The sequence below is a fragment of the Antedon bifida genome, chromosome 4 (genome assembly GCF_963402885.1).
Source record: "Antedon bifida chromosome 4, ecAntBifi1.1, whole genome shotgun sequence".
Classification (NCBI taxonomy): domain Eukaryota; kingdom Metazoa; phylum Echinodermata; class Crinoidea; order Comatulida; family Antedonidae; genus Antedon; species Antedon bifida.
In genome coordinates, this window is record NC_136229.1 from 13,921,616 (window position 1) to 14,498,331 (window position 576,716).

Consider the following 576,716-nt stretch of genomic DNA (forward strand, 5'->3'; position numbering starts at 1 on the left):
TGGTTCTCTACTGTATGTTCAGTTCTACATTTTCCCCCTGTATCAGATCAATGCATTTGGTTACATAAAGCCCTGTATTAGAAATATATCGGGGAAAACTGTGGGTTCCAAGATTAATCCATGGGAAAAGCCTGTCTGTGCACCATCGATCCTTAAGGAACCCACATGGATTTGCCAGAATGAACCATGGGTAACTTCTGGATTCTTTATGAGCCATACATGCCCTTTATTGGATGAAACTGTTTGTCATAATATATGGATTCGCCCATTTGGAAAAAAGCTATTCACCCACAATTCTTAAGGAACTTTCATATCGAAACCAAATGAAGCTTTTGGGTACTCTATGGCCTATAAATAAATAATAAATTGGCTTGCATCGGATATATATCGATCGAACTGCATTGGTCTATGTGGGAAAAGTGCTCAATAAATCTTTATAAATAAATTATCTCAATACGTCCAGTATTTCCAGAGATATAGCATGTTTGTATGAAAATAGCGGCCCTTTTATTTATATCTCGATATCTTTATTTCACTTTAGAAAAAAACATCAAAAACAATTCAAAGGCAAATAAAAATCCGTAGCAGCCAAAAAGCTGAATTGAGGATTTTTTTTACAAAAGGCCTTAAATTAAAAACATCAAACAATTTCATACAAATAATCTACAAAAAAAAATTAGCAACAAAATTGAAAACGTTGGCAACGAGCGTCGGAGGTGAAAATCCAAGAGAATCAACAGATGGGAGGCAAAACAATTAAGAATTTAGCAGACTAATAAGATATGGAAGTGGGCTATTTTTATATCTTGATGATGTGACACAAAAATGTCCATATTTTTTTGCAGTCCTAAGACTCATACTGTGGGTGCAGTTAGGCAATGCTAATTATGCAAATTGATGCTCAATGCTGACAGCCGTCCAGTAAAAAAATTCTCCATTCTGATGGTATCGAGAATCAAAATCTGTTTAAAAAAATTAGAAAACATTGTAAGGTTATGGAAAAAATAGGCATTTGGCTGTTGGATTAGAAGGTTTAATTCTCAGTTGATTAATTTTCAGTACAACCTCCTGTAAATTTATATATATATATAAAGTGGGCAACTTTTTCTCATTCTCACAGATTTCCTCATCTTATCATTTCAAATTAAATAATAAATTTTCAGTATATCACGGCAGTTTAGAATTTGTTTTATACCTGTATATATAAAGTGGATATACTATATTACGTATACTGAAAAATGAGTGCAATTTTAAATACTGTATTTTATTTGAAAATATTCTTTTGCATATTTATTGAAATTTAAAGTAGTGTAAACATGTTTTTAGTATAAAAAAAAATTTCGCTTTAAATCAAAACAATTTTTAAAATTTAAAAATTCTTCAACGTAGAGCTTATTGGTTAATTTTGTTTTTTTTTATTTATTCTTTCTTTTGACTGGATTGCATTTTCAGTAACGCAGTACTGCTTTCCAAAATGGTCCGGTTACAAGTTTAAAAGTAAAGAAAAATTATAACATAAAAATATAGAAAGATAAAAGCATAGTAGGCCTAATTTAAAAGATATATACAGAACAGTTAAAAACAAATTTTCTACATAAAAAAAAAAAAATAAATAAATAAAATGTAGGATCACTTAGAACATTAGAGTTGCTATATTTTTGAGTTTATAAATATTTTTCCCAGTTACTTTTGTTCTAGTTTCAGTTGGTAAAAGGTTCCATTCTTTTGTTGCTCTGTATTTGAAGGTTCTTTTACCTTGAGCATTTTTCCAATTTGGTGTTATTAATGTTTTACAACTTTGGCTACGGGTGCATTTGATTTATTAACCATGAATAGACAATTAGAATACTGTACTTGATAAACTCAGTATATGAAAATGTAAATAAAATCTTATGAAACTGATATGTGGCTGTTTTCTACATTATCAATTTGGAGATGAACACAAATATCCGGAGCAACCATTAAAACATTATTTTTCTTTGTCTGCATTCATACCTTGTATATCTACTGGTATATATAAATGATGGTTAATTCTGACATAGGCGAGCACAATGGAAAAACTTCGGTACAAATCTCTGCCTTGGATACCTACCTGATCTATCTCAGATGTACCGTGAAATGTAAATTTGATAACATTAGTTTTCACTATTACGATATTGTTCCATATTTCTGTCTTAGGAAGATATTATAAAGAGTTTTAATTTTTAACAAAATTTATGATTTCAACAGTAGATTTTCAACTCAATTTCAATTCTTCACGGTCAAAGTATTTCCGGGTTCACGATGAGTTCACCTTGCAACAACCTGGTTTCAACTATTTTCTCTCTTTTATACACAAGGGAGCAGTTAAATAATAGATTTGACCCTAAAGGTGACTGGAAACAGGCACTTTCCATCAATCAATACAGTGTCCCTTTGGAAGACGGAAGAAAAAAACCGATAGTAGGACTGGAGCTTAAGTTGACCATTAGTGGCTATAGCCATTTCAGTTTTTTTTCTATTTTAGGAACGGACCGCGTGTGTGAAGGTACAGTATTTAAAAAATAAAAATTATACTGCAAATTAATAAAGATCAAATTAAATATACGCCATAAAGAATCGGAATATATTGTGGGGAATAGTATTATAAAATTACATACTTAGGGAGATTTGATTTAAAGACATTTTGTTTAAAATCGAGTGAAATCCCGATAGCCGAGTTTTATTGAGTAAGCTGGCAGGAATAACTGTAGGCTATCTGTGTCCCGTTAGGACCGAGATATCTGCCCATGTTGCAAGCCGCAATGTCTTCTTTATTGGGCCGAAACGGCCCACTCTGTCACGGAAGTTAGTTTCAAAAGATGTTTAAATTAAATAATGTATTAATTATTAGGATGGTATTTATTTGAATAAACGCCTCTCCAATAAAACATTACTTTGAATAATAATCTCCCCATCCCCCGCCCAACCCAACTATAAATAAACGTCCATCCACATTTATAATAACACAATTATACTATTTGTAGTAGAATTCATCGCACTGTTATCTACAATTTACCAAGCATTTGTTATTCTTTTTTACCACTTTTCATATCTATTAGAGGATTTCATTTGATTATAAATGTTACCATATTATTAAAACTAAAAAATTTAACATATCCCTCGAATAAGCACCTCCCTCAAATGAACTCCGCCTCCCCACCTCCAAACAATAAACACTATACTTTAAAATGGTATTAATCATCTAAGACACTGTGAAACAGGGTAGTTTAGTTTTACGAATGTCAAGCATTTTCAATAATGGTAACCGACAGAAAACGTACAAGGAGAACATTATCATTCCGAGAACCATCGTCTACACTTCCTAGAGGGGGAGCGAGCGAAGCGAGCTCACCCTCTAGTACATTAAATAAACAATATAGTTGGGGAGCCAGAAAGGGGTTACCTGCACCCTCTAGCAAACTATGCCAACAATGTTTTTTTGCTTCCTTATATCAATAAAAATCAATTTTTTGCTGTTGGCCGAAAAAAATTGGGATGCTTGGTCAGTACAGGGGCCAAAAGGTCAATATGGTCAAAGTTAAGTCTTTGCGTATTACCTTGGTAACTACTGGGTGTATTGGAATATTTTTTGTGCCAAACTACTCAAAAGACCCATATTTCTATTCACTCTAATAGGAAACTTTTGCCAAAAGTGGACGGAAACCCCTTTTCGAACCACTTGTCAAGAAATTGGCCATATGAATATCTCAGCAACCACTAGTCAGAAAGTTATAATTTTAGTCTCAAATTACTCACAATATATATAATTATATTTTCTCTAATACAACAGAAATACACAAAATGTTTAAAAACACCTTATTTTGACATTTAACGTATAGCTGGTACAAACATGTTTGCGTGGAGCACACTTACATTTTTAATAACTAGCGAATATTGTCTTGCTTAATATCAAAATATCAGTGACTGCTGTGTGAGTATGGTATATACTGTGAATACTTTGTATCGGAACTCTAAGTAGGTACATAATTCTATTAATTTTAATGAATAACATCACAGTTAAATCTTTCATCACTAAGATCATTATTAATATTTAGTATTATAATTACAATCTAAACTATATCACCGATTTTAAAGAACTCCGGTAAATGAATGACAAATGCTATACAGTATACTGTTACATAGTTTTAAACCATAGTTGAACAATAAAAACAAATCAAAGTAACCGTAGTATGACTATATATTATGTTATAAAGGAAATCGTTTATTTACTCGTCCTTTTTGTTGAAATCACTAACATATAATAATTTATAACTAATACTAATTAAGAAGCTTACCATGTTGGTTATTTGCACAGTAAACCTTAAACATCATACTACTCAGTAGCCTATATGTGATTTTAATTAAAACTAAAAATTAATAATTTAATTCTAAAGAACTTAGGTTTGTTTTGTTCAGATGTTCCAGTGTTTCCCTTCATTACAATAAGCTGTTTGATGCAACATACTTAGTTATATTGAATCTTTTTAATACAAATAAGCAAAAATATGTAAATTAGTTGCATAGTAATCTTTATTCACAAACCTATATTTAGGATACTAGTTTTAATTAAAATCACATGCTCACTGATGTAGTATGATGACTTACTATGCAATGTTCATTCATTTATTTTCTTCTTAAATTATTAGTAAATCCAACAAAAAGGAGGATGAGTAAATAACAATGTCCTCAAAATTAATAATTTAATTCTAAAGAACTTAGGTTTGTTATGTTCAGATGTTCCAATGTTTCCCTCCATTACAATAAGCTGTTTGATGCAACATACTTAGTTATATTGAATCTTTTTGATGCAACATACTTAGTTATATTGAATCTTTTTATTACAAATAAACAAAAATATGTAAATTAGTTGCATATAGTAATCTTTATTCATACACCTATATTTAGGGTACTAGTTTTAATTAAAATCACATGCTCACTGATGTAGTATGATGGTTTACTATGCAATGTTCATTCATTTATTTTCTTCTTAAATTATTAGTAAATCCAACAAAAAGGAGGATGAGTAAATAACAATAATGTCCTTTAGGATTATTATAATATAGTCATACTAGTAACGGTTTACTTTGATTTGTCTTTAGATTTTCATAAGAAAGAAACTGGGTATAGTTTTAAAGTGAAATATTGCAAGAGTTTAAATGTGGTATTATAGCATAATGATTTGGGCAGTCTATATGTGTGGAGACGGCGTGACTTTCCCTATCCATAAATTAAAAGTATACAGTACAAACAACAACATTAGTGTTAAAGAATTGAGAAGTTTGATACGATTGTACTAACTAAAAGGTCCATGTTTACCTCAGCCCCAACCATGATGGGACTGAGGTGGTGCAGAAGACACCCTTCACTTAACCCCCCCCCCCCCCCCCCTACCATTGAATTGTATTGTATATTTCAGATTCAAATATCTTTTTAAGGTTTTATACAATTGACTCCAAGCTGGAACTTTGATATGATACTATAGGTCCATATTTTCAAAATATCCTTGCTCAATCCCAACACGATGGGGGCTGAGGTTGAGAATTCCCTCCTAATCGCTAAATCTTCCACTGAAAACCATCATCCACAGAGCCGGTGTATTTGAAATTTAATACACATACAAATTAATCGTAGTCTATCAAAGGCTTCCAAATTCGAACCCCTCTATAAAAACTAGTTTACGGGCCTGGAGTAGCCTACCGTATGGTGTATCGTGGGCAATGCGTTTCAATTCATCATGTGATACCTGAAAAGAAAGGCTCCACTTTTTCATAACTTGTTATTTCGTTTTTAAACATATTCATTCCTAGTATTTTAAGACCAAAATGATCACTTTGTGACCTGGTTGCTAAATATTTCTGTGGTCATTTTCTTGATGATCAGTGGTCATGATATGTCTTTTGGCACAGAGGTCAATCAATATGAGTGTATTTTGATATTTAGCAACGACAATATTCCCTAGTTATTAACATGTAAGTGTGCTCCACGCAAACATGTTTGTACCAGCTATAGGTTAAAGGTCAAAATAAGGTGTTTTTTAAACATTTTGTGTATTTCTGTCGTATTAGAGCAAATATAAATATATATTTTGCGAGTAATTTGAGACTAAAATTATAACTTTCTGACTAGTGGTTGCTGAGATATTGACTTGGCTATTTACTTAACCAATGGTCAAAAATAAAGTTTCACTGTCATTTTTGGCAAACAGCAAAAAATTGATTTGTATTGATATAAGGAAGCAAAAAAACATTGTTAAAATAGTTTACTAGAGGGTGCAGGTGAACCCTTTCTAATATGATTTTTTCCACCATTAAAGATGTTTTGTCCACTATAAGCATAAAAAATGAATTGGCCATTTAATCACTTCCATAGAAGAAAAAACGAGGAAAAAATTGTTTTCATAATATATAAAAGCAAAATAAGCAGTTTAGTTATTACTTCAACCAAAGACATCAGTCAATTGTTTGCGTTAATAATGAGTTTTTGATGAATTTTTTTTTTCCCAATCCAATTTGTCAAAGTGAAAGTGATATTAAAATGACAATATATATTAAGCTATCTACAACGATCGGAAAAAGAAATGAATATCTATATCCATTGCCTTAAAATTAATGTATATGGTACTTTTTTTTGTTTGGTTACCTAGAATTTAGTATAAAGGTAGAGTTAATGCCAACAACAACAAATTGCAGTGGATGTGTTCACTGGGCTGATGCACAACGTAATAGGGCTTTCCAAATTCAACTAACTAAAAAGATCAGGCAAATGAAGCTGATTCATGTACATTTCATTTCACCTTTGATTATGAATCCATACAAGAATGTGATAGAATGCAAACAAAACTTCAAAAACTGTTTTTATAACACATGTTATTGAAATAATTCACAGTAGATGTTTGAAACAAATAAAGATAGTTAGATTGACTGTTCGAGACGGACATCAATGTTCTATCACATAATTATTTGCATTTAATTGCTTCATATCAGCATCACATAACATCAAATATAACGTTTCTAGTTTCTCAATGTTTAGTGGCGATGGTCCAAAGATACATGTAGTGTAGTGAAATATGTATTATGTATTAAAGCTATGGCAGATAGGCCTATGATAGTGATAGTAAAAGCCCTAATCTTTAGAATTGCATGTTATGAATGTTAAACCTGCACACTGACTAAACTAAAGCTTAAAAAAGATCAGTGCTTTTGAGTTATGATAATTGACGTATGCTACATCGATGAAAATAACTTCCACTAACACTACGATACCGTATTAAATAGTATTATGATGGTATTATGGTATTAAATGGTATTATGGTTTTTTTACCTCCGTTAGAAGTTTCGAGGGCGATAAGAAAATGGTCTATGAAATGGAGTGTTTTTTATCTTACATATTTGTGATCAAAATACCATTTTAAACTGTAAAATAAATGTATGATATAAACTCGATCATAAATAACCTTCGTTCCTTTGACTATATTTGCAAGGTCAGTGACTATAATATTTTCTATAAGAGCCGCACAAATACCAGAGGAGGAGGTGTAGCAACCTACGTCCACAACAGCATTCCTTCTGATCACGTTGATTTTATTACTGTTTCAGACGAACTAGAATGTGTTTGGGTCAAATTATAGCCTTATAAGCTTCCCCGTGAAGTTTCTGAAATATATGTGTGTACCATTTATTGTAGCCCTAGCCAAAACAAAGACCATCAACATGACCTCTTAAACCATCTTAGAAATTCGATTGACACTATTCATTCAAGGAGAAATTTAGCAAAAGTCATTATTGCTGGGGATTTCAACAGTGTTGATATCTCCCCTCTAATTAAACATGTCGTTGATTTGCACCAAGTTGTTAAAGATAAAACCAGAGGAGACAAAATTCTTGATCTCATAATATCGGACCTTAAAGATTTTTATATGACTCCTATAATTCAAGCCCCACTTGGAAAAAGTGATCACAATGTCATTATTTGGAAACCGCTGAACTCCATCAAGTGTAATGGTAAAATGGTTACAAGGATTTTTAAGCCTTGTACTGATTCGTCGATGAGAAGTTTCGGAAACTGGATTACCAAATTTGACTGGTCGCAGGTCTATGGTATAAAAGATGTAGAAGATAAAGTGAATATAATGAACGATACCCTCACCACCGCGTACAACAAGTTTTTTCCTACCAAACATTTGCAAGTTTATTCTACCGATAGACTTTGGATTACTCCATACATTAAGAAACTGATCAGGTATAGACAAACTCAGCTGCTTTTAGAAAGAAAAAACATGAACGTTACAAAACACTTAGAAATAAGATAATTTGGGAAATAAAGAAAGCCAAGGAGAAGTACTATCGTTATAAAGTAAAAACGCTTGAGGTGAGCAATCCCCGTAAATGGTACAACAAAGTGAAGCAGATTTGTGGTAAACGAAAAGACAAACCAAGAATTGCATTTGATAATCCTTTACCGATCCCAGATTCCGTTCCGATTCCTCTAAACAAATTAATGAACACCTCGCAAAAATTTGTCGTGAACTGGATCCTCTCAAACTTGATGAATTGCCTACATACCTCCCAGCTGAGAGTCCACCGCCACAGATTTTATGCTTTGAAGTCAAACAACAATTATTAAAAGTGCAGATTAATAAATCAGTTCCACCTGGAGAAATTCCACCAGTTATCATCAAGGAATTTGCACCCGAAATAGCAGAGCCCCTAACGCATATATTTAATTCTTCTTTGAAAGAGGGTATTGTACCGAAAGCTTGGAAACAAGCTACCGTTATACCGATACCAAAGGGTTAGGGTTAGGTACAGTCAGTATGAACAGATTAGACCGATCTCGCTTACGCCACTGTTTATCCGAATCTTTGAACATTTTCTAACTAAATGGTTAAATGAAGACCTATCTACCATTATAGATAAACAGCAGTTTGGTAATGTCAAAGGTATCAGCACGAGTCATTACCTTATTGGGCTCTTACACTATAAATAAAATGGCCCTTAACCCTAATAAGTGTAAATCAGTGGAGATTAACTTTTGCAAAACTCCTGGTTACTATGATTTACTGACTAATAATGGAGTCAAAGTTGAGACTTTTAAGCAATTGAAGCTTTTAGGTGTAACTATCCAAGATAACCTTAAGTGGGATACACACATTGGTGAGATCGTTAGCAAGGCCAATAAAGCCATGCATATTGTGTCGGTCCTTAAAAGATTTGGTGCACCAGAAGATCAGTTAATCAAGATTTATAAATCTTTCATACGCCCCATAATTGAATATGCTTGTCCTACCTGGCACTCTTCTCTGACTTCTTAAGCTGTGACCTCGAGTCCAGAAGAGGTTTTTAAGAATTGTACTAGGGAGGAGGTACTATTCGTACACTGCAGCCCTAGAGAAATTTTCTCTTGATATGCACTGTGACCGTTGTCTCCAGCTTGTCCTGAAGTTTGGGAGGAGTGAAAAATTTAGTGATATTATCCCCAATACCCGTGCTGAAGCGACAGGTAGATCTCTCAGAAACGTGAACAAAATATCCCAAATTAAATGTAGAACAGAGAGATTTAAGAAGTCCACACTCCCATTCCTGATTAACAATGACCTTATACAGTAGTGCAATAATATATGTGAAATTCGTAATTTTGATAGATAGGCCTACGGATGATAAATAATTTTGCTTGCAGTTTGTAAATTTGTAATTGTATATTCTTTATTTTTTTAATGCATTTATGTATATATATATATTTTTATATTGGATGTTTGTGTAAATTTTGCTTGTTTTTAACCATCTTAGCTCTTAGCCGTGTGGCTCTTAACACCATTTTTGAGTGGTCACTTGGGGCTACTGTCTCGGGCAACTTACAAGATAAAGTTGCTGTCATTGTATACACATATACATATACCATTTTTTACCCTCTCATTTTGTGTCCCCGGGTAAATTTACAAGATAGGAACCAGCAGCAATATTGATTTTTTAATCTTGGCCATATATCTACATAATCAGTCCATCAAACCATTTTGTGGTTTTTACATGAATAAATTCTCTGGGTGCCCGGTCTATTAGTTTTTCTTTATTCGATACTTTTAAAATTGTGTAATTAGATAAATATAGTTTATCTTTCAAGTTTTTATAACACAAATATTTTTCGATAGTTAGAAGATACACTGTATGAATGAGTAACATCAATGTTCCATATTCTCTTCTTCCTCACCACTTGATTCATCATCACTTGATACATCATCATCATTTTTCTTTGCTCTTTCAAGTGATTTTTGTAGCCAATCTTCAGCATCCCCATCTCCAGGTCCAACATTCTTTAATAGTTCATTAATATGTGAAGTCATGGATACATAGCTATCATCATCAACATTTTGACTGAGCTGAAATGCAGAAAAATGTATGTAAAGAATAGTTTAGAATAAGCTCTCATAGATTCCGATAAATTAATTCATTATTCTTCACATTTCACAAGCATTTACAGTAAATGTAAAGTACCTTCTTGGCTTTTTGTAAAAAATATCTAGCATATGATTTATTTTCTTCAGTGTCTTGTAAACAATGGAGCCAGCCAAGGAGGTACCACACTTGAATCACTTCATCATCCTCTTCTAACAACATTTGTAAAATTTCTTCAGCAACCTAAACAAGGTAAAACCAAATGATAAAATGTAAAAACATAATGAATGTTTATGAATTGGATGGTGAGAATATTTCACGAGTTAATGCTAGGCCGGGAAGCTAGGCCCTTCAAAAAGGCAGTGGTCCAACTAATTGATTTTCAAATGCAGTCTACAATATCGTATGGCACAAATTCTGAAAACATTTAGAAAAAGTTGAATGTGCAATTATCAACATTAGATGAAACGTAATGCAATCAGATTAATAAGAAAAAGATTATTATGAAAAAGGTTAATATGAAAAAGATTGATAAAAAAAAGATTAATAAGAAAAAGATTAATAATCTTTGATATTGAATTTTTTTCTGGTAACTTACATCAAATTCTTCAACTTCTATAAGAATCTTAACAGCACTAATTCGACTGAGGTAACTCAGTGGACAAACCTCAACAGGGTCAAACTCGCCACCAACTGGTTTACTGCTCTCAATTTCTTTCAGTTTTGGCAACCACAATGCTATACTCTTTTTGATCATTTCTTTAGCATGCTGAAAAAAACAACAAGGTTTTTAAAATTGCAAACCTACAGTACCTAAGTCTCGTACCAACGGCTCTAAAATCCTGCCTCTACCTCTCATTATGCTCAACGTTATATTTGTTCTTAGTGAACATTAAACTTAAATTTTATGAACATTTTATAAATCATCAATTTTACAAATTGTCGATTTTATGAATAAAATAAAAAAAGAGAAATGCAATGTTTCTTTACAGTGTATGGAAGATATACAAAAATATAAATGCAAAATGTACCTGATTGGACTGTGTGCTAAGGAAGTAGCTTGCCATCAATTGATATGCTTCGGGGTTGTTTGGGTTGTACTGCAAGGCTGACTCTAGGTTTTCATGACACTGGGTTTCTGCTTTATCTTCGAAACTTAATAAAGAAACATAGAAATAAACAATTTTTATATATATAAAAAAGAATATATAATATGTATATTCATGCTTTCATATTCTAAATCTCTTTTTGCGACAAACTCATAGTTCCTTGCAGTGGAAATGGTAGGATGATTTTTCTTTTATATTCATTTTAATTTTTATTCTGTGTCAATATTTTTCTCTATGGATTTAAAATCGGCTGTTTGTCTCACAAAAATTCTTACCTGCCACTTTATTACATTGATAACTATGGCAAGTGCCCATGTTATTAATAACACAAACAGCTGTTGATTATTATTTACCATTTATTTTTCTAGAGAAGGCAGGTAAAAGTTCAAAATAGTTAATATGATGCTGCTTCTCCTCAATAGTCCAATGAGATATTGCCCATACAATTGGTTTAAGTATAAACTTAAACAGAGTCCTGTAGGACTGCTTCCCTGAAATCCCTCGGTTTGTTAAAGCTTTTTAATCCACTCCATATGTTCATTTACCCGGGAAACATAATTTCATTAGATTACCAGGTACCTGACAATACTTGTCAACAATAGCTTTTCTCTTTTCTTGTTTAAGTAAAGTTTCAAATTTTGCATTCACTATTTTGGTAATCTTATCTAAATTGTTAGGCCCACATTATTTTCATTGCATAAAGATGCCCTTGAAGGATGGAGTCTATATCATCCCCCTCATCAATGTCTCACCCAGAAATACTATGATTTGAGGTGCCTAATGCTGTAGTTAGGCCTAGGCCTGGATGGTTACTGTGAAGCAGGTGTGTTTGCCTCCTGTGAGGCTGATGTGTATGCTTCAATTGAAGCTGGCGTGTATGCTTCATGTTAGGATGTGTATTAATAATTGCTTTATTTAAAAGCGCTTCGTTAGGCATACTATTATTCCTAAACTCACTCAACATTTGTTTCTGCCATACTACACTGTTCATCAAATTGGTACTTCCACCAGTGGTAACAATTATTACAATAGTTTAAATTAATCCTATAAAAACATACCATGAATCTGTCAGATACATTTCAGCTATTGAACAGTATGCACTTGCAATTGCATTATTCAAAACACTAATATCAGAAGTTTTGTTTGCCTATGGAAGAAACATGGATTTTCAATAACAAATATAAAGAACATATCATCTTAATAAAATATACCCTTTAAAGGCAATGCATAATTGTTTTCCTGTTCAAAAAATAGCATCCTAAGAAAAGAATAACTCTGCCCCAGGTATAGCATATATGGTATGCTGTGAGACCACTAATGGACGATTTTCATTTATTAAAGGTTAGGTTAAATTATAGGTAGAAAATTAATGGGAACACCAACCTTTTGTTTATTCATGCTTTGTTTTTTCTCACTCAACATAATATCAATTCCTTTGCGAAAACAGTCAATAGCCTGCTGACCTTCAAACACCTGTCCTAAATACATGTACTTAGTATAGCCAGAGTCTGGACAAATATTCACCGCTCTACCAAAGCAGTTAAAATAGTTAAGGAAGAGAACGATTTAATATTATAAGGCAGTCACAGGGATTTTAACCAGAATGTTACAGTACATTTTTTTTAATGTGGGTTTACATTGCAAAATGGTGTACTAAAATCAACCATTCATCATTTATTAAGGCTTTGTTCATAAGGTTATGCAACAAAACAAATATAACTAAAGGATATTTTTTTAGCTCCTTCGACATCTCCAATTTCCACCAACAGATTTCCAGTTGTCTCCAGTACTCGCACATTGTCTGGTTCTATCTCTAGTGCTGCTTGACAATGTTTTTGAGCCATCTCAAAGTCAAAAGTGTCCATACACGCTTCAGCCTAACGTGAACAAATTAAGTTTAAATTTAAATCTAAAAGAAATTTATTATTTTTAGATGCGTTTCCATAACAGAGTCGATTGGCTGAGTATTTAAGTTGTGGTGGTACAGTAGAACAAGTCCTCATGCAAAGGACTGTACACATCTGGCATAATATTCAAATTTATCAATGGGTACAGTAACATTTGTAGGGGTTTTGAAAGATTTGTGAGAAAGAATCATTTAAATTAATTAAAATCACCAACTTTTATCCTTCTTTAGTTAGAATTTTTATTTTAAATAGTAATGTTGTAGTTGTTTTTAAAATTATCAACAAACCTTGTCTAGAATTTGGTTAACAGAATCTTTTTTAGAATCTTCTGAAAGTGCATCCTTTTTAAGCTTCTTTGTCATTTCTTTAACACCTACAAGAAAATATGTCAAACAGCAAATTTTTTATTTATTTTTGTAATATTGTATTGTACTACACTAATAATATTCATGTCAACAATTAATACATTAATACAATTATGAATGCATTTTTAAAGAATTTAACAAAAACTATATTCGAACAGAACACAGACCAACATTTTGAAAAAATTGAGCAACTAAAACATACATAAAGATTTGAAATATTTAATATCAACTTTTAAACACACACAAATTTTAGTATTGTCTATAAAATATAGAAAGATAATTTACTGATATTAAAATATTAAATTGATTAAATGTTACTGGGTTTTGACTGCAAAACAGTAATGTTATTCAAAAATAATAGGTGGTTCAATTTATACAAAAATACTTATTATGGAAGAGGAAATAATAAATAAAATTATACTGAAAGTTTGTATTAATTTCATCAATTATTAATAATATATAATTATCATTAACAGCAGTCGTTTTATCTACTAAATTTCACAAATTATCAAAATAACATAAGCACAACATTGAATTAACAATAAAGGCAAAGTAAACTTCTCTACTGGACTCCTTGAAAACCAGAACACAAATAAGAATTGTTTCAAACTTTGATCTAGATTAAGAAAACTGGACACCCTTGAGCGGAGCAGAATACATTAAATTCATACTTTGAGTAGGCACGCATATGTGATCTTGTCTTCCTCTTGTTAACTTGCCATTTTTGTCTATGACCGTTGCCTTGCACATAATGTACTTGTTACGCACACAGCAACGCCAACTAATCTTAGCACGTCTCTTATCTGCTTTCTGAGTGTAACGGTATCCTGCAGTGTCAATCAACATTTCCTGTGATATCAAAAATATATATTTTTTTAAACATCTGCTTTCTTTAAGGCAAAAGACTAGATTAAAATATGTAATTACCTATCTGGCTAGTGGAAACAATTAACACTTTGACTGCCAAACACGAGAATCTTTGTTTGTAAACACAACGCTTGACTGCCAAACACGAAGATCTTCGTGTTTCACATTTTTTTACGAAATCCAGTAGATAGGTTAATTATTGGTATATACTATAAATATGGACACTATATTCGGTCTGGACCGTCAATATTTTACTATTTGAAAGTAACTAATCTGGTTACGAACGACTGTCAAAATCGTACCTGTCGAAATAACAAACACCGCGCATCACAGTAGCGCGTAGAGCGATGGCCGGCTTGGCGCATTGTGTATCGGTCGCGCGCTAGCTATGCCGCCAAAGCATTTACAAAGGTTTTTGTGGATTGACATGTTTGTATGTTATCTGAATAAAAAATAATGGAGTCATTTTCAATATGAAGTCTTTAATTTTATTATTGTATGTATACCCTAATTGTTTTGGTGTTTCACTGAAAGTGACCGAGTTTCACGCAACAAACTTGTTTAGAAATGGTATGGATATTATCATCAGTTTACTAGCTAGGCTAGTAGTACTAGGCTAGCCTAGGCCTAGTCGTAAAACGGTTCCGGACCAAATATAGGCCTGGTTAACTAGGCCTGGTGTCTTTACTATGTGGATTTTGGCGAAACATTGATGTTAAGATTTATGATTTATAAAATGTAATACATTTTTCGATAGTGATAACTTGTTTTTATAGGCCTATCGGTGCCGTGGAACTTTTTCGTTGTTTGTTGATCTCACCGGGCAACATTTTCATATTGTGATGTCTTGCACAAAATCGCGAATATCTCGACTTTCTTGCGCGAAACTACGAAAAACTCAAAAAGTAGGTTACTTTCATTTTACTATTATGATTTACATATTGCGATTTGAAAATCTTTCTTGGTACCATTGTAAAGCTAAAATCTTTATGATTATTTTAGTCTAAATTACATATAAATCAGATCACATACATAGTTTCAATATAACAAAAACATCGAATTGGGCTAAAAACGCTGGCGATGGCAGTTTCTAACTGGAAAAACCTCTGGCAGTCAAAGTGTTAACAACTAAAATTATTACATGCATTAAAATTAACATAACTATTTAAACAAAATACCTAATCAGTCTTATTTTTTGTAAATATATTTTCCAAATTCGGTGCTGAGAGGGTTAAACTACAATCAATACCTTTCCATGACTAGTTGCTACTGGAAGATGCATGTACTCTATTTCTTCTGAAATCTCTTCAGCTTCCTGAAAAAATAGAAACACAAGCAAACTTAAAAGGGGAAAATATAATATGTAATTTAGTATTAAACATTATAATTACACAAAAACAATTTCAATTACCAATTTATCCAAAGTAGCAAGTGGAACGCATATATTCTCTTCTTCACATTGCAAATCTGACTGTTGCGAAAACCATTCCTCTAAGGATGAACCTTGAATAAAAGAAATTTAAATTAATTTCAATGAATTTACTTTTCTTTTTAATACACAACACAATTACAGACAGACACTAGAATTAACTATTTTAAGATATTATATTTTAAAATAATATTTGAATGGACGATTGTGGGTTACATGGCGTGCAATACTATTAATTTTTATGAGTTGGTGGTGAGAATATTCCATGAGTTGAAATATTGACTGTTCTGTTTTTAACAAGCCAGCCAAGTTTTATTATTCGCGGTACTAGACATATCATTTATTTTGTATCAACATAATATATATATATATACAGTATTTCTTTTACAAGAATATTTCTATAAGTTTAATCTAAAATTAACATTCATTATTAGAGTAGAGGCTCATAAGCCATAGGAATTTAGTTCTTTTTGTACCCTGCCAACTTACGTTGTGGTGTTTGAATAAAGACTATAGACTATAGATATTAGGTCTGTAATTGTTTTTCAAATTTAATGATAATATACAATTTAAATTATAATTAGGCCTAGTGTTGAAAATATAGAATTTCAATTGACATTTAAAAGTTTAATATCTGGAACATTCTCTTAAGACACTTGGCAGATTGTAACATATGTCAATAAGGATACAGTATGTGGACAAAATATTAATAGTATTCATAATTAATTATAAATGCATTAAACTACTAATAAACTACAGTACCTAATACAATCAATATTAAAGTTTATGCTTGATACATTTTTTTCTTTGTTATTCAATATAATAAAAATACCTGTTTCACAAATGTGGTCTTGTCTCCCTTTAATAAACTTGTTACCCCGCTCAAGTACACTAGCCATACACGTAACATTCTTATTCCTTACACAACAACGCCAATTCACATTAGAACGCCTCTTATCAACCTTTTGGGTGTATCGATATCCATTGCTGTCAACCAACATTTCCTGAGGAAAATTTTTACAGTAAATCGAAAACATTTGATAAAGAACTTAAATCGCATTCTACTGTAAGTATCTGAACATTCAATGTTTTATAATTAAAGTGTAGTGACCATACCTTTCCACGTCTTGATTTTGCTGGAAAACGTACATATTGAACTTCTCTTGCCTGCTGTTGACAGTATGCTTCTTGTAACCCTTGCTGAATAGCACCTAATAATAATTTGTGTATCCACTTTAAAAATGTCATACTGTAAACTGCATACAACATGAATATATGGTGTTTGAAGTGCATAATCAATCAATCAATAATCAAACATTGATATAGATATTATCAAAGGTGCATTGTATGCATCCTGACATTTGCTAAATAAATGAGGTTTTGAATAATCTTAAAGACCTACGTTTTTTTACCTAATTTAAGGTCACGCACTATATTTTCTGTAAAAATAAATATTATATGGACCTATAGCAATGTTTTTTTCGTCTGTAAATGGTTAAAAATGTGAAAAATAAGTCGATTCTAATAATTTTAGCGGCCCGCTATAAATCCAAACATGCATCGCGTGCAGATTGATATTTTCATATTGTGATGTGATGCACCCACTTTGACCAATCACATGAAAGGGTAAACAAATAAAAGAACCATAACTTTTCAGCGAAAATACCAGGTCTTCCCCAATTTATATTGACGGATTCTGCCAAAAAAGGGAAGACAATTAATTTAGCAACAAGACAAGGTCAGGTTAGGCTTATAACTAGTGTACGATGTTCATCATTACCGCTCTTTACCAGCTAGGCCTACAAAGCCTAACTAGCTAAGCTAAATGTGAGAACGTCCACAAATGTGAAAACAACTACAAATGTAAAAACGCATCACCCACAAAATGTGAAAACAACCAAAAATGTAAAAACGCATCATCCACAAATGTGAAAACAACCACAAATGAGAAAACACATCACCCACAAATGTAAAACAGCACCCACAAATGTGAAAAAAAAGAAGAAATTTCCGGCCATAAATAACAAAAAAATTCATGTCAAACTAGACCCAAACAATTGTGATACATAAGCTTAGTATTTTACGAGTTAATGTTAGAGTTGCTTCAATACTTACAATTACTATTAAGTCGATATTTGCTATTTGCTGGACGCGTGCACGTTACCTTAATGTCATATATCATGTACTTGTTGTCTTACTATTATGTAGTATCGTTTCAAGTCTATGTTCAGTGTTTGTTGCGTGTGTGCACGATTCTACAAACAAGGTCATGGTGGAAAATTACTTATACACTTTCGTTGGATGAAAATTTTGCACCATTCTTGATGGCAGGCACACAATGGGGCCCCAAAACCAGGGCATCTCCCCTCCACCTATTTGAGGACGATGATGACACTGTCCCCAGAGCATGTCAACGTACTGCTCAACAAAAGGTACAAATGCATTTATTCATAAAATCCCAAATAAAATAATAGTAATCAGAACAACAAATATTTTTGCCTGAATATGTACTTTTTTTTGTTTGTTTTTTTGAATTTACAAACATTATTATGTATTTTTATAACATAATTATTCGATTATTGCTTTGAATGTTTTATAATAAATGTATATTAATATAATTTTTCCCTAGAAATAAACAAATTCTGTTGGCTGTGCAAAATTGTTCATAACAAAATTACAACAAATCGGTCTATCTTAGTTACGTCATTTTTTAGGCTTATGATTTAGTTGAACGAGCTGAGATTCTCGAACAAATGTAAACATCAAATGTTACTACATTATGGTAGTGGTGTTCTTATTCAACATAAATTCATAAAAATACCGAATGACAATCTTCTATGGAGACATAACCTACTTTGATTTGAGAAAATTGAATATTTTTGATAGAAATAGAATATATGTTTATTGACTATTCTTTGATATTATCTCTATTTTACTGTGATGTATTTTGACTTAATATGTCTACAGTACAAAGTATGTTAAATTAGTTAGGTAATAGGGAGGTTTCGCAACCTTACGAATACGATAACGAAAACGGATACGTCACACATTTGTGAAACTTTTGAGCTGATCCCCACTTCATATTCGTAAAGCGTATTCCTGTTGACGAAAATCACCAGTCATATTCGTAACTACAAAACGAGTATAGTTTTTGATCTATTTTGCACATTTTGCATTTGAATCAGGAATGATTCATGATTATAATATAATTATAGGTTTATTGAAAGTAATTTACTAAAATGCCAGGTCAATTTTTATAAATAGCAGTTTTTAAAGTCCTCACTCGCTTTGATGTTACGCTAGGCAGCCAAGCACCAAGCAACACATACTTTTGCTTCGCTCAAATTTACCGCAGTCATATTTTGGACGACGCCCTCAATATTTCGTTGCCGTGCGAAACAGATTTTTACTGGCTTACGAAAACGAATACGTGTGCGTGACGTATCCGTTTTCGTTATCGTATTCATAAGATTGCGAAACCTCTCTATTGTTACCAAGTAGCACATAAACATAAAATTAAAATATAGCATTTCAATAAATATATCAGAAAATATCCACACATGTGATAATTATCAGAGGATCTTATTTACTTTGAAAGAAAATGGTTTACACTAGATCTTTTTTGGTAGGTAGGCCTACTATTTTTGTTCATATGAGTGAGTTTTGAAAAAGTTTTTTTTTCCACAGATTTTTTAACGTGTGGGGTGTTATCAAATGTAATAATAAATGATATAATTGGGAGAGGTAGGGATAAATTCCCAATATTCTACAAAACACTTAATTTTAGTATATCTTATCTTAATTGGTTATCAGCACTTGGCGGATAACCCCTTGTTATTGTCAGGATCTTTTTTTTTTCTATCTTATTCTTCTTTCTTTCCACAAATTTTGTCTGTAATTCTGGCCAACATAAGATTGTATAACTTTATCATAAGATTGACCTGTAGATGTGCAAGAAACTTCGTTATGACGTTAGAGTCGCGCAGCATAAGTTACGCGCAGTTTTATGAATTTCTGGTATTTAACCATACAATTTAAATTGAAACTTAGAAAAGTGTAAATTTATGTCATGCGCTATCTATGGAAAATGTACGCGTTTAAAATTTTAAAAATGCGAAAAATCAAGTTCAAATCAACTTTCTATGCATTTTTGAGCATGTCAAGCTTTTAGTCGAGTTGCACTTGTCTGGGTAACAAAGGCTATACATTGGCCAATGACAAGAGAGTGTTTGAGGAGCAGACGAAATTTTGCGCATTGATATCACTTTCGATTTTTTACAAAACTTTTTACGCATCAGGACTATATACATGAAAAATAATTGTAATCGTTAATTATTAGAACAAGATCAGTAATAATTTACTTTTGATTAACAACAAACAAAATCTTCAAAATATATTTAGGAACCATGGCGGTATGGTAACTTTCATATTTTCTAGGCCTCCAACAAAGATCGCGACGAACCCTGCACTTCATAGCGTGACAAGAAAGCGCTAGGCCCCCTAAACATTCCATCGCGTGGTGAGTGTCCGCATCTCCCATTGTCGCTATGGCGTGACGTAGTTCAAGTCGGACTTGCTCGAAAAAAATAATGTAATTTGTATACGGTTGTAAATAAAGATGATTTTCATTATTATAACATATACCAATGTATATTTAATTATGCTAATATAAAAATAGATATTTCATTCTCTAATATCTGGCCAATATAACAACTCAATGACTGTTACATTTTTTATAAACCTCGTTTAAATACCATTTAGTCGACCATTTAGCCTGTCCCCTCGAGGACTAAACAAAATCGATCAAAAGCTGTCTCTATTTAATCGAGGTTGGCCTGATTTAGTCGGCGATTTAGTTGAAGTTCGGTTTATGAATTAAAATGACGTCATTTTTTTTTTTTTTTAGCTCGAACTATGACTAAAGTCCGGTGTTCATGTAGATTCATGCAGATTAAAAAAATTATTGTGGTCTTCCAATACAATGCCATATTGGAGAATTGCCCAAATTCTAAACCCTGCCATTTTTATATTAACTGGCCTAGGCCTATTTAGTAATTTTTAGGCCTAGGCCTAGCACTTCTTTTTGCGTAGGTAATCCATACTGTATTTTAGACTTAGGCCTAGGCTAGAGACCGAGTTGACAGATTTAGTAGTTTTTGGCCGACCTGACTTTGGGCCCGACATTTGCATTGGGGCCGACTTGACTTTGGCCGAGACGGTTTAGGGCCGACTTGACGGGCACCCCTACCTAGCCTAGCTAGACTACGACGGCTATCTAGGCCTAGGCTAGCCTAGACCTTTTTAGTATAAAATAGCAGCTAATAATAATAAGGCTATCATCCTACCTTTATTTTCACTTTTTGCATGGCCTCTTCTATTGTGCTTTTTCTTTTTATTCCTCTTATTTTCTTCCATATCAACAAGAATAAATGCTAGATTTAACAAAAGATTGAATTTCTCTTATTACATTTAGCCTAGGCTATATCTCTCTCCCCACAGCAATACCGATCATTTCGGTCGTGACGTAATGCATTTCGGTCGCCACCACACGACACCCACACGTGCACACCGGGGAACCGCAGAAGGATCCGATTTCGATCCAAGTCGGCCCTAAACCGTCTCGGCCAAAGTCAAGTCGGCCCCAGGTCAACTCGGCCCCAAGTCAACTCGGCCCCACGTCAACTCGGCCCCAAGTCAACTCGGCCTCACGTCAACTCGGCCAAAAAATAATCGGTCAACTCGGCCCCATTAAAATATGGAACGCAAAAAGTGCAAAGGAAGGGGATTGATATTTCTTCACATTTTTTTTACCTATGAATAATTCTGACTTTTAATGAATATTAATATTTAGACAATGATACATTTAGCAACAAAAATAAGAATGATAAGCAATCATTACTACTTATTACAATGAACATTTGGATAATAAATAGGAACACATTGTAGGCCCAATAATGATGATGTAGTTGATATGGGTTTAAAAAGGCATAGCCTAAACTTTCCCATTATAACTAAACTAAACTATGTTCGTTCGTGCGTCAAAATTCAATCATGTCCGATATGCGAGGACATGAACTATTATAGGTGTAGTAATTAGATTGTTTGGTTGAATCATTGAGGTATAAAATATTAATGTTAACTATATGGTTGAATCACGCGTAGATTTTTTCAGTGTATGCGTATCCATTTGATTAGGCGACAACATCTGAAACCAATTCGTAGCTGCGCCTCCCTGCGCCTTTGTTTGGTAGCTATTTCGATATCTACAACTGCTACGTGTTTTCGCTGACCGGGGGATTCCCTTTTTTTAAAAACGCAAATCATGGACAAAAACGAGGCACGCCAAAACGATGTACGATAGTAGTATATGGAGTAAACCAGGCCTAAATATAATTTCATACCCCCAGGGCAGAAGTATTCCAGGCCCATATGGAATGTCATATCCCCAGGGCATATTTCATATTTTCTATTGTTTAATTTCCTGCTATTGTATTATTAATTAGTGAAAGGTCATTCTTTGTTGGGGTAGGGGTTTGTTATTGTTATTTTGGCGGGGTTTTCGTTTTGGCCTGGGTTATATTTGTAGTTAGTGATGAATTTGTATTTTAAAAAATAATGAAGGTAATTCTTTGTTTGAGGATTGCTATTGTTTTTTTTAGGCGGTTTGACCATTGCATAGGTCACTTTTGTTTAGTATATCCTAATTTCTTTTGTTCATTATTCTTTTTGTTTGGTACAAGATTGTAGTTTTGTTTTTGATATTTTAGCGACGTTTCTTTTTAGACATTGTATGAAAAGGGGTTGTTTTTGTGATCTTTCCAGTTGCTTCGTCTATTTTAGCGTAGAGTAACAGTATTTCGCTATGTCTGGAAGTATAGATTTTTCGCAAGGTAGCTGTGTAGATACAGTTATAATTATTAGCGATGATGAGGAGACTGTTGTTACAGGTAGCGATATCGGTGATCGGTACATGCGGACTAATGAGGGTGTACCCACCGGTGTTGATGAAGGAGATGAGAGGGGTAGCCGGGCTACAAGTTGTATATTTGGTAACGGGACGATTCGGCCCTGAGACGATTCGGCCCTGGGACGATTCGGCCCGGGACTATTCGGCCCGGGACGATTCGGCCCTGAGACGATTCGGCACACTTAAATTTATCGGCTTTGATATGCATTTTATAAGCATAAAATAAGCTTTTTCCCCAAACTTTATTTCCAGAGAGACTATGGGGTAGTACTACTAGGGATAAAGATGCAATAAAGCAAACATTTTGAAAACAATTAACAAATGGTCAAACCGCCTAAAAAAAACAATAGCAATCCTCAAACAAAGAATTACCTTCATTAATTTTTTAAAATACAAATTCATCACTAACTACAAATATAACCCAGGCCAAAACGAAAACCCCGCCAAAATAACAATAACAAACCCCTACCCCAACAAAGAATGACCTTTCACTAATTAATAATACAATAGCAGGAAATTAAACAATAGAAAATATGAAATATGCCCTGGGGATATGACATTCCATATGGGCCTGGAATACTTCTGCCCTGGGGGTATGAAATTATATTTAGGCCTGGTTTACTCCATATACTACTTACGATCATGTTTTCTATGGCCAAATGGTGGAACGTAGGCCTACGTCTTCGATTTACTAAAATGCTGTACCTGCACGTGTTTTTGTAACACGCGGGTACTTCTATTCATATCGGCAATGAGATCATTTTTTATATGAGTATTTTTCTTATTTCTTCATTTTTTTTAAAGCGTGGATAGTAATAATCATAATAATATTAAGCACTTTTTGCGTTCCATACTTTATTGTGGCCGAGTTGACCGATTAGTTTTTGGCCGAGTTGACGTGAGGCCGAGTTGACTTGAGGCCGAGTTGACTTGAGGCCGAGTTGACTTGGGGCCGACTTGACGTGGGGCCGATTTGACTTTGGCCGAGACGGTTTGGGGCCGACTTGACCTGCACCCAAGGAAGGATCTCTAAATAGAATAATAGCTGTGTTTCATTTTAGGCAAAATCCATATGGGTTCCTTAAAGCTTGGTTCCCACTAGAACGTAACGCAAGGACGTAAACGCAACGCAAGCGTTTTAACCAATGACAAGCGAAGTTATAGACAGTTAGCAATCACAAACAAATAAGCCATCGCTTGTGATTGGTCAATTCACTTGCGTTGCGTTACGTCCTTGCGTTGCGTCGCTAGTGGGAACCACGCTTAAGGATCGAGAGTGCACAGCAGCTTTATTTCATGGGCCTGTATATATGAACCCACTTTGTCACCCCTTTTATTTCCATTATGGGCTTAATGTCCATGGAGGACCGGCCATTGGCATTGGGTAAACTTGGGCAAATCCAAAAATGTTCGTTAAGGATCGAGAGCACAGGCAGCTTTATTCCATGGGCCTTGATATAAACCCACAGTGTCACCCCTTAAATTTCCATTATGGGGCTTAATGTTATCCATAGAGGACCGGCCCTTGGGTTAATTTGGGCAAATCCATAAATGTTCCTCAAGGATCGAGGGTGCACAGGGAGATTTATTCCATGGACATATCTCTATGAACCCACATTTTCACCACACATACAGTATTTCTAATATGGTCTCTTGTAGCCCCACATATAGAAGGATCGGCGCTTGGGTTCATTTGGGCAAATCCATAAATGTTCTTTAAAGATCAAGGGTGCCCATTTAGTTTTATTCCATAGTTCATGAACTATTTACCCCATATTAATTTATAATACAAGGCCGTAGCACAAAAGGGTCCTTAGAGGGTTATTCGGGAAAATCCATTTAGAAAAAATCCATTTTAGAATCCTGTGTGTACAGGCAACTTTTTCCTGTATGGGCCAGCTTATTGGGACCAAATGTTTTTCCATTTCCATTACAAAGCTAGTAGGCCTATGGCCCATAGAGAACAAAAAAATCCCGGATTTTTTTGTTCTCTATGGGCCATCCCATAAGGATCCCATATATACGAAACGCTGGTGGACAACATAAACAAGACAAATTTACAACAGACAGAAGTCTATTATAAAACTGTGTGTACTTAATATAACAGAAAAGTGAACACTAGATATTAAATACAAATATATATATGGGCAGATGACTATAGTCAAACATTTAGAAATAGGGTTAGGGTTAGGGTTATGATGCCATGAGTTATATGGACGAAATCGCTAATAAAAGATTCTGACTAAACCTCCGAGAAGAGAAAAATGAAATCTCATTAATGGAATGGCATCGAAATGGCTCTATTTTCAAAATGGTTACTTACTCTTACTGGGTGTTTAAGTTTCACATTTACAATTTTCGCAGTATTGTCTATTTTGAACGTTATCCATGTCAGGTATTTTCATAGTGTTCACACTACAATTCCAATCATTTTTAATAACATTATGCCCAGACGCCCGTATCTCGCTTGATTTACCAACCTTCAACCCCCACCCCCACTATCAAGCACACTCCGCACTCGGGTGATTTAAATAACAGTTTAATCCTTCCCAATACAAATTCAGTTATGTTGATATCCCATTATTCGTAACCCAAACTCTTCAGTGAGAGCCATTGGAAAAAATTCGGAATTTTTACTCCATTTTGGCCGCTAATAGTGATTCCCAGTACAATTGCGATCATTTTGATAAACCATGTGTAGGCCTATATAAATGCGTGCAGTAGGACAAAATTACAATTTGATTCGAAGAATATACGTTTATTCAAATAAATAGATTTATGACAATGAATGAAATATTAAGTCTGCTACAATTCCCTCAGAAAATTTCGAAACAAATCAGTGATAAACCAGGCCTACTGTATGCAAAATTACAACATTTTTCAGGCTTTTGCTGCTGTACCAAGTTTGTCTATATCTATATGTTTGTTATTATTATTCTGTTATTTGTTTATTATTGTTGGTATTGTTATTAATTTATTGTTATTAATACAATAATATTGCTAATTTGTAAGATGTTTACCCTACTACGTAAATGTACTTTATCCTATAAAGTAATTATTTTGAGAAGCGCTCATGCATAAGCTGTCATGGGCAACTTCATAATATCAACGTTATGTTAGTACGTTACCAGTGGCAACGTTATTGACATTAGAAGACGTAATACTTGAGAAATACACAACAGGCGGAACACTAATGAACTGGACTCCAAAACCGAAACCAATACGATTGTCTTAGGCCTATATACCGGTAGTATTTCGTGGTCACCATACCGATCAGGGATTCAACGCAAAATGAGTGATGACTATTTTGTGAGTTTGTTATATTATTTGTGTGGTTACTTATTATGCTTATTGTCTTTTTCCTCAACTTTGAGATGCAGTAGGTCTACTATTATGTATTTATGTTATTATTATTATTATTTAGATTATTATTATTATTATTATCATTGAGTCATTATCATTATCATTATTATTATTATTATTATTAATATTATAAACTTATCTGTATCTACTACAGTACTGGTTAAAATGTAATTAGTTGATTTAGTACAATTTAATTATGGCAACGTATACAGTAACTAACATAGATGAAATGGCAAATATTCATTTTCAATATTTCCATAGTAACGATGGTGCTTGTTATTGATTTACATTGATTAAAATTGACTGAGCGTGATCCGAATTATATCATTCGATTTTCATCGTTAATAAAAGGACTGAGATATCTTATAAATATATGCATTACTCATGCATGCATATACTGTATATTTGTCTCGTATAAGACTTTATATATAGAATGATCCAACAATTATCAATGTAAATTGATAATTGAATAATTTTTTATGACGGTTACCACAAAGCATGTGTAATAGATAAGTAGGCCCATGTTTCACCCACGAATATTTAATAATTAACTAATTAATTAATTTTATCTTATATAGACCCATCCTGATCATATGAGAGGCGCAACTCGACAAAAACAAAATGTAATGATGCACAAGCAATTAGCACACTTTGAGAAATGTATCAATGATGTTAAAAGTACTTATTTTAGTCCAACACACAACAACATGTTGCGAGATCTGGTTCCCAGTAACGTAATTGTCACGTCTCTCGGTGCCCTACGAGAACTTGTGAAACGTGAAGCCAATCGTCAACATAAAAAGGGAATTGACATCTGTGATAGTGAACTAGTCAAGCATTTTGATGACTTTTTTCAGACTATTGCAACCTTGCGCCGCCTTAAGGGGGACTTTACCGAAAAGATTTACTCTGTTCTGTTTGAATTCTTTTATCCAGTTGCTCTAAATGACGTCCCAGAGATGATTGGTAAGGGTGGAAAACGTATGTCAAAGGTAAAAAGTGACAACCTATCAAATATCAAAAGTAATTCAGACATAACAGATGATGAAGATGACATTGACTATGACATGCCAGACAAATTGAACAGTGAATGTAATGAAATGCGTGATACCATCGAGAATATACATCATGTAAATTATCGATGGGAAAAGCTGATGGCAAGTGATGAAATAGATACAAACTTTTTTGACCCTGATACCCTTCGAGAATTACGCCTGTACGATAGCAGTAAAAACTTTGAGTATATGCTAAGATTAGTGCCTGATATCATAAATAAAAGTATTCGAGCCGTTGAACTTGCTCGAAAATGGTGGTTTAATTCAGATAAACTATGTAAGAAGCTAGAGCAGTTTAAAAGAGAAATGTCATTAATGCCAAAACGCCGTAGATCTCTTGTACTGATTAAAGAATTGGAGAAAAACAACTCAGATGATGAACAGATAGAAAATAAAACGTCGGGAATTAGAATTCAAGAAATTGATTCTATTGAAAACGATACCAATAGAAAATTGCAAGATGAAAAATATAGACAACATTCACGCAGCACAAAACACAAAATGCATGCAGCTGCAGCAAAGCCTGATGGAAGACAGAGAGAGCCGTCTACCACTATGTACTTGGAACAAAACATCGAAACAGAAGCCCTAACGATTCGAGAAGAAAGACAACACGAAGAGAAACCTGCAATTTACAAAAGTAAAGCCAGCGAAGAGAAAGTTGCAATGTATTGGAATTCAAAGCACAGACAGCAAGACATTGCAATGAATAGTGAACAAAAAGAAGACGAAGACCATGATGACACAGCTATTAGATTTCGTGATGAACACAAGAAAAAAAGAAACAGAAAATTAATAGATGCAAATCATATGAGAGAAGGAAACGTGGAGATGGGTTATATATATGCTGATAGAAGCCACAAGAAAACAGAAAATAAAGGCATTCGCGATTTGAAAACAAAACATATTGTTGAAGAAGACAGGTATCAAATAGTTGATAGCAACAATATTGGTAGTAGTGACGATGAAGACAATGATAGCTTGGAGTTTAATAATGAGAACAGTGATCAAGAGAAGAGTATCGTGGACTCGGATCAAGATTCCGAACAATCCGCTAAGATAGTTTCATCTGAACACTGTGACGTGGATGAATCGTACAGTTCTGTTGTTCACTTACTCGAAGAAATCAAACAAGTAATTGCTACCATAGGTACGCTTGAAAAGGAACTAATCAGACAACAAAAAGAGTTAAGTGACTTATTAAAACGCCAGAATCGCCTTGATGGTCTTTCATCTGATGTAGAAAAGGCTAAAGACATCAAAGACAACGTGTATGTTAAATTAACGGAATTAAATGAAACCAAATCTGAGCTTCTCAACAAAATTTCTCGATCAAAAAATGGTTCATTATTGTACGTAGAGCTAAAGAAGACGTTATCATCTACCGAGGAAGATATAATGGAATTGAAAAATGCTGCAAAATTACATGAGTTCCATTATGAGCTACTCACTAGCGATTTAGATGTTGAAATGGAGATGAGACCAACATTAACAAGGTGCGTTATTTTAAAGATTTGTACCATATATAGTATAGTATAGTACCATCTAGGTCATGCCCACAGATGATTCTCGAATACATATACAATTACTATACACTATCTGAAATAACAAAATTATCCCCTTAATAAGAGTTTTCGCGGAAAAACACACAAAAAAACACGAATATCTGCATACCAAAATAAACAATAATTGATTTGAATTCACTAAAATAATTGAGAAGAATTGAAAATTTAGCGACGGGGATTAAAAGGGGCGGGGCGTTTTTCTAACCAACTAAGTCACAGATCCAACAAACTGGATCGAATTTCTGTCATGAGTCCTGGTTCGTTGGTCGCTAATTTATTACGTCTGAGGGAATTTGGCACTCCAGAGATTGGAATGTTCAGATACAGATTCCTTTATATCCAATATAATGGAAATTACAGTGCTCATATCTTGGCTTGCCTTCAATAAATATAAATGGAAAAAAGAACTATCTAACAAGTGTTTTGTTATAATGTCGTATCCCAGCTGGGTAGAACGAATACTGGTAACGGTTCGTCTGCGCGTTCACCGTCCTACCACTTATAACGGATTGCAGGTGTCTTCTAATATAGCATGGAACACATCGGCAAGCCGTTCGCTGTGGAAAGAGTGTTTGCACAGCGAACCAATTACTTTCCCCGCTCTCTACCCAGCACCTTCTCAATTCGGTCTTTATCACTCCCCCCCCCCCCTTACTGATATTCCCAGCCATCTTTTAAAATGTAATTATCTAACTAAAATTAATTAGTTTACTGGTTTTCATTAGGTGTTAAAATCCATACCGAAAGTATGTACAAACTGTCTATACCATTGAGTAAAAAATATAAATGTTAAGCGCGATTTACCGAAATTTGCCCTTACGTAAATTCAGATACTGTATGTTATGACTCCCTCATTTTTATCATTGTTTTCAAAATGAATTAATATTCAGTATATCGCCGAGCGGTTTAAATGTATTCTTTGCCTATATATCGTAGGCTATATAGGCCTACTGAAAATTAATTTAAAACGATTAAATGAGGACATCTGTAAGAATGAGAAAAAGCCGCCGATATTCGAACCCGGAACCGTCTACATGATATTCAGATGTCTGTACTTTCATGGTATTTTTCAAATTTGATTGTATTCTAATTGTGAATTTAATTTCTATTTGATTGTTTTAGTAACTTAAATTCCTACAATGATAGCCGTTGTAGTTGGCGAAATAAGATCAGCGGTCTGTTTGATTTGGAATTTTTTGCAATTATACCTTACGTCTTGTTAAAAAAACCAGTGAGACGTTATTACAATTCATAATAATAAACTATAAAAGATAAGAAAAGATATACTGAGAACTCAAAACTCGAATTCGTAATCTTTTAAGCGCCGTAACCTAACATCTTATAGACCTACCACCTAAGTGCTATATTATTTAAGTCAAATTTTGGACCCTCGCCATCATTAAACATTTTATCTTTGTATTTCTTGTAGCTATTCCCAGCGACTACAGTCCAAAATATTGGAAGTAGAACGTAATCTTTCAGAACAAGTGGAAAGACAGCATGTCCTCGAAAAACGCCTTATGGTTGCTAAAGCCAACCTGAAGCACAACATCAAACAAGAATCTATAGTCGAACAAACATTAAACACAAAGTTGTCGTCTGAACAAATGTATGTCTACCAATCAGGTCCTAGAAATCCAGCATTTTTCAAACCACCCAGGATACCGGGAACTGTCTTAAATCACTCTCCAGATGCTCGATCTCCAGTTGTTGATAAGAAACCCAGAAGGTTAAAGAAGAGGGCGCAAGTTGTCCCAAGTGTGTCCCCGTCACTACCTGACATAATTTCTAACGAAATTGTTTTGTCAAAAATAAAGACGTACAAATCACATAAGCAAGATACCAATTCGGATAATGCTGAACTCCCAAACGAGCATGACGTTGTAATAGCACAGTACAGTGATGCTACAAGTAATGCAGATGTACTGGTAAGTCAGGTGAAAAAAAAGTCTTTGAAAGGAAAAGGAAAATCAAAGAAAAAGAATACCAATCTTTTGTTTACACCACAAAATGGTGGACGGTATCGTAAGACTTATTATAATCAGGAAAACGGTATTGACCAACAATTCAGTACGTCAGATGACGATGAGTATAACATTAGACAAGAACAATCCGATTACTCTACAAACGGAAATACAAACACGTTCAATACCACCTACGGGTCTGAAAGGAATCGTTTAGTTTCAAAACGTAGTACGTCCCGAAGAGTAAATAAAATGGATAAACAAAACTCACACGGTAGTCAGGCCAACGAATCAAATGAAAATCATATGAAAACTCAAAACGAGAAGCAACATGGTATGCCTATATATTCCGCCAGGCAAAATACACAATTTGTACAAGATGACGATGTATTAAGCATACCAGATGACCCGGATGCTGGTTCCTCTGAGAGCAACGACTCGGATTTTTCTGAAGAACTCAAAGCAAAACAACAACATCTCCGAAGGTTACGTCAACTACAAGACATCAAGCAGAAATCTATTTCGTACGCTCGACCTCAACGAAAGTCTAATAAAAAGTTATACGATTCAAAATGTAAACAGCACAGTTATACGCATTTTCAAGCTACTCCACCACCACCAGGTTACAGAGAAACAAAACAAAACTAGATTTTAATCGTCAATTTGACGAATTAAGGTAATACTTGTGATAAAAGATAATTTTCCCGACATTTAATTTTTTTAAATACGCGCAAACGCATCATACGCGTACAATAAAATATGATTGCAAAATGTTGATGATGCCAACCTATGACCTGATGCATACGCTTTATGTGCCTAATATGTTTTATAGAATATACAGATACTGTAAACATAGTGTTTAGATCTTAAACATCTATTTTTACCCACTTTTTCCACACATTTAGCCTTAAACATGTTTAGATATGAACATATTTAGGTTCTGGATACATTCTAAACATGTAGACTGTATCCAACTCAACAAATCAGTAACATGTTGATTGTTAAACATGTGGAGCAAAATAAAGAAACGTTTACGTTTTAAACGTGTTTAATTTGCCATGTGTGGCGCTCATGTGTGGAGCTTTTTTCCGCCACAGTAAAATCATATGCACTCAACGCTAAACATGTACCTAAACATGTTGACTGAACATAATAGTGACATGTTGACTGCTAAACGAGTGGAGGAAAACAACATAGCTATAAACACGTTTAGGTTTTAAACACGCTAAACATGTAACTACGTGTTTAAAATCTAAATGTGTGGAAAAAGGGGGTACAAAACACAGTGAGACATCAATCCTATCTTGGCAAGGCGAGCTCAGTGTCCTTGATTAAACCAATAGTACAGTATACTTTATATACAATGTAGTCACAATACAATCAAACACGAAGGTGTCAATTTCGGAAGACAATTGTCTGAGCAAAATCATATTAATATGCGGAAGACAATTGGACTTGTAGAAGCGTGGTGCGTGCTCCTTTAACTTTGTATATCTCTGACGAAAAAGATGAAAAGACTACTTTTTAAATTCAAATTCAGGCACCATTTTTACATAAATTCATATCAAACAGCTTTTGTAATATGATGGTCAGATATAAGATATTCAAATATACGGTGTAGATGAAATTACGCGATAGACATGATCAACATGAAAATGGTCGTAACCCATGAGAAAGATAATTGTTTGAGCAAGATCAAATTAAAATTTGAGAGAAAATTTAGTACAGATAAGTGAGATGCGCTCTGTCTACGACAAAAGGGGAAAATTAATTAAATTGCCCATTGGGGAGTGCACGTGTGTTGTTAATTTACATTTGGAGTTCATGGAAATGAAAGCGTACCGTGGTCGGTATGAAGAACAAAAATCAACTGCAAACGGACTTTTTGCATTACTTACGTGCTGTGCACAAAAAATGTAAACATTTTGAAACGCTCAAAATGTCATGAACCATAATTATGCTCTAATTTGTTTCTTATGACCAAGTTTAATGATGGGACCCTTCCTCCTTCTTAGTTTTCCGGAGTAAAATCATCAATATTGTCAAATGCATGAACGGCAACCAATCTAATAAATGTTTGGGATGCCAGATTTTGTTTCGTTTTACCATACAGGCTGTCTATTTCTTTAAACAATTTGTGTGCATATCAAAATGAGAAATTCCAGACTATGCTCTGCGCCGTCATTTTTTATTTGCATTGGGGGACCAGTACTTTTAGAGCTTATTTTTAAGCTCTAAAAATAAAGACATACCCGTAATATTTTTATATATAACAATTTTAAACCGCCCGGTAATATACTGAAAATGAAATAATTAAAGTGAAACGACGGTAAAGATGAGGAAATCACCAATCACAATACAACTTATATGTAATAAGTTGACTATATTTGTATGACAATGGTCTTGTTCTGTCCAATCAACATGATTTTGTAAAAGGGCGTTCATGTATTGACGCAGTTTTCATACATTATTGCTCTGAAAACTCAAAGGTTTCGGTATCTGTGGGACCATTTTGCTTCTTTTCTTCATCTTCTGCTAGGTCATTCTCAGAAGGTTATTTTTACCTTTCACCTTCTTCTCCTGTGCTTTCTGGTCCCCCGTGGTTCGGTACTAGGACCCATACTTTATAATGTTATTGACCTAAATGCTTTCTTATCTTCTTCATTTAAATGTACACTGATGACACCCTCTTATATCGTGTAATTAGATCGCCTAACGATATATGTACTCTTCAAAAAGAAAACAATATAATATAACAATAAATTAGGATGAAATTAAATATGAAGTGTAAAATTAGGAGTTTACTAGGAGTAAAATTAAACTTTTAAACGTTACGTTACCGTCGATGAAGCCTTGAATTCAAATATCTTGGAGTCACCCTGTCATCTAAACTTGATTGGGGGTCTCACGTAGGCCTATCTCGAATTAATAATAAAGAATCGAAGACGATTGTTTTTATAATCAAAACAGTTGGATGTGTTCCCAATGTAATCCCAAACTTATTGTTAAACAATATAATAATATAGCTCGTCCATTTCTGAATATATTTAAACCCTCTAGGCCTATGCAATACGTTAAGAATATTGAAAAAATCACCTACGCTGTTAAGCCCATGGTACAAAATAATTATTCAACTGTTCCTTATGAAATTCGTCTTCAGCGTCTTTGTTTGATGCAGTCTTCAAACAGATTTTTTGCTTTTAGGAATTACTTTTATCGCTAAGAATTGTATAAGAAAATGTATATTTCAATAGAGAGGTTGTACGTAGTGTATCCAGAACAAATACTGGTCATTATAATATCTTTAATTCATTTCCACGTTTGTTCAATGGCCTACTTCCGATTGTTAAAGATTGTCTAGTTTTTTCTCTTTCACAGTTTTCATTCACTAATCCCGTCTTTTGTTGTAGGCCTATTTATATCATAAGTGTATCTATAGTAACTAACCATTTTATCATAATGTTATTGTATATTATAATATATGTTGTTATATTGTGGAAATAAATAGAAATTGAAATTAATGGACCATTTGGGTATAATTGGTATATGACTCAATTAAGTAGTTAGAAATCATCTCAAAAGAGCAGACTATTAGGCCTATATTAACATTTTTAAATGTGTATCTTAAAATTACTGAAACGATTTACATATTGTTATTTTGCGGAGGTTCCTATTTTGTGAGAAGTTAGAATAATAGTTTAATACAGGTTTGTTATTTTATTGGATTAAACTGTACATAATATCACCGTCGTGGATGTATGGTACATTGAGTATGTGTGTATTTTTTTATCTCAAAGAAAATCTAAATAGATATATAGTAACATTGTAGTCTAGAGTTAGGACATACAGTTTGAATAGGTCATTCTATCAAACTTCAAGAAATAAACCAATATGGTAGGCCTACTGAGCTTATACCTAAAGCTACATTCACATTGCCGTTATTTAACACGGCGCCGTCTTCCATTCCATGAAATAAGAAGAAGTGTGAATGTAGCTTTATGTAGTACAGTATGTCGTTGTTTTAAATTAGTCGTGAAAACATTGCTTAATTAACGAAATAAAGTTACAACAATTATATTTCTTGTATGTAAATCTATTTGGAAGCGAATTTCCATCTGTTTAAATATTTATTAAAATTTACTAAACTGAAAATTAAAATAATTTTGGATGGTGCACAATTATTACATTCGTATCAAACAACCGATCATGGCTTATTATCGCAATCACGTCTTGTTAGAAACAATATAAATTAAATCATCTATTACTAAAATGTATATCTTATATCAGTAGGCCTATACTGGCCTACGATCTACAATTAAGAATGTTGCAGTTCAAAGCCTGGATTTCCGAAGAGGACAAACTAAAATTTATAAATCTAAAGAGTTTGCACGAGCTACGGCTGACATAAAGACAATAATAACAATAATAAAGTTCAATTAATATAGCGCAAATTGCAGGGCACCACATCATCACGGATATATGTTACATTGTGTATTATTGTGGTTTTTTTTTATTAACTTAAATGAAATCTAAATAGATATACAGTAACATTGCAGTCTAGAGTTAGGACATACAGCTTGAGTACGTGATTCTATCAAACTTCAAGAACTCGTCCATTTTTCTGATCTCCCTTTCCAAAACTTCCTCCTGAACTACTCGTATCAGTCAAATCTGAAGACGTCGACATTGCGCACGATATGTCGCTATTCAAAACCTGTTCATCCTCCCAAGTAACGTGACTGGTATTCATTGAACTGCTATCACAGTCCCGAGGTAAATGAATAGTGCTTAGGGTCTTTGTAAGTTTATTTTCTGATACGCAGTTTGGATCAGCCTGAAAAGCCAGGGCGTTCATGATTTGTTGATCTGATACAGCACCACACTGCTTTACTTCTGTCATTAGTACAGAAGCAGGTATAAAGTGCCATGCAATAGAACCTATAAACGGTGACATGGCTTCTTTCAATTTTGTTCCTGGTCTTCGTTTACACAGTTGCCTGCTCCAGCCTACGGCAGCGTAGAATTTTGTCACTTCTTCAGCACGCAATTCTTCGCGTGATAAAATCAGCCGAACGACGTGTTCAGGTAAAGAAGAAAAGCCAGGTAAACTTAAAACTTCTTCACCATTTTCATCGATAAATTCTAATGCCTGTAATAAAAACATTTATAAAGACGCTATTACCAAATATAGATTTTTAGATAGATAATTATCTTTACATGTATTTTTTCTTTGCAAATTGACGTTATATACAATGTGTTTGAATGATCAAACACTTCAGTTATTTTGTACATTATGCACAAATATATGTAGCTCATATCCCACTTTCTGATTAGGAAAATGTGTGTGTTCATTCCTATATTAATATTATCAACATTCACTGAAATATGTTTAAAATTCAGAGCATTCATGGATCCACAGTTTAAGTTTAATATAGCTGACAGTGAACAAACAATCTAAATAAAGTAATGACTAAAGTACCCTTTGAACAAGAGATTTTGTAGACTTATACTGAATATATTTTTCGGCTGAGCATAGAATCGTGCATACAGTATCTTCGTTTATACAACAATGCATAAATCCGATGCAAGCCCTGCGGAGTTCGTCTAGACCATAGTGATCAGCTGCATTCATTAATCCTACAAAATATTAGAATAATATATTGATAGACATTTTACAGTGCTTCAAATAATGATAATGACAGTGATAGCATACCATACCGTACCGTATTTGTTTATAAAAAATATTTACCCTTAATAATTTCATAAGAAGATTAGAAAATATGTATTTAAAATCTCTAAAAGTCTTTAGTCTAAGTCTAAATATTAATTCAAAATAATTTGACTATAAAGACAGCAATGATATTCAAAATATGTTGAACAAGTGAGACTAAAGCTCTGTCTACACTATCAAACTAATTTGACACAAAAGGTGTGGCCAAATATGGTAGTGATATGCTCAAGTATGGTAGAGATATGTCATCATCATGTCTATAGGGATGGGCATATCACATTCTTTTGTCACATAAATTTGATAGTGTAGAGGTGGTTGCCCAAGAGGGTCCAGGTGGATAGTGTCTAATGGGTAGTCGTCTGATGGATAGCTGTCCTAGAGTGGTGATTGTCCGGGGATAATTGTCCAATGGATAGTAGACCAGAATCTATAGTTTCACTATTTTGTGTGAATCGACATTTCATAACATAATTATACCTACCAATGACCGTTTCTGCTTGCAAAGTTACACATCCTGTGTGGACATACTCGACTAATTGATGAAACACGTTTGGATCAAATTCTTTTATTACAACGGTACGAGGATGGCTACTTTCGGCAAATTCTTCAGTACTACCACTTTTTCGCAATTTTCTCATCATGTTAGTTCTCTTTTTTGGGCTATCCGAACGGCAATGTGTGTATAACATTTTGTGGAAAACTCTGTATTTAAAAGTAAAATGTGAAAATCGTACTGGTATTTATAATAATTAAACTATAATTAAGGTGTATACAGAACCAAACATGTGTAATCCTTTCATATAGAGGTAAACCTCGGCAATCAAAGTCGTATCAAATTAGATCCAACGATAACAAAAATAATTAGCAGTTTGTTCACATTAACTTTTCTATACATTTTAAACCTTAAAATTTATTTTATTAAACAAAATAATACCAGAAATTTGAAAATGGTCCTAACTTTTTCTCGTAATTTATATTATAAATTGTTTTATGAAGGCATGGCTTCCTCCAGTCGAATCGCTGATCAATTAAAACAGTAACCATAGGTCACCGGGAATCCTAACTAAACATTTTTTCTTAATTTTAAGGGTTTTTAAAAACTAACATTACATCATTTATTCCAAATATGTACCAGTTATGACACTTTTAGTTTGCTTACTAATACTTTATGAAGCATATATATCATTTAAAGTGGAAAATCAATTTATTGTACTATTATTGTACAAAAAAATTGGGTTGATTAGTATAAATTAGTAAAATTAATAAAATGTTTTCTTTTTCAAACCTGTAAAAAATTAAATTTCCACATCACAGCCCTGTGTGACGGGAATATGCTATTACAATGCACGGTATGGTTTTCTGTCAGAACGGGTCATGCAGGCACAATGCCGGCATCAGCTGCTGCTAGACCTGCTCAAGACCTATGAATATTCAACGCAATGTAATTATGCTACTCTACTATTCACTTTTATTTACTCACCTGCTTCGAGCAGCCAGTATCGCGCGAATTCCACAAATTTGTTCCTTTTCATCTCCAACTATAAATATTACGTCACATATTTCTGGCATTTCTTGAAAGTACGACAAGTCGTCAGACACTCCAGACTTATTTTCAAATCTTGAGCTTCGTACTCCACGGTTTGGGCAAACGTAGTTTGATTTCTTAAAAGTTCCATCATCGTCTGCAAGATGGTTTAGGCCTAATAAAAACGTTTTTATAAATTATATTATTATTGCAATTATAATAGTACAATACAAATAATAATTGAATAATAATCTATCTCTTTGTGTGTTGTATTCCCCATGAAAGCTATTTATTATCATATTAATACACGAAGCAAGAAACTATTATACTATACCTATTTTACCTGATCGTACAAAAAAAATCAATAAAAATTGAATCCTCTAAAATCAAATCAGTTTGCAAGAACAAAATAAAACTGGAAATTTATTTTATTTTAAAATATACAATCTAGAAATAATTGACACCATCATTTTATCAAAAGTAAAATCAACTCGAACATGTTCCTACACAAATAAATAGTTTTGATTATATATGTATTACTTACAAATTATAACTAGTATTTATGATACTCAATAAACGTCATTTCAACAAAACAAATTTATTTTTAAAAATTTAGGCTAATAACACAGGAAATCTTATGCTGAGATCCGATATCATTTCTGTATACTACATCATTTCCTTTTTCATTTTGATTGAAAATTGATTGTGTCCCAAAGGTGTCATGTGGTCTATAGGGCAGGTGTAGATGAAAGCAAAAGATGCAAGAGAAAACAGATAGAAACTGCTAAATCATTTTTTTCGACAGTTTTGCGCTCAATGTCGTTCATCGCTCTACTTCATACGTTAATCCTGCACATTACTGTATTTAATGTAAGACGCCAACAGATATCAACACATGACTGTGTTTAGTGATATTTGCTTAGTAAATTTAAACACGAGAGCAGTTATTATTTTCAATAAAGCCAGTTTATGTTTAATTACTGTACCCAGATAAGAGTGAAATTTCACTCTTCCCTGCTGTAACTAAATCTATCATTTTTAACTGACACATTAAATTCTGAGCTAAGTAAAGTAGAACACATATTGCTTTACATTGTACCTGTACCCTATTAACTTTAGTTTACAAAACACGATACACCTTAGTTCGCTGCTTGTCAAATTATATTATTATGTATGTATTTGAGATGGTATGTATAGGTCAATAGTATGTCTATCTTTTTCTCCTCTAAAAGAAACACCCGCCCCAGAGCGGGACCTCTCCCCCAGTAGCCTACCAGATAACTGTAATTTAAAATTGTATTGTCCCCCTGAAAAATAATTGTTAATATTTGTTTGTTGAATATGTCATTTTAATGTCACATATTCAATTCAATTCAATTCAATTTCATTTTATTTCGGAAATATCATCCATATAAATAAACTTATAAACCATAAAACTAAACTTAAGTATATAGAATGCTTCTCCATCTACAATACATATTATCCACTTTGATAAAAAATTGGATCTAAACAAAAATATTTACCTGAAAAAACTGTAACTTAAAGCAAAGTATTGTCTAATTGGCTGCCAGCCAATGGATTTTGGTTGAATTTAACCATTTATTAGGTTATTTTGTCAAAATAACATATTCAAAGTCTGATTTAAATAATCTTCATTTTTCATGTTTTGGGAGACATACATCTTTAAAACCTTCCCAGTACAAATTTCGGTCATGTTGATACCACCTCTTTACTCCCAACCCACAACCCCTCCATGGCGGTTAGTATCGACAATTGTCGAATCTGAAAGAGCATTATTGCAATGCAGTACTTGTACTACTATTATGTTATGTTAAGTTACACTACCGACGTACTACATTATTCGCTTCGCTCGCGTACCATCTAGGTCGTGCCCACAGATGATTCTCGAATACACAGTAATTTCAGCGTAAAAAAACTGTTCTTTTAAATGTACGTACCGCATGACTATAATGCATTATCGTTACAGAAACGAATAAATAGACACGGTGATTTATGTAGTCAACTAAAATCAGTACAATGAAAGAGAAACTTGTCACAAATGAGTTCAAACTTTTGACATTTGCGATTAAATTGGCGACCAAAAATGGTTACGTATTTACAGTATTGTCAACGTATTTCAATACTATCTAAAGGTTTTAAGTTTATCCTCAAGGACTCATAAATGTACCTATTTGTATTAAACCAAATAATACTGTGACTGAGAGATTGGAATGTTCCATTCATCGCAAATCAATACATTTGTATAAACGTTATTGTAATACTAGTTCATACTAGTCTCAACTCCAATAATTAATTGTATTCGTTCAATGAAATATGAACAGGTTACAAACAGTCGGTACTGATCTACGTACGATATCAGCTGGTGTGGTTTAGAATCAAGTGACAATTGTTTTCAAATATTTTGTAATAAACACAATATCATACATTATACCTCTATAATTACACATTACCGTATAATATAATAAAATATAATGTTGTCATTTTTTTTCTTCTATTTTTATCAGACAGCGCTCGTTCAAATGATTTATTTTACTAATGAACAACCAAAAGAGAAAAAAAATCAATAACTTGGTAAGATTTTCCTTTTTCACATATAAAAGAAGACATAATTATCTTGCTGTTACTACTTAAATTTAAATGTATGTATTAATTATCTATTATTGTACAATTGGGCCAGTGGCCTACATAATGTTAATACATTAAATGAACCACAAAACAAAACAGAAAAACAATGCAAATCCACATCCAAAAGGCCATCACGCATTCAGTGCTCTAATGGCAGATGAGTATAAAAACTTGTTCGGAATCTATTTGTATTGAGAGGCGAATATGAACCGGAAGCGTCTGCTATAGTTCATGAGTTTTGCAAAATTGAATGTTTTTACTTGGTTAGTCTCTTCGTCTTTACTCACCATTTGCCTTGAGGAATGATTTTTGTGTAAAGTACGCGTCCGAAATGAACGGACCTTCATTTATTTACAGACTATGACAACAGTGATTTAAAAAAAAAAAGGATGTAATGATAGAAGGATTGAATATGAGAATGAATGCAGATGCCCGGAAAGATAATAAACAACATCTTGTGTTGGGCAAACCTTTACAAAAGAAATGAAAATGAATTGCAAAAAAAAAAATAAAAAAAATAGATAACTAAATAAATAAAATGAATAGGCCTACACAATAAATAAATAAATAAATATAAAGAAAATAGAGCTCAAGACATGTGTGTGATGGAGAGACAGATTGCAGGTAATGAATAGCAGAGATGATTAGGCAGGAATTGTTTAATGGAAGAGAAAACAAGAGACATTTTTTGGATAAGATTAATCTTGATAAATTTGATAAAGTGAAGAATCAAGAACAGATTTGATTAGCGGGACAGTGTTTGAGCTCCAGATATAATTCTCTGATAGCCTTCTTTTGGTAGGGGATGTGTTACACCAGACTATGTTAGTAACTCAGATAGAAAAGAAGAAAAATATATTTCGGGTAAATACAATGGCTTTAATTTAAATTTAAAAACTTTTATTGCCGAATATTTCATTTAAAAAATCATAAATTGGAAATTTGTTTTATGATAAACTACAAAAAACACACAAATAAGAAATGTTGTTTTAAAAACCTCATTTATTTGTGTTTTCCATGTGACATAAAGAAGGGTCAATGTTCTGCGGAGTCCCAAACAGGACAGGTTACATTTTTTTATGAATAATATAGAGTTTTTTGGTGGTATTAAGATAACATGGTTTTAATGTGCCTTGGTAGTGTTAAATAATGTTTGTAGATAAACAAAAATTAAGTAAAGGAAAGAAATGTAGATATCGTTAATATATTAAATGAATAGGAGTGGGGACCAAGTAAAGAGACAAGGGGGATGCCACAAGTAATATAATTGGAATTAGAGATAGAATTGCAAAACTTGTTACATTGGACACGATTGGAAAGGTAACTTTTGTAAAGATGTAATACAGGTCCATGGATTCAATTTGAATAAAAGAATGTTGTGATAATCAATAGCGTCAAAAGCATTGGAGATTGGTAATAATTCCTAATGAAAAATTATGATTTTCAAAATCATAAAAAATGTTAATTAAATACGAATTCTCATCTTCAACCAACTAGCAACACTACTGATAACAAATATTGATTGAAATACGCAGTGAAAATCCATATCGAAGTGTTCTGGTGTCAACAAACACGCTGAATTTCTGTGTTAATATAAACAACACAATGGCTATAATGAGTTTCTGAACTCATGCAGAATGAATGGAACAAATAAGGATATCAAATAATCAGAGTCGACAATACCAGGTCGATTGTGGAGCCATACGGTTTACTCTTTGGTTTATACCCGACTGTGAATCTCCGTGTTGTCGGAAGTCTATAACAGACAAATGAATTTAGTAGGCCTAACAATGAAACACAAATGTTCATACAAAAAGAATTTCTCAGAGACTTTTAATAGGAAGGAGGTTTTTTTATGCAGTATTAAAACTACAGTATGTTTAAATTTAAGGCTGTAAATTGCTAAACATATGTAACGTTTAAAAAGAAACGAAACATTGGGATAGTTTTGTATATACGTAAAATATAAAGCATAACATAAAGGACCTCACTATTATGTTTAGCTAATTTTTAAACGGTATAAAATATAACTATTTATATGTATTCATTCTATCCGCAAAATACAGTTAGAATTTCTATCGGGATCGCTGTAACGTAGGCTACAGTAAGTATATTACCCTTACGTATCATCTCAGTTTACATAAATAATCGTAATTAAAATATTAAAAAATATAGATTACATAAACTATTTACAGCTGCAGTATAAACAAGAAAAAAACAGAAAAAGCAAGATTAAGAGTTTAAAATGTGGAATTTCAGATTGTTTAGGGTGACGAATGTAGTCTTCGAGAGAAGTATGAAAGGGTACTATAGCTAAAGTCGAAGGAATCCTTGGATGGCAGAAAGAGAAGACAGTTGGATCTTAATTTATTGGGTGTCTAGATGACAATGTTTTCACGAACAGTCAGTTTGGCCAAACAAAGATGAGACAAAAGAAGACATTTTCTACAATCAGAGAAACGATGTCATTTTATGAATTCAAGTATCATAGTTTAAATTAGGTAATAAACATGGCCTACAACTGGCAATACTTGAATTAAACCCAAGCACTCTGTTTGCACAAGTTACAAAATTCTGAACATGGTTGTTCCAAGTCAGAATATGGTTAAAAATTAATGCCAATATGAGAGTGTGAAAACCAATTTAAATAGAGGAGAGGAATTTTGGATGAGTACCTTGATGAGACAATGTCAAGTGAGACATCAATGGAGTGTAGGCTGTGTCATCTTCAAATAAAGCACAAGATTTAAAAGGTGTAGAAATGTTATATATCCATTAACCAATTTAATAACAAGAGCCTAAAACACTGACTTGTGGAACACCAGATGAGACTGGAAGATAAATCTTTGTGAATGGTTGTGAATTTAAAAAAAAGAACAGAATGGGTTCTTGGTGGTATTAAATTGATTTGTTAGTTTAGAAAGAAGAATGCGATGCGGTAAATTATCAAAAGCTTTTGTATTATCCAAAAAAAAGAACATTCGTAATTTTTCTGACACAGAAACGAGAAAGAAAAAAAGTGTTCTCTTCAAAGAAGGAGTTGTACTGTAAGTCTAATAATAATAATTATGAAGCTTTCTGGTATATCACACTGTGTACTATCTATGTAAAATAAAAAATAGATAGACGAAATTTAATACACATTACAAAATTAATATTATATTCAAGAATCACAAATAGTAACATTATTCAATTGAACCATTTTAACATTATTAAAGATAAATTGTTCCAGAGTGCAACAACACACAGCCCTGATGTGGTTAAAGGCAGATTACTGTATATAACCTGCACTGCAAAATTGAGGTTAGATTTCAAGAATACTGCCACAAATGTTCATCATCAAGAAGAAGTAGAGTACTAGTAGTAGTAACAGGATAAGTTTCGCCAAATTGTGCAGTGACCTAACTGAAATGGTTTTACCTTTGTATTTATTATAATTTCATTGTCACAGGTCACAGTTTCCATACAACCTTGTCAAACAATGAGAACCATCAGATTCAGAGTCAAGTCGCAAATTATTATTAAAACAGCGAATTATTATTAAATCCTAATTAAGACTTGAACCACGAAATCAAGCATTGGTTCTGTAGGTAAATGCATACCCATTACACGCATTAAGACACAAAAATTTCAACAGGAGGGGCGTGATTTTATGTAGGAATGATGGTCTCGGAGTGGCCTATAGTTTATTATTTATTATATGTATGCCAGTTTTTAAAAACACTTGTATAATATTGCGTTATTTCTATATGGTCAAATAAAGAGTACACTGTGCCAGGTTATAACTATAATGCTAGTTACATGTAGGTAGGCCTATAGAGACAATTTCGACCATTGACGTTGACTCATAATAAGATATGCATTTCTCTGGTTTTTTCTTACCTGGAGAATTCGTCAAATCAGTAAAAGCATTCCGTCTCCAAGATTCAAGTCTTTGAATATTTCGATACATGTTCCCCGTGTTCTACTTACATCAAACTTCCGACTAACCCAAGGTGGATGATGAACAATCTCTGTGCTTTGTATTTTTTAAATCACATTGACTTTGACTTCATATTGTTTGACGGTGGGAATTCTAATGAAAGTGTATTAAAAATCTAGTGTAGTGTAGTGTAGTTACATCTAATTCTCAACCGTTGATACGGTAAGTATAATACTCTGAAAAAAGACTCCAACAAAACGGAGTTATTCTATACCCTGAAGCATATTTGCATTGTACCTTTTTGGCAATTTAATTACAACAATACCATTTTTCCACAATAAGATTTATTTTTTCCACAGTTAAATTACTTCAAACAATTTCAATTTTTGTTTTATATTTACGCATTATTTGCTTCATTAAATTTCAATTATTATAAGCATTCTTGTTAGTTTCTATTGATGGAAATTTCAACATCATTTGCCATTTTCAATGTAAAATTTAAGGAATTGTGTCCTCGTTCATTTGCGTGTTGGGATCATTTTGGTTTCTCTTTTCTCACCAATGAACTATACCCATTACAATTCTCATGAAGACTCATAGGGCCTACGTATTAGAGAACAATTGAGTGTGCTTACTGCATACAGAAATTATTTTGTTAATCCATGCTTACTGTAAATAACTTTAAGTTCAGTAACACAATACGAGCGCTGAAATTTTTTAACGTAATACTGAATAGGTCATCAGAAAATTATTCACTTTCGACAATCCGATTATCTACAAATACAAATACACATACGAACAATTTGGTTTTCCCCCCTTATTTTTAATGTGTATTTTATAAGGCATTCATTTATCTATTTTTTGTGTAAACAATTAAACAAGGCCATATAGATGGCTGCAGTCGCGTGCTCAAGTTAGTGTTTACCGACCGACCGACCAACCGACCGACCGACACAGTGAGCTGTAGAATCGCGTTACACGCGACTAATAATCGTTTAAACGATACAAAAGATCTTGAACGTCATGCAGCAAAATTTCCTTCAAATTTTTCTTAAAAAGAAAATCTGTTTTTCCGCCCACATTCATTATCTTTTAAATATACCTTATTTTAAAATGTATACCGGAATAGCCTATTCAAAAATCATGACATCTTTATTCAGTAATGTATATTGATTGTTGTCGATTTCATCAGAAAATTATTCACTTTCGACAATCCGATTATCTACAAATACAATTCAGTATTTCAACACCATTGATTTTATAATTGAAAGCAGATTTGGCCAACCATGGTCCGGTATAACCTCCATGTTACAGTGGCGTTATTCACTATAAATTAAAAAAATGATATTTGTTTGAATACATATTTTCACCATAATAAACATTCAAAACAAAACAGAGGCAGATTTAGATAGTGATCCTCCTCCAGATCCCTTTCCCACCCCCTCCCCCCCCCCCCCCCCCCCCCATCACCAGGAATACTGTATTCGAATTTCGATAAACATGATTCATTTAATTCATGTTAAATGTTGTTCATAACATGTTAATTGTTATTAGTGTATGGACCATGTGTGGAGAGTAGATTGTACTTCTATGGACAGAATAATTCATTGATTTTGACAATAATTGAGACACACTTTAATTAGTAGGCCTAAAGGAAAGACAGATATAAATATTCTTACTACCAAGTAGTTTAATATCCAACTTGAAAAATAAAAATTTAATTATTTGTTTCAGTAAAGATTTAAAGCTGCGCAATAGTTGTCAGTCGCATACTACATTTTAGCATCCGTCGGATAGTGGGATTAATTGTTTTTTTAAATCGGTAAAATGAGGTAATATTTTTAATATTAATAATTTTGATTACCTAAACTAGTTATATATTTTTAAACCATCTGAAAATAAATAAGAATAGATATTATATACGGTATGTTATGGGTCATGGTTTCTAATGTATTTTCTGTTGTTTGAATGTACAGTATAGCCATATTACTGATACTTGTCTTATTATGTATTTCAAACCTAAATTGAGACAAATAATTAAAAAGTATGGTAACTTACCAAGATGCTGGCTTAAAGAATCACTATTACTTTTTTTCATGTTTCTTGATATTTGTTATTATGCGTATGCATGTTTTCCAATATAAACAAATGTGTATTAATATCAATATTAATATCAAATATTTCAGTCCATCTTTGAAAAAGTAACAGATATTTCAAAATCGCTCCTCTCGAATGAGAAAAGTACGAAATGTACTCAAATACTAACAGATAAACTCATATCTGACAGCTGTATTCATTCATAAACGAAATTGCTTTATGCCCAATTTGTTATTCATCCATTCATTGCCAAGAGTTGTGTTTATTTGGTACTGTGCTCATTGGTGCTGATCAGCCATTGCGTAAATGGCGATTATAATACAGAGCGTACCATTGTCCAAAACGGGTATTATTAGTCTAGGACCTGAGTAAGATTTGTATGCATTTAATTTAGGAGAGAACATCTTAACTGTTATAGGATAATTTGACCCCAAGGAACAACATGGGATGTGTGCCAGAATTGCTATCCGGGGACGAACATGCCCAAAATCGGGGTCAAAGGTTAAAATGTGTGGTTCTTATACCTCGACAACTACTTGACATAGAGATTTGCTTTTGATTACAAATTGTTAAGAATACACATATTTATATTTGCTTTAACACAACTACAGTATACCAAAAAATGAAATGCTTATAGGCCTACTGACCTTTGATCCAAAAAAAATTTCAAAACATAAATTTTTGGGTTATATTGTTCTTTAAGATGTCAATAGATGTATGGTATCAAATGAAAGCCCATAGAATATGCTATCCACTGATACCAAACTTGTATTGAAAATTTTACATTTTTAAGCTAATATTGTTGGAAAATGTGCATAATTGATTATTTTTATATACAAAATGAATATTTGTAGTGTAATTTTTGTGTTTATATATTTATATAAATAAATGTTTCGAAGAATAAATTTGGTGTAAAATGAAAGCCCATATACGATATCCATTGTTACCCAACTTGTATTGCAAATCTTTAATTTTGACGTTAATTTATAAAATGTGCATATTTTATTAATTTTTGACAAAAATGGGTATATACAGTTAATCCGAGCAGCATTATTTTTTTTCCTATTAGGTTCAACAAGTAGGCTTATCTTTTTTTTTTAATTTGGTGTTCTTTTAGTACTTCTATTAAATTTCAACAAACGTGCGATGCATTATTAATTAATTGTTTGACCAAATATCCAAGGAAGAGGGTTCGATCAATCGCGCGGAGATTCTTTTTTTCCCCGTCCGCGGAGTGAAACAGACAGATGACTTTGATAGTCGTATTGAGTCTTTAGTGACTCTGCATGGTCATTACACGTTTTCACCGGAATGAAGATGAAAGAGTTTTAATTCTCAACATGACCATTGTATACAAATTATCTTACGCAGCACACAAATGTCAAAAAGGAACTAATTAATTATTCATGAAAGAAATATTAGAATATGCATATAAAAATTAATATAAGGCTTCACTTCTTTAACAGAACATAAGTTTAGGTCACTACAGTTGTGACTCCCCTCTAGTGAGATTCGGCAGAAAAGAACGAAAACAAAGTTTTATAAATAAGTTATAGCAGAATATGCATATAAAAGTTAATACTGTATTAATACTTTAAAGGAACATATGTTTAGGTCACTACAAGTCAAAAACATCAAAACAAAAATCAATCAAATTAAAAATTTATTTTTTTCAGATCAAATTAAAAACATTTCTTTTAAGTTTCGAATTATGTGTGCAATTAAAACAGATTGAAATGAGAGAAATGTCTACAAACGGTAATTCAACGATTAACAATTTAAGCGGTATATCCAATAATGTTGACACATTCCTCTATTGAGCTGCACGTGTCACGCGCTGCCGCTAACAATTCCGGGTTCCTCTTTTTTATGTAAATGGTGACGTTTTTTCTATATAAAATCTAAGCTATACTTTTGAAGTAAAACTGCGTAATGTAGGCCTAAGATATCTTAGTTTTCTAAGATTTCTTTTTTAATGGTGGGTTGTACCATTATATCAAGGGTAATGTATGCTTAGTAACTATTTAATGGTTAAAATTAGATAATATACATACAGTATTTATAAATTATAACTAGGCCTATTTCATCCAGTTGATTTTACCACCATTAGTATTATTTAGTATTAAATATTTTTAGTGATTTATTTGATAATTTGCTTGCTTCTTGTACTTATCTAGCAATAGAATATTACATTATGTAATAAACAAATACATTTTTAATTATTTTGCTAAATACAATAAATATTTATGCGAAAAGGGGTATTACTATCCTCCATTTTCTCACAAATCAAGGTGAATTTACTATTACTTTTTTATTTATTCTTTTTCTCAGTAATTGGGCAGATTAATTTCAAATTACCTAATTTATTTGTGATAGTGACGATAATTACATTTGTAAATTTGAAAAAAAAATGATTTACATTTTAAATACAGGCCTATGTGTAGCTTTTACTTACTAAACCAGGTACCAAATAATAATAATTATATGAGTGTGTGTTGTGAATGTAGACAGGAGTACAAACAACTCATTAAACAGAAATAGCATTCATTTGTAAAGTAACCATATTTCATCATTTGTGAGAATGGCCCTACTACCACAAGGACACCACCATCAAGTGTACTAATGTCAAGTCTCTGCTCTCTGTATTTACGTGTGATGTTTGTTATAAATTGTACAATCATTTTAATAATAGTTTATTAATAATTATTATTAATGTTATGTTATGTTAATACATGATACTTTTGAATAAGCAATATTAAATTCAAGAATACCAGAAAAATGAAAAAAATTATTATATTGTATTTAAGCAAAATACTTATTTGTTATTATAATTTATGTGTTTATTACATAATGTAATATGCAAGATAAGTACAAGAAGCAAGCAAAGTATTGAATAAATCACTGAAAATATTCAATACTAAATAATACTAATGGTGGTGAAATCAACTGGATGAAATAGTTATAATAGCTTCCATTTCTTTATATACTGTAATTGTGTGTATTCTCGTCTACACATATTATAATATGTGTAGACGAGAATGGCATGTAGCACCAGAAAATCTAAAATTGTTTACTGAAAATCACATCATACAAATAAACCCCCTTTAGTGGTAATAGAACAACCTAATTCTAACCATTAAAAAGTTACTAAACATACATTACCCTTGATATAATGTTACAACCCACCATTAAAAAAAATCTTAGTTTTCTAGATCCAGAAAACTAAGATATTTTAGTTCTTAGTTTTCTTGATCCGATGATGGGTGTCTAGACAATAAGATCTAGAAAACTAAGACCTAAGATATCTTAGTTTTCTACATCTAGAAAACTAAGATATCTAGACAGGGGAACAGGATTTAGATTTTATGGGCTCTGAAAATGAAATAAAATTCAATGCTATGAAACTATAGTACAATGGTGTTTGTTTGGTGTTGTCATGCAGGTGAAGTAAAATCAACATGGTGACAGACGAATCACAAAAATTTGAAGCTTTTAGATTTATTTGGCCATAAAGAGCATTACAGTTTAATCTTTAAAACCTCTTTTAGCTGGTCTTTCATAGATTATCTTTATATATAAAGACAAAAGCATAGCTACTGATGATAATCAACATGCGCATACAGTTACTGGCATTTAAAAGATGTTGATGCTCCACTTTTTTACAGACAAAAAAAAAGGAAAAAAAGATATCCTCACTACTATTGTGTTCTACAAAACTGAGACATTCATGTTTCATTCTTTCAATCCAATGTGCCACCAAAAGTTTACACTCAACAACAATCTTGACCAACTTAAACACATTCTTTGCATTTTAGTGACACATGTATGTTTTACGGCTTCCGAATCCTATCTTACAGAATAGAATCTGTACTACAGTAGTAAATGAATACTTCTATAAAGTAAATGTACAGTGTTTCCTGTAAGGCTAGATTTTGAAAAAAAAGAGGCAAAAGTGATTAATGACCTAACACCAATATTATTATGTTGTGTATTAATGAGAAAATACAATACATTAGTCAACATTTTTAACTGTAAAGCCTATAGAAGAAAATTGGGCACCTGGCATTCTATAACTGTTTGTATGCAAATTATGACTGTATGATTATAATGGAACATCATTTAACTTTCAGAAATGCTATCTTAACTGTAGATGAAATATTTTTCAATTAACAGCATTCTTGTTTCTTCCCAGTAATTAACACAAGTTTAACAAATGAAACAAATTATTTTAGTTAATATACATGAAATTCTGTGTTACCCAATACCAAAACCCACAATTTACATAAAAAACTAAATTCTTTTCTTAATAAAATTTACATTGTGTAATTTTCTTACAAGACATGATCTTAAATAATATAATAATAATAATTAAAACACCTTAATTAGATAGTAAATCAAATTCTGCATTAAGAACTTAATATTAATGTGCAATTTTTTAAACAGTTGCAAAATGATTACCCAAACCCGAGTAATCAACAACACAGAAAACAACCCAAATTACTATTTCCTATCTGCATAATTAATAAATAACAAATATTGCATTTTGCTTCAACTAACCTATTAACACATATTTTTCATTCACCCACTTGCCATCAACCTTGTTAAATTAAGTATATTTAAATGAAGTTATAAAGTTATCATTACAACTAAATATTTTATTATTTATTGTCACCCTAAATACACAGAAAACTGATTGACTCATGATTATGTAGCAATGTGAAAATGAATCGTCCAGGACACATCTACGGTGATTTATTAATATATATACATGTACAAACAGTACAGACGAGGCTTTACTGTATGAGATGGATTGCTATCAAAGGTACAGAAATAGCACACACAATGTATGATATACTAACATTAGTAGGACGTTCACACCTAAACACTTATCAATTCTTAACTAATGAGCATACAGTATGTTATTTAATGTCAGTACCTACACAACTTATACTGATATTATATATAGTTTTAAGGAATATAATTGCACAAGAGCATAACATATATTAAATATATACATATATGTGTGTGGGTGCGTTGGTGTGTGTGTTTGTGTAAACAATAACAAAAAATAATTATATAAGCATGAATTTGCTGGAGGGATATATTAGGACAGCTGGATGTTATACTTTTCTACACCAAAAAGTATATGAAATATAGAGAGTAGATAGACAGTAATCTTGGAACGACACATTTACATGCTTCTCTAAGACATACTGCCATTCTCAATCTCTAATCATGGAGGAATTTTCCTCTTTTTTAATTCAATTAAGAAAATGGGTAAACTGCTGAAAAGATTCACTCTAAAATCATTATGGAATCTTAACCTTATTTTTTAAATGAATTTACAGTAGCACAGTGAATTGCAAACATGAATATTTCCATACAAATTATGAAATAAATTTATGTTGACTTTTTGCTTAATGACTACACTATTTAAGTACAAATACTTAGCTATATAACGATAACATGCTTATTTTCTATTTTACAAAATCAAGGTTGAATGTGAATAAATTTAAAAACAAAAAAAAATGTGCATTAAAGTTCATTTTTGGGATATTTGAAATGATATTGATAGAAAGTAGATTGTACACTGTGTGATCAAACAGGTTATGAGCTTGACTTGCCAAGATAGGCTTCGACATATTCATGCAAAACCATCAAATTCTAGCCTATGTACACCACACCTTGTATTGTGTTTGATTCTTTTACGAACATGAAGTTTTAGTTTAGGCATGACAATGTTGACATTAAAATGCATAAAACCAGATGTTTTATTGTTATTTTTCCCCAAAAAAGTGCCTCTCATACATGCTCCTTAATTCTTGCTTTGATTATAATTTACATTAATAGTAGGAGTGGTTTTGAATATCAATAAGTGTACAGATAATGAATGGTACTGTTTTGGTACTACTAGTCACATTCACACATAGATCCAAATAACATTTCGTGGAATAGCAAATCAATCAAACATGTGGAGGTGGGCATACCACATTCAAACATTAACGTTTGATAAAGCGGCTCTCAGTATCCTGTTGTTGCTTTGATTATAATTTACATTAATAGTAGGAGTGGTTTTGAATATCAATAAGTGTACAGATAATGAATGGTACTGTTTTGGTACTACTAGTCACATTCACACATAGATCCAAATAACATTTCGTGGAATAGCAAATCAATCAAACATGTGGAGGTGGGCATACCACATTCAAACATTAACGTTTGATAAAGCGGCTCTCAGTATCCTGTTGTTTGATAGTCTTGCTGGTATCAAGCCCATAGCCAGGATATTTACATCTTACTTTTTCTGACCTTGTATTTAAAAAACATTGGAAGTGGGATGCAAAAATATCAATTATCACCTATTTTAATAGAAAAGATTGTTTTGTAGTATGTGAAATTTTCCTGCTGCCTTAGGACGTACAAAAAATTGTATGAGCTAAAACCTGGTCCTTGCTAGTTTCTTGTTTGAAAAGGGGTTTATTAGAAAACTCCTGGCATACAGGCTTGGGGACAGCATTCGATTCAAGCAAAGTAATGCATAAAGCAGCATATGTATCCTTTATGTACGATGTTTGTACACCACAATTTAAATTGGTAAATTGTACCATTACCAATAAAATGTTATATTCACTGTGTCAAAACAATTTCATCATCTGGTAGTATACTTTTGTAAAATTCATAATTTATAAACCAGTGGAAAACTTTACGTGTCACTGCTGATTTACCAGAATGTACTGAACATTGCCAATCATTCCCTTATTTAATTTTGACTAGATTAAAAGTATAAAACATATTTTTGATTCACATATCCTTAAAGTTTGCAATGCTTAGTTTGTGAGAGGCTGCTATTTGTTTTTTTTCTGCTCATAAAGTGTGATTTTTCAGTTCAAAGTCAAATTTAGTTTCTACAATCAAAAGTTCCTGAAGTTTGCTTTCATGATTCTTCAGTCATCCATGAAATCAAAGTTACATATAAATTATTTTGAAATAGACTTTGGAAAAGGTTCCAGCGGTTTTGTTTTATTTAAGTCATCCAAAACTACTTTAATGAAAAATGGTTCAGGATCTAAACAAAGAAACGATTATGAATTGAGGGTTCCCAAATTCTTGTACACTATCAATATTTACTTTGCTTATTTTTATCATAGTGCATATCCATGTATGTATGTATACTCTATATGGATTAGAATAATTGCAATTCAGCTAATGTCAAGCAAATCAAAATAATGTATAAATGCATGTGCATGAACATTAAATATTATTTCACATTTACATAATTTTGACACCTTCTTAAAACCAACTACAAGATATTACAAATGTACACCTGTGGTGACGGACAGCTTCTTAATTACAAACTAATATTTGGTGGTTTCACTTAAACTATATTACCATATTTATTCGCTTTGAATTTCTATTTGTACTAGTAGAATTCATTGATTGACAATTTACCAAGCATTTTGATACAATTTTTACTGTATTTTATCACTTCTCTATATTAATTGTGTTGTATGTTTTCAAATCAATGGGGTATTTATTTGATTACACATGTTACCATATTACACCCTAAAAAATAAACGCATCCCCGAATAAACCCCTCCTTCGAAAAAACGCCCCACCCCTAAAACACCTTTAAAACAATAAATGCCCCAGGGCTTTTATTCGAATAAATATGGTATGTGTTGAAAAAGCTTATAATGTGTTAATTTATAATTTAATTTTACCGTTAACACCCAGCAAAAATCGATTTACAAATTGAATAAACTTTGTCTTGTGACTGTTTGTGAATGCAGTGCTATAACCTACTGTATATCTTCAATGTGAACAATTCAATTTCATTGTATTATAAATTGGATTTCAACAGTTATCCATTTCGGCTGTTTCAAATCTAATATGGTTCATTGGCTGTAAAGAAATGAAAAAAAAAAAGAAAATGTCAGTATATGAGAAAAACAATACAAGCAAAATAACTGATACACTGTGAAACTACAGAAAAAATATGATGCAATTATCAATGCTTTCGCCTTTGTGCAATATGAAACTTTATACCTGTAATATAAAACTTGCAAAATGCATCGTTTTTTTGCAATTTACATGGAAATGGCATCAGAAACAAATTATGGGCTGGGATCGAAGTACTGGGCCCAAATGGGTTGTTTTTTTAATTACGTTAATTTGCAAAAATGAATTTGTCAACCTCTAAAAAAACACATCGGAAACGAAAAATTAGACATACGAAGATTCTGAAAACATATTAGTATAATATTTTTGTTTTTTAAAGATTTTTTTAAAAGGCATTGTTTTTTGGCAATTTACATGGAAATGAATAGGGAAAAGGGGTTTGTAATTAGAGCTTGTATTTTAGAGATTGGGGTTATACTTGGATTGCTTAAACAAGGTTCTGATATCCAAAATAAATTAGAGACTGGGGTTATACTTGGATTTCTTTAACAATGTTCTGGTATCCAAAATAAATTAGAGACTGGGGTTATACTTGGATTGCTTTAACAAGGTTCTGGTATCCAAAATAAATTAGAGACTGGGGTTATACTTGGATTGCTTTAACAATGTTCTGGTATCCAAAATAAATTAGAGACTGGGGTTATACTTGGATTGCATTAACAATGTTCTGGTATCCAAAATAAATTAGAGACTGGGGTTATACTTGGATTTCTTTAACAAGGTTCTGGTATCCAAAATAAATTAGAGACTGCCTGGGGTTATACTTGGATTGCATTAACAATGTTCTGGTATACAAAATAAATAAGAGATTGGGGTTATACTTGGATTAAATTAACAATGTTCTGGTATCCAAAATAAATTAGAGACTGGGGTTATACTTGGATTGCATTAACAATGTTCTGGTATCAGAAATACAGCTTAAAAGGGGATGGGGTTTAGCACTAGGATTGCTTCAATAATTTTCTAGTAGCAGAAATATAGCTTAATAATGGGGATGGGGTTTAACACTGTACTTGAATTGCATCAACAATGTTCTGGTGTTAGTCAGGTTAAAAGATGTCATAAAATAGGGTCCCGTGTGCAATTTGTGGTGAAAGTTGCCAACTTTCACCACAAATTGCACACGGAATACCTCTTTTAACTTGACTATGTTATACAAAATACAGCTTAAAAGGGGGCTGAGATTAGTTGCATTAGTTATCCAAAATACAGTTTAAAGTTTACTGGGATTATAGTAATCTGATTATATAATATATTGTAGTTTAAATTTGGGGGCCAATAATATTCGAGCAGGTGATTATACCAATCAAATATGGTACTTATAGTCAGGTGGCTTAGCGACTAAAACGTTACACGGTGGACAAAAGCACCAAATTTGGCATGAGGCTTCTTTTAGACGTACTAATTGATTTTTGCCTAGGAGCCACCCGATCAGCTTCCGATTTTCCAAGATGGCGGCCAAAATCCAAAATGGCTGCCAGTAAATTGGTATATCATATATATCTGGCTGTAAAAGTTACAAATTGACAAATAATTTACTGAATCAAGAATTTCTGAGGTCAGTAAAACCGATTGAGGAAATATTATATAAAGTGAGTTCCAAGATGGCGCCCAAAAATAAAAATTGGTAGCCATTGAAATTGAAATACATATAATCGTATACAAGGTCACAAATACTCCATTCCTAATGTATTTTAGTCTGCAAATCAGAAGGAAAGTGCAAGCATTGCATTTTATAAATTGATAAACCATGCTAGTTATAAAAACCCATGTTATCAAATTTCTAAAGTTTTTCTTTGACCTTTGACCTCAATTTGAAGATTTTAATCCAATTGAAAACAAAATAACCATATCTCCGCAACGCTTACATTAAATTAAATAATTTTAGTGTCAAATTATTAGGAAGATGCATATTAATATTCATCCTAATGGAAACATTTGTCACAAAATGGCCGGAAGTATGATTTTTGGTATTTTTGACCTTTGACCTACATGTCATATAACTTGGTAACTAACAGTTGGAAAAACTTTAAATAGGTCTAAAATTAATCAGAAGATGGATGTTTCTATTCAGTCTAATACAAACTTTTCCAAGAAACTGACCCAGATTCTTGTTATTGACCTTTGACCTGTACTGGTAGTACACATTTCTATATCTCGAAAACTAGTGGTCATAAAAGTTTTTTTATGAGAAATTGTTAGAAAAATATATATTTATATGTTTTATAATAAAACACTTTCTATGAAAATGTAAAAGAATCCTATTTATGATAACTAAATTTGTAATTTTTTAACATCCAAAAGTATTTGTTATGTATTAAAATGTGTTATATTTGCTGATTTTAGGCAATTAACGTAAATTTATCTGAACTATGGATATTTAATGTAAAATTTGTTTTCTTTAATATAGAGAAAATGTAATTATCTATCAAATAAGACCATTTAAAAAATATTCTGACAAAAACTTAATTAGTTACAGGTAAAAAAGTGTACTTTTTACTTTTGAACAGCGCCCTCAATCTTAATTTTCCCAAAAATACCACATTTTATGTGGTTTCAGAAACTGAACTGGTTATAACTATGTACCATGTCTAAAATATGTTTCAATGACCATGATTACTCCATGTTTTCCTACTTTTAATACCTATATGCGATTTCTGCAACCAGAATGATATTCCAGTTTAGGCTACTGGCAGCCATGTTGGATTTTGGCTACCATCTTAACAACGAATGACCCATGTCATGCAACATGTCTAAAATATGTTTCAATGAACATGAATACTTATGTTTTGATAGTTCATTTGCCTATATGTGACTTCTGCAACAAATGAAAATGTGATTTTCCAATTTATTGGCGGCCATTTTGGATTTTGGCCGCCATCTTGAAAAATAAATGACGACCAGAGTGGCTCCTAGGCAAAAATCAATTGGTAGGTCCCAACGAAGCTCCATGCCAAATTTGGCGCTTTTGTCCACCGTGTCACGATTTCCTCAAAATTTGTTGTTAAGCCACCTGACTATTAGTGAAAAAGTCTAAATATATTCACTTGATATTGGTTTTCTGCTTGTATCTGAATTTGCTCCTTTTTTATTCCTAGCCTTCATTGCTTTTATATCAGCATCAGTTAGTTTACCTGTAATGAGATATGAAAATAATACAATTCAGAAATACAGACACATGTACTTTAAGACATATTTTGCTTTAGTCATATGCGTACTGTACATAACCTACAAACACATAAATAAGAGTATTGGTAGGCAGGCTTTAGAGTGGTGGGACTCAAACCCACAACCTCCAACCAAGCTTATGCTGATGGCTAGGGTTAGACTGACTAGTATCGCAGAATGACACACTGTAGCAATTTATGGAACCAGGCTAGTAAAAATGTTAAACAATAATACTCTAGTCTCATCATATGTATTAATCACAATCAATCTCTTAAAAAATATGTTTGTTAAGCCCTTTTCTCACAGATGTGCCAGCTGATGCCTGTATGGATACCTGTATCGTTACCGGCATATATCTATTCACATAGGACTATCATGTCAGGAATATAACCAGTATATACAGGTACAGACTTCCATTAAGGTATATCCAACCAATAAAAGTGTTAATTAAAATACTATTTATTTTACTATTTATACTACTAACTAAAATGCCTATCATAGAAAATATACGCGAACGTAAAACATATCCATGGGTAGAGCATGGGCTGATCTGTAAGAACATTTTTAAAAATAGAGCTGCTAGGTCCCCAGAAATTGCAAATGTACATTGATGTATGAAACGAAATTACAAGTCTATGGAGAACCAGCCCATCAAGGTTGGGATGGAGCTAAGAACATTTATAAAAATAGAGTTTCTAAGGTCCCTGGAAATTGGATTATACCTCGAAATATGAAACAAAATATATAAGTCTCCAGGACCAGCCATATCATTAGGGCTGAGCTGCTAAGAAAATTGTGAAAAATAGAGCGACTAGGTCCCTGCAAAATGCAGTTTACATTAAAATATGAAACAAAATTATAGGTCTACAGGACCAGCCCGCCATGATTGGGGTGGAGCTAAGAACATTTTGAAAAATAGAGTAATCATCTACTGTTCTCAATACATAATAATTAGCTTTACAGTAATAACAATTTTTATTCTTAAACCTCTTGCAAAATTATTATTACTTAAATTATTTACAGTAAAATCATCTATAAAAGCAATAAATGTATTCACATAAATATACAGTAAATTAATACAAAAATGTCATTAAAGAAATCACATGCAAAGCAATCGTTTGTGAATAATAGGCATGTTATTGTGATATTTTTGTAATGAACAAGCAACACTAGCAAGTCCTCACCCACTACAGAAGGGTTGGAGGATGCTCCTCCCCTTTTATTTCTTGCTCTCATTGCCTGTATATCGGCTTCTGTCAATATTCCTGGAAGAAAGTTCAACACGAAAACATTCCACATATAATGCACTTGATACAATACAACAAAATATAAGTTTACACTACATCAACTTCCACTGTTGGCATTTAGCTTAAAATTCATGAATTCAGAACCATGCCCGCCTCTAATGTAAATTTGTGAAAGACTCGACAATAAGCAATAATTCAATTTTTAATCCAACTATTATATAGTTGTGGTGGTGTGTGGAAGAATATAACTCACATACATTCAATGACAGATATGTGAATCAAATTTATTGTGTATAGAAGTACATCAGGCACATTTCTATAGAATTTTATTGTTTCTTTCGTATTTAATCATTTTAATAAATATCTATTAACTCATTTATTTTTGTGATTAGAATAATTAATGCCACAGTGGTAAACACACAACAGATTAGTTGTAAAGTAAATAACACTGGACAAAATATAATATGATAACCATATACACACATTGAAAAAGACAAAAATACACAAGAATATACAGTACTCTGACGTCAAAGTACCATGTGACATGCTTTTGTTGCTATGCAACTCATATTGCAACTCAGATTGTGGCCTTCCCAATATTGTAATAATTTGGTACTGCCTGTCCTGTGAAATATCAAAATATACACTTTTCCAATGTATATTTAATCTTCAGTCCAGATTTACAGTATAAGCAAAAATCAATTAAAAAGGGATTTAATTTAAGTTTTGAAGTTACATTACTACCGAAAACAATACAAATCTGGCTATGTATTGACGCATAGGAACAAAAGCATGTTACGTGGTACCGTGGCATCAGGTGTATTGTACTCTATAATCTTGAATTTGCATCCGATGGCTGTTAACATTGTTATAAAATAATGAATGAAAGGAAAAAAGGTAGTCAACAATTGGCTTTTGTCTGGTACATATATGTATAGATAGGCTATTTAAAAATAATGAAAATGATCATAGACAAACCTCCACTAGGTATGTTTGGCAATCGTTTTCTCCTATCAGAATTATCTGTATTCTGATGACTATTGTTGACATGGTTAGACCTGCAAAAAATAAAAAATCAATAAATAAATAAAGAGTATCTTTCTATATCTTTTTTCAATTTGTGGATGTCAAAGTTTTAGAATATAAGCTAAAAAATTAAATTCAACTATTATATTAATACATCTGTAATACAATTGAATTAGTTCATATTATAACATGGTTTCCAGGATGTAGCCAATCAGATGTGCTGAAATGAGTAACGCTTTTTATTTTTTCACTATCATGCACTGGAGTGCAAAAAGTGCGCAGCAAAAAAGCATAACAGCACAGCGTGGCATATGGAAGATTACCGATCGTGCTAGGCGTTGCACAATTTACGAGTATGAACCAGTTGTAATCAATTGTAATTGTAACCAATAATAAAAAACAAACACCATTGTCATTTCTGGTACACAACTGTTTTGCTAACCCTAGGCAGTGATTTGGTCACCAAGAAGAGTGGTGTTTGTCGCGGTAGCCTAGACCGCACCTCCTAGGTTAGGCAGTGATTTGGTCACCAAGAAGAGTGGTGTCTATGTCTATGTTCGTGAGTTATTGTAGATGCTGCGCACTCTGGGGTATTCACAATCTACCTACCCATATGCTACAATGTATATAGATATACAGCAGTATACTGTATATGTTCTATATGACATATGATAGGCAACACTCAGCAGTATAAGTGTATGCATTAGGTCATGGATGGCATACATCAACATTTTGCAATCGTATTTTAATGTACGTTTTTTCACCTATAATTTGTCAAATTGACTAATTAAATTCAAGTTAACAATTGTGATTGTTTTCTATTGTTTAATAGTGTGAGAAGCAATTTTTATTACGCATTTGAAACTTTTATTACCAAAATATAACATTATATGTATATAATTAGAATGTACTGCATTGAAATGTAATTACAGATAGTAATAATACTAAAATTTAATTTGTCATTTATTTGCATGTATAGTACTGTTATTTTAATAATAAACATGAATGGAATCATAAACTGAAGACCTGAAAAAAAAGAAGAAAAATACCAGTCAGTTTATCATTTCCTAAATTGAATATTGTAAAGATTGAAACATATTAATATATCTTCAACACTCTTGTCTATCTCTTTTTTTTGCCTTGTTGGTTAGCTATTATTATTTATCAACTGGCTGCTACCATAAAGAAATAATTCCTCTATGATCTGGCCTACCTAGGCTAGTGTAAATCCCAATTTAATTAAAAAAACGTTGGGCTCTTTGACCTACCATTGTTGTTACTTTAAGGCGAAACAAAGACTACATTATGAAGGTAAATTGTTTTTAATTGTAAATATATGCTTTATTTGTTTAAAATTACGACCAAATTTGATAAAAAAAAATGTATTCAACTTGTCTCATAGATAGGCGCATGCCTAAGGAATACAGTAGTACTAGTGGCCTACTGTAGGTCTAGAAGATTGACGCACGCTATAACGGATTTGCTAAATAGTTGCGTGTACAAAACATTCACGTGCACTGTGCTTGACTGGGTAGAAGCGCTACTAATTGGGTAGTAACAACCTGTCAATTAACGATCGCACATGTACGTGCTATGCTATTCCCGCTGGTGGCGGTACACATTATCCAAGTGTAAATGCTGTGCATGCATGTGTGCTAAAACGTGAGCACTGAAAATGATTATTCCATCCTGTGACCTGAAGTAAATATGTTTGATGTGTCATACAGCATAGTACAGTGTCTACAGAATACACTGTAAATATGTTATATACAGTGTAGCATGCATAATGTAGTATGCATAAAACACCTATATTTTATTCCAGTTTTTGACATCAAAATGAAACATTAAGATAGAGATTGTCTGAGCCAAATCATATTAAACTCGAAAGATAATCATGCAGATAGAAATGAAATGCGCGCTCTTTTAAACGTGATGAACTTTTTCAATTTTGACTTTTTTAATTTAACTGGCCATATGATGACGTTTTTACATTTAATTTTTATATGAATTCATACTACAATTCAACAGCTTTCATAAATAATTTATAATCATGAGGGTAACTTTTCGCTCCGAGGAGCTATGACAGATTGAAAAACAGGGGTGTAGGCTAGGGGGTGCAGGGGATATAGACGCACCTCCCAAAAGGCCCACTTTTTCAAAGTGTAATTGCAATTTATGAAGACTTGCAGCACTAATTTTCCAAATGTTCTTATGTCAGCCCCAACCATAGAGCTGGTCCTGGATACTTTCGTTTCATATATATAAGTATAACTAGAATTTAATTCGTCACTTTGACGAATTATAGGTGATCATTTTTATCATTTTACTGAAATTCATTTTTTTTTAAACATGCACGTACGTTAACATACGATCAGAAAATGTTGATGTATACCATCCTATTATACGCTTATAGTGCTGAGTTGTGCCTATTATATGCCATATACAATATGTACAGTATATACTGTATATCTATATACAGTGTAGCATAGGTGAAATTACGGGACACACATCATGTTCTAATTTTTTGGTATGATGGAATTATCAAAATAAACTCGAAGATGACAATTTCGAAAGATAATGAATTGAGCAAATAAATATAAGAATTGGAAGAGAATTTGGCACGTAGAAGTGCTGTGCGCACTCTTTGACATTTGTATAACTTTGACGAAAAAGATGAAAAAACTACTTTTTAACTTCAACTGGCCATATGTTAACGTCACAACATCCGATAGGCTTAATTTTTATATGAATTCATATCTACATTGCATCAGCTTTCATAATAAATTATAATTATAAAGGTAACCTTTAATTCTGAAGAGCTGTAAGATATTCAAATTTACGGCGAAGGTGAAATTACATGACCTACGTTATTCAAGTTTTTACGCGTGATGACGTCATCAAAATAAAAATAGTGGCAGGTCATGAGAAAGTCAATTAATTGAGCAATCACATACTAAAAGTTGAGCGAAAATCAGGCACAAATTATTTGGGAGGCGTTCTATTGAATGTGATAAAATATGACAAAAGAGAATAAAAACTTAATTTTAAATTCAAGTGGCCATTTGATGACGTCACAACATTTTGTACGTCAAATGTGTACATGAATTCATATCTACAACTCAATGGCTTCCCGAATAAGTTAAAAAAATTGGGGGTCATCTTGCAGTCTGAAGAGTTATTTTCATTTTAAAAATGCCTTATTTTTCACCATTTTCAGCACTTTGATGCAATTAATTTGCGCATGTTGTCATTTTTAATGTGCTCGTATAGCGTTATCTTAAGTCGGAATGGACTCAAAATCGGTGAATGTACTAAGAATTGTGAGTAGATTGTGATTTATACATCAAATTTTATTTTTTACGCTTTCTAAGAATCGCGTGCGCAAAAACGCATTTTTGCGCAGTAATTTTTTGAAACCCGCAAATGGCCTAATTCATGCTCTAAATTGATCAAAACTTAATTTTGAGCGTTCTAAATTTTTAACGCGCGATTTCACGTGCATGACCTTGAAACGCGCAACTTTTTATTTGCTAATATTTTTACCCTTGACCTGAAGTTTACGTGTAGTGAATTTCATTAATATGTGATAATGAATTATGGAGATATGATTGATAATGTGATTTCACAAAATGGCGTATAAATGACGTCACAGATGAGTGATCACGCTGGAAAGCTTATTAGGATTAAGTTATATTATTTGAAAGATATTCTGAAATTTTGGTAATCATTGACATTAAACTTTTTGAGATAATTGTTACACAAAATAGTGTACAGAAACAATAAAAAGAAAAATAAAGATTTGATACAATAACAATAGGTGATCATTTTATTCTAAATGATCACCTAATAACTCCAATTTCTAGGAGACCTAGCAACTCTATTTTTCAAACTTTTCTTAGCTTCGCCCAACTATGTCATGTGACGTCATTATAGCTTAGTAATTTGGATTACCTGTTTTCTATCAAATCAATGATAAAAAACTATTCTTATAGAATATGGTTTTGCCACTGGATATGGATAAAGATAAGTATAACCAATAACTAGATTTGAACTTGTCACTTTGACATGCACATGCACATATGTTAAAATATATGAACATCGACAATTATTATACCATCCTATGACATGAATTAAATATGTTTAAAGTGCTGAATAGTACCTATTTTGTAGCATACAGCATATTACAGTATTTACAGAATACACTGTATATGTTATATACAGTGTAGGCATAGATGAAATTTCGAGACCCATCTTTTAATCCAATTTTTAACACGATGACATTATCAAAGTGACAAAGATAACAATTTTAAAAGACAATTATCTAAATACATACATTAATACAAATTTGAAGAATTTTGGGCACATAAAAATGAGATGCGCTCTCTTTAAACGCGACAAACATTTACGAAAGAGATGAAAATCTGATATTTTGAATTCAACTGGCCATATGAAGACGTCATGACATCAGATAGACAACATTTTTATATGAATTCATATCTACAATTCAACAGCTTCCATAATAAGTTTTAAACATGTGGGTCATTTTTTATTCCGAGAAGCTATGACAGATTGAAATATACTGTATAGATGAAATTAAGCAAGTCACGTTATTCTAATTTTTTATATGTCGACGTAATAAAAATTCAAATTTTTGTAACACATGTGGAAGAGAATTGATTGAGAAAGAACAAATCCAAATCTAGGGCGAATAAGCTCTATTAAATGGGATTAACAAGTACTAAAGCGAAAAAAAAATTTGAGTGGCCATATGGTGACGTCAGAACATCCAGTAGATATGAATTGATATCCACAACTCAACGGCTTCCATAATAAAATTTAGGGGTCACCAGCCATCATGAGAAGCTATAATTGATAAAAAAATACGTATATTTTTGCACAAATTTGCATTATATTACCCATTTTTTAGCACACGATTATTAAAGTTTAACGTTGTTATTTTGCAATCAAAATGAATGTAATCTACTACTTTAGGTATGAAAAACAAAAATCAATTGCAAAAACCATTTTAAAAAAGTTTTGTACGAGCTGTATGCACAAGTGCGTACGCAAAACGCAAACAATTTAATTTTGAAATGCTCAAAATGGCCTGAAATGTACGCGAAATTGATTATCTGACTTTGACTAGTACAACTTGCCTGCATACCTTCCAGCCGCCTCCCGAAATCTACACTGAGCAGGTCCAAAGATTGCTACAGATATTTCAACCCAAAAAGGCAGAACATCTAAATGACCTTCCTGCTAAACTTTGAAGTGATTTTGCATTTGAACTAGTGCCCCCTAAACTAATTTGTTTAACTGTGGCCTTAAAGCAAGTACTTTCCCCGATGGGTGGAAATATGCGACAGTTGTACTGTAATTTGTAAAATTAAAGGCGCTACTTAGTGCACAATATTGAAGCTGTTCAAAGAAGAGTTACGAATCATCTTGGACTTAATCTTGGATCCAGTGGTAAAACCCTTGAAGTGCCTAAATGTAAAACCGACTGATATAAACAGTCTGCCGTTATCCTGTCTTATATCCTTCTAAACGCCCAATAATGATGCACCGTTTTTATCTTTCCATTAACTTGTAAATGCAAGTAAATATTAGATAGTCAAACAAATGAGACACTTTTATAATACTGATGAATTGAAATTTTAAAATATTATAATATAATTAAATAATTAAGATGAATATGTGAACAATTTGTTTAAATTGTTTTTATATGTCTTGTTTGTATGTTTAAATTTCATGTGCACCGTTTTATTTATCCATTAACTTGTAATGTAATGTAAGTAAATTTAAGATTTTTAAACAAATGAGACATTTTCAATATAACACTGATGAATTGAAATTTAAAAATCTATAAAACATAATTAAATAAGATGAATGTGTGGACAATTTATAAAAGCAATCTAATAACCTTGCAATACTGTTATGTCTATTTATGGTCCGTAATTTTTAATGTTTCAATCTTTGTACTACAATATTTTTAGACTTAAGTCTGATTTTTGTAAATTTCTTATTAATAAATAAATAAAATTTACAAACTGGAATAATTTGGAGATCATGTCCAAGTATATTGAAATTAAACTAAAAAAGCAAATAATAAAGAAAACCACAGCAAGCAAACAAACAAATAAAAAGAAATTAAAGAGCAACAAAAACTAACGTTGATAGTGACTCAGATGAAGCTGATCGGGAGGAAGACCTGGAAGAATGAGAATGGCGATTATGATGATCTCGACGAGGACTTTCTCCACGACTATGTCCCGCTAAATGCTCCAACGAACTACTAAATATAAGAGAAAGTATTTCATAAAAAAAAAAAAATTCAACAGAATGTACAGTATAAAAATAAAAAATATTTAATCATAATAAAACAATATAGCAAACAAACTGTAAACTTCACATACGAAACATATTACTACAACAATTTTCACACAATAAGAATAATAAAGCATTATATGTGAAAAGATTTGGCTTTGATATTAGCTTAACATTACAAAAACATACAGTAGGTGAACTAATGAAAGTGTGAAACCACATTTACGGTAATATATTATGAAAAACTTTCCTGGTCATGTCCACAAACATAGAAATAACATTTTTCATAAAGTAAACATTTTTACACACATTTTAATTTTTAAATTTGAATGCAATTTGTATAATGGATATTCATGTATCAGCGACATAGATTCCCAGAAAAAGTCCCTACAAAAATTGCATTAAAAGAATTTAACTGAAAAGCAAAAAGACCATGAGGAAGAGCAAAATCATCATGGAACACAAACAGAGGAAATTGAAAATTATATGGACACATCACAAAACCAATATGAATAATTGAACTTACTGGCTAGTGTTTCTATATGAAGTGTTATTCTGATTAGGAGATACATGTCCACTTCCACCTCCACCGCCTCGAATCCCGCCACCGCCTCTAATTCCTTGTGGTGAGCCAGCATGATGTTGTTGACCTGGACGTACAACTGGCTTCACTGAATTTGGAACATGCAAATATAGATTAGAATTATATAAATTCATATCACCGTATAATCCGGTGTACAAGTCGCATTTTTGACGCACAAATTATCTAATTACAAAAATGTTCTAATATACACTGGTCACTTAAACCTCATGTACCAAACAAGCCAGGTTACAGTTAGTCTAGCCTAGCCTACTACAGAAGAGGCCTGGCTGGCTAGTTTTATTGCGATGTCTTCTAAAGGGTTATCACCAGAAAGTTCAATTTGGTAAAAGTTGAAATTTTCACTCTACATATTAATATTTACAGTACATGAGATATTCTATCTCGGGTGACTAGGCCTAGGTATATGTTGAAATTTTTTTTCCCCATCAAATTTGTCATTTAATATTACAACATGAACAGTTAAACATTTTGGCCATTTTAAATTTAATTTAAAATATATCAAAAATATCAGGAAATATTTAAGTTAGTAAATGATTAAAAATTGGGAGGAATGTTATGAAGATGCAAGCACAAGCTAATGTACCTATTTGTGCACTGTGAGTTCTTTTTGAGTTGCGTTGTCTCACAGCTTCTTTTATGCGATCCACTTCTTGTTGATATCTGAAAAACAGTTCCAATGCAAACAATGTTTAATTATATATATATAAATATACAGTATTCTTAAAATATGATTAACCCAACTATACCAACTTAAAACCCAATAGATCCCCATAACCAATATACAGTGCATGTAAAATGCAGAACACATGCCTTCATTAATATTGTGTATAAATTTTATTGCAAGAGACTTTGTAATACATTATGAGTAAACCATTGTACACATAATAACATGCACGTATTTGCAAGTGTTAAAAGTTAATTTTATTATCTTTATATCAATTGCTTAAACAGTGTGACAATATTATTACTACATTTTATGTATTTTTACACCAAATTAAAGTGTACCAAACCCCCATGTCACAAACTATGCTAAGCTACATTGTAAATAAGAAATGACAAATAAAACAGCTTTTGATGAAAGAAAAACTAAACAGGTTAGTAAAACAAAAGTGTGTTGAACCCTTGCTACGTTACCCAGTAAGGTTCTGTTTGCTGAAGAAATTGCTGTCAAGCCTAGACAGAAAAATATGGCAGAGAACAGCAATGTCTTAGTGTTTATTTGAAATATATACTGGTTTAATAGGAAACAAATTTTCTTTGAAATTATAATTGACAATTTTTGTTAGTACGGGAATTTGACAAATGATAGATATACAGCAAATTGTGTTTGCAATTATTAACAAACATGACATGCAATGAGTATAATAAATATTATATTATGGCTCAAACATTTACTGTCTAGCAATTGGTTGAAAGAGCATTACATGATTAATTGAAGATTGAGATTTTAGAACATCAATCATCAGTCAATAATGACGTCTTATGTGACCTGGATTAAGTAGAGGGATAGATGTGTGTTGAGCCATAATATAAAGCATAGCACACATATTTTGCCTATTAAACATTTCTGGTTGTCCAAAATTAATAGCCAAAATAGCTCCAGCTATTATTTCATAGGAATCTCTGTCCTTAATGTTAACTAGAAACTCTCAAGGCAAAAACAATGTATACTATACTGTAACTGCAATCCAACAGAATAATTCACAGTAGGATTGCAGATCTCACAAAAAATTAGATTTTTTCATAAAAACAAATATGCCAAGGCCTAAACCATTCGAGAAGGTAGCAATCCAAATTTGGACGCAGAGTAGAACAATTTTAGACGGCGTAACACTATAGGTTGATTTTTTAACGTGATCAATAACAGCATAGCCTTGTGTCCAACATAAAAATATACATAATAGTACCACCACCTTCAGCCAATCTCAATTATCCCAAAAGACATGTGTCATGCACTGATAGCAGTAGAGTACAGCTATTAATTACTGCTTTGTTCCCACTTGTAGCCTACGCATGGGCATGGTTTTTTTTACCACGATCCTATGAAGTATTGCTTTTTTTTTTATTGCGATCCCAAGAAAGGCATCGTTTTTTTAATGCGATACTATCAAAGGAACAATTTTCTTATTGTAAATGCTAGTAATACCTTGGATCGACAAATTTTACCCTTTTAAATACCCAGAGTATAGGCCCAGAGTCTAGGCCTAGCGAATGATATTAACAATCTTATTGTTTCTATTTCGTCATCTTACACGTTTCTAGTAAACTTCATTTAAATCATTGTTATAATAATATGATGATATTGTGTAAAGAAATTTTAGTATAGCCCTATGCCAATAAAAATACACCCATTGAATATAAATCCAATAGCCCACATACATCGACTGGATTCATTCAAACTAGTGTAGAAAGGCTGCCCGCTATCAAAACAACATTTGATGACGTTTAAACGATTCCTGATGACGTGAGCTATTTTTCCATCCTCGTTCAACAAATATCCGATCGTGGGGTTAAAAATTTATGACGTTTTGAAAATTTCCAATGGTATTTTCTTTGATATTTAGACGAAATAAATGTTTTGAACATATAATGTAATTTAAATCACAATAAAAGATTGTTTCAATACAGAGTTCTGCAAAAGTTTATCTGAGGACCTTTTTTGTGTTCAATTTGTTGCCATGACACCCGGATGCGACGCTCATCAGGATTTATCATTTTTAGTGTATATAGCCATAATTTAGCCTTTTCTGTACCATTTTCGTATAGGAAATCACCCTATTCTGGCCGTCTTTAATTAGTCATAACTCTGCAATGAGTTGACCAATCCTGACCATATAACCACCAAAGTGTTTTCTTTTGATATAAATTTTGAAAAAATTGCACTATAGCCCTAATAGTACTGCAAGGTTTTGGATACTACATGAGTTGCGTTATGAATTCAAAGGCATTGTCAGAAACCAGTGCGTCATGGTACTTTGTTGATTTTTTTTACTGATCGCTAGACTCTGGGCATAGGCCTATTAAATATACTGCTCTATTTACAATAATTTGTCAATCCAAGGCAGTATAGGTTTATAATTATGTACAAAACAACAAAGTTTCAGTATTGTTTACAATTTCGACCATGGTTCCCCTTGACAGCTGGTTACAATGGTGTTTATAACACATTGTGATAAGATGCGTGGCAAAACAATCATAGGATCACGATAACAAAAAGCCACAAAGCTAAAACGTGAGAATTTTGCAGTAATTTCTAGCTGTAATGTAGTTGAAAATTGTCAAATCTCACCTCTTGCGATCTTTCATTGCACCTTCTTTGGCATCCTTTAGGGCAGTTTCCAAAGCCTTCACACGTTCAGCTGTAGCTCGCAGGCGTTTCTCCAATTTAGGAAGTTCACAACGAAGGTCAGCATTGTCACGAACAAGCTAGTAAATGTAAAATACATTAAGATCAAATAGTGAATCATCATTTTAGATCTTAATTCCCAAATTTGACAAACGAAAATGAAAGTCATGATATTTTATCGTAAACGAAATAGTATTTTTTATAATCACAGCCAAAGATTTGCAAACTAGGTAGCAATCTAACGTACACATATATAAAACCATTTCAATTGGCTTGAACCCCTTAGGTTGTTGAAAATGATTGTACAATGGAATTTCTCAAAACCGACCGACCGACCCAGAAAAATGAATTTCATGCTAAATCAAACATTTTTGTTAAATTACAAAATCACTCTTATTGTTCCTTTATTAAAACATTATCACAAAAATTTAATTTGCTCATCTGATCAAAATCGGAGTTTCATTTTCTTACGTATTATGAACTACTAATTCAGATTACGATTTTACGTTACAGAGGCTCTCTCTCTGACTGGGTGAAATTTGTTAATCTAAATAATGGAAATGCACACCAGCAATATGGTATCAAAATTACTGGATGCACCGTCTAAACTCCACGGAACTGACAATAAGATGAGCCTGAATCCCAAAAAGTGTGCATGAAATTGTATGGAAGTGTACTTTTCCTAACAAAAACCGGAATCCCAAATGTGATATTAAAGTGTGTCATTATCCAACAATGTACGACAGTGAATATGCTTGGTGTGTTTATTCAAGCAGATTTGAAATGGCACAATGTTAAGAGATGATCAAACTATCTAATTGTCGTCTCTTTAATGCTTCGCAAACTAAAATTCATCGAAATGCAAATTGTCGAGTATGCTGCTCCGTTCCGTACGGGGAGCATCAATAAGGAACTAACTACATCAATGCACTTCAGATATGCAGTTTAATTTCACCACATGTGCACTCTAGCCCAGACTAGGGTATCGGTTGCCGAGCATACTATGTCAGAGAACCTGTTAAAAAAGCTGAAGTATCAATGTACGTTTCCACATTTAAAGAGACGATACAACCGACGATAAGTTCCAGATAAAAAAAATGAGAATTGGTTAAAAATAAAATTGGTTAAAAACATATATCATAAAAACATTAATATCGCAGCTTTCCCAATCATTTTTAAAGATATTGCTTCATACTATTGTTCTTTTCCATATTGAAGTTTTATAACAATCCCTTCATAGATTGGTTGTTCTCTCCAGGTCAGATTATAGCAAAAGACACATTTGAATAATACAAACCTGCTTGTGAACTTTGGTTAGCTGCTCCAAATTATTTTCCAAAAAGTTTATCTTTTGCTTTTGTGCATGACTTCCACCAGAGTCTTCATCACGATCACCACCCTCTACGGCTTTCTTGACACGTGACTGCAAATCTTGAACAAAGAGCTTTCGAAGATTATGTAGGGTCTGTAGTTCACGTGCAACAGTTTCTTCCAGTCCTTTCAAGTCCTGCTTTGCCTGCTCACGACGATCAAATTGTTGGCTGTAAAAAAGTAATAATAATAATAGTAAATGTCAATAATCAAAACTATTTTACATTTGAACTCCGTACTCCAATAAATGATCAGGTTAAGTATTTAATGTTTACAAATATTTCGTAGTCATATTTTATGTACCGTAATTTACGGCTGTTTTTAGGACTAGAACTTTGGCCTGTCTACGCTGCTTACAGTGTATAATAGCTGAAATCTATGTAACCTTAATTTTACAAATATTTTGAATTACGAACAGCAAAAAGCCCATGCCGTACATAAATGACGGTTTTTAACAATAATACAGCAGGACAGTTTTCATAACTGTGCATCTTTTTCAAATTTTGAGCTAGTGTTATGAAATATTTACTAACATTGAGTCTTTTATGTAAAATTCCAGAAGTTAGAATCTTGTCTCGCTCAAAATGTTTGGTCAAAAAAAGGTTTGTTACTAATTTTGAAATAAAAAAAGCTCTTGTCTGAACCCCTAGTATCCCACAATTTTCACTATATTACATTGATGTACACTTACCTTAACTCAGATAGCTTCTTTGCCTTCTCTGCTTCTTCTGACTTTAGCTTCTCATAGTCAAGTTTTAACTTCTCATGGGCTAAGGTCAGACACTGGTTAGCACTACACAATTAGTAAAAATATTTTGTTAAATAGAACTTACAACTGAGAAGAATGTTAGCTTCTCTGGTGAATAATACATTTTTTAAAATAATAATAATAAAATCAACTAGTTAATTTGAAAATACAAGTCTGAAAACTTACTCTTGAAGATCCTCGATCTGTCTTTCTTTATCGGCAATCTCAGCCCTAAGAGCGGATAATTGTTGCTGATGAGCTACACGGTGAGTTTCCAATTGTTCTTCCATTGCTGCTTTCATTTCATTAGCAGTCTGTATTTTTTCATCATGTTCCTTCTCCTTGGAATCCAATAACTCATCACGCACATCCTCTGTAATATGTCAAAAGGCACTATTCGTGAGATTCTTTATCCACATTGTTCCTCCCAACCCAGGTGATAGAAATGGGTACCGGTATGTAAAAAGTACTGGGAAAGTAAATCAGACTCGTTTGTGCGGGGGGAGTGGCGTACCCCCACAAACATACACACTTAGTGGAGTCTGGCCCAAACGCTAAAGAGATGGAGATGGGCACCAAGGCCATTAGCATTAGCTTAGGTTTCGACTTTACCTTTACCTAGACCGACAAAACTAAGGCTAGCTAGGCCAATTCTAAAGACCGTCCACGAGAGTACAATTTAAGAAAATGTTCACTGTAAATATCAACGTTTTTTGCCCATTTTCGGTCTGTAACCAACTTTAAAGCCATGCCAGACACAGTTGAAAAGAGTAAATGGTCTAATATTTCATCGAGGCAATGCTTCAACAATGCATATATACAATATAAAGCTTTTCTGATTGTTCTTACTTACCATTAAGAGGATCTAAAAATTAAAAATTAATTAGATCGGTACAATAAACTGGGGTTTTCCATAACAATTAAATAGAAAAGTATATGAGATACACTTATTTTGAGGCCAGATTTGCATTATATGGTGGGAATTGACCATACCAATTTACAGCTTTGTATCTTAATTTTAAAGTGTCATAAATCACATTACAAAACGCAAAATATTACTCAAGTACTCAAATTATGTGAATTCTGACGTCAATAGGCCATATTTTCAAAACGACTTAGAGTTAAACGCGAAAACTTTGCATGTGTTTATTATACCCTAAAAAAACTTTCAGCCAAATCCATGATGTGACCCATACCACTATTGGTTGATTTGACACGGAATGACCCATTAATAAATTCATCAACATAGGCCTTGCTACTGTAGTATTCAATTTGTATTTGTATTTAAAATCGAATGATATTGGTGGAATAAAATGAATTACTCGCTAGTGACAATGCCAAACCGTGCCCAATCAAGCTGAACGAAACGTAAAACAACCTACATTGAAGTTGTCATGTGGGCCGGCCTAGCAAGAAGGGGTATACTGTACGTAAATCCTACCTTAATTAAACAAATTTAAAAATTACAGCGACGACTACGCCCTAGCCATCATAAAATAAATGCAAAATCAATATATTCCTAAAATTTATGAACACCAAATTTGGTTTAGTTATGATAGCTGGATGTGAAGATTACAAACATAATTTCATTAAATCACACGTAGACTTCGTAATCTTTAATTGTGCACCGTGAAAAGCTTATTAGAGCGATTCCTGACCATAAAGAATATACAGTACTGGACTCTGAAAATGTATGTAGCTAGATGAAATGTATCTCAAGATAATTGACGGACAAAATAGTGCTAAGGAAAGAATAAATAAAGGTTGTGACAAAATCACTAAAGGTTATATGTATGATAATGCATATAATCTAAAAATAAAACACACAAAAAGTGTCTCTAAATTTCTTTCTAAAATGGAATTTCTAAATATGAATTAGTAATATGGTGTTCAAGTCTAGTTGACATCTACAGTAGCTTGGCCAGCTGATAGGATGAGTTTGCTGTGTTGAACTAGTATGATGCTAAAATATATATTTGGATGAATAGGAAAATTTGGAGGAATAGCACCAAAATATAAATTTGTTACATTTGCAAACACCAATATAGTTCCTCTCATGGAGAAGAAAAAAAGCTTAAATTTAGCACCACAAAAGTCAAGTCCAAACTTGTTTTTGTTGATGATTACGCCTCTCTTTCAGTTAGCTATTTCTTTCATTACACGGGTTGTAAATTTTAAATAAATAGAATGAGTTTTGAGTAAAACCAGGGAGCCAAATGGGCAATTAAATACAACATATTTTTCAGTCTAATTAAAGACAAATATTGATTGTCAACTTACGTGATGCTTGTAATTCAGCATATCTATCTCTGAGAATATCTACTTCTTCATCTAGCTGTCTCTTTTTCTGTTCCAATTCCCTCATGTTGGTAGTCATTGACTTCATTTTGGCCTCATGCTGAAAAGGAGACAAAATCAATTACAAATGATAATACAGTAAAAACTGATTAAATGTACAGTCGGTATACGTTTATTAGTAGAATACCCTATTCCCAAATGGAATGGTCCAACAATATCATGCCATGTGATCACACAAGACGTTAGGCCGCATAGCTTCATCGCTCTATGCAACAAGCACAAGACGCGAAATAGAAACAGGGAATAGATGATCGGGGCCACATAAGATGAGGCCTAGCTCATTTACGGCCGAATTTTGATGAGTAGAAGAAGAGAATTTTTAGTGCGTTAGGCTGAGTTTATTTAGGTAGATAGGTGTTGAGCTGATTATTTAGGCGTTAGGCTTAAATTATATTGGTTATTTATTGGCCTCCGATTGCATGATAGAATCATACCTCCATGATCGAATCGCGTTGTTCATTCGCTCTGTTGGGGAAGTACCGTACAGTGCTGACGTATGCATTTTTATACTTATACCAGCCTACAATATTTCAGCTATTTATATTGTGGCATCATACTTTTATTTTATACTATTATTTTCGTTTCATTATCGCTATCCTTCAAAATGTTTATTTAGTCGACATTTTAGGCCTAAAACTTTGACCAGTCTAAAATGCTTATGGGATGTGGTGTATAGCTTAAAATCTATGTAACCTCAATTTTATGAATATTTAGGGGTTTAATTGTAGTTTAGTATAAAACATTTAATAAATCCATATTATATATGGTCAAAACCTGAGAAGTACTGTACATACATTTCAATGGTAAACCATTTCAATTAACTATTCCTTGTATAAGGTTTTCTTATTTTATTTATGCTTCTGGAAATCAATTACATTCTAGACTCTTCATCTCTTTTTTCCCTTTGTAAAGAATTCAAAAAGTACTTTTTATCATTGTATATGAATTTGATTTTTCTAAGTTATAAAATGGAAAGATTATATAAATAAATATTAATTCAGCTAATCACTCGATTACAGAGTTATTGCAATAGACCACAATGTCAAATGGAGCGACAAAAGTTGCAAAGTTTTTATTTCTTTTATTCCAGTCCACTCAGGCTTTTTGCTTATTTTATTTTGTATCTCTATTGAGATCCAGCCACTGATACCCACAGCATTGTTATTTTTTCAGTAATTTGCCTTTGAATTTATATATAACTATTTATTTTTTCATATAGAAGAGTGTTTTTTATTTAATTTAAATTGTTTTCTTGTTTGTTTTGTCCATGGGTTTAACAGGACAAGAATTTTCTTCTTGTAAAATCCAATATTAATATAATATGTTGTAAAGACATTTTGTAGCATACCTGTACAATGGTTAGTTTGCACTCTGCAAGTTCTGATTCAGATTCTTCCACTCTCTTTGAAAATGAGGCTGTTGATGTTTCTAAAGTCTTACAACGACTCGCTAAAGATTTTACTTCCGATTTCATTCTGCTGACATACAAACGTGCCATTGTGAATTCCTCATCAACCTTTTCTGCATTTTCATTAATCTAAAATAGAAATGAGATAATGTCTAGCAACTGTGATAAATACCATTGCTTTGGTTTTTGACAAATTTACCTTTAAGTTCTAAAAGCTAAAATCTATATGGTGAATCAGCAGTATATGTCATCCATATCTTTTAGGTTCAAACTGCTCAAATCGTCTACTTGAATCCTGTTAATTTTCTCTAAAAAAAAACTCATCAAGGTCATTAAGATACAAACATAGAGACAGATTACAGCCTTGTGAATTACATTATTATGATTACATTTTAAATTTTTCTGGAAATCTGGAAAGTGGCTTAGGTTTTCAATCCACGGCCTCCGACATCTACATATATTATTCTACATGTATAGCCCTTTAGTGTCAAATCATTATTTTGTATACTAATTAGTTATCCGCTTGGTATACCAAGCGGATAACTCCTTGTAATTGTATGAGATCAATATTTTTTTTCTGTATTATTCTTCTTTCCTTCCTTCCTTTTTGTGAGTCGCGTTCCTCTAAAATGTGTAAACATAACATTTCATAACTTTGACAACATATGGGCATTTACGTGAAGTTGTGCACCTCCTATTTTTGAATGACGTCATAGTTGCGCAACGTGACTTATGCGCAATTTTATGAATTTCAATGATTGATCATAGATTAAAAACCAAAAGTCATTTAGTATTGACACTTTGACAAAATTTAAGTCATATCAGGGGCAAACTTTCTACGGATTAAAAATGGCATGTTTGACAAGAAGTTACGCGCGCACGCGCATTTAAAATTTCAAAATGCGCAAAATTAATTTCTAATCAACTTTTTACGCGTTTCTTGTCATTTTGAGCATGTCAAAAATTCCCACGTGCGCGCAATTTTTTATGCGCGCGGTGCGCACATAGCGTTAAAAACATATTTTTTTCTCTTGAATTATATTTTTCAAGCCTTTCCCAGTGATTTTGAAAACAATTTAGACCTTTTCCAGTTTAAATAACGCCATACGAACACGTTGAATTAGACAATTCGTGCGCGTTTTTTATGAAAAAGCTTAAAAAATCGTCAAAATTATGTCTTTTTTTAAACAGTCATAGTTTCTAAAGTAAACCGTTAACCGTTTATTTTTATTACAAAATCTAGAAGTTGATGAGTTGTAGATATCGGATCATGCATCAATAAGGCTAAAAAAACATTGTGACGTCATCGTATGGCCACACGAATGTAAAATATAGGATTTTTGTCTCTTTCGTTATTGCTCATCACATTCAATGGAGCGCATCGCGCTTATCTGTATTCCTTTTTCTCCTACATTTATATATTGTGTAGGTCAATCAACTTTCTTTAGCATGAGATAAAAATATTTAAATTTTTATGACGTCATCATGCCTAAAAATTTTAATTACGTGGGTCATTAATTTCATCTTTACAGTAAATTTTAATCTGTAATAGCTCGTAAGAATAAAATGTGATAATCACGATTAAAACGTTTTCTGGAAGCTATTGGATTGTAGATACGAATTCATGTAAACATTTTGCCAATCGGATGTTGTGACGTCATCATATGGCCAGTTGAATAAAAAAAGTCGTATTTTCATATTTTGCGTAATAGTTCATCACATTTAAAAGGGTGCGCATCTATATTTTACGTATTCAAATTTCTTCTACACGTTAATATGTTGTTCCTGAGATAATTTCCTTCTGAAATTGCTATCTAAGTGTTTCATTTTGATACCGTCGCCATGTTAAAAATTGGAATAAATGGCGGGTCCCGTAATTTCACCTATTCTACACTGTATGTAATATGTATACAGCTTATACTGTTTGCATGTATATACTATATGACACAAAATTCAGCACTAACAGCATATCATATTCTTCAGTTCTTGTCATAATGCCATAATCTTTATCTGTGTGCAATATTCCAACGTATGACGTGCACGTGGCGTTTGTCGTGGTGCGGATAACTAACTCGTCAAAGTGACGAGTTTCATGTCTAGTACTAATTTGCGTTTGTGGGCTTTAATTATGTTATTTTCAAATGATGATGATCGTCACCATTTAAAGTGAAAATGTCTTACTATGAGTGTGGGTACACTGTTATATAAATAAAACACAACATACAAATACATTTTATTACTGAAAATTGTTTCCAAATGGTTTGTATTAATTAATAATTAAACAAAATAAAAACGTCCTAGCGGTGTACGCATAAAATGCCACTTTACTATTTACTGTGAAACAAATACATTTGTTTACTTACTATGAATAAATAAGATATTTCAAATGAAATGTTTCCTCATGTTAAAATGTCATAACATTGTAATTAGTATATGCCGTACTTCTATCTACTACATTCATAAATATTTGTTGATTTATTCCAATTTTATTCTGTGATTTAACAGGTGTAACTATAATTAGAAGGGTTTTACTTTTTACTGGGCATTTTTTAATTACCCAGTTGTCTCAACCACGGCATGGTCCAAAAAAGTTACCTCTCAAAATTTAAATAATCTATACAACGATGTGACTGATCGTAGACCAATCAATGATTTATTAAACGCACTGGGTTTAATGTGCTTTGAAGAAGCTTCCTATTTTTACAATGCACATGGTTAACTGTGCTGTCACATGGATTTATGTGCTTTTAATTTTTTTCCAAAAGTGCTTGTTCAAAATTTTCACAAAATTGAAGAGTGCAACAAATTAGAAAAATAAAGAACATTTCAAAACTTTATAGATTAACAACAACAGAAGATAGTACCTTTTAAAAACATCCCAAATCATAGCACTAAAACAAATATTCATCTAAGAAAACTACTACTATGTAATATCTGGAAGTTAATAAAGGAATATGTAAAAAAAAATAAACAAACCTTGGCATCGAGTGAAGTGCCACCAACTGCGACACCAATCTCTCCAAGATCCTTTAGAAGGCTTGACATCATCTCTGCTACCCTCTTACGTTGATGCTGTTCCATGTCTTGTAATTTCTGGTACTTATCTGAAGTACTACTCAACTCTGTCTGTTGACAAAATTAATATTTGGCTTGTAAAAATGTAATGATTCTTAATATTTTTTATTTATCAAAATAAAAATGTGTGAAATAGTTCCTGTCCATACCGATTTTTCATTTAGTTCATCATTCAACTGTTCATTTGTCTTTCGTTTATCTTCAACTTCCTTGGATTTCTCATCGTAGTTGACGGCTAGCTCTTCCAATGCCTGTAACACTTCTTTCACTTCTTCTTTGGCTGCTTCATTCTCTGATTGAATACGTTGCATTTCCATCTGAAGACTTTCATTGTCTTGACGACATCCCTGTACCATCTCATCCTGTTCTAGCATTTGTTGTTTAAGCCTTTCAATCATTTGGCTAGATGAATCTATTTCACTATCCTAAAAGGTATAAAAAATTAACATAAATAATTTCATATCAAAGCCAATATATCTGCACAAAAAAAAGACTTTTGGAAAAAAAACCTGAAACAAGAGCATCAATGATTCAATATCCCACTCATGTTTGAATTTGGTAAACTATTTTATAATTGATCATGCTTCTAAAGTCTCATTTGAGGCTTAGGCAGTGGAGTTGAAAAAGAAAGAAAGAACCCTGACACTAGGTGTCCCCAGACCTTCCAGGAATTGGAAGGAAAGCATTTCAAGGAGGGCCCAGTCCTAAATTTTCCTAATTGTAATGCAAAAGATAGGACACTAATTTCATTTGGACACCTAAAATTCGCCATTTTTAGGCAATGGGCCCCTTTATGTCAAAATCCTGGATCCACCAGTGCACTTCAACCACCAAGACAGCTCCACTAAGTAAAACAATTTTCAACAACAAAGTGTATCAAGTCCCATTATTTAATAAGACAATGAACACATAGAATTACAGAAAAGTAAGCTACTTTCATTAGAAGCCTTTTTCATGTGATTGATGTGTTGATTGTTTATCATCACTCATGTCTCGTGTTGTCTATTTTTTTTATGGGTTTTTTTTTATGGCAAAAGGAATAAAATACTATTCAAAAGCTGTAAAGTATTCCCCATCACAGATTATTTATGGGATCCTAATTAGTACTACAAAGTGATCCCAACTTTCAAAGCTGGAGCACCCTCTACCTAACTGCGGGAGTAATTTTCAGGGTGCTAATTTTAGCTGACATAAATCATCGTGTCTATTTATTCGTTTCTGTAAACAACAATGTATTATAGTCCAGCCGTACATACATTTGAAATCGCCAGATTTTTTAATGCTGAAATCACTGTGCATTCGAGAACCACCTAGATGGTCTGCGAGAGAAGCGATCATGCCATCTAGTTATGCAAATTAACAGTAAATAAATCAAATTGTAAATTTTTCAAATGAAAGCCTCAGAAAAGAAAAAGGAAGTCAAGAGTGGTTGCTTTTACTTTATTTTCTAAAAAATATTGACTAACCTTACTGTCTAACATTTTATAAAAGTCAGACCGTTCAGTTTCCCATTTCTCTCGGTCCTCATTAGATATGGTTTCTACTTGAGTTTTTGGCTTGGCAATATTTAACGTCTCATCAGGAGTGTTGTCAATTCTCTCTTCTTCAGGAACATTATCGCCTAAAATGTCAAGATGGTACCAATGTACTAAATAAGGTGGCTTTTAAAAATATTGGAAAACAAATTTGCAAAATAAACAAAAGGTAAATCAAATTTATGCACAACTTTAGGCAATATGAGATACAGCATACACAAACCAAGATTTGATTGGTCTGAAAAATTGAGATTTCAAAAAATTTATTGCAAGCATTTTTTACTCTGACACCTTAATATAAAAGTTAATAACATGTTTTAATAAAAAGAAATAGTGTTTGTGAGGTTGGACTATGTTTAAAGATGTATTGTACCCCAAAAACATGAAAAATAAGGATTAATTTTAATCAAGACTTTGAATAGGCAATTTTGTAATTTTAATACATTTAAAATGTTTTCACCTATAAAATAACAAAATAAATGGTTAAATTCAACCAAAAACCCATTGGCTGGCAGTTTTTGCTTTAAATTACATTTTTACAGGTAAATAATTTTTTTTGGATCCAATTTTTGGTCAAAGTGGGTAACTGTTATGTGACATCATAATGGCATATTCAACCAAACATTTTTAAGAATTATTTTTTCAGGGGGACAATACATCTTAATGGATTAGGAGTTTGATCGTTAGCAACCGACTTATTCTTTCGAAAATTGACTGATACTGTCTGTTTTACTGTTTATTTTATTTAGTAAAATCAGGTCTTTTGTAGGAAAGTTTCTTGGGACAAGAACTGTAATCAATAAACACTAACAATAAATAACAACAATGTGCAAATAAACATGCTTGATTACAATGTTTCTATAAAGTATATGAACTAACAAATGAAGGATGGCTTTAATTATATTAACAATTACCTGCTCTCCATCGTTTAAGTTCTAATTCTTGCTTATTTAGGCGTGCTTTCAATGTTGCGTTCCTCTCTTTCTCTTTCTCATAACGTGCACGCCACTCTTCAGCAGTCAGTTCCAAGTTAACAGTTACTGTATTCTTAATTGTCTTTGCCCTATTAAATAAACAGGAAAAGGTTCATGGACTATTGATAGTAATAACAATAGTTTCTCACCAGGATTTCAGAACCCCACATTTTTAACCACTATCAAAGTGTTAGAAGTCTTCATAGTTAAAAGAAACATCATATAAATTTTAGATTAAACACATATTTTGTTTTGGATAACTAAATGCGAATGTTTTAATACTTTGAGACATATGATAAAATAGATAATCAAATCATCATTTTGGCAAAGTAAAAAGTCCAACTAAAAGGTCCACTTGTCGAACTCCAAGCATTTATTTTGTTCGCTATCATTTAGTTTAATTCAAGCTCCATTTTTCGCCAACTTGTCTCGTTGTACAATATTGAAATATAAAAAAAAAATATTTACTCTTAACAATCACAGAATAACTTTAACAAGATCTTTAGTTACATGACCATGACATAGCATTAAAGCAAATACTCAATAAGATATTAAGTCGTTTACTAGCATATTTAAGATGTTCACCATCCAAACCAAGTCCGGATGATTTCCCTACAGAGAGTTTATTAATGCAATTAAATACAAGATCAGGAGTGACATTTATACCAATCTCAGGTGGACAGTATTCTAGAGTCTCCTCTACAAATGTTTTATGAGTCATGTTATCCACACAGTTAAACAAACTCTCACAGTGTTTGGCCCAATGATTACATATGTTGTTTTCAATATATAATCCACTGAAAAAGGTAGATTTTCTGGATGGTACTGCAGGATTAGGCAGTGTAATGATAACAAATGTAATTCAAAGTTTTGTCTGAAAATAATCTATTGTCAAAAGCATATCTAGGAAGTGAGTAACTGTTATTCAATACCCTATATTTTTTTTAAATAATATTTAATTAGTTTATTAACTATTTAAATAATGGTGTTAGTTGTATGTTGTACAGTAGGTAGATTGTTCATGCCAATTGGAAATTCCACCTGCCAACAACCAGCATGGTGAAAACCATCATAGAGTGATATGATTTACAAATGTAAATGGAAGACAACATAAAAAATATCATTGTTTAGTATTACAAAAAGTATACAAAAATATTATTTTGTTTTCGAAGCAGGTTTATTCTGGTGCCTTAAATTTCAAGATAATTGATGACGGAAAGGATAAACAGACAGATATCAACATTCATCTACAGTACAGATAATAAATACTGCAACATGTGTACTACATTTTGGACGCGTGGCAACTTCGTAGGTTTCGCATGGGGTAATCTATGCAAGCTAACATGCTACGTGTAGTCTACGAAGTGATATATAGTTAGGAGGGGGAAATCCCAATGTTCAGTTTATTGTGTATTGTGCTGCTTGCACCACACACGGAATTACGGCCGTTCCAAGGCAAAACAACGTAACTACAAAATGTTGCTTTTCGAGAAAAATTGAATTGAAGTTTGAGTGTTTGCATTTCAGCAACAAATTATCGTAATGATGTGAAATTTTGCATGAGTATATATAAATAATATTTATTATTAAATACAAAATGTTAAATAATTTAAACAATTTGATCAAAAGTTATTACCACTTTTATCAGATACGTTGTTTTGCCTTGGAAATGTCGTGCACAGAATGAAAGTCATTTCTGAGGCAAAACAACGTAACTGCGATATTCTGTGGCAAAACAACGTAACTGTGGTCATTCCATGGCAAAACAATGTAACTGTGATTTTAAAAACAATGGATTGAAACTCTTTCTGTACAGGGAGGGCTGGGATCACTAATTTAATGCTGCCTTCGAACTAGGTTGGCTTAACAAAGAGTGCATTTGAAGCTAGGCTTAGCCATTTGGATCTACTATTTAGGAATATTTGCATTATTATGTTATAGCCTAGGCCTACGTACAAACAATGTAAAAACGGCCATCCTACTAGTAAGCTAGGCCTAGCCTAGTTCCAATGACAGTACTGCTGGGGTACTAGGCTAGATTAGGTAGGCCTAGGTCTGTCAAAAATAATAGCCTAGCCTAGTTTCAAGCTTGCCTGAACCTTTTCGTAAATATAGTAAATTCTTAGAATAAATTCTTAGAATAAATTTTAATACATTAAATTATTTGTCTAGCCTAATAGGGCTAGTATTGTTTAATATCTTTTACTTTTAGTTACGATCGTTGCTATGCATATTGTCATGCATCAGCAGTTTCTGTCTCAGAATTACGTAACTGTAGCTGGTTGTGAGAATTTGAAACGAAAATCGTATGCATTTCCGTGGCAGAACAACGTATCTCGTAGATATGTTGTTTTGCCTTGGAAAATACCAGAATTATTTGTTTTTTGCTTAAAGATACGTGGTACTATCTCTAAAAATAATAATCTCTGAAACCTGAAATGTTTACAGGTTGTTCATAAATTTGTAATAATTCCCCAAATGTAAAAATCTCAAAATTGACAAAAATGCGAGTTACGTGGTTTTGCCTTGGAACGGCCGATTAGTTAACAAATTTGAATACTAGTTTTCATCAAATTTAAAATGTGAGTTAATTACTGTGAAGTAATAATAAATGTATTAATATTAGTATTAATTACTGTGTGTTGTGTTAAAATGGGACATTTATTTTTATGAAAGAACAAGTGTACATCTATCGGCCAACGTACGTTAAGGACGGCGGTCGTTGTCTGTTAAATGGCCCCAAACTAGGCCTAACTAGCTAGCTAAAAAGGTAGGTTTACCGAAAGTTTAATTTTAATTAAGTGGTACGCCTAGCTAGTACTTATAGGCCTAGTTAGTAGTAGTACTGTATGATAATCCATACTGTGTACAAGCGTTAAATACGATGTACATGGCGTGAAAATGTGAAATAATGTCACTTTGTGAATAGTATTTCTCAAATGGTATAGGTGACATCAGGATATTTCCGCGATACGACAGTTCAGTTTTCGCTGTGTAGCTGCTGTTTATCCACGTGTGTGTATCGCCCAGTACTACTCTACTATCTGAACTATGTTTGTTTACTAGGCTATATAATGAACGATGTTTCGTTTTAAAATTGCGTCATGCCTGTTTAAATGAAATATTATGCTTATTTAGTACTGTGGGATAATATGGACTGTTTAAATACTGTAAAGGTCAAAATAATAGAATACAAGTACGATATTATTTTTGTTCCAATGGAAATCGAGACGGACCACTCCATTCGTAATTCATTCGCCCAGTGTGTTTATATCCACGTGTGTATGATCCGCGGATGGATACTCTCTCTGAACTGTACTTTTTATGTTTTGTTTTAACTTTTAATTTAGTGAAGGTGAACTTTTAAATAAAGTCTTGCATAAATAACTAAAACAACATTTATTTAAATACTATCTAATTTATTATCGCGCATGACTAAAAAAACAAAACAACAAGATCAGGCAAGCACATGTTTTATGTCCTCTGATCCTCCTCTTTGCTGGTGACGATGTTCTAAACAACCTGAGACAACTTGACCCTCCACCGATCCTCTGCTGCAGGTTGTTACAATAGCTAATATTGGAGTTTGATGTACAGTTTCAAGCCTGGATATTTTTTGTTTAAATCAAATATGGACGTATTAATTAATTTGTAATTTTAGGCCTACTAATAATGGAAGGTAGTCATAACGGTTCGTCATCAATTCACTTTGTTCCCATTGAGCAACACTTTACACTACTGGCCGGCGATGGTGAATGTACAGTCAGTAGGCCTAGTTAAGACTTTTCGCGTCTAGCCTAGACTTTGAGCAGTTTTTAATTGCTATTTTCTTCTTTTTCTTAACGAATGCTGCGCGTAGCCTACGCATTTTGTAAATCACGGCACGCAACCGCCACACGTAGACTACGTTACCTACGTGCAGTAGTTTTTATCTGTACTGTACAGCATACAATAGGATGAATAAAATCCACTGACCTTTGTCCAAACATAAGCGTGGATTTAGTTTCAGTTTCATTGTAGGAAGATGGAGAACAGCAGATAATGATGGTGGTCCTGGCATTACCTCCCAATGATTCCTGAAGAATTCGAGTCATCTTACTATCACGGTATGGTATATGAGATTTCTGCAAAAGAAAATAAATGCCAAGTGTCTTTTAAAAAAGAGCATACATTAACAAGGAAAGCTAACAAGTCAAAGTAGCTTCTGATCATTAGTGTAGTTCAGGTACACTGTAATAAATTCTCAAGTAAGGCTACTGTAGGTCTAAATCAGTTCCAAAACCTCCCACTAATCTAAACATTCATATAATCTGTCTGAGAGTAACAGTCGTCTACTGCCGCAAAAAGTAATAAAGCGAACAAATAAAACTGACCTTGCCATCTGCTAGTGATGATATAACATTACCAAGGGCTGACAATGATTTGTTAATATTTTTGGCTTCTTCTAAAACTGCTCCTTCGGCACCAGTCTTGCTCACCTAAAATAAAATCATGATGTTTAATTTTAATTCTTCAATTACCAAGTCTCCATAAATGTTGCTTATTTTGTAATTTCAAGTAGATAATTAATAATATAAATATCATATCACATATCATTTTGACATTATATTAATATTTACCTTTTCACTACCAGCCAAATCTACAAGGTAAAGTTTGCCACTAAGTTTTTGCTGTGTTTCCAGGTTTTCTTGTTTGACATTGATGAGAAAGATACTGTGACTACGAGAACTATGTTCGTTCATATCTGTAATCAATCAAATTATGAAATTTTTGTAAATGCTCCAAATGGACTTAAATAAAATCAAAACTCATTTGAGGCTAATCTGTACAAGTTGTACAAGTTCTTTTTTGGAGCCTCAACAAAGCCTATTTTAAAAATTATTGGTCGGAAAGCATTTGCGCACATTTTGGCTGGATGTCCTGAAAATGATTAAAAAAACTGCAGTTTTTCAATGATTTAACTTTTGAACTACTTGTACTAATTCATTTAATGTTTGTATTTGTTAGAATGTAGTGTCCTTTTCAATTCATTGATATATTTCAATTTTGAGATGTGAAATAAAAAAAGAAAAATGTTTTTTTATCGGTGAAATATAAAATTGTCCACAAAAAAAATTGAAAATGTATGTTAAAAACTGTGTGTACGGTTTCCATTTTTTCCACACTTTTTGGTAAATATGAATTTTTTCAATTTGAACATACTTTATATTCATAATTTCAATCATAAATATTGTAATTGTAGTTTTGCTTCAGGGAGTTGAGTAATTAGATGTTTTGCCCTACTCTGACGTAATTTGTACTTTATACTAAGTACATTTGAGAATGCTTGCGAAAAAATTCGCAAGTAGGACCTCCAGATCACTAGCCTGGCGTTCATACCTCTAGACCACCGAGCTTGCGCTGATGGCTAGTGGTTAGATTCGAGTCCAAGTAAGCAGCGGGTACTGCACCAACAGGATTGTAATTGTAGTCCCACCTGAGAACTTCTTGCGAAGCATTTTCAAATGTACTTAGTATAAAGTACAAATTACGTCAGAGTAGGGCAAAACATCTAATTAATCATAAATATTATTATAATTTTTGAAGATTTTAGGCTTGTATGATTATGAAAACAAATCTAAGCCAGGTAAGTAAAAAAAAATTGATCCAGACAGGCTGTACAATATGCCAAGTAAGCAGCGGGTACTGCACCAACAGGATTGTAATTGTAGTCCCACCTGAGAACTTCTTGCGAAGCATTTTCAAATGTACTTAGTATAAAGTACAAATTACGTCAGAGTAGGGCAAAACATCTAATTAATCATAAATATTATTATAATTTTTGAAGATTTTAGGCTTGTATGATTATGAAAACAAATCTAAGCCAGGTAAGTAAAAAAAAATTGATCCAGACAGGCTGTACAATATGCCAAGTGAGAGGCCTGACGTGGCTCAGCCGTGCTGACTGGTATCTGTCAGGCCGGTGAGTCTGCAGGCCTAACAATAAACATTCTTGTATGCTGTCATGTTTTATTTTAATCACAAATTTTGAATGAATATAAAAACAACACAAGACAACAACCTACACATTTGATGTATGTCACATAGAAGGTGTTATGCAAATTAACAATGCTGGTGCATATATAAATGTGGACTTGGCGTGTGTATGAAAAAAAGATAAAGGCAGTCGATATAAAACAAGGCCAACAGCCATTAAGTCGCGTGCTACAATGCATAGTGATACCGGACCGACAGACAGACCGACCGACCGACATAGTGAACTATACTGACCGAAATTACTGAACATGTTTAAAAATGTTGAAATGTTTAAAAACATTTATATTTTTTTAATTTACACGTGCATAGCCTGTCACTTTTGACGTGCTCGTATAACGTAATTTCGAGTTAAGTAAGTCAAGAAAACAGAAATCGGGCAAAAAGAGTGCGCAACAACATTTAACGCGCAGTGCGCGCGCAAAAATCTGCGCAGTCATGGCAAATTTGTAAACGCTTAAAATTGCCTGAAACGTACTCTTATTTCATCGAAAATAAATTTTGAAAATTTTAAGCGCGCGCACGCATGCGTTACATGCGCTACGCACGTAATTGTATTGCCATATGATGATTTATGCCCTGAAATTTATGAGTACCAAATTTTATTTAATTGTGATTCATGGTTGTGAAGATATGATTACAAACGTGATTTCGTTAAATCGTGCGTAGACCGCGTAATTTTTTATTGCGCATCGTGAAAACATAACCACATCGATTCCTGTGAAAAATTGACTTAGCTAGATTAAACTGATATCAAGATAAGTTCAGAAAGCGATAAAACGCATAGTGATACCGGACCGACAGACAGACAGACCGACAGACAGACCGACCAACCGACCGACATAGTGAACTATACAGTCGCGTCCACGCGACTAAAAAACTGTGAGGGAAAAGCTGGGGTACCACAACTTGTTGTTGGCATCGTTTCTGGATCGACTAGTTCGCTATATTATTTTTAGAAGTAGGCCTACATGATAGTTCATTGAGGTTGATGTTGCCATCATGCCTCTACCGTGGCAAATTTCTATTTATATTCGCTGTCGAATAGATATAAAACATGAACCAAGAAAACGATTACGATTAAAAAATAATAATATATGCTTCCGAGTAATTTACAACTTAGTCCTCTGTCAGTCAAAATGTAGTCATTAATTTTGCACACCTTGTAACCTCACAAAGAACATTGTAAGGTTGTTTATGAACTGCATGTTTTTCCCGATTTTATTATGTAATGGGTGGGCTGGTGGAGTAGCCAACTACCCCCTCTCATGACATGCTGGTGAAAACCCTTCTGCAGAAACACGACCTAAATCATACAAATTGATAATTGTTGTTTTTAAATAATTTGTTTACAGTATTTGTGGTGTTGTGTGTTTATTTTTATTCATTTACATTTTTTTTTTTATTTCAATGGGTTTTTTTTTATATTTTCCAATTTTGTTATGGGAGCTTTTGTAATTAATTACATTGTGGTCTAGTTTTTATTTGTTGCGTTAAGCGGTGATACTTATAATTTTTACATTTATCGGATTCGAACTCGACTGTATAAGCATTGATATAAATGTACACAGCATTTTACTCACTGAGCTAACCGTGATTTACGAAATACATTATGTTCCAAGGATACATGCAATTAAAAAACTACAGTGAAACATGGCCGCTGAGACGTCAAATTAGTGTTATTTTTTCACTTTTTTTTAGTGTTAATCCTTAAAATTCAGGAAAGTGATACATACGATCGTGTGCGGCCCATCAAGAAACATCAGTGTGCCATTCAGCAGTTTCGGAGGAGATACATAAAATTACGCGACCATTTTAGTAGCATTAATATATAGATTAGCAAATGAACGTTACTTGTTACTGCTATGTGTCTGTTGGATTTTCCTTCATCAATCACTTCCATAACCTCATCTGGGCTGGATACAAAGCGCTCAGTGACTCCTTTCACATAAGGTACACGGTTTTTGTCCTCATGAACGGATAGGTTGGTCTTTGAAACTACAATAAAAATGCACAACAATAACAAAACTGACTTTCTGCATAACATTAACAATCACCAAATTATGTTCCATCATTTAAAAATGATTTTTATTATATTATCATTATTTAAGCTTGTCTATAAATTAATTATTTATTTTCAATATTTATATGTATAAATCTCATTATAGTGTATGTATAATCTTTTTTAACTCTAAATAGACAAAACATGTAAGAACAAAAGAATTTTAAACAGGTGAAAAATTTGATGTGATAATAGAAATCAAATGTGTGAATAATTATTAACTATAACACAAATCCCTTTATTGCCTCTAAGATATATGACTCATCTTGAAATATAAGAGGTTAAGTTTATGAAATGGATATAATTAACAATACTAAACATAATACTAGAATTTAATTCGTCACTTTGACGAATTATAGGTGATCATTTTTATCATTTTACTGAAATTAATTTTTTTTTAAACATGCACGTACGTTAACATACGATCGGAAAATGTTGATGTATGCCATCCTATTATATGCTTATAGTGCTGAGTTGTGCCTATATGCCATATACAATATGTACAGTATATACTGTATATCTATATACAGTGTAGCATAGGTGAAATTGCGGGACACATGTTCTAATTTTTTGGCATGATGACGTTATCAAACTAAACTTTAAGATGACAATTTCGAAAGATAATTAATTGAGCAAAAAAATATAAGATTTGGAAAACAATTTGGCACGTAGAAGCGCTGTGCGCGCTCTTTGAATTGTGTATAACTTTGACGAAAAATATGAAAAAACTACTTTTTCACTTCAACTGGCCATATGTTAACGTCACAACATCCGATAGGCTTAATTTTTATATGAATAAATATCTACATTTCATCAGCTTTCATAATAAATTATAATCATCAAGGTAACCTTCAATTCTGAAGAGCTGTAAGATATTCAAATTTACTGCGAAGGTGAAATTACACGGCCTACGTTATTCAAGTTTTTACGCATGATGACGTCATTAAAATGAAGATAGTGTCAACTCATGATAAAGATAATTAATTAAGCAAGCACATACTGAAAGTTGTGCGAAATTCGAGCACACATAACCAAGATGCGCTCTGTTGAATGTGATAATCTACACAAAAAGATAACAAATCCTAATTTTTAAATTCAAGTGGCCATTTGATGACGTCAAAACATTTTGTACGTAAAATGTGTACATGAATTCATATCTACAACTCAATGGCTTCCAGAATAAGTTAAAAAAATCGGGGGTCATCTTGCATTCTGAAGAATTATTTTCATTTTAAAAAAGACCTATTTTTCACCATTTTCAGAACTTTTGTAAAATAAATGTGCGCATTTTGTCATTTTTAACGTGCTCGTATAGCGTTATTTTAAGTCGGAACTGACTCAAATTTGGTGAATGTACTAAGGATGGTGAGTAGAATGAGATTTGTAAAAAAAATTCATATTTTTTACGCTTTTTAAGTATCGCGCGCGCAAAAACGCATTTTTGCGCAGTAATTTTTTGAAACACGCAAATGGCCTAATTCATGCTCTAAATTGATCAAAACTTAATTTTGAGCTTTTTAAATTTTTAACGCGCGATATCACGCGCATGAACCTACGTGCGCGTGCGTTTTTATTTGCTAATATTTTTACCCTTGATCTGAAGTTTACGTGTAGTGAATTTCATTAATATGTGATAATGAATTATGGAGATATGATTGATAATGTGATTTCGCAAAATGAGGTATAAATGTCGTCACGGATGAGTGATCACGCTGGAAAGCTTATTAGGATTAAGTTGTATTATTTGAAAGATATTCTGAAATTTTTGTAATCATTGACATTAAACTTTTTGAGATAATTGTTACACAAAATAGTGTACAGAAACAATAAAAAGAAAAAAAATAATAAAAAAAAAAATAATAATAAAGATTTTATACAATAACAATAGGTGATCATTTTATTCTAAATGATCACCTAATAAAGAGTTTACATCCACAATCATTGAATGTAATGTTTAATAGTATCCATTGAAGTAACTTTGTTAAGAAATGTTTTGGTTATTTGTAATTTATACAATTAATAAGTACATTAATATATAATAAAATATAACAAATAGTACTAACTTACCATCTAATAAATCTTTAATTCTATCTAGATAAATTTCAAAATATGAGACCTGTAAAAGAAATAAACCAGAATTTTGTAATCTTAATTATTATATTAAACAAAAGCATCAATGTTTTTGTTACATACAGGCCTTGAATTTTACCCCGGCCACCGACTATTTAAATACCTCGAAGCCCACCTAAGAGTACTAAAAAAAAAGAAGCACATTGATTTCTTTACAAGGTTTTACGGTATAAATGCTGTATGTGCTGTTCAAAATCATGTGTATACAGTATTATGTTTAAGTTTGTCAAACTGGGTACATCATAATATGTATCAATAATCCCAATGTGAATTTTGGTCTAATTACGAACAACTGACACGCCTTTTTATTTTGAAACCGATAAAATACTGTACAAAATTACAATAGACCAAATTTATCCTTCCATAGATCAGAAGAAATTAGTTTCCATTGCCTTTAGCTCTGGATGTCATATTTAAACAAAACCACGGGAAATCGAATATTTACACTTCATCACTATTACAGTGAACTTATTGGAGAAAATGTACTTTTTTTAACAAAATTATCGTAGGGTTAGGTGGCTAGGCTATACCACGCTGGAAAGGTGTCTGACATTACCCATTGTTTATTACTGAACATAGGCAGGTGGTAGGTAGGCCTAGTAAATTTGGTTACCCAGATGATGTACGCTTGAGATTTTCTGTATAACTGAATATTAGCTCATATAGCGTCCTCTATATAATTTTAAATCCTTATAGCACATCCTATATTGTTTACCCAAAATTTTGTTTTTTAAAACTTGGGACCTTGGTTAAGCACACATACACAAACCTTGTGAAATCTCAGGAGAAAGCATAGTTGCTTCTGTTAATCAAAACATATAAAGGTTTTACACACAAGACCTTGATTGTTTTATTAATTCATCAAATTAGAGAGTGTGTTAGATGCCTTCGGTAAATTATTAATTACAAAAACGCGTTCAGATTTTTGCCGCAGTTCAAATGTGTTTGACAATAAACTAATAATGCTCCTAAGCTAGAGCACCATTTCACAACACGCCTTCCAAACAAAGCCAGATGGAAGGTCAGTCAAAAGAATTTACAGTTGAAGTTACCACCCTTGGGACTAAAAAAAGAAAAAAATTGTCTGCCAAACATGTTTTAGTGACATCATAATGCAATAGAAAACATGTCTGAACATGTTCTTGTCATTTAAAATAATTAATTTAAGTCGCCTTTGAAAAGTATGAAAATAAAATATAAAAAATAATGTCTATATTTTCATACCTTTATATGAAATTCCAAGTTCTCATCCAATGCATAAATGTGGTTGAAAATGTCTTGCACTATTCTTGGAATTATGCCCATTAAATTTGGTTCACTTATTACACCCTATACATTTGAAAGATGACAGATTTCTATTTTATAATTACCTACAACCATCATTGAATATTTCTATATTCATTCATTCATTGCTAAAATATAATTTATAAACCGGTTTAAAGTTAAGCTTAATATTACATAACTTATGGAAAGCAGTATTATTGTTAACTTTTGGCATGTGCATGGGTTTATAATTTAAAATGTGATATTTCACTGAAAAAACCCTAGAAGTCTGAAAGTTGATAGAAGCTGTTTTAATACAAAAGATTGCTATGGCTAGTATAATGTTAATTCTTAAATAATTATGTTATTATTGTTATGAATCTGGCACATTTTCACCAAATAGATATAAATATAACTATATATAACTCATCCAGCCGGCCACCAAAAGTCTATCTATATTACCTCCATTGTGTGCGTTTTACCACTTGATGTTTGACCATATGCAAATATAGTACCATTGTAACCCTCTAGTACATCTGAAAATAAAGATTGACAATTAAATCATAGGAAGAAAATTACTAAGAAATTTAAGAACATGGTGAATAGTTCAAATTACCAATTAAATTTGTTTTACACAAATGTTGTAAATAGAGAAGCATTACAAAAACGAGAGCATCAACATGATGTAATATCTCACTTGTTTTTTATTAGTAAAGTACCGTATAAAAAAAAATGCATAGAATTACAGAACAAATTAAACTACTACAAAAGCATTAAATATTCTGGGCCACTTATGTTTAATAATTTATCACTTTTTTTCTCTTTACTAAATCGATATATTTTTCTCGGTCTAGGCTCCATGTTCCTTGCTATTATAATCTTTATTTATTTATTGTTCTTTTTTTCTATCTTGTCTTTAAGACAAGTCTTATAAACTCCCTGCTGTTGGTGTTTCTGATCCAGTTAATGTCTGTATATAAACAGAAGTTGAAGAACCACAAGACATACATATAAAACTGTGGCATTCTAAGCACATTGAACAGATTGGGATTCATTCTGCAGACAGAATCTGTTTCTTCTTGTATTCATTTCTGTGTGTGAAGACTTGATCATCCCATGTAAATATGTGAAAGTTTATCCAAATGATAACTGTGGGTTGATAATAGGGTGTCAAGGTTGTTCTCAGAAATAAAAGGTTGCCCTTTAACAATAATGATCAGACTAACTTGAAACAAGCAAAACGTCAGTTAAAAATATCAAATTAAAATGGAGTAAAAATAAATTCAAAATAATTTTTTTTTAACACGATAAAAACATTTTCAGGACACATGGAATTGTGGAATGACTAATAATAATAATATTTGATAATACTGATTAACAGCAGGCTCCACAAAGAAGGAACCACTATATGATGTCCCTGATCGTCTTAACTATATGATGTCCCCGATCGTCCTTGGCCCCGATCGTCTGTTCACCGCTATAATTTCATTTCATTTATTTTGTCTCCATAAAAATACAATATAAATTTTAAATTTTGAGATGCTCTTTGGGTTGATGAAGTAAGCAGAAGCCCATAATAAATCATATACTAGGTTTGATGAGTCAAATTTGAGAATAGGTCTCTGAGATTTTTAAGAATCTAGTTTCTGAGAGTAGCCCTTTGATATCCATAGATGAAGTAAGAAACCTTTTTCGTAGGACAAAATCGAATAATGCTGCTGGCAGACGTTAGGACTATATTTGCCAGTACCTTTTCCACATGCTTAGTTTATCGGTTGTTCCATCCATTTGGAATCACTCGCTGATCATGTCAGTTCCAAAGATGTCACCTGTTAATCCGACTTTAAAGATCTCATCATACACAAACTAACCGCTATATTAAACCTTTGATCCAAAAGTCCATATCCGCGGTAACAGATAGTTTCTTTTTTTCTGTATAATTTAATTAATGCAATACAGCAGTGTATTGAAAAGATTTCCGTTTTTTTTGGACAAAATAATTGCATTATTATCTCGGAAATGGTTGATCTCGAAGGGTTTCAAGCCTTCTCTGCTCCACCTTCCTTCCACGATTCCGCAAAATATCTGTTTAATGTCATCTGGGCCCAACATTGTTCTGATTGATGCTGATAAAATATAATATTTTCGGTGAACTCACGGTTCTGCATAATGTTAAAGAGAGCCTTTCAATATGGTAGGAGGTAGCAGAGGTAAACTGTACAGCGGGGACTATGCTTTGTAGTCAAACATTGAATTTTTGGATCTGACAAGCAATGAAGCTTAACGGGAGGACAAATTGCTATGCAGAATAATTTTCACACCTTAATTCACAAAGAATATCGTAGAGTTGTTTATTGAGGCTACAAACTTTCATAGCTAGCTAGCTCTCGAAAAAAATGCCAACATTATGGATGTTACACCAAAGTTTATTGAACTTATCTTAAAATGTAAACACAGAATATCAGTATCATAATGTAAATTGTAACCAACAGTTATTGACCTTTGGATGTGCAAATTGAGACTATATTTTGTTTTGTGTATATTAAATTACATTGGAATAGTACAAGTATAAATTGCACTATTACAAATTCAATAAAGCTTTGAGAGTCCATTTTACATTTCAGGGAATATGTTCGCCAGTATCGCATCACCAATGGCTACACAATAAACACAAGTTGCGATGCAAATGCAGAACCATATCGCAAAATTAGGAGATTCAATTTGAAGGCCCGCTCTTTTTTAGACTAATTCTAGGCTAGTTCCTGGCTTATAATTAGGTACATTACCATACCTCTCAACCATTCCGATTTAATTATGATTGTCCCCATTTAATTGTGATTGTCCCGATTTCTAATGGAAAAAATATTTATAAAATGCGAAACTGCATATCGGTAAAAGTAGACGATGTTTGGCGAAGAAAACATTTTCCTATCACCAATGTTTCGCACTGCGATTGGTTGACAAAACTCAACACTCGACTTCTCCTCGAGTTCCCAGAACTGTACAGAAATGAACTGTACAGAAATGAACTCCATGCAAGAATTAACCACATGTTTCTCGCAGTCTTTGTTTGCGGTGGTCGGCTTATGGTTTGAACACAATCCTGTTTTGGTTATTTCTGAATTTGATACAATAATATAAATTACATTCGATTAGTTGCTATAATGCGCGCACACCTCTGGTAACACATCCAAAACATCCAAATGCCAACTTCAAGTCAATGGCTACCAGATGTCTCTGTGAGACGGTTATTTGAACCAGTACCAGTACCCGATGGAGGATCAAATAGTCTTTTTGTTTTTGTAATAAAATCAGGAATAAACTGCGGTCTATAGCCTAGTTAGTATAATAATAATAATTCCTTGAACTAGATAGAATTTTTTCACACTGCTTTCACAGAAGCTGTTTAATTGTGGGCCCCATTGTGTCTGAAATTATCGTAATTAAACAGTCCCAAATCTCTCTTTTGAAACGTCAGAAAATGAAATTGAACTAGACTGTGCAAAGACTACTTTCAGAAACCTAAAACCCTTCTCATAGACTACAACATCTTTTGCCAAAAGCGCCTAAATTTAGTACAATTAAAGAATTTTTCGTTCCAAAAGTAAAAACGGAAGGATCAACAAATTTTGTTGTAAACTTTGGTCTTTTTGTGGTGATATCTATTCGAAGTTTCCTGGCGCATCAGCTTTCGAAACATGTTGATGAAGTTCATCCCTTTTATTCCAAATAAAATATATACCATAGATTTCGGCAAACCAAACTGAAGAGTCACAGCTCCCTCTAGACTCAATCACTTTTAGTCGATGCCAAGGCTTGCACGTTTTCTTTTTATTTTCGGAGGCATTTTAAAAAATAATAATTATTGTGATTTCCAGTAGTATAGAAAGTGTACTAGGGACCTACAGTATGTTAAGTAAGAATGCAGTTACACCATCGATCGCTCTCCTAGACACGCATATTGTAACAATCAAACTTTAATCGCGCTGATGTATCCATGGCTACTATCAAATCTCTAGAGAGCGATGAAGCAGGCAGTAGGAATGATAGGAATTATACTTTATTTTTGTCAAGAATAGTGAGCTTTATTACTTTTTAAAATCAACATTTTTACGTTTTTAGTGACATCATCAATGTCATAACCCATTCGTAAAAAATCGACAATTCGTAAACTGAATGTTCGTAAAATATATGTTTTACTGTAAATGATTTTACGTTCCCTGGATTTTACGTACACATAGAATGACCGATGACATGATCATTTTTATTAATTTATTAGTGTGTTATATTCTTACATTGAGGATGCAATATAACAACAAACTACAAAGCCATGACTATGAGACAAGCCACACATATGCATTCCCCTACAGAAGCGACTGTTTTTATTATTGATAGAAAATACAATTAAAAAATACACAGTTAGACGTCACAGCTAGGCCTCACATCTAGCTAGGCCTAACCTGGCCTAGAACTCTATGTTTTATGTACGCCTTTCGTACGTAAAATGAAGGTTCTACTGTATATATCTCTAGTGCTCTCCATACAAATTATTAGAGCGTCAATTTCCAGCCAACTAGATACCATTTAAACATAAATTAACTTCGCCACATCAATTACAGCTTAATACGCTGTCTATCGGTCCACAACTCTGTTTGTGGTACAATCCACAGTTTATTATTGATCCCAATGCAAGTTAATTGAAAATTTCAACTGTCAATTTTTAAAGAATTGTATACCCACCTTTAACAATGGCACTGGCTGCCTTTTCATAAACTTCTTGTTGGGTGACGTTTGGTTTAAAAACATGATCGTATATATAGTTTTTTCCCTGTGTAAGAATAAGTACATTAAACAGATAATCAATATGATTAATACAAAAATAATACTCCCTTGGTAAACAATTCCTTTAATTTCTCCCAGATTTGTCTACAGATCATCTTAATTTATTTTTCTTGGTCAGGAATTGATCAATTCATGATAATATAAATATCACACCAACATTGATAAAATGATGCCTCACACTTTTGTGAAACTTTTTTTAAATGGTAAATGATGCCTTGAATAAATCTTTTACTTGCCTCGCATGAGAATAGTATTGGCATGATATTAGGAGTGTGTAGTGACTCTTTTACATAGCCTTTAATTTAAAATCTATGGAAGCCTGTTCAGGCCACTACTGTAGGTAACTATATTTAAGAGCTGTTAGGCCAAATAATAAAAATATACGTTTCTCGTCCGGAATTTTTCAAAAAAGGGAGGCACTTGTTATTTTTATTTATTTTTTATTTTTTTATTTTATGCTATACATCACTATTAACAAGGTATACATCCTAGGTGATATAATGATAGTAGACCTGTTTAAACAAAATAAATATTAATTGCAAGGCTATATCGACCAAGATATGATAAAGATAAATACAATTTTTAGTATGCTATTTTAATGTAAAATAGGCCTATAGTTATTTAAATGAGATCGACAAAACTTATTTACCTGAACAAACTGCGACAAATAGTAAAATTGACTGCTAGCCGATGGGATTTTGGTTGAATTAAACAGTTTATTTTGTCTTTTTTTAGGGTTTTTTCTCACAAATGATTAACTTTATTAAAACTGCCAATGGCCTATTCAAGTCGGGGGACAATACATCTGTAAAAAAATTGTAATCATAGAACACAAAAGTATGATTTGGTATGAATTCAGATTCAGTCATCTTGCTGACCAGCAAATGATCTTGTGACTTTTTTCTTTGCAACTTTCCCCTGTTTTCTACACAGATTACAAATGGGAAAATGATTTTGCTCATTTCCACAATAAAGACACAGCACATCTGTAAATGTGTTGTAGTACTGTAGTGGGGAACCTCAATGGGCATGTGAGCTTGTCATTAACAAAAACTGTGTTGAATGTGTCATTTTCTTCATCTTCAATGTCTTGGAAACATGAAGCGCATGAATATGAAATCAACTCTAATGCTCTTTCAAGCTCCGGTCTCTTTTCACCCTTAAAGACGTTTGCAATGTAACATATGCGCCACTTGAGACATTCACCACACTAAAAAAAAAAAATATATATATATAAATGTGCTGTTTTCAAGCCAAGGGAACAAATGTCTCTCATTATTCTCTCAATTCAAATATATACCAAGAGGAGAAAATTATTTCACACCTACTTGTACTACCATATTAACATTGCAGGCTTTCTTTCCTGATGGAGCGAATGGCATACTATGACGCTTGTTTTTGCTTTTCACTATCCTGCTTTCCATACATACTGTTTCCTGGGTTAACAGAATTAGAAAAAAATAAAGAATTGCAGGAAAGGAATTAAAATGAACCATACATTGAATTGATTGCTATGAGTACTGTACACCTTTTATAATCAACATTTCATTCAATATCAAATTTACTCTTACCTCAAAGGGTTTGTAGTGGTCATTTTGAGGCACTGGAAATGGAAAAGATCATTAAAGATGTCGGGTGGAGTTCTTGGGACACCACATTCTTCAGTCCCACACTTCTTTATGCTGAATTGGTAGTGAATACAACAGTGAGTGTCCATAAATGCCTTCATTTTCCTGGATTGTTTACATGGCTTAGATGTGTCCATTAATGTTATAGCTTCAAACTCATCGTCGATCTTCGAGTTGTCAGCCAAAGTGGTTAGTTGGTCATTACTTGATGACTGAAATATTTTAAACTTCTTTTCCTTCAGTGCCAACCTTAAGAATAATGTGCTGGTTGTACAGCATCTTCAACTTCTTGTTTCAGGATTGGAAATTTATTTGATAACTCACGAATGCTCTTCAAGTTGTTGGATTTTTTAAGCTCATTTTCCATTGTTGAAGTTTCACCCCTCATCACACAGACTCTTTAAAGACCAAGGTTTAAGTCATCACTCTTTCTGCCGGGTTTTTCCAACTATGGTGACCAAGTTGTGTTCTCAAAAATTGAAAATTGTGGTCTGGTATAGTCATGATAATGACACTCAATAGGCCGATTTGATGTTAGAGCACAATGTAGTTCAGAAGCATGACGAAATGATGATGATGCTTCAAAGGCATTTTTCTTCAAACCTACATGAACCTGCTCGTGGTAAAATGTGCCTTTAATAGTCTCTGGAATATCAACATCCAGGCTAACAGATGGTGAGAAAGAAAACATTGTGATCCCTTACTGTCAATTTCTGTTGTAATCCAACCATTTTCGTCCCTTTCAACTGTAACAACTGGAAAACCTGGTTCGCTGACCTTAATGGTCATCTTCGCATATTAGTGAGGTACACTGTTGAAATTTCACACAGAATTTCTTTTGGTACCTAAATACCGCAGATGCATAATGGACATCAATGTGTGTTTTCCTAATTTGTCTTGCTGCAACCATCACCTTCAACCTGCTAGTATGTTTATGAGCAGCTGCAGAACAATGTGTGGGCCAAAACTGCATACGTAGCCACTGCACTGAAAGGATTGCAATTTCTTCAAGGCATTCTGCCTTAACTTGTTCGTGAAGATCTCTGGAATCGATGGCCATCGCCAGATGTACCATACTTTCTCCATCATCATCAACTTGATCGTGACGCCCATCATCAACGGCTGTTTCTACTCTGCCTTGGATAAATGCTTGAAAAAAATTGGTGTATTCTTCTGGTCTTCCAGAGTTTCTAAGCATCAAATCCCAAATAATTTCAGGACCTGACTCATCTAGTAACCTTTTTACTCTTGCATCCACTTCTGATTCTGATAGTATGTTAGCTGCCGATTTATCAGCAGTCAGGCGTCTAGCTAAAAGGTTGAGAAACTCCTTTCTCATTGATCGGCTGTGAAAAAAAAGGTATTTGGCTTTTTATCTGCTCTTTGGTGTTATTTCAGGGCTTAAATTAACCTTTAAACCATGGCCAGCATTAATTTTGTAAAGTAAAGTTATATGGTGTCCATCCATGGTTCCTAAGACATTTGAAAGCACATTGACAAACTGACAACCCATGGTTTTACTTGCATCTGATGTCCATCCCAGGTTTTTATCTGATAACCACTGATATCATTTTTCAGTTGAATCTTTCCGTTTGCTTATACTTCTAGACAAGGTTCTGGAAGAGTCTTTCTCGTTTTCAAAGCAAATGCATTTGGTCCTTATTCACAACTAACGTTTCTTCTGGTATTAAATCCGAAGCACTCGTCTACAAAAAAGTCAATGTAATTGCCGAGATATGACACATCTCCTACTTTTTCATTTGGCCTTGCTAACATCGAGCCTGCTCTTCTCCTTTGCTACAAATATCTTCACCTAAAAAAAAATACAGCTCAAGTATGTATGAATCCCATAGACACACGAGTAAAAATTGTCACTATGATGCTAAGCGCACATTTTGGACCTACTGTAGCTAGAATAAAAAACCATGTGCACAATAGTTAGTAGAGCTAGGCTAGTCCTACACATGTCGTAGCAAAATGACTAGCACATTGGCCTATCTACTGTAGGGCCAGTACTAGTACTAGAGGCCCACATTCTACTAAAACTGTAGCCATAATAGTAGGCCTATAAATTTTGACGACAGTATGGGACAAAAAATAAATGAAAGGGGATATTAAAATCAGTAATTTTAACAATTGTCCTGACCATATTATAGCCTAGCTTAAACTAGACCTATATCAACCCTAGTCTAGCATACTGAATTACCAGCATACTTACAAGTGTTGTTTGTACATGGATTCCTCCATCATCAAATTTTCCATTGGAATATGCCTGGAAGATATCCAGTAGAGATGTTCTAGAGCCGTCAAAATCATTTTCCTCCACAGACCTAGCATACCATGGCTTTATTTTTTTGTTTTTTTAGCGTATTCTGATGCAAATAAAAACTGACATAATGTAGGCCTATTGATCTTTAAAGCCGAAAACAGACAGAAAAATACAGAAATATTTCAAAAATGTCTAAACGTGTGTACAGAACACTGATAGTACACAAGAACGTAAATCAAGTCGCATATTACAGTCATGTTTTGCCCTCTAGCAATTATTACACCCGTCGCCATTTTTCGCTCAGTCTGTTGTTGATTGATGCTCACTCAAAACATTCTACAAAATAATTACGGATTACGAAGTAATATTGCACTGCTCTATAAAACAAAGTGTCTGTACACACCACTGTGAAATGATAGAAGGAAGCGAGAGATTGGAACGAATGGCGTGCTGGTACGGCCGATCTATCAGCTAAAATAAGAAGATAGGAAGATATAATTTACACTATCTTATTCTTACTTGTTTCCCGTACACTTTCGTCTACGGGATTGAGGTGAAGCACTCAGTGCTTAAAAGCCCCTCTTAGCAATAAAATCATACTCTATAGGGTGAAAACTTCAGCGGGTGGTTAGACCATGCGACGTTAAGTTTTGCTTTGAACAAGTTCACCGTAGCACATGAAACTTGGTTATGCTTGGATTTGACCTGGGCTAAGGGTTGGTGTTTATGAGAACTTGTTGTAGTGGCTGGCGGTGAGATAATTGGCGCAATACAGACAGATAATTAAGTGGCAGCCACCAGATAATTTAGTGGCGTCCGCCAGAGAATTAAGTGGCATCCGCCAGATAATTACGTGCCGTCCGAGAGACAATAAACTGACGTCCACCAGATAATTATCTAGCTGACAGCAGTTTATAAATAACAAATATAAAACAGCTCTTAATATTTAACAAGGCCTAGCCTAGTAGTAGTAGCACGAACAGGCTTCCGTAAACCTATCTGTTTGTGTAGCCTAGTTTCAGTAGGCAGTAGGTACTTACCCCTAAAATTAGCTCACCATCTTTGGGAAATTTAGCAATAAATTTTGAACCAGACTTTAATTCTGAATCATTCATTGGTCGTACTCGACACACAACCTTTATGCTACATTCTGCCGGATCTGCCATTTTGTAAGCGTTCCAAACCAACTGTATATTCGGATTCTGCTACTTATTAGTACTCTTTTTTACTCAACAGAAATGTTTAAACAATCATTATATACTAGAGCTTATATAGCCTAGGGCCTAGGCCTACTTCATTCAAATGACCTCCGTCGATGTATATTTTGTGTTGAATGCACTGCAGCAGTCCGGTTTTTGTCACAGAAAAAATAGGTGTGTTTTGGATGTTACCGATGTCAATAAAATAGCTTGAAAATCGCTATATAATATATTTCGACAAATTTTACGGCATAGATACAATCCTTATATCTTTATGTTTTCTATAGGAAAACTTCTGAACAAACAATTCACAAATTTCGGATAATCCATACGAAATTCACGCCCATTCTATAACATAAATCTGTTCTTTTACCCAAATCATTCGCCGCATTAATTACAAGAATTGTGGGAAAGTATGACATCATTAATGGAGGTATATTCAGAGCGTCATTTCGACGATCGAGCATTCTCTACTTCTACGGAGCGCCATTTATGCCTTTATTTACTTACGAAATAGAAATAGTACTACGGTAGCTGCTCCAGTGGACCAAATTTAGCACTAGTGGAGCGCAGTGATATAAAATAGAAATAAGTCACTAATTTTAATATCTTTTCGTATGTTAACACACTGTGCTCAAGTGGACACAATTTGGAGCCAGGGGAGCACAGTGATATAAAATAGAAATAAGTCACTGAATTTTAATATCTTTTCGTATGTTAATACACTGTGCTCAAGTGGACCCAATTTGGAGCCAGTGGAGCACAGTGATAAAAAATAGAAATAAGTCACTGAATTTTAATATCTTTTCGTATGTTAATACACTGTGCTCAACTGGACCCAATTTGGAGCTAGAGGAGCACAGTGATATAAAATAGAAATAATTCACTGAATTTTAATATCTTTTCGTATGTTAATACACTGTGCTCAAGAAGTGGACCCAATATGGAGCCAGTGGAGCACAGTGATATAAAATAGAAATAAGTCACTGAATTTTAATATCTTTTCGTATGTTAATACACTGTGCTCAAGTGGACCTAATTTGGCGCCAGTGGAGCACAGTGATATAAAATAGAAATAAGTCACTGAATTTTAATATATTTTCGTATGTTAATACACTGTGTAATTGTAGTTTTGCGTCAGGGAGTTGAGTATACTTGCGAAAAAAATGTACTTAGTATAAAGTACAAATTACGTCAGAGTAGGGCAAAAACATCTAATTACTCAACTCCCTGACGCAAAACTACAATTACAATCATGTTGGTGCAGTACCCGCTGCTTACTTGGACTCGAATCTAACCACTAGCCATTAGCGCAAGCTCGGTGGTCTAGAGGTATGAACGCCAGGCTAGTGATCTGGAGGTCTGGGTTCTACGATTTTTTTCGCAAGTATTCTCAAATGTACTTAGTATAAAGTACAAATTACGTCAGAGTAGGGCAAAAACATCTAATTAATACACTGTGCTCACGTGGACCCAATTTGGCGCGCGCGCCAGTGAGCACAGTGATATAAAATAGAAAAAAGTCACTAAATTATAATATCTTTTCGTATTTTAATACACTGTGCTCAAGTGGACCCAATTTGGCACCAATGGGAGCACAGGGAAACTAATTTTTCTTTTCCATTACGGATGGAGTAACCGATATTGAACTTATATACCAAGTTTTAAATATGTTTAAAATCCAGAAGTATTTTTTCTCGATGTTTTTGTATGTGACTATTTCCCTGTGCTCCCATTGGTGCCAAATTGGGTCCACATGAGCACAGTGTATTAACATACGAAAAGATATTAAAATTCAGTGACTTATTTCTATTTTATATCACTGTGCTCCCCTTGCGCCAAATTGGATCCACTGGAGCACAGTGTATTAACATACGAACATTTCTTTTGTAAAATAAAAACACTCCTTGATTTCAATATATATTTCTTGGTATATTTTTATAATTTAAGTTGCTCAATTTACAGGGAAAAAATCGAATTCCTAACCGTTTTTTTTGTTAAAAATCATTATTAGAGTTTAAGTATTATCTTAAGCATACGCAAGTTATTAAAATCACTGACGTGGCTTGAAACTATTTTTTCTTTTGGTTTACGGATGGAGTAACCGATATTGAACAAATATACCAAGTTTGAAATATTTTTTAATTCCAGAAGTATTTTTTCTCGATGTTTTTGTATGTGACTATTTCCCTGTGCTCCCATTGGTGCCAAATTGGGTCCACATGAGCACAGTGTATTAACATATGAAAAGATATTAAAATTCAGTGACTTATTTCTATTTTATATCACTGTGCTCCCCTTGCTCCAAATTGGGTCCACTTGAGCACAGTGTATTAACATACGAAAAGATATTAAAATTCAGTGACTTATTTCTATTTTATATCATTGTGCTCCCCTGGCTCCAAATTGGGTCCACTTGAGCACAGTGTTATTAACATACGAAAAGATATTAAAATTCAATGACTTATTTCTATTTTATATCACTGTGCTCCTCACTGGCGCCAAATTGTGTCCACTTGAGCACAGTGTATTAACATACGAAAAGATACTAAAATTAGTGACTTATTTCTATTTTATATCACTGTGCTCCACCGGTGCTAAATTTGGTCCACTGGAGCAGTTACCGTAGTACTATTTCTAATTCGGAAGTAAATAAAGGCATAAATGGCGCTCCGTAGAAGTAGAGAATGCTCGATCGTCGAAATGACGCTCTGAATGTACCTCATTAATGTATGAAGAGGAAAACGTATGCTTAATTGTAAAAAAATGTAAAAACATTAATAAAATTTAGATAATTAAATACCATGATATATATTTAATTTGTTAATTGCTTTAAAAATGATTGATAAGCTATAAAGAAACAGACAACATTTGTATAAAAAACAATTATAATTGTATATCCTTTCGTCGAGGTATATTCAGAACGCCATTCTGACGACTGGTGGAACGCTCTTTATTTCTCTACGGAGCGCTATTTATGCCTTTATTAACTTCTGAAATAGAAATAGTACTACGGTAACTGTTCAAGTGAACCCAATTTGGTACCAGTGGAGCCAGTGATTTGTAATAGCCGAAGTTCTTATTACATCTCTCTCTGAGTGTGGAGCACAGTGATATAAATAATAGAATAAATAAGTCACTGAATTGTACACAGTGAGGTAAAGCCGAAGGCTAGAGGGCGTACTCCAGACTGAAAAGTGATTCCAACAGGAGGGGAACCAACAGGATGGCTGCCGGCCGTAAATGTGTTCAAAAACATTATTTAATATAAAAAATAATAATCTAATATAATACATTAAGACCACATAAATTACAACACATATTCTTGTCACGTCAAAGCACAGGGAGTGAAGTTTTTATAAATTAAAATTAATCGCAATAAAATGAATAATTTCTTGGTAATCTAGCATTTTTTGTACAGTATTATATGAGGATCATAATAGAACGCATACGCTTAACGCGCTGCGTTGCGTATCGTTCTCACGCACAGATAGGCTCAACACAGGCGTAGTAGTCCGTACTGCGTAGGGCATATCTGATTGGTCGATTGCAGCCGCCATCTTGTTGGTTCCTTCTCCATGGAGAATCATTTTTTGAACTGCTATAACCTTGTTTATTGCGATCTAGCCTTCAGCTATATAAAATCTTTGGTTTACACCCAGTTTACACCCAGAGCCATATATAGAGAGAGTTACGACTTTGCGTTCACGGATTTTAGAAAGTCACGTGGTGTGCACACCGGCCATGTTTGTGTCCAACTATGCCTATGTAGCGTATGGAGTCGAGTCATTTGCTTAATAAATGTATAACATTCACAAGGCTTTAAATATCGAATTTAATATCAAAACAATCAATTTGTTTAAAGGTTTTTGTTAAGATAATAACGAAATCATAAAGTTACTGCGAACATGATTTTTAAACAACAAAATGTAAAAACAATGCATTACTATAGAGAATCGCTGTACAAACTAAACGCGCACGCGTAGAGCGTGCATGGAGCGCACAACCAGAGCCGTTCCGAAATTGCTATTTTTGTTGTTTTTAATCATGTTTGCAGTAACTTTATAATTTTTTTATTATTTTAACAAAAACCTTTAATCAAATTGATTGTTTTGATATTAAATTCGATAATTAAAGCCTTTTGAACGTTATACATTTTCAAAACAAAAGACTCAACTCCATACGCTACATAGGAATAGTTGGACACAAACATGGCTTCTAATCCATTCGAAGTCGTAACTCTCTCAATATATGGCTCTGTTTACACCCAGAGCCATATATAGAGAGAGTTACGGCATTGCGTTCACGGATTTTAGAAAGTCACGTGGTGTGCACACCGGCCATGTTTGTGTCCAACTATGCCTATGTAGCGTATGGAGTCGAGTCATTTGCTTAAAAAATGTATAACATTCACAAGGCTTTAAATATCGAATTTAATATCAAAACAATCAATTTGTTTAAATGTTTTTGTTAAGATAATAACGAAATCATAAAGTTACTGCGAACATGATTTTTAAACAACAAAATGTAAAAACAATGAATTACTATAGAGAATCGCTGTACAAACTAAACGCGCACGCGTAGAGCGTGCATGGAGCGCACAACCAGAGCCGTTCCGAAATTGCTATTTTTGTTGTTTTTAATCATGTTCGCAGTAACTTTATAATTTTTTTATTATTTTAACAAAAACCTTTAATCAAATTGATTGTTTTGATATTAAATTCGATAATTAAAGCCTTTTGAACGTTATACATTTTCAAAACAAAAGACTCAACTCCATACGCTACATAGGAATAGTTGGACACAAACATGGCTTCTAATCCATTCGAAGTCGTAACTCTCTCTATATATGGCTCTGTTTACACCCACAGTAGTACGCCCTCTAGCCTTCGGCCTTTTTTCCAGATATTATATCTCTTCCCATCATACCTTTTAACTTCCTTTTTTTCAGGCTGCTGTTGGTTGGAGCTGTTAGGTAGGAAAATACGACAAGAAAATCCTGTATTATCCACATGATCCGCAATTGTAGAGAATTAAATAACAATAATAGTTAACGTAACAATAATTTAGTTAATTGAACGTAATAATTTTAATTGTATATATTTAATAAAACTGCAAATAAGTAGTACATCGGAGCTCTAGCCTAGGCCTAGGCCTAGCTAGAGTACAGGTATCGGGCCAGATACCTAGCCTAGCCTTAATTTACGGTATATATCTTTTCCATTTTTAAGCTTCGTCCAATAGGTCCAGGTCTATTATTTTTAAATAATTCTTATAGGATTGAGTTATAAATGCATATATGTTTCTATTAAACATCATGAATATAAAGTAGGCTAGTAGTATCCCTTCTGCTGCATCATTTGCCATTATTTTCGTGTGATATACGGTTTACCCAACCCATTAGCTAGGCCTAGACCCGTGCCCACCTTGTAGCAACTATCCAGCCAACTGATTTAAGCTGTTTTTTGGTCCTATGTATATTAAACCTGAATACCATAATCTTTCATTTCAACAAAAACTGTGCAGGTAATGCATGAATGATGATGCTCATTACATGATAGATAGGAAAAAAACTAATGCTATTAGGAAAGAAGCAAAACCTAGGCTAGTTTAGTGGTATGTTTGACTGACATTGTACCTATTAATGCTTTCTTAGATTTTAACTTTGTTTACTCACTTGGTATATGTTCTTTTTCAGCCATGGGCAAATTTATGAAACCTGGGCGAGTGGTTCTTGTACTTGGCGGTCGATTTGCAGGTCGCAAAGCTGTAATTGTCAAGAATCATGATGATGGCTCATCAGACAGAATGTATGGCCATGCCCTAGTGGCAGGAATTGATCGTTATCCTCGAAAAGTGACGAAAAGAATGAGTAAAAAAAAAACTAAACAACGATCCAAAATTAAAACATTTGTCAAGGTTTATAACTATAACCATCTCATGCCGACCAGGTAAATTTTCATTTAAATAATATTAGACTAAATAAATAAATGTTGTAAAAACTGCTAATAAATATATATACTCATGAATAGAGATTCTGAAAACAAACTGTCTATGAAAATCATTTTGGGCCAAAAGTTTTTGATTTATTTTTTTTGCACACTTGAACCCCTTTCTCATATATTTTAAAGGTATTTTGTTGATTTTTATGTCTTGTGTTGATTTTACGACTTGCGGCTCTACAGTTCCCAATTTATTGTTTCACATCCGTTAGCACACACTGGTGCGCACACCATAGAGTTCTGCATGGTTGCTAGCCAACCAAAAAATGCGTTCAACTTGCCCGAGTGACTCTCAGGTCACCAATGGTTTGGAATAGGCTTATTGAAGTAAAACTAAAATTTCAAAAGATCACTAAATATTTGTTTTTAATGATCTATTTATTCTTCAACTACAGTTTAAGCTAAAAATCAAGCTAAAAATCAAGCTAAGATACATAATTTGATAGAAATACAGATCTATACAGTTTATCAACATACTAGCATTGAACGGATTTTTTGTTGGCTAGCAACCATGCTGCGTCCTCTATCGTTGTGACGTCACATCGCAGAACTCTATACAAAGTGCAAATGTTGATGCCTGGTGTCTGACCTCGGGAATGTTGCTAGGCAATGTGAACATTTTGGGTACTCTCTTCTTGAAACGTCGCAAACTAAACATAAATATTATATAATAAGTTGAGATGATAAATGTTACATTCCAACTTCTTGGAGCCTATAACTGCAGTTAAATATGTGTCGAATATAATTCCTAAACCAATATTACTTTGATTTAGATACTCAGTAGATGTTTCTGTTAACAAGAATGTTGTGAACAAAGATGCTTTTAAAGATCCAAGTCTAAAAAAGAAGGCCAGGAGAGAAGTCAAATCCAAATTTGTTGAAAGGTTAGATTTTGGATTTATTATAATTAAATGATCTCATGCATGAAGGATCTCATGCATGAAGGAACCTCTCTACAGCACACTGCTAGGTCTGGGCTGATGGTAATTTTTGTCGTGGAATAATTGCTACCAAACTTGATTAAATTTGGCAAAAAATATATATTTTTATTGTTCCCTTTGCCCAAAGCATGTTGTCAAATCAGTGTTCGCTAATTAAAATGAAAAAAATCGAAAATCCATTTCAGGTCCATTTTAACCTACAAAAAAACAGAACTGCCATTTAAATTGAATCGCTCAATTTTGCGATGTTGGCGAAAATATTCCCCCGATGGTTATTCCACATTCAGGATTAATGGAATTTCATGGATAAAAATTTGGGTACAATACCTAAAACTACTTCCTAGTATTTTGAAAATAACTTTCTAACAATTAGTGTTTTTGTCTCTTGCAGGTACAAGACTGGCAAGAACAAATGGTTTTTCCAGAAGCTGCGATTCTAAGTGCCCTCTGTAAAATAATGTTCTTGTGTCATTAAAAAAAAAAACAATATGAAAATGATAACATAGTTTGCTTTATTTGTGAATTTCAGAATCAGTACACAGTACAAAAAGCTGAATACCAGTTTTGAGAAATAAGATAAACCAATTTAATTTGAAAACACTTTCCCTACAATGTTTTGACATTTTAAAAAAATAATAAACATTACATCGGGTCATTCCTTTTCTCAAATTTACATTTTATGGTCAATTATGATAAAAAGACAAAACAATCCACTACCACACCATATAGTATTTATTTATGTATGGGTTTTTGTGTCAATAATTATTAATTAATTATAATAATTATTGTAATGGCCACGCCTGACCGACCCTAAACTGACGAAAATGACGGTCTGCATATTTTTTTGTGCGAGTCAAACAGTAATTGTGTAACAAAGTAGTGAAAAAATCTAATTATTAATGTTATTCACCAAATTGGCGAATATATTTCACCTCCGTTGAACGTCAAGAGAGAACCATGCAACCAACCACGAACCATGTGATAACCAGAATACAAGTTTTAACTAAACTTGTGAAATGCCACCTTCTGGATACATTTGTGTAGTGGGGAAAGCTACTCCCAGATATATTATGTATGTATATTCGAATGGATTGGTGGTGAAAAAGAAATGTCGAAACAAGAACGAACCTTTTGTTATAGTTTATTGTACAAATATGAAAACACATACAGTATATGTAGGCCTAGTAAAATACTGTATTCGAATATGGCGTATAGGCCTACATAATCTTGGCTGCCGCTAACAATACAAACAATCCTTTCCCCGCTAATATAGTTTCATACCCAATAAAATTATACTTCATCCACAGGCCTTGTCTTTTAAGGCAAGCGAGTGCGATCACTCACCTAACCACCTAAACTGCCCTTGAGGAGTGCGATTTACAACACGTACACACAATGTACCCCAGAATGTCTGAACCTCTGTCAAAATATTTCGGCGGAGCAGATTCAGATTTGATTTATTAAGTCATTCATACGTCTAAGACCGTATTTCATTGCACTGATGTTTTGTTGTTCGGCGTAACAACAAAACCTGTTGCAAAAATGTTTTTTATCAAATTCAAGGGTTGGTTATAGGGTTAATGATCGGGAGTTGTTACATTTTGCAGATGTGAAAAGGGCATTTGTTATTTTGCGACAGCAACGAGCACATGTTACCCTTTAAAAAAAAATTTATATGTATTGTTCGAGGCCCTCCTCATGAGAGGTTTTATATAACACAAAAATAGATTGCCGTCATTTGATTGGATGATTGTGGGTCACATGATAAAAAATAAGTTCCTATCAAAACGCTCCACTTAAGCCCGGACAGCATAATAACAATGGTTTGCGCATGCGAGAGCATAGTGAATTACTATTTGTCAGTGGTAGACCAGAAGAATGCACAACCTCCCAAAATGATGGCGATCTCTGGTTGAAAGTTTGCGTGTTAATATTGGTATCATCTGTGTCCGATTCATAACATTAAACAATAAATAATATTCTAGCTCAATGATTTAAGCATGCTAATATCTTTATTCCATTTATACATCTATCAACAGTTTTGAAAGGATAGCCATATTACTATTGCATACATAACATAAACTAAACCGAAAATCACAAACAAAAAGTCAAATTAGAGCTACCTTCATTAACATCAACAGAGAGGAAGGTACAGTACATACTACAAATTATTGAATGTCTATAAAACCTACAGTATAGCAACCAGCAACACCAAACAACGAAGATCTGATGGTATCAGATCGAATAGTAACAATACTATTTTGGCTTAGTTTAATTACAATTAATTTTCTCTATCTACACAGAATCTAGATGAGATTATTTGAATATCACATTATTGTTTGAAATATTGTGTATGTAGACAATCAGGCGACAGGTAATTGGCCTTAACTAGGCTTTTTTTTCAAATAAAGTCCTGTTGGTTATAAAAAACCCTGAAGTTGAGATTGTAAATAAATTTAAGTTTCTGTGATCGCAAATCACAACCATATTACTAAGAGATCGAAACGTCCGAGTAAGTACTCCGTTAATTGGTAGCTTTTACAAAAACGAAATTTGTCATCTATACAAAATCGAAGCTAAATGAAATTTTTCCAAAACATATTACTAAGGGTATACTCAACAACAACACATGTGTTTAATGTAAGGATACGTTGGAAAATATTGTTATGCAGAGCTCTATTCAATCCCTTTTTGATACATATTATAGACCCAACCCATCGCATGCACATGTTTTTTTAAGTTCTTGGGATCCATCACTTCTTGTACTAATAGATTATACTAGTTTTTAGCCATGCACACAGGATTTTGAGTCTGTACACAATGATTTTCCAGATTGTATAGTTGCTTGGCGCATTAAAAGCCATTACACGCTGTTGGTGGAAAACCTTGTGTAAGAGGGAATGGGTTGTTGTTGTCTATTGTGTTTTACTGGGACTTTTCCATAATTTTAGGCCAAATCGTAGCTTTTGTGTGTCCCTATTAATTATTTGCATTTCTGTACGTCCTGTAAGATCAACAAGTTGTCCTTGACCAATCAAATATTGCAGCTAACCAGGCCGACCAATTTTTTTAGTTGACTTGGTTTGTTGAAAGTTCTTAAAAAATTGTACACAGAATGGTAATTCATTGATAACAGATTATACTATATGTGTCGTCCACACCTGTATGCAATTCAGCACAGTAGGGTGCAAGTCACAGATTAACACATTTATTTATAGAAAATCAATCTGCACATGGTCAGCAACATGTAAATTGACTGTTTAAAGTGATGCTTAAAAATTAAATACAGCACATATATAACGGTGTTGTAGTATATTATGCTAAAATCAACCCCAGTAATATATTTAATACAATATAATAAATACATAAATTTTTGTAAATTAGAGTATGAACAACCACCATCTTATTTGGATTGTACTTATTTCTTGAACTTCTTAATACGTTCATCAATACTCTTACAATTGCTTTGTATGGCAGCCATATTTGATGTAAATGAGTTTTGAAGCTGAAATGACAATAAAAATAGTAATACAGTAGCTAATTCTAAGATTTCATTGGACTAAAAAAATTGACACTTTTCAATAACATGCTTTAAAGGATCCATGTCGGAGACAATATTATATATCACCTAAATAAATTCCTGTCATTTGATTTGACGATTGTGGGTCACATGGCATGCAATAGTACTTTTTTCAGAGAGTCCAATATACAGCCAACACTTAATAATAATTATATTATTATACCATTCAGATGGTTATTTTATTAATTATAAAATGTATTTTCATTAATTATGATACTTCCTTCAACTTTGTCAAATACCAATATATTGATTGATCATGGGATTGACATTCATTGTCCCCTTGACTATGTACTGTAATTGCATTTCATAAAGCAAATTGATGCAGAATGTGACCAATCCGTGGCAGATTTTTTTTAATAACGAGTCTATTAAAGAATGTATTATTCTTAATACAATAAACATTGTTTATTGTTCAATTATTGTTCACTTTGACATATTTTTCATGAAAAATCTCCTTATTAATGGGATAATTTTTTCAGGTTAGTGTCTACAGAATAGGGACAACTCTATTAAGAGAAAATATATATACCATAATAGGTGTTCTATTGTATTTAGAAAATAAAATCTTACTTCTTTGAGTAATGTTTCTTGACTGTGTAGACTTGTTGAAATTCGCTGCTGGGTTACATCTAGATGAGTCATTGCTTGACTAAATTGCAATGCTAATAAAATACAAACACAAAATAAAGATACAACACTTATAATTCTAAAGAAATAACTGAAACAGTGAAAGATTTTGGATGTTTTATTAGTGTACCAAATTTTTCAGGCCAGAGAACTTTATTTTTTAAAACAAAATGTATGCAAATAATTACTCAGTCTGACTGGGTTTTATTGTGCATTCATACAATTAAATTATACTATTAGTAGTATTTTATTTAACCTACTTTTGTACATGGGAATGGGAAACAAACTCATCTAATGCACAAATCATGTGTGCAAACGCACCAGGAATGTATGAAACACTGCCATTGACTAGTTCACAAACTTATTTCCACATATAGAAGTTCCCCATGGTTTCTGAATGATACAGGCATACGATGCTGACCATGTGATCTAGCATACTTAATGATAGAACTTTTTCGTGGTAATACCATTGAATGAATGAGGTGTTAATGGCAAGTTTTGTATGATGCTCAGGCAGCCATTTTAGAATGTTACAAAAGCCTGAATTTGAACTATAATATTGAGGATTGGTAAACAAGTTCTCTATTGAGTTTTTGAAATACCTTGTTCATGAAGAACTTTTAATGCTTGTAATCTTTCAACCACCTTTGGTAAAGTATCTGCTACACCATTCCATTTTTCTACCATGTCATACAATTCAGAAATCTACAATATTAGTAACAATAAACCATCAATATTTAAACAATACCTAATAATCAACAACTTCCATAGTACTTCCAAATCTGCAAACAGATACAGAAAAGGATTTATCTTTAGGCCAATTAAAAAAGTTAGTTTCACATCCGGGATTAACAGGTTTTTTTTTAAAGTGGGACTAAACTATTAGTTTCAGATTTACCACAATCATTGACAGATTTTCCATTTTTTTAAACTGATCAATCATGAAAAATCAATGATCATGCAGCTCCAAGTTTGATGAGGAAGGGAACAACAACATTTTTAAAAGTGTGTTCAGCAATGGGAAAGACATCTATCGCCTTATCAGATATAGAGAAATATCTTTTTAAAACAGCAATGGATTAAGATTTTGTAATAATAGAATTCACTTATACCCCTTTCATACCAAAACTCTGGAGTGATCTCCGGAGACACTCCAGGGTTTATGACCATTAAAAACATCAAGAAACTCTGGAGTATCTCAATATAATATATCTTAATATCTAAACAGTATTTTAAAAACTTCTAAAATTATTAAAACTAATGTACTAAAAATGTCAGAGACTTACAATTAAGACAAGAATTATGAAATTAATACCGGTAATTAAAGAACTTTTTCTAAATTAAAACCCATCACAAATCATAAAAAGAATATGAAAGCATAACTCCATAGATCTGAACATACCCTTACATGACTGGGAAATATTGTTGACAATAAGTATTATTTGTTATGCAAGTGTACCTCAACCATGTTGAATTATTAAAAGTAAAGAGAGAAAATCAGAAAACCAACCAAAAGCTACAATACATATTTCCACACTATGCTGTACTAATGAACAATCAGCATTACAATTTAACACTGTGTTTGTTAAAGCCTCTCCAATCAGGGAAAACATGGCAAAAGGTTTCCTACTTTTTAGGATTTTTATAAGATAATCTATTTTGTTTTGACAACTCTTGTAACATGGCCACAGCGCTGATTTTGCCATTTTCCCTCTAACTCTCTCTCAAAAGCAGTATGATTTCTGGTACAGTACATACAGAAAAGTGGCTAGCTAGAATGTTCAGATTAAACAAAATTATACAAAATATACGAAAATGTTTACACATATTACTTTAAAGAATTCACAAAGTGTATAAAATAAAAATACAGTAGAACCTCTTAGTTACAAATCTCAGTTTTGTAAATTAAACATTTAAGAAAATTAAACTGTCTTGACAGTCAATTAAGTTATTTTACTGGTTTACAATTAATGAACTATATATCAATACTAATCAAAACCAGAGGAGAATGTTTTCAGTATTAGGTGACTTATTATTTTGTATTAGATGGCAGTTATTGTGTTTTGTACATTTATTTTAGGCTTTAAACCTTTATAGGTCTGATCTTTCTTACAGGTACAACCACATCATGAGGAATTTACCTAAGGGGTTCTACTATAAATGTTAAGAAAATAAATAAAAAGCAAATATTTTATGCAAGTTATTTCAATTATTACCTTCCTAGAGGTTTCTGTATCAATCTCTCTCTTTTCAATGTCAAACAAAAAAATAAATTATATTTATGGATATTAAGATATACAGTTTACAATGTCATCTAGTCTAGTCACATACATATTTTTGAATTGAACAATAATTACAAATTGATTAAAAAGATACAGGTCAGTTCGCTAAACATTCAAACAAATTATTATTTGTATGGCTTCAACACTTAGGAAATTGGTCACCTTATTTTTGTAATTATTTGTATGGCTTGGATGTCTTTAAAAATGTAGGTATACTACAAATTGCACTTCTTCAACACATTCAGGGGTGCTTTACAGGTAGGTGTGCTGTTTTTATCTTTGTCTGTAGAAGTTTACCAAGTGTGCTTAAATTTAATCACACTCAAGGGCAGTTTAGGAATATGTTAGGTAAGCGCTCCCACACCCCTCAAAAGACAAGGCTTGAACCTGTTGGTCATTTCATTCTTTTTTTCCTTTTTTTGGTAATGTTGTAACTAAATTTATAATGCCAAAAACAGCCTTTTGTGAAAAAAAGTAACATTTTTAAACTGTGTACTTCTTTTTATGTACACCATAACTTTCTTATAAATTAACTTTTAATTTTGTTATAAAACAAGAATTTAGTTTATTATTATTATTATTAAATTATTATTATTATTGTACAATGTTTCAATTGTGGTGGCACCATCAAACTCAAACTTCAAAGCAAAACATTGGGCCATTATGGTCAATCTACTTTAAAACAGTTAAAAATAATGAACATACTTACTTCATTGAATTATACCAACATTACTTTGAAAAAAAATGCTTTTACTAAATGACAGATGTAAAATCAAAATTAGTTTTATGTATCTGAATGGAATAGAGATAAATTTGTTTTGATTTATTTGTGACCAAGAAGTTGAAAACAATAAAGAAAATAATCTAGGAATACCTGCAACAGGAAAGAAAAGAAAATATATTTTACCTTTTTATCTTTGTCCGCATCTTCTAATGCTCTCTTTTTATCTTTAGCTTGGTTTAGACGCATTAACAAGCTTTGTAACCTAGCATCTACATGATCTACTTGGATTGGTTCAAGAATGTTAAGTTTCTCCTGTAGAAAACTCACAGTTTCCTAAATAAAATTTAGTGTTAAATTAAATAGAAACCTTTTTAGACTTCAGTCAGATAAAAAAGCATCCACATCCATTTTTACATAACATTACAAATGTATGGCATGGTTTGGCATGCTATAGCCATCAATAACAACCTTCTCCAAGTAATAATGTCCATGCAATCATGCAGCACACCATGGATTTTCTCCTCCATGACCGATTTTGTTCATTTGAAAACTATTTTAATTAACTAAATCATTATTGGGAATGTACACTGACTGAACATCCGCAACAAAGATGATGATGATCTCATACAATCACAAGGAGTAATCTGCTAAGGTGCAGATAACTAATTAACAATAACAGTACTTACAGTTAGTGTCTTGGAGGCAGTTTCTGCAGTCAGTGCAGACTAAAAAAAAGAAAGAATATATAATCTTTAAATTGTAAACACAGTGTAAAAGGCAATCTACTTGGGTATAAGAGAACCCATTCAATGTTTACATTGTGAGCTGTGACCTTTTTTGTGATAGCCAATCATCAGATATTACAACCATCACTCTTCAGTCAAATACATGTGTAGATAATAAATGCTCATACTATACATCAAAAAATAAAAGGTATACAGTAATTAACTGAATTGAGAGACGTTCATTATATAACTTTAAAATAATATTTAATGACAAAAAAACCATCATGGAACCATTCTCAAGAACAAATGAGTAAAATTAACAAAATACAAAGCACCAAAGGATGATAGGAAATACTTAAAACAATTAGTAACAAAGACTGAAAAGATAGGCTCCTCCTGTCGCTAATTGTTGAACAATTTTACTTTGATCACAGAGATTATGTTCACTATAATATCTCTATGCTTTGATTGAGTCATTATGTTTGTTAAGTGACGGTTTCAACTCTTTTATCCACAACATTTTATTAACTAAGCAATCAAATTTAGATTTTCACTTAGACAATAGTTTAAAATAATTGACTTGGTCTTGGTTACACATTTTGAAAATGTGTCAAAAGGTGAAAGGTTATAAGACCAAACAACAATCTCGACAACCACTGATCACAGAAAGGTAATTTTTGTCTCAAATTGATCAGAAGGTATACATTCCTATTCAGTTTAATGGGATATTTTGTGACCATTTCTGACCTTTGACCCATAACCCAGACCATGTATGTATCTCTGTAGCTACTGGTCCTAGACACTTAAATTTGGTCTTAAATTGTTCGAAATATAATTTTGTTATTTACCGTATATTTCGGTGTATAAGTCGCACCTGTGTATAAGACGCACCCCCTAACTGAGAGTAAAATATCGGTATTTTTTATATCGTCGATGTATAAGACGCACTTTATATTTCATCAAAACAATGTTTTTTTAAATTGTAATCAATATTATTGTAATAATATATTTTGTTATCTACAACGGCGTCCTTTATTTAGGTTTTTTCTTACCTAGGCTCGGCCGCGCCCAGCCTCAACAAGTTCTTTTTAACTTGTTATTCATGAGTTTCGCACCCGCAACATCGAGTGCATGGATATGATGACCGTGTGTGTAACACGCATGTGTGTGGGCTAGCTTCGCTCGATCATTTCGAGAGGGCGCACGTTTTCACGGACAATCGTATTCGATTAGTATCTATGTATCCCAGAAGTGTGTACGCTAGGTCCATGCTATAATCAACTGGAGAATATACTAGTCGAATACCGTACACCATGTGGCCGCCAAGAAAGGCTTGCGCTGGGGGTACGGCGGTCGGCGATCGTGCATATAACTATAAATAAATACTATTCCAATCGTAATAAAACGTTGACAAATGAAATTTTATCGGAGCGCCTAAAACAGCTCCATATTAAATGAACAAATCTTGTCATCATATTTAGTATAACATCACGCTAAAATGCCTTGAAAACTAGGCAGAAGCAGGTTGCCGTTACGTTAGTATACTGTAGCTAGGAGGCCTAGCCTACTCAGGCCTAGCCAACGAGGTGACGATATGTACAATCTGTGTGGTGAGGCATTTATGTTCGGTGTATAAGACGCACCCTTAATTTAGAGGTCAAATTTGCGTGTCAAAAGTGCGACTTATACACCGAAATATACGGTATTACACATTTTGAAAAATGTTACAAAAGGTCATGGTCAAGGGTTATATGAACAAACACAAATTGGTACTTGTATCTCGGAAACCACTGGTCATAGTAAGTCAATTTTGGTCTTGAAAGAAAGGATAATTTTTTAGATCTTTTAAACATTAATTTTCATTAACAATTATTCACACTTGAAGTTTATGTTTTAAGGGCCTTTTGTTTTAAATTTCCTGCTTTATAAGCAGCTATTGTTGCATTGTACCCCATAGCTTTTGGAGGCGTACTTTTTTAACTATGCCTTATAATAATAATAATTTATTGGAAACTTCACTTTTACAACAGTGGCACACTTTGATGATAAAGGTGCGTGTTAAAACCGATAATGTAGAAAACGCCAGCTAATGTCGAAACAACCGCTAATGTAGAACAATCCACCGCTTATGTAGTAAAACCTCCAGCTAATGTAGAAACACCAACAGCTTATGTAGTAAATACAAATCAACACCAGCTAATTTAGAACGGTCAACAGCTAATGTAGTAACGAACATTGCCTCCCAGCTAAATAAAAACAATTTAATTTCTTGGACCGAAATAACAAACTTAACATTAACCTTCTTCTTTAAGACAACAAAATTCATTTTGCAAAGATTTGCAGGCCTGCAATATTCATTTTGAGGCAATAAACTATTTTAGGGTCCTGTTTCTGTTGCATAAAAATAACCGGTTCCCAATTTCTTGGGAGCAGAAACGAACAATTTGTTGGTAACCGGTTAAAAGACAAAACAAAACAACGGTTATTTGATTGACAACTGCTGTAACGTTTGAATTAACCACCAGGACCAATTGCAACGATTTAAACAGCTATTTTGGAGCAAAAAATTGGGCAGAAATGCAGTCAATAAAAAATTACATTTTTGAAATAATCGTTTTATTTGGCACTTGGTTGTCTTATAAAGTTTACAGATTAGTATAGTATAGAATTTTTAATAATTTTCCTAAAATATTTCTAAAATTTGCATAATCCATACTCTGCCAAAATAAGTTGTAACACAAATTTGATAACATATTTGAAAATAAAATGTCCTTGTTAGGCACTCTGTTCTTTGTAGGGCACCATATAAAAACTTTTATAGAATAGAATAGAACTAGTACATCCACAGGATAAGTACATACCAACCCAGTGAATTGATAAATCTGGAACCCAATCATGATTTTCTGGACTATCCAAACACTTGGCTGTGCACCAAAAGGGCATATTCTTGCATTGCTATCATTAAAATGATTCTTAAAAAGATGATTAGCTGTGACTTTAATTGTAGAGCATTCACAACTTCCAGACACTATTCAGGATTTTCAAGATTTTAGTCATTGTCTAGTTCGGCCAAAAAGTTCCTATCCTGCTTACCTTACATATTTGTAATCTACAGAAAATTCTGGTCTAGAAAAGTTGGAAGGCAATTTTACCCCTTTTGGGTGATGATTCTCCCTCCTGCCTCCGAACTATGTAGTGTATAAAAATCAATACCAGCTAATGTAGAACAGCCATCAGCTAATGTAGTAAAGGAAATTGCCTCTCAGCTAATGCAGTACTATCCCCAGCAAATGTGGAAAATGTTATATATTTTACAAAGCTATCAAATCATGTGCAAATGCATCTCTTTACTTAGCTATCAGTCTATCAATCTTTTGTAAGTGATCCGACTTTTAAAACTTTTAAAAAGCAACCATCTCGTTAGCGACAACCTCTTTTAATGGACTGTTCATAATCAACCACCTCTCATAAGTAACCACCTCTCGTAACAACCACCTCTCATAAACAACCACCATAAGACCTCTAATAAGGGACCGCTTGGTGGTGTTTGTAAGAGATGGTTACGAGAGGTGGTCTATTAGTTTAGAGTTTGGTCTAGAGTTTGACCCTTACAAGATGGGGTTCCTCACTACAGGTAGTAGACCTTTAAAAGAGGTAGTCGTTTACGAGAAGTGGACGATTATTAGAAGCGGTACCTTATGAGAAGAGGTGGTCCTTTAAGAGATGTGGTACTTACCAGAGGTGGTCGTTACAAAATATGGTCGACTTTGTCTGGCTCTTACGAGAAGCGGTGGTCACTTATGAGAGGTGATCGATAATGAAAATTGGTCTCTTATGAGAGGATGAGGTCAGTTACAAGAGATGGTCAATTATGAGAAGCGGTCCCTAAAGAAAGGTGGTCGCTAACAAGAGTGTATATTTGCATTTTGAAAGTTGGTCGTTTCCTGTGTGTATTTACTATGCAGTAACCACTTTGGTGCAGATACATTATTACATACCGCAATGAATCATAATGATGATATCTTTAAACATTTAAAAAAATGATGCACTGTCAAAGTATGTACTTTTAACTTTTAACTTTAATATATAACATTTTAAATAACCATTTATTTAATTTAAGGTCAGCATAACATTTTAACAGTCTGATTTGATTAATCACAGTATATTGATCAAAATTATACGAAATAACATAACTTCACCGATTAAATAGTTTGATTACTGTACTTTGTAAAAACCATCATAGTTTGGACAACTTTGAAATTATTTGAAAAGTACCTAATATGCACATTAACATTTTGACTTTTGACCTTATGTCAACTGATGAATGTGCTCTATTATTTATTAACAGGATGAGAAAACATCAAATTTTATGTTAAATGTTCGTTTTTATTTGGTTTTATAGGTAAGTTCTATGATTGGTCAATATTGATATATGCGAAGGATTTTTTTTTCATAAGGTGATTGGAAATAATCATAAAAATGTAATAGAAGACCACATGGGGCTTTAATAAATTGGTCATAGTAATATATATATATATATGATAACGTTATCTATAAACAAATTGAATTAATTGACCTCATGTTGTAAGGATTAGTGTTGCAACGTTTGAAAAAATTACTCATTGTTAATTTTATATACTGTTTAACCAATGTGAAATAAATATATATCAAATATAATGTTTTTAGTATTTCGAATCACAAAAAAACAACCAAGTAAAAGCCGAGATATTATTTAAATTATAATCATCATGTAACTAGGCCTACCGATCGAGTAATCATATCTGGCGGTGTTGTCTATCAGTAAGAATCGTTCGCACATGGCAATCCAGTCGGCTGGCGTATTGATATTTATAAACATTATTTTCTTTGTTTCACATGATTTTAATCAATGGTATAATATAATACATGATGCGGTAAAGGTTTAAATAATTATATAGTAAGTATTATAGTAATATGTATACAAGCAACAATAATTGTTGTTAATTAGCATCCTGTTGTTTAATGGATTGTAATGAGATTAAATAAGTGATGTTTCAGTTTTATTGGAAGGTTCCCCTAATGAGATTTTTAAATATTTTAGCCAATTATCAATGAAATGTCAGATTGGTTCACATATGATTACTTACCAGTTTCTGTGGTTCTGTTCCTATACTTGCCTCCAATCTTGCAATTCTTTGCTCTATGTCTGTTACCTTTGGGTTATTAAACAGAAATACTTTTATTACGTACTGTATATCCTCGGGTCTAATCCCACCCCCTACTTTATGTCTGATTTTACAAACAGGCATATCCCTGGGTATATAGCCCAGTATTGACTTTTGGTCTGGATGTAGGCCTCTCTCTAGCCAGTTCAGTTTACATGAATTCTATAGACTGGCGGGTCAGATTACATAATTATGATGGTAGGCCTAAACAATAGAAACAAAACAACTGATACCCATGTGGGTTGTAGCGGGCGTGAAATCGGGAGTTCCATATTTTATCAGTAAAAAGCTGAAGAGTGACATCATGGTACACGGCAAATACAGGCACGCTGTAATTAAACATATTTTACACGCACGACAAACACGAGTTATGGTACATGATTTGTAGTCAGTACTGTACTTAAACTGAGTCTGAGTGGAACTCCACTTTAAATTAAACTTAAAAGTGAAATTTTTGAAACTTATGATTTAATTTGTTTAATGATTTTTATTGGATTATTAAAAATGGATGTGTTAAAAGCAATAAATTGTGCGTTGCGTTTGAATGCGAGGCCCTAGAAAGGCTATGCTGTTCCACCACGGTCTAAGAGATTCAGAAGCATCATATCATAACGTAATAATGTCTTTCATATATTCCAAGTTAAATTATTGTTATGACATTTTGAAGCAATAAGAAATTACCTTTGATGCTTGGCTATACTTGGCTTGCTCCGCCTTATAGTACAGTTCATATGTCACATAACCATCAATGGTTGGTTGACCTTTTGGTGGAATTTTTGTTCCAGCACTAATATCCAATTTCTTGTATGTCTCCAGTTGAGATAAAAGTTTTCTATGAAAAAATTCCCAAAGAAACTCAAATTATTCAATTAAATATATCTGTTACCTCAGTAAAAACTACAGGACACAATACCACTTGAGACAATCTTAATTTTTGTAGCTTTTCTGAACCCTCATATCATTAGACTGTATCATATCATACAATTTGTCTTTTACCAATAATGAGGATAATAATTAAATAGGATGACATTTTTCTTGACACACCAGGGCATCAACTCCGGGGTTGAACATTTGAATGTTCCCCAGGTGAACTGTGGAGGGAGACATGCTGGGAGGGTCAATGTGAAAGGTACCAGCTTTAAACATGATCAATCATTGCTTTAGTTTATTCCTATTACTTTATATATTTGTACAAAATATATAGCAGGTCTAAAAAATAATAAATAGTATAAATAAAATATTATGACTTCTGTACAAAGGGTGGGAGAGGGTGCAACAAAGAAACCTCCCTACTATAAGTTTTGTATCCCTGTCTATCAATCATTTTAGTAAGTAATTTTTAAAAAAGTTTTTGGAATGTATATATGTTTGGCAATCAAAGAAGAAGCATACTTGGGAAGATTTCCTTGAGGATCACCGATATCCATGACAGTCTCCTTCCCCAAGATGTTTTCCAAATGTAAACCACTCAGTTGAGCCTGCATTGCTTTAACCTGTTGCTGCAATGTGACTGGTGAAAGACCTGCAAGATCTTTTTCCTGTTTAGCAGTCTTCTGAAGCTGAGTAACCTCATCTTCAAGTTCATGCATCTCATGTTGAAGTCGTTGATATTTTTGTAAAGGGGTTTCTTTATTAAGGCCCTCTTCTGCCTATATTTTTTTTTAAAAGATGGCGCTGGTGAATTTTTTATCGAAATAAATAATAGTTTAAAATTCAATATTATAATTACTGAAGCAGAATGTAAACATTTTCTTAGTATTCAAATGTAACAAAAACATTCCGAGGTCCTTTTGCTTGTTTAAATATACTTACAAGTTCATATTCTGTTTTTGGTGTTATATATCCAGTTCTTCTTGAATAAGTAATCCTATCTGAAAAATCTTTTTAAAAACCATTTTCAATTAGATTTGAACTAGTCACTTTTGCTATAATATCGTATCAAACAGAACTAGCAGCAGGTGTCACATGTAAATATCACTCTGGCATGTGACAAGGATTGAAAAATACTCATGAGGCAATGTTGATCCCATGTCATAGGTAAAAAAATATATGGTATTTTTTATTGGCAGCAGAAAAGGATACAGAAAATACGGTATACATTAGTAAATACCGTATTTTATCCATAAATTTGGTGGGGGAAATACAGTATAAAAAATATGGTATTTACTTGGCAGCAGAAACAGGGCCTAGGTGTTTTATGTGGTTAAGTAATCAGATAGTCTATATTGTTTTATCACAGCATGACCACAGTGCTGATTTTGCCATTTTCCCCCTAACTCTATAATTTGTCAAAATGACGATTTTAAAATCTAGTTAAATACTTAAAGGCTATTACCTAGATTTCCAGCCATCAATGTTTTCTCTTTGAATCTACTAAACGAATCATTTATGTTGATCTTGAGTGCCTCAACACTTTCACTATGTAGTTCTTCCTACAAACAAACAATTATGAAATCACACATTATAAAATAAAACCAGTTTACATTTATAGTGGTTGTGGGCTATACAAAAAGGATCTGGATGGCTATTTTATGATTATATTATTCTAATGGTTATAGTTTGCTAAAAAATGAATTGAAATGAAAATATGAGGAAATATTGTCTGATGTTTACAACATTTCTATTATATATTTGACATTATGACCTTCTATGGCAATGTACAATTGGTATAATCATACGTCATGACCTTCTATGGCAATGTACAATTGGTATAATCATACGTCATGACCTTCTATGGCAATGTACAATTGGTATAATCATTTCTATTATATATTTGACATTATGACCTTCTATGGCAATGTACAATTGGTATAATCATATCTATTATATATTTGACATTATGACATTCTATGGCAATGTACAATTGGTATAATCATATATTATTATTAAGATTTTTATTCAGATTTATTTTTTCTTTTATTATAAGTTGTTCTATTAAACAAACATTCTATGAAATGTTTTGAAAGTAAATTAAAAAAGATAATTATTTGGAGAGCAGTATTCCACAAACTTCTTATTCCATAGCCTAAAATACAGTTCCCAGGACCAATTTAACAATATTATGATATTACTACAGAAACTACTGCTCCAAGCAAGGTTGATTGAAATTTGATTATAGGGACTTTTAGATTTTTATGTCGACTGATACTCTATGACATCATTTTTATAATATGCGCATGCACAAGGCGACTGGAACGTCGACTGCCAAATTTGAAAACTTGTTCAGTGGCATTTTGCCGTTCGCTCTCTCTGACATGAGTACGAGTGGATGTATGAAATCATAACACTGAAAAAGTTTACAAAAATAATGATGGAGAATGATCTCCGATTTTCTGAGAATGTATTAAAATGCATACATTTCAGTTAAGTTATATAATTGTGAATGATTCATTTCAGTGGTTATGTTAAAATGAAAAAAAAAAAATGATGGGTTGCGAAATTGTTTTCGATGCTGAAACTTTTTATCAATTATACACTGATCGGCGTTCTAGATGTGAAATGTTGAGGCGAGTAGCGTACCTTCACAATTGGGAATAGATGACTGGGGAAATGGACGCTTTTGACACATATTCGTTGTTAATATGCAAGTGGGGAATCCCCTTTAATTGATTTACAAATGTATAACCAAGTCAAAAATGATTGTTTGACCACCCTAAACCAATTTCTGAAGTCTAATTCTCTGGACCTCAAAGTGCATACAAAAGTTGATCTAGCTACTAGAGTAATGTCAGTTGTTCAAGTAATTTTGTTGTATACATTGCCAATGATGAAAACAACAAAACAATGATGAAATTCTTCCTCACAGCGATCGACACCCGTGGCGCCGTGGGAGGATTGATCGCTAAAATAATGTTTGAATTGGAATAAAAAACCTTACAATGCTATTGATGCTATTCAATTGTTGTTGTTGTTGAAATACAATTGCCAATTTGGTTCAACAAATTACACAAGAAACTCAAATCGTGAAAATAAAAGGTTGCTAAATAGTTAAAAATGTAAAATCGCGAAAATTTTGAGCCGCAAACATTTTGGGCTTTACAGTACCAAGTTTGGCAGCATGCATTACTTCAGAAACATTAGTCACGCATTATTATCATAGCATGTGTAGTTTAATAATATACAGGTAGTCCTTTTTAGACTGCGCATGTTTCCACTCAATTCAATCTGATACTACATATAACCTACGATGGCTGGTGGTGAACCGGTTTAAATTTGCATACGAATGCAACTTTGATTTAGTAAGTTCAGCGGCCAATTAAAATTGAATAATAATGACAATAATTTGAAAGTGATAAACATTGATTTAAGCTGTACTTCTTCGCTGGAAACCATACTCCAAGGAGTCCATGTTAATTATGCATTTACTTCAGCCAACGGATATGAAGTATGTAAAACAAATATTGACTGGGTAAAAGTTCCTTACCACAACTATACTGAGGGATAAACAATTTTTTCTTCCCAAGAATTAACCAGCTGTCATTGACACTTCTGATTTTTCATGTCAACATTCGATTTATTTATTTCCCAGAACACACAGAAAATGGAGTACATACATTTGGGAAAAAACAGAAACCATACACTATTCTGACTGATTGTCAAAAAGCAAAAATACCACTATAAACAGATCTCCTTAAAAGTATACAACATAAAAAGTATACAATATAAATACTAGGCTGAGTGAGAACATACATGTTTGTGCTGTTGCTGATCATCTTCTGGTAAATCCGTTGTCTCATAAACATCTGGCTGGTTATCCTGAAATGAATACAGAACCAATTGATTAGTGAATTAATTATTTATAGTAAGAATTTTATGAAAAATTAAGCAAAACAATAATGCTTTAGTTCTGTCAAAAAATGAAAGGTCTGCTAAAATAAAATCCATGAATGAGGTATTCAACTTGTACTCTCTATTGGAGAATGAATGAGGAAATTACTAAATTAACCATACAATAAGTGCAAAATTAATACTAATTTAATCAAGCAGTGTGCTTGAATTGATTCTTGTAACTTTCGGGTTCGGGCTATTCACCAACTCCGTCATAGAATGGCGTTCAAAGTCATATTCACATAATATGTGGAAGACAGTCAATGATGAGCCGAACGGATCATCCAGGGTTTCTGAAACAGCACGCTAATAATAGGTATCCAAATGAAGCGGATTTTCGTTACGGCGATTCCAACACGTTCGTGAAATTTCAAAAAGTGATGCGTCTTTGAAGTTAAAAATATACTATTTCTTATGTACCCATGTGAAAAGATCTTGTTTAAGGGTTTATATATATTTTTAATCTATGTTTATTAAATATTTTAATAGAAAACGCGAGTTTTTTTTAAATTTTTATACATTTTTATATTTATTCATTATTCAATTTTAACTATTGTAATATATTTTTTCTCCATAACTACTCTAGGTAGAAACTTCCTTTTTGGTCTCTATACTTTCACATGATGAGATGGAATTCCAAAACTCACACCTTGGAAACATACCTGTAGCAAACTAGAAGGGCACTTGGAGAGTGGCAACCTCCCGAGTTAAAATAGAAAAAGGATCAAGAATCGTGATAAAGATCTGTTTTGTAGTTTTGACGTATGGCTTAAAATTATAAAAAAAGTGGCTGGTCCAGAATTGGGATTCTGGTCCAGATTGCCTCTAAAATTGGATTGAGTCTTTCGTGACCTATATAGTGGTTTAAATGTGGTGTTGGCGTACAGCATAAGTACAATAATAAAAATAGAAAGTGGTCCTGAATTATGATCCTTTTCCAGATTGTTCCTCACCACATATCTATCTGTGGTTTTAATTTGGTAAAGATCATCTGGCAAAAACTTTTGATTAATCCTGCTAACAAACATATAAACAGACACGTGATCGACGACATAACTTAATTAGCTGAAATATGCAAATCAACTGAAATATGCAAATTAAGGGTAAAAATATAGGGCAATCTGTTTTTTTTTCTCATGTTGTATTTATTCATTGCCTCATGCCAAACTCTGTCAGTGTGATAGGTTAACAAGTTAACTCAGTTGGAAGTATGCAATCAATGTTTCACTAGGCTCTGCGAGCCTATTCGCAAAGAACCGCCAAAGCTAGTTGCTATGAAGGCTCAACTTGATCTCGAACAAGAAGAAATGATAGCTGCAGCTGAGACTAGAGCACGAGACCTCGAACAAGAGGTAAAACATCAGAGTGAATCATCACAGCTAGACCTGCCAAACGGAGCTAAGTCTCCGATAACCTGTCACAAGCCGCATCACGGTGATCATCTCATATTCGTACACCCTTTTGCTCGGACAAATTATTTAAAATACTCAATTTTCCACATTTCCCTGTGCATTGGAGGGACTACCAGAAGAAATAAGAGATTTATTAATTTTAAATACAGGTATTAAGACTTTTATAAATAAGCTTAAAATTTATAGTAATGTAAGTAAGATTTTGCTATGTATTGATGATTTTTAATGATATTGCAATATATTTTAATTAGGTGATCATTTAGAATTCTAAATGATCACCTATTGTTATTGTATGAAATCTTTATTAGGTGATCATTTAGAATAAAATGATCACCTATTGTTATTGTATAAAATCTTTATTATTTTTTTTCTTTTTATTGTTTCTGTACACTATTTTGTGTAACAATTATCTCAAAAAGTTTAATGTCAATGATTAAAAAAATTTCAGAATATCTTTCAAATAATATAACTTAATCCTAATAAGCTTTCCAGCGTGATCACTCATCCGTGACGACATTTATACGCCATTTTGCGAAATCACATTATCAATCATATCTCCATAATTCATTATCACATATTAATGAAATTCACTACACGTAAACTTCAGATCAAGGGTAAAATATTAGCAAATAAAAACGCACGCGCATGTAGGTTCATGCGCGTGATATCGCGCGTTAAAAATTTAAAACGCTCAAAATTAAGTTTTGATCAATTTAGAGCATGAATTAGGCCATTTGCATGTTTCAAAAAATTACTGCGCAAAAATGCGTTTTTGCGCGCGCGATACTTAAAAAGCGTAAAAAATATGAATTTTTTTTACAAATCTCATTCTACTCACCATCCTTAGTACATTCACCAAATTTGAGTCAGTTCCGACTTAAAATAACGCTATACGAGCACGTTAAAAATGACAAAATGCGCACATTAAATTTACAAAAGTTCTGAAAATGGTGAAAAATAGGTCTTTTTTAAAATGAAAATAATTCTTCAGAATGCAAGATGACCCCCGATTTTTTTAACTTATTCTGGAAGCCATTGAGTTGTAGATATGAATTCATGTACACATTTTACGTACAAAATGTTTTGACGTCATCAAATGGCCACTTGAATTTAAAAATTAGGATTTGTTATCTTTTGTGTAGATTATCACATTCAACAGAGCGCATCTTGGTTATGTGTGCTCGAATTTCGCACAACTTTCAGTATGTGCTTGCTTAATTAATTATCTTTATCATGAGTTGACACTATCTTCATTTTAATGACGTCATCACGCGTAAAAACTTGAATAACGTAGGCCGTGTAATTTCACCTTCGCAGTAAATTTGAATATCTTACAGCTCTTCAGAATTGAAGGTTACCTTGATGATTATAATTTATTATGAAAGCTGATGAAATGTAGATATTAATTCATATAAAAATTAAGCCTATCGGATGTTGTGACGTTAACATATGGCCAGTTGAAGTGAAAAAGTAGTTTTTTTCATGTTTTACGTGCCAAATTTTTTTCCAAATCTTATATTTTTTTGCTCAATTAATTATCTTTCGAAATTGTCATCTTAAAGTTTAGTTTGATAACGTCATCATGCCAAAAAATTAGAACATGTGTGTCCCGTAATTTCACCTATGCTACACTGTATATAGATATACAGTATATACTGTACATATTGTATATGGCATATAGGCACAACTTAGCACTATAAGCATATAATAGGATGGCATACATCAACATTTTCCGATCGTATGTTAACGTACGTGCATGTTTAAAAAAAATTAATTTCAGTAAAATGATGAAAATGATCACCTATAATTCGTCAAAGTGACGAATTAAATTCTAGATTAGGTGATCATTTAGAATAAAATGATCACCTATTGTTATTGTGTTAAATCTTTATTATTAGTTATCCGCTTAGTAGCGGATAACTCCTTGTAATCGTCCTGTTTCAATTTTATATTATTCTTCTGTCTTTCTCCCTCACTTTTTGTGCAGAGCGTATCTCTAAAATGGGTAAACATAACATTTCATAACTTTGTCAACATATGGGCATTTACGTGAAGTTGTGCACCTCCTATTTTTGAATGACGTCAGAGTTGCGCAACGTGACTTACGCGCGATTTTATGATTTTTTATGATTGCTCATAGACTAAAAACCAAGCATAATTTTGTTTTGACACTTTGTGAAAATTTAAGTCATATCAAGGGCAAACTTTTAGTTAACTAAAAATGGCGTGTTTTACAAGAAGTTACGCGCGCACGCACATTAAAAATTTTAAAATGCGCAAAATTAATTTCTAATCAACTTTTTACGCCATTCATGACATTTTGCGCATGTCAAAATTTCCCGCGCGCGCGAACAATTTTACGCGTGCAGTGCGCACGCAGCATGAAAATCATGTTTTTTTCTATTAAATTGTGATTTTCCAGCCTTTCCTAGTCATTTTTAAAAAGATTGACATCATTTCAAATTAAAATGACGTCATACGTACACGTTGATTTAGACCATTTGCATGCGTTTTAGTTGCAAAAGTTACAAAATATTGTCAAAATTATGCCTATTTTGAATCTATTATAGCTCCTCAGGATCAACCGTTACCCCCGAGTTTTTTAACTTAATATGTAAGCAGATATGTTGTAGATATGAATTCATGCAGAATTTTTTCCTTACGGATGTTGTGACGTCATCGTATGGCCACACAAATGTAAAAAATAGGATTTTTGTCTCTTTCGTTATTGCTCATCACATTCAATGGAGCGCATCACGCTTATCCGTCTTCCATTTTCTCCGAGATTTTAATATTATCTAGGTCAATCAACTATCTTTCGCATGAGTTAAAAAGATTTTAATTTTTATAACGTCATCATGCCTAAAAATTTAAATTACGTGGGTCATTAATTTTATCTTTACAGTAAATTTTAATCTGTTATAGCTCGTAAGAATAAAATGTGATAATCACGATTAAAACGTTTTCTGGAAGCTATTAAATTGTAGATACGAATTCATGTGAACATTTTGTCAATCAGATGTAGTGACGTCATCATATGGCCAGTTGAATAAAAAAAGTCGTATTTTCATATTTTGCGTCATAGTTCATCACATTTAAAAGAGCGCGCATCTATATTTTACGTATCCAAATTTCTTCTACACGCTAATATGTTGTTGCTGAGATAATATCCTTCCGAAATTGGTATTTTAGTGTTTCATTTTGATACCGTCGCCATGTTAAAAAATGGAATAAATGGCGGGTCCCGTAATTTCACCTATTCTACACTGTATGTAATATGTATACAGATTATACTGTTTATACTGTATATACTATATGACACAAAATTGACAGAATTCAGCACTAACAACATATGATATTCTTCAGATCAGGTCATAATGCCATAATCTTTTTCTGGGTGCAAAATTCTAACGTATGACGTGCACGTGGCGTTTGTCGTGCGGATAACTAACTCGTCAAAGTGACGAGTTTCATGTCTAGTTCTTCTTCTTTCTGTACACTTTTTGTGTAACAATTATCTCAAAAAGTTGAATAACAATGATTACAAAAATTTCAATTTCAAATACTTTAACTTAGCCATAATAAGCTTTTCAGCGTGATCACTCATCCGTGACGTCACGTATACGCCATTTTGTGAAATCACATTATCAATCATATGTCCATAATTCATTATCACATATTTATGAAATTCACTACACGTAAACTTCAGGTCAAGGTAAAAAATATTAGCAAATAAAACTTTCCGTGTTTCAAGGGCATGTGCGTGAAATCGCGCGTTAAAATTTTAAAAAGCTTAAAATTAAATTTTGATCAATTTAGAGCATGAATTAGGCCATTTGCGGGTTTCAAAAAATTACTGCGCAAAAACACGTTTTTGCGCACGCGATTCTTAAAAAGCGTAAAAAATAAAATTTGATGTATACATCACATTCTACTCACAATCTTTAGTACATTCTCCGATTTTGAGTCCATTCCGACTTAAAATAACGGTATACGAGCACGTTAAAAATGACAAAATGCGCACATTAATTGTACAAAAGTGCCAAAAATGGTAAAAATTAGGGCCTTTTTAAGATGAATATAACTCTTCAGAATGGAAGATGACCCCCAATTTTTTTAACTTAAGATGGAAGCCAATAAGTTGTAGATATAAATGTATATACACATTAGACGTACAAAATGGTATGACATCATCAAATGGCCACTTCAATTTAAAAATTAGTAATTTTATCTTTTTGTGTGGGTTATCACATTCAGTAGAGCGCATCTCCGTTATTTGAGCCCGATTTTCGCAGAAATTTTAGTATGTGCTTGCTCAATTAATTATCTTTCTCATGAATTGTCAACATTTTCATTTTGATGACGTCATCATGCGTAAAAACTTGAATAACCTAGGTCGTGTAATTTCAGCTACACCATACATTTGAATGTCTTATAGCTCTTCAGAATTAAAGGTGACCTTGAAGAATAAAACTTATTATGAAAGCTGATGAAACGTAGATATTAATTCATATAAAAATTAAGCCTATCGGATGTTGTGATGTTATCATATGGCCAGTTGAAGTTAAAAAGTAGTTTTTAAATTTCGTTAGTCTTAGTTAATCAAATTTCAAAGAGCGCGCATTGCGCTTCTACGTGTCAAATTTTCTTCCAATCCTTATTTGCTCAATTCATTATCTTTCGAAATTGTCATCTTCGAGTTTATTTTGATAATTCCATCATACTAAAAAATTAGAACACGATGTGGGTCCCATAATTTCACCTATGCTACACTGTATATAGATATACAGTATATACTGTACATATTGTATATGACACATAATAGGTACAACTCAGCACTATAAGTGTATATGCATCATGTCATAGGATGGCGTACATCAACTTTTTACGATGGTATGTTAACGTACGTGCATGTTTAAAAATGTTAATTTCATTAAAATGATAAAAATGATCACCTATAATTCGTCAAAGTGACGAATTAAATTCTAGTTTTTTTTTGGTTTTCCGCAACGAAGTTGCAGGAAAACCTCTTGTGATTGTACGAAATCATCATCATCATCTTTTTTTTCATCTTCTTTCTTTCTGTATGATTTTTGTGTAACGCTTTTCTCTGAAACTTGCAAACATAACATTTTGTGAACTATGTTAACATTTTGACATTTATGTAACGTCGTCAAGCGAAGCTTTTCATGATGTTTACAATTGCGCAACGTGACGTACGCGCGATTTAACGATTTTCTCGTATTTAACATAGGTCAAAAACCAAATAACATTTTAAATTGAAACTTTGCACAAGTTTAATTTATATCATGCGCTAACTTTCTGTTGAACAAAAATTGCGTGTTTTACACAAAGTTACGCGCGCACGCGCATTTAAAATTTCAAAATGCGCAAAATTAATTTATAATCAATTTTCTACGCGTTTCATGTCGTTTTAAGCATGTCAAAAATTCCCACGCGTGCGCACAATTTTACGTGTGCGGTGCGCACGTAGCATTGAAAACGTATTTTTTTCGCGTGATTTATGTTTTTCCAGCCTTTTCTAGTAATTTTACCAAATTTTAAACAATTTCGACATAAAGATACGTCATACGAGCACGTCGAATTGGACAATTTGCGCGCGTTTTTTATGAAAAGGTTAAAAAATTCGTTTAAAATATGCATTTTTTTAAACAATCGTAATTTCTAAACTAGACGGTCAACTTTTTGTGGATGACATTTTCTGGAAGTTAATGAGTTGTAGATATCGGATCATGTATTAATATGGCTAACCGGACATTGTGACGTCATCGTATGGCCACGCTAATATAAAATTTAGGATTTTTGTATCTTTCGTCATAGCTCATCACATTTAACAGAGCGCATCTCCACTTATCCGTTTTCCATTTTCACCCAAATTTTGATATTGTCTATGTCAATCAACTGTCTTTCGCATGAATTAGAAATATTTTAATTTTTTTGACGTCATCATTCCTAAAAATTTAAATTACGTGTGGCATTAATTTCATCTTTACAGTAAATTTTAATCTGTTATAGCTCGTAAGAATAAAATTTGATAATCACGATTAAAACGTTTTATGGAAGCTATTGGATTGTAGATACGAAATCATGTGAAAATTTTGCCAATCGGATGTTGTGACGTCATCATATGGCCAGTTAAATGAAAAAAGTCGTATTTTCATCTTTTGCGTCATAATTCATTACATTTAAAAGAGCGCGCATCAATATTTCACGTATTCAAATTTCTTCTAGACGTTAATATGTTGTTGCTGAGATAATTTCCTTCCGAAATTGCTACCTTCGCATTTCATTTTAAAACCGTCAACATGTTAAAATTTGCAATAAATAGCGGGTCCCGTAATTTCACCTATTCTACACTGTGTGATATGGATACAGATTATACTGTGTATACTATATATGAATCGAAATAATAGAATTTAGCAATAACAACATATCATATTCTTCAGTTCAGGTCATAATGCCAACGTGAACACTTCCTTTTGTCCTCAACCTATCCCTTAATGTTAAAAGGTACGTCGTTACACGTTCATGTTTCACCCCTTGCGCGGCGGAAAACCAAACTCGTCAAAGTGACGAGTTACATGTCTAGTCTTTTTTAGGTGATCATTTAGAATGCTAAATGATCACCTATTGTTATTGTATGAAATCTTTATTTTTTTTCTTTTTATTGTTTCTGTACACTATTTTGTGTAACAATTATCTCAAAAATTTTAATGTCAATGATTACCAAAATTTCAGAATATCTTTCAAATAATATAACTTAATCCTAATAAGCTTTCCAGCGTGATCACTCATCCGTGACGACATTTATACGCCATTTTGCGAAATCACATTATCAATCATATCTCCATAATTCATTATCACATATTAATGAAATTCACTACACGTAAACTTCAGGTCAAGGGTAAAAATATTAGCAAATAAAAAGTTGCGCGTTTCAAGGTCATGTACGTGAAATCGCGCGTTAAAAATTTAGAACGCTCAAAATTAAGTTTTGATCAATTTAGAGCATGAATTAGGCCATTTGCGCGTTTCAAAAAATTACTGCACAAAAACGCGTTTTTGCGCACGCGATTCTTAGAAAGCGTAAAAAATAAAATTTGATGTATAAATCACAATCTACTCACAATTCTTAGTACATTCACCGATTTTGAGTCCATTCCGACTTAAGATAACGCTATACGAGCACATTAAAAATGACAAAATGCGCAAATTAATTGCATCAAAGTGCTGAAAATGGTGAAAAATAAGGCATTTTTAAAATGAAAATAACTCTTCAGGATGCAAGATGACCCCCAATTTTTTTAACTTATTCGGGAAGCCATTGAGTTGTAGATATGAATTCATGTGCACATTTGACGTACAAAATGTTGTGACGTCATCAAATGGCCACTTGAATTTAAAATTAAGTTTTTTTTCTCTTTTGTCATATTTTATCACATTCAATAGAACGCATCTCTAATAATTTGTGCCTGATTTTCGCTCAAATTTTAGTATGTGATTGCTCAATTAATTGACTTTCTCATGACCTGCCACTATTTTTATTTTGATGACGTCATCACGCGTAAAACTTGAATAACGTAGGTTGTGTAATTTCACCTTCGCCGTAAATTTGAATATCTTACAGCTCTTCAGAATTAAAGGTTACCTTGATAATTATAATTTATTATGAAAGCTGATGAAATGTAGATATGAATTCATATAAAAAATAAGCCTATAGGATGTTGTGACGTTAACATATGGCCAGTTGAAGTTTAAAAGTAGTTTTTTCATCTTTTTCGTCAAAGTTATACAAATTTCAAAGAGCGCGCACAGCGCTTCTACATGCCAAATTCTCTTCCAATTCTTATATTTATTTGCTCAATTCATTATCTTTCGAAATTGTCATCTTCGAGTTTATTTTGATAATTCCATCATACCAAAAAATTAAAACATGATGTGTGTCCCGTAATTTCACCTATGCTACACTGTATATAGATATACATTATATACTGTACATAATGTATATGGCATATAATAGGCTCAACTCAACGCTATAAGCGTATAATAGGATGGCATACATCAACATTTTCTGATCATATGTTAACGTACGTGCATGTAAAAAAAAAAATTAATTTCATTAAAATGATAAAAATGATCACCTATAATTCGTCAAAGTGACGAATTAAATTCTAGTTTTTTTTATTTTTTTTATTTTTTTTCTTTTTTTTAGGTGATCATTTAGAATAAAATGATCACCTATTGTTATTGTATAAAATCTTTATTATTATTTTTTTTTTTCTTTTTATTGTTTCTGTACACTATTTTGTGTAACAATTATCTCAAAAAGTTTAATGTCAATGATTACAAAAATTTCAGAATATCTTTCAAATAATATAACTTAATCCTAATAAGCTTTCCAGCGTGATCACTCATCCGTGACGACATTTATACGCCATTTTGCGAAATCACATTATCAATCATATCTCCATAATTCATTATCACATATTAATGAAATTCACTACACGTAAACTTCAGATCAAGGGTAAAAATATTAGCAAATAAAAACGCACGCGCACGTAGGTTCATGCGCGTGATATCGCGCGTTAAAAATTTAAAACGCTCAAAATTAAGTTTTGATCAATTTAGAGCATGAATTAGGCCATTTGCGTGTTTCAAAAAATTACTGCGCAAAAATGCGTTTTTGCGCGCGCGATACTTAAAAAGCGTAAAAACATGAATTTTTTTTACAAATCTCATTCTACTCACCATCCTTAGTACATTCACCAAATTTGAGTCAGTTCCGACTTAAAATAACGCTATACGAGCACGTTAAAAATGACAAAGTGCGCACATTAATTTTACAAAAGTTCTGAAAATGGTGAAAAATAGGTCTTTTTAAAATGAAAATAATTCTTCAGAATGCAAGATGACCCCCGATTTTTTTAACTTATTCTGGAAGCCATTGAGTTGTAGATATGAATTCATGTACACATTTTACGTACAAAATGTTTTGACGTCATCAAATGGCCACTTGAATTTAAAAATTAGGATTTGTTATCTTTTTGTGTAGATTATCACATTCAAAAGAGCGCATCTTGGTTATGTGTGCTCGAATTTCGCACAACTTTCAGTATGTGCTTGCTTAATTAATTATCTTTATCATGAGTTGACACTATCTTCATTTTAATGACGTCATCACGCGTAAAAACTTGAATAACGTAGGCCGTGTAATTTCACCTTCGCAGTAAATTTGAATATCTTACAGCTCTTCAGAATTGAAGGTTACCTTGATGATTATAATTTATTATGAAAGCTGATGAAATGTAGATATTAATTCATATAAAAATTAAGCCTATCGGATGTTGTGACGTTAACATATGGCCAGTTGAAGTGAAAAAGTAGTTTTTTCATATTTTTCGTCAAAGTTATACACAATTCAAAGAGCGCGCACAGCGCTTCTACGTGCCAAATTTTTTTCCAAATCTTATATTTTTTTGCTCAATTAATTATCTTTCGAAATTGTCATCTTAAAGTTTAGTTTGATAACGTCATCATGCCAAAAAATTAGAACATGTGTGTCCCGTAATTTCACCTATGCTACACTGTATATAGATATACAGTATATACTGTACGTATTGTATATGGCATATAGGCACAACTCAGCACTATAAGCATATAATAGGATGGCATACATCAACATTTTCCGATCGTATGTTAACGTACGTGCATGTTTAAAAAAAATTTATTTCAGTAAAATGATAAAAATGATCACCTATAATTCGTCAAAGTGACGAATTAAATTCTAGTATTGTTTCTGTACACTATTTTGTGTAACAATTATCTCAAAAAGTTTAATGTCAATGATTACCAAAATTTCAGAATATCTTTCAAATAATATAACTTAATCCTAATAAGCTTTCCAGCGTGATCACTCATCCGTGACGACATTTATACGCCATTTTGCGAAATCACATTATCAATCATATCTCCATAATTCATTATCACATATTAATGAAATTCACTACACGTAAACTTCAGGTCAAGGGTAAAAATATTAGCAAATAAAAAGTTGCGCGTTTCAAGGTCATGCACGTGAAATCGCGCGTTAAAAATTTAGAACGCTCAAAATTAAGTTTTGATCAATTTAGAGCATGAATTAGGCCATTTGCGCGTTTCAAAAAATTACTGCACAAAAACGCGTTTTTGCGCACGCGATTCTTAGAAAGCGTAAAAAATAAAATTTGATCTATAAATCACAATCTACTCACAATTCTTAGTACATTCACCGATTTTGAGTCCATTCCGACTTAAGATAACGCTATACGAGCACATTAAAAATGACAAAATGCGCAAATTAATTGCATCAAAGTGCTGAAAATGGTGAAAAATAAGGCATTTTTAAAATGAAAATAACTCTTCAGAATGCAAGATGACCCCCAATTTTTTTAACTTATTCGGGAAGCCATTGAGTTGTAGATATGAATTCATGTACACATTTGACGTACAAAATGTTGTGACGTCATCAAATGGCCACTTGAATTTAAAATTAAGTTTTTTTTCTCTTTTGTCATATTTTATCACATTCAATAGAACGCATCTCTAATAATTTGTGCCTGATTTTCGCTCAAATTTTAGTATGTGATTGCTCAATTAATTGACTTTCTCATGACCTGCCACTATTTTTATTTTGATGACGTCATCACGCGTAAAAACTTGAATAACGTAGGTTGTGTAATTTCACCTTCGCCGTAAATTTGAATATCTTACAGCTCTTCAGAATTAAAGGTTACCTTGATAATTATAATTTATTATGAAAGCTGATGAAATGTAGATATGAATTCATATAAAAAATAAGCCTATCGGATGTTGTGACGTTAACATATGGCCAGTTGAAGTTTAAAAGTAGTTTTTTCATCTTTTTCGTCAAAGTTATACAAATTTCAAGGAGCGCGCACAGCGCTTCTACGTGCCAAATTCTCTTCCAATTCTTATATTTATTTTCTCAATTCATTATCTTTCGAAATTGTCATCTTCGAGTTTATTTTGATAATTCCATCATACCAAAAAATTAAAACATGATGTGTGTCCCGTAATTTCACCTATGCTACACTGTATATAGATATACATTATATACTGTACATAATGTATATGGCATATAATAGGCTCAACTCAATGCTATAAGCGTATAATAGGATGGCATACATCAACATTTTCTGATCGTATGTTAACGTACATGCATGTAAAAAAAAAATTAATTTCATTAAAATGATAAAAATGATCACCTATAATTCGTTAAAGTGACGAATTAAATTCTAGTTTATTTTGATATAGTATTTATATGCATTTTTAATGTTATTCTAAATGTTTTTTATCAATCAGTGCAATAGGAGACCTACTAGATAGTGATTAAGTTCTCTGCCTATAGTTTTGTGTGTTCTTGTTTTCTTGTTCTTTGTCCACGTTTTTTATTATATTGTATTTTTATGGAGACAAAATAAATGAAATGAAATCTTTAGTATTACCAGCAAATAGCTATGAAATTCAAAATGTTTTCAAAGTCTCACCAAGCAGATCTAACACATAAAAACACAATACTACACCATCATCGACAAAACCAATTCCACCATACCTAGACCTCAGTCCAGAGGGATCAACCTTTGAAATAATTCCACCTCCCATGGAGCTCTCGAGCCACCAGCTTTTAGGTCACACCAAAGAATTCACACCATCCGCTCTCAAGGATGAGCCCACCAACATACTCAGCCCAACGGGTTAAGCCTGCGACCAAAATTGAACCGATGTCGGAACAACACGCAATTAATGATGACTCTCTTCAAGGTTGGCTTCAACATTTCCCGTGGAGAGACTTGATAATTGACAAGTATCATTAAATTTGATAACAAGCCAGAACATTTTCGTTCCTGGAAACTATCCTCAACACGATAAAGGGAATCGTCACCATCCGAACAACTTGATCTGCTTCAAAAGTATATAGGGGAAAAATCAAGTGAATTAGTAGGGCGCATACGTGCTGTACACATTTCAAACCCTACTCAAGGCCTATCCACAGTCTGGAAACGACTGGAGAAGTAAGGAACTGCGGAATTGGTTACCACAACCCTGATAAATAAACTGACAGACTTTTCGAACATTGGCACTAATGAATTCAAGAAACTCAGAGATTTCAGTGATGCTGTACAAATGGTCGAACAAGCTCAAGAGGACAGAGGGTTGCCAGGATTAAATTACCTAGGGCCTAGACACCTATGGGGGTGAATCTGCTGGTAAATAAGTTGAGTTGCCTAAAAATCTACAAGACAAATGGCATTCTTGTGCCTTTATACAAAAAGGACAGAGAAGGCTGCTTTCCTCCCTTCACTTTCTTCTCGACGTATGTTCGAGAACTGGCAGAGGAACGGTTTAATTTAATACAGACCTCAGCAGGTCACCAACAAAACAAGCTAATCGGAAAAGAGCATACCGAACGGACGTCGGTAGCCACAAGACAGACGTCCTGGGCTCGCACTGGCCGATCGCCAGGCTAGGCCTAGAGCATAGGGCCTAGGCCTAGGACATTTTCAGATTTATTTACATTCATTAAACAATAATAATAGTAATAAGTAATAATAATAATAATAAGTGTAATTAAGTAAAATAAGTTAAATGTAAGTGTGATATTAATAAACAACGTACAATTCCAGGTAATTTCTCGTACTTCGGATCCGCCATCTTGTGTTTTTGTGATTTAGGTGTGTGTGTGCTGTGCAAAGATTTTATATAGCCGAAGGCTAGATCGCAAATAACAGTGTTAACGAAGTTCAAAAAGTGATTCTCCATGTAGAGGTAACCAACAAGATGGCGGCTGCAATCGACCAATCAGATATGATCCTCATATACAAAAAATGCTAGATTACCAAGAAATTATTAATACCATTGCGATTAACAATATATTTCATTTTATAAAAACTTCACTGTGCTTTGGCAAGAATATGTGTTGTAATTTATGTGGTCTTAATGTATTATATTAGATTATTAATTTTTATATTAAATAATGTTTTTGAACACATTTACGGCCACCATCTTGTTGGTTCCCCCTCCTGTTGGAATCTCTTTTCAGTCTGGAGTACGCCCTCTAGCCTCCGGCTTTACCTCACTGGAGACTTTTGGTCTCACTTTAGACCAAATTATATTTTTTTTGGTATTTATCAAGTTTTTAATGGTGTTTAACAATCCGTATTTTATTGATATTGACAATGTTGATTATAAAATGAATTACTAAAAAAACGTAATTTTATATTCAATAATTTATTACTTCGAAAACTTTGTTTTTTCGTGCATTCGCCAAGCGAGAGGACGTAACTTGTTTACATTGTTTATATATATGGCTCTGACATTGTTAGCGTTACTAAAAAATGATAATTTTCGATAATATTTTCAAATTGTTTGCTTTATTGTATCTTTATCCCTAGTACAGGCCCGTAGTCAGTGGGGTTATGGTTCGGGCGACCACCCTTACATTTAAGATTGCAAATGAATTGCCAATTTTGCATGCTGCATGAGAGTGTCTTTTCCGACCAATTAGATCTGCAGTGACCCAGATACTTAGTGTCCTACTTCTAATGATATTAATCTATAATTTACTATTATATATTTTACTGTTTTGTACCCTGCTTGTAACCAACTTTTGAAATATATTCTTTTTTCATTACATTTAATGAAATTATTTCCCCACAATTTCTTTTGCATTATTAATATTATTGAAGTACACTGTTAATTTTAACATTTCTTAATAAAATTCGGGCATACACTTTAGTATTCTGTGAGCTTCAAAATTAACCTAGGTAATATTTACCGTGTATTCATAAGGATTATAATATACACATTTACATTTACCCGGGCCAGGACTTCAGTCTCTTAACCCAACTAAGCGTTGAGGAATTAACCATTGTGCTAAAATGTGTCATGTTGAGCCCTCCTTCTGTAATATGTTTTATAAGGATTTTTTTTTTCCCCCATAAAAAACTATATAAAATCTTTTCTACCTTTGAAAATACATACTTCTTAAAATATATATATACTTCTAAAAATACATACTAAGGTACACTTAAAATGCTAGCATTATATACAAGCTTTGAAATTGCAAAGGCTCTTATGATTATTATTCTACCAAAAAAAGAAAGGTTTCTTTTTTTCCATAATAATGCAAAACTCCTTGTAAATTTTTTGTTCCAATTTTTTTCGCAACACATTTTTAGTCGCGTGGACGCGACTCTATAGTTCACTATGTCGGTCGGTTGGTCGGTCTGTCTGTCGGTCTGTCTGTCTGTCGGTCCGGTATCACTATGCGTTTTATCGCTTTCTGAACTTATCTTGATATCAGTTTAATCTAGCTAGCTATGTCAATTTTTCACAGAATATTCCTTATGGCCAGGAATCGATGTGTTTATGTTTTCACGGTGCGCAATAAATAATTACGCGGTCTACGCACGATTTAACGAAATCACGTTTGTAATCATATCTTCACAACCATGAATCACAATTAAATAAAATTTAGTACTCATAAATTTCAGGGCATAAATCATCATATGGCAATACAATTACGTGAGTAGCGCATGTAACGCATGCGTACGCGCGCTTAAAATTTTCAATATTTATTTTCGATGAAATAAGAGTACGTTTCAGGCAATTTTAAGCGTTTACAAAATTGCCATGATCGACTGCGCAGATTTTTGCGCGCGCACTGCGCGTTAAATGTTATTGCGCACTCTTTTTGCCCGATTTCTGTTTTCTTGACTTACTTAACTCGAAATTACGTTATACGAGCACGTCAAAAGTGACAGGCTACGCACGTGTAAATTAAAAAAATTTAAATGTTTTTAAACATTTCAACATTTTTAAACATGTTCAGTAATTTCGGTCAGTATAGTTCACTATGTCGGTCGGTCTGTCTGTCGGTCTGTCTGTCTGTCGGTCCGGTATCACTATGCATTGTAGCACGCGACTTAATGGCTGTTGGCCTTGTTTATTATAGCCGACATGTATACCTAAAAATTTGACAGGATTTTTTGTCCATGCTATACTAAACGGTGTTGTCTCGTTATTTTTACTGGAACCAATCCACATTCTTTAGTTTTTTCTTTATTTAATTTTAAACCAGACATATTGCAAAAAACCTCTACTTCTTTTAAGAAAAAATTTAAACTAATCTCATCTAGTGCAAATTTCTCTATGCAGGATCCTTGCCATCATTTTATGCTATAAACTATATTATAAAGGATGAGCAAAATAAATGTGAATTGAAGTGAAAAAAAAAATATGACGGTATCATCTGCCAACTGACGTATTTTTGCTGTAGATTCATAAACATCATTGGTGTTATTTGTCAACATGATGCCTTTACATTGTAGATTTTTTCTTACATTAATGACCATTATTTCTATAGATAATATAAATAGGATAGCAGACAGTGGACATCCTTACCTCACTCCAGTTTCCATTTGAAAACTTTCAGATAGCCTAGCCATCCATTATTTTCTACACATTCTTTGTCTTTGTATCAATTCTATCCATTTGGTGAACGAGATACCAAATCCAAACTTTTTAAGACATTTTAACATAAAGCATCTATCTAAAGAGTCGAACGCTTTTGCAAAATCTAAGAAAATGATTGCTCCAGGCGCGTTACTTATATCGGTCTGGAAAAGAACATCTTCTACTAAGCGTATGTTCTCGCCTCCAAACCGTCCATTGATGTAACATTTTTGGTCGGAATCAATGATTGATACAATTACTTTTTGTATTCTACCTGACAGGGCATGGGTCATTATTTTGTAGTCAGCATTTAATAAGGTAATTGGTCTACAATTTGTTAGTACAGTAATTCTCTTTTTCCGTTTTTGAATAATAACTTTATTATTCCCTTTTTTGAGTTTTAGATACATTATTTTGATTGTAACTATAATTTAAGGATGTACATAACACTTTTTTAGCATAATCCCAAAAAAAACCTATACAATTCCATAGTTAGTCCATCAGATTCTTTTGTTTAAGTGCATTTTATAAACGACATTTGTTAGTTCATTTATGGTTAGTAGACCTTCACATTGTTCGCTGTCTTCCGACGACAGTTCTTTTGCTTTTGCTTGGTCAAGATAACTTTTTATGTTATCAACCGGAATATTTATATTTTTTTAAAATAATATTATTAATTACGAAACTCGTTCTATGCAATAAAGGAAGATGATGCATGATGATTTTTGCATTCCGCCACTCTGACGTGAGCATGGTTTTTAGGATAATAATAAAATATATCGACAATATTCCCTTATAAATCAATATATCGGTTCAATGATGTACGATGATAGATGTGAGAATAATAATGGATGGATAAAGGTGGACTCGATATTCTCAAAGAGGTAATCTGCAATATTTAAACATTTAGATTTATGATCGGCGTAGGCCTATGTACGTGAGACACTGAGTTGTACTTGCTTAATTATTTGCATTAAATGATTATTATAAATGAAGATATTCAAATTAAAAACTATACGGTAAGTTATATTTGAAAGCCATTTGAAAGACACAGATCCTCCTCTGAGAAAAATTAATAAATATTTATCAACCAAATAAAAAATATCCACATAAATAATCTAGTTCCTAAAAATTATCAATTAAATCTATATAAACGAAGAAAATGTATATCCCGCTCGCATGATATGCATCCCGCTCCACACAGACCGATTTCAAGCGCGACCGACCGATCATCAAAAATTTTATAGCTCTAGCGGCGCGCCATATAAAATACCGGGGAATTATCCTGACTGATTTCAAACGCGACCGATTTCATCGTAAACCATGTGTTGTATGGGCGGCGCTATACAATCTTTGGTAGCTGGGCAGGCCGGGTAGCTGTGCTTTTTTCGCATCTGTTTTTACATATAATATTATGCTTTTAGGTCAGTAGTTTTGCCTTTATAATATCGGTTATTATGATTGACATCTAAAAACGTAATAAAACTGGTATAAATGTAATACAAGTATATTTTACATATCATTAAACTTGGGTACGAGCCAGCCCAATAATATTACGAGCCAGCAAGTAAACTTGGGTTTAGCCAGCCCAATAATATTACGAGCCAGCAAGTAAACTTGGGTTTAGCCAGCCCAATAATATTACGAGCCAGCAAGTAAACTTGGGTTTAGCCAGCCCAATAATATTACGAGCCAGCAAGTAAACTTGGGTTTACTGGGTTCGGGGTGTAGAGGCTGAAATCGGTGCTTGTTTTCCCCTCATTACTTCTTGCGTGCATCTGATAGTCGTACCTCATTGGTTGGTTTGTCCAGTATTTTTCCAATACTGATTTAAATTGGTTTATTGTGTTGGCTTCCACAGCATCCCTGGGCAAAGAATTTATTATGGCTCTGATAATGAAAATGTATTTACTATTTTGCCTGTTCATAGTTCTGCAGCGCGTTGCTTTTTTATTTTGAAAATATAACCCAGGCTCGTAGCCAGGGGGATTTTTTATGGTTTTTTATATGGAGACCCCCCTTCCCTTTTACAGCGAACCCCCTTAACCGACTGCAACCCCCATCCCGACATACCCAATACCCTCACCTCTCTGAAAATCCTCCAAATATGTGCCCCACAGTACAAAAGGTTATTCGTAAATTGAAAAAATCGTAAACTCGTTCATGAATAACTCTAACTTCTTACCTGTATGAGCGTATGTCGAGTGATACGTGTCTGTAAATTTCAAATAGGAGCAAATGAATTGCCAATTTTCACCTGAAAAATAAATACGCATTTTTGGTCCCTGGATATAACATGATATTGACGCAAATACCGCACTACAGCGAGCTAGACCATGAATGATTCGTACAAATTACACCGCCAGACAGCCACGCACCTATTGTTTAGATCACTGGCAGTCACCATGCGTAAAGTATATAGCCTTCTTCCGACGTACATCAAAAAATGGAACGTTGCGGTTACCTACAGTATTTATGTTTGGCTATGATCAGAGAGCATTATAGTGCCAATTATAGGTGGTGCCATTTATCATAAATTTTGTGTGCGAGAGTACCATTTCCAGCCATCTAGTGGTGTCGTTTATCAAAATTAGTTTTTGGAGGTTTTTAGATGCCCAACAGTTTCTTTCATGTCTCATTGATGGCCAATTTCATACTTTCCCAGAGTGCCTTTGTCACTGAGCAGTAGTGATGCAAATTTTCCACTTATGATTTTCTACTAATGTTTTATATGTGTATTTTTTTTTTTTAGAACAATGCTACTGAACATAATGAATTCATTGAAAGTGATGCACATTTTAGCAAAATGTACAAAAAGCGTAAGATTAAGAGCTAAAATGTGCTGTCATTGTTTCCATTATGTTAATTCATGGCCCACTCCAACACAATACAGTAGACAATGGAACTCTGAAATCTGTCTAGCACCTATTAGATTAAATACTATATTGCAAATTCGATCTTTACATGTCTGCAGATTTGATTATGCTGGGCATAATAAGTGGTCAAAAGTGCGACACATCAAAGGTCCAAAAGATAAAGAACGAGCAGACCTAATTTCCAAATTTGTTAAACAAATACGCATTGCAATTAGAGGTAAGAAGCTATTTGTGATCTCATTCTTTTAATGTTAATAAATAATATATAAATTTCCAATTAAGAGATATTTACTTTATAACTTTAAAATAAAATTTAATGACAAGAAAAAGATCAGACATTTCGGAAACATTACAGAACCATTCTCAAGAACAAAGGAGTAAAATTAACAACTAAACAAAATACAAAGTACCAAAGGGTGACAACAGGAAATATAAATAATAACAAAGACTGAAAAGCCTAAAAAGATAAGCTCCTCCTCTTGATGATAACTTTTTCAACTGTTTTATCCAAAGAATTTCATTAATTAAGGCATCAAATTTAGATCTGCACTTAGACAATACATTAAAATAATTAACTGTATCAGTAGAAAAGATATGATTTATTAGATGTTCTCATATGATACCTTTGTTGTGTTCATTAATGCGTTGATAAAGGAGCCGACAAGTGTAGCTGACATAGCTTGCATCACACAAATACTGTAACTAAACAACTCAGACAACTTGTAAGTTAAATTATGAAATAATGCCAGTGGATAGTTAAAATCAATAGAAAGGAAACCCAAGCTTGTTAACCACGAATGCATTGTGTACAATTCTAGGCTATACTCCGCACCTTATCAATGCATTAATGAACACAACAAAGGTATCATAGGAGAACATCTAATAAATCATATCTGTCTTACTGATACAGTCAAGTATTGCCTAAGTGTAAATCTAAATTTGATTGCTTAATTAATGAAATGCTTTGGATTGTGAGTTGAAAAAACTCTTAAAGGAAAGGAACACCCTAATATCTTACCTAACTATTATAAAAGTAACCCTACCAACTTAATATTCAGAACAATTTATGTTTTAATCGGATTTGTAGTTTTCTAGTAAACAGGATTTTAAAGCTGTTTTCAATACATTTGAAAATCGCCATCTTGTGCTCATGACAGCCTGTTTGTGACGTCAGATACGGCCGATGAAAATTTTAAGATTCGCGGTTGCATTCGGCGCTTCTATTGGCTAAGCAAATCCGCTAATATGATTGGCTAATAACGCGACATGCGGTCATGCAGGACGGCGATGACATGGTATGAGCATGCGCTGACTTGGTAAACAAACCTTCGATCGATCTTTTCTTCTGCAAGCCAATTCGTAAATCTTTCAGCTATTGTTAATCTATTGTTACTTTTATTGCCTAGCTGTTTCAAACGGGATTTGGTAGGGGAATTAACTGGCAAACCTTCCAAACGGAGGCTGTTGGTTGACGATGCAGTGTCTACTTTATTTTCGTTTAACACGAGTTCTAGGCCTAGTAAGGCATACAGTACAGATACACTGGCCGCAAGTACACCATTCTTCGACGGCTTGTTATGCTTGAGAATGTTCTTCTTCTCTTCTTTTTTCCTCATCAGCACGACGCAAAACTAACTCTCTTTCTGTATATTCTGGTTCCAAATTTTCCGAATTATAAAAAACATATTCTGAAAATATTAGGTATGTTAGGCTATTTAATTGATTTTATTTATGGTTATATCCCGCACTTCCATATTGAAATACTGTACTAAGACGATGGACGCTTGGATTTGCTTGAATGCGTCCACCTAATCTGACGTCACATAATTGCTCTTAACCTGTCAAAATGGCGCTGTTCAATTTCCGATATGTTGTCGTTTAAAAGTCTATTTTTTAACTAAATTGCTTACTATTGTACCTTGAACCATTGTAATCATGTTTTTATTATATTTATCTATAAGCACAGTGGCACATTTAGCCCAGGGTGTTCCTTTCCTTTAAACAAAATGACTCAATCAAAGAGACAACTGGTTTTATTACGGTGTTGATTGTGTGATCGGCATACTTCCTTATTAGGCCATCAGCTGTAGCTCAAAAAGTGCCTAGAAATTGTTTGATAATTACCGAGAGGAGGAGCCTATCCTTTTAGGCTTTTCAGTCTTTCCTACTATTTTTTGAAGTATTTCCTGTCACACTTTGGTGCTTTATATTTTGTATAGTTAATTTTACTCTTGAGAATAGTTCCGTAATGTTTTACGAAATGTCAATCTTTTTTGTCATAACATTTTATTTTAAAGATATATACATTTGTTGTATATATTTCTTTACTAAAAATTGTATGTGTCACTCTGGTTTTTCTTTAATAATTGAAGAAAATATATAATTGCAGATGGTGGCACAAACCCAGATGTAAATACAGCTCTTATGCAAGCCATCAAATTGGCCAAGGATAAAGGAGTACCAAAAGCAACCATTGAAAATGCTTTAACCAATACAGTAAGTTTTAATACGGTAGATGAAATACAATATAAGATTTAAGAGTGGGCATGGGATTGGGGCGTGGTCATAATTGGGAAATCTCAAGTCATCCACCTCAAACTTGACATGAATGGCATTTCCATAGCATCTATTGCTATAGATGCATAAGGAAAATCAAATAATACATTTGCAGAGATGCCAACCATTACAGTTTTTGCGTAACCATATTCCTATAAATAATTATGATTTCAAACATGTAAAGACATGCCTCAGTGACTTCCCGCCTTGACTATTGCAACTCTCTTTTCTTTGCCCTACCGAAATCTTTGATGAATCGACTCCAACGTCTCTAGAACACTGCTGCATGCATTCTAACACCAGAAGATCTACACACATACCTCCATTGGCTACCTATTGACTCCCGTATAAAATATAAGATCATTTTACTAACATTTAAAGCGCTACCCTTACAACCTACTTATCTTCTTGATCTTCTTCCCTCCTACACCCCTGTTGCTTTTCTTCGTTCGGCTAAATCCATATAAATATAACATTTAATATATTATTATTAAAAACCAAATGTTACTGAATCAAATGTAGGTCTTGGCTAGGCCTACCTTTTATTTGATTCAAATGACAGGAATCTATTTAGATGTTATATAAAACAAATAATTAATGTTTTATATTCGTGTAATGGTACAAAAAAAAGAAACAGGACAATTACAAGGAGTTATCTGCTATTATGCAAATAATGAATGTTTATGAGTGTAATTCGCCTCGTTGAAATATAACCTTTTATCATTCACCTCATGCCATTATTTATACCATTACACTCATAAACATTCATTATTTGTATAATAGCGGATAACTTCTTGTAATTGTCCTGTTTCTTTTTTTTCCTTCTTTTTTTCTTCTTTATATTATTAGTTATCCATACTCGACGGATAACTCCTTAAATGGGTGAATAGCCTGTGTGACTAATGGGGTTTGGTCCCACCATGTTACATTCCCCCGCTCATCAATTCGAAGCTGTGTCTTTGAAACCAATGAGTCACTGAGCCAAAAAATGTATTGAGAAAACAAACTTAACTATGAACGAAACAAAAAGGAAAAGTAACACAAATCAATAGATCAGCAAACATGATGAAATATACAAAAGTCAAAGTAAAATTCCCAAATTAAAAGTCATAATCATATAAATTGTTCATATACAGCTCAGCAATGCTTACCGTAGGTGAAAATAAAAAATTTCTGATGAGGCGAGTGCCTCGTTTTCCTCATGCTGGCTACGGCTCTGAATAAATAGATGGTTAATTGGCATTGAGTTTTTGTTCAATTTATAGCCTACTTAAAGATGTATTGTCCCCCAAAAACATGAAAAAACTGGAGGGTACTCCGAGAGTACAAACCTCCTCCTACTGTAAAATTCCCCTACATAAAATGTCCCCGGAAAATATATATTATTATATATTAGTTCTAAGTGTAAATAGGCTAACTGCACACTAAAAAGTTGTGGATGAGAGTTTGGTGTAATGGTTATGTATCCAGCCTCTCACAGTTGAGATCGCTAGTTCAAGTCCCACTGATGTTTTTTTTTTATTATTATTTTTTTTTTATTTTTTTTTTTGTGGACCTTGATCTTTGACCCTGACCCTTCAAAATTTAACCACAATTATATGATGAGTCATTGATCATTGTGGCTAAGTTTGGTGAGAATCGGATAAAAACTGTGGTCTCTAGGCAGTAAAATAGTTTTTTGTTAGTTGTGACCTTGACCTATGACCTTTTCGGGCATAGATCATTGTGGCCAAATTTGGTGAGAATCAGATAAAAACTGTGGCCTCCAGGCTGTTCACAGACACACAAACACACACACACACACACACACAAACATACAGGGGTGAAAACATAACCTCCTTGGCGGAGGTAATAAAGATTAATAAAATCAGATTTTGAATAGGCAATTTCACAGTTTTAATAAAGTTATTCACTTTAGTACAGGAAAGATATGCTCAGAATCAGTAAAAGGTTGAAAAAATTGCAACAGAATTTTTTTAACCACAATGCATTTCTATAAGGTCCCTATATGAACATATTAAAAGTCTAGAAAAATCCAGGTAGGGGAAATATGTTTTTTTAAACAAAATGGCCGCCAATGGTGAAAAATGTCTAAAAATGAACAAAAAACATATATTGTATATCTAATTACCACTTGATAGCAGTTGTTATAATGCTTTTTATATTTCTTTAGTGTCAAACATTTAAACTGCAATATACATATTAATTTAAGTGCTATTTAGCAGCAAAACACACATTTAAGTATCAAGATATCACCATGTTGGTTATAATAATAGACAACGTAGTCCTATGCATTATAATGCAGGACTACGGTGTCTAACAAAACAGTTCATTTACATTAGAATTATACAATCTTACAATCTATTAATCCATTCATTTTCATTGTCCAGTTATCATCCTCTGTCTATAGGTAGGAATTAAGCATGTGCTGATGCCGTGGTATTCGTCACAAACAGTGGTAACTGGTGGTAAATTTGTCATCAATGGACACATCACGCCATTTGTAACTTTCCATCCCCCAGTCTGTGGGTTGAAGAGTATTTTCTATCCACTGCTGTACCATGGTAATATACATGCAGGGAATAACACTTTGCAGCATTTGTTGTTGGGGGGAATAGACTTTATTTCAAGTGCTGTTTTGCTTTTTGCTACTTTCTCCCAGAACGTATTCCTCCATAGCGCTACCAATGCCAATTCCTCTGATGCGATGGTTTCTTTTTTTTGGAGACGTTTGGTTTTACAGAGTTTGTAAGCATACTACTGCCCAGGTGTTATGACTTTTTAAGACTAACACCTTTTTTTTAACCAAATAGATGGGATGTAGCATCACATCCCTGAATTCCATGTATAAAAAGCAAATTAATTTTTACAGAGCTTCACACCAAGGAAAGACTTTACATGCATTCACAGTGCTCCCCCATCGAGAACATACGGTATTAAATCAATGAATGAAGCAACCGTGACAGAATATTAATTTAAGAGGAAAGAACATATTATTACACATGGGTCAAAATCAACCATATTCATCAATAGAGAAGCAGTGCACATTCCCTCACATATACTATTTCATCATTGATGGCTATGTGAGACAGTCATACACAATGCATCATTTGTTGAAAAAGAACCTTGTACTTTTCTGCAGCCCTCTGTTACTCCATTGACTCCATACACACTGCTAGACTACTCAGAAACCTTCATCCTCACTGCCCACTGTAGTTATCAATGGGGGAGCACTGCTACATCAAACCTCTTGGCCCGAAACAGCAACATTTCAAGACATTTATTATGTACCATGTATGTTTGTTACATTATGTGAAGGCAAAGTAAACTCTTGTATTTAATGGCTATAATTATGGGCCGTAAGTAAATTTGGTTTAGGAAAAGGTGTTGGTCTTAAAAATAATCACATCAAAGTTGGAGTTGTATGTCAAATTCTGTAAACCAAACAGTTTCCAAAAAAAAAGAAAACATTGCATCAGGAATTTGGCATTGGTAGCTATATATGGAGGGAAGTCAATGGAGACTTTAGACAGCCTACTTTTCTTTGAGAAAGTTGCAAAAAGCAAATCTATTCCCTTGCTGCAAAATTTCATTTCGTGAGTCTTTATTACCAGGTATAGCAGTGGATAGGAAATACTCTTCAACCCACAGACTAGGGATGGAAAGTATTGATGACAAATTTACTACCAGCACCAGAGAAACTATTAAAGTTGATTAGATGTACCTGTAAATAAGGTTGTAGTAAAATGAATTGCAGTTGCAAAAAATATGGTTTGGACTGCTGCTCCACTATTTTTTAAGAATGCCACGGCATCAGCATATGCTCAATTCCCCACCAATAGATGGAGGATGAGATACTGACAAGATGAAAGTAAAATTACCGCATTTATTTGAATAAATGCCCTTGGTGGTTGATTTTTAAGGAGGGTAGTGGGGGCGTGTAATCGTCGTGAGGAGTTTATTCGGAGAGGCGTTTATTTTTGTGGGTGTAATGTGGTAACATATATAATCGTGAGTCTTTATTACCAGGTATAGCAGTGGATAGGAAATACTCTTCAACCCACAGACTAGGGATGGAAAGTATTGATGACAAATTTACTACCAGCACCAGAGAAACTATTAAAGTTGATTAGATGTACCTGTAAATAAGGTTGTAGTAAAATGAATTGCAGTTGCAAAAAATATGGTTTGGACTGCTGCTGCTGCTCCACTATTTTTTAAGAATGCCACGGCATCAGCACATGCTCAATTCCCCACCAATAGATGGAGGATGAGATACTGACAAGATGAAAGTGAAATTACCGCATTTATTTGAATAAATGCCCTTGGTGGTTGATTAAGGAGGGTAGTGGGGGCGTGTAATCGTCGTGAGGAGTTTATTCGGAGAGGCGTTTATTGTTGTGGGTGTAATGTGGTAACATGTATATTCAAATAAATACACCCTTTAGATATGAACAAATACAACACCATCATGTCATTCAGTGAATTCTATTACAAATAGAGATGTGTTAAAACACAATATTATGTATAATATGCATGTGGCAGGGCGTACATTCAACGAAATAAATTCAAAATGATGTCCGATGGGGGAAGGGGTGCGGTGGTGTAGGTTATTCAAAATGATGTCTTATTGGCTGGGCCATCAATGGTAGCGCACCAAGAAGTTCCGACAATATTATACCAGTAAAGGGTAGTTTTAGTCACTTTTAAAAATGAAAATCCTTGAAACAGCACTCAATGGGGTATTGTTTTATATTAGGAAATATCATCATATTGTCTACATATACTCCCGAATATAGCCAATTGCGGAGAGGGGAGGGGGGGGGGCGGACAGACTCCCTCACCCTTCCCATATGATCTCCCATCCCTATACCCCTCCCCACTGGCACCACCAATGTTGTAATATATTGTTATAACAGTACAAATGTAAATGAACTGACTTATTATTAAACACCGTAATACTATGCATTAAGCATAGGAAGGACTGCGTTTTATATATAACAATAGGGATATATCTAGATACTTAAACATTTGTTTTGCGGCCATTTTCTAATTAACAACACTTAAAATAATGTGTATATTGTAGTTCAGATCTTCGAAACTGTAAAGAAATATAAAAATCATTGTAAAAACCGCTATAAAGTGGTAATTAGATCTACTATTTATGTTTTTTTTGTCCTTTTTTAGGCATTTTCGACATTGGCGGCCATTTTGTTTAAAAAAACCTATTTCCCCTACCTGGATTTTTCTAGACTTTTAATATGTTCATATAGGGACCTTATAGAAATGCATTGTGGTGAAATAAATTCTGTTGCAATTTTTTCAACCATAATTCATAGTTTTCCTGTACTACTTCTGTAGAAAAAAAATCATCAAAAATAATTATTTCACTTATAAAAAGACAAAAGAAATGTTGAAATCTGGTTTGGATATCGACAAACAGAGGTACAAGTTGGAATGCAAAGCATATAAAGATATGCTAGATCTAGCAAAATGCAATTATCATCGCAATGAAATCGCTAATGCGGATGACAAGAACCTTTTCCGCATCATAAGTAAACTGTACTCGGCCGATTCTTCTCCTGTTCTGCCAAAACACACATCTTCAATGGATCTCGCAAACCAGTTTGGCTGTTTCTTTAATGAAAAGATTCTGAAGATTTGCAAGAAACTTAACTCCATAAACACTCCACTAATAACTGTCAACGTCGACGATTCATGTAATAGTAGTTTCGCTGAATTCGAGCAAACATCAGAAGATACGGTACGCAAAGTCATCGCTGAAAGCGCATCTAAGTCCAGTAGACTTGACCCAATTCCAACATGGTTACTAAAAAACTGCATTGACGCTCTACTACCGCATATCACTAAAATCGTCAACATGTCGCTGTCATCAGGTACTGTACCATCTGCATTTAAATTGTCCCTCGTTATGCCACTGTTGAAAAAGCAAAATCTCGACTCCAACGTCCTACAAAATTATAGACCAATAGCAAATCTTCCCTTCCTTTTCAAAGTCTTGGAAAGAATTGCAACTGCTCAGATAAAAGCATATATGGATGAACATTTCCTGTTTTCAAAAGTCCAATCAGCCTACCGCCGCTTCCACTCAACTGAAACCGCTTTATTACGTGTTACAAACGATCTATTACTTGCTTTAGACAAAGGTAATGAAGCGGTACTTATTCTACTCGACTACTCCGCCGCATTTGACACTATCAATCATGATTTATTATTCAACGTCTTCAGAAAAGATACGGCATAAGCGGAACCGCATTGAAATGGTTTATTTCATATTTTGAGAATCGTAGACAAGCAATCATTGTGGGTGATTCGATGTCTGATGAGTTCGCTCTACCCTGGGGTGTACCGCAGGGATCCGTAAAAGGTCCACTCGATTTCATCTTATACACTGGACCACTCGGCAACATCATTAATTCCCACCCGGAAGTTCGTCATATGATCTATGCAGATGACACTCAACTATATTTAATCATGAAACCTACACATCATTCTGAATCTGTTAACAGCCTTGAATCATGCATCGCAGATGTTCGCTCATGGGCCATTCAAAATAAACTCATGTTCAACGACTCCAAGACTGAAATGATCCACTTTCATTCAAAGTTCCGTGAGGCATCATCATTTCCTTTGGTCCATATCGGAGATACTTGTGTCTCTACCTCCAGCTCAGCCAGAAATCTTGGTGTCCAACTAGACAACAGCCTCGGTTTAAAAGAACACATTCGTAATGTTTGTCAGATCGGCCAGATTCGTAAGTACCTTGACAAAACATCAACTGAACGTCTTGTTCATGCTTTTGTTTCATCTCGTCTGGACTGTCATAACTCGCTTCTGTACGGCCTACCAACTTCTTATCTGTCTCCTCTTCAACGAATCCAAAATTCCGCCGCAAGACTTATCACTGGCTCTAAACGACATGAACATATTTCTCCCGTTTTTCGTGACTTACACTGGTTGCCTGTAGTTCAGCGCATTCGTTTTAAAATCCTGTTGCTGACATATAAGGCCATCAACGGATGTGCTCCAGCCTACATATGTGACATCATTACTCCGTCAACCAACTCTTCGCTTCGTTCATCCTGCAGACTTCTTCTAAAACCTGGACCCCGTTCCAGAACTCGGTTTTACGGTGATCGTGCTTTCGCTGTCGCAGCCCCAAAACTCTGGAACACTCTACCCCTCGAAATACGCTCATCAAAATCTGTAATCACATTTAAAACTAAACTCAAAACTCATCTCTTCAGAGAAGCATAATCACACGCTACTACTTGCACAGATCTTGGAAAACACAGCGCTTTGAAACCTTTGTCTCTTGCGCTTTATAAATGTTATTTATTATTATTATTATTAATTTCAACCAAAAACCATTGTCTTCCAGACAATTTAGGTATATTTTGCTTTAAATTACATTTTTTTGGTGGAAAATGGTTTTTTTTTTGATCAAGTTTTTGGTCATAGTGAATAACTATTATGTGATATTAATATGGCATATTCAACAAAAAAAATTTAAAAAATTATTTTTTAGGGGGACAATATATCTTTAAATATAACAAAAGAGGTGATAACGAATCGACCTGAAAGATTCCCTGTTTTAATATGGACTTTACGAAACAGGACGGTTAGGAAGGACGACGGAGATTCTGAGTGTAAAATCACGGCATAGCCATTTTATTACTTGCACACCCTCGCACAAAGACGATGATGACCGGCAAGAGAGACAACCGTCTAGTACCTTTATATGGGGGCTAGCTTAGGGAGCATACCTAGATACTAAATGGCAGTAGTTAGGCTACTTACTAGATATGGGTGTACTGTATGTGCTATACATAACTATATTACACCAAACTCGCATTCACAATGCTATAGTGTAATTCGCCTAATCACACGCACCAACAATTTGTTTTCAATATTTTCTGGGGGAAATTTTATGTATGGTAATCATACTGTAGGTGGAATTACAGTATGCACTCTTAGAGCATGGAGGTAAAAAATAAATTTATTTTTTACCTCCATGCTCTAAGAGTGCCCTCTAGTTATTATTGTTGTAATAAATCTATTCTGCTCTATTATTAGTGTTTTAAAACATTGCAGTACAGTAATTATGATTTTTCTTAGGTAAAATCAAAGAGCAATAGGTACATATTGGAGGCTAAAGGTCCAATCGGGAGTCTCTTTGTTATTGACATGTCTGCAGAACAGCTGTCAAAATCAAAATCAGAGTTGTCCAAGATTCTAAACAAACATGGGTGAGTCGCAGTGTTTTAAGTTGAGAAAAGACCACTTTCACTTTTAATGATGTCATTTTGTTAATTAAGAAATATCTGTTTCAATTTAGTGGTAGTATGTTAGATTCTGGAAGTGCTCTTCAGATATTTTTAAGGAAAGGAATTCTAAGAGTGCCTACACAATTATTATCTGAGGAGGATGCAATGGATGTAGCCATAGAAGTTGGATCAGAAAATATAGAAATCATTCGAGATGATAAGATTTCAGTAATGGTAAATTAAATTAAAACATTATATTAAATTCTGTGTTTTGTAATCTTACTTTCTCCCTTGAAACCACTAGTTGGATTGTTACGTTATTATCATTGAGAAATGATAATAATAGAGGATTTTATGATCAACAAATATATGACAGGCTATATTTTAAAGCTTTCTTTTTTTATGTATATTTGAAGAGAGAAAAAAAACTTAATCATTACCATTGATTTGTATTTTTTGTTTTGTTGTCATATCGACTGTATACAATAATACCTTTTTTTACTTTCAGTTTTACTGTGATCCAAAAGATATGCGTGAGGTTGGCAATAATCTAATTTCATTGAAATATCCACCAGAATCAACAACTATTGATTATATAGCAGAAAGTCCACTAATCGTAGATGATAATAACTTTAAGAAAATATCACGATTAATAGAAGCTTTGGAAGATCATGAAAGTGTCTTGAAAGTGTATCATAATGTTACTACAAAGGAAACAAAAAATAAGATCTAGAATTATTGTGACATCCAGTGAATAAAGAGTTAATTCAATGTAAATATTTAGTAGTATCAATCAATCAATCAATCGTTCCATTTATATAGCGCCATTCCAACATTCATTGCTCATGGCGCTGTAGAAAAAATCAGAAAAGGTGAGTTTTGAGTAGTGACTTAAAGTGACTCAATGATGATGTGTGTTTAATGTTCAAGGGTAGGTGGTTCCAGAGCCTAGGTCCAGCAACACTGAAAGTCCGATCTCCCCAACTATGTTTGCTCCTCGGAATGTCCAGTAGCACCTGATGACTAGATCTTAGTTCTCGCTTTCCCTTCTTGACTGTCAACAATTCTGAGAGATATTTTGGAGCGCAACTATTTAGGCATCGGAACACCAGTAGTAATTAGTAAATTATTATGAATATGTTTGTATAGCTACAATTTTATGCTAATTAAATAAAATTTTACAATGTAAAATACTCTGTACAATGTATAGGTTTAATTGGGAAATAGGCATTTTTAGCTGCCAGACACTATACCACTTTTATTACCACATGATATTATTAGTTCAATCCAAACTAATTAGCTATCCCTTACACTGTAAAAAATGGCGGTAAAAATTCAGGGCTTTTCGGTAAAAAAAACCCCTTTTTTTCTGTAAACTAGGGATATTACTGATAATTTCTATAAAACTATATATAAATCTGTAATTTAGTTTTTCATTTGCATTTACATAAGAATCTACAAATATCAACTAACAGTACAGGTATCTGTACTTTTACAAAAATAGAATTGATTTCTTTGTTAATTACATAAGAGTTAAGACTCTGTAAATTGCTGGAAATCGCAGAATTGCTTGTAATAATAAGAAACTATTTATCATTTATTTTATCTGTTATTTTACAGAAAACAGGAAGAGATATACTATATTTAACAGTGCCATAGCCAGGATCTGTCTAGGTAGGGTTCAGACACAAAGTATTTGAGCCACAGGCACCCCATGGTGGAGCCTGTAGAGGAAATTAATTTTATTAAAGGACACCCTTAGATGGCCGGAAATGGTACTTGCACAAATAAAATTCATGATAAATGGCACCTTGACCTAATTGGCCGGAAAAGACGATCATACTTTTTACTGCCATTGTTGTTTTAACTGTATTGTTATTAACGTTTGCCGCTGATCCAAAAGAATTGTTCGAATAAAGTTTGAGACTAACCAAAAGATTGGCAGCCCAGACATTTGGTTAGATGAACTAGGTACCAATATTTAACTATATGATGGTGTAAAGGGTTACCTAAAGTCAATAAAAATGGGTGTCTGCTGGGTACCCCGCTCCAAAGTTTGACTAGAGATCCCCCTTCCCACCAACTAGGCTACCTTCTTAACAGATAGGTGGGTGGAAATATAAAGATTGTTTTATTGTTGAAATATGTTCAAAATATTATTAGAAAATGCTATATATAGAATCTACCCTGATCTGCCCAGTATAAGTGACCTAATTTGCATAAAATCTTCCATCCCAATTATCTCTTAAACCATGAAGAATTTTGTATAAGAATGTATTAAACATGAACATAAACCCTTTGGGGTCAAGGTTCAAAGGTCATTCCAGTATGCCATCTAATATATGCTAATATCTCTTAATCCAATAGGCATTTTGAATAAGAATGTACAAATATAAACATGACTCATAAGATTCAGAATAGCACATTGATTTTTCATCTTACCCTTGGGTCAAAGGTCACAATATAAAAACATTCAAATTATCCATTTTTAGTCAATTGTTCGATCTAGGTCGTGTCCACAGATGGTTCTCGAATACACAGTAATTTCAGCGTCAAAAAACTGGCGATTTCAAATGTACGTACCGCAGGACTATAAATACATTGTCGTTTTCAGAAACGAATAAATAGACACGATATTAATGTAGTCAACTAAAATTAGCACACTGGGAATTAGGCCTACTTCCGAAGGAGAAACTTGTCTTAAAATGAGTCCCAAAAACTAAAACTGTCCCTGTTGTAGTCGATTGAAATAGTAAAGTACATGTAACGATACACCACTACGACGTTTACCAAAAATGGTTATTACGTACAGTATTTACAATATTGTCAAAGTATTGCAATGCTATATCTCAGTTTTAAGTTTATTCTCAAAGGGCCCATAAATTTACCTACTTGTGTTAAACCATGTAGGGCTCATAAATTTACCTACAAACGGGAGTCTGAGAGATTGGAATGTTCCATTCATCGCAAATCAGTACATTTGTATAAACGTATATTAAATCTATCAAAATAGTATTTTTTAAAGAAAATCGGCCTGTCTTCAACATTCTGATACTGTACTCGAGCTGTTCAACCGGTTTTCATATATTAAAAACAATTATCGTAGGAGGAGATAGGAACTGCGAAGCATCCTCGTATTATTGTGTGTGGGTATTTTTCAAGATTGACATCCATTAGACAGTGTATACCACGATCGGAAAACACCCCTATTTGGGGCAAATCGTTGAACCTAAATTTGTTTTAATTGTCAATAACTAATTATCTAACTCAATTTAATAAATAAACAGGGTTACATCAGGTGGTTTAAATCATTACCGAGATTCCAAACAACTTTATATACCATCGAATAAACATTCTAGAAATAACGCGCGTTTTTTATTGAATTTTGCCCTTACGTAAATTTATATATAGATGAATCTCATGACAAAGATTGAAGAAATAATTCTGGAATAAATACAGATATATTGATAACTAATGATAAGTGACCTTATAATTAAATGTAATTTATAACAATTAACATCCAAGATATAATAATTATGCTTGACTCGGACGAGCCCCCATTTATGTCACATGGGTAAAACATATCACAAAGCATAATTGCCATTCATGGTTTTTAATTCAACATAATTGTCAAAGCTTATAAAGATTCACAATTACAAAACGTTCTCCCATATGTTTATAATTACATTTATTGTCCACCACAATTTCCACTCAATTACAGACTGGTCTATTTCCACAATCGCAATCGCAATGGTTCTTGGCCGTTTACCACAATCGCAATGGGTTCTTGGCCGTTTACCACAATCGCAATGGGTTCTTGGCCGTTTTACCACAATCGCAATGGGTTCTTGGCCGTTTACCACAATCGCAATGGGTTCTTGGCCGTTTACCACAATCGCAATGGGTTCTTGGCCGTTTACCACAATCGCAATGGGTTCTTGGCCGTTTACCACAATCGCAATGGGTTCTTGGCCGTTTACCACAATCGCAATGGGTTCTTGGCCGTTTACCACAATCGCAATGGGTTCTTGGCCGTTTACCACAATCGCAATGGGTTCTTGGCCGTTTACCACAATCGCAATGGGTTCTTGGCCGTTTACCACAATCGCAATGGGTTCTTGGCCGTTTACCACAATCGCAGTGGGTTCTTGGCCGTTTACCACAATCGCAGTGGGTTCTTGGCCGTTTACCACAATCGCAGTGGGTTCTTGGCCGTTTACCACAATCGCAGTGGGTTCTTGGCCGTTTACCACAATCGCAGTGGGTTCTTGGCCGTTTACCACAATCGCAGTGGGTTCTTGGCCGTTTACCACAATCGCAGTGGGTTCTTGGCCGTTTACCACAATCGCAGTGGGTTCTTGGCCGTTTACCACAATCGCAGTGAGTTCATGGCCGTTTACCACAATCGCAGTGGGTTCTTGGCCGTTTACCACAATCGCAGTGGGTTCTTAGCCGTTTAAATCATTACCGAGATTCCAAACAACTTTATATACCATCGACTAAACATTCTAGAAATAACGCGCGTTTTTTATTGAATTTTGCCCTTACGTAAATTTATATATAGATGAATCTCATGACAAAGATTGAAGAAATAATTCTGGAATAAATACAGATATATTGATAACTTGGCCGTTTACCACAATCGCAGTGGGTTCTTGGCCGTTTACCACAATCGCAGTGAGTTCTTGGCCGTTTACCACAATCGCAGTGGGTTCTTGGCCGTTTACCACAATCGCAGTGGGTTCTTGGCCGTTTTCCACAATCGCAGTGGGTTCTTGGCCGTTTACCACAATCGCAGTGGGTTTTTGGACGTTTACCACAAACTCATCTCAGTTCTCCGACTGGGTTTATCACAGTTTTCCATCCAAAAATTGAGATGACATACTGCAGTAAAGTCAGCATCTCCATTCTGCTTTCAAAGTTGCTATTTCATTTCCAGAAATTGCATCTGTTTGGTTTACATTTGTTTATGAGCCAACAACTTTTTATGACATATGTTTATCTTTTGTCATTCAATAATGTGCCAACAAGGATGAAGAACCATCAGTTAAAGATACTGCTTAACACATCAACGGAATTCAAAAGGGGTTGTTAAGGTAATAAAGTAATTTTCAAACTTGCCACTACTAATTACAGTATTCAATTTTTCGACAACAAGTAGTATTCAACTTCCTTAACAGAAAATGTCAGAAAAATGGAATAGAACCATTTAATGCAGATGGGGATCTATTAAATCTATAACGTTGCCATCATTAAACAAGAAATATTTCTTACAAAAAACGCCGCTCGACATTTTAACATTATTCATTGTTCTTTTGATTAATTTATGATTAATTATTAAAAAGATGTCCTTTAATCGCAAAAATACATACAAATCACAGATAGTTCTTTAATTATGAATCACATGCCCATTTTTTCACTAGTTAATTGTATACACAGCATTTGAAAGAAGACGTGTACCTTTCCAACAATGTATTATTTGCCAACAAATATTAATCTACTAATTCAAAAATGGCATTGAAAACATTTTGAACTACAATGTGCTGTAGTCTGTTTGTGTGTGACCTCAACCTGTACTGTAGGCATGCAACTGAATACCCTCTAGAGAAAACGTGACTTCACGGTGGTACAAGAGAAAATTCTTTGTTGATTCGCATCAACCAATCAAAGGGCGAGAATCCAAGATCATTCAACCGTGAGCCCTCATAGACTCTCTTTTTCCAGACGTTTTTTGGGTCCAGCAGCTGGGACCTATAAATTATAGTCGAGTTTACAAATTCACAAAACTGTCAGCCTTAGATACTAAAGCTACTGCTATAAAACAGCTTATTAATGAATATGTCCTTCTGGGACATAGCTGGCTAGAGCCGCGGCGCGAAAAGTGATTGCATTTAAGACAGAAGAAGCAAACAGTGTAGTGGAATAATCGGTAGTTAAAGAAAACATCTTAAGGAGCAAATTTGCAACATCTTTGTAACTCTCAGCACTGCAAAGAAACAAGAGTGATGAATTATATTCGAAGCAAGAACTTTTCAGTCCAAAATTAACAACACATCAGAAAAGCCAGTAAAGTACTTTGGATGGGAAACTGTGATCCAACTCCGACTCATTACAGACTCTCTTTTCTTTAAATATATATGAGATTGCATTTATAAAAAGATGCAGTTGCAGAAAATTAACTGGAATATCCTATTGCATGCTGTGAAGAGTGGCCGAATAACTTCTGATTTTAACCTGGATGTTATAATATATTCTACTATTTTTATGAGATTTAAAACATCTTTTCCTACGGTTTCTGTATTTTCCCCTTAGAATAATGCCAATTGAAAATTATTGTGACATATGATGTCATAACTATCTTATGACATCATAGTTACATCATATGGTAATTTAAATATGCTAATTGGAAAGTTTAATATCACATTTATATCTACTCGAAAGGAACAAAACAAGAGCAAATAATACAGATCAGAGCAGGCTGAAAAGAAACCAGGTTACCTAAAGGACAACGTATAACTCAAACATTATAAACAATAAATCAACACTTCCTCTAGCAACACAATATCAGTCCATCAATACTGTTATAATCACACAATGTTAACAACTACTCGTAATATTTATAACTATGGTATCGTGTTAAGTATGTATATTAAGAAGTGTAGAAAGTAAGCATATAAAGCACATGATTAAGTAATCACTCTGATAATTTTAAGTATATAACTAAGTTGTTTATTATTAAAAACGTTTGGACCCTCAGAAATATTCACTTCACTATATACTAATTTAAAAACCCTGGTACTTTACTGTATATTATACAGATCATGATGTTCTATCTTGAAAGAAATTGTACGAGCCTAACTCATGACGTCATGCTCAGTGTAACACACACACACAAACGACAATAAAGTGAGTCAGAAATTATTACCGAGTCTCATATTTATTACATTACCACTGTATTAATAAAGAAAATACAACACAGGCATAGCTAGGCTTAGGCATGGGCTAGACCTGCAATTTTTGACGTTTTGTAAAAAGAATGCATAGGCTTATAAACTTTAAAGCTCAGGTACAGGCATGAATTTTAAACATAATATCTAGTTAATTGTATGTAAATCAAATAATTGTAATAGAAATCAAGATGAAAAAACATTCCCTTAAAATGGTCAAATACAAAATTTAGCAAAATTCTGCTATAAAAACCAGGAAGACTTTTTTCAGTAGTTTAACCTAATGTAACCTAATGTCTGGTGACTCCATAGAAGGGGAAAAGAGATGGTGGATATACGGTTGATAATTTTTGCTATAGCATGAAAATAAAAATACTAGAAACGTAACATTTATATTACTTATATTAAGTCGTCTGATAACATTTTTTATCACACTGTTTATTTTTGATAGCTTTTTAAAATGCCTCTTTATTTACATTTGTATACAAAAGAATAGAGATTTTACTGTGTAATTGGAAAAGACTAACTGATAAGAAAGTGCTTATTTTCAACAAATAACACAAATAAAATTCCAAAAATTATGAAACATAGTGAAAACTATAGATCGATAATTATTGGAATGTATGATCAATAGAAAATATTTCTTTATACGTTATGTAGTGCACTCTTAACCTTGGAGTAATTAATTAGTTCAAAACATGGTTGCTCGGATGCCAGATAGGAATTTTCAGAGATTTTTCTGCAATTGTAAAGATTGATAAGTTTGCTAATTATGACTCTGGACTATGTGCAGGAACCACCAACATAGCACAATTTTTAAAATTACATTTATTTTATTTTTTAAACTTTAAATTAATGATATACACAAAGTTTAAACTACTCAATTTGTATTGTAATCTGTGCAGATTATCAATTATCCACCTATTACTATTACTTGGCTCTCCATTTACAATTCTTCGTCATAAAATATAAAAATGTACTTTTTTCTTGAAACAGATTAATCTAAAACTATGTTCCTAAATAATTAAATTACTAGTTCAAGAATAAAAAAGTTGAAGTAAAGATTTACAATGTCAAATGTTTGTATGTTACTGTCTGCCATCCAAATAAGTGGGGGGTATCATTATTACTTAATACCTTAATACATATTTTAAACCCAGTTTAAGTTTCATTATCTGCACAGAATAAATTATATTCTTAATAATTAAATTATTCAAGAATAAAGTATTACTAAATGCTAAATCAGCATTATCCTGTTTCAAAATGTACAAATTGGCACCCTTCTATCGTGGTAACTAAATAACCAAATACCAATACTGGTGTTACCCATCAAAGCTTTTAATTATTTATCAATTACATACCTATAACAGACATTTTTAAATACTATTCAACAATACCCACAACATGCTTCTTGCGTTCTGAAACAATTGGTACTGTACCTTCTTTGCTATGTTTCCTTTTATTATCTAGTCTGAAAAAAGATTATAAACAAAATTATTTGAATGCATAAAATCCCAGATATTTTCAGTACTATATAATTTTACGAACTCAAAATATAGACTTCAAATTAAAGATAATATTCAAATTACTCTCTTCATAATTTGCTTGACAGTATACGACCAGGGTTCTCAACAGTTTTCTACCGAGGGTAGAACTTGTACTTTACCAACATAATGTCGCAGGCCAGATTTAAAGTTTCACATCTGGGCCTACCCTACTTATGTAAGGCCTGGTTTCCAGTCGACATAAGAAATTCAAATTTATTTACGATTTCGTTGTTTTTACATTTAAAATTGAAAGGAAACCGATTGAAAAAAGCTAAATGTCACAACCACGCAAGTAGAAATCATCGTAGTATTTCTGGCTGAACATGTCTTACGATGTGATTTAACAACCTTACAACTTGAAGTCAACTTTTGTAAGCGTATGCCCAATGATTGTAAGAACTAGCCAATCAGTGATGGGGATTATGTGACGTTGGCAAGCATCCAAAGCATCAAAGTAAAACACAGTACAAAGAGGCAATCAGGAAGTAATAACTATATATGGGAATGTTGACAATAATACGTAAATTAGATAAAACACAATGTTACGAAATAGCTCTAAAATAGTAAAATTATAGATTGTTCCAACTTTGTCTTAAATAATATTATAATAGATAAATATTACATAGTGACAACATTATTGCAATTTGTGGTATGTCACTTTCTGGTGTACACTTAAAAGTAGCATTAATCTATGTCAACTTTCTGTCAATGGCTACCAGATGTACACCATCTCACTTTTATAAGTCTATTAAGTACACTTACTTTCGTTTCAAAGACTGCCGTTGTATTCGTATTGTTTGTGCCTCTTTGTAGATTAGCTTTGGAACATGCCGATGTCGTGCAATACGTTTGATTTGTGGATGATGTCGATATTTCTCCTTTAATTTTTCGTTGTACCTAAAAGCTGATTCTTCACGTTTCTTCAACTATTAAAAAAATTGAAGTATGATAACGGAATGTGCAATATGGGATGATTTTTACTGCTTTGGACAATTTTAGAGGCTAAATTTTCAAAACCTCCTTGTTACAAAATGCTAATTTGTTTTTGGAGAATCTATGGAATTAAAAAAAGAATGCATGTACTATTGCAAAAACGTATTTGGAATTTTTTTCAATAAAAATATTATGGTATAAACAGTTTTTCATTGAGGAAATGTTGAGTTAAAATCTCTGAAGCAATAGTTTTTCTTCTGGCAATACCGACATTATCTTTGATACGGAGCCATAAATAAATTTACCTACAGGTACTTGTTGTTAAACCAAAGTTATATTGGAATGTTACATTCATCGCAAACCAATACATTTGTATAAACGTATATTAAATCTATCAAAATAGTATTTTTAAAAGAAAATCGGCCTGTCTTAAACATGATGCTGTACTCGAGCTGCTTAATCGGTTTTCCGCTATTAAAAATAATTATCGTAGAAGGAAATAGGTAAATGCAAAGCATCCTCATATTATTGTGTGCGGGTATTTTTCAAGATGATCGATTAGACAGTGTAAACCACGATCGGAAAACACACCTATTTGGGGCAAATCGTTGAACCTAAATTCGTTTTAATTGTTAATAACTAATTATCTAACTCAATTTAATTAGTAAACAGGGTTACATCAGGTGGTTAAAATCAGTATCGAAAGTACAAACCAACTTTATATACCGAGTATTTTGAAATAATTATTGAATACATTGTTATAATTACTAAATTTTGAACTTCGACCCCTTAAATCTCGAAAATGCTTCATATCCGGATCGATTAACTTCCAGATTCGTAATCTACGGAAAATTCTGGTTTAGAAAAGTTGGATGCCAATTTGTCCCCTTTCTGGTGGTGATTGTCCCACCTGCCACCGGACTAATAGTACAAGGAAATACAAAACAGTATGCAAATTTATGATTTGGCCTTACCTCCCGGCAAAATGCAATAATTATGGACAAATCAACCAATATGACGGAGTTTTCCCGAACAAAGTGTACGTTGGCCTACTTTCATACCTCTCATGATGCACCACAAGCAACTGGTCAGTCAGAAATTCAACAAAAAACATTATGCTGACCACTGATACATTGTGAGTGGTATTGGTGACTGCTGGTTACATTTTATGGTGCAGTCTGCCAATTTACAAATTTACATTTTTTCTTGGGCATAAATTATATAGTACTCCTTTCTTTAATAAAATATCCTGTACCTTGCCTATCTTTTCAGAAGCTTTTGCTTTCCAAATTCTGAGATTCATCTCATCAGATCCTGACAAAATATACCGGTTATCAAGTGACCATTTAATACAGGTCACATGCTGCATACGTTTTGTATGATATACCTCTCTGAAAAAAAGTTTAAAAATGACTGTAAAAGTAAAATATACTCTAAATCCAAATTATTTAAATATTTTTGTATAATATATTTTAAAAAATGTTTAGCATTGTAATCATAACTAGAATTTAATTCGTCACGATCATTTTCATAATTTTACTGACATTTAATTAAAAAAATTATGCATGCATGTTAAAATACGATTGAAAAATGTTGATTTATATATATTTATATGTTTATATATAGTCTGGATTCCAGACAGTGCGCGCTCTTTGAAATTTGTATAACTAAAGAGAAAAAAAAAACTACTTGTTAACTTCAATTGGCCATATGATAACGTCACAACATCCAATAGGCACAATTTTTATATGAATTCATATCTACATTTCAGCAGCTTATATATATCCCAATGTTAAATTCTAAACGCTCTTCCTGCTAACGTGATATTGAATATCATGATACGAAAGCATGATAAAATCTTATGTGAACGTGCCTATTAACTCTTTTATAAATGTAAAAGTAATGTAGAGTTTTTTGAATAGTACAAGTCGCCGTATGCACAGCCATTCACCCGAAAACATGACTACGGAAAATCAGTTGAATTCATGCACAATTTCCTCATGAATATTCGATGCCTGCTCAATAATAATCTATTTGTAAACGAAATTAACGAACAACAACATGTTCCTGCATAAAAGAAATCGCGGAAACACCAATTATTGTCTACTTCATTACAAAACATTATAAATGCGGTACACTAAGAAGAATAATTTTGACACACTTCCTTACATTAACAATTTCTAACAATGTAGGAAATCGTTTGTATATAATTCCATATTTGTATCCAGCTCTTCTTTCCAAAAATAGTTTTGTATTTTATTAATTTTTATGTACTAAGTACTGTATTTGCAATGTGAATTTCTGTGGTTTTGGAAGTTTTTATGTATGTGGAATTTTTAACCTTTTCGTGTAAGTAATGTTATCAATGTACATGTTTTTACATGTGAGTTTATGACAATAACTATTTATCTTAAGGAGCCCACCATATGAAAACAAACCCATTTCCAGTCGACAACGCTATTCCATTTTTCTGCTGGTAGAAATGCTGATTGAATTTAATACCGTTCAGAAATTAAAGCCGGCCTAACGCACATTGTGTTTATAGAGCCAGGCAGGACGTAACATTCAGACATGACTTTTAAATATTCGCGAAAGGCGAACTCAATTAGTTGGTCGTCCGTTGATATTGCTGTTAAAAAATCACAAAATCGGCGCAGTGTCGGAAATAATGATTTTTTTAGGTTTTCATATATCACAATCTATATTTAATAAGCTTTAGGCATAGTGAAAAAAAATCAGCACCGATTGGGTTAGTCATAGTTTTACAGAAAAAAGAATATTAAGTGATTGTATGAACTTCAGTGCAATAATCTTCTAATCTAATTTTCCTATTTATTGAAGAGGAATAGTCTAAAACCTAAGCTTACAATCATGACTTCGCGTCGACTATGAAAATGGGGTTTCTATTGATCACTGCAGCGACACACATAGAATTAGGGTTGTTTCTTTATGGTGGGCTCTCTTATCTGTATTTTGACAAATTTAATGAAAGAAATTAATCACCTGCTATGACCTTTATTTATTTCAAAAATGCGGATGGTCTTATCAAAACTACCACTTGCAAATTCACGGCCAGTTGGAGAATAATCAAGATCCACAACTGCAGACACATGGTCCATGTGTACATTAACTGGTTGATCTAAGCGACGAACATCAAATGTGTACAAACTGAAAAGAAAATATTAGAATTATTATTATTATTATTATTATTAACTATTAAAATAAATTAATTTACATGCCTAGGCCTCAACCTAAATAAATACGTCGCCATATACATCATTTTAAATGTTGATAAGCTAAAACCAACAATATACATTATGTACCATTCATGTCCTCGCCTAAAATATATTTTGTGGTAGACCCACTGCTGCTTAATCTTTGCATTCTGCAGCAGCATCGCCACCTTTCTGAAGTTAAATTGGGCTAGGCCTACTCGTTCCTGAATACCCTCCCTCCTTCCTCTACTAAGCCTAGCTACCCAGTAGGCAAATTCACAGCAACAACACAAATCTTCTGATTAATATCACTATCCATTATATTATACAGATGTAAAAAAAATAGGATGTAGGACTTTATTATGTTGCTGAAGCTATAGCGATTGAAAAATTAAATGGTGTCTACAAAAAAAGAAAAAGTGTATCTAGAGCATGCGCACTATCAGTTCGTGTACATAGTTTGTATAGGCTTTTGGCTGAATGTTTCGGTAAAAATGAGCATGAAAAACGAATTAAAAAATTCATTTAAAAAAAAAGTTGTAGGAAATATTCCATAACTATTAAATTTTCACCAAGTGTCAATACAAAATTACTTCTAATCTATGATCAATCATAACAAATCATAAAATTGCGCATAAGTCATGTTGCGCAACTCTGCCGTTTTTCAAAATTAGAAGGTGCACAACTTCACGTAAATGTCGATATGTTGACAAATTTACGATATGTTCTGTTTACACGTTTTATTTAAAAAATGACAAAAAAAGCAGGGCTGAGCGAACCCACTTGCCCGACGCCCGGGACAAGTGTTTTTTACGGTCGGACAACCACATTTGACGTATCCTCTTGTCCGAGGACAAGCACTTTTGAAATTCAGGAAATTAAAACTAAGAGCACAGAAAACCATGTGCCAACACTTAGCCATGTGCATTAACAAAAATAGCAAGCTTCTTCAAAACACATTAAACCCAGTGCATTTAATACATCACTGATTGGTCAATGACCTGAGTCACATCATTATAGATTACACGATTTTCTATTTGGGGAGGTAATTAAAACATTTTTGGACCATGCAGTGGTTGAGACATAGGTTAACTGGGTAATTAAAAAATGCCCAGTTAAAAAGAACCCCCGTAATTAATGGACTCTACCAGGTATTGTTGATGAAAAATACCATGCATCAACATGGAGGCTGTACACACGCGAGGAGGTGGTAGGCCCAGTATTTTCATTTTTCTCTGTACATCGTGCATGGAACGGACAATTGATAAAGTGGTTTCATAGGGAAAAGAGTGTTTTTTATCAATTTACCTGTGAAATGCAACAAGCTATTTTATTTAGTGAATTGGATAATAACAAAAACATCCTCTCTCCGTACAGAAGTTGTAGAGTAGGAGGCCTAACTTCTAGAGTATGGATGGCCTCCTAAGGGGAGGTATTTTTCTCTCTCTCCATGGTGACGGTCTAGGCCTAAGCTTTAATTAGTATTGGGCCTAGCCAGCCCTACATTAATTAGGTATTATTTTGTTAATTAATTATGCCTGGACAAAATAGAAATTATTTTAAAAAAAAAAATACCTAGCTAGCCGGCATAGCTGCAGTACTAAAGATCAGTTCACATGTATGACTAGGCTATGATACGTTTGTATTTATTAATAGACACCACAGTTTTTTTGGTAATTCAATTCTTTTATTTTTTATTTAACTACTATTTATTAATTAGGCCTACAGTACTCACACTGTTTTGTTAATAAAATAAAACCTAAAAATGACCGTTATTTTTATCAAAATATTGGGCGGGCTAAAAAAGTCTAGGCTAGGCCTATAAACTGCTGAATTTTAAATAGACAATAAACACTTGCGTGACATTTGTTGACACTTGTGTAATTTTACGCCTATTGCGCAATTTTACGCCTATTGCGCAATAAAGAGGGACAAGTAAATTTTTTTCTCAGACAAGTGAATTCTGTGCAGGTACTTGTCCTGGGACAAGTGAAAGAAATTGAAATTCCCTCACCCCTGAAAAGTATGATGAAATAAGACAATTACAAGGAGTTATCCTCTCCATTATTAGGCCTAGCTTAGAAAATCTACAAAAATTGTATTTTACAATGATTGGGTGGTGGTCGTTTGACAAAACAACGTACGTAGTAACCCCCCTTCTAATAGTAACCCACCTTATAAGTCAATCTATAATAATAACTACTCTAATAGTAACCCATGGGGTTAATATTAGAGTCACAAAAACTAATACAAAATGACATTATGAAGACTGGTCGTTTATGATGCAGCCGTATTTTGAAATAATGCATGTTGATCTCAGAAATGGGGGAGGATTGAGTGTTTTTGAGTTTTATTATTTTGCTATGATTTGCTGACTGGAAAAGTTGGGGTGATTTACTATTTTCAAGTAGATTAGTAATAGTAACCCACTACTCCAATAGTAAACCCTCCCCCACCCCCTTCTAATAGTAACCACCCTAAAAAACAATCAAAGAATAATAACCCAGGGTTACAATACAAGATTTACGGTAAAGAAGCATGAAATTTTGTATGTTTTTAATACATTACACTTTTTCAGTAACTTAGGGGTTATTAGTTTACAATACGTTGCAAAACCTGTTACACTTAGCGACTGACGCGTTTTAGTCGCCAATGAAATGTCTCCCCTTTGGTAAAATAATGTGTCGAAAAATGGCGAATTTTATACACAAAATTAATGTGATTTGTTTAGGCCCAAGTAATATTTCAGATAAAAACGTCAGTATAATTTACATGTAACATCATGAATTGCACTGTACAACAACAGTATTACCATAATAATCTTAATCAAATTGATTATTAATTTTAAGCTAGGCCTAGCTAGGCCATCTACTCAGCCTAGCTAGCTAGGCTTAAATGTATGTTCATTTCACCCCATTTATCGTTCCTGGGTTTTCTCGCACATTAAGAATTGTGAAACACAAAATCCTCTACAAAACAAGAATGGTATTGCTCAGAATAGTAAAGTTGTGTGGAAGCTTAGGCCTGACTGAAGAGCAACTATTCAGGCACCCTATCATGGCACATGGGTAGTCCGAGGTTGGGTGCTAACTGCCAAAACAAACTTTACTGCTGTAAGGCTATCAGCCTAGCTAGAGGCCAAGCAGCATTGGTACATACCTACACTCTAGTAGGCCTAGCTTTATTGAATATATAGCCAGTTTTTCTAAAATCATTTTAGTAATAATCTCATTATCACATTATTACACTGTGAATAATTTAAGAATGTTTTAATATAATAATAATAAAAATATACCACATTTATAGCGCCCTTTTCATGAAAAAACATGCTCAAAGGCCGTCAAAAATAACATCGCGACAATGACAGATCACCAGCTGCAGCAGCAGTGTGATCGTGAAAATTGTCACGTGATCATACTCCCTAGCATAATAAAAAAAACCAATTGCGCCCTAATGGGGGAAAGTGTATATTCTACGTACAAAACGCCATGTACTGTTGTGATGAAGTAGAATTGGACAAATTATATTTGAATGACCAATTGATATATATATTTACAACAAATAATGTCATACTTGTAATCCTCGTTGGCAGCTGTAAATATAAATGATTCCATTGGATTCCATGCAATTGTATTTGTTTTCATGGACATGACAACTTTCTTCAGTGGTGTATTAGCACGGATATCATACAGGATAATATTACGCTCCGCTGTACAACTACCAAAAACAGATACCTAAAAAGAAAATTATTCATTTTAATTGTATTTTTTAATAGTCATCAGTTATCTAATGATTTGCCATTTTACAGTGAAGAAACTGACATTCTGTTTATACTAAATAAGAATTGTTAAAAAATGGAGTTACCTCTAATGGGTTAAATTTCACACTATGAATACTATCTGTACACCATTCAAATGACTTCAAAGGCTCAGCCCGATTGATATCCCATAAATCTACTTGTTGCCCGCTTGTAACAAACAATGGTTTCTTCCAATGATGATCAATAGACATAAAAATACTCTGCAAAAGTTAATAAAAATAGTAAGTAGATTTGGACTAGTCACTTGGGACAAATTTGGTTATCCACGCACAAATAAAATGTAAGCGTGCACATTAAAGTTCTTTTATTTATTAAAATATACGCGAAGTGTAATCTTTTAAAAATGTTTCCCCATGATACGGTTTGATTCCGGTACCTCTGATGGCAAAGCCGGTTGCACTACACATTGAGCCATGTGACCTCTGAAGAAAATCAGAAGAAAGCTTTCTTTATGCATTTGTTATGTCGTTATGACGTCTTCATAAATTTAAGAAAGTGAGACATTGTAATAGGCACAGTTTCAGCTTTTATTTGAAGAAAAAAGGTAAATGTTATATTTATTGTTCTGCTCTGAAAATGTTATAGTTGTTTGCCAATGGTAAATACTGTAGCTTGCTACTAAATTGGTCGCGTAATTTTACGTATCTCCTCCGAAACCGCTGAATGGTACTTGCTCACATTTGGCACACTGATGTTTCTTGACGGGCTGCACACGACAGGCTACATCACTTACCTAAATTTTAAAAAATGCATAAAAATAACAGCAATTTGTCGTCTCAGCTGCATGTTTCGCGAGTTGTTATGTCACATATCAACTACACAACATCCCCTGTTGTGTACAGCAATGGCCGGATCTACAAATACCATGCTGGGCCGCCAAATGTTTAATATTGGCAGCCGGCCAACCGTATCATTGGAGTTTTAATTATATTATATTCCTGGAACATGTTCTGGGGCCGTGTCAAAATTATAATTTATTATTTTTTATTTCGTTGATGCATAATCTTGTGGATGTCATTAATTGTGTTAGCAAATTGATTATTCATAATTAAGCAAATAAATATTCATGAGTAGTACAGCAGAAAACGGATACACGGTTCGTTGATTTTTGGAGTTAATACAAGCATGTAAACAATAAATATCCTGCCTAATTTTATTACTAATACTGTTACTATTATTTATACCATTGTTTAGATGTTCGAAAACAAGCTGCACGCTCTCACCCAGACCATGACCACACAGTGGGCAAACCCTGTTGTCAACGTCTAAATATAGTGCAATTTTGTTGGCAGTATACACGCACGACGTTGTTGACTATGCTAGCAGGATGAACAAGAAAAAATATTCGTGTACTGTTTTTTTCTTTTCATTAAAAATCATTAAATAAATAAATTACATAGCGATTGATTGTCAACACAAGTTTTATTTTCTATTTCTTCTATCCAGAGAATTTTGACTAGAGCGTGAAAACACATGTGTTAAATAATAGCTGCGTTGTTCCTGACAAATTGCCACTGAGCTAGCGCGAAACTATAACCTACTGACACTGCTTATGAAAAAATCGTATTCGGACAACTACCCCCTATGACAACTACCCCAATTTGATTTACAATATAAAAAGAAGCAGCTTGTTAATTTGGTTACCAATCGTAGTTGCAGGGATGAGAGCGAGTAAAAAAAAAAAAAAAGAATGGGCCCGATCTTCTTAATCGTTGATCGTATGTGGGACCCACTTTGTTTTTTGACAGTTTCATCCGCACAACAAACATGTGCATGTACATGTTAGAAAATACGCACAGAAAAGGATTATTCATTTTAATGTTGATAAACTAATAAAATATTTAATTCTTTTACATAGTTACATTTGTATGGATTACAACGGTTAGGGGAGGACGACGAATATCCTGTGTTTGCTAGAGCGTTAAATCATATACAGTCAACATAGCCGTTTTATTAGTTATGCAACCTCTTGCACGAAAACGCCGCTTTTAACACAGCCATTTTAACCCAATAAAAATGTTATTTCATTAAACAATTAAAATAGAAATTCAAATATTATGTAGAGTTTTGAATATTCCATGTTTAATGGTTCATTCGGCTGCGACACTCGCATAATGAACACATGTGGTAATTTCTTACCAGAGGGGTGCATGTACATCAAAGGAAATTTCCACAACAGCCGTTCGGCTCGCTCGAAATTGTTTTTCCAATGATAGATAGTGCGGATCACGAACACACATGGTAGAGGGTGCATGTACACTACATCAAATGGACTTGTTTTTCTACAAAGATGATTAGCATTAAATACACACTATTCAATACCTTTTAGGACCGTTCTGTACTGGGACCGTGGGAAAATGTGCAAGACCGTGGGAAAATTGTGATTGTTTAGTGTAAATATTTAGATAAATAAAAGTAAAACTGTATTTTAATTTTTAAAAAAACAACAAAACAAAACCATTACTACACTTTATTATACTAAGAATAACATTGCAGCACGGCGGTGATGGCCACACAACTTGGAATTCCCCTGTTCACTGAACAAATGTTACTATCAGTGTACTCTACTATACTACTGTGTTGTCGCTGAAAAAAAACAACTTCGTTTAGGCTAAAAAATGGGAATTCCCCTGAATTGAAAACAGCGGAAACACACATAACGTACAATGTATTATAAAATTTACAAACCGTTTACCGCATGTGCCGTTCTGTTTTACCCATGTCAAACATAGCTTAAGTGTGATAATTAAATATGGACACCCCTGCAATGGACACATGAGAGGCAAATGTTGGTTTCTCTTAGAATTTTCAATTCAATTTAACAACTTATTAAATGGTATAATAAATGAAACATTTATAAAGTGCTCAACTATTCAATCTAAATGTGTTATGTAGAAATATACTAAAGAATTTTAAATATTTTACATTTGCTTACGTTGCTCTAATTACGGTGCACTCTCCAAGCTAGCTAGCGAGAATTGAGTCTGACAGACTAGGCCTAAGTAAAGTACTTGTACCAACAACAACCTAGGCCTAACATTAAACGATTTGATTATATTAAACATCCAAAGAGCCCACAAAATGACATGGCATGCCTTTGAAATAAATAATAGAATCGATTACAATTACACTGCTGAATTTATCGTTTATGTACAATGGAAATCACCAAGAATTCTCTTGTATTCACAAGCATGTGCGACATTTGAATTAATGCATCACTCGAAGATATTGACAGTCGTAAATAGCTTGTAATTCCCGAATTCGCTCATTACTTGATGAAAACATGCAACTTATGTCGAAGGTCCTCTGACCAGTACTGTATTCCAGATTCAAGAAATGTTATTGATCCATTTAACAAATTTAACAAATAACAAATTTCCATTTTAAAATGGAAATTAGTTATAGGCTAGATCTAGGCCTATCTATTATCTAATCCTACTTTATAAATTCATTATTAAATTAAATATGCCAAATCAATTTTTTTGTTTTTTTAATAAGCCTAGGAACTAAATGGATGATGTGGTGTTTCAGTCAGAGTTGGGAAGGTGGCTGTTGATCTGATTGGACCTCCTTTTCTTTAAAACAATAGGCCTAGCACAATATACCCTTATCATAATTTTAAAGTAATTAATTTTGGGGAAAAATAACAAATCTCAGTTTTATTGTACCTTATACCCATATACCTTAATTGATCCTCTTAAATGCAGTGGGACCACGAAAATAATGGCAGGATATAATGAAAAACGTAGTGGGATGGCAGTGAAATCCCAGTGGGATACCAACTGGATACAAACAAATCCCGGTAAGATCCCGGTATTGCAGGATGTATAAAACAAAAAAGCGGGATCCTGACATAATTTCTGGTGGGATTCCGGGTGATTCCGGATTTCTGAAAAAATGAAGTAGGATATGGACCATAATTTCCAGTGAGATATCATGTGTATCCCACCAGGAATCCCGATCGTTTTTTTACCCTAGTGTTTAGTTAGAATAGGGTATAAGATGGAAATTCAAATGTATACCTTTCCTATTATAGTGTTGATAGGTGCATCTTCAACTTCAGTTTCTGTACAAGGCAAACTCCATTGTTTTATTGTTTGATCATCACCAACCTTCATAAAAAAAAAATATTCATGTAGCTCAACAGTTATCAGTTTTAAAAATAAAACATAATTATTTTAATTTACTGAAATTAAAATAAGGATCATTCTGTAAATTAAGGGTTCAATAGGGTTACATTAGGTCAAATTTTACAAATCGAAGTTTAACCTTTGACCATGTTTAAATAAACAAGATTTTATTCATTTTGTTAGCCGTTTGAACTTTATAAATAATTTGAAAAGTCCAAACATTTTTTAAATTAATAATTACAATAAAATATAAATAAAGTATAAAAATTCAACAACCAAGGAAAATTAAACTACTGCTCAAAACAAAGCATTTCAATAAAGCCATAACGACGTAATACTGTACTAACTAGGATCTGTTAGGTCGGCGTTTAACGGACGAAAACAACGGACGTTGTTCTTCCGTTGTACCCGTTAGATAGTAAATCAATTTCATTGTATTAACCATGATACGCTCTGCTGAGCACAGACCGCCCAACTTATTAACGTTTTGCATATTATTAACGCAGTTGAACAGTCTATTAACGGAGTAAAAACATTTGGGCACGCTCCCTTATTTTTCACATTTTTAACCGTATAAAGACAAAAAAGTTATCTCAATAGGACCATATAATATTTATTTTTACATTAAATGTAGTTTGTGACCTTAAATTAGATTTAAAAAACGTAGGGAATGGGACTTTAAATTAGATCTAACAAACGTAAGGAATGGGACTTTAATATTTAAGGGAAATATCTCACTAGTGTGTAAGTGTAATTGGTGAATATGGCCACAGGTATTTAAATAATGGAGAAGATGGAGCCATAAAAACAGAGAAAGTTATACATCTAAGACACATTTAAAGTAAAGTAAAATAGGATATAGATGCGACTTATAGGTACTACCCCAGACTTCTAAACCATAAGTAATATTTGGTTGACGAAATGATTTATAATGCGTAAGTCAAATATTACGGGTACAATTTAGCATAAATTAAACAGAATTTTTATGGCTATTCCATGTGTTATGGTTATAGGTTAACACCTACAAACTGAATTTCATAGAATTGAACCCATGGATTTGAGTTGTAGGTACATATGAATTAATACACCAAACAAAAAGATTTGTGTTACCTCTCTTTATAAGAAAATGGTTTTTGGTTAAAATTACCTGTTTCTTTTGACTTTTTATAAGTGAATTATAATTTTCGTTTTCTATGAAACTGAATAACTTCATTAAAACTGCAAAATAGGTTATTAAAAGTCTGATTTTATAAATCTTTATTTTTCATGATTTTGGGGAAACAATACATCTATCTATCTATCTTTAATATATATTTGCTATTTCCATTGTACTGGACATGCCACACCTGAAAATTGTCAACTTTTCTACTTCACTACTAATTACGTAGGTACGGCGCAGCTAGAGAGGAGTAGGATTATATACACTGATCATTGTACTTGGATTTTTAGTTGTACGACATATATGTAGGGTTTTGGAAAAACACAAATAAAAAAAACCAGAAGAAATTTTGTTGTTTTAAATACAGTGGAGTTATCTAGGCTGAAATCGTCTAGATTTTCGGGGGAAATAACCAATTCTGGGATCTGCATTAAAAATTGGTGAAAATTGGAAAACAGTAAAATACTTACAGAGAGGAAGTAGGATGCTTTAGAGTCTACACATATACCTCTGACAAAACCTGTATGTGCTGTCAATGTTTTTGAGCACTTGCGATTTGCCAAGTTCCATATCTTCAGCTGCAAAAACCAATCATTTATTATTATATATATATATATATATATATACAATTTGATCTCTGGTGCGCGTGCGTACACTTGAGAGACTAGTGCTGTTAAAGTAGGTATCCCAATGAAGCGGATTTTTGGAGATTCCAACACGTTCGTGAAATTTCAAAAAGTGACGTGTCATTGAAGTTAAAATATACTATTTCTTATGAATGCCATGTGAATAAAAATTATAATATGTCTGGAAAGATCTTGTTTAAGGATTTATTTCACAGACTGTATCAAACTTATGACTATTACTTTTATAAACAAAATCTTAACTTTTTGATCCAAAGTTTTAGTTTAGTTTGTGAGAGGTTTTACCTGAGAGTGCTATGGGGTTAATTGCTCAGGATAAACAATACATACCTCACCATTACAACTGCCAGAAAGTAAAGTTGAAAGACTCATAGGATGCTTAGCCATACATTGTACGCTATCAGTGTGACCATCTAGTGACCCAAGGAATGGTTTTGCAAATACACGTTCCAACTTTGTAGCATTTAGTGCACGTACATACTCTCTTGGAGCTTCAAATGGATGTAATGATGGATCATAATTTCTGTGAACTAACATGGTGAAAGTTGTATTTTTATTAATAATATAAAAAAGATTTGTCTAACTAATGCATTTTACTAGGTCATTATTAATAAGTATATTATTACCTTTTTGAATATCCTTCTTGGTGTCTCTAACATAATCATCAGGATTTCTACAAAGTACTTTCACCTTCATGTTGATAATAAATCTGAAACAAGTATAATACTAGCATCAGTACCAGGTGGGGATAGACCTACTAATAAGTACAGCATTCGCAATAATACTGGTCCGCTGGCCAATAACCAGTTAAATGTGTGGCGGACCAGTTAAATAGTCAAATGACAAGTCCTCGTGGCCAATAAAATCTCACGAAATATCAGTAATTTATACCGAAAACCCTGAAATTTCTGCTGTAGAAGAAAAATTAATTGCTGTAGTAAAGCCATGGCCCACTCACAGCAACTATTTGCTGATGGAGCATTTTGAGAAAATTCTACCCCTCTAGGCCTACTGAACATTACTGGCCAAAGCAAGGTGTTTATAATCGACATGTTTATAATAGCCACACCATTATGAACTTATTATGAGAGGGGTAGAAATTTAAAAACCAAAAGCCAAAAATGGGTGTCTGCCGGGTACACGTATAGACGTGGGGGACCCCGAAAGGTGCTAAAAAATCGTTACCAGTTAGATGAGAGAGATACCAACTAATTTCACCACCATGGGATGCCCATTGACATCATCGTACCAAATTCACAAACGACAGACATTTTATCCGCTGTCATAGGCCCGGCAGACCCCTATACGGAGGGCTTTAAAAATGGGGATAGCATAGTGAGATATCACCTAATTTCACAACCATGAGATGCCCATTGACATCCTCATACCAAATTCACAAACAACAGACATTTTATCCGCTGCAATAGGCCCTGCAGACCCCACTGGGGGACAGCATAGATACCACTCATAATTAATTCCAAATGAACAAGTTGAGTTCATACAATACTAAATGGGTAACGACAGATAAATTGTACCAGACGCCCTACAGTACAGAAAGAAAATACTGCAACTTTTCCTAAGTAGCTTCATAGATAGAACGTAGGCTACGTTGTTGGCTTCGTAACCTCAATAAACAACTTTGAATGAGCTACGTTCTGAACTTCGTAACCTTAATAAACAACCCTATGATGTTCTTAGTGAAGTAACAAGGTGTGAAATTTAATGTGTTAATTTTGACTAGCGAAAGACCAAATTGTAACTTTATTTTATATTTTTTTAATCGTAATCATTTCCTTTGTGCGTGTTTAGCTACCAGGGATGAGAGTGAGGAAAATAAAAAAAAGAGGAATATACCAACCACATCACCGTTGGTGCTATTGCAGTTTCGCACCTAAAAGAGAGACAGAGACAGAGCAATTTCGGTTGTTTTAATCAGCTTACAGATACATTTTTTACCTACTAAAATCTGAATTATGCAGAGAAATTATATAGTACACTTTTTTTAGTACACTTACATGATTTAAACATAGTCAATAGAAGTAAAATGACCAAAAAATCTGCTATAATTGATAATTAATTGCACGATTTTGGAAGTGGGGCCTTTGTTTTCAAGGGGGGGTTCCGCTGGTAAAAGGGTGGTTCGGCAAAAGGGGGGGTTCGCCCGAACCCCCAAAAAAACCCCTGGCTACGGAACTGAAACAGTCGTAGTTGATATGCTTTTATTTATTCTTATGTTCTTTTTTGCTACCAACAATACACAGGTCTTTGTTTTTTGACAGTTTTATCTGCACAACAAACACCACATGCATGTACGTTGGAAAATATGCACAGAAAAGGAATAATCGTTTTAATGTTGATAAAACTATTCAAATATTTATAATTCTTTTACATGGTTTATTACATTTGTATCACAAACTCGTGTAAAGAACACATTTAATTTATTTTATGGTAGACAATTATAAATCCAATTTATTTTCGTGGACCGATCGGCTTCCCTTTATTTTTAGGATGGACTCGATCGTCTACATAGTTGGGCCCGAACGTTCATACAGTTGGGCCGATAGTCAATGGTCCTGATCATCGTCAATCGCCGACAGAGGTAGCTGAAAACGGCACCTGATCCATAGTTCATTTTATAATAAATTACAAACGAAACATTTAACTCTATAAATTTTTTTAATTATTAATGAATGTTTGCAGTAACATCGAGAGAGATGAATAAGAAGCGCGAAGGCATTCGTGAAGATATTAAACCCTGCGGCCCGTTTCATTACACACAATTTTGAACAGTTCGTGGTTACTGAAATATCTACGAAAAACAAACGACCGCCGTGTTAATATACAGTAAATAGCACCACCAACAAAGGCAATAGTTTGCTAGAAAAAAAATCTCATTTATATTTAAAAATCCAGATAGCGAAAATCGATCGTTTGACTGTGTCTGTTTCTCATCCCTGCCTACTCAATGGCAAATATACGATCGACGCGCGTAGGTAATTATTATAACAATACTTCGTAGGCTACGTTCAGAGAACAATGACCTACGATCTACCTACGCGTAGGCTACGAAAGGTTACGCGTAGATATGAAGCAGTAATTTCTTTCTGTAATGCAATGCCAAATGAACAGGTTGAGTTCATACAAGAAAGTAGTGGAGAGTCACCACGTTCAAACGCGAGTATAGTGTCCGAATTTGAATGCTTCATACAAAGCTCTTTAAAAACACTAATAGACGGGCAATCTTCTTTACGTGAAAGTGTAGACTGTTTAAAAGAACGACAGGATAAATTAGAAGCTAGAGTTTCCAAATATGAACATAATTTTGATGCATCCAATTCATTTCAAACCGCCCGCACATCAGACATAGAAAAAGTCTTATTGAGTTTACAAGAACAAAACTCTAAACTATTAAATCAAGTTGATTCGAATAGTAATGAAATGAGTTATTTACGAGAATCTAAGAACAATCTTGAAGGACATTCACGCTGACATAATTTGTTGTTATGTAATTACAGTCCTGAAAAAATGATATTCTGTTCGAGAAACTAGTTTCAAAGTTGAAGTTGCGCATCGTACTGGTAAACAAAAACATGACAAGAAACGACATAGACAAAATAATTAAAGCTAAGAGAAAGTTAGAAGATGAGGCATATTATGTAAAGTCAGATGAAATTGAATCTGATAGACGCGAACATATTAGACTGAAACCTGTTGCGTATAAGGCTGGTAAGAAGACATTATTCCGTCGTGGCAAGCTATACATTGATGGCAAGTTGTTCACAAGTGACAGTACTGCGGAGGACTTCAATTCCCAAAACATCCTCATTTCCCAGTCGGGAGTAGGACAACGCTGGCTGCCATCAATTATTGTGTATAGGATGTTGGAATATTGGGGGTTGGGTAGAAAATAACTATACTGTACTTTGAAAGAAACTATTATTAAAGTGTGATTTTGATGTTATTTGTATTGTTGAATCTCATTTAAGAGATGATAATGTTATATTTCAAATTACATTTGGTTCGGTCAAAACATGTCATCACTTCGTGCTAGAGCAAAAAAGGGTTTCATTGGTATTTTAGTACATAGACATATTCTTAAATAGGAATAATGTTAAAGATAAAATATTAAGATTTTATTAGTTTGTAATAAATAACAATAATAGTAGTAATTGATAACATGTCAGTATAATCTGTATGATGTATTTTTTATATTTTTTTAATTTGCAATATTTTATATCGTAAATACAAATTGTAAGTAGTAATTTTATTAAGATGACATCAGATATGAAGCGTCTCACATACACACATAGCCAAATTACTATCTTGGACTTGCACTGTGCATGGACTCCAACCTGACGGTTTTCATTAAATATATCATTCCATGAATCATTCTAAATATCTAATTTTCAAACTTCTTTTTTTATGTTTTCTTGGTGAAAAGAAAGGATACTTGATATTCCTCCCGCGAGTTTATAGCCTCTCTACCCAAACACAAATAATATAGACACATTTTAACAAAAACGATATTAATCATGTATTTTATTGCCATATTTTATTTTAAAATACTAATTAACAATAACATTGTATCTAAGATTTTAAATGAGAAAAAAAATATGGTTAATACTGAATTCAAGCATCTTATTATGTAAATATACCTGTACCTTAACTACTTTAAAAACTTACTTTATTTGTCATAAATGTACATATGTATATATACTGTATACAATGTATTCATAACAAATTTGGGGATTTTAGGGGTAGGGCCAATTAGCCTCCAGTTTTTTGTTAATTTGATGGGCACCAAGACCATTATTTTTTTTTTAATTTGCCGAAAAAATACCTAGTAGTACTAGTAGTGTAGAATTACGGAAAGGTAAAATGCAATTTATCACTACAAATGTGATTTCTTGTAACTTGGAGATTCCCGTCTTCAATCTTGAGTGGGAAACGAGTGGTATCTATATTTTGTAAACAACATGTGAAAACGGCTGACAAGTCGAGATAATGTGGTTTGTCTTTTCCCTCATCACATAGTAAATTTTGGGGATTCCCTACTTCCGTCCAGGCAGCACAGCCTGTAAACAACAACATATTTTATAATAACGCACTATTTTTTGATAACGTACCAAAAACGTAATAATACGATGCCAAGCCAAAAATTGGGGAGCGCGAAAAATACATGAGTTTATTGAAAATAGTGCTGCTGTGGACACGTTCGATACTGTACTGTGTAGTTGAGTGGTCGATTGGTCCATACATACAGTACTACATCTTCAAGCTCGAGCGGGAGTCGAGCGATATTTTTCTATTTGTAAGCAACGCTGTGTGAAAACGGCCGAGAGCAAAAAAATGTGGTTTCTTTTTGCCATTTTCATATACAGCAACATGTCTTGCAGCTCGAGCACAGTGACGAATCAAATCTAGTTTGTCTGTGCTTGCCTTTTGTGTATCTGCCTTTTGTGTACTTTTTAAAATGTTTTATGAATCTTTAACATAACCAAATGAATTTCTCCATGGTTTGGGATAATAAAGGGCCTGAACATTCACAAAGGTGGGTCCACATGCGTAATCGTACCCAATCGTCTTAAAATGGGCCCCAATCGTCTTAAAATGGGTCCGACAATCACCCCCACTAGGACTATGCCTAAGGGTCCTAATAATAAACACCAAACAGAAACAAACAAAACTCAGTATGTTTCAAATACCTAGGCTACCAAATTGATAATTAATTATGAAAACCTAAATGCGAAACTACGAAAAACTAAAAAAGTGGGTTACTTTTATTTTACTATTACGACATATTGTGATTTGAAAATTGTTTTTGGTACCATTGTAAATTACAATACATATCAATATAGTTTCAAGCTAACTGGAAAAACCTCTGGCAGTCTAAGCCTTAAAATTAGACCTCCTAGCCTCTAGAGTCTAGGCTTTTTACTTTACCCACTAGGGCCTAGGTAGGCTACAAGAGAAGCCTAATTAATACACAGAACTCACTTTTTCGTACTTTACGTAGTAAGATGATGATTAGGTCTAGTAGCCAGTTACTGTATTTGAGAGAATCAGTGCCATGTGCTTCGGTGTGCATGTGTAACCAGTCGAGACGCAGTGTTGTTGTGTGTAACGCCAAATGCACTGCAGCAGCACCGTCACGGAAGTACGTCATTCCACGTGACATCATGTAAGCGCCCTCACACGGCCGTGTATAGAGGCAACACAGTAGCCTGTATGAGGGAATACTAATTCGAATTAACTCAGTAATTTCGAATGAATAAATCGAAATTTCGAATTTATTAGTAATTTGAAATATCGAATTAGGAATTTGAAATGTTGACTTTTTATTTCATTATTTCGAAAAATCATTATACTATGTATGAATGACTTAATAAATCGAATCTGAATCTGAATCTGAAATTAATTAATTTATTTATTTATTCATTTAGCATCCATTCAACAAGACATAAAGAAATTTAAATCTAAAAATGTATAAAACAGGGTGGGATTTAGCCCCCCCCCCCCACCCACCCTTATATTTGTTTAAAAAACGAAAACGAAAGGAAAAAATAAATAAATTTTTTAAAAAGGAGTAAAAACCATCATAGACTACAGTATATTATTAATATTAACCTAAAATATGTGCGTGCAGACTAACAAGGAGTCTGCGCGCACCACCCAGTCGCATTATTTTTTTCCCTATTAGGTTAAGACAGAAACTATAGAGGGCCTGAATCATGACATGAATATTCATGATGTGACGGAAAATCCTGGAAATAGTTTTCACGCGGTATAGTGGGGAACCTAATGTAATTCCGTGAGATTTTAATCCTCAAGTTGAGTTCTTGGCAGTTTTGGAATCCTTAGGACTAGTAGAATTCATTGCAACTGGGGGCCAATTTTTCCCGACCCTATTTTGGCCGCCATCTTGGATTTCAAAATGGCCCCCATTTTTTACTCAAAACTGATAGTAGCTCCTATTTTAAACCACGTACGAACGTAATTTGTGTGATAAATCTTACAATACTATGATAAATCAGTCCAATGGTACAATTTATAATAATAGCATATGGCAGCCATATTGAATTTCAAGATGGCCGCCATTAAAAACGTATATAATGTATGCATTTTATAGTCAGGGTCCTCGTGTATTTCCGTAGGATTTTAATGCCCAAAGTGAGATTTCACTTCTTTAATATGGTGCTAGGATACCAAAAATGCTAGGCAAATTTTCACGATCCTGTAACCATGGTAACCGGAAATGCCATTTCTGACCTTTGACCCACAACTCAGTGCATGTATGTATCTCCGTAACTACTGGTCGTAGTAGACACTTGAATTTGGTCTTAAATTGTTTGAAATGTACATATATATATACATAAATAGGTACTTGTATCTCGGCAACCACTGGTCGCAGAAAGTCAATTTTGGTCTCAAAATGTTCAGAAGGCATGCATTCATATTCGATCGATGGGACATTTTAGTCAAAAATCAGAAAAGTGTTGTTTCGTTCTCTTTTATAACTGTATGAATGTACTTTTCTGTTATTGATTGTGGTCAATACAGTAATGTATTTTTTTTCAAACACATTGTTTTTACAGTAGTTTATGGTTACACTAGTTCAGGTTCTTTAACACCTTTTATTATTTTTATGTTCAGTTCATTATTATGATTGTCTAAACTGATTTTGATATTTACGTCGTGTGTACCTGAATGCTGCTGTCTTCGGCTAACATCCTGACATGAATACAGCATAGAGAGGGTGTGTATCACACCCACTGACGTAACAATCAATCACTAATGTAACATTAACCACTATCGTAACAAAATTTAACCACTAATAACAGTAGAAAATGTTGATGTTTGGAAAAATTCCTATAAGTTGGAAATCTTTTTTTTTAAGTTCAGTTTTAATCCTGTGTGCTTTTTAAAAACCTATGTATAAATTTGTGCAAATGCATCTCTTTATTTATAGCTATGAGTCTCCATCTTTCGTAAAGCGACCGACTTTCAAAAACAGCCATAAGCAACCACCTTCATTAGCTCTCTTAAGGGACCGCTTCTCATAAGCACACCTCTCGTAACGACCACCTCTCGTAAGAGACCACCTCTCTTAAACGACCACCACTTCTCGTAAGGGACCGCGTCTTATAAACGACCACCTCTCGTAAGTGACCACCTCATCTTGTAAGGAATCGCTTCTCATAATGAGGAACCATCTCTTTTAAAGTACCACAACGTCTGGTAAGGTACCGCGTCTCATACTTGACCAACTCTGGTAAGTGGCCATCCACTATGGTCCCTTACGAGAGGTGGTGGTCCTTTAGAAGAGGTGGTCGCTTACGAGAGGTGGTCGATTATGATAAGCTTTCCCTTATGAGTTTCCCTTATGAGAGGATATGGTCGCAAAGGTGGCAACATCTGTTTCTATGGTAAAAAAAAAACACTCCATCGATCCCAGTATTGGACATCATTTGACACAGGTCAATCCAGTTCCACCTAGGCGCAGTATTGGACTAAGCACCTAAAAGCATAAATAAGCAGAATATAGCATTTATATCTTTAGCTAATTTGCACATATAAATGAGCTTAATAAATAAATAAATAACGCAGTTATTATGCGCTTTTTTAGAACTACTTAAGCTATGTTTTGCTTTGCTATTGCTATTTTTAGTCGCGTGTAACGCGACTGTACAGCTCACTATATCGGTCGGTTGGTCGGTAGGTAAACACTAACTTGAGCACGCGACTACAGCCATGTATATGGCCTTGTTAGCATTGCAATAGCTCTTTTTTTGCACTGTTAATGCTATTATATTGACATGCTCTTAACTGTCCTTAAGCATAAATAAGCAGAATAGAGCACTGCTTAAAGATGTATTGTCCCCCTAAAAAATATTTTTTTATAATTTTTGTTTTGTTGTTGAATATGCCATTTTAATGTCACATGATAGTTATTGACTTCGACCAAAAGTTGGACCGAAAAAAACTTTATTTACCTGAAAAAACTGGAATTTAAAGCAAAAAATGGTCAAATTGGCTGCCAGTCAATGGATTTTTGGTTGAATTTAACCATTATCATGTTATTTTATAAGTGAAAACATTATTTTTTTTCGTTTTTTTTTTACGGAAGTGATTGACTTTATTAAAACTACAAAATAACCTATTCAAAGTCTGATTTAATTAATCTTCATTTTTCATGTTTTTGGGGGACAATACATCTTTAAGCTATGTTTTGCTTTACTATTGCTAATTTCGCTTTTTAATTGTAATTGCTATTGCTATTTTTGGCATTGCTATAGCTCTTTTTAGTCGCGTGCAACGCGACTCTACAGCTCACTATGTCGGTCGGTCGGTCGGTCGGTAAACACTAACTTGTATATGGCCCTGTTTCATCTAGCTAAGTCAATTTTTTACAGTATATTCCTTATGGACAGGAATCGATGTGGTTATGTTTTCACGGTGCGCAATCAAAAATTACGCGGTCTACGCACGATTTAACGAAATCACGTTTGTAATCATATCTTCAAAAGCATGAATCACAATTAAATAAAATTTAGTACTCATAATTTTCATGTCATATTTCATCATATGGCAATACAATTACGTGCGTAGCGCATATAACGCATGCGTACGCGCGCTTAAATTTGTCAAAATTTATTTTCGATGAAATAAGAGTACGTTTCATGCAATTTTAAGCGTTTAAATAATTTTTGCACGCGCACTGCGCGTTAAACCTTGATATGCACTCTTTTTGCCCGATTTCTATTTTACAACCTTTAATGATATCATCAAGAATCTCCATGTAGGTCTTTCTCTTTCCAGCCCTTGGGTTCCTCCTCTTGCCACCTCTTCTGATAATCTATAAGAGTTCCTTTTTCATCTATACACCTTCTCCTTTTTAAAGCAAATTGCAGCATTCACTGTAGTATTTTTACTCTACTCTACAGCTCACTATGGACAATGTATGCACACCTACACCTTGTAACAATTACAATTTTCACTGCTTATGTTTTTGGATTACCATCCTTGGGATTCACGGTAACAAGTCATTTATTTAAAAAAAACATATACATACTATGATTAACTCTACCTTGTTGAACCCACAAATGTGAAAACAACCACAAATGTGAAAACGCATCACCCACAAATGTGAAACAACCACAAATGTAATAAAGAGCGCCCACAAATGTGAAAATGATCATCGCCCACAAATGTAAGAAAAAAAAGAAATTTTCGCCCACAAATGTAAACAAAATCCAACAAATTAATTTCAAATTTAGGGCTAAACCCAAACAATTGTGATACATAAGCTTAGTATTTTACGAGTCAATGTTAATGTAGGCCTATTTCTATACATTATATTGAGTTGATTCAATACTTCTGGATGCGTGATGCGCGTTGGATTACTATTAAGTCGATGTTTTTGCAATTAGATGCGCGGAATCTCAGTCGTCAGGGCACCTATTTAGTTTACGCATGCGCACTTAATTCACGGGATAGATGGACCGTATTTTACCATTTGCACAATTCATCCATCAGTAGTAGCAAAGAATATATCACAAGAATGAGTAATCCGCAATTTTTGGCATGAGAAATTTGTAACAGAGAGTGATGCCCGCCCTAATAAGGGCGGATGTATACAGACTAAATAAGACTTGATTTAATAGATATTATACATGTCACATTAAATAGAATTATGATAATATATTTTGCAATTGTAAAACATTTTATATAACATAGGCCTATTTAATAACAAACTAGTGTACATTCACTTCTACAGAAAATTATTTACTACCATGCTAAATTACTTCACAAAGGAAGGCCGAATAGCAACACCAACAATCAACTAAGAATATTACTCAGCACGGCCTATTCTTTGCCATTGCCGCGTAAGCCTACTAATCTACGCCCGGTAAATTAAGTATTGTTTTTATTATATAAATTAGTATAAAATACATGTTATTAATAGGATACATCATTTATTTGTTTTACCAGAAACAAGTTAAATATAGAAATGTGATTAAACTATCCTTCGTGAAAACGCGTAGTGACAACAACACGCCCGGTAGCGCCCGGTTGATGAAGCGAACTGTTTATTCGGCAGTTTTTACTAAATAAATTGCATGAAACGAACAATTAAATATCCAAACAGCATTTAACATGATGTTGGCATGTAGTTGGAATCATATGACTTTTATCTTATGCACAATGTTAATCTTTTAATATTTATTATTTGGTTATCTTTAGTACTTTTATTGCGTCACGGCACCTAGTTCACACTGAGTTAGCATACGTCGTTATCATTATTATATAACTCAGGGTTATAAATAATTCAATATGAAGTTGGGCCGGGAGTGCCCTGACGGATGATAATTATTAAGTATCATCCGCCAGGGCACCTATTAACATTATACGTTGTAAATTCACTGTAAAATCTGGTAGATCTACCAGATTCACAGTGAATTAACAACGTAATGACATGTTAGCTATAGGTGCCCTGACGGATGATATATAATAAATATCATCCATCAGGGCACTACCAGATTCACAGTGAATTAACAACGTAATGTTAACTATAGGTGCCCTGATGGATGATACATAATAAATATCATCCATCAGGGCACTACCAGATTCACAGTGAATTCACAATGGACTAGCAAAATTCAAAATGTACTCAACAATATTGTGGTATGCCCCAAATGTGGAATGATTTCGATAATTTTAATAAAAAATGGTTAGCAAAGAGTATTAATCTCCGATTGAGTGACATCTCAAAACAGGAATGGCGTCATGATGTTTTTTCTAATTCAATGTGTGATAATTATAGATATTTTAAGGATGTTTTAGTATTCGAACAGTCATTAATTTTACTAAAAGATAATGAAAGGATTGATCTCTGCAGGTTCAGATGTGGGAATCATCGACTTCCAATCTCTAAAAGATACAGTAATGAACACGAAACCAAATGTACTTTATGTAACCTAAACGAGACTGGAGACGAATACCACTATTTATTTATTTGCCCCTTACTTGTTCCCATGCGCCAAATTTACATTCAAAAGTATTATATCACCCGCCCAAATAGAACCAAAATGCACCAATTACTTAATACCAGATCCAAAAAAAAACTATCAAACTTAGCTAAATTTATTCATAAAATTTTGTATTTGTTTTAGTTAGATGTTGTTTTTCGATATATCAATTATGTATTAGGACCAAATATTTATGTCTGGAAGTGTTTAGTTTGTTTCTGTATAAGATTGAAAGAATGTTCTGAAAAAGGGTCGATAAAGAAATAAAGAATCATTGTCATTGTCATTGTCATTGTAACAACGTAATGTTAACTATAGGTGCTCTGACGGATGATACATAATAATTATCATCCGTCAGGGTACTACCAGATTCACAGTGAATTAACAACGTAATGTTAACTATATGTGCTCTGACGGATGATACATAATAAATATCATCCGTCAGGGCACTACCAGATTCACAGTGAATTAACAACGTAATGTTAACTATGTGTCCTGACGGATGATGTTAACATAGTATAGTTGCTGTTGAACCATCACATGTGAAAACGCCCACAAATGTGAAAACAACCACAAATGTGAAAACGCATCACCCACTAATATGAAAACAATCACAAATGTGAAAACACATCACAAATGTAATTAAGAACGCCCACCTTTGTTGGTGATGCGTTTTCACATTTGTGGGTTCAACCACCCAAACTAACTCTTAATACTGGATCCCATTAGTTAGAGACGCAACGCAATGTGTTTGTATGGTTTATTTCTATTCCTTTAAAGATGTATTGTCCCCCAAAAACATGAAAAATGAAGATTAATTAAATCAGACTTTGAATATGTTATTTTGTAGTTTTAATCAAGTTAATCACTTCCATAGAAAAAAAACGAAAAAAAAAAATGTTTTCACTTATAAAATGACAAAATAAATGGTTAAATTCAACCAAAAATCCATTGGCTGGCAGCCAATTTGACCATTTTTTGCTTTAAATTAAATTTTTCTCAGGTAAATACATTTTTTTTCGATCAAATTTTTGGTCAAAGTGGGTAACTATTATGTTACATTAAAATGGAATATTCAACAAAAATTTTTTAAAGAATTATTTTTTCAGGGGGACAATACATCTTTAACATTCATAGCATTCTATCTCGAAAAGAAGCCCACACTAACTATTTCGAGGGGCTTCTTTTCGAGATTGAAATAGAATTTGATATAAAAATAATATATTTAGGTACACTTTTGCACAAATATACTGTGACATATATTACCATTACAAAATGTGACGAACTGCTCTAAAATAATTAAACTAATCAATTGAACTTTAAAAGTAAAGTTTTTCATACGCTTTTTTGCACATCGGTAATTTACTAATATTATCACCGTCAAGCAATTAATTTGAAAAAATATAAGTATATAAGTACAGTATTATGTTGTCCTATACTTTAGGCCTACATGTAGGCTATTATAGAGACAATCATGTTGACCTAAATTGATCCCTATATGACATCGTTAGTGCTTTTTCTTGTCTTCTTCTTTCATATTTTATTGCAATATAAATTGTTATCTTTGACTACCAATTGAATATCGGTGTTCATGTCATCTTTTGTAAAACCGGACAAGCGCCATCTGCTATTGAATTTTGTCATTATTGTTCTTTGTCATTTGGCGCATGTCTTTATTCACCTTCTGTCATTATCGAACAATCCCACGCCGTACTCTTTGATTGGCCAATTGCCTAATGAATTATTTATTCACCGTTCTAAACAGGAGGAAAATGTTAATCGAAGATGGTGTAACCAGCAAGCTTATAATGTTTGTTAGTACGTAATGTATTTTCGCTGTAATTAATAATGCTGATGATCGGATTTAAATACAATTGAGTTTTTCCGTATAACTTATCCAAAATGATGGGTTTCGGAAAGGTCTCTATTATGATTTACTAGGACCTGATAATGATATATAACCTTGGCATAACCAGTAAGTCAGTTTTTTTTTACAAAAAGGCATCAATCATTTGGTTTTTGCAGAGATCGACTGTTTGTTGCAAGGGTGTTTTTTCCGATAAATGTATGGACCCTTGAAGCTTGGTTGGACGACATACCGAGTCTATCTAGCAAGACAGTATACAGTAGAAAACAAACCCGAAAGAGAAAGAAAATATGGATTTACCAGATATAGATTTAAGTCATTTGACTGAAGAGGAGAGAAACCAGATTGAGGCTGTAATGAAAAGACAAAAAGATGAAGAAGACAAAGAGGCTAAGATCAAGCGGTAAGTAGGTTATGTAATAGCCTCTTAGTAGAGCTCTCCTAAATAATCAAAAACATAACCAAGCCCACCAAAGCCCACCAGTATAAAGTGTAAATTATATAAAATGTTGATCTACTTAGAGTGTTAAAATTGCATTTCATCATATAATTTTGTCGTAAAAAATGTTGAAAATCTCAAATCTCTTTTTAAATAATGTTTGTATTTGCCATCATCTTATGTCAACACAAACATATTAGGTGACGCAATACATGCATTATTGACGCATTGTACATTCTCAAGACTGATTATCGTCATTATTATTATTGCTTAATACTAATCATGACTTAATTTTGTCAGACTTGGTCGAATATTATTTTCATTAAAGGCTGCAGCATATATTATTATCCTATAGTTGGAGAATGAAATCTAGTTGATTTATTTTGGTTTGAATGTAAAATGCATGTTATCTAATTGTCATTGATCGTGACAGTAGTAGTAGTGACAGTACATTGGCTATGTAGGTGCTATTGTACTTTCGTACCTAACCGAATTTAAAAGCATTCACCCGATTGAGCATGGTAAGTGACTATGGAGTCTTATGCCATCTTTAATGGTCACGTTGGGTGTGAAAGTACACAGTTTTATACAGTAGGTTCTTTTTTAATTATACACCACCAGAATAGGAAACAACCTTGTCTATCATACTTGCTTCAAATTAATTCATTGCCCAATTAAGCAACAGCTGGCGAGATCACCCTAGCATGAAATTTTCCTTCACAAAAATGGCGAAAAATTGAAAATACATTTACCCAATTGATAATTTTTAAGCCAAATTTAAACAGGACATGTTTTGCGGTTTGAGCATGCCCAGTCCAAGTATACAACTTCCCATTTTTTTCAGCCTTAGTCAGCTATACAGTAGCTTCTGCGTGATACACTTTCCTAATGCTTTCGTCCTCTTGAATATAACTGCCTAAAGGTGTGGCGCTAAAATGATAACATTTTCAAAATAAACTAAATACTCTATGCCAAGGAAAATTATTGTTTGGCCACGCCCATCTGACCCTAAACTGACAAAAATGAAGGTCAGCATTTTTTTTTGGGTGAGTCAAACAGCGCTTGTGAAGCCAAATGCTGTATTACAGCACCACACCCTTGCTGGGTGGGTCCGAAAAAAAAAACCAAGCACAATGACTAAAAACAAAAACAAAAAGAAATCAAACAAATACAGGTTTGAATAGAAGGCGCGGCGCAAAACAAAGCCCAACGAGTTTATTGAATTTCACGTTTCACGTCAATCAAATAAGGAAGGAATAACCTGCATAATAAATTTAGCTTGTAAAAAGTCAGTACTACTACACAAAATAATAATATATATTCTTTATTATTCAACTTTACTTTCATTTCCACAATACACCTATATAATTCGCAGTAACGTTAAATGAACAAAAAAACAACTTTCAACATATCATAAATTAATAAGAAGTAGAGTATCTGTAAACTGTTTTATAAAATCAATGTGCGATTTTTGTAATACAGTACAGTATTAAGTCGTCGAGAGGACTGGTTTTAGAATATTATTTGAACAATAAAATATTTGGTATCATTGGAAAGCTTATTTGTATGTCTTTATTTTGATGTATAGGCTATACATGTCTATTTGATAAAAACAACTCCACTGTGAGCTTGAAAAACGAATTTAGCAAAACCAAAATTTCCTATTATGGTAAAAGCATTTCCTAATAAGTATAGTTTGATAACCAATCTCCTCCTCTTCAAAGAAACCAAGGCGAAACAATACATTCGGAAACAGAAGGTAAAGGTAAAGGTATTCATATTTGTCCTCAAGCTTAACTGGAAACTGAGGAAATTCGGATTAGGCCCTCCACGGCAGCCAGCAGTGCAGCGCCTGACCAGATCAGCACACTGGGAGACGATCCCCTACTCTTTTCGAATAGTGTACCAAGTTCTTTAACGTGCACTGTTAAGTACACGGGACCAACGGCTTTACATCCCATCCGAAGGGCGAGGCAATGAGAGTAAAGCATCTTGCCTAAGGATGCAATTAATTGGTACAGATAGGCTTGAACCCATGCCTATCACATGCTAGTCCGATATTACCATTACACCATCACTCTCCAGTATATACAGAACCCGCCGCGATTTCTAGACGGTCTCCCATCCAGAACGCAACCGGGCCCAACGTTGCTTAACTTCGGTGATCTGACGAGAACCGGTGTTTCAATGTAGTATGGCCGTATAAGTCGGGAATCGGGAAATGTGGTACGATGTGAATACCGTTTTGTTGTCAATTTTCTTAATAGTCGGAGGTGCATCCCACAGCATTAAACAAATTATAATCAATTCTTTTATCAAGAATAATATTATTAGTTTAATCGAGTATGAGATATTTCTATCCTGTTTCGAAATTTGTTGGTATACTCCCAGGCCTCGGGGAGCTTAGCTACTTTTCATCGGGGAATATAATATCATATATCTATCATAATATACAGTAAAAGGGGTTCACTTCGTAGCTTCAGCGCCTAGAAAACTGCGACGTTCCATTAACCGTGAGTAAGTCAGAGGGCTATTATACATTCATTATGCCAGCGATCTAACTACCAACAATAGGTACGCACTTGTCTAGTGGTATCTCTTTGTACGAATCGTTCAACGATCGGTCCAGACGCGTGATATCATGTTCCATCCAGGGACCAAAATGTGTACTGTAGTAACTTTCCAGGGGAAGTTTATGATGTGTACTGTGTATCGTGTAACGTACAGCAAAAACAATTTATGTTAATTGTTCGTATGTTCACCAATTTTTTAATTTACGAGTAACTCTCTGTACCGTAGGGCACCTAAAATAGACATTTCATTGTAGGCCTACTGTAGGCCTACATTACTAAATAAAAAACATGCCATTTTCACTTAGCCAACATCTTATAGCTAAGTTATTAAATTAAATAAGATCCTGGCACCACCGCTGCATTAATTATTATTAATTATACTGTATTTTATATTATATCTAGTAGATATGTGCGCTATATAAATTTTTTATTATACAGATATTGACTGCTTAGAGGTTAAATATAAGATTTGACATCCCTGAGGGAATGATATTTTGTTTGAGGGAATATATTCCCTTGAACAATATATCATTCCCAAGGGGTTGTCAAATCTTATATTTTACCGATATAAAAGGTGTATCTGTTATATTACATAGCCAACAACAAGTTGAATGTAACTGCTGGGTCGGGTGTAGCTAGGCCTACTTTGTAATAAGCCTGCCTAGTTAGGCGTTGCATTTACCTTACCTTGCGAAGAATAATATACAGATAATTACTAATTAATGATTCCTTGTCAATAAAATATTCACTTAGGCCTAGGTCGTTTAAATTAAAAGAAGAATTTCCTTCAATAAGCCTACATTAATAATAATATTATTATCAGGTAGGCCGAATAAATCATAATTCTTCTTCTTAATTCGAGGAGACCCGAATCACCGGATGTTCAACGCGTCGCGCGTACCGAGTTGCTACTGTGAGTATTAAACAATCACAAATGGTCTTTCATCACATTTAGGGAGGACAAATGAGGGCGCTATGTATGCATAGTTTAAATAGTTTAGTTGATTAATTTCTTCAAGTAAGTTGCGTGGCGCATCGGATGAAGCGTTGTCTTGTGATGGAGTGACAATTCATCGCGAGTTCAAGTCCCAGTAGATGACTTTTGTTTATTTATCGCCAATGCGAGTGTTGCCACACGAAAATTACACAGTCAATATCATTGTACTCGAGAATTTGCTGGATTTTATATGTTTAATGACAGGTACACGATAATTATGCGAAAATTACTCAGTCAATATCATCGTACTCAAGGATATGTACGATTTACGATCCTCGCAGCGGTAGTCATGTGATGCAGTTTCAACCAATCACGTTCACGTATTTACATAGGCTATGTAATATATTATTATATTATACCGCCTATGGGCCCTTCTACTACGATAGATAGATATGTTAATTCATGTCATTGTTTTACAAAACCAGTCGTGTTATATATTATGTGTGTAAGTTATAAATCATTTTATTTTTGTTTGATGAGCTTCAAAATGTCTAAAACACCGTTCCACGTCAGATCAAGGATTGTCCGTTATTTTCATCTCGGATTCAGCGTATCGAAAATTATAGAAATACTTCACTCTGAAGGTTATCAAATTCAAGACCACAATCTTAAGAATTGTTAGTCGGTTTGAAGAATTTAAATCTATTGGTAATCGACCTCGATCTGGACGTTTGGGGAAAGTGACTGACGAACACTTTAATATAATTGACCAAGTGATGATCGACAACGATGAAAAAACGGCAAGGCAGCTTCGAGATATTATCATTGATAAGACTGGGGTTCACTTATCCATTCAAACGATTAAGATGACAAGAAGAAAACTACAATGGCGCTTTGAGTGAACGAGATACTGTCTAGTTAATTCGCAGACCCAATAAAGTAGATCGTCTACATTATGCGGTGACCTGTATCCGTAACAGAGAATCATTCAGAAACATAATTTTTACAGACGAATGTACTGTTGAACTTGACCACCACGCCAGAATAACATAACCGAAACCAAAACACAACCTAAAGTTCATGTCTGGTCTGGAATCTCTAGAAAAGGTGCAATGCCCATCGTTATATTCGACGGGATTATGCGAACAGACTTTTATGTTAATTCGATTTTAAAGAACACAGTCAAACCGCTCGTCTCAACACACTATTCAGACACTGGCTACAGATTTATGCAAGACAACGATCCAAAACATACCGCGAATGCCACTAAAGAATTTATGTTGCAAAACGATATATACTGGTAGAAAATTCCTGCCGAAAGTCCCGATCTAAACCCGATTGAATTGGTGTGGCACCAAATAAAAGATTACTTAAGAAAAGTTCACAAACCGCATACAAAGGATCAACTGGTCGATGGAATCAAGACGTTCTGGACTGAACAAATGAATCCAGACTTATGCCAAAAATATGTCCGGCTATTTATGTATACCAGTATTGTCAAACCAAACAGCCCTTTTCAGGGCTACCACAATCACAAAAGAGATTTTTTATTGCTAAAATAAAGTTTGTGTCTTTCTTTTACTGAACATCATCATTCCCCCGTATTAAAAGACCCAATGAATATCTATAAACTTAAAAGCTTATTATATATAAATTCAAAAACACAACTTTAGCAAACATAACACTTTATTTAATATATTTCAATACAAAAACATTATCCCATTTATATTTTCTATTGCAATTAATATGTACAAAATTAAAAGCTTATTATATATAAATTAACAAACACAAGTTTAGCAAATATTTAATAAATATATTTTAATACAAAAACATCAAAAAATATTTACAACAGTACAAAATTAATTACAAAATATATTTACAGTACATGTTTTCTAGTTCTAATCTAAGTTCTCGTTGCTTATTGCGCCGTGCGGCATCTATGGCAATGACACAGGTGCACTTCTTATCTAGCGCATGTGCAACGGGTGAATAACGAAAAGTTAATGATCTCACTTTAGCTAATCGCTCTGTGTCGAACTTCTCGGCGTATCTCGTACCACTAACGTTAACAACAAAGTCGGTCTTCTTCAGTGAAGTAAAAAGCCAGGAGCAGCTTTACGACTTTCTTGGTGTCTTCTTGCTCCCACAGCAGTTTTATCATTAGTTCACGTGGGAGATCGTTCGGTTGGGACAGATGTCGTCTTGGTACTGGAACTGAGCTTGATGGTGTTTGTGGTGGTGGTCCATGTTGTTGTACTGGTGTTTGTTGTTGTGGTGTAGGCCTACGTGTCTATACTGTGTGTGGTTGTGGTGTCTGTCTGGATTCGATGGCAATAAGCTTGTTGTGTAAGTTGTTGTTGTTGGGTGTCAATGGTATGTTGCATTTGTGAAATGTGTTTGTTCAGCCAATACTTGACAATCGCATTGCTGTCCACCACCATCACCGGTCGCTTTCCATTGATCAGCCGATCGTTGTACTTTTTTTCCGCTTTCTTCAATCTGCGCTGTCATCTGGTCTATCTCAAGATCTATCCCATCCAAATCGGTCCATTCGTAGTCATAGTCATCAGACTGATCGCCGTTTACAGTTTGGTTTCCTGCTACATCAATCACTCCTGCAGCCTATAATAAAAAATAAATTATAAAAAATACATTATAACATATTTTCATACATTAATGATGAAATTCCAGTTCAGTCGAATATTAATTAATAATAATAATAATGGGCCATAGTACCCATGATGACGCTATGCAATTTAAAATGTATCATGATGTTACATAAAACTCAAAATAAATAGATTGTTTAAACTGAATTAATTAACGAATCCGTGTTAAAATAGTAACAGTAAAAATCATCATTCGTACAAATTTAAAATAAATAGTTAAACATGGTAATGCACTGTCAACAGAAACGAGTTTAATTAATTAATGCATGTTAAATTCTACTAACCAGTTTCTCTACGTTTACTGTCTTCCTTTTCTTTCTTGAAGCACTTTCCACTGTGTCTGTAGGCATATCATCCACAATTGGCTCATCACCACCATCATCATCGTCGTTCACATCTTCAGCGATATACTGTTTTTTTTGTAACTCCGATTGACGTCTTAATCTAAGTAGAAAAAAAACATTAAAAATACATGAATAAAATAAACTTAAATAAACGTGTTAATAACAATAGAACAATTTTATCTCCTCTATATTTAAACTAAATTTGAGATGTTACAATTTACAACATCAGGGTTACCGGTATTTAATGAGTGTTATAAAGATGTTACAAATCCACATTTTACCAAAAGAATGAATACAAAAGGGCAAAATTTGGTAAATCGCTCGTAACTATTACATTTTTTACTAAATGGTATAGTAAATTGGTTGATACTTTCGGTACTGATTGTTAACACCTAATGTAACCCTGTACTATTTAAGTTTAGTTAGATAATTCGTTATTGACGTCTAGTAGAAAGTAATTTAAAGAAATAACAAAACTAAACGTACCTCACACTCAAACGGGTCATTTGTTTCTACTGTCAACGCTGTGGTGCATATTCCTCCGCCAGGCAAAGTTTTCCTGAAGGTATCGCCTCGCTGAAGTGTCCTTAAAAAACTGTGAGTCGAAGAAATGATTCGCTTTCGGATGATTTCTCTAATAAATTTACTCGCAACCCATGTCAAGTTTCAATATCCAGCCCACTGGATTAATGCCTCGTTCTTTCTAATTTCCTTCACTTTTCCAGTCAGCCACACACCACATTCGACATCGATTGCTTGAACAGTACTTGATAATTTAAATATTGCGGAGATAATAAGGTGAAGACTACTAAGACGAAATGATGATGTACCTCTCCGATACCAGTGCTTTTATATTATTATTGAGAAATTGAAAAGTTAGGAAAACAATATAAATCAAAACAGTGCATACTTCAAAACAGCGCATACTTCAATACAACACATAAAGTACACAATACAACACCTAATACAAAGAAGCCATCTATCATCCACTCGCCGCACGCTTTCCACAAAACATCAAGGTGTCATTGTGTTATCTTCATAAGAAAATTAATTTCAAAAGAAAATTGCATGCTAAATTAACAAAGGTTTTTCGACTACATTTATTATTGAACATAAAGATGCGTCAAATTATATTCTAATCTACGTTAAACACAAATATACTGCAGGTCTAATTACTGTACTGTATTGTAATATTATTATAAATCATTTTTAAATTAATAAAATCTATATACACTATATATTTATAACTGGAAATACTGTAGCCTGGATCGTCTGAAGGATTGTTTATTGAGGTAATACAATACAACATCGTAGACTACGAAGTGAATGACGTAACCTACGAAGGATTGTTTATTGAGCCTACAAAGTGAACAACGTAGCCTACGTTCTACCTACGAAGCTACTTCGTAGGAAAAGTTGCAGTATTTTCTTTCTGTACTGTAGGAACAAACATTAGTATGAATTGGCTCTAAGAAACAATTGAAAGGCCTACTAATTAAGTTGAGTTAGACCTAGGTACACGAGCAAAGCGAGTGTACCATTTAGTACTGTATAACTATACTATATGACACAAAATAGACATATTCTTAAGGTCATAATGGCATAATCTTTTGCTGTGTGCATTTTCTAATGTATGACGTGCACGTCGTGTTTGATGTAACTACCTGGCCATACCACAGTGTGTGTTGGAAAAAAAACAAAAAACGGCCGTTTAGGGCTAGGCCTGTGTAAACGGTAGGTCGATATCCTTGTGGGTATAGAATGTGTTGCGTAAGATTTTTGCCACCACGCCCAACTTAGTATTAATAGACAATACTCACACAGATAATACTGAACTGAATACTGAATAAAACTGAATAACCGATACTTGAGGTATAACAATGAAGTAAACTTAATTAACAAAACAAACGTATTCGTGAAAAACAACAACAATGAGAGGTCGATAGTTGGTCATCATCATCACGAACATGAGTTGGTTGAGATTAGGAATCACTGTCACTATAGCCATCATCAACATCATTGTCATCATCTTCATTGTTGACGTTGTCTCCAAAATAGCCTTCAATGTATTACTGGGTTACATCAGCATCATCAACGTTAATCATTGGCACCATTTAATGCATCTACAATTTCTTTTAGAGGGTTCTTCATTGCAGAAATATAATCAAAATAATCAGTACAGTGTATTCAGTATAAAGTTAGCGTTTTTCGCTATAGATTCTTGTTGTTTTCGTCAGAACAATAGAAAAAAAATGTTTCAGATACATGCCACCATTAAAACGTTTTTGGCAATGAACCGTTCTCATTATGCTTTTTCACACAGGTCTTTCTAAACATAGCTAGCACATTAACACGCGTTTGTATCACCCAGATGTATTTTGACTGTCAAAACAAAACATTGACGTTCAAACACGCAAACCATTTTGGGACCCTGGTCCTTGGCCACATATCTATCTGTATTTTCATTTTGGTAAAGATCTTGCAATAACTTTTTGAGTAATTCAAACAAACACACGCAATCGACTCCTTGGCGGAGGTAAATAATGTCAAGTACAGAGTTTATGGGTCCTATGCGTTGTCTTATGTCAATGTATTCCATGAAAATTTAATCACTGTAGTCATCTGATATACTAAACTGTTAGGATGGGGATAACTCAAGGCATTGAGCAAAACAAGTTTATATACTTACAAATAAGAATTCCTCAGTCAACTCCTTGTCACCATGACGATTTTGGGTTATCCACGAATATTTCTAATAAGCTTAAAGACACTAGACTTACGTTTTTTCGATCTAATTTAAAGTCACACACAACATTTTACAATTTGTGTTAACAGATTTTGCCAATTAATTTAGCAACGAAACAACGTCAGGCTAGGCTTACAGCTAGCGTATGATGTTCGTACGTTACCACTAATTACCAGCTAGGCCTACAAACTGAGTCTAGCTAAACTAGGCCTAAGACTGTCCACGAGAGGGCATTCAACACGAGCCACTTAGCTAATGCATTGTTTCTCTTTTTTTAAAATCATAATTTACCATAAAACGTACATTTAAGACAAGAAATTACCTAGTTTAATGTTTTTAAACGAGTATATATTATATTTACAAAACGTCAAAAATTGTAGGTCTAGTGTCTTTAATTAATGTTTATAGTAGGGTGCTGAATTCTGTTTATTTTGTGTCATAATATATGCAGTAAGTGCATAGGTGAAATCATGGGACCTACTGTAATAATCTAATTTTTTTTAATGATGATGTCATAACAATAAAACATGATGACCTTGGTAGGTAATAACCTGACCAACAATATATTACAATTTGGAAGATAATTGAGCATGTTGAAATAGATACACGCTCACTATGACAAAACAGATGGAAATACTACTTTTTAAATTCTACTGACCATATGTTGACGTCACAACATCCGATAGGCAAAATTTTTCATATCTACAATTCAGCAGCTTTTATAATCTTGAAGTTATAAACATGATGGTTACCTTTCATTCGGAGGAGCTATAACAGATATTGTTGAAACATGCAATTGATTAATTAATGACCAAGGCCGTAGAGAGAGGTTAAAAACATAAAAGGCAAAGATGCTTTATAATATATTAAATATAATTATTGATATACAATATGACGATCTGTGCTGGGGAATTGGAGTGAGTGGTGAAAATAAAAAGTTTCAGACGAGGCGAGCACCTCGTCTGCCTCATTTGGGCGAAAATAAGGCATGGATAAATGAGACACACTATTGAATATGATCTATGAAAAAAGAGAACCAAATGTTTTCAATTCCGATAGCCATATTCTGAGAGTCATTTAGTTTCATTGGCATCAATTGTTTTAGTAAACTACACTTGTACAATGTTGAGCCTACCACTAATGGCTATATGAATGTATTATAATACTAATATTTTTGCTTGTGGTGGATCATCAATATATTCCATTGGGACTACAATTACTGCAATGTAATATACAGCTGTCACTATTAACATTGACTTATGTAGACAACTTGTTTATTGCTAGCAAATACATACTCCACAGTGGTGAATCTATTGGAGGCGTAGGGGGTGTACACCCCCCACTCGATCCGCAGTTTATCACATTGATAAAGCATGTGGTCAGCTTGATCGAATTCCACCAATCAGATACGTCGACACAAACATCATGTTCCACAAACACGATGTTGTAATTTGTTTGGTCAGTTTTAGCGATCATCATAGACGTTGAACTCTGTTCAACTTCAACGATATTGCAATCAAAACTCAACGCAATTCAACACAACTACTTACTATTACCATACTACTTAGCCAGGATTTTTATTAGAGGGGTTTTGAATTTAGCAAAAGTGGAACCTTTTATTAACTAACCACAATAAATTGTATTAAAAAATCTGAAGATAAGATAGCTGAGAGTTAAAAAATTTGAAAAAAATTGTATCCAAGTTCCAGCTTGGAATAAATTATTTAAAACATCAAAAAGATTTAATCCGAAATTTACACTGGGTAGAGTCAATTTTATTGATAGATGTGGTAAGTTAGAGATTCTGTAAGAAAATTTTGAAAATATGGACCTTTAATAGTTGGCCAGAAATTAGATAAAGTCATATTAAAGATCCAGCTTGGAATAAATTGTATAAAAATTAAAAAGATAAATGAGTCTAAAATGTACCCTGGGTAGAGCCAATTTTAGTGGTAGAGGTGGTGAGAGGTTCTGGACCACCTCAGCCCCACCATGGTTGGGGCTCAGTAAGACAATATTGAAAATAGGGTTAGCGGAAATTAGGTAAAATTGTATCAAAGTTCAGATTTCAGATTCAGATTTAATTTTATTTGCCAATTTAAATTGGAAATAGTATGAGTACATTTTCAACATTAAATTCTAAAATGTATATTAATAAAATATATATATATATAAAAAATATTTAAACATACTTGAGATATATTAATTTAAAACAATCAATATTTAAAAACAGACATGAAATACCACATGGGATACAATATTTTAAAAGCAACATATAAGAACATCAAAAATACTATAAACATTACTTTATACTGGTTCCAATAATTAGTTAAAATATGCAAAAAAAAATGGCTAAAAAAAATAAAAATAAAACAGCTGACTTTATTATGCTTAATTTATTTCAATTAAGATTATTATTATTATACAACCTGATTGAGTAAGGAACAAGGATCTTTTAAATTTGCATATTTCCAGATCTGGAATTAATGGGTTGAGCTGGCTATGGGCCTTCTACTACTCGTCTCTCAAAATGCTAGATCCGCCCCTTCTCCAAACTTTTGGAATAACATACAAATAATGAATGTTTATGAGTGGAATGGTACAAATAATTTTCACTGAATTATTTGTACCATTCTACAAATATAAAAACATTCAGTATTTATTTTATATAACATCATTCAGATTGAATGAAAAAGGTAGGCCTACATTTGATTCTGAAGATTGAAGGATAGGCTAGGATACCTATTTTTTTTCGTTGTTAAGGGAGGTTGTTGTTTAGATCCTCCACCGAGGTACCGGATATAAATACACTTACGAGCATAAAAATAGAGCACTTATTTATGCATCTATTGTGATCCACAATTGTCCAATCAGATGAAAGGAATCTATTTAGGTGTAGAGTGACCTCTTTTTTTGTGAAAGTTGGATTCAAAATAGGTATATTTGGTTATCTGCACTTATAACCCCTTGTTATTGTCACCATTTTTTTAAACATTTTTTTTCCCCCTATATTCTTCTTTCTTTCCACAAATTTTGTTCGCAGCGTATCTCTAATTCTGGCCACTTTAATTCAAGTACTCTCACTTACCCGAAAGCTCTGCTAATTTTTCTGCCTTTTTTACTTTATCATTTTGGTTTATAGCTTTTTTCTTATTTTATTTTGTATCTCCATTGAGATCCAGCCACTCATACCCACGGCATTGTCATCATTTCCATTAATTTGCCTTTAGATTTATATAAGATATATGAAAGATGTATACAAATTACACTGTGAAGGAACAATATATGGAAATAAGAGTGGGATGAACCCACATAAGACAAAAAAGAATACACTAAATGTTAAAATGCATTTTTTAGACAATTTTAAATTAAATAGGTTAACATTTCAAAATTCATATATATGTGAATAACACTTTAAAAAAAATGAGGGTTACTCTGCATTCTGAGCTATATAAATTTTGAAATTATGATTGCAACTGACCAACTTTGACCTCAATTTAAAAAATGAATGTATCTTTAATTGCCAGACAAAATATGATAAGGAAAGAATATATAAAGGAAGAAGATGCTTTAGAGCAGGTTTTGTATATATATATACCATTACAGGCCTGGTCTTTTAAGGCGAGCGAGTGCGATCACTCACCTAAAACACCCTTAAACTGACATTGAGGAGTGCGATTTACAACACGCTTAAATTTGGTAAACTTCTACACACCAAAATACAAACAGCCCACCTACAGCACCCCTGAATGTATTGAGGAGTGCAATTTGTAGCACACCTATAATTTTCAAAAGACAAGGCCTGCCATTAGGGTCTATTTCTGCTGAAAAAATAAAAATAATCGATTATTCCTAAGTACCACAGAATTGTCCGCGTTGCAACTGAAAATGTTCTCAGATGTTATCCTGGTAATTGCTTCTTTAAAAAATCACTACTACTACTCTACTAGCTAGGCTAGGCTACATATCTCTACCGAAAACGACAGGCCTAAAAAAGGACATGCAAAACATTGTTAGCCTGGACTGGTGGGATGTAGTGGTGTACCAATTAACGCAGAATCCTTTTTATTCTCTCGCTATAATTCTCCCTCACAAATAATAACAATCGCATGTTATCTCATCGGTCCACATCGTCGTTTTGCTGATCGCGCAAATACACAGCATGCTTTGTGAGTGAGTGTTGCCCATACTCACGAGTTGACTAGAGGTCAATATTTGTGTTGTAGCTAAAAATGAATTGAGTGTTTTTAATCGGTTATTTTTTGATCGGTTATGTTATTTTTCGCTGTTTCTGCTGGCCAAAAATAATCGGTTAATAACTGAGCAGCAGCTCAGCAGCAACAGGCCCTTAGTCATCCTGAGATATGCTTCATGCCAAATTATTTAAATTTGTATAATTGTTTGTTCCTTGTAGGGTGTTAGAAGATGATCTTGAAAACTACACGCAGGCAGTACATCAAGTGAGCAAAGAGGCAAAAGAACGAGGGTTAAATGTCAGTGGTGCCTACTGCCAAATATGTCACAAAGTCAAGTTCGCTGATGGTGTGGGTCATTCATGTAATTATTGCCAAACAAAGTCATGTGCTCGATGTGGGGGCAAAGTTACACTTCGCTCAAATAAGGTGAGAATAGGCATTACATTTTTTTTAATCAACTTGCACAGAAATGATTATTCATTTGACGTTCAAGTCTTCAAACATCTTTTTTTTTAAATGTATGGTTTAGTGTTGAACTGCCTGTAATCAGACACATTTGGGTCTGGAAAAAGTATTTGCTTTTCAGGAGTACAGCCGAGTGGGAATTTTAGCATGGCTACCGTAAATCTTCTAATTGGGTTATTATTCTTTGATTGTTTTTTAGGGTGGGTTACTATTAGAAGGAGGGTTACTGTTAGAGTAGTGGGTTACTATTACTAATCTTAAATTAGGCACCTGAAAAGGTAACCCTTCCCCAAATATTCCGGTCAGCAACTCATAGCAAAATAATAAAACAGTACGAATAACAAAATTTGGTTGAACCCTAACATTATTTTATAAACTCAAAAACATTAATCATTCCCCACTCCCGAGATCAACATGCATTATCTATTTATTTTAAAAATACGGCTGCATCATTAAGTTTTTGTGACTCTAATAGATACCCCCATGGGTTACTATTAGAGTAGTGGGTTATTATTATAGATTGACTTATAAGGTAGGTTACTATTAGAAGGGGGGCTATTTATTAGAAGATTTATAGTATATAGTTCTTCACTTTTGTGTTTAATTTTGATAAGCATTGTAATTTATTAATACTATGACCTCCAGGTATTTTATTTGAACCATATTTAATGAGGGTGATCCATCCTCAGAACAGATACAATACACAAAATACAACAATAACAGAAAAGACAAAAGCCTATAAATAAAATAAATTACATGAGAATTAAAAATCTGAATAAGAAAATTTGGAATATAGTAAATAACTGATTAAATTAAAGGTGTATTGTCCCTTTGACTAATTCCAAACAAATATTAAAAAAAAGATTTCGAAAAAAGTGGGTCATTTTGAAGTATCATAATAACTTTCACCAAAAATTAGTCGAAAAAAAAATCATTTAACTGAAATACAGATGTTTTTTTGTTCAAAAAATAACTTTGACTTCCAGTCAAAGTTTTCGATCAAAACATACCTCATAATGCAACATGCTTGTTTGGCTACTCTGTATGCATAATCATAAAACTTTCTCGCGATCTGTGTGAAAATACCTTCTCAACCATGACGAGTTGTAAACAATCCCAATTAGCATCATGCATAATGCATACTCGTGGTTTGAAATCTTTGTTTACTTTCGAAATGTAATCAAATTAATTTACCTGTTAATTACGTAAACTTGTTGTTTTTGGCTCGAATTTTCGACTTAAAGTGAAAAACTTTAATATTACTTTGATATGGCCAATTTAAATATAGAATATTTTGACCTTCATTTTTTGTGTTTCAAGGGACAATACATCTTTAAGCAAAAATAACAAATATATATACTTAGATCTAATATTTTATAATTTAAAGTCTGGAAAATGATTACCTAGTTTGGGAAAAGTCACGAGTCTAGTTTTAAATGAGAAAAAGGATAAACAATCATTGATACAGACTTTTTAATTATTAAATATTGACAAATATGTAAATATTTTAATCAAATGTTAATGACACAGACCTTCGGACCACCGAAAGAGGATCAGATGATGATGATATGGCAGAAATTTAAAAATACATTAATATTAATATGCAGAAATACTGTAGTTATTCGTACCTTGCTACTGTAGTTTGAATGCATGTTAATAATTTCAGTCGCAATAGGATTGACCAAGAAAGTATAACATATATGTTGAATATTAAAAATATAAAAAAATTTCCATTTATTAATTAGTATAGTTTAGCAATCAATCCACCACAACAATCAGTTCAGTATGCTTGTTGATCAATATGATGTGGAGTTTGACAGGTCTGGGCTCCAGATGATTAGAGCCTACAATTTCACCTGGTGGCAATTTAATGTTTTAATTGCGTCCGGACAAAAAATATTAAACTTTATCTGAATATTTTCTTTAAACCTGAGTAGAAACAATTTGAATACTATTTCAGGCCCCGTTATTTATGGAGAACTGTAACCCACGACATGTTCAATACCGATTTCTGATATAAATCGATGTATGCTGTACAGCATTGCTTTTAATTTCAATAATTAACGTCAATCGATGGCAAACAACGCTATGCAGGGAAGCATAACCAATAGAAATAACATTGCGTGGCAATGGTGTTTTTGGAAGACAAGTTACTTAAAAATTCCTAATTTCTTAAGGACATAATTTTTACTGTAAAATGTTTTTAGAAGATTAGCCTATATCACTTTATGATTTAAAAAAAAAAGGAAAAAAGATGGTAGCAAAGCACAATGTTTTGATCATCACAGTACCTCTTGCTTATCAGGGAAAAATGAAACTAGACTCTTCCCTGCTGATACACTGTGTTTTGTTTATCATCATTTGATTTTAGGCGATCAAAACAATTTTTCATTTTTTAAAAATCATACAAAAACCATGTCGAAAAAGAGTTTAAAGCCCCCTTCCCTACGTTTTTTAGATCTAATTTAAGATCACAAACTATATTTAATGTAAAAATAATACTATATGGTCCTATTGCGATAACTTTTTTCGTCTTTAAACGGTTAAAAATGTGAAAAATAAGTCGATTCTAATAATTATAGCGGCCCGCTATAAATCCCAAAATGCATTGCGCGCGGATTGATATTTTTGTTTTTCACCTGTAATTCGCCCACTTTTCGATCGATCATGAGGCCAAAACAAATGGAAGACTCCTAACTTTTCAGCGAAAATACCGGGTTTTCCCCAATTTGTATCAACGGAGTCTGGCAAAAATAGAAAGACAATTAATGCAGCAACTATACAACGTCAGGCTAGGTATATAGCTAGCGTACGGTGTTCGTACGTTACCGATGTTTACCAGCTAGGCCTACAAAACTAAGCCTAGCTAGGCTAGGCCTAAGACCGTCCACGAGAGGTCGATCGCCGCGAGCTACTTAGGTAGTGCATTGTTTCTCACTTTTTATCATAATTTACCATAAAACTTACATTTAAGACAAGGAATGACATAGTTTAATGTTTTTAAAGTGATATATATGTATTATTTTCCAAAAAACGTCCAAAATTGCAGGCAAGGGGTCTTTAACAATACAGGTATATTATTAAATTAATATCACAGGCCTCCAATTTTTAAGGGATTTTAGGGCCAAGCCAGTTGGCCCCCCCGGTTTTTCTTTAATTTGAGAGGCAGCAAGGCCAACTTGAAAGGCACCAAGGCCATTATTAAAAAAACCAATTACCGAAAAAAAGTAGGCCAAGTCTAGGCCTAGTAGTAGCCTACTTATAGTAGTGTAGAATTACGGAAAAGTAAAATGCACACAACACGCACTCAAAACAAAAACATTTCAAAAAGTTTCTATATGATGTTTAAGGCTCTAATAGAAAACTATTTGTAAATCGTGCCTTATTGGCCTTAATAGAACGAAATCTGTGATTTCGGAGAACTGGAACATACTAGAGGCCGGATGAAATTGATCATCGTTGATAGCCACTGCCTTTTTCAGAAAACGATCCGAAATATGTTCTCCAAAGGCAATTGTGTAGATCCAATTATACGTGATGCGGTCTTGACTATTCTAATTAGGTCACGCTTTTCATTTTCGGTAGCGCTACCGAACCATACCGTTAAAGAATACGTTATGACACTCTCTATAACTGACCTATAGAAGGACGACATTATTGCAGAGTTTATACCAAATGAACTAAGTCTACATATTATTAGAATTTATACCGTACCGAAAGTATCTTCTGACGTTCACATGCATTGAACACAAAAAATGTTACACTTGCTACATTTATTCTAAAGACAAATTTGCTTAAATTACGAAAGGTCGCCATTTCTTTTGCCAAATTGTAAATTCTTTAGCAAATTTGTAAAAACCATGAAAATGTAGGTTCTTGTCTTGTCAATTACGTAGACCTCCGAACAGGAATATTGTTTTGATTTACGAGTGATGCGAAAAAATGTCATTGATAGGCAAGTAACACAATATCTCTACATTGTGATTGCTTGGGATGCTGACGGCGGCGATGTTGTTGTGGTTCACAGAGAACTTTATTTGGAGGCAGGCCTCAGAACCTATAGATGGACAAATGTTTGAGTTTTTAAGGAAAAAATTTGATTTCAATTTTTTTTTTCGCCAACTCCAATCGCCATTTGTGAAAACGTGAATGGCTAGCGTGAGCGTAGACTTGTTAGTTATGTGTGTAGGCTACGATCGTTTTCCTGTTTGCTAGAGCACTATTGGAGTGTAATTTCCAGCAAACTATAGGTGCCATTTATCATTAATTTTACATGTGAGAGTACTATTTCTGGGCATCTAGGGGTCTCATTTAACAAAATTCTCTCCGTGTCCAAACCCCATCTTGTCTGATCCTGGCTACAGCCCTGCATTTAATAACAATTGATTTAACTGTACTGTTTGTAAATCGAAGATGTATAATATATGTGACCCAATCTGTCAAAACCCTACTTTTGTCGGAAATTTTCATTTGTTTTTTTTTATATATTAGGATGATTTAAATCATAATATATAAGCTTTGCAACGGTGTTTATTTTGTTAAAATTGAGTAAACATTTAAAAAAACTATTACATTTTATAAACTATAAACTATTATAAACCGCATTTAAAGTTTGCAATGAAATTATTTTTGATACTCTCTGAAAACTCACCTTGTAGCAACGCAGTATTTTGGTCTAAAGGCATTGTGACGTCATACCAAGAAGAGTGTGCGATATTTAGCATTGTGGACATGATGGTCAGTTTAACTGATTTCAAATGCCGTTTTAACCTATTTACTCAATTGAATTAACTATTTTGCAATAATGTCAAGCTTATTTTAACTGGTTTCGGAAGTTTTTACAATACCAAGCAGGCCTAGCCTAGGCCTATCCTGATTATTTTTGCCATCATCGCCTGAGGCTGTCTGTTTGTGAATTATATTCATACAGGCCGTGTATGTCAGCGGTGCATCGACATGCGGGCTAGCTTTAGTAGTAAACTAGCCTAGACAAGTTAAAAGCCTTGTAGAGCCACAGCTAATTGCTAGCCATTGTGTATTGCCGATTGCATTTGTTTTTTTAAACGTGGAAGATTCAGCGTGATGTAATAACGTGTTGGGCTTGAATTCAATTGAAATAAAATGTAATATGAATTGACTGGACATTAAATTAAATCAATAATTAAGAGCTGATTTGGATAAATATAATAATTAAAATTTAACCACTAATGACAATAGGCCTATAGGCCTACATCATCTGATTAGCCCAAATATACAATAATAAAATAAAAGAATTCTATTATGATGAACAAATTGTCTTTCCACACGTAGAGCATATAACATCTAAAGTGCTGGCCAATAACGTTCGTTATTGTGATGATGCACCATAGCAACACACGCAGTTCGCTGCTCCAGAAACTTCGAAGAACAGAATTTTATGAAATTATGTCATAGTAAATCAAAGTTTTATTAAAATTTTGCAGCGAATTGGTGATCAAAATGTTGTCAAACTTTTAACTGAATTTACGCAAAATGTTAGCGTTAGTAGATCGTGAACAAATTGTTAGGCTTGAGGAAAATATTTTCATAATTTTAATTAAATTTCGGGAGTAGCAGGTAGGCTACTTTCCATGCCTTTATCTCTCACTAACCACTAATGTAACGCTAACCACTAATGCAACAAAATACTGCAATAGTAGAAAACTATGGTAGTAGAAAATATGATAATTCAATTCAACATTTATTTTGACCAAAATCAACATTTGTATTCAAACAAAAAAACAAAGTATCTTTTTGTCGAGGAACGACATAGAGACTCAAATAAGTCTGTCACTGTTGCCCTTCCTCATGACACATAATAATCATACACGATGTATACATAAAAGCGCACTCTTCCCTGATAAAAGTACTCAAATTATTTTTAAAAAAACTAATTTACAGCCAATATTTCTTCACTCTGAAATAAAAGCTCAAAAATAAAAGAAATACTGGATATGGAACTTTATTGTGTTAAGACTTACGAAAATAAAAGATGCTAAAGAAAAATTGTGCTGTGTAAATAATCTAGGGTGCGCATCAGAAAGTGACAACGTGGATAATTATGTAGATGAGAGGGACATGCATGTTGAACTAAAAATTAGTCGTTTCAATGATAAAATATGAATTGGTAATTTATAAAAATACGATGTGAAGTATTGGATCACAAAAAATTACACATGGTGTGGTGGTAGTTGAAATTAGATATTACGCTCAAAAGTATAAAATGCCAAACTATATAGTTTGAGCATTTTTTGTGGTGTATTATTTGATAGTTGTTGTTTTTTGTGAGAGCTTTGTTTTAATTATTCTCAGATATAGTGATATATATGCTATAGACAAAATAAAAAAGTGAACTTGAATCGAATGAAAAATACATTGCTGCGGAAAAACGGCCCGGCATGGTACTTATGGATTTTACCACTGCGATACATAACATAGGAGATTGTTAATTAATACGTTTACGTAAGAACTTGCGAAACATGGCCGATGAGACTCTCAATGTTTTTCAGGTTAGGTACGGTTTTTTCTGTGGTTGATATGGAGTCCATCAGATCATGTGATCACGGGCAGTGAAAGATATTTGCAGCTGGACAGGTGACGTTTATAAATCGCGGGCAGTATATGGATCGAGTCCATCAGATCATGTGATTACGGCCCGGCAGTGCAAAATATTTGCGGCCAGACAGGTGATGTTTAAAAATCGAGGGCAGTATATGGAGTCCATCAGATCATGTATAGCGGCAACATCATCGTCTTATTTACTCATGTCCATATTATGTTTCTATGCATGAAAGATCGACTGGCTGTGGTGTGGAAAGCAAATCGAAATGAATGGTTTGATGATTATTTGACGGACTTGAAATATTTTTTTATTTCCTGATAAAGCTTCCTCTCATGTTGGATTAGAAAAGAGCAACGTCAAACTCACGTTCCTACCAGAAAATACGATGTCTGTTTTACAGCTACTCAACCAAGGGATAATTAAAGCGTTTGAAAGTCGCTACAGAGCCAGGCTGTTACGGAGTGTTTTAGCGAAAGTTGATGATGCACAATCAGCAAGCAAGAAAACAAATTTACGTTCTGGATGCAGTAAATTGGAGAGTACATCATGGAGTGAGACATCAGAGACTACAATAATCAAAAGCTTCAACCATTGTGGATTTAGGTGTTTAAAGATGTATTGTCCCCCTAAAAAAATAATTCTTAAAATAATTTTTGTTGAATATTCCATTTTAATGTAACATAATTGTTATCCACTTTGACCAAAAATTGGATCGAAAAAAAAATGTATTTACCTGAAAAAATGTAATTTAAAGCAAAAAATGGTCAAATTGGCTGCCAGCCAATGGATTTTTGGTTGAATTTAACCATTTAGTTTGTCATGTTACAAGTGAAAACATTATTTTTTTTTCGTTTTTTTTCTATGGAAGTGATTAACTTTATTAAAACTACAAAATAACATATTCAAAGTCTGATTTAATTAATCTTCATTTTTCATGGTTTTGGGGGACAATACATCTTTAAACAATGATTTTGACATGGTCAAAAGAGAGATTTGAGAATTGGTAAGAGAAATAGACATTAATGTAGACGTAGAAACATACATTTTGATTCCGGTAGAAGAAATTGGCGATGAATGGGAACATGAACTAATCAGAATCTATAATGGTGGCAAGGAAGCAGACATGATTGTTGATGATGAACCAGAAGGCGCAGAGGAAGATAACACTAATGATGATAGCCGAATTCTTTCGTAAAACATAGTCGTGAAAAAGGATGCACTAAAATTGACAACATGATCGAATGTGTTATACATTTTTGTGCCTGTCCTTTGTTGTACTTTCTGCGAGTGTACGTTTCTGCAAGTACATTGTATGTTTGTAATCATATTTTTGGCGATGATTGCATGCCATAAAAACATCTGGTCGAACAGGAAAGATTCAGACCTGTTAAGAGAAAACCTTTAAATTAAACAATAGGCCTAAATGGTCGAGATATATGGTCATTAGGACCTTAGAGAGTTAAAATGCACAGTCATTGTAAATAATATATCGCTTTTATAATTTTTTTTTTTAAACAAGAATCCCCAGCGTCAAACGTACATAATTTAGGTAAAGTTTTAATTAGCGAAAATACATGTGTGTGTGCGCATTGTCCATGCTTCTAAAAAAGGTGATGGCAATTGGTTTTTAGTAACGCTGCGAACCACCCTACGATCGACGTGTAATTATCATAACATCGTAGTATAATATGCCGCCGGCTACGATACGAACAATACATCGTAGGGCGGATACGTTCAGAATAATGACATTAGGCTTAGTCGCGATTCCTGTAAATCCTGTGTGAACACCAATAATAAATGAATACTTACACCCCTACTATTGTTATTCTAGGCCTATTATTGTCCTTTTTTAATAAAAGATGTAAAAATCAGTATATTTATTAAATTAAACAGAAGCTATATCTTCCGCACCCTGATTTCTCCCCCTAACACCTCAAAAACCCCCTCTCCCTTTTTTGGGTGCCCACCCTAAAAAAAAATCCCTGGTCTCTCTGTATTCAAACTGACATTTTAACTGTGAACCATTTACAACTGAATATTTTAACTTTTATATTATTTATCCTATTGATTTGATTTGACATGGAATATTTTCTAACTCCAGTCAACCTTATTGAATAAATAAATAAGACTATTCACTTGCTTTTGAAATAAAAGATACAATACATTTGGTACCCATTTATTTTAATATAATTCTAATGCATAACAGAATAGAAGCGTTGACTCTAAAAATTTGATAGTTTCCACAATATCATGACGAAACTGTCTTCTTCAATACAGTTCTCATATTGATTAGTTAGCAAGGGATCATCTGGAAAAACCTTTACTGGTAATTTTTACATTTTACAAAATGTAAACGGGTCTTGGTCACAATTGTCTGTTTCTTGCATACATTTTGTTTTATTTTCATTTTATAAAAAATGCACATAAAATATCATGCTGCACAATTTTTTTTTATCACAAACAATATGAACAAAGAAAAGAATTAAATACATCTATGTACATAATGCATGTTTAATTAATAATATAGGAAAAATATGAATATAAGTTATACATTTTTAAAATGTAATGTTTTCTAAAAATAATATAACCCATACTTTATTATGTTGATGTAATTACACATAACTTAAGATTTTGATCAATATTGCAAATAGGCTATCGCATGACTTGTTATTCCTCATCAACTTCCATTTTTATATGATAATTTAGTAAGTCATGCCTTTCGTAATGCATTATCAAGAATATGTTTCATATTTTTCAACCACTTTTTAACATCAGCAACCTAAATATAGACTGTAAGTGTGAATGACAAAACTATTACTGTCATTAGCAACATGCACACCATGATGTTCCCATAATGATATTACAGCAATGCCAGCTTATCATCTTGTAAACCATGTAAATCTAAGCTAACATAACATAAAATTGTGACAAATACGATATTGAAATTCATGTAATATTCAGTATTTAACTTTCCAAGCATAACATCATATGAAATTGCATATTCTAATTATTAAGTGGCTCTATTTTTGCTTTCTAATTCAACACTACATTAAGATCCTGATGATTTTATTGCTATAAAATATTGACATTTTAGAGTTAATTATTACATTGGTTACAATGGTTGGTTTGAATAAATAATAAAATAATACACATTAAAAAAAATAAAAGAAGATGGGTAAACTTGTATTATGATGACTAAGATGTGAAGATGTTACTCATTCGATCTGTACATATATATAATGTGTGTAAAAAATGTGTGAATGATCAACATAACTTAAAGCATGATCTACAAACAATTTAAGATGCCTAACATAGGTTTGATTTTGATTTTTTACTGAAAAATATTTTCACACAAATCAAACTGAACCAGAGATTTATATAAATGATGATGAACCATCCAAGCCAAGATGCTATTGGATACCAGCTCAAACATTTTACAAATAAAAATCCTATATTTCTAAACCATTCAAGATGTTTTAAGAGGAGACTAATTGAGACCATGCCTAATCTTGGTCTTTAAATTAAAACCTTTTGAAGAAAATCAGTCCACTTGATCCATCAAAAGTACAGGTATCAATCGGCATACCAAATGCACATCACAGCTATTATGTGGTGATGAGATGGGGACTTCTGGACATACTTTTGAAACATTTGACTAAATTTTCAAAACAAAAGTTGCGTATAATCCAAAAAAGATCCTGACAATCACAAAAGTTATCCGTAACACAAATGTTACAGATGACCAATACAAATTTCGTTCAATAAAAATAAGCATTACAATGTTCCATTCATTATCTATAAATAAATTTACGTAAGGGCTAAATTCGGTAAATCGCGCGTTACTTCTAGAATGTTTACTCGATGGTATATAAAGTTGGTTCATACTTTGAGTACTGGCTTTACCCACCTGATGTAACCCTGTTTATTAATTAAATTGTGTTAGATAATTAGTTATTGATGATTAAAGCGAATTTATGTTCAACGACTTGCACCAAATAGGGGTGTTTTCCGATCGTGGTATACACTGTCTATTAATGGATGTCCATCTTGAAAAATACCTGCACACAATAATATGAGGATGCTTTGAATTTACCTATCTCCTTCTACGATAGTTGTTTTTATTACCTGAAAACCAGTTGAACAGCTCGAGTACAGCATCATGATATTGAAGACAGGCCAATTTTCTTTAAAAAAATACTATTTTGATAGATTTAATATACGTATACAAATTTATTGATTTCCGATGAATGGAACATTCCAATCTCTCAGTCCTCCCAGTTCTGTATACTTATTTGGTTTAACACAAGTAGGTAAATATAGTATTGCAATACTGTAAATACGTATTAACCATTTTTGAATTGCAAATTTCTTACTGTGAGTGTGGGTACTGTTAGATATAACACATATACAAATGAACTGTATGATTACTGTGTGGGTAGACCCTACTGTTAGATTTATAAACATATAATATACAAATAAACTATTACTATTAAATCGCAAATGTTCTACTGTATTTAGTGGTATATTATATATAGGCCTACAAAACAAAACAAAAATATTTTGTTACTGAGTGGATAAAGAATATATTTAAAAATTGTTCATCTTATTACCCGTCCACTTCCCCATCCCTCAACCCTAATGTTACATACAAAACACAAATTGGGTTTGTTTAAAATAAAAAATTTGGACTCATTGTTGTGACAAGTTTCTCTTTCGGAAATAATTCCCAGGGTGCTAATTTTAGCTGACTACATGAATCATCTATTTATTCATTTCTGTAAACGACAATGTATTATAGTCCTCCTGTACGTACATTTGAAATTTTTACATTGAAATTAATGTGTATCCCATCTGTGGGCATGACCTAGATGGTACGCGAGTGAAGCGAGCGTACCATCTAGTTGTTTAAATTGTACTTGTTGATATTCCTCCATCTTAAAATCACACATTGCTCAACCAATAACCAATAGTTTGCCACTGATAATATCACACTTTAAATTTATCATTTAATAACAAATTAACAATTTAGATATATATTAAAATTACCTTTCATTGGTGCTCTATATCATTATTATAATGAAAATTTATTATGCCTGCTACAGTGCTAGACTGTCAATAATCCCAGAGAACTAATCAATAAGCAACTGGCAAGCGATGGCATTTATATCTAATCATGTTCACTCTGTTTCTCCATGCATGGTTCCTTCAAATACATAGTGACATTCTTTAATATTTTAACAGTCATAAGTAGTGTTATTTTAATGAGGAATTTATAAACATAAAAACTGACATGTTATTGGCAAAAATTTACTAAATTTAACTAATTACTAAATCATACTTTTAATACATATTTCAAATGTATTTGTTCATTCTGTTATATTTATACTATGTTGATAATTAGGTTATATGCATTATCATTTATTTTATTATATATTTTCCTTATTGATTCTCCCAGAATCTTTATTTATTCTTTCGATAGCAATATTTTGTCCATCAGTTATCTTGAGATATAATTTCATCTAGCTACGTCAATTTTCAGAGTATATTCCTTATGGCCAGGAATCGATGTGGTTATCTTTTCATGGTGCACAATAAAAAATTGCGCTGTATGCCCGATTTATGCCCGATTTAACAAAATCCCGTTTTTAATCATATGTTCACAAGCATGTATTATAATTAAACCAAATTTGGTACTCATAAATTTCAGGTCATATTTTATCATATGCAGACAATATAAATACGTGCTTTTAGCGCATATAGCGCATGCGTACGCGCGCTTACAATTTTCAAAATTTATTTTCAATGAAATTAGAGTATGTTTCAGACAAAAATTAAAATTAATATAGATCGTCAGAATGCTTGGCAAACCCTATTTTTCATTTTATTTTCTTAAAGTGTATGTACGTTAATTCGGAAGTTCCTGCCTACATAATCAACATATACGAACCATATACAACAGCATATTTGATAATTTTTAAACAAGTTCCTGAATATACCATCTGTACTTGATGCGTATACGATCCGAACTGCATCATACCAAAGATCGTGATATACGAGAATGAACGCGAAAAGGGACTGTCCCACGTTTTGCAAACAGCATATAATGATAGCGTATGTTGGTAGCTGGTTGGTTACTTAATGTTACTGTTTTATAAATAATATTCAATTTAATATACTTTATTGTTAATTTTGTATCGTATCGTACCTGCACTGCAAATCTGTACCGAATAGTTTACGTAATAAATGAATAGCAAAACAGGGATTGTGAAACTGTCGATACGGCAATGAAATTCGACTAGAGAGCGAAACACACGTGGTAAAACCCGGGCGTAAGTCAAGCATTTTAAAATTTTTGTCAACAAAATTGCCGCTGAGCTAGCTACTAGCTACTATACTGTTGATGATGAAAAATGTTAATTAATCCGATTTGCCAAACATTATGTCGCGATTTTTTGAAATTCTATTTTTCTTACACCAGAAAGGTGCGTGTACGTCCAATGGCATTGTTTTTCGCATGAACACGCGTTTTAATTTTTTACCAGAGGGGTGCTTGTATGTAAATGGCATTGTTTTTTCAATTCGCGCCGTGGCGACTCGCATCGTAATTTCTTACAAGAAGGGTGTGTGTACATCAAATGGAATGTCCAAAACAATTGTTTGGCTCGCAGGAACACACATGATAATTTTCTTACTAGTGGTGCGGTATACGTCAAATAGAATTGTTTTTTTCCAACATTTCAGCTTGCATGAACAATCTACTGTAGCCTACATGAAACAGACAGTACAATAAATATACTGTATTCCAATATATTATTTTGATAAATTATTGTATATGCTGTAATTCATGAAATGTAAAACAAATACAGTTTTTATGTGTTTTCCTGTGTATTGGATGTTCCAATTTTTTCAAATTGTTCTTTTTTTTTGCATTGTTTATTAATCTAAATCAATTTCTTGTCTACATACTAATTGATATGCTAATTAAATGTTCATGGGGAATGATAGTGGGTTGAATTTGTTCAATTGTGGGCGATTATTTGTAACCTGAATTTTGCATTTAATTTGTGTATAATTCAGTTTACTTTATATTGAATATAGGCCTATTTTTAGTTAAAATGTTTAATTTATTTTTTGTAGTAATTGCATGGGAATTGTCTGAATAATACTATACAATAGATTACATGTAAATGCATGCACAGTAAATCCCATAAATAGACGTCAAGACCGGGTTTAGGAAACTAAAACCCCCCTTTATTAACAATCAATCCTCGGACCTGTCATTTGTTTGGTAGACGTATTGTTGCTCAACGATGTAAACAGACTTTCATCGGGAAAGAGATTCTACTGATACAGCGCTTGTGCAAAACAATTAATTTTTTAGACAATGACTATTTGCTTTAATACTTTTTAACTTTAAAACAATGTGGATACTATTTTCTGATATTGAAATCATTGTATTTTAAATGTAAGCGATTGTGTGAAAAATCCTGAAAATACAAGTTAAATAAAAAAGGTGGAAAATGAATGCTGAAATTAATAATGAAATAAAAATATAATTGCAAACAGTATAAAAGTATATCGAGCGGTATAAATTTGTCACTACAACATTTGTGACTGCAACTAGAAACGATAGACGATATTTTTTATATCCGTATTGTTTGTTAAATTTTATTTCTTAGTGTATAAATTATACGCCTGATTTATAATGAAATCTAGAGAAACTTATGTCTTTATTATTATGTAACAAGGGTGGTTTATGACATATACGCGGAGGGATCTTTGATCGGATTGTTTTTATTCAAGTGACTCGATGTGCAGTGACACCGACTATTGTATTTGCGCTACCTAGGTCAATCAATGCATATAACCAGTAATTCGTCATAGTGACGAATTAAATCTAGTTTATTTATTTTTTCCTTAGTATTATTTTAATCTGCAGATTTCATTTTATTAAGCCATCTATATTATAATAGCACTAAGGCAAAATTTGTTCCTCTATTTCCTCCTAAACCGCAAGTCCGATAAAAGCGCCATTCAAGCTGGGGCACGTACATTTTAATTCCCTTTATTCATTTAGTCTATATTAGAACTGCAAATTTGTATGAAAAAGGTGATTTTAAGACCAATTTCTTTGCAACTGCCGAATGCTGCGTTTGGCAATCCTCGGCAATCCTTTAATGCATTCTGTACTTAATTGTTTTGAACATAAATCCCGAACCGGATGGACGGCAAGTATTCCATGTTTGTACCCCAATGCACGCCACCCATATGCATCCATCCCTGCCTAAGCTATGATTCCTAGCACAGCACCATCTCCCAAATGCAATTGCAAGCCTGCCTACATACCCTAATTGGGTATAAATCAACAATTTTTTAATGGCCTTGAGTAAAGTTAAATTTGTCAAGTCCAGTGCGAACAAGGCTTAGATATAACAGATAAGTAACAATGAGTGACAAGATACACACAAGCTTAAAATTTGATCAAAATACATTTTATTATTTATAAAAAATACATAAGAAAATATAATACATACAATCAAAGTACAATATTGTGATACAAGTGTGACCAAGAAAACAAACTTTCTGTCTTCCCTAACTTAGGGTATGTTCAGACTAAAGGCCCATTTACACTAGGGCGATAACGATCGACGATAAATAGATAAATATGCATTTTTCATACCTGAAACAAAAGAAATTTTATAAGTTTTCATCCTAGAACTATACGATAACCATCTATGCTGTCTTGAAAATGATATTTTCACACGTCCAATCAAATGATGTCATGATTAGTAAGAGTAATCATAACGATTTTATTGCTTTTATTGATCATTATCATTTATTGATTGGATTTTTAATAAAAAACTTTTTATCAAAAGACAGCATAAATGATTATCCTATAGTTCTAGAACAAAAACATTTCTAATTTCTTTTGTTTTATGCAAGAAAAATGCATTTTTATCTATTTATCGTCGCTCGTTATCGTTCTAGTATAAATGGGCCCTAACAGTGTTAGGTAATCCGGGTGTTAAAAGTCAAGGTGTTCAGACACAACTATCAACATTCTAATGTCTTGCGTTTAAAACACTCTGATCGTGCTTACATTCATGACAAATGCATTACAGTTTACATTGTAAAGTTGTTTTTTGTTATTTTTATAATAATATAATGTTACCTTCAAAATATACTGATTTGTTCTTACTACTTACTACTTGCACAATTGCATTTTAATTCAAAATAATTTCAAACATAATTATTACACGGACAATTATCTGATTAATGTATTTAATTTATGAAAATATAATATCGCTGATGCCAACTGTACAGTTCCTTAAAATGAAAACCTGATAGTTTGACGTTTAGTTATCTCGCTGTACAGGTATGCTGGTCGTGTTTTCATTGGTTAAGGTTAAAATCACTGTTGCATCACTGGATTAGCGTTATTAAATCTACCCTTTCTAATTTAGACCGAACCCTGGTTACTTATAAGAGCGTATCCCCACTTGGTTTGGGTTCAGTTTTTTCCCCTAATTTTCTACTGTATGTTCAGTGTTTAGAGAGGTTTCACAACATAAAGCGTTTTATAAATCCAGGATATTATAATATATACATATTTGTTGTTAGACTTTTACAATGACGTGCCATATACACATATTCATTTCTAGAACATGTATGCACTTAATTTATGATGATGCCCATCCGAAACAATATTTATAGGCTTTCAAAGTCTTTTGATTTAGCATTTAAAATGTTGTTTTTTTCATTGCTACTTAAAAAAATTAAATAAATGATAAAAAATGTTTTGTATTTTTTTCCACTTTCTTTTCTGTAGCAGTCTTCTGAGCAAGAAATAATTCAGGTATAGATATTATGATATTAATATATACATGTAGCTATATAATAGTTTTTTGTGTCAGAAAAATACAAGTCAAAATCAAAGTTCGTTAAAATATTTAACCTTATAAAAGCATTGATTTTCACTTTTAGCAAAGTTTCTATAGAATATCTGAATTCTACAAGATTAGTTAACGAAAAATGTACTCATTTTTCTATAAATGACATATTCAGAGGATGTATTGAAAGAAACATCAATTGAAAAATTGGAAAATCAGCATTAATTTATTGTTTTATCGAACTTTGATTGTTTTTTGTTCAGTATAGTAAAATGCATGTGGAATATCAGTGACAATTATTGTGACACTAATACATAACTATTCTAATCTAAAAATTGTTTTCGAAAACATATACAGTACTTGAAATTATTTTATTATAATTGTAATTAATAATGAATGACTAAAAACAGCATAAGCACGTCACTGTACAATGCTAAACATTGTGGTTAGTATTATGTGTATTAGTATAATATTCAAACCACCCTGAACCTTGTTTGGCTTCCACACTTTCCTGGAAATATTCTGTGTATACCTACTCAACTGTCCCATGATATATATTGTGCCAGTGTTCATAATTATTTTGAAACTTGAGCTTCACTAATGAGATCAAATTAGGTCTAAGCAATACTGTCTTGAATTAATATACTTAAAGATGTGGGAGTTTCGAATTGATCTCTTTTGAGTGTGTATGCAATTGAGAACTAGTGTTGTTTGGCACGCCAAGAGTGTTGATCCACCGTACCACACCATATCATATCCAATCAAATTTGAACAATACCAAATGATACAGATGAGGAAATCTGTGAGAATGAGAAAAAGCAGTCCGAACCAAGATTCCAACTCTGAACCTTCTGTGATATGCAAATGTTCTAAACCATTAGACCACTTTAATGATATTGTTAGAATTTGAATGGATGGCCCTTGGCATGGGCACGGTGCAAAAGCACTAGTTCTCAATTGTATGCACACACAACAAAGATCACATTGATATGCTCTCAATATATTAACTCAAGAAGAGGGGTCCCCAAAGAGATACTTTTACATTTTTTTATGTAATATTTATATAATAATTATATATATAATATACAATATATGATATATTTTATATAATATATTTTATATAAATATTAAACTAATCATATGGACATTGTATTTTTACTTTGAATAAAATATAATTATTTCTTTTTTTCCTTGATGTTTTTCTTATCTGTATGTACTATTGTTAAAAATTGCAATTTGTTTTTAAACATGTAATGTATTTTATGTTGATTCAAATTTATATATAGTTTTTATGATAGAAATATTAATACTGTAGTTGACTGTTAAGCATTTCAAATGTTGAAAATCATACTTAAACACTGATGCTACTCAGTATGGTTTTTGGATGCAAATTGTTTTTGTACCTACTATCACACTGTTAATTTAATTTATAATGTCTGCCACAAATATATTCGTAATCTATATCTAAATTATGCTTAATTCTGACATAGGCAAGCACAATGGGAAAACTATTGTAAAGATTTCCACCTTAGATATACCTACCTTATCTAGCCTTAAAATTAACTTTAGCAGGAGGCTTTTAGGATAGCGAATGGTAGCTGATTTTATAAGTTGTTGCTGGCAGATTTGAAGGTTTGTTCTGCAGGTGTACCACCATTGATACCTGTTTAAAACCCTTAGGCCGAAACAGCACTGATGTCACAATTAAATCAATAAATTAAATTGCCATCGAGTGAATTAACCAACTTAGTTGAGGGTTTTCCACTTGATCTTTATTTTTAGCCATAAACATCCAACTTCTGACAGCATTTGTCAATGTTTTTGGGTTCTAATTTATAATCTGGTGCTCGATCTCCATCTTGAATTCTTGGACACCCATTCTCTGTTAAAAGTGATACAAATTTCCACTGCAAAAATCAAGAATTGCTCATTCTTCTGATATATATTCTTTGTATATCAAAATTGTATTTAGTATAAAAAATCGTATTTAAACAACTATCTTTAAAATAAAAAAATACAACACTAACATCTATTGAACTATTTTATTGTTCTTTGTCCATAAAGAAATCAGTCTATGGCGATTGCATCATTATCCCTAGTAGTACTACCCTCACAGTCTCTCTGAAAATGAATGCTATTCGACAATATATTTAAAAAATGGGCCGAATGGTCACACTACCAGAAAGACATGTTTGCTTTTCTCCACCCTGTTGTACGCTGCTACGCTCACACTAGCCATTCAAGAATTTACAATTTGCAAGGCAAAGCAAAACTAGTAAAACAAATATATCCGCCTCTGCTTGGCTATGGATAAAGCCCAGAGATTGCAGTTTTACATATATTGCGTGACTTGCCTATTACATATGTTTTTTCACATCAATAGATTAAATTAATACAAGGTTCCCATTACTGTAGCATGGAGGGCTAATATACTGTGAGCCTATAGATAGGGTTCTTTTGGTCAAAATCAATTTCTAATTGTGACCCGATATCAGTACTACTATGTTTTCGAGATACCAATGAAAATAGGTCGAATAGGCTTGAAAATCGTATCCCATACATTTTGTTTTTTTGGCCTAGTAATTAAATATTAACATTATACCTTACTATGCATGAAATTCGAACTATAAATCCATAAAAGTGAGGTTTGAAAAAAGGTATCGAAAGAATCTCGATTTGAGGGGATGGAAATTCTCATTTTCGGCGAATCTACCAGGATTTTCAGCCAAGGCTTTAGAATCGCCATATTGCAAACATTTTCGATTCAATTGCTCTGTCCAGGCAATATTGAAGAACATGTCACATGTTTTGACACCAAGAATTTATGGTGCATATGATTATCCGATTGACTAGTTTCAACCGCTTGCGATTGACTACACACCTGAACACTGTTTTAATATTCATATTTCAGAATTTTTAACAACTTAAGTTGGTCACACATGGGTACATGTGTGTTACACTCCAACTCGTTTCTGAAGGCTAAAAAAGTCTGGTCACTCCAAGTTTTCCAATTGGTCTGATGTGAATCACTGTTGAGAATGTTACCAGTTAGGACAAATTCAGTACTAAAACAAACAAACAAACAAAAGAACTTATAGTTTTAATAGATACTGTGAAATAGAGTGATAGAGCAGCTACAGTAGGCCTCAGTTATCCTACGATTTCTTTGGCAGCCAGTAAGGGAGACTGGCACAGCAGGAAGCTGTTTTGGGCTGTTGGTCATTTGGCGAGCAATGTTTTGATTGGTTGGTATGGGAATTACACTGGTGTGGTACGAATGCTCATCAATAATTTGATTTTAATTGTGTTTGTACCAATAATTATTACAAATTATGATATTAATTAAATTGACATATTTTTAATAGTTTTAAGTCATGATGGGACTATGCACTAACTGACATATCCCCTTCCCCTGTGTCACGCCAAATTAGGTTCCACTGCCAAATTAGGTACCGAACTTAATTTGGTGTCTAAGGCGGCAAACAGGTACTATTGCAAAATTAAGTTCTATTGCCATTTTTAAAAATACAGTTTATAAAGCAAACATATTAAAGCTACTATTAAAGGGGGATTCTGGGTTTAAAATTGCTTATAAATATCGTTTATTTATTATATAAAAAATAGATATATAGACATGTCAGAATGAAGAAGTAATAACGAGAAATTAAAAAAATTAAATTTAGGGTAAATTCATGGAAAGTCTGTTTTTCAGCAGCTTAGGGAAGCTCATTAATATTCACAAAATCACGTCATCAGTGGATTCCAAACTTGTGACGTCATGTACGTATTTGTCAACTAATTTACATCGCTCTCCCCTGTCAAACGACGACCACCCGATCATTGTGAAATACATTTTTTTGTAGATTTTCTAAGCTAGGTCTAAAGTGTAATAATAACAACAGTAGTAGTATATATTTATTTGACATTTAATGAAATAAAAAATTTAGTACAGATCATGGAGTCATAAATTATACTATTTTTATACCTCTATAGTATAGTACAGATCGTATTATCGGCTTCACGTACTAGGCCTAGCCTAAATCATTTTTTTTGTTATGGGTGAGAGCCATTCTGACTAGGAGAAATTCCATGCTACGATGGCTACGACGTACGTTAAAACATTGGGGCCCATGCATGGGCCTAGTTAGCCTACTAGACGATTGGCCCATAAATAACAAAACTCAGTGGATTCTAAACCCATCCTATCAACCAAACTCCTAAACAATCTAAACCTAAAACGTTCTACAAAATCGGCTGTAAATATTGAGGCAAAACAAGGTCCGATGGTATCCCGATCGTCTAAGTAGGCCTAAAATAGTTTACTCTCCAAAAAGCTGATACTGCACCAAGTAAGTAGACCTAGTAGTAGGAAGGAGACCCTAGGCCTAGTTAGTAGGCCTAGCCGATCCGGCCCAGTTAAAAATTGAGCTAGCTAGTGTAGTAGACCCTATGCGAATTGATACTACAAGGCCTTTTACTATAGGCTACACTTGTTAAAATTAGCAATACCATGGCGTCCATGCAATACTTATGTTTACAAATATTCAAACTCTCTCATTCGAGCTATATTATCTATACCATTCCGGTAGGTCGAGTCGACCTTCTATCAAATAATGTACATCGTTCATGTTGTGATTATAGACGGGGTATACTCGACCAGTTTGGTATTGTATACTGTATCTGCATATCACGTGACGATGCCAGGCATGGGCAGAGAGCACGTGTATCGTCGTCTCGCTCCTCAGCACGATTTTGAAGGCTTTTCCCTAAGTCAGTGCGAAAATCGTAAACTGAATCTCTAAATGATTTTACACAATTGTGATGAATTTTCATAGAAAATTGACTTTATAAATGGGAAGACCGACTAAAATTACATCAGATAAGTATAATTTTACAAAAGTAATTGCTATGGTTAATGATAACGAGTCGTCGGAAGATTGACCATTTCACAAATTTCCTATTCTGTAACCACAGTGTGATTTTGCCGTAGCTGCACTTGTAATCTGGCCTCATTTCACAGCCTTCGTTCTGCTTCACTGTGCGCTTATATAAATTGAAACTTTTACCGTTCAAGAGACAAACAAATATATTTTTTATTTTTTACTATTCATTTTAAACCCGGAAGCCCACTTTAAACTACAATATGTATTATTGTTACATTAAATTAGAAATATAAAGCAGAGAATAGTCCCTACATGTTTTTAGTCGAATAACCTTGTGTAGAGTAGAAACCTAATAGATTGTGCTACGTGCAGATTGTCTTTCATGTGGGCTGTCCACCAGGGGTAAAGCATTTTGACGGTGGCAATTATTACATTTTTTTTAAATGAAAATCATTATGAAAACCAAAACGTTGTAATTTTAATAAGAGTAAATTATGAGGAACAAGATCAAACGCCTTAGAAAAGTCTGTGTAAATAATATCACATTGCTTCTTGTCATCAATGGCTTCATAAACTGTGGTCAACAGGGTGGCAAGGTTTGTTTCACATGACCTACCAGTTACAAAGCCATGCTGACAGGAAGCAATGGCAGGAGATACATGAGTCGAAATATGGTTAAAAACAATTTTTTCAAACAATTTAGAAATAGTAGGCAACAGAGAGATAGGTCTATAATTAGAAATCAATTTCTTGGTCCCCCCCTTATGAATAGGAACAATATTGGAACGTTTCCAAACGGAAGGAAATTTTCCGGTTTGAAGAGATTTATTAAAGAGGAAAGAAATAGGAATAGAAAGAGGACGAGAACAAACTTTAAGAACATGGTTACTGAGATTATCACATCCAGATGCCTTATGAGTCTGAATGGATGACAGTAACGAGTTAACAATTTCAGATTGAATAATTGGAGCATTGAGAATGCCGACAGAAGCCTCAGGCAGACGTTGGTGTTCATCAGTCACAGAAGGTCCAGATCTAAAAACTGAATGAAAATAACTGTTAAATAAAGCAGCCTTATCATTTGTTGTCTCCGCGACCTTGTGCCCATGCGACATAACCGACGGATAAGAAGACGATTTAGTTTTGGTCTTTATCCACGACCAGAAGCGTTTGGGATTTGCCTTAAGATTCCCAGAGAGTGATTGCATATAACTTTTATATTTAAGTTTCATAAGGACTTTAAATTCTTTTCTGGCAACGGAAAAAGCATGTTTTGATTCATGAGTATTAAGTCGTTTAGAGATACGAAAACATTTCTCTTTGTTTTTAAGAGCGACTCTAACTTCATGATCAAACCATGGCGGCATTTTTCTTTTAGGTCTAACAATAGGCACAAGATCACGGAAAGCAGCATCAACTAAATCATAAAAAAGAGAAACACTATCGTTAATATCATTGCACATATGGATTACCGTATATTTCGGTGTATAAGTCGCACCTGTGTATAAGACGCACCCCCTAACTGAGAGTAAAATATCGGTATTTTTTATATCGTCGATGTATAAGACGCACTTTATATTTCATCAAAACAATGTTTTTTTAAATTGTAATCAATATTATTGTAATAATATATTTTGTTATATCTACAACGGCGTCCTTTATTTCGGTTTTTTCTTACCTAGGCTCGGCCGCGCCCAGCCTCAACAAGTTCTTTCTAACTTGTTATTCATGAGTTTTGCACCCGCAACATCGAGTGCATGGATATGATGACCGTGTGTGTAACACGCACGTGTGTGGGCTAGCTTCGCTCGATCATTTCGAGAGGGCGCACGTTTTCATGGACAATCGTATTCGATTAGTATCTATGTATCCGAGAAGTGTGTACGCTAGGTCCATGCTATAATCAACTGGAGAATATACTAGTCGAATACCGTACACCATGTGGCCGTCAAGAAGGGCTTGCGCTGAGGATACGGCGGTCGGCGATCGTGCATATAACTATAAATAAATACTATTCCAATCGTAATAAAACGTTGACAAATGAAATTTTATCGAAGCGCCTAAAACAGCTCCATATTAAATGAACAAATCTTGTCATCATATTTAGTATAACATCACGCTAAAATGCCTTGAAAACTAGGCAGAAGCAGGTTGCCGTTACGTTAGTACACTGTAGCTAGGCCTAGCCTACTCAGGCCTAGCCAACGAGGTGACGATATGTACAATCTGTGTGGTGAGGCATTTATGTTCGGTGTATAAGACGCACCTTAATTTAGAGGTCAAATTTGCGTGTCAAAAGTGCGACTTATACACCGAAATATACGGTAAATCAAAAGGTATAACATTAAAAGCATTTAAAAGATCATCATTATTTACAGCCTTGAAACAATATAGTTGTCTTGAATCCCTAGAAAAGTGTTTTTGAATTGAAATTTTAAGAATAAATGAAATTGAAGAATGATCAGATTCAAAAATATTCTGACCAGCAGAAATATCCGAGATTAAATCAATTGAATTATTACACAAAATTAAATCTAAAACATTATTATTGCACGTTGGATTGACATTGCATTGAAACAAATTATGTCCATTAATAAAACAGTCAATAAAAAGTTCACCCAATGAGTTAGCAGGTGCAGTTCCAGATCCATCATTGGTCCACGTAATTTCAGAAAGATTCAGATCTCCAATAAGAACAATATGATGCCTTGAATACATGGCTGATGCATCTTCAACTGATTGCGCTAGTTGCAACATGACATCTCTTCCGCTGTTGGGTGGCCTGTAAATAACAGCAACCAGCACTCGTTTTGTCTTGCTTAGCTTAATTTCAACCCAGAGGATTTCAATATTTGGTTTCTCAAGGTGCTCCAGACGTCGAGACTTATACTGATTAGAAGCTAGGAAAAGAACACCACCACCTCTTCTGCCATCGTTCCTGTCCCTTCTATGAATTGTAAAACCATCACAGTAAAGTTCGGAGTCAAGAACCGTTGAATTTAGCCAGGTCTCGGTAAATGCAACAAAGTCGAACGTATTATTAATGAGGTGCACATTCAGTTCAGAATGATATGTGTCCATCTTATTTTTAAGGCTTCTTATATTTTGGTAATAAAATGTTGGATTATTACTGTTGTTACTTGTGTTTGTGTTATCACTAGCCCTGTCCTTGTTTTCCTCAGCGGGGCCTGGATTTTGTTCAATATCACCGCATAAGGAAAGTTCCGGCTGAAAACTTGATGAACAATAATAACTTGAATAGTAAGGAACCCTAGCTCCACTGTATTTAATAGCATGTTTTCGTTTACTAAAATAGACCACCTAGGCCTAGTAAACAAGGTACTGAACTGAGCCCATTGCCTTAGTCGATCCAGGGCTACAGTGCACCCCACACCATGCGAGCACTCGCAACATAATGCAGAAGTTGAGCCTAGCAGATGGTCCAAATTTGCGTCTAAAGTATAACATATTTGTACAGAGGTATTGCACTGAAAACGAAACTGTGGGTTCCAGGTCCTACTTAAATTCGATAGACAAGGTTTAATAACACCAATAGTTGATGCAAAACACAAAAAGAGACAAATAGCAGTAAAGATACGTTGAACAGCCATACTGTTCATACTGTTCATACTACACGATTTTCATTCATTTTCACGATTGAACAACGATCGCGAAAAATAAAGGGCGCGCGAAAATTGTGAAATTCCCAACGATGTTGTTTACAGTTGGTCAGGCTTAGCCTAGGCTTAGTTGGTTAGCCAGGCCTAGCCTAGCTAGGCTTAAAATATGGAAAAAATGAATATAAAATAGTTACGATAAACTTCTAATTGTGTATTCTTTGAAACATTTACAAACCCTGATTATTATTTATATTGTTTGTTTAGGTGTAATTAAAACATTAAAATAAAATTGCAACCAATAAAAAATGCTAGCTAGGCCTAGGCCGTACTCAGCCTGCGCTGCCTCGCTCAAAACAATGATGAAATTTCTCCTCACAGCGATCGACAAGCGTGGCGCCGCCATGAGAAGATTGATCGCAAAAATAATGTTTGAATTGGAATAAAAACGCTTATGACATTTCTTAGGTAATCATCTTCATTGCAAAATGATGACCCCAAAGTGATGTAACTTGATTCAATTTCCCCATAAAAATAAGTCCACCACCATTAAGGCTAACCGTATCCATGAATCCCCATCATGATGTACGAGTAGTATCAATGACGTAATAGGTAAAATACAAGTGATTATGTAACTGAAGAACTGATGAAACTAAAAGGTTAGAAACAGACCAAATATATAATATAATCAATAGAATAACAGGATCCATTATATTAATTTGAAAACAAAATAGAAAGACATAAAAATGAACAAATAATAACGGGAAGTGTACTGACGGGGGCCATTCAAGAGAAGAGAACGTCAAATCAAATTATTACTAGTAAATAATGTAGGGTCTAAAACATCGCAGAAAATGATCGTTTTTATCCACGAAAGAAGTAAAACAATTTGCAGCCTCACAGTCGACAATTGTATTAACTACGCCATTTTTGGTTAAAATAATTGCATAGAATTAAGTTTTTTAGTAATTTATTTTATATATCACCATTGAAAATATCAATAAAATATGTTATTTTGTTAATGTTTATAAAATATATAAAGTTGTTTACTTAACGGAATTCGGACAAATTCATTGCTCTAAATTTGTGTAGTAACGATCAGAGAGACCATGTGACTTTACGGTACACGCACGAGATAAAAAATTCCGCTGCGGGTGATTCGCATCCAGCAATCAAATCAAATCAGCCAGAATCCAATATAATTCAACCGTGAGCAATGCCGATCACGGGAAAGCTCAGCTTTGATTGGCTTACTATGACACCATATCACAAAATGGTAGTTTTGTAGTTGAGCCTCACGGAATATTCACAATTTTGTTTAAAGCCCCCTTCCCTACGTTTTTTAGATCTAATTTAAGATCACAAACTATATTTAATGTAAAAATAATACTATATGGTCCTATTGCGATAACTTTTTTCGTCTTTAAACGGTTAAAAATGTGAAAAATAAGTCGATTCTAATAATTATAGCGGCCCGCTATAAATCCCAAAATGCATTGCGCGTGGATTGATATTTTTGTTTTTCACCTGTAATTCGCCCACTTTTCGATCGATTGTGAGGCCAAAACAAATGGAAGACTCCTAACTTTTCAGCGAAAATACCGGGTTTTCCCCAATTTGTATCAACGGAGTCTGGCAAAAATAGAAAGACAATTAATGCAGCAACTATACAACGTCAGGCTAGGTATATAGCTAGCGTACGATGTTCGTATGTTACCGATGTTTACCAGCTAGGCCTACAAAACTAAGCCTAGCTAGGCTAGGCCTAAGACCGTCCACGAGAGGTCGATCGCCGCGAGCTACTTAGGTAGTGCATTGTTTCTCACTATTTATCATAATTTACCATAAAACGTACATTTAAGACAAGGAATGACATGGTTTAATGTTTTTAAAGTGATATATATGTATTATTTTCCAAAAAACGTCCAAAATTGCAGGGAAGGGATCTTTAAAAAATGAAATACTGAGAGGCTCAACTACAAAGGTTGAATAGGGTAGGCCACCGGCGGACCGTTCGAAGACTTTGAGTAAACAATCTAGCGCGTACGGCCGTACGTGCTAGATGATAAGATATTTTAACCACATTTTTTTACGTGTTTGATTAGATGTAATGAAAATAAACAAGAAATATTTCTTACAAAAAACGCTGCTCGCTTATTGACGTAACAGTTTTAAAGATATATTGTCCCTCTGAAAAATATTTTTTATTTCAAATTTGTTTTTGAATGTGTCATTTTATTGTCACATAATAGTTACTTTACCTGAAAAAATGTAATTTAAAGCAAAAAATACTTAAATTGTCTGTCAGACAGTTATAATTAAACGTTTCTTTTCTCTTAGTTATTTATATCCATTACAGATGATCGTGCATTTGAAACAAGTGACTGTGTTACAGTTGATTTCCTTTTTCTTCTATTAACTACAACAAAGTCTGAAAGCGGTATTTCCTTATTTTGTTCAACTTCAATTGGCTGATGACCTTGATCTTGTACAGGTGAACTTTATGCATGCAACTGACACCCTCTAGAGACAACGTGACTACTTCAAGTTGGCACAAGTGGAAATTCTTCCACAATCTGTTGATTGGCGTCAACCAATCAAAGGGCAAGAATCCAAAACCGTGAGCACTCATAGACTCTTTTCCCAGACGTTTTTTTTTAGGTGCAACAGCTGGACCTATAAATTATAGTGGAGTATGCATTTTCGCATTTATGTCACTCTCTCAGTACTAAAACTGCTGCTAGCTTTATATCTGATTGCGTCATCTCTTGTGACGTAGCAGGCTAGAGCAGCAGCGTGAAAATAGTATATCTGAATGGAATGATATGTAAATAAACAAACACTCAAAAGAATTATGTTTACAGTTCAATTATTGTCAGAATAATAGTTTATTCTTATTTGCCTACCTTTATTTTTTTTCTTGGCACCTTTGTTTGCCGACGGACCGCGATGATGTGCCGACGGGGTCCTAGGCCCCCGGCCCCCCCCCCCCCACTGGATACGCCACTGCACATCATGCATGTTGAGTTTTCTGTATTTTTCGATGACAGTTGTGGTTACTGAAACCATGTGCTATAGGAGGCTGAATTCTATACCTACTAAATAGTACAGGGCTTTTCCATCTCTCAGGTCTGATCTACCGAATCGATGCGCGGAGGTGTGACAAAATATTATACTTTCACTCTGCTATGTTCGAGGGACATGTTAAATTAATTGTAAATTGAACACCCTCAAAATGGCAATCATTCCAGTCATTAGATTTGTGTCGCTATAGCAATTATTGTTTATCGGAAGACTGTCGGTCGGATAAAAAAAAAGGCGCATACAGATGAAAACTAACCACAGACAACTTGTGAACAGTTTGGGCACTGTTGTAAAAGTAAACTTAAATAACTTGACAGAATATGAATTGAATGAAATAAAACAAAACAATCGTTGAGTGTGTACACGTATCTATTTAGATAATTATAGCCTATTATAAAGACGCTGCCTGGCACTTTGTCAACACTGGCTAAAAACTCTGTGGAATTCATATATTGAACGCATTTTTGGTTCAAGTTCAATTTCAATATATTTCGTCTCTGTCAATAAAAATAAAATGTTACTGTTGATACTGTACACGGTTTCGTTAGGAATGCGTCAGTGGGATGCCCTTAGGACTAGATCTGGGCTAGGTAGTGATGCTGATTTATTCTTTGAATACAGAACAGTAACAGCTTTTTTATTGACAAATTAACCAAATATATTGAAATTAAATGTGTATTTCACCAATAAATGCATTAAAAGTTGACGCATTCCACTCTATTATTGTTGCTCTAGTCACGCCATAGAAACAAAAATATTGAACATTGAATATGCGTAATTCGCGAACAGTGTGGAGAAACACGTCTAGGCCTATTATAGTAAAATGAAAATATTTCGTACTACCTAGCCTACTAAAACAGGACTAGTTTATACACCAATTATTATTATATCAAAATTTATTAAATTATTTTCTACATAGGCCTCTAGGTTAAGACTAAGCATATTAGCTAAAGTTTGATTTTAGGCCTAGTATGTCGCATGTTAGACGATATTGGGTCGTCTATATGGTTGGTATCACAACATATTCGGAAATGGCTCCAAAATTCTCTCGCAATTTTTATATCCAATCATGTAACATACTGTAAAGCCCAAAATGTTCGCGGCCCTAAATTTTCTATTGATTTATATAATATCATAGCATAGCATAGTAGCATGTTAAAATATGCCTCACACTTTTTTGAAATTGTAAACTATATGATACCTTGCGCAAATATCCTGCATGCCTCGCTGCCTCGCACTTTTTCAACACTCTAGGCTAACCATAGGGAGAAAAAGTCTGACGTCACGTTTCCTGCCTACCGACTGCGCTGGGTACAAACAAAGTTCGGTTGGCCATCTTGTCCTATTCTAACGCATTGATTTAACACCGCTTTTTCGTACCACACCGGTGCAAGAAAAAATTATTACGGAATCAATTATTGTAACTGAAAAATTGCAGTTTTTGGTTTTTAGTGTAAATTTAAAAACACTAGATGGTACGCTCGCTTCGCTCACGTACCATCTAGGTCGTGCCCACAGATGGTTCTCGAATACATAATAATTTCAGCGTTAAAAAACTGGCGATTTCAAATGTACGTACAATAATACATGTCGTTTACAGGAACGAATAAATAGACACTGATTTATGTACTCAACTAAAATTAGCACCCTGGGAATTACTTCCGAAAGAGAAACTTGTCACAAAATGAGACCAATTGTTTAAGTCAAATTTAAACAAACTTAATTTGTGTTTTGTATGTAACATTAGGGTTGAGGGATGGGGAAGAGGATGGGTGCAAAGAGGAACAATTTTTAAATATATTCTTTATCAATTTAGTAACGAAATATTAATTGTTTTCATGTTTTACAAATAATATACCACTAAACACAGTAAAACATTGTGATGTAATACTTTGTTGAAACTATCACCGTCCTAGTTGATTGAAATAGTACAGTACATGTAACGATACATCACTACGACGTGTATGTTTATATAATGTAAAACAATTTGTGAAAACCACCTCTATTCGGGGAAAATCATAAATTCGATTTAATCGTCAATAAATATTAAATTATCTAACTCAACTTAATTAGTAGGCCTAATGGTTTTCAATTGTTTCTTAGAGCCAATTCATATTTTAAGTTGGTTCCTACCCTACCCACCAAAGTTGTTCTGCGTTTAGGGCATGTGATGCACCATAGGCCTATCCTCTACTGGCTTTACAACGCTACTCATGCCAGTGAGGGAAGGGTGATGATGTGGGTGGTTTAACTGCAATAATAAAGAGTTGTACATAATATATGGCAACTGAAAACGCTAGCTCATTATCCGTTTAAAACAAATTTATATCCAACCTCTGCAGCACAGATTGGAAAAAAAATGGATCGAATTTCTGTTATGAGTATACAGTACTTGCCTTTACGACGTCTGAGGAAATAGACACTTGTGGAACAGAGATTGGAATGTTCCATTCATCGCAAATCAATACATTTGTATAAACGTATATTAAATCTATCAAAATAGAATTTTTTAAAGAAAATCGGCCTGTCTTCAACATTATGATGCTGTACTCGAGCTGTTCAACCGGTTTTCAGCCATTAAAAACAACTATCGTAGGAGGAGATAGGAAAATGCGAAGCATCCTTGTATTAATTTTTTTTCAATAGACAGTGTATACCACCATCTAAAAACACCCCTATTTGGGGCAAATCGTTGAACCTAAATTCGTTTTAATTGTCAATAACTAATTATCAAACTCAATTTAATTAGTAAACAGGGTTACATCAGGTGGTTAAAATCAGTACCGAAAGTATGAACCAACTTTATACCATCAAGTAAACATTCTAGAAATAACGCGATTTACCGAATTTTGCCCTTACGTAAATTTATATATAGATAACAAATGAATCCCTTTAGAATAGTAGCTAACCTGGTTGTAATTGTTACTGTCATTATAAACATTGGCCAAAATGTATTTAAATCACCATGGATGATATTTTTGTCTCAGATACTGAGGATCACCACACACACAATAGTGCAATAACATTTAACTATCTGGTAATGAATAATATGATGTATTTTTTTATTTTCCAAAAAAAAGACTGTTGTCAAATATACAAAGTATCTTAATTATTACAAATTGTATTAAATATAATCAACCAGTAATGAATTATAAATATTATAGCAAATATAGTATATACAACTATAGTAATAACTGTTACTTATGTCCAGTACTACAAACATAATATAACATTTCGAATATTGAATCAGCTTTAAAAACTATCTACCAAACAATATATAATATAGCCCTAATACCTGATGTGAAAAGTTAGTTTTTCCAAAAGTTTTGAACTTGGCTGATTATTTTTCGTTTTTATTTAGAGTTTTGCTTATTTATTATATCATCTCCAATGAGAGAGAGAAAACCAGCCAGTCGCTGATATACCCACAGCATTGTCCGATCCGTTTTTCAGTAATTTTTATATTGGATTTATGCAGTACAGTACTGTAAATGTAGAAACCTTCGATTCTTTATGTCACCATCAAAGAAACAACACTATAGTATTTTACTGTACTAATAAGCTGGATAGAATCATTTTGTAGCCAGGCCTGGGACCATTTCTGTAACAAATAATGTTTCATTATTATCTAAGTTGAATGAATATTTGGTTTATATAAAACATTTTGAAAGTTTTAGGTTTTGAAAAATTAATTAGCAGCGAAACATTACCATATCCAATATGTGATGCTTTTACTGTGCCAATGATTTTGGTCAAACCATGGATACATAGATCAGATATTCTCCATAGTCAAAAGCATCCATTCAAGACTTACCTCGTGCCTATTAGTTAGTAAGAATATTTATATTTTTTGTCCCTAAGTCTGTTTTTTCTAAAGGAGTAATGGTAGATTTGTGTTGCATTTGTGTCTCCTCAACCTACACAGCTATACACAGTACAAAGAAGTAAAAATAATAACAAGAAAGCCAGAGAGTGCATACCTCCGCCTACTGTGAAATTCTCCTACATAAGATTTCTCCGGGGCGGGAATATATATATTTGTGTGTGTCTTAATGCTGTATGTGATTTAGGCTAATTTCACTACAAGCATGTGTATGCGAGTTTGGTGTAATGGTTATGTAACAAGCCTTTCAATTAACAATAGCTTCAGCAGCAACGCGAAAATCAAACGAGTGAATTTTTGAACTACTCGCATCAAAAAACGTGCACATTAAATCAAATTATGTTTTGAAATTACAAATCACTCTTGCCTCTTGTAAAAAAATGTTTTTTGGACAAGTAGTTTTCGAGAAAATGCAATTTCAGTTTACTTGTTACTTTAAGACTGCTCGCCGGCTTTTGAAAAATTCTGTCCTATTTTTTAACACTAGCAAGTCTGAAAAGTATACTAAAAAGTGGCCAGAAATGGGACCATGGTCCTAAAATTTAATGGAATGGTCCTTGACCACATATCTATCTGTACATTCATTTTGGTAAAGTTCTTGTAATTACTTTTTGAGTAATCCTGCTAACAAACAAACAAACAAACACACGCGATCGATTACATATACCTCCTTGGCGGAGGTAAATAAAGTACCAATCAGTAAAATCATATAAAGTGGGAAAACCTTACCTTACCTTAATGTCATCCCACGACGACTTAATTAATTAATTCTTAGTGGGAAAACAACTGTAATAAATTATCCTTTAATTACATAATTAAGTATTAATTTCTAAGAAGAAAAAAGGCTGAAGTGTGTTATATTTCGTATGTTATGTTCATCTACTTTTTAATACAAAATACTAAAAGCTAAGCTTTGTTGTGAAATAATAAAAGCTTATTGAAATTGAAAAATAGTGTGGTACGCATATCAATGGCAGATCTAGGGGAGTGAATAGGGTGGCTAGCCACCCCCTTAATTCTCAAAAAAAAAAGAAAAAAAAAAGATGCAACACACCCGCGGCCGTCGCTAGACGTGGACTCGACGCACCTGACTCTTTTTTTTAATTAAGAAGAGTAGGCCTAGAGCTAGGGTTGGCATTAGTTGTGTAAATAGGCCTACATAGTGAAAGAGAAAGAGTTTAATTACTATTTATGAATTCAAGAGTTTAAAAAATACACGAGTTTACTTCTTCTTTGTTTGTTTCTCTGCCTCAGCTTCTGCCTTTGCTTTAGCACGTTTAGCCCTGATTCCGTGCAGCTTTGCGTTGGATCTTGCCATTCTTAGTGATTGGTACACGCTGTGTTTCTTCTCATCCTCGGTGACAGCACGTCGCTTCTCTCGTGTGAAAGTTTCTTTTATGGGCATAACTGGGCCATCAAGTTGTGTGGCAATCTTCAGATCAGCCTCCTCACTGTCTCCCTTCTTGGTAACTCCAGCCTTCCTTGGGAAAACGATCAATTTAGATCTATATTCCTTAAGGCATTGGCTTGCAGACTTTCTACAGACTTGTTTCGACTTCTGTGATCTACAGAAATTCCAAAAAGAAATTTAAAAAGAAAACGCGATTAAAAATCTTTGGAATATACCCACAACTGAGTTATTTTCAAAACTCATGCACTCCTACAGTACTACCACCAGCAGCGTCACGTTGTCTAGCTCGCGCCTCGTGTGAATGCTGACGTCATCACGCTCCAAAAATACACCATTTACCATTTCAGTTTTAATTACTGCCTTGGCCCTCCGTGTGTACGTGTGTGTGCAAGCGTTAGCGTGGTATATTTACACCCCTGAGTGGAGTGTAATATCGTGAACTTTTTTCTCGCGTATGAAGGTTTTTTATATAATAATGGTATGCAGTATAAACGATAAAAATAAACAAGAAACATGGTGTTCTTTAATTATTTATAGGCATAAAATAAACATGAAATGTCTTGTATGTAGGCCTACACACGGCCGAAAAAAAGTGTGTGGCGTATATATTGATTTGTGTTATATAGGCACGGCGATTACTGCAATCATTGTATACTAAATTACATTGAGTTAATCACCCGGCTGTAGGGTATATATCTGAGGTTAACAGACCACCAAAACACAACACAACAAGCACTATCGAGGCATTTTCGGAGGACGGCATTACCAAATGTTCATTTCCTTTAAAGTGTTTTTCGATCAAAGTTTATTATTAGTTTGTTGAAAAAGATCCGTACAGTATTTAGGAAGGATTTATTTAAATTTACGCCAATTTACATTACGTAAAATTTGTTATTAAATGTGATGGAAACAGTTGCTCTAGCCTATTAAACAGGTGTGTAAGCATTTATTTTTTCAACAATTTTCTGGGGCTCGGGAGGGGGACTTTCATAGACTCATTTCCAACCGTTGATTTTCTTCCATTTGACCCCATGTAAAAGGTTAGAATTTAATTGCGCCGTATAAAAAAGGGCCAAATCAAAAAGATCCGAACGTAATGCAGAAAGAGCCAAATAAAAAAGGGCCGAATTAAAAAGAGCCGAACGTAATGGTAAATGGGCCGAATAAAAAAGAGCCGAATGCTGAAAGAGCCGAACGTAATGGTAAATGGGGCAAATAGAAATGCGCCGAATGCTGAAAGAGCCGAACGTAATGGTAAATGAGTTGAATAGAAATGCGCCGAATGCTAAAAGAGCCGAACGTAATGGTAAAAGAGCCGAATAGAATTAAAGTTTGCTGCCGGAGGCAGCGATGGCGTTCCATACGGACTACTGTACTTTAATTGTGCGAGAGGTACTTTCGAATTTGTTGCAGACTTCTTTAATTGTGCGAGGAGCTTCCGGTTGCGGACTTCTTTAATTGTGCGAGGAGCTTTCGAATTTGTTACGGACTTCTTTAATTGTGCTTAGCTCTTTAATTGCGCGTTTCTTCTTTATTTGTGCATTTCGTTTTATATTTTCATGCTTTCTTTTGTTTATATGCGATTTCTTCTTTAATTGTGCGATTTCTTCTTTAATTGTGTAATTCCTTCTTTAATTGTGTGATTCTGTGTTATAGTGTGCGTGACAGTTGTGGACCACCGTACTTACGTGACAAGATTTTATCTTCTAGTAATGATCCTATTATGGTTTCTTTATATCAAATCTATTATACTATTTGTTAGGTTATACTGAGCCATTGATGAAATAAATGTTGTTGAATTGAATTGGTTTTGTTTATCCTAACTAGGCCAACAAGCTGCATTGTCCACTAAATAGTAATAATACTACTACTAGCCTAGACCTAGAAATACCATTAACTCTTTTTTCTCAACAGGGGCCTAAGCACTACTATTAACGAAGAGTTATATGTAGGCCTAGCCTATTGCTGTTCTCACCTGTTTTGTATGGTTTTCTAGCAAATATCTGTTTATAATTGTCGGTTTGACTGCCATTATTAGACACCCAGCCTTATTAGCCTAGAGTAGTATGCTGCTACCCCTCTCAGTCCGAGGGTTTCTTTTGTGCGAGTTGCGAGTTGCAAGTAGAAAAATGCGAGTTGCGAGTCGGAAAATGCGAGTTGCGGGTCGGAAAATGCGAGTTGCGAGTCGGAAAGTGCGAGTTGCGAGTCGGAAAGTGCGAGTTGCGAGTCGGAAAGTGCGAGTTGCGAGTCGGAAAATGCGAGTAGCGGGTCGGAAAATGCGAGTTGCGGGTCGGAAAATGCGAGTTGCGGGTCGGAATATGCGAGTTGCGAGTCGGAAAATGCGAGTTGCGAGTCGGAAAGTGCGAGTTGCGGGTCGGAAAATGCGAGTTGCGGGTCGGAAAATGCGAGTTGCGGGTTGGAAAATGCAAAAACTTGTTCACTAAAATTCATTTTTCAAGGAGGTTGTATCATTAAAAAACAATTATATACTGTACAGATACAGGAACCAAACAATCAGTAAATAAATTACAATTTAAATTTAGTTTTTAATGATTTATTAAGGGTATTATTAGAGTGTTTTTTTCATATATGACCGGTTTAAGCACCTGTTTAACAATTACAGACTAGTGATTGTTTTATTTAACATGGATGTTTAAGAATTGTTGAAATGAACTTATTTTGTATTTCAACACAAAAAAATAATGTTACTTTATATTTTGAAATAATATAATTGTAAATATAGTAGATTAAAGTTATTATTTAAACTTTTGCCTTCTTAAATGAGAAAATAATAATAGATTGGTAAGAAAAACTCACATTAATTGTACAGTTAGTATTGTTTACAGTATTTAGTCAAGAAGGCAAGATGGTTAATGATGATTATAAACAGGCATGATTTAAAAAGCAGATCCCATAAATAGGGCAAGGAAACACATACCATACCTACAGATAATGGTCAAATTTTCAAAGCTATATAATTTTGTTACAATAATAGTCAATTCTTTATGTTTATAATCATTTTTTTTAAACTTTTATTTCAGACAAATTGTCCATAGACACATATAATTACAAAAGAGAAGATATACACAGTATTATGTGTAACACCCATCAGCAAATCATAGAGAGAAGACTAATTGATTAATCTGTTGAATTATAGTGCCTCTCTCCAATTAAAATACATTCTGGAATACATACAATGTAACATTTTGTTTGCTTTTCAAGTTTTCATAATTTTGGAAAGAAAACTGTAAATTTTCAACCTCAAAAATTCATAAGAAGATGGAATATTGTTTTCCACAAATAATTTTCTCTCACTTAGATATCTGAGTTGACAACAACAACATGCGGAATAAACACAAATACATGCTTTGGTATGTTCAAGTACACACACAGTGCAGTAGGCATCTGTCAGATGTATTATATGTTACTATTTAAAGTAACTTTAGCAGGGTACAGATTTAAATACAGTACATTCAAATCACTGGTTAAATATAACTTATAACTAAAATAATTCAAATTTACAATTAAATTGTTGAATTTAGGTAAAAATAATCATTAATCTGGGCCCACAATTACATAGGAGAAGGAATTATTATTACTTATACAGTATTGTTTGATGAAATGTGTGATACAGTAGGTGAAGTTGTATTTTAGTTGTTGTTCAACTCGATGATAAAATATAACAAACTAAGAATGTAAAATTAAACTGTACAATTTGTATTGCAAGTGAAAAGATGCAGTAGTCTAGAGTCGCATATAAAAAAACACTTGATCCTCAAATAAATGAATACACAGAATACATTAGAAACTACTGGAATCAACACAGTGTTGCTTGCTTATGAATTGATTAAACTGACTGATTAAATGAGGACAATGCACCCTTATTTATATTATCTTACGGGTATATGGGGGTGCCAATTATAACCTCATCGCATAACTTTGAGATGAGCATAGTTAGTAAGTTTTTAGATGAAACTTAAATGACATCACCATCTTAAGAAGAAATTATAGATGACATCATACCAACTTTAAGTCAGAGTCCCTTATTTGATATAGCACACAACAAGTGTCCATGACAGGTGAAAATAATTGTACAAACAATAAAGTTAAAAGTAAAGTATAAAATTAAAATGCATTAAAAATCATGTGGTGGGCTAAACTGTCAGACTTCTTATATTTATTAGTAGGTATCAGACACAAATCTACAATGTGGACCTTTATCAAAAGTCATTAATTGTTTTAGTAAAAGATACCTGTCCCAGGGTGGAAGTTAATTGCTTCATGGAGACCATGGTTGCAGTGATTGAAATCACAGGCTTAATCCTTCACAGAAAAATTAATTTTGATATCCATTATCTCTTAAAACTACCACCAATTCCCCATCTCAGCTCCTCCTCCCAACCAAGATCCACCCATACATCCCCTGAGATGGTTTAAATGTAGTAAACTTTAAATCAGATTATTTGATACAACATTACCTCTAAATGCCAGTATTTCCTTATACATGAACATTCAAACTAACAAAATATGAGAGTTAAAAAAATATCTGCGAGTTCAAAAAAATATGCGAGTTAAACAAAAATCTGCGAGTTTAAAAAAAAATCTGCGAGGTAAAAAAAGTCTGCGAGTTAAAAAAATCTGCGAGTTAGAAAAAAATCTGCGAGTTGGAAAAAAATCTGCGAGTTAAAAAAAAAATCTGCGAGTTAAAAAAAAATCTGCGAGTTAAAAAAAATCTGCGAGTTAAAAAAAAATCTGCGAGTTAGAAAAAAATCTGCGAGTTAGAAAAAAATCTGCGAGTTAGAAAAAAATCTGCGAGTTAAAAAAAAATCTGCGAGTTAGAAAAAAATCTGCGAGTTAAAAAAAAAATCTGCAAGTTAAAAAAAATCTGCGAGTTAAAAAAAAATCTGCGAGCTAGAAAAAAATCTGCGAGTTACAAAAAATAAATCTGGCAGTTACAAAACAAATACTATTTATCAATTATAATTGGATAACCCTTCTCATTTACCATTTTGGTGAGCCACTTGAGTGATTCATTTCGCTTTTTAATCTTTTGGATTTTGAACTCTTACTTTTGTTTTGTTTTTTTCTGAAGTAATAAATGAAAAAATATATATATATATACTCTGTATATATTGTTTTTAATTCTGTACATTCTATTTTTATGAAAGGTTTTAGAATTTAATATTGTCTAGAAAACAATTCTTTTTTAAGGGATTTACAGTACAATTATGTCAGGGATACAAATTTAAACTTTCATGATCTTAAAATATTACTTAAGAGGGTAAATCTATCACTAACCGGAATGCGGAGGGTGGAAGATGGTCCTTGTATCAGGGAATACATTTTTTTTTCTTTCAGCATGCTTTAATATCTAGTATTTTATGAAATTATCTTTAAATTAGTGCATTAACTGTGTACAGCACTGTACTATCAGCATTATCTTGTAGTAGGGCCGAGGTGGTAAAAATTACTGTAACTACTGTAATGCCTACAATCCCATACAGGGATAAGGAATAAGAAAGTTTGTTTAGTTCATGCTAGCTTTTCTTTTCTTGTGTTCTACAATGCAGTGCAGTGACAATGTTCAAATATTTGAATGTGGTCAACTATTTAGTCATGATCGTTATGTTAAAAGTTAGGTTTTACCTAACCCTTTGAAGACATTGAGTGACTGTGACTTTCTTTTTGGTAGTGATACATACTACAGTATACTACAGTACTATGTGTTTACCAATTTGGTATGGATGACGTGGGTTGAAATTAACATGAAGGGGTCACTTTTAGGTAGTCTGACATGACATTTCAGACCTAATATTTTGTCAGTTTTTTTTTCTTATTTACTCACATACCGTACCACTATGTTTTGACAACATTTAGTTCCTGGATAAAGGGGGCTGACATGACCTTTCCAACCTGATATTTTGTCAGTTTTTGTTTTTTTTTGTTATGTCCTCGCACACTTCTACTAGCTGTGGTATTCACAATAAGTTACTTAACAAGTTTGGAGTCAAAAGGAAGTCGAAATAAAAACAGGTGCAGAACGGAACTGGGTCGTATGGGGTAAAATCATATGTTACGGGCTCTTGGCCTATACTCATCTGGTGGAGTTTTTACCTGAGAAACAGTGGCTCTTCACCGAATGAGTCTAATCAAGTGTACCTCTAGTGCTTAGCCTAGAACTGTAGACTAAAATAAAACAAGTTGAGCATTCAGAAACAAACAATGCTAAAGTGAATAATAAAACAATATTGTAAGTTAAGACAATAATTTAATGTCATATATGCCACAAAAGGTTAATTTTGGTGATCATCCTATGTACAGAGTCTACATTACCTGGGTGGGTTGCATCATGTCAGACTGGTCGCACATATGTGAGCAAAAATGCAGATCAAATTTAATTATTAATTATGTCATCATATCACATGCTCGAGGAATTTCCAAAAACAATTTGGTTCTAACATCCATAATACAACCCACTTTATTTTGTTAAGGTAGGACTGGCCTCATTTTCCGACCCGCAACTCGCATTTTCCGACCCGCAACTCGCATTTTTCGACCCGCAACTCGCATTTTCCGACCCGCAACTCGCATTTTTCGACTCGTAACTCGCATTTTTCGACTCGCAACTCGCATTTTTCGACTCACAACTCGCATTTTTCGACTCGCAACTCGCATTTTTCGACTCGTAACTCGCATTTTCTGACTCGTAACTCGCATTTTCTGACTCGCAACTCGCATTTTTCGACTCGCAACTCGCATTTTCCGACTCGCAACTCGCATTTTCCGACTCGCAACTCGCATTTTCCGACTCGCAACTCGCATTTTCCGACTCGCAACTCGCATTTTCTGACTCGCAACTCGCAACTTGCATTGAAGTAACACTCTACTACTACACTAGCTAGCTAGGGCCAGGCTAGGACGTCGTGTGGATAGGCTAGGCTAGCTATCTTTTGGCCTCTTATTTTCTCTAAACTGTGTTTCTAACAAACCATAATCATACACCATGCACAGAAAATACACTAAAATAACACTGATCAAGGATCTATAACAATTACGATCCTAGCAGCGGTAGTCATGTGATATAATGTCAACCAATTACGTTATTTAAATATGTAATATATATTGTATTGAAATTTGATACCCGGCTACTGTATGTAAGACTTCTACACCCTTTCTTATTTATGGAACAATCCTCTTATGAGACTGGTGGGTAGAGATGGGTACTGAATTGGCTCAAACTTGGAAATACCTCATCTCAATTGAATCTTAGGTAGGCAATACATTGTCTTTGTGTACTCTATTGAAGTTGAAAGGATAATTAAAGAGAAACGAACCATTAGCAGATCGTAGTGTGTTCCTTTGAATCATCTGTATTGATTATCGTCATCAGAATTACATCGACGCCGAACCCACAAGACAGATAACATGTTACAATATATATTATATATACAAATATTGCCTGCTTTGAGGTGAAATATAAGATTTGACATCCCCAAGGGAATGATATTTTGCTCAATGGAATATATTTTTCCCAAAGCGCAAGCTGAGGGAAATATATTCCCGAGAACAAAATACGATTCTCAAATACAAAAACCAGTATAATATATGGCTAGCTAGGCCTCCTTATGTAAATAAGCCTGCCTAGTTGCGTTCAAATTTACAGTAACAGTAATAATATTACTTTACACAGTAATGCAGTAATATTATTAGGTAATTACAAATATTTCATCTACTTCGTGTATTGTGTAGACCTCTTCTAGCCAAAGTAAAATGTGAATCATATTGCATGTATGTATGTTATGACTGTGTAGCATCTGTAAATATCATTGTATCATGTACATTCTGATAATTGTAATATTTCCTCTCTACACACTTCTTTTTATTTTTAGGTTTACGGTAGTGTGTTTTATTTTGCAGGTGCTATGGGTTTGTAACATTTGTCGTAAGAAGCAGACGTTGCTAACTAAAACTGGTCAATGGTTTCAAACTCCGCCAACCAAAACGCCAGCATTAGAAAAATCTATTGGTGTGACTTCAAAACCTCTTCAAGAGGGTCTTCCTTCTCAAGAGAAAAAACAAAGACTTCAAGATAATGGGGCCACCTCTTCTGATAAAGAAAACATTCCGTTTAACCAGGAAAACCACCCAGTTGTAACACGAACAGGATCTGTGCTAACTCATATTCACCGTCAATATTCTATGTCAAATGATGATGATATACAACATAGTTCTCGGCATGAAAATCGAAGCTTACAAGGTAAACCTGGTGATCGTCGCTATGATTCAGCAGGAGATGTTTCACATTTAGATTGTGAAGATTATCCAGATAAAGAACTTTATTTGGATCATGAGCTTTATCTTGCGAATAAGGAACAATTTCAAGATAAAGAAAAGCATGGAAACAAGCATAGTGGTGACAATTTTGAATGTCACACTGACAGAATGACATATCCGGAACCTCGTAGGCATTCAGATCAAGATGAATATTTTCGAGAAAACTTTCGCGAAAGATTTCAAGAGGATCAGTTTCCTGAACAGTTGCACTATCAAAACCAACGACCACGAGGGCATAGAGAGCATAGGCATCGGGAATATTCTGATGGTTCTGGAAATATAATGCAAATTAATGACAGAGGCGAAGAAAGGGGACGTCCTGGGTCTCATCGTGGAGAACGTCATTGCCCTGCTCTTCACTCAGAAAAAGGACACCCACCTCATGAACGAACACCCAGTGGCATTTTAAGATCACCTGCTCCTGATCGCAAAAAGTATGGAGAGCGTCACCAACCTATGGTTCCCTTAGAAGGTGATGGTGGAAGTTATAGAGTAAATCCAAATAGATTACTATCATCTCCCGATCCTGTTATAGATATTACAAATACGGAAACACAAGAACGCAGTAACGATAATATACCCAAGCAGCATTTAGATCCAAGTTCAGCATTTAAACGTTCCAGCAATAAACAAAAAGAATCTATGATACGCAATGACTCACTAAGTTCTGACCAAAGTGAACATGTTAGACCACCACCCCCGAAGCCACATAAGAAAACTAAAGGTACTCGTAAACGACAGAATTCATCCCCAAGTAGTTCAGAGGAGGAAATACGTTCAACTCCAGAATGTACCAGCTGTGATGACGTTGAAAGTGAGAGTGTTAGTGAAAAAGGTATGATTAATCATTATTAACATTTATATCAAATAAAAGAAATATGTACAGATTTAGAAAATATTTTTCTGGTGTATATAAAAAACAAACATTACAAGTCTGGAATTATTGTAGAAAAAACAATGGCAAAAATATGAAATATAGATTTTATACAAATGGCATGAAATATAGGTAGTTAAATAGGTAAGAACCCAGGTTGTAGATATTATGCTATATTTTAAAAACAGTAGTAGTATAAATCAGATCATGTCTACTGTTCATACAAAGGGTTATTTATCTTTTCTTAATTAATTACTTTTTGCTTAATTGTACTCGAGCAGCAATACCACCATTGTGATAATACAATTCACAGTCTAAATGCTAACATTATTAAAATGACAATGTTCCAAGATCAAGAAACCTTTAAAACCCAATAATTGAGTTAACATATAGCTGTGTCATAAAGATTATTAGGTGATCATTTAGAATAAAATGACCACCTATTGTTATTGTATAAATCTTTATTTTTCTTTTGTATTTCTTACTGTAGAGATTTTGTGTAACGATTATCTGAAAAACTTAAATCTCAATGGTTTTTAAATTTTCATAATATCTTTGTCATAATGAAACTTAGCCATAATCAGCTTTTCAGCGTGATCACTAATCACGATAAAAAATTGTTTTTGCGAGCGATACTTAAAAGGCGTAAAAAAATATACATATTTTTGTACAAATCGCATTCTATTCACTATCCTTATTACATTCACCAAGTTTGAGTCCATTCCGACTTAAAGTAACGCTATACGAGCATGTTAAAAATGACAAAATGCGCACATTAATTGCTGAAAATGGTAAAAAATAAAAATAACTCTTCAGAATGTTGTGACATCATCAAATGGCCACTTGAATTTTAAAATTAGGGTTTTTTACCTTTTTTTGTATGTTTATCACATTCAACAGAGTGCATCTCCGTTATTTGAGCTTTGAGATTTTCACTCAAATTTCAGTATGCACTTGCTCAATTAATTATCTTTCTCATGAGTTGCCAGAATTTTCATTTTGATGACGTCATCACGGTAAAAAACTTTATTTAATGTATGATTTTGCATTCTACGACAAGTAGTTTATGAGATTGCAATTTTTACCCAAAAATGAATGATATGATATGTTTATGACAAAAACTTCCATTATAATTTGAATAACGTAGGTCGTAAAATTTCACCATCAGCGTATATTTGAATATCGCACAGCTCTTCAGAATTAAAGCTGACCTTGATGATTATAATTTATTATGAAAGCTGATGAAATGTAGATATCAATTCATATAAAAAGTGTATTTCATAATATGGAGTTGTAGTTGTTAGATGTGTCCACATTGGACCTGTAGGTACAACTTTTCATTCACGATGTCCTAGTCTTTTCATGACTACGGCAGGTATCCATCTGGGGTCTCTGTCTCTCCTTGGTCCACAGTACAATGCATAACAAGGGTCTTCCACTTTATATTCTAGGGCCACTGACTTCACATTTTGTTTATCTTGTGCAATATGAGCAGGAGAAGGTAACAAAGTGTCCATTCTGGTACGTATTTGTCTTGCATTCAGTAGTTCGCTTGGTGAAAATCCTGTTGATAAAGGGGTACATCGATATTGTATGAGAAATTCCTTCAGTGCAACGTCTGGAGGATGATTAGATTTTCTCAAAGCTTGTTTGAAGGTTTGTACCAGTCTCTCCGCGGCTCTGTTAGTTGCTCCTGTCAGGTACCTCTTCCTATGCACCAGCGTTGAAATTCATCCGACATGAACGTAGTTGTGTTGTCAGATACCAGTGTATGTGGGTATCCGAAATGCATGTGCACAATCTTCTTCCAATAACTTTTTGTAGCACTAGTTGAGGTCGATCTAGTTGCATGAATACATGGATACTTCGAATAATCATCCACTGTCACTAACCAGTTGGATCCCATGAATTTGATCGCATGTATCAATATGTATTCGACTCCATGGTTTCTCTGGCAGTATCCAAGGGTGTATTGGTGCTTTGTTAGGTTGGTTCTGGTGTTCTGCACATGAGGTACACTTGTGACAAGTATCCTCTATGTCGGCATCAATCTTTGGCCAGTAAACAGCAGTACATGCTAACTGTTTCATTCTCTGCATACCAAAGTGTCCAATATGTAAAAGTTCCAAGACATGTGAACGTAGCTTGAAAGGTATCACTACTCGGTTGGCGTACAGAAGGCATCTATTTGTAACGGTCAGTGAATCTTTCAGTTTCTTGAAGTCCTGAACTTTGTACCCTTCACTCGAATTTGCAATGGTTAACTCAAGTGGAGGGCATCCTTCTCTGGAGTACCTCATCACTGTTGTCAGTACCAGTTCCTTATTGGTCTCCTCCTGCAACAGTTTAGCATTGGTATTCAATTGGAGGTTGTCTTGATTATACAGACTATATCAGCTTCTGCATCATTCTCTTGATGACTGTCAAACTCTTTATCTGGAGTCATTGGTGGCTTAATGCATGTGCATTCCCATGATCCATCGTATAGTCGTACTGGTTCAGTAGTAAAGCCCACCTGGCTAGATGATTTTCTGCCAATGCTGGTGTTTGTGTAGTAGGTCTAAAAAGTGATATCAGGTTTGTGATCCGTAACTAGAATGAACTGGTGGAACTTGTTCAAGGCAAATATAATAGAAAGTGCTTTCTTTTGAATCTGTGCATACCTGCGTTGGCTGTCATTTAGTATTTTCTTTCAGTACCATCTGTACGATGAAACAACACTACTCCCATGCCAGCTTCAGAAGCATCACAAGCAATTCTAATGGAAAGTGATAATTTCCATGGTGTGTCCTTTCTTGTTGGTCTGTTCAAGGGATTTGCAACTGTAGATAAATTTTCCATTAGAACTGTACTTTCCCCATGAATGCTCTCAATTTTGCGATGTCTGTCGGTGGCGACATTTGAAGTACTGCTTCCACTTTGCAACCTTTAGCAACACCTTGGTTTGATAATGTATGTCCTAAGTATTCAATTTTTTCCTGTGCGAATTCACATTTTTCCCTTCTGCATCTTAGACCATTCTCCAGCAAGCGTTGCAGAAGTTGTCTTAGATTATGTAAATGTTCCTCAGTGTTATGTCCGCCGACTAGGATATCATCAAGATAAACAGCAACACCTGGAAGGTCACCTATCAGTTGTTCCATGATGCTCTAAAAATATCGTGGTGCACTCTTGATACCAAAGAGTAGTCGAGTCTGAAGAAGAACTCCTTGGTGCGTATTCAGTGCTAGTCACCTTTGACTTTCTGGTGCTAATAGAATCTGGTTGTATGCATAAGCAAGGTCAATCTTTGTATAACCATGACCGCCAGATAATTTCCGCATGAGGTCTTCTGGTAAAGGTATGGGATGTTGGTGGTCTTCCAATTGTGCATTTACGGTGGCAGCATAATCTCCACAAACTCGTAATGTAGTACCTTTACGTATTGGTACCACTGGTGTGCCATATTCATTGAATTTAACTGGTTTCCACACTCCTTTCTTAATTCCATCTTTGTAGGCTTGAATAAGGTCCTCTTGGATTGCAAATGGAACTGGACGAGCCTTACAGAACACTGGCTTCGAATTCTCTTTGAATTTTACATACCACATCTTTCAAGCAACCCAATTCTGCTTCTAAAAAGATCAGGAAACTCCTCACATAAGTGTTTTGAAGTGCAACATTAATAGTAAGATATCACCATGCACTGCTTGTACTGAACGATTATTAGTGTTTGCGTCCATCTCAAATAACGCACCAACAGATATTGCTAGTTTGTAGATAGTCTCTCTACAAAGAAGATTTAGTCTAGGGATATCAGCAACCACGAATCTAATCGTTTATGATTTGTTAGTTGAATTTACTAACGTAGAAAACATACCGATGACTGGAAGGCTGTGACCTGAAGCTGATAGGTATTTAGCATCCAGTTTAGACAATTCTGGTTTTCCTAGTTCTGACCAAACTTCTTTAGACATGAAATTGTCACCTGCAACTGTGTCAATTTCAAATTTGTACAATTTACTGTCAATGTACACATTGCTATAAATTTGCTAAATGGTAACCTGCTTTATAGGATGACTAATTATTATTTTGGTCATTTGCTTCTTCTTTAGTTGACATACAGCTTCCAAATGACCAGTTTTGTGACAGAAGTTACAAGCTGTATTTTGATGTTTACATACATTAGCCATGTGCTGTTTGGAACCGCATCTGTAGGATGATTTTTCTTCACCTCAGGTTTGGTTTTGGTAGTAGGTTGAACTTTATTCACTGTTGTATTTGGTAAAGATCCGTAAATGGTTTCCTTTGCATATTTTGCTGCATCTTCGACTTCTGCTGCTACTTGGATGGCTTTTGTAAATGATAATTCATCATCCTTTATTTTGAACAAGGCTTTCAAGACTGCCTCATTGTTCACACTACACATGAAATTTGTGCGCAGTGCTTCATCTAGTGGATCTGTGATATTCATAAAATCACATGTTGCGGCCTTTTGCCGTATCCTAGCTGCCAATTCATTCACATGTTCACCGGGTTTACGCTTCATATTCGACTAGAACTTGAACCCCTCTCGAACGATGAACTTCTTTGGATCGAAATGAATCTTCATTTCTCAATTTTGTCCAATGTAAGAGCACTTGTTTCTATTGCCGGATTTTCTTATACAGCAAGGTTAGAGATAATTTTCTATATCTCCTTACTCTGGTTGGTAAGAAATACTTGAGCTTCTTTGTTGTTAGGAACAGAATGTGCCTGTATGAATAGACAGTAGTCTCAATCCATAACAGTAACTGACCTGACTGACAGTTTCAGTGCTCATTTCACGAGCACTTTCTTCAGAGTGACAACTATATTGTTAAGCAAATCGCTCACCGTTAGGTGGCGTTCACCTAACAATAGAGTCATATATGTGACTCAGGAAATGGGCGCCCTCGTCTTGGTTCATGGTTTTCTCCCCTCTTCGTCTGATCCATATTGCCTCCTGGTGCATCTGGTGTTTACATCCTCTGCCCTGTCTATGATCTTGGATTGGTCCCACTCTATAACATGGTTGTCTTGGATCACATGATCTGCAATGGCTGATTTGCTCATTTCTAACTGTGAATCTTTGCGAGTAAGTTCTCTTTGATGTTGAACTTTTTTTGTTTCTTTTTGATGTTCTTTCAATCTTGTACCCAGCAAGTTCCCCGACGTTGTATAGTTACTGCATTAGTTGTCTTTCTATTTTTGCCAGACTCTGTTGATACAAATTGGGGCAAACCCGGTATTTTAGCTGAAAAGTTAGGAGTCTTCCATTTGTTTTGGCTTGACGATCGATCGAAAAGTGGGTGAATTACAGAAGAAAAACAAAAATATCAATCCGCGCGCAATGCATTTTGGGATTTATAGCGGGCCGCTATAATTATTAGAATCAAGTTATTTTTCACATTTTTAACCGTTTAAAGACGAAAAAAGTTATCGCAATAGGACCATATAGTATTATTTTTACATTAAACATAGTTTGTGATCTTAAATTAATAATCGAATGTGGCTTTCTAATAATAATTGTCCCCCTAGACGTAGACGAGGGTGCTTATGCATACCTGTTCATGTTGGTAGAGCAATTGCTTGTCATAGAAGTGATCGAAATCTAAAAATAACTTTTAGGCCAAGGGTACTTACTCTAATACCACGCCTACTAAAAACTAGTTGTATTCCACCCACAATTTTTGGATAATGCACGATCATTGTGTATGAATGAATGAATTTGAGGTCAATAAAAAAAGATTGATTTAGCAGGCACAAAGTGCGAGGCAAGAGAGGTATGTGAAAAAAAGTACTATTCAGGGTTCGTATGTGTTCTTAAATTCCTGAAAGTCCTTGAAATTGACATTTGTCCGTGAATGAAAATTGTTATAATACAGAAACGTAATATGAATTCTTTGTAATAATGTTTTAAAAACACTGAACAATAATAAAAGTGTTACTTAATTTAGTTAAATGACACCCCTAGATGGGCTGGTACTGTATCTCACTAGAAAACAGAAAAACGCTGGAAAACACAAGCGACTATCAATCCCCGATGATAAATGCTAATAATTATAATCACTGCAAATATTAATATTATTTTTCCCTCATGGATTTTGACGTAACAGTTTTAATCATTGTTCTTTAATGATTTATAATATTATATCAATTATTTTTGTGTAAATATAGTCTGGCCTACTGTAAAAAACAAAAATATATTTAACTAGAGGGTACTCCGAGAGTACAAACCTCCGCCTACTGTAAAATTCCCCTACATAAAATACCCCCTGAATATTTTTTTTTTACATTTTTTTTTATTAGTTCTAAGTGTAAATATGTTAACTGCACACTACAAAGTTGTGGATGACAGTGTGGTGTAATGGTTATGTATCCGGCCTCTCACAGTTGAGATCGCTGGTTCAAGTCCCACTGAGGTTTTTTTTTTTTTTATTATTTTTTTATTTCTTTTTTTTTAGTTTTTTGTGGACCTTGATCTTTGACCCTGACCCTTCAAAATTTAACCAGAATTATATGATGTGTCATTGGTCATTGTGGCTAAGTTTGGTGAGAATCGGATAAAAACTGTGGTCTCTAGGCAGTAAAATAGTTTTTTGTTAGTTGTGACCTTGACCTATGACCTTTTCCCCTCAAATTCGAACTCGTCCGAGCTTTTGGGGCATAGATCATTGTGGCCAAATTTGGTGAGAATCGAATGAAAACTGTGGCCTCCAGGCTGTTCACAGACACACACACACACACACAAACACACACACATACAGGGGTGAAAACATAACCTCCTTGGTGGAGGTAACTAAACTAAACTGCAGTATTATGTACATATTCCAGGGTAGGAGCATTACTTCCTAGTGACCAGGCCCACATACTTACGGTACGTACGGTATAGTTTATATAAAATAACGATGCAACATTAAAAGTTCATATTTTTCAAAGAAATGCAATTTTCGGCCATATTAGACCTATAATTCAATATGCTTGCCCTGTGTGGCATTTTGCATTAAATTCTGATGCACAAACCAAAGAATTAGAATGTATACAGAAACGCGCTTGTAAGGTTATACTGGGTCAAGATTTTGACTCATATGAACATGCACTTTAAAACACTTACCACAACTTAATGTGAAATGAGATATGTCAGTAAGGTTGTGCATGCCATGTGGGTTGTACGGCCTAGCTTTCGAAATAGTCCTGGCTAGTTTCTGTTCTCCAGATTTTGATAAGATATTTTTTTCTTCAATCATCTAACTAACTTGATGTATGATGTCTGAAACGATATAGTGGGTTAAACCTAAGCAATTTACCTATCAAAACAAAAACAACTTGTTGAAGCTGGCGGTCAGCGAAATCAAAACAACAATGGTGACTTCTTCCAGTGGGTGGCCGATGACGCAGTAAATAACCAAGCGCTGATTTGTTGAATTTCGTCTCTGCATATAATGGTGTCTAATATATCATAACTTTGTAAGATCATGATTATTAACATGCTCTCCGAGAGCACTTTAACCAGAATTAATATGATAAACCTGGATCATGTTGACGACTTTCTGCAGTTCATATAGAACATCATGATAGTAACTCAAGTTATTAAGATCCTTTGAGGTTTTGTATTATAATGCTTTTAGGTATATAATAATATTGTTAAATTTTATACATCAATGTTTTTCTCCTTGACATCATATTAATATATTTGCAATCAACTCGCAATTCAAATTTTTTTTTGCCAAAGAGTATGAAAATAAAAGCCATAATAAAAATAACTACGTCCCCATGAAAAATAAAACGTTATCTAGACGGGATAGCCGAATCCCGTCGGGATTTGGTGATCCCCATGGGATTTATTATCGGGATCGAGATCGTAATTTTTGGATAATCGATTGAACGGGACTGTTTGGATGATCCCACAGATAGCGGGATTAATTGTTTGGAACTTTTCTGCCACAATCCTAATATTTAGCGTATTGGTGGATTTTCAACATCTTAATCTCGAATTCGTCAGTAATAATGTAATGGGATAATTTCGGTATAATTCGTAACAGATGGTAAATTATTATTTCATTAATATTGATAAATGTGTTGAATTGTTTAGTTGTCTTTGTACTCATGATCTAACTAGCCGCTGCATTTAAAAATGGGTTACTTATGTGCCACACCCTTTGATCATTAGTAAATCACACCTCATCTTCAGTAATACGCCATACTAACAGCGAGTTAATTTCTTATCTTTATATTATTACCACACTTCACCATTCTTTTCAATTAACATGTTTCTGATCAAGTTGAGTTGTTTTAATTTTGTTGAGGGTATTATGCTATGGTTTCCTAGCTGATGAGTGCAATATGCACTCCTGCATAGACAATGCATGTTTCGTTTTATGCAGGAGATCTGATCAATAGTCACCTCCTATAACATTAAGGATCGAAACATCCATTGTTGCATCATCGATAATAACCTAATTATTTTTAATATAATTCACATTTATGAGGTCTTTTCTGAATTGTTTCCAGAAAAGATTAATTAAAATGAAGATGATGGCTGTCCTGAGATAAACCCAGTTACTTGTTTTTTTACTAATTTAATTTGTTATAAAAAGAAATATTGTGGTAATCTATATTAAATAATGTTTTTTAAAAACCTGCAATTGTTAGAGAGCTACCGGTGAGGGTCAACGAGAATAAAATTCATTCTGCCCGTTCAGTTTATTGACACAGTCACATGGTCTTTTTGGCATCTCTTTGTGTACCCCAGGGCAGCGGTACCTTTACCAAGTTCAGTTTTATATTTAGAAACCGACTGGACTCATTTATAGGCTTGGGAAATTTTTAGCAGCGACAATGATTGTCTTGACGACAGCTTTAAGCATTATTTGTTTTATGGAAAGGAATTTGTATTAGTTTTGAAGTAGGCCTAGGCCTAAACTGTCATGTCCCAAGTAATTTGGATGTTTTTATTACATGCAAATCTCCCAGTGTACCCGCAATGCCATCTTGTCATGGCGCTTTCTATACTCTCTCTGGGCGAGCATCTTGCATCCACTGATTATATGTCTGACAGTTTCAGTAGAGTCTCCACACAATGTACATAACAGTGTTTCTGTAGTATTATCTATACTGTATTTTATCTCTTTCGTTCTTAAAGCTTGGTCTTGAGCAGCTAGTATCAGACCTTCTATCTCCTTCAAAAAACCATTCCTAAGCCATCTCAAAGAATCTTCTCCTGATACACCTGCTGTTTGTCGCACAAACTCTCCATGTAAGGCTTTCATTTTCATCCAGCCCTTGGTTTTCTCCTCTTGCCACCTCTTCTGATAATCTATAACATTCTCTTTTTCATCTTACACCTTCTCCTTTAAGCAAATTGCAGCATCCACTCTGTAGTATTTTTTAGGTAGCCATGCAGTGACTTCATCCTTACACAGTCCTCAATGCTGATCAGCCCTCTTCCTCCATCATTCCTCGGTAAATATAATCTCATGCCATTACTTCTGGTATGCATACTTCCGTTCATTGTCATGTCGATTTTGCCCAGCTCTTCCACAGACAATCAATTATCCACACTAACAGCCTATGCGTTGATGCCACTTATCATATTTCCCCCTTTTAGTTTAGATTTAACATAGTTTGTTAACTCTCTTTATATACTCAGCTGTGATCTTGTCTTTCATCTTAGCATTGAGTATCTTATCCAGCTGCAATATACTAAGGTATTTGTAGCCATCTTCTCTAACCTCTCTTATATGTTGATCCAATCCACAGCCAACCTGTCTACCTCTTTTCAAATGACATTCTAATATCTTGCCCTTTACTCCGAAATGTATATGAAATTTTATTTATTTTTTTCTCATTATTACTTTATCATTTTGACATGTCCATATTATAATAGTTTTTATGTAGTAAATAAACGATATTTAAAAGGAAATTTTAAACCCAGAATCCCTGTTTAAATAAGGTAACACACCAATATTAACTCTATCCATATTTTTATATTATTATAATTATTATTATTATTATTATTATTATAAAACTTTGGCTTTGACTGCTGCACACAAACTTTGGAAAATAATTGTCACTGGCAACAAATCCAACAAATTAATTTGATTATTAGGTGACCTGCGGCATCTTTATACATATATGGAACTGATCTTACCATATATGGTTATTTTTCGCCTACTAATGTTATTAAACAGCTATAAAATACCTATACTTTATGCTTATGTTTTTGCGCGAAACATTTATGCTTCTGTGCCGAGAGAGGGCCCTTCTAAAATTAATGACATAATGCGAAGTCGAAAAATGTTGTGATAATGGTCAAAATTCCCAACGCAATTATAGAGTGAAGACTAAAGAAACTTTTGAGAGACATAATGTAAAAGTAGCAGTAACCATTGATTCTGGTGATAAGTGTATTGATTCCGGATGCAAAAGAGGAAGAGTAGAGACGAGGCATGAATTGCCTAGATCATGAAATGTTCTCACCAAACATGGTAATACAGTTTGCAAAAAACAGAGTAATGTTGAGAAAGCAAAAACGAGAGAATTGAAAACAAACCAGATGCTAGTCGAGACGATATTGACAGATCCGCTACACAGAAAAAGCGAAATTCGACCAGCCTGTGTCTGAGGACAAATCTCCAAGCGCAAGACCACCCAAACGTTCTGAAGATTATGTTTAAATTTGAACATTTTTGTATTTTATTAAATTCTTAAACTCTCAATATGGACCCTAATAAACATACAACAATAACATTTTTTTGTGGTATATATATATTTCAACACGCTGTTTCTATTGTTATATTTCTTTTATTCCTGTCCACCCAGGCAGCACCTGCCAACTCATATGCTATGACTTTATCCAAATTCCCTCACTTGCACTGATGAAGGGCTAGTGTTGCCCGAAAGCTCTGCTAACTTTTCTGGCTGTTTACTTTATCGTTTTGATTTAGCTTTTCGCTTTTTTTTTTGTATCTCCATTGAGATCCAGCCACTGATACCCACAGCATTGTCATTTTTTTCAGTAATTTGCCTTTAGATTTATATATATATATATATGTACATATTTTCATTAAACCAAAGTTTGTTGTACAACTACATATATACGTGCATCTGCTGGCCAAGTTACAAAATAACTGCTTTCGCAGTTTTAGAGATCTGCCACCAACAAAAAATGATAACAAAAAAATATATTTTTTGACAATAACAATAATTAATAGAAATTGCAACTATAATTTATCACTGTATCACTTATCATAAACCTCTATGTTGTATCTTAGCTATTAAATTGTGTATGGTGCCCCAATAGGCTCGATCTATCTGCCAAGTCACATACTCGAATAAAGTTGTTCCTAGTTTTAGACATGTTTAATCATCCTTTTGTTGTATCTCTTTACTTGACAATAAGAATACAACACAAGTTCATCTAGGTGTGATTTTAAGAAATTAATTGAATATAAGTTTGAAACCAATTTTCCAATGAAACCTACTGTACTGAAATATACTTCATATCAGGGCTTATCTTCCTGTATAGTATCATAAAAATGGTATGTAACACATTAATTTATGTGTATTACATACATTTGCTTCAAATTGTTAAAAATCAATCAACACCTTACTAAAAAGTATTATTGAGTTGATAGGTTTCATTTGAGTATATACGAAATTAAAAGCTTTTTTATACTTAGGTGAAGTGGACTCTCTAGAAGACAACTGGCACACTTCTGAACAAAAAACTATTGTTACGGTGAGAATAAAATATTCTTGGTCTTTTTTGCTAATCTTTTCAATTGTTATTTTGTGTCTTGTCCTTAGGTGATCTAGAGAGTTACCGCAACAAATCTCAGGTCGCACCTGGCCACTTCTCTGAGACTGAAATTGATTCAAACAAAATGCGGCCACTACATTTTAGTCCGGGAAAAGGCCAGTCCTTCGAGGATGATGGGGAATGGTCTGAACCACAGATCAAAGATTCAGGGGTGGACACAAGCAGCAGTACAACTTTATATGACGACCACTATCCACTGAAGGTTAGAAATCACATTGAAAACCCCAACTACCTTCTCATCAATCATATAGTTTTTTGGTGTTATATATGTTTTGTCGAGCTGTAACTCTCTAGAAGCACTTTTTTAAAGCACGTATTTTACATCCATATCTCATTTTGCATGATCTATGTAATCCTAAATGCTGTCTCACTTGTTATTCTTCAGCTTCTGTTTATTTTGTTGAAGCTTAATTGTAACTACTTCTCTTTAAAAAAACAATTTTTTTACACTTTTGAAAATTAAATGAGCCTTACCTGTAAGGTGAAGTTTGATTCAGCAGTGGCACTTCTGGGTTAACATGAGAGGCACGACCAGTATCAGTTTTCAAATCCTTGTGTGCACGAGCGAACGCGGTCTAAATTAACAGCGGATACTTAGGTAGGGCATGTTAACCCAGACATGCCACTGCTGATATGGTAGAATTGTTCAAACTTAAACAGGTAAGGCTCATTTAATTTTCAATTCTACCATGTCAATAGTAAGGCAACTTCCGGCTTCCAATGAGACTTTAAAGCAGAGTGAACACAAGGAAATACATCATATGCATTTTCGTTAGTATCAATCGGCTTATTAATACCGGTTAAACGTAGAAGCAGAGGCCCAACTTATATGTTTTAAAATATCATCAACCTACTGGCCTTAGATACACTAGCTGCCCTATTAGATTATATTTTTGTAATACTTGATTAAAATTCGTTTATTATATGAAGAGTTATGAAAACATACAAGTCACCGTCTAACTCAGGAAGTCTTCAATTTGAGAAAATCAACAATGTCAATGCAAAAAGACTCTCTGACAAAACTTGTCATTTTCTCCTGAAACGTCAAACTGGTTGAAAAGATATTACTAGGTGGTACATAATATATTTTCTGTTATTTTTTTTTAATATATGGAGAAAAATAACGATTTTATTGCCAAATATTTACAAAATGATTAAACATTCATTCTACGGTGGAAGCCATGCTGTTTCATTGTAAACAAATTGTTGGCCAATCACAGTCAATGATTCACAAACTCTTGGTAGAAATTTAGCAAACTAAGACCAATTGTCATTGGTTGATAAAAATTATGGTAGCAAAAACCTTAAAAGCTTCTAAGAACAATTGAGGCATGGCATCACAAAATCGGCGTAGTGTCGGAAATAATCATTTTTTAGATTTTTATATATTCGTAATCTACATTTAATAAGCTTTAAAATGAGGCGTTGTTTATTAAAATTGGTTTATTATATGAAGAGTTATTAATGAAAACATACAAGATACTTTCTAACTCAGGAAATCTTCATTTTGAGAAAATCAACAATGAAGTAGCGACGCCGATTAGCTTGGCCTAGCCTAGCCCGCCGATCAACGCGACCAGACTCTCTGTCAAAACTCGCTATTTTCCTCTCAAAAACGGCAAACTAGTCGAAAATATATCATTGTGTGGTACATAATATTATATTTTTTGTTATTTTTAAAAAATATATGGATAAAAATAACGATTAACTTCCTAAATATTCATTAAATGTTGAAACGTTCATTCGAGAAACTACGATGGAAGACATGCTGTTTCATCGTAAACAAAAGCGTCAGCCAATCAGAGAGCGTAATTAATCTCTATAGCCAATCACAGTCAAGGATTCACAAATTCTTGTTAGAAATTTCAGCAACCTAACACCTTAATAAAACCAATTTCCATTGGCTAGATTAAAAAAAATCCCTTAGGTTATTAAATTATGGTAGCTGATATATTTTCGAACAGATAGGTACCAAACATGACGTCATTCGGGTAAGCGGTTTGTTTACAAAAGCGCCGTAAAGAAAGTTGATTTTTGAGTGAACAAAAATACAATTTCCTAATGATTTTTAATGGAAACAACTTAAATAATTGCAAAATACACATACTTGTGATATTTTTTTATGAACAAGAGTTTGATATGTTAAAGATAAGTGTTTATAGTATCGTTTTTTATTGAAATTTTAAAATGGATAGGTTAGGCCGATTTTCACATTCTGAACTTCAAGGCTAAATATCTCAAAAGTTCGGGTTGCGACTCTGCGCCGCTTTTGTGATGCCAGGCCTGAATTAAGTTGTTCAAATGCAAATTTTGCTTTTGACAAATTGCATATTTTTGTATGAATAAGCTTTTGTTGTACTGAGATACAGCTGATTTTTGTCCATTATTATTATTATCTTTGTACTATTAAAACACTATTCTAAAAACTTCTAAAATTATTAAAATGATGTATTTTTCCTTCACAAAAGCAAAACGAAAAAAGTTCTATATTTTTTCTAGTTTTGTGTAATGTTATAATGTGACAACATTTTTAATTTCTTTTAAAGTTTGAATATAAACCATACTAAATTAAAAGAGGATATGAAATTTGAAATTTGTTTTTTTTGCATTAGAACTATAAAAAAAACAACAAAACACAAACAAATGTACTAAAAATGTCATGGAATTAATAATTAAAGAAAATTTTCTAAAACCCATCACACACAAATCATAAAAAGTACATCTAAAAAACATACCTTTTAGGATTTTTTATTTAAAAACAATATATGGCTAATGTTTTTATATATTTATTTGTAATGTCCGTGACATAATGTAATGTCTGTGAATTTGTTTTGGTTTTAAAGTTTTGGTATATAGCGTATATTAAATTAAAAGATAAACAGCCAGAAAAAGTAGTAAAGCTTTTAGGCAACACTAGCGATTCATCAGTGGGGCTAGTGTTGCCCGAAAGATCTGCTACTTTTTCTGGCTGTTTTACTTTATCGTTTCGATTTAGCTTTTTGCTTATTTTATTTTGTATCTCCATTGCCGCTGTGGACATGGCTTCTGATACTGTACTGTGTAGTCGAGAGCGGAATAAACAATATATATACAATATTACATACAGTAGTACGTCTTCAAGCTCGAGCGGGAGTTGAGCGATATTTTTCGTTGTGTTAAAAATGCCGATACTGAAGTCGAGCGTAAAAACATGTTATTCCATTTTGCCCTTTTCATACACAGCTCATGCGGTGTTACTTTTGTAAACAAGAATGATATTACGATCAACTGAACATCTAGTTTTTACTTTATTTAATAGAAGTGTATAGCTAGTTTGCCGGTGGAACATCGTCGCCTCTAGTCTAATTCATTGTTGAAAATTTATATTTTTGCCATTCGGAACCGGCCTGATAGTATGTATTCAAATACTTTCCGATCATTTTTAAACTAAAAATAGTTTCATATTGAGTTTTACTGTGAATTCATACTTGTCACGTCAGTAATAAACAATGGGTAATGTCAGACAACTTTCAAGAGTGGTATAGCCTAGCCATCTAGGCCTACTATAATTTTGTTATTGTTTGTTGTTTTCCTCCACTAAACAAGTGTTTCACTGACATTTGCATGTAAAAAATCTTTTTTAAGTAAAGTCCTTTTTCCACCTAGTGGGTGGTCACCGCCCTACTATATTGACACATATTGTTGCATGTGACATCAATACAACAATATAATGTCACATGTGTGATTGGCTTGGCAGTTGATAGATGGCTGTTAATTCGTGACCTAAGAAATGTTGCCAGGAGTGTTAATTGTGAAATAACATGTTTGTTTGGGAAAATGTTTAATTTCAGTTATTTTCTAGCTAGCCTAGACCTAAAAATAACCAATTTTTAGGGAGGCAGGGATAATCGAAAAAACCCCCTGATTTGCATATCACCACAACTGACAGTAAAACGTGAAAAGTAGTAGTAGAAGAAGCAAGATCGAGTGAACTCGAAACATTCAGTCTGTTGATGAAAGGATGCCAACCACAAGGTCATATTCAATACTGTGTACAACGTTCAGTCGATCGCAGAAGGGCTGCAGACAGAAGATTGTATTACAAAGTTTACCTAGATTTTTTGGGTCACATGTTGTGAAATACCACCTTCCCACATCAGCATCTCGCATGTTTTTTTTCCACTCACATTGGATAGTATGGGTGGCCCGGTCAGTCTCAGCAGCGATGGATATGGGCTGACCGTAGATCATATTAGACCAAAGTACATACAATCAATAAATATTTTTTTCATTTTTATTAATTTTTCTGTCAAACTATGACTGAACCCAATCGGTACTGATGTATTTTTTTTCACTATGCCTGAACAGCGGACGACCAACTAACAATTGAGTTCATGAGTTCAGAACCTTTCGCGAATATTTCGTTGGTCGAGGAGGAGAGCAAGGAAGATGCTCTTGGTAGATCCAGCCATTAAACATAAATTTGTAGAGTCCATTAATTATGGAAAAGTTCACTATTTAGGATCCTAATAAACACGTGTCTCGATCACTGACTGTGTAGTAGAAGCGAATTGACAATCGCGTGTCTGGTAATCACATTACTGGTGTCAGTTCCCAGTCTGTGGTTCAGTGAAGGCAAATTACATTCATCAATTTGGCAAAGGGAACAACATTTTCACCAAATTTGTTCCCCAATCGCCATTACTAAATTGGTGAATGGTTACCGCGATTGGTAGACACGTATGTTACATGGGGTGCATTAACGTGGATAACCAAATCTAGTTAGTTTTTATATTTCATGTCATATGAAATCTATGTGGTTTGGTGGTAAATTGTTGGTAATTTTAGTGATGTAGTAAAGTTTATGTTGTATGTTTTTTTATATTAATTTAGTATTTGGTTATCAATAATTGTTATTATTTCAGCACCCAGTTACGTGGCAGCGTGATATTGATAATCACCGACTTATTGGTCGAATGATCTTGAAGAAAGGCCAGTCAGATGGAAGCTTAAAAGAAGATTCTAGTGCAATTTTGGGATTAAAAGTTGGTAGAGATCGTGGAAAGTTAGGTCCTTTTATTTCAAAGATTAGACAAGGCAGCATTGCAGATACAGTTGGTCAGTTGAAAGAAGGTAATTTGTTATTATTGCGCCGTAAAAATGTATTATTGACTATTATAACAGAAATAAATTAATAGATGGTATTATAACATAAAGGGCATGTGGCGTAGTGTGTTGGACGTTCGACTACTGAGATGTGAGATTGAGGTTCGAACCCAATTCTTGCCGCATTGCTTGTATCTTTAGGAAAGATACTTTACTTACGTTTGCCTCTCTCCACCCAGGTGTATAAATGGGAACCCGGTTAGATCAAGACACAACTTTGCGCTGATTACTAGCTGCATTATGGGAGTATGTTTCCATATGTGTTTGATCCAAAAAATTGATTGGGTTAATAACATTCAGCGCTTAGAGGTTTTACAACATTAGGCGCTATATAAATCCAGGATATTATTATTATTATTTATCTGATTGTATTCTTGCAATTTGATTAATTAATTACATGTCGTTTGGAATTAGCCATTTAAAATAGCTTCAGATCATTTGTATGATTTTGATTACTTTATGGGAACAATTTTACAAGTGGAATCATTGGGTTTTGTATCGCTTTTGCTTTTACACTAGCAGGCCTATGTTTCGGTTGTTGACATAGGTTATAGGTGTATTATAAAACAAATAATGAATGTTTTGTATTCATGCAATGGTACAAATAATTTCATTCGCCTCGTGAAAATAGAATTTCATCTTTCATAATAAAAATAATTCATTAATTCAATCTTTTATTTCGGAATCTCGATAGAAAGTCAAATTACATATAAATGAATTAAAAATAAACAAGACTAATTAGTCATCTCAGGATGGCATTCCACCTGTAGAGCATCTTTGACTAATATAAGACGTTGCCTAATAATCGTTGAGACTAAAACATTTTCACTTGAATTGAGTCTACACATCAGGCCACTTTCTTAACAGTTCATAAAAAGAAGGAATTCTACATTCCGTAAACATGAGGCTGGCACTACAATGTCGAGGCCTTTGCAACAACATTCTTAAACCATTATTGTAGCATACCTGGAGAGATCGCAAGGTACCCTGATTATAGTTGCACCATAATGTAGCACAATACAATATGTTTTAAATAAAACACATTTCACATCGACAGAACACATGCTAAATTTTCTGATCAATGAATTGGAAAACAACTTAAATGGTGGTTTATTGAAACTTAAATTTAGGTAGTCAATGGCTCGCTCGTTAATAATATAACAAAACATGTTGTAGTTGTCGTCCATCTTTAATCATCTCTCCTGTTTTCCTCTAGAGGGCTCACTTCCGTGTGACGAATCCATCACACATCCCCACTTAAAGAAAGTTTGATATGATTAAACTTATAACTGTTTACTTTAACGTCTTAAATCTTTTCCTAATGACTTTAAATCCGTATATGCCATTAATGCATCACTCTATCACAATTAACATATTACATTTAAATAAACACATAAAAACAAAACTTTTAAAATCATTTAATGTTATATATGAATTTCCAGATTCATTTCTTGAACTGCTAAACTCTATCTCAACAAGCGTTGGTTTTTGTCTAATGGGTTGTGGTCAGTCCAAACTACAATTGGAAACGGAGTAGATCCAAGATACACTTCAAAATAATTTAACGCTGACATCAAAGCTAATGTCTCTGTAGAAGAACGCTTCATTGTTATTGACACCTAAATGACCTGAACGATCATCATGTGCAGTAATAATAATAACGGTATCCACTAAGAATAACTTTTTGGTGAATGTCATGAATATCTGGTGGCCTCCACTTACGCATAAGTATGCCATCTTTTTTATAATAACAAACAGGAACAATAGACATTATAGAAATCAAGATCTTTAATCTGCTCTTCCACTATTCCTAGACCGATTAAGAACTTTCTGACTGAAATCACACACTTTTGGGTGCTGTTGTTCAGCCTGGACAGTGTGTGACTCGGAACCTGAGCAGACAGCCACTTGGGAAACGCAATCTGTAATTTCTCCGTAAAAACTATCACTTAAGTCAATACTTTCATCTTCATCTATGGTTTTATTTGCCATAGATCGCGTCACCGCACGTGATGGAAACACATAATAATAATTTCTCTAAACACCTCATGCTTTCGTCTTTAACAGAACTCTTGCACACTACCGGTTCTACTGTCACTCCTGCCAAATCATTCCCCAAAAGAAGTGTGACACCCCATACTGGAAGACTCAGAACGACACTGACAACAAAATCTCCGCTAAACAATATCTGTTTCAATCCGGACTTCTTAACCCCCTACAACACCTTGAATGAGCACACTTGCTCCAGCAGAAGACTTGTCCGAAAATGACAATGCCGATTCTAATATCAGGGATTGTGACGCCCCTGTGTCTGTTAAGACACGAACTTCACTTAAATAGCTTTCGCACTTTTTCCGGATCTGAAGATTGGATCAACTTCTCACTTTCATCAATGTCATGACTCTCTGTCTCTTTCAAAGGGACTGTATTAACCAACTTGTTTGGAAGTGATTTTGGTTACTTATTATCCCCTTTAGCTTTTTTTTTAAACAGCCAGCAATCTGCCTTTATATGACCCTTTTTCTACGCCTCTGGAACTAACTCATAAGCTGACAAAACAGCAGTTTTAACAGCATCATAGCTTTCACAGTGATCATCAGCCAATGCAGAAAATACCTTTGTAACAACACAGTCAAGTGTTTAATAGCCCACTTTAATCAATTAGCAATTTTCTCAAGCTAAAAAATAATTATGTCTCTACCTCGTCCTCATTAAACTTGGAAACCCATTTAATATTTTCTGAATCATTTGGTGTAGAAACTCATGTGGTGTGACCCATTTGGTTAGCTAATTCTAATTTAGAATGCTCCTCTGATAGCTGAGCTACCACCACAATGGACATGCTATCCAAAAATTCCTCGTCAAAATCACTTTCTGACATAGTTTCTATTAAACAAACACACAGGTTAAAATAACCAATATGATGATAGGCACTAGTAATAAAATACATGCCAAGCCCACACAGTATCAAACCTACCGTGCGGCGTGGTCTCAATAACTAGACCCCTAAAATCAAAGCCAAACAGACTTTGAGTATCACAGGCAAGCCTATACAAGCCTAAAACAACAACACAGTGTACCGGATTGTTGGTGACCGCCAAACCCTGTTCGCTATTTGTTTAGCATTGCGAGTACAAAAGGTCAAAGTATCTGGTTATAAATGTTCATACGTTTACTTTTATTATATTTAGTCTAAACTTATTTTCAGAAGTTTGGATAAAAAATTATTGGTCCCAAAGTTGTTCCTTGTGAAACAGCACAATTGCCATTGCCATTTAGAAATGCTTGCTATTAGTTGATTGCGCTTATTATTTGCAATTTGTCAAGTATTTGGGTTTACTCCATGATACAACTATTTTTTTTCTAAATCCATGTGAAAATATGCGTGACTGAGATTGGTCTTATTTACTTCAGTATATTAATATTAGTAGGTACAAACAAAAAAATTCATATAAAAATAAGCAGTTTCTGAGAAATCAGAAAAATAAAAAACGCTGTTTATTATTTTTTCAGCAGTTAGGTGGTTCTCCTCACTCTGTGATCGACAAAAAATGACCTTAGTTGTAAAGTTGTAAGGTCATGTTATCATGTTATGTCACATCTCCCCTCGCAGCAGCAGTAGCAGCTACCTGCATTATCAACGATTAATTACGCAAAAAATAAATGGTCAACCCCTAAAAAATACATCAGAAATTTAGCTTCCAAAGACTCTGAAAACATATTCGTATAATATTTTTGGAACTTAAATCTATTTTTTTATGATTTAAAAAAAACGCAATGTTTTTTTAGTCACGTCCAACGCGACTCTACAGTTCACTATGTCGGTCGGTTGGTTGGTCGGTCAAATTTGAGCATGTGACTTGTTGCAATTTACATGAAAATGAAAAATGTTTGTAATTATATTTATATCTGGGCCCAAGATGGACTTTTTTATGTTTTTATAATATCCATGTAGCATATAACAACAGGATTGATCCTATTCGCTATGATACCACAGCAATCCACTCTACCACTACTGTACAGTGTGTATCCATCAAATTTTAGTTTACATTAATTTCTTTTACTAGATGGTAGGCTGTGCCCACAGATGGTTCTCGAATACAGTAGAACCCATATTAAAATTGTTCTCTTAATAGGGGTGTCCCCTGAATAGGGGTAACCCAGTCAGAAACCAAGGTGAAATGGTGAAAGGCCAAAGGTTTTCTTTCGCCAAATCCTAATTTGGTCAATTTAAAATTCAAATGTTTGCTAGTTGTAATTTGTGGAAAAATAGGTACTTTTTATCTTAGGCACGCTAGCCACCGATCGCTATGTCGACAACAGCTATTCGGTGAACAAAATTTTTGCATTTACACGCCGCCGCTGTACGTCAAGAAAACATGAACAGCACCGTTGATAATGATATGCATTATAAACAGCAAGCATTTTCCCAACACATTAAATCACATGTGTTTAGTACGTCACTGATTATTACATCATGTTATTACAGAATATGCGATTATCAATTTAGGGATTTAACTAAATAAATATTTTGACTACACAGTGGTCGAAGCATGTGTTTAAATAAATAGTGAACACCCCCAATTTTGTTAATTTAGCAACAACGATCAGCCGACCAATATTTATCGAGAACAGCATCATACATGCTTCTCGCGGTGGGGAATTTTCTACGTCATGTAATTCTATCAGAGGGGAATACAGCTGCCAACCTGAACAAGGCTAGCAAGCTGAACCTAATAATAAGTTTTCACTTACAATAATGAAATGGATAGAGCCAAGAGCTAAATTATTATAAGAAGTATGTTATCAAATATTCGTACCAGAAAAAAAAAATGCAAAAACAATTTGTGGTTAAAATTGGAAGCGAGGGGACATTGTGAGTAGAATTTGAATTCACAGGACTGGTAGCAATAGAATGTTCGGCTCATTTTTAGCAGAAATTGATTGCTTTACCCTTCAGTTTTATAAAACAATTACCACTAAATAAAGTGTAAAATGATATATTATAATTTATTATATGTTTTTTAATCAATTAAAAAGGGGATGAAGTATTAGAATGGAATGGACAACCTCTGCAGGGTAAAGATTTTAGTGAAGTTCATGACATCATTAACAGATCTAAGCGAGAACCTCAAGTCCAACTTGTAGTAGCCAGAGCAATGGGGTAAGTTTAACTAAAATTATTCAATAGTCGTAATATAATAGTTATATATTGTTTGAAGGTTTGCATGGCGAAATCAAATGTTGATATAAATTTTGCGATATACCACTTATATTAGTTCTGAAAAGAACTGTTGAGTTTCTTGACATTTCGATCAATATGCTTTGATGAGGACGATCAAGGCATATTGATCGAAACGAAACTTTTTTTCCCCTTCTTTTTAGTTAACCGCACTCACCGGATAACTCCTTGTAATTGTCCTGATTTATATTCTTCTTCTTTCCTTCTTCCCTATTTTTTTGTCTTGTGTATCTTTGAAATGTGTAAACATAAAATTTCATAACTTTGTCAACATATTGACATTTACATGAAGTTGTGCATGTCAGAGTTGCGCAACATGACTTACGCACGATTTTATGAATTTCAATGATTGATCGTAGATTAAAAACCAAGCGTTATTTTTTATTGAAACCTTGTGAAAATTTAGGGAAAAACTTTCTGTGGATTAAAAATGGCATGTTTAACAAAACGTTACGCGCACACGCGCATTTAAAATTCACATTCACTTTTTTATGCGTACGGTGCGCATGGAGTATGAAAAACATGTTTTTTTCTCTTGAATTATATTTTTCCAGCTTTTCCTAGTATTTAAAAAAAAAATTATACCATTTTCACTTCAAATCACACCATACGAAGACGTTGAATTAGACAATTTGCGCGCGTTTTAGTTGAAAAAGTTGTCAACATATTAAAATCTTTTATAGCTCTTCAGGATCAAAGGTGACCCCCAATTTTTTTAGCTTATTATGCAAGCAGATAAGTTGTAAATATGAATTAATGCAAAATTGTTACCTCTCTGATGTTGTGAAGTCATCATATGGCCACCCGAATATAAAATATACGATTTTGATAGAGCGCATCTCGCTTATCCGTATTCTATTTCGACCCAGATTTCAATATTGTCTAGGTCAATCAATTATCTTTCGCATGAGTTACAAACCTTTTATTTTTTATGACGTCATCATGTCAAAATATTTGAACAAAATGGGTTACTTATTTTCATCTTTACAGTAAATTTCAATCTATTATAGCTCTTTATAATAAAAAGTGATACTCATGTTCTGGAAGATAAAATTGTAGATACGAATTCATGTAAAAATGTTGCCAATCGGATGTTGTGACGTCATCATATGGCCAGTTGAATAAAAAAAATGCAGATTTGCATCATAGTTCATCACATTTAAAAGAGAGTGCATCTATATTCTACGTTTCGAATCTTTTCAACATGTTAATATGTTGTTGTTCAGATTATTTGCTATCATTTTGATGACGTCATCATGTTAAAAATTGGCATAAAAGGTGGGTCTCATAATTTCACCTATGCTACACAGTATGTATACAGTATATACTGTGTATGCTGTATATACTATATGACACAAAATAGACAGAATTCTGCACTTACAACATATCATATTCTTCATGTCATAATGCCATAATGCCATAATCTTTTCTGTGCACAATATTTCAACGTATGACGTGCATGTAGCATTTGTCATGCGGATTACTAACTCGTCAAAATGACGAGTTCAAATCTTGTTCATTTTCTTTCCACTCTTTTCTTTGCGTCGCTTTTCTATAAAACGTGTAAACATAACATTTCATAACTTTGTCAACATATCAACATTTACGTGAAGTTGTGCTTCTATTTTTTTTTTTTCGTTTTGATTTAGCTTTTCGCTTTTTTTTTTTGTATCTCCATTGAGATCCAACCATTGATACCCACAGCATTGTCATTTTTACGATTTTTGCCTTTGGATTTATATATATATATATATCGTTTTAAATTAATTAATTAAATTTTAGTATATCACCGGGCAGAATTAATGTTCTTTGCCTGTTGTGTTTATATATATAAAAGTATCTCTTCGGAGATCCTGCTTTTTGATAAAATACTGAAAGATGAGGGCGTATCAATTTGATCTCTGGTGCGCGTGCGTACAATTGAGGGACTAGTGCTGTTCAGCTGTACCACGCCAAGAATGTTAAAGAGTCGCTATCCAATCGAGTTTAAACAATACCCTGGAAGCCCCAGTGGTCTAATGGTTAGGACAGCTGCATATCAAGCAGAAGGTCCGGGTTCGAGTCTCGGTTCGGCGACTTTTTCTCATTCTTATAGATTTTCTCATCTTATCGTTTCAAATTAATTAATTAAATTTCAGTATATCACCGGGCGGTTTAGAATTAATGTTCTTTGCCTGTTGTGTTTATATATATATTTAAAAGTTATAGAATATTCCAAATGCAGAAAATTTATTCCAAAATTGTTGATATTTCTGAACATTTTAGGAGTGATGGAAGATCTGCATCCGAGAAGAATCACCAAACTATGAATAAACGTTCAAGTCAAAGTGAGTTATTTTTTACTTATTTTCTTTTTTGAATTATGAAAGTGATTAATAAAAAAAATAAGTTGGCCTAGCTAGATGTGAGTACTAACTACAAAAGTATATGCAGGCTGTGCGATGTTTAAATAAAGTATTATATTACATAGCCTATGTAAATACGTGAACGTGATTGGTTGAAACTGCATCACATGACTACCTCTGCGAGGATCGTAAATCGTATATATCCTCGAGTACGATGATATTGACTGAGTAATTTTCGCGTAATTATCGTGTCCCTGTCATTAAACATATAAAATCCAGCAAATTCTCGAGTACAATGATATTGACTGTGTAATTTTCGTGTGGCAACACTCCCGTTTGGCGATAAATAAACAAAAGTCATCTACTGGGTCTTGAACTCACGATGAAATTGTCACTCCATCACAAGAAAACGCTTCATGCGCTGCGCCACGGAACTTGATTGAAGAAATTAATCAACTAAACTATTTAAACTATGTATACATAGCACTCTCATTTGTTATTAGTCCTCTCTAGATGTGATGAAAGACTGTTTGTGATTGGTTATTACTCACGGTAGTAACCTGTTACGCGCGATGCGGCAAACATCCGGTGATTCAGCTCGAAGAAGACGAATTATTATTTTTTTGGCCTACCTGATAATAATATTATTATTGTTAATGTAGGCTTATTGATGGAAATTCTTCTGTTAATTTAAACGACCTAGACCTAAGTGAATATTTTATTGCCAAGGAATCATTAATTAGTAATTATCTGTATATTATTCTTCGCAAGGTAAGGTGAATGCAACGCCTAACTAGGCAGGCTTATTACAATACAAAGGAGGCCTAGGCCTAGCAGTACACCCGACCCAGCAGTAGATATTCAACTTGTTGTTGGCAATGTAATAGATATCAGATATCGCCTTTTATATCGGTAAAATATAAGATTTTACATCCCCTTGGGAATGATATTTTCGATGGAATATATTTCCCGAAGCGCGAATTGAAATATATTCCATCGAACAAAATATCATTCCATCGGGGATGTCAAATCTTATATTTAACCTCTAAGCAGGCAATATCTGTATAATAAATAAAAAATCAGTGTTATATTTTCTTATCAATATAAAAACAGTCTCTTCTGCACGTGTGTGGCTTGTCTCACCATGAGCCTTGGCTTTGTGGTTTGTTATTGTTGTTAAGTTGCGCCCTCAATCTAAGAAAATAACACTATTTATGTAATAAATTACTAAAAATGAAGACATTCGGTCTTTTTATGCGTACGTAAAATCCAGGAAACGTAAAATCAGAGTTTGTAAAACAAAGGTTCTACTGTACTGTTAATCCGTGGATCAACTAACCCCTCTAAGCTCAGCTTACACCAAATAGTACTTTCAATTACAAACAGTATTTATACCAAACTGGTGAACTACATTACACAACCCATTATTAGCCTAGTATACCTACTAAAGCTACTAATTAAGTAAGAAAAACCATTTCACCAAGAATTGAGATATCTGTTCAAGGCAATTTAACTTTTTTATGCTAAAAATATTTTTTTTTTCACATCATGCCTAGTTTGGTTTTTTCAAGGCTGTCTCGTACATCAAAAATACAGTACTTTTTAATTGAATGCATAGATGACAGTACCTTTAAATCTCGCTAACTTCAGAAAAAAATGTTAGATGAGGTCACAATGTAAAATATATGCGGTACATTTTACAGTAGGTACTATCTCTCTAACCAATTCTACAATAAAAAGGTAAAGACGGAAATTTCCGTTTTTGGCGGTAAAATTGTCAATATGTATTCTGGTTTTTTTATTAACCAAAATACATTTAAAAAAATATACAGAATTGGCTTTAGCAGTAAGAACAAAATTGCGAAAAATTAATAATCAATGCGATCCCTAATGTTGATGTACACATAATAGACAGGTTCCATTTCCCCTGAAATATGATACAAGCAGCATTTCTGGGATCCACTTGATTTAGAATATTTCAAACTCACTGATTATGAATATGGTGGATCCCAAACGAAATTCGGCAATTTAAGCACTTAATTTGCATAATTAAAAATGGCGGCCATTTAAAAAAATAACTACCCCATATCTTGGAAACCGCTAGTCACAGATAATTAATTATGGTTGATTTATGTTAACCGTATTAATTTTATATTCACTACAATGCTTGAATAGATAGCTTGTAGACTCACATCCAAGATCAGATGCACCCTTGACAATTCCACTTTCAATCCATGCCTCATAGTACAACCCACACCCTTTCAGGATCGGAACATTCCATTTTAACTCAATAACTTAACTTAATAAAGTGCTTGGTCAACGATAATGAAAATGTAGCTTTGTCCCAAAATTATCTGATATTGACTGCATTCAGTGTATCAATTTATGAGCAGGAGCTTGGTGCAATGTATGTCAATCCTATATGCTTTTTGGAGTCCACTCCTTTCCTTTCTTATTCCATAATTATCAAAGCATGTGCATTGCTCATAACCATACATTGTATTCATTAAAATTGTCTTGGCCTCCATTTAATAATCGCCAGAAACATAAAGGTATGCTATCACTTGGCATCTTTCTAATTAATTACGGCCAATCCTTTGTGACCAAGTTTTGAAAGTATATCTCCACCAATCTTTAATGCAACATGTACAAGAGATAGAAACACAACTTCTTGCTCTGGTCGGTTTGTTGGAATCTTGATATCCTGATTGAGAAATCATTTTACTTGATACTGAATTGGAATGAGTACTGTTTGTCGGTCTGATGGATTAACATTTTAGAGGTTGAAAAAACTGAAAATCAGTATTTAATTGACAAACAAACTTGCATTTCTGAAATAGGACAGTGGGATATCCATGCACAAAGTACTGTATTAGCTAATTACTGATTCCATACATCAACCAACTTAAACACTAATCCTATTCTTTACAAGTTCATTGCAAAGTAAAAAAAATCAAGATCTCTTTTCTCAAAATCCTTTTTAATTTTCTCTGTGTTGTGCTCATATATGGACATGATGATGTCATATCACTACCATATTTAGGCACATCACGCTTTTTTATCAAACTAGTAGACAAAGCTTTAGGAATATTTTTATTTTAATTAGTATGCATTTTCGCCAGTCAACCAACATATTAGAATGTTGTGAGAGTCTATCTGTTGTATTGAGAAAACTTGAAGTGGGTTTGGATGATTTGTCTAGCTCGTGTTGTCTTCTCTTATTGTCTAATCATTTCATTCTTTCTTGATCAGTGAAATGGCAATAACACTGTTTATGCCATGATATCTTACGAGTAACTTCAGTGGTGAAACTTATTGAAACTCGGTCCATAATGTCATCATCATCATCGCCGAGCTGACAACACTTTCCAGCTGCATCCTTTACAATTCTTAAACCTTGCTCGCCTGCTTCTCTCAACTTATTATTAGCTTTACCTTTATGACATGTCTCATCTGTACAAAATCTTCACTAAAATAATCCATAACAGAATAAAAAATGTATTAGTCAACAACCAACCTAGAGAGCAAGCAGGTTTCAGAGCAGGGTACTCGACAATAGATCATCTACAAGCAATAAACCAGCTAATTGAAAAGGCAAGTGAATACCAACTCAATCTCTGTCTTGGCTTTGTGGATTACCAAAAGGCATTTGATTCTATTGAACATTTGGATATGTTTGAGGCGCTCCGAAAAATAAATGTTGACGAACGTTATGTCAGAATCATAGAAGATATCTACACTGATGCAATAGCCAGAATCCATATTGATAATGATATATCAAGAGAGGTTCATATACAGAGGGGGGTACGACAAGGTGATACTCTGTCCCCAATAATATTCACAGCAACCATCAAAGAAGTATTCAAAAAGGCTCAGCTTAATGGAGGAATAACTATTGATGGAGAAATGCTTACAGACCTCCGTTTTGCTGATGACGTGGCCTTGATTTCAACATCAGTTGCAGATATGAAAAACCAGCTCTCAAGTCTGAATAAGGAAAGTAAATCAATCGGACTAACTATGCACAAAGACAAAACAAAATACATGACTAACTTTGACACACAGGAAGACATTGAAATAGAGGGCCGGAAACTAAAAAAAGTGAAAGAATATAAATATCTAGGACAAACACTGAAAATGGAAGACACCACGAAAGAGGAAGTTCTGTTAAGAATAAAAGCAGGATGGATGAATTTTGGCAGACACAAACACATGCTGACTGACAAAAATATACCATTGTCACTGAGAAAGAAATTATTTAACCAATGTGTGCTATCAACTATGACATATGGTTCAGAGACATGGGCAATAACAAGGGAACTTGAACAGAAACTTACAACTACTCAAAGAGCAATGGAAAGAAAGATGATGAACTTGTCGCTTCGAGACAGGGTAAATCATACAATCATCAGAAAAAAGACAGGTGTTATAGATATAATGGAGAAAGTAAGACAGTCAAAATGGAGATGGGCTAGACACGTGGCAAGATTTCAAGATAATAGATGGACATACAGATTAACAGAATGGCAACCAAGGGTAGGAAAGAGGAAAAGAGGAAGACAGAAAAAAAGGTGGAGAGATGATCTAACAACGTACATTGGAACGGCTGCATGGACTAGGACAGCAATAATTAGACAGCAATGGAAATGTTATGAGGAGGGCTTCATTCAACATATGGATGAACTGCCTAGATAGATAGATAGATATGACAAAATAGACAAAGCCTATTATAATTCACTGGTCTTTACAAATGTGAAATTAAAATTCTTCTCAGAAATTGAACTTTTTACTTCTTCAACAAATCTTGAGGACAAACATGCCCATTAATTTGAATATGCAAATTAAGCTTTTTTTTCATTCCAAGGTTTCATCTGGAATCAACTAGATGTGTAATCAAAAAGTTTGAAATATCTCAGACCAACACTCAAGATGCTATTTAATTAATAGCATTTAACTCAGTTTTAACAGAAAAGAAATCGCTATTTTAGTAATTCGAATATGCAAATTAGATATTTTAAAAACATATTTGCAATTTAACAATTAGCATATTGCTATTTGACTGCAAATGAAGGGTTTAATAACCATACTTTTGGCCATTCTTGGACAAAATGTGCCATTGTTCTAAACAATTTGAAACAAAAAATAATTTCATAAGACCAATATTTTCAGGGTTACAGAATTTTATTAATAGTTCAAGGGTCAATAGTTTTAGAATCGGCCATTTTGTGTAAAAGCATGTCATTAGAATAAATATGAATGTATAGTTTCTGAACAATATGAGCCCTATTTTGTGTCTCTGCCATTATTTGTTGCCGAGATATATAAATCAAGCTCAAAGGTCAAAATGTCAGAAATAGGACTTGCATCCATTTTTTTTTACAAATTTTGCCATTAGAGTGGATATAAAAACATATTTAAAACATTTTGACACCATAATTAATTATTTATGACTAGCGGTTTTCAACATATAGGGTAGTTATGAAATAATGGCCGCCATTTTTAATTATGCAAATTAGGGGCTTAGATGGCCGAATTCGTAACCAGCGAGGTCGAAATAACCCAAAATCAGGTGGATCCCAGCTTCTCAAAAATGCCCCTTGAATCGTTTTCTAGGCAGTTTTTTTGAGAAATCATGGAACCTGTCTACAATGTGTAATCTCTCTCTGCTATGGTTGTGCTAATATTTAAATTCTTAATGCAAAGATTACAACGCAAAATTGATGGTAATCTAGTACATAATATGTGAACAGAATACAGTATTTTAAGTGTAATCTAACTCTATTGTTGTGCTAATATTTAAATCATTAATGGAAAGAATAAATAAAAATGATAGCAGGAAATGATTAACATAAATTATTCATACATTGATGAATATGATTGGAACTCATCAATTGTAATCATCAAAGTGTAAAATAAGAAGTTCAAGGGATCATCTTAGAAAGTCATTTACAATACTAAAACTAAGAATATTAACTCATTTAGACATACTAGCTTCTCTGAGCAAATACAATGGTAGACTAGATTTGAACTCGTCACTTTGACGAGTTAGTTATCCACACGACAAACTCTACGTGCACGTCATACGTTAGAATATTGCGCACAAAAAAAAGATTATGCAATTATGACCTGAAGAAAATAAAATTTTGTTGTGTGCTCTCTATTTTATGTCTTAAAGGAATCCAGTATTATTTCTTTTAAAATGTGTAGTATTGTAGATATAATTCATATAAAAAGAAAATTTGTTTGAAATTTATTGTTGTTTAGATTTTTCAAATAAACCGCGGATTTTCTATGAGCCACCATGTTTAACACGAAAACAAGGTTGTGACGTCATTGGTTTGACAAAAAATTCATCCAACTGTGAGACTGCCCGGCCGGCCATTGCGTGGATATGCAAACACATGTGTCTTACCAAAATTGAATCACAGATTACAACATTATCAATTAGAACCCAGAAGAAGAAGAGAGAGAAGAAGAGATGTGGAAGAAATAGAAGGTTTAGATAATATCGTCGCACATGAAGAAGAAGATACAGAATGGAGGAAAGTAAACAAGGAATGGTGCCAATGCGGAAGATGTGAATTGATGGACACTGCAGCGGAATGCCTTTGTTGTCGCAAAATTTAAAATGTACAAGCGAAGATGAACATGGGATTAGAAAACGAAATGGCATGCATTTCAGACCATTTTTAATTCGAATTTGTGTGTTTACATCCTGCAGTAGTTAGAACTGCACTTGTTGCTCGGACAGACATTAGGCGAGACAACATTGAGGAACTGATCCCGAACAAAACATTTCGCCTTCAGACGTACAGGCAGTTTACCTACATGACCGCCTCGGTAAAGCCGCACGACAAGTCATCCCAGCCTGCATTGTAAACAAAATCAGAAAGGACTTCCTTTAAGCACTGATAGAAATTACATTGGATATAAAGAAGCCGAATAAATCATAAATGGTATTAAGATGTTAATTAATTAATAACATTTAATTATCGAATGCATCAAATATAATAACATTTTTTGGCTAAGCCATTTCCTTGATTATCAATTTTGTAATCGACATTATTACTGTAACATGTATCATTTATTTTATTTCACCAAACAAGTAACAAGTGTTTTCTGTTTATTATTTGTATGCAAGAATTGTATCAAAAGCTGTTCCAAAACAGGGACGAATCAAATCCAATATGTAGTTATTCATCATCTGGCCGGCCAAATGTGTGAAATATAATTTCGTATAGACATATTTTGCAGAAAATTACTGAGGGTCATCTTACAGCGATTGCACAACATCACAATTTTATAATAAACATTTTTGCATTGTTCAAATTAGTTTATTCACTATTTTCAGAGAATTTCCTTGCAATTTTTGTTATTAATTCAACCAAAAACAATACACTAATAATTGCATCAGGAAAATATTTAAGAAATTGTATTTATAATATAATATTTATAAAAGGTTTCATCTTCAGCAGTTTAAAAAGAATTTTTTTACAAAATAAGCATAAATTAGCTTTGTTGTTTTTAATGTAAACATACTATGAAAGCTGAAACCTAGTTCTAAAATCTTCAATTGCATCTTCTTTCTTACATCCCATGAAACACCTGTAAGAAGGTTAAGCATTAATTTTAATATAAAAATTGTTATATTATATTGTTTATTAGTGTAAGTATGTTAAAGAATGTAGTATAACAGGGCTTGTTTTTGGGTAGTAAAGGTAGTAAATTGCCCCTGTGAAACCGACTCGCTCCATATTTGTTTAAGCTTGACCTGGCGCTTCCGAGACTTGGACAACCTCAAAATGATGAGCTCACTATTCTCCTCCATCAGAGAATACCCCAAATACTTAGCACTATGGCCAGGCGTGTCACTGCGGCCAACCCCACCAACAAAAATATCTTGATAGCGAAATGCATCTATCCATATACCATGGTTTTCATTGTACAGATCATTTATTACAGGGAAAAGGTAAGACCTCTGAATGTTGTAAAAATGTTTTTCTGAAAGTATGTGCAGTTTCATGGTGGTTGCAATGTCGAACATTTTTTTTATATGTGCCACCTGAAAATAAAATTGATGCCGCCAACTCAAGGTTTCCCTTTGCCATGTTTCGCACAAGTGGTTGCGATTTCCACCTTCCTCTGTGATTGTTATGGCATGTACATACAAATACATTCATTGTATTAGGTTCAGTGTCACTATCAGAGCTGCTCGGTGAATTTTGGGCAGAATATGTTATAGGGAAGACCTGGTATTTTCTCTGAAAAGTTATTGTTCTTTTTTAAAAAAACCAAGCGCCGATCCTTCTATATGTGGGGCTACAAGAGACCATATTAGAAATACTGTATGTTGGGTGAAAATGTGGGTTCATAGAGATATGTCCATGGAATAAATCTCCCTGTGCACCCTTCGACTTATGTCTGATTTCCCTTGCATATGTTACATTTTTTTAAACATAAAATGCAGTTTTTGAACTGAAGTGTATTTGAATTTGAATCAATGATTGGGAAAATTAAGGAAGTGCAAAAATCCCAAAATTCCCTATGCGTGCCTCATGCTTATACAAGATTAGTGAATGTTAATATGTATTTCCTGTACTTTTACTTGGGTATGGATTTTCAACATGCCTAATTAGGCACACGTAAGGCGGTTGCAGTTAGTAGGCCAGGCCTCGACTGTAGACAACACAATATTTAAAATAGGGATATTCACATAATGCACTCCCTAATACCACAAATATTCAGTTCACTAATATTTGTATATTAAGTCAAGTATCTGGAGACTGTACTATATCCCAAGAAATAAGGCAAGGGATATAGTAGACCACCAGTGTTATATTTTTAACTATGCATCGATAAAACGCCAGTCAATATTTGTTTTTATATACAGTACCATACCAAACAATTCGGTTGAAGGCTAGGCCGAAACAAATGCAACATAGACTTGGTTGGATTATGCCTTGTTTTGATAGAGGCACCTCGTTTTTTGCTGTAAAGTAAACCATCATAAGGCTTGTATTTGAAAATTTGTCGTTTATTTCCAAAGAATACTTTATTTGTTCCTTTATTTTTTAACTGGCCACTAAACTTACTAAAATCCTCTACATCTGCCAGTTAAATTGGCTAAATATAAACACGCTGTTGTAAGCCTCGTCCACAACTATAAAAATATTTTAATTTTGATGATCATGTCAATAAAGTCGAATTAATTTCATCTACTCAGTAGAAGAGTGTCTCCATGACCATGAATGAAACTATGGAAACCAGGCCCGTAGCCAGGGGGGGTTTTTATGGTTCGGCGAACCCCCCCTTTACAGCGAACCCCCCTTAACCGACTGCGAACCCCCATCCCCGACATGCCCAATACCTCACCCTCATCTCTGATAATCCACCAAATAAGTGCCCCACACAGTATAAAAGGTTATTCGTAAATTGAAAAATTCGTAAACTCGTTCGTGAGAGTTGCAAATGAATTTTCACCTGAAATCCCTGGATGTAACATGATATTGACGCGTGTATCGTACTCATTACAGTGAACTGGTACGTGCACGAACGATTCGTACAAAGGACACCGCCAGACAACCGCGTACCTACATTGTTTAGATCACGGCAGTCAGCATGCAAAAAGTATACCGTAAATCTTGTAACCCTGGGTATTATTCTTTTTTACTGTTTTTAAGTAGTGGGTTACTATTACTAATCCTAAATTAGGCACTTGAAAATAGTAACTCACTTTAACTATTCCGTTCAACAAATCATAGCAGAATAATAAAACAGTACGAATAAACAAATTTGTTTGAACTCTAACTTTATTTTATAAACTCAAAAACACTCAATCCTCCCCGACTCCCGAGATCAACATGCATTATCTCCATATTTTCAAAATACGGCTGCATCATAAATGACCAGTCTTCAATTCATAATGTAATTTTGTCAATAGTTTTTGTGACTTTAATATTAACCCATGGGTTACTATTAGAGTAGTGAATTATTATTATTATAGATTGACTTATAAGGTTGGTTACTATTAGAAGGAGAGATTGTGGGTTACTATTAGAAGATTTACGGTATAGCCTTCCGACGTACATAAAAAATGGAACGCTGCAGTTACCTACATTATTTATATGTGGCTATGAAGTATAGTGTATCATCATCATAGAGGATTATAGTGAATATTAATATAATACCCTATAATATCTATGGTAGTTTACATTATAGCATCCGATTATTTTTTTCTAGGGCTACCAGCCGATACGTACTGAACTGTATCAATACCACCTATTTACGTTGATTAATAATTAATTTCCTCGAATTGCTGTAAATAATTACAAGTAGAGCTATAATAAGCATTGAATTTGCCTTCTTTCACTCAAAGTGTGCCTTTTTCGGGGATTCCCCTAGGCGTAGGCCTACGTTCACATTGAACTTGAACGCAGAACAAAATACCGAGTGAATGATCAAACAATCGGCGGTTAAATAGTCCACGTGTGTGAGGAGGAGGAAAAAAGTGCGAATACGATCGTTTTGCTCATTGGTAGCATGCTGCATGAGAGTGTCTTTTCCGACCAATTAGAGGTGCCATTTATCATGAATGTTATGTGCGAGAGTACCATTTCCGGCCATCTAGGGGTGTCATTTAACAAAATTCTCCCCCTCAAGGCGGGTGGGGGCAATGTCCTAAATACTTGTCCGAACCCCCCCTTGACAGATCCTGGCTACGGCCCTGGAAACTATGCATTACTGTAAGGCGAATAGTGTTGTTGCCAATGTTGTCACTCTCTTGCCATTAAACTGTCCGTCCCAATCACTGTTTCTTGTAGGATATGTTTTTATCTATTCTTGCAACATGACCAAACCATTCAAGCGTACTGTGATTAATTCTGTGGGTTTCTTTAAATAATGCCAAAACTTCTTCTCTCATTTCAAAGAAAGATTTCTATGTGCCAGCTCTATACATTATCAAATATATATCCATAATAAAATTCACTATACGGAAACTTCAGGTAAAGGGTAAGAATATTAGCCAATAAAACACATGCGTACATGGGGTCTCTTTCGTCAAATTTCAAAGAGTGCGCACCATGCTTCTATGTGTCAAATTTTCTTCCTAATCTTATATTTATTTGCTCAATTCATTGTCAGTGATGGAGACAGGATTTGCCCGACAGTGGGGCCGAATTCCCCGATGGGGCCAACATGGGGGTTATCTAGTTTTTATAATTTTACTGAAATTAAAATTTAAAAAACATGCACGTACGTTTTATATGATCGGAAAATGTTGATGTATGCCATCCTATAACCTGATGCACTAATGCATTATATATTATATAACGAGAGGTGTTAGATTATGAGAAGCGGTCCCTTAAGAGAGGTGGTTGCTTATGGTGTATGGTCATTTAGGGAGGTGATCGCTTACAAGATGGCCGCTTTTTTAAAGTTGGTCGCTTGCGAGAGGTGGACTGACAGCTAGGTATAGAGGTGCAGTTGTACAAATTTAAACATAAGTTTTTAAAAAATATATAATATTTTCTACAATTGCTGATCATAGTAACTACATTATCTGTGAGGCAATTTCAGTTGACCATTCTACATTAGCTGGTGTTGATATTTATTTACTACACAAGCTGGCGTTTTCTATATTAGCGGTTTGTTTGCGCCTTTATAAACTGGTGCAAAATGTACAAATAAGTATCTGTATATAAATTATGGTTAATTCTGACATGGGCGAGCACAATGCAAAAACTTCGGTACAAATCTCCGCCTTGGATACCTACCTTATCTTAAATGTACCGCGAAACGTAGATTTTATAACATTAGTGTTCAGTTCGACGCTATTGTTCCATATTTCTATCTTAGGAAGATATTATAAAGAGTTTTTTAACAAAATTTATTATTTCAACAGTAGATTTTCAACTCCATTTCAATTCTTCGCGGTCAAAGTAATTTTCGGGTTCACCTTGCAACAACCTGGTTTCAACTATTTTCTCTCTTTTATACACAAGGGAGCAGTTAAAATAATAGATTTGACCCTAAAGGTGACTGGAAACAAAAAAACAGATAGTAGGACTGGAGCTTAAGTTGGCCATTAGTCATAGCCATTTCAGTTTTTTGTTTATTTTAAAACATACCGCGCATGTGTGAAGGTACAGTAGTTAAAAAATAAAAATTATACTGCAAATTAATAAAGATCAAATTAAATATATGCCATAAAAATCGGAATATATTATGGGAAATAGTATTATAAAATTACATAGGGAGATTTGATGATAAGACATTTTGTTTAAAATCGAGTGAAATCCCGATAGCTGAGTTTTATTGAGTAAGCTGGCAGGAATAACTGTAGGCTATCTGTGTACCGTTAGGTCCGAGATTTGTGCCCATTTTGCAAGCCGTAATGTCTTCTTTCTTGGGCCCACTCTGTCACGGCAGTTAGTTTCAAAAGATGTTTAAATTAAATAATGTATTAATAATTATTAAGATGGTATTTATTTGAATAAACGCCTCTCCAATAAAACATCCATTTGAATAATAATTCCCCCCAACCCAACTATCTAATAAACGTCCATCCACATTTATAATAACACAATTATACTATTTGTAGTAGAATATTCATCGCACTGTTATCTACAATTTACCAAGCATTTGTTATTCTTTTTTACCATTTTTCATATCTATTAGATAGAGGATTTAATTTGATTATAAATGTTACCATATTATTAAAACTAAAAAAATTAACATATATCCCTCGAATAAGCACCTCCCTCAAATGAACTCCGCCTCCCCAAAGGGCCCTACCAAACAATAAACACTATACTTTAAAATGTTATTAATCATCTAAAACACTGTGAAACAGAGTATAGTTTAGTTTTACGAATGTCAAGCATTTTCAATAATGGTAACCGACAGAAAACGTACAAGGAGAACATTTTTATCATTCCGAGAACCATCGTCTACACTTCCTAGAGGGGGAGCGAGCGAAGCGAGCTCACCCTCTAATATAAACAATTCTCTTACAGGCAGTGGATATGAATCCGCTTCTAGAAGTAGCAAAGATGAAATAAGTCAACCTATAAAGCGGCCATCAGTAACAGTAACATCTCCTGGCAGTCCCAGCAGTACACAGCTTACAGGTGCATCACCACATGGTGACTTGCAGGTAAGAATTATATTTGTTTAAAAAATATACACTAAAAAATAAGACGGCCAACGTGAATTTAAAAAAAGGTTTTGGCCATTTGCCTTATAAATAGAATTGAACTGGACCAATACCACCCTCACAGGCAGCATACAGTAAAGGAAGTGTCACTGAACATGGGTTTGCTCCCCTCATATTTGTTTAAAAAAACGAAAGGAAATAAAAAGGAACATACAGCGAACGATTGGTACAAAAGACACTGCCAGACAACCGCGTAGGCCTACCTATTGTGTATATACGTCAAAAATGGAACGCCATGGTTACCTACAGTATGTGTGGCTATATAGTATACTGTAGTGTATCATCATCATAGAGGATATGTTAATAATAATAGTACACTATGGTAACTGTGTACTGTAGTTTACATGATAGCAACCAATTTTTTTTTCTAGGCCACCCACTGAAATGTACTCAACTGTATCAATACCTATTTATATTGATATATTTAATTTCCTTAACAAATTGATGTAATTAAATATTGAGCTATAATAAGCATTGAATTTTGCGGTGCTTCCCCTAGACGTACGCTCGCATTGAAAAAAAAAACGCAATCAAAACAAAATACTGAGTGAATGAAATTGGCAACAAAATTTTATCGCCCTTTAATTAGTTACATGTGTTTATTGGAGGGAATAAGTATAATCGTTTTGCTCATTGGTTCTTTATGATACCCTTTTGCTTGCCTGGCTTATATAATACCTTATAGTCAAAAATCACTCTCACCATAAGAACGTACCCTAATAACATTTCATCTGTAGGTCCTATGTATAAAGGTAATAACATTTCTTGATGTTGCATCTTGCAAAACTTAGGATTTTACGAGAAAATTAGACTTTTACTTTTATCGGACTTGTTATATAAGTCAATAATATACGAAACCGAACTATGCGTCAAAAGCGTCCCTTGCCCCGTCGTTGATTCCCAAATAGGGACTTTGCAAAAAACAAAGGAAGCCACAGGACGGTGCTCATGAATAATTTATGCATGCACTTTAACAAAGTGGGCGGAGCTTAGCATAAAATTCCATTGTCTTAACTTTTTTAGTAAAGTTGCCATTTTCCTGTTTACGGAGAACGACTAGAAATAATGTATATATAACATTAAATATACAATTCAAATTACACTTAAACGTGGTATTTTCAAAACTCTAAATAATATTTGAACTTTTAATTTAATTGTTTAATGAAATAACATTTTTATTGGGTTAAAATGGCTGTGTTAAAACCTAGGCCTATGCTGTATCACCAGAGCCAAGCGATTCAGAAGGGTCCCGCACCACAAGACAGATGTAAAATGTAATCGGTGTTGTAGATTTTACAAAACTGAGAACATTTCACATATAGATCAGTGTATAATTGATAAAAAGTTTCAGTATTGGAAACAATTTCGCGACCCATCAATTTTTTTGGGTCGCGACCCATAGGTTACGGAACGGCGCTCTAGGCCCAATGCCCACTGAAGCTAGATAGCGATCAGAAAATTAAATGGCATCTACAAAAAAAAAGTGTATCTAGCGCATGCACATTATCGGTTAATGTACATAGCTTGTATAGACTTGTGGCTGAATATTTCGGTAAAAATCATAATAATAATATTTATAATAATAATAATAATATTTATTCGGCAAAAGTTAAAAAAATACGATTTACATTTCATCTTGCCAGGAGCAAGTAATAAGCATGAGCCCAAACAGAAAACTGCTCTTACTCCATCATTATTATACAGTACAAAAAACAAAAAAACAAAAGTATAAGTAGTACAAATTAATTAAAAACAAAACAATGTTATAATGAGAAAAATGAGGATTTTTTCCATTTCATAGGGATGTTTTCTATGCTTTATCGTCATTTCCGAAATTTACAATTACAGTCAGTAGTATGTAACAGTATATACTACGTGTTGAAAACAGAAAATTTTGAAACCCTTTTCATATCCATTCTGAATTTAAAAATGTGTATTGCGTTTGGAATGAAAGATAGTCTAAAACATGAATTGGTTTGATTTAAGTGGTCTAATTCTGCCAGAGTTGTTTTAATTTTAATAACTTTCTTTAGATTTTGTTTTTCGTACACATCACTCGCATCTTTAACCACTGATCTAGTCTTATTCTTCTCTGTAATATATCCAAACCAAGCAGTAAATGTTACGACTAAAATCTATTGGATGACCATTTCATAGAACAACTTATAAAGTCTTGAGTTTCCTTAACCAGTACAACCTTCCCATTCCCCTTTTTAATAATCTCCAGTATTATTATCAATTTTTATCAAAATCATAAAAATGATCTAAAACTAATTTAAATGCTTTTTTTGGTCTAAATTATATATCTCTCCAAAAATGTACTTCTATCACGATAAAAATGAATTATTTTGCAGCTCAAACTAGTTTATGATTCTCAAAGTCTAGAAGTAATTGTAACAATAATGTCTGCTCAAAATTTACCAGCAAGAGACAACAAAGAAGCTCGATATCCATATGTTAAGATGTATTTACTGCCAAATAAAAGGTGAGAATTTTTAAAGTTATTTTTATTACAAGCATTCCAACAGTGTAAATTCCAATTAAAGAATATAATACTCAGATCTGTAAATTAGGACTATAATTTTAATCACTACTAAACTTCACAGTGCTAGCAGGTCCACTACCTCCACTACCAGGCATGGGTTGGGTAGATGTTTTTTGTTCAGGCGAACCCCCATTAAAAAGTGAATCTCCTCTTTATTATTGACCGTAGCCCTATATCTATAGCAGTATGTGTTGTCAATTTATGGTATTTTGTTTCTTGTGAATTGTGACCTTGATCTTTGATCCTTCCCCTTCAAAACTGAACTACTCTGTTCCGAACATGCTTTTGGAATACAGTGCTAGCTGTGACGTCACATATAGCGCCTCATTGCTTAGTTGTACCTTTGTATGATAGAGTGATTGAATTAAAAGTTTACTGTTTAAAGAACTGTTTTAGTATTTGGTGTTTCCAAATATTACATAATTGGCATTGAGGATTTTTACCCAATATGCAGAGAACGTTTTATTACTTACTTGGACTACAAGTATGGTGAAATAGCATGATTTTAGGCCATCAGCAAGTAGGCCTATGCTACAGTAGAATCATCATCATCGATCAGCGAAGTGATTGCATTGTCCGGTACCAGCGAGGATGCGCATCACATTCACACTAGCAACTAACATAGGCTAGCATCCGCCTACTGTACATGATTTTTCAGCACTATTATACATCTATATTATTGTACAGTAATGGACACTTCTATTTCACCGTTCATATCTGAGACCACAGAAACGGCACCAACTAGGTGGGAATGCTGGCTTAAGCATTTTGATAATTTTCTCATCGCTAAGGCAATTACCGATGACAGAAGAACACGAGCAATGTTACTCCACCTAGGAGGAGAGGATGTGTTTGAAGTAAGTGAAACTCACACGACGGGAAACGAAGGTTATCTAGAAACAAAAGAAAAATTGACAACATACTTTGTGCGTAAACGTAATGTTGAATATGAAGTTAAACGCTGTCAACTTGCAAAGGTTCACAATAAGGGCTTAAGTGAAGCAAACATGACACTAAAAGCATTACTTACATTTGGTCGAACTCTAGAAGCCATCCAGGTACAAGCCAAAGCAATGGCGGGACAGACAGACAAAACTATGCATGTGGTAGAACAGAAACAGAAGTACTACCAACTTTGAAAACAGAAACATGGAGGGAAGCAATTGGGTAAAGCAAAGCCAGAAAAAAAATAACCATCATTGAACAGGATGTGGAGGTTGTCATGGTACAGAGAAGCTTGATAAAGTTTGCACAGCCTGGGGAAAACATAAATGTCATAAATGTAAAGATCAAACCACTTTGCTTCAGTTTGCAAGTCAACCACACCGGCAAATAATATGCAAATACAAACATAAACGGAGATTCCGGTGCAATTGGCGACTGTTGCAGCCATTGATGTAGATGAGTATGGATTTCCTTTATTTAAATTGTACACTCAATGAACTTGCTGAATGATACTCCAGTGACAGCACCGCAAATAGCGAAATGGACAGCAAGAGATCCGTTGTTGTCTGCAGTTCTTAAATATACACTCCCAAGGTTGGCCTTCCGGAGTGGGAGAAAGAATTCAAAACATACCATCGCAAAAAGAGCGAACTTTCCACACAGAAAGGATGTTTACTTTGGGATTCAAGAGTTATAATCCCAGCTCAAGGCCGAGAGAGCCTACTGTCAGAATTAAATGAAAGCCATCCTGGCATTGTGCCTATGAAATCATTGGCAAGGAGTTATATTTGGTGGCCTAATCTTGACATGGACAAAGAAAATACTGTTCAAGGATGCTCTACTTGTCAGCAGTATGGGAAAGCACCATCAAAAGCAAATCGTCATCCATGGGAGTGGCCAGGGAAACCATGGTATTGCATACATATTGATAATGCAGGCCCGTTTGAAGGGAAAATGATACTAGTTATAGTTGATGCTCATAACAAGTATATTGATGCACATAATGGCATCAAGCACAACAGCAGCTACCTTATTCAAGTTACGTCAAACCTTTGCAACTCATGGTGTGCCATGGAGTTTAGTATCAGACAATGATACCCCCATTTACCAGCCACGAGTTCCAGACCTTTTGCAAACAGAATGGTATTAAACATATTTGTAGTTCATCATACCATCCAGCCAGCAATGGGTTAGCGGAACGAGCTGTGCAAACTATGAAAGAGGGGTTATAGAAAACTGTAGGTGAGGACTTGGAGTCAAGATTATATAGATTCCTGGCAAAATAAAGACTGACACCACAGTCAACAACTGGTCAGTCACCAGCAGAATTACAATGAAAAGACGTCTTGGGTCTCGGCTTGACCTAGTTTGCCCTAATATGGAGAACTATGTACTAGACGCAATGTCCCCCGGAACCACCGGTAGGTGGCGTTGTACACGACTATAGCTTTAACAGGACACTCTAATTACTTTCGTAGCGGAAAATCAGGGAATGACCTAAAATGCCTCAGATATGTATGTTGTAGCCAACATTTTGACATTGTATCGCCTTACAATGGTTTCAAGAGGGTTGGAAACTCTGAAAAACATACGAAACAGTACATATCTGAGCCAAAAAGTGAATTTTATGATTTTTTTTAAAAGAGCTGTGACTTCACAAAGAACGTCATCTTTGACATGTCTTCGGAAGCATTAGGATGCTCGGAAATGTCAAACAAAGTTCAAGAAAAGACGTCAACCCTGTTCTGATTGGTCGGTTAAAATGCTTACATATAATGTATGTTTTATTCATTCATATACAAAGTAGGCTTGTATTGAGGCTATATCGATTCTCTACTTGACATTTTTTTAAAAATATTTTTTGAGAGAAATTAGTTAGAGGGTTAGGTATTAAATATTTAGGACAAGTTTTATTATTTATGTTTTTCATCAAGACAAGTTCATAGTTGATAAAACAGCCGTCAGACAGATAGATGCACTATTAAACAACACCAATGCCACATCATGACCAATGTGAGTACAGATACTATCCCAACATTCACTTCCAACATCAAAATCAGTAGGTGAGAGGATGCATTCCTCGTATGGGTAATGCATCCTCTCACCACCAGAATCCTACCTGTACATCTATAAATGTACAGGTAGCCCCTTTCATCTTGCCAGACGCAACACATGGCATCTAGTTCCGAAAATCTCTGGATAAACAAGCTACAATGATAGCAGGACGAGAAATGCATGAGAGATCATTTTATGATGGAGACTCAGTATAGGTAGTGAACTTTGCTGGTAAACCAAAATGGTTACCTCAGTTAGATCCAGTTTCCTTTAATGTACATATTGAGAATGGTCGTGAACATCACATACTTCATCAAGTTTGGTGAGATTCGGACTGTAAATATTAAGAAATACAGAAATGAAAACATAACTTTGTAGGCGGAGATAATAAAATAAATTCAATATGGAACGGTTTTCCTTAAAAAGAGTTAATACCAGTTATACATCAGAATGCTTGGTAGATCATGTTAATCAATGAATTCTTCTACAAATGTGAATGTGTGGTGGGACGGTTATTTGAGGAAAACGTTTATTCGAAGAAATACGGTATGGGACAGAGAAATGCTTGTTTGTGAATGTGATGACACCCACAAGTCGAGGGTGGGATATACCCGAGGTGGGACTATACGAAAATATTTTGATGCAAAGCGCTTGAAGTGCGCGGGTTTCGTGAGCTTTGCTCTGGACCTAAATTAAGCAAACCCCAGGCTCAAGACTCCTTGCCAGATCTTACCTAGGGCCCTTACCTCATCTCTTCTTTTCCGCTTTAGAGTCTATCAGTCAATATTGTCAATGTAGTGCAAACCACTTGTTGCTGTAGATACAACTGGCAAATACAATATATACACCACTATTCAGCAGAAGTATTGTAATACCTCACAAGCAATTACATAATCTGATTTATTCACATTACATTCAGTTTTGTGAGGGAAAAAGTGCCTTCTATCAGTTGCTATCCTCACTATATCCTGCTCATCGAAGCAGTAAGTAAACTGTAAATGTCTATTTCCGAAATCTTTAAATAACAAATGAGAAGGTTTCAGATTGTTTTTATAAATAATTGTTCTGACCAAATCACTTAAATTATGCACATTTCTACTACATTTTTCATTACATGCTTGTTATGTTTGTATTAAGCATATTTTCACAGATAAATGTCAATCCCTTAAACTATGTCATTCATACATGAAATTTAATGTTTGTACATGGTGAACAAGGCGCCTTCGGTGAATTATTTCAAACGACAAGAACGCAGGTATATTTATTTTATGTGATTGGTCATCAAGTTTCAAAACCTTTGATCTCTTTTGAAGAGTAAAGCTTTGTTTACCATGAATTCACCGCAAAGTTCCACAAACAAAATTAACTTCAACTACAGGACATAATTGTATATTTAAGTCAATATTCAGTTGACGTGTAATACCAGAACTCGAAGAATTCGAACAATGATCCACCATATACGAGTGAATCATCAATGGACTATGACGAAGACCAATGAGTAACAGAGATGTCAAATGAGCAGCAGAGATGTCAAATGAGCAGTTCAGACAGAGAAAACAATTGTTACACAAAAATGTTGACTAGTAAAAAGCACTAATGGTCTATTGAGCCACTTTGTTAGTAAATGGTTACAGTTCGCCATAATAACAATACAATTAACAAAAAGATAGTAAAACATATGAATGGATGCTACAAAGACAGAAGCCTAAATAGTATTGAACCACATTTTAAACAAATTATTTGTGATCTCACTATAAATGTGCAATTTCTCCATATTGTTCTAGAAACTAAAAACAAAAAAATCTCAGCTCAGCTCATTTTCTATCTTAATTCTTCATTTCTCCAACATCTTAATGATAAAGGTGGGTTTTGTCAATAAATCTTTTAATATTTATTTTACAGAGAGAATAGTAAAAGAAAAACTCAAATTGTTCATAAAATGTGTGACCCTAAATGGAACCAACAATTTGTTTACAGTCCAATAAGACGCTCTGATATGAAGATGCGAACATTAGAACTGACAGTTTGGGATTCAAACCAGACAGCAAAAGAATTAATTGGACAGGTAAGACAAAATAAGTTTTAATTGACTGAACAAAAATACATCATAAAGTAAAAACTATATTTGAGAAATTGTTAGGGGTCAGATTTGGGCTTCCCTTTAATCTACTAAATGATCTGTATATTAGCAGAACGTGATCTGGTGTATTTAAGGTTTGGACCTCAATTGGTTGAATTGAAAGCTTTTAAAGCTTTCCCAGATCAAAGAAACCCACACTAGTTTCCTACATTAGATACTGTACACTCATATTAAAAAAAGAAATCTTATCAATGGTTATCCTGCACCTACCAAGGTTTAATCTGGTATAACACCCTCCATTTTAATAATTTTCAATGATTCTCTCCAAACAATGCCTACTTAGGTAAATAAGCTTTCACAGATATATACAGAATATATTTTTTTTTTCAAATTCAACACAGTACTGATTAAAATCCTAATATCATTGCCTGCTTGAGTGGAAGTGATTCTCTGAATTGAACTAAATTTTAATTTGTAAATCGTATTTTATTTAGATAATTGTGTTCTTTTTTCCTTAATAGGTTTTGATTAATTTACATAATGCTATTTTTGACAATGAGCCTCATTGGTATCCATTGTCTATGCCTGATATTTCCCATGGACCACTTCCTCAACCTTCTTCGATCCCACAACAGGACAAAGTATCTCACCCACGACGGAGTTCAAGAGACACAGATCCAAGGACCAATTCATATACAATATACCATGTTAATAATAGCGAAGGTAAGAAACCAATATATTTCATTTTTGTTAATTTATTGCTTTGCAATGAATCACAGAAAACAAACCAGATTCCTACATTGGATTACTTTCATTTCAATAATTAATTCAAAAATGGAAAGAAGTTTTCAAACTTAACATAAAATTTGTCCTAAAAAAATTAGGTAATAGGTAAACAGAATATGATGGCAATATTTAAAAAAAAATAATGCTAAAAGTTTCAGAGATCATCTTAACATGTCATTTTTATTTTATTGTGTAACAGAAAACAAATTAGCCGTGTGGTTAAATCTTGTAGTGGCTTGAGAATATGTGGGCTACATTCTTGAGAAACTTACAGAATATAGTTGCTGTCAATGGTATTTTCGTATATATCCCAATAGAAATAAGTTACAATGCTGTGTGGCATTATTAAATTATTAGTTATTAAATCTTTTTGTAAATCCGAAAGGGTAATAATTACAATGTAAAAGGAATATGCTGTGTGGATCTTCACATGATTAAATCTTGGTGAGGGCATTTTCGGGCTTCTGTCTGGGCAATTTACAGGATAAAATTGCTGTCAATGGTGTTTTTGTGCATCCCAGTGCACATTAAAAAGCAAAAGGAATTAGCTGTGTGGCTCTTCGTATGATTAACATCATTTTTTAGTGGGCACTTGTGACAACTTACAGGATAAAGTTGATGTCATTGCTATTTTATTGTATACATATATGGGGACGATTTCCAACAACCTTTATGTCATGTGTCGTGTCCACAGATGGTTCTCGAATACACAGTAATTTCAGCAAAAAAAAACTGCCGATTTCAAATGTACATACCGCAGGACTATAGTACATTGTCGCTTACAGAAAACGAATAAATAGACACGATGATTTATGTAGTCAACTAAAATTAGCACCCTGGGAATTAGACCTACTTCCGAAGGAGAAACTTGTCTTATGGGAGGAGAACAATTTTTAAATATATTCTTTATCCCCTCAGTAACGAAATATTGTTTTAAACGTTTTATAGGCAATTATAATCAATAATATACCACTAAACGCAGTAAAACATTTACGTTTTAATACTTTTTTAAAACTGTCCCTGTTATAGTCGTTTGAAATAGTAAAGTACATGTAACGATACACCACTACGACGTTTATATTTTTTATCATTATTAATTAATACAAACTTTGAGAAGCAACTGTCAGTAATACAGTTTTTATTTGTATATTATGTGTTTATATATCCAGCAGTATAGCCTACCCACAGTCACAGTAATAAATGTTCTTTGTATATGTGTTTATATATCAATGGTAACCACATTCACAGTAAGAAAATTTCGATTCAAATGGCGACCAAAAATGGTTAATACGTATTTACAATATTGTCAAAGTATTGCAATATCTCAGTTTTAAGTTTATTCTCCAATGGCCCATAAATTTACCTACTTGTGTTAAACCAAGGGCTCATAAATTTACCTACAAACTGGGAGTCTGAGAGATTGGAATGTTCCATTCATCGCAAATCAATACATTTGTATAAACGTATATTAAATCTATCAAAATAGTATTTTTTAAAGAAAATCTTCAACATTATGATGCTGTACTCGAGCTGTTCAACCGGTTTTCAGCCATTAAAAACAATTATCGTAAAAGGAGATAGGAAAATGCGCATCATCCTCGTATTATTGTATGTGGGTATTTTTCAAGATGCACATGCATTAGACAGTGTATACCACTATCGGAAAACACCCCTATTTGGGGCAAATCGTTGAACCTAAATTCGTTTTAATTGTCAATAACTAATTATCGAACTCAATTTAATTCGTAAACAGGGTTACATCATGTGGTTAAAATCAGTACCGAAAGTACGAAACAACTTTATATACAATCGAGTAAACATTCTATAAGTAATGCGGGATTTACCAAATTTTGCCCTTACGTAAATTTATATATAGATACACTGGATATTTATTGGTCAAATAGATAAGAAATTCATATAAATAGACCTAATCTGCTATATAAATTCATAAAAATAAATCTAATTTGTTTCTCAGTGTCTTAGATGATGAATATAAAATTTTAAAATACCATGTTATTTTGTGTTATAATTTGGTAACATGTGCAATCAAATAATTTCCCCTAGATATGACAAAAATGCAACATAATTGATATATTAAGAAGTGATGAAATAGAATATGTTATTTTTTAGGTGGTGGATCTGTTAGAAGAACCAAATCTGGAGGAACAAGCTATGCAAATACCTACCCAAATATTGGCTCTCATGGTGGTTCATTGGTGCACTATTCTCAAGATGAAGGCTATAGGCCACATAGCCGACAAAGACATCTTCCATCAGTAGAACAATATAGCAATGACCCTGCTAATCACTACTCAAAAATTGTTCATGGTAGCCATCCAAGAGATATGGCAACAAATGATTTTGAAAACCATTATTCAAAAAGCCTACATGGCAAGCATTCAAGAGATGTACCACCTCAACACCAACGACAGATGCCCAGGGACCCCCACAGGGATCCTCCCAGCGAACAAGGTATTTCTCCACAAATGCATAGAGATTTAACTAGACATGATCATTTAGGTGAACATAACACCAGAGAAATCCACGGATCGTTTAGAGACTTACCTAATTACAGAGATCATCCAAGAGATATTCATCGAAATTTACCCGAACAACCTCGTAGGAATAGTGCTGGTTCAACAATATACAACAGGATAGAAGATAAACAGCATGTAGTGCAAAACAATTTACCTGATTTAGATCAGGATAGACAAGGGCGGCCTACAAATTCATCTCAAATGCCAAACCAAGTGCCTCCTACTAATCAAATACCTTACAATCTATCAGGCCAAAGTTTCCCATCACAAGGTAAATCAGACTCATCTAACCAGAGGTCAGGTTACCCACCTTCTAAAAGTAAAGCTGATCCATTAGCCAATCACAGATCAGGATATTCACCTACACCAGGTAAACCTGATCAATCACCTAACCAGAGATCTGGATTAAGTAAGTATGTTTCTGAATTATGATATTTATTTTAACTATATCAATATTATACATAAAGTAATATTTTTTGTAATGGTCGTCATTGACTGTATGAAGTTTAGTGTCTCTAAAAGTCACTACAGAAGCTTCCAAAGCATACACATTTAATCAATATAATAGTTTGCTGAAAATCATGTTCTCATCTTGATCATATAAATAATGAACATCAAGTACTTTTAATAACATTTTTAAAGATGTATTGTCCCCCAAAAACATGAAAAATGAAGATTTGAAAATTGAATAAGCCATTTCGCAGTTTTAATCAAGTAAATCACTTCCATAGAAAAAAAAATGTTTTAAATAATGTTTTCACAAAAATAAACGGTTAAAAAAACCATTGACTTCCAGTCAATTTGACTATATTTTGCATTAAAGTTTTATTCAGGTAAATAATTTATTTTTGGATCCAATTTTTTGGTCAAAGTGAATAATTAGTCTGTGACATTAAAATGCCATATTCAACAACAAAAATGTTAACAAATGTTTTTTCAGGGGGACAATATCTTTAAGTAATAACTACAAGACAATGTTACTTTGGTAATAAAACTAACAAGTAGTAAGTCTTCTAAAAAGTATGCTTTGCTATACTTGTATAATTTTATATAATGATGTTTGAATTTGTATGCATACCTTAAGAAAACTCTAAAGCAAGAGCAGTTACTTACTAAGTTTGGTTGCTCTAGATTCTCTGTTTGATGTGGGTGCAGTTACCCAGAAGTTGGGCACAAATCCTCTAAATGCAACGCCACAAGACCAAAACCAGGTGGATGTAGGAAAAGAGGTTTCTTCTATGTTTACTGGTCTATCAAAAGCATTTAGCAGTGTTTGGTCCACGGGCCCAAGCATCAAGATCCCATTCTCGGAACAGATTTCAGAACTTGGCTCCAAAGTGCCGATACCCAATACGATAACTGATCTTGGAGCAAAGGGTAAATTTTAATCGGGCACGTCTTGATTAGCTGTATTTTTCTGTTGTAGGCTTTTAACACTTCCTTTTTTACAATATAATGTGTACAACATTTGTTGTAGTTTTTTCTCCCTTTTTTCTGCATTTAGAAAAATTTTGACTGGCTGCAAACATTTCTTCATTCTTACCAACTCTTTTTTTATCAGAAAATGTTGGAAATTGTTTCTAAGATACTTACAATAGGAATGGAAGTGTTTTTGTTGCTATTTTATGTCTTTAATAACATACATATGCACTAATATTGAAAACTAAAACCTATAATTTCTACTGAAGTTAAAATATCTTTAGATCACTCGTAGAACGAAAGGTCTTATGCTATCTGGCTCAGAGAAATTCTATCAGGGCCATCGTTTATTTCGGGATTGTTCTGATATCTTGGTATATTTAAAAGAACAATAGTAAAAAAAGAATGAAGCAATAATTTAGAAAAGTGATAGAAAGCAGTGAAATGAGCGTTTTTAACTAATTTTGGATGTTTTCATTTTCAATTGAGAACAATAATCCTTTGTGTTATGTGTGTCTGCTTGAACTAGAAATGAAAATTAATAGTTCTGCATTCCCTGGGAATTGGAAGTATAACATCATACACTATTTATTCGCACTGATGGTTGAATAACTTAATTATCACAACAGCGTCGTTTACGCTAGTCATGCTCTGAATGATCCGACTGTTGGCTATATAGATTAGTAAATTTCCGGAAATGATTGATGACGGATATGCACTGTGATCACTATTTAGGTTGCCAAAATGGGATCGAATTAATAGAGACAATTCAATTCCATGTTTCAAATTTTTGACAGATTCTCTACTCTATATCCAGTTTCTCAAGAATTTTATCCGCATGAATAATAACATAGATAAGCATCGATATTTTCATATTGTGATGTGATGCCCCCATTTCGATCGCTTGAAGGGGTAAACAAATAAAAGAACCGTAACTTTTCAGTGAAAATACCAGGTCTTCCCCAACTTTTTGTTTTGTTTTTTGTTTTCTCTTTTTATCATAATTAACCTTAGAATGCACATTTAAGACAAGAAATGACATGCTTTAATATATTTAAAGTTATATATATGCATTATTTTTCTACCATATATTTCAATATCTTACAGCTCTTCAGAGTTAAAGGCGACCTTGATGTTTATAACTTATCTTGAAAGATGTTGTAACTTTATAATATGGCCAGTTGAAGTTAAAAAGTAGTTTTTCATCTCTGTCGTCAAACTTATACAAATTTAAAGCAGTGCGCACCACTCTTCTTTGTGTACAATATTCTCAAATCATTATCTTCCGAAATTGTCATCTTCATGTTTGATTTTGATAACGTCATCATACCAAACAAATGTGGGTCCTGTGATTTCACCTATGCTCATGCAACTATTATGTTGGCAAATTCTCTGGTAATGCCATTGTTTGACTATTGTAGTACTGTATGTACAAATCGTGACATGAAGAAATTGAAACATTTTGAAATGCTCAGAAATGTTCTGAAAGATGCCCTAATTTGATTAGAAATTTATTTTGAGCATTTTACAATTTTGACGCGCGTATGCGTATGTTTTTTGTGCTTATATTTTGACCCTTCACCTGACGTTTATGTGTAGTGATATCTGAAAGGCAGTTATGAAAATATGATTGATATGGTGAATTCACAAAATAGCCATAATGATGTCACGGTAGAGTAATCACGCTAAAAACCTTATCATGGCTAAGTTTTAGTATGTTACAGATATTGTAAACATTTTAAATAACAGTAAATAAATAAATAAGAAGAAGAAATAGAGAAAAAATAATAAGATTTTGTACAATAACATTAAATCATTGTTTCTTAATTTATTAAATATAATATCAATAAAAGCATTATTTAATGAAGGGATAATAATTAAAATCACAAAATTTTTTGTAAGAAATATTTCTTGTTCAACATTGATGCCAAGCCATGAGAAAAGATGCTTTAAATTAGAATTAAAGTTATGTTGAATGGAAGAAAATGATGTATTAGCAGTGAAAATGATGGTGTCATAAGCGAATATGTTAGCAAAACCTGGAAAGGCATTGTGTGTCTGCTAAGACATTTAGTTTACTTAAAGAATCAAGGCTCCAAAGTTATTGGTTTAGTTGTAGTTCAGGCCGTATGTACCCATCGTTGGTTTTGTACTTAATGACGGCCGGTATGCTTAGTGGAATAGTATTTAGTTTTCCAGAAAACATTTCTTCCTTGTAGTTCAATAAAGCCGTTAAATCCTCTATTGCTTTATGATTGCTTTTTGATTTTTCATCCACACTAGTTATTTTTTATTCAATTGTTCCAATTCGCTTACCCATCGTTTCTAAGCCCAAGATTATGATTGTATTTCCTTTTGATCAATATACTGCACTTGTTATATTGAGATCGAAGACATATTTGTATAGAAATGACGATTTTACATATATTTTCTTTGGAGTCGGTATAGATAGGTGTTTACTCCATCAAGCCCTCTACAAATTGTTTCTTGGGGAATACCAGTGAATGGAGAGAAGAGATTAAGGATTAAAACAAACACATTCAAACCGAGAAGAGATGGACAAGTTTTAGAGGAGAGGCCAAAGATGGAAGATTTTTAAGGAGGATAGAATGGTTGACGCTTTTCTGTTATTTATAAGGGCAGAGTGGCCGGATTGATGTTCAAGAAGGAGGCTATGAGCATTAAGATAGGAGTAGGAGCAAGCATGGTAAAGATGTCATGATATCTTGCCATCTTTAAAACATTCACGTTGCTTACTTTGTCTTGGCAGTTGATATGTAGAATGCGTCGAAAACTGCGCCTTGTGAAAGGCATTAAGTAGAGATGCTGAGTTACTATACTATATATTGTGAAGTGCAGTGAATTCTACGATCATTACTGTTTAATTTCCCAACGCCTAAACATCTTATGTGAGGAGACCACATTTGTTCGTCATAGAGGTAGGAGAACAGGTAAAAATAGCCATCGACCAATACGGACACTTATAAAACAGTGATCAGATGTAGCGATGTGTGGCCGTAGACCCATTGTAGGCAGAGTAAATGAATTTAAATCGTTTCAGCATGCTTGTATGACAGATCTCACTAAATCTTTTAGATTTTAGACTATCCCTTCCCTCACAGTAAAATGGTATAGAACCATCGCAGTTTATTGACGAATTTGCAGAATTTCTTGGAGAAATTGATGGCCTACCAGGTAGGCCCCTTGTTGTTGGTGACATGAATGTCCACGTTGACCAGCCTGAGAAAAGTTTTTTGTCACAATACCTATAGATCTTGTATGAGCATGACTTCAAACAAACCGTTGATGAGCCCACGCAAATCAGAGGTCATATTCTTGATCATGTCATCTGTCGTGATGATGATGATGGTGTCGTTGTGGACTGCGTGGTTTTGCCACATAGATATGGTATGGACATCAGTAAAGCAGATCGGATGAAGCGATGAAACGTCTCGCTCTTTTAAAAATGTTGACATTAACTCGTTTTAAGTTAGAACTGCAACACAAACTTAGTATCATTTTTGGATTAGAGGATCCTGAAGCACAATCCAAGACGTATAATCATGTGATTAAATCAATTCTTGACAAGTATGCCCTGAAAGAACACGAACTTCGATGAACAGCACAAACGTGTCTGGGATTTAATTAAATCAGAGAAAACAAAAGTTTTCAAATTTGTCTTTTTAGAATGCAATCCGAGAGAAATGTATCATGTTCTCTATAAATTGTTAGGAAAATCTAAATGTAGTTTACCATTGTGTAATTCTAATAAATCACTATGTCAAGAGTTTGCTGACTATTTTAGAAATAAAGTAGTTGATATCTGAGCATGCATAGATGATCGTGTGATTGAGACCAATGATGGCCTTGCCCTTCCCCCTGTAGAAATGTCAACCAATGTTTGCTTAGAAACTTTCCCACCCGTGGAGGTTGAAGACATACTCACAGTTATTAACAAGATCCCAAACAAAACAAGCCCTCTTGACCCACTACCCACTTGGCTACTTAAAGAATGTTCGGAACAAATTTCCCCTGTCATAACTCATATAGCAAATTGTTCCTTTCCCACCGAGTTTAAGTTTCTGTTTTGGTTGAGTCGTTTCTTCACTATGCTTTTTGCCCATTGTTTGTCATTTGGTTTGTATGGCTTTTTTTCGTACTGCATCAGATCGGGCAGGTCTTGTGCTTTATTAGGTCGTAGATAGTACTGATCTTGTTCTGCGATTGTGCAGCCAAATTGTACTGGGTTGCTGTCGAGTCCTTGGGTTGGTGTGCTTCTTATATTGAATAGCGCCAAGTATAGGTCGCTTTTAGATTTTTTGCATTTTTTCAGCACGCACTTTGAAGACATGACAAAGGATTCTGTCTTTTTATTTTTTATAGGTTATATGCATTATTATGCAATATAACCTTATTGATTTTGTCAGAATCTTTCATTATTTATTCTTTCCTTAGCATTATTTGTCCATCAATTTTGGGTCGCTTTTAGATTTCTTACATTTTCTCAGCATGCACTTTGGAGACATGACAAAGGATTCTGCCTTTTCATTTTTTTAGGTTATAAGCATTATTATGCAATATAACCTTATTGATTTTGTCAGAATCATTATTTCTTTATTTATTCTCTCCTTAGCATTATTTGTCCGTCAATTATCTTGAGATCAATTTCATCTAGCAACATGAATTTTTCAGAGTGTATTCCTTATGGCCAGGAAACGATATAATAAGCTTTTCAATTTAATGAAATCATGTTTGTAATCATATTTTCACAACTAGCTATCATAATTAAACCACATTTTGTACTTATAAATTTCATGTCTAGGCTAGGCCTAGAGAAGGCCCGCAAGAGGAAATTTGAAGAAAGCTACTTAGGTAGTTAATAGTTTTTCTCTTTTTATCATAATTAACCTTAAAAACGTACATTTAATGTTTAAAGTAATATATGCATTATGTTTTAATACAAAACGTCAACAATTTGAAGGGAAAATGTCTTTGAAAGTTCTGAATTGTAAAGAAATACTCATAGTTACTCCAAATTGTGACTGACTTAAAATGAATCAATCATTAAAAAATATTTTTGATTTGTACTCCAGAAAATATATAATTTTGCAAAAAGAACTTTGATTACAAACTTCCTTTCAAAGTGAGCTTGTTGAACGTCGCTTCCAACTGTAGTATCATGTGCACTCTAGGAAATATTATATAGCACCCCTTAGATATTATAAGCCTTATTTTTGCCAGAAAATATTGTAGCGCCCTCTATTTCATTGCCACAGGAATTGAAACCAGAATAGGTATACTAAAAGTATGTTAAATGTATTATGTTAAAAGTAATAAGACTAAGCGTATTAAAAGAAAGCCCAAAGCTAATTTATTGCATTATAAGTTGTGAAAAAAGTACTAAATATTTTTGTTAGCACTTTCTTGTTTTATTGTTTTTCTTTGCTTTGTGCTCTCATCTTGATTATTTTTGTAAAAACTGGCTGCTGCAGTTACTTTTGTTACACAAATCAATGCTAAGCTCTTCTGCCATTTTTGTTTATACCCTTTTGTTGCGGTGCTAAATGTGTGTTTTTTTTTATTTCAGATTTAAGCATTGTATTTTTTCCTTATTTCACTTGTATTGAATGAGACTCGTGTTTGCAGCCAGTCACTGCTAAATAGTGTCCTCTATAATATTGGCTTTATTAACATTGCATGATGTATTATTAACCCAGAGAATGCTGAAGATAACAAACTTCTGGCTACAGTCACACTAAAGCTTCAAGTCGGCTTTACTCACCGTTGGTGAGATTTCAAACCATGCTTGAATTTATTGTGCGGTCACAACACAGTAGACATTTGCACAGTTTAACATCAAATTTGCTACCATGCATCCGACTGAGTTAATTTCTTGCTCAATTATTTGATATCGAACTATAATTGACTGAATGTTGGATGATCTAGGCCTTCAAGGAATCTCTGATATGGTGATGCATAGCCTTTATCCTTGCATTGCTTACAGACAACAATTACAAAGGGAGGATCTCAGAAGGTCTATTTTATGGCGTCATATAAAACAAGAAAACGTGTTTATTGATTCAGTTAATCTGGTTAATTGAAACTTGCAGGATTTTTTCCATGCAATTTATAAACATGGCTGATGGTTGTGAATGGCCAGATTCAAAAGACAAAATGTCTACCCAGGGTCAACCCGTGTCGTGGTCACGCTAGCCTGTTTGAGATTGAGTCAACCCATGTTCGGTTACACTACGTAAATTACACTGTCGGTGGTGAAGCCAGGCTTGAGGCTCTAATGTGATTGTAGCCCCTGTTGTATAGTTATAAAGATATTTGACACAAGCTTCAAAGCAAAGAATTATTTGTGTATTCTACAATATGAGATAAACTCAGTACTTTTATAGATTAGTTGTAGATTTTTCAATTTTCAATAATCAAGGTTTTAAAATACTGACAGTATGATTTTCAAATTTGTTTATTTGTGATTGTGTAAGGCCAATTAAAAGTAATTAAATAAAAACAACTAGTACCCTCCCTTCCACACAGAGCAAATAAATACAGACACAGTGATTTATGTTGTCAAATAAAATTCACACCCTGGGAATTACCTTGTCACAAAATAAATTCAAATTTAAATGAAACCAATTTTGTGTTGCGTATCAGCCTGACACATTTGATAAGTTTGGGGTGGTCGTTTACAATTACATTCAACTTTTCTTATTGTCTCTCTGTAGTAAAATGCATTGAATTAACTACAATTTTCCAAGGATTTTGATAATTGTTTTGACTTTATTTCATCACTTCTTAATATATTAATTATGTTGCATTTTTGTCATATCTAGGGGAAATTATTTGATTGACAAATTATAACACAAAATAAGTGCCTCCCACGAATAAACGCCCCCACCCCTAAAAAATTAACATGGTATTTTAAAATTTTATATTCATCATCTAAGACACTGAGAAACAAATTAGATTTATTTTTATGAATTTATATAGCAGATTAGGTCTATTTATATGAATTTCTTATCTATTTGACCAATAAATATCCAGTGTATCTATATATAAATTTACGTAAGGGCAAAATTCGGTAAATCCCGCATTACTTCTAGAATGTTTACTCGATTGTATATAAAGTTGTTTCGTACTTTCGGTACTGATTTTAACCACATGATGTAACCCTGTTTACTAATTAAATTGAGTTAGATAATTAGTTATTGACAATTAAAACGAATTTAGGTTCAACGATTTTCCCCAAATAGGGGTGTTTTCCGATTGTGGTATACACTGTCTAATGGATGTCTATCTTGAAAAATACCCTCACACAATAATACGAGGATGCTTCGCATTTTCCTATCTCCTCCTACGATAAATGTTTTAATAGCTGAAAACCGGTTGAACAGCTCAAGTACAGCATCATAAGGCCTAAAAAAAACTCTTTTGTTTGCCGTTCTCCGCCGCCCCTATTTTTTGAAAATTAATTTGTGATAAAAAAAACTTTCTCCAGGCAGGATGCATATGCTGATAATTGATAGAGGCCTGACGCCGATCATACATGACTCGGCTGTGGCATATAGTCAACGATTGAATAGGCCTCCTATCTATAGGCTATGGCCGTGGCGACTGGTATCGCGTCAGGCCGGTGAGGCTGCAGTAGATAGGCCTAACACATTTTAATGCGGTCACATTTTATTTGTATTTTAATCACAAAATTTGAATGAATAAAGATAAAAACAATACAAGACAACAACCTATATATTTATTTGATGTATCTACCAAAAAATTTAGCCATTTCCATGGTTTTTAAAATTTGCTAAAGAATTTTCAATTTTGTGGAAAAAAATTGGCGACCTTTTGCAAATTTTGCGAAAGAAAGTTTGACCATTAGCCTGAGCGTAGAAAGTGCGCTGCTAACGCATAGCGCCCAATGTGAACTTTCCACGGGTTTTGCGGTTTGCGATATATATATCACATGTCGATGGTTGCAGTTTCCACAATTGTTTGTGATTTAACGAAAATAAGGTCCATGGTGACACGCATGGTGTCAACCAATACTTTTGTAGATGTTTTTTTAAATTGGCGCATTAATGAAAAACTAATATTGGAGAGAGTGAACATAGGCCCAGAGGCACGTGGACCGTATGAGCTTTACTACTAGTACTATACAGTATTTTATTTTCGTCGCAGGTCTCACTCCGATAAAATATCCAAGGCCAAAAAAACCCAAATGATGTAGTAGGATTTGTACAAAAAAAACAAACTTTTTCCACCCACTCCCTCATCTTCTACACACTTATATACAGATCAGTTTTTGTAATATATGTTTTAAAAAAAATATATAAAAAAAACTTAATTCCACCCGCCCCTCTACTCCAATTTTTAAAATGTAACAGCAAACAAACCATTTTTTTTTAGGCCTAATGTTGAAGACAGGCCGATTTAATAGATTTAATATTCATTTATACAAATGTATTGATTTCCGATGAATGGAACATTCCAATATAACTATTTGGTTTAACACAAGTACCAGCTGTAGGTAAATTTATTGTCCCTTGGGGAATTAACCTAAAACCTATATAGATATAGGCTATGTTCAGACCCATGGCGTTAGACCGTTTTAGCGTACAACGTTACTAGCAAGGTCACATTACAAACCGCAGAGAAAAAAATGAGGTGTTCAGACCCATAGCGTACGATTATCGTTACAACGGAAGTGCGTCATTCAGGTTGGTTCTAGTTGCATATTCATGTGCTCTTACCCACGTGTTTTCATCATTATTTCCACTGTATATAGGCCTAGATCTCAGCCCTACAATTATGACAAAATTTGCCGTAAATAAAACATACCTCAGCATTTATTTAAGAAAAATATAGTAAAGCCAAATTTCTGTTTCTATTGTTTTATTTTGTAGTAAAAAAAACATTTTTTGTTACGAAAATAAAGCAGGCCTCTTAATGATGAAGATTGTGTTAACCAGTCAGTTAAAAAACCCTTAACTTGCTAATAAAAATGACACAGCTCCCCTTGTTTGTTTACTGAATTTTTTAGAAGTTAGGGGGTTTTCAGCATTAAACTTGTCCAGTCTATATAGTCTGCCTTGTATATATGAATGAGTGACTTGATGTCCCACCACGCTAGTTTTTAGCTTGAATGAAATGCGTGAATGACTGGTAGCTAGGCCTAAAAGGGGACGGGATCGTAGTCACTATGTTTAAATACAAGGTGCATTTATTTATTTCATTTGTTAGAAAATATAATGGTAATCAATTGATACATGTAGTTTGTAGCCTAGTTTTTTTTAACAGTTGTATTTGTAGCCTAGTTAGGCCTTAAATTATTCTGGCCTTTTTGTTGTTGAAATCCATCTCTCACACATTGACGATACAAGATGTCAGCCTAGGTCAAACCTTGTTTCGCGTCATAACAGGAAACGTTCTGATTGGATACAACGTTGACTTACAGTAGCGTCGTACGCTAAAACGGTACTATCAACCGTTTTCCACTACAACGCTACAACCGTTGTACAACGCGTTGTACGCTAATCCCCAACTGTTCAGACACACATTCTTTTAGCGTCGTACGCTCAAACGGTCTAACGCCATGGGTCTGAACAGGGCCATAGTATTGCAATACTTGGACATTAATGTAAATACGTATTATCCATTTTTGGTCGCCATTTGAATCGCAATTTATTTACTGTGAATGTGGGTACTGTTAGATATATAAACACATGTACAAATAAACGTATTACTGTGCGATATATAAACACACAATATACAAATAAACATTATTACTGACAGTTGCTTCTCAACGTTTGTATTAATTAATAATTACAAAAAAATATAAACGTTGTAGTGGTGTATCATTACATGTACTATGCTATTTCAATCGACTATGACAGTGACAGTTTTAATAAAGTATTAAATCGCAAATGTGTTACTCTATCAAGTGGTATATTATTTATAGGCCTATATATAAAACATGAAAAAAATATTCGTTACTGAGTAGAAAAATTGTTCTTTGTACCCATCCTCTTCCCCATCCCTCAACCCTAATGTTACATACAAAATACAAATTGGGTTTGTTTAAATGAGTTTTGTGACAAGTTTCTCTTTTGGAAGTAATTCCCAGTGTGTTAATTTTAGTTGACTACATAAATCATTGTGTCTATTTATTCGTTTCTGTAAACGACAATAACTATTAAATAGTCCTGCGGTACGTACATTAAAAAAAAAACATTTTTTAACGCTGAAATTACAGTGTAGGCCTATTCGAGAACCATCTGTGTGCATGACCATCTAGTTTATAAAATATATATTGTAGATATGAATGAATTCTATTACAAATATTCTATAATACAATATCGTGTGCTAGGGCGGATCCAGGGTGAATGTCCATGGGGACTGGACACCCCACCTCCCCCATCCCTAAATTAACAAGGTGCCTTTTTTATAGGTAAGAAAATTGTTTATAGTTATGTTTATGGTAAAATAGAATATTGATTACATCTAATATCGAAATTAGACTATTTTTTAGGTGTAGTAAAATTGCAAAAATTCTTCACATTGAATGAAATCAGTCATGTGTTACCAATGCAGCTCTCTGACTGCATCTCTCAAGCACGTTTTGTAATTATTAATTAATACAACTAACGTTGAGAAGCAACTGTCAGTAATAAAGTTTATTTGTATAATTATGTCTTTAAACAGTACCCACACTCACAGTAAAATGTGCGCTTCAAATGGTGACAAAAATGGTTTATGAATTTATTGTCGAAGGTTTTAAGTTTATCCTCCCAAGGACCCATACATTTACCTACTTGTGTTATACCAAATAATTATACTAGGAGACTGAGAGATTGGAATGTTCCATTCATCGACAAGCAATACGTTTGTATAAACGTACAGTACTGGTCAGAGGACTTTCGACATTCCCGCTCGTGTTTTTCTGCTGTTTTGAAGTGGAGTGTTTGTGGAGCCATCGAATGCTGACCTCGACCAGCGAAGCGTGAATGTTTTACAACAACAATTGAAATCAATCATACATATATAATAGGAGTCCTTTGTGACTATACAAAGTATATATTGATTAACATAATAAAAAAAACAGTAAAATATACGTTTAAAATTCACATGAACAGCTTCAAAGTCACGATAAAATTCTAAGTATACATTCATATCTTCAAATTCCGAGCCTACAACACCAAGTTGATAGCTAGACTACTATCGCTCGATAGCCGCATAGATGTGCATCTACGATCTTTTTTATGTGGTCATCAATCCTAGATTTACAAAACTTCGGCGATATGACAGGGTTTTTTCTCCCGCGACTTTGTTGATAGGGCATACAAAAACGATCGTTTTAAAAACGTGTGATCAATGATGCAGTTATGAAAATATTTATACTGTTCATTAGATACACACAATAATTATATCGGTGATGATTACATACAGTACATAGGCTATTCTACGGTAATTAATTGAAAATAAATGTAATTTCTTAACGCGTGATTTTATTGTTCTTTACTGCACAAAGTTCAAACCAACTCAAATGAGAGCCTGGCTGTGTGAGTCGTGGCATCAGCAAACAACGCACTGTGTGCCACATTGCCAACTTCTCTGTATCATAGCAATTCAAAGCATGAATTGTTTTAAAATAAATAACTTTGTATTGAATGTGCTTTTATCAACTAAAATGAGTTCAATTAACAGTGGAACAGTATAGTGTAGTAAATCGGGTAATATTTTTGTGCAAAAAAAACATTCTTAAGTATGGTATTTTTTTTCTAGATAAATACAAAAAAAAATTATTGTTTTTGAAATTCTGATTTTACTTGCCCATGCCAAATACAGCTTAAGTGTGATAATTAAATATGAACACCCCTGAAATGGATTGTACCATTACCAAACGTTGTTCACACCACACAAGAGACAAATTTCGGAAAATAATTTGTACTTTGTTGGTTTCTCGTTCAATAATAAATAAAGAATTTATAAAGCAAGTATTCAATCTAAAGATTTTATGTAGAAATATATATATAAGAATTTTAAATATTTAACATTTGCGTATGTTGCTCTAAATACGGTGCACTTTCCAAACGAGAGTCGAGTCTGACTTTACTAGGCCTAATAGTGTAAAGTACTACCTAGGCTTACCATTAAACGATATGATTATATTAAACATCCAAAGAGCCCCACAAAATGACATGGTATGCCTTAGAAATAAATAACAATAGAATCGACATGGTGTCCTGAAATCACTGAAAACACTATGTTAGTTTTGTTGGTTACACTGGTTGGTCACAACTCAATGAACGAAAATCGTCTATAAGCTTGTTTACAGTGTTAATCACTGTCATGTGACACCCATCGCTCAATCGGTTTTTGACTCGCATTGATTGATTAGCATTTGCTATTTCTAAAACAAATTATTATCGCTGACGGCCTAGTTTTTCACGCTAATGACGTGGAATACGAAAGACAATGACATCGGGATAAACTGCTAGCCGGAAATCGTTGCTCGATAAAGCCGTTCATGCGTGGATTGTGACCTTAATGCATTACTCTCAAGGATAGCGACGCTTGTGCATATCGCTAACAACACTCGAACAACACTCATTCAAAACACACACAAAATGTCAGAAGTCCTCTGACCAGTACTGTATATTAAATCTATTAAAATAGTATTTTTTTAAGAAAATCGGCTTCAAAATTATGATGCTGTTCGACCAATTTTGAGTTATTAAAAACGGTTCTAGGACACCTACCCCCTAGACAGTTACCCCCCGGATGTTTACCACCTGGACAACTACTCCCCGGACAACTACCCCCTTAGGACATTTGTCCGGGGGGTAGTTGTCCTAAAGGGGTAGTTGTCCTAAAGGGGTAGTTGTCCTAAAAGGGTAGTTGTCCTAAGGGGGTAGTTGTCCAGGTGGTGGTTGTCCGGGGGGTAGTTTTCCGGGGGGTGAATGTCCAGGGGGTGAATATCCGGATACGATTAAAAACAATTATCATAGAAGGAGATAGGTAAATGTGAAGCCTCCTCGTAGCCTCCTCGTATTATTGTGTGCGTGTATTTTTCAGCATTGACATCCATTAGACAGTGTATACCACGATCGGGAAAACACACCTATTTGGGGAAAATCGTTGAACCTCAATTCATTTTAATCGTCAATAACTAATTATCTAACTCAACTTAATTAGTAAACAGGGTTATATTAGGTGGTTAAAATCAGTGTCGAACGTATGCACCAACTTTTTAAATACCATCGAGGAAAAATTATAGAAGTAACATGCGTTTTACTGAATTTTTCCCTTACGTAAATTTATATATAGATTAATATATTGTTTAGTTTAAACATCTTGTAAAACTTGACAAAGCACCACATATTGACATCTGTGACAGAGTGGCCCGTATTAGTCAAAGGAAGACAATCGCCTTGCAAAATGGGCTGAAGCATCTCTGGGGTTCCATCCAATTCCAAACAAATGTTTACAATTTTTAAAGTTGCTTTTTGTTCTTCATAGCGTACATAATAAATTACTTTAATTTTCATGAAATCTTAATGTCAAATTATGATACACATTACCAATGGGTAATTTAATGCAAATTTGTATAAAAAGATTTTGGAATCTCTTATAGCTCCAGCTTTTGACTAATAAAGCCAGTGAGTTTACGCACATATTTGTCGTGCTAAATGTTATTACATCATTATTTGGCCATGTGGATTTAAAATTTAGATTATTTTCTCTTTCGTCATAGAATATCACATGCAAAAGAGCACATCTCGCTTATCTGTGCCTGATTTTCTCTAAAATTTGTATATGTTCATGTTCAAACATGTCTTTATCATGGGTTACCACCATTTTAATTTTTATGTCCTTACACCTTTTCAGAATTAAAGTTGACCTTCATGCTGTAACTTATTATGAAAGCTGTTGAATTATGTGAAAAAATGTAAATCTGTGAAATAATTAAGGTTTTTCAGTAGATTCATGTTCTAATGCATCCCATTGAGCTGGGGGAAAATCCCATTTGGTGTCAAATTAGAGATACGCATGTTATTGTCCTGATAACGCTGTGGATTTTAAATATACCTCATCTATATATTAATGCTACTAAATTGGTCACGTAATTTTACGTATCTCCTCCGGAACCGCTGAATGGTACGTGCTTACATTTGTCACACTGATGTTTCTTGATCTTAGACGCTCTTTTCCCAGACATGCTTTGTTTCTGTCAACGGCAGTACTATTAGCTTCGCATGTGGTACAATTTAATTAATATCTCTCAAGCAGTTATGAAAATATGAATGATAAGGTGAATTCATAAAATGGCACCTCGATGACAACTGAGTGATCACGCTGTAAAGCTTAGTTCGGCAGCCAAGGGGGTTTAACCTTCAATTTTTTCAATTTTTTTTTTTATTCTCGATACCATCAGAATGAAGAACCCCCATTTTAGCAATTTTGACCTTTGACCTATTTTCGCCATATCTAATTAACGGAATTTCAGAGAGAATTAAAACTGAGTGCAAATTGTTCCCAAGGTATATATTTATATTCACTCTAACAAAAGATCTTGCTTGAAAATGTCCAGAAGTGTGGTTATTGACCTTTTTTCAAAAAGTGACCGGAACATGCAATTTTTGTGTCTTTGACCCTCTTTTGTCATCTAAATAACGACATGCCGTAGAGTAGGCGCACATTGTTTATAATAATAAATATATACTTATATTCACTCTAATGGATTATAATGTTTGAAAAATAACTTGTGTGATTATTGACCTTTGAAATACTGTACATGGAGCCTATTGATGGATTTTAATTCAAAGCGGTGGGAAGGGGATGGGGGTGGTGAGTATTGATTGTAACACTTTTGTACTGTATGAAGAGCCCACATCGAAAATAATTATGTACAGGAACCTTCTCCTTATGAAGTAACCTATAAAGTTTTTACGAATATAATGGAAATGGGTCAAACATTTGGTCCCAATAGGCTGGCCCTGTACACACAGGATTCTAAAATAACCCATATGGATTTTCCCAAATGAACCCAAGGGCCGCTTCATGGACCTCTGGGTTATCTATGTGGGGCTACAAGAGACCCTATATTGGAAATACTGTATGTGGATTGAAAATATAGAGATATGTCCATGGAATAAATTTCACTGTGCACCCTCGATCCTTTAGGAACATTTTATAGATTTGCCCAAATTAACCCAAGGGCCGGTCCTCCATGGACATTCAATGTGGCCCCATATTGGAAATATAAGGGGGACACTGTGGGTTCATATAGCCCATGGAATAAAGCTGTCTGTGCACTCTCTATCCTTAAGGAACCCATATGGATTTGCCAAAATGAACCATGGGTAACTTCTGGATTCTCTATGGGCCATACATGACCTTTATTTGAGATATATGGATACCTGGATGAAACTTTTTGTCTTATTATGGATTTGCCCAAATGAACCTTTTGGGTACTCTATGGCCTATAAATGGGCCTTACATCGGATATATATCGATCAAACTGTGGGTCCCTTGCATTTGGTCCATGGTCTGCAGCCCAAATTTTGGTTGAGACATATTAACACTGTATTATGTTGTCCAATTACTTCTGACCATTCTGTTTCACTATTGCCTATCAAATTTTCCTGAAAGACATTGTACTGTATAGTATTAGTAATATAATAGTTAGTTAGTTAGTTCCAACTCTCTATGCCATATCGTTATTTAGATGAGAAAAACAGGTCAAAGGTTAAAATTACAGAAAAAATGGGTGTTTCAGTAACTTTTTGAAAAAATGTTGCATTATGGCAAGTATAAACATTATATATTGTGAACAATTTGACACCAAAATTGGCTCTCTACGACAAATATTTATTAATTTATGTTGTTATAATATAAATAAACTTATTAAATTATGTCAAAGGTCAATAACCACACTTCTGGTCATTTTCAGGCAATATCATCTGTTAAACTGAATATAATATAAATGTATATCTATTGTGAACAATTTGACACCAAATTTATCTAAATACGTCCAGTATTTCCAGAGATATAGCAATTTGTATGAAAATAGCGCCCATATGTGACCCGATCTGGCAAAACCTTCTCTTTGTCGGCATTTTGAAATTCACATAATCAGCCTAAATACTTCCAAATCAACTACCCCGGCAGATTACATGTTTTTGCATTTTCCAAATATTTCACTATTTAAGAATACGTCTACCTGATTTAAACTCCCGAAATTTAATTAAAATTATGAAAAAAAAGAGTTTTAAAAACATGTATTTTCCTCAAGCCTAACGATGTATTCACGATCTATGCTAAAATTTTGCATAATTTCAGTTGAAAGTGGCCGAGTTTGACGACATTTTGATCGCCAGTTCGCCGTTCGATGTTGAAAGGTCACACATCAAAATAAAGCTCATCCATTTGACATTCCAAATATGGAAGTTTAAGAAGGAACCAATGAAAATGATTTACTATGACATAATTTCAGAATATTCAGTTCCTCAAAGTTTCTGGAACAGTGAACTATGTGTGTTGCTATGGCGCATCATCGCAATAACAAACATTATTGGTTAACGCGCTAGATATTATACGCTCTACGCACGGAAATAAAAAGTTGTTTACATTTTTGTGAGGTTATTTTTATTTTACACACAGCATATCGTAAATTGGAATAAAAACGTGTTATGGAATAGCTGTAGTATATTTTATTAAAACGGCATCTGAAATCAATCAAACTGATCATCATGTCCATGCTGCTAAATATAATATTGCACACACTTCCTGGTATGATGTCATCGTGCCTTAGACCAAAATACTGCGTTGCTACGGGGTGAGTTTTCAGCGCGTATCAAAAAGAATTTCATTGCAAACTTCAAACGCGATTTTCTCGTAAACTATTTGAATGATTTGTAGGTTTATAAAATGTAATACCTTTTTAAATATTTTCTCAATTTTTACGAAATAAACACCATTGTAAAGCTTATGATTCAATTAATCCAAATATATAAAAAAATACAAAATGAAAATTTCTGACAAAAGTAGGGTTTTGCCAAATCGGATCACATTTTGTTTATGCTAATTATGCAAATTCCTCAATGCTGACAGCCGTCCAGTAAAAATCAATATCCATAAAAAAAAAAACTATAGAAAACATTGCAAGGTTATGGAAAAATAGGCAGTTGTTATTATAGGAAAGAAATTGTGAAAATTATTGAGATTTAACTTTAGATAATAAACAAAATTTGTACAGAAAGAAATAAAAAAAATAACTAGATTTGAACTCGTCACTTTAATGAGTTAGTTATCCGGATGACAAACGCCACATGCACATCATACGTTAGAATATTAAGCACAGAAAAATATTATACCATTATGACCTGAAGAAAATAAAATGTTGTTACTATCTGTTTGTGTCAAAGTATATACTGTATACATACTACATACAGTGTAGTATAGGTGAAATTACGGGACCCGCCTTTTATTCTTATTTTTAACATGATGACGTTATCAATTTCGGAAAAAGATAATAATTTTAGAAATTGTAATGCGTGTGCATGTTTAATTTTGTTTGAAACACACCATTTTTACTCCACAATTTAATTACAAAAGTAGCAAATAAGATATTAACAAAGCTCCCACAAAGAAATTGCAAAATATCAAAACCATTGATAATAAAAAAAAATGTAAATGAATAAAAATAAACACACACAAACAAAACGAATCCAAATGGTTTGATATTTTGTTGAAATTGCATACAAATCACAATTTCATTTATACTTTGGTATCTTTCATTTTCATTTTTTGAAGCACAATGGATTATAGTATCGTCAGCATACATACTTATTTTGCATTATCGATAGGTCATTTATATACAAGAGGAAAGAAAGTGGGCCCACGATTGTCAAACTATGTTTACCGGTAAAAGATGTCCTAATTTACAAGAACATAACATTTTTTGAAGTGACAGAAAATTTGATGTTATACAGTTTGTATAACATTCTCAGCTTCTACATAATAATTTATATAGCGCCTAATGTTGTGAAACCTCTAAGTGCGGTACATAATCTAATACGATAAAAGGGACTCAGGCGCCTCCTGCCCTACTTAAATTAGATCTTAAGACAAGAATGTCTTAAGAAGCCTCTTAAAAAGAGCCACCGACTGTGCATCTTTAATGCAGTTTGGAAGAGAATTCCAAAGCATAGGAGCTGCATAAGATAATGCACGAAGATTGTTGACAAGAGGATTGTGGGGTGAGAACATTGTTGATGTATCTCGGTGCAAGGCCATGAAGAGATTTATATGTGAGTAGCAATATCTTGAAGTTGACACGCTCCTTCAGAGGAAGCCAGTGCAGTTCATGCAAGATAGGTGTTTTTGTGGTCTCTACACTTAGTTTGACACACTAGATGGGCAGCACTATTTTGTAACATCTGCAACTTCCTAAGCAGGGTCTTGGACAGTGTGACAGTAGTCCAGACGTGATGATATAAAGGCATTCACAAGTCGTGTAGTTGTTTCCCTATCCAGAAACCTACGAATTAGACCAATCTTCCTAATCCCAACCATAGCAGAACGACAGATGGCATTGATGTTAGCATCCATCCGCAAGTGGCAATCCATGTAAACCCCAAGATTTCGAACTTCTGGGGATGGCTTAAGATCTAATACAGAAGATGGTTGCAATGGCAGAGATTTTCGGAATCATCATGTATGGAAGTGATTTTGGTGGCAAAGTATATGTTTTGAGGGTCAAGAAATCTAAATTCAGCTTTTTGAAGTTCACTCAATGGCTGCCATTTTGATTCAAAAATGGCCACCATATGGTATAGATTTTTGCTAATTTACCAGCTACTATGATTATGATTTTGCTATGCTGAAGGTTACAGAATAAACACAATTCAGTTTTTGAATTACAGTTGGAAAGTGATCATGAGAATATGTCAATATGTTGGTGAGAATATGGGAATTATGACCCCAGGATGTACTGTACAGAAGAAGATATCAGCGATGTACTGTAACTATATCATTCGCATGAAGAACCTAAAAAATAAAATTTTCTAATAAAATTTAAAGATTTTTTCCAAATCCTGAAGTGAAGCATGGCTAAATTTAAATCAAAATCAAATACCTAGCAATCAAAATCAAATAGCAATTTAAAGTAACATATCTTATGCGACTGAGTGGATGGTTACCTAATACACTGCGGACCAAAATTAGTCATCCTAACTAGTCTGGATTTATGCATAGGTAATGCTATAAGTGGAGAAATTGATGATAGTTTTTGCCGATCATTCTTAATAAACCAAATAACATGTCAACAGTTTATACTACAGTACACTCTGATAATGTATATCTAGCTGCTCATCTACCAGTCATAATAATCAGACCCGGAGAAGTTCATCTTTTCAAATCTATGTTTTATTTTACATAATGGTGTGTTCAGGTTTTGGAAGATGTGCATAGCAGACTACAGATATTTTGATCGTGGCCATATGCCTCAACGACAAATTTCCACATGCATACAATACAAGATTCCAGAAGAATGTGTTACAATGATAATGAATCATCATATGTCTGAAGGTGGAGCTCCAAATTGTGCAATCGTGCCTAACAAGTTATACCACCTAATAATACAGCCACAGCTTAGATGTTCTTGATACCTTTTTGACTTTCCCAGAAACAAATGATGGTTTTCTTTCTCTAAACTATCTGCATTACTTTAACTCACATTGGTTGATTGATGGTTATTATGACTGGTAGATGAACAGATACATTTGCACATAAATGCCGACCAGTTATGGTCGGGCTTGGTATTTAGGAGAACCCCTAGTGTTGATCTCCCAGTGTATACCATGTATTCAGTGACATAACATCTGTTACTTGCTTTATCCATAAGTTGTTTGTACTTGAACAGCAAGATGGCCATTCTTCTCTTTATGATTTGGAAAATATCTTAAAATGTCTATGTCTAACTTCTTTTACATAACTAATTACACATTGTGAGCATGCGCAGTCGTGAGCTTTAAAACCATGTGAGCACAATTGGTCAATCACATCATGGATACGGCGTTCGTCGTTAAGGAAAATATTTTGTTTAAATCACTAAAAGTCGTTATCATTGGTTAGGATGAAGAACAACTGAGATAATTTCAATAGAAATACACCTCTTTAAATTAGCTTTATATTCATAGTAAACAAGCCAGATTTCGCTTAGGAGATGGCGGCATACGAAGCTTTTGAAAAGACGATTTTACAGGCGAAAAATTGACCAAGTTTTCGACATCTTACAAAAACATAGCCTTGCAAAATGTATTTTTTTACTTGTTTTAGTTGAAAAATGAATAAAAATAACAACTCAGTATGATTCTAGAATATTAGATTAGATTTAATCAATAAAATATTAAAAAAAATTTTTTTTTCAACGTGATTTTGCCTATTCTAAGCTGTATCTCAATTCGGGGATTACCGACAAGCTGGTTTGGCTTGTCTGTGCCACATTTTAGAATTCTGGATATTTATACTGTAACCATCAAAAAATAGACTTAGTTATCAAAATCATGTCTTCATTATGTATAGGAGCTAAGAAGTTAACAAAAACCTGTACTTTATGGCGGCCATTAAGTGAACTTAAAGATCAAAAACAGAGCAACTTAGAACCGTTTTGATTTAGCGTGTTGGGTCCTTAGATGTTCTTGTTAAACTCTCCTTTCTCCCAACAAAATCACTATCACCCTAATATACCTAGACCCGCCTGTCAGTCAGTAAATGGGCCTTTTTATGTTAAACAGTGGTTGTTGTGTGATTTGGGTGTGTTCAACTAGCAACAATGTGGGTGCACTTTAGGAAAAACATCCTAAAGCTTGTTTTAAAATTAGATAGATTGTACAGAAGATTCAACCAAAACGAAAAAGAGGATCACAATATCAATGATTTATTTCATAGTGTAGCACTAGTGAAATGGGTTGTAACACTACTAGTTTTAAAGAGCATTTCTTTAAATCTACAGTTAGATGCAAATGTTTGGAGTAATATCTCATTCATTCACAATGATGTTATACACTATGAAAACATGTAACACAGCTTCTCAATCCTAGTCAAATTTCAATTGTAACAATAAACCAGCCACATTAAGTATTTTGGTACTTTAATAATAAAATATGCCCAAATGTGTGACCATTTCGTAAAGTGTAATCTTGAAATTCAATATGGCCACCACACAAGTTTTGGTCATTGTGTCACTCACTATGTATTGAAAACATTCATTTTACTGATCCTTTGGCAGCAAGTTTTATACTTTATGCTAATAATGATGATTTAATATTCTTATGCATTATTATGCATGATTATTTTCCTTAAAGATGTATTGTCCCACTGAAAATATAATTCTTAAAATTTTTTGTTGAATATGCCATTTTAATGTAACATAATAGTTATCCACTTTGACCAAAAATTGGATCGAAAAAAAAATGTATTTACCTAGAAAAACTGTAATTTAAAGCAAAAAATGACCGAATTGGCTGCCAGCTAGTGGGTTTTTGGTTGAATTTAACCATTTATTTTCTAAATTTATAGGTAAAAACATTATTTTTTTTCTATGGAAGTGATTAACTTTATTAAAACTACAAAATAACATATTCAAGATCTGATTTAATTAATCTTCATTTTTCATGTTTTTGGGGGAAATCTTTAACCTAGGCAGTAATTACAAATCATGTTGCTATTATCTACAAACCATTAAATTGCAGAGCTTCTATGGAAAGATGTTTTTTAATTGAATTAACGACGAAGCATCTTTCTTGCATGATATCTGTAATCTACAAGGAGCACATCATTAATCATTTTTCTTTCCCTTTCAGCATTGTATTTTACACTTTTAAATATGCAATTAAATGTGGATGTCTGTTAATTTGTAATTTTACTTTTTATTTGACAGTGGGTTCAGTAGCTCATGATGGACTGAGTTCATTAGCAGATGACAACGATCCAGGAACTCAGTTACTGTTACCAAATAATGATGAGAGGCTACTCGGAGGTTCATCTCCCACACGGCAACGTAGACCAGGAATCATGGGTGATTATACACTTCCTCCTAGACGAAGGGATGCTTCTCCTAGTCGTGATCCTAGTCCACAGAATTATCTTCCAATGAGGATGCAGGAATACATAACCAACCAACAGCCACGTAGGAGCTACTCCTTAGAATGCCAAGATGAAAGTGGGCTAGATTACAATCCAAGTGGAGAGCCTCTGCATTCAGTGGATCTGAGTCCACCTCATGAACGTCAATTGAGAGGAGATTTCACAGCAGAGATGGACCAGAGACACCGTAGTTATTCCCCAGCTAGAGATCCCCACTACAGGCATAGAGACTATTCACCTTCTCGTCAAAGGCTTATGGAACCTGCTCAAGAGCGAAGATTCAGGGATCCCTCACCATCCAGGGAGGGCCGAAGAAGAGATGCATCACCATCTAGAGATAGAAGAAGGGAATCTTCTCCATCCAGAGAAAGCAGAAGAGAGCAATCATCAAGACAATTTGAATATGATTACAGAGATTCAAGAAGGTCTAGATCACCTAATCGAAGAGCTAATGGATACTTTCCTGATGGGGAAAGGAGAAGCCAGTCAGAAGTAAGGGAATACACATACGATAGACCATATCGCCATATGCATAAATCACGAATGAGGAATGAAGGATCTAGTTTACCTGGTTCACCGATAAGGGTTACAATGGTAAGAGGACATATGGAAAGGATGAGTCCTAGTGAGAGTCCACGAGGAAGCCCAAGGACAAGTCCGACCTCATCACCAACTGGTCAGAAAAGATCACGGCAACTACCACAAGTTCCATCCTATGTTCTGGGAAGGAGTGAACGAGGTAAGTTTAGATGTAACTTTTATGACATTTGCAATATTGTATGCTCTAAAGTATAAAGAATTTTAAATGAATGAAAAGTTGAAAGATGAGAATTGCATTTATTATAGTTTAACCTTTAATTTGCATTCTCAATGATTTTGTTAGCAATCAGCTGGCCAGACCCATGTTGGTCGATCTCAATTCCTAGATATTTAATCAACGATTTGTTTGTGATGGTAACTTATTATTGCATTTATTAATTTGCATTTTGAGCAGAAAACTATACTTTCAGTTTTTCCGACATTAAGAAAAAGCGTGAGAGAGTCCTCCTTATAAACCATTTGTTACAATTCTGAAGCATTTTGCATTCAGTATAGAAATACAAGTACTGAAATCGTTAATGTATATGAGGACAAGCAGAGGACCAAGCATACTTCCCTGGGGGACCCCGAAAGACATGTTTAGAATATCAGAAATGCAACCATTCAATTCAACAAATTGTTTTCGGTTGGTGAGATAAGATTGAAACCAACTTATATCTTCAAAACCAATACAAGTTAGTTTTTTTTAGCAAAATATCAAAATTAACACAATCGAAAGCCTTCCTTATATCCAGGATGTCCCTGTGATAGTCATACCAGTGAATTTACCTTGCGCTGATTGTTATTTAATATGATCTAAAAGGTTAATCAAACAGGTTTCTGTGGAATAGCCTTCTTTAAATCCTGATTGACATTCATTTAAAATTTTGTTTTCTTTTATAAAATTCTTTACTTGCAATCCAACAGATATAGCTGAAGTTCGGATCATACACAGGAATTATTAGTTAACTCTTGTTAAATTGTATGAGATCTTTTTTATTTCTGTATTATTAAAATGAAATTCTTGACAATAACAATAGACTATCGCTATAGCCTATTGTTATTGTCAAGAATTTCATTTTTTCTGCTTATTTTTTGTATCTCGCAGATCTCTAAAAAAGCAGTTCAGCTGTAACTTGCAAGATGCACATATATATGTAGTTGTGCACATGACTTTGGTATAATGAAAATATAGTTGCTAATCAATTTAGTGTACGTTTCAGGACATTTTAAAATGCGCACAACTCGCTCGTAACATTAAAAGAGCGTTTTTGCTCTACTCTATCAAAGATCTTCCACTAAGGAATAATCTAGAGAACCAATTAAATAAAAAATGTTATCATATTTTAAAAAATAAATTGAATAAAAAAATTAGTAAAATTGTACACTATGTATACAATTGGATGAAAAGAAAATGTAACACAATAGATTCAGCATTGTAGATAATGATGGACAAAATACAAGTTAAAAGCCATGTGCATGTAAAACTTCCTTATACTGAATGTAATTAAAGATATTTGTGAAATAAGCCTTCTGGTGAAGGCAATAAAGCAGCTAGATTCACTGCGTTAAGGTGGCATTATATAAGTGGCGTACATACTTAGGCTGCGGATTAGCGTTAGGGAGCTGCTATGCCGCGCCAGTGGCGTTAATGATCCTAGCAGGAGAGGGTAGATTTAATAAAGCTAATCCAGTGATGCATCAGTGATTTTAACCTTAACCAATGAAAAGAAACGACCACGGCTAGCAGGCCAACAGCAAACCTGTACAGCGAGATAGCTAAACATCAAACTATCAAGTTTTCAATTTTAAAGAACAGTAGGGGTACAGTTGACGTCAGCGATATGATATTTTCATAAATTAAATACATTGATCAGATAATTGTTCGTGTAATAATAATGTTTGAAATTATTTTGAATTAGAATGCAATTCTGCAAGTAGTAAGTAGTAATTTGTAGTAAGAACAAATCAGTATATTTTGAAGGTAACATTATATTTAAAAAAATAACAAAAAACAACTTTACAATGTAAACTGTAATGCGTTTGTCATGAATGTATGCATCGTTATATCTGCTTATACCTAATGATCAGAGAGTTTTAACACAAAGCATTAGAATGTTGATCGTTGAACATACCCTAAAATGTTTGGATAAAAATACAGTATACATAATAGTTGTTTCTGTTTGATATTTACTTTAAATGTGTAATTAAATGCTAATAAATAGGCAATACTGTACTTTAGTTCTTTAATTAAAGAAAACACTATAAAACCTACACAATCTTGATATAGTATTTAAAAAATATTTTTGCTTGTTTCTTGTATTGGCAGATTTGATACAGAGATGCATATAATTTTTGATAAATAATACTGTACTTTAATTTAATTCTTTATTAGATGTTATTTTAAAGAAAACACTATAAAACCTAGACAATCTTGATATAGTATTTTAAAAATATTTTTGCTTATTTCTTGTATTGGCAGATTTCATACAGAGATGCATAGATTAGCTTACCGTTTAGTTTAAATAAAAACTAGCCACTAGTCTTAGTCTCTCTTTATATTTATGTTATTCCATAACATTGTTATAAGTTGACCAAATGAAGCCATCTGGAATAACCTTTTTGTTGTTAACAATCAAAACATTATGAAAATGAAATGTTGTCTGGAGAAAGTCTACAATGTCCAAACTACGTTTTTTAGATCTAATTTAAGGTCACAAACTACATAATGTAAAAATAAATACTGTATGGCCCTATTGAGATAACTTGTTTCGTCTTTAAACGGTTAAAAATGTGCAAAATAAGTCGGTTCTAATAATTTTAGCGGCCTGCTATAAATCCCAACATGCATTGCGCACAGATTGATATTTTTGTTTTTCTTCTGTAATTCACCCACTTTTCGATCGATCGCGACATCAAAACAAATAGACAAAAAAACATTTCAATGAAAATACCAGGTTTTCCCCAATTTGTATCAACGAAATTAAGCCTGTAAAGATAAAAAATGTAAATTCCACAAAAATTCACTATAATATTATTAGTATAATTTGATTCAATATATATACTTTAATGATTGAATATTGTAAGTAGTATTTACTTACATACAGTATTTAATTGAAACAATTTCACAATGCACTTCCAGTCAATACTAGTTAGTTGCCTTACTATCATTTCTAATACTGATGTACTGCGGGAAAAAACAAGTTGCATTATTTAACTTTCCTGTTTTTTATACATTTTGTACAATACAGTAGAGTAGTCCTAGTACTCAAGACTGGTTAGCATTAAGTAATGTTGGCCCTGTGTTTTTGCCTTGTGAATTCTTGTCACTATAAAATATCAATATCTAACCAACCAACTTCCGGGTAGGTTTTTTTTTATGATGATGCACTTACTAGTTGATACAAAATGAAACGATACCCCATAATAGTTGTCTTATTTCTATTCCATACTACTGTAAATGGAAACAAGTTGCATTTATTGGTGGTAATATTAATAAATTAATAATTAATATATAAATAAAAATATACTATTTAAGTCTTAAAACCGGGAACACGCCTACTACTACACTAAAGCTAGCATCTTAGCTAGAGTTGTATCCAACACTAATAGTACTACTAGGCCTACTACTAAGTTAGCCCAACTACATATTCTAGAGTAATTATATAATCCAATATTAATAATACTTAATATAGATGAGATCATAATTTATTGTTTATATTGTATTTGTCGTAGGCCAATGTAATTTTTCTCTGGCAAAATTCTCTTTACTATAAAATATAATTTATTTATTTAATTATATCAATATTTAACCAATTTCAGTGTAGCACATAGCTTGCACAAATCAAATTTTGCTTATAGGGCCTGGCCTAGTGAATGTGTTAAACTTATCAACGTTCTTGGGGCACGTCAGGGAAGTGTATTCAAGTGAGGTGAAATCCAAATATGAAATCTTAGTAGTTTAGTCGCGTTATTTTTTCTTTATATTTTTGCAGATACCATCCACAATCTGGTACAAGCAACAAAATACAAATCTAACATCCATAATTGTTAATGTGGTTCCTAAACACTGCTTTCATGGTGAAAACAATATTTTATTGGAACCCTTAGAGAGAAACGTGTGTTCCGTAATCGACGCCATGTTGTTATTGTATAGGCACTACATCAAATCGTAAATATTTGTCGCACTACAATTAGGATAAAACTATTTTAATATATTTTTTTGCTTATTATTAATTCATTTATATATTATTTTGATTATTTTAAGATATAAATATAAGTATAAATATAACACTTAGATAAACGAATAAAATTCTTTAATTAAAAATCTTAAAAATGTCATGGGTTAAAACCAGTAAAACAAATTTAGATTATGGACGTTTGAATGTAATTTTCTCTTATACCTCACATTTTTTTGGTAAAACTTTCTGTTATCACTTTTAAAATATTATTAACATAATTATTATGAGAAGTTAATCTATTCTTGTTAAATCGGAATGGGATTGATCGATAGGATTTTTACCCGATGGCCTAAAATGAGGTGTTTAGAAAAACATGTTGTATTTACTGTATTCAACTATCATTACTGTAAGATTTTCATTGAGCATAATGTCCGCTGTAATAGTAAGGTTTCAATTTTTGTGGATTTAGATTTTCAGAATATACATCAGGTATTGTGTAATATATGTCTTTAATTTCTTATGTAGCTCATCCTCCCATTCACTTGATTTCTGTTTCTCTTTAGATTTTGAAGCACCCCTTCTTCTTTGCACGTCATTTGCACCTATTTGTGTCAAGTATTTAGATTATAAAGATAACCAGCGCACAGATGCTGCTATTCTCTCTCGTAACCTTTTTAAATTCCCCCCTCAGAAAGCGCCAAACAAATGGAGATAAAGATGAAAATGAACCAGTACAAGCAGGCAGCGTCCGTCAACTCTCTCTCCCCACATGGCAACGGGGGTTTGTACAGCAACCCTGTCCCTGATCCCCACTATTCTAGAAGTCGCCAGCGAAAGCAAAGTCCTGACAACATATCTATTAAATCTTCAGATAGCAACATGTCCACTTTGAGTGACATGTCAGCATTGACGTCTGCAAGTACAATGAGCGTTTTATCATCACAGTCTGAAAGGCCAAGGGGAGGACGCAAACTCAGGTAATAATGAAGCCTTTTGATAATTTGTTTGTATCTGTTAAAGATCATTTGATATTTCAATATTTGTGTACAGTATGTATTTGATTTGTACAGTATATATCCATATTAATTTGTCATGCCTTGCAGATCCAGGTGGTCATGTTATATTGCTTATTGTTGCTTTCTCTTTTTTGTATGTGTGAGATTACACATTTTTAAAAACTAATAAAAAAATTAATGATACACAATATTATATTATATTAAATATAATGAATACATGAATAGGGTGTATAGTGTTGTATCTTGTGGAGTTTAAAATTTGGTTTTGTATACTTGACTTTTAATACAATAAAATGTTTTCTCAGCGTTGTAGCGCCTTTATTTAGCAATACGCAGCTTAGAACAAACAGTGAAATGTCGAGATGATGAAAGGTGTTTGATGTTACATGGTTATGAGTTATGTGGTTTGATCTTGCAGTATCATAAACATACCAAACAGCGGCTAATGAAAAATCTTGTGTGAACTGTGACGCGACACGGTGACATCAGCACAATGTTTACCCTCCAAAAACAAAATGTCAATGCCATTTCCTATAAGCTGCTGAGAGAGGAAGAATAGATTTTCATATCTGCATAGCTTAAATTAATAATGCGGGTACCATCAATACTACAACCCACATTAAAGTTATTAAGGGCAGTATTGAGATCATCAATGTAGATGTTGTACAAGATAGGTGACATAATTCCTCCTTGTCTCACACCATTGGTAACTGTGAACCATCTAGATAACGTATTTCCCCATCTAATACTAAACCTCTGTACATTATACCATAAAACAAGCATCCTGACAATGGTTAAAGGTATATTCCTCAATAAGTTTCTTGAAAAGTGTATAGTGATTGGCTTTATCAAACACCTTGGATGCATCGATAAAACAAGAAAAAACCGGATTGGAATTACGATTATAATACTCCACAACTTGCTTTAAAGGGGGATTCTGGGTTTGAAATTGCTTTTAAATATCGTTTATTTATTAAATAAAAAATATTATAACAATATAGACATGTCAGAATGAAGAAGTAATAACGAGAAATTAAAAAAATTAAATTTCATATACATTTTAGGGTAAATTCATGGAAAGTCTGTTTTTCAGCAGCTTAGGGAAGCTCATTAATATTCATGAGATATTCACAAAACACGTCATCAGTGGATTCCAAACTCGCGACGTCAAGCTTGTACGTTGTGTTTGTCAACTTGCATCTCTCTCCCCTGTCAAACGACGACCACCCGATCATTGTGAAATACATTTTTTGTAGATTTTCTAAGCTATAGGCCTAAAGTGTAATAATAACAGTAGTAGCATATATTTATTTGACATTTAATGAAATACAAAATTTAGTACAGATTACGGAGTCATAAATTATACTATTTTTATACCTCGAATAGTACAGATCGTATATCGGCTTCACGTACTAGGCTAGGCCTAGCCTAAATCATTTTATTCATGGGTGAGAGCCATTTCTGACTAGGGATTCCAGGCCACGATGGCTACGTTAAAACATTGGGGCCATCATGGGCCTAGCTAGCCTGCTACTAAACGATTGGCCCATAAATAACAAAACTCAGTGGATTCCAAACCCATCCTATCAACCAAACTCCTAAACAATCTAAACCTAAAACGTTCTACAAAATCGGCTGTAAATATATTGAGGCAAAACAAGGTCCGATCGCCGTCCGCACGTATGGTGTCCCGATCGTCTAATAAGTAGGCCTAAAATAGACCTAGTAGTTTACTCTCCAAAAAAGCGGATACTGCATCAAGCAAGTAGACCAGGTAGTAGGAAGGAGACCTAGCCGATCCGGCCCAGTTAAAAATTGAGCTAGCTAGTGTAGTAGACCCTATGCGAATTGATACTACCAGGCCTTTTACTGATGTTTACAAATATTCCAACTCTCTCATTCGAGCTATATTATCTATACCATTCCGGTAGGTCGAGTCGACCTTCAATCAAATCCTGTACATCGTTCATGTTGTGATTATAGACGGGGTATACTCGACCCGACCAGTTTGGTATTGTATATTGTGTCTGCTTATCACGTGACGATGCCAGGCATGGGCAGAGAGAGCATGTGTATCGTCGTCTCGCTCTCCTCGCTCAGAGCAGGAATGTATACGTTACGCTTCATTGATTTTGAAGGCTTTCCCTAAGTCAGTGCGAAAATCGGCAAACGTAAAGTGCAAACATATCTAATTTTTCACTGTTTTGATGGATTTTCATAAAAAATAGACTTTATAAATGGGAAGACCGACTAAAATTACATCAGATAAGTATAATTTTACAAAAGTAATTGATATGGTTAATGATAACAAGTCGTCGGAAGATTGACCATTTCACGAATTTCCTATTCTGTAACCACAGTGTGATTTTGCCGTAGCTGCACTTGTAATCTGGCCTCATTTCACAGCCTTCGTTTTGCTTCACTGGGCGCTTATATAAATTGAAACTTTTACCGTTCAAGAGACAAACAAATATATTTTACATTTTTTACTATTCATTTTAAACCCGGAACCCCCCTTTAACACAAACACATGTGTCAGTGGAATGGGCAGCTTTAAATGAAAACTGATTATCTCCAGAATTCAAGTTCCCACCCGAGAAGTCAATCATAACATTCTCAAGAACCTTAGAGATGATATTTGCAAGTGCAATAGGCCTATAATTACTTTTTGAAGCAATATCATCAGATTTACTTTTAACAATAGGTACAAAAATAACTTTAGCCAGCTCCTCGGGCATATGCCCATGTTTAAGCATTAGATTGAAACACAGGCGGCGGCTAAGTAAAACATGCAAACTTGCTTGAATAGGATGTTTGCATCATTACCAGCTGACTTTTCAAGAGATAACTTATGGATACACTTCCTGATTATTCCAATAGTAACGTCACAATAGGGGTCAGTCTTAATATTCCTAATCTTGTGAGCATTATTATGAACACAGTTAAAAAATATTCTCAAAATGATCATGACCATCAAGGGTGTCAGTAAGAGTGGCCTTATATGATTTATTTTTGTTTACTTTTTGCCAGAAATCGACATAATTATGATCATATAACGATTTGGCCATGGAATCAGCACGGAGCTTCTCACCTTCCAGTTTACACATTTTCAAAGCACATTTAAACCTACCCCTAGTAATGCGCATGACGTCATAAAGTGGTCCATGTCTGGGTTTATTATTATACCGCCATAAAGTAAAGGGCTCTCTGGCAATATTATGCATCTCAGAGACATGGTCATTCCACCCAGGAATTACATGAACTTTACTATGTTTACCAGAGAAAGGCATTTCTGATGCATTAATAAGACATTTAACTATATCATTGTACAATTTGTCCAGAAGAAATTTGTGTTGGTCACAATTACACCCCTGACAAATAATCAACTCAGAGTCAACTACAATGTGTGCTAACATCTGTTCAGTGAGATAATTATACATATTTTTCTGACCTTCATTGACATTGTCCCAACAGATATTTTGCAATTTACATTTCTCATGGTTATTACAGTCATCACGAGGATACTGAGAGCAGGATTGATTAAAAGTAGAAAATGGTCAGATAAAAGAACATCATATAAAATATTAAAATCCTTGATACATGAATTAGCATAGGGAGAACTGATGATAGAACCTTTTGTTTGAAATCGAGTGAAACCCCGATAGCCGAGTTATTCAGCAAGTTGGCAGGAATAACTGTGTCCCGTTAGAACCCTGAGATACTTCTGCCCATGTTGCAAGCCGTCTAACGTCTTCCTTCTTAGGCCCATTCTTTCGCAGAAGTTAGTTTCAAAAGATGTTTAAACTAAATAATGTATTAATTATGCCAATTAGGATGGTATTTATTTGAATAAACGCCGAACACCTTCCCAATAAAACATCACCTAGAATAATCTAATCACATTTTGTATTATTTATAACACAATTATACTATTTGTAGTAGAATTCATCAGACTGTTATCTACAATTTACCAAGCATTTTTGTTCTTTTTACCACTCAATTAGAGGATTTTATTTTATTATAAATGTTACCATATTATTAGAACTAAAAAATTAAACGTATCCCTCGAATAAGCACCTCTTTTAAATGAACTCTGCCTCCCCACCTCCGCCCTACAAGGGCCCTACCAAACAATAAACAATATACATATATATATATATATATATATTATCACATTTTTAAATGATAAACTACTACCAGAGTAGCTGTCTATTATCCGCTTGAATAGTTGTAATTAAATGTTATAATTAAATGAAGTCTGTGTGATTCGCGTTGTGTAGTCATTGTTTTTGTGTTAATATTAATATCAGCTCTAATCAAATGTCTAAAAATCAACATTTTTAACTTGTCAAATATAAATGTCTGCGAAAAAAACCAAACTTTATAGTTCAATATGATAATCAACAAATTTTGCTGGAGCTTTTCTAGCTCTTACTGATCGTGTTTTCATAGATGAAATAGGTGTATCATCTATATATTCTCTTTCTCTTTCTTAGACTGTGTTTTGTAATCCATTTTGTGTTTCTTTGTTAACTGTTGTTGTTGGTTCTTTGATTTCAATATTGCTAGTGTTTTTATAATAGTAATTTTCCTAAAAAAAAGCTGAGATTCCATCATTTTCATAGGTTTAATATATTGTTATAAGTTTGTGTTTTTTTTCCCCAATTCACACACTTGTATATCATAACCTACATGAATTCCTAAAAATTGTACAGGTTCACTAAACCATACAATATTTAATGGTTTTAACATGATGAAATGGTTAGTGAAAAAATGACCGAAACAACTAGACTAGGCATATGCCTATTCTGTAGTATAGCCAGCAGGCAAATGTCTGTTATTACTAAATAGGCCTAGAAAATAACAAGATCATCTCATAAAATAATCCTGCCGTTTCCAGTGTATTTTCAATTGCATTTTACTGTGCATGCACTACTTTCCTGACGACATTCGCCATGCGTGATGTGGAGTGGTGGTGATGTGTGTGTGTGTGTGTGGAGAGAAGGTCGACAATTTGCATGATTACTGCGTTTTTCTCCTGGGTCCAAATTGTACAACAATGATATTAAATATATTAGCTAAAAGAGGCCATCATAAAATTATGATGAGTATGGTTATTCTAGGCCTGCTTACATAGGAAGTTCTAATTAACAACTCCCTGCTTAATTACTTGATCCTTCTTGCATACGTCTCTGTGACCATCACTCTCAGTATTTTTACACATGTTAAAAGGGAATTCCCGAAAGCTAAAACATGCAAGCGTGTGTAGGGCACAGTCATGTCCGACAGCAATTTTTACTAGTTGGCTAATAAACATGAACTTGATGTATAAGCATTATTTATTTCAGCATGTATCGGCAATTGTTATCACTTTAGTTTCTTGAATATCTAATTTCTAATTCACAATTGGTTTTTATATATTTTATATGTAAACAACTTTCCACGATAGTTGAAATTGAAATATTTATTTATACTGTGCAACCTCTTCAGTCAAAAACTGGTCTCCAATAGGGCCCAGTTATGATCAGTAGAAATTCATTGCACTACATTCATTTTCCTCCCATCCACTTCACTGAAATTTTCCCGGAATATTAATTGCTATACTTTTTTCCTGATAAGAAACTGGATCTCAAAAACAGGATTAAAACATCCTTAATTACATCAATACCATGCAGAGTAATTATTGTGTCAACATCCTTGTCGTTATTAAGACAAAGAGTTAGAGTGGTTCACCAACTTGTACCATTTATGCTTCATCATGAATTGCAAAATCCATTTTATTTCCTATTGCATGTTCTTCTTGAAACATTTTCATATATAGATGTTTCTCATACATTGAACTGCTGCCGGCCATACATTATTACATGGTCATAGATGACAATTTGAGTGTTTGGTTCAGTTGCTTGGTTAGACTTTTTGCTTCTTGGATGTTTCGAGATGAGAAGCAATCTTCCAATGCTGACAGTGACTGCCATTTTGTAGTCATATCGCCAAGCCTAGGAACCAATTTAAGGAGTGAGATTGTTAGAAGTGACCAAGAGTTTTTTGATGTTTACAGCATTTTAGATGAACTGTCAAGCTACTAAATGTTTTTAGTTTCATTTTCTTTTTAGGGAGTCCACAACCAGACTTTGCTCACAAACTTCAAAAAGCTTTTTTTTATTATCTCTGTCTAAGATATATTTCTTGACTTCTTTTGAAATTACTACTGACATAATGTTTAAAAAAGTGTTGTCTTTGAAGAAATCTTGAAGGAATTTGTGTTTTGTGTTGAAGAGTGAGTTCAATTCCCCTGAAAAACAAGGAAATCGACCTAATTATAGAAGTTTGTGTGGCAAGGTAGTAATCATTTTGAATATACATTCATTTATACAAAATACATGTGTTTAAGACACCAAGATCATGCATCTATCTTATTTAGGTCTGATTTTATGCCTATTTTATATAAATTTGAAATTTTGAAAAATAGCCGCCATTTCAATACAAGGCAAAAAATTAAGTGTCGACAGAGCTTAGAGTGATCAGAAGGGATTATTAGGATATCTGCTCTCCCACTACTCCTAGCTTGATTTTTAGGCATCTTTAATTAGAGTGGGAACAAAAATGATAATCCATTTTGCATTACATGTACGAGAAGAAGAGAATAAGATGATACTTTCACTTTAAAAAAAGTGAGTGTATCGAAGGGGTTGTAGTGGCGGATCTAGGGGTGAATATGGGAGCTAGCCATTCCGCTTAAAAATTTTAAAAATCATACAACCAACCCGCAAGGCATGGATTTGATGTACCAGACTCTTTTAATTAAGCTTAAGAAGTCTAGACCTAACTAGGGATAATGAAAGAGCTAAGAGTTATATATTAACTATTTATCAAGAGAACTGGTTTTAAAATCTTCGGGAATACCCACAACTGAGCTATTTTCAAAACAGATGTCGCACTCCTCCTACTACCAGAATCTAACTCGCTCTACCTGTGAATGACTTCATCACACTCCAAAAACAGTATATATCTGAGGTTAACAGACTTACACTAATGCACCATATCGAGGGCAACTTGGGCATATCGCTTGATCAAAGTTTATTAAAGTTCATCAAAAAAGATCCGTATTAGGAAGGAGTTATTTAAATGTACTTTATGTAACAATTTTTGTTATTAAATGTGATGGAAACAGTATCTTGCAATTGAGGATGCCCTATAACAGTGTGTAAGCATTTATTTATTCAAAATTGTCAGTGACGTTTGTCAGGGGGACACTGTTGGTTGGTCTAGTCAATCATTTATGAGCTGGTTTTGTGTAAAATGTACAATAATAACCACACATTGTTCTCTTGAAAAACTTTAAAATACTACTCCGGCAGACATCTTTGAACTTATATAAAAAAAATCGTGTGGTGGGATCGTTCCATGTGGGAGGCCAATAGACAATCGACTATCGACTCTCCACACATTATTGTTTTTTGTTAGGAGAGCTATGTTTTAAAGTGTTACTGTATATCTAACTAGCATATTGCTCTACTAATTATTGCAAGGTTGATTTTGCTTCCATCTTCCATAATTTCGTATTTACATATTATTATTATTGTTTTATTTTTTAACAATGCCTAAAATTATAGCTTTTAACGTAATCATTTATAGAGAATATCCATTGCAACAAGCAATATTAAGGAGCTTTTGATTTTTTGATCATGTAGAGACATAGGGATGTTTGACATAATTTGAGGGATTTTAGGTCCAAATGATGACCAACAGCTCAATATGTGTAGGTCCTACAGTAGGTCATCGCAAATCGAAAGCTCCCTATTCATTTCTCACTATAGCTTTCAATATGCTCCACTTTTTATTTAGGTTTTTTTTAGTGATTTGTTGTATATGTACTATATTGCCAAATAATACAAACTAAAGATTTTGTTGGCCTGTTTTTTAATTTTCAATGCTATAAAATGCATGGCAATATTTCTTTTGTTTTATCCTAAAAGCAAAGTACAGTTTTTTTGTGGAATTAAAAATGTGTAGTGCAGCCCTTCAAACAATAATGGTTTGTTTTTTCACCATTATTGTGTGAAGGGCAGCACTACACATTTTTAATTCCACAAAAAAAATGTAATAGTAGGTTTTGTAAACTTTATTTAATTTTACTCATTTTCATTTCATTTTTTAAATCATGAAATAAGACTTGAGATTGACAGTCATACAGTAACAATAATCAAATATAAGCAATATAGAATCTCTGAAAATGCAAATTATTCAAACACTACATAGGCCCATAAAAAATAAAAGCATAACAATATATTTAATAAAAAAAGAACTCTTTTTAATAACAAATCATGTATGTTTTGTTTACACTGTCGTTTAATAAAGATAAGATTAAAACTACTAAAACAAATTATTTTGTTTATTACTGTATTTCAGTACTTCTCACTCTTTGAAACTATACTATACAGTTTCATGCTCTGCAAAGCTAAAACTCAGTTATTTGTTTGACCATGGTAAAAGACAGGTGACCAAGACCAACCAGCAACTAAGCATCACTAATTCAATTCGAACTGTTAAAGTATAAGCAGTGATATAGCTTCAATAAATATTATTAATCAAAATAGAACGTGCAATTAAATACAATATTACATTTACCATATACACATTCAATCAATTTATTACAATTTAAGACCAATTAAAACAGGAAATGCGCATTTAATTCTTTACTCCATGCTTTAATGTTGATGGAATTTATTGTGTATATTCTTATAGTTTAAAAATCCAATGAAAGAAAGCGTGTATTACAGTATTATCCACTTGTCCATTCATTTTTTTAGGTTAAACATTCTTTACATATTTTTTATCTTCTTATTTTTTCTGCATCTAGTATAAGTAGCTGTCCAGAGCGGAGACCGAGGTAATTTGACTCGTTAATTATTAATTAATGACTTGAATCATTTTGTCCTTAAGTTGCAGTTGTAATTTATAATTTTACTGTCCCCAATAATCAGTGTTGCTCCCAAAGATTTACGTTAAATTCATGAAGTGCCACCCTACTACTAACAATTTCCCTCAGAATACATATTTTCATCCAACAAATTGTTTGTATTATTGTTTGTAGTAAAACAGTAGTATGTTCCAAGGTCAAAGTAAAGTGTAATTGTCATTGTTGTTTTTTTTTTTATTATTCATTTATGTAGATTTGCATATTTCAAAGAATATCATATCGATTTTCATACATCTTTTACATAATGTAATTTAACTAATTTCCTTGTATCTTTAAACAGCGCCTCTACATAAATATTTTGATTGTTCCTTTTGCTCATGGCTGCTTGTATCCAATTGCATGCCTCCAACGAATGCACTAAAAAATGTAGGATATATTTTTAAAAGCAATTGCTTCACTCATGTATGATACCATTTACTGTAGTAAGTGCACACAGATGGTTCTCAAATATTGTATTGAAACTACCTGTCGCCTACACAGAGTGAATAATTCATACAATGGTAAATTTATGTAGTAAAAAAAAAATTTCATTCAAATCTTGGACCAAATTAACCGATCAGGAATTTATTATTACTATCAGTTATATAAAATAATATAAAATATGAAGTTATACAGTATTGGCGTACAATCCACAATTATTAACATTGTATTGTCATGTTGCAAAAACAATTTCAGACTAAGTTTCAGAGGATATATATTTATAAATCCCAGAGACTTGCAAAATTAAAGTGTGGTATGATTGCACAGCAAGAAAATGGACAAAAAGGCCAATTCCTCAGATATTTATAATGTAAAGTAACTTCAGTGTAATATATGAAGTTTATTATTTCAGGATCTTTTTTTTCTTTTTTTTTTTTTCATCATCTTTAATTTTGTTAAAAAAGTTTATCGAAAATTTTTTAACAAAATATTTTGCAAATTTGTCAGAGTATAACAATTAAATTTAAAGTTGTGCAGGAAACTTTGATTCTGACGTCAGAGCCGCACAGCAGCATTTTATGAAATTATATGACTGATCATAAATTCAGAACCAAAGACATTTTAATGAAACTCAACAAAGATATATTATACAGATATTGCCTGCTTAGAGGTAAAATATCAGATTTGACATCCCCAAAGGAATGATATTTTTCTCGAGAGAAATATTGTTCTCGAGAGCATAATATCATTTCCCAAGGGGATGTCGAATCTTATATTTTACCGATATAAAGGTGATATCTGTTACATTACAAAGCCAACAACAATTCGAATATCTACTGGGTCGGGTAGCTAGGCCTCCTTTATGTAATATGCCTGCCTAGTTAGGCATTGTATTCACCTTACATTGCAAAGAATAATATACAGATGATTACTAATTAATGATTCCTTGGCAATAAAAAATTCACTTAGGCCTAGGTCTTTTAAATTAACAGAAGAATTTCCATCAATAAGCCTACATTAAAAATAATAATATCAGGTAGGCCGAATAAATAATAATTCGTCTTCTTCAAGCCGAATCACCACGTACCAGGCTACTACTATGAGTATTGACCAATCACAAACAGTCTTTCGTCGCATTTATGGAGGGCGAATAACAAAATGAGGGCCCTATGTATGCATAGTTTAAATAGTTTAATTGAATTATTTCTTCAAGCAATTTACGTGGGCGGCGTGATGATGTGGACTAATCTTCATGAGTTCGAGTCCTAGTAGATGACTTTTATTTATTTATCGCCAAACTCGAGTGTTGCCACACGCAAATTACACAGTCAATCACACAGTCATTCGTCGCATCTATAGTGGGCGAATAACAAAATGAGGGCGCTATGTACGCATAGTTTAAATAGTTTAATTGAATTATTTCTTCAAGCAATTTACGTGGCGCGGCGTGTAAAATGTAGTCTCGTGATGATGTGGACTAATCTTTGTGAGTTCGAGTCCCAGTAGATGACTTTTATTTATTTATCACCAAACTTGAGTGTTGCCACACGCAAATTATACAGTCAATATCAAACTCCTCGAGAATTTACTGGATTTCATATGTTCAATGACAGGGACACGATAATCATGCGAAAATTACTCAGTCAATATCATCGTACTCGAGGACATATACACATATGTTTCATCATGTTACATCTACAGTTTTTTACCTGTGTTGATGCGAGTATCGTACACACAATAGACACATAGTATTAGACGTGGTGAATCATGGATTTATTCACCTACCAGCTGGGTTCTACGCCGGTTCTAGGACTGTAGTTTGCAAAAGAGTGTGTAACTTGCTGCCGAGGGCTTTTAATGTTTGCGCTTTACTTTGATGTACCGTTGGTGGGAACTTTTAAGATCGCAGGAAGTACCACCTTTTATAGCGAACTTCTTGACGTTCGCATTGAACACAAATGTGTGTTTACCGGCGGAAAAAGTGTCATTTAACTAAATTTGCTTCGTCACAGTCCCCGCCCGGGGGAAGGCCTGTAACTCAAATACTGGGTGGGTCGCGAGAATTTTCAAAAAAGAATCGTTCGGTCAAAAAAGGTTGCATGTGCATTTCAAAGTTTAAAATGCGTAAAATTAATTTCGCCCACAATTCAGGTCATTTTGAGAATTTCATAATGATCATTTTTTGCGAGCATTGCTGCGGCTGACCTATATTCCATATTCTGTAACATCATAAATAAAAGTACATTAATTTGCACGCTTATATTTTGATAACCAATAACGGATAACCAAACTTTTTTTTCTGTACTATTTGTTATTCGCACTTAATGTGGATCACCTTTTTTTTCTTTAACCAAGTTCTTATTTATTTTTGTAATGTTTGACTTTTCTTTTAAATTATGCGCACACTTAGAAATGCTAAAAATCAATATCTATTCAAATTGGCATACATTTCAGGACATTTTGAGCATTTCAAAACTTTCAAAATCTAGTAAGCTTCTACATGCCCGAATTTCTTCAAAATGTTGTTGCTCAGACAATTGTATTATCTTCATGTTTCATTTTGTCATCATGTTAACAATCAGAACAAAAGTGGGTTCTGTAATTTCAAATCAGCACTGTCAACATATTTACTTTATGTCATAGGATGGCATAATAAATTGTCTGCATTCACATTTTAACGTATGTGCATGTTGTGTGTGCGTATAACCAAATAGTTCAAATATATTTTGTGTTTATATAGCAATCTATCATAGTAGACCTACAGCTCCTTTTATACATTACTGAACACTGTAGTAGAAGTACATAATTACAAACTACAACGTTTTAAATTGTAAATCAAACTCCAGTAATAGTTGGAAATCTTTTTGAAACAATTTAAACTTGATTTTAACTTTGATATTGATATTTTAATGGGTCCTCAGATACATTTCTTGACGTTGGATTACAGTAATATTAGTAGGTGTGTCGTGTTAAGGGAACCAATCCTTCCAATTGTGATAACATTCTGAATCTTGGCACTTGTTCATTGGGGCATCAAAAACATAGAATGGAAGGGTTGCACACAATTTGGCCAGAGGAAAGTGGCCATTTTACTTATCATTTATTCCACCCATATAAAAAAAGTCATTAGTAACAAGTCACATGACCAATAAAGGTCAAAAGGTCAAATCTAATTTTACCAAATACAATACTGTTTGGTATCATTGGATAGTTTTTTTCATTCTAGCCTATGTTATTTTTTATGCTGCTGCTCTAGCCAGCTACGTCCCATGAGGACTACTCATTCATAAGCTAAAGCAAGCAGCAGTTATAGTATTTAAGGCCGACAGTTTTGCGACTTTGTAAACTCGACTATAATTTATAGATCCCAGCTGCTGGACCCAAAAAACGTCTGGGAAAGAGAGTCTATGATGGCTCACGGTTGAACGATTTTGGATTCTCGCCCTTTGATTGGTTGACGCGAATCAACAGACTGGGAAGAATTTTCGTGAAGTCACGTTGTCTCTAGAGGGTATTCAGTTGCATGCTAACAGGTCGAGGTCACACACACACAGCACATGAAAGTTCAAAATTGACAATTTTTAAATGGGCATGTGAATCATAATTAAAGAACTACCTTTGATTTGTATGTATTTTTGCGATTAAAGGACATGTTTTTAATAATTAATCATAAATATATCTGAAGAAAAAACAATGATTAATTTTAAAATGTCGAGCAGCGTTTTTTGTAAGAAATATTTCTTGTTTAAACATGGTTTCTGCCTTGATTGTGGCTATGGTAGTGAATCAATCAAATTAAATTATGTTTTTAAATTTGAGATTTCAAAATGGCTGCCATAAAATACAGGTTTTCCCAATGATTTTATATAGCCGAAGGCTGGATGTCAAACAAAATTGTTATCGCAGTTCAAAAAGTGATTCGCCATAGAGATGGAACCAACAAGATGGCGGCTGCAATCGACCAATCAGATATGCCCTACGCAGTATGCACTGCTATACGCCTGTGTTGAGCCTATCTGCGTGAGAAAAATACGCAACGCAGCATGTTAAGCGTATAAACGTGAACGCATTCTATATGATCTTCGTATACAAAAAATGCTAGATTACCAAGAAATTATTCATTCCATTGCGATTAATAAAATATTTAATTTTATAAAAACTTCAATGTGCTTTGAAAAGAATATGTGTTGTAATTTATGTGGTCTTAATGTATTATATTAGATTATTATTTTTTATATTAAATAATGTTTTTAAACATATTTACGGCCGCTATCTTGTTGGTTCCCCCTCCTGTTGGAATCACTTTACAGTCTGGAGTACGCCCCCTAGCCTTCGGCTTATTAAATCTCGCTGGGTTTTCCTCATAGTGTAATATAATGTGTGGAGGTTTTACTGAATAAAGACTCTACTCGCTTGGTTGATTGAATATGAGTAGTTTTTATTCAATAATACATTATAATACTCAATACAATATAATTATAAAGAAACAGGAACAAAGTATAAGTGATGCTGTAAGTGAGGTGTGGCTGTAGATGTGCTTCTGAGGAAGTGTCAGTAAGGTGTGTCTTCGAAGTGTCTATGAGGTGTGTGGGCTATTCTCAAACTTGGGGATATATCGGCTTCTGTTCATTAGCATATGTCATTACATCATCTGTGAGCTTAATGATTGGTCCTAAGTCTGTCCAGGCACGTTTGGATGGGAGTGATGGATTTTATCTGGGGGTTACAATGATCAATTGGCCCTGTCGAATCTCTGCTTAAAACTGTCAATATCTAATAGTTTTACGATGTGAACGGTCAGAGGTCAAATCAACTGTTTTCTTTTGGGATCTGATTATAATGCCTAATGGACATTAAAACATCTGGACAATCTCTTCACTGGACCTTTCTTGGGCAAATTCGTGAGCTCAATTGAATTGTGATACTAAGGTTGATTTTTCAATTATAAAAATGTATATCATTACATTACAATAGTGAGGAAAACCTTGAGGTGATTTTGGTGGCAAAGTGTGTGTTTTGAGAGTTAGTCCAGTTCTCTACTGTATGTCACAAAAAGTGCCTTCGTGGTCAAATCATCTTTATTGGCAATACAATAGGCCTGTTTCTTTCTATTAATTATATGTTTGAATTCTTTAGTTATCCACGATTTATTATTTGCATATATCTTAACCACTTTAATAGTGGGAATAGGAATATCAGTACAAATTTAATATAACTACTAATTGAATCACCTGCTTCATTAATGTCATAATAGTCATCTTTGAAAATATTCCAATCTGTGCATTCAAAAGCACCCTTTAAACTTTCAACAGCATCAATTGTCCAGTAGATATTTTCTTTGGCATACATTGCTGTACTAATGGACTATACTTTGGGTTGAGCAAAACTTAATTATGATAAGCAACACCTAAGTTCAGTAACTTATGATTTTAAAGCCTACAATATTAACCTGATCATCATTGTTTGTCCGATAACCAAGTTTCAGTAAAACATATAGCACTTATATTCCTGTATTGCACATTTACCTGTCATTCATCAGTATAAAAATATAGTCTTAATTTAAGAATTTACATTTATTTCTTAATTAAGGTTTCAGACAATTATATAATTACAATTAAACATTTACAGAAACATTATATACAAAATTAAATGAGAAATAAAAATAAAATGGTACAATTGCAAGAAATATATGCCAAATTAATTAATAGTTGGTTACATTATTCATTTATTTTCTTTTGTTATTTAATCAATACTGTTGAGGCAGCGAGTAAGAAACAAGATTGCACTGTTTCCATATCTATTTGTCTTATTTTTGAGGACCTGGTATGTATTACTTTCCCGCAAGGCCATATTATGCTACTCATATTTCTCGGAAACCACTCAGCATATCTATATGCATTAGCACATTTCTTTCCAAATTCAGTGCATAGCCGGTAGCGTCTCTCAGTCATGGTATGGAGTCCCAACTGCTTCAGTGATTCTGTGTATGATACGTAATCCACACCAACGATAATGCGGCATGCTCTGTTTTGGATGTGCTCCAATTGGTAGGTCTGTTCCTTGGTTATACTCCAACCGGGGCTTATTGGGAGAACATAACACGTATATACACAGAGATCAAATCTTCAGTCGGGACACCAAACTGTTTGAGACGTGATAGCATGTATAGTCGTCGACTACTTTTACTAATAATATCATTAAGGTGGGACTGCCAACCAAGATTGGACTGGACAGTCAGGCCCAGAAGCTTGGTCTCAGACACCTCCTCCTCCATAGGGGTGGATCCAGGATTTTGTGAAAGGGGGTGGGGGGGGGGGGAGTGCAACTGTAGAGAGTCCACACCAACTCAGTCCACCATGAATGGGGCTCAATTGAGGCGATTTTGAAAATATAACACCTCTAGATGGTCGGAAATAGCACTCTCACGTTATTGTAAATTGATATTTTAAATAAGAAAACTGAGGTACTAGCCTATTAAAAGGTGGCCCCCATAGGGGCTTCGTGCAAGTAAGCGTTTGCACGGCTGAAAAAAGTGCCAAGTCCAAAATTCAATGGTTCTTATAGCTCAATATTTATTTACATCATTTTGTTGAGGAAATTAAATATATCAATATAAATAGGTATTGATACAGTTGAGTACGTATCGGTGGCTGGCCTAGAAAAAAAATTGGTTGCTATAATGTAAACTACAGTACACAGTTACCACAGTATATTAGTGTACTATATTATTAGTAACATATCCTCCATACTGTAAGTAACCACGGCGCTCCATTTTTTACGCATATACGCAATAGGTAGGCCTACGATGTCCTTTGTACGAATCATTCGTGCCCAACCTGATGTATGATACACGCGTCAATATCATGTTACATCCAGGGACCAAAATGGGTTTATTTTTAGGTGAAAATAGGCAAGTCATTCGCAACTCTTTATTTACAGACATGTATCACTTGATGTTGATCATTGTAACGGGAACAGTATGTCTTTTCTTTCGTTTAATCTCGGCGACAATTACAACTGAATGGAAAAAAACAGGAAATTCGGGCGACAGCAAAGTTATAACATTGCATGCAGTACGCGCATTCTAGGGGCCGGGTGGTGCACTCAGACCCTGGTTAGTCTGCACGGACAGATTTTTAAGTTAATATAATTTAACCTAATGTAATGTATGTAATAAAATAACATAACAAAATAATGTAAGGCGTGTCAACAATATCAAACCTACTGTAACTGGTTATTGTCTTTGCTGGCTTCTGCCACAATTTCCTCATTTGTCAACTTCTGGTAATCAGGATATGCAGTGTCTTCCTGCAACCAAGTCTCTGGTTCAATCCATCCCTCTTTGTCTGGTTTCTAACCGAGTTCCCAGAAACATTATGTTGAAGACGTTTGTATCCTCATTATCCACCATTCTTCCTCACAATTTTCATCATCTGTTTGCACCTAGCAACTTTCTCCAAGATCTTGACAAGCTTTCTTCAGTTGCATTTTCCCATGTGTCAGCTATCCAATACACACAGTGTTTGATAGTTACAGTCTTTATTCTTTCCGGAATTGGCATCTCATCTGGGGCACTCAATATGTGTTTCTTGTACCGCCTCTTAAGGGGCTCAATGATTCCTTGATCCATAGGCTTGATAACGGAAGTGGTATTGGCCAGTAAAAACATCACACGAATTGCATCTTCGGTTATAAGTTCATCTTCAGATGGATGCGGCATGTACTAAACAAACAACAAATAACAACTAGATTTGTTAGTTATCCACACAATAAACTCCACTTGCACGTCATACTAATACGTTAGAATATTGCGCACATAAAAAAAAGATTATGCCATTATGACCTAAAGAAAATAAAAGGTTGTTAGTGTGATATAAAAACGAATTGGATTTATAATTGTTTACCATAAAATAAATTAAAGGTGTGCTTTCCACAAGTTTGTGATACAAATGACGGATGTGAGAATAATAATAAAAGGTAACGTGCAATATAATTGCGATGACGACACTGACTTATTTGCTGTTATTACATGTTCATGTTATAATGATTATTACTGTATTACTTATGACTAAAAACTGAAATATTATTTAGTAAATAAGACGTCGTCCGCTGCCATGAAAATCGATCGTACATCATTCATTTGTCTTACTTGACACACTATAATGCATATTTTATTTAACACGAGCTGTTAATAAAGAGGAAACATCTGCCAAAAATGTTTAATCGCCTTAAACAAACTGTATATGACCTGAAATGTATGCGACATTGAATAGAAATAAATTTTGCGTATTTTTAAATTTAAAATGTGTGTGCGTACGTTTATGACCAACCATGACCAACCATAAATTTCTTCTTAGCATGCTATTTTTATCATATCACAGATTGCTCCATATCATAAAGTATACTTTGGTAAAGTTTCATTGAAAAATATCTTTTACTTCAGAATTTATGACCACCATAAACAACCTGACAACAGACTAGAAGTACACATTGCTTGTTTAAAGAACCTAGTACTGTACATTTTTCGAGACAAATAAGGGGTTACCCTGATGTACTAGTTCACACACATCCACTATATAGTGGACAGGGAGTGGCTTCAGTGATATGACACATTCATTTAGACTGGACAAAAAGTGGTGAGACCTCTTGCGGTCAATTATGGTTTCTATGATTTACCGAATCATGACAAAATCACCCGGAAGCGATGTGAATTTAAAATTTGAAAATTGTAAGCCTTCAATTGTAGTTTCTTATGAATTATTGAAGGAAGGGTTGAAGATTAAGCATGTGACTTGGTTTTTTAAACATGATGGCAATTGTCAGGTAATCATTGAATTTGCTCTCTTTTATATGGTTTTTATTACCGTACTGACGTGGATATAAGCCCATACTCGGGTATAAAACCCATTACATACCCGGGTATAACCCCACCCCCGACTTTTGACTAATTTTCATACAAAATGAGGCACCCCGGTATAAGCCCACCCATTAATTCGAAGATCTAGGTGCCGTAAATACATTATTATTTAACAAAATACATACGTATATTAAAGTCTAAAATTATGCGGTTGACACCGATCATCCCTCGACCGTCGCGTTCTGCACATGCTTTCGCCATGTACATTCGCCCTCTACACCGACCGCAGTAGTTTGTGTCACGTGCAACAACATGCGATTTAACACAGAGCTCTAGCGTGGGGGAACCGGGAGAAATCGTATGAGTTTGTGTCAAATTATCTAGGCCTACAGTAGATCACATTTTAGGGTATTTTTTAAGTAGAAATCTGGGGGAAAATTTATATGGTAGGCATAGCACAGGTAAGACCAATTAGACCGCCTATATATTATCGACTGAATACTGCGTACAGCATTGTATTTAATTTAGTAATGTTTTAAATTACTAATTGGTTGACAGTCCGAGTGCATGTAGGCTTTATGGTATGCATTGAATGCAAATCAAAACAACAGACTCTGTGTGAAGAATGTGATAAAAAAAATCAGCTGTTCCTACACAGAACACGTGCTAAAAAAACGTGTTTACCAGCGGAAAAAGTTTGATTGTTTTGCTGATTGTTGTGTAATACATTTGGAGAGTGTTATTTCTGGGCCAACTAGAGGTGTATCATGAATTGTATGTGCGGGAGAGTACCATTTTCTACCATCTGGGGGATTTACCAAAATTCGCTTTGCTACAGGCCCCACCATGGGGGGCCTGTGGCTCAAATACTTAATGTCTTTATGCCCCCCCCCCCCCCACTATTTATCTTTAAAAATTAATCAGTCAGTTTTAAGGCCTATAGTACCTAATTTGTTTTTATTTTTTTTTTCAAATGATAAGCGAGTTGGACTCTTCATTCAGTTGCGATTTTATTTAATAGTTTCTGTGTGTTTTTATTTATATTTTAAAAATAATTCTATAAAAAAGCATTGGGAGGAGAAGTGATCAAATTATATAGTATTTGTATGTTGATATGTAGTTCCTTGATAGTAAACCAGTAATGTAAACTTACGTTTGCAAGACAGTTTTGTCTAGCCGGACTTCTTCAGTTGATATGCGTTATAACGCTGATTGGTCTCATTTCCAGCCACTGGATGTTTTTAGTGTGTAGACTAGGGGACCAGTTGTTATCAGGAGTTGATCATAAATATGTGATAGTTGGTGCGCGCCTTCGTCTCTATTCATCTTTTTATCTTGTTTGCTTATGCTGATGGATTCTTTAATTTTACGTTTGAGCCAAACTTATTCTTTGTGTAGTACATCTATATTGTCCCAGTTAGGTATGTGATTATGTATGGTCATATGGTCCTTGTTCGCTGATTTATACTATCGAAACCAGAAGAAATGTTTTCATTATTTGTATGTTATTGTCATTGAAAATTTGTGGATGGCAGAAAAGTTTAGGCAAGAAAATAAATATATTTGTGTTACGCGGTAAATACAATTAAAAATAATTTACCTCTGCATTTAAGGGACTCGTATATTATTATTATCATTATTATTTGTCAATTTGATAACTTGTATAAAATTACTTCCTATTCACTATGTACAAAAATAATATATCAAATTTGCTATCATTTAATATTTTGTGACCAATATGAAGATAATTCTAATAAGAAAAAATTCTTTTTAAAGTGATTTGAAAGCAAAAATGGAGGAGCGATCGCCATATCCTAAGAAAATTTTAAGTCGAAGTACAAGTAGTGCAGAGGTTTACTCTTATGACCGTAGTGATGGAAGCATATCAGACTCGGCTACAGATACCATGAACATAGCAGATTTAAAGAAACGTCGAACCAGTTTATCAAAAGTAGCAGCATTTGTAGGGCTTAATAAAAAAAGTAACAGCACATCAAATTTATCAGGTTTGTATCCTTTGAATTTTTTTAAAATATATACTGTGTTAGAATATTAAATAGCACCATGAAAAAGAATCAAATTAAAATTAGTTTAAAATCAATGTATTTTTCATTTTTATCAAATGCTCAATGTAGGTAAAAAGAGGTCAACAATACAAAGAAGCGAGGAAGTAGGTACAGGTATTGTGGATGTTAAGCGTGGTTTAACGCCACAAGCGAGTCGCGAGAGTACTGATGGTAGCATCTGTAGTGTAGGAAGCTTAGACAATACTAATACGTAAGTACATTTTTCTTACTGTCGCAATACAAGAGTATTTTTTCATTTTGTATTTAAACAAATTATGTTTACAGAATTAAACTAGGCTGAATCTAGCCCAAATAGGGGTTATAAGTGAACCCACTGGAAATATTTGAGTTGATACGATTTCGATCCAAGTCGGCCCTAAACCGTCTCGGCCAAAGTCAAGTCAGCCCCAAGTCAACTCGGCCTCAAGTCAACTCGGCCTCAAGTCAACTCGGCCTCAAGTCAACTCGGCCTCACGTCAACTCGGCCCCGTTAAAGTATGGAATGCAAAAGGTGCAAAGGAAGGGGATTGATAAAATAATATTTCTTCATATTTTTTTACCTATGAATAATTCTGACTTTTAATGAATATTAATAATATTTAGACAATAATACATTTAGCAAAAAAAATAAGAAGGATTTCACCAACTTTCCTTTATTTACGTTTAATAAAATTTCAAATTGCACAAATTGTTCAAATTGCGCATAACAAACAATTGATTAATAAGCTAGCATTCATACTATTATTAATGATTACAATATGAACATTTGGATAATAAATAGGAACACATTGTAGGCCCAATAATGATGATACACGTACGTGGGCGCGTATGTTCGTTCGTGCGTCAAAATTCAATCAACATGTCCGATATGCGAGGAAATTTATTAGGTGTAATAAGATTGTTTGGTTGAATCATTGAGGTATTAAATAATGTTAACTCCATTTTATTAGGCGACAACATCTTAAACCAATTCGTAGCTGCGCCTCCCTCTGCACCTTTGGCAGCTATTTCGATATCTGCAACTGCTACGTGTTTTCGCTGACCGGGGATTCCCCTTTTTTTAAAACGCAAATCATGGACAAAAACGATATGTACGATCATTTTTCTATGGCCAAACGGTGGAACCATGCCATGGAGCTATTAATAGCTCCATGGTGGAACGTCTTCGATATACTAAAATGTGGTACCTGCACATGTTTTTGTAACACGCGGGTACTTCTATTCATATCGGCAATGAGATCATTTTTTTGTATGAGTATTTTTCTTATTTCTTAATTTTTTTTAAAGAGTGGATAGTAATAATCATAATAATATTAAACACTTTTTGCGTTCCATACTTTATTGTGGCCGAGTTGACCGATTAGTTTTTGGCCGAGTTGACGTGAGGCCGAGTTGACTTGAGGCCGACTTGACGTGGGGCCGACTTGACTTTGGCCGAGACGGTTTGGGGCCGACTTGACCTGCACCCGTTGATACATAAAGTTATTTTTTTTAAAATGGCACAAAAACTAATGCTTGACAAAACTATAATAATTTTAATAAAATAAAAGAACTAGAGCAGAAATTTAACTTTTGAAAGTCTGCTGGTTAATGTAGTCTTCTATAACTATCATTGGTGCGTATAAAAGTTATTTTTTTTGGAAAACTCATTGCAGGCTTATTTAAATTAATTTATGTACACATTCTTATATTTGCACATATATGATATGGTTGTAAATTCGGTTTCAGATAATAACAATTTATTAATTAAATCGGTGGATTACACTCATACACATACAAATACGAACAACAAACAGATACCATGGGATGAGCCTGGGATCAATAAAATAATAATTAATATTTCGAAATGCACTGGAATGACTGAAAGCACTGCATTTTGAATAAATATAAATGAGAAATGCATTAAATCTAACAGTTAAGTTAAAATACCAATTGTTAACTTTATTAAAGTGGAAATAATTATTATTCATATTTATATTTGATTATGCACAGGGTGTGGATGCCTCGAATGACTGGAAACGAACCACATTTTAATGATTTCTTGGATGGCCTAGGCCCATCGCAATTGGTTGGTCGACAAGTACTTGGAACTCCAGCATTAGGGGATATTCAGCTTAGTTTACAGGAGAAAAATGGCCAGTTGTTAGTTGAAGTAATTCAAGCTAGAGGCCTAGTTGCAAAACCATCTGCTAAGATTTTACCAGGTTAGTGTAGCAATTTTCCACCCTTCCAAGCCAATTATGTATGAAATAGAATTTAGGTCCAAAGAAGCAAAATTGTCCTATGCTCATTAATAATTTGTACTCATTAACAATTACTGTATGTGTATTTTTGCAAATACCTAATTTAGATTTCCGACATTCTTGGTATTATTTATAATTGCTTTTAAATTAATTTTGGTAAAAATTCTTATTAAACAAAAATTTATTTATTTATTGGGAAAACCTCCAGTGACTTTGAAAATGTTCTTCTAAATTTCAATTTGAAACACAATTGTGATGTATGTTGTGTTAGTTTGTTCTTGATCATTTGTTTCTTTCAGCCCCATGGGTTAAGTTGTATTTAATGGACGGAAACCGATGCATTGGAAAACGAAAAACCAAAATAGCAAGGAGGACATTAAATCCAGAGTATAGGCAATCATTGCTCTTTGATGAAGATTACAGGGGCAAAGTTTTAAGAGTAAGTTTTTAGTTGATACCCTACAGAGGACATATTACCATTTCATATCTTGAAATTAAGACATGATCTACATACCATTTCTTAAACTCAATTTTTTAAGATATCTAGATAAATACCTATTATAAATATATAAATTTCAGTACCAATTGCACACAATGCCAACAGTGCTGGCAAGACTTGAGCACATGGTTAGTGTCCACCTCCTGCTACAGACTAGTCTCTGCATGCATGCATATGGAAATAGGCAAGATTTTCATATACTGTACCGTACAATGGTTAATTAATGAAAGAAATAATAAAAAAACATTATTTATTTAATTCAAAACGCACTCTACGGAGAGTTCCCACAGTAACCCATCATTAAACTTCTCAAATTTTGAGTTTTCTTGAAAAAACAACAGAAACCCCACTAAAAATTCTCATTATTGGTTTATATTTTTGTGACATTATCATATGGTATTTTTTTCTCTTTCGTCAAAGTTATATAAATTTAAAAGAGCGCGCGCTGCACTTCTACATGTTTAATTTTCTTACGTTATATTTGGTATTATTATCTTCCAAAATTGTCATCTTGTTGTATTTGATAACGTCATCATAACAAAAGAATGTGGGTGCCGTAATTTCACGAATGCTACACTGTATATAGATATATCTTTGTATATACTGTATGGTACGGTATGACACTATGCATCAGGTCATAGTATATATGCATAGGTCATTACATTTTTGCACTCATATTTTAACGTATGTGTATCTTGGATTTGCGCGGATTAAAATAAAATGTCAGTAATAATCTTGATTAAACAAAAACAATTTTTTTTAACAGAAAATCCTATAAAGAGTGCGGAGTTTACCATTTTATCATTGTAATTCTTACCTTTGCATGTAAATTTGTACATGATACCATGTGCATAATAAAAAGGAAAACCCCAGTCTATTTGACAAGGAGCTATATATTATATACGTAATTTAATGGAAAGTTAAAAGCATTTTCAGTTTGTAGGCCCTATATTTTAGAAGTAAGATTTTCATAGATTTTGCATCGTTATCCATACTACTACTACTTTCGTGAAAACTTGATTAAACTTGGATAGGTTATGTAGTCAGAAAGTTGTTTTTTTTTTAAATTTTTTTTTTCAGGTAGGTAGTACAGATTATTTGTTTAAATAAGTATACAGCAATTTCTCATTTTGAAAAAATATGCATTAAATATTCTGTCATGCTTGTTTTTCTAGATCACTGTTTGGGGTGACTATGCAAGAATTGACAAAAAAGATTTCCTAGGTCTTGCTGAAATTCTTCTCGACAACATGTCTCTTTTAAACAAAGTAATAGGATGGTATAAACTTTTCAATCATGCATCTCTTGCCGACATTCCACCTAGGTCCACAACTACATCTCTTGATGGATCAGTAACCTCTTTGTCAAGTTTTAAAACTTTCTGATTATCTAGTATGCAGCATTTTGAAATATGATTGATAATTTCAATGGTTTGTTGAATGGAGATGGGTGTTTGGTATGACCAAAATGATATTTTTGATTTGACATGACACTGTGCTCCTTGAACTTTTAGAACATGTATGCATAAATTGTTTTAATAGGAATGACAGTATAACATACAATGTTACATACCTGACAGCTATCAAATCATAGCTGACTGCTGGCATTTCTCCTTAATGATTGGAAAATTGTCAATCCTTTTCATTTTGTCATATCTTTATTTTATATCATTATTTATCTGAATGTTTATTTATATGCTTAACTAAAGTATAATACATTATTTTGTGCACTTCCTGAAAATATAACTAGCAGGATTTGTAGAAATTACCAACAATATTAATTATGTTTAAGTATATACATTTTGAAGAACAACCTCACAAGTACATACAATATATAAACTTTACATTAAAATGCAATGTTGAGCTCTAAAATAACTTACTGGCTACTATTATGTAAATATGCCAAGGCTTTAATGTTTTTGAAAATAAAACTGGTGCACTTTTAACATCTCATAAGTTGTGAATGCATGCTAATAACAATATTTATTGACAGATGGATTTTTAAAAAAATTTCCATTATGAATTAAACAAACATTATTTGTAAAAATTTAGTATTTTCTGAAATGACCATGTATAGTGTATTGTAATAGTAGTGATTTCAAATAAGAAAACATTGTATTCAAATGTCTATTTTCTTGAAGATGGACAAACAAATGAAAAAATAAATGAAAATGAGCATTGCATGTAACACATTATTTATTAAATTATTATTAGGGACTAGTGTTGTTCCGCCATGCCACGCCAAGAGTGTTAAAGAGTCGCTATCCATATATATCGGGTTTGAACAATACCATGAAAGCCCCAGTGGTCTAATGGTTAGGACATCTGCATATCAAGCAGAAGGTTCCTGGTTTAAATCTTGGTTGGCCGACTTATTTTTGTCGTCAGTCACAGTTTTTCTCATCTTATCGTTTCAAATTAATTAATAAATTGTTAGTATATCACCGGGCAGTTTAGAATAATTGTGCTGTGTCTGTGGTGGTTAAATTATTATTATTTGTAATCTAGATTAAAATTTTAAGAATATCATTACATATAAAAATATGAATGTGTGTGTGTATATATAAGCTGAATTCCGTATATAATGAACAAAATTATAAATGTTTATTTGATTATAACAATTTATAACACACCTGAGTACATTATTGTCATTTGATTGGAGGATTGTGGGTGACATGATATTCAATAAACTATTCCAATGAAGAGTGCAATTTTGTTATATGTGAGTGCAATTTCGTTATGCACATCCATTGTTGTTACAATGAGCATGGAGGTATAAAAATATATATATGCATTATACCTCCATGCAATGAGCAACAGAAGGCTGACTGATGATGATCATGATTTACATATAGTGTGTTCTACTCTGCATCCAAAATTTAAGCGCTACATTTTTTCCGAATTGATTAGGCCTTGGCCTAGCATCTCAATTTAGCAGGTGTGTTATTTTGTGCGATTCGGTGAAAGAGGAAATGCTCTACAAATTATGTGTAACATCGCAAAAAACATTTATATAATATTAAGTAACTGTAATGAACTTATAGCTTTCATAATGAATCATTTTTAATTGACAATGACAATGTATTACACTACTGTATGACCGAAGAAGTAGGACTTCCAGTTTTTATGAAATTGTGTGCAATTAACATATTATAATACTTTCTTTATAGAGGCTGACTACTGACATGTTTACAGTAGGAGGATCAAGGTTTTGTCTCTATTCACCCTCACCTATGTTGTAAATAATAATTACAAACAATATAAAATAATAAGAATAATTTTGGTTTTGTTGAAAAGTTCATAAATATTTTACCCATGGTTCTATCAATTTGTTTTGAGTATTATTTTAGTTTAATCCAGCATATTGTGTATTAAAAAAAAATTACTTTATGAAAAGATGTAATGTACTTATATAATTTGTATACTGTGAACAGGCACAATATCTGAGCCAGTTATTATTGTTATCGTCATTGTTATTATTATAATTATATGCAAATCAATCGTGAATAGATTTCACATTTGTCTATCTAATCAGCAATATGTAAGAAAGACTATTTGACTAATATGTTAGGACATACTTAAGTTATGTGTATGTATGAACATACTGTTTAATAAATTGTTGCCATGTGCATATTAATAGTGTTTTTATGCATGTAACATGACCAGTTTTAATGTTTTATTATTAAAAAATTGCTACCCATTGGCGAACTAGTGATTGTGAATGTGTGCTTCGGAGTCTATAGGCTAAAACTAGTTTGAAAAAAATAGATAGTGTAACACTAATACAAATAGACCTTACGGCGAAAACATCTCATTCCTCATAAAGCATAATAATACGTTTTGATGCCATAGGCATAGTAAAAATACTATGGTGCTAAAATGAAAGAGTTCCACAAAAAACTCAAGTTTACCGTCGGATCATACGTATTACAGTAAAAAAACTACCCACTAGGAAAACTACCCCCTAGGACAACACTAACACCTAGGACAACTACCCACTAGGAAAACTACCCCCTAGGACAACTACCATCCAGGTCAACTACCATCCAGGTCAACTACCCCTATGTCAACTACCCCCTGGACAACCCAATTTTATGAAAAAAAAGCACTTGCCATGTTCACTAATCACACAAAGTGAGATATATCTCTAAAATATAGGGGTCATTTTGAAATAGGTGGCCCCACCCCTTATAATAAAATTTGGTTGGTGTCCGCCCCTTATTTTAATTTCATGTTAATTCAATCATTTAGGACATGCCTACCATATTTGGTAAAGTGAACTATCGAACTGTTTTTTCGTGCTAAGAACCCCTACTATAAAATCAAATGCTACTGTTGAAGTACAGTATCTAGTCCGTTTTGAACAACTGAGGTTTTATTTAATCTTTATAATCACTTTAATTGGCATTGTTATCTTTTGAGGGTATAATATCTGTTTTGATATTGTTAAAGACATTTACCATTGTTTTACTAATTAGCCAAATGTTTAATCTACTAGATTTTGGAGGGTTGAAAACTTTAATTTGGTTTGGTAAAGATTAAAGATACTTAGAAATGGTGAACTAATTAGTATCAATGATGGCTGTTAAAAATACAATTCAAAAAAAGTGGCTACAAATTCTTGAACAAGAATTAATCAAACTAGGCTCAATTTCTGTTTGTCTAAAGTAAATAACAAATTAATTTTTCAAAACATTATTATGAAGGAATACATTCCACCGAAACTGTACGGCAAAATATGCTAAACAATTACCACATTTATTGGAAAAATGTTTGAAAAATAAAATTTGTGAAATTTATGAGATCAAACTTAAATATTTAACTATAAACTTTTACACGGTATTTTAATATCAAACAATAAGTTATATTACAAAATTATTGAATCACCATTATGTTTCTACTGTGTAAATGTGTAAAAGGATATCGGAAAAAAATTGAACAAGTAAATGGATATTAAGGATGAGTTTAATACACACATAATAGGAAAGAAAAATTCAACATAGTTAATGAAGCAAAATTTTTAAATTATAAAACATGGTTAAAATCACAGGAAACCAACTTAGAGTTCTTAAAACCCATCTTAACAATATTTTATGCTGATGAAGGGATTGAATCACATAATTATATCAGCAAAAGGTAGAAAATTCAAGAATTTCTTAACCAATATGTGATTGATGAAGATTATTGTAATTTAATGTAAACAAAAATAGGCTTTTGAATAAACATAGAAAAACATACATAAATCTTTCAAAATAAATGTCAAAAAAACGAATTTAAGTGATATTAAATTAATTGCATTACCGTATGTAAAAAAATATAAATTGATATTAGTTTTTATTTATTGTATATTAATAATTTTTATGGTGCACCGCAAATAAAAGCTTGTTTCACGCTATCGCTTATCGCTAAAAAATAGCTTTGGTCCCATTAGAAACATAATTCGCAAATTCTATGTCTAGTCAAATTGTAACTACCGTATTTATTCGAATAAATACCCCGTTTATTTGTTTAGGTGTAATATGGTAACATCTATAATCAAATAAATACCCCTTATATGAAAATATCGAGAAGTGGTAAATTGTAGATTATGTCAATCAATGAATTCTAAAAATAGAAATGTGTTGTAATACAACATTTTGTTTAATAATGTTCTATGGGGGGAGTTTATTCAAGGGAGGAATTTATTCAAAGCGGGGAGTTTATTTGAATAAATACGGTAAATGAAAAAAAAGTTTTAATAACCCCACTTGATTCAAAACTTATAGATCAATGTTAAATTACAAATTTAATCTATTCTACAATAAAATCTATTTGTCATGACATTGTACGATTTGGCAACATTTAGAAAACGGTTGCCATTTTAAAATTCAAGATGGCGCCAAAATACATTTGTAGTGTCCTTGCCTATATAGACATAGTTTATATTAGTAATCCAGTGGTCTTTTTCTCATGATATAGTATGATTTGGCACCAAAATTAAACGGTGAACTATGATTACCGGTAAAGTTGTTTAATTTACGTTGCCAAAAATGTCAAGTGAAATGAATAACTAAACCTAACATCACATTTCACTTTGCCTGCTCCTCGATTAATAAACCTTCATGGATTTATGAAATAGCTGATGAAGGTGCTCTTCTGCTAGCAGTCGTGGAGATAATTTGGTAACACGATGCTGTGAAGAAAAAAATTATGAAAATTATCATTTTTGGCATCAAAGTGAAACAAACTGTAATTCTTATGTCTATTAAATTTACTACCTGAGGAAGAGTACCCTTAACAAGGTCTGGTATATCCTCACTGGTGTACCCCAAAGCTTGTAATCCATCTTCAACATCCAGGTCAATCATAAACTGACGCACAGCATCTGACAAAGCCCGGCCCGCATCTTCTCGTTTGACATTTGTAGTGTCCTTGCCTATATAGACATAGTTTATATTATTAATCCAAGTTCAATAAAAAGTAATAATTTAAGCAGCAAGCATTTTCAATAAAGTATTTGAACGACAAAATGATCAACAAAATTCAGCGTTTGAATTCAGTGATCAACAGCATAAATCATTGGCATAATGAATATTTTCTTGTCAACTCCTTATATTTACCTAAGATGTTAGCTGCTTCTATGTGTCTCTCTGGGCATGCTGAAGCTGTATACTGAAACACTGCTGGTGCTGTCATTACAACAGAAAGACCATGAGGCTAAAAGAAAACAAAATTTGAAAGTTGCTATCAATTATATTCGAGCATATCACTAACATATTTCTAATAATATTAATAGTGCTACAAAAGATATTTACATTATCATTTCTAAAATATTCTATATTGCTACTTTTGGAACATTTCCAAATCTGGTACAAGATTGATGAGATTTTGATTAAAATTATTTTTCATGTATATAGTCCTGGATGCGTAAAAAGTTTGTAAGAAAATGGAAAGTGATCAATGCGCAAAATTTTGTCTGCTCCTCAAATACTCTCTTGTCATTGGCCAATGTATAGCCTTTGTTACCCAGAGGTGTGCAACTCGACTAAAAGCTCGACTTCATTAAGTCGAACTGCAAACTTTGACTACTTCGTTTATGAATCGAATTTGAAGTAATAGCTCGAACTATGACTTTTTCAAGTCGAACTTCGAACTACGACTAAAGTCCGGTTTAAGAATACGGGCGTTAGTCTTAGTCTTAGTCGACTTTTCGTCAATACATGTTGTATTAGACAATTTGCGTGCGTTTTAGTTGAAAAAGTTACAACATATTGTCAGAATCATACTCATACTGTTATTATAGCAGCTGATCAGGATCATTGGAGACCCCTAATTTTTTAACTGTAATATGCAAGCAGATAAGTTTTAGATATGAATTCATGCAAAATGTTTACCTCTCGGATGTGACGTCATTATATGGCCACACAAATATAAAATATAGGATTTTTGTCACTTAATATAGCGCATCTGACTTATCCGTATTCCATTTTCCCAAAGATTTTAATAATGTCTTGCTGAATTATCTTTTCCAATTTTAATTTTGATGTCATAAGCGTATTTCGATTTCTTTTATCTCTGAATGTAAAGTGATAGCCATGAATATTACTTATTATGGAAGCTGTTGAATTGTAGATACCGGATGTTGTGGTGTCATTATTGGCCAGTTGAATTTAAAAAGTCAGATTTTCATTCAAAGTATGACGTGATTTCAAGTTGAAATAGTCTACATTTGCTAAAATTAATAGGAAAGGCTGGAAAAATATAATTCACATGAAAAAACATGTTTTCTAACTATGTTTGCACTGTATGTGTAAAAAAATGTGCTAAAGATGTATTGTCCCCCAAATGAAAAATGAAGATTAATAAAATCAGACTCTGAATACGCCATTTCGTAGTTTTAGTTCATTTATTTTATATCCACTTTTTGGTGGGGGACAATTATCTTTAGTATTGACCGAGATATGGCGAAAAATTTAATGGATGCACTAATTTGCATAAAATGTACATAACTGGTTATTGACACATGTTCTTATAATGAACTTTGACTATTGAGCCTAAATCCTCTTTTTTTGTTAAGTTATATTAGTAATATATGATTTTTTTTATAAATGGATGCACTAATTTTACATAAAATTGACACATATGTTTTCTACGCAATTTTTAAAGGTCTAAGTGGCACTTATTAAAATAAATATTTATGAGGGTGCACGATAACCACTAAGAATAACAAAATGAGAAAAAAAAAATTTCCTTCCAATCATTTTTTTTTCAAAACTATATATATATATATATATATATAGTTTTGAAAAAAAAATGATTGGAAGGAAATTTTTTTTATCTCATTTTTTCTCATATTTCTTTTATTCCTGTCCACCCAGGCAGCACTTGCCAACTCATATGCTATGACTTTATCCAAATTCCCTCACTTGCACTGATGAAGGGCTAGTGTTGCCCGAAAGCTCTGCTAACTTTTCTGGCTGTTTACATTATCGTTTTGATTTAGCTTTTCGCTTTTTTATTTGTATCTCCATTGAGATCCAGCCACTGATACCCACAGCATTGTCATTTTTTTCAGTAATTTGCCTTTGGATTTATATATATATATATATATATATATAAATCAATGATGTTGCGTAGCACTGTGTAAATTATATATAAATCATACTGTAAATTATAGAAACAGTGCTCATATTCGGAACATGATCTCATAATCGCGTCGAGCATAGCTCATTGGCGAAAGTTCCGTATTTTTTAGTTGTAAAAAAAAATCCCGCCAGAGACATTTTTTCATACTAAAAAATACGGAACTTTCGCCAATGAGCTATGCTCGACGCGATTATGAGATCATGTTCCGAATATGAGCACTGTTTCTATAATTTACAGTATGATTTATATATATATATATATATATATATATATAAACACATTAGGCAATGAACATTAATTCGAAACAGCCCGGTGATATACTGAAATTTAATTAATTAATTTGAAACGATAAAGATGAGGAAATCTGTGAGAATGAGAAAAAGTCGCCCCAACCGAGACAAGGCAAATTACTGAAAAAAATGACAATGCTGTGGGTATCAGTGGCTGGATCTCAATGGAGATACAAAAAAAAAAGCGAAAAGCTAAATCAAAATCAAAAAATATGATGATAGAAAGGTTGTAAAACAGATATCGGGTAAAAAGAGTGCGTATTAACATTGAACGCGTAGTGCACATGCAAAAATCTGCACAGTCATGGAAATTTTTTAAAGCATAAAATTTCCTAAAACGTACTCTAATTTCATAGAAAATACATTTTTTAATAATAATAAGTTTTTAGCCACGAATAAAGTAAATAAATTGCGCCCTCAGTAGGCAATTGTATGAACTTTAAAAATTAGGGTTTTTAGTAATATATTTTGTATATCAACATTGTAAAATTCAATCAAATATGATATTACATGTTTATTAAATAAAAGAGTGTTTATTTAACCTAATTCAAATTTCAACACATTATTTTCCCATGTGTTGAACAGTCCTCAGTACATCGTGACTTCACTTTATGTTGATTCGCATCAAGTCAATCAAAGGGCGAGAATCCAAAATCGTTCAACCGTGAGCCCTCATAGACTCTCTTTTCCTATACGTTTTTTAGGTCAGCAGCTTGGACCTATCAATTAGTCGAAAAGTCGAAAATGTCAGTCGTAGATAAAAAGCTATCCACTTGATATAGCTTCTGAATGAATGTCCTCTGGGGATATAGCTGGCTAAAGCCGCTGCGCGAAAATGTACATTCTGAATAAGATTTTGAGATATGGTAACACTGTAATTTCACCCTAATTTGACTATTTTATTAAGCTAATTTGCATATCATCGGGATGAGTGACAGAGGTGTGATGAATTTTGATCTCATCATTTGTGACCATTTGCAATTCGTTTCACTCAAAATGCTAGATTGCCTTATTTATAAAGAAAAAAGCCCTTATAATAGACAACACATTTTTGTGCCCATTTACATTCTTTGATTGGATGAAAGATAGTTAAACTTTTCAGCAAATATATTTAATGAGTAAATGCTTACGCGAAAACATTACATTAATTCATGTAAATGCCCTCGGATGGTTTATTGAAAGATCTCCATTGGCTTCATATAAAAAAAAATTTTTGTTTATAAATGTATTTACTCTGTTGTACCTTTTTGATTTAATTAAGTTTAATCGTGATCAGCTTTCATTTAAGGTGTCGACTTCGCTCCTCCAATCCCGACTTTTCGTTCCACGATTTAATCGGAAGGCTGATGAAAATGCTTTTTTCTGTCACCGCTTCCTGGATCTGGAACACGCTACCTGTCGATTTGAGAGGAGCGAATGCGGCACTTCTATTTAAACGTCAATTTAAAACTTTTCTTTTTAATTAATTACTATTATTGTTAGGTGTGCCATATCAAAAATTTTATAGAATAGAATACAATAGAATGTCAATGTCAATCAGGAAAAAATTAAAGTTATCGTTATCAGGTTTGTTAGCTTATCATTACAAAAGTAAATATGCACATTTATAGTTTTTATCAAGTATACAGCACGCCACAGACAGAATCATTATTTAAAAACTATAATACTTACTATAATAGCATGGTCTACATCATATTGTTTAGCTTTGAATGTTTTAACTTGTCCTGCCACGGCGTAAGACATCCCATGACTGTAATGCACAAATAACATTTTTACATCAAAAATTAAATAATAAAATTAGAATTACTTAAATAACAACATCAAGTCTATTTTCCTGATTTGGCATTGAATTGAATGGGGGTTAGTCCAGTGAAAAATCATCCTCACCAGGGCATAAGCTCGTACCGTTATGAAACTTACACAGTAGGTTCAGAATATTATTGTAAAGATCATTCTTTTGGACCAATAGTTTTAATTGAGAATTTAAAGTTATTATTAATAGCCAATTACGATTATGATTTGGGGTTTTTTATGTATCGCATTTGGAAATATAATATTTTCTAATATATTTACAATTTCTTAATCATAAAAACAAGGTTGTTTTATCTGAGAACACATTACAACCCCCGATATATACAATCATGGATGATTATATTGACATTTGACCCCATTTGAAAAAGTAGGACTAGTTTTGTTCTGGTTTTATTCAAGACATTTTTTTCTTCAAAAGAGCAATATTGTATATAAAGTGTAGTTTGCAATTGTTGCACATAATAGTCATACCAAAGAGTAAAAAAAAACAACCAATAAACAGGTAGATGAATAGATTTGTATCATCCATTTCGCATCTTTTAAGGATTAGGGTACTTTTACATTTTTAAATGAGAAGTGATACTGATGACTGTGTGAGGTTCGGGACATCAGAAACATCATCCCACATGATTCTCCTTTACTTATAAGTTAAAAAATATCTGCCTGAATATTCCAAAGATTTTCAACAGTGCAATGCATGGGTATCATCACGCATGCTACACAAAGTTTACAGCACATCTTAAACGGCCACACAATGACAAGAAAGTTCCTCAAATGGTGAGTTGAGAACTTAAGCACGGAAATCAAATAATTCATAATTCGCACAAGATGAATGTATCTTCAGATATTCTTCATTATCTGAGTACCGTTGTGGTTGTTCTGGTCAGAAGAAAAGATCTAATGTTTAAGGGACTACATATGAATGAAGAAGTATTTTCAACAAGGCAGGAGGAGACACAGTACATGCTGCTGAAGAAGAAAAGACGAAGGTAGAATGTTCTGGCCAAAATCACTTAAATTTTATGCACATTGTTAATGTGATTCTTTATTCTCTTCTATTCATTAACTGATTAACTGAAACAACAAAAGATCTCATGAGTTCTGTAATAAGACAATAGCAAATAATACTATAGTAAAGTTATACAAATTAAATAATGATAATGCCTCATATAAAATAAACACCAAGTAGTCCAGGCTAGATCCTAACCAAAGACACTTAAAAATAAGCAGGTGAGTATATATATTAAGTATTTTCATATATTTCAAATATTTGTGGTAGTAGTAGTAAGATATTATAGACAGACATCGTATTTGTTTTCTCAACCAAAAAACAATGCTATGAGCATACTGTTACGACCACTTTTGGCCTAGGTCGAAATACCTAAATAACAACAACGAGGTTTGGAACAAACAATATAGCCAACACACAAAGTACTATGCAAGATGCACAAGCTCCATTTAATTTCTTTTCCCGATGCATTACATAACAACAAAACTATAATGTTACAACAATACGAATGATACCGAGTGGTGGTTTGCCTAGGCATCCGTACATTCCAATCACAACGTTTTCCCTTTTTATTGTCCTTGCGTCCTGCCTCGCTTCCAATCTCAAACACAGTTCACTTCAAGTCTTTATTACACAGTCCGCAGTCCCATATGCACTGTCTTATCTCTTCTCCGGATAGCCTACCATCTCCAACTTGTACCGTCTTGTGAGTCCCTCGTTCCCTCGTCTCGTACACCCAACACAGCTTTCCAAAAAGACCCGCGCATCAAAACGCTCCCTTCTTATTCATCCACTTGGCTCATTTGCATGCGACACCTGATTATTATCGTGACACCTGATTATCGTCACAGGTAACACTAACGTACAGATATATATTATTTCTGGCTCTACATCCCCATACTGTACTGAATGGGCAGAACGCTTGACAAAATCAATTGGACAAGATATCAACCGGTCGCTGGAAGTTGCTGAAACACATTGTGTTGTGCAAGCATTACGTCATATATTTCGAACCAAATGATGCATCGCATGGGTCACTCTGTATTTTAGTAACTTGTTTAATAAAATTCTGCGAGTTATAAGTTTTGCTATAGAGTTAGAAAATGCTCTTGCAGAAGCCACAGTTGCCTCGAATATCAACTAAAATAGTCAAGAATACTTCGATGCCATCTTTGATAATTTTGATACATTTTATGATATTCTATTTGGAGCTGGTTCTCTACACACCGCAATAATTACACAAAGACGATTATCATCCTGTGATCAATCATCCAATCACTGATAACAAGACAGTTCAGGAATGCCTTTGCTTTGCTGAAAAAACGACACATGGAGCCGGAAATAAAAAATACATCGTTCTAATTCGATCATTTCATTTAATGTGTGCCTTTATGAAGATGATTGGAAAGAAAATGGCCAGCACTGGATTTGAGGAGGTTCTGTTGGAGGCAGTCGTTATTTCAAGTGTAGACCGGGTGCCCAGAGAATTTATTCATGTGAAAAGCCACAAAAGTTTTGATGGGCTGATTATGTAGATATATAGCTAAGATTCAATAACCAATATTGCTGCCGGGTTCTATCCTGTAAATTTTCTCTGGGGACGCCAAATAGGAGGGGTAAAAATGGATTTAATCATGTGAAAAGCCACACGGATAAAAGTTGTTGGACATCGTCCCCATATGTGTATACAATGTTAAAACAGCAATGACAGCAACTTTATCCTGTAAGTTGCCTGAGACAGTAGCCCCAAGTGACGTCCACTCAAAAATGGTGAACACCATTTTTGAATAACATTTTTCATGTCGTATAACAAATAAGTAGTTACTGAAGTTACTATTACAAACTCATCAATGAAAACACAAATATGTATATGTTTATTCACTTATTTATGAAAACACATACTATAAAGTTTTGTTTAAACGTCATCTTTAAGTTATAAAAGTTTGAAGACGTCTAGTTCAAATATATAAAATCCAAATAAATTTGAAAAATATATTCTGCCACTGTAAAAAAAAAAAGGCAATAACTAACAAACTGCATCGGGTTTCGCATTATAACCTTATAACCATTGACGTACTTAGAATTTGCAGTATGACGAGTGAGGGCCCACTTTATTTTATGGAAGGCCTTTTTTATTTGAACATTTTTAAACACATATTTTTAAATAATTTAGTTTATATTTTGGTTGGACAACGTGCATAAATAATCAACACATAAAAATTAAAATGTTTACTTCGTTCATTATGTAGATATTTAAATAATCCATATGCAATATATTATCCATACCATAGATGTACTCCAGCATTTCCAAAGCCAATTCCAGCAAATGCACTTGCTAAATGCATATTAGATCTTGCTTCAAAATCATCAGGGTCCTGTACTGCTCTAAAAATGGACAGAAAATTGTTGCGGATAACCAATAACAACACAGTTAATATATAATCTATATATATAAACCATACTGTCAAACTATTGAAGCAGTGCTCATATTCGGAACATGATCTTATAATCGCGTCGAACATAGCTCATCGGCGAAAGTTCCATATTTTTAGTTGTATGAAAAAATGTCTCTGGCCGGATTCGAACCTGCGACCTCTCGCTTACAGTGCGAGTATCATACCACTAGACCACAGAGCCATGTATGGTATTATCACAGATTTTCACTGACCAGATACATTCTCTCATACAACAAACACCCTCACAATCAGTGGAGGCTTAACTATTCTTCCAACTTTATTATGCAACGTTTTTTAAAATAATATTGTGTATATGTAAATCAATTGTGTTTAGCACTGTGTAAATTATATATAAATCATACTGTCAAATTATTGAAACAGTGCTATAAATCTAAACATGATGGTTTGGCAAAATATTGATATTAAAGGAGTAAAAATATTGCATATATATCACTTATAAAACATTAAACCAGGTCATTCCTTGTCTTAAAATGTACGTTTTATGGTAAATTATGATAAAAAGAGAGAAACAATGCACTACCTAGTAGCCGGTGAATGTTCTCTCGTGGACGGTCGTTAGGCCTAGCCTAGCTAGGCTTAGTTTTGTAGGCCTAGCTGGTAAACTACAGGCTTAGCCTGACGTTATTTAGTTGCTGCATTAACTGTCTTTCCCAGAATCTGTTGCTGGGGAGAACCCTGTATTTTCTCTAAAAAGTTACGATTCTTCCATTTGTTTTTGGCCTTCATGATCGATCGAAAGTGGGTGAATTACAGAAGAAAAACTAAAATATCAATCCGCGCACAATGCATGTTGGGATTTATAGCGGTCCGCTTAAATTATTAGAATTGATTTATTTTTCACATTTTTAACCATTTACAGATGAAAAATTTTATTGCAATAGAACCATATAGTATTTATTTTTACATTAAATGTAGTTTGTGACCTTAAATTAGATCTAACAAACGTAGGGAATGGGTCTTTAAGTTAATTTAGCACAGGATATACTCAATATGCTAATTACATTCAATTTTATGTGTATTTTGGGTGGCTCCCCCTACAATTGAACAGGACTCATCACTTAAGAATTGCCATTTCTGGGTCCCATAGACCATATCTACATACTCCACACCTCAAACCTTTTGTACTCAAATCGCTAATTAAACCTTCTGGGATCCCAGACTAATATCGATATCATAATTCACATTGCTTTGTAAATAATCAAGAGCTCAGGTATATTTACTTATTCACTGATTTATTACAGAGATAATTTTGAAATCTCTTGGAAAAGAGATTGGAATGTTCCATTGCTGCCAAACAATAAATTGGAATAAACGTAATTTCTACCTATTAAAACACTATTTTTTATAACTTTTGTTTGTTGGTCAACATTATTACTATTAGTCGAGCTGTTTTTAACCGTGCGGGTATGACAACCATAAGACAGTGTGTACCATGTTTGGAAAAATCTCCTGTTTGGTGCAAATCGTTTAAACTAAACCTTAATTAGTAAACAGGGATTACAGTAGTTAAAATTAGTGCTGAAAGTATGTACCAACTTTCTGTATTATTGAGTAAAGAATCTGAAAGATTTACCAAATTTCATGCCCTTAGGTAAATATATATACATACTGTAGATAATGTTGACACACCTTATTTTGATAACTCAGAAGTTTTATAAAATATCTATCTACTGTACCGTCTGAAATACTTGTTAATGATCCTTAAAGCATGAAGTGACCATATATCACTGATGGGATTGCTACCTTGGTAGGCTGGTCTTTGTATGGGATCCACTGGTCTTGGTGTACGCTCTTGGTAAGGAATGGCTGTGTAGGATTCCAATGCATGACTATATTATTAAAATAATAAAAATGAATAATTAGTCTTTACTATTATTTATTATTAAATCATCTAAAATAACCAGACTAAAATGAAAGTTTCTGAGTAATCATACGTCAAGACGTAACTTCACCCTTTAACAATTTTAGCAGATTTGTATTTAATTTGGCTACTACCCACTGTGATTTATTTCTGGTAAGCCTCCTAATGAGGAAAGGAGCAATTTTGAAATTTGACCTTGACTATTGCTTTACCTTGGGTGGCACCCTCCTCAATATCGGATTCATAGTCCCCTGCCACCCCCAATCTTATGATTACAGTAAAAACTTCAATTACGAACCCCAATTTAATGAATTCTCAATTTTCTGAATGTAATTATGTCATCATGATGAAATACGTACGTAAATATATTCATAATATAATACGAAGTGCAGAAAAGTTTTCATTATTAAAGTATTGTCATGATCATGAAAAAAGAAAATGAATAAAATCCAATTTTTAATAGACCATTCTGTAGCTTTTATAAAGTCACTTTCACCAAAAATTTAAAAAAACAATATTAATATCATTTATAAAAAAGCAAAATATTAAGTTTATAATTTTTTCCAACTCGTCAGCTCAAAAAATTCAAAATAACATTAAGCTAACGCACACAGCTAAGTCTGGAAATCAACGTAATGAAAATCGTACTTCCTTATAGCCAATCATATAACACAGTACTTTTCTATTCTTTACAGCATGTTCTTTGATCGGCATTTTTTTTATTTATATTTTATTTCAACCACATCCAACAGCGAAAAATCGCCAATTACAGGATGCCTTAAAACTCTTTAGATATAAATATAGAATTAAAAGCACATAGAAATACAAAACATGAAACATACAAAATCAGTATATCATATTTATTCACCGCCAGTTATTGAACTTTCCCTGCCATCATTGTTCACTTTTTTTGGCAAAAGAGGTACATTTGATTTTCTGAGAATGGAATGAATGAAATACCTCTATAATTTTCAGGTTTGTTCTTATCTCCATTTAAAAAAATTGGGACAATTAGACTTGTTGCCCATTGTTTGGGGAGTTTTTCAGTTAAAAATGTTGCGTTGAAAAGAATTTTTAATGTTGGGGGTGTTTAGCAAGAATTCAAAATTCATTCCATCAATGCCAGGAGCCTTTCCCTTATTTTGAGAATTAAAGGTCTTTTTTATTTCATCTAATGTTATATCATGGTTTAAAATATCATTGTCGTTATTCTGTGATATCTGGCAACTCAACGCCAGCACTACACTCATCGTTGTTAAAAAGGTTCTTAAAATGATAAAAACATTGATTAATAGAAACTTCACAGAATAATTTTTATTTTAGTGCATCAGTAATTTTTCTGCATATTATTTTGTTTGTTTTTTGTTTATTGCCGGTCCGCCAGATAGTCTGATGACTTTGCCGCCTCGGCTGCTTTGCTTTTATCTCGGATTGATTTCTTCCAGTCCTGTCTGTTTTCTGCTATTCTCCGAATCGTTTCTATATCTATATTATTTTATGAAAGTTATATTTTTTGCCTTTTAGTGACGTTTTATATTGCTTTTTTGTCTTAATATAATTATTTAAAAAGGTTGTGTGCGCATAAGTCTGTATTTCTTATAGTCAGTCTAATTTTTTAACCTGCATTTTAAGGTCCTTACAATCTTTATCAAACCACTCATTTCGTTTTGTATCAATTGAAAATTTATCTGTTTGTGTATATTTGACTCCATTACATACACATTTAAACATTTTACATAAATGTGAAACTGCCTCCTCAATTTTGTTTTGAGAGATAGCATTCATAAAATCATTATCAATAGTTTCAATAATATCATGTTCCCATCGGACTCGAGATGCATTAATGTAACTGTTGGACCATTTAAACGTACTGTGGGTAAACGCATCATCTTCATTGTTGTTTAACTTTGTTTTGAATACTAAAGGCAATTGGCATATGATGAGATTCAACATTTAAAAATGTTTGAATTGGTAAGAAGGTAGTCACAGAGACTTTCCTTGCGACCTAATAAATGTAAAACCACTAGATGACTCCTATACCATTTTGTGATCCGCATACTCATTTCTTTTCAAAATTCTAATATATCTTTACCGTAACTATTTAGTATACAATCAGATTTCGTTCTAATTTCATTCAGGTTGCAGTCTTTGACATATCCATTAATATTCCACATGTCATTTTCATCAGTGGATATGTAAATCATCCTCCGAACCAGTTATACCATTAAAGTCACCAACCACATATACTATGTCAGATATTTGAGAGCTATAATGCTTGTTAGATAAAATGGCAAAAAAAGTCAGTTGTCGCATAATAGGATGTACTTGGTGGTCTATACAAAAAAGCTATTACAACAGTATCGGTTGAGGCATAATATCTCTATGGTTGGGGTTAGTGAGTTCTATTATGTGCAATCTATGTGCTCTCTCGAAAGCAACCTCTTTCGATTTCTAAATTTGCTGTTATATAATCCTTTACTTTTCGTTCTTCAGATTATGGATGGTACCTAAAACTTGCAAGTGTATTTAAAATAGTGTTAAATATTCTGCATTTATTTATGTTACAATGAATTTTACTGACCGCATACTTATAATATACATTAAGCCTACCAGATTTATGGTATGTTAAACTTTCTTTTAATCCGTTGTGTAACAATGGATTAAAAACATAGAAAATGAGATTTCAATTGCAACTCTTGCATATCATATTATCTGTTAGTTAGTCAGCGGGGCTCACACCCGTCAAAGATCGGAGCTGACCAACTGGCAGCAATGATGCCAAACAGTGCTGCTGTTGAATGGCCAATACTGAAGTCAAGCACGACAACATGTGTTTCTTTTTGTCTTCCCTTCACATAATATTCTTTGGGGCTTGCATGCTCCCTGTTTCCATATATGGCAGTACAACCAATTTTAATAATAATGCACTATAAATAACCTAATAATAATATTACTTAAATAATTGACTAATATTTTTATAAATATAAATAAATTTGAAGTCTGTGAGAATGAGAAAAAGTCACCCTAACCAAGATTCAAACCTGGAAACTACCTGTCCTAACCATTATACCACTGGGGCTTACATATGGTATTGTTAAAACTTGATTGGATAGCGATTCCTTAACACTCTCGGCGGAACCCCACTAGTCCCGGTTCCGAAAAAAAAGAATCACTATCCAATCGAGTTTGAGGGTTTTTGTCTTCATAATATTCATATTATTGTATTCACAATTCTCAGAAACAATTTTAAGGTCTATTCATGATTATACCAAAAAAGACAAATTTTAACTTACCACAATACATCAAATCCACTGTAGGCAGCTATCCTGTTTGGCATGTACTTGCAATGAACAGGGTCAACAATTCCAAGTAACGGACGAAGAGTGCGACTACCAATACCTTGGAGAATTGAAAATAAATTGTCAATAAAACTACTTTACTTCACCTTAAAAATTATAAAATTAATTCCCAGTATATCACTGAGCTGAGAAAGAGCTGAGCTATAAGACTATCTATAAGTCTATAAAACTAGGCTGTATACAATAATTAATATACATCGGCTAATAGTTCTGACAAATGTATAGGAATTCTAAGGTCGACTAAACATCTACAAATTGTTAATCGAATGTCAGTAAGGCCCTGTTTCTGCTGCCAAGAAAATAACGTATTTAATACAGTATTTTTTGAATACCATATTTTTTTGGCAGCAGAAACTGCGCTCATAAAAAAAATTTTTCCCCACAAAATTTGTGGATAAAATACGGTATTTTCAAATTTATACCGTATTTTCTGTAACCATTTCTGCTGCCAATAAAAAATACCGTATTTATTTTTAACCTGCTACATGAGGTCAACATCATGTTTTTATTTTCTGTCGCTGTCAGATATTTTACACACGTGTATAGATATATTCGGCGAAAATGTGGAGCAAAGACGTTACGGTATATACTATATAAATCTGAAGAGCCTGCGAAAGCAGTACAACATTGCAAAAGATAATAACTCGGGAGGGAACGAATTACAGTACTTGTCCCCATTACGATGTTTTGGCCCGGATATTGGGAGATCAGGCCATAGCTGTGCTCTCACAACATCTCTATCACTAGGGCTAGGCTTTTGAAAGTGAGGCGTAAAACTTTGTGTATTGCGACTTTTAATTATTGACCAAATCAATGAATGGCAATTTGGGTAAAAAGGATGAATTTTAACACGACCACCCAAGAAGTATTGTTAGCAGAAACGGGGTACTAAAAAATATGGTATCAAAAATACCGTATTTTATATCGTATTTTTATACCGTATTTTAAGCAGTTGCAGCAGAAACAGGCCCTAAGACGCAAACAAATATCATGGTGACATCGTAAAAATGTTGACAATTTGCCAATATATTACAATGTTAACACACTATGGTAGTTGTAAACAATTTTGAATTTTATTTTAACATATGTGCGTGTTGCATTTGCACAGAAGCTAGTAGAGACAGCTGTTAACTACTTTATCAATTACCAATTCATTGTAAATGTAAAAAACTAAAAATGTTACAAAACAGCTCATAACCAAAGCTCATGATATAAAATTCTATTGCAAATAGTTAATTGTCAAATGGGTAAGTGTAGAAATGCTTCTGTAGCCTAACATAAAACTAGAGTATCATAAGTCAATTAAATATTAGAATACCAGGAGTTAGCATAGATACTGTATAAAAACATCAATTGTGAACATGAAAGTGCCACAGGATAAGCATAAATTGCAATGATTCCTTTGAATGGTAAGTCAGCAAATGAAATTTATTCCAAACTTTGCAGAAATAACACAGCCAATAAGGGAACTGTAAAATATTCTGCATGGCTGCGGATTCAAATACATGATAAAGCTTTTAATGACTAAAGCTTGGATGTTGTATTGAATGAATTGATATGATCCAACAAAGCGTACAGTTGTACAGTATTCAGCAGATGCATCAAGCTTTGGAGCAGGAACAAGAAAACGGTGAATTCAGACCAGTTGTATACGCGAGCAGGCCTATGACACCCACAGGGAGAAGATATGCCCAAATGGAAAAAGAGGCGTTGGCAACCACATGGGCACGAGCATTATGGCACACTTCTTAATTATATCATTAACTTGGCTCTGCCACAATAGGTTATGTATGTTATGTAGTAACTTAGCTTCTTGTACTTATATTACTGTTATGAATTTGAAGTGGTGGAAATGAGGACTATACATTTACAGCTCACAAGCATTTCAATTGTTTTCTTTTCGTTCAGTTTCATTTCGTTTACTGTAATGTTCTGTGCAAAAAATCTGTGATCATCTGGAGGGTACTTGGCGTGTCTTATATTATTTACTAATGACTTTGACGCAGATCTTAATACAGTTAAATACATGGATAATGCAACTTTATTTGAGAGAATCAGGAAAGACACAAGGGTCGTGGTTAGGCCCTGTCTTATTTATTATATTATAATAAATAAGACAGGGCCTAACCACGACCCTTGTGGGACACCTCCATTAATTCTGACCCGCATGCCCCGCATGCTGTTGCTTATGCAAAAAAGCTTCTATCCGTCGTACAAAGATATAACAAATTACTGAAAAAATGACAATGCTGTGGGTATCAGTCGCTGGATTTCAATGGATATACAAAAAAAAGCGAAAAGCTAAATCAAAACGACAAAGTAAAACAGCCAGAAAAGTTAGCAGAGCTTTCGGGCAACACTAGCCCTTCATCAGTGCAAGTGAAGGAATTTGGATAAAGTCATAGCATAAGAACTGGCAAGTGCTGCCTGGGTGGACAGGAATAAAAGAAATACAACAAAAGAGACGGTGGTGAATGGGTGGAGACTGAATAAGAGTAGAAAACAAAGAAGGTAGCTTGGTAGAGATATAAACAATGTTGGAATGGAACTAAAAAAACAGCTAAAATGGTGGTTAATATTGAAACTTAAAGTTTGGTAGTCACTGGAATAATTTTACCGATCTGGGAGTATGTTCCTAATGTTAAGTCCAAAAGGTTTTGTGGTTTTAAGTAGTAATTCCCAGTGGTTTTTTTTGTCTTTGCAAGTTTTGTCGCTCCATTTGACATCCTTGTCTATTGTAATAATTACTCTGAAATTTGCAATCGAGTGCCAAGCTGAATTAAAATGTTCGGCTACAGGTTAATCAAGCTTTAATGTTTTGATAGCTGATCTGTGTTGTATCATTCTCATACGGAGAGTATTTTTTGTTTCCCCGACATACTGTTTACCACAAATATTACAGTATATGAGATAAATGACGTTTTTCGTTAGACAATTAATTGATTGTCTTATCCGAAAAATGCGGCCAGTTTGGTTATTCTTAAATTTTTCCGTAGAGTCAACCAATGAACAAGTTTTGCAAGATTTGATGCAAAGGTGACTGCCCAAATTTTGGCTGTCATGAGAGTTAATTTCACTCTTAAATTTGGATCTTTTTAATATATCACGGTTGGGAGGTCTACGAAATGCAATAATGGGTGGTTCCGAAAAACCAGTCCCGAGATGTTCTGTGGACTGTAGAATGGGCATATGTTTCTCAATAATAGCCCGTAATGGAGGCAACCTAGGGTGATAGGTTGTGACCAATGGCACTCTGGTCGAATTTGGCTAGCATGGTTTGTACGTCAGTGTTTGACATCGAGGAATACCTTTTGCTTTCTTTATAGCAGTTTCAATGTATTCCTTCTTGTAATTTCTATTTCGGAGATGTCCAGTTAGTTCTTCTGTACGATTCTTAAAATCTAAATCTGAAGAACAGATACGTCTGATACGTAATGCTTGACTGTACGGTATGTTTTTGGTATATTGTTGGGGATGACAACTGGTAGGTAGCAGGTACATATTTTTATCCGTGGGTTTACGTAGGTCAGTTTTGAGTGTACCATTTTCTATGGTCACTATAGTGTCCAAAAAGTCAACGATAAATTCTAAACCGCCCAGTGATATACTGAAATTTAATTAATTAATTTGAAAAGATAAAGATGAGGAAATCTGTGAGAATGAGAAAATTCGAACCCGGAAACCTTCTGCTTGATATGCATATGTCCTAACCATTAGACCACTGGGGCTTTCATGGTATTGTTCAAACTCGATTAGATAGCTACTCTTTAACATTCTCGGGGTGGTACGATGGAACAGCACTAGTCCCTCAATTGTACGCACGTGCACCAGAGATCAAATTGATACGCCCTCATCTTTCAGTATTTTATTCATGAAGTGGGATCTCAGAAGAGATACTTTTATATATATAAACATCACATGCACAGAATAAACTCTAAACCGTCCAGTGATATACTGAAATTTAATTAATTAATTTGAAAAGATAAAGATGAGGAAATCTGTGAGAATGAGAAAATTCGAACCCGGAAACCTTCTGCTTGATATGCATATGTCCTAACCATTATGGTATTGTTCAAACTCGATTGGATAGCGACCCTTTTATATAAATATATTTGATGTTTATAAATCAAAGAGCTGCATAGGCAGGATATAGAAAAAAATCAAGATCAAATAAGTTAAAACTGCCTCAATATAGATTTATTTTTACGACATGTTTCGGGCATAGCCCATCATCAGGTGAAGAGAATTGTAACAAAGGATAACATATATAAGTCACAAAATTACTTAATAAAACAAATCAGCCAATCAAAGATGTTAACAAACAAAAGGCATAGTTATAAAGGCACGCCTCCAAAAGCTATGGGGTACAAAGCAGAAATGGTTGCTTATAAAGCAGGAAATTTAAAACAAAGAAAAAAGCTTCAAGTGTAAATAATTGTTAATATGTGAATGTCTCTGGCAAAATTAATGTTTAAAAGATCTAAATTGTACATTTATGCCGGTAGGGGCAAGAGTGCCAAGCTTGATGTTTAGTTATATTAGCCAGTTCCCCAACAGTCTCAGATATAGGCTACAAGGAACAAAACCACTTTTGAAAACTACTGTGAAACAAGCTTATTCCACTTTAGAGGGAATAAACGGTCAAAACATCATAGCCAATATAACTTGTTTACTAATACAGTTTTAATGTATTGTATTGATATTTTTTAATGTTTTATATATTGTATGTGTTTTTAAGCATCAAGGAAAACCAATTTCATGTTCGCCATGTTGTGTTCATGACAATAAAGATTTATCTTATCTTATCTTATCTTAATATATAGTGGAATGGTGTAGTCAGCCAACACTGTATAAAGGAAAAACACCAATATCAACTAAATTAGACTTCAAATGTATATTGAAACCATTGTTGAAACCATGAGATCAGAAAAGGGTAGCAACGAGAAAGGAAAGAAAAATAATTTTGTCATCTGGAAAGCTGGTCAAATTAACATACAATCATGCTCTGATGAATTTAGATTAGACCAGATGCTTATAGCAGTGCAAGAAAGAAAGCTAGATATCGTATGTGTGCAGGAGGTACGAAGACTAGGAGAAGGGTCAATTTGTCATGAAGGCTATTGTTTTTATTGCAATGGCCTTGATTCTAAAGCGCATATATGGAGTGGCAATTGCAGTCAGGAAAAGCCCTGATCGAAGTAAGCAGTATTGTAAACAGCTCTCATCGGGTCATGGCCGCAGATATCAGCATTAGAAGTTTTAAATTAAGGATTGTGTCCTGCTATGCTCTCACAGAGGACAAAGCATTATCGACCAAGACAAGTTTCTACCGAGAGTTGCGCAAGATTTGCTAAGTAAGCAAGGATAGGAAGCTACATATACAGGGAGACTTCAATGCCACATCGTCAATCTGTTGCAACTAATCTTTTTTGACGGGAACGTAAAGAAACCATAAGAAAACGAAGATGGTAATGAAAATAGAAGAATGAGAAAGAAATAGGCTAGAAAATGTATCATATACTAATAGGACGATATCTAGGTTTGGTTTTTTAAGTAGGACAACAGATCCATCAAGCAAGTACAATACAATAAACTTTATTTTCCCAAACTCCAGGGAAATTCATTTGGTTGTAGCAGTACAATTTCACAAAACAATGTTTAAAATACACACAAATATGTTAAAAAACAAATAAAATCAGGTTCATATTGCGCAGCGTTCCCATTATCTTTTTAGAGTATACAAAATTAGATGTCGTAAGCTTTTTTATTCCAATTCGAACATTATTTTTTTAGCATTTTGAGCAATACTAACTAACTACCCTCCTACAGACTAGAAAATAGTGCATAATTCAGCTTTATCTGCTATACTGACAGTACTACTGCTAAAGTAGAAGCAAGTTGCTTGAACAACAAATAAACAATTGAATAGATGTACTTCTAAAGAAATAATTAAACATGGTAGGGGTATGTGGGTCATAAGACCTCAGCGGGGAAATGTCCTATCCCATTAGATGATAAATGAAGCATCTTATTTATATATCGAAACAATTAAAGTAAAAAGGCCTTGTACTTAACATGTCCGAATATTGTGTTGAATTGCCTTTTATTTTAGGTCCTACTTTAACATCATAACATACTGTAGTCTGATGAGAGTTTTAACTTGTTTTGTTGCAACCCTGAATTTTCCCATTACAATATTGTAGTGTATTTAAATGCTATGTAGCATTTTCTCTGATAACATTTAATTTGCTCACTAGTTTGCATAGTATTAGTGTAGCATTCACCCACTAGCATTCGAATGCTAGTGTAGCATTCACCCACTAGCATTCGGATGCTAGTGTAGCATTCACCCACTAGCATTCGAATGCTAGTAACTAGCCTTCCCCTACCATTCGCATGCTTAGCTCATTTAAATAAGTAATCAGTATTGAGATCCCATTTCAAATTAGATTGAATGGTGAAACCAAGAAGTTTCATGTGGTCCACGACCATTTATAAAGGTGGGTCATGTAAGATCAACAAAATCACATGGCATTTGGAAGGCTTAAGGATCATATTATTTTTGTTGCACCACACATTAAGATCATCAAGCATTTCCTGCATCACAGGTTTAGCATTTTTTTAACAACCTCACCTAGGGTGAGGTCGTCGACGTATTTCCACCTTCTGCAGCTTCCAACACTAGCATCATTTAGAGGATAACACAGGGCCAAGTTTAGTTCCTGAGCGACACCACAAGTAATGTCACTAACAGTTGATAAACACCCTGCATATCTGGTATTCATGGTACAATCAGTGAGTAAACTGCAGATGGTGTGGACAATAGACGACCTCACCCCGATGTTAATTAATTTTTTAAATAAGAATCGAGTGATCAAAAGCTTTTGTAAAATAAATTGCGCAAAGGCTAACATATGTTCCATCGCATTAAAGGTCCTTAAGGACTATGTCAATCAGGTTTATGAGATAATGAGAGGTTGAAGATTTTTTTCTACTTCTAAATTTTCTAGAATCTAACTTAGCTGTAATATCTTCAACCACCCATTTAACTAAAAAGGATTCAAATACTCTAGCTAGTATGGGGTAAAAGAGATAGGCCTAAGGTCATTATGACATTTTCTACTTCTAGAAATAGGAATGGCAGTAGCTTTTTTCCATCAGCTAGGGAAGATACCTTCATTAAGGGCACAATTAAAAATATTAGCAATCGGTGGGGCTAATTCAGGGGTTTAGGGGAATTACATAGTTCTGGATAGTTCATAAACACCTGGTCACGCATTGAATTTGTTCTTGTAGGAAAATCAATCATTTGGGACAGTCCCACACGCATCTCCAGGTCAGCAGTGTTCAAATGATTAAAATCACCAAGCACAATAATTGGTGTATATGTATCCACAGTACGTATCATATCAATGGTGTCAATTATATGACTGACGAGGGTATCACCTACAGAGGCAGAGAGCGGAAAGTTTATACCACCAAAATAAAAATGGCTTTCCTCTTCTTTCTTCCAAAGGCATTCAAAACAACAATAATACCATCATAATAAATGGTCACGCCTACGCCCTTCTTATTATTTCTATTTTTTGCGCAATGCTGAATGGGATGTCTGCAGAGTTATTTTTCGTGTCACTAAGCCATGTTTCTGTCAATACGGCAACATCAATTTTTTTTCTTATTTAATGTCAATTCAAATTCGTCTAATTTATTTTTTATGGATCTTGCATTAGCAAGATATATTGTCGGACATGCATCACTAGCTATATCACTAGTATACGAACTGTTCCAATAGACACTAGATTTTTATACGTCACCTCTCCTTTACGACTATTCACCCGTCTAGGCCGATTACCAAGAATGACCATTTTACGACTTCTATTTCTGCCTCCACAAGACCCTCTTAGCTTCCTTTGTATATTCCTTCGCAATAATGAAAAAAGAAGGATAATTGAACAAACATTTATCCTGGTTGAATGATTTTAAGTCAGCAATGGAATACCGTAGCATCGTCATGAATGACCAGCTAGCTGGGTACCAGTTGCACACAATGGTCCAGAGGTACACTTTTAGAGAAGCAAGTAATAGTCGAGGCTAAGCTTAAAAAATCAGTAGAATGAGTAGCGATCCAACAAAACATCACCATACATCGATGATATAAACATAAAAACAACAAAATATTCACAAAACTCGACACAATACAAAATCAAGACGTAAAAATACAGACAGAAAGTAAAAAAAGAAAGCTGGAGAGCAAAATTTCCAAGGCAGCAGCAAAGCGCCCTCAAATATGCATTTATTATATCACATTGTTGTCAATGCATAAAAACACATCTAGGCCTATTCCTTGGAGGATGGAGTCTACATATCATCCCCCTCAGACTCCTAGTAGGCCTGGATGTGTAAATTTTTTTCCCAAAGACTTTCTCTGAAAGATACATGAAAGATAGAACTACTTCCTAAATATAACTAAACCTAATCCTCTAAATAATCTCTCTCACTATAAAGTAAAAAGAAGTTGGTCATGAGATTCGAAACCCATACATCGACATGCAAAGTCCACAGTCTAATCCATTCGACTACACAGACAGCTCGATGGAAAGCGTATTAAAAAGTTCATTCAGAGGGCGAGCGCATAGCAGATGAAATATGATGCATATTCATAATAATGCTCTCTAAAATGGGACGCCCTCTCTCGGATTTTCAGGGAAAGTCTTTGGGTAAAATATTTTCGCAGACTGGATGCTTTCTGTTAGGCGGATGTGTTTGCCACCTGTGAGGCTGGTGTGTATGCTTCCATAGAAGCCGACATGTATGCCTCATTTTTAAAAGGCTGTCAGTAATTACAAACTTTAAAAGGTTTTAAAATATGAGCAGTTTTCAGTTACACTCTTTTACAAATTACAGAAAACTATCATCATAGAACCAGCTAGTAGGTGATTAAATCCATGTCCTATTTACAAAGAAATTCCCCACTTGTATTTTAACAACGAACTATTATATGCGCCCATGCGCCTTGTTGTCTGTTCCCAATTGTGTGTACGCTACTCAAATAAAAAAACTGTAGATGTAAAATGTGATCAGTTTTATAGATTCTACAAAACTGATTACATTTCACATCAGTGTATAATTGATATAAAATGTCAGCATTGGAAATCAATTTTTTTTTTGCAACCCAATCAATGGGTCATGACCCATAGGCTTTAAATGATGATGACGATACATTTGATAAAAAAAGACCAAAAAAAAGTTCAACAATTCACTTGATAAAAATGTTTTATAGCATACCTGTTTTTGCTTTCAATTCTGTATGATCAAATACTGCAACTCCAGTGGTTTCACTTCCTGTACCAGAAGTTGTTGGAACTAAAATTAAACAAATAATTCTGAATAGGAGAGTGTGGTGTTTAACTTTCTCTTGTACATCCAACAATCACATATATAAAACAAAATGATACGAGATAAACTAAGATGACTTAATATTCACTACAAGCTTGTCTCAAACCCTCCAGATCACTACCCTGGCATTCATACGTCTAGACCACTGAGCTTGCGCTGATGGCTAGGGGTTAGATTTGAGCCCATGTAAAGCCTGGTTTCTATTAAAATCGCTACAGCGTTTCCATTAAAATCGCTACATGCGCAGATGTCGCTGATGCAATCGGGAAGGCAGATTCATCGCAGTCAAATCGGCAAAGTTCAACCATGTTCAACTTTGGCAAAGTTCAACCATGTTCAACTTTGCCGATTTTGTCGGCGATGAATCGTATACGCGTACCAAAGAATATTTAGCGCTCGCGTACTAGATCCCCGATAAATTCTGGCGTTTCCATAGAATCGCTACGCTTTGTCGTGTAGCGATTTTATGGAAACCAGGCTTTAGCAGCGGATACTGTACTGTATATATTTTCCAAACATACATAAATTGCAACATTTGCTAACATTTGAATAAGGCATACATTTTCTTATAATTTTCCACTTAATGGAATGTTCTACATTAGCATTCTTGAAGTTTCAAATGTACTTGATAAATTTGGTTCTATTTTTTTTAATAGAATTATGGAATGAAGTTTTTTAACATTTTGAATGGTCAGAAAACCCTGGAGTGTGTGAAAGGGGTAAAAGTGACATTATTTCACATTCTCGCGCCATGTACATTGTAAACGCTTGTACATACAGTACTCTAGTTAGGCGAAACACTCATTTTAAAATTAAACCGAGGAAAATGATTCAGATTCATCAGATGGTATTGAGTTGAAGTCCAATGGAAAAGATACTTTACATGCAACAGTCGGGATTTGTTTGTCCATGATGAATTACCAAAGCAGAAAATATGTTAAATGGATCCTATAGCTTCATCACCAACAAGAAATGTCATTGTTCGAGAAACTGTGTAGTATGATGTAGAATTTTGCAATTAAGCATACAAAACCCAAAACACTTCAAAGTAACACCCACTTTTGATCGATCATGAAAGCAAAACCAGGGGCGTAGGCAGGAAGGGGGGAGGAGGAGGGGGTGTTGTGAGTACAGAGAAACATGTTTTTCACATGAATAATATTTTTCTAGCCTTTCCTACATTAAGACCATTTCAACTTTAAATCACGTCACATGAACACATTGAATTAAAAAATTTGCACATGAACAAAAAGTTACAAAATATTATCAAAATCATGCCTATTTTGAATCTATTATAGGTCCTCTGGATTAAAGCTGAACCCAAATTTGTTCAACTTTTCCTTAGATGTCCAGCAGCATTAAAATGAGCAACTTTGAATCAGAAGTACACACATTGTTTGAAAACTTTTTACAACAGATGCAATCTATATTTACCTGCAATTAAGGGCTTAACTGAGCCCATAACAGGAATTCCTTTGCCAACAGGAGCATTAACAAAGTCAAGAAACTCTGATTCAGGGTTGCAGGCATACAGATTAGCTGCCTTGCAAGTATCTATAACAGAGCCACCACCAACTGCTAAATATGCATCAAAGTTACCCTGCCTTGCAAATGAGATTGCTTTCTTGAAACTAAAAAATTAACAAATTAATTATTCATTAAAGCCACTATAGCCACAGCTACGTTTTTTCAACCTAATTTAAAGTCACATACATTATGTAAAAATAAATACTATATATATATAATAAACAAATCAGGCAAAGAACATTAATTCTAAACCACCCGGTGATATACTGAAATTTAATTAATTAATTTGAAACAATAAAGATGAGGAAATCTGTGAGAATGAGAAAAAGTCGCCCCAACCGAGACTCGAACTCGGACTGCCTGCTTGATATGCAGATGTCCTAACCATTAGACCACTGGAGCTTTCATGGTATTGTTCAAACTCGATTGGATAGCGACTCTTTATATATATATATATAAATCCTTTCACTTGCACTTATGAAGGGCTAGAGTTGCCCGAAAGCTTTGCTAACTTTTCTGGCTGTTTTACTTTATCGTTTTGATTTAGCTTTTCGCTTTTTGTTTTGTTTCTGCATTGAGATCCAGCCACTGATACCCACAGCATTGGCATTTTTTCAGTATTTTGCCGTTTGATTTATATATATTTTCTATTGTTTGTATCAATTTTGATTTGACTTGCTGTAATCCTGGAGGGATAATTTTATCTTTTTCCAAGTACCTTTCTCTTGCACTGATGAAGGGCTAGTGTTGCCTGAAAGCTTTGCTAACTTTTCTGGCTGTTTTACTTACCGTTTTGATTCATTAGCTTTTCGCTTTATTTTTGTATCTCCATTGATATCCAGCCACTGCTGATACCCACAGCATTGTCATTTTTGTTAGTAATTTGCATTTGGATTTATATATATTTTCTACTGTTAGTATCAATTTTGATCTGACTTTGCTGTAATCCTGGAGGGTACCTTGGAAAATAAACTTTGTTACACACATTAATGGGTGGCCTAAACAATACTGATACCCAAGTGTGTTGTTGTCGCAGGCGTCGCACCGCAAGTTTCATATTTATTTTACCAGTTCGAAGCTGAATGATGTCCACACAGAAAATACAGCCACGCGGCAATTACACTTTTTTACACATGCAACAACCGCGGGTTATGGAACATGATATGCTATCAGTACTGTAGGTAAAATTTATAAATTAAATTTAAGAATACGCATAATGTTTATACAAATTGGCATTAAAACACACCAGTTTGATGTGCATGTGTGGCATATTATTTAACATTTAGAGTTCATGAAAAAAATTGTAATATATTTATCATAGCATGAAGAACACAAACTTTCAAAATGATTTTGCGCACATCAAATTTTACAAAAAAGATCACTAATTAAATTACCTAATATCTGTAGGCTCCACTCTGACATCATCAAACACTTGAAAGTTTAGCCTTTGAATCTGGAGAGAGTCCATAACTGTCTTCATTGGGGGAAGTTTACTAATCTAAAATAGTAAGGTACATGTAGTAGGAATATACAAAAAAAAACATTAATAATGTATAGTCAGTGATTGGTTTAAGTGAAACATTCCTTTATTTAATGTTAATACAATTAGAAGTGAACAGCAGTTCTAAACTCATTGGGAATCATGTACTGTATCTGGAATTTTTTAGATACTCTTCTGGTCATGCAAAGTTATTTTAAATCTATCACCACTTTCTTGGGCAATAATTCAAATTTATTATAAAATAACACAAAATAAACTACCGTTTTATCAGTGACAACACAAATATTCTTAGCACCAAGGTTTTTAAAGTCCTGAAAAAAAAGCAAATAAAAAAATATTTGTTTAAATGTTTTTCTTACTCAATTTAATATGGGTATTGGAATATAAAATGTCAAGATAGACACACAATCTATAACTTGTTTATTGATATAAACTATGCTAATAGGATATTGAACAAATTGCAAAATACTAACAATTTTGTATTATAAAGAAGAACTTGGATGTCATATCACTACCATATTTAAGCATAGCATACTATATATGGGCACATCACATTTTTTTGACACATAAAGTTTGATAGTGTAGACAAGGCTTAACACAAACACAATTCGGTTTGCACTAGAATTCATTGACTGCTAAAATGTACCAAGCATTTTGATACAATTGTTTACTGTATTTATCACTTGATTATATCAATTACGGTGTTTCATTCACCTTTTCTTCTGATTTATAACTATTATGAGAAGAATATTACATTTGTAGAACACTTATTAGGTTATATGCATGATATGCATGATCTTTATTTATTTATTCTTTCCTTAGCACTATTTTGTCCGTGAATTATCTTGGCATCAGTTTCATCTAGCTAAGTCAATTTTTTAGAGTATATTCCTTATGGCCAGGAATCGATGTGGTTATGTTTTCACGGTGCGCAATCATAAATTACGCGGTCTACGCGCGATTTAATGAAATCACGTTTGTAATCATATCTTCACAAGCATGAATCACTTTTAAACAAAATTTGGTACTCATAAATTTCAGGTCATATTTCATCATATGGCAATATAATTACGTGCGTAGCGCATATAACGCATGCGTACGCGCGCTTAAAGTTTTAAAATTGTCAAAATTTATTTTCGATGAAATTAGAGTACGTTTCAGGCAATTTTAAGCGTTTAAAATTTGCCACGAGTGCGCAGAATTTTGCACGCGCACTGCGCGTTAAACCTTAATGCGCACTATTTTTGCCCGATTTCTGTTTTACAACCTTTCTTTAATAATATCATCATATTTGATTCACTTTTCAACTCAAAATTGCGTTATACAAGCACGTCAAAAGTGACAGGCTACGCACGTTTAAGTTAACAAAATAGTGAAAATATGCTAAATTTTAAAATTAATATATATCGTCAGAATGCTGGGGAACACCTATTTTTTATTTCATTTTCTTGAAGTGTATGTATCATATGTATGATTTATTATCAAATTAAGAGAACAAAAGTTGATTAAGTCATCATTAATTGCATATTGAATTAAAAAAAAATTAATTTCGACAATCAAACAAATTTTGACATTTTCTTAGGCTGAAATAACAAACTTAACATTAACTTTCTTTCTTAAGAAGTTCATATATTAAAGTTAAAAGTATATAGTTTGACAGTGCATCATTTTTTTAAATTTTTAAAGATGTCATCATAGTAATAAATTATTTTTGCGGTATGTAATAATGTATCTGCACCAAAGTGGCTACTGAATAGTAAATACACGGAGGAATCTTTCTACATGTTTTAGTAAGTTGTGTATGGCTCTGTGGTCTGTGCTCGTGTTTATGGCATTCAAGGTACCGAGATCGAGCCTCACCTTGGGTAACGAAACAAAATAAGATTTTTTTAAATTATTTGTATTGTTTGTTCAATTCTTAGTGTATAGATTATACACATGATTTATAATGAAATCTAAATAAAATGAAACTTATGTCTTTATTATTGTGTAACAAATGTGGTTTATGACATTATACGCAGAGGGATCTTTGATCGGATTGCGATACCGGCTATTGTATTTGCCTTAGCAAGATCCTAGCATATATTATAAATAATTAAAGATTCTGAGAAAATCAATCAATCAATATATCTTTTACAAATAAATTATCTTTATTTTAATCAAATGCATATAACCTATAATTCGTCATAGTGACGAATTAAATCTAGTTAATATTGTTTTTGTTACACTGTGATATATTTCTTTTGTTAATACTACAGTACAGTAAAACCCCTCAATACGTATGGTAGCGTTTGTATTTGAGAATATTCGTAAATTTAGGTTATTAAGTAAATTTCAGAGAATTTTTCTGTATGCACAGGTTTGAAATCAATTGAAACCTTGCTGTACTGACTACAGTACAGCACTGTAATATTTGCACCTTCTAAGTTAATATTGACACATTGATTGTTTACCCAAGCAATTGACAGATCAACTTTGGACCATTTACCTTTTTCCTCATGATAAGATTGAGCACCTTTTTTACCATTTTTCCAAACACAAAATGCAGTGATAACACTAGGCTAGATTATGTTTCTTACTAATTAATATTCCAAAGCTGCTATAGTATGTAGGCAATAGTTAATAATTAAATGCGAGATGGTTCGGCCCAGGTGTGACGGAACAATTCGGCCCACTTTTAGGCCGATATAATGTCTGACTAAGAGAGGCTTTTCATATCATATATTTTATGAAATGAAATATTGTAAAGTACATTATGCTAACATTATGTTTTGCATTACGTTTTATGTAATTTATTTTCAAGGGGTGTAGGCCTACAAGGAGGTACAACAAGGAGGATGAAGTTGTAATCATATTTCCTTCTTTCTAATTAGGCCATACATTGTTGTTCATCTTAAAGACAAACCACCAAACATTCTTACCACCACAAATCAAGAGAGTCAACAACCATGGAGTAAATTCTTTACTCCATGCAACAACTGAACAACAGGATACTGCAAGAATATTCAACTAAATTCAACTAAGTCACTGTTCTCCAGCTGGAAATAATATTAACATACTTTGGAAGCTTTTACAAAACATGACAATTTACCAGACCACTATGAAATGCAGAATTATGTCCAATACCAAACATGATAATATTAATCAATAAAATAATAAACATCTATTATTTTAATATATTTACACAAACAAAACAAGAACAAGGATATAGTACAAATGTATATTACAAATTATTATGTTAATTAACAAGATTCTGGGTTTTTTTGTGACTGCATGTTTTTCAAACATTCATTTTACAGTGAGCACTACTATTATTTGCGAACTGTACATTTGTATTTAAAACAAAACAAAATAGACACTGGCATTTATCTTTATCTTCCTTCTAATATAAAGGCAATGTACCTCTCGGCATTATACATCCATTTATAGATTTGTGTATACTGCATTGTACTATATTACTCTATTATCTTTTTGATTCCCGAACCTTACAAATGAGGATACCCATCCATTGGACGGGTACCTGCTAGTGTATCTTTAATAACCTAATAAAAAAGAATTCTTTTAGAGTATACTAACCATCCCAACTTCTTGTGTTACTCCCTCTCCATAACGGATATTTGAACAGGCCATCTGATAAAAAAAAAAGAATTACTATTCATAAAACATAAAGAAAATCTACAGTAATGCTTCAGTCAGACTTTCTCAGCTTTATGTTAAATTGAAAGTAAAAAAAAAACGGGAAAAATATGACATGTACAGAAAACTGATTTATTTTTAGAATATTTCTTACAAAAAACACTGCTTGACTTTTGACATAACGTTTTAATTGATATTCTATTTATTAATTTTAAGAAATAATGATTTATTATCAATTTTATTTGTTTAGCAATCATTAGGCCTAGTAAACACCTAGTGTAAGGTAAGATATAGTATGAAATGCTCTATTTAATTATTAAGGGTATTAAATACATGAATGTTTTGATGATGGGATTATGAGTGGATTCAGTTTTCATTCTGTAGTAGCTTATTAATCAATTAAATCAAACAATCAACTTTTCTTTCAGAACAAAGTCCATGGCCTACTGATGTATAGGACAAAAATATAATCCTAAACTAAACTATAGTACTGTGCATATTCCGGGGTAGGGGCGTTACTCCCTCAGGTTGTATTGACCAACATACCCCACCATTCCTGTAAAAAAATGTTCAATTTCCCAGAACCATTGCCGTACAGCTGCGGATCACTAATCAAACAATTATATATTATTTTACACACTAGAATACCAAAATCATGTATGGCTAATGCACAATATTTTTCGACATTCGTAACGCAATGGGCCTATAAATTCTCCAACTAATTGTATTTTATTGTTTATGATCAGGTAGTTTAGTATTATTTATGATTTTATGCATGAAAATGGTCGGTCAAAATCTGTGTAGTTTCCTTATCTTCTAAAAATCATCTGCACAGAAATGTTCTTAAAACAAATACAAATGACAACATCATTAAAAAAGTCAAACCATTTTCTTTTTATATTTGCAGAGTCTTGTCGTTGGTTTTAAAAAAACCTGAAAACAAAGCAACACCAGGCTTTAAAAACGTCAGGTGTAGGCCTACTAGTATTATCTACAGTATTTATTTACTTTTAAGTAATGGATATGCAAGATAATATGTATTTACAGTATTGTTAAAATTTGTTATACTAATGAAGGAAAAAATGTTTTTTTTTTTGTTATACACAACTTATAACTTACTACAGTATTGTAATACTATATTTAAAGGTTTTCAAGTTTCAATAAACATTTATTTAAGATGGTCATTACAAACAATATAATTATAACAAACAATATTTTAACAATAAACAATAATCAACAATTAATATAAGACCATTCTTAGGGATCAAAATTAGAAGTAAAACTTGTCTCACAATGACCCCTAAAATAATAATAATAATAACTAGAGGGTACTCCGAGAGTACAAACCTCCGCCTACTGTAAAATTCCTCTACATAAAATGTCCCCGGAAAAATATATATATTTTTAAAAATTTTTTTTTATTAGTTCTAAGTGTAAAATAGGCTAACTGCACACTTGACTTGTGGATGAAAGTTTGGTGTAATGGTTATGTATCCAGCCTCTCACAGTTGAGATCGCTGGTTCAAGTCCCACTGAGGTTTTTTTTTTTTAATTATTTTTTTATTTCTTTTTTTTTGTGGACCTTGATCTTTGACATTGACCCTTCAAAATTTAACCACAATTATATGATGAGTCATTGATCATTATGGCTAAGTTTGGTGAGAATCGGATAAAAACTGACAGTAAAATAGTTTTTTGTTAGTTGTGACCTGTGAATATTGTAACAAATGTCAACGCTGCATGTTGTCAAAGGCTGGGAAGAAACTACGGCCAACTATGAGTTCAATGCTTGTGAAGAAGCCTCTCGAGATAGTCACCATTGACTTTACCGGTCTAAAACCAAGCAGCAACAGAATAGAGAACGTACTTGTTTTAACAGATGTGTCCACCAAGTTCACCCAAGCCATTCCAGCGAAAGATTAAAAAGCAACAACCGGCGCTCAATTGTTGGTAAACAACTGGTTTGTGCGTTATGGCATACCAATGAGAATCTAAAGCGATCAGGGCAGAAACTTTGAGAGCAAGATCATCAAAGAATTATGTACAAGTTTATACCATATCACCCTGAGGGAAATGGCCAGTGTGGGCGTTTTAATCGCATGATGCACGATAGACTTCACACTGACAAGAAACGTAAATGCACAGGTTTCTTTCTGAATTTGTATATGCTTACAATTGTACACCACACTCATTAACCGGCTATAAACCGCATTACCTGTTCTTTGGACGTTACTCATTGACCACCTGTTAGGGTTAGATGACACCAACGAAGAATGGGTTACCAATCATCATCGTCTGAAGTCTGCATTCAATTCAGAGAAAGCAGCATTAGATATTAAAAAAACTGACGTGACCTGTTGCATAGCAAAAAATTAGTAGAGTTTTTTCAACCTCAGCCGGTGAAGGAACCTGAAATAGAACCATCACCATGCAAACCACCATCTACAGTATCAATCCCGAACCACTGGAAGTTGCTGAGGAGGAAGACACTGTCTACGAAGTTATCATTGGAGTGCCGGAAATATCAATCCACCACCTGCTTTTGACAAAGCAGGAGAGCAGATAGCTGTTCCAATATCACCAACGACCAATCCAACTTCAGCTTCACCAACACCAATGAACGATATCATCCAACCGCAGACGAATCCTACTGCGACGACAATGTCCACGGAAACCAACTTCATTGTCACCATACAACCAAGTCGAGTTAGATGAACCACGGCATTCGCGACGGATTCAAGGCAAGGCACCGATCGCAGAGGAAGTCCTTGCAGAAATTAGCAAGGCGCATCTTCTACTTATGCAGATGTTGTCTCAACAGTCACCATCTATACATTTTGTTATCATTATAACTAGGTATAATTCGAACTTTAACTTTTAGTATATGACTGTTTAATTTGATGTAGCCAAGGATGTCTACATGTAGCAGGGGAATCCTGTCACAGTGATAACCCTTTGCAGGAAATAGGATAACCCAATGTCCTCTAGGAATGTAAATGGGACATACTTGTACCTCGTTACCAGTCAGTGCTCAGCATAGGTACCTTATTCTGTAGAATTCATTTAAACCAACTGAATTCCAGCTGGGGTGAGTCAATATGTTTAATTTTATTATTTTTATTAATATGATTATTAATTTAAAGGTTAAGCTATCAGTAGTGACCAATAGTCGTATGTATATTACTATGATTTTATGTTTTTAACAACTTTACAAACTTTAATTAGGTTAAGTTGTTGAAGTAAAGGATATTGCGCATAGTTAGTCCCTAGTTGAGAATGATGGGTTGGATGTAAATTCCTTATTTCTCCAAAACTCATCTACAGTAATGTAGTATGAGCCTTTGTATTGAAATACAATCGAGTCGATAAATCATTAGTAATTTGTATATGATCAATAAATATTATATGCATTGATTAATCATTAGTTAAGTAATTATTTATTATTATTGTATTACATTGTACTGTATTAGAATCATATAGGGTGATAATACTACTCATACTAATGTGCAGTACCTAGGTTGTTCAGGGTCACATTGTTTAGGCTACGGTCACACTACAGCTTGGCGCGACTCACCGCGATTAAGATTTTTGTAATGTGACCGAATGTGGATCGACTCGCGCCTGGCTTGAAATTGATTTCAATCTAGGCAACTCAACCCAGACGTGCTACCCAGACCTTAGTGTGACCGGGATTGACATTTTTTTTGGAATCTGGCCAATCACAGCCATCAACTCTGTGTTGTTTATTGGGAATTTTAGTGGATGGATATCCACATGGCTTTTTTTCGTGGATCCTTCAATTTCGTCGGGTTTTGGTTGAGTTTTTAGATAACACATGAAGATATCAGAGATTTGTGCATTAATTTTTCCTCTTGTAATCTGAAGTCCTATCTATCACCGGCATTTTGTACGCTGTGCATTGCCATCTAGTGATTGAATTGAAGACGAAACTAGCATCGGCTAGCCTACTCATTAGGCCTATATTATTATAGATAGGATGCCGCCTCTGTCTGCGGCAGGCCTATGCTTATGTATGTATGTACTACAGATTGGCTCACGTAATTTATATAGCTAGCCGACCACTACAACGCTACAAGAGTCGTACGACGTGTTGTACGCTAATCCCCAACTGTTCAGGCACACATTCTTTTAGCGTAGCACATTAAAACGGTCTAATGCCATGGGTCTGAACAGGGCCTAAGTATAGTGAATTTATAAATAGTTTTATGTTAGCATTAGTAATAGTAGTGTTATAGTATTTGTATAGTACTTTTTTAAAAGTTATTTTAAAGTATATTAACTGAATATCCAAGAGCATTAATAAATGCCTATGTGGGCCACAGTACTCCGGCTATTCATATGGATGTGACTTGGCTTCTTACTGCTTTAATCTGTATTTTTTTACATTATATCCTACAGTACATATTATATCTAGCGTTACTTTATCATTAAAATTATTGTTATCGGCGTGAGTGTACAATTGATTCACGTATATAGTGGAGTATGTGGTTTAATAACTAGGATATTTTCTTTACTGTAGTATAAATAAATTAATGTGGTAAGGTTGATAAAGATTAAGCATTTTGCCATGTTTCATACCGCTTTGGTTGACCTTGAATTTATTTTGTTTTTCTTTGATTCCATAGGGTTTTTCCCAATTCATCACAGTGAATAAAAGAACCGCTAATACACATTTACATGTCTGTGTTCATTATCGTATGTCACGTATATATTTTGTATTCGAAGTGGATGTCGTATACGAAATATACACAAAACATGTAAATCATATATGTTCGTATATGGCTTTTTTGCAAAGGGCAAGCAGGATTGGTACATTCCTAGTAGGCCGAGGTTTATTGAATAAATAGCCATAGCCACTTTCTCTTGTTCTTGTTCTTCTCTTGTTAAATTTGACATTTTAGTAATAATCTCATAATCACACTGTGATATAGAGTCACATCCAGAATGTTTAAATGTACAGTTCACAGTTTACACGTCAACAAAAACATCACAACTGACTCTATTGGGGGAAAGTCTATTTATGCAAAATTGCTCAATGTATACTCAATAAAAATACCAGAAATAGAAAGATCTGGAAAAATTACATAAAAAAACATTTTAAGATTTTTCTGGGTGGAGCTCCAGTTTGACTCCATCCTAACTTACTGAATGCTTTTACTTTAAAACACAAAATTACCTCTGTGCCAATTAATATCATTTAAATTATACCTTTCATTTTCAAATATTGTTTTCGGAAAACTGTACTTTCATTTCCAGATATTATGTCTATACTATACCTCAAATGCATATTCCTTTTGAAATGATTGTGTGGAACAATCCATTCTATTGGATATTGGGGTAGAGAATGCTTGGGAATGTGTAGGACATCGACATCTACAAAACAAAACAAAATTTACCAAATAGATATCTTAAATTTATAATAACATGTTCTTTATGCTAGACTTAACTTAAAGACACTTATCAACATTATTTTGATCTAATAACTATTCCATGTGCTTCTTGGAGGTAGATGTCATCTAACTGGTTTTTTTTTCGGAGTAAAGAACATTTAATTAACTAATTAATTTATTTTTTGGGGTATTCCTTTCTTTTTTTTTTCTTCTTTTTACAATATCTACGAGTGAATTCTTTTATTTTAACTTTCAAGAATTCCCATTGTAGGTCTGGACCTAAATTGTTTCATTATTTTTAATGATTTCTATTATATTTATTATGTTTTCCTGGTCCTTCCACTTGTTTGATATTTATGGGTTTAAGTGAGATTGCTTGATAGTATGAAAATATGGAGGGCCTATCACTGTTTTTGTGGAGGCTCTAGAGATGCACCAATAGTCTAATCTACAAAAAGTATCTTTTCACCTCCAGGTAAACTGTGTTGTATTACTGTGGCACTACTTCCATATATCAATTAAGTTGTGTTTTATCATACATTTTTTTTTTAAATATCTGATGAGGTATTATATTTTTGGATAGGTTTACTCTTTCTTTGATCTATTTATGCTGCAAAATACAATTCATATCTCCTGATGAATGATTATCATTGCGGAGAGAAAATATTTTTCTATCCAGTTTCTTAAAGTAAATTTCTCTTTCTTTGTAGCGGAGCGTACACGTTTGTAAGATTTATTACCTTTTCATTATAACTGAAGCTTAAAATTAGAATTCTACCTTCTTCGTCTGTAAATTTGTGTTTAATATCCTTTAACATCTAAACTAGAGCTAAACAAGATAGACACTCCTATACTATTTGTTGTTCCAAAGATGTGATAGGTTTTACCTTTCCACAGTGTATCTTGCCTTATATTATTGTCAAAATGGATTTCTTGCAGAAACACAATGCCAACATTTTGTTCTTCAAGCCGTTTTTGTTTTGTTTTGCATTCATTTTAATTTATTAACTTTGTATCTATTTTGTTTACATTGATATTCTTATAAAATATGTAATGATAGATTCAACTTCTAAATTTATTTTCTTTTTTTTCAGCATTTTTGTCTCCACTTTCTGTGGCTTTCTTCCTTTTAGAGGATGCAAAGTTCTGCCTGGCTATTGTTGCGGCTTCTTCTTCAGCATTAGGTGTTTCAGCTCTACTACCCTAGACAGTGAAGTCTGTTATTGGCCACATTCCTCTGGTAGATGTACTAGCTTTTTTCTGTTATTTGCTAATAACTGTTTCCTTCTGCTTTAGCTTCCCATTCTTTTTTTTTCTTTTGTGGCGTTAACCACTACTTTTATTCATTTCATTTTCAAATGATCAATTCAATGATTTATACATCTTCCTTATTTATATATTCCAATATTATTCTGATTTCCCCTTCCCCCCCCCCCCAATTATATTCTTATATTTTCTCCTATCCTTTATACAAATTGATCAAAAATAATTAGATCAGTAGTATGTTCGTAAAAATTCTATACTTTTAAATTTCTCGCCTTATCCATCTTTTTTCAATTTTATTATTTTTCACATTTTCTTTGTTTGATATATAAATATGTCCCTGTAAATGTACACCCAAACACACAGTGTATATATTCGCATACATTCATAATTTCATAAATGCATCATATATACCCACAACATACATATTTACAATTTATAAAATGCATTACAATACACGTCGCATATTTGTATTTCTTTGTTTTAGTACGGTACATACCATATATTTTTAATATTATACAATTTCATTAAAAAAGAATAAAACAAAAATTATAATTACAAAATGCTTTAAAAATTCTTTTCTTACTCTTGTGTTTTATTTTAGTTTTATGTCCCATGGTTGTATTCGTTGCTTATCTTCTTGTGCGTTTATCTTATGTTGCGTTTCGTTTTGTTTTAAATTTTTATTTATTTAATTTTTTTATTATTATTATTATTTCCATTAAACTGTCTATTGGTATTGTACAGCAGTATAAAAAACCTCTGTAAAACATATTATAATAGCCGGTTAAGGTATAACATATTATTATTACAATTTTATTTTAGTAACATTAAATAAGATTTTGAAGAGATGGTTCAAAAAGTTCCGATGACAGTAGTATAGAAGCACAAGCAGGTTTTGATTGATGAGAATATTCAGAAACTGAAAATAATGAGGCAGATCCAGCTCAGATTTTAGGTGAACTATTATAGACCCTTGACAACATAGTCATACTCACATAAATAAAGGTTGAATGTTAATTCTCAAATGTGATGATATATGCAACTCTCAATACAATAATAAACATACAGCACTGTACCGTTGAGTGTGTTGATTAGATGAGATTAGACATTTTAGATATTGTTGTCAAAAATGCAATATATGAAGAGTTTTTTAACATAATTGTATTACATAGTATGAATACTGCATGTATAACGTTGAACAATAATAGTATGGTAACTACTCTAAATATGTGTCTTATATTTCTTAAAGGTAACAGTTCTTTTCAACCTTTGGTTTTCTTGCACTTTTCGGTGCCAGTGGAAATGTCAGTTTGTCATCGTTTGCTGGAATGTCAATAAAGTCATTAAATATCTTGTCTTGTTCATATTTTCGCTTTTTAACCCAGTCGTACTGTTTTATGGCATATCTTGAATGAAGCCCAAGGTGATAAAGAGAAGTTCCCGGTTCCATAAATAGCTCTCCGTGTTTCGCAAAGTTGCAACATAACAATATCCTTTAAACATTTGACTAAATCAGTAACTTTAAGGCTTGTCCAATTAGCACTTAATTTCAAAATGTCATTGATGCTCTCGCATGAGTTGTTTTTTCAGTCGATGGGTATCCACTTAGATGAAAGGTGTGGTTTTATTTTATAAGCAAAAATTTTCTCCGACATGTTTTTGAAATATGGCAAAAAATCTGGTATGTCCTGTTGTATGCGTTTGTTAATAAACAGTGCTGTTTTTCTGAATTCATATTTATCTTTGCAAGATATAAGTCCTGTTGTGTCATCAAATATGTTCTTTATCATTTCTTTGCGAAGTGATTCTTTTACACCATTTTTCACACAAAACAAATATTAAAGATGGAAACGAATGTTTACCAGCTTTCGTTATTGCAGCTTCTTCATCCGATCCAAAAATCAATTCTGCACCGCTTACTTGTGAGCTGCCTATACTTTCTGGGAGGTTTCCTTGTAAGTGGGTTAAAAATCGTTACGAGTTGTATAGTCCGTCAAAATGTAAAAGCATGGGGCTAAGCATTATTGGGTGTACACTTTTCCCTTTTGCATCAAGTTAGTGTTGTGATACACAGTATTTGTTACGTAACAGGGTGCAAGACTAAATGTTCGGTCAATCCCTAAAACAGACGGATGAGATGCGTTAATAGTGTATGAAATATCTCCTTTATGAAGTCATTACCATGAAAATAATTAATGATATTTTGGATATCGTCTGCTGTTTTTAAAGTTCATTGTGTTTGACATTCTGCACCTGCTTCAAGTCTCTTGGCGGTTTAACACTATTTGAGTTATTTAGAACCTTGAACCCCTTTCACACAGAGCTGTAAGAAGGTAATATTGTGGTAATTCGTGAAAACCGGCCTATGTGTGAAAGTGTAATAACCCCTTAATGCCAGCTTCCGTTTCTGGACCTAGTAAAATTGCAGTAATACTGTATTACCGTCACGATCTGTGTCTGTGTGAAAGATTCCACGATATAACGCCTGCTTACGCGAAGCATTAATAAACCAAGGTTAAATTCGGGACATTTTCTTTGATTGAGAAAGACTGTGGAAATTATTTTAGGTCTATTAAATTATTAGATTTATATATCAATATATATATTTGTTTAGGTTAGTGTGTAAATAATAAAATGGAAGAATACAGCCAATAAGAAAAAAAATAATACAGATGTTGGTCCAAAGATTATTTAACTTGCTGTAACGTACGTAAGCTTAGGCCCTAGTTAGCATAGTTCTAGCAGGAACATCCTCCGGTGCGCGTGCAGCTTCTGATAATTAAATTCGCATCTATTTGTAGGCCTAATAGATTTTGTTTCTGTAGAATGGCCATCATGATCAGGCAGTTATTAGCACGGAGTGGTGTTGGGCAAAAATATAGGTTGTATGCAGCGTAAATAAAAACCAATAAAACTAAATGACGGACACACAAAACAATGTGAGCAAAAACAATGTGCGTGCATGGCATGTTTCATATCGGCGGTGCCCGCATTTTTTCTTTTCTAAAAAACTGTGACCTCTATTTTATGAAGACAGTAATCTTTGAATATTGCGCCTTTTTCACTGTGGCTTTTCACAGAGAAAACCGTAAAATTACCGTAATATCACCTTCTGTGTGAATGGCTCTAGACCGGCAATAATACCGGCTTGCTTACTGGGATATTGCCACAATTCTATGTGAAAAGGGCTATAGATTGGTAGACTTCCCTTGAGGGTTTTGTAGTAACCATGTCCGTTATCTTTCGCAGTGTGTTTGGTGCTGTCCTAATAAATTCCTGGTCACTTTTTTTTCATTACCATGGGGCTTACATTTCCCCGGATGAATACCTATGTATTCTGTTATTGTTATATTTTTAACGTTGTTTATAGACGCTGGACACTTGTTTTTTTGTAAAATGTAAAAACAATGCATTACTATAGAGAATCGCTGTACAAACTAAACGCGCACGCGTATAGAGCGTGCATGGAGCGCACAGCCAGAGCCGTTCCGAAATTCAATGGATTAAAGCTATTTTTGTTGTTTAAAATCATGTTTGCAGTAACTTTATAATTTTATTATTATTTTAACAAAAACCTTTAAACAAATTGATTGTTTTGATATTATTATTAAATTGGATAGTTAAAGCCTTTCGAATGTTATACATTTTTAAAACAAGGGACTCAACTACATACTCTACATAGGAATAGTTGGACACAAACATGGCTTCTACTCTATTCAAAGTCGCAACTCTTTTATATGGCTCTGGACATTGTAAGAGCCATATATATGAAGAGTTACGACTTTGAAGATTAGAAGCCATTTTTCAGTCTGGAGTACGCCCTCTAGCCTTTGGTTTACAGCTCACTGGTACGAAATAAACAAAGTTTTCCAAGTAATAAATTGAATATAAAATTACGTTTTTTTAGTAATTTATTTTATACATTATATCAAAATTATCAATATCAATAAAATACGGATGTTAAACACCTTTAAAAACTTGATAAATACCAATATGAATTTGGTCTAAAGTGAGACGTTTCCGCCCACAAATCGGGTGAGATGTTGCGGCCCAAAAGTCCGAATCCACTTGGATTATTTTAATCGTCCCCCGGACCCGGACAGAATCGTCTCAGGGCCGAATCGTCCCGGATTCGGATCTGTACTTACCCTGCACTATCTAATATTTTCATAAGAGTTTGAACAGATTTTCTCGCAGCAGAGCTCATTGTGAATGACGGTGTACTAGCTAGGCCTAGCTACTACCACTACCAAAAAAACTTATTGCAACACAATCTCCTCTTCGTCAATTTGCGTTCACACACTCGTGATGTATGATCTGATCAAAGATAGTGGGTAACGGGACGATTCGGCCTAGCCTTGAGACGATTTGGCCCTGGTACGATTCGGCCCGGGACTATTCGACCCGGGACGATTCGGCCTTATATTTATAAGCATAAAATAAGCTTTTTTCCCCAAACTTTATTTTCAGAGAGACGATAGGGTAGTACTACTAGGAATAAAGATGCAATAAAGCAAACATTTCGAAAACATTGTCGAAAATGATCATTTTTTAGTTACGCGAACGATGTAAACAAGTTACGCCCTCTGTTGGCCGCTTGGCGAATACACGAAATAGACAAGTAAAGGTAGGTTTTCGAAGTAATATATTATATTGAATATAAAATTACGTTTTTATAGTAATTTATTATATATATTATATCAACATTGTCAATATCAATAAAATACGGATTGTTAAACACCTTTAAAAACTTGATAAATACGAAATAAAAAAACAAAGTTTTCGAAGTAATAAATTGAATATAAAATTACGTTTTTTTAGTAATTTATTTATATATATTATATCAACATTCAATATCAATAAAATACGGATACCAGCGAAAATGAATAAAGTGAGACGTTTCGGCCCACTAAGTGAGATGTTTCGGCCCAAAAGTGGGCCGAATCGTCCCACCAAAAGTGGGCCGAATCGTCTCACTCTCAGGGCCGGATCGTCCTGGTGGATTCTTCGGTCTTTAATGATTGGCTGTTAAAAATAGCTCATTTCGTAATCAGTATATAAACTGTCATGTTGAATGAGTTTATTTTCAGTCGTGACTGTTATTACCTCCTGTAGTAATGTATAAAATCGTGTTAACTACAACATTTTCTCAATCTATACAGTTAAAGAGTAGACCTAGAGGTCTACATAGCATAAATCTACATAAACATGTCAGGTAAGTTGCTTTTATTCGCTGACTTTCTGTCTGTCTAGGCCTAGGCTAGCTACTAGGCTGTATGCTAGGTTAGGGAACCTACTTTACCTAATACTAATAGTAATACTTACTAGGCCTAGTAGGCCTACTATACTATAGTAACTCGGCATGGTTCAGGGACGATTCGGCCCTGAGACGATTCGGCCCGGGACTATTCGGCCCACTTTTGGTGGGACGATTCGGCCCACTTTTGGGCCGAAACATCCCACTTTGTGGGCCGAAACGTCTCACTTTAGACCAAATTCATATTCATTTTTTTTTTATTTATCAAGTTTTTAAAGGTGTTTCACAATCCGTATTTTATTGATATTGACAAAGTTGATATAATGTATATAATAAATTACTAAAAAAACGTAATTTTATATTCAATTTATTACTTCGAAAACCTTGTTTATTTCGTGCATTCGCCAAGCGGCCAACAGAGGGCGTAACTTTATTTACATCGCGCGCGTGACTAAAAAATGATTATTTTCGACAATGTTTTCAAAATGTTTGCTTTATTGCATCTTTATCCCTAGTAGTGCTACCCCATAGTCTCTCTGAAAATAAAGTTTGGGGAAAAAAGCTTATTTTATGCTTATAAATGCATATCAAAGCCGATAAATGTAAGTGTGCCGAATCGTCTCAGGGCCGAATCGTCCCGGGCCGAATAGTCCCGGGCCGAATCGTCCCAGGGCCGAATCGTCCCGGGCCGAATCGTCTCAGGGCCGAATCGTCCCGTTACCAACTCACCGTACACCACTCTAAATGAGTGGTGCAAGAGGCAGGTGGGTATGACTACGGCAATTTAATCGAGCATTATTCTTTTTCAATTTATGTTTATGACCCCTAGTGAATTATGCACTTGTCAATTGTATGACCCACTATACGACCCCCGGGAGAGGTGCGTCATTTGTCTGATGTGCGTCATACCATTGAATACCATGACGCACCAGTGCGTCAAAAATGTGACTTACCTTTAGGTGACCATGACGCACCCATTTTGACGCACTGTGACCATGTTGTTTATGATAAGGTGGGTGGTAAAGTGACGGACATTGACACACCTTGTTCATTGATGTGACGTACCATCTAGGTTTTTTGACGCACCCCTGCGTCAGTAATTATTTGTAAATGACGCACCCATGACGCACCTCTCCCGGGGGTCGTATAGTGGGTCATACAATTGACAAGTGCATTAGCTCGGCCTAGGCCCACTAGCCTAGTACTAGTAGTACTAAGGAATGCCCTAGGCCTACTATTAACGGTTCAGGGACGATTCGGCCCTGAGACGATTCGGCCCGGGACTATTTGGCCCACTTTTGGTGAGACGATTCGGCCCACTTTTGGGCCGAATCGTCACACTTTGTGGGCCGAAACGTCTCACTTTAGACCAAATTCATATTCATTTTTTTTGGTATTTACCCAGTTTTTAAAGGTGTTTAACAATCCGTATTTATTGATATTGACAATCTTGATATAATATATATAATAAATTACTAAAAAAACGTAATTTTATATTAAATTTATTACTTCGAAAACCTTGTATTTCGTGCATTCGCCAAGCGACCAACAGAGGGCGTAACTTGTTTACATCGTTCGCGTTACTAAAAAATGATCATTTTCGACAATGTTTTCAAAATGTTTGCTTTATTGCATCTTTATCCCTAGTAGTACTACCCCATAGTCTCTCTGAAAATAAAGTTTGGGGAAAAAAGCTTATTTTATGCTTATAATGCATATCTAAGCCGATAAATTTAAGTGTGCCGAATCGTCCCAGGGCCGAATCGTCCCGGGCCGAATCGTCTCAGGGCCGAATCGTCCCGTTACCCTATTAACTAGGCCTACCAGGGGCCTCCTACTATCTACGTACTGGATATGGTAGCTACTGTAGGGTCCTCCTAAATACCAAGACCTGTCAATTTAAAGTGTTAATTTAACCAGGGAAGAGTTAAATTATATATAGAAATATGATACAGTATATAGACTTCTAATAGCATTTCCAACAATAAAACCTCAATTTTAGTACGATTGCAGACAGTCTTCAATTTACAAAATTAATTGCGCTGGGTTCGCTAACCGGATATGTAAACAATTCAACGCATTAACCGCATCCATCTGTCTGCTGGGTTCCCTGATCTCTAGCTGGAAGTCACGCGAGGCTGGCCACCACCGATGTCTTGCATGTGAGTCAAGTGAACCGCAGATGATTGATAGATGATAAGGAAAATAGGCCTACTTTCGTTAGTCATAACAATCGTAATCGTTGTGTAGTTTGTACTTCAGTTCATATAAATTCACTAAATTCTAATAATTCAGCATATCGACATTCAATCTTGGTAGTTTTCAAAATATTATTTCGTTATTTTTTTTTCATCATAAAATATTTTGAAAGCGGGACAATTCAAGGGTTGAGCGGGACAGAGCATCAAAAAAGCGAGACAATCCCACTGAACCGGGACAGTTGGAATCTATGACATACTAGTTGACACAATACGGACATTTGTGACGCAATGTATGCATCAACTCAGTTCATGTCGCGAACGCGAAGCTTGTCGATTATTTAACCCAACCAGGAAATACCGGGCACCTACTTGGTGATACCGGGCCCTACTGGGCATAGATTAGTGACCTCCATGAATGTGGGATGGTTTTGGCCAGTGGGATAAAATCAAATGATTCTTAATTTTTTACATGTTTGAAATATTATTAATTAACAATCATACCTGTATGTTTAAATGGAGCCTTATACTACTACTGTTTCGCACTTCCTTGTATTTTATGTCCAAAGATGTATTTTATTGTGGATAGCACTTTTATGAAGATAATCACAAATAAATCCTTTAAATTGTTGTCATTTTTCTCACACATACATTCGCATACCCCATGTTGAATTTGTTCGTTTCTATAAAGTGCCAAAAAAAACATCTTACATTTTGTTTTTGCAATTGCACCCAACAGGTTCAAAAGAGGCATGTGCAAGATCTGGGCAACTTGACATAAATGTGAAGCTTTCAAAATCAGGACGAACATCTAATTTTCAGTTACCATCTCATAAAACTGTAAGTTCATTTTAAATAATTATACTATAAAACTGCTCAAAATATTATATTTTATAGTATAAAAGTGTAGTAATTTTAGAATGCACAGATTTACCAAGTTTAAAAAGCAATATAATCTATACATTTCTATCAATATACAATTTCACATTTCCAGATTGAAGATGTATGTAAAAAGGTTGCTGAAGAGGAAAAGGTTTCAACAAAGCAGATAATTATTAAATACACTGGCAAGATTTTAAACCGATTTCATACCCTTAGCTTTCTTGGAGTTAGACCTGAAACTGTTTTAAAAGCAGAGGTAAGTTTTTACAGACACTGAAAAGTGAACCTTTAAAGCTAGCTATTTGCAAGTATGGTCCTTTTTTATTTGATGATCAAAGTATTTAAAATGAAATACAGTATTACAGTTTTTAATCCTTTTAAAGCTGTTTTAAACTATTTTAATCTCCTGAATCCTATTCAATTTTAATACCTTGTCATTTTTACACCGTGTTTCATAACTTATATTTTTTTGTGCAATTATGTGTGTGTACATAATATATTTTATTGTATATCTATTTATTATTTTACTAATAATTGTCAATCTTCAAGAAGAATTTCTGTTGTTATTTTATGATGATGATGGACAAATAAAGCATTTCAGTATTCAGTATTCAGTACTGTTATTTGAAATTATCTATTTATTAGCTGTTTTTTGTAAAATGGTTTACTGTTTTCAGACCTCAACATTTTATATTGCTTTTCTATATTTTTTAAAGGTTGTTTCAATAAAAAAATACAATATTTATATTGAGAAAGAATGTGGTTATACTTTCCCAATGGGTATTGAAAATATCAGCACCATTCAGGATGTGAAGAATATGTTGACAGAAAGACTGGAAGTTGATTCATCAAGTAATATAGAAATGAAGGTCAGTTGTAACAATTCATTATGACTAATAAACACAAAAATGTGCCAACTTGGTTCCCAAAATTGGAAGTACTGTTAAGATTCAACATTTTCATTTGATTGGTTGATTTCCACTGATTATAAGATTTTAAAAAAAATGTTTGCAGTGGTTTTTAAAATGTAAAAGCATCCACTCCATAGTAATCAATGGTTAAGATCTCAAGGAAATGGTATAGTCCACAATACATGTGCAGAGTGCAGGAGCCTAGACAGAGAGAGGTGGTCGGCGTCCACCTGATGCCCATGCCCTTCTGAAGGAAGTTTTGAATTCATATAATGAATTATTATAATACAAAAATAAGCAGAAATCAAAACTCGGAAAATAAAAATAATTTATATTCTACTACATCATGCCATTGGCTTGATTTTTATCATGGTTAAAACTGTGTGTGTGAATAGTTATTGAGTAAGGCCTACAGTACAAATAAATTGGTTTTGTATCATGTTTTAGCTGCTAGCTAAGTATCTTGCTGTTGTTAGGGTCGACGTTCTTTACCTGTTGGGCCTTGGTTGGCTTATCACTTGCTTTTTTAATCGCATTGTTTTAAACTAAATGAAGCATTCAACACAGAACGGTAAACTGTAAATGTTAAACATTGTGCCCTATTATTTATATCTATCGTTAATACACGTAATAAATAAAATACAAAAAGACGTAGACAGTCCTCCTACTAAACTACGCTATCTGATGATTTGGGAAATCCCGAACAAAAAAATGTTTGGGGGTAGAATTTTTTTTTTTCTGGAAAAAAAAATCCACCCTGGTGTTTTGATCGGAAACAAGCTATTTTTTTTATTTTGGCCTGTATAATTCTGGAAAAGGCTCTAAATAGGGTGTCAGTTGACTGTAAATCCCGAACAAAGAAATGTTTGCGGGTAGAATTTTTTTTTTTCTGGAAAAAAAAATCCACCCTGGTGTTTTGATCGGAAACAAGCTATTTTTTTATTTTGGCCTGTATAATTCTGGAAAAGGCTCTAAATAGGGTGTCAGTTGACTGTAAATCCCGAACAAAGAAATGTTTGCGGGTAGAATTTTGTTTTTTTCTGGAAAAAAAATCCACCCGGGCGTTTTGATCGGAAACAAGCTATTTTTTTATTTTGCCCTGTATAATTCTGGAAAAGGCTCTAAATAGGGTGTCAGTTGACTGTAAATCCCGAACAAAGAAATGTTTGTGGGTAGAATTTTGTTTTTTTCTGGAAAAAAAATCCACCTGGGCGTTTTGATCGGAAACAAGCTATTATTTTGGCCTGATCTATAATTCTGGGAAAGGCTCTAAATAGAGTGTCAGTTGACTGTAAACTTTACTTTCAAATTTGTATTTGTTTTGTCTTACACAGTATTTATTTGATTTTTATCATTTATCATTATTTTTAAAAGATTTCATGAGCAACATTTTATTGTACATGAAGAAAAAAAACTTACTTTTGTTTTCATTTTTTAACCATATACTTTTTACCTTTTCCAAACCTGGAATTAATGTTTTCTCAATTATAAAGTTGAATGGTAAGAAGATAATAGGAAAGGATACATTAACAGCATCTTCAGTGGGATTAGATGAGGAATCATTGCTTAAAGTGAAAGTTGTTGAACGAGTAGAAGAAGAAGCAGCAACACCCAAAAAAGCTGATGAACTTGAGGAAAAACTAGATGAAGCTGCTCTTCAAGTATGTTTAAAGTCTTAAAGTTAACAGAGTTCTTAATTGGTCTTAAATTATCCTTTGCTTAAAATAGAATAGTACTTTTAATAATCCTAATTCATAATCCCTATTCAGTTTTGATGACAAGATCCCTATCTTCACACGATCACTATCTTTTAATATTTCAGTACAGAGCAGGTCGAGTATCATTCTCAATTATAAATAAGATTTGAATGGAAGTCTTAACAATTGGCAATGATGCTTACACTGAGAAAAGTAGTAACAGGCCTGAGGTCCATCAGGAGATGACAATTTGATCGACTTCATCCACCACTGCTAGAACCATTCTTACAAATTTTAATACATTATTCTTATTTCGATCACTATTTTGTTTCTCTGTTATAGCATAGTAGTCCAGTAAAGATAAGTAAAAAAATAAGGTGAACCTAGAAGAAATTGCAACAGATTTTTTTTTTTTTTTGTCTGGTAAATATAGTTCATTTCCAAAGTTTACCAAATTCAGACATCAGGAAGTGGGTTAATTGGCATAAATTCATAATTCATCCCTCTGTTTCTTTGCATGTGCAGAGCGTTACAAAGATGTTGCAAATTTGCTCCTTAGGACGTTTTCTTTAACTACCGATTACTCCACTATTTTTTTTCTGTCTTAAAACGCAATCGTTTTTTAAATGATGGCAACTTAATAGATTTAATAGATTCCCACTGCATTCAAAGTTTCTATTCCATTTTTCTGACATTTTCTGTCAAGGAAGTTGAATACTGCTTGTCGAAAAATTAAATACTGTAATTAGTAGTTTGGCAAGTTTGAAAATTACTTTATAACCTTTACAACCCCTTTTGAGTTCTGTTGATGTGTAAGCAGTATCTTTAACTGATGGTTCTTCATCCTTGTTGCCATATCTATCAAATTGCAATGCTTTTTTTGTCTGAACAGGAGCTTTTGAGTAGCTTTGTTGTGGAAGATGGTAAAAAAGTTGAAGTTGTGTTCTCCTTCGACACCACTGGTAGTATGTCAGCATGCCTTGATCAGGTCAGTCATTGTTTATTCAAATTCGATTTATTATATATATTTTTTACAATTGACAAGACAGTATACAATATATACTCTTTATTCGGTTTATGCATTCAATCATGCATATAACCTTATTGATTCTGTCAGAATCTTTATTTATTCTTTCCTTAGCATTATTTTGTCCATCAATTATATTGATATCAGTTTCATCTAGCTAAGTCAATTTTTTTTCCTTATGGCTAGGAATCGATGTGGTTATGTTTTCACAGTGCGCAATCAAAAATGATGATGTTTACGCACAATTTAACGAAATCACATTTGTAATCATATCTTTACAAGCATGAATCACAATTAAACAAAATTTGGTACTCATAAATTTCAGGTCATATTTAATCATATGGCAATACAATTACGTGCGTAGCACATATAACACATGTGTACTCGCGCTTAAAATTTTCAAAATTGTCAAAATCTATTTTCGATGAAATTAGAGTATGTTTCAGGCAATTATAAGTGTTTAAAAAATTAACATGAGTGCGCAAATTTTTGCACGCGCGTTAAACGTTAATACGCACTATTTTTGCCCGATTTCTGTATTACAACCTTTCTTTAATAATATCATGATTCACTTTTCAACTCAAAATTACGTTATACGAGCACGTCAAAAGTTACAGGCTACACACATGTAAGTTAACAAAATGGTGAAAATAATAAAAATAATAAAGATCGTCAGAATGCTCAGGAACACCTATTTTTCATTTCATTTTCTTGAAGTGTATGTATCATATGTATGACTTGTTATGAAATTAAGAGAACAAAAGTTGATTAAGTCATCATTAATTGCATATTAAATTGAAAAAAAATTAAATTATGACATTTTCTTAGACCGAAATAATAAACTTAACTTTTTTCTTAAAATGTTCATATATTAAAGTTAAAAGTATATACTTTGAGAGTGCATCATTTTTCAAACTGTTTAATAGTAAAAAAATATGATTCATTGCGGTATGTAATAATGTATTGTGGTTACTGCATAGTAAATACACAGAGGAATCTTTCTTCAACTTTTAGTCAATTGTGTATGGCTTGGTGGTCTGTGCTCGTGTCTATAGCATTCAAGAGATCGAGTGAACCCCTTAATGCTAAAATAAATTCTAATTAAAATAACTTTATTATCTATCTTTACTGTTTATAATAGATAATAGATGTAATTATGTTGACTGATTGTTTTATCCATCTTATCTGCATTAAAACCCTAATAAGTTGTATCGAAATGTTCTTAAGCCACTCTGTTATTGCCACCCACTGTTTTTATTTTCTGTAGTCATATTATTGTTTTATGTATTTTCTAATACTATAGGTTCGTTCTAAAGTTGAAGAAACTACAAGTCGTCTTCTACGAGACATTTCCAATATTAGGATCGGAATAATGGCGCATGGTGATTACTGTGACCATCATAATTACGTGTTGAGGATGTGTGATCTGACTGACAATCGTGAAGAGCTAATTCGATTCATTAATGATGTCCCATCAACAGGTGGTGGGGATTCCCCAGAGGTTATTAATTGTTTATAATTTGATATATAATTGTTATGGTCAGCAACAAGTGATGTGTGTAACACTCATCATTGTGACTTTAGGCTATGGACAATTTGACCATTCATTCCATTGTAGGAACAGAGAATCATATTCAAATTATTTTTATGTGCCCTAAATCATACTGTGTGAATGGTACAGTAGGAACATGTACTGTAAATGTGAAAGTACATGATACAGCCATTAACTAACATCAATAATAAGCTCATTTATTTTTATTCACAGAGTTACAAATAAAACTAGATTTGAACTCGTCACTTTGACGAGTTCGGGTTATTTGCACAAACGCAACATGCACCACATACATTATATGAACGCCGACAATTATTATGCCATCCTATGACATGAATTAAATATGTTTACAGTGTTGAATTGTACCTATTTTGTGTCATAAAGCATAATAGTATTTACAGAATACTCTGTATATGTTATATACAGTGTAGCAAAGATGAAATTACGAGACCCATTTTTTAATCAAAATGAATGAAATCTACTACAGGTGGTATGAAAAACAAAAATCAATTGCAAAAACCATTTTTCCATGCTTTGTACGAGCTGTGCGCACAAACGTGTGGGCAAAACGCAAAAAAAGGATCAAATTTTGAAATGCTCAAAATGACCTGAAATGTACACAATTTTTCGCATTTTTAAATTTCAAATACACGTACTCGCTTAATTTTTTGCATAGCACGCCATTTTTATCATGTCAAAAGTTGCTCCATATTATGAAATACAATTTCGAATAATTTTGTGCTCAGAATTTATGAGCAACCATAAAATTTCATAAAATCTGCGCGACTCTAACATCATATTACACAGTTTTCTGCACATACAGTTTAAGGTCAATCTCACAAAGTTATACAATGATATAATAATAATAATAAAAATTAGAGATACATGTGCAATAAAATTCTGGGAAAGAAATAAGAACAAGATAGAAAAAAAAAAAGAAGATCCTGACAATAACAAGGGGTTATCCGCCAAGTGCGGATAACCAATAAAATGTAAGAAGTGTTTGTGTATCCAAATGTAAGTAAATTTGAACATACAGTAAGTCATTATCAAGTATTAATACATTTTTACAATATTGTTTTTTAACATTTTCTTTAGTGTTATGAGTGGGTGTTGAAGAAAGCTCAAGACCTAAGCTGGACTGAGGGATCTGCCCGAGCCCTTGTGATGATAGGCGACGATAAACCACATCCTCCATCATACACAGATCAATGTGTTAACTGGCATACAGAACTTGATAGACTCAGAGATATGAATGTCAAGGTAAACATTTCTAATACTAATTTGTTATGGCAACTTCAGGTAGACAATTTTGATTCAATTCATGCATTTTAGCTTTAAATTATATCCAGCTATTTTTTAGTATTTTAATTTTGTGTCTTGTTACTAATACTTCTTTATCCTATTAGGATAAACAAGTATTAGGATTACAAGCGCACAATTCCAGAGGGATAGTTGAAAACACAGAAAGAAAATACATAACCTTATAACACAAAATGTCTATGGATTTTTATATTCGAAAAATATTTATTGATATCGTCAAAGTATTTAATATTTCTGTAGCTTTTATAAAACATTTTTACCTATTTTTATGCAAGCATAATCAACATGACTTGTTGTATTGTACAGTATGAGTGTTCTCATCTGTGAAATTGTGTTTTTGTTAAATAATCATGAACCCTAAACCATATGATGCAAAATCATAGCCAGAGAATATGCTGGCAGTTTCACATGGTACCCAGCTAAATTCTTGGTTGATTTTGAAGTGGAATTACAAAGTAAATAATTAATATTATATGTCAAAAAAACCTGATCCATATTCTTCATTTTAATAGCCCTTATAACACACAGTATCTTTATACATTATAACGCAATATGAATTATTAACGTGCATGCTTAGTTTTAAAGAATTATAGAATGCCGATTTTTCCTGCAATACTGTATGTTGCCATTAATATTTTGACCTATTTTTTATCAGGTGTATGGTGTCCAAGCTATGCATAATACAGGATCAAACTTGTTTTATGAGGAACTTGCAGAAAAGACATCTGGTACCTATCTCAGATTTACACAGTTTAGTTATATAACAGACATGTTCCTAGCAGGTAAGATTTTAGACATAAAAATAAGAAAATAATTGTCAATCTATGGTACCCATAATCCATAGTAAGAAAATTAATAGATACATGGGAATCTTATTTAAAATGTATTCAGGCTTTGAAATATCTACTAATAGGTAATTAATATTGCATACTACAGCAGTTTTTTTTGAAAACTGAATGAGAGAATAAAACAAATAAAAAGTTTAAAAGATGAAAAAAAAATCTGCATTTGAAAACAAATTAAGAAAACAAAAATCAGAAAATATAAATATTTAAAAACACCTGTGTAATTATACACTATAAAATATTAGTTACTGCTGCAACCATCAATCTTCTTTTGTAGACCAATGCTCTATTTAAAATATACTTCACAATTGGATTTAAAAAATACAATACAATAATGAATCCATTAGGCTCAGTCCATTTCTTATTTTTCTATTTTAACAAACAAATTTGTAATTTAATAGTGATATTTTTACAGTATGTGCAGAGGCTGTCACATTTCATTGTTCCTGTTGATAACTATACCACATTACATGTTGTTTTGCATTTTAATGACAAATTTTCATAGGCATATGTCCAAACCTATTGCCAATTTAATGGCTATGTAATATAGATGCTACTTTCAGCCTGTCGACAAATACCCATCATGCAATATGCAGTTTAATTTTGCATTTAAAACAAAATAGGTAGCAAGAACTCTATGTCAACTAACGACCAAACAATCTTGGGCCTAGCAAGGCTAAAAGCCTAGGCCTATCCTAATACTAACAGGCCTAGGCCTGTGTATATGTTTATTCTCGCGTTGATAAATAATTAGCTGGCAAGCAGAAAATACCTCATTGAAATGTACTGACAGTATAGAACAATAAACATCTGGCAGTTAATGGGTTAAATGCCTTTTATCTAAATTTGCATCTCTCCAAAAATGTCCTTCTATGGCGAAACCAGTCATAACAATAAATCTTGCCGGCGAAAGTAAATTCCTCTCAAAACAAGGATTTGCCAGGTTCAATAATATCGTTCGATTTCGAAAAGGCTTTTGATAGCATCTCCCTCCCATTCATTTATTAATAAAGTTCTTAAAGAATTAAATTTTGGTCCATGTATTAATAAACTGAATAAATGTTTTCTATAAAGGCGCAAAATCATCAATCGTAATAAATGGTATCATCTCCGAAAAGATATATGAGAAACTGTGTCAAATGAAACATTTAGTTGTACAAATTACATTAAATTAAGGTGGTTTCAGTACAGAATCATCCATAGGATTTGGGGACTAAATCACTTTTATTTAAAATCGGTAAAACGGAAACCCATTATTGTACCTTCTGTAATGAAAGTGAGGAAACACTAGAATACATTTTCTACTCGTGTCGTGTCACTTTCACATTCTGGAATGACATTTTAACATGGTTAAAGAATATATGTAACTTAAATATTATTAGATGGTTCTCGAATACACAGTATTTTTAGTGTAAAAAACTGGCGATTTTAAAATGTACGTACTGCAGGACTATAATACATGTCGTTTACAGGAATGAATAAATAGACACGGTAATTCGTATGTAGTCAACTAAAATTAGCAACCTGGGAATTACTTCCGAAAGAGAAGTTTTAACAAACCAATTTGTGTTTTGTATGTAACATGTTGCTTCTCTATTGTTAGTCAAATGATACTATTGTTAGTTGAAAGGCTGGTTACATAACCATTACACGAAATTTGCACACACACTTGTAGTGAAATTAGCATAAATCACACACAGCATTAAGACACACACAAATATATATATTTTTCCGTAGAAATCTTATGTAGGAGAATTTTAAAGTAGTAGGAGGTATGCACTCTCGGAGTGACTTTCTAGTTTATTTAAGTGGTGAATAAAGGTGGCTTTGCCACATGAAAATAAAAAAAAAAAGAATTGCAAAATGAAATAATTCTGCATTGTGAAATAATAATAATATTGACTATTGATTGATTTCAGTTTGCTACCGTGAGTCGTCAGATGAGCAACTTCAAGCGTATTGTGAGGAAGTAAAGAATGATGGTAGAATGACTGACGAACTCAGTACAATGTTTGTTAAGCTTGAGGAGAAGCCAGCAGCGTCCTTAGAAAAAGAAACACAGGTATAAAATATTGTATAAATAGTTAATGTATAAGAGTTGAATGGGGAAAATGTTTAATGAGGTGAAAGAAAGATTGAAAGCCTAAATAAATTCCTATCATTTGATTGGACGATTATGGGTCACATGACATGCAATAGTATACAAATAATGAATGTTTATGAGTGTAATGGTACAAATAATGGCATGAGGTGAATGATGAAAGGTTATATATCAACGAGGCAACAGCCGAGTTGATATTTAACTATTCATCATTCTAGGCCTTTCATCATACTAGTAACTAGGCCTAGCTAGGCCTAGGCTGAAGAGACAGCAATACCAAACTTCGACAGGCAACTGAAACTCATCTAGGTTAATTATGTTTTTTCCAACGATTCCCACATCTTGTAGAAATGTTCCCATTAATTAATCAAAATCCTAAAAACGATCTAAAGTTAATTTAAATGCCTTTTTGAATGTAATGCGCGATTTACCGTATTTTGCCCTTGCGTAAATTTATATATAGATACAAGATGCTGAATTGTGTTTATTCAGAATCAGAAATAATGAAAGCTATCAATACTGTCTTATATCTTTGACGCTTACACATTTATAACAGTAAAATTAAGGAAACCACACCTAGGTTTCAGGTCTTGAGACGTGAAATAAAATAATATTATAACATGGAAAAATACATTGCGGCAGTTAATTGCAGAGAAAATTTATTTTTTATAAGATGGCATCCCTTAGAAAACTGAAACTTTTTAGTTTGTTTATAATGTAACTTTGCTCTGTTGTCAGAATTTGTTATCATTTTATTAATTATTTTTAATTTTTAAAATGTAACCATGTTTATTATTTATTACTTTGTATTATCAATATATACATAAATATACAAATACAACCAAAACAAAGGCAAGACAACAGATGGCGCTGTTGTATTTCACAGTAATTTGTACACTAGATTTTTTTTCATCCTCGAAATGTTTTTTTATTCCGTACCAATCAAATGACAGGAATTTATTTAGGTGTTATATAATACGCACTATCGAACGGTCGTTCAATAGTACTTGTTTCTGTGTACGAAAAAAAAAAATCTTTGGAAATTTTTTTTTTTTCTATTGCTTTTGAAATACAACAGCGCCACCTACTGTGTACTTCCGCCGTGATCATTGAATGGAACTGGTTTCATGATGGAAGTACATTTTTGAGGAAATGTACTAAATTTAGACCAAAAAAAGGCATTTAAATTAGCTTTAGATCGTTTATATGATATGCTGAGAACATCTCTACAATATGTGGAATCATTTGAAGAAACAGAATTAGCCTAGATGAGTTCCAGTTGCCTGTCGAAGTTTCGTAATGGAATTACTGATTTCCTTGCCTAGCTAGGCCTATTATGTTAGTATTAGGCTAGGCCTATTTGCTTTAGTCTTGCTAGGATGCTAGGATTGTTTGGTTGTTAACATAATTAACACTACAGTAGCTGTGTTTATAAAATCCAAATAAATATAATATTTAATATGTTATTAAAAACCAAATGTTACTGTTTCTATGAATGTGAATCAAATCTAGGCCTACATTTTATTCAATCTGATTTAAATGACAGGAATCGGATGAATCTATTTAGATGTTGTATAAAACAAATAATTAATGTTTTATATTCATGTAATGGTACAAATAATGGCATTTGGTGAATGCCATTAGTTGTACCATTACACTCATAAACATTCATTATTTGTATATTATTCAACAAATAAAAAACGTTAATTTTGGCACATATTACAAACAATAGCAAGGATGTTATAATATATATTTAAAACATTTTAAGTTGGAAATTACAAAAATCATTTGTATACTGACACATTATAAGGACACAAGCAACCAAATGTTTTTGACATTTCATTTCAAGAAGCATCCAAAATGTAGCTAAGCTACGACTATTGCACAGCCATTTCAATGATTATTTGTTTTGTCTTTCTTTAGGAGGGTGAAAGATATCTTGCTCAGCCATGGTGGGATCCAAGTCTTGATAAAGGTAGCATTCAATATACATATAACAAGGAGAACGATAAATGGTCGTCATATAATGCCAGAACGAACACCAACATGTTTTCTCGTAGAGGTAAGTAAAAAAAAAACAGTTTTAGCTTGAGTTAACAATAATGTTTATTGCAATTGACTCATACTAGATATTGCAAATTTAATAACATGTCCTTCCCTTGTTATGCAGTCAGTTTCCTCGCACTTATTTTAACTGTTAACCATTGCAACTCACTTTTGTTTGCTTTCCAGCATACTATACCTCTAACTAATTTTCTGCAATTTCCTTCTATGGTATTTCAATTAGATTAAATTAGAGGGTTACCTGATCATCCTCATGGTGTACTTTATCATCTAGAAGATACCTGACTTCTCCTAAAAACTAAACTAAAATATTAATTGACTAAGATACAACAATTTTTTCTATACTCAACAGCTTCTCATACTGAACCCAAACGAGAAAGAAGGTTTCTGTCTTTTCGAAAAAGTAAGCGTAACACCAAAACATCATCACGGTCAAAATCTCAAGATAAATGTGGCATCATGTAAGCTAATGATTCCAGGAATAAGGTCACAATTGACATTGTGAAGCCAGAATATCAATATTATACAAAGATGACATTGAATTTGAGTCAGATTTGCTTGTGGGCAAATTAAAAAACATTTTGCATGAATCCGAGCTTTTTTGTTTAATTAAAATTGGCATTCAAGAGAAGCAATAAAAAACAGGGTTTCGGACAGAGGGTCATAGGAAGCTGGTGACTTATACAAATTGAGGGGTTGCCATTGAAAAGTCTCGTAAACTCTTGTACATTTAGGCAAGGGGAAGGGGAGATGGTACTCAATCTAGTACTGTATTATGTAATAGTATTATATGTATGATTAGTGTAAATCCTCTCGTGTATGAATTTGATATTATAGAAGAGTATTCAATTAAATTTTTTTTATTTTCGGAACCAAAAACGAACTATAACTATTTTAAACAAATAATTATAATCTTATTTAGAATGATTGTTTCTTCAACTTTGTAACAATAAAGTATTTTAAACATTGTGTTATGCAATAAGAGAATATATAAATGGTAACATAGGCAAACAAGTTTTGAGTAATCTATTATTATAGATAAACTTCTTTCATGATAAACTATAATTACAGTAGAGGTGGAGTAGAATATATTTTCTGCTAAACAAGTGTTTTAATTCTAATACAGCCTGATTTCATGTTTTTTTCCAAAGTATATTATATGGAAGTATATCTTTTATAACAAATGCATGTGTTAACATTTACATGTTATTATTATAGAAACAAATAAAGGTTGTGTTTTATGTTATTAACTGTTTGTATTGTAATCCTTTTTTAATTTTTGAAATGATATTCTATTGCTAAAATTATTTGTACATACAACTAAAATGTTTTGGTAATTTGCTTTTGGATTTATGTACATATATATTCATTTCGAAACGGTGCATTTTTGTTGTGAATACTATTAGCATTTTGCAAAGCACGCTCGTTGAGCTTGTGCACTCTTTGTGTTCATAATCAGTGTATCATGTGAATACCCTATCATGTCCCGCATACCTGGCTCAGCCTATATATTGTGCCAGTTCTGCGGTACATTTCATTTCGAAACCTGAGCTGCACTGACGAGATCTAATAAGTACTGTCTGCAGATTGGATATATATATATATATATATGTATTTATAAACCATACTGTAAATTATAGAAACAGTGCTCATATTCGGAACATGATCTCATAATCGCGTCGAGCATAGCTCATTGGCGAAAGTTCCGTATTTTTTAGTTGTATGAAAATATGTCTCTGGCGGGATTCGAACCTGCAACCTCTCGCTTACAGTATTAAAATCCAAAGGCAAAATACTGAAAAATGATAATGCTGTGGGTATCAGTGGCTGGATCTCAATGGAGATACAAAAAAAAAGCAAAAAGCTAAATCAAAACGATAAAGTAAAACAGCTAGAAAAGTTAGCAGAGCTTTCGGGCAACACTAGCCCTTCATCAGTGCAAGTGAAGGTACTTGGACAAGGATAGATAAATATATCAGGCAAGCGCTGCCTGAGTGGACAGGAATAAAAGAAATAAAACATAAGAGGCACAAGGCTGGTGAATAGAGGGTGGAGAATGTATTGGGTAGAAAGTAAAGAAGATAGCTTGGTAGATATAAACAATTTTGGAATAAAACTAACAAAAACAGCTTGAATGGTGCTTAATATTGAAACTTAAATTTAGGTAGTCAATGGAGTAATTTTACCGATCTGGGAGTATGTTCCTAATGTTTAGTCCAAAAGGTTTTGTGGATTTAAGTAGTAATTCCCAGTGGTTTTCTTTGTCTTTGCGAGTTTTGTCGCTCCATTTGACATCGTGGTCTATTGCAATAACTCTTTTTTCAATTTATTTATTTAGAAACCCACTATAACTGAATAATAGTAACATTTCATGAATTGTATTCAGGATAAGCTACTCGATCAAAAAGGTAGCAAAATGAAAACTGATAAATCTGTCTTAAAAATTAAACATCTTATAAATAAACTGAAACTAGTAGATAGTTGGAGACTTCTAAACAAATTAAAATCACAATTTACTTGGTGTAGGAAATCGGCCAACCTTTTTAAACGTCTAGATTACTGACTGATTGTATCAAAAAGTTTGCATGATACAGGAAACATTGTCTCGTGCGATATTAGACCAGCGATTTCTACTGATCACCAAGGAGTTTCCATTAAGATAAATATATTTCAAGACTCTCGTGGTCCAGGATTATCGAAATTAAATTCCGATTACTTACAGGACGAACAATTTCTCAACAAAATTAATCAGATAATAGATAGCTGTTCACAGCAGTTCTATTTTCTTAATAATATAGAAATCTGGGAACTAATTAAAATCAAAATCAAAGAATTTTCAATCAACTTTGGCAAACTAAAATCAAAAAATATAAATAGAAATAAAGAAAATTTACAAAAAGAAATTCAACAACTGAACGCTAAACTAATGAACAACGATAGAGATGAATATGTGAATGCGGAAATTGAAATTAAATCTAAAGAATTAGAGGATATATATGCCTATGAGGCAAAAGGGGCTCAAATTCGTTCAAGAGCGAAATGGGTAGAAGAAGGAAAAAAGAATTCCAAATATTTCTTTGGTCTGGAAAAAAATAACGGGAAAAGAAAACAAATAAAAAGATTAAAAAAATCTGACGGAACATGCGCCACAAAAACTAAAGATATCCTGATTGAAGAAGTCAAACACTTTGAAAAGTTGTATGCAAAAGAGGACATACAAGCAAATGATATTCAAAATTATTTAAATTTAATAGACGTTCCAAAGTTAACGCATCTTGAAAAGGGGTTATGTGAAGGAGAATTAACCTCCCTAGAATGAGAAGAAGCGATACGGAGTATGAAACTAAATAAAGCGCCAGGTACCGATGGTCTCACGGTAGAATTCTATCAGACATTATGGCCCAAGATTGGCGTATTAGTCTGCAATGCTCTCAATCTATGTTTAAAGAATGGAGCACTATCAAATACGCAAAAAAGGGGAGTAATAAACTTAATATTTAAAAAAGGTGATCACGAAGACCTAAACAATTGGAGACCCATAACTCTCTTAAACACTGACTATAAAATTGCCGCCTTTGTTTTTTAACAAAAAGGCTACAAAATGTTATTAAAACAATTGTGAGTAATGATCAAAAAGGGTACATTAGAGGCCGTTTTGGTGGTGAAAACATCAGATTGATCGAAGATGTAATTGAATATATGGATACTAGCAAGTTATCAGGGGCATTATTAAGTTTAGACTTTAGAAAAGCTTTTGACACAGTAGACAGAACTTTTCTTGTTAACACTTTGTACCATTTCAATTTTGGACCGTCTTTTATTGCATGGGTTAGTTCTATATGCTGAAACAGAATGTATTATTTTAAACAATGGATGGTGTTCAAAAAGCTTTAAAATGTTTAGAGGTATAAGACAAGGTTGTCCTTTATCCGCACTTCTGTTCATCTTGGTCGCTGAAATTATGGCGTTAAAGATAAATCAGGATAAACTTATTAAAGGTATACTTTTACCAAACCCAGTTGTCGAGGTCAAAATTGCACAACTTGCAGACGACACAGTCTTATTTATGAAAGATGAGAACAGCATAAAAAAGTGTATTGATGTTGTTATCAAATTTGGTAGTGTATCTGGATTAAGACTTAACAAAGAAAAAAAAAATGCCATGTGGCTTGGCCTGTCGAAACTTGTTTATGTTGCAAGTATTATAGACACGCCTGAAAGTGTTCTAAAACGTGTTGATAACATAATTTTTGACTTTTTGTGGGATGGAAAAAGAGAAAAGGTTAAAAGAGTAGTCCTTATAAACGAATATGAAAGTGGTGGTGTTAAAGCGCCTGATTTCAGGTCACAGGTTAAATCTTTAAAAATATCTTGGCTTAAAAGATTGTATAACAATGAGGATTCAAAGTGGAAATGTCTGCCAAACACGTATTTTAATAGAATAGGCCCAAAAGATATTATTGAAAACATATCATATATTGATAAGAAAAATGCTATTTTTAAAGCCATATCCGATTTCTATAAATCTATACTATGTATTTTAGTCAAACTTAATAGTGGTATGACTAAACGTCAATTATGTTATGATGATATATTGCATCAACAACTTTGGTATAACAAAATGATTTTATACAATGACTATTGATGATATTTTTTAGAAACTGGATAAGGTCAGGTGTGCGAAATATTAAGGATATTGTAATTGAGAATAGGTTCATTAACGCAAATGAATTACTTGATATGCTTAGGTATAAATCAAACTGGATTGCTGAATGGCAAATTGTATTAAACGCAATTCCAAAAGAATGGAAAGAGAAAATCTTTTTAAGGGATAAAAACCAAAAGCACTCAAAAACAACACACGTTCGATGTTTGAATATGAGTAGCAAACAAATATGTTCTTTCTTTATTAAGGAAAAATGTCTAGAACCATCCAAAATTAAAGATAATAAACTTAAACAGTTGAACATCAAACTACTGCATTGTATAACACCTACCAAAAGAAGGCTGTTAAAATGGAAAATAAGCAACACAGATACTTGCCTTCAATGCAACGTAGTAGAGGATGATGCCCATTTCTTTTATGAATGCACTGAAGTAAAACCCTTATGGGAATATATTAACGTTTACACCATACACAAATTTGGGATCGAGGCAAATTATCGAAACATTGTACTAGGTACAGGAAACAAATATGTAGACCACATGTTCTCTATTGGATGTTTCTGCGTTTACAAGGCACATACTTTGAAAAATGTAAACAAATGGACCGGATCACTGTCTCGTCTTTTTATGGCGGAAAAAAACAAAAGATCTTACCTTAACCGCCTGTTATAATTTATATTTATGTGAATCTGATTACTTAAAATATATATATATATATATATGAGAATAGTTATGTACTACAGGTATAAATATACAAATATTTACATAATAATGTTGTATAATACACATAGGCAGTTTCATTTTATCTTATATGAAATATGAATTTTTAAAAAATTGTATAAATTAATATTGAAAACAAAAAAGAAACGTAACGCAACATAAGTAACGCACGAGAAGATAAGCAAACAAATATAATCATGAGACATAAAACTAGACACAGGAGTAAGAAAAGTATTTTTAATATTTTTTTTTTTTTTTTTTATATTCGTATTTTTAAATAATGTATATAATCTGTATATAGGGTATAAATGAATTATATGTCAAAAAATAATACCGAAACTAATTATATAACATTAGTAAATGTATCTCCTACAGTACATTTATTAGTTAAGTGTTCACAATTTTAGATGTTGAGAATTATAGAACAAAAAAAAAAAATACTAGAAAATTATGAAAAAAGGTGGATAACAGAAAAGAAATATTAATGTTCTGATTCCAAGAACAGTAACGTTGATAAAATAATAATAAAAAAAAAATATATATATATAAACAAATCAGGCAAAGAACATTAATTCTAAACCGCCCGGTGATATACTGAAATTTAATTAATTAATTTGAAACGATAAAGATGAGGAAATCTGTGAGAATGAGAAAAAGTCGCCCCAACCGAGACTCGAACTCGGACCGCCTGCTTGATATGATAAACCAAACAAAGTAAGAATAACAATGAAATAGTTATTATTATTATTAGAAATAATTGTATTAATCTGTTGATGAAATGAAATGAATAAGTAGTGGTTAACGCCACAAAAGAGAAAAAAAAAATAGTAACATTTCACAGTAATAGGTTGAAATAAAATGTTCGGCTACAGGTTGATCAAGCTTTAATGTTTTGATAGCTGATCTGTGTTGTGTAATTCTCATACGGAGCGTGTTTTTTGTTTCCCCGACATACTGTTTACCACAAATATTACAGTATATGAGATAAATGACGTTTTTGATTAGACAATTAATTGATTGTCTTATCCGAAAAATGCGGCCAGTTTGGTTACTCTTAAATTTTTCAGTAGAGTCAACCAATGAACAAGTTTTGCTGCAAAGGTGACACATTCTGGCTGTCACGAGACGCAATAATGGGTGGTTCCGGAAAAACAGCCCTGAGACGTTCTGTGGACTGTAAAATGGGCATATGTTTCTCAATAATAGCCCGTAATGGAGGCAACCTACTGTGTGGGGTGATAGGTTGAACCAATGGCACTCTGGTCGAATTCGGCTGACGTGGTTTGTACGTCAGTGTCTGACATCGAGGAATATCTTTTGCTTTCTTTATAGCAGTTTTAATGTATTCCTTCTTGTAATTTCTATTCCGGAGATGTCCGGTTAGTTCTTCTGTACGATTCTGAAAATCTAAATCTAAAGGTCAGATACGTAATGCTTGACTGTACGGTATGTTTTTGGTAACAGTGTCGGGGATGACAACTGGTAGGTAGCAGGTGGTACATATTTTTATCCGTGGGTTTACGGAATACGTCAGTTTTGAGTGTACTATTTTCTATGGTCACTATAGTGTCTAAAAAGTCCAAGGGTAGTAGCTGTAAATTTAATAGTTGGTTGGGCTGAATTAATATTCAGAAGAAATGAATTCAGATTATTTTCACCATGAAGATATCGTCAATGTATCTAAACCAAACAAGTGCTTTATTAGGTTGGACAGAAAATCGCCTGCATTGTGGATTTTAGGTAAGAAGTAAAATCTGCCTGGAACTGGATTAACCTGTGCCAAATGAGTTCCAATCTTAGATTTTGTACCGTATGCGCAATTTCCGTGATGGGATCTGTTGTAAGTTTACGATAATGAAGATGATTGTTTAGCTGTCTTAAGGACTCCTCTTCGTAAAATTTGATGTCCATAACGACAGTGCAGAACCTTTATAAGCGGGTTTAATGATGATATTACGCTGACGCAATTTGGCAATGGCCTGCCTCTCTTGTTTTGAGAGATTGTCAATAGCCTGAATAAATGTTTCTAAAGCTGGACAACGATTTTTAGGTTTTTAAATTTATTAACGTTGCCATCGTTTTGCGTGATGTTGCTGTCTGATTCAGCAAACAAAAAACGTAATCGTAATCTTCTGGAGAAAGACTCCATATCGAACGATAGATGTTGTGCGCCGACCTGCCTTGGTTTTGGGCAGAATTTAAGTCCTCGGGAAAGAATTTTTTTCTCTTCTTCGGAAAGTCGACAATTAATTTCAACAACTGAATCAGAGGTGTTGCTCCGATTCTCGACAGTACCTTCTGCAGGGTTTTCCTATAAGCCCTGAAATCATCCGAAGGTAGAGTCACCAAATTTGTGGTGTCCCCTCTGGGCTTACGGCAATCATTGGCGATAATCCTGAGTTTGTTTTCAAACTTTTGTTTTGAAACGTCAAACTCTTTGAGGATTTTGCTGCAATTGCCAAATTGGATCTCATTGAGTTGACAGGCATTTTTGTAAAGGACAGCGTTCCAACGAGAGAGCATGCCATCATCTGCGAATGGAATACCAGATGTGACATGAAATTTGAGTCATTTAGGGGCCGAATGTTTAGAACGATGTTAAGTACAAGTAGGCCTACATGAAAAGTACATAAATGGTGACGATACCTGACACGTTTCTCTGACAGGCGACGTAGAATTGTAAAATATGTATACGTATATTTGTATACATATTTATTATTTTATTTTTTGTGTAAACATTTTTATTTTGTTTTCGTTCTGTGCTATTTGTTTTGTGGCAATACCGTAACGTACGATGAGAGTCAATAAAGAATTGAATTGATATACGACGAAATACAGTATAATATCACAAAACGTAGTTTGTAGTCGAGCTAGTCACGGAATATTCACACACTTTGTTAAAAAATGACATTAAATGGACCTTTATGAGTACATGTGCTTTTCTCTAAAAGATTTGATTAATAAAGGCCCCGATATCGAGATCCGCGCCTACTAGGCTATGACAAAGTTCGCAGTATCAAATAACATATAATCATCTCTACAAAGAAAACTCTAATAATAAAACTAATATAAAGTATTTTAGGTAAATAGCATTTATTTAGATATCATTGCACATAACATTTAGAACAAGCAAACAATCAAAATGATAATATAGCAAAGCAAACATTGAACTATAAAGATGTTAATACTACTACGGTTCGACGAACTGAAAGGTGCAATCTTTTCTAAATATGTAGTGGAGCAGTAGCTTGGTGGTTAACGTACTTGCCTCACAATCCCAAGGTCCGGGGTTCAATCCTGACCTAATGGCGGGGTTCAATCCTGACCTAGTGGCAGGATTTATAACTACGACTCTTTCAACTCTACTCCCTAAGCCTCAAATGAGACTTAGTTTATAAGCACGATAAATTATAAAATAGTTTATCAATCCTGTAATTAGCGAGTTACTTGCTGATGGATGCGTATAAAAAAGTTCAGTTTATAATCAGGTATGTGTATTAGGGAAAAACTAACAAGGTAGACGTCTTAAATACGCTAGAATGTAAACTTACATATATTTTTTATAAACCAATATTTAGCACATTAATATTCATTTAGGCACTTCTGGTAGTAATTAAAAATAGATCAATAATGGGAACAGCCCTGAGGTAATTGTAATTGAACTAAAAATTATTATAGTATAAGCTCTGGAAAAACTAATAATTATCTACAATATTAGAAATGACAGCGCTATGTTTTCTTTGTTTATGTGTATACCGGCGGATAAGGATGACAAATCAATTTCATAAGTTAAAAAATGTCAGGTTCTGTCAACAAAGTAGTGCCACGTTCCATTGATTTAAATAAATATTTAACGTATGTGTAACGTAGCTAACTGGGTGGGGGGGGGGGGGGGGGGTATGATTTAACTTAATTTACATACACAAATTATACCTCGCATTGTATTATACTGATTGGAACACACAACCGCCGAGAGTATTACTGTATAAGTCTTGCTCTTGCTACTAATTAATTTAAACTCTATTAAGTCTACCAGAGTGAACACCTGACAAATAACAATGTCCTTAGTAAGCAAATGATGAAATAGCCATGATCAGAAGCTTATTTTGTCAGAAAGAAGATACATTCAAACTAAACCAATACTAATGTAGGTCTATATCATTATTAGTATAGGTGTCGTCGAAGAAGAGCGTGAACTTGACTCATTTATACACTAACTCGACTGATTTGCGAATCGCGAATTATGTTTAATTTTCATTGGAACCGGATCCACCCTTTTGATTATATCCAGCATTTTGTCCTCTTCCTCGTTGCCGTTGCCGTCTTCTTTGGTTCCCTTGCCCTTGTCCATTTGGTGAAACATCAACTACAATTAGTGAAGAACATTCAATGTTTGTATAAGTTTGCAATTTGGCACAAAAAATGAATAATAATAGTGACATTTTTTTTAGACGTAGTAATAATTTAGTTGACTTTTAACTGTCAACCTATCAGAACTAGAATAGGATAATTCGTGTCTCTTTTTTGAAAGTTACTTTAGATAAGAACTGAATGTTAAAATTGAATAATTGGTAATGGCAAACAAAATAAATAATGCAAAACCTGTACCAAACCGGACAATGGTTTAATTATCTGTTATGACGTATAAACAATTATTGTTTCGACAATGATTTTTTTAAAATAAATATATTTTTTAAACCAAAATGTTACGATTGGGTTTTGGGTTATTACTGTTTGTTATAACAGCTATACCATATCGAACCCTGATTACTCTCTCCTCTAAACGCTTTCCTCCTGTAGGTCTACTCTCATCTCTTATCACATCATCATTTACTGAAATCTAGTATATGCCCACTAGGTTGGCTGGCTATAATTTCTTACGTTTCATTGACTCCGCTGGTGGCACATAGGCAGGTGCCATTTCACCAAAATCTGCATTACCCAACATGCACAAGCCACGTGACCTCCGAATTCGGTCACATTCGTGCATATTTGAAGCATCACAAGCCACCATGCGGCATTTAACAATCACCTAACAATAGAATAGAGAAATTTAAAACAATGATGATCTTATTTAAACTTTCACTGTCAACCCCACTCCGACGGCTCTGAAACGGTTTCGTCACGCTATTTACAATGGCAGTTAGCAGATATAATCGTAAGTTGTCATAGTTAGCCTGTCTGCGTCCTAAACGTAGAGAACAACTTGGAATTGTTAATTAATTTTCATTTCCACTAAGTCTGTATCATTTTCACCTTGGTAATACAATTGTTATTGATAAAAAATTGTCGTAATGATCCTCGTTCAATCTTTGTTAATAGCTTTGATGTTACAGTAGTGTACTAAAGTATGGTACTCATCAAGCTATTTTGATTTTGTCTTAAGGTCAGCAATGTTATATAACACATTTGTTAGTAGAGGTTAAATATTGTTGAAAACGTGGATTATTGTCTTTTGTCTCCGTCCTATATTCTACTGCAATCAATGTGCAAAATGTTAATATTGAATGTCTGTCATATACTATGGTCGCTGTTACTGCCATGTTTCGTATTCGTCAACTTAGGTGCCCTAAGAAATAAATAGATGTTATTCATTATATCCTTACGTTGTGTTCCATTCCTTTGTTGATCAGGGCCAAAGTTGACATCGAGAAGCGTTTCGTGTATGTACCTGGCGTATCCAAGAACAGTAATGTTGGATCGAGTGGACATCTAAATAAAAGGTACGTATTATTTTAGTCAATATGCATGCGTTAGTCAGTTTACGAAGATTTAGATTAATCAATATTAGCCCATTCTTTAGCCTAATGAATGGAGTAAGTAACAAAATGGAGATGGAACTTTACACTAGATTATCGTGTATTATTTTTATTTCTTTTCTTTTTTTCATCACACACACACGCGCACGCACGATAAATCGTCAACATCAATATCGTTAAAAAACAAAAATAATAATTAATTTGAATCCAAAACTAGTCATTGTCATAAAGTTTCGTACGTTTTTTTACCGTTTATACATCAATGTCAATAATTCGTCATAACTGAGAAACCATATTTACCCATCTGAAATCATGACATAAGGAATGTCAAATTTGGTACAGGTTTTGTCTCTACTCGTAGCCCGACAGCTTTCAATCTCCAGAACCTTGTTCGTATCATAGGCATGGCCAGCAAAATACAACGTCTGTTCAAATGTAACGTTTGGTGGTGACGTGTATGGATTGATGAATTGTGCTGTTGGATACATCTCAAGATATGTGTTCATATTACCATTATTTCTGTACTTGTCGGACTGTACACCGGTGTTCGGATTAAACATCCTGTCCAGTTTAGTTCCAGTCACTTCACACATGTATCTTAACTCAACGTTGTGTTGACGGCGAGTAACTGGCGCACCTCTCATAACCGGCTCTGCGTCGTTCCGAAGTGTATTTGCATATCTTGTAATATCTGAAGTTATTGTCTGTAGCAGACAAAGCAGAAATATAATTATGCTATCACTAATAGAGTTATTTTTACATTTATAACGTAGTTTATTTTAATATTATTGCGGATTGATTGATTGAAATTAACATTCCAAAATAGCATTTTAAAATATAAATGTTCAATTATACACTAAAGAAAATATACCTTTTGTACGGTTCCACACTCATCATAATATGTCATAACTGCTATGTGTGTAGCATTGATTCTAGTAGCAACACAGTTAGGATCATGTAAATGAAGGAATCTGGCTGCAATACCTTTCGCTAGTCTAATTGGCACATAGAATGTCATTTTATAATCTTGGCAATCTACATACGGAACTGGTGGAGGTGCTGTTGAAATGAAAATAACTTTTCTGTTAACTTTGTCTAGACGTCTTCGATCGTATTGTATTAGGACGGTTCTTTCTTTCTTTCTATACACGTACGTACGATTTTATTTAATATAGTTTGATAGGGTTAAGCTTTATTTTTTGTTTTAAGTTTTTTTTCCTCTTTTGTGGCGTTAACCACTATTTATTCATTTCATCTTCAACAGATTAATACAATTATTTCTAATAATAATAATAACTATTTCATTGTTATTCTTACTTTGTTTGGTTTATATATATATATATATTTATATTTTTTTTTTTGTGATTTTATCAACGTTACTGTTCTTGGAATCAGAACATTAATATTTCTTTTCTGTTATCCACCTTTTTTCATAATTTTCTAATATTTTTTTTTTCTATAATTCTCAACATCTAAAATTGTAAACACTTAACTAATACATGTACTGTAGTAAGTTATCAATATTTAACTTACGTGTTTTAAAGGTCCATGCTGCCCTCGCAGATGGTTTTCTTGGAAGTTCATTTCGGCATGTATTCGGGTTGAAGCTAACAGCTACGCCACTCTCTACTCTCAGTTCATAAACATTACCATCTTCCAACACATTTAATGGTGCTCTCACGTTAATAATTGTTTTGTCATAATTGGGAAATATAACCTGGTTTCTGTTTCTTGCATCAAGTCTAGCAACTTCTCTCTCTCCATTTCTGGTCAGCTCCACCACGGTAACAAAAGCTGCTGAAGTCGGTCGCTCAATCTATATAAGAACACCGCATATAAAAATGAACTTCAATAAATTTATCCTATTTTATTGTTTTTAAATTGTATTTCATTGAATTTTATTACTACATAGAAAATGTTCAGACAATCATGGCGATAACACCATCGGCTTACTTCTTTGTTGAATTTAATGGTCCAAGTTTCTTCTCCGTCAATCTTGATATCAGGTCTTGGAAAAGAACCGCCTTTGACAACTTTGGGTGGAGCAGCGGGCGTACAGGCTTGCGTACCAAATACCCACATAGACTCATCATTTGGTTTTGCAGCTGGTGAGTTGCCACATGGATCTTTATAGTAGACCAATCCGGTACCAGCTTCAACTTGAATTGAGTACATCACGCCGTCTTTTAGTTTATTCAGTGGTGGTCTAAATCGTGCGGTATCACCCATTAACGTAACCTGATTCCTATTTTTAACATCATATTTTGCGATAGTCTTCTGACCTTTTCGTCCAATTTCTACAATTTTGATGTAAGCTGCGTGCTCTGGGCGTTCGATCTATATTATTTGAAAAAAAACCTCATGCAAAATTGAATATGGTAATGTAGACAAAGACTGTTTTGTGTGTAAAGTGGAAATATGAATATAATATGGTTGTAAAATAAGTATATACTTAACAAAAAGGGAAATAGGACAAAAAAGAGTGTAATATCTTAAGTACAGTACTAAAAAGTATAAGTATAACATTACTGGTTTGTCGAACTTGACTTTCCATGTTGCTGGAGGATTCTTGCCAAATTGAGTTCCAGGTCCTGGTGTCGACTGCAATGGAAGAATCCTTGCAGGTTGTACGTCTTCGGTTGCTTTTGGTAATTTGTCTATTTTATTAGAAATTTAATTTGAAAATAAAAATCACAGCGTTGAATTATTAAGCAGATGTTATTTACTTTTAGGCCTAAATATATTTCAGTACGCTACACGGTGACAATTTTAACGTAACGGTTTTATAGTACTTTACTGTATAACCAAGTGAATTATATCTTCAGACCTTATCGGGGCAAACATAATTTGTTTGTTGGTGTGTAATCATCGAACTGATATTTTTACAACCATTTCGTGGTTTTCAAAAGGATGTATGATTGTGAGATATGATTTGTATGTTTAAAACATGATAGTGTACTTACTGGAGACAATAATTCTCCCACACACTGGATCACTTTGTATCCTATAGTGAAAGAGAGCAATAACACAGAATACTTTATATATACATATCACATTTTTAGATATATTTTAGTCCTGTAATAATGTTTATATGATTAAAGTTTAAAATAGTTTCAAACTGCAATACATTCCATATAGAATGTTGCTTTGATTTACTTTATTTGGATTTGTAGAATGTGTGATTTTAATGATGTAGGTATGTACATATTCAATTTTTTCCTTACCAATTGTTATCTAGACCAGAGTAACAATAAGAAACTGTTCTTGGTCGGTTTGATGAGTATGATAGCTGTGCCACAACCTTCTTGTCCGGTGGTGGACGAACATATCGCTTGGTCATACCGTCAGGTGGGCTCATAGGAAGTCCAATAACGCTATAAAGCAAAAGTATACTATTATAAAATTCTATCGTTATTTAGGTTAATACAAATCATAAAATAAGAAATGGCTAAGACATGGATTTTAAGCCTATAATTGAGAATGTAACCGTTTGAACTAAAAATGATCGAAACTTTGAAGTCTAAATATGCATTAAATGTCTTTGAGTTGTTACTTGCTTATTTAAATAGACCTTCTAATTTAAACTAACTTTTAACTAAAATAAAATAAATGTTGGTCATGGGTCTACAAGTTGTATTTGAATACCGTAATGCATACACTTTTGAAATATCAACATTTATTTACTTATTGGCGTCTGATTTAGGATCAATTTTGGCGACAATGGTTCCTGTCCATCTTTCGCCAACTCTAATAATATCGCAACTAGGCCCATCAACTTTGGGTCCGACACAGCTTCCGGCTGAAAGAGATTGAAATAATAAAGTTTACACATTCAACATTTGATTATTAGATGATTGGATTGTCTATGTCATAGACTGTTGTGAACAAGATATTAAAGCAATTATACCCATACCTATACTAAGATTCAATTTATTTCTTACACAATAATAATTTGTTAATTATAAAACTTTATTATGGTTATCACGAATGTTGAGTTTAATAGTAAAGTGAATTTCATATCAGTAACAGCGATGGCGCCAGGATCTTTCCGACGCGAGGGCTAAATTCCCCGACGGGGGCATCACTAGGCTGGGGGGCTAGTCTAGTTTAGCTGGCGCCACCACTGATCAGTAAACTTAATTTGTGTTAAAAAGCCTATTGTTTCAATTTTCGCGAGTAAACCCCAACCAATTTACACAGATAGAATACCGGTACCAATATTAATTTATTTACATCTTTGTACAAATTTAATGGTTGGGCTATATTTCAAACATAAGAAACAAATTAATATTTAAAAAAATCTAATTTCAATTCCAATTGTTTTGTTTTTAAGGCCACCAAAGCGTTTTTTATCACTATTTCCCCGAAAATGTACTCACACACTGTGATTCTCAAATAGAAACACATCAAAGATTAACAATTGCAGTCGCGTGCGCAAATTTGAGTTAGTGTTTACCGACCGACTGACACAGTGGGCTAGTTGTACGCGACTAAAAATAATTGAAACTTGCAATCAAAAAGAATATAAAAACTTGTGAACTTCTCTCAGTGAATGCTACTGCAGTACTAATACTGTATTTACAATAATAATAATAAAAATCTGGTCTTCCTGATTTGAGGTTTGACATTTCGTCTTGGACGACTTCTGTCTAGACAGTCTGAATTATAATGTTCCTTGCCTTCCGTATGTCACTGGTGGTGCATGTAGAATTTAAGGAGCTCCAGCTTTTTCCTTGTAGAGTGATTGGTGATGCAAGACCTGCAAGACCCAATGGGTCAAATAGGCTGTTGACCACAGACAAAACCACCCTTCGCCCAACAAGGAGTTGTTGAGTGGTCCTGACAACTTTGTTGAGAGACACACCTTTCCACACTCTGCGCTTGAAAAGAACACTACCCTTATTTTGCCTGTTTTCTGTGGGTGATAAACTCTGAACATGGGGAGGTACCATCGTTCTTTTTCTTCTTCTATGGGCGGTGCTACTTCTGCGTGTTTTTTTGTTACCATGTTTCCAATAAATTTGATGAATTGTTTCTTCTGTTCTTAGATAAATTTTTATTATATTTTGTACAAACTATTGAATCTTCATTGAGCCAGATCATGATTGTCCGGTAGAGGTTGGCTTAACGGCTTGAATGGTAGAGGAGCTACCCAACAACTCTTTATGTTCATGAACTGACGATCCTCAACAGACATTGCAGGCTTATCATCGTTTTCTCCAACCTTAAATACTGTTTCAGGCTCGTTGTCCCCGTTTTGCTCGCTCAAGTGAATCGCTTTAGGGCAGACTGGGAACTGTGTGACAATCGCCTTTTATACATTGATTTGCTGCAGTGGCGGTTGAACTTCGTCTAAACATGTTTCGCTGACAATTACCCAACCTAGACCGAGTCGTTGAGCGTAAGGAGCATCGTCTGGGCCATTTATCTGTTCTCTGACTTTGTGTGCTTGTACTACATTTGATGTGTTCCGGAAGTGATCAAATAATTGTGCTTTAGCTGACGCCTCAGCTTCACGGTTTTCTGGGAAGATCAATACCTTGCAAATTTTAGAACATGCACGTCCGCCGGGAATGTTTTTGTACACTTTAGTACAAAGCGGCGAGAGTGAATGATTAACTCCATCTTCCCTCTCCTGGCTGTCTTGTTGTGAGGTTGGAGCAGAAGAATCTTGATGTGGAGTTAATACAGGAGATTCTTAACTATCGTAACTATCGGATTTACACCATGTTCTAAGTCCAGTGACAGTAATACGGAGTACAGCCCTTCTTTTGTTTACTTCATGAAGAAGGTGTTTAAGTTTACGAAGCTAGCTTCAGGTGGTCCCTGAGTTGGAATTCTTCAAGTCGTCTGAGTAGGTCCCTTTCAATGACTTCTGGAGCACCATACGTTTTGTCCAGATTTTCCCATACCATGTAAACTTTTCTCGGGATTATTTACATTGATGGCTCTAAGAGGCATCGTAAGTTGTAATGACTGCTCCCCAAACCACTTGGGTCATTGGTGACTCTCTTGAACGTTGCCTTCCAAGGTCTTTAGTTGGCTGTCTTGTCATCCGATTTTAGAAGACCTGAAGCCACAAGCTCTTTCCGCATAAGATGATTTGTTAATGCATCAACTGCTGGGAAACTGGAATGGTCGGCAGGTGCAGTTGTTGGTAACTGCATGGATTGCCGTTGGTTCTTCCTAAGGGATGGGTGTGAAATGTCCGGTCACATAGTATTCTGTGCGTTGAGCCGAACTCTGAGGAGGCGGCAGACCCAGACGTTCAGATAAACTTGTGGTGTGACTTGGAGGTCTAAATTATCTTCGTAGGCTGCTACTTCTGCTGTTGCCATGGCGGCTTCTTTCTAGTCACGTGCAACGCGACTCTACAGCTCAATATGTCGGTCGGTTGGTCGGTCGGTTGGTCGGTTGGTCGGTAAACACTAACTTGAGCACGCGACTGCAGCCATGTATATGGCCTTGTTCAGCTTAAAGAAGATAGAAATCTGCTTATTGTTGAGCCTTTTGTCTTTCCAGTTCAGCTTCTTTACGCATAATTTCTGCTTCTCTTCGGGCAAACTCAGGAGTTTGGCTTTAGTAATTTCTGGTTGTCGATGATTGAGTACTGACATGATCATCTTCTGGAGACGGTCGTTGTGCAGGTAGCAATGGTTGCTGTTGGTGAATTGTCACGATGGATGCAAGCCTTGGTTCCGATGCTGATAGTCGATTTATTCTGTCTAATAAACGATCTTTTTGACTATCCAACTTGTAGTTTCTTCCAGATCTTGTAGACACGTTGAATGTTGAGTAGTGCTTTTACTGTGTTGCTACTGTAGCAGTGAATGCTACTGTAGTACTAATACGGTATATACAATATACAAATCAAGCCAATGCATTGAAAAGTCCAAACTACTGAGAATACAGTGTAGTACCGATGTCGAAACTAGCAATAAGCATAGTAACAATTAAAGTTAAAATTGACTAGTGGACTAACTACAGTACATTTTTATATTAAGGATAACTATACTAAGTAAATTTTTAAAAACATTTATTTGGAGACAAAATAAATATTATTCTGGTTATTCGATAACTTGAAAAAGTTGAAATGATTAGATAACTAGGCATACTGTAGAATCTAGGGTTATCTTATTTAAATGTACGTTTAAATACGTAGGTCTAAGTACTTACAACGATTAATAATATTTTTTTAAAACTTAACATAAACATATAAATTGTCATCATCATTATCATGAAGTGATACAATTGGAAATTGTCATATAATAAAGATAGGATATTAAGATGACATTTAGCTCAATATATTAACTTTTGGGAAGGTACGACGTTCTGATCTTTTTTGATCATAATACCAAAAAAAATAATATCAAGTGAACATAATTTGTCCTCTTTTTTTCCATCTCGCAAATTAGTGCAGTATGACGATGTTTAAGTCATGACCTTTCACGTCTCAGTCGAGAATGCCTCATAAGTTGAAGAAACTTTCTTAATAGTGAAAGCTGATGAGTCAATGCGTTGACTCATCACGGTGTTTAGCTAACGTGTTGCATCAACAAGCTGTTTCTTCAACGCGTTGTGAATCTAAAGTCAATGCGTTAAATTACCTACCACATTTGGTGGGGTAGATTGATAGCATTGTATTATTTTTCAACGGTGTTTTCTTACTTTATTAATTGGTAATACACAAATCAACATGATTTATTCATTCATGTATTGTTTCAATACAAATAAACACTTAAAATTGGCTCTACTTTTTGTTATGTGTGTGAAGGCTCAAATACAGTAAACCAAATGGGCTTTAAGACTGAGCATCCAAAGGACATTCCATTATTCATTGTAGTATAATAGTAAGGTAAATAAACATACAAAGACTTCGTACAATTAATGACCAAACAGAAATTTGTATCGTCAAAAAAAGCAAGATGCATCCTATAAAATAGTAGTAAACTACATTAGCATTAGATGAATATTGTTGAATTAGATATTTCTTATTTTTCATTGAAAATATAGATGACAATAACTTATTCCATAAAAAAAGAAAAACGTGCTTATATAAACGAATATAATATTTAAAAATATAAGACAATTTAAAAAAAACAATAAAAGCCATCCATGGACATCAGGCTGGCAAATAATATTATTAAAAAAAAACAATAATATAATAAATAATGTAATGTTATTACAATAATAATTATATGGTAATGATTATATGATTATATAAAAGGATTATCGATATAATAATTATTTATTAATAGTAAAACTGTGTATTATATATAATGTATATAGTTATTTTCAATTCTACAGGAATATTACACGAGAAACCATTCAATTATAGGTTTTTAATTCCAGTATTAGCCGCTGTCCTGTATGTAGTATGTGTATAACAACTTTTCTAAATTATCCGATCATATTATCAAAATGAATCCAAAGTAGTTTTTCTAACTTATTTTTCAGACACGGTAACATAATTATTCAGAGACACAGTCGAGTCCAGCTGGTAAACAATTTTCGAATAAGATTTTGTTTTCTTTTTGGCAAGTTGTCTGTATTTAGAGATAGTAATCTAGGTTAAATAAAATTAGAATGTTTGCTCAAACTTACGTTCAGTAACATTAAGTAAAAATTGGAACGGGATAGCGCTTTTTGCTTGCCCGGTCGCCTTATCAATATCTTCAACTATAATTGTGGCAGCGTACCATCCGGGATCACCTTCAGCAGGAAATGTTAAGCGGCACCGATTCTGTTGAAAATTAACACTATAAGTTATCATTGACTTAATATTTACTTTTAAGTGGGGATTAGGGCTAAGTCCCAGGAGATTATTTTGGGCTTGAATGTGGTGTAGACAGGATAAATCACTATTACATTATTGGCATAATAACCATGGTCAATTCCTGATCCTGCATATTTTTACAATAATAAATGATTTTGAATTGCAAAACAAAATATATGACCTAAAAGGTGAGTTGTGATTTTGGAAATAGATATGACGGTGGTCTTATGAATGGTGTTTTAACAGTTCATAGCAAGTTTAAAATTAATTGACTTCTATCCATAAATTCATTCGGTACATTTTAAGAGATTACAATTATCTCACATTTGCTGCCATTTATTTTTACTTAAAAAAAATTGCATTATTTAGTGTAGTGTGCATGTCTAATTGGGATAGTTTTGATAAAAATAGAGAAAATCTATTTTTAATGTTATCATTATTTATTTTGAATATATTAAATGAATAATCATACCGAGTCCAGTTCGGCGTAATCAGTTGCTTGTCCACATACTCGTCTACCCTGTGTGTCCGGTGGGCACTCGTTCTTTTGAAGCTCAGCCCATCTACATCGTACATTATCGCCATCAGGATCAGTAGCTAGACGAATTCAATAGTTTATAATTAATAGGCCTACCTATTTCAAAATAGCTAACCAAAAATGGCTAGATGTAAGTTTGAACTTTCGTTCAATATTTAAAGACATTTATGGATTTTAAGGAGATTGTGTGTCAGAAATAATCTCTTTATACGATGATAATAACACAAATATCTAAAACAATATTAAATAAATAATTATATATATATATATATATATATAATATTGTTTATTTATTCATTCGTACATTTATTTGTGTTTTTTCAATAAACAAATCTTGGATTTATTTAGATATTTTCTGTACGCTGTTATTATAAAAACAAAGACTTACATTATAACATTTGATCGATAAGGACATATTTCTACTGAAGAATATCGCATAACGTACATAATTCTTGAGAAAAAAAAATAGGCGTGGATTGGTAATAAAGGCAACAACCAAACAATGTGAAGCCCCATTTGGCTTCACAGGTTTTTTTGAAATATATTGATTGAAATATATATTTATACTGGGTAACCTCTTCAGTCAAAGACTGGTCTCCCAGAGGGCCCAGTTGGTGATCAGTGGCTGTGATGTACTAATACACCGGGGTAACCCCCTACTCGTCTCGAAAGATGTACTAGGTTCTTTAAAGTGCACACGAGCTAGATGTGTACACTGGACCTACGGTTTATAGTCCTTATCCGAGAAGACTCGTTCTACCACCAGAACCATGGAGTGAGTGAGCCTCGAACCCCTGCCGATGTTATGGCTACGTAATTACGGTTCCACTGTCTTAACCGCTCGGCCACTCACTCACTTACTTTTGTTTGTAATTTTAATAGCAGTTTGGTTACTGTTATACTATGTGATAAAGTACAGTGCATTCAACTTGAGCACAATAAAAAGTGAAGTTTATTATTAGAAGGTAGTTATACACTTTTTATTATTCTTATTCTGCTGTTAACTTTACTTGTTTTACCTTACTTACATTTTTTTTGGATTAGTTTTATTAATTACCCATCACCTTTTGTCAATCAAATGTATTCTTTCCCCCTCTGTTGAAAGTTGAAGCATTATATGCACGTACTGCTTACTTCATAAAAGTTAAACTAAATTGTTTAATACGGTATTAGATGACAATATTACTTTTTTGTATATAGTTCATGGGATTTAGCTAAAAAAAACCTTTTTTGGAAACATTAGAAATGTTTTTTGATTAACTGTTTTCTTTAGACCCCAAATGAACACAATTATCAACGTTAGGCCATTTTTGGACACTGGAAAGAATACAAATCTGCATAATTTAAATTGGAGACAATTTTTTATAACTACCCTATATCGTGGAAGTCATTGTTACAGACAATTAATTATGGTGTTTAGATTCACTTTAAATTAAACATTTTGTCAAACAATGGAAGTGCTATTTTTGACAAATAATAATCTATATTATTAGTAATAGGTCTTCTGATGGTCATTTCTGTTGATATTAAAGACACAAGGATATAATAATATTGTTACCATTTTACTAGTTTCTCATGATAGCTGATAATATCTAGCACTATGTCATGTTATAGACAATAGACTTTGAGTCATGTCAGCCAGAATTTATACGAAAATAATATTGATATTCATTTCCGTTCAATGTCTTTATCCTATCTACAAATCGTCTGTAGATAATCAACTTGCTCTGCAAACCTAACAATTTATCTAGGACGAAAATCTAAACTAATATAATATTGTCTGTTAATATAGCATAATTCCAGACTTTCAAATTATTGATTTTATCATGATCTCTAGTGAAATTATTTTTTGTAAACAAAGGAAATGCTAGACTGGCGATCACTCTTCAAATCAATCTGGTTCTTTGTATGATTGAAGGAACAATCTGTATTCTCTCATAACGGTAAAATATTATTATACTGTATAAGCTTCGTTTAAATAAGAAATTAAGGAACACTACACGTTAAGCTTATACTGCTTGAACGCAAAAAAAAAATCATTTTGCAGTTTAATACAAACATCAATCATGTCCTTATAATGTACTAAAGTAGTGAAAACTATTGTAGGTTGACAGCAATATTTTTTTTAAAATTATGCTGTTTCTTTCTGTTAAAATATGTAATTTTTTGAATAGAACATTTTTCAGATTAAACAATTTATACACTACAATGGGGAAAAAAAACGAGCTGAAGCATACCTTCTATTGGGATAATGCTGGTGCATCCTTTACGAACAGTAAATACAGGTAACATAGTAACAACTGGAGAATGGTTAGGTATTGACAGATCCACTTTTGTTACCATTCGCCAACACGTCTGCATACCGTAGTTCTCTAACTCTACCCAGTTACTGGATTGTCGGCATTCTGATTCCGGCTCCACCTGGTATCTAAAGGGAGATGTGCAATTGTCATTAAAGTTATTGTGATTGGTCCATGGTCGATTCCCTCGTTTTCTTTTGTAAAAAAAAACACAGTGATTTGATGTTGTATATTTCCATCTTTATTAAAACCAGGGCTATGACCCATGCTTCTGTAACTTTACATTTAGAAACAATAAGTAAGAGAATAAAGCATTGTGCATTTTATGTTGAAAGCTGCCTATGTTGTACCTTCCATATTGGTACTTCTTGAACCTGAAATTTGAAATTAATTAAATCAAAACAAATATTATTTTGACGGGAGTCAACACTTATTACTATTACTTATTATTTCCTTATGGTACAAACTACGATGTTGCTTGTTAGAATTCAACCGTTTTCATCAGGGAAACGTGTAAGAATACTGAATGTTTCGTGAGTTCAGAAACCTGTTCGATCAATGTGTCTCTATTATACGGATTGACGGATTTGTTTAATGTTGGCTAGGGCAATCAGGTAATATTGAATCGGTTGGTTTACCAATAAAGTTACTTGGTCTTTAGATAGAATACATTTCTTAAACGTCGTTTAGCATCATTTATAGAATTATAGACTTTTCAAAGAAGCTCCTGAACTAACAGTAAACAATACTATTTGTTATGAATAGAGAATTTTAAATATAAAATTGTTGAAAAATATTGAAATAAGCATCTCGTCAATGCATCTGAACTATCAATGTCATGTGTATTGCTTGTTTTCCTTTTCTTGTATATTGTTGACAATGATCATAACGAATGAATGTGTTTCCAAATTGATACACTTACATCATTGTGAATTTTGGTCTGTCAGCTTCATATATTATCGACCCTTGCACGATGCTCCAGTCCTGGTCTACACTGTACTCCATGCATTTGTATGTGAGAGGTCCAGCTATCGTTTGGTTTGTAGCACATTCTGCGCATTTTAAAACGACATTGTATTCACCTGTCAAAACCTGACCAATCTCGGTACACCCATATTCAGTACCCCACCCTCGACGTGCAGCTAGACGCCATGTTACTTCTAGCTGAAAAAAAAAATGTATTTATTTTCGATAAAAAAAAAGATTTTATAAGCAACGTAAGTAAAATATAGTTATTTAATTATGTAATATTTGCTACTTCATTTCAATTTTGGAACTAAATACTATCAAAAGAAAAACATTTATATGTTTTTTTTTTAATGAGTAATATTACGATAATGTTGTCTGAATCTGCATGTCTCCGTGTATTGTTGAACAATTATCTGTCTAGTCAGACATTCGAAAAAAGATTCTTAATACATGCTGGACAAAAAATAACAACGTCAGCCTAAAGTTATGAAGATAATGATTCACCTATATTATTTCCATAACATGCTTAAAAGTAACTATCATGTAGAGTTTCCCACAATCTAAATTCGTTCGTACCCGCGACGTTATGCGTTTCCTGGCTTGTACCTTAATTGTAAAGTTTGAAATTTTGCCGAGATGACGCACGCTCTACGGGGAATTTTACTAAACACGTGATGAGGTTTTTTGGCAAAGGAGAGTGCAATTTAGTCTACTAAAAAGGAAACTTTGGGCATGAAACCACAAGAAGGCGTTAAAGGGTGGTAAAAACGGTTAATTTTGTTTTTGTTCTTCATCGTAACTTGCGACAAGCAGCTTTTAACGAAATAAATATTCTATTTATAAATCATATTATTTTTATGATTTATTGTGATTCTAAGGGTAAACATTAAGTAGTACTTTAGTATTAGTTTTATTTAGTATCTATTTGTGTTTAAAGTTAACCATCATTAAATAACTACTAATTCAATTGATTAATTATTTATAAATGCAATAGACTTATAATGTTAAATTGTATTGATAGTTTTTATGTAATGTTCAAACCTTTAATTATTATATTATATTTTAATAATTGTGACATCTGTACTTTTTATATCTAATGCATCTGTAAAAATGTGAATATATTTATAGTTACAAAAATATATTGTATCTTGTAGCAAAGTCAAGTTTGTACTTTTAATATTTAAGACTGTTTGATGTAATAACATCTTCAGACTATACTTGTTGTGCAATAAGCCATTTTATAACACACAGATTCTTGTCATTCTTGCAGTGGAAATGCAGTAGAGCAGCCATTTATAAACAATAACATTAAATATAGCAAAATGTACTAATTTAAACCCAAAAGGTTTATACTAATACTTGATGGTTGAACAAATGAAATGTATTACTTTATTTCTACTTATCTTAATATAATTTGTTTCATGTTGATTATCTACTAGACATTTTTTAAAAATCAGGCCTAACCATATAAAAAATATATTTACACACTATAAAAGCTGATAGTATTCTTCGATTGAGATTTAGGACACAATCTTAAAAGGATCTAGGATTGCCTTCTCGATGATCTAAATCGTCAATGAAACTAAAAACACTATTTTTATTACCAATAATACTTAAGTTTATTACCAATGTACATTCTATTAATAATGTATCCACAGAGACATACAAAAACCACTTCAAGTAGAAAGTAATGCAAATAGGAAATGATCATCAATTCATACAAATAATGACAACAATATCGAAACGTAATATTATGAACTTAATATTTTTATTTCACGTAGAGAGAACCTACAAACATCTCAGTAAAGGATGAGCATGCTGCCAGAAGGTTGGAGCTGGGTATATTAGTTTAAGATAGACAAACAATGGCTTGCCATCGACATATCATTTGATATACTGTACTATTACATCATTCATTTCATTTCGCAGTGTTTAAAGTTTTAAAATCGTTATACCACCAGAACCATCGATCGAGTGAGCCGGAATATCTATTTATAATGATTATCGCTATAGATCATTTAGTATAGGATGGATTATTTTGTGTTGTTTTTCTATGTGTCTATTTGAAATTGTTGCATCCAAGTAATCATCTTACCTTATTTCTGCCAAGTCTTTCATAGCTAAACGTTCCGCCACGAAAGTGCAAAGCTGAAGCTATGTACACGATGCAAATAAGGCCAAAGATTATATATCGCATCTCTATCTGTGTAACCAAAACGTAAACATAAGGAATTGAATTAATATGTGTATAGATACGGATGTCGTGTAATGAACGATTTCCTGTATAAATTAAAATCGAATGTGACTCAATCGAAGTAGAGTTAAAATACAATTTTGAATCGCTTGTTTGTTTTAAATACTACCATAGCAGACAGACCACGTCCAAGATCGTCTGTTCGAGTCTAACATTTGTCTAAACCAATCTAAACCAATGTTAGTGAAGGTTAAGTCGGTTTCCTCAAAGCCGATCATGTGATTGAAAGGAATGTAGTCAGGAACACTTTGTCATAGGCCTATGACATGTCGTATTTTAAGTGTTGTATATTTCATGCACATACACCAGATATGGTAATGCGCGCTAAATTTTAAAATGTGAATTTGTGTACGTAACGCTCTGGAGCTTTTGACAATCAACTAATAAAAATGGAAAAATACATTTCAAATGTTTTCTATCTACAATCAATTCCAATGTCATGGCAGCGGGTGTTTCATTTCAGCAATTTGTATGGTTTTCTATCTAGGCCTATTCCAATTTTTGTTATGTGTTTAATCACAATAATTTCTAAATTTAAAATCAGATATCAATAGATCTGTAACATTTTTATAAAGAAATAATTTATTTATTTTTATTAATAATAATAATAATAATAATCAGATGAATGATAGGCATAAGTACTAATGTTTAAAAAAATGCAGCATACTGTAAGCCTAATAAAGAAATACCTATTGCACAACGTGAAGATTTTTTTATTAACTTGTACAAAACTTTTACATCGGTACAGAAAGAAAGGTATTCACAATCTAAACACATATTTCAAATCATGGTTGCAGTTTTGAAAATTAAAAATTGTATGTTTTCTATACACCAGCAAGTTGTGTGTTTTGTTTACAATTAAGTGTTGCTTCAGTGTTTTTTGGTACATTTTTATTAAAATTAAATTAAGATTAAGTAGAAACATTTTCTTTTAGATATTTGGGATGACTATCTATATAAACAATTGTACAATAGATCTAACTTAGGTCTACAGTACCTATTCAATTCACTTTGTTTAATAAAATATACAAATATTTATTTATACTACATAATATATGCAATATCTTTATGGTTGAGCAAATTGAAAGTCATTCAACCACTTTATTAAATGAAAAGTTGTCGTATCCAGTAGTATCATTTACAACAATCAATTTAATACTACTTCTACCATAAACTGACTGTTCTTAGGCATTAAGAATCATTTGACGTTAATACAATTCCTGTTAAAAGCAATACAAAGTGGTCGGGTAATGACGTTGCAACTTTATATCAATACATTGTTAATCTTGCTTATTTTTTGATCTAAAACACACATGTGTTCGCAGCTAATATTTTTTGAAATGTCATATAACATAATAATATTAAATTGTGCTATAAATTGTAATTAAACATTACATATTAACTAATTAATCACCTACCTACAATCACTAACCTCTCCAATCACTTCTCTGCATAGTAATTTGTGAACATAAAACACTGTAGGCCTTTTGTCCTTAGTTACGGACATACTGTAGAGCAGCATTACTTAAAAGCAGTTCGTTACTGACGACAGGTTTATGTTATGATATTATTACAAATTATAACAATAAAATAAAAGCAGCCTAGTATAGGCCTATTTTTTTTCAAAATGATTTTTAAGTTTATCTGAAATTTAATTTTGTTTACCTTAATGTCATTTGAATATTGTATTATTTTGTGTAATTTACATGTTTTTTATTAAATCATCAAACAATTAATTATTATTTCATAAACACCACAGAAAACAAATTAACATTTTAAAAGGTTAGGCCTATAGGTACTGAATTATAGGTTACTCAAATACAAATAAGCTATCGAAACTTATACTGACATTGGTATTTGTGCATACTAATAGTATTACAATATAACTGTATATGATTGATTAAACAAATTGATGTTGTCTAACAATATAAATATAGATAATTGTACATAGTAGGTGCTGAAACAGATACAACATATGTTTATAAAGTACAAACATGCTGTTCTCTATTTTTACTGTCGAATAGTAATCGCAATGCTGTTTAAATAACCTTCAATAGTTATTCTACAGAGACAACGATTACAGAATCGGAGAGTCGTCTAATGTTATGACATAAAATAAGTTTAAAATTTTAGAAATGGAAATGTGTTATGTGATACAATAGAAGAAATTTACTTACCAATAGTCTTTCCCCTGTTACTCTGCTCAATTGTAAAAGTATGAATATAGTGTTTGTTAGTTCACTGCCGTCCATTTATACTCTGCCAGACCGCATTCGCTTAAGCTGATTTCCCGTTCGAAAGTATTCCCTCGACACAACTCAACACTACAGTTCACTTTGGCTAAATGACGCGTGTACAGACGATAGGTTAACGCACTGGCTGGTCGTGTTGCGTTGCTTTTAAAATATCGTACGTTGTTTTACCAGAAAGCAAACTGTGTTTTAGCGTTTGATTAACCCATTGGGACTGGGTATTGTTTGTTGTTTTCATTTTGTGCCAGCTGTTATAAAAGTAATTTTGTATTGTTATTTTTCTGTCAACTTAATGTAAATCTGTTGTGATAATCAGTGTAGTACCGACCGTAACCAATTAGTTAAAATAAACCCGTTATGCCCTATAGTATTATCTATGTACAATATCCTAAAAGGACTAACAAAAATGATATTTGAACAATAATTATAGCATTAATACGTAAAGATGACCGTGCTTTGGTATTTCTCAAATTCAACTTTACAATAAATGTACAGATACTTTAAAATAAATCAATCTATCACATCTCAATTTGAGAGCATCACTATTCTTTTCAGGAAGTATAAAATTATCTTCAAATTTCGTTGGCTTTTTCAAAAGTTCATCTTTCATATGACGCATGATTTTGGCGCCTGTCTAAAAACTATCCACCAATCATAATCTTAAATTACTTAGTTTCATTAATAAAAACTATAATAGTAGCTTAAACATTATTTATGTCGATAAAAACAATATTATTCGAAAGTGGAATATTGTGCATTTCTTATTTTTATAAATTTGTTTAAAACTACACTAGGTCTATTATCGTTACGAAAACAAAATTGCAAAAGGTCGTGAACTATTTCTACACAATTAAATATGCCAATTCAAATTTCTGTGTAGTACCGTATGAAATAGATACAAAAATGACCCGATCTGACAAAACCCTACTTTTTTATGTAATTTTGTATTTTGTTTATATATTTCGATTACTTGAATCATAAGCTTTGCAATGGTATTTATTTCGTAAAAATTTAGTAAATGTTTAAAAAGTTATTACATTTATAAACTTACAAATCATTCAATTAATTTACGAGAAAATCGCGTTTTGCAATAAAAGTTTGCAATAAAATTCTTTTTGATACACGCTGAAAACTCACCCGCGATTTTGGACTAAGACACGATGACGTCATACCAGGAAGTGTGTGCGATATTTTAGCAGTGTTGACATGATGGTCAGTTTTATTGATTTCAGATGCCTTTTAAACCTATTTTAGTCACTCGAATTAACCCTTTTACACTATTGAAAAGCAGCATTATAACGTCTATGGAACGCCTCCTCTGCCTCACGTCCTTTATGACTAAAATGGCTGGCAAAACTATTAAAGACATTTTGGAATATAGAGGACGTAAAGCACGCGGTGTAGTAGTAGACAGCGTGAGTTGCTGTAGTATAAAGTTTGAATAGCCTTAGTTTTACAGCCGTCTAATAAACGTCACGTGATATTCGATTTTGTCGATAGATGGCGGTATAAATTACGCAATATTTGACTGCATGACGATTGGTGTGTACTGCATAACGATTGGTGTGTACTGCATGACGATTGGTGTGTACTGCATGACGATTGGTGTGTACTTCATGACCATTTGTGTGTACTGCATGACGATTGGTGTGTACTGCATGACGATTGGTGTGTACTGCATGATGTTTGGTGTGTACTGTATTACGATTGGTGTGTACCTGCATGATAAATGTGAACTGAAGGCAGAGGAGGCGTTCCATAATGTACTGCATGATAAATGTGAACTGAAGGCAGAGGAGGCGTTTCATATCGACAAGCTTTAGTAGTAAACTAGCCTAGACAAATTAAGCGCCTGGTAGAGTCACAGGTAATTGCTAGCTATTAAACATTGTATTGACGATTACATTTGTTTTTTATAACGTGGAAGATTCGCTGTGATGTTTGGGATAGAATCCGATGATTGGTTGAAAGGAAATATAATATAAAAGGACTGGACAATACATTAAATAAAATAAAATAATTAAGAGCCGATTGGATATATAGAACGTATAAATAAAATTATTTATTGACAATAATAAGATAAGCTAGGCTTAGTAGGTATACATCCATAAATAAAAATATATATTTAATAGCCCAAAATATACAATAAAATTGGATTTATGACGTGAATTGTTTTTAACTTGTATATTTTACTACAGAATAAACAAATACACTACATCTATTCCAGAACACTTTACCTTGAATAAATCGTTTTTATTCCAATTTACTATTATGCTGTATGTAAAAAGAAAATAACCTCCCAAAAATGTAAACAACTTTGTTATTGCGATGATGCGCCATAGCAACACATGCAGTTCGCTGTTCCAGAAACTTAAGAACCGAAGTTTATGAAATTATGTCATAGTAAATCAAAGTTTTAATTGGTTCCTTCTTTAAACTCCGCCCTAAAACTAATTTAAATGGATGAGCTTTATTTTGATGTGTGACCTTTCAACATTGTGCAGCGAACTGGCGATCAAAATGTCGTCAAACTCGCCAACTTTTAACTGAATTTACGCAAAATTTTATCGTAGATCGTGAATAAATTGTTAGGCTTGAGGAAAATACAGATTTTTAAAACTATATTTTTTCATAATTTTAATTAAATTTCGGGAGTTTAAATAAGGAAGACGTATTATTAAATAGTGAAATAGTTTGAAAATGCAAAAACATGTAATCTGCCAGGGTAGTCATCATGAAGCATGAATTAAGTCTTTAACATAGATTAAGAAGAGAAGGGGGCCCAGAATGGATCCATGAAGAACGCCGCATGTAACAGAAAGAAGTTCAGAAAAGTGGGCGTAAATTGCGTTCTATTATTCAGGTAGCTCGTAAGAAGGGAAACTGGTATGCCTCGGATGCCATAATATTTAAGTTTTGATAGGAGGATTGTATGGTCGATTGTATCGAACGCCTTTGAGAGATCAAGAAATAAGCCAATGGTTTTTTAGACAAAGCGGAAGAAATTGTGTTTTGGGTATCTAGAAGTGCAAGTTCAGTAGAATGATTAGGCCTGAAGCCGTATTGATTGCTTTGAAGAATGTTGTGTGAAGAGAGGAAGTTGTTGAGTCTGTTATAAATAAGCCATTAAAGTATTTTAAAAAAAACATAAAAATAAATGGGGATCGTCCTTTTTGAAGATTGGAATTACTTTGGCAGTTTTAAAAGATGACGGAAATGTACCAGAGGACAAAGACAGATTGAAAATATGGGAGAGGGGTTTGATAATGAAAGGTGAAATATCTTTTATAACTTTAGGATCGATGTCATCAGGACCGGGGCTTTTTTCCGTTTTTAAATTTTGAAATGATTTCAAGAATGTCTTTACCAGATGTAGGTGAGAAGAAGATTGAGTTTTTAATTTGGTTCTTAAGGTAGTTTGAAAAGTTACCAGAGTGAGCATTAATATTATTAGCAAGGTTTGGGCCGATTTCTGTAAAGTAATGATTACATTTGGATGCAATGACTAGATCAGTAATTTTAGTGTTATTATCTAAGAAGAAACTAGGGGTTTTTGTGGATGTTTTTGCCAAGAATATTGTTTATTGTTTGCCAAGTTTTTTTTTATATTACTTTTATAATTGTTAAATTTGTTTGCAAAATGCTGTTTGCAAGATACTTTGATATATCTAGTGAGTTTGTTTCGATATGTAACATAATTGGTTTTATTAGTTATGTAAGGTATTTTGATGTATTTTTATATAGTTTATTTCGAGTTTTAATTGATTTTATTATTCCTGTTGTAATCCAAGGTTTGTTTAGTTTCCGATTGTTAATTTTCTTTTTGGTCATAAGCAGGTGTGTATTATATAGTGAGGACAATTTGTCAACAAAAATATCATATGATTCGTTAGCAGAATCACTGCGGTACACCGGTAGACGATTTAGTTATGATTCTAGTTGGCTTGTCAATAAGGGGGTAGAAGGAAGCTGAATACATAATGTTAAGAAATTCGTTCCTAGGACCATGTATACTGCCCTACTTTGAGAAAAGGGCTTAACTACATTTTTTGTTGTTGAGATTTTTGTCTTATTTGACTCTTGGGGGTATACTTGAATTGACCAGTTATCCCAAAATATGTCTCTAAATATGACATTTATAATAGTAATTATTATTATTGGGGCTTATCTACAAACACCTATAGAAATAATTTGACAAAAGGCCTCAACTACAGTAATTGTTACAGAAAACCGATAACAGTAGGATGAAAAATGAGGCAGATTAATGCTCTTAGGAGAAAAGCCTTTTTCATATATTTTGTACTTATTTTTCAAATTAACTTATCTAAATCACAGTTATAATTTATTTTAACTAAAGTTACTAAATGTTTTGGTAAATGTTCATAAAAAATCAAACAAAATAACTTGTGCCCTGTTTTGGAACTATATCCCGCCATTTTAAAGTACAAATAATTTGAGAAAAGGCTTTACCTGCAATTTGACTCCCCAAAATAAAAAAATAATAATTGAAAATTTATGTAAGATATTTATTATGTACTTAATAAATAAAATATTACATGAACTTTTGTAATGAAAAACAAAAACACTTTTCCCAAAGTATAGTGTGCTTCATAAGATCGAGATTGAAGTCACCACAAATAAATGAATACTTGTTTTCATTATTTAGTGTGTCTATAGATTTGAAGAGGTTATCAAGGAATGGATAGGTGGAGCTACTTGGTGGTCTATATACAATGCCTACTATACTGTTTTTTGATTTGGTATTGACTTTTATAAAAAGAGATTCATATGTTGGGCTAGATGGTAGGCTTATGTCATTTCTAATTTTATAATTTAATTCGTTTGAAACGATCAGATTGTACAGCAGTATAGCCATTGATATGAGTGAGGGGAGGGGGAGTATTATTATTGTCAAACCATGTTTCACTGAAGGCGATGGTTGAGAATTTATGGTTTAATTTATGAAGATAATTGGTTATATAGTTTATGCGGGAATTCATATGTATTATACTTAGACTGCTATCTATGTTACTTGTTGACATTGAATGTATCGCTTAGATAGTATTCACACTTTTCGTTGGAGTTTGTTGTATCATTATCGTAGTCAGTATCGTTGTTTATTTCAAATGGATTAATTTTTAGATTTTGGAGCTTTAAGAAATTTATGATGTGATTATTTTAAAGTTGATTTACTTAGTGTTTGAATTCATCTTCCTCGATTATGTGATTGAAAGGAAATATTTCACTGAGACACTTACAACAATATAAATCGTTTGGGATATGTCGACTATTTGGTAGAGAGGTTGGAGAACAAATTGAGTGGGCGGGCATGTTACAAATAGCGCAGTTGACTTGTGTGTCGTTTACCCTTAAACAATTATTACAGAACATACATAACATTGATATACGTTGATATTATAAAGGAAAAAAAATAATAATGAATAAATCAATGCATATGCATGTACACACATATATAAAGTTTTTAAATGTACGAGTTATCAAAAGAATAAGTAAGTAGTAAGTAATATTAAGCCTACTATAATCGCACACTCAATACTTTAAAATTGACGCGATAGCGGTATCAATAATCATTGTTTCCTTAATCGGGTTGTATTTAAATCTTCTTAACGCAATAATGTTTGTGAAATACCGTATGTAACTAAATATTGCGTTGGCTTTTGTCTAATTAAAAAGTATGCCTCTAACATGATAACCATCGATTTGTTCTTCGGCAGATAAGATCTGTAAAATTGGCATGCACATTGAATGCCTGAATGTGTAATTGGTGTCTAGACCCGATACCCCGTAGAGCATTCACATAACAAAAAAACTGGTGGAATTATAATATTGTATTAATAATAATAATAATAATAGTTCATTCTTATATAGCGCATATAAGCAAGCTCCCAATGCGCTGAACATTATTACCCCAGTCATTTCCTGATCAAACACCTATGGAAACATACTCCCATATATGCAGCTAGTAATCAGCGCAAAGTTAAGGGATTTTTCTTCTTTTTATTAATTTGTGGTAGACGCTAAAACAAATTATTTTATTTGCAATTGTATTATTATTTTGAAGTCCAGACGGTAATGATGGATTTTATTACATTGTTTAAGCCAGTCAGATTTCCCAGACAATTGACAGATGGACGTACAGGGTAGTGGCAGGTTGGACATTAAACATAACACATCATTCATTTTAAACATTATTTGTACCCAGGCCAAGATCACCATATTCAACAAGAAAACGATGACGTGTTTTTACCTTTCCCTGGCCTAGACGTAAGACGATTTAGAAAAAAGATGAGAGCATTCATCTGTGGCCTTAGGCCTATGTAAAAAGAAAAACTTCAGGTAGATTCTTGAAAATTGAGTTAAAACTCATCTTAGACATCATAGACTAAGAAAGAAAGGTTTCAGTAATGTTCTTGCATTTTCAAAATTGCGGTCTTTTTTTACAGTTTGTATGATTTCTCTATATTAGCTTAAAACTGTATAAACATGGTGTTTAATAATATTTGATGTTTCCTAATCAAAAAATCAAACACTTTATATGTGTTCATTTACTCTCCAATACGAGAATAAATATAAATAATTTTCGGCAACTAGAGGGTGAGTTCGCTTCGGTCGCTCCCCCTCTAGGAAGTGTAGACGATGGTTCTTGGAATGATAATGACTAGGGTAAAAAGGTTTTGAAGGACTTTCTGGCTTGAACGTTTTCGGTCGGTTACCATTATTGAAATGGTTGATATTCGTAAAACGACCACGACCGATCAGCACCCCCGGTTGCACTTCCCTGTGGGGATACGGGGAAAATTAACCCTAACCCTAACCCTAACTCTACTACATAAGCGCGTCCACCAATCTAAGTGACCACCACAGGTGAGGTATAAAAGGACGATGATGAGGATGAACCCTGTTTGTCCCCCGGAAGCACTATACCGATCATGAGCGTCTCAGTAGGCATATAATATGCCTATGTTTTTGTTTATTTTCTCAAGTGATATTATAGTTATTTAGATATTTCTGTCTCTTCATCATCATTCATTAATCATTCGAATATTCTCGCCAGAGAATCGACCCTTAATATAGCCTTTTTGGTCCTCATTAACTAGTGTCTTAATTACGTTTTGAAGTCTTGAACATAGTATGTGAGTTAGAATTCTATAATCTGTGTTAAGCAATGTAATAGGTCACCAGTTGTCTAACAATTCTTTGTTACCTTTTTAGTCGCGTGCAACGCGACTCTACAGCTCACTATGTCGGTCGGTTGGTTGGTTGGTCGGTTGGTCGGTTGGTCGGTAAACACTAATATGTATATAGGCCTGTCTTGATATCAGTATCATCTTTCTAAGGCAATTTTTTAGAGCATGTTCCTTATGGCCAGAAATCAATGTGGTTATGTTTTTACAGTGCGCAATCAAAAATTACGCGGTCTACGCACGATTTAACGTAATCACATTTGTAATCATATCTTCACAAGCATGAATCACAATTAAATAAAATTTGGTACTCATAAATTTCACGTCATATTTCATCATATGGCAATACAATTACGTGCGTAGCGCATATAACGCATGCGTACGCGCGCTTAAATTTTTTAAAATTGTCAACATTTATTTTCGATGAAATTAGAGTACGTTTCAGGCAATTTTAAGCGTTTAAAAAATTGCCATGAGTGCGCAGATTTTTGCACGGCACTGCGCGTTAAACGTTAATACTCTTTTTGCCCGATTTCTGTTTTACAACATTTCTTTAATAATATCATCATATTTGATTCACTTTTTAATTCGAAATTACAAATTATAACATTTTCTTAGGCCGAAATAACAAACTTAACATTAACTTTCTTCCTTAAAATGTTCATATAATATATTAAAAAGTGTATATTTTGACAGTGCATCATTTAAAAAAATATTTTTAAAGATGTCATCATAGTAAAAAATCATTATTCATTGCGGTATGTAATAATCTATCTGCACCAAAGTGGTTACTGCATAGTAAATACACGGAGAAACTTTTAGTCAGTTGTGTATGGCTCGGTGGTACCGAGATCGAGTCTCACCTTGGAAAACGAAACGAAATAAGAAGCTTAGAGACATAACAGCTTCCTCAATATGTGTGCTGTTTCCAGGATGGCCGACATCTGAGCTCTTAACTTTCATGCCATTTTTTACATTTTTTAAAATTGTTCCAAGAGCGCCAATTACGATTGGAACCTACATTTCTTTACAATAGTAATATCAGATCGATTGTGTTTTAATTTCTTATCCGTGTAAACTGTCATGTCCTAAGTAATTCGAATGTTTTTATTTTTTGTGACTGCTAATGGCTGATGGTCATACCATTTGTCAGTACATTCGATTCCGTATTTTCTGCAAATCTCCCAGTGTACCCGCAATGCCACCTTGTCATGACGCTTTCTATACTCTCTCTGGGCGAGCATCTTGCATCCACTGATAATATGTCTTACAGTTTCAGTAGAGTCTCCACACAATGTACATAACGGTGTTTCTGATCTACACTGTATTTTATCGCTTTCGTTCTTAAAGCTTGTTCTTCAGCAACTAATATCAAACCTTCTGTCTCCTTCAAAAAAACATTCCTAAGCCATCTCCAAGAATCTCCATGTAGGGCTTTCTCTTTCCAGCTCTTGGTTTTCTCCTATTGTCACCTCTTCTGATATTCTAAAAGAGTTCCTTTTTCATCAACACCTTCTTCTTTAAAGCACATTGCAGCATCCACTGTAGTATCTACAGCTCACTCGGTCGGTTGGTCCGTTGGTCGGTCGGTAAACATTAACTTGTATATGACCTTATCTTGATATCAGTTTAATCTAGCTAAGTCAATTTTTCACAGTATATTCCTTATGGCCAGGAATCGATGTGGTTATGTTTTCACGGTGCGCAATAAAACATTACGCGGTCTACGCACGATTTAACGAAATCACGTTTGTAATCATATCTTCACAACCATGAATCACAATTAAATAAAATTTGGTACTCATAAATTTCAGGGCATAAATCATGCCAATAAAATTACGTGCGTAGCGCATGTAGCGCATGCGTACGCACGCTTACAATTTTCAAAATTTATTTTCGATGAAATAAGAGTACGTTTCAGGCAATTTTAAGCGTTTACAAAATTGCCATGAGTGCGCAGATTTGTGCGCGCGCACTGCGCGTTAAATGTTATTACGCACTCTTTTTGCCCGATTTCTGTTTTCTTGACTTACTTTTCAACTCGAAATTACGTTATACGAGCACGTCAAAAGTGACAGGCTACGCACGTGTAAATTAAAAAAATTTAAATGTTTTTAAACATTTCAACATTTTTAAACATGTTCAGCAATTTCGGTCAGTTGGTAGGTTAGTCGGTCGGTTGGTCGGTCGGTCGGTAAACACTAATGAGCACGCGACTGCAGCCATCTATATGGCCTTGTTACTCTACTCTACAGCTCACTATGTTGGTCGGATGGTTGGTCGGTCGGTTGGTCGGTAAACACTAACTCAAATTTGAGCACGCGACTGCAGCCATGTATATGTCCTTGTTTGTACAATAGTTTAATGACACCCCGAAACAATACCCTCACATAAACTCTTTTCTTTTTCTGTTAAACATGATATATCTGTTTTGTTAAAATATGATTCTATTTCATTAAGAGGAATCTCTTTCTTTGCATAAAGCTGTTTATAAAACCTAACTCTTCTTGAAGAACATCTTTTGAGGTTGTTATAATTTTGCCGCTCAAATTTTAAAGAATATTTATAACCTTTTTATTACCATTTCTTTTTTCTAAATTTAAAAATTATTTTGTGCTACGTTCACCTTTTTCTATCCACTTTACCTTTTGTTTCATTATCATAAATGTTTTCTAACTCTTTAGTTTTTGTTTCAATGTTTATTTCTATGGTTTTTTAGAGCAACTATATAATAATGCATCATTTAATTGCTTTATTTCTTTTTGTAGTTTTTCTTTTTGTTTTTTTTTCTTTTTATTTATTTTCTTTCCATATAGAATTGATATATTCTTAACTCTGATTTTGATTAATTCCCATAGTATTTCAGGGTCAAGATTATATTCATTTAGGCCTATTTGTGTTTTTAAAATTATTTTCCGAATAGAATTTCGATATTCAATATTCTGTAATAGTTGATTGTTCAGTTTCCAGTAGCTAGGGTCTTTTCTTAAATCAATAAAATGTATATTGCAGGTCTTATGTCACAAGATTAATCATCAAAAATCATGATCAAAAATATTGTTTGAGATTATCTAGAAGTCAAGTCGTCTATATACTTGGTGGCATTTTGAATTTTGTTTGGATTTTTATTTCTCCATGCATCTTTTAACTTTTATTTTTGTTATGAAGTTTTTTAATGTATAAACAGATTTATCGCTTCTGTCAGCGGTATTTTTGTGATCAAGTTTATAGTCTAATATACAGTTAAAATCTCCACCCATAATAATTTTGTCAGTATCCAAATCAACGTATTTCAATAATGTTTCTAAAGACAGCACTTCTGATTTTACTGTTATTCGGAGCATAAACATTACCAAATATCAAAGACTTGTTACTCAAGCTTACTTTTACAATTACAAACCTTCCATTTTTATCTATATATTCAACTATGTCATGAAAGGCACATTCATCTTTAATTAAAATTGAAACACCTGCACTCTTTGATTTTCCACAACTGTGGTAACATGCACCATCCCATAATTTATCAAAATGGTTAATAGTACCGCCAGATGTAAAATGTGTTTCCTGGAGTAGTACCACATTGGCTTTCTGGACATTGCACCAATTTATAATTTTGCTTTGCTTATCTTTATTTCTTAGACCTCTCACATTTAGTGAAATACAATGTATGGAAGACATGAATAAGCTAGCTTTACTTATAAGCACAGGCAGATATTAACCGCTCTTTATAATTGTTGTCTTTACCCATATTGTAATTTTATAATATTAAAGTATACTAAATAATTTACGATAGGGTACAAGCAACAAGTACAGTACTTATCGTGTTTACTTTGACTTGTTTCTCATTCGTCGTCTCTTTTTTCCTTTTCTCTACAGGACTTCCAGTGTCTGTATCTAAATTATTTGACTCACTTATGGTGTCATCTTTGCTTGATTTTGTTTCGTTTTCTTTCTGCTGTTTATCGGCATTTGTAGAGCATGAAGCGATGTCAGTAGTGTGTTTAATGGAGGTCTTAATGCTGGTCTGTACTGTATCCATTTCTCTACTTGCAACTTGTTCTGTATCTTCTTTGGCACTGTCTGTGTTATCGTTGTCACTAACATCGCTGTCCTCGATGTTCCATCCTGAGTTTTCCTTCTTGTCATCAACTAGGTTTTTCAACATGTTTGAATAAACTTTTCTCAAGTTGGTTGAAATAGTGTATTTGTCTTATCTTCGCTTTCATCATTGCTTAAATCAATTTTAGATCTTTTGTCTGTAATTTCATCTTCTTTGCAATATCTAGCAATGTGTCCCATCTTTCCACATCGATGGCATACGAGGGGTGTTTTATTTGGACACGTGTTGATTTTGTGTCCCGTCACGTTGGGGCAACGATTTTCCCCAGGAACCAACTTATCCGTGTAAATAACGTACCGTATGAACTCTAAGCTACTAAACAAATTAGGATATCATGCCTACAGCACGAAGGATCACATGCCCTAACGCAGAACAACTTTGGTGGGTAGGAACCAACTTAAGTATGAATTGCCTACTAATTAAGTTGAGTTAGATAACTATTTATTGACGATTAAAGCGAATTTACGCTGTGTCCCGAACAGAGGTGTTTTTAATTTAGTAATTCCCAGTGTGCTAATTTTAGTTGACTACTTAAATCACCGTGTCTATGTATTCGTTCCTGTAAACGACATATATATTGTCCTGCGGTACGTACATTTGAAATCGCCAGTTTTTTTACGCTGAAATTACTATGTATTCGAGAACCATCTGTGGGCACGACCTATATGGTACGCGAGCGAAGCGAGTATTAAATTGCAATGTTTTACTGTGTTTAGTGGTATATTATTTGTAAAACATTTAAAAAAATTTCCTCTTTGCACCCATCCTCTTCCCCATCCCTCAACCCTAATGTTACATAATACACAAATTGGGTTTGTTTAAATTTCACTCAAACAATAATTTGTCTCATTTTTTGACAAGTTTCTATTTCGGAAGTAATTCCCAGGGTGCTAATTTTAATTGACTACATAAATCACCGTGTCTATTTATTCGTTCCTGTAACGACATGTATTATTGTCCTGCGGTACGTACACCCATCACACCCAAACACATAAACGCCTCCCTCGAATAAACGACGCCTAAAAACTCTCCGAACAATAAACGCCCGGGCGTTACAAAGGTATAATTTTATACATTATTTCTAAGTGGCGGATCAATGAAGCCTACGTTGTTGTTGTTGTTTTATAACTATAACTTGATCTCTTTTTATTTACTTTTCTTTCAATTTGTTTATAAATATAATTAATCTTTTTTGTATTACTATTTTGATATTTTCATTTCCACATTCATTCAGTTAGGAATAACTGGGACTCTCATTAGACGCAAAAGCTTGTCTCATATTACATTAAAAAAACCAATATTATGCCACCAAACCAAAGTTCATTCGACAGTCCATACTATATCAATATTACTTATCGGATGCTCGGGGTTTTTTTCGGAAAAATATATCGTATACATAGTAATATCACCGTATTGTTTAGTATTGTCTGACTGATGATCTGGTGTCTGAAAATCGAACAATGGTTAGGTTGTTCGGTTCATTATGAGGTAGTTGGTGAAAAGGTAATGCCACAACAGGCTTAAACACTAAAGCAACAACTGCGAAACTGGATTTTTAAAATGTAGTCTTAATTTATTTAGGGATTAAAGCGATTAAAGGTACTGAATAATAGCATATGGTATATGTACTATTTATGCACATAATTAGAAATATACAGTTCAACATGTTAAGAATTTTATCCTCAATCGACAAAACTATTATACAAAAAGCATTTCATAAATATTGGTAGTCAAATTGGCGCGATGGTTCTTGAGTTTCTAACAAAGACAATTGTTTGTGTGTGGGTGTATTTTGCATTAGTCACGTTGATGTTGCACTAGTTACGTTGATGTTGACTATAATATGCATCATAAATGCGATGATAGCACGAGATTATAGCAATGTGAAGTATACGGGCGATAAGTTAAATAATTTAATTTCCTTTTCTTCTTATTTTACAAAATGTTTACAATTCAGAAAGATTAATTAAATCTGGCTGATGACATGTATTAATGTACGCCAATTATTATTAGGTTACGCTATAAAAATGTTACATTTATTAGTGGCTTTTATGCAATAGGTTTTCAGTCGCGTGCAACGCGACTCTACAGCTCACTATGTCGGTCGGTCGGTCGGTAAACACTAACTTGAGCACGCGACTGCAGCCATGTATATGGCCTTGTTTTTACTGAAAGCAACGTGATTAAATGAAACTAAAGTTGTAAAACAATTTATTTTACATGAAAATGACCCTGTTTACAACTTTAAACTGTCTGTAGCCATCGCGATAAATAAGAAAAAATAAAACCATGGAACCTGATAGAACGGCAATTACAAAAACCGATTTATTAGTAAAATGGCTGTAAGTTATGATTTATGTTGATATTAAAGACCCATTCCCTACAATGTTTTATAAAAATAATGCATATGTATTACTTTAAAAACATTAACCAGGTCATTCCATGTCTTAGATGTACGTATCTATATATAAATTATGGTTAATTCTGACATAGGCGAGCACAATGGAAACACTTCGGTACAAATCTATGCCTTGGATACCTACCTGATCTATCTCAGATGTACCGTGAAATGTAAATTTGATAACATTAGTTTTCACTGCCTTGGATACCTACCTGATCTATCTCAGATGTACCGTGAAATGTAAATTTGATAACATTAGTTTTCACTATTAAGGGTTTTATAAGAAAATTTCTGATTTCAATCGGTAAATTTTAACTCTACGCGCGGTAGAAGTAATTTCCGGGTTCACGGTAAGGTGTGTCAATCACCTTGCAACTTCTCTGCATGATTGGTTTCAAGTTGGTGCTTGGTGGCGATAGCCATTTTGGTTTTTTGTTTATTTTCTGACCGCGCGTGTGAAGGTATAGTAGTACATAAAGATCAAATTAAATATATTCATAAAACATAGGAGTACATTGTGAGAAAATAAGTATATAAAATTACATCGAGAGAACTGATGATAAGAGCTTTTGTTTGAAATCGAATGAAACCCCGATAGCCGAGTTGTTGAGTAAGCTGCCAGGACTTATGTATACTGTGCGTTAGGACCCTGGGATACTTCTGCCCATGTTGCAAGCCGTCTAAAACGTCGTCCTTCTTAGGCCAAAACGGCTCACTGTGTCGCGGAATAATGTATTAATTATACCAATTAGTATGGCATTTATTTGAATAAACTCCCGGAACACCTCCCCCAAAAAACATCAATTAAAATAATTATCGCCACCCCCCTATCCAAATACCATCTAATAAACGCCCATCCACATTTATACACACAATATTGTATTATATTTATAACACAATTATACTATTTTTAGTAGATTTCATCGGGCTGTTATCTACAATTTACCAAGCATTTGTTATTCTTTTTTACCACTTTTCATATCTACAATAAACACTATACGTAAAACGCTATTAATCATCAAAACACTGTGAAACAGGTTAGTGAGTAGGTTTAGTTTTACGAATATCAAAAGCATTTGTAACCGACCGAAATCGTCCAGGCCAGAATGTCCTTCTAAAACTTTTTACCCGAGTCATTATCATTCCGAGAACCATCGTCTACACTTCCTAGAGGGGGAGCGAGCCTAGAGGGGGAGCGAGTGAAGCGAGCTCACCCTCTAGTTATGGTAATTTATGATAAAAAGAGAGAATGCACTACTTATGTAGCTCGCGATGAATGTCCTCTCGTGGAGGTCTTTGGACCTAGCCTAGTTGGTAAACAACAGTAACGTACGAATCGTACGCTAGCTATAGGTCTAGCTTGACGTTGTTTAGTTGCTGCATTAATTGTCTTTCTGGTTTTGCTAGAATCCGTAATACAAATTGGGGAAAACCCGGTATTTCACTGAAAAGTTACGATTCTTCCATTTATTTTGGTCTTCACGATCGATCGAAGTAGGCGAATCACACAGAAGAAAAACTAAAATATCAGTCCGCACGCAATGCATGTGATTTATAGCGGGCCGCTTAAATTAGTTAGAATCGACTTATTTTTCACATTTTTAACCGTTCAAAGACGAAGAAAGTCATCGCAATAAGACCATATAGTATTTATTTTTACATTAAATGTAGTTTGTGACCTTAAATTAGATCTAAACGTAGGGAATGGGACTTTAAACATTCGTGCTGAAATGCCCCTCAAGATCTAAAGGCCTGGTAGTCTAGTTACTTCAGACCTCCAATGAGCGATAGCGAGCTTTCACATCGTAAGTGAGAATTGTTCACAGGCATCTGACCGGTTACGCATTTATTTTATGTATTTCGGCACATGTGGTCAAGGATTACCAATAGCAAATTAATATATCACTCTCCTATCAGATAGGTGGTAATTCTCCTAACCTAGGGCTATTTTGTAAATCAGTTCACCAAGGTAACCCCCTCTCGAACTGGGTTATTTAAAGTGCACCCGGACAAACTGTGTACACTGGACCAACGGTTTATATAGTCCTTATCCGAGAAGAGGAGTCGGCCTCGAATCCATGCCGATATTAGGTCTTTAGGTACGATAAAGGGCGCGCTTGCCTCTTACTTTGGTCCGAGTCGTCTTATTATGTTATGGATATAGACACCCTCCATGTCATTACTGAAAGAATACTTCAGGATCATTGAAGAAAAAGGACAAACGAAAACAAAAGAACATACCGAGGAGTGTAGGCGCCAACACACAACCCTGCTTTACTCCACTCCTTATCGTGAACTTACTGGAATCAATGCATGTTACAGATCCATGCATAATCATAAATTCATTTTTTTTTATTAATACATCAAACAAATTTGATAAAATGAACATTAAGAAGCAACAAAACAAACAAATAAACAATATCAGAACTTTTACCACAATAAAAACAATTAATTATGTCTCCGAACAATGGCGGAGTTAATAATATAATTGATAACAGGCAAATTAATATCAAAATCACGCACGCCCATAAGTCATTGTCATTTAAATAATCAAAATAAATAGCCCCTCTTTAATATTGCTATACAAATCATAACGTAAATCTGAATATAATGAGCATTTAATTAAAAAATGTATATCAGAGGGAAAAGTACGGGTATGGCGCTCTTTTTCAATCATCAACGAATGTGCACTTGGTCTCAGTTTAGCAAAATCTGAGCGCATCTCGACATTGAATAGACGACAATAATTGTCAGTGACATAAACGACATTAAATAGACAATAAGTGTGCATGGTCGACTGATTGTTGTTGATATCATTAAGCCAACAAACGCGAAATTGTTCATGTAACTGGTCATTGGCCGTTCTTTTTAACTGCGAGGCACTAAGTTAGAGTTAGTGCCCTTTATACGACTATCATCGGGATCATGCCAATATTTAGCAGATAGACTAAGCATCTTATACAAAATCGGATAACTACCGAGATCACTAAGAAATCATGAAAGCTATGTAAGAGTTTCGGTGGAAATGTTTCCAAGGATGATAATGTCGAGAGCCTTTGGCCAGTCATCCTCAACGCAGTATTTAAAAGCTGTACCGTACATTACCAGTAGTATGAAACATTTGTCGATTGTGTACACCTTATCAAAAAAAAAAATGCGAGCATCGCAATTTCCTTCTTTGAATTTTGATTTACTTGAATTTGAACTTGAATTATTGTAATTGTCGCAATTTACAGCAAAAATAAGAAGCTAAATATAGAATTTGAATTTCAAACCAAAGAAATTATATTTCTAAGACTGTTTTGATGAACAGATTATATTTAATATTCAAAACTCAAAATTCATTGTTATCTTGTTTTCACGTTTGCAACTCGCGCCACCGTGTGGATTTTGGAGCCATTATGGATTATAATTGAGCTTCTCTAAAGAGCCAATCATCCTGTAGTAATATTGGATTACCAGTGCATTATTTTCTAAACGAGGTTTTGATAGGAACGTCAATTGGTTTATATAAAGCATTATTAACGAAATAAAATGATATCGTTGGCAACAATATTAATAATACATTAGGGGAATGTCTGAAAAGGCATCAAATGTCGATCGACAAAACAAGTTCATCGTAAGCTGCCTAATTCAATAACAACCATTGTTTAGCCAGTCAATATGTTCTTGAACCAATAAAAGATGACCCATGAGATGGAAGCATACGGAAAAAGTACAAAAATTGATGAATGATAATGATACTCCCATGTGTGTAAGTTAGAGATGAACTTTAAGTAAGGAGAAGCCGTAAAGATAGTGTAAGTGAAACGAACGCGAGTTGACACATTTTACCTTATCAAATATTGTTTAGATATTTAAAATACCCTAGTTATTATAAGTATACGCTTGACTATTGTTTTTTTTTATTGTTTTCTTTTAATAATTTACGTATCGTGATTTGTTTAATACCTCACCCAATTTCGATATTTAGCAAACGTAACGCTTTTACAACGACGAAGCAGACCTTAATTGAGTCGTTGCCTTGCGTGTTTCAGTTTTAGTCGGGTCAGGGTGTGTGTAGCATATGTGAATAGGCGATATTTAATAGAGTTTCTCAAAAGACTAAACTTTGGTAAATCCTTCATTTGGTGGCGCACTACAATATTAAGCAACTGTAACAATTGCATTATCAATAACGGACATGTATCTAAATTCTTTAATGTCGAAAGAGGAGTAAGGCAAGGCTGTCCAATCTCCGCTTTTTGTACTTGGTGTAGAACCACTTGCTTGCAAAATTAGACAGTCTGACCAAATTAGAGAGTATAAATTTACACGACAGGAACGAGCTAAAAATTACTTGTTTTGCAGATGACACAACACTTTTCTTAGACTCAACCGAATCATTTAATACCGCAATTAATACACTAAAATAATTCTCTCTCATATCGGGATTAAAAATAAATAGTAATAAAAGTAAAGCGGTGTGGATAGGTTCTCTGACGGATAACGTATCGGAAATTGGAAAAATTAAATGGAATGTGAAACCTAACAATTTTATTAAAGTACTTGGAATTAAATTTAGCCCAAGTCTACCACCAAAAATAAATATAATTGGGAAGGTATAATGGAACAAATTGAATCTTCGATTAGAGCATGGAAGGGTAGAAACCTATAAATGATTGGCAGAAATATAGGGCCTAATAGTTAAATCTTTGTTAGCATCCAAACTAACTTACATTGCTTCAACCATCGTCCTACCTGATGAGGTCGCGAAAAAGTTAAACACAATATTTTTTTAATTCATTTGGAATAGATCCGAGTGTGTTAAAAGAGGCAAAACGACCAGCGAATATGAATTAGGTGGATTAAAAGTTTTCCATCTTGGCTCCTATTTAGAATCTATTAATTTATCGTGGATTAAAAAAATTGACCAAAAATGAAAAGGCACTATGGAAAAATATTGCACTTTACAATTCTAATAAAACATATTTAGGTTTAAATTTGCTTAAATTTAATGCATCATTCAAAGATATTAATAAATACTGTCAGACCAAGATTAATCAAATGCCAAATTTGTATGCTAATTTAATACGAATATGGTTCAAGTATAATAAATGTTTTGACATAGAGCAAACACTTAATTCTATCAACGAAATCATTTTGGAACAATAACAATATTATTCATAATGGAAAAACTTTTTTTGATACCAGATTTATCGAAGTAGGAATCATAACGCTTAAAGATATATACAATTTCGATCGAACACTACGGTACGAAGATATAATACAATGTGTTAAGAAACCCGGAATGCGGTAATTCTATTCACAATAGTACCGTAAATATTCTAATTGTAACCCTGGGTTATTATTCTTAGATTTTTTAAGGTGGGTTACTATTAGAAGGGGGTTACTATTAGAGTAGTGGGTTACTATTACTAATCTTAAATTAGGCACCTGAAAATCGTAAGGCAGAAATATTTTTCTATCTTAAATACGACAATGGTCTCTTGGTTTTAGATTGTTAGTCTCCAACAAACTTTGTGTCTAAGGTGTATTAAATGACCTTTCTAAAAACAGTATTTGAAAGCTGTACATTACATTTGCCGATTGGAGACACCTTACAGAAAACAGAAACATTTTCACTAAAATTCAATTATTGTAATTATCAGATATTTATTACAGCAATATAAGCTGCTAAAATTTAGCTTTAAAATTAAGGGGTTAGCGTTATTTTTAAATGTTCAAAAATGCCTATTTAAATGTTATATTTAATATAACATTTGAATGGGCATTTTTCAAGATTTTTGATTTTTTTAACGATTGACTTGCCCGCATCGAAAAGTGCGACCACAAAATTTTGATCATTAAATCCCATCTGTGTTCTTCAAATTTGATCATAAAATCCTGCTCATTTTATAATTCTCCATCTTTATTAACTATGTCAACATTGATTGATATGACCGAAGATTCGTCATATTCGGATTTTGTCACCTGAAATTACAATTATAAAGAATACGTTACGATTACTTGAATAGTAAGCAAGTATATATTATCTGAACATGCTAGACAATGTTGCTGATTTATTTCAAGAATAGAAATAATGGTTGAGATGATCAGAAAAGGAAATTACAGCAGTAGTGCAGTGGGTGGATGGACTGGTGGAATATATACTACCAAATTGACGATTATGCATACTGCTCTTTCTCAATGCTATATCTCACAAAATAATGCCTATAAATGTTTATTTAGACAAGTATTAAAATGAATTCATGTAAAGGTCTTACATATTTAACTTCCGTTGTGCCAACATGTGATAGATAATGCCTTTCTTTCTGATTTTCATCATCATGGTTCATAATACCAACCTATTTTGTATTAGAACATTTGACTTTTACCATTTCGTGAATAATTGATATTTCATTTATTATACGTTGTGTTTGAATATAAATAATATATATTTTACAATATACACAGTTGATTTATTATTATAATAATTATTAAATTATGTAGAATCAAACCTGACAAAAATGTACGGTAGTAAATAATGAAGATATCAATTCTTACAATGTTTGTTGATTGGAACGTGTAGCCAACATGTGTCCAAATTAGATATAATATGTGCCCATAAAACATAGTGGCGACTTCCAGACCGTTAACAATTTTGGCCCTAAAAGTAAAAGGTTAATGGTGTAATTATCGACGCATGTCGCAATATTCTACAAACAAAACTGATTAGTATAGAGTTGAAATAATGTCTTTCTTTATAAGCTTAAATTTGTGACATTTATTATGTTCGACTGACAATTTCCAATAAATGTGATTGTTGTTGATGTGACCATTCAGAACCAGGGAATTAAAGATAAACCTTACCCTGATCATGGACAATTTATAGGTCCATCCTGAAAATAAATTGCTAGCCTGTTAAAAGTATTGAAAAGAGGAGTGTAATAATAACACAACTGACTCACGTTTTCCATTTTACGAAGTGTTCAGACAACCAAACTTTGGTTGGAATTCCAATAAACCACAGCGTAAATCCAACAACAAAAGGAACATAGAAGGTGATTTTAATACGTTTTTGTGTGATAGTACAGTAACAATCATAGTAAATCCAAGCCAATCCTGAAATATATAATAAAGGCTTTGTACATGTTGTTTGTTTGTGGCATATCGAGTATTCATATTCAAGTGCTTTCCTGCAGTTTTATTTTAGGAATGGTTACTTCTCGATTGGATAGATAAAGTTAATGCTAATTAATTCGACTGGTGGCTGGTGCGGTTTGAATTGCAGCAAATACAACCAAAGTACTTACCAATAAATTGCAATACAACAATTGCAAGTGCAAGAAATGATTTGCTGATGACATTACGTGCGTCGTATACCAATTCATGCACGATGTAAAGTCCGAAGGCAGCAAATAAGTACACGCAGGCAAAGACGGTGATCTTAAGATGCTTGATTAGCTTTAAACGGACTCTTTATAATGGAAAAAATCAATGTACAGTAGTATGATATGGCCTACAGCTTTATTTCAACTTTATCACAACTGTAATGTATGATTAAAAGACAATGAAATAAAAATGAGTTTATTGAATCTACTCTTATATTTAATAAACTGTACAAACATGTGTAGTAGGATGGATAGAAATAGTATAGTAGAAAAAACAAACCGTGTGACGGTGTATCCTTTAGCAATGCCGATTAGTAGGAGGACAAACAGGAGGGCAGATGTCGATGAAATCATTTTGCCTAAAAGATCGACACATTTGGTAAAATTATAAACACTTACGCCGTGTACATGGCAGTGGAAAATGTTAATGTTTAATCTATAACTCCTCGGAATGAAAGGTGACCAAACCTGCTCTTTTTTTTATACTTATTATGGGAGCTACTGAGTTGTAGATATTTATCCACCTGTGGCCATCATAATTTGTTTTATTTTTGTCAATCATTAGAGCGTATCTTGATTATCTGTAATTGAATTTGTTTCAAATTCCAATTTTAATTCCGAGACAATTATGGCATATCTGATATTGTGACGTCATCATATGGCCACCTGCATTTGTTTATATTTATACTCATCATATTCGTCATAGATAGATTAGACAACCTTACCAAGTTTCTTTAAAGGTTCAAATCCAACACCATTACTCGCATAATTCCAAAAGGCAATTGTCTGGAACAAGAGGCTAATAGTTTGTAGATAGCATGAGTATGAAAATAGTTGGTAGTAGGTGGTTTGACGTTTGAGCATCAACTCTGAAATAAAAAAAGTAGCTTATTAAAGTAAGTATTTACTACATTCTGAGAAAAAACATGTGTTTGATAACTAATTTCTCTACTAACTTCTAAACTTCAATAGGCAGCCACAGACTATTAGATAAAGTCCAAGGAATACTGTGTCAGTTTGCAGAATATCTGTACAAATAAAGGTTATCAAATAATGCATGAAATTATTATTTATGTTTCTCTGTGATTTTAAATTTTAATTAACATATAATTAATCATATAAGACGGTAATTTTATACAAAAGATTAAAATACGAATGCGTATAAGTCCAGTAAACTCCGTTCCGCTCATTGGGATTACATTCCGTCGATTTAACGTTCCGCCTGACAACCTAACGGAGCACAATTTATGACTTCATTTTGAAACTTTTAAACAGTAAAATAAATTTCCGATCAGTACGAAGTGAATGGATAGCTTATGTATTGGTTTTTCATTTTTAGCTCTTAACATCATATCACATGTTTGGAATGCAGCAGAGTGATGTTTATGTTTGGAACTGCAGCAGAGTGATGTTTATGTTTGGAACTGCAGCAGAGTGATGTTTATGTTTGGAACTGCAGCAGAGTGATGTTTATGTTTGGAACTGCAGCAGAGTGATGTTTATGTTTGGAACTGCAGCAGAGTGATGTTTATGTTCGGAACCGTATCCGGATATTCACCCCCTGGACATTTACCCCCCGGAAAACTACCCCCCGGACAACCACCACCTGGACAACTACCCCCTTAGGACAACTACCCCTTTAGGACAACTACCCCCCGGACAAATACCCCCTTAGGACAACTACCCCCTGGACAACTACCCCCCCGGACAATTACCCCCCTGACAATTACCCCCCCGGGTAATTACCCCGTGGACAACTACCTCTGACACAATACTCCCCGTAGGACAACTACCTCCTGAACCTGGACAATACTCCGAGGGCAAATAATCTTTTAGGACAACTACCTCCGTAGGACAACTAACCCCTGGACAACTACCCCCTAGGAACAATTACCCCCCGGACAATTAACCCCACCCCCCGGTAATTACCCCTAGGACAACTACCTCCTGGACCTGGACAATACTCCGAGGGCAAATAATCTTTTAGGACAACTACCTCCGTAGGACAACTAACCCCTCGACAACTACCACCCAGACAACTATCCCTTTAGAACAACTACCCCCCGGACGGACAACTACCACCCAGACCATTCAACAACCTGACACTGCAACAGTGTATAATAGGAATTAATAACTATATTTTAATTCGTTACTTTGACGAATTACCTCTTCATTATTGTAAACAAAAGTAAAAGATTGAACATAAATATAGTCCTAAGGGAGGGGGTAGTTGTCCGGGGGGTAGTTGACCGGGGGGTAGTTATCCTAAGGGGGTAGTTGTCCTAAGGGGGTAGTTGTCCGGGGGGTAGTTGTCCGGGGGGTTGTTATCCTAAGGGGGTAGTTGTCCTAAGGGGGTAGTTGTCCTAAGGGGGTAGTTGTCCGGGGAGTAGTTGTCCTAAGGGGGTAGTTGTCCGGGTAGTAAACATCCGGGGGGTAACTGTCTAGGGGGTAGGTGTCCTAGAACCGTTTGGAACTGCAGCAGAGTGATGTTTATGTTTGGAACTGCAGCAGAGTGATGTTTATGTTGTCGAAGAAGAAATACAAAAATAAATAGAGACCATCGAGTAATTTGCTCGTCATTTTAATTATTTAACCATGACATAAGAGTTGTAGCGCACAATCAAAATAATGTAGCTGTGTTTCAACCGTGTTTTTTTTTATACAAGAGTATGTCGGAAATTGACGGTATGAGATTTTCGTAAATCGTTTTAAAACGACTGATAATGCGCTTCACTCCTGGACCTCCAAGGCCCCTGGCGTCCTGGTCCGCTCGCAAGGTACACCCTCACCCCCTAAATTACTCAATCCGCCCCTGCTAAAAATAGATCGCAATACTGTACCATAAATGGGACATGAATCATTGCCATCGATGAGAACCCACCTCGACCATTGCAACAACCCACTATCTACAAGACGCACGTATCACCACCACTTACACAGGGGTTGCGAACACTTGCGTGTCATGGCGCGTGTTGCTGTCGCAACCCCTTTGATCGCTTGTGTCGAACAAATAAATAAAAAAAGAATATAAAAAGTTAATACACCGCATCTCCAGCCGCTTCTTATACCATCTCATGTTCAACCACCATCCAAACAGCACTTACACAAACGTAGCGATTTAAGTCTAAGTTCTAAAAAAATAGGTGCATTTTATGGTAGTTAATCAAAAAAGGATAGCTCCTAATTTTTATAAAAAAATGGCTGCCAAAATGTAGGTCTACACTTTCCAAAATTGCCGTAAACCTTTTTTTTATATCTGGTACAAGCTTTGTTTTCTAGTTTAGGAATACTGTACCTACATCTTTCATCTGCTGAGAAGTGATTGTCAAAGTTATGTTTTCCATTGATAAATTCCATGTTATAATGAAAGTTATGAATTCCATCACCGCCACAATGTGCTATGGTAATGTACCACCATCGTTCCTCTATGGCATTGAAATGACGTGTTCCGTGGCAATAAAACTCCTGCAACAATATATTTATTATTTATACAATAATCATCAACATACATACACACAATTATTCCACTAGAGGATAATAATGTTCATGTCGCCAAACCAAAGGGAGAATGACTTCCACATTTTATTTTGTTGCCAAGACCGCATGCAATCACATGGGCAATTTTAAAAAGACTGTAAAGATATTTACTTATTTAATTAATAGTGTAAGACTTTATAACTCTGTAAAGTTAATATTATATTTTCATATTCAATTTTAGGTAGATGAAAAATGTGTAACAATTCTCTGTACATAGGCCAAAGAATTGTAATACTTTTTATATAGTTTAACATTTTTATAAAATGTTATCATTCTTTTTATGTTAAGACGTTTCATCAGAAAGAATGTGATAGTGCAGTAGTTTTTTTAAATCAAACAATATCAATATAGTTGCGTCTCCCTAGCCTGTGTGACAATATCCCGTAAACTGGAACAACGTAATGAAAAAAGCCTATTCAGTTTGTACGAAAGCGAAATTGAGCCCACATCAAAAATAATTATGTACAGGAAAGGGTACCTTCTTCATATGAAGGAACCAATAAAGTTTTTAGTCGCGTGGACGCGACTCTATAGTTCACTATGTCGGTCGGTCGGTCGGTCTGGTATCACTATGCGTTTTAGCACGCGACTTATGGCTGTTGGCCTTGTTCCGTATGGGATCCATATTGGATCGGATCTTTTCTGTTCTCTATGGGACATACTCTGTAATGGAAATGGATAAAACATTTTGGTCCCAATAGGCTGGCCCATACAGGAAAAAGTTGCCTGTACACACAGGATTCTAAAATAACCCATATGGATTTGTCCGAATGAACCCTCTAAGGACCTTTTTGGGATCTCTATGTGGTGTGCCCTGTATTAGAAATTAATATGGGGTAACTAGTTTATAGATTGAACTATATGAAATAAAACTAAATGTGCACTTTAAAGAACATTTATAGATTTGCCCAAATGAACCCAAGGGCCGATCCTTCATGGACTTTTCGGGGTTCTCTGTGTGGGGCTACAAGAGACCCTATATTGAAAATACTGTATGTGGAGTGAAAATGTGGATTCATAGAGATATGTCCATGGAATAAATCTCCCTGTGCACCCTCGATCCTTACGGAACTTTTATGGATTTGCCCAAATTAACCCAAGGGTCCTCCATGGACATTACATAAAGCCCCATAATGGAAATATAAGGGGTGACACTGTGGGTTCATAGACAGGCCCATGGAATAACGCTGCCTGTGCACTCTTGATCCTTAAGGAACTCATGGATTTTGCCTAAAATGAAACAACAGCAGGTCATCTATTTAGATCCTTCTGCGGTTCTCTACTGTATGTTCAGTTCTACATTTGGCCCCTGTATTGGATCAATGCATTTGGCTACATAAGGCCTGTATGAAATATATCGTGTACTTTAACTAAAACTGTGAGTTCCAAGATTAAGCCATGGGAAAAACCTGTCTGTACACCCTCGATCCTTAAGGAACCAACATGGATTTGCCAAAATGAACCATGGGTAACTTCTGGATTCTCTATGAGCCATACATGCCCTTTATTGGAGATACATGGATACCTGGATGAAACTGTTTGTCTTATCTTATATGGATTCACCCATATGGAAAAAATGATGCTATGGTGCTACTAGTACATAATACATGTTTACACGTCTTACATATATTTCTGTTACACTTAGTCATATGATCATACCAACATCATTATGATGCGATGATTTTAATTTAGAATTCACCAACTGATCTTTAAGATTACGATCTCGTTTATAAGATATCATGGGGAAGAATGTCCTTAATTACTGGGTCAGATTCCAGGATATGGTAGTTATCCATGACGATTTTTGCGATTTTCTTTGAAGTAGGACGGAATGTTAAAACTAAAGACGTACGATCAGACACGTTTAAAGTTTGAGTGCTGCTTCATAAGTGACGGTGTGCACCTTATCCAATTATTTTTTTTTTTATCTTTTGTGGTTAACTACCACCTTTATTCAACAATTACAGAATCTCATATATATATTTACATTATTTTCTGCATATTTTTTTGTTATGTTATCTATTACAAAATATATTGCATGTTTAATGAAAAAAGTTGTTTAGTTATGAAACGTTTGTTAACTTATCATAATTTGTGTATCCAATGATTTATTAACAATGTCAATTGGATATCTACGTTGATAAAAGAAGTCAGTCATTTCCGCGGTCCTCAACTTAAAGTCCTCATTGTTACTGCAAATCCTTCAAAAATTTAGAATACGGAATAGCTCGCTTACAAGAAGGCGGGTGTGATGACTCCGATACTGATTCCTGATATTTATTTTGACGATAATATGATCCATTAAAAGCAAATGCTGTAGTAGTGAGTAGTAGTTCAGAAAGCCGAAGTATAGTTTCTACTGAGCACATTCGCGGTTGATTTATGTCCTTCTTCTCTAAATAGTGTCTGAGGGCGATTAGTCCATCATATATAAAGATTTAACATCCTAGTAAAAATATATCCTCCCGTTGATGTAAATTGGAAACTCTCAAATAATTTCACAGCTTCATTAGTATCCTTAATATACCTTGGTAAGTTTTGACGATAGGTTGCAAAATACTACATCACTATTAACCACGGTGGGACTATTTAAAGGCTGAAACAATAGATCTTCCTGGGTTACTTTGTTTGTGAATCTTTGGTAGCATATATCAATTAGAACAGGACCCATCAGTATTAATTAAGCTGTTCGCAGTTGCAGGAAGTCTTAATCAGCGATTTAATAGTCGTTTTAACAATATCAATATCATTAGAAGGATCATTATGAAGTAGTTGATATGTTGCGCGATCTAATAATTGTCGTTCACCTTCTGAGATATACAAATCTTTCCTCCAAACAACAGTACCTTTTTCAGCTCGCTTTATAACGTAATTAGGGTTATTCTTCAATGTACGTAGCGCAGATAATTCTCTAGCAGACATGTTGCGTGATTTAACATGTTGTACTGTGTGTACAGGCAACTTTTTCCTGTTTGGGCCAGCCTATTGGGACCAAATGTTTGACCCATTTCCATTACAGAGCCGGTATGGCCTATAGAGAACAGAAAAGATCCGATCCCATAAGGATCCCATATGGCATGTGAGATTATTCGGAAAAACTTTATAGGTTACTTCATAAGGAGAAGGAATTGTTTTTGCTATGTCGAAATTCGAAAAAGTAAGTCAAAATTTCGACATAGTAATTGGATAATAATTATTTATACTTAGTACTTATACTTTTGTGTTTGCTTATGGGATGTTTAACTGTTGCTATTGGCTTTTATATATTATATGATACCCAAATAAATTCCTGTCATTTGAGTATGGGTCACATTGCGTTCAATAGTAACACTATTTAACGATCGTTAAAAACTGTAGTACGAAAAAACATTTTTTTTTTTCGCGTATGGAAAAAACATTTCAAGACAGACTGTAATTCTGAACTGAACAGCTTCGCCTTTTCTTAAATCAATAACAACATTAAACACTCGTTCGTATCGCGACGGAATTTTTGGAGAGATATACAGTGCATGCAAATTTAGACCAAACAAAAATTTAAATTACTTTAGACTGTTTAAATGAGTTTCATTAATTAATGGGGACAACTCTACAAGACGTAGAATAGTTAGAGACTAATCAGTCTCAGTTGCCTGGCAAAGTCTCGTAATGGTATCATCATTGCCTTTCTTTGCTTGGCCTAGACCTGAATGTTTTATATTCGTGGAATGGTACAAGTAATGTCATTCGGTGAATGATGAAAGGTTATATTTATATGAAATAAAACCTTTCATCTTTCACCTTATGACATTCTTTTTAACAATCCACTCATAAACATTAATTACTTGTATAATAATTAATATTAATAATATCAGTCTTACTATTACCTCTTCTTCTGTGTCGGAATTTGTTCTTATGTTACAGTTATGTGAAGTACTGAGAGTAACTTTACCATTATAATGGCTCGGAATTAATGATTTCTTCGTCATGCAATCCTAAAACAATACACATATTATTCAGTTTTAGTTTATTCAGAGAAATGTGTTATGTGCTTGAACTAAAATTATTCATATAAAGCACATTAGGCCTATTAGATAAATGATTTGTTGAAATACAGCAGCATATAAATCAATCACTAAACAAGTCTAAATAATAGTTACAAGAAAGTCTTGATTTTCTTGAATATACGGCCACTGATTTGGTTCGTCATTGAAAATTAGCATCTGATAACAACATTCGCTCTACAAATATACAAATTAAATTAAAGTCTATTTTCGGGTGCCACTAGTCTTTATTCGCACAGTTCGAACATTCTTTGATTTCTTTTTATGAAAAGGGGTAGCCTAGGAGGTACCTACGCATGCATAAACCAACGGTCCTCATGAACAACTCTTGAATAACAATAAATTATCCATTTTTAAAATGACAAAACTCGCCTCTCATAATTCATTCCGGTGGTATTTACGGTAGGCCTACTGTTGTTTTAATGAAATAATTTTCCAAGGTTTTTTTTAAAACATATTTTTAAAACATTTGTCTAAAACTATTGTAATGTCTTTATTATAAGTTTTATGATCAAAATAAATTTCCATTGTGAACAATAAGGTTGTTTTAATTAACAACAGACAAATAATCTTACTGTTTGGTATGTAAACGTATAATCCATCTCACCGTATTCTCCAGGTTGGAACACGAATCCGGTCAGAAACACGAAATCCTATAACAAAATATTCATTCATATAATTGATCAAATCAAATATTTCTTATGTTATTTATACAGTTCTTACTCAACAAGAACAAGATTACGAGGCACGCGAGGCGAGTCAAGGATTTGTGCGAGGCATCGTTTTACAATACATCTCGCATACTCAATGTTCAATATTTTGGTTTCTATGGAACGCCAAAAGAGCAACATTAATAGAGGGCTAAAAACTCTGTGGAATCCATACATCGAACGTATTTTGGTGAAATCACGTTCAATTTAAATATTTTCTTACTGTCACTAAAAATAAAAATGTTACTGTTGATACATTGAACGGTTCCGTTAACCAATAGGATGCCCTTAGGACTAGGCTAGGTAGTGATATATATATATCCAACAGCAAATTACTGAAAAAATTACAATGCTGTGGGTATCAGTGGCTGGATCTCAATGGAGATACACAAAAAAAAAGCGAAAAGCTAAATCAAAACGATAAAGTAAAACAGCCAGAAAAATTAGCAGACCTTTCGGGCAACACTAGTCCTTCATCAGTGCAAGTGAAGGAATTTGGATAACGTCATAGCATAAGAACTGACAAATGCTGCCTGGGTGGACAGGAATAAAAGAAATACAACAAATGAGACAGGGAGGGTGGAGAGTAGAAAACAAAGAAGGTAGCTTATTATATATATACAGTATATATAAATCAATTGTGTTGCGTAGCACTGTGTAAATTATATATAAATCATACTGTCAAATTATAGAAACAGTGCCCATATTCGGAACATGATCTCACAATCGCGTCGAGCATACCTCATTGGCGAAAGTTCCATATTTGTTTAGTTTGAAATGAATTTTTAGTATGAAAAATGTCTCTGGCGGGATTCGAACTTGCGACCTCTCGCTTACAGGGCGAGTATCATACCACTAGACTACAGAGCCATATATGGTATTACCACAGATTTTCACCCACCAGATACATTCTCTCATACAACAAACGCCCTCGCAATCAGGGGAGGCCTAACTACTGTAGTCAGAATAAATTCCAACTTTAATACGCAACGGTTTTTCTAATAATATTGTGTATATGTAAATCAATTGTGTTGCGTAGCACTGTGTAAATTATATATAAATCATACTGTCAAATTATAGAAACAGTGCTCATATTCGGAACATCACAATCGCGTCGAGCATAGCTCCAATCAAAGATGTTAACAAACAAAAGGCATAGTTATAAAGGCACGCCTCCAAAAGCTTTAGGGTACAACGAAGAAATGGTTGCTTATAAAGCAGGAAATATAAAACAAAGACAAAAACTTCAAGTGTGAATAATTGTTAATATATGAATGTCTAAACTAATGTTTAAAAGATCTAAATTGTACATTTATGCCGGTAGGGGCAAGAGAGCCAAGCTTAACAATTATTCTTTCTTCTATAATTCTACAAGATGTCTCAGAACCATTACATACCTTAACACCAGAAATTGTAATATCCGGAAGGGAATGCTCATTATTACAAAAATGGGTGGCTACAGGTCAAATGTTCTAGTTGATTCATTAGCTTTGTTTTGTAATTTAGATTTAACTAAAGTGTCTTTAATGCTTTGATCTCGTCTGTAAGCTATCATGGGTGGTTCTTGAAAAATATCTTTTGTAGCGGATTTATCTTCAGTCAAAATCGAAAATGTATCGCGGACAATGTTAATAACCTTCTTATTCATAGGATGATACGTGAGGTATGCGGTCACAAGCATTTGTATCATGTGTAGATTGCAATGTGTCCTCACCTATACAATAACAAGGAGTTATCCGCTACATTGAGGAACTAACAAGGGGTTATCCGCACTTGGCGGGACAGTTAGAAGAAGTTATCCGCCGAATTCGGATAACTAAAAAGTTGATTTCATACAATCACAAGGAGTTATCCACCAAGGTGCGGATAACTAATAATTGGATAGGATATGACCATGGAGCTATAAAATTAATTTTATAGCTCCATGATATGACCATGGATTAAAGAATAGAAGGATATGCATCGACGGTGACGTCAAACGATTTTCCAACCCGCTTGCCTATACTAAAGCACTGCTGCCAATCAAGCAAACACGATCATTGAACTCCGTGTCTCTAACCGCGGCCCTCTATAGAACGCTGCGAATCAACTGTTACATTTTTTAGAACAAAACGTAGCCATGTAGAAATCGTATGCGCAGTTTGATTGTTCTATTGACAAGTCTGCGCTGATGATTAATGACAACAACAATATATTGCTGAACAATGATTAATTTCATCACAATCGGACTACGAAAAGTTCACTTTTTTTACGATATTTAAAATATGCAATTTTTATATTTGAATTATCATATTATTGGCCTGCCACCTCCTGTCATTAAAAATTGCGTTAATCTATAGAATATTAAATTATGCATTTCACCATGTATGATTTTACCGTGTCTTGTGGTGTCAATTACAACAACTGGCTAAGCAGTGGTTTCTTCATAAATCTTCTTTATTATCGATGTGATTATATTTAAATTGTAGTGCCTGGTGATTGGCTAGTGGTTATGTCGTCCACATCACATCCAATCACCGGGCATAATCGAATAAAAACTGCGATCCCTGATCCGGTATTGGCGGGCTATGTTTAGTTGCGATACGTCACCACCGACTCTACTACTCTCTAGCGCTCGTTTTGAAAAGTAGACGCAAGGCAAACTTACCCATGAACAAACGAAGCATAAAAGTACCTTGTCTATTACTGTATTAATATTTCCACAAGAAGTAGACAACTTAACGATGAGTATATAGATCATGATTACACGTTGTAGCTACTACACTTAAGATTAGCCTACCAATAGGCCTACCTAGGCCTATATCAATGTCGTCAAATCATAGGGTTTACTAGTAAGCCTAGAAGGCCTGGGCCTAGTATCCTTGCTGATTTTGTAATTTTACATGTAGGCTGAGACAACAACTAGTTGTCATAAAAACATTAGCGTAGATCAATCGCAGCAGATTTCGAACATGGCAAAATTAATGTTTTTTAAACCCAAATGGTACTACAATTTACAAACAATTTGTATTTTTTAATCTTGTAATTACATGTATTAATAATCTTGTAATATTTCTGGGAGATCGTTTAATTTGAATTCAGAAAAGTTATATAAATTAAAGTTTTGTTCGTCGCCATAGCAGCTAGCGCAAAAAAATATAAAATATTAATCAAGATAAGAGCGCGCGAAAGCATAGCCAACAAGGTCACTAAAGGTTGTTGAGCATACAGTAAACAATATATTAGGCACGCGACAGTTTCGTTGTTAAAGACGGTTAATTAAACTGTGTTTATTTTGTAACATTGTGGGCTAGAGTCATGGAAGCTTTAATCTCAAACTGATGCATATCCTTCTATTCCTTAATCCATGATATGTCTTAAATGAAATACAAAGACAATCGTTACCTAATAAAAAAATAAATAAGATGCTAGGGTATACATGAATCTATAGAGATAGCCTATTATATAAATGTAAATAATTGATTTATATAATACCATAGCATAGTAGCACGTTAAGATATGCCTCGCACTTTTTTGAAATTGTAAACTATATTCCTCGCAATTTTGGAAATGGTAAAAGGATGCCTCACACAAATATTCGGCGTGCCTCGCATACCTCGTATTTTGTCAACACTCCAAGATTTACTAACAATAAGAGTATTACTATTACGATGAATTTATAAATATATAATTCAATATAGGTCTATGCCCTACATTATTTATCATAATTATGCCTAATAGTAATATGCAGAAGAATTAAAAACACTTATGTGATTGATAATAATTAATTTTAATATTTGGAATTTTAAAGATGTATTGTCCCCCAAAAACATGAAAAATGAAGATTAATTAAATCAGACTTTGAATATGTTATTTTGTATTTTTGATAAAGGTAATCACTTCCATAGAAAAAAAAACGAACAAAAAAATGTTTTCACTTATAAAATGACAAAATAAATGGTTAAATTCAACCAAAAATCCATTGGCTGGCAGCCAATTTGACCATTTTTTGCTTTAAATTACATTTTTTTCAGGTAAATACATTTTTTTTTCGATTCAATTTTTGGTCAAAGTGGATAACTATTATGTTACATTCAAATGGAATATTCAAAAAAATTTTTTTTCAGAATTATTTTTTCAGGGGGACAATACATCTTTAAAATATGTTATCAAATAAAATGAAAAGAAATAAAACATGCCCTACTATACTATAAATTAATAAAACAAAAAATTACCTGGTTTTAAAATATGAGTTAAGCATATATCAATAATATTATTAATGATACTATATGTATATTGAAATTACATTTTAAAATATTAAAATAAGTTAAATAAAATAAAATATGTGTTATTAAATAAATCGTAGGCAGTAGTCCCATGCCTAGACTAGGCTAAGCATAACCAACCCTACCCTAGCCCTACCGGGGTTGGCATAGCCAAGGCCGGTAGCTAACCAAGTACTAGTAATGGTCTACTATGGGCCTACTAACTAGCACTAGGGATCTACTAATACTATAGTAACAGTAAACTACTGGACAGTGTAGTACTAGACAGGCCTTTGCTAGCAGCAGCAGGCCCATGTCTATCCCCAACAGACCAGCAGGTGCCTATACAATTCTATTCTAGACTAGCCTTAATTTTAGTCTAGCCTATGTGTTAGTAATAGTAGCTAGGCCTAGGCATAGGCCTATGTCTATGTTTATAGTAGACTCCTACTCTAGCCTAGGCTTAGCCTAGTAGTAGAGTTAGGCAGGCCTAGCTAGAGACCCGACTAAAATAAAAAGTAAGAAGTCTAGCAGCATAGCCTGGGTAGCTACTACACTAGAGTCCTAAATAGCTAGGTAGTAGGTTAGGCCTAGCCTACCCTGCATTCCTTGCCACTAAAGGCCTAGTCTGGGCATAAAGGGCCTATAATACTAGGATAATTTAATAGGCTAGGCCTAGTCTATCCTATATGCCTCTCTACTCTAGTCTAGGCCTAGCCCTATCTAGTAAGTAGGCCTAGCTAGCTAGCCTAGGTAGGGCCAGGCCTATGTAGCTAGGCTAGTACTACTAGGTAGGCCGCTAGGCTTGGCCCTAGCTAGTAGTAGGCTATGCCTAGGTAGGAGGCCTAGCCTAGGCCTATAGCTAGGCCTAGCTAGACTAGGCCTAGGCCTAGCTAGGCCCGGCCTATACTAGATAGGCCTGATGCCTTAGCGTGCTAGCCTAATTAATAATAGGCCTAGCCTAGGCCTATACTGTACCTTGAAAGAATTAACAACTCCTTCTACATGTTTGGCATTCCCTGATAATAGCGATATTATTACTAGACACAGTGACAGGGAAAACATAAACACGTTCATAATTGCTACACCTACAGTTTGGTGGATTTTACCAAACAACTTATTTTACGTAGGCCTTACGCGTTATACAGTATCGCGTACGCGTAAAACTCAGATTCGGTGCACGCGCAGTATGCTCTCTTCTTGTTGGCATGATGGCGTGACGTAGTTCAAGCCGGACTTGCGCGGAGAAAATAATGTAATTTGTATACGGTTGTAAATAAAGATGATTTTCATTATTATAACATATACCAATGTATATTTAATTAAGCTAATATAAAAATAGATATTTCATTCTTCAATTTTCTGTGTGCAATATTCTAACGTATGACGGGCACGTGGCGTTTGTGACGAGTTCAAATTTAGTTAATAATACATTATTTAGTTAAACATCTTTCACTCGATTTCAAACAAAAGGTTTTATCATCAGTTCTCCCGATGTAATTTTATATACCATTTTCCACAATATACCCAGATGCTTTAGGAATATATCTAATTTAATCTTTATTAATTTGCAGTATCTATATTAGGCCTAATGCTACTAAATTTTTCGCGTATTTGACGTATCTCCTCCAAAACCACTGAACGGTACGTGCTCACATTTGGCACAATGATGTTGCCGCACACGATAGGCTATGTCACTTTCTTGAATTTTAATGATAAACACTAAAAAAGGCAAAAAATAGCAGTAATTTGACCATGTTACGTCACTGTATAAACTACGCACCCTTTTCTGTTGTGTACCACCATGGCCGGATCTACAAATACCATGCCGGTTCGTTAAAAAAACAGACTTTTAGTCAACCGTATCGAATGATCGCGTCATTGTTTTAATTAATTTTCGTAAATCACGGTTTGGCTCAGTGAGTAAAACGCGATAGCGTGTTTATTATACGTTCGAGTTCGAATCCGCGACATGTGTAATTATTAAGTACCGGTATCACCGGTATCACCGCTTAAGGTTAAAAACAAAACTAGACCACGATGTAATTACATACAAAACTAGCAAAAAAGATACGAAACCTCACACAAAAAAAATTGCAAGATATAAAAACCGTTGAAATAAAAATAAAATGTAGGCTAAATGAATTAAAATGAACACACACAAATAAAACGATTCCAAATGGTTTTATATATTGTTGAACATGAAAACGTGTTTTCGCAGCAATATATTTTTTAATCGATTTATGTTAAACTTTTTTATTTTATCTGTTTATGTATCAAATAATTAATACACAACGAAAAGCACCCAAAATAAATAGTTTGGCATTTTATACTTTCGTTGGTGTTTGCGTGCATTATCTAATTCACACAGCACCATTTTTCTTTAGCGTCTTTTATTTTCGCAAAGTCTGAAAAGTCAAAAGTAAAGTATAAAGTGTCATATCCAGTATTGCTTTCATTTTTTAGTCTACATATATTTCAAAATGAAGGGATAGCGTATAACAAAATCAATGGCTGTAAATACAGTAGTTCCGAATTTTATTCTTGATACAATTTGTTTTTATTTTAATAATTTGTCAAAGTACTTTTATCAGAGTGCGCTTTTATTGTACTTGCCCAGGCAAAGTATATAACCACCCACATAAGGCATAACCCTCCTCCGAAGCCAATGAATGGTACGTGCTCGCATTTGGCACACTGATGTTTATTGAGGGGCCGCACACGATAGGCTATATTACATTCCTGAATTTTAAGGATAAACGCTAAAAAAAGGCAAAAACAGTAATTTGACATGTTTCGTGAGTTGTTACGTCACGTATCAACTACGCAACCTCCTCTGTTGTGTACCACCATGGCGAGAGGGGTTGGTGAATTTTGTCCAGAATGGGGAAATATTTTGTCCAGAATAACGACAAAAGCGATAGGTGGCGCTATACAGTGTATAAACCATCGTGTCCAAAATAGGGAAGCTGTCCAAATAGAGAAATCTGATTTGTCCAAAATGAGGAAATTACTGTCCAGAATGGGGAAGTGCTGTGTCCACAATCGGAAAGCTGTCCAATATAGAGAAATCAGATTTGTCCAAAATGGGGAAATTTCTGTCCAGAATAAGGAAGTGCTGTGTCTAAAATAGGGAAGCTGTCCAATATAAAGAAATCCGATTTGTCCAAAATAGGGAAGCTGTCCAATATAGAGAAATCCGATTTGTCCAAAATGGGGAAATTTCTGTCCAGAATGGGGAAGTGCTGTGTCCAAAAGAGGGAAGCTGTCCAATATAGACAAATCCGATTTGTCTAAAATAGTGAAATTTCTGTCCAGAATGGGGAAGTGCTGTGTCCAAAATAGGGAAGCTGTTCAATATAGAGAAATCCGATTTGTCCAAAATGGGGAAATTTCTGTCTAGATTGGGGAAGTGCAATCCGATTTGTCCAAAATGGGGAAATTTCTGTCCAGAATGGGAAAGTGCTGTCCAAAATAAGGAAGCTTTCCAATATAGAGAAATCCGATTTGTCCAAAATGGGGGAAATTTCTGTCCAGAATGGGGAAGTGCTGTGTCCAAAATAGAGAAGCTGTCCAATATAGAGAAATTCGATTTGTCTAAAATGGGGAAATTTCTGTCTAGAATGGGGAAGTGCTGTGTCCAAAATAGGGAAACTGTCCAATATAGAGAAATCCGATTTGTCCAAAATGGGAAAATGTCTGTTCAGAATGGGGAAGTGCTGTCCAAAATAGGGAAGATGTCCAATATAGAGAAATCCGATTTGTCTAAAATGGAGAAATTTCTTTCCAGAATGGGGAAGTGCTGTGTCCAAAATAGGGAAGATGTCCAATATAGAGAAATACGATTTGTCCAAAATGGAGAAATTTCTTTCCAGAATGGGGAAGTGCTGTGTCTAAAATAGGGAAGATGTCCAATATAGAGAAATACGATTTGTCCAAAATGGAGAAATTTCTTTCCAGAATGGGGAAGTGCTGTGTCCAAAATAGGGAAGATGTCCAATATAGAGAAATACGATTTGTCCAAAATGGAGAAATTTCTTTCCAGAATGGGGAAGTGCTGTCGAAAATAGAGAAACTATACAATATAGGCCTAGAGAAATCTCGATTTTTCCGATTTGTATAAAAGAGAAACTGTCAGATATGTAGAGAAATTCAGAAATTTTCAAAACGGGGAAAGTTTTTATCAAGAATAGCTGTTCCGCATATAGAGACTATCCAATATAGGGAATGTCTCAGTTGGAAGCATTAAATTAATATTAATATTGACGTCTGGTAGGCCTACTACTGAGTCTGCACATCAAGGTATGTTGAACCATATTAATTAATAATGATAATAATAATGATAAAAATGATAATAATGATAATAAAAATATAAATAATAAAAAAAAACCAACAACAACAATATAGTAATAATAAAAAAAATGACAATGCTGTGGGTATCAGTGGCTGGATCTCAATGAAAGCGAAAAGCTAAATCAAAACGATAAAGTAAAACAGCCAGAAAAGTTAGCAGAGCTTTCGGGCAACGCTAGCCCTTCATCAGTGCAAGTGCAGGTACTTGGACAAAGATACATAAATGGTGACGATACCTAACACGTTTCTCGGACAGGCGACGTAGAATTGTAAAATTGTCCAAAGTACCCTCTAGGATATTACACCAAAGTCAGATCAAAATTGATACAATCAGTAGAAAATATATATAAATCCAAAGGCACAATACTGAAAAATGACAATGCTGTCGGTATCAGTTGCTGGATCTCAATGGAGATACAAAAAAAAAGGCGAAAAGCTAAATGCTGGTATGCGTGACTTTTTTTAAATACAGTTAGTTTGCAATTCGTGCGCGAAACTATTAGTACGTGCTTCATTCTAGACGTTGGAGTAGTAAACAACCCCACGAAAGTGACAGTGGGCAAACTTGTAAATGATAGTTGCGATCGAATTAGTTGCAGATTTTTACAAGGGATGATACCGCCTCTCGTAACTACTCATTTTGGTCCTAAATAAATCGGAAGATTGGATGCGTAACTGGCTGAACAAAGCAAAAACCAAGCGTAGACAGCTCAGACAATTTTCCAACAGGGAAATCAGTTTAGGTCAGGTCTATGCGATACTTTCTTTCTCAAGTACGATAAGAAAGTTCATGATATACAGGACATTGACGAGGTGAGTAGAGCCCCGTATCTCTCCCACCCTTACGTCGATGCTATATTCCTTGATTGGGAAAAAGCATTTGACCGTGTGAGTCACCCTAAACTATTACGTAAGCTCCACAATTTTGGTCTATGTGGTCCAATTTTGAAATGGATGGGCTCATTTCTTACTGATCGTTGCCAACAGATTGTCCTCAATGGACTGATATCTGACCGTACACCTGTTGTTTCAGGTGTACCTCAAGGGTCGGTACTTGGCCCATTACTTTTCAACTCGTTCGTTTTTGACCTCCCTATGTCGATCACCTCTCAAATTAGACAATATGCCGACGATACGGTGGTGTTTAGGCCAATTAGATGTGAATATGATGCGATATTACTTCAAAAAGATCTAGATAACATCGATGAATGGTGTCAAAATAACATGATGAGACTTAATGCTAAAAAAGTTCTCCATATTACTCGCAAACGTAATCCCATTCATGCTCGTTATCATATTCACACTAATGACCTTCAAGCAGTTACCTCCTACAAATATCTTGGTATTCACTTTGAAAGAAATCTCTCTTGGTCAACGCATGTGTCCGCAATTACCACAAAATCTCTCCAAATTGTCGGATTCATAAAGCGTTTTGTGATATTTAACGACCCTGTAATTTTGATGAGGCCTTTTAACGGTTTATGTAGGCCCATACTTGAGTATGCTGCCCCTGTTTGGGTGCCTCATCAAAAACAACATATTACTAGCATAAATAAACCTCTTCGAAGGATCACAAAGTTGTGTGCTAATGGCGATTACGAGCAACGGCTCGAACATTTAAATTTACCATCTATGGACCAGAGAGTGTGTTTTCTCAGTATACTTTTTATTATGAAATGTATGTATGGTCGAATTGATCTTAATATTCACGATTTTTTTTATTTTAATCCAAGGTATTCCGAATCAGTTATTTTTAAACACAAATATGCCAGAACCTTTTAAATATTCATTGTACACTAATTTTCCTAGAGAGATTCCTAATTATATTAGAGAACATTCTTTATTTAGTTTTAACACATTTGTGACAGCTCTTCGGTTTTATGTCAGGCAACTTTAAACTTTTTATTTTTTTATCTCTAAACAATCATTTTTATCTGTACATAATATTTATATATATATATTTGTTAGATTCAATTTTAATGGTTGTTCAACTTGATGCCTCGCAATTTTAAAATTTTTATATCTTTGTATTTTTATGGTTTACTTATATGTTCATACTACCGATGAAATCAGAAATTTTGTTTTAAAACCCTTTATAATAACTTCCTTAAGATAGAAATATGGAGCAATATTGTAATAGTGCGAACTAATAATTATTATCAAATCTACGTTTCGCGATACATCTGAGATAGATGAGGTAAGTATCAAAGGTGGAGATTTGTCCCGAAGTTTTCCATTGCGCTCGCATATTTCAGAACTAAGCCGAAATTTATATTATATAGATGTTAAAATACAATACACTTAAAATCATCATCTGGTAGAAAAGAATGATTATTTTGGTATCAGTATCAACTTTCAATTCATTTAGTTTCCTTTAAAATATCTCTATATTGGCTTTGCCACCAAGTAATTTTGAATTGGAATTCCATTTAAGCTTATCACTTTTTGAACTTCGATAACATTGGAGTTTGCGATGTAGGATTCGGCTATAAAATCTTTGGGATATTCACATCATGAAGAAACCACTGCTTTAGCCATTATATTAAAAACACGCTTGTTGAAATTAAAATCAATTAATCCTCGACGCAGACATGTCAATAGAAAGATCACCATTGTATACCCTTAGGCTAGGCAATCTAACATTTTGAGTGAAACAAATGGCAAACAGAGATTTTTCTCTTTAAATGGTCACATGATGAGGAGATCAAGATTTGAGCATGACACTTATGTCACTCATCTCGATGATATGCAAGTTACCTTAAAGATGTATTGTCCCTTGAAACACAAAAAAATGAAGGTCAGAATATTCTAAATTTAAATTGGCCATATCAAAGTAATATTAAAGTTATTCACTTTAAGTCGAAAATTCGAGCCAAAAACAACAATTTTACGTAATTAACAGCTAAATTAATTTGATTACATTTAGTCTGGAAAATCGTCGCGAGCGAAAGTAAACAAAGATTTCAAACCATGATTATACATTATGCATGATGCTAATTAGGATTGTTTACAACTCGTCACGTTTGAGAATGTGTTTTCACACAGATCGCGAGGAAGTTTTATGATTATGCATACAGAGTAACCAAATAAGCGCGTTGCATTATGAGATATGTTTTGATCGAAAACTTTGACTGGAAGTCAAAGTTATTTTTTTAACCAAAAAACGTCTGTATTTCAGTAAAATGATTTTTTTTGGACTAATTTTTGGTGAAAGTTAATAACTATTATGATACTTCAAAATGACCCACTTTTTTTCGAAATCTTTTATTTTTTATTTTTTTGGAATTTGACAAAGGGACAATACATCTTTAAATATGCAAATTAGGGTGAAATTACATGGTTACCATATCTCAAAAATTGCTAGTCAGAGAGAGCTGATTTTTTCACTGATTTATTCAGAATGTATATATATATATATTCAGGTTGAAATTATCAGACCGTTAGGATAGAGTGCTCAATACCAAGGTAGAGCATAAATAAATAAATAAAATAACAGCAGAAAACTTGGTTACTTCATTGAAGTAACCAAGTTTTCTGCTGTTATTATATATATATATATATATATATATATATATATATATATATATATATTTATATTAATTGCTCTAATTAAACATTTTACGAAAAAATGACCGGAAGTACAACATTCGACCCTCAACCCCATTTCTCAATGTTTGCATACATAATGTGATTAAACTGTCTGTAGAGACTTTATTTTGCCCTCAAATGACTCAGATATAGGTTCCTAATTGCCAGCGTAGGACCACTTTGCAATTCCCAAAATCACACCTTTGTCGCACACCTCGAAAATATGCAAATTACACACCAAAAGCAAAACTCCGGAGACACTCTGGAGTTGACGTCCCGCTGTTTTGGTGTGAAAGGTAAAATCAAGCAACTCCGGAGTTTAAAACTGCGGTGTTGAACAGTTGAACATTTTCCGGAGAGCGAATGCGGGGACACCCCGGTGTTTTGGTGTGAAAGGTACCAACATCAAACTCTGGAGTTTTTAGGTCAAAAGGTCATCCTCACACGATCACTCATTGCTTTAGTATTATTTAAAAATAATTAAATTAATTAATAATTTACCATAAGGCAGAAGCAAGTAACCGGTTTACCATGTGTGCATTGATGGCGGACATGGCCACTCTCACCACAGAAATAACACCAGTCATTTGACATTTGTTCCAATCTTTTCTTCCTCCTTATTGGTATTATTTGAGTCCATAATTCATGCTATATACTAGAGCAGGTTCCACGTTGGTTTAGATGTAATCTATCGTTTGTGAACATTGAAGCGTCAAGTCCAAAAGTTCTTTAATCATTAATTTGTGTGATCGAAAAAGAAGTGTCCAAAAGTAGAGAATAACATTTCGTTCGTTTCAAACACTCGAATATGGCATATACCAGATATGTATACTATATACATATACGTTCCATATAATCATTGGCCAATTCGTAGTTTGAATTACTATCATTAGTACCAACATGAACTATAATGTTTGATACATGGTCATTTCTTTAATATAATCTTGGTAATTCGTTTGACAGTGGCACCCCGGAAAGTTTTCACTGATGTGTTGGTTAGACCAGCGGTGTTTTAATGTTCTTAAGCATTGAATTTACTAGATTACTGTTCACAATTGAGTAGATTTCTCTGATCCATAAGGTTATTGGTTTGAGAACTATTAGATGGAACAAATTCAGTGGCATTCGGTTGGAATTCTTGTAGGGTTTGAAAGCTGTTTGTTGAGAGAATTGATGGTGTGTCTATTACGATGGGAGAACTACTAGTTGTATTTGCAATTTTATTTTCTTCTCTTTGGATGCTACGATCCTCTGTTTGGAAACCACATTCAGCTATGTTTTTGTCGGTCTCATATGTGAACATTTAAAAAAGCAATTTGTTTCACTTTGGGCTGTTTTTTTTAGATAGATTCAATCAATCAATTAATCAATCAAAGTAACATTTATTTCCCTTATAAGGTCATAATAAATAAAAATTAACAATAATTTGATTAAAATAAGAGGCGCAAAATTAAGAAAGAAATATTTCTTACAAAAAACGCTGCTCGCTTATTGACGTAACAGTTTTAAAGATATATTGTCCCTCTGAAAAATATTTTTTATTTCAAATTTGTTTTTAAATTTGTCATTTTATTGTCACATAATAGTTGTTTTACCTGAAAAAACGTAATTAAATGTCTGTCAGACAATGGTTTTTGAATTATAATTAAACGTTTCTTTTCTCTTTTTATAATGTGAATTTTGTTACAGAAGTGAATAACTTTGATATGAAACAGACTCAATTTAGTTTATTTTATTGCTAAGGTCAAGTCTGGAGGTCACTTCATCACACCTTAGATACTTCAAGTGTGAAGTATCATATTACAAACAAAAACTTTCCTGGACTGTTTTGATAATAATTCAATGATTATCTGACAGCAAAAAACAGTATTGTCATGGGACTCATAAATACCAGAAATACAGTTGGTACCTATAAATTATAGTCGAGTTTCCATTTTAACAAAAATGTCAAAGTGTAGTACTAGCCTATAACTGCTGCTTGATTTCATCTAATAAATGAGTCATCTCGTGTGACGTAGCGGGCTAGAGCAGCAGAGTGAAAAAAACAAAGCTATCTATATAAACATAAATTCCATTTTTGATTACTTCAAAACAGCGCCCTCTAATATCTGTATAACTAAAGGGGAATCCCCGATATTTTTCGAAACCGGAATTAGCTGAGGCATTGTTTTGTATCAACTAGGAATCTATCCATACTGTGTGTTGTGGAAACGCGGATGGCTTTATAAGGTTGGTGATGTCTTTTCTTTCTTTGTGTGCTTATATTTAAGTAATATCACCTGTCAGTTACTCCATCTAGCTACCTTTACCTTGGTTGGTTGTAGAAAGACTATGCGCCTAGCCTACTAGGCCTCCTATACTAGTCCCACTACACTAGACTAGGCATCTACTAGGGCCTACCTAGGCTAGGCCTAGTACGGGTCCTACTACAACGGGTCCTACTAAACACCAAACGGAAACAAACGAGACTCAGAATGTTGCAAATACCTATTACAACTTGGCGCTAATGCAGTTTCGTACCCACCCCATAAAATTACTCAAAATTGTTTCAGTAGGCCCTACTTCATCTACTTGATTAAATAAATAATTGATAAACTCCAACTGGAGTATCACTCAATATGTGAGTAGAGGTTCAGGAGGGGAGAGCTAGCTTGATCTTGATTAAATAAATTCAGTGTCATCATAAGTAAAATAAATTCTAGTAATTGGATGGAAAATGCTTCATATCACGTTTTTATTATAAATATATATCATTGTATTACGTACATTACATTTCAATAAATTATATCTTTCTGTTTTTGTTCCATTTGTATTTCCATGTGAGTACTTTCATAGTTGAATAAAAAAGGGTAATTTATATATATGTTATACAAATATTAAAACTGGGAAACCATAACATTAGCGTTTCTAGTACAGTGATAACATTACTAAAACAATTAAGTTGTCAAAAGCTTCTTGTTTATTGTGTTATAACAATAAAATGTATCTCAGGACTGAACGAAGTACTGTATAAATTTATGGTACATTTCAATTCTTTGACGATGGATTTCTGAAGGGTGCTCAATATTAATTAATTAAAAATAGTTATAAATAACAAATAATTGATTTTTTTACAATTTTATGCTTGCAGGATGTTGTAGACAACTCGTGAGTAGGTTGGATAAAGATTTTGAGTAATTTTAAGGGGTGGGTACGAAACTGAGTTTTGAAATTTCCATGTTTAAGTGTAATTAGAACTGTATATTTAAGGTTATATATATATTATTTCTATTCGTTCTTCGTAAATGGGAAAATGGCAACTTTATCATCCTCAAAAAGTTAAAATGACGGAATTTCATGCTAAGCTCCACCCACTTTGTTAAAGCTCATGCATAAATTATGCCGCCATGTTTCTTAAAGTCCCTAATGTCAATACCGTCAACTGTTGACGCTTGTTGAACGGTTTTGATCAATGTTATGCTGTTCGTACAATCGTTGTAGTGCAGCCTACTGTATATGAAGCGTAATAAACAGCATGTGCATGTTACGATGCATTGAGCAATAGCCTAACTCATCACCGTGACGAGTTCAAATCTAGTTTCTTTTTCTTCTTTCTTTCTGTAATTTTTGTGTCTTGCGTATCTATAAAACGTCTGTCTAAAGTGATACTCATGATTAAAACGTTTTATAGAAGCTGTTGAATTGTAGATACAAATTCATGTACAAATTTTGTGCATCAAATGTTGTGACGTCATCATACTGTATGGCCAGTTGAATTATAAAAGTCGTATTGTCATATTTTACATCATCAATTACTTATCCAAATTTCTTCAACACGTAATAATATGTTGTTCACTGTTCAGACAATTTTTTTTCCGAAATTGGTATCTTCGTCTTTCATTTTGATGACGTCATGTTAACAATTAGAACTAGAACTTAATTATAGGTGATCATTGTGATGACAGATAATATTACTGACTGATTATGTTCTACAGTAGACAATATGCGCTAGTAGTTATTAAAAATGTAAATGTGCTCAACAAATGTGATAACGCCCACAAATGTTAAAAAAAGACTTTTTCTTCCACAAATGTAAAAAAAAATCCAATCAAATTTATTGCTAGGCCCAAACAATTTTGATTGAGTTAATGTATTTATATATATTGTATTGAGTTGTTTCAATACTTGTGTTCACGATACGTCTGTTAGGGTCCTCGTTAACGCGTTGCATTATTACCATTTTCTGCTCGTGGCGCGATAAATCGTTGGTTTAATGTACATACTAGGTCAAGACGATATTTGTTATTTGCTGCGCGCGTGCACAATACTTCAAGGTCAAGGCCATATTATATCATTGTTGCTTGTAGTGTGTAGTTGTTAACTCGTTGGCTTACTATTATGTACGTATATTTCCAAGTCGATGTTCGATGTTTTTTTGCACGCGCACACGATACTACAAGGTCAAGATTAAATTGCAACTTATATGTAGTGTGTGATTGTTAACTCATTGGCTTACTGTTATGTACGTATAGTTCCAAGTCGAGTATATAGACGCATGATATGCAGCATACAGTGGGGCGGCTGTGGGTCGCCCTACACACAGACGGAAGATCAGTAAACTGTAAAAGTTAAGGTATTATTATTATTCTTGATTTATTAAACAATACTATATACACAGCTAGTATAATTAATATAGTAAGCAGAACATACAATTAAACACTCTGGCAAAAAAAATCCTAGTAGAGCTAGTACTAGTGTAGGACTAGCAGTAGAGTAGAGGAGTACTGTATTGGGCTTAAACTAATACCATGGAGGAATAATGCTAATCTGCTCTAAGTGGACCTATTGTACACCTAACTTCTATCTATGGTAAATTTTACATTATTTATATATTTTATCCATCCTGATTCCTGTAATTTGTGAGTTGCTCGATGCGTATGAAATAATAATAATAATATAAATATGATAAAAATAATAATAGTAATTAATTTAGCCTTAAAAGTATGTTTTTGTCAGTCACATAAAACATATTTATTTTTTCTTGCAAGTTGGTCAGTGTTGTGTATACTGTGTGATGGTAATGAAATGAAAATCTCATCTGTTAAATGATCAAGTCAACATAGAGAACTTATTTCTCAGGTACGGTTAAATATTCATATTGTATTTTTACGACTAAATTCATGTTCCCCTTTCAGTTGGAAAGAACGACTATTGACAAAAATGCAAATAACAGGAAAAGTATAATTTAATAAAATGATCAGCCCTGATAAATCTCAGATGTTGAATAAAATTATTTTGCATTCATCATTCTCTTAAATATTATGAATTCAATGGCCATACAGTATTCGATTAATGCAGCTTGTTTGTTTATTTTGTTTAATTTAGATTTTGCAGATATTATTCAAGATGACCCATAAGAAGCTAATATTTGTAGGTAAAAGGTATTACAGAAGAACTTAAAGCTGGAGGTCCAGTTTACACACATGGCTCATGTGCACCTAAGGGAAACAAGTGAATCTTTCGGAAGAGTAGGGGATTGCCCCTAAGATTTATATACTGTATTTTATTTTTGAAGGACAGCATTTGAACAGAGGAGACTTTTGTATATTGAATTTGAGTGATGCATACCACACTTACACTTTATTTAAAAATTTAATATCACCTCATATATTTCACATTATCCCTTTCACTGCTAAGCATTATTCCCACCTCTGTGCGTAATATATATTAAGAAAACATATGATATTTTAATAAATTGCAAAAAAATACTAATTGAGATAATTGTGTTATTATTTTTGTGGTGTGTGATGGGCAAAGGGTTAGTCTACATTTAGGTATGAAAAAAATAGTAATTTGCATATTGATGACGTCATTACAGGTATTTTGGATTTCGTGTTTTTTATTGAATCAATAATAAAAACTATATTTTCTATAAGAAATTCTTATGGAATACGTTTTCCAACTGGATATTGATGAAGATACGTATAACAAATAAAAATATAAAAAAATTTTAACTATTTTTATTGTTTTATACAAATTATGCACAAATCAAAGTTTTGAGGAAATAATGACCTTTTTGCAAAAATATACTACTATAGTACAAAAACTAACTATTTTTTTTTTTGCGTGTTGTGATAAACACGATGTTGCCCTATTGGGGCGGGTGAATTTTGTTACTTTCAAAATGGCTGGCATGACGTTATTATGTGACGTCATGGTTTTTTGGTTTTCTCTTTACTCATCATCCTCTTTAGAATAGTCCAATTTTGTGTGGTAGGCCCTGAAACAATCTTTATCGGCATGCAAACCTGGGTTACTTGGGCAATCTTTGCAAATCCATACTGTCTTAACCTCTCTTCCAGCACTTGTGCGGTGACCACGAGCCCAGCACACCCGGCACATTTTGTCTTTCTTGTTTTTTGTGTTGCCGTCTTTACTTTCTCTTTTCACGGGAAAGTGCTTTCCAGTTAGCCTTTGTACTACTTCATGACGTGTTACATCTTTGTTCAATCTAGGGCTTGAACACACAAGTACTGTCAAAAGATCTTTGAAATCAGCCAAAAAATCTTTGGTAGATGGCGTGAACTTCCGATGGAGTTTGTGGGCACTTAGAGCACACTGCATGAACATTCTGAGAGCTATTTTCTTATACCACTTGTATGTTTTTCTTACAATGCTCACGCTGTGCAGCTGTTGGTCCACCATATCAACTCCTCCCATGTTGTAATTATACGCAATTATACATGATGGCTTGTGAATAAGATTGTTGTCTTTGTCATGTTTTGTAGTTGGGATCATAGCGGCCCTGCCTTCTGTGGTCAGCATGCACACTTCTTTTGGTTGGTTGTTAGATTTGTTTTTTAGCGCCCGGAACTTTACCACTAACATGTTTCCTGTTTGCGACTTCATAAAACATGATTTACCCTTGTCAAGTGCCTTTGTCCCTAGATCAGTGGGGTAATCGGAACGCTTTGGGTTGACAGTGCCACAAAGGTATGTATCGTGATCAAGAAGGTACGTAGCCAGAGCTGGAGATGTATACAAATTATCAACATACAGTGTGTGGCCTCGGTTGAGAAAAGGCTGCATCATGTTTATAGGAATACGCTCAGTAACAAGCATTTGAGGATGAGGGTCTGGATGATCTCTGAAAATATTCTCAGCTGAATATACAATAAAATCAAGACATACGCCATCCGATGTACATAGTTCATAAACTTGATTCCAAAACGTGCACGTTTTGTTCGAATACATTGTTTGAACAGCAGTCTCCCCTTGAACAAAAGCAAGGATTCATCTACACAGAGTTCTTTAGATGGCGAATAAACACGCTGCATTCGTTCTCGAACCATTCTGATGAGAGGCCTAATTTTGTAGAGCCTGTCCCTATTGACATCCGTGGGGTCATGTGCAGGGTCTTCATTGTTTGCAAAATGTAGAAATTTCATTATCAGGAAAAACCTATCTCTGTTCATTATTTGGCCAAATATAGGTGTTTCTATCAAATCATCAGTGCTCCAATACATTTCTAGTCTAGGCTTGTGAATAATACCCATCAGTCCAAGTAAACCGAAAAACGTCTTCATTTCAGGAACGGTAGTGGGAGACCATTGATGAACCCTGGATCGATTTTTCAGTTTATCACGGTTTGCATTGATGAACTGCTGAGCATATCGGTTGGTCTCCTCTACAATATGCAAAAATATATCATCAGTAAAGTACTGAAAAAAGAACTCCTCAATTAAAGCATTATTACCAATTCTAACTTTGAGTCGTTCACCACCAGAGAATGGAATTTGCTTTGGTTGAAAACTATCATTTGGATCAATTTCCCAATTTATCTTTGGGTTCTTATCTCTTGCAGGCCCCTGTCCTCTAGCACGAGGCCGGCCCCTCTGACCTCTTGCCTGACCTTCTCTTCCACGTATACCACCACGAACACGTGGCCCACGTTTGCCTCCTCTATTGCCACCGCATACACCACGTCGATCTATATTGCCAACATGACCACGCACAACTGGCACTGGCTCATCATCATCAACTGATAAACGATCAGAACTCACCGATTCATCGTCACTGTCCTTGCTCGCTTCACTGTCACTGTCCACAGACATATCTATAGTTTCATCCTGTGATCCATGGCCTACAGGTTCATTATCCACATCCAACGAACAATCAACACTCATCATAGAATCACTATCATCGGAACTATAGTCAGCAGACGGGTACGATTGACTTGAATCATTGACATCAAAGTCATCCTCACTGTCTGAATCAGCAAATATCTGATTTAAAACTTCACTAACATCGTATAGCCTTTGTTGCGCCATTTCGCTACTCAAAACAACTTTCCAAGATAGAAATAACTAGTCGAGCGATGGAAAACTTTATAGAGGCCGCATGATTTTCAAGACGATAATACAACTATAGAAAAAAAAAATTTTACATTAAAACAAGCAATACACTTATACTGTTGAGTAATATGAGCTTTATTGAATTGAACTAATGTTGCTTGTCTGAAGACTGGAGAGAATATGATAATCTATTAACTGTTCACTGAGTTGGTATATTGTGGAATTTATAATTGCTCTAATGGGATTTCTAATGGGAGTTACTATAAACAGGTCCAGTGGTCTGATTTGCCCTAGCTTTCACTGAGGTGAAAGTGATGTGACATCCCTCCTTTTTAGTACAAGGTGTAATTGTTCATTAATTTACATGGTGCCTTGGGAATATGCTAAATTTAATTATTTATTTAATTTATTTAGTTATTTGGGCTATTTGAAGCATTAGTTTAATATACAGCTTTCTGTTCATATTAGTAATTACGATTGTACATAATTTTTGTACAGTTTTTTCATTTAGTTCATTCGACAATGTTAAGCAATAATATAATAATATTAGAGTTCATATTTTTTTATTAATTATTATTCTATAGTTCAAGTGTTATTGTCCATCAACGTTCCCCTTCTTTCGAGTTTTACTTCTTGTTAGTGGTGGAGTGTAAATGGTGTTTGTTTATCAATTGTCAAATGGTACGTATCTGGTTCAGACGAATGCGTTGGTCTATTCCGTATTTATTTTCGATTTCGTCGATATGTTCCATCTGTAGTTTCTATGATGTACGATCTTGGCTGAGGTAGTTGATTAGTTACAATACCAGGCGTTCATGTTTTTTTATGTGGATGCTGGATTGTGATGTTTTGGCCTTTAGAAAGCGTTGGAAGAAATTTTGTTCTGTTTTTATCATGATGAATTTTTTGATCTGTCTGGCATTGTACTAATTGTTTTTGTATCGCGTATTGTATCGCGTATTGTATTGTGTTTTGCTTTCAGGGTTGTTAGATTTTATCACTTCCGGTAGATTTGCTTGTATGCGTCGTCTGTATAATATTTCTGCTGGACTTGGTAGATGTGAGTTTATTGGAGTTGCACGTAAGCACAGCAATGCTAAGTCTGGGTCGGTGCCGGAAATTTTGCATTTTCTAAGTGTTGATTTTACTGTCTGTATCATGCATTCAATAAAACTGTTTGATCTGGGGTAGTGAGGTGAGCTGGTGGTATGAATTATTTTCCAATCTTTGCAGAATAGTTTGTATTGTTCCAACGCAAATTGTGGGCCATTGTCGGAGATGATAGTGTGTGATGACCCTTGTTCTGCGAAAATGTGTTTCGTTGCTTGAATTACAGCACTGCTCGTCACATTTGTGGGCATCTTCCTTATGAAGAACATTTTGCTGTAATAGTCTGCTATGATTAGATAGTCTTCTGAATCAAAATGAAAAAGGTCAATTCCGAGAGTATGCCATGGGCGTTCTTGTATTTCCATAGGAATTAGTGGTTTTAGGTTGAGTGTTTTGGAATTGTTCACAAACTGTGCATCTCTCGCACATTTTTTTGATATCGTTGTTTTATATGCCCGGCCAATATACGGCGGTTCATGTAGTTGATCCAATATGTATGTTCTCATTTCATTTGGTATAACAGTTTGCTGCCCTTTTAAAATGATGCCGTTTTCTACGGTTAGCTCGTCGCGCATTGACAAATATTCTTTAACGCCTTTGGAGAGCTTAATTTGTTTTTCTGTGCATCAATGTATGTAAGTTTAGTGTTTGATTCCTTTAGGACTCCGCTTTTGGGATATCCTTGTACGTTTACATGATTTGGGTACATATTTTCAAATATTCGCAACGGAGAGTATTAAGAGTATTATCCTCTGCTCCGGTATCAACTTTGATGTTCAGTTCAGCCATTTGGTTTTCCATAAGTGGTAACTTTATGTCAAGTTAGTTTAGTGAATTTTTCACTAGTGTTGATGCTGCTCATGCGCACTGAACCAAATGTCTATTTTTCCATATGGTGTTCAAGTAAGTAATCATCCGAGTCAGATTCATATTGATTCATTGAGTGTATTCCACTTCTAGATTTTAGTTTGCCTTTTCCATGCCTTTTTTATTTTCGTTTTTGTTGATGACGGTCTGTACTTTGATCATTACGAGGATCCATAATTTTTTTGATGATCTACACATTTTGGCCCAATGGTTTAATTTACCACAGTTGTGGCAAATCGAGCCATATGCTGGACATTCTCGAGGGCGATGCATTTGTCCACACGCTTTACATTTGTTTTTGGCATGTGACACGTAGCTTATTTTTGCATGCTGTGTATCAAATTCGTCTAATTGCTTGTGGTGCATGAGGGATGCCTCATGTCCCCTAGCAAGGGTTATGGCCTCCTCAAGTCTGTATTCTTGGTTTCTTTTTGGAGATCTTTAAATATGTTTCCTATGGTCATTTGTTCTATGATTCTTGATTCTTTTTCTGCGGCTGTAAATGCGCATTTTTCTGCATGGAATTTAAGTTTAGTAATGTAGTCATCAATCGACTCACCCGGTTGTTATTTTTAGTTTCTGAAGATACATTCTTGAGACACGGAAATTCGATTGTGGCTCTACTTGCTCCTCAAACTTCTCCCAAATAGTATTGCTATTCTCCTTCTCTTCTTCGGTCCGATTTGCCCTAGCTTTCACTGAGGTGATGTGACACGCAGTGAAAGGGTTAATATAGACAATAATTTGATGGTATGATGTATTGCATAGCCCTCTCTGATAAAAAAATATATGATAGACGCCCTCAGTCGTCCTTCTGGCTTGAAATTCAAAACAAACGTTAGAAAGTTACTGATTTAGAGGCTAATTTTTCACCAAATGTTTGTACTTTTCATGGAACTCTATCATTTTAGCATTATGGTATTTTTATATAACAGCCTATGGCGTCAAAAAGTATTATCTTTGATGAGGCACGGGATGTTGTTCTAGGCTACTTTTCACGTTCGACGTAAGGCCATAGTAGAATTTAGCATTCAATGGATTGTTGGCAATTCCTTCAATTCTTACAATACGCACCTGGAAATCATAATCAAAAGAACAATGTCATGTATTGTTTGGGTGTTTGCTGGGGAAATTCCCAAGAATCAACATAATTGTGTTTTTATAATGGTTTGTGATATAATAAAAACAACTGTTTAAAGGGAAAATGTATGAAATTTATGGAAAAATGTGGAAAATGTAGTACAGAACTGGTAAAGGCTATATTTTGTGGGCTATTCCATGGTAACTTTTGTTACATTTTTTGAGTATACAAGAATTAGTGTTTTATTTTCATATACAATAACCGTAAGGGTAAATGTTTACTGTAAGGGTATAGTTTAAGAATATATGAACTACAGTATACTAGACAAGAAGAAACCAAAAATAATCATATGTTCAACTTCGATAGAATGTTAAATATCTAATATTTAAACTCTTGCTATAAAAAGAGATGACCAAAATACTATACTTAAGAAACATTAATGGGGGGAATTCATGGGTATCGTCTAGGACATACACTTAGTAATTTCTGCGTAGAAAAAATGGCTATTTCAAATGTACGTACCGCAAGACATGTCGTTTACAGGAACGAATAGATAGACACAGTGATTCGTATGTATTCAACTAAAATAATAGCACCCTGAGAATTATGTATCTAACAGTACCCACACCGTCACGTACAGTAAATGGCGACCAAAATGGTTAATACGGGTATATTTTCAAGAAAGACATTCATTAGACATCGTATAACACGATCGGAAAACACCCCTATTTGGGACAAATCGTTGAACCTAAATTTGTTTTTGTCAATAACTAATTAGTAAACAGAGTTACATAGGTGGTTGACATCAGTACCGAAAGTACGAACCAACTATATATACCATCGAGTAAAAATTCCAGAAGTTACGCATGATTTACCGTATTTTAGCCTTACGTAAATTTATATAGATATTCGTATCCCACATGCATTGTTTTCTAACAACAAACGTCTAGCAATTAAGGTATATTATATATTGATCTCTCGTGCATGTGTATATAATTGAGGGACTAGTGCTGTTCTGCCGTACCACGCCAAGAATGCTAAAGAGTCGCTATCCAATCGGGTTTGAACTATACCATGAAAGCCCAGTGGTCTAATGGTTAGGACATCTGCATATCAAGCAGGAGGTCCGGGTTCGAATCTCGGTTGGGGCGACTTTTTCTCATTTTCACAGATTTCCTCATCTTATCGTTTCAAATTAATTGATACATTTTCAGTTTTACATATACATAATACAGTGTATATATTTTAACTTTTATGTCTCATCAATTGAAATGAGAAGGCTTTACAACAGTACTCCTGACATTAAGGGGGAGGGATGGTGTTGTGGATGCTGATTGAATCTTTGAACCTAAATTTGTTTTAATCGTCAATAGCTAATTATCTAACTCAACTTAATTAGTAAATAGGGTTACTGTATGTTAGGTGGTTAAAATCAGTGCCGAACGTATGAACCAACTTTATAAAAATTAGAAGCAACGTGTGATTTACCGAATTTTGCCCTTACATAAATTTATATACATGTACCATAATTAAGTTATTATAGTCATTTTAAGTCCCATTCCCTACAAGCGGATAACTCCTTGTAATCGTCTTGTTTTTTTTTCTATGTCTTCTTCTTTCTTTCTGTCACTTTTTGTGGCTCTATGTCAACATATGGACATATGAAGTTGTGCAGAATTTATTTTAAAGACGTCAGAGTTGCACTTTGTTTATGCATTTCAATGATTGATCATTATTTGTTTTTGTAATTTTGTGAAAATTTAAGTCATATCAAGGGCAAACCTTCTGTGGATTAAAAAAGTCATGTTTTACAAGAAGTTAGACGCGCACAAGCATTTAAAGTTTCAAATTGCGCAAAATTAATTTATTTAACTTTCTACGCGATTCATGACATTTTGTCAAAAATGCCTCCGCGAGCAAACAGTTTTACGCATACAGTGCGCACAGAGCATGAAAATCATGTTTTTTCTCATGAATTGTTATTTCCAGCCTTTCCTATTCATTTTTAAAAAGATTGACATTTCAAATTAAAATTATGTCATATGAACACGTTGATTTAGACAATTTGCGTGCGTTGTAGTTGCAAAAGTAACAAATTATCTTAAAAATTATGCCTATTTTGAATCTATTATACAATGGTGATGACCCCCAATTTTTTTAACTTAATATGTAAGCAGATATGTTTTAGATATGAATTCATGTAGAATCTTTACCTCTCGGATGTTGTGACGTCATTGTATGGCCACACGAATGTAAAATATAGGATTTTTGTCTCTTTCGTTTTTGCTCATCACATTTAATAGAGCACATCACTTATCCGTATTCCATTTCCCCCAAGATTTTAATATTGTCTAGGTCATGAACGAACGAACAAAATCATGTTTGTAATCAATCTTCACAAGCATACTGTATATTATAATTAAACCAAATTTAATTTAAATAGCACTCGAGGTACCGAGATCGAGCCTCACCTTGTGAAACGAAACGAATGACGATTTTTTTAAAATTTTCGTATTGTTTGTTAAATTTTATTTCTTAATGTATTAATTAATTATATGCCTGATTTATAATGAAATCTAGTGAAACTTATGTATTTATTATTATGTAACAAGGGTAGTTTATGACATATATACGCGGAGGGATCTTTGAGCGAGTTGTTTTTATTCAAGTGACTCGATGTGCAGTGATACCGGCTATTGCTTTTTTTTTAATTAATTAAATATCATGACAAAATCAAGATATCTTTTAAAAAATCAATTATCTTTATTTAAATCAATGCATACTGTATCTATATATAAATTTACGTAAGGGCAAAATTCGGTAAATCGCGCATTATTTCTAGAATGTTTACTCAATGGTATATAAAGTTGGTTTATACTTTCGGTACTGATTTTAACCACCTGATGTAACCCTGTTTACTAATTAAATTGAGTTTGATAATTAGTTATTGACAATTAAAACAGGCAGTCTCATTTCAGGCTTAGGGAGTGCAGTTGAAAGAGTGTGAGTTATAACCATATATGGCACTAAGTCAGGATTGAACCCCAGACCTTGGGATTGGAAGGCAAACACCAACCTCCATGATACAGCTCCTCTCCAATGGCTGTTAATGGTGAAAACATAACGACACACAACATAACATAAACATGCTTCATAGTTTCTTTTCTCCAACTACAAATTGCTTTTTAATTACTCCTGTAAACAGCTTGATTACATAATTTTACAAACGAAACTTTATAGTATGCGTTTTCATAAATAAGTGAATAACCATATACATATTTGTGTTTTCATTGACGAGTTTGTAATAGTAACTTCAGTAACTATTACAATACTTATTTGTTATACGACACAAGACAAGTGTATCCGATATGTACGTACATTTATTTGAAAAAATAAAATCAAATTCCTTTTATAAATAGATTCCCAGACCAGCAATAATGTGTTTCTGTAAAAGACTTTAAGTATCCCTGGAAAGCTTCCCTTTGAGTTGTAATAAAAAGTTACATATCAGCAGCTTTATATACAAATGATGTCAAAGGGAGATATAAAGGGAAATCCCCTATTCTTTTCTTTATGTACAGCTTGTTAATTGTGTGAAGTCTAATTACCTCATGCTTCCTTGTTTAGTAAAAATATTGTTATTGTTTTGTTTAAGGTATAAGATTATTGTAGGCCTATGTACTGTAATGAAAAAGGCATTGTTTTTGGTTCGGTTCGGATTAATATTTTAATTGATTGTATTCATTTCATGGATGACATTTGACATCTTCTCCAGGGCAGTGTTATAAAAATAGTACTGGAATACAGTACTGCACTGCTTGATGAATAATGTTACTGTACTACTGTACATATGGAATAGAGAAATGAAAGATAGTACCCGGTAGAATAATATAAAGCATTCATTCTCACGCTTAAAGCCTAATTATTTATTTTTAAAAAACATTGCACATTGTCCTAATGGCAAAAAAGATGTTGTAACATTACATTTTTATGTGTAATTATAAAACTGATTGCATCACTGTTGTCATTATCAGGATTCATACTGTAATGTTGCCAGCAGAATGAGGGCACAATTAATCATCAATTTTCAATAAAATCTTAGGAAATCATGACTACTGTACTAACTTGACTGTGAACGACTTGTTAATGGTTGAAAGGGACAGCCTCTGCTTTGATTTTGTGAATTATTGAGGCTTTTAGAATGTATATTTTTCTTCAGTTCCCAGCCTTTTAAGAGGACTATATAGTAGTAGGGAACTTTTCTGTGCCAGTTTCCAATGTGGTGTGCATATACAAAGCTAGCACACAAAGTCCTTTATGATATTGAATTAAGACAAATAGCAGCATGCTCAGCAACACTTTCCAAGTATAGATTCACCATATTACCATTGTAAAATGACTAGGACTAGCATACCAGGATGTTGGGGAAATTCCCAAGTCCCAATGGAATATCAACTATTTTTTAATGTATACTTTTCCATAAATGGAACCAGTGATGATGGGGACAGTAATTATAATTTAGTAATGTAGCATCATATAGCAATATTACTATCCAGTATTGTAGATAAACTAATTAGTTTAAAGACCGTGCTTTAAATGCACAATCCATATTGCAATGCTAAAATAAAACATAAACAAAATACTGTACGTTATATTTATAGATATTGAGCTAAATGCTCAATTGGAAGATTCTCAACCTTAAAATGCAGCTTTATTTAAATAGTTGTTTTAGTGCTACAATTTCAGAAATATGTATGCAAACAGAATATTAATTGACAATAAATAATTATTTATTACACTACAGTTTTTTACATTGTGACATTTGCAATGACAGTATCGTTAATAATAAAATAATTAAACTTAAACTAAACCTAATTCTTTTGTTTTTTATTTATTGTGAGGAAATTGAGAATAGTACCCCTTTTACAAATATGCGTGAGATGGTGATATTTTGATTAATCTAGAACATTTACACTGGTTGGTATTTTGCAGTGTAAATACATTCAACCAGTGTAATTTCCAGGTTAATGAATCAGGTGTGAAATGGAAATCTGGACATGACACAGGTTTGTTTTAAGCTTGGCAGTGTAAAAGGGGTATAATACTTCCACTAGTAAACTTAAAAAATACAAAAATAAAATATGGCAAAAAAATAACCATACAGTTCCAGCAAAAGTAAAATTTAAAATGCAAAATACGGCTTAAACAATATAACATGAGATAAATATAGTAATTTATTTACTATTTTTAAAAAACCAAAAGCTAAATAATATTATGATCTATGATATTTAAGTGTTCTGTGTTGAATGAACTTGAAATTAAAAAGTGCTACTGTAAATGTACAAAGTGTGCTGTTTGCCACACCTGTATACTTTCGAGTGACAAACAATTTTTGAGAATGTCTTCAAAGTTTGTACTCCCACCAAATTTGTTGTGATTGAAAGTGGAATTTTCTAAAATATTTCTGTTAATGAAAGTAGTATTTCCGTTTATTCAAAACTGTCTATGCCCATTATTGGGTTGTTGCTGTTTAGTCTTTTGTTGTGTTTGCTATAAATTCTTTGTTGTATATTTCCTTATAAGTATGTCTTTGTATAGCAAACACTCAACACAGTAGTATTCATGTTTATACTGTAAAAGGTTTGCAACTTTTAATAGATGTAACCACACATGGCAGTTTTATCAGGCCATACAAACAGCATTGTTTGTTGTGCACAAGCAATATTGTTTAGTTTATAGCCGGAAAATTAGCTGAGTTGCACACAGTGACAAGTGTGGACTTATACAGAGTACATCAAATTCTGGTATCTTGGATAACTCTCAGCACTGCACTGGTAGTTACGTACTAATATGTGCTGTACATAGTTGCCACTTACACTGTAGCTAGTTGTACCATTACCATTGGTAAGTAATTTTTAATTAGAAGGTTGTTATTAAACTTAATTTCTTGATAATTTAATTAACTTTAAGAGCTGCTGCTTGTATATACAGTATATACAGTATATGCACTGATGAAGGGCTAGTGTTGCCCGAAAGCTCTGCTAACTTTTCTGGCTGTTTTACTTTATCGTTTTTATTTAGCTTTTCCCCTTTTTTTTATATCTCTATTGAGATCCAGCCACTGTACCCACAGCATTGTCATTTTTTCAGTAATTTGCCTTGGATTTATATATGAACAGTATATATATATATATATATTGATACAATTGAGGGACTAGTGCTGTTCCGCAGTACCACGCCGAGAATGTTAAAGAGTCGCTATCCAATCGAGTTTGAACAATAACATGAAAGCCCCAGTGGTCTAATGGTTAGGACATCTGCATATCAAGAAGAAAGTTCCGTGTTCGAGTCTTGGTTGGGGGGACTTTTTCTCATTCTCACAGATTTCCTCATCTTATCGTTTCAAATTAATTAATAAATTTTCAGTATATCGCTGGGCAGTTTAGAATTAATGTTCTTTACCTAATGTGTTTGGATTTATATAACACATGCATATGCGCACTTAAAATTTTCAAAATTGTCAACATTTATTTTCGATGATATTAAATTTTTGTGCGTTAAATGTTAGTGCGCACAAATTTTGCCTGATTACTGTTTTACAACCTTTCTTTAGCAATTTCATCATATTTTTTTCACTTTTCACATTATTCGAGCACGTCAAAAATGACAGGCTATGCATGTGTAAGCTAAAACAAATAAATATAGATCGTCAGAATGCTCGGTGAACCTAATTTTTCATTTCATTTTCTTAAAGTGTATGTATCATATTTATGATTTATTATGAAATTAAGAGAAAAAAAAGTGGATTACATCATCATTAATTGCATATTATATATAATTTTGTTAATTTCGACAATCAAACAAACTTTTTCATTTTCTTAGTTGTGTTTAATAGTATATTAAAGCATGGAGGAAATATACAGTATATTTCCTCCATGCTTTGACAGTGCATAATTTAAAAAAAGAAGTGACCATAGTAAAAAAATATGATTCATTGCGGTATGTAATAATCTATCTGCATTAAAGTGGTTACTGCATAGTAAATACATGGAGGAATCTTTCTTCAACTTTCTTTCAAGTGTGTATGTGGCGCGTGGTCTGTGATCGCATCTATAGAATTCGAGGTGCAGAGATCGAGTCTCACCGTGGGAAATGAAACAAAATAAGGTTTTTTTCTCAATATTTGTTTGTTCAATTTTATTTCAAAGTGTATCAGTTATACGCATGCTCTATAATGAAATCTACTGTCAGGAAAAGTAACTTATGTCTTTGTTATTATTGTTTTATTTAAGTGGCTCGTAAGTGCAGTAATACCGGCTTGTATTTGAGTTACCAAGATCCTATCTTTTATATTATAACAAAAAATTCCAACAAAATCAATCAATTAAATCTAGTTAATTATATTTTTTAAAATTAATACAATGCAGCAATGGAATTTGTTGACATGAAACAGGATTGTTTAATAGTTATTTAGTTTATAAAAATATTTGTACACTTAACTAGACATGGAACTCGTCACTTAAGGACGAGTTTGGTTATCCGCCTGCAACAAAACGTATCTTGCGCATTCAAGTACTTTTCATTTATGACTTTTCCAAAAAGTATACTATTCAAAATTAAAACTGCCCTTTCGGTGTAATAACCAAATAAATCCTTTTATTTAATTGCTTTCGCCTGATGGGATTCGAACCTGGTACCTCTGATACCAAAGGCGGTTGCACTACACATCGAGCCATATGAGCACCTGCTGAAGAAAACCAAAGAAAGATTACTCGTTCACTCGGTATGTCGTGAACCCCTCGATGCAAGTTGATTATTTACATACCGAACTAAATCATAATTTTTACTATGATAAAATCTTCACAAATTTTAAACAGTGACATATTATGAAAGTGCATACTTTCAAGTTTTATATATTACAATATGAAGAAAAAAGATAAACATTATGTTTATTGTTTTGCTCTTTGAAAATGTTATTGTTGGTTTGATTGTAAAAATTTCAAAAATTATATTTAATATGCAAATAATGTAGCCATCAAACACGTTTTAACATTCAACACTATAATAAATCACATCTACGATTCATACACTGCAAGAAAAAAAAAAAAAAATGGGGGTAACCTTGCATTCTGATGAACTGTATCGTTTTTAAAAGTAGACATATTTTGCAACATTTTCACAATTTTTTAACATTTTACGTGCGCAACCAGTCATGTTTAACGTGCTCGTAGAACGTCATTTCAAGTTGAATAGTGAATAAAATAACGTAAAATTGTTAACCGAAGATTGAAAAACACAAATCGTGCAAAAGAAATGCTCCTACGTGTTCCCTGCGCCGTGCGCATGTAAAAATGTGCGCACTTGGTGGCAATTTTTTGAAGCCTTAAAATGACCTGAAACATGCTCTAATTTAATCAGAAATTGATTTGAAGCATTTTAAAATTTCAAACGCCATTTACGCGCACACATTCTAATGTTGCATGCCATTTTTAATCCATAGAAAGTTAGCGTATGATGTAAATTAAACTTTGGCAAAGTTTCAAATAAAAATGTTATTTGGTTTTTGACCTATGTTAAATACGCGAAATTCATAAAATCGCACGAAAATCACGTTGCGCAATTGCAAACGTCGTGAAAACCTTTGCTGCACAACTTCACGTGAATTGCGATATGTTGAGAAAGTTACGAAACGTTATGTTTGCAAGTTTTTGAGATACGCGTGACACAAAAATTACAGAAAGAAAGAAGACATGAAACTCGTCACTTTGACGAGTTAGTTATCCGCTCGACAAACGCCACGTGCACGTCATACGTTGGAATTTTGCACACAGGAAAAGATTATGGCATTATGACCTGAACTGAAGAATATTATATGTTGTTAGTGCTGAATGCTGTATATTTTGTGTAATATACTATTTACAGTATACATAGTATAATCTGTATACATATTACATACAGTGTAGAATAGGTAAAATTACGGGTCCCGCCATTTATTCCAATTTTTAACATGGTGACGGTATCAAAATGAAACACTAATATAGCAATTTCGGAAGTAAATTATCTCAGCAACAACATATTAACGTGTAGAAGAAATTTGAATACGTAAAATATAGATGCGCGCTCTTTTAAATGTGGTGAACTATGACGCAAAATATGAAAATACGACTTTTTTTATTCAACTGGCCATATGATGACGTCACAACATCTGATATTCACATGAATTCGTATCTACAATCCAATAGCTTCCAGAAAACGTTTTAATCATGATTATCGCTTTTTATTCTGACGAGCTATAACAGATTAAAATTAACTGTAAAGATGAAAATAAGTGACCCACGTTATTTACATTTTTAGACATGATGAAGTCATAAAAATTAAAATATTTTTAACTCATGCGAAAGATAGTTGATTGACGTAGACAATATTAATATCTCGGGGGAAATGGAATACGTATAATCGAGATGCGCTCTGTTGAATGTGATGAGCAATAACGAAAGAGACAAATATCCTATATTTTACATTCGTGTGGCCATACGATGACGTCATAACATCCGAGAGGTAAAAATTCTGCATGAATTCATATCTACAATTTATCTTCTTACATAATAAGTTAAAAAAATTGGGGATCATTTCTGATTCTGAAGAGCTATAATAGATTCAAAATTGGCATTATTTTGACAATATTTTATAACTTTTTCATCTAAATCAACGTGTTCGTATGACGTCATTTTAATTTGAAATTATGTCAGTCTTTTTTAAAATGACTAGGAAAGGCTGTAAAATCATAATTCAAGAGAAAAACACATGATTTTCATGCTCCGTGCGCACTTTACGCGTAAAATATTTCGCGTGCGTGGGAATTTTTGACATGCTCAAAATGTCATGATCAGCGTAGAAAGTTGATTAGAAAATAATTTTGCGCATTTTGAAATTTTAAATGCGCATGCGCGCGTAACTTCTTGTGAAGCATGCCATTTTTAATCCATAGAAAGTTTGCCCTTGATTTGACTTAAATTTTCACTAAGTGTCAATCAAAAATGACTTTTAGTTTTTAATCTATGATCAATCATTGAAATTCATAAAATCGTGCGTAAGTCACGTTGCGCAACTCTGACGTCATTCAAAAATAGGAGGTGCACAAGTTCACGTAAATGTCGATATGTTGACAAAGTTACGATATGTTCTATTTACACGTTTTTGAGAAACGCGACGCACAAAAATGACAGAAGGAAAGAAGTATCATACAGAAAAAAAAAAAAAAAAAGATGATGATGAAACAGGACAGTTACAAGGAGTTATCCGCTACTAAGCGGATAACTAATAAGAAAAAAAAGAATAGGATTTTGTACAATTACAACTACGTTGCGGATAACCAATAATGGGCGGAACAAAATAAAAATATGGTCTTGCATGACTTGCAATGTATTTTTAGAATTTGTGTTCACTGTAAGTGGACAATAGAGCTTTAAATACTGTAGGCCTACAGACAACACTTTTTAAAATTACATTGTGAGTTAGAATGACGAAACGAAACTCTGGCGTGTAGACCGAAACTCTTACGCCGCTATATTTGCATGTGATGTGATTTGAATCATGGGATGAAAGTTTACCAAAGCCTCCACGATTTATGTCGGCGACCACCCACTGATTGATTTAAGGTTATTTAAGAGCACAAATTTAGCATAAATGCAGTCAATATGAACATTATTTTTAAATAAATTGTTTATTCAGCACTTATGCAGCAGTTATACAGTAGAAAGCACTCGAAGACTGCATGTACTGTACACCTCCCCATACTGTCTAATTTTCCAACTTAAAATATTCTTTTTTTTTGGCGTAGCGTGTACAGTTACGCACACAGTGTGTATACAGCATTGAAAGACCATCCATTTTTGCAAATGATTTTGCTTCTTCATACCTTCTCTGATAAATTTAATTACTTTTTATAAATTGTTATTGCAAAATAACAACGTAAGTGCATGTCAAACTTGCACTTGAAAATAATAATTCAATGCAAATTTTTGTATAAAGAAGCCTATTTTGAATAGATAATAGCTCCTTAGGATCAAAGGTGACCCCTCTTTTTAAAATTTTTTTATGGAAGCCGATGAGTTGTAGATATCACTGCATTTAAAATGTATATCTACTGGATGTTTTGACGTCACCATATGGCCACTCAAATTTTTTAAATAAGATTTTTTTATGCTTTAGTACTAGTTAATCCCATTTAATAGAATGCATTGCGCTTACGCTCACCCCCATTTCGCCCTAGATTTTAATATGTTCTTTCTCAATCAATTCACATGTGTTACAAAATTTGTATTTTTATTACAGCATCATATAAAAAAATTAGAATAACGTGACTTGCTTAAATTCATCTATACAGTATATTTCAATCTGTCATAGCTCCTCGGAATGAAAAGTGACCCACATGTTTAAAACTTATTATGGAAGCTGTTGAATTGCAGATATGAATTCATATAGAAATGTTGTCTATCAGATGTCATGACGTCTTCATATGGCCAGTTGAATTCAAAAAGTCTGATTTTCATCTCTTTTGTAAAAATTCACCACGTTTTTCCTGACCAAAATTCTTCAAATTTTCATTAATGTAATTTAGATAATTATCTTCTAATGTTAAAAATTGGATTAAAAGATGGGTCTCGTAATTTCATCTATGCTACACTATATATATTACATATACAGTGTATTCCGTAAATACTGTTATGCTTTATGACAAAAAATAGGTACAATTCAGCACTGTAAACATATTTAGTTCATGTCATAGGATGGCATAATATTTGTCGCCGTTCATATCTTGACATATGCGCATGTTACGTTTGCGCAGATAACCCGAACTTGTCAAAGTGAGTTCAAATCTAGTTTGTGTTGAAATTTGACTGTAAACAGCTTTTTATCTAATTTTTGGTTAATTTCCGGACAAAGACATTTATTTCAAATTACTGGATTTATGCTTGCATCAAGATTGTTTTGTCACAAAATATAAAAATGGTTAAAATTGAGTGAATCAATTATATATTTCTGTGCAGTTCAGGATTTTGGTTTAAATTCTGAAGGATTCATTATTGGCAAGTAAAGGACAATAGACATAACTATACACAACCAGATCCTTAAATTGTCATTGCAAAATGAATTCAGTATTTAATCTGGTTGTCCTCAAGTTCAGGATATAGCATGTCTGCATACAATATATTTTGATTAGATGGTATAATGATTTGTATTTCCTTTTCCAAAAATATATTTAGTAGTACTTGATGGCGTTTAAAATATAGTATTGTGCAGCCATTCCAAGGCAAGACCATGTAACTTGCATTTTATGTTTTTGAGATTTTACATTTGAGGAATTATTACAAATTTATGAACAATCTGTAAACATTTCAGGTTTCAGAGATCATTATTTTTAGAGATAATTATTTTTAGAGATAGTACAACGCGAAAAACAAACAGCACAGAATATTTATGTTGTAGAAATGAAATGACTTTTCATTCTATGCACATCATCTCTTAAAAGTGGTAATAACTTTTGATCAAAATTGTTAAAATTATTTAAGATTTTGTATTTAATCATAAATATTATGCATATTACTCATGCAAAATTTCACATCATTGCGATAATTTGTTGCTGAAATGCAACGAACAGCCATGTGATTATAAGCATATTGTATTGTTCATTATAAAATTTTTATTACTGTTTTTTTTTTATCCAGAAATTTTTTAAATATATTTCCAAGTAATATTGTTCTGTTATTTTCTGTAAATTGTGGGTTTACTGTGAATTATTCTTAACTTTTATATTTTTTAATTTCTTTTCTCTTCAGTATATCTAATGTTATCTTTAGAGGGAATATTGGAGATGAGTGAACAATGTCAGGATGGCAGATCTGATCTTTGGTGCCAAGAATGGTTTATTAGAGAAGGTTAAACAACAACTAGGACTTGGAGTTGATGTGAACCATTGCGACTCAAAGGATGGTGCCTCTGCTCTTTACTGGGCAGCATGCAGGTACTACCTTTTTTAGTTAGACTAGCAGTAACCCATGCTCCGCAAGGTCTTTTCCCGCCTTAATATAATAAAAGCGCACTCTGATAAAAGTACTTTGACAAGTTTTTAAAATAAAAACAAATTGTATCAAGAGAAGAAATCGGATATGGAACTTTGACTGTTCAGACTTTACGAAAATAAAAGACGCTAAAGAACAAGGCCATATATATGGCTGCAGTCGCGTGCTAAAATTTTAGTGTTTACCAACCGACTGACCAACCGACCGACATAGTGAGCTGTTCAGTCGCGACTAAAAATTGTGCTGTGTAAATCAGATGATGCTCGTAAACACTTTACGAAAGTATAAATAGCCAAACTATATTATTTTGGGTGTTTGTGTTTGTGTATTAATTATTTGATACATATATTTAATATAAAATGGATATAAATCGAATGAAAAACACATTGCTGTGGAAACACAAAATTAAGTTGTTTTCATGTTTTACAATCAAACCATTTGGAGCCATTTTGTTTGTATGTGTTCATTTTTATTCATTTACAATTTTTTTTTTTAATTCCATGGTTTTGATATTTTGCAATGTTTTTTGTGTGGGAGATATGTTTTACCTATTTGCTATTTTTAAAATTAAATTGTGGTCTAGCAGTAACCCATGCTTCGCACGGTCTTGTTTGCCTTAATAGTAATTCGCATGGAATGACCAAGTAGCACTCCTAAGTTTTATTAGTTAGTTTTTTGTACTCTTAAATACATCAAAATGTTGCTCGAATGCTTCTCCTCTTTTTCCTGATCTTCGTTGCGCTTATATTTTTGTATAACAATTGCGCCTAGAGTTGAAAATAACACTTTATATTGCTTCTAAACGACCATGTGCGAGCCAGCTATCAACAAAAATATATTACTGTAACTGTAAGTAAGTAACATTAAATGTAATTAAAATTGTGATATCTAGAATGGTTTGAGCAATTAGCTTGCACAATGCAACACTGCATGGAAAATATGTTATACTGTAGTATAAAATAATAACATTTTGATTATGGATTGTTAACAATAGCTTCTCTGGTGAAATAAGGATGGAGCTTTTACAAATAACTTTACTAAACTAAACGGTATTCATGGATCTCACCACTTATACTTGGCGAAAAACATAAGAGGGTGGCACGTTTGGAAATGATATAGGCCTATGGCATTGTTTTGTCATTTTCTTTGATTGTAACATCTATCTTCAATTGGTAAAATTGTTTCACTTTTGTACTGACTAAACCAAGCACGGCCTTTAGATTTTTGAGACAACAGCTTTCTGTGAGAGGGTTGGATTACAGTTATACAAACAGCATAATAATGAAAAGTAATGATTTCCCTTTTTACGTAATTACTGTAGTGATGATGTTAGATCAACACAGTAAATATCATATTAGTGCATCTTTTTCCATTTGGAATAATAGGTCCAGATCTATAATTTACCTCCGCCAAGGAGGTATATGTAGTCGATCGCGTGTGTCTGTCTGTTTGTTTGTCTGTTAGCAGGAATACTCAAAAAGTTATAGATATGTGGTCAGACCACTCCATTAAATGTTGGAGGCAATCTGGACCAGGGTCCGAATCCTGGACCAGTACTTTACTGTATTAACTTCACACCTGCTAGTGTTAAAGATAGGAGACAATTTTCAAAAGTTGGCCAGCAGTCTTAAAGTAGCAAGTAAACTGAAATTGAATTTTCTCGAGAACTACTTGTCGAAAAAATTCATTTATTTACAAGAGGCAAGAGTTGTGATTTGTAATTTTAAAACATAATTTGATTTAATGTACAGGTTTTTTGATACAAGTAGTTTTAAAAAACCTACTTCTTTTGAAATTCACTCGTTTGTTTTTGCCGTTGCTGTTCTATTGTTAGTCAACTGAAACTACAGTATTGTTAGTTGAAAGGCTTGTTACATAACCATTACACCAAATTCGCATACACATGGTTGTAGTGAAATTAGCCTAATCACACAGAGCATTAGGACACAAAACTAAAAATATATATATATTTTTTCTGTTGAAATCGTATTTAGGAGAATTTGACAGTAGGCGGAGGTATGCACTCTCGGGGTGCCGTTCTAGTTCTTAAATAACTCCCTAAAGTATTGAGTAAATGCATTCTATTAAACATGAATAGAAAGTAGTACTTCTGCATCATTTGCCATTATTATAATTTTAAATGGCCTCAAATCTTAAACGTAGCGAATTTTCGATACGAGTTGCCATACCAAATTTCATGCTAGTATCGACCCTTTTTTTTAGAGTTAAGGAACTATATGGGTTATTTTAGAATCCTGTGTGTACAGGCAAATTTTTCCTGTATGGACCAGCCTATATGACCCATTTCCATTATAGAGCCAGTATGGCTCATAGAGAACAGAAAAGAGGATCCCATATGGCATGTGAGATTATTTGGAAAAACTTTGTAGGTTCCTTCATAAGGAAAGCCACACTTTCCTGTACATATTTTCGATGTGGGCTCTTCATACAGTACCAAGTATAAACATATATATTGTGAACAATTTGACACCAAAATTACATCAATGTGTCCAGTAAATCCATAGATGTACAGTAGCATGTTTGTATGAAACCAGTAATATGCTAATTACGGAAATTGCTCAATGCTGAATTCTAAATTCTGATCTAAATCAAATCCATGAAAAAAATTATAGAAAACATTGCAAGGTTAAACCCCTTGGTTACCGAACTAATACACATCACTATTTCGGAGCATAATTAAAAACGAAGCTCCCACAAAGCAGAAATACTTATTATTTCTATAAATTACCAATTCCTATTTCTATAAATGCAATATTTTAAATTCCATATCCAGTATTGCTTTCATTTCTTTACAGATTTCAAAGTGAAGAAATACTTTGTGTATATAACAAATTCAATGGCCGTAAATAGTTCTGAATTTTATTTTTGATACAATTTGTTTTTTTAATAATTTGTCAGAATACTTTTATCAGGGAAAAGTGCGCTTTTATTGTACTTTACTCCTCCCATGCGAATTAGTATAAAACCACATACAGTATTATTAAGGCAGAAAAGAGCATGTGTAACCGCTAGTATTGAATAAAATTATTCTAATGATTGTCGCAATATGCTAATTACGGAAATTGCTCAATGCTGAATTCTAAATTCTGATCTAAATCAAATCCATGAAAAAAATTATAGAAAACATTGCAAGGTTAAACCCCTTGGTTACCGAACTAATACACATCACTATTTCGGAGCATAATTAAAAACGAAGCTCCCAAAAAGCAGAAATACTTATTATTTCTATAAATTACCAATTCCTATTTCTATAAATGCAATATTTTAAATTCCATATCCAGTATTGCTTTCATTTCTTTACAGATTTCAAAGTGAAGAAATACTTTGTGTATATAACAAATTCAATGGCCGTAAATAGTTCTGAATTTTATTTTTGATACAATTTGTTTTTTTAATAATTTGTCAGAGTACTTTTATCAGGGAAAAGTGCGCTTTTATTGTACTTACTCCTCCCATGCGAATTAGTATAAAACCACATACAGTATTATTAAGGCAGAAAAAGAGCATGTGTAACCGCTAATATTGAATAAAATTATTCTAATGATTGTCGCAATGTAAACACAGAACAGCGGTATTTACTTTACTTTACTTATCTGGGTTGCTAAGTCGATGTGAGTTGGGTCCCCCACCAGGGTTTCTCCTTTCTGCGACCTCAGATTTTCTCTTGGATTCTTCCAGGGTATCACTACGAAGTTTGATGTGAAAGGTGTATGATTCTCTTAACCTTGGTTTCTTCTTTTCTTTTTCTTTGAAAATAATTTTAACGTCAAACCCTAATTTCAAGTTGTTATACATTTTTTAGTGGTCACTCTTCAGTTGTATCTATACTTCTTGAGTATGCAGCGAATGTTAATCAAACTGTCAACTGGGGGTCAACTGCACTGCACGCAGCAGCTGACAGGGGACACACAAAATGCATGAAGTTACTTCTTGAGCAGTAAGACACAGTTTATTATGTTCAAACTTTACAGAGTAGTATTATGGTAATTGAACTAACTGTAACAATGCTGAAGTAGCTTTTAGGCACTGAAATCTCTGATACACAAAACTTTAATTCTAATATGAATATTGTAGATTTTATAATGCCATTCTGTTTCTATTTGTAGCAATGCTAATCCAAATATCCAAAATCAAAATGGAGATACTCCTCTTCACCTTGCTGCATTCAGGGGCCACGAGAGAGCATGTCTAATTCTCTTAGATTTTGATGTCGACGTTACCATTCCAAATAAAGGAGGCAAGAATGCCAAGCAGGAGGCTCAGGCAGGACAACACTTTGAACTTGCTAAAATACTTGAAGAAAAATCTAAAGGTCTGTACTAATTTGTCATGTTTGCTACCAAATCATATAAATGCAGTATGTATTTTCATTGTTATAATTGTATTGTATTATTATATTTGTTTTAGGCCGACTGCCTGCATCTTATCCTCGATACCAACCAAATATGAAAAGACAACCTTCAAATGGGTATTCCAGTAGTGATCAGGAATTGAAAAAGTATAATATCATGTAAGCTCAAATAGTTAATGTTGGAAATTCTTTCTGAATAAACTAGCAAATATGATGTTTGTTGTATTTTTCGGCGTTATGCAAAGGGCTTCTAAATTCTCCAGCTAATTGTATTTTATTGTTTATGATGAGGTGGTTTAGTATTATTTATGATTTTCAGACATATTTTAAAAAGCTTTTATCATATGAAAATTGTAGGTTAAAATCTGTGTAGTTTTCTCATCATCTAAAAAGGAATGTTCTTCACAGAAATGTTTTTAAAACTGCTTTGAAATAATAATATCACTAATAACAATAAATATCAAAATTGTATTTTTTTGTCAAAAGTCAATACAAATGTTTTGAGTGGCTGCTTATGGGAGGTAATTTACCATACAAAAAATCTAATTTTTAGTAACAAAAGTGGCAGTGGCCATTTACGGGAGGTGGCCGCTTATGGAAGTTACCAAATGCACTAATTAGATAGGAAGAAGGCTTTTGAAAGTGCGGCTGTTAAGGGAAGTGGCTGTTTACGGGAGGTGGCCGCTCACGGAAAAATTTCCAGTGTCGGTAGTGTCTATTATCTGGTTAACTAATAGCACAATGAGTCTATTGTGTTGTGACCTATATATTTCTGTATTTATTCATAGCAATTTATTTTATCAGTTTGCATCCTGCAGCTGTACAAAACATAACATTCTTATGGTCAAATAATGATAATTTTTTTGCCTGTACTTTCATTATATTCATCAATTATAATAATTTTGAAATGTTTGTATTTGTTAGGCCCGATAAAAAGCGATATGGAGTGAGTGTGGGCGATGTCCCAACGAGAACAGATCCTGTATTTGGAGACACCAGGGAAATATTTCCCACAATATCTTCAAGAAATCAACCAGTTCACAAGACATTTTCAGCACCCCCCTCTCCATCAGAAAAATCAAACTTAAATAAACCAAAAGAGGGCGGTTCACCTGGAAATTATGTGTATGCAATGCAACTAGCAAGTCAGGATGCAAAAGGAATCATTGATGATCTTCAATTAAAGTTAGCTATGGCAGAATCTGAGAAAGATGCCCTCAAATCTAAGATTGAAAAGGTTGCAGAAAAAAGATATTTTGAAGATAGTTCATTATCAACTGCAAGTATAGAGGACAACTCAATACAACGTGTGAAAAGTGAGCTTGCTCTGACAAAACAAGCTTTATGTAATCTTGAACAAAGAAATAAGCAACTTGAAAATGCTATCTCAGGTCAAAGGGCAAGTATGCAAACACCTATGAACAATCTGTCAGGTGTTACTTTTGATCATGCACGAACTCCACGAAACATAGCCAGTGCAATAAAACATCCAGACTTTGGATTACAGCTTATTAAAGCAATTTCTGAAATTGGAAAAATGTTTAATGAAAGGGACACTAGTTTATTCCCAATAATGAGCAACACATTGGCAGATATATCTTCTGTGACTCTACAGCAAAATCAAAAGAAACTATTAGATCATTTGAATAATGTTAAGTGTAACTTTAAAAAATGGCGCACTTGCCGTTTAGACAGACCAGGACAGGTTTGGACTATGGGTCATCAGTATAAACTTGTACAGAAATCACAATTTACCAAAACAGTCAATTATCTTTTAACTCGACATATATCTGTAGCATTTGAAATTCTTCATCAGGATAAAAAATATATAATGAAGGTTTGTATTCTATATTTTAGTAATACCATTCATTGATTTAATTGACTTATTGTTGCTGTGCAAAAGCATTTAATAGTAAAGTACCAATTTCTTTCTGTAGGTACACAAGTTGTTACTTACACTCTACAAAATGCATCTTATTTATATTTAATTGCAGAGATTTTCTTTTCTGCTTTTTTTGTTGTTGCTCATATAAATTTTTTTTTCTAGGTAATGCCAATCCAGCCAGATGTACCAAATATAAATTTTCTTGGTAATGCTTCTAAAAACTCTTTCAATGCAGTAAAGAATGAACGAGAAGTGCTTTTAAACGTTCCTGCACATTCAAATCTTGTTACTGTACTTCACTACTTTGAATTGCCTCTACGATATCTTGATCCAAACCTCAGTAATTTGAGAGATCAGAGGGCAACGATGGCATTAATGCCTGAATATCTTATGACATTGTGCAAGCTAATGAAAGTCCAGAACCAGAATCCTTCCATAGCATTTGCACTCTGCGAGACATTCTTTCAACAGGTGCTTCTGCAGATTTTAAAAGCCCTGTCACATCTCGGAGATCATGATATTGCACATAGAGATATCAAACCAGATTGCATTTACATAACTGAAAGTTTACAAGTAGTACTTGGTGGTTTTCGAATGGCAATGAAGTTAACGGAACAAAATGGACAGCCCATTCAATTTACTAATAGAAGTCAAATTGGTGCAGGTAACCCACTGGCTTGGACACCAGAGCTAAAAAAGTGGGAGAAAGAAGGTCCACCAAAAACATGGGAAAGAAAGGTAAATTTCATGGTAAAATTATGTAGTGTAATTTGTTATTGTTTATTACTGCGGAATCATGATAGGTATAGTTATTCTTTTTCAAAACAACAACTTTAAAAGTACAGTACATTAAAAAACATAGGGCTTATTATCGATAAAACAAAAATTGAAAGCTTTTGAAACATACATACATACACCATTATTTTGTAGTGGGCCTTATCAAAACATTTCAAGACGCAACATGCATACATACATACACCATTTATATTGCACTTATATTGCACACTAATATAAAAAAATGTCAAGGTGCATACAGATACAAACTAAAACTAAATGTTAAACATCTACAGTAGTATATTTGTCGCGCCGCAGCTTTAGCCAGCAATGTCCCAAGAGGACATACTCATTAAGAAGCTTTATCATCGCGGTTGCTATAGTTCTAAGGCCGACAGTTTTGGGAATTTGTAAACTTGACTATAATTTATAGGTCCCAGCTGCTGGACCCAAAAAACGTCTGGGAAAAGAGAGTCTAGGGCTTACGGTTTTGGATTCTCGCCCTTTGATTGGTTGACACGAATCAACAGACTGCGGAAGAATTTTCTCACTTGTACCACCGTGAAGTCACGTTGTCTCTAGAGGGTATTCAGTTGCATGCCTACAGGTTGAGGTCACACACACACAGCACATTAAAGTTCAAAATTGACCATTTTTAAATGTCATTTTTTAATTAGTAGATTAATATTTGTTGGCAAATAATACATGTTGGAAAGGTACACATGTCTTCTTTCAAATGCTGTTGAAAATTAGCAGAAATATTAATTATTCAATGAAATACAACCAGATTACTAACACCCACCAAAATGGGCATGATGTGATTTATAATTAAATAGCTATTTTAGGTTTCAAATTAATTAATTAAATTTCAGTATATCACTGGGCGGTTTAGAATTAATGTTCTTTGCCTGTTCTGTTTATACTGAATAGATGAGGGCGTATCAATTTGATCTCTGGTGCGCGTGCGTACAATTTAGGGACTAGTGCTGTTCCGCCGTACCACGCCAAGAATTTTAAAGAGTCGCTATCCAATCGAGTTTGAACAATACCATAAAAGCCCCAGTGGTCTAATGGTTAGGACAGCTGCATATCAAGCAGATGGTCCGAGTTCGAATCTCGGTTGTGGCGACTTTTTCTCATTCTCACAGATTTCCTCATCTTTATCGTTTCAAATTAATTAATTAAATTTCCGTTGTGTTTATACTGAATAGATGAGGGCGTATCAATTTGATCTCTGGTGCGCATGCGTACAATTGAGGGACTAGTGCTGTTCCGCCGTACCACGCCGAGAATAAATTTTTTAATTAAATAAATTTCAGTATGTCACAGGGCGGTTTAGAATTAATGTTCTTTGCCTGATGTGTTTATATATATATTATATATATCTGTGATAATACCATATTTGGCTCTTTGGTCTAGTGGTATGATACTCGCCCTGTAAGCGAGAGATCGCAGGTTCGAATCCTGACATTTGTTCATACAAGGGAATAGAACACACCGGCACTCGAACGACACGGACGTGTTTTTAATCGTGCTCCTCAGTGTGTTTGGAATTCAGTTTTTCCAAGTGAATTTGACTTTGCTATGGTGTTTTGGATGTATCCAGTCGTTATTATTTCACTTGTGAACATTCTTGATGGTATTTATGTTTGATCTGTGGTCCAATTTCGTGAATTTTAGATGTTTTTTGATGTATTTGTGCCATCGGAACTAAGGAATTCCGGATCAAGCCGTGATTTGCATTTCACGCCAAACCAGCTGCTGTAGTACGGTGTAGTACACTGGCTCGCTCATTGATTAGCTGTACCGGTACAACAAACACATATCTGGACCTATTTGAGTTGCCTTATTTAACAACATAATGGCTCTATCTAGTTGTTTGATGACATTACTCTGCACATTATATCTGAGATCAATCATATTTCAACCATGTTCCCCTTAATAACATTAATATTACTAAAAAAACTATTTTCGAGGCTCTATTGTCCTTGAAACCCAACAAATCCCCTGGACCAGACGGGATTACACCTAAAATGTTATCCATGTCAGCTCCAATTATTGCCCCTGTGTTGTGCAAAATGTTTAACAAGTTCTTAACGGATGGCTTTGTACCAAAAGATTGGAAACTCGCGAATGTCACTCCTATTTTTAAGTCAGGTAATCGTAACGATGTTAATAATTATCGACCCATATCGCTATGTTCTATTATAGGTAAGGTTTTTGAACGTATTATAGCAGATAACATTCTTTTTCATCTTCAATTTTTTGGATTTATAAGTCCCACGCAACACAGGTTTTATCCAGGTAGATCGTGTATTACACAGGCCTCAGCGTTATATCATGATTGGTCACAAACAATGGATGTTAGACAACCTCCTGTAATAGATGCAATATTCCTTGATTGGGAGAAGGCCTTTGACCGTGTTCCCCATAATTTAGTAATCAAGAAACTGCACAACATGGGAGTATGTGGATCTCTCCTAAAGTGTCTTCACTCCTTTCTCAGTGACAGATTCCAACGTGTTGTTCTTAATAAGGAGCATTCTGATTGGGATAGAGTGGGCTCGGGTGTTCCTCAGGGATCTGTGTTAGGCCCGCTTCTATTTAATCTCTTTGTTTATGACCTACCTAAAATACCTCTTCTGTTATGAAGCAGTATGCAGATGATACAGTAATTTATAAACCTGTATTCAGTCGTCATGATGCACTTACCTTACAACAGGATCTTTGCAAATTTTCCAAATGGTGTGAGGATAATAAAATGAAATTAAATGCAAAGAAGTGTAAAGTCATGCACATAACTAGGAAACGTAATTATATCCCTCATTTTATTTATACAATCGAATCCAATCCCCTTGAAGCTGTTAATTCACATAAATATCTTGGTATTAACTTCTCACGTGATTTAACATGGTCTGCTCACATTAATGATGTATCGATAAAATCTATGAGAATGCTTGGGTTTATCAAACGGTTTGTAGGTTTCAATGACACCGAAATTTTACTACGACTTTTTAATGCACTATGTCGACCTGTTATTGAATATGGTGCTCCTGTGTGGGATCCACATCAAAAACAACATAATATAGCTATTAACAAGTCATTAGAACGGGTTACTAAACTGTGTGTTGAAGGCGATTTCACTGACAGGCTTAAGATACTAAATTTACCAGATATGGTTCAAAGAATGAAATTTCATAGTATAATTTTTGTAGTTAAGTGTTTGCATAATTTAATTGATTTTGATATATTTGAATACCTTACAATTAATTCTCGGTATCCAGAGTCCCTCACCTTTAAACACATGTATGCTAGAACTAATGCATTTAAATACTCCCTGTTTGTTAATTTCCCTCGAATATGGGAATGTATCCCGCATGAAGTTCGTAACAAAGCCCTGTTTAACTTTGGGGGGTTTAGAAGGGATTTGAAAAAATGTATTACTGATATCGAATTCATCTAGACTATCTCTGTGTTTTTATGTCTATTGCGTTTTTCGTACTATTAGTTGGGAAAGCCACTCGACAGTGCAGTTCTTTTGAACTGATCCACTTTTGGTTACCCGCAGGTGCTGATAGTACTTTTGTTCTGTTTTGTTGAATGATGCCGTACCTTGTTTATGATTTTTGTATGTTACTTGGAAATTGAATATAAAATAAAATAAAATAAAAAAACTAAAAAATACGAAACTTTCGCCAATAAGCTATGCTCGACGCGATTATGAGATCATGTTCCAAATATGAGCACTGTTTTTTTTTAATTTGACAGTATGATTTATATATAATTTACACAGTGCTACGCAATACAATTGATTTACATATACACAATATTATTTAAAAAACCTTTGGAATTTATTCTGACTAGTTAGGCCTCCACTGGTTGTGAGGGCGTTTGTTGTATGAAAGAATGTATCTGGTGGGTGAAAATCTGTGATAATACCATATATGGGTCTGTGGTATGATACTCGCCCTGTAAGCGAGAGGTCGCAGGTTCTAATCCCGCCAGAGACATTTTTTCATACAACTAAAAAATACGGAACTTTCGCCAATGAGCTATGCTCGACGCGATTGTGAGATCATGTTCCGAATATGAGCACTGTTTCTATAATTTACACAGTGCTAAACTACACAATTGATTTACATATACACAATATTATTTAAAAAACCGTTGCGTATTAAAGTTGGAATTTATCCAGTTAATTTAGAGTTAATTTCACTCTTAAATTTGGATCTGACTAATATATCACAAAGGTTGGGAGGTCTACGAAATGCAATAATGGGTGGTTCCGGAAAAACAGTCCTGAGACGTTCTGTGGACTGTAGAATAGGCATATGTTTCTCAATAATAGCCCGTAATGGAGGCAACCTAGGGTGATAGGTTGTGACCAATCAAGTTATTAATTTTTCTGTTTTCTCAGATAATGTTAAGCCAAGTTTATGAAAGCTCAGATATCTATAACTTTGGAAGATTGATATTCAGTCTGATGAAACAAGAAATGCATGCACCTCAGTCTACACCAAATATGATCAATCCATGTTTAATGTCAGACTGGAGGGTTGTGCCAAGAGGATATTCCAAAACTTTCACTGATCTTCTACAGGAAATGTTTGCCAAGGAATCACAGAATAGACCTACAGTGAAAGAAGCAATACTTAGGTATACATTATTGCATTGACATAGATAGAAATCTCAGAACAATGTTTTAACGCCTTTAATTTACATTGAGCATTAGTCCTATAAATATCTAAACTATTACATATCTATAGCATATTTTCCATTAGGCAAATAAGCTCAGATGAAACTCTACCAATTTTCTGACAATAGATTCTGTGTGTCAGCAACTCATTTTGTATATTTTACTCATTTAAAGTTTTGGGGATTTTTTCACTTAATGAATGTATAAAGGCAAATAATTACTGATATTAATGATTCCTTGGCAATAAAATATTCAATTTCAGGCCTTGTACATTAACAGAAGTATTTCCATCAATAATTCTATACTTTATAGTAATAATATTACTAATTCTAACTAATTTGTCTTCTTCTTGGAGCCGAATTGCCAAAGAAATAAATATATCTTGCAATACTTGTGTTTTAGTGACTAACACTTAGAATGCTGAATATTAATAATAATAAAATCAGTGTTTCACCTATCATTAACTTGCGTATACATTTAATCCAGTATATATAACAATATGATAAGTTAATAGTTATTATAACTTTTCTGTAAATGAATTCTTTTGAATTATTATTTAGTACCTTAATATGAATTATTCTTTTTTAATTTATTTTCTTTAGGACTTCTATGATGCTTTATGGACCAAAAGTTGATGAAGTACAAAGTCAACAAGATTGTGATGTATGGGTCATATCGCAGTGTTCACGATTAGTTGCCCAAACACCAGATTTAAGAGATAAGTAAGTCACTATTTATATTTTGAAATAAAGTAATTACTATATTATGTTACAATATACTGTATGTGGTGTACCAACAGTAAAATGTAACTTTACGTGGTGGCCAAGAATGAGATTTCATTACATTAATGTAATGTCAACCACAAGACTGATATTGCACACATCAAGCACACAACCTGTCTTTTCTATATAGGAATGATGCTTATACTCCCATTGTCTCCCATCCTTCGAATGGGATGTAAACCTTAAACTGATATTAATCATGTACAAACAAAGCTGTTTAACTCTGTGGTACAATTTATAATATGTTTACTATTGATTATTATACATAGCTACAGTAAGTTTATTTTAAAATATTTTTATTCTAGGAATTGTAACAACATGGCAACAGAAGAATTAGCCCATGCTGTTGATTGGGAACTGCGTACAGATTATCTAACGGAAGTATCTGGTAATGAACTATGGCAACTTATTTGCAGTCTGCATAACAGGTCTGGTCACAGGTAATAACAAATGACTTTTGGTTATAGTTCACAGTCTACATATTTTTATTGTATGGATACACAAGGTATTTCTAAAATAAATACCTAATAAAATATTTTTAAAAACCATTCTTAAAATAGTACAATAACGTTAGATTTCCTGTATATCTGCAATTTTGAGGCCGAAATCCTGAAAGCAAAGTGAATGCAACAGGAGGTTGTCTAGTAAAATAGCTGCCATATTTGTTCAAATAATTATTTATATATAGATAATAATCTAAAATAATAACATAAATCACAGTACAGTGAAGTTTTTTTTTATTTAACAAGGATCGTTTATAATATGTTCAGGCATTGATACACTCAACACACACAGACGTGCATACCAAATGTTTGCATTGTTAGCCGTCTCCATGACGAATCACTTTTCTAACTGTGATAACATTTAAGTCCGCCCTTTAGCTAATCTCATTGGTTTAAACAACAAACAAACAATTCATATTTGTTGAGTTGGGCATTGGTGCAGCTCCCACACTAAGTTTTGTTTTCAATTCAATATTCATCGTCATAATTTTTACTTGTATCACAGATAAAACCTTATAAAATGTCCAAATAGAATGCAAATCATTGTGCAGAATTCATTTTATTGATATCTTCATATAAAACAAAGTAAATAAATATGACATTTATACAATAACACACAGTAAAGATTTATAGGCTACTGAATCTAGCTAACAAATATGGTGAACATGGGAAAAAATTGTAGGAAAAGGTTTTTCGGTTTTAAATGAATGTATATGTTGTCCAACCACATACAACAAATCAAACCTTGACAGTTGCTTCTCAACGTTTGTATTAATTAATAATTACAAAAAATATAAATGAATCGTAGTGGTCCTATTTCAATCGACTATGACAGTGACAGTTTTAACAAAGTATTAAATCGCAAATGTTTTACTGTATTTGGTGGTATATTATTTATAGTCCTATAATAAATGAACATATTTCGTTACGAAGTGATAAAGAATATATTTAAAAATTGTTCCTCTTTGTACCCATCCTCTTCCCCATCCCTCAACCTTAATGTTATATACAAATTGGGTTTGTTTAAATGAGTCCAAATCAAAAATTTGGAATCATTTAAACAAACCAAAAATAAAAAATTTTGACTCATTTTTGGACAAGTTTCTCTTTTGGAAGTAATTCCCAGAGTGCTAATTGTAGTTGACTACATAAAACATCTGGTCTATTTATTCGTTTCAGTAAACGACAATCAGTACGTACATTTAAAACAACAGTTTTTTTTACGCTGAAATAACTGTGTATTCGAGAACCATCTTAGCTCGCGTACCATCTAGTTTACATAATTGTAAAATTAACCAAATTAACAATGTATAGATTTACACAATAACATACTTCCCCTGAAAGTGTCACATCTTGCCTTTGCAGCATTATTATTTTCTCAATGTGTTATGGTAGAAAATACAGAAACTTTCTTTCTTTTACATATCTGAATTTGAACATGAACATAACTGAAATGGGCTAATAATAACAGGTTCTTCTGAGCAAACAGTTGCAGACAATGATGACTACTGCTTTTAATAGTGAATACATACATATTATGTCTAGCATATTCAGATCACTTTTCTGTCTTACTTTAGAGTAACATAGGTTTTTTTTAAAAATAAGCATTCATCGTTTTAATAAATCTCCTTTTTTTTTCAACAGGAAAGAAATAAACACCTAAGTACAAGGTGGCAGTGTATATAAACTATTTTGAAGAACATTATATGTATATTATATGATATTTTGTGCCTGTACTGCAGTTTCCATGGATTTGTGTTTGTATTATTCTATTTTGAATCGGGTCTATATTTTATTTGGTGAGATTTTTTGGCCTTCTCTGATGTAATTCTACCATATTCTGTATTCTGTACATTGAGAACACATTGCAAATAAATTTGAAAGTAATTCTCAGGTGGGATAGCACTCTTGAGCTGATGGCAAGATTCAAGCCCAGGGAAGCAGTGTGTATAACTGTAATAAAAACATGATTTTGAACTAATGCAGAGTAGGATAAAACATCTGACCAATTAACTTTCATTAGTTCCGTAATGCAAAGGTACTATGTGGTAGTTCAGGAGCGGATCCAGCGCACACCCCACACTTCCAGCTACAATGAAATTATGAACTACTTTTTTATATTTATTTGACATTATGATGAGCCTATATTTCTGAAATATTGAATAGTTGACAAGTGAAGTGTTGTATACAAACTGAATCCACAAGCAGGCTTGTTTACATACTAGGCCTACATTGTTGAAAGTGTATATAGAAATAGGCATATGTTTTGTTATGATTCCATGGGAAACTGGTTTTTCGTCTTTATATTAAACTTAATTTGTCTGAATTTGTGTGTCTTCTCGGAATGAATATTTTTATTGATGAAATTAGCATGTATTGTCACAAAGTTCAAAAGAAAATTTATTCATTTTATTAGATGATGCTATGATTTATTATATACCCTTAGAGAAAAATAAATATTGATAAATCCCAAACAAAAGAAGTTAATTTGAAATAATTATATTTTAAAAGAGAATAAAGCATAAAACATTGAAGTGAATGTTCTTTGAACTCTCAAAATCATAAAAAATATTGAAATGTATAAGAATGAGTTTTTATTATAAATATTAGTGTACTTATGGTATTATGACTGTAACATTGAAATATATATTTATATATTATTATGTTTTAAAGCATCAATTTAACACTATAATTTAATAATACAATTGTCTAAGTTTTGTATTTGTTAGGAAACGTTTGACTGGATTTATGTTGATACATACCTATTCAGGAAACAACCATATTAAAGGGGACATTTTCCTGCGAAACAAGGAGCAATATATGTGTTATCACTACGGCCAAACCCTATTAGGGGACACCCCTATTCAGGTTATTAATTCAAAAATGGATCGTCATAATAATTAAAACACTTTCTTTGGCATTGTATATTATCATGAAATGTTGGTGCTGACACTTTTCCTGTAGTACCTTCAGTTGTAGGCTTGTTTTATCTATGTTTATTCATGTAAGTATGTAAATAAATCATAAATGGCAATTCCACTAAATTCCCTAAAACTATAAAAAACTTTTTATCGTATTTATCGCCCTTTTTGCAAAATTACAAGTGATAGGCTTATGTATTAATTAATTAATTTATTTTTCTATTCATTTTTTATAAATACATTTTTCTTCTATTGTATTGTTATTATTTCAATAAAATTGCTTCTGTATACAAATTACAACTTACAATACTTTTTCTTTTTTAGAGCACGTCATTTCAGATAATAATTAGTATAAATAGTTAATTATTAGTTTAATAAAAAATGTAAAAGCAACAAGTATATGCTTTAAGGATAAAATGTGTGTTTGTATCAAACACGATAATACTGACTACTTAAAACAGGATTTATTCTAGGTACTCCATAATGGGAGAAACGTATGTTTTGATATAATAAAGTTAGTTATTAATATTAGTATTGTTTGTGTAAGCCTATATGATCATTTTTGTTTTCAAATAAATTAAGATTCTGCAGATTTTGTTTGATTATTGTATTTATTCAGAATATATTTTTATTTGCCCTAATGAAACATTTTACGAAAATATAACCGGAAGTACAACATTTGACACTCGATCCCATTTCATTTTCTGGGACACAGGTCTCTAATGGCCAACATAGGACTGTAAAAAAGTTACATGAAATATGCAAATTAGGGTTGAAATTACAGGCTCCCATACAGCAAGTCGAAAACCGATAAGGCTAGAGAGGTGATTTTTTCAAATACATATTTATATTTTCTCTAATAAAACATTTTACGAAAAAATGACCGAAAGTACGACATTTGACCATTCGACCCCATTTCTCAATATTTGCATTTATGTGACTGATTATCTTCGTTAGAGATTTAGTTTTTGCCTTAAATGAATCGGATACTGTTTTCGTTTTTTTTTTTTGTAAAATGTTTCATTAAAGCGAATATAAATATGTACATTCTAAATAAGCCTTTGAAAAAATCAACTCTCTAGCATTAATGGTTTTCGAGATATAGGAAGACGGTAATTTCGTCCCCTTATTTGCATATTTCATGTAATTTTTACTACTAATTTACATACTTTCAAAGCGTCTGACAAAGATGTGATTTGGAGGATTTCAAAGCGGTCCTATGCCAACTATAAGAAACCTGTATTCGAGTCATTTGAGGCCAAAACAAAGTATCTACAGACATTTTTAGTCGTATCCGGACAACTACCCACTGGACAAGTACGACATTTGACCATTCGACCCCATTTCTCAATATTTGCATATATAATGCAATTAAAATGTCTGTACAGGCTTTGTTTCGGCTTCAAATGACTCGGATACAGATTTGGCCAGCATAGGACCGTTTAGTCATTCCCAAAATCACGCCTTTGTCACGCACCTCGAAAAACGTATGCAAATTAGTAGTACAAGTTAAATGAAATATGCGATTTATGGGCTGAAATTGCAACATTCCCAACTCGAAAAAAACCCGCTGAGACAGACGTGTTCAGAATGTACACATTGTTTTTGCTCCAATAAAAAAATTGCAAAAAAAAACGACAGAAAGTACAATAAACAAACAAATTTGCATTTATGTGACTGATTATCTTCGTTAGAGATTTAGTTTTTGCCTTAAATGAATCGGATACTGTTTTCCTAAAGCCAGAATATGACCGCTTTCTAATTCCCAAATCACACATTTGCCACGCATCTCGAAAGTATGCAAATTAGTACAAGTTGTATGAAATATGCAAATTACAGTGTTGCCATCTCGAAAAACGCTAATGATAGAGATATAGCAACTATCACCCGTTGTACTACTAATTTGCATACTTTCGAAGGTGTTATTTTGAGAATTACTAAACAGTCCTACGCTGTCTATTAGAAACCTGTATCCGAGTCATTTGGGGCCAAAACAGTCTTTACAGACATTTACTTGCATTATATGCAAATATTGAGAAATAGATTCGAGGGTCAAGTATCCACCCGATTCTGCTACTGTCCCTAGGTGCTATCTGTAAAACTATAGCGTAAATACACGTTGCTGTCTGCATAAAATGCTGTACTTTTAACACACGGTACACTGTCTGTAGCACAGTGTCTGTTGACAATTTACAATGATGTACAACCATAGGCAGGTTTTCGTACTGCCATGCAAGAATGGATAGGTGTTTTCCGCCGCTTTTAGGCCTTCTAGTCGGGTGAAGTATCATACTTCTGATATTTTTCGTAAAATGTTTCATTAAAGCGAATATAAATATGTACATTCTAAATAAGCCTTTGAAAAAATCAACTCTCTAGCATTAATGGTTTTCGAGATATAGGAAGACGGTAATTTCGTCCCCTTATTTGCATATTTCATGTAATTTTTACTACTAATTTACATACTTTCAAAGCGTCTGACAAAGATGTGATTTGGAGGATTTCAAAGCGGTCCTATGCCAACTATAAGAAACCTGTATTCGAGTCATTTGAGGCCAAAACAAAGTATCTACAGATATTTTTAGTCGTATCCGGACAACTACCCACTGGACAAGTACCACCCGGACAATGACCCCTAGGACAACTACCACCCGGACAATTACTCCCTAGGACAATTACCCTCTAGGACGACTCCCTCTTTAGGACAACTCCCACCCGGACAACTACCCTCTATGACAACTACCCCCTAGGACAACTACCCCCTAGGACAACTACCCCCTAGGACAACTACCCTCTAGGACAACTACCCTCCTAGACAACTATCCAAAAACTGAACTTCAAAACACAGGGAGAGAGATTGATCTTAAATGAAAGCTTTTGAATGTTTTAATATGCGTATCGTCAACAGTTATTTTACATTAAACGAGAATCGATCAAATTATTAAAAAGTATTCAAATCTTGAAAAAATAAAGGGGTAGGCTTATTTTATTCTTGTGTGACATGAAGATGCCGTATATAAATTTAACAACATACAGTTTACCTAGCTGCACCAGTCATTCAAATAGTCTTTCATTTAAGATCAATCTCTCTCCATATGTTTTGAAGTTCAGTAAGTTTTACAAGATCGTAATTATAACCTAAGGTGTAGGTGTGGTTGTTCAGAGAGTGTTGTTGTTCTAGAGGGGTAGTTGTCCTAGGGGCATAGCAGTTGGACTAGAGGGTAGTTGTAAGATAGTGGGACTGGAGCAGCCCCTTATTATCGATAAAGTTGGCCCGATTTTGTTCTCTCTTTTCTTTTTCAAAACAAATGTTTTACCGTAAGAGCTTATGTTATGCTGTTTAATGACATTATACGTTTACTACTACAAGTCCAGTAATAATGGAATATTGGTTTGGCTGTTACTACTTCATAGAAGAACTTTAATTGATTTGTTTTTTACATTTTCTCCCTACTCCTGAGAAAATAGGACAATAAAGGTTTTAGAACCTAAAGAATAATTATATCCATGATGTGTTTATGACTTAAATATTTCTACTTATTTCATTTTATTCCAATTCGTGTTCTACAGCAAAGAACCTCCTAATTTTACTTTAGATTTAAAAAAATTAATACACTATTAACCAATTGATTACATTAGACGATTTGAAAATCAATCTCTCTCTCCCCCGTTTGACAGGTTCATACATTTCTTAGTCTTCCTATTATGAAAACATAGCTAACTGTGCCAATTGAGGAAATCGTTTTTCATAGTTTGTCCTAGAAGTTTAAAAAAAATAAATATCGCTACAGTTATTACAAAATAGACTACAAATCTTAGATACATACGTCGATATTTTAATAATTTCACGTCAAATATTGTTAAATCGTAGTCTTCCGGGGGGTAGTTGTCCTAGGAGGGTGATTGTCCAGGGGGTTATTGTCCGGGTGGTAGTTGTCCGGGTGGTAGTTGTCCAGGGGTAGTTGTCCTAGAATTTAATTTAAAAAGTAGCAAAAAAGATAACAAAGCTACCAACTGCAAAATATAAAAAAATCATTGAAATAAAAAAAATATAAATGAATAAAAATACACAAACAAAACGAATCAACTTACTTCAGGAAAGAGTGCGCTTTTATTATACTTACTCATCCCATGAGTATATAACCACATATTAAGAAAAAGACCGCGCAGAGCACGGACTGTTGGTAGTTTATTTTACTTCAACTGTTTGTTTTCAAAATTTCTCTTCAATTTATGTCTAGGTCTAATGTTTAAGGAAAGGAGGCAATGCTAAACACGTTTTTCACCTCTCCCGGTGGCAAGTTTAAAGAGCGGGTCTAGAACAACTACCCCCTGGACAACTACCCTCTAGGACAACTACACCCTAGGACAACTACCCTCTAGGACAACTACACCCTAGGACAACTACCCTCTAGGACAACTACACCCTAGGACAACTACCCTCTAGAACAACTACCCCCTAGGACAATTACCCCTAGGAAAACTCCTAGCTACCCACTAGAAAAATTACAATTGGTCCATAGGACAACTACAGCTTTGGACAACTACGATTGGTAACCAAATTAACAAGCTGGTTTTTTTGGTGCCAATTGTATTGTAAAATCAAATTTTGAGTGAAGAGGGTACCACACTATACATTTATATATATTTGATGTAAAATTATTAAAATATCGACGTATGTACCTAAAATTTGTAGTCTATTTTGTAATAACTGTAGCGATATTTATTTTTTTTAAACTTCTAGGACAAACTATGAAAAAGGATTTCCTCAATTGGCACAGTTAGCTATGTTTTCATAATAGGAAGACTAAGAAATGTATGAACCTGTCAAACGGGGGAGAGAGAGATTGATTTTCAAATCGTCTAATGTAATCAATTGGTTAATAGTGTATTAATTTTTTTAATCTAAAGTAAAATTAGGAGGTTCTTTGCTATAGAATACGAATTGAAATAAAATGAAATAAGTAGAAATGTTTAAGTCATAAACACATCATGGATATAATTATTCTTTAGGTTCTAAAAACGTTTATTGTCCTATTTTCTCACGAGTAGGGAGAAATTGTAAAAAACAAATCAATTAAAGTTCTTCTATGAAGTAGTAAAAGCCAAACTTCCATTATTACTGGACTTGTAGTAGTAAACGTATAATGTCATTAAACAGCATAACATTCTTACGGTAAAACATTTGTTTTGAAAAAGAAAAGATAGAACAAAATCGGGCCAATTTTATCGATGTTAAGGGGCTGCTCCAGTCCCACTATCTTACAACTACCCTCTAGTCCAACTGCTATGCCCCTAGGACAACTACCCATCTAGAACAACCACACCTACACCTTAGGTTACAATTACGATCTTGTAAAACTTACTGAACTTCAAAACATATGGAGAGAGATTGATCTTAAATGAAAGACTATTTGAATGACTGGTGCAGCTAGGTAAACTGTATGTTCGTAGATTTATATACGGCATCTTCATGTCACACAAGAATAAAATAGCCCACCCCTTTATTTTTCAAGATTGAATACTTTTTAATAATTTTATCGATTCTCGTTTAATGTAAAATAACTGCTGACGATACGCATATTAAAACATTCAAAAGCTTTCATCTAAGATCAATCTCTCTTCCTATGTTTTGAAGTTTAATTTTACAAGAGCGTAATTATAATCTAATGTGTAGGTGTCATGATATAGGTGTGGTTGTTCAGAGGGTTTTTTTGTCCTATGGGCATAGCAGTTGGACTAGAGGGTAGTTGTCCTAGAGGGTAGTTGTCCTAGGGGATAGTTGTCCTAGCGGGTAGTTGTCCTAGGGGGTAGTTGTTCGGGTGGGAGTTGTCCTAAGGGGGTAGTTGTCCTAGAGGATAATTGTCCTTGGGGGTAATTGTTGTCCTAGGGGGGTCATTGTCCGGGTGGTAGTTGTCCGGGTGGTAATTGTCCAGGGGGTAGTTGTCCGGATACGGGTTTACCACAAATCTGAATTATTTTTTTCCCTATTAGGTTAAGGCCGAAACTATAGAGGGTGTGGATATATCATGAATATTCATGATGCATGCGTGAGCTCATGACGTCATACTTGCAAAACACACTGTCTGATGCACGTTCGTAGATGAATCTTTTTCTCTCTCGATGTTGTTAAGTTGTTTGTTCGCCTACTTCAGGTATTTTAACATAATTTAATTATAATAGCGCATCCCTTTATTAATTAAGTTGGTTTATAATTAAACCTGTATAATCACAATTGCACTATATTATACTGTAGGCCTATACTTACTAGGCTTACTGTATATCTTTTTATTTCATTGGTGAGGTTGTTTATGATAATGTTTTGAACTTAAAAAATAGGTGGTGGTTTGAACAGAAAATCTATAAAAACACATAAATAATTGTCATGATTGCGCACCACTAAATATTAGCTACCATGTGTACCATGTCATTTAAAAAAGTATAACATAAATAATAAACATTGAATGTGGACCACAATTTAAAGCATGGAGTTAAATACCTCCATGATTAAAGGAAAAAAGTAACCGTTGATGATTCTAAGGTTATGTGTGAGTTTTAATTAAATAATTTAATTCATTTAATATGTACATTGTATGTTGGACAAAAAAAAAATACATTTCAGAAACATAAGCAACATATATATTATAACTTTTTTTTTTTATTTTGTTAGCAGTTCTAAAGATTTTCCCATGTATATATAGGGAATAATTTATGTTATGCCTGAAAGTACAATGTAGACTAATATAGATCAGTGTCAAATTCTTAATCAATTTCATTTACACTCAATGTTTAGTGCTATACGTACGTAGGTGCGGCTACATGATTGGTGAGTGTTTTTTTTGCAGCAGCTACCCTAGCAGGGCATCCTTGTATATTTGCTAGAATAGACACAATTCAGGTCATGGAATGGCATGCATCAATCTTTTTAACCGATATCTGTTTTTATGTACATTCGTTGAAATGACGAATTAAAATCTAGTTTTATAAGTTTGTATATGTCTGTACTGCTCATTCGTAGTTGCAAAGGTATGCACTGATTGACGCGAGCCGAACGAACAAAACGTCAACGGTTCACAGTGTTGGTCGCAGGGCTAACGTTAAACAGTGCTCCCCTCATACTTCTTGTTGTTGGTTTCAAATACTTCCATAGTACGATGTAATCATTCTTATCAATGTCACGCTCTACTGCCTCGATAGCCTGTTAAAGCTTCGAGCAATATTCCACTGCTCACCTGCATTGTTTAATTACAATTCAAATGAAATTGTGATCTATTGTCTAAAGAATTCAATTTCACCTGCATTTTAATCAACCAGTTGATTTCATTGTCCAACATCTTCCGGTTTTTGTTCACTTATTTGTTCAATTTAGTCTTTTTCACTTTACCCTTACCGTGATGCACTCGAAATTGTCACACTGTTGAGTATTTTTCTGACGTTTTTGTTTTATCTATCTCGGTATAGGCCTAAAAGTAGTAATCAGCCGCCAATGTCTGAATTTAATTGCTTTACATAAAAACACATTATTATTAAAATAAATAAAATACATCAATATTACACATTTTATTCTATAAATTCATCAAAAATTACATGAATAAAATGATTAATAAAATTATTATTTAAAAAAAAATGAATATATTTATTATATAATAAATAATATATCAAGATAACAATATCAAAGTTTTAAAACAAATAGGCCTAGAAAGAAATAAATAAAGTTATTTACTTTGAAAGTTGCTTTCTGTTAAAATACTGAATGGTAAATGTACATAATGCGTTTTATCTTGATAGATATAACATAAAATTGATTGAGTTTAGTTTTGGTTGGAGATTAAGTTCACTTTACTCTGTGGTAGATATTCAATAGGCTTCCTCATCTTTCATGTTTGTACTCAATTATTTCTACATTTACTTGAAAGAAACATTGTGTACAGGCCTTTAAGTTGAATTTGAGGTTTCAGGTTTCTAAAAGTAAATAGTATGTGTATTCTCTATAATACATTTATGATTAGGATTAAGAATATCCAAAATATTGATGTCAAATACGAGATATATAATTTCATATTTTTCACTACATAATAAGAGATCAACTTTAAAAAAACGCGATGAGTTTAGATTTGCAAATATTTTTATTCAAACTATAATGTTATATCCTCATTGTTTCCTTTTAAAACAATTACACTATAAAACTAAAGATGTCAGTCAGTTTTTAAAACAAAACATACATGAAACAGAAAAAGTAAAGGGTAAGTCAATGAGGAAGAAATACCAAAAATAACAGCCGAGAAGCTCTCCTCAAAGATTAATACTTAAACAAAATTAAGATAACAAATATTTAGGAAAAAACATTAAAATTACAAATAAAAATTTAGCGAATTTCAAACTTTATAATGAAATATTTAAAAATAAATTAGTAAAATATTTCTTGAGACTATGTTTGAATGAGTTAAAATTACAATATTGGTCTGTACACACTAGGTATGTTATTATAATCTTTGGAAAGTTGCTCCCATATTCTAGGAAATATTTAAAGAACGATGAAATATGACTTTTACGAATGATGATATTATGTGATTTAATTATACATTATTTCAATATTAAATCAATGTTTTGTTTCGGAAATAGTCACGACGATTATTACAATATATATTATGAACAAGTACCGGTAATTTGACAAAAAATGTAATCTGTAGAGCATTCATTTCCAAAATAAATTTAGTTTAGTTTGCAAAAGTAATCTCGGAAAGAAACCCATCTCGAAAACAATCCCATCTTGAAAAAGAAGCCCACCCAAGAGCACTAAAGAAAAGAAAAATTCCATAGGCTTCTTTTAGAGATTTTGGGGTTATGAAAACATAATTTTCATCATTCATTTATGTTGTAAGTTTAGGTACCAGATGATTTGGAACATTTGGAAAATGAAATAATCTTTAAACTTTATGGAGTTATATTAGTTATTATCATTGCAGACATAATTTAATATTTATTGAAACGTGCCTGATCTTAGACAAGATCGTCTAAAATGTACAACATTTAGGCCTAAACTTGACAATACTTTGTGTTATATATTGTATATTCTAGAATAGATAAATAATACAAAATTATTTTAGGCATATATTATAAAATACCATTGTTATATTGTAATTAAAAACGCCATTATAATATTACTTAGGCATATATATTTAAAAAAAATAGGATTTCTTAGGAAAAAACTTTTACCATACTGTTCATAATTAATGTTCTAATGTGATTAAAATACAATAAATGGAATGAATTTTTGAATGTTTTTATTTATTTACTCATAGCAACTTTATTCAAAGTGCTGCTGTATGCCCTTGTTACCACCCGAGCACTAATAGCCTGATATTAACATTTAGGTTCGGTATGCATACGAAAGAGTCTCTGAGAACCCTTTCCCAATGTTTTAAGGAGAACATGACATTAATCTCCTCACTGATACTTAACATCAAGTTAAATTCTACGTCACAAAATGAAACAAATTATATAATACTTACGTTTCAGATGATGCAATGTTCGTACATCATTTTAGTTCGACGAAGTTACAAATATACCAGCGTTAATGGCGCTGATGATATTTATACACGCATACATCGAAAAACATCTGCACCTTTTAACTTCACAGTGATTCTAAGTTCCGGTAAGTATTCAATCGTGACAGTATAATAAAAGCGATTCTGAATAATTGAAACCCTAATCAGATATTCGCATTAGAAACACTATTGTCGGCAGGTGCTTTTCTATAACTCTACTACTGCATCTCATTAAAAATTCCGTAAAGCATTATTCGATTGCATTATGGAACATCGCATTCACGAACAGCTTTTGAGAAATGTTATTTCGTAATTTCCGTCACCAAATTTTGATAAGCGTTGAAGCGACGAGAAAGTTAATAATATTAATAGCACATATTTCGTGAATGTTATAATATTCATTAAGTAAAATCTTACTTTAACTTGGTGAATTTTTTTTATTTCTATACTACACATTCATGAGTGGATAAAAGGGAAATAATTATTCAATATATTCGTAATCATTTGAATTAATTATTATATATATATATTTATATTTGAAAAAATAGACACATACTCTAAGATATCTAAATATATGCCGTATATCGGGCATTTCATTTCGGCCTACGTAAAATTGCATTTTTTCTAAACGATCAATTGGTAAAAATCGACGATATTAAAAATATATTATGTATCAATTTGATGGTGCGCGTACGTACACTTGGTGGACTAGTGCTGTTCAGACGTACCACGCCGAGAATCTTAAAGAGTCGCTATCAAATCGAGTTTGAACAATACCATGAAATCTGTATATCAAGCAGAAGGTTCCAGGTTCGAATCTAGGTTTGGGGGACTTTCTCGTTCTCACAGATTTCGTCATCCATATCGTTTCAAATTAATTAATTAAATTTCAGTATATCATATTAGAATATATATATCATATTAGAATTTTTTCTGTGCCTGTGATATTTATATATATACTATAAGTATCCCGCTTCGTGAATATGGTACTGAAAGATGAGGGCGTATCAATATGATCTTAGGTATGCGTATACTGACGAGATCTAATAAGATCAAAACAGTACTGTCTGCAGATTAGATAGACATAGACATAGACATAGACATAGATATATATCCTATATATTGTGCCAGTTCTGCGGTACATTTCATTTCGAAACCTGAGCTGCACTGACGAGATCTAATAAGATCGAAACAGTACTGTCTGCAGATTGGATATATATATATATATACATATAAATCATATATATATATATATAAATCTAGATCAAATAAGTTAAAACTGCCTTAATATATTCGTTTTTTCATAGCCCATCATCAGGTGAAGAGTATTGTAACAAAGGATAACATATATAAGTTACAAAATTACATAATAAAACAAATAAAACTTGCTTGGAATTGGCCATACTTGTTATAAAACAGACAGGTACACAACAAAAAACGAGGGAGATAACAAATAACATAGGTGAAACCGGTGGATGCAGCAGAGTAGTAGTACTGTATATCTATATATAAATAAGTAAATCGCGCGTTATTTCTAGAATGTTTACTCGATGGTATATATTGGTTCGTACTGTTGGTACTAATTTTAACCACCTGATGGATGTCCATCTTGAAAAATACCCGCACACAATAATAGAGGATGCTTCGCATTTTCTTATCTCCTCCTACAATAATTGTTTTTAATGGCTGAATGGTTGAACAGCTCGAGTACAGTATCATAATGTTGAAGACAGGCCGAATTTCTTAAAAAATACTATTTTGATAGATTTAATATACGTTTAAACAAATGTATTGATTTGCGATGAATGGAACATTCCAAATTATTTGGTTCAACACAAGTAGGTAAATTTCTTGGCCCTTAGAGAATAAACCTAAAACCTTAAGATATAGTATTGCAATACTATATAATACTGTAAATACCTATTAACCACTTTTGGTCGCCATTTGAATCGCAAATTTTTTACTGTGAACGTTGGTACTGTTAATAAAAATAAATAAATATTTATAAACTGTATTACTATGAGTGTGTTAGGCCGTACTAAAAAACATAAACAAAATATTTCGTTGCTGAGTGGATAAAGAATATATTATTTAAGAATTGTTTCTCTTTGTACCTTCTCTCAACCTTAATGTAAGCGCAAATTGGTTTGTTTTAAATGAGTCCGAATAAAGAATGTGTACGTACTCAATTTGTTACAACTTTCTCTTTTTTTTACGCTAAAATTACTGTGTATTCGAGAACGTCCATCTGTGGGCACGACCTAGATGGTTGCTTCGTTCGCGTACCATCTATCTATATATAAATATACGTAAGGGAAAAATTCAGTAAATCGCGCCTTACTTCTAGAATTTTTACTCGATGCTATATAAAGTTGGTTCATACTTTCGGTACTGATTTTAACTACCTGAATTGAGTTAGATAAGTAGTTATTGACAATTACAACGAATTTAGGTTCAACGATTTGCCCCAAGTAGGGGTGTTTTTCCGATCGTGGTAATCGTCTAATGGATGTCCATCTTGAAAAATACCCGCACACAATAATACGAGGATTCTTCGAATTTTCCTATCTCCTCCTACGATAATTGTTTTTTAAAGCTGAAAACCGGTTGAACAGCTCGAGTACAGCATCATAATGTTGAAGACAGGCCGATTTTCTTTTACTTTTCATAGCCCATCATCAGGTGAAGAGTATTGTAACAAAGGATAACATATATAAGTTACAAAATTACATAATAAAACAAATAAAACTTGCTTGGAATTGGCCATACTTGTTATAAAACAGACAGGTACACAACAAAAAACGAGGGAGATAACAAATAACATAGGTGAAACCGGTGGATGCAGCAGAGTAGTAGTTCTGCATATAAATATAAAGAGATAATTTTATATATAGGCCTATATATAAATACATCAGGCACAGAACATTAATTCTGAACCGCCTGGTGATAAACTGAAATTTAATTAATTAATTAATTAATTTAGAACGATAAAGATGAGGAAATCTGTGAGAATGAGAAAAGTCGCCCCAACCGAGACTCCAACCCTGAAACTTCTGCTTGATATGCAGATGTCCTAACCATTAGACCACTGGGGCTTTCATGGTATTGTTCAAACTCGATTGGATAGCAACTCTTTAACATTCTCGGCGTGGTACGGCGGAACAGCACTAGTCCTCACGCGCACCAGAGATCAAATTGTATATCATAAATATAAATATAAGCAGACGGTCCGAGTTCGAGTCTCGGTTGGGGCGACTTTTTCTCATTCTCACAGATTTCCTCATCTTTATCGTTTCAAATTAATTAATTAAATTTCAGTATATCACCGGGCGGTTTAGAATTAATGTTCTTTGCCTACTGTGTTTATATATATATATATTTTTCAGCTTTTCAGCTGTTTTTTGACTACTTATATAGGATAGGTGTATTTCACGATTATAAGGTATAGGTATAAGATAATAATATAAATTCACTTTAAAATAGTAAAAATCACACATACCATAACACCCCAAACCTCGGTGTATTGATAATATTAACGCTTTTCCTTTCAGAAATATTCCACAGATTACCACAACAGGAGGATTATCAAATGGATGCCCCAGTGGTCTAATGGTTAGGACATCTGCATATCAAGCAGGCGGTCCGAGTTCGAGTCTCGGTTGGGGCGACTTTTTCTCATTCTCACAGATTTCCTCATCTTTATCGTTTCAAATTATATATATATATATATATATATAATATATTCTGGGAAAATTACATTTTATGTAGTGGATGGATTGCCGTTCAACTTCACATTATTTTGTTTGAACTTGCAGAAATACATGATGAAAATTCAGGAGAACAGTTTTCTAGCGTAATCATTAGGAAACGATGGTTGTCTATACAAATATTTTGTTTTGCACTATTTGTTTAAATAACAATTTTATTATTTAATGATCAAATGAAAAACCTATTATTAGGCCTATATGTAATATATTGATGTAATAACATTTCCGTTACAATAAAGTCATTGGATTGTTTTAATTTTGTATTTGTTTCAAATTAATTACATTTTGTGTGAAGTGAATTTAAAATGTATTATCAACCAACCAACATGGTTCGAGTTCTTTGCTCAGTAGGTTAATAAGATCGGATTTTTACATCACATCAGCAAAGCACAATCATCTGCATAAAGCACAAGCTTACAATTTACACTGATAGGCATGTCATTAACGTAGTAAAGAAAAACAATGCTACCTTGTGGAACATAATAGACCAGAATTTGTGCTGCTTCCTGTAAAGATAGGATCTTATCCATTTGATAATCCTCCTGTTGTGGTAATCTGTGGAACATTTCTGAAAGGAAAAGCGTTAATATTATCAATACACCGAGGTTTGGGGTGTTATGGTATGTGTGATTTTTACTATTTTAAAGTGAATTTATATTATTATCTTATACCTATACCTTATAATCGTGAAATACACCTATCCTATATAAGTAGTCAAAAAACAGCTGAAAACACGCACGTTTCATTGTGAATTGCAAGCTGCGGATCGCACAATAAAAATAAACACATTTTGGTTCTCAATATAATTATTAGAAGGTAACTAAATTATTATGTTTATTAATTTCAATGGATATTGAGAATATTGAAAACTTTGCTATTAGAGGTCTTCCATTAAACTTAGGCCTATAAAACATTACCTTTATCATCGCTATCAATTTACCTCTCTGACCACTTTTGATTCAAATGTAAAGGCTCGATGATCTTCGGTATTCCATTGGGAAACGTCATTGAGGCTAATTTGTTGTATACAATAAATTTAGAGCAAACTTTTTGTTTCCTGTCTTTTGTGAGATTCACTCATCTTTATTTCATATTTTTGTATACTCATATTCATTTTGAATAAATACATTTCTTTGAAATCAATCAGTTAGTGTTTCTCTTATTTTGTTTTTGCATACACAGTATTATAATTTAGAGCGAACGGCAATAATGGTATTTAGAATAATCCCGCAGAGTTGTTAGAAATCTTTAGGAATAAGTGAACCGAAGGTGAATTGCTTTAGATAGCCCTTACATAATTATTTCCATTTAAACAAACGGAAACAGAAACACCTGTATGGTTAACAATACGCCAGATTTCTCATTAATAATTAATAGAGTAAACCTAATAAATCTACATTAATAATAATAAATGAAAAGGAGACTGAAATGATAATTATTCCACTTAGATGCTTTCTAATTTGATTACATTTAGTTGATCTTCAGTATTCGAATATGCAATTTTCTCAATTGCATTTTATAAGGAGTCATTTATTTGCTTATTTAAAGTGTTGGCCTGTCATGATGTGAAATAGTCACTAAGGCTACGAAAATAAGTGACAATTTAAATCATCCTTTGAACAAATACTATGTTAAAATGAGATTAAAACGACTTAACTTTCTGAGGTCATGCAATAGTCGAACAAAGAGATAATTTAATTAATTTGTACCGTATTCCATCAGACTATTTAATGATGTATAATCTGTGACTTAATTTTATTTATCTGTATACAATTATGATGTTTTTTATTATGTACAGTATTATTTCCTTTTTCATATTTTAAAGTAAAGTGTTTTATATTAATCTTTATTTTTATCTTTATTATTATATTATTCTTAGATATTTTAATATCTTTTAACCAAATGAATAAACTATTGTTATGTACTATACAATGAAATACACTCAAAATATTTTTCTATTGAGGACGAAAGAAAGTAATTTTATTTGATTTTGATTTAAATTTTACATTTTTGTCAACGAAGCAGACAAGAAGAAGATACAAGATTCAATTCAAGTACTATTTTGCAAACAATAAAGAATAAATATATGAAGCTTGATTGTCATTAATTGATACCGTATTTCAGATACAATCTATCTTGAAAGATGAGCTTCTTTTTTAGATTAACATGGCCACCTATAGCTATAAATCTTCCGTTCTGTTTACTCTGGCTCTACCTCTTAAAATGTTTGTAGACATTTGTAGGCCTATATGTCCATATATCTTCTCGCAGCACTCACTTGTAATTTGCAATTTCTAGTATAGATTTGATTTCCACGAGTGGTGAACTAATTTTATAACTACAGTAGGCCTATAGGCACCTAAATTAAATTACAAATGAAAGATTTTGTTTATATCAACCGAGACAGCTGGTTCTCAATCAATATTGATGGATGAGCTAAAATTTTCGTCTTGAAGGCTCTGTAGGGAAAAAACATTGATATCAAGAGATAGACTATCGTATTAAAAAGGAAAATCTTCAAAAATAAAAGATTTGTGTTGTTATCATTATTATTAGACATAAAACATCTACATAATCGTTAAGTCGAAATGAAACTAACAACAATATATGCCCACATCACATTCATCAATTGTTCAAGATTATTCAAAGGCTCTAATATCAAATGTAGAACTAACAGTGAGGACAATACCGTAAAACCTCGACAAGAAGCCCATCTCGAAACCTGTGGTTGTCAAAAATAATACAGTTTATTTATCCATTTTCTTTCTGGTGGTCGTGATGCACTATGAGTGAATTGTTCAAATGTTTGCGTCGAGAATTAATTGACAATAACAAGGTATTACTGAACATCTATTTTTAATTTCATCAAAATCGGACCACGGAAAGTTCACTTTCGTACGACCGTAGTTTTAAGTAGTTAATAATAAAATATGCAATTTGTATATTTGAATTTTCATATTGCTCTAAAAATGTCTGAAATTTTTAATTTAAAGTTAAAGTTAATTTTTTAGAATATAAAGATTTTATATAGCCGAAGGCTAGATAGCAAACTCCAATGTTATCACAGTTCAAAAGTAATTCTCCATGGAGAGGGAACCAACAAGATGGCGGCTGCAATAGACCAATCAGATACGCCCTACGCAGTACGCACTACTATACGCCTGTGTTGAGCCTATTTGCGTGAGAACAATATGCAACGCAGCGTGTTAAGCGTATAAACGTGAACGTATTCTATATCATCCTCGTATACAAAATTCCAAAAACTACCAATAAATTATTCATTCCATTGCGATTAACAATATATTTAATTTCTAAAAACTTCACTGTACTTTGACAAGAATATGTGTTGTAATTTATGTGGTCTTAATGTAAGTCTATGTAAATACGTGAACGTGATTGGTTGAAACTGCATCACATGACTACCGCTGCGAAGATCGTAAATCGTATATATCCTCGAGTACGATGAATTGACTAATTTTCGCGTAATTATCGTGTCCCTGTCATTAAAAATATAAAATCCAGCTAATTCTCGAGTACGATGATATTGACTGTGTAATTTTCGTGTGGCAACACTCGCGTTTGGTGATAAATAAACAATAAATTAATCAACTAAACTATTTAAACTATGCAGACATAGAGCCCTCATTTGTTATTAGCCCTCCCTAGATGTGATGAAAGACCGTTTGTGATTGGTTAATACTCACGGTAGTAACCTGGTACGCGTGGCATGCTGAACATCCGGTGATTCGGTTCCTCGAAGAAGACGAATTATTATTTATTCGGCCTAGGCCTACCTGACAATAATAATATTTTCATTAATGTAGGCTTATTGATGGAAATTCTTCTTTTAATTTAAACGACGTAGGCCTAAGTGAATATTTTATTGCCAAGGAATCATTAATTAGTAATTATCTGTATATTATTTTTCGCAACGCCTAACTAGGCAGGCTTATTACATAAAAAGGAGGCCTAGCGGCACCCGACCCAGCAGTAGATATTCAACTTTTTGTTGGCTATGTAATATAACAGATATCGCCTTTTATATCGGTAAAATATAAGATTTGACAACTCCTTGGGAATTATATTATGTCCCCAGCTAGCGCTTCGGAAAATATATATTCCCTCAACAAAATATCATTCCCTCGGGGATGTCAAATCTTATATTTAATCTCTAAGCAGGCAATATCTGTATAATATTAAATTATTATTTTTTATATTAAATAATGTTTTTGTGAACACATTTACGGCCTCCTGTTGGAATCACTTTTCAGTCTGGAGTACGCCCTCTAGCCTTCGGCTCACCACAACTCTCTGGTGGAATATTAAACTATGCATTTGATTATGTTTGTCTTTACTGTGTGCCATGGTCTGCGCAGTACAATAATTCTGTTTAAGTATTATGAATATTATATGAATCTATAATCCATAATTATCGATATTATTTTATCGTGCCGCGGCTTTAGCCAGCTACATCCCCAGACATAATCAGCGCGAAAGCTATATATCTAAGAGAGTTTCGGAATTGTGTAAACTCGACTAACTTATAGGTCTACCGGCTGGACCCAAAAGCTAAGTTAATTTTGACCATGTACACTAATGCAATTTGGGGTTGCTGTAATTGTTGGATACTGTATTTGTTCATACATATATTATCTAATATTTATTTATATTAAGGCTGTTATAATCTTTGTTTTCGGTCAACAATTTTATGTTAAAACGATCAAAGTAAGAAAAACTCAAATGATAACGATCTGCTGTTGATTAATACTCACTGTTCTCCTATTAAAGGCACTAATGGGCGTGCCATAGATACTCTTGTTTGGTTTAAGACTTTGTGCTAACTTCATCGTTTTTAACATAAAATTGGTTTTCATAATCAATCAAATCATATTTGCAACATTCTGAGTCTCGTTTGTTTCCGTTTGTTGTTTAGTATGACCGATTATATAAGGCACTAATTCAATAAAAAAAAAATTAAACACGAATTGTCCCTTAAATTATTAAGGGCGGAGGTGTGGCCATTTACGCCGGTGATGGTATTAATGTTGAACCTGTAACTGAACACGCTGATTGTTGTTTTGAGTGCCTTTGGATACGTGCCACGTTACCGTTTAGATGTCAACAAGGAAGCCATTTTTATTTTGGTGGTATAAACTTTCCGCTCTCTGCCTCTGCAGGTGATACCCTCGTCAGTCATATAATTGACATCATTGATAGGCTACGTACTGTGGATACATATACACCAATTATTGTGCTTGGTGATTTTAATCATTTGAACACTGCTGACCTAAAGACGCGTGTGGGACTGTCCCAAATTATTGATTTTCCTACAAGAAAAATGCAATGCTTGACAAGTTGTTTATGAACTATCCGGAACTATATAATTCCCCTAAACGACTAGCTCCATTGGGACGTAGTGATCACAACGACATTTTAAATAATCCTAAAAAGAGGTTCCAGGTAACAAATGTACTAATGTTAAATCACAGCTACTGCTTATCAATGGGACAACGTGTATGATATTAAAGATGTTGACTTAAAAAGTTTATATCGATTTTAAGTGGAACATACTTTGATAAGTTCCCAATTATAGCTAAACTAAACGAGTGAGGGCAGTTGACAAGCCATGGGTAACATCTAGAGTTAGGAATTTACTGATGCAAGGCAGAAAGCCTATGAAAAGCATGGCAAAACACAAGAATGGAAAAAGCTCCGCAATATGGTGCAAGTTGGAATTAGAAAGACCAAACAATCGTTTTATCGGACTTCTATAAAGAACTTAAAGATTAAGATCTAAGATCCGATTAAGCAGCTCTGTAACCTAAACAAACATGCTACTTTCAGTATTCTTGGTCTTACCATGGAGGTCAAAAATAAATAATAATAATATTTATTTTTTACCTCCATGTTTATACAGCCGAATATACTCAATACTAGGTTCTGATTCAAATATACGAAGTATCTCCTAAAAGCACATGTCTGCATTTAGGTTAACAATCTACTAATAAATACTCTTACACACCATTATCTCATAATCATTCTAAACTTGACGCAATGTTATCGGAACCACCGGTAGGTGGCGCTGTACACAACTAGAGTTTTAACGGAACACACTCAATTCTTTCGTAGTGAAAAATCAAGTAATGACCTAAAATGCCCCAGATATGTATGTTGTAGCCAACATTTGGGCATTGTATCACATGGAACGCCTTAGAATGGTTTCAAGAGGTTTGGAAACGCTGAAAAACATACGAAACAGTATATCTCTGAGCCAAAAAGTGAATTTTATGATTTTATTTAAAAGCCCTTAAAATGCTTACGTATAATATATGTTTTATTCATTCATATACAAAGTAAAACCCGAATAAATCGATTATCTGGATGGCTCAGTGGACTTGTATTGAAGCTATGGCCCAGGGAGTGCAGGTTCGATTCTTTTAAATATTTTTTTTTAGTTTGAGAGAGATTAAATTAGAGGGTTAGGTTTTTAATACTAAATTACTAAAATCATCGAATGTATGATTCGCTTCCTAATCATAGTACCATATCACGACGGAACACACGATGCCATTACAGAAAAGGCCCACGTGAGTGGAGCCTGTTTACTTAAGTGTAATAATTACAGCATAACATTTCTCTAACATTAACAAAGGTCAACTAAATGAGTAGAAACTATAACAAATTCAGAACTTACGCTCTGGCATCTGAAACAAACAATATTATCTTTGATTACATATAACTTTGTTCTCTTTCAACTATTTATCCTTTCGTCGACTCGCCTCAAACATACAACTGGGGCGCACTAACAATTTCGCTCACTCCCCCCACCAAAGCATTAAAAACATAACATATTTCAATATCAAATCTCTAAAACTGTACTTTTTATAAACAATAAAGTCTCAAACGGTAATATTATTAAACCTCCAATTCATAATCTGCTGGGACTAGTAATACTAATCTTTGAACGGACCCCATTTTCAGTGACTGTCTTTAGTTCCACCATGGAGAAATAATTTCTCCATGGTTTCACACTTCGGACATCAAGGAAAACTTTGGACACCCTAACACTCTTCCATCGTCCTCTTTTAACTCCTTCCTCTTGTATCAACGTCACCGACTTGTAGATTTCGAACTTCTGTATGTCACTTCTTACGGATGACCAAAGTAGGGAAATAATCTGTCATCACTTCCTCTAAAGGTTATCAGTTAAACCTTGGATAAACTTGAGGCGTTTCGCATGACCCGTGTGATCACACCAAGGACCACTGGGTACATCCGATGAAGCACGACCTCCCGTCTTTAGGGTTGGTAGGATGCCTACCTGTTGGTCTGCCTTCATTACGTTCGCAACTTCGAATAACATCTGTAGTTCTTCAAACGTCAATATCTGTTCGCCCACCACAACATGGTATAATGCTTTTTTACGCCTTTTATCAAGCTTTCTGTGACACCATTTTGCCACAGGGAATCTGGGGTGTCTAGGAAACTCAGATCTGAGATATCTGAGTTTTCTAGATCTAGAAAACTCAGATATCTGACTTTTCTAGATCTAGAAAACTCAGATATCAAGATCTGAGTTTTCTAGTTCCAAAATGGAACTAGAAAACCCAGATCATCAAATGGATCGTTCCATTATTAATAGAGGTAGCTTGTTTGAAATAGTACAGTATTATACGTTTTCTTACTAATAATAATAATTATTGTAACTTGTAGTAGCAGCCTACGACTTAAATCATAAATAAATACAGTATACACCTTTTAAAATGTAGGCTTAGTATTTAGGCCTAGCCTAGCTAAGCAAACTCAATTCAATGCTCAACGCGTGGGCCTGGCCCTACTAGGCTAAAAGTGGTCCCCAAATAATTCGTACATATTCCCAACTTGGCTAACTCGTACCCACACCTACCTCGTACATACCTAATTTTTAAGCTTACATTTTAACGGTAACGTGCACTGTATTTTCTTTATGATTTAAGCCGTAGGCCGCTTCTACATGTTACAATATTAGTAAGAACGAAAGAAACGTCGCCAGTTAAAGCGCAAGTGGGTTAAAAGTAAACTCAGTTTGGATAGAGAGATGTACTGTAAGCAGAAACGTATTGTTAACATCCTTTTTCTTTACATGTTTGATGTGGAACCACTTTTTAACATTTTAACTGTACTGTTGGTGTTGGATTGAGATAATTTCCCTTTTTAACATTTTATCTGTACTGCTGTTGTTGGGGTGAGATAAGTTCTCAAATTTTAACGAGAAGGGATTTAATTCTTATCTTGGAATGATACAAAAGCCACTGAGCAAGCCAAAATGACTCGTTATTCCAGACATGAGCTATTTTATATTGGATCAGCCTTCATTAAACGTCGTAATAAGGTGCAATACCTACCTAAGGGAACCCTCACTAAGCTGAATAATCTTGGCATCTATCGTAAAAGTAGAGGTAGAAGAGGTGGTGTAAATATACGCAGAAAAATTCCCACTTTTATCACTGTTACACGTGCTTCTGATTATATAGACAACAATCGAGGGCGTTTTCTAAGTAGTTTATTCCCTAATTCACTTCGTAAAGTCAACTATACAAAGTTACATCCATCACTCCCATCGATTTTTCTGACTAACCCGCGTTCTTTAATCTACCGTGTGGACGAACTAGAAACCCTTCTACTTCAAAATTGTATTGATTTAGCAGTTGTCACAGAGACTTGGCAAACACCGCAAATAACAGATGATGCACTGATGATTAACAACTTCAATATTTATACCTATCATAGAACGCATAGGAAGGGTGGTGGAGTGGCCGTATATGTTAATTCTGAATTTCTGTCGCGAAGAATACCTGAAATAGTAGTACCCGAAGAGCTAGAGTGTGTTTGGGTTTTTATAAGACCGAAGAGGCTTCCTAGAGCTGTATCCTCTATTATTGTTTGTGGAATATATATTCCACCTAATTCTTCTGACCAACAACTACTTTTGGATCATATTATTAAATCTCTTGACAGTCTTAAACTTAAACACCCAGATGCTGGCTTCATTATTATGGGGGACCTGAACAGAACTGACCTAGCCCCACTATGCCGTGCACATAACCTAAAACAAATTGTGAAGGAACCAACGCGAGGGGATGCAATACTAGATATTATAGCCACCAATCTGAAGCAGTATTATTGCGATCCCCGAATTGTGTCGCCGATGGGTGCTAGCGATCATAATTGTGTTCTGTTGTCAGCAACTACAAGGACGAATAGCAACAAAATCGAAAAGCGTGTAATCAGACCAATGAAAGCGAAAAGTGTTGAAGAATTTGGCCGTTCCTAGTCTGGGCTCCAGACGGAGTTTTGTAAAAATATAAATATTTTTGCACATATGGCGTTTCATACGTGTATTACTTGAGTTTGGATACTCCGTCTGGGGAAACACGCATAAGTCACGTGGTTTGACACCAAGAATTCTTGTAGTAGACCAAGCCATGTATACACTTCTATTTTTATGTACGATTTGGATTGTAATTGGTAAAGGCCAAGTCCACACAGCGTAAGTTGCTGTAGTATAAAGTTTAGTATAGCCTTAGTTTTACAGCCGTCTAATAAACGTCACGTGATATTCGATTTTTTCGATAGGTGGCGGTATAAATTACGCAATATTTTACTGCATAACGATTGGTGTGTACTGCATGACGATTGGTGTGTACTGCATGACGATTGGTGTGTACTGCATGACCATTGGTGTATACTGCATGACCATTGGTGTGTACTGCATGACCATTGGTGTGTACTGCATGAAGATTCGTGTGTACTGCATGACGATTGGTGTGTACTGCATGATATTTGGTGTGTACTGCATGACGATTGGTGTGTACTGCATGATGTTTGGTGTGTACTGCATGACGATTGGTGTGTACTGCATGACGATTGGTGTGTACTGCATGATAAATGTGAACTGAAGGCAGAGGAGGCGTTTATCTCAGCTTTGGTTGTGGCGTGCGATTTCATAAAAGAATAGCGACGTTTTGTGTGGATTGTCGATTGTTGAAATAATCAGCCTTTAGTTTTTAGTGTTTTTTAACAGAATTTATTACTAAAGAATTACGTGTTAAAATTATAGTTTCTATTAATAATTATAAGTCTCTAAAGCCCATGTCTATTCTAGTTAGTGTGTGACGTGTGTGTGTGTTAGGTATGACACAGTCTGAGTAAGTAAGCAAAATTAAACAATTACATTACACAAAAATAGGCCCTATGTACATTTTTTTATTCTCGTGGTTCTAATCTTTTCATCTCTTGTGTAATATAGATGTTTTGTAAAGTTTCCTTTGAGTACATGCATACTTTAATTAATGTACTGTTTAATAATAGAATAGAATTAAAAATTAACATTACACAAATGATATACATTCATTATTCTCGTGGGTCTAATCTTTCCAACTCATATGTTCATATACGCGCATTTTTAAAGTTCCTTTGAGCAATAAAATAGCAGAATTAAAAAATGACATTACACAAAAATTATACACATTCTTTATTATCATGGGTCTAAGCTTTCTTTGGGCTATATCCAATTACTACTTAGTTGAATGTGTCTTGCCTAGCTGTCGATTAGCCTCGGCACATTTTGCAATATCATGAGGTGCATTGCGTGATGTGTTTGGCATTTGAGAACGAATTTCTTTTTGGCATCAAAGCTGAACGCTGAAGGTGAACACACCTCACATGCAGTAACAGAAGCCATTCTTCTTTTGTTGAACGAACAGGCCGTGGAAGAGCGAGAGAGAGCTAGCTAAGGCCTAGAAGTAGTATGCAACGCGCGATGGTGGTGTGTGTGAAGAAGAGTGCACGAAGGCAATCAAGTGAATTGTGAACAACTAATGAATTATTCAAGTTTATTTTGTGACGTTTTATGAGGGATCCCAACTTATGTAAGAAAAAACAATCGTGGCCCGGCATTTTGTAACAAGATTTTATATATGTATGAAACGTCATTCGTGACAAAAACATATTATTTTATTATTATTAGGCCGAATCGCCATTAATAGTACTACACTAGGTCGAAACATTCAAAATATTTAAAAACAATCAAAAATGATCTACTCATGTGAAAACAAAATTGAATTTTGAATAATTTATAGCAATACTTTCCGATACGCAATGCAAATACCAAACATATTACAATTAAAACAATTAAGTATGAATTGAAAATATTTGTAAATTTCAAAGTTACATTTTCGATTGACCGGATAGGACGGAAATCTATAATTGCATAATATTTGCGAAAGTTGAATATGACTTAGAATCGGGCAGATGAAATGTCATGATTTAGCAGCAGTCTTTTTTCATTTTCAAAACTCCATTATACTTCAGACCACTGTCATCATCTGTTGAAAAGATAGAAAAGTGTTAAATAAGCACATTAGCATAAAACCTAATCATCATTATCACAAAAGTACACTCTTGCCAGTTTATTAGTTGATTTCGTATGACGTAGAACTGGTTATTTCGTTCTATTCAATGGTCAGCCAATTTTTAACATTTAAGATTGTGGTACTTAAACAATGCACTATAGTGTAATTATTTCAGTTTTCAAACACTGAAGCAAAGACAGGTAGCTCAAGTTTGACCAATCACAAGCGAAAGTTCAGATGAGGCGTCACATTACTCGCATTGGACGTACATGACAGTGATACCTTAGTGGGAGCTAAATAATGATATAAACTCACACAGCCAGTTGTTTTCACTAGTTCCAGCCGTCTTGAAGTCCGGTAAACTTTTTGTCAAAGAGTCCCAGGCGTCTTTACTGATAAACACCCACGTTGCACCATGATCTTTACTGCGCATGTAACTGCGCATGTCCATGTGAATTCCATAGATAATTCCTGTGAGCTGGTCAGATCCAATGACATTGTGTAGGTTCATTGGTAGAGCTATTGAAGAATATTTATATTTTTATACTTATTATAAATGATAATAGTATAATAGGGATAGATTTTTCATTTTGAAAAAAGAAAAATATTAATAAATTCAATGTTCCTTTTTTGGAAAATATGAGAAAGATATTATTGTGTGGCCGTTAGGCATTCAAAGCAGGATGTATTGACAAAAGACATCTAGGCCTAGGCCTAACAATTCATTGATGTCTGCAAATCCAAAGATCTCCAGGAGAAAGTGTCAGTGTTAGGCATATTACTTATTGATTTATCAAGTTAAAGATTCCTCTTGCTGTCCATATCAATGTGTATGATGGCCCGTGCTAGTTAGGCTCTAAGTATGGAAGGTTTTAATATATCAGCCAGCCTCAGGTCAGTGCTATTCTTTGAGGTAAATTACGAAAACAATCCTCATTTTTTTACCTTTCCAGCGTCCATCTGGTGGATTATCTTGTACATAGCAGGACGGAACAACCTTGTCTGATAGACGTCTAACTGAAGGGTTACAAGCAAAAATGACGTCGTTATCCGGATTGTCCAACTTCTTAGTTATGACAAAACCCCGGTCATAATAATCTGTTGAAATAATTTTTAAAAATCGATAGATTGTATTGTGTGAAAAATAATTATCTTAAGTGTTGATTCTTCGACAAGTTCCTAAAAGTAACACGGATAAAACCATGTTAAATAGGAACGAGTCGTGCTCGGGGATATTCGTTTAGACTAATTTAGATATGTTTTAACATTACTGAGACATGTATTGTAGATTGAGAAGTATTATATATATTTAAGCTCTTAGAGTTTTTCTAATGATGCGACGGAACTTCTTGTGCAATATTAGCTATACTATAGATACTTTTTTTCCAAACTTACCTGGAACTGGGCATTTACTAGGATCACTGACACACACAGTATGTTTTCCGTTTTCACACTTATGAGCACCAGCCACGCAACCATCGCACTGGCTAGATCCCCCATCATAATGGCAGACGCCTGTCTGAGATTCGGTCCATTTGCTGTACCTCATCACAGCTTCTTTTGCATACCTTAGTACTGAAGTTTCTGAAGAAAAAAAACGTACTAAATGGACAACCTTACTTATTTTGCTGAAACCCTCTTTCTAATAGAAAATTTCTGCGTTTCTTTATTACAAAATTGCAGAGGTCATTTAGTGGTTTCCATGGAGCGGAATCAGTTAAACCCCGTTTCCACATGAACTTAACTCGGTTAATTATCGGTTAAGATGATCGGTTAAGGTTTATCGGTTAATGTTTGGCTGCAGAAAAACGGTCTTGTGCAGTACGTAATAATCATGGATTTAGCGTACCGCATTCAAAATCTAACATATGATACTCGCATATAGCTGGTAGGATAGCGGTGCAGTCCATTATGTCCCAGTCACCAAGATCAGTACTGACATCCCTTGTATCGTAGACATCTACAAAAGCCGCTGCTCCGCAGTCTTCAATCACACTTGTTCCGGGTCTGTTTGGTAGCCATTTTGTAAAAGACGCTGATGACCCGTTTGTCCACTTGAAAGTATCAGTACCCTAGAACATATACATTGTTATAATTGAAGTCATAAGGAGTATAATAAACGGCATGTCATGTGATTAATCATAGACTTGCCCTGTCAAAGTTACGTTCCCTTTCTCGTGTAGTTTAGCATGGCCAGTTCATTTTTATTTATTTTTATTTATTTTATTCAATTTTCAGGCACAAAAATACATAACAACAAGACAGCGGTGCAGCACTCTGAGGATTGCCATGAGTGCAAAGCACTATCGAGATGGCTCTCCATATACTGCACTTGAACATATAAGTAAACCATAAAAAAAACAAAGATATAAAAATTTTAAAACTGCGAGGCATCAAGTTGAACAATCATTAAAATTGAATCTAAAAAATATATATATATAAATATTATGTACAGATAAAAATGATTACGGCGATTACGAGTGAAACGGGGTCAGATAGCCATACTCACCCCAACGTCTTTCAGCCCAATCCAGTATTTGTATGGCGAGAGTGCTGGAACGAGGTCGCGAAGAAATTGCTGTTCACACGTATCTTCAATCATGACTAATTGGGCATTGTCTGCTTCACAGGCCGCCTTTGCTGCATCCCAAGTTTCTAGCGTGTCGTTGAAAACTTTGTAACACGTTTCTTTGTAAGGTGTGTAACCAGACCGACATAAATCTAGAAGTACAGTATAAGAGTTATAGAGTAATTATAATCAGCCGATTCATGTTTCTAAGAATCATAGACACACTCTTTACAACTTCTCTATGTTACAGGACAAATTGTTGATACTTTACCGATATCACAATCATAATAAACATAATTCAGATTTGATAAGAATGGCTTAATGTTGTGAAAGAAACATTGTCAATTTTTTAGGTGCCTTATGTTTAAAAACAGCAGTTACAATACGGCACATGCAATCTTCACAACCTGGTGAGATGCGCCTAATATTCATTTAAACATGGTTAGAATATATGCAGACAATGTATAACTCTTTCAGATTAAACTGACACATGACTATCGTACACTTACCACCACCACCACCAACATCTGGTCTGTCCGAATACATAAATTGAAAAGATTTTGTGCAAGAAAGAACTTTAGCGCTATTAACAGTCGAGAACCACAGCAAATCAGCCACGCCAACAAAGCGACGAGTGCCCGGAGCAGTTTTTCTGTTTTTGTCGATTCCTAGGCGTACACGGAAAGTTGGTTTTGCGGCAATCTGAATGGTTCCAAGCTGTGAAATACATGAGAAATGGTACTACGCTTGTCTGATTTCACTTAGAAAACCCCTGTCGACTTACGTCATAAGTCATTAAAACAGAGAAAGTTAAACACACCACCCAGTGAAATAAAGGCTGTAATAATTGTAAACCTTTAATAACAAATCTAAAGACTGAAAAAATCGCACCCAGCCAAGATGGAATTTGTTATCCTGATGGAGACATACGTTACACTTCATTAATAGGTATATTAATGTATTCTGAACTTGTTACTGAAGGTACTACACTGGCCATCCACCCGTTTCCTAATCTTTCAAAATGTATCAGCGCTGTAGGTAAACACCTAACATACTTAAAAGTACTCTTTCAAACATTATTGAATAAGGTTGATTGTAGAATAACTTACATTAAATCGAACAGGAGATGGTCCAGGCATGCTTGGGTTTACCGCTGGTGACTGCAACAGCTCTGTGTATTCTGATTCAAGTTTAATATATTGCACATTTTTCGACTTCAATATTGTGAAAGTTACATCTACTGCTTTTCCCGTTGAATCGTCATCGTGCCAAATACTAATCAGTATTATTACATCATCACTGAAAATAACAACCAACAAATACTATTATCGAAATCAAATTAGAGTGGTACCACAATCACTATATCCCAATACTTTATAGGATGTCAAGAGTGATTATGTGAACATCTCTGCCGTACTTTGAGAAAAAGGCTTATCTACAAAGAGCTACTTTTGAGTAATTGACTAAAACGTGTTTTTGTTTTTCATTACAAAAGTTCATGTAATATTTTATTTTCAAATGAATATATTTCAAAGTACATTATTGAAAAATATCTGACATAATATTCAATTATTACTTTTTTATTTGGGGGTCAAATTGCAGATAAAGCCTTTTCCAAATTATTTGTAATTAATAATTGCGAGAAATACTTCGAAAACAGGGCACTTTTGCAGTTTTTTTGTTTGATTTTTTATCAAAATTTACCAAAACATTTAGTAACTTTAGTTGAAATAAATTATAAATGCAATTTAGATTAGGTAATTTGTAAATAGGCTTTTCTCTTGAAAGTATTAATCTGCCTCATTATATATCCTTCATACCGTTATCTGATTTTGTCAAAACTTCAAATGTCAAATGCCGCAACCCAAATGTCAAACGCTTATGTATAAAATTGGTTACATTTAAAAATCGTCAAACATGAACAATGATTGCAAACGATCAAATACGACGAATGCAATTGTTTGCCAATTTCTGATAGTGTTCGCTAGTGTCAACTTGAACCATTCTAATTTATCCTTTTTCATTCATACAATTCTAGAATAATAAGAACTATTACTCTTACATTGCTTGTATCCGATACCAAACTTACCCTTTATAAAAGGAATTAGTTTCGTATGTTATCTTGAACGACATCTTAGGCTTCGGGACTTCATTAATCAGCGTATAAACTGGTACTTCTCCAACCCAGATGTGAGCTCCGTCGCCAATCTGCATTCCAAGTCCTAACCAGTGCTCAGATCCATTGACCACCGCGTCTGTATCGTCTAGGACAATTTCAACCTCTAACGCCAATATGTTATTGGAAGCATCTGGGTCGTTCACTTCAATAAATCCGTCAAACTGTGTCACTGACCAGTCTTTAAGGATGCCGAAATCATCATCGTTAGCAATGTACTGCGTCTGAGGAGCGTAGTAGCAGAACTCTGTCGAATACGTACAGGATAAGGAGTCACTGACATACGAAACGGACACTTTGTTGATACTCCACTGCTCGCTTGTCTTGTTAGTCGTGAAGTTGTATGGTAGTGTGACTTCAATTGTAGGATCAGCGGTACCTTTTGGAAACTCAACAATAAGGTTCATATGCACCTTTTGACCAACGTTAACATAAACATTACCATCTGCAGTAATGTTCATAACGAAATGCGGTAATTTACTAAAAACTGCGTTTGAGACTCCTTCTGCGGTGACTAAGCCATTGAATATGTCAGTTAATTCAGCAGTTATAGTTACACGTAAAATAACTCCAGGTTTTACATCGGCTACAAAGAAATTGATATAACGACAATAAACATAGATTATTTTTGTATATCTAAAATAATGCAAATTAGGAAGACATTAAAACTATAATGTTCACTTCAAAGATGTATTGGTGTTATATTTCTTGTCAAATACATGCCATAAACTACGAAAGCATAGTGTTTGTTAGCACTTGCTGACGTAATTATGATTTTGTACAACAAAGCAATGTATACGGTTAGGAACTGTTATAATGTGATATGGTTGGTTGGGGTCTGCACATTAATTCATAAAAAAAAATACTTTTACAAAAGAATATCAATTTGATAATAAATATGATCTGATACGCTAACGACATTAGTTTTATATGAACAAGGATGTGGTAAAACTCATTTGGGTTCAACAGCGTACAGTGTAAATTATATTGGCTAAAAAAAACAAACAAAAGAATCGGTTAAAATACCATTAACAGTGGAATTGATGGTCTCTTCAAATTGAATGTCAGATGAAAATAAACTGTTATTACTAAAAGACAAAGTAATCTCTGATGCGGAGACAAGGGTGACCGTGCTCTGAAAAATACAATGAATCCGTAACAACATCTCTTAGCAAATCTGACTTATAAAAACAAAACACAGCAGATCTGTCAAATGAAGAAGAACCCCAGAAATAGGTAAATATCTTAAGCGGTAATTTGAATAGAATCTCTGAGATTAAAGTCGGCAAAGTCGGATCTTCTACTTCATTTTTATCCGCACGCCCAACCAACATTTATATTATAGAGAAAAGACCTAAGATCTATTGTTTGACATATCATTACAGTTGTTGTGAAAGGGGTCTCACGCTTGAATACTCTGTCCAGTTTGCTCATTTGCATGTAAATCAGCTGGTTGAAATGCATGGATGACCTAACCTAACCTAATAGGCTAGTTAGGTGACTTGATGTGTGGAAACATGCTTGATGCATAGGAGTACCCTGTACTATAAACAGTATTAATTTACTCTAGAGGAGTACTGGTACTGGACATTGGGTCTCTGTAGTGGTTTTAGTACTGCGGGACTGAATATGGTGAGTGTATTTGCTTGCTTTAGTAGCCTAAAATCACAGCACAGTTATATTTAGTTATTTCACTGCTAAAATCACACGTCACACTATTTATTAAGACCACAACATTACCCCGTTAACCAATATTTTGAAAAAATACAAATCAAAATTATACCGTCATGGTTGAGTCGGTATTTCCGTTTCCTGTTAAAGTCCATATAAAAGGATCTGCAGACAGGTCGAACTGAAAAAGATGTTACTATAATAAATAACTCCCGATTATCGGTGCTGTATCTAGATTTGCCGACAAGTATCATAGAAATAGTGGCTAATACAACAGCACATGTGTTTCACATGTTTCTCCTGGTATCATAGCATAACCAAATATTCCTGATACTTGGAAACTATATCTCGAAGATACAGCACTGAGAATCGAGTAATAATTACACCCAATCGGTATTTAGTACTATATACATTATGTTCCGCGTGTGTTATTTCTTTGATAAACTAACGTATACGTATATTTATCCATGTCTACATACGTATAACGAATATGTTTGAATTCGTAGCTTGTTTCATTTGGCCAAATTCATTTTACGTCCGTCAGTAGGACAGACATGTGATCCATTGTTCGCAGTAGGCTTACGTTTGATTTTAGTTCTTTGTCGTTTTATTTAAACTTTTTTTTAAGAACTCAGAACTTCAGTGATGAAATATGATATAGAAATATATTTTGAACAATTGTAATTGTTAATTTTAATTTAAAAATCTCAAAGGTATAGTTAACGTGTAAAATGCAATCCATACAAAACGCATAGAAAATCCGGATCACGCGCGGAAATACCGTCTCGCTACTACACGTACACATGTGACGTATACGCGATTTTCACCCATTATGCGACTACGGAGTTTTCCCATTCTACTTTTTCTATAATAAACTCATAATACCCTTCATATGCATTCTCAACTGAGAATCATCGACGCACATGTCAACGACTGTGCAAATTTTGAAAGACTAATAATCGTTATTTCCGATGCTGTATGCAACTATTGCATGAATACAGTACCACCAAAAAAAAACAACGAAGTGGAAAACATTACGGCCAAAAGATTATATATAGACATTTGATATATAAATTAGTGGCATGGTCAGAAACACTGTATATACAATATATGTGTTCCTTTTTAGTTAATTACCTCCATATTCTCAGCTGTAAGGGTGACTTTCAAGCCTGTTCCTGACCCAGTAGTGTTTACCAAGAAGTCTGTCTTTACTTCATCTCCAATTCCGTAGTAGGTTGTCGAATCTTCTACGGTTGCACCCGCATCCATGATGATGATGGGAGCTGAAAGTATAAGTTGCTGATATCAATAAACAATTAGATAATAACAATAAAATTAAGAACAATTATTATACAAATAATTAATGTTTATTCGTTGAAAAACTGACTGCATTATTTAACGAGGCATAATTGACCAATAAAATTGCAAGAATACAATCAGGTGTATTATAAATTTATCTATACGATGGTCTGCTATCACATTATTTAATTATTTATCAATTACATTTATATCGTTTTTTAATAGTTAAATGCCTCATCTAAAGGATATTGATTAATTTTGTTTGCATAATTATTTCGTTGTGTCCAACCTAATAGTTTGTTGGCAATAATGTGTAAATACAGTTGTTTGAATCTGAATCATATTGTTTTAAACAATTATTTATTATTAATTTAAAGCTTGGTTCCCATTATAAAAATACATCCTCTCGTTGTCTTTCATTTTTTGGCACAATCCATTACTACAGAATGGGGAAGATCCGGTAAATTTATTCACAATCGTCTCTATTTTGGGTTTATTATTGAAGCAAAACGAAACAATCTGCGCGCAATGCATGTCGGTATTCAAAGCTAGCCGCTTAAATTGTTATAATCGACTTCTTTTTTCAGATTTTTACCCGTTTAAAGACAACAAAAATAATGACAATAATAGGCCCATTTATGGTTCATTAAAAAAAATTAAACCATACACAATATGTGGGGAATGCGTTTTTTATCAAAATGTACTCGATGGAACTCTTGTTCGCCCAAAAATTAAGCAACTTTCGCCCATTAGGCCTACTATAATCAGGTAAACATATCTTATTTCTATCAGGTCAAAGTTTAATATGTTACTCTCCAATCCTTCACTATGCTTATGAATCACAACACGACAATATTTCGTCGATTTAAAATTATTTCGGGAACTGAGTGAACATCGCGTCCAATTTCGTCTTACCTTGTTTTGTTCTAAAGAGTGTTTTTACTAGCACATTTGACTTAATTGTGGATGTAGGTACTTTAAAAAAGGTAAATTAAAAATGAGCTTGTTGAGCACAAATATAGTTTACTATTATACTAGGCCTATACTGAAATAGAAATATAAAAGCAACGCTAATGGAACGTGTGCCATTTGCATCTTTAACCACAATCTCAGTTAGCAATTTCATTTGAATATTAAAATAGAATATTTACTTTTCAAAATATATAATCCTCTTGGTTTATTAAGTCGACTATCGCTACTTTGTTGTGATGATACTCCAGTTGTTCTATCCACTCGATATATACCACCCGATATGTCTGTCCAGTAAAGATAGTTTCCATAAATATCTATCCCCCTTGGGCGATTCTGCCCAGTTATAATCGTTCTTCTGTTAGTTCCGTTAAGGTTAGCTTCCTCAATTAACCTACTGCTGTAATCACTCCAATACATCTTTCCATCTTGAGAATAATGAAAAACAAAAACGAGAGTATACGATTGAATACTGTACTTGAATATGGGTATTAAGTTTTAACAAAACGAGATTTTCAAGTACGTGACTTTTTAGTAGGCGCACAAAAATGGGTTAGCATGCATTTAGTTCAATTAAAAAAAAGTTCACAAGAAAATGAATCACAATATACAATGTAAACAAAATGTTATAACTCATTGAGAAAAAGGAAAGTGTACGCAACTGTAAGCATAGCTTTGATTATGGGGTCTGAGTAACATACTTTGTGCCTAACGAGTAAAAAGATCATTCTGCACATGCTCATGTGTTTCTGAACGTGCGCAAAATGTTCTTTTTACTCGTAAGACGCTTGGCGCGTCGTGTGAACGCAAAGTCGCTAATGTCAGGAAGTAAAGTAAGACGCCGACTCTACTACATTTTATTTATTTATATTTTTTTTATTTAACAACATAGGCCTATTTATACAGGATTATACACAATCAAGTAGAAATAGCAACAACAAATATAAACTGGAAGTTAAATGTTATGAAAAGAAATGAGATCTGTATCTAGCTTTAAAGGACATAATCGTGAGTGAATGTTTTATATCTGCTGGTAAGTCATTCCATATTTTTCAGACTGCAACTTTAAAAGACGAATCCATTTTGCTACGGGTATAATGAGGTATAACAATATTTAAGTTTTCTACTCCACGCCGCGTTAAATGGGTGTGTACATTCCCAATTAGTTTAATTTCATTTGTCAATCGGGTTTACGCAAGTTAAGGCCGTGGATACATTTATACATTAGACTAGTTAGATAAAAATCTCTTCTCTCTTCAAATGTTTTCCAGTAAAGATCCTGAATTATGTTTATGTATGTTTAGGTTATGTCACCCCTCACGTCAACAAAATCAAAATTTTGGGTAACAATGCGAGCCGCTCTACTATGAAGACGCTTCAAGATATTCTTGTTTTGCTCAGAGGTATTTCCCCAAACAGTTATCGCATAGTCACTACAAGGTTGTATGGTACTCAAAAACAACGTTTCTAATAATGATTTATTTAGACATCCCGCCATTTTACTCAACATTGTAATTTTATACCCAATATATTTACTGATAGACTGGGTATTCTGTTTCCACGTTAACATTTCATCTATAATAACTCCCAGGTATCTTATATTATCAACTTGTTCAATTTTGGTGGGCCCAATTTCAATATCCAGTTGTTATTAGCTACTGAACGACTGTTTCTGAGTAACATGACCGTAGTTTTGTCTGTATTGATTGAGAGGTGGTTTCTATTATACCATTCACTAACATTATTCATGATTATTTGTAGAGAATCGTTTCCAGACTTAGTTGAATTACCAGTAGTATACAACAACATCATCAGCAAAAATGCTGTAAGTTCCTTTTATAACAGACTGCGAAATATCATTAATAAATAGAAGAAAAGGGATTGGCCCTAAGACACTTCCTTGCGGAACACCAATGTTAATATCTCTCAGTTTAGATTTTCTATTGTTGCAGTATACAAACTGTTTTCTGTTTTTCAGATAATTTACAAACCAATTTAAAACATTTTCACTGAAACCGTATTTATCAAGTTTATATACAAGAATTGAGTGATCGATCGTATCAAAACATTTAGATATATCCAAGAAACAAGCACCGATCAGTTCAGAATCATTAAAACTTTCCAACCAATCATCAACCACTCTGTGTAAGCACGTTACAGTGGAATGGATTTTTAAAAACGCAAATTGGTCCACATTAATTAAATCATAAGACTCAAGAAAGGTAATTATTTGTTCCTGAACAACTCTCTCAATAATTTTTGCAATATGACCGACAACAGATTTTGGTCTGTAGTTGTTCATACTCTCTTTACTACCCTTTCCCTTATAGATTGGGGTCGTCCTTGCAACTTTCCAGTCACCAGGGATACGCCCAGACATAAGGGAAAGGTTTACAATGTGACATAATGGAAATGAGATATATGGCGCCGTCAACCTCAAAAGCTTACTATCAAACTCTAATACATCGAGGTTTTTTTTAGGTAATTTGTACAATCTCGTTTTGATAGTACTTGCATCATCAATATTTGTAAAATTAAAAGAATATATACATGGTGGATTATTCCCTCTAGATACACTTGGCCTGTGAATTTGCCATTTCAACTCCGATGTTGGTAAAACACTCATTAAAGTTATTGCAATCAATATTAGTGCTTGTATTGCATTTCTTTTTCCCAGTTACTTTATTTAACTCGTTCCACATTTTTTAGGGATTATTTTTATATTTTATATTAACAGTGGTAAAGTAATTGTACTTGGCCTTTTTTTATTTTAGTGTTTACCAAGTTTCTGAGTCTTCTATATTCAGATTTTAATTCTGGATTTACATTTACCTTACTTTTAATATAATCTCTTTTGTACATTAACTTAATTATTTCAGGTGTCATCCAGGGAGAACATCATTTTTTACTCTGGTATTTGTTAAAGGCGCATGTTTATTACTTATATTTAAAAAAGAGTTGCGGAACATAACCCAAGCACTTTCTACATCATTTAAATTGTGAATATTGTATAGGTTGTGACAACATTAAATTCTTTATAATCTCTATAATCGTTTTGTGTTTTTTTTCTTTTTCTGTAAATTTAATACAACTATATATCATAAATCATTAAACTACATACAGTACATTCAATGCCAAAGTAATAACTCCACGTACATTTGACATGATTTTGTAGTACCAGGCACGAGAATTACAATGCTGAGCCACGGACGCGCAAACATTGACTACATATGGAACGTGCACAAGATTAGCTTCTTAAACTTCGTCAGTATATGCATCATACTACATATTTCCTTGCATGAAAATAGTATTTCAACACAGTAAGGAAAAGAGTATGAATTCAATTTAAAACTTATATATAGTTTTTTTGTTATATACTTTTTAATTATGTTAAAATGTTAAAAGGATTATATATAGCTTCACGTGTAAAGAATATATTTTGTAATATCCATAGCACCTATCAACCACCGCCATGCCTAATCGGTATACGATTTTATAACGTACATGTATTCATGGTCATAGAGTAACTTACCGGGAACTGCTAAAACAAGTCCTTTTGCCTCTGGTACGCTTGTTACTAATACGGTCCTTGTACTCAAGTCATTTAACTTCGCTCGCTCTATCCTATCGTTTCCTGCATCAGTCCAGTACAGGTATCTAAGTATAAGATAATATATGTTACTACATTAACATTCTGTTACAAGTAGTTCACATCCCTTCTACGGAAAAAAAATATATTGAAACTTACGAAATTAGTTATTAATGATTTACGAATATGTGAAATAAATGTTTTATTACTTCCTTTATTGAGTGGTATTAATGCATTATTGTTATTGTTATTCACGTTTTTCAAAAGGAAGAATCAAAAGAATTGAACTGTGAAGTTCATAGTTGATCTCCCTCCAACGTGATAAGAGGTTTATTGTGTATAGAAGATGATATTACACGTTAGATATATCAAACGTAACTAATAAGAATCCAGATTTATTACTTTATTACGGCCAGTCTTTTACTAATTTAGATTATGATACAGTACAAGTGGTTCAATACAGTGTTATATCAGTGTATCATATGTGACACCTGTATAAGCCTAACCTAACTTTAACCATAATGTAGTAGAGGCGCCATGTGAAACATGCGGCAATGTATTAGAATTGGCCTATGCTGGACAGATTGTACGATACGGTGCAGAGAATCGGGTGTGAATGAAAAGTATAGACACTTACAAACTGCTTAAGTTGAGATGTTATTATTGAAATTCAATTCATTGAATGTTTTAAACGTAAAGGCAATCATTCCTTTTTTTAAATTCCTATTATTAAATTTGAACGAATTTAAATGTATGGTTTAAATGCATTTATAATATACAGTTATCCAAGATGTGGTCACACAGTTCATCTCCTTTGGATGAGTGAAAACAATAGATAGATGTACGTTAAGAGAGAGTGACATACCCGTTAGCTGTATCTATCTCAATTGCAAATGGAATGTCTAATACTGTGTCAAACAGAATTGTTCTGTTTGTTCCATCCAGATTGATTACTTCAATTAGTTGTTTGCCAAAATCTGTCCAATAAAGTTTTTTTCCAGCTCCATCAACGGCTAAACCACGCACATCTTAAATAATGATGACAATTAAACAATTACTGCAATCTCAACCATCTAATTTACTTGATATGCTATAGACTATAACTGTTTTAACACATTTCAAATGATGCTCAACCCTCTACTAGGGTTATGTATTATATTTTACGTAACTTTAGCACGAGGACGAAAACGTTTGCTTTAACGGATGACGTCAACATTCTACTAATTTGCATAACAGTGTACGGTAGTATATATTTAGACCCACTGCAATTCGCGTACAGAAGTTCACGAAATACTGAAATGCTATATTGCTTAAACTCAAAAAGATATACTCTCATCTTGAAGGCGTAGCTAAATTCGGTCAATCTGTGAGAATCATGTATTATGACTTTAACTCCGCCTTCAACACTATCCAACCTCACCTTCTAATTAATAAATTGTTTAATATGGAACTCCCGCGCTCACTAATATTCTTTATATATAATTTTCTTGTAAATCGTAGTCAATATGTTAAGTACAGGAGCCATCTCGGATTTAATTTGTACAAACACAGGCGCACCCCAGGGTACGGTGTTGGCTCCATTTCTATTTTCAGTCTATACCACTGACTTTAGATCTAATGACCAAACCTCCTGTCCTGCTATTAAATTCGCTGACGACACTGCTCTCATTGGGTTAATCAGGGGGGATGATGATTCTCAGTATCTTTCAGAAATTAAACGATTTGTAGAATATTGTGATTTAAATTATTTGGAATTGAACGTCTCAAAAACCAAAGAGGTGGTGATAGATTTCCGGACTAAAAAGAGGGTCAAGGCTAAAGACGTGCTAATAAATAATGCTAAAGTAGAGAGGGTATCTAGTTTTAAGTATCTGGGATGGTTTTTGATGAATATCTGTCCTGGGGGGAACACATAGATCACATTATAGAGAAACTAAATTCACGCATGTACTGCCTACGTAAACTACGCTCATTTAATGTCGATAGCCACATCCTTCGTTTTGTTTGTCAGTGATTAGTTCTGTTTGGGGATATTGTCTGTTGGGTTGGGGTGGGAATGTTGGTAGGAGAGATAAGGATAGAATAGACAGGTTGGTGAGGAGGGCAGGGAGGATGGTTGGATGTGAATTACCTGTGGTGGACTCGGTCTATCATGAACGGTTGCGCAATATGTTTAGAGTGATATGGAATGATGTTAGTCATCCCCTTAACTCGGACATTGCCGACTGCCTTGAACGTAGTGGTAGACTGAGGCCGCCACGGGAATCCACTGAACGCCATCGTCTCTCCTTCCTCCCTAGGGGCATACGAGACTATAATGAAGATATCAAAGATAGGGGAATTTTTAGACGATACACTATTTTTGTTGTTATTATTATTATCACACTTATGTATTAGGCCTATCATTTCTCTTTTCTTTACGGCATTGTTATAAGACGGCAACACAATTTCCCAAGTTGAGATGAATAAAGTTTCCTTGTATCCTTGTATTCTTGTAAAAAAGATTCAATTTCTTTTATTATTGTAGTTCAACATCGTCAAGACCGGCACTACTTTAGATTATAATTTTCAAGAATCTCTTTTGAAGATTTAGGTACAAACAAGTTTTAGTGGGATTCCTTAGATATTAGTGAGTGACATTGCAAGAGATAGCTTGGGTTTTACAAGAACATTGATCCTATTGCAGTAAAGTAGTAATTAGATTTCGTGGCAATTTATTTATAAAATAATTAGATAATGTCTTTATTTTTACAGAGCATGATATATTGATTGTATTCCATTTTGTTTTTAACAGTTACTTTTACTGTTTGGTTGAATTTTTTGTAAAATTCTGTTTATGATATTCATAATAATCTTGTACATTTATTTCTGTAGGTTTTATTATTAATTATGTTCGGTGTTTTGATTCCTAGTGTTTATTGATTCTATTATACCCTTTATTATCCCAGGTTGTTTAGTTCTTCTATGCAGAGGAAACGACAAAAGAAAGATTTTTGTTTGCGAAAGCGGGATATAAAAGATTGGCCTATACAAATTACAAATTATAAATATGCTGTAAAATGGTTTAACTTCTACTACTCTTTTGGACTAGGCGCTATCTTTCCTAACCTCACATCTGTCATCAACGCTTACTGAAATCTTTCGATTCAGGAATCCTAAATCCGACCTCTTTATCTACAATTTCTGAAAAAATCAGAGGAATTGATAAATGGTGCTTATACTTATAACATCACCTATGCAAAAAGATGTAAAACGTAAATTCTTAACGACATTATTAAACAACAACGTTGTTTAGTTCAACAACGCTTGATTCAACCTTGAAATAACTCAGAAGAGCTGGTCTATTTAGGCGATGTAAATCTAACGAAATTATAAACTTGCTACCAAATAATTAGGCCTATTCTTAAAAAAAAAATAAAAATTAACAAAAAAATGCTTTTCCTTTGCATACAATTTGATTTTAAAGTTAGCGAAACAAATGCTACAAAATATCATGATGCTTATTTGTCCTAATAAAACATGTAAAAATGAATAGAATATTACCAGCAGTTGATCCCAAAGACACAAACACTTCATGTTGGTTAGTGACAAGTGAAAACCGTTCAATTGTGTACTTGCTGCCATCAGACCAATACAGTGTTAATCTGCTAATGTCATAATCGACAGTGTAGGGTTCAGTTAATCCGACATTCTGAATAACTGATGCTAAAATCAAATTTGCATTGTCACTGGAAATGTTTGTCATATATATTCCAGGAGGATCCTTGTTGACAACAAACATAACATCACCTGTATTATTAAAATATTTAAAAAAAACGTTTACTTGAATATAAAACCTAAATAAACAATAAGTATAACAAAATTATACATTAACACACTAATTATTATTATTCTATTAAACATTAATTAATGGGATAACATTTTTTGCTGATTCATAAATAAATGCATGAGCAAATCAAATATAATACCTATGCACAAAAACAAAAGCGATTTTGTTCCAGAGGACAAAGGCTGATTTAAGAGGCGACTTACAGGTACCTTAAGTAACATTGGGATGTTTCCGTCGTTCTTGTAGTTATTTTGCGACACATTTATATTATGTATTACCATCTGTTTTAAACGAGTCATTCAATTCCTTTAAATTTAAGTTTTAAAAATATAATGTACGTATTTTTTTTATTGAATGTTATATTGTATAGAGTTTAACAAATTTAAGTATAATAGATGTTTATATTATTTTAAAGGCCGCCCGGAAACTGGCCTGGCCTGAGGATTAAGCTAGAAGGGTTACCCTCTCTAACTAAAGTGAATATATATAAATAATAAAAAGAAAAACATCAATGCCGATCTCTTGGAAATTTTTAAAAGCATTCACTCCACAGTTATATTATCAGGATTTTTGTAACCATTGTTCAGTCCCACTATCACAATATTAAAGCAAAAAGCCACTCCGAGAGTGCATACCTCCGGCTACTGTAAAATTCTCCAACATAAGATTTTTTTCGGGGCGGGAATATATTTGTGTGTTTCTTAATGCTGTGCGTGATTTAGTATAATTTCACTACAAGCATGTGTATGCAAAGTTGGTGTAATGGTTATGTAACCAGCCTTTCAACTAGTATCAGTTGACTAACAATAGAACATTGTTGGAAAAATTTCATCTGGTTGTGGAATAAGTATTAAATAAAATTTCTTTTTGAACAACCAAAAAATATATAAGCGAACTTACAGTACGTTTCGAAACCTATCAGGTTTCATTCTCAACTGGCGTTTCATCGTCTAGCATTAATTCCATGACAACGATGAGTTGGTATAGCGCCACCAATAGGTCCAAAAGGACGTGCCCCCTTCTCCTTCTTCAATAGTTGATCATAAATGTGTGATAATTCGTGGGCTCCTTCATCTCTGTTCATGATTTTTCCATGTTTTCTGATGTTGATCGACTCTTTTATTTGCCTTTTTTGAGTGTTGCATTCTTTCTCAAGGATAGCAGCGTTCCAATCAATGAGGTGATTGTGTTGTAGTGCATGATCTGTTATTGCAGATTTATGTATGATTGAAGATGTAGACGATCTTTGAGCCCTAGTTAAAATCCCTTCCGTGTTGTTTTCTGTGTCTGTGCGATGTTCTTTTATGCGTGTTTTTAAAGCCCTCCCTGTTTCCCCTATGTAAGCTTGTGGACAGTTCAAACATTGTAGTTTGTAGATGCAACCGCATACTTGGTCTTTTTCGATGCGGTCTTTCGGATGAACGAGGTTTTGCCTGATCTTATTAGATGGGATGAAAAAGGTGTCAATTTGATGTTGGTTGAATACTCTTTTTATGCGTTCAGACAGACCTTTTGTGTATGGGATCCCGATGTTGCAACGTGATTTTTCTTTAGTAGATGTTGTCCCTTTGCTGCGATTTTGATCAAGCTGTCGTTGCTGTTTTTGGAGTCGTTGTTTTTCTACCTTCTTGAATGTCCAATCTGGGTAGTCGCATTTCTTCAAAGCCTGTCTGATGTGGTCCATTTCCTGTTTCTGTCCTTCAGGTGTTGAAACTATGTTTTCACATCTATCCACAAGCGTATTAATGACACTGAGTTTGTGTTGTAAAGGGTGATTTGACTTGAAATTTAAATACTGATCTGTGTGTGTCGGTTTTCTGTAGACTGAAGTAGTTAATGATCCGTTGCTTTGTAGTGTTATGAGAATGTCCAAAAAAGGAATGGTGTTGTTGGACATGCATTCGGTGGTGAATTTGATATTTTGGGTAGTGTCAATGTTGTTTAAGTGAGTATTAAGATCCGTAGCTGCATGCAAGGGAATGCTGGCAAGAATGTCATCGACATAGCGATACCATATGGTGGGTTTAAATTCCATTGGTGCTGTAGCAATCGCCTCCGTCTCTAACCATTCCATAAACAAATTTGCTATGATGGGGCTGATGGGACTACCCATCGCTAAACCTTCCTTTTGTTTGTATATTTTGCCTTGGAAACTGAAATAAGTGGCGTTGAGAGTCAGTGATAGCAACTCAATGATGTCAACCACTTCTAATTTTGTTCTTGTGTTGAGTTGCTTGTCCTGTTTTAGGCAATGTTCTACGGTCTTTATTGCTTCTTTTACTGGTGTTTTTGTGTACAAAGAAACAACATCAAATGATATTAGTGTTTCATTAGGAGGGATGTTTAAGTTCCTCATTTCCTTCGCTAGCTGTTTGGAGTTCTCAACATGATGTTTTGAGTTGCCTACTAGGGGTTTGAGGATTTCCTTAATGTAGCGTGACACTCCGTAGAAAATGGTGTTAATACTGTCAACAATTGGTCGGATGGGCCAATTTGGTTTGTGTACTTTGGGTAAGCAATAGAGGCGTGGTACATTTTCAGCTGTGGGAAACATGTCATTCTTTTCTTTTCTTGATATTTTCTTATCATTGAAATGCCTGTTCAAGATGTTGACAAGTTTTCTTTTGTGGTTTGCCGTTGGATCTTTCTTCAGCTGTTCATAGGTGTTACTATCGCTAAGCATGTCATTAACTTTGCTTACATAATCAATTGTGTCTAGAATAACAGTAGCTCGACCTTTGTCGGCTGGCAAGATTGTTATGTCGCTGTTTTTCTTTAAATTGAGTAAAGCTTTTCTTTCTTCGGATGATATGTTGGAGGGTGGGATTTTAGCAGTGTTGATGGTGTTAAAGATTTTGGCACGAATGATGTCTTTTTCAGCGTACGGTACGTTGATCGATTTACATGCTAGCTCTGTCGCTACAACAATGTCCTCAATAGGTGCTGTGCGTGGGGACACTGCATAGTTTAGGCCTAGCTCTAATACCTTAATTTCTGTACTGCTAAGGTCTTTTTTGGATAGATTAATCACCCACCTGTTTTTCAACTGCCTCCCGCTCAAATCTGGTTCTTGATATAATTCATTCTGTAGATGTTTTCCTTTTTTAATCCACCATTCAAGTTTCTTCTTTTGCCGTGATCTTACATCTGCAAACTCTCTTTCCTTGCTGTTGTTTACGAAATTCTTTATTGCGTCACGATCCCCTCTGTTCGTGATTTTTCGGTCGATGATTTCGCTTAATTCTTTTTCTTTAACGCTTAAATGCTCAATCTGCTTCGACGTTACACGGATACTCTCACGTAATAACTGCTTTTCGGTGTTTTTTTAAAAACACGCATAAAAGAACATCGCACAGACACAGAAAACAACACGGAAGGGATTTTAACTAGGGCTCAAAGATCGTCTACATCTTCAATCATACATAAATCTGCAATAACAGATCATGCACTACAACACAATCACCTCATTGATTGGAACGCTGCTATCCTTGAGAAAGAATGCAACACTCAAAAAAGGCAAATAAAAGAGTCGATCAACATCAGAAAACATGGAAAAATCATGAACAGAGATGAAGGAGCCCACGAATTATCACACATTTATGATCAACTATTGAAGAAGGAGAAGGGGGGCACGTCCTTTTGGACCTATTGGTGGCGCTATACCAACTCATCGTTGTCATGGAATTAATGCTAGACGATGAAACGCCAGTTGAGAATGAAACCTGATAGGTTTCGAAACGTACTGTAAGTTCGCTTATATATTTTTTGGTTGTTCAAAAAGAAATTTTATTTAATAACAATAGAACAGCAACGCCAAAAATACACGGGTGATTTTTAAAAGAAATAAGTTTTTTTTTTAACTACTCGTATAAAAAAAACAAATTATGTTTTAAAGTTAAAATCAAAAATTATAACTCTTGCCTCTTGTACAAAAATGAAGTTTTTTGGACAAGTAGTTCCTGAGAAAATGCAATTTCAGTTTACTTGTAACTTTAAAACTGTTTGCCGGCTTTTGACAAATTCTGTCATATCATTTAACACTAGCAGGTCTGAAAAGTATACTGAAAAGTGGTCCAGAATTGGGACCGTGGTCAAAAAATTTAATGGAATGGTCCTTGACCACATATCTATCTGTATTTTTATATTGGTAAAGATCTTGTAATTACTTTTTTAGTAATACAGCTAAAAAACAAACAGACAAACGCGATCGACTGCATACCTACTTGGCGAAGGTAAAAAATAACTCTAGTTACGCCTTAAGTGTCTTTCACACTTGAAAATCACCTCTCAATATTTCGTTTTCACGACGCGCCTTGTGGTAGATGTAACTGCTTCAGGAAAAAATATTTAATATCATATCTAGTTACCGATATATTTGTTTAATTTACCGTCACCATTGTGTGAACGAATAACAAGAACAAGGACATTTTAAGTTCAATGTTGTAAATAAATTGTGATTATTAAACATGTTTAATAATGTTATAATACTCAATTCCGGAAAATATTGTTTAAAATAATAACAGTAACGAAGTAATTAGGTGATCATGTAGAATAAAATGATCACCTATTGTTATTGTACGAAATCTTTATTCTTCTTCTTTTTCTTTCTGTACACTTTTTGTGTAACAAATATCTCAAAAAGTTAAATGTCAATGATTACCAAAATGTCACAATGTCTTTCAAATACTGTAACTTAGTCCTAATAAGCTTTTCAGCGTGATCACTCATCCGTGACGTCACGTATACGCCATTATGTGAAATCACATTGTCAATCATATCTCCATAATTCATTATGACATATAAATGAAATTCACTACACGTAAACTTCAGGTCAAGGTAAAAAATATTAGCAAATAAAAAATTACGCGTTTCAAGGTCATGTGCGTGAAATCGCGCGGTAAATTTTTAAAAAGCTCAAAATTAAGTTTTGATCAATTTAGAGCATGAATTAGGCCATTTGCGTGTTTTAAAAAATTACTGCGCAAAAACATGTTTTTGCAAGTGCGTACATAGAAAGCGTCAAAAATACAATTTTGTACAAACTGGATTCTACTCATCTTCTTTGGTACATCCACCAAATTTGAGTCCATTTCGACTTAAAATAGTGCTATACGAGCACGTTAAAAATGACGAAATGCGCACATTAATTGTACAAAAGTGCTAAAAATGGTAAAAAATAAGGCCTTTTTAAAATGAAAATAATTCTTCAGAATGCAAGGTGACCCCTAATTTTTTTAACTTATTATGGAAGCTGTAGATATAAATGTATATACACATTAGACGTACAAAATGGTATGACGTTATCATTTGGCCACATGAATTTTTTAAACTCATCTTCCTTGGTACATCCACCAAATTTGAGTCTATTTTGACTTAAAATAGTGCTATACGAGCACGTTAAAAATGACGAAATGCGCACATTAATTGTACAAAAGTGCTAAAAATGGTAAAAAATAAGGCCTTTTTAAAATGAAAATAATTCTTCAGAATGCAAGGTGACCCCTAATTTTTTTAACTTATTATGGAAGCTGTAGATATAAATGTATATACACATTAGACGTACAAAATGGTATGACGTCATCATTTGGCCACATGAATTTTTAAAATAGGGTTTTTTCCCCTTTTGTCATAGACCACAATATTCAACAGAGCGCAACTCGCTTATCTGTGATCGATTTTATTTTAATTTTTAATACATTCTACCTCAACCAATTATGTTACTTATGAGTTGCCAATATTTTCTTTTGGATGACGTCATCACGTCTTAAAATTTAAATAACGGTGGTTACGTAATTTTACCTACAACGTATATTTGAATACCTTACAGCTCTTCTGAATTAAAGTTGACCTTGATAATTATAAATTATTATGAGAGCTGGTTAAATGTAGATATGAATTCATATAAAAATTAAGCCTATCGAATCTTGTGATGTTATCATATGGCCAGTTGAATTTAAAAAGCAATTTTTTCATCTCTTTCGTCAAAGTTAATACAAATTTTAAAGAGCGCGCACCGCGCTTCTACGTGCCAAATTTTCTTCAAATTGTTATATTTTATTGCTCAATTCATTATCTTTCGATATTGTTATCCACAAGTTTATTTTGATAATGTCATCAGTGCCAAAAAATTAGAACATGAAGTGTGTCGGTAATTTCACTAATGTTACACTGTATATAGATATACAGTATATACTGTACATAATGTATATGGCATATAATAGGCACAACTCAGCACTATAAGGGTATAATAGGATGGCATACATCAACATTTTCCGATTGTATGTTAACATACGTGCATGTTTAAAAAATATTAATGTCAATAAAATGATAAAAATGATCACCTATAATTCGTCAAAGTGACGAATTAAATTCTAGTTCATATTAAATTCGTACAATACACAGTAGCCTACTATTTAGACCAAACGTCTTTGTATTAACTTTTTGAAATTCTTAAAAAGTGTAGGTCCTATTATAGCAAAATATAAGGGAATAATGAAAAAAACGAGGTAATACGGAATACAAAGATTTAAAAATGTTATTGATGAAGTTTATCAAATTGTGATGACATTAAGAATTAACAAAAATGTGATAAATAATTGTGATTTTATGTGATGACATGAAAGATAATATGAATGTGAATAAAAGTGGTGTTTACGCCACAAAAGAGAACAAAAAAAAACATCAGGTTTCTTTCTAAATGTAGAAGATACTACTCGGAGATACTATTTACATTTACAGCATTGGTAAATACTAAAATGTATATTAATAACATACCTTTATTTAAGTGTAGAAGTACAGAAAGAAAAAAAGAGACGAATTTCCAACAGGCCATTTTAAAAAACAATCTAACTTCACAGTCTGTTAATAAACAATGTTCAATTACGTCGTCGAAAACGAATATGCTGTATATCACACGGTCGCAATATTATAACTAACGCTATCTTGTTGCGATTTGTTTATTAATAACGCTATATTATTCAAATTAATTAATAATTAAGACTGACATGTTAGGTACTTTATATGCACATGATAAGCACAATAAAAAAGTAACATACACACCGATCTTTATTAATATGACTCTCTTAAACGAAGACATAATCAATAACTTAAAAGTGGATGAGTTTAATATTATCAGTATCTTTATCTTCGTGGACGGAAATATTTTAAATAACACGTCCTCTGTCGTTTCGCCAAGCATTAATTTTTATGGCGTTCACTCAACTCGGATGCATCTTTAACTTTTCTTAGCAATAACCGTTTTTATAAAGAATATAATATGTACGTGCATGTATATGATAATAGGATAACAACAATGAGTTATTAATTTATTTTTAATTAATTTCTAGGTTAAATTAGCAAGAACGCTAGTATTAAAAATAATTTCATACACATTGGCCTGACTAATTAAATACGTTATATGCACAAGCACAACAAAACCTGTACTTTTATTTAATAACACACACAAGTGAACGTTATAGTATTTTATTACCTTAAAGAAAAGACATAATCAATAACTTAATAAACCTACATTATACTGGATAAGTTTAGAACTTATTTATTAAATATGTATTATCCCACTGAAAAAATATCAGACTGTGTAAGCAATTTGAAAATGACAATACCAGACTGAATTTATGGAGTCACGCGACGACGGCCAACTGCTGGTTAATTATACTTTTAGCATTTTACTTAAAATTTTAGGAGAAGGAAAAAAAAAAGAAATAAAGATCTACAGTAGACGTCCCAATATCTAGTACCAGCAGTATCACTAGATTTGTGTATTTGTCTCAAAACACCAGTTCCTGCACGGAAATTACCTTACTTAAAGATATATTGTCCACTAAAAATGTTGGCTTTTCACGCTGCTGCTTTAGCCAGGTACGTCCCAAGAGGACTACTCATTCAGAAGCTAAAGCAAGCAGCAGTTATAGTTCCAGAGGCCGACGTGTTTGGTACTTTGTAAACTAGGACGGGTCATGCTAAAATTACAAACCCCAAAGCTAGGAGAATAGAGAGTCTGTCAACATAGGCCAGTATTATAATAATTCACACGGTCAAATAATCAAAACATTATTTCTGGTATTTACAATGAGTCCCATTTGACTGTCAATCTAGACCGATATATATATTAACTGTAATTCGCTGTCAGATAATCATTGAATTATTATCAAAACAGTCCATATACAGTAATAGTAAAGTTTTTGGTTGTAATAGGATACAATTTGTTGACACTTGAAGCTTGATGAAGTGACCCTTAACAATAAAATAAACGAAAATGACAGAAATTGAGTCTGTTTAGTATATTAAAGTAATATTATTTAGACATCATTTTTATTTAAATTATTTATTATTATCATCTTTTACAGATTCAGTATTTTTTGTTTTCAATTGCACAATTATGACTTATCAAAGTATGAATTCTTGTTGTATTTTACTTCAAATACAAAAGTTATTCACTTCTGTAACAAAAAAATAATATTTATTCATGAAAACAGAAAATAAACGTTTAATTATAACCCCAAAACCATTGTCTGACAGACAATTTAAGTATTTTTTGTTTAAATTACATTTTTTTCAGGTAAATAATTGTTTGGTTAATGTGAATAACGATTATGTGACAATAAAATGGCACATTCAAAAACAAATTTGAAATAAAAAAATATTTTTTCAGGGGGACAATATATCTTTGTTAACTGTTACGTCAACAAGCGAGCAGCGTTTTTTGTAAGAAATATTTCTTGTTTATATTTTTTGTTGAATATGCCATTTTAATGTCACATAATAGTTGACCAAACTGGATCGGAAAAGATATATATATTTTTTCTGAATGTTATTAAAAATTAACCGTTTCTTTTGTCTTTTCATACGTGATATAATTATTTTTGTTGATTTGTAACTTTATTAAAACTGTAAAATGGCCAATCCAAAGATTTTATTAGTCTTTAATTTTCAGGTTTTTGGGGGACAATACATCTTTAACAATATCCTTTTTGGACAGATTGTCCCATAAGGCTATAAGATGTTCTTTTCAACGAGTTCTTTTTTCTAGCTTTTGCTTTAGCTTCATTCCCAGATATCCAGACTAATCTCTTTCTTTCTCCACCGTGCGTCTCCAGATTGCTTTGTGTCGACTCGGAAACTTGAGAAATACAATTTTCGATACCCTGATCAATGGCCTGAGATGGTATTTCGAATCGACGCGTCGTCATTGGTCAAATCATTTGCACAGTGATAATAAATCGGATTTAGATTAGCACTGTGGGGTACTGTTGGCCTACCTATTTTGGTTGTATTTGAGCACAGTGATAATAAATAGGATTTAGATTAGCACTGTGCCCTAGTATTGGCCTACCCATTTTGGTTGTATTTGAGCACAGTGATAATAAATAGGATTTAGTTTAGCAATGTGCCCTATAGTATTGGCCTACCCATTTTGGTTGTATTTGAGCACAGTGATAATAAATAGGATTTAGTTTAGCACTGTACGCAACTAAACCCATTCTGGTTGTAATTGAGCACAATGACAATAAATAGGGTTTAGTTTTTGCACTGATGTGCGCTACTGTACCCATTTTGGTTGTACTTGGGCACAGTGATAATAAATAGGATTTGGTTTAGCACTGTGCGCTATACCCATTTTGGCTGTATTATACTAGCGCACATTGATAATGAATATGTTACGATTACATTAAATCAACGATATGTTAACACTGTGAGCTACTATACCTATTTAAGGTAGCTTGGTAGAGATATAAACAATTTTGGAATGGAACTAAAAAAAACAGCTTAAATGGTGGTTGATATTGAAACTTAAATTTTGGTAGTCAAAAGAATAATTTTAACGATCTTATGTTTTACCGAGCATGAACGTAAGCACAACGAAACTGTACTTTTATTTAATAACACACACAGGTGAACTTTATAGTATTTTATTACCTTAAACAAAGACATAATCAATAACTTAATAAACCTACCTTATACTGGATAAGTTTAGAGCTAATTTATTAAAGATGTATTATCCCCCGAAAAAATAATTCTTAAAAATTGTTTGCTAAATATTCCATTTTAATAGTTATTTACTTTGACCAAAAATTGGAGCGAAAAAAGATCATTTACTTTATTTAATTTAAAGCCAAAAAATGGTCAAATTGGCTGCCAGCCAATTTTTGGTTGAATGTAACCATTCATTTTGTCATTTTATTAGTGAAAACATTACTGAAAATGATCAACTTTATTGAAACTACAAAATAA

The 576,716-nt window shown here is 33.5% G+C and overlaps 15 protein-coding genes, 1 long non-coding RNA gene and 2 pseudogenes across 38 annotated transcripts; 7 read left to right on the forward strand and 11 right to left on the reverse strand.

The window, feature by feature from the left end:
- Nucleotides 1–10,068: 10,068 nt before the first annotated feature.
- LOC144839546 (uncharacterized) lies at nt 10,069–21,652 on the reverse strand. Of its 2 annotated transcripts, none has more exons than XM_078694960.1 (14): nt 21,432–21,652; nt 17,203–17,297; nt 16,919–17,090; nt 16,069–16,160; nt 15,907–15,972; nt 14,462–14,639; nt 13,713–13,798; nt 13,249–13,395; nt 12,919–13,057; nt 12,577–12,667; nt 11,441–11,564; nt 11,008–11,178; nt 10,509–10,652; nt 10,069–10,393 (listed from the first exon to the last, which is right to left on the reverse strand). In XM_078694960.1, exons 1-14 carry the CDS (start codon nt 21,499–21,501, stop codon nt 10,196–10,198), a joined length of 1,773 nt encoding a protein of 590 aa, XP_078551086.1. In that variant the 5' UTR covers nt 21,502–21,652; the 3' UTR covers nt 10,069–10,195. The 2 variants fall into 2 exon arrangements, with proteins under 2 accessions (XP_078551086.1, XP_078551085.1); XM_078694959.1 differs by having other exon boundaries at nt 12,577–12,665; nt 12,902–13,057.
- Nucleotides 21,653–26,255: 4,603 nt separating this feature from the next.
- LOC144839197 (uncharacterized) lies at nt 26,256–31,925 on the forward strand. The gene is made up of 3 exons (XM_078694512.1): nt 26,256–26,362; nt 26,995–28,967; nt 30,466–31,925. Exons 1-3 carry the CDS (start codon nt 26,345–26,347, stop codon nt 31,646–31,648), a joined length of 3,174 nt encoding a protein of 1,057 aa, XP_078550638.1. The 5' UTR covers nt 26,256–26,344; the 3' UTR covers nt 31,649–31,925.
- A 3,199-nt stretch (nt 31,926–35,124) lies between these two features.
- On the reverse strand, nt 35,125–47,194 carry LOC144840171 (serine-enriched protein-like). 2 transcript variants are annotated; one of them, XM_078695887.1, is made up of 5 exons: nt 46,883–47,194; nt 38,212–38,413; nt 37,213–37,433; nt 36,480–36,637; nt 35,125–36,149 (listed from the first exon to the last, which is right to left on the reverse strand). In XM_078695887.1, exons 1-5 carry the CDS (start codon nt 46,920–46,922, stop codon nt 35,595–35,597), a joined length of 1,176 nt encoding a protein of 391 aa, XP_078552013.1. In that variant the 5' UTR covers nt 46,923–47,194; the 3' UTR covers nt 35,125–35,594. The 2 variants fall into 2 exon arrangements, with proteins under 2 accessions (XP_078552013.1, XP_078552012.1); XM_078695886.1 differs by lacking the exon at nt 46,883–47,194 and adding an exon at nt 44,785–44,979.
- Nucleotides 47,195–50,403: 3,209 nt separating this feature from the next.
- Nucleotides 50,404–103,871, reverse strand: LOC144840149 (kinesin heavy chain-like). Of its 5 annotated transcripts, none has more exons than XM_078695845.1 (26): nt 103,335–103,871; nt 98,296–98,383; nt 94,018–94,091; nt 93,517–93,621; nt 92,230–92,278; nt 89,955–90,098; nt 86,687–86,811; nt 86,441–86,545; nt 86,043–86,191; nt 82,008–82,156; nt 81,025–81,179; nt 79,708–79,983; nt 79,460–79,609; nt 76,424–76,612; nt 74,998–75,115; nt 72,904–73,090; nt 72,661–72,762; nt 71,896–72,139; nt 70,542–70,678; nt 67,836–67,912; nt 67,175–67,319; nt 66,494–66,613; nt 60,274–60,353; nt 59,233–59,313; nt 57,928–58,014; nt 50,404–54,823 (listed from the first exon to the last, which is right to left on the reverse strand). In XM_078695845.1, the coding sequence occupies exons 1-26, from the start codon at nt 103,458–103,460 to the stop codon at nt 54,807–54,809; spliced, it is 3,279 nt and encodes a 1,092-aa protein (XP_078551971.1). In that variant the 5' UTR covers nt 103,461–103,871; the 3' UTR covers nt 50,404–54,806. The 5 variants fall into 5 exon arrangements, with proteins under 5 accessions (XP_078551971.1, XP_078551970.1, XP_078551974.1 ...); XM_078695844.1 differs by having other exon boundaries at nt 66,494–66,616; XM_078695848.1 differs by lacking the exon at nt 66,494–66,613.
- LOC144840984 (uncharacterized) lies at nt 98,868–100,506 on the reverse strand (annotated as a pseudogene). The gene is made up of 3 exons (XR_013611981.1): nt 99,969–100,506; nt 99,726–99,833; nt 98,868–99,607 (listed from the first exon to the last, which is right to left on the reverse strand). The product of XR_013611981.1 is annotated as an uncharacterized LOC144840984 (transcript).
- Nucleotides 103,872–108,399: 4,528 nt separating the features above from the next.
- On the forward strand, nt 108,400–110,937 carry LOC144840197 (large ribosomal subunit protein eL27-like). Its single transcript, XM_078695921.1, has 4 exons — nt 108,400–108,468; nt 109,192–109,444; nt 110,269–110,379; nt 110,828–110,937. Exons 2-4 carry the CDS (start codon nt 109,194–109,196, stop codon nt 110,874–110,876), a joined length of 411 nt encoding a protein of 136 aa, XP_078552047.1. The 5' UTR covers nt 108,400–108,468; nt 109,192–109,193; the 3' UTR covers nt 110,877–110,937.
- A 1,605-nt stretch (nt 110,938–112,542) lies between these two features.
- Nucleotides 112,543–142,649, reverse strand: LOC144840170 (dynactin subunit 2-A-like). Of its 2 annotated transcripts, XM_078695883.1 has the most exons (13): nt 142,514–142,649; nt 128,268–128,333; nt 125,914–126,010; nt 125,391–125,458; nt 124,971–125,227; nt 124,260–124,410; nt 123,501–123,566; nt 118,336–118,374; nt 117,833–117,982; nt 116,860–116,889; nt 115,246–115,348; nt 114,587–114,678; nt 112,543–113,941 (listed from the first exon to the last, which is right to left on the reverse strand). In XM_078695883.1, exons 1-13 carry the CDS (start codon nt 142,547–142,549, stop codon nt 113,855–113,857), a joined length of 1,242 nt encoding a protein of 413 aa, XP_078552009.1. In that variant the 5' UTR covers nt 142,550–142,649; the 3' UTR covers nt 112,543–113,854. The 2 variants fall into 2 exon arrangements, with proteins under 2 accessions (XP_078552009.1, XP_078552010.1); XM_078695884.1 differs by lacking the exon at nt 116,860–116,889.
- Nucleotides 142,650–146,640: 3,991 nt separating this feature from the next.
- On the forward strand, nt 146,641–160,830 carry LOC144840175 (translational activator of cytochrome c oxidase 1-like). 3 transcript variants are annotated; one of them, XM_078695900.1, is made up of 7 exons: nt 146,641–146,775; nt 148,104–148,444; nt 150,617–150,723; nt 158,923–159,053; nt 159,143–159,305; nt 159,580–159,843; nt 160,692–160,830. In XM_078695900.1, the coding sequence occupies exons 2-6, from the start codon at nt 148,108–148,110 to the stop codon at nt 159,802–159,804; spliced, it is 963 nt and encodes a 320-aa protein (XP_078552026.1). In that variant the 5' UTR covers nt 146,641–146,775; nt 148,104–148,107; the 3' UTR covers nt 159,805–159,843; nt 160,692–160,830. The 3 variants fall into 3 exon arrangements, with proteins under 3 accessions (XP_078552026.1, XP_078552027.1, XP_078552028.1); XM_078695902.1 differs by having other exon boundaries at nt 146,674–146,775; nt 148,326–148,444; XM_078695901.1 differs by lacking the exon at nt 160,692–160,830 and having other exon boundaries at nt 159,580–159,848.
- A 5,159-nt stretch (nt 160,831–165,989) lies between these two features.
- LOC144839725 (DDB1- and CUL4-associated factor 13-like) lies at nt 165,990–187,608 on the reverse strand. Of its 2 annotated transcripts, none has more exons than XM_078695194.1 (11): nt 187,464–187,608; nt 182,093–182,175; nt 181,797–181,996; nt 181,293–181,400; nt 179,556–179,645; nt 175,578–175,733; nt 175,287–175,447; nt 171,502–171,666; nt 169,754–169,889; nt 168,328–168,491; nt 165,990–167,489 (listed from the first exon to the last, which is right to left on the reverse strand). In XM_078695194.1, exons 2-11 carry the CDS (start codon nt 182,160–182,162, stop codon nt 167,402–167,404), a joined length of 1,338 nt encoding a protein of 445 aa, XP_078551320.1. In that variant the 5' UTR covers nt 182,163–182,175; nt 187,464–187,608; the 3' UTR covers nt 165,990–167,401. The 2 variants fall into 2 exon arrangements, with proteins under 2 accessions (XP_078551320.1, XP_078551322.1); XM_078695196.1 differs by having other exon boundaries at nt 182,093–182,162; nt 187,464–187,557.
- Nucleotides 187,609–195,192: 7,584 nt separating this feature from the next.
- LOC144840145 (regulating synaptic membrane exocytosis protein 2-like) lies at nt 195,193–357,121 on the forward strand. Of its 7 annotated transcripts, none has more exons than XM_078695830.1 (23): nt 195,193–195,313; nt 195,521–195,765; nt 209,482–209,689; nt 226,138–226,164; nt 250,994–252,245; nt 264,093–264,307; nt 269,010–269,217; nt 274,291–274,414; nt 276,758–276,819; nt 289,854–289,993; nt 292,408–292,538; nt 297,501–297,663; nt 298,200–298,401; nt 300,595–301,410; nt 302,133–302,378; nt 324,373–325,317; nt 330,030–330,315; nt 339,215–339,244; nt 350,388–350,617; nt 350,747–350,888; nt 352,670–352,881; nt 353,220–353,359; nt 354,595–357,121. In XM_078695830.1, exons 2-23 carry the CDS (start codon nt 195,653–195,655, stop codon nt 354,802–354,804), a joined length of 6,102 nt encoding a protein of 2,033 aa, XP_078551956.1. In that variant the 5' UTR covers nt 195,193–195,313; nt 195,521–195,652; the 3' UTR covers nt 354,805–357,121. The 7 variants fall into 7 exon arrangements, with proteins under 7 accessions (XP_078551956.1, XP_078551963.1, XP_078551959.1 ...); XM_078695837.1 differs by having other exon boundaries at nt 330,210–330,315; XM_078695833.1 differs by having other exon boundaries at nt 226,141–226,164.
- Nucleotides 242,877–243,246, reverse strand: LOC144841072 (large ribosomal subunit protein eL13 pseudogene; annotated as a pseudogene).
- A 1,244-nt stretch (nt 357,122–358,365) lies between the features above and the next one.
- On the reverse strand, nt 358,366–399,890 carry LOC144840164 (hydroxyacid-oxoacid transhydrogenase, mitochondrial-like). Of its 2 annotated transcripts, XM_078695877.1 has the most exons (14): nt 399,737–399,890; nt 394,209–394,305; nt 388,852–388,905; nt 385,536–385,586; nt 385,169–385,272; nt 383,682–383,878; nt 382,137–382,214; nt 372,786–372,891; nt 369,308–369,460; nt 367,441–367,539; nt 364,005–364,083; nt 360,018–360,114; nt 359,676–359,833; nt 358,366–359,590 (listed from the first exon to the last, which is right to left on the reverse strand). In XM_078695877.1, the coding sequence occupies exons 1-14, from the start codon at nt 399,793–399,795 to the stop codon at nt 359,507–359,509; spliced, it is 1,416 nt and encodes a 471-aa protein (XP_078552003.1). In that variant the 5' UTR covers nt 399,796–399,890; the 3' UTR covers nt 358,366–359,506. The 2 variants fall into 2 exon arrangements, with proteins under 2 accessions (XP_078552003.1, XP_078552004.1); XM_078695878.1 differs by lacking the exon at nt 394,209–394,305 and having other exon boundaries at nt 399,737–399,844.
- On the forward strand, nt 399,882–416,695 carry LOC144840162 (uncharacterized). 2 transcript variants are annotated; one of them, XM_078695872.1, is made up of 12 exons: nt 399,882–399,918; nt 403,783–403,883; nt 404,038–404,181; nt 404,642–404,794; nt 406,330–406,497; nt 407,426–407,521; nt 408,864–409,061; nt 410,211–410,375; nt 411,091–411,217; nt 413,200–413,342; nt 415,305–415,443; nt 415,798–416,695. In XM_078695872.1, the coding sequence occupies exons 1-12, from the start codon at nt 399,897–399,899 to the stop codon at nt 415,908–415,910; spliced, it is 1,569 nt and encodes a 522-aa protein (XP_078551998.1). In that variant the 5' UTR covers nt 399,882–399,896; the 3' UTR covers nt 415,911–416,695. The 2 variants fall into 2 exon arrangements, with proteins under 2 accessions (XP_078551998.1, XP_078552000.1); XM_078695874.1 differs by lacking the exon at nt 399,882–399,918 and adding an exon at nt 400,687–400,803.
- A 7,211-nt stretch (nt 416,696–423,906) lies between these two features.
- Nucleotides 423,907–443,693, reverse strand: LOC144840152 (uncharacterized). Of its 2 annotated transcripts, XM_078695854.1 has the most exons (17): nt 443,604–443,693; nt 441,268–441,375; nt 439,126–439,367; nt 438,141–438,331; nt 435,838–435,962; nt 435,194–435,332; nt 430,274–430,388; nt 429,814–429,963; nt 429,553–429,593; nt 429,119–429,246; nt 428,543–428,926; nt 428,123–428,405; nt 427,461–427,648; nt 426,890–427,293; nt 426,437–426,542; nt 425,712–425,862; nt 423,907–425,196 (listed from the first exon to the last, which is right to left on the reverse strand). In XM_078695854.1, the coding sequence occupies exons 1-17, from the start codon at nt 443,676–443,678 to the stop codon at nt 425,078–425,080; spliced, it is 2,949 nt and encodes a 982-aa protein (XP_078551980.1). In that variant the 5' UTR covers nt 443,679–443,693; the 3' UTR covers nt 423,907–425,077. The 2 variants fall into 2 exon arrangements, with proteins under 2 accessions (XP_078551980.1, XP_078551981.1); XM_078695855.1 differs by lacking the exons at nt 425,712–425,862; nt 426,437–426,542 and having other exon boundaries at nt 427,101–427,293.
- A 19,418-nt stretch (nt 443,694–463,111) lies between these two features.
- On the reverse strand, nt 463,112–478,389 carry LOC144840165 (transmembrane protein 145-like). Its single transcript, XM_078695879.1, has 13 exons — nt 478,287–478,389; nt 472,930–473,007; nt 472,451–472,531; nt 472,178–472,285; nt 468,077–468,242; nt 465,734–465,805; nt 465,503–465,646; nt 465,058–465,136; nt 464,700–464,863; nt 464,355–464,508; nt 463,951–464,053; nt 463,671–463,751; nt 463,112–463,377 (listed from the first exon to the last, which is right to left on the reverse strand). The coding sequence occupies exons 1-13, from the start codon at nt 478,383–478,385 to the stop codon at nt 463,300–463,302; spliced, it is 1,407 nt and encodes a 468-aa protein (XP_078552005.1). The 5' UTR covers nt 478,386–478,389; the 3' UTR covers nt 463,112–463,299.
- Nucleotides 478,390–487,415: 9,026 nt separating this feature from the next.
- On the forward strand, nt 487,416–526,245 carry LOC144840154 (uncharacterized). 3 transcript variants are annotated; one of them, XM_078695856.1, is made up of 11 exons: nt 487,416–487,478; nt 509,480–509,664; nt 513,546–513,680; nt 513,850–514,055; nt 514,151–514,253; nt 515,019–515,931; nt 516,142–516,717; nt 521,171–521,409; nt 522,052–522,171; nt 522,537–522,671; nt 524,379–526,245. In XM_078695856.1, the coding sequence occupies exons 2-11, from the start codon at nt 509,534–509,536 to the stop codon at nt 524,395–524,397; spliced, it is 2,577 nt and encodes an 858-aa protein (XP_078551982.1). In that variant the 5' UTR covers nt 487,416–487,478; nt 509,480–509,533; the 3' UTR covers nt 524,398–526,245. The 3 variants fall into 3 exon arrangements, with proteins under 3 accessions (XP_078551982.1, XP_078551983.1, XP_078551984.1); XM_078695857.1 differs by having other exon boundaries at nt 487,438–487,482; XM_078695858.1 differs by lacking the exon at nt 487,416–487,478 and adding an exon at nt 502,471–502,544.
- Nucleotides 526,246–531,730: 5,485 nt separating this feature from the next.
- On the forward strand, nt 531,731–538,931 carry LOC144840188 (uncharacterized). The gene is made up of 3 exons (XR_013611864.1): nt 531,731–531,810; nt 535,175–535,310; nt 538,755–538,931. It is a non-coding gene; the product is annotated as an uncharacterized LOC144840188 (long non-coding RNA).
- An 11,336-nt stretch (nt 538,932–550,267) lies between these two features.
- LOC144841073 (uncharacterized) lies at nt 550,268–566,381 on the reverse strand. Its single transcript, XM_078697250.1, has 17 exons — nt 566,180–566,381; nt 565,769–565,819; nt 564,768–564,948; nt 563,900–564,000; nt 563,502–563,664; nt 562,580–562,704; nt 557,914–558,062; nt 556,135–556,243; nt 555,022–555,694; nt 554,042–554,231; nt 553,442–553,649; nt 552,873–553,084; nt 552,213–552,435; nt 551,759–551,947; nt 551,309–551,461; nt 550,679–550,882; nt 550,268–550,336 (listed from the first exon to the last, which is right to left on the reverse strand). Exons 1-17 carry the CDS (start codon nt 566,379–566,381, stop codon nt 550,278–550,280), a joined length of 3,192 nt encoding a protein of 1,063 aa, XP_078553376.1. The 3' UTR covers nt 550,268–550,277.
- Between the last annotated feature and the right edge of the window lie 10,335 nt (nt 566,382–576,716).

What these genes read in the sequence shown, in the direction of transcription:
- LOC144839546 (XM_078694959.1), bottom strand. Translation starts at nt 21,501, where the DNA reads ATGGAAGAAAATAAGAGGAATAAAAAGAAAAAGCACAATAGAAGAGGC. An exon ending in CAAAATCAAGACGTGGAAAG is followed by an intron (nt 17,091 to 17,202) that starts GTATGGTCACTA and finishes AATTTTCCTCAG; the next exon opens with GAAATGTTGGTTGACAGCAA. An exon ending in TAGAAGTTGAAGAATTTGAT is followed by an intron (nt 10,653 to 11,007) that starts GTAAGTTACCAG and finishes TACCTTGTTTAG; the next exon opens with GTTGCTGAAGAAATTTTACA.
- LOC144839197 (XM_078694512.1), top strand. An exon ending in ATGAGACCAACATTAACAAG is followed by an intron (nt 28,968 to 30,465) that starts GTGCGTTATTTT and finishes TATTTCTTGTAG; the next exon opens with CTATTCCCAGCGACTACAGT.
- LOC144840171 (XM_078695886.1), bottom strand. Translation starts at nt 44,854, where the DNA reads ATGTATCGAAATATTCAAAGACTTGAATCTTGGAGACGGAATGCTTTT. An exon ending in TGATTTGACGAATTCTCCAG is followed by an intron (nt 38,414 to 44,784) that starts GTAAGAAAAAAC and finishes ACCATCTTGCAG; the next exon opens with ACGATGATGGAACTTTTAAG. An exon ending in CAAAATCTCTTGTTCAAAGG is followed by an intron (nt 36,150 to 36,479) that starts GTACTTTAGTCA and finishes TTTTTATTACAG; the next exon opens with GCATTAGAATTTATCGATGA.
- LOC144840149 (XM_078695844.1), bottom strand. Translation starts at nt 103,460, where the DNA reads ATGGCAGATCCGGCAGAATGTAGCATAAAGGTTGTGTGTCGAGTACGA. An exon ending in GCAATGAAAGATCGCAAGAG is followed by an intron (nt 67,913 to 70,541) that starts GTGAGATTTGAC and finishes ACTGTTTTTCAG; the next exon opens with ATATCAACAAGAAGTGGATC. An exon ending in TCATCTGAGTCACTATCAAC is followed by an intron (nt 60,354 to 66,493) that starts GTTAGTTTTTGT and finishes TATTTTTTGCAG; the next exon opens with GTCTAACCATGTCAACAATA.
- LOC144840197 (XM_078695921.1), top strand. Translation starts at nt 109,194, where the DNA reads ATGGGCAAATTTATGAAACCTGGGCGAGTGGTTCTTGTACTTGGCGGT. An exon ending in AACCATCTCATGCCGACCAG is followed by an intron (nt 109,445 to 110,268) that starts GTAAATTTTCAT and finishes ACTTTGATTTAG; the next exon opens with ATACTCAGTAGATGTTTCTG. An exon ending in AAATCCAAATTTGTTGAAAG is followed by an intron (nt 110,380 to 110,827) that starts GTTAGATTTTGG and finishes TGTCTCTTGCAG; the next exon opens with GTACAAGACTGGCAAGAACA.
- LOC144840170 (XM_078695883.1), bottom strand. Translation starts at nt 142,549, where the DNA reads ATGGCGGATCCGAAGTACGAGAAATTACCTGGAATT. An exon ending in CTGCCTCCAAGACACTAACT is followed by an intron (nt 117,983 to 118,335) that starts GTAAGTACTGTT and finishes AATTTTATTTAG; the next exon opens with GAAACTGTGAGTTTTCTACA. An exon ending in AAAAGTTCTTCATGAACAAG is followed by an intron (nt 114,679 to 115,245) that starts GTATTTCAAAAA and finishes GTATTTTATTAG; the next exon opens with CATTGCAATTTAGTCAAGCA.
- LOC144840175 (XM_078695900.1), top strand. Translation starts at nt 148,108, where the DNA reads ATGCTACTGAACATAATGAATTCATTGAAAGTGATGCACATTTTAGCA. An exon ending in AAAATGCTTTAACCAATACA is followed by an intron (nt 150,724 to 158,922) that starts GTAAGTTTTAAT and finishes GATTTTTCTTAG; the next exon opens with GTAAAATCAAAGAGCAATAG. An exon ending in AAGATTCTAAACAAACATGG is followed by an intron (nt 159,054 to 159,142) that starts GTGAGTCGCAGT and finishes GTTTCAATTTAG; the next exon opens with TGGTAGTATGTTAGATTCTG.
- LOC144839725 (XM_078695194.1), bottom strand. Translation starts at nt 182,162, where the DNA reads ATGAAGGTGAAAGTACTTTGTAGAAATCCTGATGATTATGTTAGAGAC. An exon ending in AAGCATCCTACTTCCTCTCT is followed by an intron (nt 179,646 to 181,292) that starts GTAAGTATTTTA and finishes TTTTTTATGAAG; the next exon opens with GTTGGTGATGATCAAACAAT. An exon ending in ATAAATAAAGGTCATAGCAG is followed by an intron (nt 169,890 to 171,501) that starts GTGATTAATTTC and finishes ACTTTTTTTCAG; the next exon opens with AGAGGTATATCATACAAAAC.
- LOC144840145 (XM_078695830.1), top strand. Translation starts at nt 195,653, where the DNA reads ATGGATTTACCAGATATAGATTTAAGTCATTTGACTGAAGAGGAGAGA. An exon ending in TATTTACTGCCAAATAAAAG is followed by an intron (nt 292,539 to 297,500) that starts GTGAGAATTTTT and finishes TTTATTTTACAG; the next exon opens with AGAGAATAGTAAAAGAAAAA. An exon ending in TCTGGGAAGGAGTGAACGAG is followed by an intron (nt 325,318 to 330,029) that starts GTAAGTTTAGAT and finishes TTCCCCCCTCAG; the next exon opens with AAAGCGCCAAACAAATGGAG.
- LOC144840164 (XM_078695877.1), bottom strand. Translation starts at nt 399,795, where the DNA reads ATGAGCTCTGCTGCGAGAAAATCTGTTCAAACTCTTATGAAAATATTA. An exon ending in AAAATATTAGATAGTGCAGG is followed by an intron (nt 394,306 to 399,736) that starts GTAAGTACAGAT and finishes TTTGTTTTGTAG; the next exon opens with ATGTCGATGTCCTACACATT. An exon ending in GTGGAGCCTACAGATATTAG is followed by an intron (nt 383,879 to 385,168) that starts GTAATTTAATTA and finishes TTAATTTTTTAG; the next exon opens with TTTCAAGAAAGCAATCTCAT.
- LOC144840162 (XM_078695872.1), top strand. Translation starts at nt 399,897, where the DNA reads ATGTATGATCTGATCAAAGATA. An exon ending in AGTTACCATCTCATAAAACT is followed by an intron (nt 403,884 to 404,037) that starts GTAAGTTCATTT and finishes TCACATTTCCAG; the next exon opens with ATTGAAGATGTATGTAAAAA. An exon ending in TAGATGAAGCTGCTCTTCAA is followed by an intron (nt 406,498 to 407,425) that starts GTATGTTTAAAG and finishes TTGTCTGAACAG; the next exon opens with GAGCTTTTGAGTAGCTTTGT.
- LOC144840152 (XM_078695854.1), bottom strand. Translation starts at nt 443,678, where the DNA reads ATGGACGGCAGTGAACTAACAAACACTATATTCATACTTTTACAATTG. An exon ending in AGTGTGGAACCGTACAAAAG is followed by an intron (nt 427,294 to 427,460) that starts GTATATTTTCTT and finishes TGTCTGCTACAG; the next exon opens with ACAATAACTTCAGATATTAC. An exon ending in ACCAGCGGAGTCAATGAAAC is followed by an intron (nt 425,197 to 425,711) that starts GTAAGAAATTAT and finishes CACTAATTGTAG; the next exon opens with TTGATGTTTCACCAAATGGA.
- LOC144840165 (XM_078695879.1), bottom strand. Translation starts at nt 478,385, where the DNA reads ATGAACGTGTTTATGTTTTCCCTGTCACTGTGTCTAGTAATAATATCG. An exon ending in CACTTCGTAAAATGGAAAAC is followed by an intron (nt 464,054 to 464,354) that starts GTGAGTCAGTTG and finishes TTTTACTTTTAG; the next exon opens with GGCCAAAATTGTTAACGGTC. An exon ending in CGTTCCAATCAACAAACATT is followed by an intron (nt 463,752 to 463,950) that starts GTAAGAATTGAT and finishes AATACAAAATAG; the next exon opens with GTTGGTATTATGAACCATGA.
- LOC144840154 (XM_078695856.1), top strand. Translation starts at nt 509,534, where the DNA reads ATGGCAGATCTGATCTTTGGTGCCAAGAATGGTTTATTAGAGAAGGTT. An exon ending in TTGAAAAAGTATAATATCAT is followed by an intron (nt 514,254 to 515,018) that starts GTAAGCTCAAAT and finishes TGTATTTGTTAG; the next exon opens with GCCCGATAAAAAGCGATATG. An exon ending in ATAAAAAATATATAATGAAG is followed by an intron (nt 515,932 to 516,141) that starts GTTTGTATTCTA and finishes TTTTTTTTCTAG; the next exon opens with GTAATGCCAATCCAGCCAGA.
- LOC144841073 (XM_078697250.1), bottom strand. Translation starts at nt 566,381, where the DNA reads ATGACAAACATTTCCAGTGACAATGCAAATTTGATTTTAGCATCAGTT. An exon ending in ACTTCTGTACGCGAATTGCA is followed by an intron (nt 563,665 to 563,899) that starts GTGGGTCTAAAT and finishes TCATTATTTAAG; the next exon opens with ATGTGCGTGGTTTAGCCGTT. An exon ending in ACCAGATGGACGCTGGAAAG is followed by an intron (nt 550,883 to 551,308) that starts GTAAAAAAATGA and finishes ATTCTTCAATAG; the next exon opens with CTCTACCAATGAACCTACAC.